This window comes from Varanus komodoensis, unplaced genomic scaffold, assembly GCF_004798865.1.
Source record: "Varanus komodoensis strain SLA01 unplaced genomic scaffold, ASM479886v1 scaffold19, whole genome shotgun sequence".
NCBI classification, from domain to species: domain Eukaryota; kingdom Metazoa; phylum Chordata; class Lepidosauria; order Squamata; family Varanidae; genus Varanus; species Varanus komodoensis.
In genome coordinates this window covers 6,959,148-7,423,563 of record NW_025335550.1, presented here as the reverse complement: position 1 = coordinate 7,423,563, position 464,416 = coordinate 6,959,148, and the positions used below count along the sequence as shown (strand labels likewise).

Below are 464,416 nucleotides of genomic sequence, written 5' to 3'. Positions count from 1 at the left end.
GCTCGCCCCCCGCGGCCGCGCCCCCGGGCCTCCAGCTGGCGGGCCCCCCGCACGCCCCCGCTGGCGCGGCCGCCGCCGCCCCGACGGCCGCGGGGCCCGCGCACAGACTGGTCTCAGCCTGCCCGCTGGGCAAGTTCGCCAGCTGGACCGGCCGCCCCTTCTCTGCCCAGCCCCACCACCACCACCACCACCCTCACCCGCTGACCTTGCTGAACTCTCCCCACCTGCTGGGACTCGCCGGGGGCAGCCCCAGCTCGGCCCCCACCGCAGCGGCGGCGATCGCGGCTTTCTCGCGACCCGCGGACCAAGCGCAGAGCGCGGACTCCTCCGGATCAGGTAACCGCGCTGGACGGGGGCGACGGAGGCGGTGAATGGGCCGGGGAGGCGGAAGGGCCGGGGGGGCGTCCGGGGAGACCTTCGTGGGGAGAAGGGGAGAGGGAGCTTGCGCGCTTGGGCTCTCCCTCCCTCCCTCCGAGGGGAGTCCGGCACTTTTTCGTAAAATGCCGTTCTGGAGCCTTTCCAAGCAAACCTGGGAATGGGGCGAAGCACGCGCGTCCGGGCCTTTCCTTCGAGGGCGATGCAACGCCTTTTTTCCGGAAAGGTCTCTCTGGATTCAGGCTTGCTCGGAAAAGAAGCCCCATGGAACAAGTTGCTGCGGGAAGGTAGCATCTTGACATGGCAGGGTTGCAGTGGAAGTCTCGTTTGGATGGGGAAGCGGGCAGCGTGGCAAATGTACCTCCAGGGGACCGGTTCTGCCCGGGGAGCACCTCTGCGTATTTTAAGAATTCAGGTTTGGAAGTAGGGGAGAGAGAAGAATCCACAAGATCTGAACACAGTGGTAGGACTTAAAAAATAATATGGAGAGAACCCTCAAGACCCCGAAACCCAAAAACAACTGAATGAGGGGACAAGGAAGAGAAAGGCAGACTTATTAATCCCAATAATATGAATCGCCTTTAATATATTCCTGAGAAAGGTTTTGCTTTACTCCTCCTTGGCCTAAACTTTAGACGAGAAAGGTTTTCTTTATTTTTCAGAAAGAGACCTTCAGCTCTTGCCCACTGTCTCTCTTGCCCCACTCTGGTTCCTTTCCCTTGCTTGATGCGGTTTATCACTCAATGGTGGGTCTTTAGGAAAAGAGAGCCACCAGAAAGACGTATGTGGCCCACTGGAGTCTGGGATGGGGGACAAGGTAGCCCCTTTGTTCCTCTGAAAGTAGGTTGGGGGGTTGCAATCTCTCCCTGCTAGAGAGATGCAGTTCCCTTGGTCCTAATTGGTTGCTGGTTCTGAAAAAGGAGAAATTGCAACACAAGTATAAGACCCCCCCCCCCACTGGCACACACTCGTGTTCTGCTGGGAAAGAATAAAATTCAGAGGGGGTTTGCTTCTCCGTCATACCTGCACACCGGACACTGCAATTCCACACATTTCTACTGGGAAGGAGGCCTCTTGAATTTAGTGCTCCTACTCCCTCGTAAATGTACATGAGAGAGTACATAAGCTCTTCCCACTGACATCAAGTCTCTTTTTATGGATGTGTCTGCAGTCTGTGTTCTCTAACGATTTTGGTAAAAAAATACACTGAGCTAAGTTCGTCAGAGTGGCTTGAATTCAAGGCCTTTTAGAAGCAAATCCAAGGTGGGTTTTTTTTTAAAGGAACTTTTTTTTCTTTGTTTGCTTTTGTTTGTTTTAGATCGATCTAGTGCCTTGGAAGTAGAGAAAAAGTTAATAAAGACAGCTTTCCAACCAGTTCAGAGGCGGTAAGAGAATATCTATGTCCTAGAGGAAAAGGCAGCCTTCACCTTTCCCCATTCCTGAAACAGAGAGAGAGAGAGAGAGAGAGAGACGCTTGTTTAGAAAAAAAAAAAACTTTCAATGGCAGCAGTGGGACTTGTAGCAATGTAAACTGCCATCTCTTGCACACTTACTCAGGAGTAAATGCCATTGAAATCAATGGAATTGACTTCCAAGTAACCATGCAAGAGACTGGGCCGCATGTATTTTTAAGGCCAAAGTTATACCCAACCAGTTTTCTCCCCTTTGCACCTTCAAAGTCAATTGTATGTTTCTGTCCCTTGTTGTGTGAAATAAACTTGCATTACTGGGAAAAGATCCAATGCCAGACTTTGTAAAAACTAGGGCTTGTGAGATTCAAAGGCCTTACGAATGTCCCTGTGTGTGTTTTTAAAAAATAATTTTGCTAGAACATATAGGTAGACAGAATACTACCCATTCCTCTATCTAGCTCCATTTTGATATTGTCGTTCAAAACTAGCCATGTTTAAGGGTCCATTCAGTGTCCAAGTATATATGAATTTGAGTGGACAAACCCACGGAAGCCACAGGGAGAGGGTTGCGAACCTGGTAGTTATGCTGGGTAAGGATGAGAAAGGTACATTCTACAAGTACACCCCTCTGGGCTGTGAGTGTGTGTGTGTGTGTTTGAGGATGAGAGAGAGATGTGTTAACACATACAAACAGACATGTCTGTGGAGAATTTATATTTGCATAAGTAATATCTACAGTGGCCATAAACTCTCTGTGTTACACACATGCGTAGCTTCCCTTTCTCCTCTCTGGCATCCAGGCCTCAGTTCAGTTCATTACTGGAAGAAGTATTTTTAAGCATTGTGGTTTATAGTTAGCGAATCATACCGAGTAGGGTATTGGAATGAAGTGAAGCCCAAAGTCATGGCACTTTGGCCTGCGATTTTTTAAAAATAAAGAATCATACCCACAATACAGTAGAACTCCTATAAAATTGCTTTATTAGGATGTTGCAGCAAAAATAGACAAAGCTCTGAGAGAATTGTAAAGGCTGCGATATGTATTGGGACATCAGCTTTAATGGACCAGAGGCAAGAACCATGCTGGGAGTATGTGTCCAAAAATCCATGAAAGCTCATGCCTTAATATATCTGTTAGTCTGTGGGATGCCCTGAAAATCCCCACAAACTTGATTGGCAATTGTTTCAAATATTTGCAAAGAGTTTTGTTGGCAATTCAAGAAAGTGTCAGTTGCAATTTCACATATTAAATGACCAGTTAAATCATTATTTAAGATACATACATACATACATATTTTTTCTGTGTCCCTTTTCTTCTAGGCCTCAGAAACAACTTGATGCAGCTATGGTACTTTCTGCGTTGTCATCATCATAGTTAATTTTTTAATTATTGTTCTAATGACTGTAAAATAAAATTCTCTGTATAGTTACAACTTGTACGCATGTCCATGTATTAAATGAGAGAAAAAAAGATACAAAAACATCCAAGACCCCTTCCCCCTGCTTCTGTAGTATCATCTGGATTAGCTGAATTCGTGAGGTTTTTTGGAAGTCCAGTGAGAAATAGGCGTCTTCATTTTTTTTTTGTATATATAGTAAAAAAATGTACATACGTGTGAACCAAATTGTACAAGAAAGTATATATTTTTGGCTAATAAACTGTTGCCACTTTGACTACAATTCTCTGATCCCTGCTGGAATTATTATTATTATTATTATTATTATTATTATTGGGTTAGTATGTTTGCTAAAATATTAAAGCAGTTTTGGAATGTCATTGAGTTCAAAGGCTGCCACAAATAGATGTTTGGAATTCCTAATTCTGTGGATAGACTGCAACAGTAATTCTGAGACCAACATTCTGTTATGGGCTACTAGAAAATGTGACATGTTTGAGTGTATGGCATAGAGAGAGAGAGAGAGAGAGAGAGACCAATTAAGCATTACCCATCAGAAAGCAAATTAAGCTTTTGTGAAATGGAGCTTTTTGTTTAGGAAATATGTTTCCTATTTGGCACCACTGGTTTGTCTGCTGTTGCAAATATATTTTTAAAATCTCAGCTGGACCCGCTCTTTTGCTCTAGAAAGGGCTCCGTGGTCCCATCCGAAGTTTTACTGAAAAGCAAGTTTTTCCGTTTTACCATCCCCTTGCATCCAAAGTGCGCCTTGCTTGTGGAGAGATCCCTTCGCGGTGTGTTGAGGCGTCGCTTTGTTTTGTTTTTAAATCTGCAGATTTGTCTAGCAAGCGTTTGTTGCAAGAGTCGTTCTTTCTATGGGACTGTTTAAGCCGGTTTTAAAAGTCAAGCCTTTGGAAATGTTGCTGCCCCCCTTTCGCGGTGGGGGCAGTTTATGGATCGAGCTGTCGATTTGAGACAGCTGTTGGCTGGCCCAGTCGGGGACAGACAGCTTGGGAAAAATCAGGCGTGTATTCTTCTCTGTCCTTTTCTCTGGCTGAAGAGACACCACGTCGGAGTGGGGAGGGAAAGAAGGAAGGGATAAACTCTTTTCCCATTTCTTTTTGCTGCTTCCCTTGAAAGAGACTTCGATCCGGAGGAAAAACTTGGGCTAGCGGAGGCTTGGCAAGAAAGACAGGATCGCTACCCCCTGGTTTATTCTCCAACCGTTTCTGTCTTTAAAAAAAAAAAAAAAAATCATTGCATTTTAAAACCGTCAGAAAGTGAGGGAGAAAAAGAATCGACAAGCTGGAGTTGCAGAGCTCCACCGATAGCTGAAACCCGAGCGCCCTCTGCAGGCAGAAAAACCCGGTCAGGTTTGCTGTACCCTCTTGGGATGGGCAACCTGAGAGCCTTCCTGCACCCGCATGCTTTCTGGCAAGGGAGCCTCAATAAAACCAGTAGGAGCTTATTCCCAGGTAAGTCTGCTAGGGGTGCACCTTCATTGCGTTCCTCTTCTGCCTGCCTCCAGAAATCCACAAATGCAAGCCATGCCTTTCTTTCGTTTGGGTTCCCTAAGACTTTGGGAAGGGTGCTTTTTGGCCTCTTTTAAGAAAAACCCACTCTCCTTTCCCATTTGGGTTTGTGGCACAAAGCAAGCAAAGAGGCCCCCAAATATTTAAATAGCAGGTGAGGAGAGAAGGTGTAGTCCGGTGAGTTAGGGCAAAAGAGCATTTGTGGACTTCGACGGAGAGGACCGGTGTGTGGTCAACATACTAACAGCAGCCTAAAATTCGCCTCCAATGTGATCTATGGCACCCTAAGGACCTTATTACTCCATGATGTTAGATATTGATTTTCCTTCATCCTCCCCGCTCGGTGGGGGAGAAAAGGAGATTAAAGGGGGGGGGGAGAAAGAAAACTTCTCGAGATGTTAAAGGCTGGATGAGGAAACAGTCTTGGAAGAGCATGTTGTATTCTAAAGGAAAATTAACATGCTGCCTGGAAGGGGACAGGCTGGCAGGAGGCAACAGAGCCGTTTCGCGACACAGGGATGCTTTCCTTGCAGCCTTAGCTGGCCATTTCGATGGTGTTTCCTCTGCAAAAGAGAGCTCTTTTGCACACTCACAAGTGATGCATCCAAGGCAAACAACGGCACAAACACTTGGGGCCCATCTTGCACTAGGCATGCAAGGTGTGTATGTGTGTGTGTGTGCAGACTTTGCAAGACTAGTTTCGAACATGACCCCCCCCCCCCCCCAAGATTAAGGGTGCACCGTCAAGATCAAGAATGCAAAAATTACAGGTGTCCTGGCTTAGAAGTAAGCCCCACTGGAACTAAAGAACAAGCAAAGACCTCCCATGGTATTAAGATCCCATTGAATCTCCATCCCCCGCGTTCATGGGAGAACAGTTAAAGTTCCAATGCTGGGACTGGGCTTTGGACATTCTTCTTCAAGCATGCTTGGCTAGGAGGTTTAAACATCATAGCATTTTTATTCAAAAGGCGGTTCTCCCCTGATCCCCCCATGACCCCAGTTTCCCTTTCTGAGTGGTGGAGAGAAGTGCCTTCCTTCCCTTCTTACAGCAGCAGCTTCCTGTGCATTCCTACTCAGACGTTCAGTCCCATTGCGCTCCAATGGCACATTGGATCCCATCTGCGAGAGATGTTGTCATTATTTGGTAGAGGGCACTGGGGAAAGCTCTTTAAAAGTGGAGTAAAGGGGAGAACAAGAAGGACCTGGAGATCCTTCTTCAGCCTGATGTTCCTCAACTATAATGTGCTGAACTCCAGCTCCCATCATTCCCAAGCAACATGACTCCATGGAGGTGACGGAACTTGCCAGGTTGGGGTGACAAGGGTGGCAGGCAGGGGAAGGCTGATCCAGATGCGGTGCCAACCTTCCCAACTTTGGCAGTAATTCTTTTTTTAATTTAAATTTTGCATGTGACTCTGAGGTAACCCTCAGCCCTGCAAAAGAGAGGGTGGGAAAAACAGCTCCCTTTCCTTACTGTGTTGAAAATTGGCCGGCTTTGCAAAGGTCAAACCGCTTAAAGTCGCTTTAGTTCTACCTGGCTATTTGAGATGGCTGGAGGGGTTGGAGGATAAAGCTTCTCAGCCTGAAAACAATCATGAATTTAGTAAAAGGGAGAGGAGGAATTTAAGGGGAAAAATGTTAGGGAAGCTTTTTCCTAGAGTTGTCTGTGCCCATTTAGAAAATTACAACAAACACGTTCCCGGGAATTCTGACTCCTTCTAAGTTTTAGAATGCAGGAATCAGAAAGTCGACTGCAATCAAATTAAAACCATCACAGACATGCTGCCCTTCCTTGCTCTTCCTTTTTCTGTGAGTGTTTCCCTCCCTCTTCCCAGCCCTTCTCACACCCCACCAAGTGCCTCCCCAATCGCTTTCCTTCTTTGATGGCTAACTTCCAACAAATAACATTAAACCAAACTGCAAGTGAGGCCTGTAATGAGGCTGATCCAAGACTCTGTTAGATCTGACCAAAAAATAAAAAGTGTGCCCGATCTATTTATTACATCCAAATGAAAGCATGAGAGATCTGGTGGTCGTGTTTGTTGGCTAGACAAGGACGAGAAATGATAAATACTCTTCCTCAGCAACCTGATGGCTGCTTTCTTTGAAGGCGAAGTGTCTGCAGTCTGGGGATTATGGTAGTTGCTGGCCTATACAACAGGAGGGCACCAGCTTGGAGAGAACTGACACAGAGCGATCCAGACTGCAACCTGCAGTGTTCTTACTTGGAAGTAAGCTCCATGGGCTGCTGTGGGCTTACTCTGGATGCACAGAGTGTGTTAGACTGTGTGTGCTTTACAGTGAGCCTGGAATCTTTGGAAATTAGGTTCGTTTCACACCTGATGCTAAGCTGGACTGCCACAGTTTAAGAGACCCAAGGCTGCCGCGGAAAATGAGCTCCCCCTTCCCGAAGGAGCAGTAAAACTTAACCCATGTTCTGATTGCAGCATTTTGGGCATCGTCCTCTCCCCTTGAGCCACATCCAATCGTCTGCAGAGGATGGGGGAAGGAAACATGCTGAATATCGATGCCTGGAAACAGATTATATATTTCTTATTATGCACAGAGAAGAACACAATCTACAGATGTCATTCTCAGCAGCAGTTCTGTGTTTCTCTTGTAATGCGTTGTTGCACCTCAGAGCAGTTCTGAGATTTTCTGATGCACTTTCAGCTCATGTGTGAATGTTCTAAATCCAGGTTAGAAATTCTTTGTGGGAGGTGGCGATGGAAGGTGAAGGTAGTCTTCATTAAACTGAATGTTTAGTTCCAACCTATATCAGATTTCCACTAGAATTTTAGGGAAAATGCAAGAAGGCTTTTAAATACTGTCAGTGGCAGCATTTCAAGAATAGCCTTTCAGTTGGGATGTGTCACTTGTAAATGCTTGTGTGGGATGGAAAAGAGCCATTTTCAAACCAAATGTGCATGCTAGGTTTTACATGCAAAATGGTGGGAAATAGGTACATAGAGAGCCATCATTGTTTTAGCTGTTTTTGCATCCTCCCTCCCTCCTACCCCGGCACTGTGAATCCCAATTTGCTCTTCTTGTGTATTCTACAAACATATGGCAAAACAGAAAGAAACCCAGTTGGATTTCACTGCACCCACAAGAAATCTGGGAAATGTAATTTTTTGATGGCAGAGAATTTTCAGTTTTACTCATTCAACTCCTTCGCTTTTCAGAGGGGGGTGGCAAAGGGGGAGGACAAAAGAATTTAGAGCAAACGGGGAAAAGTTTCTGAAGACAAAAGAGGAGAAAATGAAAGGAAAGGGTGACACAACATGGGTTGACATAATATTTAGAACTGACCTAATTTTGCACTTTCAAACCACTGTGGAAACCAAAATCCAATTATCCTTTGAAATGTGCTTTTCTCCAAATTTTCCAGTGGAGTTCTATAATCCAAAATGCATACAAATACTGAAAACATAATATTTAAGAAGGTGTTCTATTGGGAAACTTGCTTGCTTGAATGTGTGCATTGGACAAAAATACATACATGTAGAAGCAGACATGCACACGCACGCAAAGCCAATGAATGAACGAGAAAGAATAAATTCTCAGTTTTCGGGATAAAAAGGGCTCAAGGTTGGGAAAATGAGAAACCCAGAGAAACTGAAATGGACAGATCTGTCCATTCCTGGAGGTCAGGAAGGCTACTGGACTTTCAAACTGCCCTGAGGAACCATAAGTTCCTTGAAAATTTATCAGAGTGAGCTGCAGAAGAGCAGCGATAGTAGACAAACTTCTTTATTTATTACACCTCTGGACCACGCAGTGGCTGAAGCTCTCGGAATAGTTGTATAAAATATGCTTTAACAAATGTCGCTGTTCAAAACTACCGTATCAAATAGAAGTATCTGAAAAGAAACATCACTGTAAGGCTGCTTGCCACCTGATTTTCCCCTTTGATAATCCAAAGAGAACACTAGGCATTTGCTGCCTGAAGGGATGCTCAAGGTGTGCCAAGGCCAACCAGGTCGACAATTCAGTCTTATGTCTACACAGGTATGAGACAATGCACTATATCCTCAGGGAAGTGGATATAGACCTACGGAGAAATCACCAGAGCTGTTCTTGAGCATCCCAGTGGGACCCCTAGAGGCCGGGCTTATAATTGCCTTTGTACTTGCCTAATAGTGCAACCCAAGGGGCTGATGACAAGGATACAAAAAGGATATAGCCAGGTTAGAGTCAGTGCAGCGCAGGGTCACAAGGTTGGTGGCCGGTTTGCAGGGGATGCCATACGAGGTGGGACTGAGGGAACTGGGTCTCTTCAGCCTGGAGAAGAGGAGACTCAGAGGGGATCTGTTGGCAACATGCAGGTATGTGAGGGAGTGTCACACAGAGGTGGGTAGAGACCTGTTCTCCCCTGCAGAGGAAGGCAGGATGCACTCCAACGGAGCCAAGCTCAGGGAGCCAAGGTTCCTTTAGATGCCAGGAAGCACTTCCTGACAGTCAGGACCCCAAGGGTGTGGAATGGGCTTCCACGGGAGGTCGTTGAGGCCCCATCGCTGCGGGTGTTCAAGGAGAGGCTGGACATGCACATGGTGGGCATGTCGTGAGTGGAGCCAGCTGGAGCCGGGGGTCAGACTAGATGGCCCGGGAGGCCCCTTCTGACTCTCTCTGTTTCTATGTTTCGATACCGTGCATAATTCCTGCACACACAGAGGCAACCCCTGGTGATTGCTTAAGCAAACCCTTTGAAAATAAATTCTTTCTAGTGGACGTAAACAATTCTCTCCTGGAAATAACGATTCTCCTAGCCCAGCGGTGAGCGTATGAACAACCAAGTGCCCAGGAAAGTCCTAGATATTGAGCCCTGCCTCCAACTCCTGTGATGGTGCACAGGCTTCCACGGCTTCATGGCGTCCAAATTTGTCAGATTAGCCCCCTCATTGTCCTCAGCAAGCATGGTCTTGCCCAAGGTTTGCCCAAGTGTCTTGGAGGACGGAGATGAGAAGCCAGATGGCAACCCTTCTTGGCATGTTCAACAGCTGGCTGGACTGATGCTTGGCACCTGGTTTGACATTAGCCATGGGGCAACATCTCCACCACACCTGAAGACAACGGGCAGCTAAGGAAGGACAGGTAGGACACTTGTGTTCCTCCATCATCTTGCTGCCCTTTGCCAGCACCTGATGCCAGAGAGGAGTCTTGGGTGTACGCAAGAGTGAGGCCCATGGGAATAGAGCAAACACCCTAAAATACTGACCTTGGAAGTCTTTACAATATCAAAGCATTCTGGAACACAGGTAGGGGTTCCTCTTAAATGTGTAGCTGTATTTGTGGTCCCCAAATGTTCATGGCATGTGTGTAAGATGTGTGGCCAGGGAGGCTCACAGTGGCTGGCTTTGCCCTGATGACTTCCATGTTTCTTAAAGCTTCTAAATTGATTCTAACCACATAGAAAAACCTATGTAGCTCCAGGCATAATGATGGAGAAAACAGAGCTCATGTCCTCACGGATACCTGGTGCCTCACACAGATACACACATGAGCACACGTGTGTGTGTGAGGGGGGGGTTGAATCCCCTAAAATATATTGTCTGGACAGATTTTTTGATCTGAAGAGAGACAAGGATTGTCAGTAAGCCATTTCATCCTTCGAGCCACACATACTGGGACTGGTAGGAGCTCACATACAGGGGATGGAGAGGGCTGTCTGAGTAGGATCTCACCGAAGCTCCTCCAGAAGAGCTGGGATAGATTGCCTCCACTTGCCTGCACACACACACACACACGCACACCCATGCACAGCTCCAAAGGGCATGGCTGTATCTCTTCACAGAACTGATTACACTTCCAGGTACTAAGAGTTAACGTGAGTTAAAAGTTCCAACACAGAGAAGCACCCAGGGTGACATGCTTCAAGTTTAGACAGTGCAAGTTATGCAAATTCGGGGGGGGGGTGCAGAGTATTGACATTTTGAGGTCACGGTGATAGGAATGTATTATTTATAGACTTGAGTTACAGGAGGCCGATAAACCACATTTGAAATCCTGGAGCTTTGTAAAGCTAGATTTTTCTTTCTTCTCTCTCTCTTGTTAGATGAACATCAGTGGGTGCAGGGTTAACACACAGGAAGGTCTGTATTTGTGCAGCCATTCTGGTAAGAGGGTCAGGTCTGAACATAAATGTCACTGAAACAGAAATAAAAGTTAGTTTACCAGAGGTATTGGGAGGGACATGAACGGGGAGGTGTTCATTCCATCTCTTTCCCCAGTTTTCTTTTTTATTGCTCTTGAAAATCCCAGCTCTCCTGCAATGTGATCATGGCACATACACACGGCTCCCCACCCACCTGCTCTGTCCTCGCCATCTTGTAAGGTAGGTTAAGCTGAGCGGCCACTGGGTTTCATGGCTGAGCAAAGCTATGATCCTCATCCGGTACTGCAACAACCACATCATCTTGGGTTTTTTCCCATTGTAGAACTCTACCAAGAAATCTGGATTTCTCATCACACCCCTGGATCCTTTCTGCTCCTGAAAAAAGCTTTTGGGAAGTCCCTGGAATATTCTGGCCCATTACAAGAAGTTGACTTCATGATCATTGCAGGATGGGACGATTTTGTCCACGGACCTCCATGAAGCCTGTGAGATCAAAGATGCAACCCAAACACAACTGAAGACAATCTAAGGCTGTGACAGAGGGAGAGGACAGGGAAACGAGGCTATGGTATGAACATTGCAAACACATTGCTACTTGTTTCTCTTCCCTACTCATCCTTTTTTCCTCCTGCATCATGTCATCTTACACTCTAAGCCTCCTGGAATGGACCATCTTATTGTACGGATTCTGCAAAAGCTGCTTGGGAGCCTATTTGGCAGCATCAGGAAATTTCAGTTTCAAGTGCTGGAGGAATAATCATGTAGGCATGAGAGGGGAATGTGTCCAACACAGATGACCATCCGTAGGGTGTTGGGAGAGAAGCAGGGGAAAAAGGTAGATCGCTGGATTGTGAGATGTTGGCCTTCCCTGGAAGACTAGCAGACTAGTGTTCTGGCGCAGAAGTCGGCAACTTGCAGCTCTGCAGATGTTCTGGTCTGCAGTTCCCATCAGCCCTAGCCATTGCAACCCATGGCAAAGGATTGTGGGAGTTGAAGGCCATAATGTCTGGGCAGCCCTTGTTGCTCAGCTATGCTCTGGGAGGTGCATAGGGCGGGTTGATGTAACAGTGCTCCCGTAGGTAATGCTGTCCCACAACCACCATGCCTGCAGTACCTCCATCTGGCCACCTGCCTCTGTGGCACCCAAGAACAGAGCAGCCACGGCTCCCTCTTCTGGAGGCCTGTCGAGGTGGCCCAGGGAGCAGAGCCCTGGATTCTCATCTGCCAGTATGCCATTCTGGATCCTCCAAGCAGCCCCATAAATTACCCCCTGTGATTTATGCATCTGTTTCCAATGTGACACTCACCCTTTGAAAATGTGTTCTTTCCTCCTCCAGATGATGATGGCTGGTTTGCAGGAGGCCTTGCTAGCCAGAGAAAGCTTTTAGCCTACCCCTCCCACCCCCCCTCCTTTTCTTGGCTGCTCTTTTTCTGTCTAATCAATTATCCTCCTAGCTAGTCCTTCTCAAAGGTGAGAGCTCATTATGCATATTCATAAATCAAGCGCCTAGACCTGACACTGATTGATGTAATCATCTCCCTTCCTCCACGAGGCTGGGAGAGGGAGAAGAGGGCTTGGCAGGAGATGGAGACCTCGGGTTGTCAAAACCAGAATGTCCCTTCAGCTTGTTAGCAACTGTTTCAGCAAAGAGTCTCTTCTGCTTCCCTGCATCTGCAGACATTTGGGGAAAGCAGCCGAACCAAAGAAAAGCCAGCCAGTGGCCTCCGGGCCAGCATGGGCTGGGTTGCTGGCTTGGTCTGGAATATTGATAGGTTGCTTTTCACCAGTGCTCTGTTTAGAAGCTTACGATTGAAAAATAAAATAAAATTGCACCCGAAATGGATCATCCAGTATTAATTCCAGCAACATCTGAGTGAAATGAGATGGAGCAGAGCAGTAGAGCAGAATGACAGAGGCAGAACTTGCAACGAAATACACCTTCTTGGGGCTCCAGCGAGTCAGCCATGCCCTCTTTTGGGAAACTCCATCACGTTCTTCTGCTCCAACCTCCCTCAATTTAACCCCCCGACTCTTGGCATTTTGTAACCCCTAAGCAGTTCCATCTTCATTGGGTTTGTTTGCAGCCCCCTTTCCCTTTGGGTCCCCCCCAAATACTTTTTTGGGGGGTAGTACTGGAAAACTTGGGGCTTTCCTGGGCTGGTCTGTCATGTATGGATGTTGGTGTTTTACTCTTGACAAGCATCCCTTGGAGAAAATATTTGCTGTTAGTAAGCAGAATGCCACCACAAACCCTCGGAGGGCTTAAACAAGAGAAGATAAACAGCTTTCTAACATGACACCGGTGGGGAAAAGCAACCAGTGTGGCACCAAGCACACCTCTTTAGAGAAAAGATAATGTATCCTCTTCCTACTTTTCTGTTTTTTTTTTTTTTTTAATCTGGTGCATGTTATTGCAATTTATTTATTATGGGAGAAAGTGAGCCTACCAAAGAAGCTGAAGAAGAGAATGTCTTTAAGCTTGCGTCCACTAATGAAATAAAATAAGCTGAAACTTATGTCTCCGGCTGTCTTTCTGTTTCGGAGAAGGATGATACATTTTATTCCCAGGAAGAGGAGTCTGTGTGAAAGCTGGATTGCTCTGGTATTTGATGGTACAAAAACATAATCTTCTTTTCCTCCTTAATACAGTAACACCGCATTCAGACTCAGTAGTTATTGTGCCAGGAGGTCTCACAAAAGCAAGAACCATATTGCTTCTGGACTCAATACCGTTACTCCGAAGAACACCCATTTACTTTAAGGGATGAGTTTTGAGTAGACAGTTTGTGCAGTACAGCCTGGAGTGATTTGCAGTTTAATACATTTTTTCTTCCTTATTAGCATTTAAGATAGCGGTACATTTCATAGCAGTGGCGAACATTATTTATGTTTTCAAAATTACACCCAGGCATAACCACATCCAAAATTCAATTTAAATTATGTCCTCCTCATGCTGAATGGTTTTATTTTTAATATTATGGAGGTTTGGGGCTTTCAGAAAAAGAAAGCAAGAATGATTCTGATCAGGATTGTAAGAAATGTTACAAATGAACAATGAGAAATCTAATAATGGATGTGTACACCTCAAACCATACCCGGGATATTACCAAAGAAATAAATGCTAATCAAGAGATTTTTAAAGTCTTATCTCCCCCTGTTAACAAACAGCTATAAGAAAATTAAGGCTTATAGCCTGATTGCTTTTTAATCTAAGAAAAACCAATAAAGATATCAAAGGTTCTTTATACCAAATGCTTTGAATGCAAAACAGACTAAGAACGTACTGGCCCCGTTCACTACATACTCCTTCCTGAAACTACAGAGATGTTAACCCTTCGATTCTATTTTTTTTTAAAAAGAACCCTCGAAAAGTCACATTCCATAGCACAGTGAAAAAGAAATATTTAATTTTTATGGACGAGAAAGTCTTTGGAGAATACTGCCAAGACAAAATCCCTTTTATTAAACGTTAAGTGGGCAGTCAGCGTTCACAATGGCGGCTTGCAGAGGGATGCTTGTCCAACAGGCCTCTTTAACTATTCCGCAAATGAAGGATATTAAACAACATTTTGCTTTAAGGTACACCGAGGCCATTCCCATTAGGACTTCCTGCCATTCATTTATTCACATGTTAAGTGAATGTCCTTGTGGCTAATGACTAATAATCAACACTGACTTCACTTCATTCCTTCGCTTCCAGCAATGTTAAATACTCTGACAGAAGCTCTTTGCTGGCACACACGCACTAGAGAATATGGTTAAAAAGTGCTAAAGGACATTTGGGGGAAGGAGGGAGACAGCGGCCACATGCAAACACCCGGAGGAAACGTCCCCTTCATTATAGGCTGCCCTCTTGTATTAAGCCCAGCGCTTCGATAGAAATACGTCTGTGCTTTTTGTTTCGGGGTGGGAGGAAGGTGGATCTCCATCTGCTAGTGGATCTCTGGGCCTGCACAGGAGACAGACAAGCATTTCTGGACCAAACGGTTTTAACAGCAGTGCTAGCAACGCTCCTCCTCTCGCCGGTCTAAGTTATGCTGCTGGAATAGGGAGGAAAATCTTGGTGTAGGCATGAGTGTGTGTTTAGGCTCAATTCTGGGATTCAGAACTAAGTGTTGGGCTTAGAATCCTTTAATTAGAAGTGCATGTTCTGTGCTGGCTGTGTGGAGCCACAAGCCCGGCAAGTGGGAGGAGATCTCACAAGCCCAAAAACTGGGAGGTCCACATTTGTCGCAGCCTTTCTTACATCTGTTGGGTTCTTAGCATTCATAGGCCCATTTACCAGTTTGGTGCCAAGCCCAAGTATGTCAAAATAATACCTGTTGGGAACATAGGAAGTTGCCATACCTGCTAGCTTCTTGGTCCTTCTAGTCCAATGTTTTTGACTTGGGATGACTCACTTTTCATGGTTCCAAGCAAGACGTACCTGGAGATGCCAGAGGTTGAACCTGACCTTGTGCCTACAGGAGAAGCCATGGTACATGCCATTCCATATGGAGATCTTCAATTAGGAAAGAAGATTTGATTTCTATCGAATAATATAAAAATAGAAGTGAGGGGCTGCAACCTGTCAGTCTTAGCCTGATACATGGAAGTCCTCTTATTAAATTCTAGGTCTCTAAAGGTTAGATGGATAAATATTCAGAATGTGCACATTTTCATGGTGCAGGTGCTTATATTGCAATCATCTTTCTCTTTGGAGGGTTTCTGATGGATTCATTTATTCCTTTCCACTGCCCTTGGTTGCCCTTCATGATGTCATCATGCCACAGCCTAATTAGATTGTGTGCATCATTTTCTTGGTGGACCTCAGGTGGTGATGGCATATCAGATGGATCCCTGGGATTGGGCTGCATCATCCATGTGATCAAGGACACAATCCGATGGATGTTTGGACAGAAAAAAGGTTGGCTAATTCCCAGCCAAGCTAGTCATGGACCATTGTAAGACTTTTTTCAATGGAAATATGTACAGGATTGGACTCAGAAGGGAGAAAACTACAGCAGTAGAAGTAAAAAGAAGGGCTTTGAAGAAACAGCACACCAATGAAACAATCACACCAAATAAGATGGGATGGGGCATTGTGGGAAAAGGCGATCAAGGAAGGAAACATTACACAGAATAACTTTCAGGAACTATTGTGCTGTATCTCTCTGGTTTAACTCCAGCAAGAAAACTAGAAAATGTTCAATAGTGTTCTTGCCAAAGACATTCTGCACATGCCCTTTGACTCTTTTATTTTCAGATTTCTAAGGGTTGTATGGTAAGCAACACACTGGTACAAGGTGAGGTGAAAGAATAAAGTCCTCATGGATCTTCAGAGAAATTAAATCTTGGATGTGTCCTGTTATTTTGCTGTATCGTTCTTAAAAATAATGCCTAATTTGACGTACCTCATATAACAGTAACTTCTGCTGCCATTTAATGAATCTATTGTATTGCATTATCCTCAACATTTAAGGTATTCATAAATTATATGAATACAATGCCCTGAAATTTTGGGCGGAAAAGCACCTACAACTCCTAGCATAGGATTAATTATTATTATTTACACACACACAAACACACATGCCCAGTTTTGCTCAGACAATCATTCCATTGCTTAGTCAAGGAGTTCGTAGTCTGGTTGTCTTTTGTGTCAAGTTCCAAAAGTCTGGAAGGTGTAAATGAATCATTTCTTTGCCGTGATTAAGCTTAAAGTTAGAAATAAAATATGTCAATCAATCGGGCTGGAAATGTTCCTGCTGTCTAAGCTGGTTATGCAAAACACTCGGAGGTGCATAGCTACAATCAATTAGGTCAAGGGAAGTGATGGCACTTGGAGCTATCAATGGGTGTCACTTGGATCCCTCATTATTTTTAGCACCGGTGGAAATGCATGTCAGTAGGCCAGCCTGCTAAAATGGGAATACAATTACTCGTGAGTTTCACATTCATCTCAAGTTTCCACTGCATTAACATCTCGAAATTAAATTTTATTTTCAAGCAAAACATCCAAGGTAGTCGCACAAATGTGTGGGTGGAAAAGAAAGACCTTCCTTTCCATATGGATGCCCCAGTAGTCACCGCGGTGAAGGCCTTCGTAATGATGAGCCCAAAGAACCCGGTAATTGCCACACGTAATCTATGCCTGCCTGCATAAATAATCCGAGCAACCTCCAAATGCTCCGGGAAGGGAAGAAAAGACATGCATATGATAAGTAAATGCAAAACACGGCTAGATGCAAAGCAAGTTTGCAACCCCAAATGGGTGGGAGATACACTTTCCCCTTCACTCAGAATGCCAGCACCTCGGTTCAGCCGGCAAACTGATTGACGGGAGATCCTCCTTATGACATGCAATTAACTTATGGAATTCTCTGTGTGGCTCCGGCCACCACTCGTGTAAATTATCATTAAAAGGATCAGACAGCTTCACCGAGGTTCGTTCCACCAACAGCTATGAGCTATCGCCTCCTCAGGTGATAAGCAATGACAAAAATGGAGGCAAAACAGGGAACCGAGAAGCAAGAGGAAAGTAGAGTTTGCTGGGACAAACCTGGAAGTGTGTGGTACAAAAATGATTTCCCCATTTTTTGAAAAGATAAAAAATGGGCCAACCCTCAGAATTGCAGCTCAGTAGTGTCTGAGCATACCTAACAGCCACAAAATGCTGAACCTCTGTTGGATGGGACAATGCAGACATCTCTGTTACCTCCGACCTTTGATGTTGTTGCAGCTCTTTGTATGAACCTCTCACAGTCCTTTGATAAGGTCCTCTGGACTGTCCTTGGGAACAAAAAAGCATGCATTGTTGGTTCTTTTCCCCTTTTTGAAAGAGTCAGAAAAGCCACGTCAAAATGGAGCTTCACTTTCTAGCATGCTTTGGTGATGGCACCTTAAAAATCACAAGGTCTCAATCAAAGCATGATTGTAAACTAAGGCGGAAATTCTCAGCTTGGATCAGACTTCCTATCTCAACATGTGGGCCGAACATAATGGTTTTCAGGACAAAAGCTAGATCTGTTAGGCAAGTTTTATAGGAGGGGGGAAATTTAAGCTAAGCAAGCTCTAGGCAGAAAGATCTTCAAATTATTGTTTGCCCTTCTATAATAGTTGGAGTAAAACCTACAGACAATATGGAGCTTCGGTGAACCTGCTAATAGACTTTTCATTAATCAGTATTGCTAGAATTATTCATTCTTATTTTTATTATTAATAATAAATGCCATATAAATAGAGAATAGACTAGGTTAAAACGTTTTTCTTTAGTTTTATCTTCTGTTTTACAAAAGACAAGTTCCTTTATGTTCTTTTATTTTTGACTCCCAACTCTGCATTCCTTTCTGAAAATTTACATTTCTGAAGAACCAAGACTGGATAAGGACTTATTCCAGTCATCGACATGAGAGAAAGAGTAAATCAATGCCTTTCATTGCCAACAAGATTAAGGAATTTTTTCTCTCTGTCTCTCTTTTAAAAAACGGTTTGCTGAATTAAAATAGGAAGACACAATCGTCCATTCCTCTACAAGACTGGGCTTTTTCAGGCCTGTGGAGATATTTTGCTGAAGTTACAGGGTGATAGTGAAATGCATCCTTTGAATGTATGTGGATTGCCATGTATACTAATAGAAAACTCTGCTGAAAAACTCTGTCAGGATTTTAGGATTATCCACAACCTGTGCTGGATCATAACAATTGAGTATCCCTGGAAAATGCAAACATCACTCCCTTAATGTGTGTGGGTTAGCAACTACAAAATAGACATGCACGAATAATCAAACTGTGAAATAGTCAGCCAATGTGCTTTAGTAGTTAAGAGCACAGGGTTAGGGCTCAGACAATCTGGGTTCTAATCTGTACTCAGACATGAAGACAACTGAGTGTCTTTGGGCCAGTCTCAGACTCTTAGCCCAACCTACCTCACAGGGTTGTGGGGATAAGATTGAGAGCAGCAGAAGGAGAAATTGTAAGCAGCTTTGTTTTCTTTGAAAGGAAAAAAGGTGGGATATAAATCTAATAAATAAATAAATAAATAAATAAATAAATAAATAAATAAATAAATTCCGGGCCATTCAGATTCTAATTCCTGCATGGCAGGTCTGTTCCTAACTGTATTTCATCTCTGTTAGGCTGTACCACTTTCTCATGGCCGCAATACCAAGATTCTGTTCCTGTTCCAGACTCCACTCCCAATTTTCAATTTCAGAGCCCCAAGAGACAGAGCATTCCCAACTCTGACCCTCCAAAAGCTTGGTGCTAACATGATTTGAAAGGTATTCTCAGTTCTGCCATCCTTTTTTGAGACCTGCCGTGTTTGTGCATGCGTACATGAAGGGAGAGATCTGAGAGGTCTGAGAGACGAGCCAGTCATGAGATCCATAAATTTTGTAGACTCGTAAATTTTGCTGAAGAAGGTGCTCTGCCCTTTTTACCTTGCACCTCGGTAACAAGTAAACACAACAGCCCTTTCACATCTTGGTCCATTATTTAGCAGGGCTGGTCAGAATCTCAAAGCAGACTGAAAACGAAGATTCTTTTTCCTTTCTGTTAACATTAAGGAAGACAGATGGGAAGGTACAGAAGTAGGGAATAGCAGTTTTCAGCCTTTCCCCCCTGCAGTTCCCCCTCTGGGTTAGAGACCCACTTCTAGGGCTGGTCGAGGCAGGCAACATCCTGGGGAATAAGGAAGGGGCAATTACAGCATTATTTCTGATCATATAAATTTTATCATTACTCTGATCACGGACTGAGACCAGTCCAGAAGGTTCTCCTGCTGCTCTCAAACCTACTTATCACCTAAAAGAGGAAAATGAGGATCCATGCAATGTGTGCAGCTGGATTAAATTGCCGTCATTTAAACGGGAATGCAATGCCTCTCACAGCAATAGGAAAAAGTGACAAGGCTCATCTGCTGCCAGGGGCTGACTGTTAATGGGCTTCATCAAAGCCCAACTATTCCTGCTTATATGGGAGCCACAAGCCTGACGATACCAGCTCAGGTAGGCCGCCTAGGGTCCTCCAGGCATTTTGGGTGACCTCTCTTAGAGTCACTGACCATTGCCCACAGTGTGGACCATTCAACATCTGGAGGGCACCAGGGGGATGTTCCTGGGAGAAACCTGAAATCAGATGGAGCTCAGCTTGCTAGTATGCCATCCCCCAGCCTGGTGTTCTGCAGAGTTTTTCAGTTTTGACTACCCTCAGTCCCAGTCTGCATATCTTAAAACAGCCCCCTCCCCAAAGGAAGGGAGACAGGGAGGGAGGAAGATTCCCCAGGACAGAATATGAGGACTGTTCCTGGTAAACAGAGATAGATGGCATGTTCATTGCTGCTCAGGTGGCCTCTCTTTGAGGGACTTCCAGAGGATTGTCCTTATTGGAGGGCATCCTGTATTTGAAGGGTGTTGCCATTCCAGTTTAAAGCTCAAAAGCCATCACTCATCTTGGTGAGACTGAGGGAACTGGGTCTTTTCAGCCTGGAGAAGAGGAGACTCCGAGGGGAGCTGTTGGCGACATGCAGGTATGTGAAGGGGCGTCACACAGAGGTGGACAGAGGCCTGTTCTTCCCTGCAGAGGAGGGCAGGATGCGTTCCAATGGAGCCAAGCTCAGGGAACCAAGGTTCAATTTAGATGCCAGGAAATACTTCCTGACAGTTAGGACCCCGAGGGTATGGAATGAGTTTCCACAGGAGGTGGTTGAGGCCTGATCGGTGAGGCTTTTCAAGGATTGGTTAGATATGCTCATGGTGGGCATGTCATGAGCGGAGCCGGCTGGAGCCGGGGGTCAGACTAGATGGCCCAGGAAGACCCTTCTGACTTGCTCTGCTTCTATGCTTCTATCTTCAGGTAGCACCTGGGCAGGTCACCTTGTACATGATGGCGTTTTATCCCATTTCTACTTAAATGATGAGGAACATTCCTGAAGTTGCATGTCAGCATCCAGATTGGCAAGCACCAACGGCATGCAGTCTTGAGTTCAGTTTCACCTTCTTTTTGGCCAGGGGTTTCCTCTTCAGAGGCAATTCTCATTAGCTGCTGCTAAGACAAACAAACCCTGGCTGGATAAAGCAACAGCTTCCCTCTGGATAAGCAAACTGGACAGATCTTAGATGGCAATGTTTGCAAAGCCTGTTTTATTGTTTGATGGTCCGAAAGCCTCACTTTGTGCTCATCTCTGCTGTTCTGGGAAGGGAAGGCCTCCTTGCCAGATCCCACAGGTGAAGGGCCCAAAGCACTTACCTTGCTGCCTTCTGCCCCTCTTCCCAGCTGCAGGTGGCATCCCGAGCTGAAGTACATTACAGTAATCCAGCCCTCGAGGCCAGGAAGAGAGAGATCCAGCCTGATAAGGTCCATGCCTGGAAGTAAAGGTCTCACATTTTGAATTCTTTGGAGAGAGCTTTAAGGCAAGGGGAGTAGGGGGAACAATCCAGCTTTTGATGGAGGTGAGAGATTACTGCCAGCAGTCAGGTTTTCTACCTTTGGCTTTCCTTTTGCAGCTGACCTCATCTCTCTCTGTATATGTATATCTGTCCAAAGGCAAAAAGCTTCTTGAAGGGCTCCCAGCCCTGTCTGTAGATAAGATAAATCAGCAAGAAAATCGGGGAGCCCTGTCCCTCGAGGGAGTCTTTTTCATCCAGCAATCAGGTCAGCCAATTTTCTTGAAAATACTCCATTTGAGAAGGTGCGACAGTAGGGGAAGTTTCATTCATCTGGATTCTTTCACTGTGTGTGCATGTCCCATCTGCTCATAAAGCCCCCTTTTTCCTATACGTATGCATACACACATATATGAACCCCTTTGCTGTTGAACACACTTCTGGGAAGCCATGGAAGATTTGCAAACATTCTACCTGTTCAAGGCAAGGGTCTCAACAGACTGTTCGCAAGTGGTGCAAAGGATGAGCTCTAGCAGTGAGCTATGGCTTCTCCTGGAAATGCACCTGGAATCCTAATGCCTCTGGTATGGCAAGGGAGCAACTCAGCCCTGAAATGCTGTGCCATCCTAGCAGCAGTTCCATGCACCCAGGCTATGGTCTTTAAAAGGCATGTTTGCCACTGATTGTGTCTGTGTGCATTGCTTTCTTTAAAAAAGAGAAAACAAGGATATAACTGCATGCCAAATTAAACACTCATGCGCTGAAAGGGCAACAGATCTGTGGCCACTCAAGCATTCTTTCTACACCTTTTATGAAAAATTTCATGGGGAAAAAACATCACAGGGGGTTCGACATGGGTTTCTTGATAGACCAAAGTTGTAAAGTGCTTAGTTACTATCATCTCACCAGTGAGTCCTGGAGAGAGCTAATGGGAACAGTCTCTAAAAAGAGTACACAAAGGCATTCTTCACCTGGAATCCCATGGATCAAATTTGACCTTGGCACATCATGTCCCATCCCCTGCAACTCCTGGGCTTTAGAAGGATGGGTTGAGCAAGATACTGTGCAAAATAAATTTGTCTCTGGTTCACTACAGTAAAGAAGTATAGAAGACTAGCCTGTAGCACGTAAGGGTACTGGGAGAGGGTATACAATCTTTCTTGCCTCCCTGTTGTTAAATATGCTGTCTGACATTGTTTCTTGGCAAGTTAGGCTTGAATCTTTATCCTTGAGCTGCTACTGCTCTACTTTCAGGGAACCATTCCTTTCTTGTGGTTGTTGTATTTTTAGATGGGAAGACCATTCAAAAATAATGTATCTATTCTGTCACATCATTTTCTCCTGATTCTGCTTCATGCACAGGTAAACTCTGAGCAGACAATTAGACAGCCCACCAAGACGTACAAGGCATTTCTTGTGCGCTCATCATTCCCTATATAAGGTTGCTTGCAGGTTCCTTACGAAACATTATTGCCCGCTTGTACATTTTTATATAGTCTTCTTTTAATATGCCAACTTGAGCAGCTTTTACCATTAAAGGCAGATGAAAATGCATTTTTTTTAAATGTTCCCTGGTGACTTTGGCAGGGTCAGTCCTACCAGGAGGCAAAGTGCAGTAGCTTCCGCAGGTGGAGAGATGCTGCGAGGTGGCACCAAGGTGTTAGAAAAGAAAGCCATGGGCCACATGGCCTACACTGAACCTCCCAAGTTCACCCACTGCCTTCAGGAGGAATGTTGTCCCAGTATGATCCCTGAACCCGGTTTCATGTGTCAGTCTGGTCAGCTTTGGAACGTGGGATAGGAGGGGCATCATCTTGTTCTTGGCCTCACGCATCAAAGTCCTTTGGGCTGGCCCCAGGTAAGATCATGCTAACTGGAGAGAAAGGGTGCTGGGATAAGACACACCTGGAGGGTTGCACAGAAGATAAAGCTCTCCCAGACCCTTTTCCACGTGCAGATCATGACTAACAGATGAGAGCAGATTGCCTGAGCATCCAGAACGTTCCACTGCCATCAGGTCATAGACTCCACTAAAAACTATGTTCTCAGTGCCCGGCATGGAGCACTGTTTTTCCAGGGGAAGAACTATTAGAAAGAATTTCTTGTCTAAAGGTTTGTTCAAGCAAAGAGTGCAAAGGTGGACACAAGGGCCGTGTGTGGAGGGGGTAATGTATACGTAGGGAGGAAAAGGAGGAATCCAACGGTATTCCTTTCTCAGTTTACCATTCATCTGTCAAAGAATTGTGTGCAGTAACCTTATCATTAGCCAGTTATGTCTGCAATATTAGCTACATATGATGGCAATTAGAGGCCCAGCTTCTGAAGGTCCCACTCGAATGCTCAAGCATAGCTTTGGTTATTTCTCAGTAGGTTTGTACTTAACAGCATGAAAGACTCGCAAGGGCAGGAAGGGTGGAGGAAAGAGATGGAAATATGGTAACTGTTGCTTTAAATTATAGCTATCGTTACTTCAAAGGGTATTCAATCAGAAACCACAGCAAGCTCAAACAATTTACTTCTTCTTACCCTGAAAGGGGAGTTGACAGTTTCACCCTGTCATATCTTATATTTTATTTCATTTTATTGATAAAAGAAAATAATGCTTTGGTCTCCAAGAAAAATTAGACATGGGGGTTGGCATAGAAATATTTATTTGTTTATCCATCTCGGTCACATCTCCAGCAGCCAATGCTTAAAGGGATGCGCGCACACAAAAATGGAGGCAAACGGAATCCGTTATGAACCCACCTGTAATTAAGATCCTGCCTGGTGGGCAATGGCTGGAGTCATAAACTACTGGGATGAGGGCCAAGAATGCACAGATCTGGGAAATCCATGTGGCAAACAGAAGCATTTCTGTGATAGCACCCTGAGCTGCATTCTCCCTGCTCTGTGGAGAACTTCTGAATGTTGATAGACCCATAGGGGTTCCAGGTTTCTGTGGACTGATGGGACAGCCACCCTGCACTGGCTTCCCTCTTCATTGAGGGGATCTTCTCCCAGTCATCGTTCCTCATCCCTTCTTCACCACGGCAGGCATTATAGAAGAGACGTAGCTAGGTGAGAATCGGTTCAGCACAGGGTCACAAGAATGCTAGCTGGGTTGGGAGGGATGACCTATGAGGAGAGATGGAAGGAACTGGGTCTTTTCAGCCTGGAGAAGAGGAGACTTTTAGCGACTGGTATGTATATGAAGGGATGTCATGTGGAGGAGGGCTGTGACCTGTTCTTCCCTGCAGGGGAGGACAGGATGCATCCCAGTGGGCCAAGCTCAAGAAACCAGGCCTCAGGTTCCCTGCTGTTTAGCAGGGCAGTTCTGGCAGGTGCCAACAGGTACAAAAAAGAGAAATTAGCTTGTAATACATCTCTGTTCTAACAACAAAGATATTAGTATTATTGCAGATCAAAATCAGGAATTATAAACAACCAAGATACGAACTGTGGGCTCCAACCCTTATAAGTTTTGGAGGAATCACAGAGGCAATGGAACGTTACTGTGAAATTACCATAGTTGTGTTTTTTACATTTAATGGGTGAGTTTCAATGAAATTGTTTTATGATTTAGGGAGGCGCTGGATAACAAAGAACCTAAAACAAATTGTCAAATACTTAGAACTTCAAAAGAGTTAAAAATGGACAGATTGCAAGCTCTTACACACAGCAAAACAAAAACAAAAATGGCCACACACCAAAATGAAATATATAGTATGAGCATTGTAGCAGAAAAAAAGAACCTAACAGCTATCTTTTATAGTTAAAAGCCAACGTAAACAGGTGTGGTTTAAACTAGATGTTGTGTGTGTGTGTGGGGGGGGGGTGCTTTCTTTTCTGTTTGTTTGTTGCTTTTTCTTCATGTGCTTGTTTGTTTACTGCGAGGAGCTTGTAATCCACCCAGTATAACTGCTATTGAAATGGCTTTGCTGGCAACAAGCTAGATACAAGTACAGAAAATTAAATACATTTATGACATGCAGTTTTTCAAGCCACATAAGAGAAAAGGCTTAGCCCTATCCCAGGTCTGATTTGAATATAAAATGGCATTCAGTCCCCATGGGCAGCTGGCTAGTTAGTTATTAGTTAACAGATAAAGTCACTTAATAACAAGCTAGCATTTTTATCAATAGCTGTCTGGGGCAGTTTGCTGCAAGTGACCCACAGTATTCCCTGCCCCCCAGTGCGGTGACCGGTTGTCCATCTCAACTGGTGATTCCAGTGACTGATTCCCAGGCGAGACTGCACAATATCGATAACAAATCGATCACATTCTCCTGCGGAAAGACAATGGAAGACTTGAGCAAAACTTAAATGGGAAAAAGGAAGACCAGGCCATTAACAACATAAGTAAAGTATTCTTTTCAATAAAATGAAAAATGCATTCAAGAGGATTTCAAAATGAAGTCTTAAGAAACATGTAGACTGCAGATATGAAAAGAAACAGGTGGAAGAAATCAGTCATCCCCGTGAGAATAATACATTCTCTGCATCTCATAAATGAGCATTTTGATGAGAGGATCAGTCCCGATGGGTTACAAAAATCCAGTGAGAGAGTAGGGACTTTATGCACCAGAGCGTTACCATAACTCATGCAGAATCGAAAAGCTTTACTGACGTTTTTGGTTATGTGTCTTTTCATTAAAGGTAACTACCACTTTAAGCAAATTGTTTCAGAGATCGGAATGTAGCAATAGCTGATCTAATTAGTGTAGGCTGTAATTTAGGAAGGTTCGTTATGTCACAGACATTATGACTCCTGGGTATTACTAAAGGACTCATTTGTAGTACGCAAAATGATTTTCTCGTGAATACACAGAATGTCATCCGTCTACCTAAGATGCAGATTTAAGATGACTCGACATGTTTTAAAATCTCTTGAGCTTTTAGTGGGGATTAAGTTTCCAGACAGTCGTAAACAAATCTTCAAATAGCAAAGATTTATGTTTAGCAAAATATAAATTAAAGATCTCCACACAGTATTCCTTTCTTGCTGGATGCATGGGAAGTGCAGTTGATGTTGAATCCTAAATACTTCTGGGGGGAAAAAAACTTGCTTGTGTGAGAGATTGGAAGGTTTGCAGTGGGCAGTCTTCTTAGTCTAGGAAGTTGAATCAACTGCCTCCAAAATGCCCTTGTCTTAGAAGAATAACCTCTACAGATCAGACTTTTACTTTCTGCAGTGGCAGGAGTCCTCTGTTTAGTGCTAAACTGCTGAACTGAGAGGCAAAATTTCTCATGTTTGTACAGGATCTTGTCTGCCCATCCACTAATGTCTCTCCTAGGATGTTTGACCCACTACTTTAGGTATTTTATCTCTCTACACTGGAAAATTCCATGGTGAGGTGGATTGAAGACAAAAACTCCACAGCAATTAATCTTTGGGCAGATGGCAATTTGCAAACTAGATTACTGCAATGCTTTCCATGTCGGGCTGTCCTTGCGAACAATTCAGAAGCAGCAGTCAGTGCATTGTGGCAGCCAGAAGGCTTTGAAGCATTAAAAGGTAAAGGTAAAGGTTTCCCCTTGACATTAAGTCCAGCCATGCCTGACTCCAGGGGGCGGTGCTCATCTCCGTTTCCTGGCCGAGTGAGCCAGCATTTGTCTGCAGACAGTCTCCGTGGCCATGTGGCCAGCATGACTAAACACCAAAGTGCATGGAACACTGTTACCTGCCCACCGAAGTGGCACTTTTTTATCTCCTTGAATTTGCATGCTTTCGAACTGCAAGGTTGGCAGGAGCTGGGATGGAGCAACAGGAACTCACCCTGTTGTGCAGATTCAAACCAGTGACCTTTCAATCAACCAGCCCAGCAGTACAGCGGTTTAAACCACTGTACCACCTGCAGTCCCTTTTGAAGCATTAGATGCTAGGACATAAGATGCTGGGATATTGTCTCTACTTTGTACTGGCTGCATAGACTGGATATTAATTTCCAGGTTCAGTAAAAGATGCATGAGCCTACTCAAGAATTAAGATCAGTATCAGAAGCTCTGCCCTTGGGCCAGCAGAAAACAGCATCAGGGCCTTCTCAGTAGTGGCCTCATGCCTTGAAACTCTTTTTCCAGAGAGATCAAGCAGACCTTATCACTGGTAGGTTATTCATTAAGATTTTTTTTAGCCACTCAAAGACATTGATTGCAGACTGAATTTGATGGAACTTGCTGCATTTGTATCAATACTTAGCTACAGCTATTTTTATAACTATTTTGCAGTTGAAATATTGAGCTGAATTGCTGTGCATTTTAAAGTCCTGCAAGACACCTTGGGAAGGTCACATGCCCTGAAAAACAAGTGAATAAAACCAGTCCTGCCAACGGCTCAGCAGTCTTGGTTCTTGGTTTTTTACTAGGTCTGGACGAATTCATCTTTGACTTGTGAGTTGGATATTGTATTGCGGGGAGCACAAAAACAGGATCCACAGAAGCGAAAAAGGAACAGTGGGATAATAACGCCCATTCTTAACATTCATGGAAGATCATTCATGAATTCTGTACACCCTGGAGAAACCCATGGCAAATAAGGTGCGGTGAACATTGGTAAGATCATATGTTGGGATGAATCAATTATTGGACACAACATTGACATCTGGGGTCATTATTGATCCTTTTGTTGTTTGACGAGCCATCCCAGAAGCTTTGTAACATGCACAAAAGAAGCAATTAGATAAGCTGTTTTGATTTCATGTTATTTTTAATTAATGCCCTGGCAAGCTTCCTAATGTATGTCCATATATTAAGGCAAGTCACAAAAGGGTGTAGAGAATTATTTTTTTACAAGGGCTGTTTGTTGGTCTTTGGATTCCCTGCTCAGTAGACACTGAAGTGGGCAACTGACTTCCTCCCCTTGATTCCTTTCAGGAGCTTCAAGGGCAGACCTTCCCAACATGGTGTGTGGCTAGTGTCTTAGAGCATCACTCCCACAGTGCTTGCTCACTGGCCACATTGGCTGGGACCAATGAAAGCTGCAGCCCAAAATGTCTGGGGGTTACCTTACATGGGTCCCCTCACCCACAGGACTCGGCATGCTTGGCAACTGATGCTCTTGGGCAAAGTGTCTTCTACACCAATGTCTTCCCAGGGAAAGGACTTCAATGTGGCCACCATTTTACTCTCCCACAATAACCCAGCATCGTATTGTTCCAAGACATCATGGAATATTTAAATGGTGACTCTCAGACCTCCACTGAGAGCTGCCATTTTAATTCCCTGGGATATTCCAGAGGTGCACAGAGTGCTCTCATGATCCACAAATGGCATATGTAGATGTTAGCAGGAGTAATGTAGAACTAGAATGGAAGAACCAGTGACACCTCTGCTCCAGTTCATGTATAAATGACCCCATATTGAGCCCTGTTTTATTCCTAACCAGTTCAGAAACAGGGACTGTATTGTGCTGTATTTCAGGTTTATATTTTTTCTTATGTTCCTAGAGCAGGTGACGATGCAGGTGCCTAGACCTGTTAGACAATTCCTCCTCAGCCTTCCCTCTCCCTCTCACCTCCTCCTCCTCTTTATTTCATTGCATTCATATCCCACCTTTCTCCTCTTGTGAGAGGCCCAGTTCGTGCTCCATTTTATCCTGAGAACAAGAACTCTGAGAGTAGGCCAGCCTGAGAATGAGTGGCTGGCCCAAGGTGACCCAGAGAGCCTCATGGCTGACTAGGGACTAGAACCTGGCTCTCCCAGTTCCTCATCACCACACCACACTGGCTTTCCTTTCCCTGAAGGAGTCAGTTGACTCATAGAGGGAAATCTGGAAGCTGAGCCCAACCCAATGTGCCGTTAGGGCAACCCTCAGGCAGGAGGAGCAATTAGTATGATTGCGGATTCTCTGCAGCACCACCCAGATGGTGGGTCATGCAGCTCATCATCCCAGCAGGAGCTAAGAGGAATCCGGCTAGCCTTCTAGCTTGGTTGAACAGGTTTTCAGATGGAGCAGGTGTTCTAAGGATGCTGACCCTATCTGGCCACTTGAAGTCCAGCTCCCATAGGGAGCTGACAGAATCCTTCCTAAATCCACTGATACTCAAAACAGGAGAAGCTCACAAACCAAGACACAACCATGTAAGGAAAGCTCTTCCATCCACTGAAGTTGTAAAATCCCCACTTACTGTACTAGACTCTCGCCTTACATTGGTAAGGTCAACCTTGGATTCAGGATCCCATAGCAAGTAAAAACCTTATTCAGTATGCATGAAACATAAACTAATCAATTGTCCACGGGATGTGGTAGATTTGCAAAAGTCCATTAAACTGATTAATAATTGGTTTGCTGACAAGTTAAGTGTCTCATTGCCGTTAAAACTAAGTATATTTTTAACATATCTGACTTCCTCCTATTATCTGTCATCTCCTTTGAAAAGATGGTCAAGTTAAAAAGGCTGATAATTGGAACCATGTCAAAGCTTCTGTATCATTAACATACTCAAGTTATTACATTAGACTTGGTCTCTTCCACTTAGAGTAATTCCACACGGCCCAACTCAGTCCTTGTCTGCTGGCACCTGTATCAGAAAGTTATTTTCATCTCCGTTTTTCCTTTGTAAAAGAGAGAACTGTCCGATACCCTGACAGGCCTCTCAAGGACTTTTCAAAGGATGAGACACACTGGAAGTGATTCAAGGAAGGGGTGTTCTGGTTTTGATTGTATTTACGTAACTACTTCCAATTTTGGAAACAGTTTTGCCAAAAGCAGGGGAAGATGAGATGTCCTTCGACATTGCTGGCTGTCCTGTTACTGCTAACTGTATTCTGTCCAAAGCTGTGTCCAGATAATTAACATGTGTATACACATGTGTTCAGTGATCACATGAGGAAGGAGGGCTTCCATACATCTTGAAGAGCCAATCAAGACTGCTTGGGCAGGCAAACACAAGAGTCTTGGTGTGACGCTTGGCATTTCTTTTGGAGACAAGGCTGTGGAACTTCTTTGGACTGGTGGGCTGGATTCCACATCAGATAATTTCTCGGGACCCCAGCCCAATGGCTGGTGGAGTCAAGAATCCTAATGTTTGGTATAGGCTTCAATATTGTGCACCAACATTTAATTAATGCATCTTGATGTTGCTTCTAAACCCCCTCGGTAGGATTTGTATTCTGAAAAGTAATTGGAACACTGCATCTTGTAAATCGTACCAAAGCGTCTCCCTTTTAGGTGGCAATGTGCTACAGGAAATAGTTTTAGAGTTTGCAACCAGCACTAAAGAGGCCCTTGTGAAATATATACGTGTTCCCCAAGAAGTCCCAATCTATTCTCAAGAAGCTGGATTTTGTGCCAACAACCTCTCCAGCAACAGACCGACTTTCCTCCCATCCAATCCATTTAACGTATACAGCCCGTGGCTGCTAACTTGCAATGATACGGTCTGAGAGTTCCAGTGATATGCCAAAGAAAATTTCCTCCAGGATATTGTATATGTCTGTGTGTCGATCTATATCCACAGAATCCAACAAAAATTAGTGCAGTTTTCCAGATTTCTCAGTGCGTGGAGGAGATTAGATCCTGGCTGGAGAACAGCTGGTTTTTGCCGAACTCTAAAAATCTAGAGGTTTGGCCTCGATGGAAGAAGAGATCACTTTCAGGAACTGATGTTTGACCCCAGCCAGCCAGCCACGAGCCATCAGTCAGAGATCAGGCTGAGCCAAAATTCAGAATGCCCCAGGTTCTAATCCCGCAGCTGTCATGAACTCTAAAGCGGTCTGAAGCATACCCTTCCCCTACTATGTGGGAAAGCTAACTACACACTCCACCTCTTGCTGCAAGCACCATTCCCCCCATCTGGAGCCTTCCAGGTGTTTTGGGCTACAGAATACCTGGAGGGCTTCCAACTTTCCTGATAGTTGTTCATACTGACTGGAGCTGATGCGGGCTGAAGCATGACATTACTGGAAGGTCCCTGATGGGTACGGCTGATTTGTAAGGCTTAGAGAGTCGAGCATGAAATAGAGGCAATCCAGGTTCAAAGTTGTATGTCACCATGAAGTTCAATAGCTGACCTTGAGCCTGAAGCTAACCCAATTCTCAGCCTAACTTTGCTCACATGGGTTGTCTTGAGGAGAAACTGGGTAGGGGTGGAGAAGAGATATGTAAGAAATAAGTTCCTCAGTCTCTCGCTCATGTAAGGGTGCAGAGAACTGCAGCTTAACTACCAATCCTAAACCTATTTAGGAGTAGGTACCAATGACTTCAGTGGGTTCTAGTCCCAGGTAAGTACGTTGAAGACTTCAGCTTGGATATGTAAAGCAGGAGTGGACTCAAATACTGTTGGACTGCAATTTCCATCAGTCTTAGCCAGCAAGGCAATGCTGAGAATGGGAATTATAGGCCCAGATCATGAGAACCACATATTCTCCATCCATGCTCTGAAGCACCACAACCCTGCTCTTCTTTTTGTTGACTAGCATCAAAGATTAAGACAACAGATGAAACGGCCCCCAACTCAATTCTATGCTTCTTTCCCTTCTGTGCTTTTTAATTAAAGATGCTCTTTTCAAACCTCCTGACATTCCTATCAGCTTTCCGGTTTGACGAGTTTATCCCAGTCATTTGCAAGATCCTTATTCTCTGGAACTGCATTAATATTTAAGGGAGGACCACTAGGTATCTCTCAAGGGGCTCCTGCATACCTGTGACTGAGCTTGGGGGAGGAAATCCAGTATCCATAATTCTGCCCCCTGGATTCTGTCTCTTGAGCCCTGTGCCAGTGTTGACTTTGGAGATCACTGCTGTATCCTGCCCAAGATAAAATAATTAGCTGGATATTCTTCTGGGGCAGTGGAAATATGAGATGGTTTTCTTTTCAGATAGGTAATACTGAAAAGGTTAATTCCATCTCCCCTTCTCCTATCCCAAAAAAACAAAAAACAAAACAATAACCGCAAGAAAACCTTCACTGACAACCTGGCCCAATAGATTGATTACAAAACACTATGAAAAAACCCTCCTCAGATTCTCAGAGACTTTGCAAGATTATAATCAAAGAGCAACAGGGACAATTGTATAATTATTCTGGGCCCAGTTAGAATGGTGGAGTGGTTTTCTAGTGTTTCAGCAGTGACATTGTAGACCAAACCAGTTATCCGTCGTAAGACTCAATTTGCAGCCTACATATGCAAGTCCCATTTTTATTCTTTATTCAGGGCAGTCCCCTAATTCAAGAAAACATGCAGGGCAAACCAATGCAGCTTTACTCAGATTCAATAGGACTAGATGCATTTTTGATTGGAGCCTTCATTGATTAGATGGAAGAGTATTAATCAGCCCATTGATGATTACTTGATCAAACCTGCATAGATCTGCATACAAAGTGCCTAGATATGCATTTTAACAAGTGCTCATATCGAAGAGAGAACATCAGGAGAGCTCTGCTGGAGCAGAGCAAGACCCACCTTGTCCATCATTCTGTTCACACAGGGGCCAACCAGCTGCCCGTGGGATCACACAAGCAGTACCTAAGTGCAAGCAGAACCCATGTTCCCAAGCAAGTAGTGTGCAAAAGCACACTCCTTCCAATAACAGAGGTAGTAGATAGCCATTGGGACAAGTAGCCGTGGAGAGCTTCTCCTCCAATCCCATTTTAAAGCTGTCCGACTTGGTGGCCATACCGCATGGGTAGGGAGTAGGAGGCAGCTGATAGGGCTGAAGGAGCAACGGCTACAGGCAAGGCTGGAGGCAGATAATGGCCTGAAGGCACATGGCACTGCAACCGTGGTTGTGTCTGCCCTTGGTCACAGTCTGGATGGGAGGCTGCCTTGGAGCACTGTATCATTTGAGTTCCATCATGGGAAACACTTTGGAAGAGAAGGCAGCGGCAGTGACATTCAACCAAGAGTATTCCAGGGAAGTAGGATTGTGACCATACTCTCACTTATTGTAAATCTGTTTTGTTTGTTGTTTAGTTGCGAAGTCATGACTGACCCATCATGTCCCCATGGACAACATTCCTCCAAGCTCTCCTGTCCTCCACCATCCCTCAGAGTCCACCCAAGCCCACACCCACTGCCCCAGTGACTCCATCCAGCCACCTCATCCTCTGCCGCCCCCTTCTCCTTTTGCTATCAACCAAAAGTGCCAATGAGAAGACAATCAGGTTATGTGCACTTTCACACAGGAGTGTAAGATCCCCAGTTTGCTTCATGTTTCTACCAGGCCATATGTTACACAGTGGTGTAACATATGGCTTCAACCATATGCACTGTGCAGCAATTCATAGGCTTAGTCCATAAGTAGTGGAACAATGGTGTAGGATCTCAGCTAAAACATCCCACTGTTCCACCTAAGTAGCCTGAAACTAAGTTGGTAAAATTCACATAATAATATGCAGGCTATGGGGTGGAGCCAGGGGGAGCCATGGATCTGAGATGATTTCTGAAGGAGGGAGAAAAGAACCATAAACTTTTGCTCAGGCATATAAAGAGACTACATATAAAAGGCAGTTCCCTTATAATATCCAACTGTTCCTTCTAAATACTCCCAAAGAACCACATATGTACAGTTTTAGAAAGACACCAGGAGGGAATATGAATATTCCCTCAGATTACCTCATCCTCTCTGTCTTACGACTTCTTCTTCTTCTTCTTCTTCTTCTTCTTCTTCTTCTTCTTCTTTTCCTTCTTCTGCTGCACCTCATTGTACTAAAACCTGTCAGGTTTGGACAGGTGTTAATTCAGCACCATCCTAAATAGCTTCCCTACTGCCTTGCTGTGGATCAATCCATTTTCACCCTTCCCTGCATTTCAACACAGATGTAAAAGAGATTAAGGCTGTGTAGGAAGGCAAGGGAGTGGGATACAGGGAAGAGAGAATGAGCGAGAGATGAAGTACATAAGAGTTTGCTGAGTTCCTCTACAATAAAATCCAGGGAGGTGGATAAAACGCCACAGGAGACCGTAACAAAATGACGAGGGTCTTGACTGATCGCTCCAAGGAATGACAGCTCAGCAAGTTCATTGTGTCAGGGTGCGCATGTTTTTTTGTTTTACTGTTTTTGTTTTTCAACATCTGTGGCATGGAAACTTCTCATATCTACCCACAAGCCAAAACATATGTCAAGAAATACAACTGCCTTGTTTGTTAAAGCTTGTTTTTCCTCCTTTGGCCACTTTAGGAGAGAAGTTTGACAAAAGTCCTTAAAGTTGTAAAGAGCAGAGATGTGTGTGGAATAAATTTTGGTTCCTTTTTTTAAAACTAGAATTTAGCCAATGTGTAACTCTCAGAACTGAATATATACCCAAATACAGACCTCAAAACAACCAAAGCTCATACATTACTAAGCCTGTGGTGTTATTCACGCAAGAATAAAAAAATACATGCATTTGAAAAATGCTAATAAACACCCTTTGGTGGAAGGAAGAAAATGCACACATTTTAAAATGCATAAACACAAATACACACAAAATACACAGAAAATACACACAAAAATACATGTATTACATGAAAAAGAAAAACAAACTTTACAATCTGGTGTGGACAAGACACAATCAGAATGAGTTTGGCACAGGGATTCGAGATCCTCACTGAACTTGATTTAAAAAAAAAATCATAAGCAATCATCAAAAGAAAGAAAGGAAAAACCCAGTTAGGAGATGGGTACCTTTGTAACATTAAACTTCTAGTAAATTGGAGAGTGGCCCTTGTTCATTTCTGCTGCATGAAAATCACAGTTTGTGCAAAAGAAATAAAGGCTTCCGATCAGACAGGTCCTAGCACTACCAACGAAATTGTCTCAGTATTCTACTTTGCCCTCTTTACTGGATTCTTTGTGATTAGAAAAACATCAGAAGAGTCCGGAAATCATGGAAAAGCTACAGAGGAAAGACACATCTGCTTCTTCTCCCCTGTACAATTCTCGGTCGGAGAGAGAGAAATTGCACAATACAAAACTCATCTGGAAGCAACTCAATCAATGGAAGGCATCAAGAAAATTCTACTGTTTGCTGACCATGGAAAAATCTGCAGGACGTGAACAACACTGAGCCCATCAGGATTGTAAAACACTAGGTTTCTATGTAGAACTTCTCAGGTTCGGCCTCAGATATTGCCAACTTTAAAAATGGTCATATTGGTCCCCAATAGGGGGGATTAGTAAGCACATGAGAAAGTTTGAAGGAATGCCATGGATGCTCTCCCAAAATGGCTGCCAGAGAGAGTGTGGCAAGTGACACACAGGAGATGCATTTCCCAGAAGGCAAACTGGTAAGACCAGAAGAAAATGCATTTGCTCAAAAGGTGGTGATGCGTTTTGTAGTATCTGACCAGCAAAACCAAAGCAAAACAAAACAGTCTTTTGGACCCAAATAAGGAAGGCCCTGGAGGTCAGTACTTTGCTGTCCTCTTATTTGCAAAACAAATTAAGTGTTAAAGTATGAGAAATAAAATTAAAATGAGGAGGAGCAAACAGCCTGGTCATGGACATCAAAGCTGGCCTCCAAGATAGGCATGGTCAGACACCTGACCACCAAGCAAGGGCCTAGTGACAAGAATTCTGGGAATTCTTTATTAGAAACATTGGTTTGTGTCCATGCTGCCCCTCAGCCAAAATTCTCTGAGCAGAGTTCTGCCTCTTCTTCCTCTTTTCAGCCTGCTTGTCCCCCTGTCTCTTGCTGTGGCCCAGGAAATGGTGGTGGTGAGATGAAGGAGGAGCTTCCTTCATCCCCGGCTTGCTCCTTTGCTCTCTCCTTGACCAGCAAGCGAGACAGAGCATGAGGAACAACAGCAGCCAGTGACAATGGACAATAGGAAGGCTGAGCCACCAAGGAAAGGAGCCTGTTGAGGGCAACTGGCCCAACGGGCCCTCAAAAACCTGGAGATAGCGCTTGTGGGCACATTGGCACCAGTGGCCCCACACTGAAGGCCTGGGTACTAGAAGTTCTGGCTGCTGCTCTTGAGGGCCACTGATGAGCAGAGGAGACAATTCTAAACAAGCTGAATCTCTGGTCTGAGCTGGTGGAAGGCAGCAGACACAGGTGCCGCCCCTACTCAAGAGGCAAGCTGAAGGTTTTCAGTGATGCTCCCTCAAACCCGAATTTTATTTTATTTTATTTATTTATTTGGGATATTTCTTGGACAATGACCCTGAGTCTCTGGACAGCTCACGAGTCTCTGGACAGCTCACAAGTCTCTGGACGGCTCACAACATGCTTTCCAATTCTGAACAGAGCAGAATGCAAACAGAAATGCTTGGAAAGTTTTCAGGAAGAGAGTGGTTCAGCCCCATCAGATTTTGCCACATGCTGCTTCAGGACTTAGCAGAGATGCTCTTGTCACTTTAATGCTGTTTCCTTCCAGCAGTATATATCCTTCTAGTGCAAAAAAAAAAGTCATCTCCAACCACAGAAGGAATGCAGAGCCAAGAAGCTTGAGAATGGTATGTAGCCACATCAAGAACATCAAAATGCTTTTTTTGGACACCACATCTCTTGGATGACATGATTTACTCACACATCAACCAAGCAAGAAGCTCGAGCATTCCAAACTTATCCAACCTGGTGTGCTCCAGATGTGTTGGTTGACAACTCTCGGCATGCAGCCAACTTGGCAGGTTGAGGATCGCTGAAAGCTGAAGCGCCACACCTCCAGGGAACAGGACGTGGGATTGGAGAAGGCTGGCTCAAAGACAAGATCGTTGGACAATCTCCTGACTGTTAAACTGAGACTCAGGAGATCCGGGTTCTAGTCCCTGTTTGTCCATGGGCCACCTGGGAACCTCAAGGACTCCCAGGGTTGTTGTGAGGGTAAAATGGAGAGAAGTGTTATATACGTTGCCTTTGGTTCCTTGCAAGGGGAAAGGAGGGAGAGAAATATGATGAATGAATCATAAATAGCTTTGTAGCAGAGGATCTGTTTTCATCCCTGGAACTGCCCCAGCCAGCATAGCCAGTGGTCATGGATGCTGGGAGTTGTAGTCCAAACCACCTGGAAGGCATCATTTTGAAGAACTGAAGAAAGATCAGTCACTCTGATTGATGCAGCTTCCTATGTTTTTCAACTGCATATTTTCATGCCAAGGTTTCCTAGGTCCTCAGATATGCCTGTTGGAATTGGAACAGGCAAAGAATAGAGATCGGCGTGACTGGATGCCTCAGGTGTAACACTAAAATGCAGGCATCTGGTATTGACATTTAAAATTTAAGAAACTGGAGTCTAGAACAGGTATGTAAACATTCATTCTAAGAACAGATTGCAGTAAGTTTATCCTCTCCAGGATACGAACTCTTTGGACGTTTTTGTTTTCACTATATCTTCATTACATCAAATTAACACATTATTTTATGATTTGACATCTTGTCTTACAGAAAGCCTTCCATGCAAACAGTTTCCAAACACACCTTCCCCGTGTCTTGAGGGAAGGCATTGTGAAACCCCAAGGTATATTTATTTAAGGACATTTTGATCTGGCCTTTCTGCTTTACCTACAAAAAAATAAAGAACACTACTCTAGGTAGCTAACAAGAGTCAAGGTCAAAGAAACACAGACGGTAATAAAAATCCATTCAATTCAAAACGTTTTAAAATCTTTTTCACCATGTTCTGCTTGGTTTAGATCTGCAATTCAGTTGCTGCTTTACTGAAAACAATTTTAATTTTCTTTTCAGTGTTTTGATGACCTGGCCACTGAAGTAATAATGTGACTTGATGGAAGAGGAGGTGCAAGTTTTCAGCCTGTGAACTTCAGGTTCAGCCTTGCACAGGTCCAAATGGTTGTAGGAACAAACCCAGATTCTTTTTCAGGTCCACGTCTCACCAGAAGCATCCCTGCCAACTTAGCTGAAGGGAAATCACCAGGACAGGTTTTGCAATAGCAAACCACTCAACTTAAACAGGATATTAATACCATCTACTTAAGGAAATAATATTTGTGTTCAATTTGCTTTTTATTAGTGCCTAAGCACCAGGGGGTGCAGAGAGAAAGGCCTCAGAGTATAATTCCAGTGTTCATAAGGTTTTCGAAAATGTGATTTGCACTCTGTCCAAGCAAAAAGACACAGCTGGGGGAAAAGCCAAGCACTGCAGCTGTCCCCCAACTGGGGACGCTCCCCCCATTCCCGCCCTACTGGCACTCAGTTGGTTTCTTAAATGCTGAGTATTAACCGACTAGTGATTAGCTCCCATATTCAAAGCATCTGTGGATATTAACAACTTCTTAGGCACACGGAGAAAATCTTTATTTCCTTATTCCGATATGATCCCTCTTCCACTTATGGGCACAAAGATTTTCTCTCTCTTTGCTGCAAAGAAGGGACTTAAGTACCTCATTCCCATTAGCATTAACAGGAATTACCTGTGTAAATCCTTAACACACTGAATAGAAAAGCAGACTCCAGCGATTGCTTTCTCTGTCTCTCTCTTCACATGGGAACAGCAGCCAAACAACTCAGGGGGTTCAATGGCAACAACTTATTGATAAGTGGTTGGTTTGTCACAGTTCCTCAGTGAATGATGGGACTTCAGAAAATAGTTTTGGCTTCGCCGATCGCACACAAGAGAATCCGGAGTCCAAAATGCTGAGACCAGGGGTAGCTTTAATCACCCGCAACAGGAAGTAGCATTTTAATGAGCTGGTGCTTCCTGTTTCCCCTCTATAAATAGCTTAGCCAGACAATTACCTAATGTGTGTTCTGCTGGCAATTTCTCCTTTGTGCTATTACAGCTCAAAGAGATGATCTATACCGAGTGAATTGGAACGGGCGCTATCTATCCCTCACAGAGTTAACAGCATAATTTCCAGCTCACAGGTGATGGATTGAGTTGTGCAGGGAGAGGTTTGATGTCGGAGAGGATGAAGAGGGGGCTGAAGAGTGCATGCTTTGCATGCAGAGGTTCTCCAGGAAAGGCGAGGAAAGAATCTTGCCGGAAGCCCTGGGGAACCATTGCTGCCCGCCAGTGTCAAGGATTATGGGCCAGATAGACCAGGAGAGTGACCTCCTTGCTCCTAGGACCTTGTGAGAGCCTTGTGGCTAATGGGACAGGCTAAAAATCAAGTGCATAAGTAAATAAATGGAAAGACTATGGCTCCTAAACAGGGATTTTCTGAAGCAACTGACCCGCCAGAGATTCTAATGCAAGGAGAAGTGCAACAGGCTAGGGATACCGCCATCTTCTTTACCCAAGAACAGAAGAATGGAGCAAGAATTCCCCTGTGGCTTGGACCATGCCATGCCCAAGGTCAGCAGAACACTGTCCAAACCCACTGGGCAGTTGCCATCACAACTGGCAAAGCCCTCTTTAAACTTCCTGCACATGTGACAGGGCATAGAACAGAGGAAACCATTTATTCCAAAAGTACAGACAGTGACAGATTAGAACCAAAGCAGCTTTTGTCCACAAGAGATGACAAACTGGTGCAGGAATCACGGCTGCCAACATTTGTGTAGGTCCAAAGCCACGGCGCTCAAACGGTCTATAAATGCAAGCATATATGGATGTCTGATGTTATAAATCTCATCATGTTTCTAAATATACAAGAGTGCATGTGTGTGTTTCCATCATTTTTGAATCAGTATAAATCATGGAGCTGGATGGCAAAACCACAGTCCACTGACAGTACATATGTAAAACTCCAGTTAGTGGTTGATGTGCAAATGAGAACCTGCTGCTGCCATTGCTTCGAAATGCCAGCCTTCTTAACCATAAGAACTGGCTTGCTATGATGGACCCGCGACTCTTCCCCCAAGTCTCTGTTTTGATTTTTTAAGCCTCAAGTTCTGCAGCCTCGTTCTTCATCAGCCAGGGGCTGGTTCTTTGCAAGAAACAAAGCTATTAAGGATGTTATGTCCTGTCTATACAGAGGGATGATATTTGCGGCAGAGCTCACGTTTTGTCAGCATTTCTGTCATAGCCCCCTGCTTTTCACACTTCACGGCCCTGATTAAGCCGTATTTCCAGCTGAATGTCTTTATGGGTGTTCTGATCTTAAGAAGACACCTTGGGCTGGGTTTGTTCCCCCACTCCCTCTTCCTAATTGCACACGCTGTTTCAATCATTCTGTTTCTGCCACAGTATCTTCCAATTGCCAGAGTATCAACAGCTGTGGAGGTTACACCCTACTGCTTATGCATCTTTGATGTAAGCTGTGGAGCCCAGTCGGTTCTGCCCTCAGGTTTTTTGCCAGTTGATTTAAATGCCATCCTGAGATTGTAATGTGAGCCCCATCCCGCCTCCTTTCCTAAAGTCGAGGTCGAGGGTGCATTACCCAGGTTCCTATGTCAGTACGTCTTTGCTCACTTTGTGCTACAGCTTTTTATTATTATTATTCTCCCCAGTGACTTCCTACAGCATTTAAACTGCAACATCACATGCGATTCCTGTCCACAGCATAAAATGTCTCTCAGGTTCTTTTTGTTTCAATTGCCATGGCTTCCTCCTAAAGAACCCTGGGAGTTGTAGTCTGGCAGAGGGGCTGGGAACTCTCCATTAGACAGCGATGTGCCCCCTTCTCAAATCATAGTCCCCAGTGTTTCTTCTATCCAGAGCAGAGGTGGGGAGCCCATTTTTGGCTACACCCCTTATCTTCTTTGACCATTGGTCAAGCTGAAGTCCAACAACATCTGGACAGCTGAGGTTTCCTCACCCCCGTCTAGAGAATGCATCTGGTCAAAAGCTTCTGACTTGAGTATAAAAACTCTGTGACAGCTATCACTTATGACAGCCCCGACAGAAGGCTGCTTCTGGCCCTTCGCCCACTGGATCACCCTTGTTCAGAAGCCCACCAGCAGTGACTGGCTTCTTCTGGAAACCAACATGAACAAGAAGGTTGCAATGGAAGGCAATCATGGCAACAGTTTTGTTCTTCCCTCAGCCAGGAAAAGGAAGGTGCTGCCATGTATGCTGTTGAACAGTATGTGAAAGCGATGGATGGATGGATGGATGGATGGATGGATGGATGGATGGATGGATACGAGTGAGCAGGGAGGTGGTCAAAGCCCATGGAGCAGACTGAGATGGTTCCTGGAGACTGGGAGGCAGCAGCAAGGTGTTGGAGGAGAAAGATTTGAACCCCCAGCTTGCTTTTTGACCCCTAAGCTTCTGCTTCAAGTGTGATGGAATATCTTGCTATCTTGCCAAAACTGAAGCAAGATCCGAGTTCTGATTTGGTCAGCTTTTGTACATGAACTAGGAGGAGATGCTCTCTTGTCCTGCTCTCCAGCAGCACAAAATTTGGGCCAACTTCATGGGGCAGAACGTTCTGGAAGGGTGATTGTGGCATCCTTCAGAACCAAGAGCTTTTACAATCTACCAGAGGCTTCTGAAATTGGAGAGGCTCAATTTAGGGCCACTGGCCTCTGGGGAACTCTTTTTTCATATGATCTGCCATCTCCACAGAAACAGCCTCCTTAGAAGCAACAGTCACAGTGGATGAAAAAGCATTGCACATGATCACAAAAATCAGTGGCTATATTCAGGAAGAAGCTGGTCCATTTGAGCCACGCTGCATGCAGATGTTTTCATAGGAGCATTACTGGAGGAAATTCACCGCTTTTGTTTTGGCCTTTATTTTTGCATATCAATTCCCACAACTTTCCTCTCATAAGGAAGCCAAGGTCACAACCCCATCCTTCTCCGTTTCTATCCTCACAAAATGCTGTAAGGTGGATGAGGTTGAGGGTGACCAGCTAAAAGACACTGAGTGAATTCCATGGCTGGCTAAGCTCTCCCAAGTCCCAGTCCAGATCTCTAAGCATTATATTACACTGACCATCACATGAACCAGACTTGTGCTTCCATGACATCTGGAAATGCCCCATTACCGAAATAACTGAGTGGCTGCTTGCATAGTGGTTTGCATGTGCAAAAACAATGCATTAAAATGCAAACTGAATAAATGCACGCACACACACACACACACAAGTAGAATGGAAAATGCCACAATATTTCCACCATGCAAACCTGCTTCCCCTCCAGCCAGGCATAGACTATTTACCATCCTGCAAAACAGCCTCCAGTTTTAGAGCAAGATGTCTTTGCCTTCTTTTATTTATAATGTCCTAGACCTGTAAACCTCATGTCAAAATAGATTTTATTTTAAAGAAAATATTCCTCAATGGATGGTGCATACTGAGCTTCAGCCATGAGGAAATGTTTATGCATGAATTACCAACCCCTTGCAGAAAAAAATATGGGGTTACAACAGAAATGGAAACATATACAGGCCATTAACCGTAATGGCAGCAATGGGGCAGTGCTTAGACACAAATACATCATATTTATTGACTAGTTACAGCATCTCACCGGTTTCTAAAAGCTCCCAAAGTTGGAAAGTTTGTCATGTGCCGAAGCCAAAGATTAAGGGCAGTATTTCACTGCAGAATTAACTTTCAGAACCCAAGAATTTTGTGGGCAGTGGCTGGTCTTTCAGAAACATGAATAACCACAGCACATCAATAGCTAAGTCTTCCAGGCCCCACAGGCTTGTAATACATTCGGAACACATAAGCAGTGTTCAGGCTGCACTGAAAAAATACATCTTTTTGCATATTGGCAGTTTGCAGATGCTACCTGGGATGTTCTTCCTGGGACATTGACTTGGAGAAGGCCAAAGGACAATTCAGGTGGCCACCTTCTCTTTGTGGTTGCCTTCAGACAACTCTCCAAGCCCTAATTTTCCTATTCAACAGCCTCTACATTCTCGTCCCTTCCAACTAGCACTTAGTTTGTAAGTACTTGGGAACACACCTCATGGTTTAGAGGACGGGTGCAACACCTCAGGTTTGGAGGCCAAATTTTGCCGTTTTGGGTTCTCTTATGGCCCACTATGTTTCACAAGATTGCCGTGCCCCTTTCCTATAACTTTTCCTAGTTTTTGTGCAGTTTCCCTCCATACTAGAAAACTCTAAGTTATTTCTCCTAAGGATCACCCATAATAAGAACTTTATGGAAATAAAAGAAGGCATTTCTGTTCATTCTTTTGCTTATGGTCTTGTCCCATTTCTTACAAACCTTTTCCACACCAACTTGCAGTAAAGAAATATTAGAAGAAGCAAGATACGTATCAGTTGTGCAGTTATTAAAAATGTATGCATTTTCCCCATAACTTGTGTGTGTGTGTGTGTGTGTGTGAATGCACACGCACAGATAAATATTTTCCAAATGTATGCAATTTTTTGGAACAGGTTTGGTGGTTGTTGCTCCATAAACTGCATTGCAACATCAGAAATTTGGCGATGCACAAATTCCGGACAAAAACAAATTGAAATGGATTTCTTCTGCATAGCTACTTTCTGCAATGGAACCTTGGGGTTCTGGCCGCACTGAATGCACATGTAAGAACAGCAAAATGGCTTGGTCTAAGCTGAAATGAAGCACTGCCTTTCCCCTGTCTCTGTTTGATGACAAGATGCTGACAGTTTAATATCCAGGAAAAGCTGTACTGAATTAACTTGAAAATAGGATATGGCCAATACCCACTAAACAGAACGGGCATTCATCAGCACAAGATTCTTCACACGCATTGCATTCTTCCCTCCGGGTAGCCCCTCTCTAAATATTTCTTATCAGAGAGATGAGCACTTCCTTTTAACACTCGGCAAGTCTGGTGAAGGGCTAGAATTAGCCATCCCTGGGTAGTGATGTTCCAGGCTGCAGAACCCATAGGATCGAACGGAATGGTCCCCAGTGAAAAATCCCCACTATGCACAGACCATGGAGAGCTTTCTCAAGTGACTGTAATTACTGCAAGATCTATAAAGTCAGTTTGTCACCAATAACAGGGCCTTTTTCCATAGTAGCTCCATGCATTTGAAACTCTCCCCCAAATGATCTATATTGTGGCCCATCAATTCCAGTTTTTAGGTGGGCCTGGATTGTCTTTCTCTTCAAGGCTACTTTTGATTGAGCCCATATGTTGGCAGAACCATTTCAGAATTTCTAGAGGCCTGTTCCGATGGGAAAACCTGTGCTTTGTACCTTGCTTCTCACATTTTCTGTACACTGCTTTGAGTGGGTATAACCCTAAAATATATATTTTAATGTTCTTCCAATGAAATAATTAGATTAACCAAAAATAGTTTGTGAATACAACGTCAATTCGAATAAAGGTAAGCCCTGTTAAAACACCAACAGCCAGTATTCTTCCATAAACCAGATTTTAATCTGGACAGAGGACGATTTGAGTTATGGAAATATTACAAGATCCACAGATATAAACACCCTATAAACTTTTAAATTATTTTCTATGAACCTAAACATAAATGGAAAGGAAATAGCCCTCTATAGTTAAAATATTTACAAGTCAATTCCTTCAGTTCCTTTTAATGGACAAATAAATTTGAGTTGAAGAAGCTGACAGAATTTGAAAGGATTAAAAGTATGAATAATGAAAATCTATTGTCTCAAACTGCTTTTTACAAAGGGGATTAAAAACAGCTGTAAAAGCCAAAACCAAACAAGAAAAGGACAGCTGCATGAATGCATTTCTTTCCTGTTGCATTTTGAGAAAATGGTATAGTTTAGTTTAGTGTTGTTTTATTTTTATTAAACCTGTAGATGACTATTTAGAACAATCTTACTTTGACATACCCAATGAAAAGTGTTTGGGGAAGCGAGCTGGAACTTGGGGGAGACTATTCTAATAAATAAAAGGAATTCTATAAGTTGAATGAAAAATGGAACAAATGAAAGAGCTGATTACTAATTACTAATGTCAGCTGGTTTCCTTTTTTCTCTGGATATGAACATTTAGGAAAAATATTTTTAAAAGATGAGGAGGTAGTAGTACACATGAGTAAATAGTCATAGAATCAACAATATATTTCAACAGGTTGGAAATACTGAGGTACCTTTTCATCCTATTGAATGGGATGGTATATCCACTTAAAAAATGGGGTAAAAAAATAAGGAAACAGATTGAAAAAGGGGGGTTTAGGCCCCTAGAAAGCAGCAGATTCTCAGCTCCAATACCAGAGACAGTGCTCTGACCTTGATGCTGGGAATCTGAGCTACAACATACCCTTTACCTGACCCAAACAGCTTGCATGGAAAGAACCCTGCTGCTCCTCTCCAACTTTCCAAGGCTGGGAAAGCGACTTCAGTGAAGGGTTAGCAGCGGTGTTAAAAAGAGTGTAAATGATGAGTCATCTCCAACTTACGCAACCTTTTGAACGAATGCCTTCCAAAGTGCACCTACCCTTCTTCGCCCTCCTCATGTCTTGCAAACTCAGAGCTGTGCCTTCCTTTGTAGAATCAATTAACTATGCTATTAAAACAATTTCAAATGTATGTATTTATTTATAGAATTTGTATGCCGTCTAATTACTAATGTCTCTGGATGGCTAACAGCAAAAATGAATTGACGATCCACTCTGGCTGCAATTAATAAAATACAATGATACAATTCAATATTAAAACTTATTAAAATATTGATTAAATAAAAAGGTCTTAACCTGGCGCCGAAACACATATAATGACGGCTCCGGGTGGACCTCTCTGGGGAGCGCATTCCACAGTCGGGGCGCCACCACAGAGAAGGCCCTCCTCTGGGTACTCAGTCTCCTAATATCTTTCACAGAGGTTTCCCAGAGGAGGGCTTCTGCTGCCAATCTCAGGGGGTGGGAGGGCAAATACAATTGCAATGACAATATTAAATTGCAATGACAATATTTAAAAAAGCAAGATAAAGGAGCATATGATTAATTTCTTTACTGTAGCTACCCATCATTAGTAGTCTGTGTTACAGCTCAGGCAGAACGTGCTTGCTTGCTAATAAAGAAAGAATTTTTATTTCTTTATTCCCAGTTGTGATCTGTGGTTTTCATAGTTCTTCGGCACAGCAGACAAAAAGTGTTGTCTTTGCCCACCCACTTTTTCCAGGAAAGAGATGCAGCACTGGAAGAGTTAATGACATGCCTGCCATTTCTAATAAAAGCCACTTCCATTTTTTAAGTCCTTTGTGCAAGTTTAATAAAATAAATTCTGAATATCAATAAAGTACATTCTATTTTTCTTGGCATACCTTTGCTGTACTCGATCCTTCTGCTGAAGAAGCCGCGCCATCGGCGGACGACTTCTCCACAGTCCATTGAAGTCGTGCCACGAAAGCTGGGGATGGTTTGCTGAAAAATGCTCCAAAGGTATTCAAATTTCTTTCAAGAAGAAATTCAATTTATTGCATTTATATTACAATGTCTGTCAGGAAGAAAGGTTATAATCGCCAGCATATTTGCAATTTACATTTTCTTCTTTACATGAGGTAATGGTATTAGAAGCTAACTCTGAGATTTAAAGCTGAATCAGCTGCATGGTGGACTTTTTGCTTCTCCCTCGCACTGCTGCTAAGAGAGCATTTTTGGAGCCCTTCAAGAAACACGAGTTATTATGTATTCCAAGACCTACAAGCACAAGATTCTGGCTGGAAGTCGAAGGCCTTTTTTCTGCCTCCGAGTATGCAGACCTATACCTTAAATAACTTATCTTGGTTTCCTGAGATGGAACAGATTGGATGAGGTTAAACAACCTGTTGGCCAACAGGTTGAAGCGCTTTCAGCCTGGGTTGGATTCAGCTTTGGAGAACCTCTCAGTGGTTGTTCTCCAGTGATGGGTGAAGCTGATAACAAAAGGGGCAGGACCAAAGCACCAGCATATTTTAGTTCACAGCTTTTCTTGTGAGTAACTAAGCTTCAGGAAAAGTGCCTTCAACAGCATAGGTTTCTGTAACTGGAACAAGGAAGTAGTTTTCTTTGGTGGGAGGAGAGACAGCTCAGCACCTGGTTGGCCAAGTGAAGGTTCTGCAATATCCTACAGTCCTGGACATGCAACCACAGGATTTCAGCCTTAGCTTGAAAACATTCTTCAGTGAAAGAGCTGTCACATAAATCAGAGACTTCACATATTCTGTATTTTCCTAATATTTACCTTGCGTTTGTAACTTCCTCTCAGAAGATGCCTCCCAGTTCTGGAAGCACTTCCAGCATACAGAAGCATCAAATCTGTAACAAGATTGATTTCTACAGCTCGTGAATTTTGCTGCCAGTTGAATTGACAGTAGCTGTTTGATAATTCCAACCCTGAAGTTTTTCGACAGCAGGGATTCCCTATACTCATTCATGTTCACTGTCTTCTTGTTCAGAATCACAAACTTGGATTTATAATGCTGGCAACATGAGATGGTCACAAACACCCAAAAATTATGAACTTAGCACATAAGAACATCAGAAGAACCATGCTGGATCAAACCAGGGGTTCATGTAGTCAAACATTCTGATCTTGCTGTGGTTGACCAGCTGTCCATGGGATCCCATGAGCAGAATATGAGCATGACAGCATAAGTCTCCAAACAACTGGTGTTGATAGGCTTGCCACTTCAGATACTTCTTCTGAAGATGGGCAGATGTGGGTTGCCCAAATTGACACATGATACCAACTTTAGGTGTCAATTAAAATCAGTCCTGCTTTTAACGGTGTGCAAGTTTATGTTGATAGCTTTCTGTCTGCCATCATCCTTGGTCAGACTATTGGTCCATATAACCCAATACTGTCTACTCTGATTGGCAGCTGCTCTCCATGGTCTCATGCTGGGGGCGGGGGTTATTATTTACCATCTAAAGCTTTGTACTGGAGATCCATGGACTGAATTTAGTGGGCGGGCGTGAATGCTTAATATCAAAGGCTTTCTGTCCCACTGATGAAGAAATCCAAAAATTTTAGGAAGAGCTTTGCAGAAGCCAACCAAATGAAGTTCTTACCCATCCTCACTGGCCAAATGTAATGAGGGCAGATATTCCCAGGATGCAAAGACCCATGTTGTAGTTGCCTGCGATGGTGCCGCTCAAGATCAGAAACCCATCAGAGGTGGTACCCTAGTTCAGGGCTGCAAAGAGGGTCAAATGCACAAGCAACTCTCAGCATTCCGAGCATGGATGGACAAATCTATAAAGTGTTGCATCCTTTCACACTCCTCTAAAACAAAAGGCTCAGATTTCTCTGTGAATCATGACCAAGCGCATGAATTTTGGTATGTGCTTACAAGTGAACTTAACGAAGTGCCCACCTAACCCTTCCCCAGAGAGGTCCGCCTGGCGCTGTCATTATTTGCTTTTTGGCACCAGGCCAAGAACTTTTTATTTAAACGCTATTTTAATTGTTGATTTTATTTATTGATTTTAATTTTTTTTGCCAGGATGTCCCCAGTATTTTACGTATTTCTATTGATTGTATTTATTTATGGATTGGAAGCCGCCCCGAGGCTTATGCGAATGGGGCGGCATATAAGTTATTTAAATAAATAACTAAATAAATAAGGCTACATTTCCTGGGCCACATTTTGGCAGGCTCCACTGTCCGGACCTTACCCGCTGGAGCAAGCAAGAATACCCTGCCACAGCAGTGAGTGAATTGTTTTGTGGCTAGCTGGCCACTCCAAAATTAAGACTGACAATGGCTTCTTTCCCAGCACAGATGTTCTAAGAAGCATTCTAAATGATTGATCCTACTGCAGCAGTAGGCAGATGCTATGAATTTTCTAACACCATGCCCAACCCAATGGAAGCGGCTTTCTTGTTGCTGTGGTTGGTGAAGCTGACTTGGTACATATGTGAAACAGTTGGAATGCTGACGGCGGTGGCGAGGAGCGCCTTCCTTCAGCTTTGGCTGATACATCAGCTGCACCCCTTCCTGGAGAACGACTGCCTGGCGACAGTGACACACGCGCTGGTGACTTCCCAATTAGATTTCTGTGATGCGCTCTATGTGGGGCTGCCCTTGAAGATGGTCCGGATACTTCAATTGGTGCAGAATAGAGCTGCCAGGCTGCTGACGGGGACTGGGCGTTGTTCTCATATAACCCCAGTTCTCTGTCAGCTCCACTGGCTCCCGATTGAAGTCCGGGCCCAATTCAAGGTGTTGGTTAGGACCTATAAAGCCCTAAACGGCTTGGGACTGGGATATCTAAAGGAATGCTTGCGCCCATATAAGCCCTCCCGCCCCTTGAGATCTGCAACGGATGCCCTTCTCCAGGAACCCTCCATGAAAGACATTAGGAGGGTGAGCACCCGGAGGAGGGCTTTCTCTGTGGTGGCGCCCCATCTATGGAATGCGCTCCCCAGAGAGGTCCACCTGGTGCCGTCGTTATTTGTTTTTCAGCACCAGGCTAAGATCTTTTTATTTAAAACTTATTTTAATTGCTAAATTATTGAATTAATTAGGAATTTAAAATTAGCCAAGAATGTACTGGGGGTTTTTAAATTTTTTTTAATTGTTATATTACTATTATTTATGTATGTTTTTATGTATTCTTTGTGAGCCGCCCCGAGGCTTTGTTGCAATGGGGGCAGCATAGAAATGTTTTAAATAAATAAATAAATAAATAAATGCAAGCCGCTGCTTGGATTGTTGTTTGGAATGTTGTCGAGGAGTAAATACCAGCCCAGAAGCGAAACCCTGTAGATGAGTGAGGCAGTTTGCCCACACTGTATGTATCCGTGGTTGCAGTCCATCAGGCAGCGCGAGGGTGACGGTGGGAAAGCTCCCTACATCCTGTTAAGAGCAATTTGGATAGGGCTTCTTCCCAACTGTGAGCAGCCCTTTAGCGATTAGGTGGTTTAATCCATGCCTGTGGTAGAAAAAGAAAGAGAAGGAGAGTGGGGAAAGAAACCCTTTGGAGCAAATTATTTGGAGTATATCTTCAAGCTGACATGGGTATTTGCTTATTGTTAGGTAGGGAGGGGTGAGAATTTTTTGGCGTTCCAAACAATAACCATGAATTTACCATAATATGCATTTTTCCATATTAAGGACAAAAGGATTTGGGAGCAAAAGGAAAAAAAATCAATAGGGGAGAAACCAAATTGACAGATTCATCCGTCAAGGCCTGCAGCACTGAGCACCAGCCACTTAGAAATCTGGGTTGGAGTCCCTGAGCATTCAATTATGTTAGTGTTGAGTTAAGGTTGCCCATTTTTCCTCTTTTTTTCCTGAAAGACTCCTCATTTTTAATAGCCACGTGGCAGGCAAATACATCATGGTCTTCTCCATGCTGGTCTTGTGTTTCACAAAAGGATGCTCACCGTGGTTCATTTTTATCACAACTCACCAAAATGCGCCAAGTCCTTCCTATTCTGGAGAAAAAATCCTCGACATTTGAAAGGAAAAAGTAAATAAATAAATAAATGTATGTATGTATGTATGTATGTATGTATGTATGTATGTGGGGGAAAAGCCCAGCTGAGAGATGTGCCCATCCCTACTGCTGCATTTAATGACTGCTTGTTTCAGCCTGTGGTTTTAATCATGCATGTTAAAGTTCCCTGCAGTGTGTCTCTTTTTATTAGCTGACCTGAGCACTCACTGAGAAGAAAAAGAATGGCTAGAGATATTTGCAGCAGAGATTAGGTAGCAAGGGTGGGATCCTATGCACCTTTAGACGGAGGAAAGGCCTACAATTCCCAGAATGCTCCACTCAATCGTTTTTGGGTATTGGGCTGCAGGAGGGCAGAGAAGAAAAGGGTGCCCATTCCGACATGGAGCCAAGGTGTGTGATGGAGAAGTCTGCTGAGCTGCAGCTTCAGAGATCCAGAGTCTAGTCCCCACCCAACCAGGCGGTGGACTCTCCCACACTAGAGATGTTCAAAAAGAAACTGGACAACCACCTGAGTGGGATGGTGTAACTTGGTGTCCTGTAACACAAGAAGGTTGGACCGGATGGCCTTCATGACCCCTTCCAACTCAACTCTTCCATGATTCTATGAAGATATCTGGGTGACGTTGGACCTCACAGGGTTGTTGCTGTGAGAGGAGGAGAACCTTGTAAGTCAACTTGGCTTCCTTGTGAGAAGTAGGAAGGAGGGACAAAAAGGCAATGGATGGAGGAGGAGGAGGAGGTTCATGCAACATCTACAGGGCTCATTTTGTTCTTCATATTCCCAGAATAAAATATAGTAAAGGAGCAATCTTAGGTGTGTTTATACAGAGAAACACCCAGCTGAGTGTCACATGCTGGGAGCTGAAGGCTTTTCCTACAGTCTGAACATGCATAGGATTGCTCCTTAAGGCTCTCAGGTCAACGAATTTAGGGAACTTCTCCATTCATTTGTTCTGCATGGCAATCTCCACAATTCCCATCTGGGAACCATGGGACTTGCAGTCAAAAGCTTCTGGGGAGCATCTGTTCAGGGCGGGCTGGCCCAACACCAAATAGTGCCACTGCAGAATAGCTTGGCCTATTCTAACAAATTGTGGGTGCCCATTTTAAAGCAACAGTGATGCTCAGAGTTAAGAATGGAAATGCTCCACATGGGACCCGTTGATGAGAGTTTTACACATCTGTTAGAAAATGAAACAGTAAGTGACTGTTTATTCTAAATACATAATAATTGCTGTCTGTGATTGTCCCCAGGCGTCCGGTTCATACACAACATATAATTTTGTAAAGACTGTGGTACACTGATCGATATCTGAAGAAATAGATTCTTTACTGCATAAATCATGCTTATATGTAACCGACAATCCGTCCCCACAGGGGAAAAGAGATGGAAATCAAGATAGGCCAGGTGTGCTGGCTGGTAGGTCACAGCATGAACGGCGTAAGTTATTGGCATAGGAAATGAATGCTGAAGTTTCCACTTTGCCTCCATTCCTGGAGGACCGGCACAAGATCCGCTTGGCAGTCATCCATCGCCAGAAACAGGTCAGAAGGAACAACTGTGGGCATTCAGAGGGAAACCTTGGAGTAGTGCGTTTGGGAATGACTGTCTCCACCACAGCGTTAGATTCGGAGGCTGGAAAAGTTGCTGGAAAAGTCCAACGGACTGGATTCCATCTTGCTGGCTTCGGCTCTTTGAGCATCCTTGGGCAAGTCCTCCCTTAGGAAGTCTCTCTTCTCCACACCATCGGCACAAGCTGCTATTGTCCCTCATGGTGCTGCCCATCATTGCAACTGTGCTCGCTTGATAGAGTTAGAAAGGAAGACGTTTATGAGCATCTCTGCTACTGGAGTGAAAGGCAAGGGAACAGGCAGGTTGTCATGGAGAAAAGGAAGAGAAGCTCCCAGGAGAAACCTTGCCTGTGGACTTCTATAGGTATGTGGACCCTTGGTGGGTACCCAAGCATTCCTACCCTTGACACCAGTCCTTATGTGAATGTCCATATGCTCCATCCCAAAGAATGACCCATTAAAAGCATATATTCTAAAACTAAGCATGTAGATTCCACCCAGTGAGCCTTGCTTAGAAAGCAAGTAAACAAACTTGATTGTTGATTATGCATGGACAACCTTTTCCTCTCCTCTCCTCTCCTCTCCTCTCCTCTCCTCTCCTCCCTGATTTGGAAGATGCTCTTCAGGATTTCTGACCAAAAGAGGTTGTTTACTATCAGATCTTTTTAAAAAAAGCAAAATAAAAAAGAAGACCAGACCTTGGAAATGCCAAGTATTGAACTTAGAAACCTCTGCATGCTCTTTTTGGCACACCTTACTCTCTCACTACCGCTCCTAATTATATTTTCATTATAAGAGCTTTAAAAAATGGTTCCAATATTAATACTCAGAATTACTCATATGCATTTGGATCTGTTCATGGTTTCCCAATGTTTACAGTGTTTTCAGATATCCTGCTAGAATTGTAACCCAAAAGATCAGAGGAAAACCAGTTTTGGAGCAGACTGGAAATCCTCATCAGCTCTGAAGAACTAAGGAACTCAAGCTGTTTACAGTTTTTCAGGGTCTGGAATTCCCATCAGAAGTTCTTCTGACACCATTCCCCATCTCTAGGTAGCCTGGCATTTTCTACAGGAACCGTGAGCTCTGGTTCCTGTAGAGATGGGCTAAATTCATATGCTATGAAATAATAAGCTCCTCATATAGCCAAAGCAGTAATAAATAAATAAAAATAGAAGAAATGGCACCTGGGTTATTGGGTCCCCAAAATTAACAGAAGCTCCGTCTATTGACCCTCTTGGTGATGCCGCATTGTGCAGAAAAATGGAATGGCAGAAGATCATGCAAGTGGCTTTGGGTTCTCTGGGATATACCCTGATTGGAGTATACCCAGAGTATCAGGTCTCTGATTGGAACCCAACCTCTGGCTGAAGTTCTTTCCAAACCTTTTACCTGAGATAGTTGACCAGTGGTTTCAGAGACTCACCTGGCAAGTTCTACATGGAAAAGATCTAAAACTGTGAGCTCCTGTTGATCTTCAAAGCCCTGGTGCCCAAGTGATCAATCCATGTTTGCAAGAGGTCAGAAGATACAAGTTGCTTCTAAAGCGCCTCCTAAACTTTGTGGAACAGAAGTGCCTCAGCAACTACTTAAAAAAAACTTGCCTCTTTACAAAAGTTGATGCCATTAGTAGGAACCGACCGTTTCCACAGTGCCTCAGTGAGGCATCAGTGGAAAATTCTGGAAGGGTTAGAGTTGTGTTCCTTTAGATCATGATGCCTCAGAGATGTCCAGTCAATTTTGTTTGTGTTTGTTTCTGAGGTGGGAGGTGGCAATGGAAATTTTAATGACTTCCCTGAGGGGCTGACTCTGAGGAGAACCCCCCAAAGCTTCTGTCTTTGCTTATTTATGGCAGGACCCAGTTATCAGAGCCCTGGCTGTCCAATTAGCTTAACGACTAGAGACTCCTCAGCCGGTGTTGCATTATGCTGTCTCAGAGGTATGTAATCCCTTCTTAATGATATGGTACATTCCAAGCCCACGATATTAATTTCAAAGGGAAATGCCAGTAAGTGTGTGGCAGGGAACCGGCATTTGCTCTGCAGGCTCCAAGTCATTTAGTGGCAACATTTTGAATGCAAACTGTGTGGGGGAACCAACCCTCGTTCCTTTCTGTATGTAAGCCACTAGGCCAGCCCCTCACCTGCACACTCGACCCTCTGCCCTCTGTAACAAAACTCCCCGCTGCCAAAACAGTTTAATGTGCCACAGTTTTCAGGTATCCACTTCAGGACTTGTGCTTGGATCTGGATAGAAAGTGGATTCTCTGAGCAGAAAGAACACGATGCAGCTTGTAGCAGCAGCCCGACTCTCAGAAATTACTAAAGTCCTCTCCATCCCTCTCTGTCTTTCCCTTTCTCCCTCTCTCACACACACACACACACTCTGACACACCCAGAGGGACAAGGAAAGCTGCCCTTCCTTAATTCTGCATGATGGTCGGAGTGCTAGTAAAGAAGCGAGGTCAGAAAAATTGGCCATGCCTAACTCAAGCGTAACTCACAAGAGTTTTGCTTTGTTTCCTTTGAACAGAAATTTTAAAAGTAGTGCATACTGGGCCATAGTGTGGCCAGATGCCCTACTTTTCTGAGAGCTAGCAGAAGACATCCTCTATTTGAAAGCGTCCTCTGGGCAATAGGATTTTCCGATCCAGTCTGGTGTGGGGTCAAGAGGGTGCAAGGGCAGGAAGCAGAGCTTCTTGAAGGCACCCACCCAATGTTAGCCCCTGGTAGGGCAAACTGAGCAGGCCTCCTCTATTTCTATGTGGGTTACAGCAATTCTTTCCAAATTTGTACTTTGCGCATGAAAATGTTAGAGAAAGTGGTACCCTCTTTCATCCATTTATTTACTTATCTTGGTCCTACTAGGTCAGTGTTCTCCCTGTACTCTAAACTAAACTAGAATGTCTTTACCTACTGCAAGAAAGTAGTTAGATTCCACCTGCCCGCCCACCCACCCAACCTTGGCAAGGGATCCCAAGAGCCTGGGGGCAAGCACTGAGAAGGCCCCGCTGGAGTTTCCCCTAAATGTGCATCAGGTGATGGTCCTTCTGTATTTCTCCTTAAACATTTCTGAACACTCTTCAATGGCAGCCCCACAAGCACCAGAAGTCTCAAAGGCAACAGCGTTGCCCCCTCCTCCTGACCCTGACTGTCGCTTTGGTGTCTTTGTGGATTTCACACCAATCTCCCACCATTCTAAAAGGCTGAGCTATCTGCCCTAAGGTTTAATTAAGACGATGAGAGCTTCCAGCAAAAATAGGCTGACATCAGGGGTATGTTAGCCCCCTCCATTTTGCTTCTGCCCCAGGAATGTAACTCAGGAGGTCTCTCCGACATTGAATTCAGCCCTCAGGCTGAATGATTCAGGACATGTGTCATGGAGGCCAGATTCCGCATCTCTAAGGATGCGTGCAGTTGGCACCAGTTGCATCTGAGCAAAAGCGCACCAGTCTGTGGCTGAGGTGTAGCTGACTCACTGGGTGCACTCAGAGGGTGGCTCTTCAGGGTATATGTAACCCCATCTGCCTTTTGCCTGAATAGGAACCCCTCTGTCCTGCCTGGTTAAAGCTTCAGTATCCAATATTGTTGTGATCCTTCGGACTTATTTAATTTCTGTATGCCAGAAAGTATTTGTGGATGCCTGCCCCTTGAGGGGATTTTGATTAAAAGCATGTAAATTGTTCATTCCAGTAAGTTTTAAAAATAATAATCACTGATTTTTAAGCCAATTAAAAATTGTGCCCCGCTTTTTAAAAGCGGTTCGCCATGCAGCATGGAGTGGGGAGATTGCTATTCAAGAAGTAGAAGTCTGAGACCTCCTTGGGCTTAAAGAACTAGTTTCATCCCTCTTTGGAATCTGGCCAGAATCTTTGACTGATTGACATTATTACTGGTCTTGGGAGAACAAGAAACCAGGAATTTATAGCAGTACATTTTCCTTTTGATCTCTCTAACCCTCCCTTTTTTCCTATTTAGAATTAATTTATCTAAATATGCATGAGGGAGAGGTGGGAAGGATTTATTTGGAACTATATCAAATAATGAGATTAAAAATACAGTGGAGATCTTATAAATTCCATGTTGAGCTGCCATCATTTTTATTATGATTCCATCTTAATTTAATTTATTTAAATTAAATAAATAAATAAAATCTTGTTATGTGTCATGGGAGCTCACCTTACTTATATCAAGCTGAGTAGGCTATGCAACGGAGTACTAGTGCAGATATATAAATAAATTCGGAAGAACTTGAAGAGATTTCCTTCAACACATTTAGCACCATGGACTGTCAGGGGTCAAAACTGCTTCATTCCATGAATTTCTACTAGATCTGAAGCCTCCTACATAGTTCTTATCAGCACCTTGATTGTGCGGCGTTTCAGAAGTATGGACAACCTGCTTGCATGCAGCTCCCAGCCTCAGGTGGAAAGCAATATAATGCAAACTGAGGGCTTGCCTCTCTCCTATTCAATGCAATTCTAATCATCTGAGGATCGAACTCCTGAATTAGGTGGCTGTCTCACAGCGATCTCACCTACCTTGTACGAAGATCATTAACAGCCATGAAGCTGACATGAAACAGAGTCTGAAAACTACACAATCTTTTGCAGTTATCTAGACTTGTGGTCTTAAGTATATTCTAAGTGAAAAGACAAACAAGCCCCCCTCCCCCCAAATGAGCCAACTATTCCCTAAAGTTCAATAAATCCCTTACTCTTTTATGCTTCTCTTTTAAATGACTCAATCATATTTTTTCATAGTTCTTGAATTTTTATAGGCAACAATTTCATACGTGTATAAAGTGCTACACAAGTATCATTACCACCTTTATCCGCGACACTCCATGGAAGCATAAATTCAGCATTAACACGATGTGAAGGAAGAGCTGAACTGAATTTCAATAAAAGTCCCCTGTGACTTCACTGTTGGGTAACCAGACAGAATAAAAAATGAACAAAACATTCAGGTTGCTACAAAAAACCTTTACAAAAGAAAATAATAATATACAAGTTCCTTGTTTGTTTAGGTGACTAAATTTAGGGTGTGCTTTTTTCAAATAAAAGGCACAACATTAGGAAAGAATTTACATTAGGGAGTGAAACATGAGCATTAATAGATCACCTTTTTTCTTTTGAAAGGAAGACAGATCCATGCCAACAAATCTCTGATGTGTACTTTATGCAAAGAATCTGCTCTCCCTCACCCCCAGGACTTGTGCTTAGAAATATCTCTTCTGTATGACAGGCAGAAATTCAACAGGTTGTCCAAAAAGAGCAAAACTTCCATTTGCTTTTTTTAAAAAAATGCTAGATAATGTGCCTATGCCAAAAAATAGTGCAAGAACTTTTAGCAAATTAATGCAGAGTTGCATTGTAGGAGTGAGTTCTTGGATGCAAAGGTATGGAAGGATTAACAAGGATTGTAACATTCTGGAGGTCTTCAGCAGGGGGTTAATGGCCCAGGGAAAATGTGAGTTGCAGTCCAGTCCTCCAGTGCATCACCGCTTAACCTACCTTATAGGAAAACTGCAACCATGCAATAACGGGTTGAAGTAACCATCTAAGCAGCTCTGCACTCATAGAAGGCAGGATTAAAGGTCAGGTCAGGTCAGTAAAGAAGTAAATAGAATGTGAGAGTTGGGTCCATAGCGTACCTGTTTTATTTTATTTATTTATTTATTTATTTATTTATTTATTTATTTATTTAGAATGTTTGTAGGCCGTCCCATCGCATGAGCCTCGAGACGGCTTACATACAATAAATAAACATTATACAAACAGTGCAATTAAAATCCAGATTCACCCTGGCTGCAAATTAAGACCTATAGATGATATTAAAAATTATGAAAATATTGTTTAAATAAAAAGGTCTTAGCCTGGTGCTGAAAAAGAAATAACGACGGCACCAGGCGGACCTCTCTGGGGAGCGCATCCCATAGGTGGGGCGCCACCGCAGAGAAGGCCCTCCTCCAAGTCCTTAGCCTCCTAATAGAAATCAGCATGAATATCCAAGCATTAGCAAGTTCCTGTGATGTCCATGAGACTTAACCCAGGTGTTGGCTGTGCTGATTGGAAATTACTTGTAAACTTCCTAATTCTCAGATTAGAAGACGTTCCAAGTGTTCCAAGTTCCTGGAGTGTTCCAAAAGTCCTTGGCTTAAACCAGCTTTGCCAATCTGGTACTCTCCATGCTGCTAGAGAACAATGGGAGTTGTAGTCTAACACATGGAGAACTCCAGCTTGGTGAAGGCTGATTTCCATTATCAGAGTCATCCTCATAGCCACTCAGGGTTGTTATCCCCATCTGACCAGATGAGGGTTGAGATTGCAAGACAGGAGCTTGTGTGAAGCTGTGTGAAGATGCCACAATAGAGGGTGGAATTGGCAGCAAGGTCAGGCATGGCCAGATAACTGGCAGAGTCTTCTTCACAGGCAGAGAGCCAGCAAGCATACCAATGGTGAGGGAAAAGGATGGAGAAGAAAGGATGAGGACCAAAGCCTGCTGATGACCAGGGTGGCAAGAAGCTAGATCAGCCCATTGAGGGAGTCTCACCCAAGAATGCGCCAAACCTTGGAAATAGCACTGCCCATGGCATGGTTCCTTCCCATTCTCTCCCCTTCCTGTACAGATGTTGGATTCCTATTATTGGCAGCCTTGCCCTATTGAAAGAGCTACATTTTCAGAAGATCAAGCACACACCCTGGACTTACATAAGGAGGACAGGATTGGACCTTTCGCATCGCATCTGTGGTTGCTTCGCTTCTGCCATGTCAAGGAGCCTTTCTCTTCTGGAAGAAAAATGGATAAAGAAAAAATAAGGTGGCTTGGAAAGAAGGTTTCAGGGTCTTGCTGCATCGTTAATACAGTAAAGATTGGCAGTCTGCAAGGGGACCATCAACGATCAATGCCAAGAAGGTGACCTGCCATCAGCCTTCTGCAATACCAATCAATATATAATACTTCTTGCTATAGAGAAGGCCCTCTCTAGAGCTGATGCTTCATCTCAGTGGGTTTCATTGTGGGATAAATGTACTTTTAAATAAATAGCACCAGAATACCCTGGGTTAGTTTAAATTGCATCTATCTAACTCAAAGGTGAAAGCAGTTCCACTTGGGAGATTGTGCCCTTCCATCCCAAACAAGGAAGCCTGACCAAAAGAACAAGCATGAAATCAAACCAATCATCTCTAATCACTGCATAGTTACCGGCGTGCAAATTTGCATTGTTCTACATTCACGTGGTGATAACCCATTTTCTATTTGATAAAGGGTTGCTCATCATGAAATCGCAAACCCTCATGATTTCTTGCATAGAGAACAGAAAACTGGCACAGAGCACTGATTTGTTTGTCTGCAATTTTGATCCGAGAAGGCACTTAACAAGCGTTCGGTGTGAAGAAGGTGCATTTTCACAAAATGCTGTTTAATGGTCAACAAAACCCATTCTGTGCAGAAAATATGAAAAAAGGCTCTTCCCTCCCCGATACATCACACATATTTTCTACTTAGTTTGCATTAGATCAGATTTGTGGGAAATGATTGCTACCTTATTTCGAAGGGAAAACAATAATGCAGCCCTATCAGCATGTATTGGTTTTGTCTGTTGGCTGATAAGCAGCATTGATTATCTGTGGATCAATTGGATCAGGAACACTTGATTTGCTATCTTGCACCCTGCACGGGATTTCATGAAGGGGATGCAGCTTTGTTTACGTAGATGGGCACTCCAGTCAGCAAAGAAAACACTTGAACATTCAGTGTGTTAAGGGAGGGTGCCTGTCCATTAGCTTCAAGATTAGGGGCTATCCCACATAAAAAGCAGCAGGGCTCAAAGGCAGCTCTGATTTAACAGGAATGTGGCATGCACTCTCAAACAGAACTCAGCTTTCTCCAATCCTGAGAGAAGAAAAATAAATGTTTACTAGCAAAGTGGTGTCTTTGTAATTCCCATAAAACTATCCTTAGCAGCATGACGGAGGGAAAATGCAAAGCTTACCTGAAAGCAAATGTGTGAGGCATTCGTGGGATGCTCTGACAGACAGGGAAAGAAAACTTAATTAAATCCAAGAGAGGATTGTGGGGGAAAAGCAATTAGCAGCTATTTGGGGACACAAAACATAAATAAATCTGCCATAAAATATTCATTTTCTGATATGGGGTGAGTTTTGAATATTTTATTGCGTTTCCTCTGTCCCTAGTGCATTTATGAGGAGAGAGGCTACACTTCAAAGGGTGTGAGGCCTTACTGGTATTCTGGATCTCTTGCTTGTTGGGTTCTTTCTTACATACTATCCCTGTCTTGTATACCATGTTAGCTCCAAATATTTGTCTTGTGAAAACCTGAAATCTTGAAATGCAGTTGGTCCAGTCTTCTACTTGAGATCAGCTCTTTTGGTTGCTGTGTTGACCTAGGCTGTATGCATCTCAAAGTTCTCATCAAACTAGGCCCTTCAGGTTCTGTCTTCCCAAAATCTCACCTCAATATTCCATGGTTTAAAATGGAGACATACCTCACACAAGGAAATCAGTGTCCTTGGCTCCAGTTACATGTTTGAGCTCTTCCTCCTTTTCCTTCTCCCTCCAGGATTCTAGATCATGTGGGCCTGAGCCCCACAATGGGCTAGATAGAGTGTTGCTCTTATTTGGATTTCTATGACATTTTCTTTGTCTTTCTTAAAATTGCCTTGGTTTAGCCTACAGGTTTGAGATTCTGCACCCTGGTTTACCCTGTTGTCCACATTATGTCATAACTTGATAAGGGTTGGTGGTGCCTCTCCTTCCAGCTTGCACATGTGAACTCTGACTGGCTATGTGTACCAGCTCATGGTGAAATTCCATAGTGGGGACTTGTAGTCCCAAACATCTGGAGAACATTGAGTCACCTACCCCTGAAAATGCATAATTCCTGTTGATTTCATGGAAAGTTTAAACAGGGACGTAGCTGGATACTGAACTGGACCCTTGATCATCTAGGCTAGTATTGTCAACACTGACTGGCAGCAGCTGTCTGAGGTTTCCTTACCCCTACTGGGGATTGGACTTGAGGTCTTCCACATTAAAAGCAGGTTTTTTCCTAATAAGCAGAGGCTCCTTTCCTGGCACATCTTGCTTTCTCAGCACTTCTCCTAACAATGCTCATATCATATTAAAGTTCATATTATCAAGAGCCCTTTTTTGCGTGGTGCAAGTACCAATGCTCAGAATAACTCCCTGAAAGTGAGTCCATTCACAGTTGCCCAGTGGTTTCAATGGCTTCAGATTTCCTGCTAGAGTTACAACCCAAGAGATCAGTGAAGGGCCAGTTCTACAGCACCCTGGCAAACCTCAGCAGAACGAAGAAACTCGGGCTGTCTAAGTTTTGCAGTGCCTGGAATTCTCATCAGGAGTTATTCCGATGCTGTTCCCATCTCCGTGTAACCTTGGAGCATCTCTTTAAAATTCCAGATAGGAAGCCTCATGTTTTCTGTGTCTCTTTACTCCCCCTGTGATGAAAGCAGGGGGTGGGGGGGATAAAAAGAATGAAAGGCTCATAATGGTGCGCTCATATCCCTTTAGTTCGTTAAGTGTCCAAGGATTCTAACACAGCTTCAGAAAAAGCGCATGTTGAAATGAGCATTATGAACCCTGAAGAGGCTTTGAAAAATATCAAATTAAGATGTGACGGATGGATTTTCTTAAATAACGTAGATGTGTAATACCTTCACTGGATCCTTATTTCTGCAATCAGATATCCGTTTTTACAAAAAGAGAAAAATCTGCCAAGCAACTGATTAATCAGGAAAACTTGGCATGTGTACACCTGTGTGTTTTATTTTCTCTCTCTCTCTCTCTCTCTCTCTCTCTCTCTCTCTCTCTCTCTCTCTTTCCTAATCTCTCTCTCTCTCCATGAGTGTGACTATGTGTATGTGTGTTAAGCATCCTGATGGATATAAAAAGATCTCGGTGCCAATACATCACCATACCATAAAACAATACATTATACATTCTCATTAGGAATGCCAGTGAAGTTCTCCAAGCTCAGACTTGGATTCAAACTTTGGGGCTCATTAAACACACCTCAAAGGAGAGGCAAGCTTTACAGGCCCCCAAATCATTCTCCAGCTTTTAAACTCTGAGCTGGGAAAAACAAAGCCTAGCTTGTCTCCCCTTCTTCCCGTTGCCCTGAAATGACGATGGCAACTGCCCTTGGGACAATGCACCTGTGGCATTTCATCCTGGAACCCTCAACAAATTTATTAGGGCAAGACAGTCATCTCTCATCCCACCCTTTTATCATACAAGTGCCACCACTGCCTTTCCTCCAATAGGTATGCAGTGCTGAAAGAGAAGGGAGAGCTGGGGATGCTCAAGGAGAACCCACACCTTGAAAACATCCGATTGCACAGAAAATGAGCCTGATGGTTCTGATTTTTTAAATAACAACCCTGCTCATTTACAAAGCAACCTGAAGTGAACTCTCGTAACATCCATGATCTTTATGGGGAGCCTCGGTAGGCATACATTCATGGTATTAAAACTTGAACCCACCATTGGTCCAGTACTTGAAAGTCAGCAGAAGGGGATGAAGCTTGCACCCTGGGGCAGGGAAACCTGAGGTTCTTGGCCTAATTTCATGGCATCCCTTTCCTAATTTCAAAAGCCCTCTGCAATTAATTATTTCAGACTTCTGCCAGGAGCAACCTGTCCCTCCCCCAGCAGCCCACTGTATGGTAGAGAAAGAAAGAAGAGAGAGAAAGGCTAAAGAGGGAAGGAGAGAAGGGATGCAGGAAAGAGAAAGGAAAGGGGAAAGAGGAAAAGAAAGAGAGAAGGACTACAGAAAAAGAGAAAGGGCTGTCAGAAAGAAAGAAGGAAGGAGAGAGGGAGAGGAAGAGAGAAAGAAACAGGTGGTTCCATCCAGTGTCACAATGCAACCCTCAAAATATTATCTCCCTTTTTATTATTCCACATCCCTTTTTCTCCCCCCAACATGCTATGTTCTTTTTCTTTGAAGGAATGCTGTCTTCAGCAGAGAAATTGTCCGTCCCCTGCTGTTCGCCATGAGCACTAAAAAGTTCTACTGGCACCCATGGGAAGAACAGTTCAGCCGACTCTCTCCGGCCCAAGTCTCAGTGTGTGCTTGCTCATTTGTCTGGGTAACTTGGAGGCATGAGCAGGAGAGGCATCCAAAAGAAAAGGAGCCATAGCCATGATGCCCTCATACAAATTCACAGTGTGACCATGCTTGGAAAACCATGCACAGCATCCTGTGCACTGAACCCAACAACAGATATTGTGCTGCTGGAAGAAGTGCAGAAAAGGGCAATCAGAACGATCCATGGATTGGAGCAATTCCCCTGTGAGGAAGGGTTACAACGTCTGGGGCTGCTCAGCTTAGAAAAATGGTGAGCCAGGCAAGACATGTTGGAGGCGGGCGGATTTCTGCAATGCTGTGGAGAACATGGTTCCGAGAGACAACCCGAATACTAGAACCTGGAGTCATCCCACGAAGCTGAATGGCAGGAAACTCAGGACCGATCAAAGGAAGTCCTTTTCCACAGAGGACAATTGTTAGCTGGTGGGATTTGCTACCACAGTCGGTCATGATGGCCCCATTCTCAATGGGATTAGACAATCCATGGAGAAGGCGGCTATGAATGGCTGCTCCGCCTGAGGACCTCATCCTGCACCCAGTGTCATAGGCAGTGTGCTTATGGAAACCAGTTTCTGTGAAACATGGGCAGGAGTAAGCTATTGTACTCATGCCCAGTGGTTGTGTTGCTCCACAGGAGGGCGACCAGCGTTAGGGTGAAGAGCATGGGCCATCGCCTGACCCAGCAAGGTTCTGATCTCCCAGTAGATTTCTGATTGCTTTTGCCTTGCCTCAAATTTGCAGCACACGCTCCGTGAGCAAGGGCAGGACACCTTGTGGGGAGAAAAAGTGCAGCCAACAAGCTTACAGGCACTCAACCGACTGAGGTTCCTGCTGTCGTTCTAAACTGACATTTTAAGTAATGCTTATCCAAATGGCCTGATGGTTTTCTGGGCCCTTCCAACTCCATGATTGCATGAAATGGCTGTGCCTACCCAAATATCTAAAGAGGGGATAGAAACCATTGTCCCAGCAGCCCAGGGCCCTGCAAAAATCAGAACAACCCCCTGCAAGGTGCATACAAATATGCACGGGTGGCCTTGCCTTGCATGTGAAAACTGCAAGCAGATGGTTGTCTGATGGTTGGAAGGTGTTTGCGGTTTCCTCACCCTAAAATCCTCTCCCCAGGCTTACTTACTGGCACTAAGAACTTCGAGCTAAGATGTGTTTTTCTGACCCCACTTGTCTTTTGCCCCACTCAGTTTTGCGTTTGATCCCATGCACCACTGGAAGCTCACCCTGGACGCTTCAAAATTTAATTTGGCCCTCATTCTGTAACAGGTTCAACACCACGGTGCTGGGGGCAGTGTGAGGTTAAGGATTAAAAGTCTACCTATAGCGTATTTGTTATTTGCATGAATCAGTTGCAGAGGAGAATGGTTAGAAGCCTGAGAACATAGACCAACATTTCTGAAAAATTCAGAACTGGTCCTCTGGGCTAAATTAAAGGGAAACAATGTGATCGTGGCATATTTGCTGATCCTTTCCCTTAATTATAGCTTTAAAGAACTACTACTTCAGTTCCAAAATCATAAACGTTTGCATGTATCTGGAAATGTTTAGCTGGGGGAGTGATGTTATCACTGAGACATCTACTCATGTTCTCACAAAGATGCAGTATGTGTTTCAAAGAGCCTTTTCTAGACCGTACAATTTTACATGACAAAGGCGGGAGGGAACGCGACATGTTGAAAAGTGGGATGCAATTCTGCACACATGTACCCCAGTGTAACCCCACTGCAGTGACGGATGCCTCCTGAAAGATTTCTTGATAAGCTCTTAGCTTAAACCAACGTTTGTCATTTTCACCGTGGCTTGTTTTATTTCATTGGATTTTGTTATGCTTAAAATGACTGACGGTGAAGCATTGCTTAAAATCATGGCCAAGTTGTAACAGTTCATTTTCTTGAAAAACTTCATTAAACTATAATGCTGTGCTGTTTTAGCAAATCCAACTGTGTTTGCTTTGCTTTCAGTTCGGCTGTATTCACAGCAGGGCAGGTCCCCCCTCCCTTTTCTTTTACGTTTAAAGAGCTTCCCTTGATGCAACATTCTGTCACAGATCTTAACTCAAAATCATTTATTTAACATCTGCTCTGCAATCATTTCTTGAAGATTTACTTCCTTGAAAACACAACTGGGACACTTGATCCTCCCTTGTTTTCAATCTCTGATATCCTTAAAAAATAATAGTAAAAGACGTTATGAGCAGCGAAGAAAAAGAAAGTCAAGCTGACACCAATAAATTGTAATGACTCATTTCTTTTGCATTATTCCTGCTTGGGTAATTTCTGGGAGGAGGTGAACTGCAGAGACGCTCAGAGGCAGCCTGGTAGAATTACAGGAAAAATCTGTTCCAATATCCAGCAAAAGCATCTATCTGAGTGCGAAACTTAGTAGAAGAACTGTTTGAACGAAGATAGACAGCAATGTGTAGGGCCTGGGATGCTCTGCTTTTGTCATGTTAGCAGTTTGGCACCTTAAAAAACGTTCTCCATTTTGCTTTTCATAAGAAATCGGTTAGTGGATCAAAAGAGCACTGTCTGCTTCCAAAAATGATTAATCAAGTGTCTCTAAAGAGGACCTGTAAACAGGACATAGAGGCCAAGGTCCTTTTCCACTATTTAAGCTTTTACTGAATATTACTGGATGGACACTCTATTTAGCCATCCAGATTTGGTTTCATCACCCTTTAAAGACAGCAAAGACGGGATAGGTGGAAAGGAAGGCACAGTCTACTTGCAGATCTCCAAAGGTTTCTAATTCCCCAATCTTTTAGTAGTAAGTCCATTTTCAAGGGGGCAATCTCTGGCATGACTGGATTTGGGCTAATTTCTTACCGCTCAGCTTCAGTATTCCACATCTGTCCAATGGCAGTACTAATGGAACAGATATTTGGACCAGATGCATATTTGGTTCCAGACTGTTGTGTCAGGACTAGGGTTGCTATGATCTTCTTGGGAACTGGTGCTCTTCCCTTTGTCAGACTTCTCACACTCAACCCTTGCTTAGGAAGTGAACCAAGCAGAGAGGAAGTCTGAATCCTCACACAACTGTGGTTGCACACTTACTTCTAAAGGACAAACGGCAGCCTTGGGTCCACAGCATTCAGGTGGACTTGATTCCTTGGGGGAACCTGCAGAAACTGTCAAGACGCTCACATCACATCAGACTCATGGCCATGAGAAATTGGGCCTGAGCCTGGAGAGATGAGCCCAGGAGATCTGGTGGATTTGTATCCACCCCCAAAGCAGATCCTAACACATCTCTAGTCAGAACAACCCTGGGTTCAGCATGGGTTGCCCTCTGTTGGAAACTTCATCTGGTCCAGAATGCTACAACCATTCTGTCTGTTGCAGGCTTCAGGAGCATTCAGTATGTTTGCTACAAAAGTTTCACCAGCACCACTCAGTTTCCAGGAAAAAAGATCAAAGTTCTGGTCATGCCTCATAAAGGCCTAAGTCGCTTGGGACCAAGCTACCTGCAAGGCCACACTCTCACATAAATGTTGGTTCAGGTCTGAAGACGTCCTTCTCCCTATTCCAGCACCACCATGTCATGCTTGAGGACATGCAAGGAAGGGCCTTCTCAAAAGCTGTCCCAGACTCTGGAAAGTCCGGCCAATGGACCCTGTTGAGTATATCTGGGTTGTCCTTCCACTTAGCTGGCAAAGTCACTTTTCAATTCAGGCAGGCCTTGGATGTGCAAGCTGGCCTGAAGCTAAAGTGTTGCAGGTTTTTTGTTTGTTTTGTTTTTAAATGGGCTGGTGCTCTTTATTTCTTTCATTCTTGTGCCTTTAATTGTGCTTTGAATTAATTTGTTTGCACAAGAACTTTAATTAAATTTTTTGTTTCTGTCTAGTTTTATAATTGGTAGCTGCCTTAAACACCATTTTTTGGCAAGAAGGCAAGCTATAAATCAAATAAATAAATCCTGAGTGAAGGATGACATTCTTACATTTCTTCTGAAGTTACTACCAATGAATTGCATTTCTTGGTTATATTTAGAACAGACCTACTGGAAATATGACAGAGTTAGTCATAGGCAGGAGAGATCCATTGGAAGAGAGTTGCGGTTTATTTTCCTGCTTGTAATAGGCAGCTCTCACTGATGCATTTATTTTCCGCTGGGCACATTTACATGCGCAGAGACCGTGTGTGTGTGTGTGTGTGTGTGTGTGTGTGTGTGTGTGTGTGTGTGTGTTTTTCCAGGGGGAGAGTAACATGCAGGCCTTGGACAGTGGCCAGGCATCCACTTTTTCTCTTTGCTAAAGGAAAGCCAGAAAATCCAAATCAATAATTCCATTACATCTACAACATTCCTTATTTAGGTGGGTTTTCCAGTTAGCAGTATAATCCTATACCTGTCTATTTGGAAGTAAGTCTTTCTGACTTCCATGGGGCTTTTCTCTAGAAGCTAAGTTTGTATCAACATCTTACTCTAATTCAAGCAAGAATTTAAGCTTATTAAAGTGGTCTCACTCCATCTGCCTCTAAGTCAGGGCTGACAGATCCCAGGATCTGTTATCCATTAGCACCTAAAATATTGGGGACACCTGAGAAGGAAGTGACTCCTCTTTTCAATGTGACACCTCTGAGTTTTACCTAAGAATAACATTTATACCGTCGCTGTTTGGTAAATAACCTGAAGCAGTGAGAGAATCTTATTTCTGGTTTTCTCTTTGCTCTACAGTGCTGGAAGGCAGAGATGCAAGAAATCTAGGAGTTTTTTCTCCCAGAAAAAAGCGTTTGTCCAAACCCCATTTAAAGATATTCAATTAGAAGGGACACAGAGGTATCATGCGCAAGAAGATCTCTACGCCTCCATTACCATACAGCGATCTTCTCTAGCCAGCTGACAGAATATGTTATGTGCACCCGTAAATATATTTCTGCATGGCAGGAGATGGCTCGTGCTATGAATATTTATCCTACATATCTCATTATAGTGAAATGTTCAAGCCAAGTGAACTGATTGTCAATTATATGAATGGTGTGTTTTTTGTTACCATGTTTTTTTGTTTCCTTTTTTAACAGCTGTATAAACCCCCCAAATCATCTTTTCAGTTGATTTCATGTTCTGGGAAACTAAGGGAAACTAAAGCTGAAATCAGTGGTGAAGGGGTTGGAAATTTACAGCAGCTACAGTGAAATGCCAAATTCAGGGCAATCCCACCTCAACCCATGGCTGTAGCCTATGCTGGGAAGATGCCTCCAATGGCTGGTTCAGTGTCTTTCATCCTTTAGGTCCAGCCCAGCGTGGCACATGGAGGCAATTAGGATGGTTCCTGAAGGGCCCTAGCAGGTGTGGGGTGATGAAGGGGCTCATGGAAGGGTCCATGACATGCACATTCATACCAGGACGGACTGAAGTGTAGTGGAGCTATAAGGGCTGAAGAAGCCTTGGGGCATTTTGATTAGCATGGACTTGACATCATCCGCCACCCACTTCAGCCCTGCTTGTCACTCTGGGCTGAGACTGCATGACATCAGGCCACCCCAAAGATGACATCCGTCCCTGCTAATCAGAAGGTCCCACAGCGTCAGCCCTGTGAAGCCTAGCTCCACTATACTTCTGTCCATGCTGGGATGCAGACTTCCACTGCCTTGAATGGGAGTTTTCCTTCCTTTCATCAGGCATGGAAACAGCTGGGTGGGGCAATCCAGATTGGAAGCACAGGAGTAGGTCTTGCCCAAAAGCAGCAACTGTCCTGAAAGAAAAGTGTGTTGCATCATGCATGTCAGATGGTGATCTTCAACACGGGAGGTTGTGTTCTGCTCAGCTGTGGATGGCAGGCTGTCCAAGCATTTGCAGGGCTCTTTCAGACTATGTACACCCTCCAGCACTCTTACGTGACAAAAGGAATTCAAATTTGTGAGACCTTTATTTGGCTCTGCAACCTCTCAGCTGATCCCAGCCAGGAATGTGCTTCTTTCCTAAGAACGTAAGTCAGACCAAACGTCCATCTAGGCCAGCGTGCTGTGGACACAGTGGCCAAGCAGCTGCCCCAGGAAGGAAGCCTTGCATGCAGGAGCATCTTCCAACTCACAATCCCCGGTGATCGCCCACACATCCTGCCTCTGGTACTGAAAGCAGCATATAACCATCAGGACTAGTAACCCTAGGAGGCCTCCTCCTCCATCAATTGTCCTTTAAAGCCACCCAAGTTGACATCTATCACCACAAGCTGCAGTAGCAAATTCCACAATGGACTAATGCACTGTGTGAGAAAGCTCCTGGTTTCTTCTGTCCAAGATCTCCCTCCAGTCCAATTCATTGGAGGATCTTTGGGGACTAGGGCTTCGAGAGAAGATCAGCTCCCCATCCACTTCTCCACACCATGTGTGCCGTCACCACCACCGCTGCCGCCACTTGATGCTTCTGCCCCATCCGAGCAGCTTTGGGCCATCTCCTGAGAAAAGAAGGAACAGGGGAGGAAAGGTGTGTGTGAGAGAGAGGGAGCGAGGAGCCGAGCTCCAGGGAGAAACTCCCCTCGAGCTACAATGGCTCTGCCAAGTTCAAAAGGTGAAATAAATGAATCTTTACACATTATAAGAACAAAATCAACATTCTTCAGTGGCATAAAGTGCCTGGGAAAAACAGCACGTAAAAGCAGGTGTGAGGTGCTTCTTGTCAACTCGCGACTGCTGATAAGCTCCCCATGCCTGGTTCTGCTTCATTTCAAACAGAAGGGGTGGGGGAAGCGAGCGGGAGAAAGAGCAAGAGAGGAGGAGGAGGAGGAGGAGGAGGAGAAGCCGGAGCAGAAATAATTGCTGGAGCTCCGAGTTAGCCGAGAAAGCCTGCGGGCGAAGATCAGTGCGAGAGATTTCATCCTCTTCCTTTTATTTCTATAACCTTAAACGTTCTGCTATTATAAAAGTCATCCTGTCAGCTTTCCCTCGAGCCTCGGCAGCGGCCCCGTTTTCAAATTGTATCAATCGGTAAAGTGCTAGGCTGAACTATTTTCATCTTGATTTAAGGGCTGAAGCTTTAAAGACGACTCAGAACAACTGTGTGTATCCGCAGCTCCTGGTGACCTGCTTGAGCAAACGATGGACCCACAGTGGCCTATCTCAGGAGTGTGTTCTTACGAGCCGGCAACCCGAAGGAAAGCCCTGCTGGATTGATCAAAACCTTGCCATGTCCATCAACCTTTCCCCCACAGTGGCCCACAGAAGCCTGTAGACACGAGCGCGCACATCCTATCTGCTGTCATTCCTCAGCTGAGCGTCACTGTCCCTGCTACTGGAGGTGGCATCCGAAGACAGTCCTCTATTTGAAGAGGACTGTCAAAGGGCTGTCCAAGTCCAAAGGGCTGTCCAAGTCCAGTATATAGAGGAAGGATCACCAGAAGAACAAGTTGGCCTTGAATTCCCCCCATCAACTCAGCGGTGGCGCCCCGACTTTGGAGCATGCTCCCCGGGGAGGTTCTCCTGATGCCGTCACTTTATTCTTCTCGGCGTCGGGCAAAAGTCTTTCATTTCCCCAATATTTTAACATTTAATTGGTTTTATCTTTGATTTTATCTTTAATGGCCAGATGTAGCATGTTGTTTATTGGTATGTTGTTTTGTTTTTGTTTTTTGTAAATTGTCCAGAGTCTGGTATTGGACGGCACATAAAAACTTTAAATAAATAAATAAGCTAAAACCCAGTGTGAATGGTAGGCTGCCTGAGATATTCAGGTTGCCTGGTAGCTGGTTTTCCACACTGCAGTGATACGTATCCAGAGTCAGTTGAAGGTTTTTGTGGGCATTTGTCCAAGGCATTTGGACAAATGCCCACAAGGTTTTTATGGGCATTTGTCCATCTTCAGTGAGGCCACCTCACCAGGTTTCTATTGTTCCTCCTCTTACCACCAGGATCTGAACCAAAGGGGAGGAAAGCAAGCAAGCATATGGGAGTGGAGAAGGCCAGCAACTCCAGGAGGTTCCTACCAGTATGTGGCCGTTGGAAGGTGCGTGGCCATGCCTAGTCTACAGGCACTGGACATATGTATATATTCCTAAATTTGCATACATATAACATATGCCCACTGACTGCAAATGCAAATGTATATCAAGTGCCAGGGTCCACTTGATGGGTGTACTCTCCAAGAATTTGGCCAATTCTATCAAAAAGCCATCTTGAATTGGCAGCCAGCAGCACATCCCATGACAAGAAATTTCCACAGGAAACCCCAGAGAAGACCAATGATTTCGCAAAGCACATCTTCAGGTGCATCATCAAGCTTTCAACATTATTGGTTTCTTAAGATGAGCAACCAAAATGAAGCAAACTGCAGAACTTTAGTTCACTTCTGTTGGTATCCATTTCTTTGTGTTGAACTCAAATTATTAGCCACTTGGGAAAAGGTGTTTTAAACAGTGCCATGGAAGGCTGAGTAATAAATTTTTGAAATATTTTTGAAACCTCTTTTTTTCTTTGCAGATGTTGTTGAGACTTCCTGAAGCCTTCATATGCAAGAAATACTTGTTTATTTTTTAAGTTAAGGTGGAAGCAATCCTATGAATGCCCATGGCAGATGCAGCTAAGCCTTTAATGGACACCCCATGACAGGCACAAGGTACAACCATGCCATTCTCCACCACCACCAGAATCCACACCCTGCATTTCCTCTAGATGATTATTTAGAGCCATCTAGATGTGGACATTAAGGGGCATGTCCCACCATGGTTGCCGTTTTGTGGGAGTGAGTACCATTCTCTCCAAATTCCAAGGGTTCCCACTGAGCTCCAAAGGTTGGATGCCCTTGCATCAGGATCTTGGTGACATGGGATGAACATTATTTTATCACGTGGAGCACTAATCTCAAAACTCCTCACTGAAAAACTCAGCTTTGGCTGAATCTCTGTTGACCTTCTGAAGGATGATGAAAGAGATCTTTCAGAAGGTATTCTGAGCTGATTGATGCTAGAAAAAGGGAGAAGATGGTGTTCTGTTTTATAATAGATTTACTTGTCCATTGTCATTGCATTGTTTTCTACATTTCACCTATTGTAAAATCTTTGCACTGGCTGCCAATGCATTTCTGGACACAGTACAAGTTCTTGGTAATTAACTTCCAAGCCCTTCATGGCTTGGGTCCAAAAGACCTTCAGGAGCACCTTTGCCATACATTCCACCTTGCCTGCAAAGGTTCTCTGGGAATAAATTTCTGAAGTCTACTTCTGTAAGATTGATGTCAGCTCCCCAGAGGACTTCCTCCATGATTGTCCCTACACTCCAGAAGGGTCTCCCAGGAGAAATGCATCCAATTTTCCAAATTCTTTCCTTTATGAGGGAGTTAAATATCTCTTCCTACAGCCCTTCCCAGATTTGTTCTCATGACTGTTTTATTTAATATGTTACCTTAGTCAATATTACTCATTGTTGGTGTTAATTTCTTGTAGACTGCCCAGAGTCTATGGGAATGAGGTGGTATATAAATATTTAGATAGATAGATAGATAGATAGATAGATAGATAGATAGATCTGGGCTATACTTATTAGATAACTCACCCTGGAGCTAAGTGTGCAAGAACACTAGTTATAAAATAAATATTTGAGGAGGCAAAAATAGGACCCAGTCCTGCAAGTCTGGTCCAATAATTCCAGTTAATCCAAAGCTGACCTGGAAATGGGAAAAGAGGTGCAGGAAAAGATTGACTCAAATCTCAGTTCCTGGATGCCTTGCAGGAAGCAGGTTTTGCTCCCCAAGGGTTTCTTGGAATTCATTCCTTTCTTTGCTCTGAAACAGAAATGATTATTGAATCAGGGCACCAAAGCGGATCTCAGAGCATATTTTATGTGCATCTGGGTGAGCCTCTACATCCAGTTTTTTTATGTCAAGGCAAGGCATGCATTTGCAACATGGGTGCCATGGATGTGGGCATAAATGTTGCAAAACTCGGGTGAATTGCCAGAAAAAAAGCCATCTAAGTGGTCTAAATGTTACACACACAACCACTGACTTTAAAACGACTGTCAGGAGCTCTCACATGTAATTGGGGCATGGGTGTGCGTGTGTGTGTGTAGTCGAAACCATAAATGCTAGCCTTGTTTATTTTGGAGGTGGGGGGGGGGTGTGTGGAGAGAAGGTAGTGTTGAAAATGTTGACAGCTTTGACAGAAACTGTCTTCATTGACAAACTGTGTTTTGAAGTTCTTTTGCAAATAAATGGACTAGAAGAACAGGCCTGGCTTGGATGGGAGTCAGAGATGCAGAACTTCAAATGCAAACATTATGAAAAAAAAGCCCAAGCAACATCTGCAAACAGTAAGTACTTATTTATATTTTATGGAGTGTGTGCTTGGGATTTTGACAGGTTTTGTTTTTTAAAAAGAGAGAGAGCGGGAGTGGGGGAGACAGAAAGAGAGAGAGCTTATATTGGACTCAGACAAAGGGGCAAATGTCCCTTTCTAAAAAGGCATTATGCCACTGAATAGTAGTTGAAGTTGTCTGTCCAAGCCTCAGGTAAGAGAGGGTGACCCCCCTCCTAACCTGGCCTAACAAAACACATATGCAGTGCTTGCAAGAGAACCATTTACTGCTCGCTTCTCAAGGTCAGAACACGGCTGACATGCAAGGGGTAGAATTCTGCAAGCCTTCCCCCCCTTGGCTGCCAGAAGCGCCTTTGAACTTTTCCCTTTTGAACAAATAGGAAACGAAACTGTGAGGAAACAAGTGCCTGGAATCACAGAGAGGAGAAATGCACACAAAGAGAGAGAGAGATTTCGAAAAAAAGAAAATAATCCAACTTTCAAGCCAACAACAACAAGAAGAAAAGGCATCACGTTTAATTTGTGGCTTTAAAATTACCTCTTGTGGAGCTTGAAATGCTTAAAGCCTCACGAATGTGCACACACTTCTGCACAGGTTTGCAATTTATTTTATTTTTTATTTATCCTTTTAAAATCTGCCCTTCTTTCTAACGAACAAGCAAGACCAGTTGGCAGGTAACACGGTGCCGTGTGCTATGAAATATTTAGTAAGGCGATAGTGACTCCCTGGGCAGCATAAGAAAACCACAATTATAGTCAGTGGAAAAGTCAGGAACAAACGGTGGAAATGTGTGCATGTTAGGAGGGGTGGAGAGAGAGAATACAAAGAGAGATAAAGGCGAGTCTTTCATCAGATCTTCCTGACCAATAAGACACCCACGTCTGATCCATACATTTGGCGGGCAGGAACAGAAACATCCAAGTGTGGCAGGTACCCAAAAGCCAATATTTTCATCAAGGAATCTTCTCTATCATTTTTGATTATACTGTTACAGAATTTGCCTCACAGCACAATTTGGAAGAAACTTTTAGTTCTAAAATTATACATCTGGGTTTCAGCAAGGAAGAAGGCATGCTTGTGTGGAATGTGTAATACAAGAACTCTGCAAACTCTCACACACGGCTACTATCATGGAAGGAGAGGGACCCCTTGATGGAAACGAATCCTTCGCCAGGCCTCTCATAGTCCCTTTGCTAAAGCAGACAGAACTGCACACAACTTCTGGGTCCCTTCGATGGGAAGGAGCATTCGCCACCGAGGAGGGCAAATGCAGACATCTCTGCATTTTACCTGCTCTAATATTTTGCTTTTTCCCTAATCCCCCACAAAGGACCCTCAGATTTGCTCACAAAAAGGAGAGTGACTCTTCCCACTCTCTCAGCATGTCCACAAACTGTGCATTCACCTGGTCCAAGTGCCCCCATTTGTTTTTCCCATCATCCCAAACAAGACATTTATTGCCATGTCTTGGCAAGCATGAAACAGAGCCATAATCCTTTCCCTTCCGCCCGCAAGCAGAAAAAGACTCTTTAAGGCAAATCGAATATGTTAGTGGTATTGAAATTCTCCTCTAGCACCCTAATATCCCAAAGCGTGAGCACCCAGGCATTAATGTTTTAAGCCACAATTGAGGGCACTCTGAGAGGCCGTACGACTCTGAAAATTAGCACTCAGGGCAAAACTGCTCTCTGGATGGAGCAGAGAAGGGCTGGGAACTGTCCACATCAATTGGTCCGAGCAAGGAAAAATAGACTTCTTCTGGCTTGTAGCAACAAGGAAGTTTCCCCACAGTGGCTATTTTTGTCTCAGTGGATGCAAAGAAACACCAAAAATACTTTGATTTATACACAAGACAGGGGCGCAGGGCATTGTCTGCATGAGCATGATGCAGCCACCTTGCCGAAGGATGAGTCCGATTGGTGTTTGTATGAGAGATCACGCTAGTCCTCAAGAATGCTGCCCCAACTCAGTGGAGGAATGAAAGGTGAAGGGATACAGTATATCCCCTTAAGATCTGGGGCTGAGGTCCTTCTTTATTTATTTATTTAAAACATTTCTATGCTGCCCCATTCGCCGAAGCCTCGGGGTGGCTCACAACATAAACTAAAATATAATACATTAAAAATATAAAACAAATTAACAATATAAAATAAGTCGCCCTGGCCAGATAAAATAAGCAAATAATATTAACAATTAAAATGACGCTTAAATAAAAAGGTCTTCGCCTGGCGCCGAAAAACAAATAACGACAGCGCCAGGCGGACCTCTCTGGGGAGCGCATTCCATAGATTGGGCACCACCGCAGAGAAAGCCCTCCTCTGAGTACTTACTCTCCTAATTTCTTTCACAGAGGGTTCCCGGAGAAGGGCCTCTCCCGCAGATCTTTAGGGGCTCTCCTTGAAGGAGATTAGGAGAGTGGCTACCCAGAGAAGGGCCTTCTCTGTGGTGGCACCCCAGTTATAGGAATATGCTTCCCAGAGAGGTTCACCTGGTGCTGACACTTCATTTTTTTCAGCACCAGGCCAAACCTCTTTATTTTCCCAGTTTTTTAAGGTTTGAGTCTGATTTCAATGTTTTATTGTAAGACCATCCCAAGACCTCAGTAGTGGACAGTATATAAAAGGTTTAAATAAATAAACAAATACATAAAGTAATGAATTGTCCCTGTGAATATTAGCTGTTGCGAATACCTAGACCCTGGGCTGTTAATTCCTTGGTGGGTATTTCTCCTGCGCTCCCTGGTTGTCTTGACTTGATGATTTGAAATCCCTTGAAGTAAGAGATCAAGCCAAGCATGTTCCAAAACCCAGTTGGTACCAAAATGATCACCATTCAGGAAGCATCTCAGTTCAAGCAGGAATCCTTCTATAGTTCCTGCTCAGAAGGGAATGGACAGCCTGAGTGGATGGTGCCCATTCGGAACTGAAAACGCATGACCACTAGGAAGATGCTGCAAGCTGCAGTTCCCACAGGTTGCCACATGGGGCAGCCACAGGCATCACCACAGTAGCATCCCAGCAGTGATGGACACCCAGAAACTTGCCAGATGTGGTGTACGTGAAGTGTTGTATAATGTATAAGCCACTTTGGGCCTGCCTACCTGAAGGCAGGCATTCTATCACATGAGGCTGCCTCAACTCTTCTCCATTCAAAGCCACCTGAAGTGAGTTGGGTGGTAAACAGAGATGGGACTTGCTTCACTGTGGCATCTGGGATGTGAAATGGCCCCTCAAGAGAAGCTCAGCTGGGATCAACCTCAATAACTATTGGAGGCTGATGGAAGACCTCTTCAACCATCAACCCTCCTCCTCCTCTTCCTCTTCCTCCTCCTCCTCCTCCCCCCCCCCACTCTTCTTCACCTTTTGGTCTCATCCTGGACAGAGGCTTTTAAGTTTATGAAATATTTTTAAAATAAAAATTAAAGCAATGTTTGCATACTGTTTTTTCTGGGAAAGAATATAAGAATCGAGGTTGCTCTTGTTTAATCACAATCCAGAAGTGGAACTCGTCTGGTTCATTATGAAAATTCAAGACCTTGGCTATCCAGAAACATAATATTTGCCTTCCTCCCAATGAGCAGAAACGGATCAGACAGCAGACAAACTCCCATGGAATATGTAATGGACGCATGGCACCATTTCTCCCTTTAGAGGAGAAAATATGGTTCCCAGGTGGCTGAAAGTCCCGTCTAGTCACTAACGGTAAACAGCAACAGAGATCAAAAAGTCACAAGGGTGCAACTGTCATTAGTATGTAAATTTTAAAAGCTCAGTCAAAACTATCAATATTTCCCACTTAATTTATTACTCTATGAAGATGAATGATAGTAAAGTGAAACATTGATTGTCAATGCTCTTTAAAAAGATGGTGATGAAGAAAATACTCAAGGACAACTACCTCAAAATGCGCTGTCTCAAAATTAATTATTGTATTTTGGGTCTCTCTCTCTCTCTTTACAACTGCAACTGCTTGTTCAGTTCAATCCAGTTTGATTGCTTTTTTTAAATGAAAAAAGGGGCTAGACCATTTATGTAAAGAGCCATTTTTACATTGATTAGATGTAAAGGCAGGTTAGCATTTTTACAGTATTGACAGAAAGCCATTAACGGAGTAGCCTCTGGACATGGTCAGTGAAAGTTAATCGAAGGGAATAGTAATTCAGCAGTGCTTTGCATGACAATCATACGAACTGAGCATGAGGCTAGGTAGTCACTGATCTGCAGCAAGCGTGAAACTCTCTCTTGCAAAAGCACCGCCTAATTCTTTTTCGGTGATCACTACTAGATTTAAACCATTTTAGATTCAGCGTTACAGTGGTCATCTGTCACTTAATCTAAGCACTTAGGGAAGAAGAAACTGCCCATTTCACTTTCTCCTGCTTTCTTTTTTCTTTTTGTGACTTCATAATCATTCTATCCTGTTTATGAAGAAATTTGCAGATGTTGGTCTTTCTTACACACAAAGAGAAAGAGTGGATGACATTTTCACCCATCTGCACTGAACAAACTCAATAGGTGTAACTATGATTAGCCATGCATGATTAGCCATGCTTCTCTTGAAGATTAGGAGCTTGTCAGAAAACAAGAGGTGCCCATGTCTTTCATTCAACCTGTTTGAATCCAAATAATTATCCCACTGCCTTACTGTATCTGGCAAGAGTGCATACAAAGAAAGACAATTTAGGGCTGGTACACACCTGTATCTACTTCACTTGTACAGATGGTCTCCATGGAAAAGTCTTGGTATTTGGGTTGACAGCAGAAGATGACATCAAAGGCCCATCTCCATATTGGAGTGATCCAAAGGTTCCCTTCCACCCATGGAAAGAGATATCCTCTCACTGGAGAGGTGTTGACACCTTGAGGAGGTGTCATGCCAGCCAGATAAAGCAAAATCCAAATCTCCTATTTGCCTGAGACATCTGGCAATTCCAAAATGCTATACAACCTTGCCACTACTGAGCTGAAATAGTCCCTACAGTGGTGGCAAATACGGGATAAGAGATGATATCAGCCATTGGTGGGACAGAATCATTACAGGAAAAGCCTTCTAGGGAAACAAAATGGCCTCCATTTAACAGGTAGTGCCAGTCATCCGTGGACAGTTTGACTGTTTCCACAAAGCACAAGAAGAAATAAGGACAATAAAAAGGTGCTGGGCAGATACACAGACATGTATGGATCCCTAAGGAGAGCAGATGGCTTCATGGAGAAGGGCCCCTGTCCAGTCCTTGGATCTTCTCCTGAAGATCTGCTCCCAGTCATTACTGACATGGCTGGCTTAGATGAAGCAGTGGTCCAACTCAATATCATACAACTTCCTGGGTACCTATACATCTGCACACTCCCTTTGCCCCACAGATCCCACTAAACTGAGACCAAAGCTCAGTTTCTGTCCAGTCCTAGAATCTATTACAGCATGGAACCAACTCTTCTGCTTTGGCTGCACAAGTCTTGGGAATAGTATCAGTGGCTATTTTTCTTCTACTTGCAGTCCAACACATGTAGTATTTGTTGTGCACTGATTTTACTCCAGCCGTTGGCTTAAGAGTAATTTCTGATACCAACTAGAGCACGTTCTCTGGGCATTTGCCTTGGCCCATGTTGGATTAGCGTCAGTGCTGTTTCGGGTGTAAGTTACGTGCTCAGCTTTTTCAACACAGTTTCAGCTATGACTGGATTTTTTTTTTAAAGGACAGTGAGGGGTGGAAAATGTGTAGCCTGAGAAGCATCTCCCTGGCAGAAGTGAGAAACCATTCAATCTGAACTTTGCATAGGGGATGCCTGCTAAAAGCGTGGTGTGAAAAAGAGCTTCTGTCCCTTTCTATTTAAAGGAAATCCAGATGAAAACACAAAGATGCTAAAAGCTGGCAGGATGCAAACCCAGAGATGCTTATCAAAGGTCAACCCAACCTGTAGATGCTCAGCAAAAGGAACTGAAGAAAAGAAACTCAGGATGAGTAGAAGCCGAAAGAGTGAGTTGGTTGGTTCCAATCAGTCAGCAGAATTCAGAGACTTCTAGGTCTGCCTTTACCCTGGAGGACAGCAATAAGATAGGGTAGAATGCTAGGCAGGGAGACAACAAAAAGAAATTCAGCGGGAGCAGATGCCAAGCTCTGCACTTTGGGATGCATTAACAGAAGCATCGCTTCCAAAGCACATGATGCACCAGTTCCTCTACACTCAGCGCAGGTGAGACCTCACCTCCAGCCCTGTGCCCAGTTCTGCCACCCAAGTTTTAAAAAGATGCAGCAAAGAGGGTACAGAGGAGGGCAGCAAAATGGCCACTTCACCGCCATATACTTCCTTGGCTTCCTTAACCAGAAGTTCCCAGCCTACCTCATCTCCCTTATCTTTCCACTTGCTTTCTGTTCCTACACCTAAAGTAAGGTTTCGAGCCCGGACCTGCTTTTTCTTTGGGCTCCCCTTTGTTCATGCCCCCACCACCTATTGTTTTTGGTTTGTTTGTTTGTTTGAAGTCCTGGCTTTGTAGACCATGTCCATTGGCTCTGTCCATCCCTGTTGTCCCACAAAGGTATTTCACACTTGAATCCCAGAGGGACAACCATCCTTCCGCCACTCTTGGAGTTAAAAAGAGTTGTCCCCTTATATCCACTCAGTCAACTGAAAGCTTTACTGCCAGAACCAAAATCCATTATATTCTTCTCTGGTAGGTTCGTGGGAGGGGGAGGGGGTCCAGCACAGAGAATTAATATTTCCTTCTCCCAGGCTGTATTTCCCAACCCACCCCCAATATTCAAAACATTTATTCAAGGCCCCTTATGGAATCAATGAGCCAAGCTTGCAGTTATTTGACATCTCAATTACTCCAAGGCCAATATGGAAAGCTATTTGATGTGTGTCAATCACAGAATCACAGGCACTTCTGACACCATGGTGGAGAAGCACTGAAAAGGGGCACTGTCACAGCTCCTTGCAAAATTCTCTGGATTGTAACCACCATTTCCATAAAGCACCCTTTTCCCCAACACACCTGTAAATGCATTTCAACGTTTATTAAAGATGATAGGCATAAACAAGGTACATGGTGTCAAAGCTCGCCTCTCGGCTAATTTAGTCGCATTGATTAAGATATTTAGCAATGCTTCCTAATCAGATTGTCAGGTCTGAGTGTCTTGATGTTGATATCAGAAAAGCAAGTGGATGCTAGCTTGAGGTATTTTCAGTGGACAGCTGGTGAAACCATTGATTCTGGACTCCATATTAAACCAGGAACAGAGACAGAGACATTCCTCTTTCAACTCTATTTCCCTAAAGACATCAAGCACCCCTGATTACCACTTATTCAAAGATGCGATATCTTGAACTGCCTTTCCTATTCTTGCCTTCGGGTAGGTTGGACTACAACTCCTAGAATTCCCAGCTCATCAGGCTGACCTGGTTATATGCAAACCTGAGGAATTTGAGGTTTGGAGGAGTATAGTAAATAATTTCTGAAACAGCAAAGGAAGGAAACAAAGAAAAGCATTATTTGACCGCTCAACAGTTAAGGGATTTCTTGACATTGATGAGTTCTTATGAATGAAAAGCAAGAATCCTACAGAGTTAGGGTTAGGGTTAGCGTCACAGGGGAGGTGCCTAAAAGCCAAGTATTAACTGGGAATGATGATGATGATGCTAATAAAATTCTGAGAAAAATATTAATCACCATACTATTTTGCAACTATTAGGTGCTGATGGAACAACCCCGTGAAAGTCAGTCCTTCAGTTCATCTAAGTCAGAACTGTGTGCTCTGACTGGCAGCAACTCTTAAAGGCAGGAGCTATTTTCATCCTCCCCACCAAAACCATGTTTTTAAAGCGGGAAATAGCAAGAACTCCGCCTGGGAGCATCTGCATGCAATTTACAATGCTGCTGTCTCTATGAACAAACATGGGTGGAGATTGCAAAGTCCAGGTTTGGGCCCTGTGCATGATGAGAAAAGCAGTGGAAGTGGTCTTGCCTTCCCACCCACCCTGTGCTCCAGATACTGAACAAGTTTGGGAAATGCTGGCTCAGATATTTCTAATGCATGCTGGTAGTTTTTCGACCTCTGCTGACAGGCCAGGATTTTCTTGAGGCTTCCAGATGCAAAACCCATCAGCTCCATTTCATCTCCTCAGCTTCAACACACTCCGCAGAGTCTAGTCTCTCTGGTTTTCAGAAAAGCCCTTGTCTATTAAGGGCACTGCTCTTATTGACTTCAGTTTTTTAATATTAAACAGGAGAGAGAGGATGGCCTCCATATTGACACTCCTAAGTCCATTAATGACCCCTTGTGACATCACTTTAATTTACAATTTGAAAGGGAAACGGCTGCCTTATGAATCCAGGGCGAGAGAGAATATTGCTTATTTTAAAGAGCTGTATGAAAAGAACATCAACCCTGACCCACTGAGGCAAAGTTGATCACTCTAAACAATATTTCCAACTCTTGCAGTGCAGAAAAAATAATATTATGAAATGTCTGGGCTTCCTTCCAGCCAGAAAGGTTGAAAGATCTTGGTGTTTATATAGGTAAGGCGAAGAGGTCCTTAATATTTTTTAGTTAGGAGTCAAAGGCACAGGAACCAATTCTAGACTGAGCTTTGCAAAAAGAAATTCTATCATTATGTTGTTCCGGACTACTGCACAGGTGGGACGAGGCACACCTGCATGGTAGGTCATCTTATTGCCTTAGCAGCATTGATCTGTATCTCTCTGTGTGGCAGTCAACTGGCTAGCAACAGGTCTTGTTGAAACTAGCTGATGACTGGTATCTAACCTGTCGTGGTCCAATATCTACAAGTATGGCTGCTACACACATGCTTTTTATTTATTTTTTGTTTAATTTTAATTTTAATTAGCTGCCCCATTTCCATAGGTTCTGGGCGGTTTACAAGAAATTAAAACCATCTGTGATTAAACTTTTACTAAAAGCAAACCTTAAATAAATTGATCAGAGAACTAATCAAGGAAGGGCTGTCAGAAGAAATATGTCTTTAACTCCCTGTTAAAGGTGGCAGATGGGGAAATCAGACACAACTCTCCAGGAAGACTATTCCACAGCTTAGGGGCAAGCTCTGTAAAAGTCCTCTGGGGAGTTGACATTAATCCTACAGAAGCAGACTTACTTCGGAAGATTATCCCAGGGACGCCTTTGCAGGCAAGGTGGAATGTATGGCAAAGGTTCTCCTGAAGGTTTTTTGGACCCAAGACATGGAGGGCTTTGAAGATAATTATCAACACCTTCTATTGTTTCTGGCACTGCATTGGCAGCCAGTGCAAGGACTTTAAAATAGGTGATATGTGATCTCTCTGTGTTGTCATCTAAGCCTGAGATCCTCTATATGTTTTCTTGGGAATAAGTCCCATTGTCAAAGGAAGACAGCAGCTAACAAATATGAAGAGCTTTAAGACTTGGAAGGGCAACAATGAAGAACTATGAAAGATCATCAAGTGTATGGATGTTTTCTCGGAGACCAAGGCCAATATCATTCATACTATTGTACTTCCAATCACAAGGTATGGGTGTGAAAGCTAGACAGTAAAGAACAAGGAGGAGAAAATTGATGCATTTGAAACATGGTGCTGGTGGAGGGCTTTGTGAATACCCTGGTCCAACAGAAACAAGTGGGTCTTACATCAAACCAAGCCAGAGATTTCCCTAGAAACAAAAATGACAAAACTGAGACTGTCACACTTCAAACACATCATAAGACAAGACTCACTGAAGGAGACGATCATATTATGGAAAGTCAAGGCAGAAGATAAAAGGGAAGACCAAATATGAGATGCATATGGAATCAATAGAGGAAGCAATGGGCTTGAAGTTGGATGAGCTGGATGGAATACCTCCTCAAGCTTCTCATCATGAAAATATTCAGAGGGTGGCTATGGTACAGCAGAGCTTCTCATTACGGAGTAGTCTGTTAGAGTAGTGGAGAAGTTACCTGGATCTCAGGAACCCTTAGCAGGAAAAGCATCTTCTCTGCATTATCCAGAGGCAATGGCCTGGGTACAAAGACATCAGGAACATGGATGACCCCTGTGTCAGTGTGGCTTCCCATCCATTGCAGCTTTGCCTTCCAGCTTCATAGAAGCCATCCATGGTGCTCCATAGTGGTGGATCTCGGTTGGAGACTGAATTCAGCACCATGGAGAGCTCCCAGAAAGCTCAATGTGAAAGGTGAAAACACCAAGTGGGTGAAGCTATCTATGGCTCGCTTTACTTGAAAACCAGCAATGTGGTCTGACTTTTTAAACAGCATCTAACACATGAATCTATTTTTCTTTCCAATTGGCACTCCAGCATCAGCCAGCAAATTTGCCCCTCAGCGTACCATGACTAATGTATTTATTTTATACCATAAATGTATGATCTCCCTTTTGACTAAAATAGTGCTCAGGATGGTTAGCAGTAAAATGACAGTTATAATCCAAGTGAAATATATAAAGTTATAATTAATATATTAGAACTAATCAGGTACAAGCACATTCAATAAAAATACATCTCGTCATTATGCTCTTGCTGTTTCTGCCCGCATACTGTAAAATTATTTTCCTTTAATTCATTTACAATATTTCTAAGCTACTTTATGGGGCAGATTCACAATGAAGAATGAATGAGGGACAGTGAGCCAAGGAAGAAATGCAAAATAAACTTAAAAAAACCAGACAGAATAAATTCAAATTATGTAAATGTAGCCCCAGAGTTCAGCCAAGAAACTTTTATTCTTTCTGCAGTGGCATTTTAATGGTGTCACCAACAGCAGTGCTTGTGTAATGTGACAGAAGAGCACAAGGGAAGGCGCTCACCAACCAAAAACCACCAGAATAATGTTAAGAGGGGGCATTATAGTTGCCCCCATCTATCGACTGTTGCTGCAGCTGGTCTTGCAGGTGTGAGTAAATCAACACAGGCTAAAATTCCCTCTGGTAAACAAGTATTTAAAAAGGCCAGGAATGTCATGGGTGTGCTCGGATGAGATTCCCAGGGGCGCACAAGATATGGAGGGCTCTGGTGGGAAGGGTGAGGAAGGGGAGTGGATGGCTGATCCAGCTGCAGCTCAGAGCTCCCACTCTGATATTGGAGTTGCTGAGACTAGCGAGGCCCCGGCTGCCCAAACTCTCCCTGTGAGCCAGCCTGAGCCAGCTCTGGATCAAAGCACTTCAAGGACAGCCACTGAGCCCCCCTCTCCTGATTGTGGAAAGAAGCCAGCGGGGAACAGGCTGGGGAAGGGTTTTCAGAAGAACGTGACACCCCAGGAGATGTGGACACAAGGGCCCCTTGACACACTCACCAGCTGGACCAATTGGCAACTCCATGGGATGAGCGTTGGCATGCCTGCTTCCAGAGAACGGCCCCAAAGGATTCACAAACAGAGCTTTGGGTGAATAGGGTCAGAGCAAGAGGTCAACTTCCTACCTGGGAGTGCATGTTTCGGAGTTTGTGAATACTTTGCAGCTGCATGGAATAAAGACTCTTTTAATAATTGTGTAAGTGCTTGCCTCATTTGGGCAGGGATGCCGAGCTCACTACAAGAAGTTCATCCCTTCTTTTCACCTTACAACCTTATACGTAGGCATGGAGTAGCTCCAGTGTGCAACCCGGTCCTCCACCCACCCCACCTCCAGACATTAGCCTCATCTCTGCGTAGCAGCTCTTGAGTACACAGTGCAATTTAAAGATATTGGCAGTCAGCTTTCAATAATTCCCTGTTAGATTACTGTCTGTGGAAGAACATATAACACAACAGCTACAAATGCTTGGAGCAAAATCTTCAATAACAACTCTGTGCCTCTGATAACTTTCCCAATTTCCTGCACCTACACCACCCTCTCTCTTTACTCTGCTCCATAGCAGCTTGTTTCTATATTGAACATCTGCCTTGGGATGGGCTGTCACAAAAAGTAATAAACACATCAATCCAAAAGAAGGAATATTGCTTAGCTTCTCTTCCCTCTGCCCACCCTTTCCCAGCACCCCCTCCTCACAACTACTTAACCAATCAAATTGGCACCTGGCAGCACGAAGCTGAACGGAAAAAACTCAAAGGTGCATTTCATGCAGGACGTTTCTAACCATCTTGCACACCTGCTGCCATTTTGCACACTCAAACCGCCAGCACAGTCTTAATAAGTTAATTACCCTTTGAAGTGCCAATTACAGACTTCAACCTTTGTTTACAGGTATCAAGCAATGGGATTAATTTGTAAAGCAGCTATCTGGCCAATGTTTTGACAGCTATTCCTTTGATTTCATTGAGAGCTACAGGAAATAAAGACGAACCATCTTGGGGAGATTGTGGGGGGTGGCAAGAAAGCTCTTTAACTAAATATAAGGGAAAAGAGCAATAAGCACTGCCTTGTAGCTTATTACCAACAGGCCGGCAACATGTAAAAGTGACAGTAATTATCATTGCTCTCTCTTTCCCCTCAAGGCTTTGGCAAACACAACAATGACATCTGAAAGGAACAACAAAAGCAATTTGCCATCTCCACTTATCCTAATATAAATATCCATAGATGACTTGCGCACAGTGCAGATCAAATCTAATCATGCCGCAGTGCTTCTTGTAAATTACAGATTAAGTTTTTCTCAGGTGTGTTCAGTTTGGGATGAGAAGGCAACTCACTTTATTGACTTGAGAGAATGAAAGAGAAGCTGATCTGTAAAACAAATCTGAAAGCTCAACTCTTCAGCAATGTCAACGACCCTCCCCTAATGTGATACCCAGTTGATTTTTGTCAATAAGCCATCCAGGTATCTTGCCATCTTTGTCCAGTTCATGGGGAAGATGGCAGGGAGGTTTGATCAGACAAGAAGCCTCCGAGTGATTGTAAAGCTCGTAATCCCAAGAACCGCTTGCAGTCAGGAAGCCTATTCCACCCTTATTTCCCCATTAGCGCTTCTACAAACGGCTATGCCAAGCTCAAGAAAAATGAGCCCGAGGAATAAGTGGGCCTTGCTGTAAAAGCAGCAAGAGCAGAAGAGTGCTTTTCCCAGGTGTCTGCAGACTCTGCAGGGGCAAAGCGAGCTGCCTTGTTCCAAGTTGGTCCATGAAACCCTCTAGTGAAGTATCTCCTGCCCTGACTTGGTCAGATGTATCAAGGATTTTGCTGGGTCTTTCCCAGGCCTACCAAAGGACTGAATTTGGAACCTTTTTACACACACAGCATACGCTCTTGCACTAAGTAAGCACCATTCCAAGTGGATTTAGCCCATGAGCCGAGCCTTATCTCAGTCTGGCTACCAGATCCCTGTGCAGTAGATGGCTTACTGTTTTGAATCCTAAAATAGGAGAATAACTGCTCTGATCTGAACTTGCCTATATTTGAACATGGCAGAGGATCAAGGTTGAGGTATTTGCCATTTTCCATAATCAAGCCTCCAATATTGTAAACATCAAAAGCGAAATTGCCTGTCAAAATAACTGTTTTTCCAGCAATAGATTGAGTCAAGTTGGAGTTGAGAGTCTATTTCTTCCTTCCCTCCCAGGGAGAAGGTGCTCCGTTTTTAATATACAAAAGCATGCCAATTTCCCGAAGCATGTATACTAGTAAAGGAGTGTGAGCTACCGCACTGGCTTCCACGACAATAGCCAGAGGGCATTTTAGGCACTGCAACTAACCTTCCCAATTGGAGCCGAGATGACTACAATCCAAAAATGAATGAAAAATAAATAAAGTGCCAATTTCACCTGGAGCTTTTTCTTATATTGCAAAGATTCCATTCCTGCCTGAATTGGATTCTGTCATGAAACATTAATTGAGTGAGACAACTAAATATTAATAGAAGGCGAGCACAAAAATGGCCCATTTTTGGTAGGTGGGTGTGTGTCCTGCCTTTTTGAAGGGACGTTCTCAGCCGGAGGAAAAGTTCTTCACTGGTGGGGAGAGGCCGTTCCGTCTTCTGGTGCAGTTTGACCTTTCATAGTCCCTGGAGCAGAGAAGTTAAGCGTCCCAACTGAGTCAGGGTAGCCCTTGCCCTGGAGTGTGTTTCAGAGGTCACAACACCTTCCTATCCATCTCCTGAACATCATCTGGCAGTGCCCTGGTTTTTGTGCATTTTCCCCCTTCCAAAAGTCTAGGATAAACTCAGTCTAGAATAAACTAAGTTACAGCATCAAAACATTCTCAACCCCATGTCACCTTGCAGAATAGAATGGTGGCTTTGCCTGAGAGGTACCTGGCAGCAATGGCCAGGGTGGTCCAAGACATCTGGAAGGCACCAGGTTGAATGAAGCTGGATTAACTGTTTACTTCCCAACATATCCATGCCTTAAAATTTTAGATGCACCTGAAAGAACAACAGTTACAGATTTATATGCCACTTTTCACAGAGTTACCCAAGTGGTAAACACAGAATGGAACAATAAATACAACAACAAAACAAGATGATGATGATGATGATGATGATGATATAAATAGTTACTGATTATCAGTGATAAGTAATTATTGTGAATTGCCCAGTGAGCAATGGCTGTTGGCAGAACATAAATGAAATCAATGAATGGACATGGAAATCTACACATTATTATACACTATATAATACATATACACTATATGTATATACACTATACACTATATATACATATTATATCGTGTATCCTGCACGATAAATCTGGATGGGTTATTCCTCAGGAAAGGCTCTGTGAAGAGATGGGTCTCAAGCAGAAGTCTGAACATCAAAAAGGTGGGTGCACATCTGGAGACATGCTAATGCATTCAGAGGGTGGTACTTCAGCATGTGCTCCTGAGGACAAACCCCAGACCTTCTGGCATCACCCAAAGTTCTCCCTCTGAAGTCCTCAGAGACAGGTGAGGAACAGAAGAGGCACGGCAAGTGCTGGTCCCTGGTCGTTCAGGGCTTCACATGTTAACAATAGTATGCTTGGCCTGGTAGCTTCTTGGCAGCTTATTGGCACATGTTACACGGGATGCAACCTTAAGCATCTCAGTCTCAATTTCTCGCCGATATTCTCTCCTGTTCAGGGTCACAAGTATGCCTGCAGAGTGCCGTGCTTAATTCCAGAGTGCATTACCCCTGATTGACAGGCAAAGTGACTTCATTGAGCGTTTTTCTGGCCTCCTAATGCAGATCAGGTCTCGAATCCTGCCCCCCCACCCACCCCCATCTGACTCTGATGCTTAAGTACATGAGATCCTAATGCTTTAGCACTGGGCACAGCTGGGAAGATTTATGGCACGCCATGTGAATGTCCCATCCATCCATCTTGATTAGCTACAATAAAATCTTTCTCCTGGTTTTTAAAAGGCTTTGAGTTAGATTCCATTATGGAGCTAACACCTCACAGATGGTCCACCCACCCTCCACATGCCTTGACACATCGAGAGACACCCATATGGAGGATCCCTCATTGGCAGGTAATGGTGCTATTGCTCCAGAATGTCAGAAGCATCATCTTCTGAATGCACAGGGACCAAAGGAGCTGCGACCAAACCTTACTGCTGCAACTAAGTCTTCGGAGAGACATTTCAGCTTCCAGAACGGTGAAGAAAAGGACCACATCTGGGAAGCCACCAAATGTTTGGACAAGCAAAAGAGCTTATTTAACCCTGGAAAGACACACTTGGCCTAGGAGGAATCCCTCAAGGTCACATCAGCACCTTCAGTGGGCCAGATTTGGACCATGCTGGTCTGAATTTTCCCACCCCAGAGTTCCACCTGCTCTCCAGGAAGTTCCAGCTGCTCTCCAGGGCTTCAGGGAGAAGATGATGGATACTGAACCTGGGACCTCCTGAATGCACGGCTGGTGCTTTACCGCATCACTCCAGCCTTCTCCTAAATGGCTGAGCATCAATGAACTAATAACAAAAGAAAACCGTCGCCTTTGATGTCCACAAAAGCAGAGCCTACCACACAGGTGCCCATGTTTTACAACCCTTCTCTATCTTGTCATTCAGGAAAGTTCCCCGAACAAATTGCCTGTCATATTTGAAGATAAAACCTGACAGTGGCAGAGCTGACAAGTTGTCCTCCACCCTGACATACAACACGGAAAACTTGAATTTTGCTCGACTTGCTCTGGATGGATTTGTCTTCAGAGAGTCGCAGCAGAGCCAAGCGCAGTCGAAGAAGGAGGAGAAGAAAAAGGATTTCAAAACACCACTGCGATTGAGTGTCAGCCTTTCTTTTAAAAGGGAGAGAGCTTTAGAAAAGGATTCTAAGCTCCAGTTGGACTGACCTTGTTTGTTTATTTTACAGTCAAAAGATTTTTTCCCTACAGCTTCATAGGTCTCCGCACGGAGAATAACACAAAGCTTCTAGGAAGAGAAACCCCTAACCAGGGCTAAATGAGATCTATTTCCATTGCTATTAATACAGAAATGTATTTTCTTTTATAGGCTATCCCATTTTTTAAAAACACCAAATGTCCTTTGGGCATCCCTAGAAAAATGCGCACTGCAAGTAGGGCTGCAAATCAGCCAAGCAGCGATTGCCCAGCAGTTTCAGTAATTACAGGTCCATGCTTGTCCAGTGGTTAGCCATAAGAAGCGATTGGATTCTGCCTTGGAAATTACCATAAATATCCTGCCTTAGATAAATAGACAAGGTTACATCTATTTGCAGCAGCCCTTCTAATTACCGGAGAGGATAGCTGGGGAATGCTAATGCGATGGCATTTATTTAACTTTTGCATGTGACTGGCCAGCTAGACCTGTTAGAATGACCATGGGATGATTGCTCTTAAGTGATGCTTTTGATTTAGGAGAAACCGTTGTCTCTCTTTTGTAAAAGCTTGTATATTTGTAAAAGCTTGTATATAAGCTTGTATAAAAGCTTGTATATTCGCAGCTTAGGAGTGCTCCTCGACCCTGAGCTGTCTCTAGAAGCTCAGGTGACGGCGGTGGCGAGGAGCGCCTTCCTTCAACTTCCTTCAACTTCTTCAGCTGCGTCCCTACCTGGAGAATGACTGCCTGGCGACAGTGACACACGAGCTGGTAACTTCCCGATTAGACTTCTGTAACTCGCTCTACGTGGGGCTACCCTTGAAGACGGTCCGGATACTTCAATTGGTGCAGAATAGAGCTGCCAGGCTGCTGATGGGGACTGGGCGTTACTCTCATATAACTCCAGTTCTCCGTCAGCTTCACTGGCTTTCCATTGAAGTCCGAGCGCAATTCAAGGTGTTGGTTATCACCTATAAAGCCCTAAATGGCTTGGGACCTGGATATCTAAAGGAACGCTTGCGCCCATATATGCCCTCCTGCCCCTTGAGATCAGCAACGGATGCCCTTCTCCAGGAACCCTCCGTGAAAGACATTAGGAGGGCGAGCACCCAGAGGAGGGCTTTCTCTGTGGTGGCGCCCCACCTATGGAATGCGCTCCCCAGAGAGGTCCACCTGGCGCCGTCGTCATTTGTTTTTCGGCGCCAGGCTGACCTTTTTATTTAAAACTTATTTTAATTTTTAAAACTGGCCTTGGACTGGATAGCTTTTCAAACTGAGGGTGCCTTCCAATAGACGCCTTTTCCCTGTGAAGTTGTGCACATGACTACTCTAATCCAAGATGGCTAAGCAGGGAATTTCAAGTAGACAAGAAGAATCCGAATAGCTATCAAAAGAGCACTGGAAAATCAGAGCAGATAAAGTTCTCCGACTAAACAAGCTATGATGCTCATCGTGGTAACAAGCCAATCTAAGTTTCAGCCTAATGGCCTGTCTCAAGAAAAAGGCATTTCCTCTTTGAAGAAACATCCTCAGAGAAGGGGCTGGACCAGACTCTCAGCAAGGAGTTCCTGAACTGAAGACCAAACAGCAAGAAGGTAGTGATAAGACTATGAAAACAGAAGAAGAGCCGGGATAGATCAGACCCATTCAACTAGCTGCCTGAGAGAAACAAAAAAACCTCAGAGGTGATGGAGAAGTTTTGGGGTGAGTGGTGCTTTGTCATGCTCTCAGCTGAATCAGAGGACTTCTAGTCCTTGTGTGAGGCTAAGAAGAGTCATTATAATCAACTCTATATATTCACTCTCTATATATGTACCCACACATGCATGATTGTGTTTAAATAATCTTTTAGTTGGGAAAGAAATGTTCCATTACTAAATCTAGTGAAAGAAAGAAGAATGAATAGAAAAGCTATGAAATTACTAAAAGGGCAGAAAGAGATTCATATCTATGTGTCTTAACAGCTCCTATTGCAATTTACCAAAATTGTACACTTTGGTTGAGTTCCCCAATAGTTTTTGACATGTTTTACCTAAAGAGAGAGAGAGAGAGCACACAAACACTCAATGACAGGGAGGTTAAGTGAAAGATTAGCCTTATAAAGACGTAAGATTTTCAAGAAAAAATCATTTGGGGATTTACCAGAAAGGAGGGTGGTAATCAGAAAAGCAATAGAGCAGTCCCCCTCTGGCACAACATAACTCTTCTCAGTTGAAGTTTATCTGGAGGCTGAAATATCTGTCTTTGTAAACACCAGGCTCCCACATTCAAAATGAGTTGTGGCTGGAGGGGATGGAGGAAAGAAAATGTAAGGTCTGGAATTTGGTTGGTATTCAGATACTGTCAGCAAAAATCACCAAAAAGAGTAAAGGGGGAGCTGTAGGTGCTAAGACGACAAGGGTCTCTCTAAGGCATTTTGGAGTGGGGTTAGGCTTTACATAGGGGGATGGCCCATATCCAGGGGCAGTTGTCAAAGTCTGGCAATGAACTAAGGCTCAGGGGGTTCCATTCCCCACCTGTAGATGCCACGAACACCTCGTGTTATGGATGAAACAAGGTGATTGAGGTCCTTAGCTGGCAAGCATCAAGATCTCATTTCCAGGAAGCCCATAGAGTTGGAAGGGACTTTAAAGATCATGCAGCCAAACCCCCATTCAATACAGGCTCTGTAAGAAATGGAGCTGCTACATAATCCCTAGCAGATAGCCATTCGGCTTCTGCTGAAATGTCCCCAGGGAAGAAGAGCCTGAAATCCCCTGAGGCAAACTGATCTACTGTTGAACATCTGTTACGGAAGTTCTCCTAATGCTGCTCTTAAGTCCCTACAGGGTTCTAGCCCTGCCCTCTGGAATGACAGAGAGCAATTCTGGTCCATCGTACAATATTTGAAGGGCTCTAGTGTATCTTCCTGTGAAGTTCCCCAGGATGAGCCTACCAGGTTTCCGACAGCTGCTCCTCGCAGGATGTGTGTTCCAGACTCCTCACCATCCTGATTGCTCTTCTCTGGAAGTTCTCATTCATTCAAGTCTTCCTTAAAACGTGGTGCTCAGCATCCTGGCGGTGGCCTCAGTAATGCAGCATTGTAAGCATCAAGGCAGCTTGCCCTGGAGCATCGCCATTTTGCCATAGGAGAGGAATTGCAACAGAATGGGGGAATGACACAGAAGCCAGGAAAGGAGCAAATGACTGGCAGTTCAAGGGAAGGCGGTGGACCTGAGAAAGAGGGAGATGATCTGGTGAACTCTGGAAGGGGACATTTGGCGCCCCCCACCTTGAGTTTTTGCACTCCTTTGCAAAAAGCTTCCAAGCTGGTGATGTGCTGCTGCCGCCCCTTTCTTTGGCCAGAATTCAGATGGGTGCTGCAGAGGGTAAATCCCCATCTGCTATCACCCGGTCACCTAGTCATGTTTCTCTCTGGCATTACTGTTTGAACTTGGTGTATGGACGGAGAAAACCCTCTCAATCCCTCTGACCCCTTTTTGCCTACACAGACGTGACCTGATATACCTCCTTCAGACACAATCAATGAGTTCTGACCTATGTTCTTGGAAAGGTCACTCAAGTGCCCATGTCTTGTGGAATGCGGTTCTTACCTCCGTGAATCATCGTAACTAAATGCTGTAATTATCATTCCCCCGAGCCGCATCAAATGTTATTTAACAGCCGGTCCTCTCATTGTGGCATGTCTCTCAAAAGTCTTCTTTCACTCAAGGGATGTCTGATCTGTTCTAAAAGGAACCGTTCTGACCCCATTATCTGGGCAGGCAGAAGCAACTTTGCACGACAGACGCTGAATCATAGGAGTACCATTCATGACCCAGCCAGTCAGAGTCATGCAAGAAAAGGAAGGGCTCTGGCATTCGGCAGCCATTAAATAACGGAAAACCAGTTCTGAGTCCTGATGGCACAGGCGTAATAGATCGCAGTCTGTGAAGATCTATGGGGTTCCCAACCTTTGGGGCCACTCAGTGTCAGGAGAGAAGAGCCAACTAGAGGGGCAGTGCACAGCTAAGGGGCTCTCAGACCTCCAAAAGGGCCCTCTGGAGATGGGGGCCCCAGAGTTACTCAGAAGAATGGTCCTCAGAGCTGTAGTGTGGGTTCATTGAACATCTCTGTGCATGCTCAGAGACTCTTTCTTTGCTGATTATGCTTTACTGGGTGTACACTGGAGAATAAAGAGCTTTTACCAAAACAGCGCGTTGTGCAGAACATGTGAAGGGGATCACCTACCTCTCAGGGTGGGGCTTTGAAGCCCCTTTGGGGCTGCCTAGTGAAGTTTCTCAGGCCAAGTGTGAGAATCGGCCTATTTTGGAAGAGGAGGAAGGGTTGGCAGGAGGGGAAGGGAAGTAAGGGCAAGACCGAGTCCTTGACCCAGTGGGGAGACATCAGGAGAAATCAGATGCCCAGTTGAAGAGGCCACACCGTTTGGACCATCTTGTTCTCCAGCAGCAAGAGTGCCGCTGAGGGTGGAGCCAGAAATCTTACTGAAAAAGAGGGACTAGGGGAAGTTTCCAGTTTGGATTACACTCTTTACATGAGCAGAGGCCTTTCTTTCCAGCTTTGGTAGAAATAACATTTAGAGCACAGACTCTTCTGCTTCCTGTGGAGTCTCAATAAAACAGCTGCATTTCCAAAAGATTGTTTTGCATTTTGATACCAGGGGGAAGGGACCAGCTCAAGATACTGCTCAATTCCACCTTCGATCTTTCCAGGTCATGCTTTGGGGGGCTGATGGGAGCTGGAATCCATCAGCAAGACCCCCCACTCCTGCTATGGGAAAATCCTTCCTAGCATCTGAACAGACGTTTCCCACATTCTGGATTACACATTGTTTCCTGGCTCCTTTCAGTTGTTTGAAAAGGTGGTGCTATGCCAGGAAGGCAGGGCATGGGAATGGGGAATGGCCGACAAGCCACCATTGATTTGAACATCGCTGTTCATGTCAGTGCTGCCCAACAAGGTCTTCTCACTGATTACACAACCATACTAGAACTCCGTTCTGCTGGGGAACACAAGAAGAATGCCAGGAGGAGGGTGCATGTGCAATGACTGAGCTCTTAAAATAAGTAGGGCGAACCACAGCCAAATACTCATTTTCAAATCAGTATTTTTAAAACACCTATACTGAAAAACAAGAGCCTTGACTTACCCCCAGCAAGTGGAACCATGTAAGGTTTAATGTTCTTGAACGACTGCGTGATCGGGTAATCCTAGAGGTTGAAGTAATCATTTTAAAAGAAACCATAATAAGTTATTGTGTGTGTGTGCGTGCGTGCGCAGCCCGCTTGAACCTGGTAGCCACTCTTTAAACAGCTCTTAGCTTCCTGGAGCTTGAAATGCTCATAAAATGGCAAGAATCATTAAAAACTCTGTATTCCTTTACACAAGATTTCATTTCCCCTTCTCATTAGAGGTCATTAAAATTTACTAGACGTTAGTAAGATCCTTGTAAACAGAAAATATGGAGGCTTGGTAGACCCTAGTGCTCTGTACTTGGTCTACTAATTAGCATTCTTCTACAAGAAGGATATTGGTGGAGGACTCATTTATGAGTTGAAGAAGGAAAATGAAAGCACAAGCTTTTCACTCCTATATTGAAAGCACAATGTTTAGCTGCCTTCTTAACCTTAACCTTCTTGAACCTTAGGAGTTTCCTGAACCTTAGGGAACATTCAGGCTTTCCCCGAAATGTGACCCTTCCATAGAAGCACATACAGTTTTATCACTGAGTAATTTGCACTGCATTGAGTTGTTTTACCCTCTTATTTACGGTTGCTTTGATGCCATTGTATTTTATGTTCACTGCTTTGAACCTCGGTGGAAAGTGGTATATAAATCTGCATAATGAAATAGTGCAAATAAATAAATCTGGAAGCCAATGAAGCTGACGGAGTGCTCATCCAGAGCTTGGAATGATTTGGGTCAAAGAACACCTATGTCTTATGGGCTGGCAGAAAAATCTCCCACCCATTTTGAAGCCTCTTCTTCATGCCATGAAAGTGAGGAGTAAGAATGATTTTCTGAGCTGGTATGAAATTCAGGGCAGGTTGGAAGTGAAACTCCCTGGTCCCTAACTTTTACAAAAGTCCCTGAAAATACCTAAATTATTTTTAATTATATTTTTCCCCATTACATTTATGACCCAGCTTTCTTCCTCTTACCAAGAACCGATGATGGCTTCCAAGGTTCTCCTCCTCTCCATTTTATCCCCACAACAATAATCCTGAGAGTTGGGTTAGGCTGTGGGGCTGTGAGTGACCCAAACTCATCCAGTGAGCTTCATGGCTGAGTGGGATCCAGAACCCAGATATTCTGAGTCCCAGTCCAGTCTCTGACCACTGTGAAACTCTGGGCCCATGCTTCTGTCTCATGACTGTCCCAGGGGCTTGTGGACACATTCCACTGCTCTATAAAGCTGAAATGCCTCCTCCTAAGGGCTTACACTAAGGAGTTTTAATCTAAAATATGTTCGCACTGGTGACCTGTTTGGTTTCGGCTCCACTCACAATGGGGGTGCAGTCCCTGGGGACCACTCCAAAATGGGATACAGCCCGTGTTTAGCAAGAAGTGCAACATCACTGCTTTACATAGATGCATAAGTGATGCAGGTATCAAGTTGGCATCTGGACTTGAAGTCTAGAATTGCATACTGAAGATGTGTTGAGCACTTTCCTGTCCAAAGGTCTCAAGCTGCAGAGAAACTCAATGGAACAAGTTAAACAAAGGCATCGCCGTGCCCCACCAACAAGGAATCATGGCCCGAAGTTGCTTTATCAACATAGATACATATCATCAATAGAGCAAAGAGGTGGCTCCCATTCTAGGATTTTCAATGCACCTTTAAATAATTTCCATTAGGAGTCTCATTTTCAGACTAGTAAGATGATGAAGAGATTTCATTTTTGTCAACCATTTCCTTCTGTTAATGTAAAATCAACTTCAGATCTGATTTTGTTGTTGTTATATATAGCCAAAAAAAAGCAAAAAGCAAAAAAAGGCCCTTCGCCTTGAGCAGTTGCATTTGTATTAGCTCTGTGTTTAGTCGAGAGCTTTTTGTAAAATTGATGAATATTGTCTAAAGGCAAGTGCAGACAGGCAAACAGATCTGTATCTTCCATAATCCATTTAGCCTGACACACATGTGCAGGGGAACAATTTCACTGCAATTCTTTCAGCAATGATGAAAAGTAAACGCGGGCAAAGTCATGAACCTCTTTTTTGCGAGGAACACGTTGCAAGCTAATGAAAGGAACTGAACAGGGGCATCTTCCTCCATCTGACCCAGCTCCTCCTCATACGGTGGGAGGACCAAGTCCATAATCACACACCAGATGGAGGGCAGGCATTGCAAGGTTGTGTTAAGGATGCTTTCGTAGAACAGACAAAATGGCATGAGGCCAATTCATCATGGTGAGTCATACCCTGGCGTGTTCCCAAGGCCGTGCCCCATGCGTTCCTCACAGTTGCTGTGGGGAGACAGAGACCCATACTGAGGACATCGGCATATATATCCAAATCATTGCATCTCTGTTTTTGACCAGAACTTCCCCAGTGTGTGTCTCCCAGGCCTGAACCCAGTCAGCAGTCTGGGTTCACACATTTCCAAGGTTGGGGTGTGAGTCACAGAAGAAAACAAAACCCATACAGAAATTGCGTACATTTAAACATATGCATGGGAAATGTGTACTTTTGAAAAATGTGCAGAAATGTGCTTTGAACAATGGGGGGAAGTTGCACAAATGAGGCATAGTTTTGGAAAACGTCACATGAAAATAAGCAAAAATGTGTTTTGCATATTGTAAAATTTATCGCAAAATCAGCAGTGATGGCAGAAAGAAAGCTTGCAATGCGATATGGACCAGGATCAGAAAAAGCTTCCATGTGAAATTTAGGTTTGCCAATTTGCACATCGCTCAGCTTCAATTGTCCCAGCATTTTGTTGCACAGAAACATCAAGTAGCCAGATGGCATTTCAAGTTACTCAGTGCTGAAATCTTTGGCCTAGATTTTGTAGGGTGAGAACAAGGCCCTGATATTTTTGTAATCAGGCTTTTAAAAATTAACACCAGTTAGAGCAGCAGCTTTGGCTTTCTTACAGTTGAAGAAGAAGCCTGAAGGAAGGGTTTCAGGAAGCCTGAAGTTCTCTAGGATCTCATATCCGAGGACACCCTCCCCAATTTCAGATGAGTGTTGACCTACCTGCAAAGTCTCTGACCACACCCCCCCCCCCCCCCCCACATGCACGCATGCACACAGCCCATCAAAATAGGTGGGTCACACCATGAACATGAGGGAGGGGAGATTTTCAGCCTAGTCCGAGATTCCAGATCAAGGTGACCTTTTGCACATTTCAGGTCAAGCCAGGACCCTGGACAACTCCAAGCAGAAGTCAACTGGAGACTCCCAGTCAAACATAGGAACTGAAAAGGCGGTCTGCAACTTTTTTGATGCCTAAAGAACTCTTCATTGTTTTTGGTAATATATAGAAATCTAGAAAGATATTGCAATCTACTGATTGCAAACTGCATTGGAGAATTTCCAACAAGAAGGATGTTGCTGGAAAAGATTCCTATGTTTTAACAGAATCCTATGTTGGAGAATTACCAGGTTCCTCATACAAAAGGAAATAAGTATTGCTAAAATGATGATGATGATGATGAGGATGATGATGCTGATATTTCACTAGTCTGATCCACTTTTGTTCCTAACATAAACTTTTCTATTTTCGTACTAGCATCCTTTTGATCCTCATGGGTGTCAAGTGGATTTTGCCACTGAAAATAATTCAACTTGCAGGAATGCTCAATTACTATGGAAATGTAATAATAAAGAGGGAGTAAATGAAACACTGCAGTTTTGTGTTTCACAGAACCACTTCTGTTTTTTTTGAACCATAATGTCTGGGAAAAGGCAACTGCTGTATCATATTGTAGGGAAGCTGCTTGCTTGTTTATTCTTCCCAAAGCAGCGTCTTCTCAAACCTGGGCTTGTCTTGCCATCTCAAAGAAATGAAACAGCATTTTCCACAATAAGGATCAAGCAGGTAAAAAACGTGCCTGATCAAACCATGGCAGTGCCTCAAATGAACCAAATGCTAATTAGGTTCAACCCGCTAAAGCAAGAAGCAGGGTATAAATCCAGTAAACAAACAAACAAACAAACAAGCAAAATTTGGCCCTCAGGCTTAAACAGGTTCGATGGACCTGATATATGGGGACTAAGGACTGGATCTAGACTAAGCCATTGGTCAGGTAGTCCAACAGAAACCAGTAACTAACTTCAGTCCCACTGAAATAAATGGGTCTACTCCAACCACGACTAAATCTGATTCCAACTCTTGGAGCAGAACATGCATCTTTTCCCTGGTATAGGAGGTGATCCTGCATGTGCCTAGTTGAAAACCAACCTCACCAGGGGCAAAGGGCTGTGCCTAGGACTGCAGTGCAAGTTGGCTGTAACGCTTTCACTTATTACCAGCAGCACAGCGTACCCTTGTTTATCTGAATGAAAAAAATAACATTTATGTTGAAACTACTATTTGTAATCTGCCCTTTATAAAACAGCCCACAAACACTGCATCACCTGCTTTTCCAAACAGAAAACAAACCCCAACTAATTCTTCCTTCATGTTCTCGTTTCTATAACAAATATTTCACCAGATTTCTTAACCGATGGTTCTGTTGGAATATTACTGACTCCAAAATAAGTCCCCACTGGTTTTTGGTTTTCTTAAAAAGAAACCCAAGTCTTTCCAAAGACTAGTCATGGACGGTTGGGCAGTTCATGAAGAAGTATTCCTTCTAGCTTCCCAGGATATTTTGCAGCTCAGCGATTATATCTTCAAGATCGAATGGCAATGGCATGACATCTTCCTCCTCCCAGTAAGGGTGACATTCTGGCTTCTCATCCTCTGGTAGACTCTCTGCAAGTTGTGAATGGCACCTAAACCCAGGAAGATTAGAGAAGAGTTACAGAAGCATTCAGGGACCTAATATCTCAGTATACAATATATCCGCCTTTGATATGTTGAGACCAATATGGTGGATAAACCAGTAGACAAAGTAAGTTAGATCCAGACTTGGTCACACTTACTGCAAAGTCAGTGAAATTAATTAGACAAGTTGGTGATGACTAAATACCGGGGGCTTTTAAACAATTTTCTTTTAATTGTTATATTGTTATTATTTATGTAGTTATGTATTTATGTACTTTGTATCCTGTTGTGAGCTGCCCTTAGGCTTCGTTGCGACGGGGGCAGCATAAAAACGTTTTAAATAAATAAATAAATTCAGTCCCATTGATTTCAATAGATCCACTCACTAAGGGACAATCAGTTTTCTTTAGTTTTAGTATATCTCAGTTTCTTACTCTTCCAGTCTTAACTTCTGAATGTTGACAATTTAAAAAAAAATAGTTAAATAGTTCACATGGAAACTCATGTGCATTTCCTTTAATATGTGCATTTTTGTATGCAGTTTTGACTAATATACACATCTTTTTTGAAACTAATTTTCTTGAGATAATGCTAATGTAATGTTATTTTCACAAATTTGTTGGCACTTTTCCCTATTATATACATTACTGCAAGCAGTTTTTGATTGGAGATTTGAAGATGTGCAAATTTTGAGGGATATCTCATTTTCTATTCAAGTATGGTTTTGATAGTGTGACATTAGGAAAATCACATTAAAATGAGAACCAAGCAAATCCCCCATCCTTATTTTAAGCATAACTACATCTGGATCCAACCCAATGATTGCCCATTCAACAAGAAGCCACCAGCTTTTTTCTCTTTTGATACAGACTTTCTGTTTCCTAGAGGAATCTTTGAGAAAGCCAAGCACAAAGGAAATTCAGTTAACACACCTTTTGATGGTGAATTATTTTTTCATTAACTCAAGGCTCATTTGAAGTCAGTTCTTTATGCCATTGCTTGTGGGTTTTTTGTGATATTACTAGATTATTGAGCGAGATTAAACCAAATTTACTGCATTAAGGTCACAGAATAGATTAAACAATATCACAGGATGTGGTTAGTAAATCTGAGAGATTTACAAGACCATCAGCTTTGGAGAAAGTAGCAAGAAGTAAGGGGGCTGTTGAAAGATGCAAATGAAGGTTAATAACAATTTCTGCTGATGAATAGATGGGCAAAACTTCAACAAAATTAAATTAAGAGGTTAGTGTTTGCTAAGTCCCCAGAGAAACTCTTTGAATTACAGCGTTTCTTATTAAATGGATTCTTCATCAATAGTAGTGAGAACTCTAATTATAATAAGCAGCTAAAAGAGCCATCCAGCATGGGAATATTTTATGAGTAGTAAACTGACACATTTCACTTTGTAATAAAGAATGCTGATTATTTGTCCTGCATTGGGAAATTTGTAGTAATTCTGTGTTTTTGGTTTCAGTGTAATTGTACATACATACATTTAAAGTCTGCTGCCAGTTCATCAACTACCTTTGCAAGTGCAAACCTGAAAAGAGCTCCTCATTAATATAGCACATTCAACAAAAAATGAAAACAGCAAAAACCTAAAAGAAAATCAAAACCCGCAGAAATGTAATATATTTACCAGCTTATTTGCATGAGCATAAATGACTGTTATTGATTGTATGCAGCACACAGATAAATAAAGAGGAGACTGCTCAGAAATACAAACTGAATTTGGCAAAGTATACAGTATGCAAGAGTTTTATATTTTTCTATGTACAATAAATTCAAAAAATTGAAAATGTTAAAACAATCAAATGAAAAATAGGCACATCTTTACCCAAATCAGATAATGAAACATAACCTTGCATTTTTGGGTGGGGGTTAGATTGAAATAAAACTTGCATTAAACATCACATCTTTACATGCAACTCAGGAGTTATCTGATTCCCCCCCCTTTATTTTTTTTAGATAGAAAAAAACCATAAATACAATCACAGCAATAATAATATAACATAACAAGAACTCAATAATTAAAAAATAATAAATGAAAGAGTGCACCCACCACCTCGGAGACCAATACTACCATCGTACACATTCTATAACAATTAATAATATATAATATGCTTCAATTATACCCATATCCCCTCCAGAAATTCATATACTCTTGACTGGGTTTACAGCCTTTGCCTTCTATCAGTACTGCTTTTACAAGGAGATATCTGACTTGTTCCAATAATTAACCAATTGATGCTTTCAGTACCGCTAAAATGATTAACACATACAACTCACTGGCCACTTACTTCCCTTCCCCTGACCCCTTTGAAGAAAGAAAGAAACAGAACCCAGACGAAAGGGGTCATCTTCCCTCTTGGGAATTATTAATGGCAGTGGAAAACCCAAGAGAAAACATACTTCAACTTTACACCCATGTCGGTGTGCGGTTAATTGCAACTCTAGCCTCCCCATGCACTCAATCCATCGTACATTACAACGCAAGGACAGTATTAACACGTAACATTCCTATATATCTTCAGCTTCCCACATCAGTCCGTGATAATAGCATCTGTTAACATGCGCTAAGCACTATTATGTAGCACATCACTTCATAAATAATAAGATTAACCGACCTCAGGCCCTCTGAGAAGAGTAATGTGTTCAAATGTTCTCATTATTTATTTAAAACAAGTATTAAAGGAACACAAGCTACTTTTGACAATCCTCTTAGCATAAATATTAAACTGTTTGCATTGATAAGCTGAACCACACAAGAGAACAGTGGGTTTGTTGTGCAGGACTCTTCAAAATATTGTTGAACAAACACACTTTGGCAGAGAGATTCTCGCTGGGGTGTAATGGGTGGTTCAGCTGGTTCTGGAGACCCCTTCCCCACCCTCACCCCCAAATATAGGTAATTCATATGCAGAGATGTCAAGGTGCAAAATGGAATTCAGGAAACGGAAACCAGGGAATCAGGTGGATTTTGGCCCAAGAGAGGTTCTTCAGACATCCCTGTTCTTGGCCTCATCCCCACCATGGATACTGATAACATTGACCTACTCCTTAGCCAGAGACCACATGGAGGAGCCTGCATAAGAACCATGATCGCTGAGCAGATCATCTCCATGAACATGCCTTCTCACCTGGTGTCCCCAGAAGTTCTGCATCACAATATCCAGCTTTCCTGATACCAGTTCTGCTGGCTCAGTTGGATGTGAGTTGGAATTCCAAAGTTTCTGGTCTCAGGTTCAGGATGGCTGATCTAGGATTATTGCCTGTTTCCACAATGGCCAACCAGATATCTGTGGGAGGTCCAGAAACAAGACCAAAATGTCCTGTCTCACTGTTGCCCCCAGCATTTGGTACTCAGGAGCCTACTGCCTCTGAACAGGCAGGTTCTATCTAGCCATCATAACAAGTATGGACCTTTCTATCCCCATGGATTCATCTGACCCCACTGAAGGAAAGCTATTGGCCATTACTATATCTTGCTTCAGCCTGTTGTATAAATACACCATGCGATGCGATACGTGAAGAAGTTTTCCTCCGCAATATGGAGAAAATCTATTCTCGCTTCACTGCCTACATACCATGAGCAACTCTATAACCCTCTCCCATCCCTTTGTCCTTTTCCTGCCATAAAATAGACCTAAGTGCATTAGCTTTTTCTTGTAGGGAAGATGTTGCAGTCACTAATCATTTTTTGTTTCCTTTTTCTGTATTCTGAGAATTGCTCTGGGCTTTTTGGGATGCCCTGCTCTGATTTTCTGGAATTTAGAAATGACGGCTTGTGGGTCCCCTTAACCATGAAAAGGCATAATGGCACACCAGCTGCTAAGCTTGTGTGATCTACTTGGTGCTTTTTTCACAGAAATCCTGAGATCCACCAAGCACAGCATAAAAACTGCTCTTGCGGTGCAATCCTATCATGGTGCCCATACGGCAATGAACTCAGATACTTCTGGGGCTCCCATACAGAACAGGGGGAGTGGCAGAGCACTCTTTCTGTCCCCATCTTTCTACCTTGCATTTTTGCTAAATGGGCTTTTTCGCCTATCTAGTCGGAGGGCCTCAGAGGAGAGGGAAAGGAGACCAAACGAGCTACGGTTTACCTTGCGCACCAGTCTCTCCAGTCATTATCGCTCCCTGCCCCTGGAACACCCACTCATCCCCTCTCCAAGGTTGTTCTCCTGACCTTGGAGAACGTGTAGTGCAATCCTTTCCCCCAGTCAGTGATGCTCTGGGGTGCATGAGAATTTATTTATTTAGGGAACTTCTATGCCGCCCCATTCGCTGAAGCCTTGGGGCAGCTCACAACCATAAATAAATAGAATCCTATAAAACAATATAAATTAAGTCGCCCTGGCCAAAGAATAAAATAAATAAATAATATTAACAATTAAAATAACATTTGAATAAAAAGGTCTTCGCCTGGCGCCGAAAAACAAATAACGACGGCGCCAGGCGGACCTCTCTGGGGAGCGCATTCCATAGGTTGGCCACCACCGCAGAGAAAGCCCTCCTCTGAGTACCTACCCTCCTAATTTCCTTCACAGAGGGTTCCCGGAGAAGGGTCTCTCCCGCTGATCTCAAGGGGCAGGCGGGCATATATGGACGTAAGCGCTCCTTCAGGTAACCAGGACCCAAGCCGTTCAGGGCTTTGTAGGTCATCATCAACACCTTGAATTGGGCCCGGTCTTCAATGGGAAGCCAGCTTCCCGCACCAGACACAGGTGTGAAACAACAAGGGTTCCAGGGAAGAAACTCCCTTGGTGACTTTCTGAGGAACATGGAGGTTCCAACGTGACTTCAGGAGCTTGGAAAACATACCCACTGTGACAGCTCCAGGGCCCCTAGGGTGGGGTGGTCCTGCAACCCAGGTGAGTTTAGACGATCACACCATCTCAGAATGCTACCACTCCATTTTGCCGCATGTGGAGACTGGGCCTAAGTTGGGAGGCAGCTGGTTATTTCCCTGTGCCTTTCCTTCCATTTAGATGATAGGAGTGTCAACTACATTAGGAGACACTGGTCACGATGCTCAAATTAACCACTTTAGCTAAAGTGTGTGTTAATTATGGGTATGCAAGCAGTCAATAAGAGGTTAATGCAAGAGTCAAAGGGATAAATTTATTTCAGAATTGCATCACTCAAGAGACTTAAAGACTAACATTAGGGTTGGTGTTTTTAATCAATAGGTTTTATACTAATGTACTAACCATTTATTTTAAAACATTATGCTTCCACCCCACCTTCCGCCCCCTCCCTGGCTAACATCTGCAGCTGATACCGAAGAGAATCAATTGGGTCCCCGTCCGTGCCCCCCCCCCCACCACTCCGCCTTGTTGACAAATAGTTCTCAGTGTATATTTTAGATTCTGCATTTAGCTGTTGCCTCATTTTGGCATGCAGTATAGATCCATTGAGTTAGCTTGGGTCCGTAAAAGCATAGTTCTAAAGGACTACAAGAACCATGCAGGGTGGCTAGAACAACAGAAGCATTTTTGCCTACCATTCTACCTTACAAAACATTTTCACTTAGAAAGGACTCCCAGCCCATCTAACTGACTTTACTTTCCGCAGTGGGATAGGGCACAGAAAAGTTTGTGGATTGAGTGGATTTCTCCAAAGGTTTGACCCACTCTTATGCTCTGTTTCCTTTCTTCCAAGTCCTCTCCTAAGGTCCCTGTTGCAGATGAGAATCTGTTCTGGATGGGACAATCCCTGCTTGGATTTCCCCATACTTAAACCCACATAAGGTCATAACCCTGTTTACAACCTTGGAGGAGAACTCCATAGCATGTGGCATCCCAAACATCAGTTGGGTTCACACAACATGAAAATCAATGCTGCATGGTTACTACAGTCCTGGATTTTTTTAACCATGGTCTACCTGGCAATCATATGGTTTCTAAGTTATGGTGGTTTCCATCCTCCCCACTCAGTTTCCCCACTGTTCAAATGAATGGGAATCACTATGAATCTGACCCACAGATTTTCCACTGGACTGGCTTTTCCCAAATCATGTGGATTTCTTAGAATTTCAGAGCTTTTTATTTGCTGTATTTTTATACAAATTCCATCATAGAAAATTGTGAAAAATAAAAAACCAACCATCCAAAAAGGGCATTTCCTCCATAGGTTAAAGTATAAAAATATACATTTGGGAGGGATTTGAGTATTTTGTAGAATCTGTGCATTTTCAGGAGTGCAAATTTGCTCAAATACATATGGATACATTTGCGCAAAATCCAATTCCATCAATGGTGGATGATGATGCAAAAGGTGCCTGGAAACCTGCAAAACATCGATGGAATGGATTTTATAATGCCTGTGAACTGCTAATAAAAACGATCCAATGCCCAGAACACCTTTCCTAAATAGGAAAAAAGGTGACATGGGGGAACTTAGAGGCTTGTGCACTCATACACAACGTACGGCAAGTTGAAAGAGAAACCTGTCTTCACTATACTAGAATTAGTGGGCTTACCAAGAAAATTATTAGGCAGTCAGTACAGACAAAAGCAATAAATGCTAGCAAGCAAGAAAGCCAATGTAGCAGAGTGGTTAAATTATTGGACCGGGACTCAGGAGGTCTGGGTTCTATTCCCCACTCAGCCAGGAGGCTTTCTGAGGGCTATGGACCAGTCACTGACTCTCAGCCTAATCTACCTCACAGAGTTGTTGTGAGGATAAATTGGAGAAAGGGGGATGACATATGCTGCCTTGGAGGAAAGGTGGCATATAAATGTAAGGAAAAGTAATAGAAACAGCAGAAAGAGCTTTCCCTCCCCACCTGGTAGGTGCTTCTCTTACGACACCAACCATTTAACAATTAAGATATGCCTAATTTTAGTCTTCTCTCTTTTATCTCCCTCAGTTGTTTGGTCATCATAGCTATTAACATGTGAAAATTTATGGCCAGCAATTAAGGTTTAGGGCTCTCCACAGTAGCAGACAGAGAACTATTTTATATCCCAGGTCTATTTGTCATCATGTCAGTTACATAACAGTTGTGATGAATGAGCTACCTTGACAACCAAACAGTTAGGACTTTGTGACCTCTGATCTTGGTCACATGATAGGGTCACCTGAAACTTACTTTGCTCCTACCTGAGTGCATGCAACAAGACAGAGGTCAAATGGCTCCGGTGATTATATGTATCGTGTCTGAGGTGGCCCAGTTTTGAGCTGGAAGGTATGGCCGTGTTGAATTCCACAGCTCCGTTGCACAAAAGCAGTAGAGCAACTTCAGAAATGCGCCCAGGAAAGAGGAGCCAGTTTCAAAGGCGGATAAAGTAACTTTCCTCGCTGCTCGCTAGAATGGATGCAGTGTTCTTCCACCACAACAATGAAAACAAAACACACTGCATGGAAAGGGATTTCATGTATGCATTTACTTCTGTGTCATAAGCATTCTAACACTGGGTGATGATAACCAACAACATCTTTTCCTAGCCTGTCCCAAGAAGCTTTTACAAAAAGCCCAACATTCCAGCTGCAATGCATTTGAGTCTGGGTTATTTATTCTTACCTTTCTACATGGACCATTAGCTAAAGCCCTCTGGGTAGCTTAAAAAGCAAATTCTAAAACCTTAAAATACCATTGTATCATCCAACATAATATAAAACCATGCAATTCAGAAGAGAAGAAGACCAAAGAAGTAACCAAATAAAAGCAAGGATCTAAAAACACACTAAAACTTCTTAAAACTGCAGGGCTATTTAGCCTGCAAAAATGAAAAGAGCGTCACCCAGTCCTAAAAAGACCAAGTGAGGGTTCCAGATGAATTGGGAAGTTACTCCACAACTGGAGTTCCACCATCTCTCTTTAGTAGCCAGTACCTCATCCCATTCTATGCCATCCATCCTGACCTCTAGCAACGCGCAGGCAAATTAGAAGCCTCAAAGTGGAGCAAGGAGCCAGTGAGCAACTAGAAGCTCTTGCGCTACCTACATTTTGCCTCAGCAGGTGATTAAATAGCTATACACCTATTCATCACACAGATGACTAAACATCCATGCATGTTTATACACAGGCATACTAATAGCTAAATAGCCATTTACTGGGGCTGTGGATATGTTATTATTGATTGACTGAAAGCATTTTCCACCCCAGCTTTCCACCTTTATGCGTCCCCAAAAATCCTCACTGGGGGACCCATCCCTGGGATGTTTATTTCCAAGAAGAGAAACACTAAAGAGGGTTGCAAATGAATATTTCTACTGTCTGCATAGCATGCATTGTCCCAATTCCCGAACTCCCATCGGGGGAGCATCCATCGGGACAGAATACATTATTATGCATTCATGCTTAATATTGTACTTGGATTCTATTGACGGTGCGGTTTCTGTCCGTTTGCTCTGCTTATGAACAGAAATGGAGAACAAAGGAAAGGCTTGATTTGTTTTGCTTTCCATGGGGCAGGGGTTAGCATCCTAGTTGTCTAACAATGCTAAACAGCACGGCATTTGCAAAGACATGAAGTTCTGTTCAATCTAAACTGCAAAGTTTACACTGTAGACTACGGTGGGCCTTTAAGCTGCTTCTACTCACAGAGTTTTACAGTGCTAGAAGCAATGCTTATGCACAGGCACAGAATGTTCTGTACGTATTGTCACGATAAAATGTTCATCCATTGCAGATCCTGTTTTTGTAAGAAAGTTTGGGATTTCTGCAAAAAAACTTCTCAGGCCTCTCAGGTGCTTATGCTGTAGATCCTTTTGTGAAGACAATTTCCATGCTGCAAATCTAAACCAAACTAATTATCTCACAGTATTTTCTGAGTACAATTTTTGTTCTCACCGAGGAACATCCAAAGATTGCAAGTCAAGCAGCCATGTGGCTGCTTTCAGAGAGATCCGTCCTCTGCCTGAAGGGCTGTCCAGATCAAGCCTGGCTTAAAAATGCAACAGAAAAAAGAGCTGGGCCAGGAAGATGCCCATCCACCGCACTCACTTAAGACTGCTAGAAAGTGCAGGATTCTGGCCAGCCACATTATTTTTATTTTTATTTATTTTTCAATTTACATCCTGCCTTTTTCCTTCAAAGGGCTCAAGGCAGCTTACATCATTCTCCTCCTCCATCTCATCCTCCCAGCTCCTCTTATGCTTTCTTTTGAACATCTACCCTGATGAAAAATCCTGGAAGACCTGAAACATTGTGACATTTTGGTTGGTCCTAATACAGATTAACATAGCAAGCATGGAGTGGATGAACACAAACTGGGAAAAGCTGGGAAGCAATGCAAAAATCAGTTGGTGGCGATATCTCCTGCCTGCTCACAAAAACAGAACGCCTACTGAACACAGAGTATAATATGCAGCTGATGTAATTTGCCCCCAGTATTGACTTTCTGTGCTTTAAAAATAAGTATTTCCATTCTCTTTGTGTTATCAGCCTGGACGCTACTTCCAGAAATGCAGATAAGGTCCTAGTGCGGAGTCTGAGAAGGACCAGCAACCGAGATCCACATGTGTGTTTTTAAATCACCACCACCATTTCTCTTCCCCTGGGTCATGGATGTAGCCTGGACAATGTTAGGATTTCTGTTCTTGCAGTGGCAGCCAAAAGAACTGACGCAAAAGCAGCCAAGGAATGATGAACTTGCCCGAGTCATTTCACTAGGCCATATTTACGTTGGTCCTGAGACCTTCCTTTGCTTCTCATGCTATAATGGAAAACAAAGGAGAAGGGAGAGAAGTGGAAATAAAAACACAGGAGACGGGGCTGTTCCTGGAGGCTGGAGATGCACATACGTTGTTGGCTTATTCCAGGTCCAGCTATTCATCCGTCTAGCTAACCAAGGACAAGCCAGTCAATGCTGGTTTCTCTCCGTTTCTCATTTGTTCCAGTTCCAAGCCTGGTTTGTCCTGAACTCCAAGCATTTCTCCAGTGTTACATTCCATTTGTCTTGAACATTGACCATTGTTTACAAGACGTTCACAAGAAATATAAGCATTTTTGTGCACCTTTCTTGGGCTCTGGCCTAATATACAATTTTTAAAGCACTTTTCCTTTCATAATGCATTTGAAATATTATTCCATCTAATACATCCATTCTATAGACTTGTTTAATAGGGAAACTCCACTGCGAAATCTGGAAAAGCACACTCTTCAGTGGATAAGTCAGTCTCAGCAAATGGCAAATGAGAAATTAGGGGCTATGAATCAAAATACAAATGAACAAATTTCTCCCTGCTTGATACTTCGGTCTACTCTGAGCAGACACAGCTCAGCAGGGCCTTATGCAGCCTTCCCCACCACCTACTATCTAAATATTAATCGGAAGGTGCCAAGGATTGGGTTCCTAAAGCACAGTTCTATCCCTGATCTATGCTGCTTCCCTTTTGTCCATTCAAAACTGCCAGCACGTGTCTTCAGCAGGGCCCATATATTTTATTTTATTTATTAATTAAAACATTTTTATGCTGCCCCATTCGCCGAAGCCCCGGGGAGGCTTACAACAATAAATTAAAACATCATAAATAACATTTTAAAATATATACATTAAAATAAAATACAAATATACCATATAAAATAAGCTGCCCTGGCCAGATAAAATTCAATAATATTAACATTTAAAATGCTGCTTAAATAAAAAGGTCTTCGCCTGGCGCCGAAAAACAAATAACGATGGCGCCAGGCGGGCCTCTCTGGGAAGGAAGCATGTGATGGGATGCTCCATCCAAACAACACACATTCATAGCATTGTGTGTTCATTTCTCTGTGTACACAAAGTGTGCATTGTTTCTGCATGTGCCACTGAGTATCCTGTACAATCCATGGCTGCGTGAGACGTCTGTAGCTAGGAGGAAGCCTGCACAGAAAGCCCAAAGAGTGCATGCAGGTCAGGGAGGGCTTTCCCACGCTGAGTCCCTTCATCCCTCACCCAGCATGCACAGCTGCCATGTAAAGAGGACTAGATGTTGGTAGGAAAGATGGTTTGGAGGACAATTTATCAGATCTGAGAGCATCCAAGATGGTAGATGAGTCACACTAAGCTCACAGGGCATAGAACGGGATTTCTACAATCCCACTGTACAATCTCATAACACTCTAGAAGTTTCGAAAAGCCCTGCTCTTCAAGGACCTAAGCCCTGCGCCCGAGGCCTTAATCCCCACACCAAAATTAAACCTCAGTACATACATTTGAGCATCCGGCTGGTTTCTCTAGGAAACAGGATGCTAGTCTAATGCAGTAAGGCGTTTGTCTCTCTCTTTCCTCCCTCTGTTGTCTCATGTTGTTCCACATTGCAGTTTGGCTAACCAGAAGCAAATGTGGATTTCTATTTGTGGCTTTTTGATTTCATAACATAGCCTCCAAACAGATGTCTTGACCGTACCTTGCCATCCCTCTGTTATGGTCCAAACATTTGGACTGGACATTTAAAAGCATGTTGCGAATGTTCCATACTGGCACCGGAAAGGAGCAGATGACTTAAGGAGCTTAACCCTTTCCTTCAAACCGTCTTTTAAAGTTTATATTGGATTGACTGGAAAAAAACACACACATCACATTGGAGAAACACAAGGAAACAGAAGGTCAAGGGAATTTTAAAGGGATAAAAATGCAAGGTTCATTCTACAGCCAGTGTTGTAAACTTATGTCCCTGATTGCTCATGATTGTACCTGAGATCTGCGGCTGTTGCTGCTTGGTCATAAAGTAGGCAAGAAATGGAAAGCAGATGAATGTTGATGCGGAATGTCTCCACCAGGAATGGGGTGAGAGTTTGAGGACTGGCTCAGTGGAAGAGCTCCAAATCTTTGCAGTCAAAAAGCCCCAGCTTCACTCTCTGGCATCTACTGCCAATGGCTCTCAGACAGAAGAGGAAAACAGTTGTCTTCCTGAAAACCTTGGACAGGGACAGCCTATCGGAGCAGAAGGCACTCTAATTTGGACCAAGGAAGCGGTGAGGTAGGAGAGCCTGGACTGCATCTGTGGATATTGTTTTCTCTTTTGCATCTAGGCATACACTGTGATCAGTCTCTGAAGCCCACATCTGAGTGCCTCTTCCAAGAGAGGTGCAAAGAGCAGCCGCAGGGGAAGGGGCCTTTTCAAGGGTGGCCCCTCCGAACTGTGGAACGTTCTCCCCAGTGAGGTCTACCCAACCCCAACATGGTCATCTTTTCAGGTCCTGGGCAAGGCTTTCTCCTACTCCCATGCATTTGAAGAATACAGTGGGCTACAAGCTGCTTCCAGATGAGAGACAGTATGTCTGCGTACACCGATTCCTGGGGAACAAGGGTAGGAGGTGCTGCTGCACTCATGCCCTGCTCGGGGGTTTCTTGTGGGCAGCTGGTTGAGAACAGAATGCTGGACTAGATGGACCCTTTGTCTGATCCAGCACTGCTCTTATGTTCTCCTGATACAAGGAGCAACAACTGCCACTTCTCCAGCTTCATGTTTCAGCAGCAGCTGGAGGAAAAGTCCAAACCCAACCAAGCATTAGTCTCCTCTGTTCAGGGAGAACCCTCAGAATCTACCTGGGTATCTTCCAAGCCATCTCCTCCACCATCTATGACTCCTCCACTGCTTCTCCTGTCTCTTGTTCATTGTCTCTTAGGATGAAGCAGGGATGGAGCTCCAGAAGTTCCAGGCTTGCCACTTTAAATGGCCTCAGTTGCCCACATTCTCTTCAGGAATCCCTGCCACCCTTTCTCCTGGGTCCTGGCCATTCTTTACCTGATGGGGACACAGCTCTCCTGCACCTGACTAAGTTTCACCAGATATGGCGTGAGAGCACCCCTGAGAGCACATGCTACAGGCACTGAGCCAAAGCAGAGCAGTGATGAATTGTAAAGCCGAAAGAGGTATGCAGATCTGAAGGCTTGCAGATAATATGGGTCAAAACTAACACAATGAACTGTGCCGGCATTTCTTTGTAAGCTGCTCTCCGTGATCCAACTTAACAAGGAAGAAAATCACTGCAGCCTCAATGCTTTGAGGTTTGATCAACTATGTGGGACAGCTTATCTCTACCAAAAATAGAGATCCATCACTCCAACCTTGGCTGCAACCTTCTTCAAGTGCAAAGCTGCTTTTTCGATGTTACATGCAATAATTCATAAATCCTACTTAACATTATCTAGCACGGGTCCCGATACAACCAGGCTATTCAGCAAAACACAAAAGGATTCTACTTAACTTCCTCTGGATGCTACAGCCGCTTTGCCAGAGGTTTAAAGCTAATCGCACGAGGGAGGCGTTTTCTAATTAGAAAAGGCCCTTGCTATGTGCTAAGAGGTTGTGAAGGAATAAGACTAAGATCGATATTTTCTTCATATCTTTGTTTTCATCAACAGTATTCCCATATCTGCAGGTCTTTGGTAGGTTCATGGGTTAAATTTTGAGAAACGTGGACAGTTATAGGGAAGGCAAAACCAAAGAGCATCAAATTCATTTTGAGGAATGCACAGTTGCCATCCAGTCAAAGAAAGAGTCTTCCAGTCCACGTGAAGATAAATTTGTTTGCTAGCCATCAATATATGCTTTGGACCCAGATTTGGGCACCTTTCTAATTATGAACACAAAAGTAAAAAGGGGATACAGAAATATGGATGCTCATTCACAAACACAGAAGACCCGCTTTGATTGTTAACAATAATGTGTATTCCAACATGAGACAATGCCAATGATCCAAACTAAAGCAAATGACAGGAATGTTAATTGATAGCCATCCTAATTTCTCAAGGTACCATTTATACAATGATGATTGACTGGAGAATGGAAGCTCTTCCTATATGAATTTCTCAGTTACTTCTTCAGGAATCTTGGAACTGTGTAAACTGAGAAGGTCATACTAAATCAAAGGCTATCATCTGCCTGTTCAAAACACTATTAACGAGGAAAGCAGTCTGAACAGTGCATTACCGGCCCCAAGGTCACCTGGGAAACCACCAGGCCTCACTGGCTACCCCATAACAGCTCACAGGCAACTCAATTAGCTGCTGTAACCGTCTGCCCTTGCAGCTGGACTTGATGGAGAGTCAAGTTGCTCAGCGGACGGCTAAGTTGACACGTGCATGCTTTTTTTCTTCCTCTTCCCTGAGCAAACCATTTGGCTGAAGAAAATGGCAGGGAATCTGAAGGGCACGCTCAAGACTAAACAGAGCTAGCTGAGTGTAATGACCAAGCAGGCAGGTGGTGACAGAAATGTTGCCTCTGCTATGGATTCTCCTGTAGCCAAGGGAAAGACAATTCTCTCAGCCCCATCACTCCTAGAAAACGGTTTATGGAGATGACCTTGTGAGCATGATAAAAAGATCCTTCACACCTTCAGTACTAGCCCTAAGAACATAAGAAGAGCCTCAGTGTGGAGCAGATTTAACCCCACCAAGTGCAGGATTGTATGTCCCTCAGTGGGCAACCAGATACCACTGGAAAGCCCATTCACTGCATGAAGGGAAGTACCCATGGGGGCTAGTAGCTAGTGACAATGTTCTGTTCCCACTTGGATTTGCCTAGTCCCTTTCCAAGGTTGGCTCAGTCAGTGGTCCACACCACTTGGCCCATCTACTTCTGCATATATTCCTTGTGCTTGTGCACGACCAAGGCCTGACTGCATGCCCTAAACCGGCTGTTAAACATTTCTGTTTTGGTTCTAAATTTATCATTCAATATGAGGTCGTTGTTGTTGTTCCTATGTGATGTCAAGACATCTCTGATCTATGGTGACCCTATGAATGAAGCACTCCATGATGGCCCTGCCAAGCTCTTCTAAATTCAAGACTGTGGCTTCCCTAATGGAGTCCATCCATATCATACTTGGTCTTCCTTTTCTTCTTCTGCCTTTGACTTTCCCTAGCATGATTGCCTTCTCCAGGGAGTTTTGCCTTCTCAGGATATGTCCAAAGTAGGACAGCCTCAGCTTTGTCGTTTTTGCTTGTAAGGAAAACTCTGGCTTGATTTGATAAGTGCCTTGACCTATGTTCAACCTATCTATTGGCAAATAAGCGCCGATCTTGCAAAATTGGCAAGAAGCTTTCAGTGGCCTTCTTGCAAACAAAGCTTCTTACCCCTCAGGGAAGTAGGCTGTCTCCTAGCATTATTCTGCAGCAAACCAGCTTCATTTGGTGGCTCCAACTTCCAAGGTCTTGAGAGGAGGAGGAAATGTCCCCTCTCTACACATGGCATCTGCTCAGTTTCCATCCTGGATCTGGAGTCTTGGTGGCAACATGATTGCCCATTAAAGCCAGGCAAAATCACAGCAAATTCGTCGATATTTTGCAACAGATCAGATCAAGCCCCCAAAGCAGGAGCAGACAGACAGATGTGATGGGCTGGGGGCACATCTGTGCCCATCATAACCCACAGCTGGGGTCATCATTCCCCTGCTGCTGCTGTTGGGAGTCACATGGCCAGCTTCTGTGGCTGTTACACAGTCAGTTGGTTACACAGCCAGATCCTGCAGGAAAACAAGGGCAGTTCTCCTCATGTGCCCCGGCAGAACCAGGGTCTCAGAGAAGACCCTAAGCCTTGTGGTTCTGCAGGATTGTCATCTGCATACCTTGCTTCCCAGAAGAATGGCTGTGCCTCCAGAGACTGAAGCAGTGACAGGAGAGGGCCTCAAAAACCAACGGTCGGCCCATGTGGCCAACGGAGGCCATGCTAGCAACACTTGCCCTAAAGACAGTTAAGGGTCAAACCCACTGAGGTGCTTCAGCGAAAAGTGCTTGGTCTAGACAGGGCTGCCAGTTTCCTGGGAGCGTAATTCATGTTGGGAAAAAGCAGCTTCTCCATCTTCCTCTCTCTTTGCCTTTAGGTATCTCATCCACAAAAGAAATGTAACTTTAATTTCATCTGACTTCAATTGTGTTCAAATTACAGGAAAAAGGAAGCAGACAACAACCTGTAAATATTTAAAGAGAAAGAAAATCACTGGGAATCGTGCCTTTATGAATAGTTGATGAAGAAAGGTTAGATCTACTGCTGGTAAATTACAAGAAATTAGGTCCATCGTGTGACTCTTGTCAGCAAAGGTTAATACAAATTGGGCTGGATTTAGTTGAGATGACAACGGGGATTAAAAAAGATTTGTCCTGTCTTCACCGCAATTAGTTTTTTATTTTTTATCCCTTTCCTCCTATTATTAGTGTAACAGAGTTTATCGTTAGGATTATTGCAATCAAGCGGTACCTCTTGGAGAAGTCGTTTTATTTCTCATAACACTCTAGCAGTTTCACAATGCATTTTTCATCTCTGCTAATCTGGCTCTTAATTGTGCATTTCCGGAGGGAAGTAAGAGACTGCTAACCCACCATGTGCTATCAGTTCTTGACAGATAGATATTTACACAAACAGTAATATCCCGGGAAGAATGAAAAAGCACTCTCAAGGCAGCTAATGATCATCATTAAATGATACCAATCAAAAACTGAAGACAAAAAAAAAAAACGGTATGCAGGTTTACAAACAGATCTAATGATTAGAGAGAGGTTACTGCAATGCACGGTTAAACGATAATGTATACAAAGAGAAAGTCAACTTGGTCTCCTACAGAACAGAATTGCAAAGGTTGGGTGCCACCACCACCAAGTCCCCATCTGATTGAAGTACCTATTAAGTGAGTATTAAATCATCCCATGGTAAAAAGCAGCATCTTGGGGGCAGCCTCTGGACCAAAGCACATAAAGCACCTTGCAGTGAATTAAGTGTGAGGATACACTGAGAGTGCTTTTAGGACTTCTGCAAAGCTTGGTGTTCCCCCAAGCCAGCTGACACCTTCCTCCTCTGCTTTGGCAACACAAGCAACAGCACTCGCAGCTTAAGCATCAGAAAGGAAAAGAATTCCAGCTGCTTGCTGGCAATGGCAAGCTATGGCTTCCTCAAAGGAGGAAATGTGAGAGGCGGTCTCAGCCTGCGAGGGAGGAGAAGAGCAGTGGGAGCAGCTTGGAAGCCAAGCTTTGGCAGCAACTCGGCCATCACTTGCCCATGTGTGGAGAGCCACTGAGGTGATGCCAGCAGCAGCAAACTTTTAATACACACATGAACTTGTTCAATGGCTATTTGTGCATCTTTCTGTATATACAGGTGCAGTAGTGGTTGAGACTGTGGGACTGGGACTCAGAAGATCTGGGTTCTAGTCCCCGCTTGGCCACGGAGTTCACAGGGTGATTTTAGGCTAGTCACAACCTCTCAGTGCAATTTACTTCACAGGGATGTTGCTGTAAGGATAAGACTGAGAGGAAGAGGAGGAGAATGAAGTAAGCTGCCTTGAATTCTTGGAAGGAAGGAAGGAAGGAAGGAAGGAAGGAAGGAAGGAAGGAAGGAAGGGTATAAAACTAATAAATGAATGAATATAATATTCATCTTCTGTTCGCAGAGACATCTTCACAGAGACATCTTCTGCTCTTTCTTGATATTCAGATATTAATGTTCATTAACCTCTCAAATACATTGATTTAGTCCATCAATTAATCCATCAATTAATTCCAAATGGATAATTCCAAAAAGAAAAATGGAACAAGAGAATATCATGCCATAAAGACCTCCTTTGATTCGCCCGAGTAAATGCAGAAGAAGAAAACCATGCCAAACCCAGTTCACATGAAGAAAGCAAAAAGTAAGATGCAGCTGCAGACAAAAGAGGCGAACCTAGCAACTGGCAAACATGATGAATTGGAATTGGCATGCACGGCACAGTTTGATCGCAGGCTGTGGTACTTTGAGGATTCCGCTGAGATTTGCTTCTGCAGCCGCCGACTCTTCCTTCCACACTTAGAGCCATGCGGAAGGAGGGCATTTAACACATCAGGGAACCTTGCTGGATTATCAGATCAACTGATCAATACCATTGACAATACTTCTGTCTAAAAGCATTGGGGCCTTGCCATCAGAAATGTACGCAGTAGCCAAACATTCAGGGCCTTTGCCAATACATTACCTTTGACCCACTGCTTCCACAGCGGACCCAAGAGGCATCTGGCTTTTCCTTCCTCAGCTCTTCCACCTAACTGATTTCCAGCTGCCTGCTTGAATCAAATGCACCCCTTCATAGCAAACCATGACCCGAGGAGAAGGAAGGGGGAAGAGAAAAGAATCCAGAGCTCCATCCAGACTCTCTGAGGCATTAAAAAAACCCAGCAAACAAAAAAACAGCAATTCAGGTCATCACATTCCCACTCCGAGGCAGTCATCTCGTCCTCTGCTTCCATCAGGGTTGTGTAAATCTCAACAACGCACTCGACATTACGGGACTCAGTGGGATACAAATGGCTTCTTCGTGTACTCCACTCACTTGCAGTGCTTTGGGTTACCTGCAGAGTAACTTTCCCGCTCGGTGACATATACCTGGCTCTCCCGAATAGACATCACGACAAATTTCAACTTGCTGGATTTAACGCTCTAAAAAGCAACCCAGGTTTTTATAGCTCCCCTTGAAGTTAACTCTGACAGACAGAAGGACAAGGGGCTGGTAGGTCTGGGAAGACTTCAGAATGCATTAGGGGGACAAAAAGCAGCAAGGGCATGGAGGGAAAAAAGGAGAATGCCCATTAAATTCTGAGCATATACACAATGTCTGGATGCGTTGCTCATATCGGCATCACTCCATCCGACGGAGGATGCAAGCAACCTGTTCAATGAGGAAACATGGCTCAGATCAGGTGTACTACACAAGAAACATGGAGAACAGGTACCTGCCTCGGAAAATCCCAAAGAACAGCCACGACAATGGCAATGACAAATCTCGCTGATGTTCTCTCAGATGTGCAAACATCCTTCAAATGATCCAAAGTGGTGCAAGGCAGATGAAATGGGGGCTGAGAGTTCACAGCTGATTTCTCCATGTGCTAGAGAGGTGGGAATAGGTGGTGCATTTGTGTGTGGGGAGGCCAAAATTCTTCATAATTTCTGCTGTCCTGCCCATGTTTCGTTATGATTACAGCTGGATTTCTGGAAGAAGACAGACACTGTTGGTGGAAGGAGGGATGCGGCAGAAATTCAGTTTGCCTTTTTTTGCAGACCGAATTCCCACACTTTCCATCCCTTGTGTGAACCAGCACCACCGTCCTTCACAAACTGCACTTACAGGAATGTCTCCAAAGAAGTATACAAAATGTATGCATCGGCATTAAAAATGGGAAATCACTTTCAAAATGTGTATTCAGAGAAACGTGCACAAAATAATAATGGAACTTTGTGCCAATTTAAAAAAAAATCCATGTACAAGAGGAAGAGAAAAATAAGAAACTAAGAAATTGAAATGAGAGGGTACTTCCTTCCTTAGACAAACACATGTACTTTGCAAACACATGGGGATATTGAAAGAATGTAAGAATGCCCATGGCTGGATGGACACTCATTTCTCATGAAGGCCTTCAAGAGAATTCTTTCTCTGCAAACTGAGGAGAAGGAGGTATACCGATAATGCAGTTGTTTGAATCGGCCCTGAAGACCAAACTACACGACACCAGGCAAACGTTACTTAAACCCCGGGAGCAATTCCTTCCTACAAAAGGGCAAAGAAATGGTGATTCCATTTCCCACACATACAAATGAATCCTACCCCAAATTCTATGCAGGGGTTCCAATGCCATGCACGGGCAGAGGACAGGTGGTCCTCCCAGTCTCCACGGGCCACTACACTCATCAGGCCTTCCAGCATGGTCAGTGGCTAGGGCCAGATGGGAGTTGCCCAGGATCATCTGAAGAGATGCGTATTCCTCTTTTCTGGGGCAGGATCCTGTACCTGGGCCCAGGGATCTCTGCTGAAGTCAGCCTTTCATGGCATGCTTGCTTGAGCAATCATTTTTTATAGATAGGTTTCTTGGGTGGATGAAATGGAAGAAGTGCAGATACTCTGCTCCTGAAGGAAGAGCGGAATCCTTGAGCACAACACCTAATTCCAAGCAATACACCTCATGAACTCTTGTGTTGTGTTTTAGTATTTTCACCCATTCTGGAGCTTGTAGTGGTAAAGAGAGGACAAAAGGATGACATTCTGGCCATCTCTCTCAAATTGGCATTCCAAAGTGCCTGTTTGTCAGGGATAAGCTCCAAGTAGAATAAATTCAATTTTTATTACAGGTTTATTAAAGAACAGTTGTTTCACCAACAGTTAATTAAATCTGCTATCTAAATTGAACAGAAAATTACAGGGCGGGCAAAGCTTGTAAAAGACTCTATTACAGATAAGGACATATTTGGTCATCGGAAGAATTTGACATCAGTTTTGAAAGCTGCATTGTTCGCAAACTCCTTGGCTGTTTTTTTTTTTTTTTTTTTGAGTTCTTGGAGCCCTGCTATTCTTTTCTACCCATTTATTATTTCTATGCCCTGTTTGCTGGCAACATGCCTGTTGCTTAAGGTTACTTTTTCATTAATTAGGCATGAGATAATTTCACTGCAAGTAGAGAAGAAAAAGGGCAGGGGGAGGGGAACATCTCTGATCGTATTATGTTGTCTTTAAAGTGGAAAAAATGCCAGCAATTCTGTTCCGCTTTGATGGTTCTGTTGAATGCATTCCTTTGATTGCAAAAGCAGTGGAGCACTGGGGTACACAAGGAAGTCCTACCGATAGTCCCAACACTGTACAGTAGGAACATGCAAGGAAAATCCTGGAGCAGGAGGTCCCTCAGTACAATTGATGCGCAGTGGACTGAGGAAAGATGGAGGAACTTGGGAAGCTTCTTTACATTTATTTATTTAAAACATTTTTATGCCACCCCCATTGCAATGAAGGCTGGGGGCGGCTCACAACAGAAACAAAATACATAAATAAATAACAATATAGCAATAAAAATTTTATTTAAAAACCCCCGGTGCATCTCGGCTAAAAATTTAAAATCCTATTAATCCAAATAATTTAACAATTAAAATAAGTTTTAAATAAAAAGGTATCGGCCTGGCACCAAAAAACAAATAACGACGGCGCCAGGCGGACCTCTCTGGGGAGCGCATTCCATAGGTGGGGCGCCACCGCAGAGAAAGCCCTCCTCCAGGTACTCACCCTTCTAATATCATTCACAGAGGGTTCCCGGAGAAGGGCATCTGTTGCTGATCTCAAGGGGCAGGAGGGCATATATGGACGCAGGCGTTCCTTTAGATATCCAGGACCCAAGCCGTTGAGGGCTTTATAGGTCATAACCAACACCTTGAATTGGGCCCGGACTTCAATCAGGAGCCAGTGGAGCTGACGGAGAACTGGGGTTATATGAGAACAACGCCCAGTCCCCGTCAGCAACCTGGCAGCTCTATTCTGCACCAACTGAAGTATCCGGACTGTCTTCAAGGGTAGTCCCACATAGAGCGTGTTACAGAAATCTAACCAGGAAGTCACCAACGCGTGTGTCACTGTCGCCAGGCAGTCATTCTCCAGGAAGGGACGCAGCTGATGTATCAGCCGAAGCTGAAGGAAGGCACTCCTCGCCACCGCCTTCACCTGAGCTTCTAGAGACAGCTCAGGGTTGAGGAGCACTCCTAAGCTGCGAACCCGGTCCCTCAGAGGGAGTGCAACCCCATTTAGGACAAGTCCCCCATCCCAAGCCACCCACCAACAGGACCTCCGTCTTGTCTGGATTGAGCTTCAGTTCATTGGCCCTCATCCAGCCCATTACCTCAGCCAGGCACCGGTTCAGCACAGCCACTGCCTCACCTGGATTGGTGGAAAATGAGAGGCAGAACTGGGTATCATCAGCATACTGATGATTCCACAGCCCACACCTCCTGATGACCTCTCCCAGAGGTTTCATGTAGATGTTAAATAGCAAAGGGGACAAAATGGACCCCTGCAGAACTACATGGCATAACTGCCATGGCGCAGAGCCATAGTCCCCCAGCATCACCTTCTGGAATTGGCCGTTGAGATAGGAGCGGAACCACTGCAAAGCAGTGCCTCCGACCCCCAGTCCCGCAAGCCTATCCAGAAGGATACCATGGTCGATGGTATCGAAAGCCGCTGAGAGGTCCAGGAGAACTAACAGGGATGCACTCCCCCTGTCTCTCTCCCTGCACAGGTCATCGTACAGGGTGACCAAGGCAGATTCAGTTCTGTACCCGAGTCTGAAGCCGGACTGAAATGGGTCCAGATAATCAGTTTCATCCAAGAGTGCTTGGAGTTGTCCCGCCACCACCTGCTTTAGCACCTTGCCCAACGGGATGTTGGCCACCAGTCTATAATTGGCGGCCACCTCTGGATCCAGGGATGCCTTCTTTAGGACTAGCCAGACTACCACCTCCTTTAAAGGGGCAGGTACCCGGCCATCTCTTAAAGAGGCATTGACCACCTCCAGGATCCAGGTCCCAATCCCATCCTTGGCTTTCTTAAGTAGCCAAGATGGGCATGGGTCTAGTAAGCAGGTGGTAGGGCGTACTTGTCCAAGCACCTTGTCCACATCATCAGGCCGCAACAACTGAAATTCATCCATTAATTGTGGACTCGATGGCGTCGATGGCATCTCCCCAGTAGAATCTGATTCAATAGTAGAGTCTAGCTTGTGGTGAATCTGAGCGATTTTCTCCCTGAAATGCTTGGCAAAGTCGTCACAGCAGGCCTTCGAGGGTGGCACAAGATCTTTCTTTGGGCCCGGATGTACCAGCCCCTGCACCACCCGAAAGAGCGCCGCTGGACGGCATTGTGAGGAGGCAATGGAAATGGAGAAGAATTTCTTCTTCGCCGTCCTCACTGCCACAGCACAGGCCCGATAGTGGGCTCTTAAGTGTGTTTGGTCAGAATCACCCCGTGATCTCCTCCGCCTACACTCTAGACATCTCCCAACCTGCCTCATCGCCCATAATTCAGTTGTATACTAAGGAGATGAATGGGCTCTGCCAGGTGGGAGAGGATGCTTGGGAGCGATCGTGTCAATAGTCCTGGTCATCTCCTCATTCCACAGTTCAACCAGGGCATCGACAGGATCACCAGCCTTGTCAACCGGAAAATCCCCCAGAGCTTCCAGGAATCCATCAGGATCCATCCAGCTCCGGGGGTGGACCAATACAATCAGGTCCGCACCCTTACAGAGGGAAAGGCTGCTTTTGAGCTCAAACCTTATGAGGAAGTGATTTGACCATGACAAGGGCGTCAAACTTAAATTTCTCACCCTCAGATCACCCCATCGAGAAAACCAGGTCCAGAGTGTGTCCATGTTCATGGGTTGGGCCAATGACGTGTTGAGACAGCCCCATGGCCGCCATGGAGGCCATGAAGTCCTGAGCCGCCCCAGTTAGAACCATCTCAGCATGGAGATTGAAGTCCCCCAGGACCAACATCCTGGGAGTCTTCAACACCAGGTCCGAGACGATCTCCGTCAGCTCAGGCAGGGAGTCTGTTGGGCAGAAGGGTGCATGGTACACCAACAGAATCCCCAATCTGTCTCGGTTGCCCAACACCAAGTGGAGGCACTCCAGCCCTGGCCTCGAGAGGACAGGAAGCCCCATAAGGGAAATAGAAGCTCGATAAACCAGAGTGACCCCCCTCCCCTCCCCTCCCCTCCCCTCCAGGCGTGGTCAGTGCTGGACCAGGTACCAGGGCAGGCACAGTTGTGAGAGGAAAACTTCCCCTCCCCACCTGCCCAGGTCTCTGTGATGCAAGCCAGGTCGGCCCTCTCATCCATGATCAAATCATGGATGAGTGTTGCCTTATTTTGGACCGACCTGGCATTAAGCAGCAGCACCGACAGGCCCGGGGGGCAGTTGACAAGTCTACCTGGAACCCGCCGGCTGGGGGAATAACCAGAAAGAGGGACAGGTGTTAACCATCTGTCCCTCCTTCTTCTATGCTGACCTGTTAGACCCCCAATGCCATAACGTCCATTGCCCATCACCACCCCGATGGGGGCGCATTATACTGGGCACCTCATTATACTGGGCAGTCTACTTATCTGCCTAGCCAGAGGTGGGAAAACTGTGGCCTTCATGATGTCTTGGCTTACAACTTTCAAAGCTCTAGAGAGTTTACCCAATGGGAAAGAGTTGGAGGTCAAAACACCTGGAAGGCTACAGATCAGCTACCCAGATCTAGTCCATGATTGCCAAACTTGTGGCCTTCCAGATGTTGCTGGACTACCACTTTCTGGTCTATCTGAGGAGTGTAGTCAACTTCACTCTGAATCACTGTTCTAGTGTGGCCGTCTATTCTACTTGTACACAAGAACAGAAGAACACAAGAGAAGCCCTCCTGGATCAGACCCATGGGCAGAGGATTCTTCCACATCTCAAAGAGATTGTTACTGTGATTGCAGCGCTGATGTAATCAGTAAAGGGTCAATAAAAGAGCTGCGCTTCTAAGATTTCAGTTTGAGAATAGTGAAAGCGGCGGGGAGAAGGAAGTAACCCGTTCATGACCCTACTTTACAGAGGACAGTTCTCTGTTTCAGAGGCCTGGCAGAGGACAGTATGCTCCGTTCTCCTCAAGTCCGGTCTGGTTGAAAGTCAAGGGACTGTAAGGGGTGAAAAGGAGACATGAGATTGCCTCTCAACAGTTAAGTACTCAGAGAGAAGAATGAGAGAGGAGCATAAATTGTCACGCAGGTCATGGGGCTGCTCTTCTCCAATCTGGTGGGAAGTATTCTGCTGCTACTTAAATTTTAATAATGATTTCTAAACCTGCACTGATATATATATACATTTGTGCCTTCTTCACGATCCTGTTGTAGTAACAGCTTGCCTCTTGAGGCACCATTTTTTCTATTTGCAAGCATTTATTTATTCATCTGGATTCTAGTCCCTGCTCAGCCATGGAGCCCAGCCTCACAGGGTTGTTGTTGTTGTGAGGATAAGACTGAGAGCATGAGGAGGAGAATGATGCAAGATGCTTTGAGAGTTTTGTATGAAAAATGTGAGATGTAAATCATCATCATCATCATCAAACAAAGAAGAATATGCAAAACATTAACCATACACCTGAAATCTGAAGTGGTACAGTCCAGAAATAATTCTTACCACAGGCGTCTACTGAAATTACTTCACCTTGCCTGGGAGGAGAAGTAAAACAAAAAAAAACAACCATCCTGTCACATTAGGATGTCAAGGATAGTTAAACTGGTGAAAATATTTCTGTTTATTCCAATTAGTGAAATTATTTGTTGGCAAGAGACATTTCAGAGAGAAGGATCCACTTTAAAAATAAACCTTTCCCCACTGGGAAACTCATCCTTAGTCTGACAATTTAGGCAGTGTTATTTAGAGAGTTTAATTGCTCAGTTGATCTGCGGGCAAATTTCAATAATCAAAATGATATAAAATTGGGTTGGCTGGGTGATTGTGGTTTTTTTTTTTAATAATTGTAATAAAATGTGGACGCCATCTGGGGACTGTTAACTTGCGTACGATTGACAGCGTCAGACTTTATTTTCCAATACATCTTTGTGTTCGTGTGTGTTTCCAAATGTAAGCATTTCCAAATTTCTTGGTAGTCTAGAAAAGAAGGATGATGCGCCACATTGATGCTCATCAGTTGAATTGTTTAACATGGAATTAGCAGGGAAAACACAATGGGAGCATTGACTAATGATGCACTAGATGTAGGTGTGTGTGTGAGAGAGAGAGTGTAAATTAGAAAAATGAAGAAAACAATGCAATAAGGAAACGCTTTCAGGGTTTCCATTGCAACTTTCTATGTGATACTGAGCAGAATCAACTGGTCATGAGCCCTCAGTGATAAGGTGCTCACTGTGTACTTCAGAGTATTTGAGATGGTCATGAGTTCTGTCCTAGCAACCTCCTGGGAACGTCTTCTGCTCAAGACATCTGAAAGAGTTGGGTTAGACCAGCCTTTCCCTTCAGATGCTTTGGATTACCACTCCTGTCATCCTCAACTATTGGCCATGATGACCAGAAATGTTGCTGTGGTGGTCCGAAACATCTGGAGGGATCCAGGTGTGGGAACAGATCATCCTGGGATACATCATCCTGGTGGAGAATGAGAATGGGCTCTAACAAGCTGCCACGATGGCCCAGAGAGTATCTCTGTTATTTAAAATGTGTCTAGAGGACTAGGACCTCAGACACCTCACAGTCACATCAGAAAAGTCCTACCTGCATACAGAAGGCCTGCAGATGGTACTTCTCCCACAGTCTGGTCCATCCTGTGGCAGGCGAATGAGTTCCCCTGCACTGCTTCCAATACCCAGAAGGTTCTAAGGTTCGGGGAGGACTGAACAGGGATTGAGGCGGCTAAGCCCACACAAATCGCCTTTGCACTGTCAGAACAATTCTCCAACTAAGTCCCTGCCAGTACTGTCTGTTCTTCTGAAATGGTCATCCTAAAATGCAGGCTCTTGGGACTTGAAGGCCCAAAAGGCCATGGCTGGCTGGATCGAACCATGGCCCAGCTTTGCTTCTCTTCAGCTGACCACTAGCCCACTGCAGACCTCCAGTCCTTCTGTTCTCAGCTCCCAAGTCCAGTTTCTTATGCCAGCCAATTGTACATCATTTGGCTTGCCCCACTCTGTTTGTAGCTCAGTCTGCCAGGAAACCTGGCCCCGGCACCAGCGATGCTCACATCGCAATGGAATGTTTGAAATCTGGCCCATATGCCTAAAATCCAACATAAGGAGGCCAAAATGGCGTGGCCAATCATTTGGGTTTTTGAAGATAAGCGCATAATTTCAGCCAATGAAATGGATGGTCCCTCAGATGCTTTGGGCTATGAGTCCCATCATCCTTAACCAGGTTGATGATCCTAAACCATCATCATCCTAGCCAACGATAAGGAATGGTGCAATCTGAAGAACCACAAATTGTCTACCCAATTGCACTGGATTTTATGCTTGCATTTGGAAGGTCCATCCCACGTAAAAGAGGGGCATCTCCTAACTGCACTAGGCAATTTCACATTTCCTTCCAAGTATAGTTCTTTCTTTCCTTCGTAGTTATTCCTAAGTGCCGAATTCATGCCTGAGCATCTGGTGCAACCAAGCCAAGAAGCCTCCAACACATGGGCTTCTTCCCCACTACAAACACATAGCTTTCATTCTCACATCTGCAGTGCCGAAACCGGTTCTTATTACCATGATTTGAAGGGAAGGTCATGCCATTATTGAGATGCAAGGCTGTTTTCAAGAGCGCCACAAGAAAAGCAGAATTTCCTCACCCTCTTGTACACACACCAGAGATAACGGGTTCAGAGACCACTGCCCTATGCAAACAGCATGTGCATTATTGGAACAACACATGTATCAGCCATTGATCAAAGCACTTCTTAATGTGCACACAAAAGCTTTTAAACAGAGCAGCCTAATCTTATCTTGCAGAATGAGAAAAGACTGCTCCGTACTCCTCAAGCAAGAGGCTTTCAAGAGCTATGCTGTAAGCTCTGAACAGGTTTTTTTTCCTCCTTATGACCTCATTATGGCATTTATGCAGCTATGAACAAGCAGGAAAATTCCCAAATTGCCATGTCAAACCTTTCCACAAGCTGAAGCCGCATCTGAATTCTTCATCAAGCAGCCTGGGAAGTGTGCAGTAAAAAGAATCATTTGTTTTTTGGAGATTCTTGGAGTACTCAACTCTTGTAACGGAAAATACGGAACCTGGTAATATTCATTTCCTTGGCAAGGTACAGCTGATGGTTGGGGATGAAAACTGACAGCGTGAAGAAACTGCAACTGGAAACTTAACTAAGCCCAGCAGTTTAGGACTAAGCTATTATATACTTGTAATAATCCAATTGGCTGTGTTTTCATGCTGAATGCCTACCAAAGGAATGTACAATCAAGTCATGCGTTCGTACTGCCTTGCGTATGGGACCATCTGGTAAAACGCTACCTTAGAGCACTGCACATGATTTAGCCCTGCCCTTATGCAGGGCCAAGGACTACGGAATAAAATAGTTTAGTTAGTTCCAAGTAAGCACTGGCTGGCTCGCATGCTACTGGGCCAGACTCTGCCAGCTTTCTCCAGCATGGTGTCTTCCAGACATTTGGGACTGCGAGCACTCTCTGGGTTGGAGCTGGGGATAGCTGAAGTCCAAAACATTTGGAAAGCAACAGGTCAGGGAATGATGGTCTGACTCATGCACTTCAGCGGGCAACAAAGGAAGGAAGGAAGGAAGGATGGAAGATTGTACTTTGCAGTATTTTATTCAAAACTAGCAAATGGACCTGGCTACTAAGTGAATGCCAAAATTGTACAAAAGTGTCAACAACTGGACTGGGGGATGTGTATTTGCACAAGTGTACTCTTTCAAAAATCAATGCCTGCTCAGGAAACTTTGAACATTTCCTGAGAACTATGACACTGCTTGTGTTTGTCTTCACTGGTGAGCAGAACCATGGTTTTATGATTTATGAACAGGAACAAAGTTTTGTGCAGCCCTTTACGGCAAAGTCTTCAAGAAAACTTGCTCATCCTAAGGATCCCCCTTAAGATGTGTGTCAAGTTTTAGGCATGTAGGTTTTGTGGAACTGGCAGTTGAGGTTAACAGACAGGTGAACATTGTCTTTCGGCATTTAGGCTGCTGTTAAGGGGGAATCATTCCCTTTATGCAGTAAAGAAGTATGAATGGAGAACTGACATGCACAGGTTGCTTCTGTTAACCTATAGGGATATAGCAGCCCTGGAGTGGTAGAAAGGCAAGGAATATTTAACGTACATACAAAAACAAACAAACACTGAATATACAAGAATGTCATTTCGGTTCAGCAAATCTGCAGACCTCCTCTGTTTGCAACCCTGTACATTAGTGCAAACAGGAGTGCCCTTTCTCAGGAAAGGTTAACATGTTCTTCATCATGCAACACACACATATGCAAACACACAAGGGTTACAGGTATGTAACTTAAAAAGGCACCACCTTCAAGCCTTAGTCCGTGGGGTAAATCTTGGCAACCCTGAGATTTTTCTGTGCAACTTTCACATTCAGTTGTGCTCATTATGTGCTGTTTCTTGCTTGTTCCAAATGAGTGCGGATCAGAAATCAAGGAGAGACACACATCAAGGTGATGCTCAGAGAACTGGTGAACTTGGACATCGCTAGTTTGTCCATTTGTATTCATATGATGTGCTTGCTAGACAATACAATACCATATTGCAATGCCACTTACAGAGGCAAAGTACAACTGCACAACATTTCTGGGGAGCTCTCTTTAAGTAAATGGAAGGAAATCTTTATACTTGGTCTCATGATGAACCGTGGACAACTGGCTGCTTTCACATAATGGAAGTTACGGCAGCCCGTATTTTATTAAAATCCAAGGCACTTTAGCAGGCATGGATGTTGAATACTGCTTACAGTTTGCATCTGCTGATAATGACAGCAGGGCTGGGCTTGTTTCTCTCCACTAAAGACCAAGTACACGATCCAGTGCAGTTAATCAATAAGATAATGGAATGAATCAATAGCAAAGATTTTTAAAAGGTCTTAATTAAAGAAACACTTGCAGATACAAATGACGTCTTCAATCTATTGATGGTACCAGGGTGAGGGGTTAAACACAAACAAAAAAACCCATCAACTTATTTTGCCCACATGAATTTTGCTGAACAACCCAATTTCTTTTGGGGGGCTGCCGGAGTTATCCTACTCATGTCACCGCTTCTGCCAAGTGAGCAAATTACCCCATAAAGATATTCCAAAATTCGTTGACTTTAACAGAAGGCATCACAGTAGGATGGGGTGAACAAAGGCAACGTCCAGATCTTATGTTGTTTGTTTTCTTGGACAGATTGCTCAATTTCCTGGGTGTGGGATCAAATTAGCTGAACAGGTCCTTTTTGGCACTGAGAGGCAGATTTGGAATAATTAAGGAACACCTAAATTGATGGATCCTATTAATGCAAAGGAAGCCTCCAGTGGGCCCTCCAAGCAAACGGTAAGTCAATATTTTTGATTCTCCCAATGGTTATGTGCTAGACACTGTTTTAAAGAAACATCAATCTGTGATGTCAGCATTTATCTAATGAACCTTCAAAAATCAATGTCCAGAATGACCCATTGCATGAGCATGAGCATGCCCTATTTGTACATTTTCCAAGAGATGCTGGGAGAAGCTGGAAGTGAGCCTCCAAAGGATCCCAGAACTTGCTCTGGACATCCTGGGAACATTTTGACTCTGGCCCATTTTCTTTCTTCTTTTGTAAGCAGCCTATCAAAACGGCTTTGAAGTTGAAGGGGTTGGTGGCATAAAGATCTGTCCCAAGATCCCATTGCATGCAACATATCTCCTTGCATGTGTTTCTAATACCTCTTTGGTACTCAAGCTATGATCTTTGGTATCCATCTTATGGCAGAGAGACTAGAAGCTTGCAGTACACCTGGATAAGAATGGAAAGGTTCACTCTGCCTCTCTTGTGCTGTGAGTAGCTATGGGTGGACCCCCCTCCTGCCCAACTCATTGAGAACTGGGCTCAGCAGATGGAACTTCTTCCAGAATTATGGAAGAATGGCCAATTCACATGCCTGTCCCCGATCCATTGTGACACCTGCTTTGACATTTGGACTCTGCCATGCTCCTGACCCCGTACCCAACTGCAGCCCAGGGACAAGGCGCCCTGGGATATGCAATTTCCTCTGCACCCGAATTCTCTCCTAAGAACTCCTAAGCCTGGGAACACAGCACTACCCAGGGACCCAGGTGGCCTTCAAGCTGCAATAATTTTCTGTACTGAGAAAGGCATTACGAGTTCATGATCACAAACTTTGCTGCCACTGCTCGCTGGTGTTCCTCCTCACTATCTGGACAGAATAATCTGCAACACGTGGTAATACACTTGGCAGTTGCAGCCTCTCGCTTTTCCTTGGCTATTCAGTGGGGAAGCCCACTTAGCTCTCCAGACTTGTGCGTGCTTCTCAGTCCTCCTCTTCCTCCTGCTTTCTCTCTCTTGTTCGCATTTGCACTCAGCTCAGCCTCATTCTTCTGTCTGCAAGGTTCCTCGAAACTGATGTTTTTGACACCATGTCAGATGAGAGGAAAAGATCAGAGTTTGCTTCCTTCCTGCTTTATAATAAACTGGCCGGACTTATTGTCATAAAGCCAGGATTCTTCTAGTTTACATGTAGAAGTGGCAGGTATTCCATTCAAGGCTTTAGCAGACGGGCTGTCTAGCAATTTCTCTTTATTCCCAGTGACTCTTGCTTTCTCTCCCCTCTTCTCTTTTCTTCTGTCCAGAGCGTTCATTCTGCTTGCTAGCTGTTAGGGGTGTCTTAGACATTTCAAACAAAATGTGACGGGTCAGTGAATTACTTGGGTTAGGATGCCTGCCAGCTTGATTAGGGGAAGTGACTTCCATACAAGCCAGTTGCCAGACTACTGTCCAATTAAAGAAGGCTTCCCCAAACTGTTGGTAACCACTGAACAGCTCAGCAACCAGCTCTCTCTCTGCAATTATCATCTGAGCCACACTTCATTTGTACACGCAAAAGGGATAACTTTTAGAGAGTGTAAACAGGATGATTACTCATTGTCAGCAGCCAAGATTCTGAAGCTGGTGGAAAGGAGCCAGGAGGGTCATAAAGACCAGGAGTGCAAGCTGTGAGGTGTATCCAAGATGAGACACCAAGTCCAAGCTGTAGCTTTTCCACCATTAGCAACCTTGAGCAGGGATGGGCAACTTGTGGCCTACAGTCCCCATGATCCTGCACCATTGGCTATGCTGGGCTGATGGGCATTGTAGACCAAAACATCTGGAAGGCCAGAACATGACCTTCTCTAAGCTAGCACCTTCTGAAGTGGGGTTCCCAGAGATGGCAGCCCTTGAATTGCCACATTTTATTCAGGGGACTCATGAGCCACAATGCCTGCCCATCAGCAGTCAAGATACAAGAGAAATGCCAGATAAGAGGAGACAGAGCTGGCTGGCTGTCCCTTTAAACATTCTGCTCCTCCATAAGGGGGTGGAGTCCAGGAGGATATGCCTGGCCCAAGAGGAACAAAAGACCCCCATTGAGTGCCAGGGCTTTTTGGGGAAGCCTATGTGCATGGAGCTATCCAAGGTCCTGAAACTCCACTTTGACCATGCCTATGGTTGATTAAGCACATCAGCAAAGAGCAGGCTTGGTGGCCCAAAGGAACTAGATTTCTTGGGGGCAAGAGGGTGCCTTAGATGGTAAGGGCTACTCTAAAGTAGGAAGCTTGGGGAAGTGGGCTAACTGTTGCAGAGCTCATCTTTGAAGAGCAGGCTACCGATCCAGTCCACGCAGCCTTCCGATCCAGTCCACCCAGGGCTATAACAGCAGAGGTCCTGTGCACTGCGTGTCACTGGAGAACACGGGGAGGTTACTGACTGCTGATGAAAGTGATAAAAGGAAAGGGCAAAGCAGGAATACAGCTGGACATTAATAAAACAACAGTGGTGAGTACAGAGGAACTATACAACCTTAATGTGGGCAATGAAAAAACCCCTGAAACTGTGAGTGCTCTTGCGTATCTGGGCTCAATCATCCATTCAAAGGGAGATTGCAGCCAAGAAATTAGAAGATGACTGAGACCTGGGAAGGGTCACAAGGAAGGCACTAGAAAAGATTGGCTCAGTGGAGGCCGAGGCCAAGATCATCTGCATTATTGTATATCTGTGCACTATAGATGGGTGTGAAAGCTGGACAGAAGGAGGCGGAAGGACGACAAGAGATGCATTCGGGACATTCTGCTGTGAGAGAGCTTTATGAACAAACATGCAAATGTGCATTTTAGTCCCATGGTGAGACTCAGTTTTAATTTTGGCAAAATATATAATATCCATCTTCCTTTGTTCTTCTCTTTCCAGGCTGCCCTGGTGCAAGACAGAATTGTGCAATGGGATTTCACCACTATAGGATAGTATCAGCAGGCAAAAACATCTGAGAGGTTGTCAAGAACCACTGGGAATTGCCTGTGGCCATCCTACCAAGACTGTAGTTTGGTGCATCACTGGAGGAGTAAAATGCTGCCCCTGCATAGATCAGTCTAGTCACTGGGCAACAATGGTCTTCTTGGCCCTGGGTCATTCATTCTGGCTTTGTTCCCCAGCTCAGACCCCTTGGTATAGTTCCTAAATCCATTTGGACACCTGCCAGTAACCCACCCTGGAGAGAATTGTGGCTTTTCTCTTCCCTGAAAGAAAAACTAAAGCAAAATTCTGTATTCCATTAAAAAATGATGAGCTATTTTCACCTTCTCCTTCAAACTCTCTCATTCTCCTTTTACTCTCAGAAGAATCTAAACCAAAATTTGATCATGGTGCCAGAGTGGGATCCCCATCTCAGGCTAGGATGTGACCCGCGTGTGGGTTTTGGCCCGCCATCCAAAAACCTACGCTCTAGGCAGGTTCAATACCGAGCCAGGATGCATGCAATGAATACAATATAAAATCAATAGCAAGAAACATGGGCAGCACCTGAATAATATTTGGTTGAAATAGGCTGAGAGCAGAGATAGCTAGCAAGAGACATACATCGATAGCTGTAACTGAGTTGTCTACAGCTTTTGTACAATAAGAATTTGAGTACATATCAATAGAGCAATTTTAAGGGTGAGCAATAATAATGACGAAAATCAATGCTGTAAAACAAAAAGTTAGCATTGCAAGCAAAAAGCTCTGTAATCCAAGCACTCCTGCACTTATTTCTTGAAGTGGCACTCCCCAGTCTTTGAAATCCAGACCCTCCCAACACACTAGCAACCACATGTCTGAAGAAAATTAATCCAAAGAATAGTCTGATGAAAGGACTCAGAAATGTGTAATCAAGTCCAGGGAGCAGTAAAGGTAAAGGTTTCTCCTTGACATTAAGTCCAGTCAGGCCTGACTCCAGGGGGCGGTGCTCATCTCCGTTTCCTGGCCGAGGGAGCCAGCGTTTGTCCGCAGACAGTCTCCATGCTCATGAGGCCAGCATGACTAAACACTAAAGTGCACGGAACACTGTCACCTTCCCACCAAAGTGGTACCTGTTTATCTACTCGCATTTGCATGCTTTCAAACTGCAAGGTTGGCAGGAGCTGGGACAGAGCAACGGGAGCTCACCCCATTGTGCAGATTCGAACTGGTGACCTTTTGATCAACCAGCCCAGCAGCACAGTGGTTTAAGCCACTGCACCACCTGCGTCCCTTTGTACTCCAAATATCATGTGTGTTTTTGTGATCTCTCATGGTCTCAGGTCATCTCTGACTTCCATCATGAAATTGGTCCATCTCCTCTTTGGTCTCCCCATTCTTCTTCTGCCTTGACTTGCCCTGGCATGATTGTCTTTCCCAGTGAATCTTGCCTTCTCCTGATCTATCCAAAGTGTGGTAGGCTCATTTCTGTCACTGTCACCTCCAGGGAAAGTTCTGGCTCGCTTTGCTCGGCGAGTCACTTGTTCATCTTTCTGTCTGTTCACAATATTTGCAAATCTCTCCTCCAGACAGTACATACTCCTGTACAAATGCAGGAATATGAAGAAAGCAAGCAGAAATGGCTTTAAAAATTATTATTTTTTCTATCCTTATGGAGCTATCATTGATTAAGGCTGCTGTCAGTAGGATTCTTCAGAGAAATTCTCAGCAGACACAATGCAGCAGTGGGACAGACCAAGACAAATGGGTGGGGTTAAGCAACCAAAATGCCACGTATTAGGAGAGGTATTTCAGCCTTTCTGAATAAAATAAAATAAGAAATCAACCCAAAGCCAAAAAACCATCAATCGGCTGGCAAGAAGATGGGGCCAGAGAAACAGTCCATATCTATCTGGGGAATCTTGAAAGGCCAGATTAAGTTATGATATATAATTGAAATGAACACATTAATATTATAGACTTGCTTTGGGTGGTTGTCAGATGCTTGGGTGTGTTGTGTGGAAAAGTGTCGGTTAAAACAGAGAGGGCCAATTAAAAGTGATAGTGATGATAATGAAGAGCCAAATCACATCCCCAGATGGGTTAGAATGGACTGAGGTTCAAAACCCTAAGTGTGAAAGGTGGGCGGGGAAACCTTCCATTGGCACCAATGGGCAGCTGCTGCGTTGCTGTCTTAAACTTTTGTTTGATGGCCAGACAGACTTGCCCAAATTACTGGAAGGAATCAGCTGGGCTAGGATGGACCAAGATCTCCTGCGCATGGTGCTTCTAATCTGCATTGGGCTCCTGCACCTTTACTTGGGCATACATAAGAAGCGCAGGGGCAGGGAACAGAATGCAAGGCTGGTTACCTGAAGGAGCGCTTGCATCCATATATGCCCAGCCGCCCCTTGAGCTCGGCGGGGGAGGCCCTTCTCTGGGAACCCTCTGTGAAAGATATTAGGAGACAAGAGTACCCGGAGGAGGGCCTTCTCTGCGGTGGCGCCTAAGTTATGGAACGCGCTCCCCAGAGAGGTCCGCCTGGCACCGTCGTTATTTGTTTTTCGGCGCCAGGCAAAGACCTTTTTATTCAAGCAGCATTTTAACTGTTAACATTATTGGTTTTATTTGGCCAGGGTGGCTTATTTTATACTGTATTGTTGTATTTTAATTTAATATTTATATTTTTAATTTATATTATAATTATTTTAACTTGATGATGTGAGCCGCCCCGAGGCTTCGGCGAATAGGGCGGCATAAAAATGTTTTAATAAAATAAATAAATAAATAAATAAATAAATAAATAAATGTAATGGTGGAAACATCTGCCTAATAAGTGTGGAAACACTAAGGACGGTCAGGAACGAGGACCCCTTGCAGGGCCTTTTGGCGATATAAGCTGGAGGCAAGTCTTTGAAACAAACCCGTGGCATTGGCGGCAAAAGGATGCAGTTCAGGGCACTCCTGTGCAGGGTTGCAGCATCTGGACAAGCCACATTGCAGGAAAGGCCACTGCATTCTCCTTGCACCCCCAGTTTTCGGTGTCTCCCAGAAAGTCAATCCGTGTCCTGCATCCTCCCAGCATGCTCAGCCCTCCTTACTCTGCTTGGGTTCCTTCTCCTTCGATTTTTCTTTCCTCACATAATTTCTTTTCTGCAAGCCAGCGGGGATCCCCGGAGCCTGCCAATACCTCCCTTTCGCCTGTGGATGGTCCTGTATTGGCTACATAATGATCCGTATGTGGAGAAAGAGTGCGCTATTCATACATTTGATAAATAAATGGTGCTCCAGCCTAGAGTCTGGGAAACTTACTCCCGTACGAGCTTAACTGACAGGGTTATTGTGAGGATAAATGGGTTAAGCATCGTAATGTGTACGCGGTATGCTTAAAAAGGGCAATAGAACGTGAACAAATACTCATAAAAATGCAAGCCAGGCTTTGGCTGTGGGATTCTGTTCAGGCTGCTCTGACCTGCATTTAAAAGGGGGTATGGAGAGGAGAGCTGTTTAGCCTTCTTGAACACCTGAAGTTGCTCCCTTGTTTGCATTTCACCAAAAGTACTCTTGAAGGTAAACAAGGAGCTCGGGCAAATTATTTAGCATACAAATAAACCAGAAGGGGTGGGGGGACCGGGCTAAGTAGGCCACTATGAGCTAAGTTGGTTGGAAATATTCATCTGTAAATAAGTCTTCAATCTGCTGCTTTCACGTACAAATACTACACGGAACATTAGCCGCAACTAGCTTCGAGGGATATGGAGGTTCGCAGGAGAGCAATCTTTATGTCTGCTGGCATCTGTGGGTGGTGATATGGACTGAGTCTTATTATAACCAACATAAAATTTATGGGAAGATTCAGAGCAATACCAACACACCGTCAGACAGCTGGTGGATGATGCATAGCACATGCGAGCTTTATATGCTCTGTGTAAACTAACCTTTGCAATAAAGATTTAGCAGGTTTATTAGTTTAGGAAATCGCTATAATTAAGGATAATTCATAATGGGCGCTTATCCACTCGACGGCAATCGGCAGCTTAATTTGGGCTCCGTTTCTTTCAGCCATAAATACATGTGCCACTATCTTCAGCACAGATGTGGCATTCAACCTGTTCGAGTTGGTTGGGTTTTGCTTGTGTTTTAATCAAAAGAATTAGGAGATAAGCCAATAAAATGCAGTGTGCCTGAAACAAATTAGTGAGAAAATGCAGAGTGGAAGTTTGGAAAACTCTGCTAAACGTTTTTTAGAAAGTACTGCATTTCCCAGGCACAACAAAAACAAAACTGATATTAATGCTATAAGGAAAGGATCCCCACCGTATGTTCCCTGGTCCGGAGACAGGGGGCATAGATGACTGGCCTGGCATAATTAACGAAGGGAAGAAGAAATACGATTTTGACCTTTGTGTGCTATTTCAGTTCCACAGTGCCGGTAATTGGAGGTTTGACCTTTGTGAGTACATGGTGACTTCGTTACGATCGTTTGCCTTCCAAATTCTCTGTGCACAAAGGGAAGTACTTAGGTGTGGGGCAGTAAGGGTTGAATGCTGTGCTCCCCACTGAAATTCAACAGCTACCTTCAAGTTCTGCAACAACTGTTAAATCAGGGATCTCCAAAATGGCTTCTTGACATCACAAGCATTGTTAATTTACCTCGGGAAACCATGATTCCAGAAATATGCAATTCATACCACATAAAACACTTGGATTGCAATTTACAACCAACTGGGAAAACACCACTAGATATCTATTCCCTGGGAACAAAAGAGAAAGTTCCAAAACAGAGTCAAGAGCAAATTCCAAGCCAGTATTATTATGGATTTTTCTCGCTTTCCATTGTGCCTCAGTATCCAAACATCTTCTTGAAGCTTTCCCTGGATTTGTGGAGCACCTCATTTAGGAACACTCTAGAATTTTTCAAGGTCTGTCTCTAAGATCAGATTAGTGCAGAATTGCCATGGGACACCACGGGACTCCATGTTTAATCTTCTCAGGCCTTAGAGTGGTGCTCAGAAGCTGCCTAGAGTGTTCTGTAGACATCTTACGGAGTATTCACAAGTACAAGGAATATTTCATGCTGTACCAAGACGGTCTCATTGAGTGTGGATGGCTCCAGTCTCCATTCTCCCTTCCCAAACTCATGTTCCTCTGGCCAGCCACTACGGTTTTCAAGAGGCAGTTTCACTGAACCATTTCAGCAGCTTTTTGCTGCTTGATAAAGCAATCACATCAAGAGGTCAGATGATTCTGGAGGACTGTGGAGCTTCCCCAGACAGTTCTTCTAACCCCTTGAGAAAAACAATTGCATTGCATTAAAACAGGAGAAGCTGGAGTGGGAAGGGACTGTTGACGGAAGGTGCCATAGTTCAATGTCTGAATGCAGGCCTTGGACGCAGAGGGTTCTGCATTCAGTTGCTGGCTCCCAGGAAGCAAGATAAGAGAAATGGTCTGCCTAAATTGGAAAGATGCCTCAGATGGGCCATTCATGTGAACAGGCCAGCCTTCCCCTCATGCTGTGTCTCCCATATGTTTTGATGGCAACTCCCAGAATTCCAGACCAGTGGACATGTGGGCTTAGGGCAGTTGAATCTAGAAAGCAAGAGCAGCTGGAGAAGATGAGCTCAGCCGGGGTTGGGGAACCTGTCATCCTCTGGATTGGCATACAGCATGAATTCATGGCATCTGTTCTCCACGTCCAAATCAGCTATGCACATCACCATCATCATCACCATCATCATCACCATCATCATCACCATCATCATCATCCATCATCACTACGTTATCCAGCAAGGACTTGGAGCCCTGTTGGAATCTCCACCTGTCTTGGTCACTGCCTTTTTGGGGCAGAAGCCCGGAAGATGCTACTTGTAGCCCATACCCATTGAAGGGAGAGCAGTTGGCCCAGTCGTCTTGCAGAGGGCAGACCTTTTGGGCACACTTAAGGTTCAGAAATAGGGGTCCGAGCTGGCCTCTTTTGCCTGCTCCAAATCTACAGTTCTAACCTGTACCAATATCAAACACAACCAGAGAATGTGGCGGTCCTATATTAGGGATGAGCAAATTAGTCTCTATCTGGTCTGCATCCCTCTTGCAGATGTTGACCCATAATCTGTTCCATCCCAATTCCATGTTGATCTGCACTGTAAAAACTAATCTAAAAAAGCCACAAGAATGTGCTGCTGAAGGTGCATTCTGAATTGATTTCTCTGTCCTTCTCTGAAGAAAAGCAATTCTAAACATATTTGATCACAAAATAAGCATTTCTAGGGTCAAGAACCACATCAGAATAATATCAGAAGTTACACAGAGGTGGGGAACAGGTCAGTTCATTATCAGCATTCGCAATGAGTGTATTTTTGCAAACATCTCTATACTTTATCAAACTGAATGAATGTTAAAAGAAGTTGGTTCTAAGGACATTTGCTGAGGAGCATCTGGTAACATCCTAAGAGCAGGCCAAAGGCCCATCTGGCCCAGTGGTAGCCAACCAGGTGCCACTGCGAAGTTCTTCAGGAGAGTGAGAAGATGATAACCTCCCATGTTGTATATCCACCATAATGATGGGGAAGTTGCTTTTCTGTCAAAGATCACGTACTAACACACCAGCAAGGGATGATGGGGCAATAGCTTCTTTCTCCCCTCTTCCTTCTCTCTGTCTGCCCCTTTTTCTTTCTCTCACCCTCTCCCTTCCTCCCTGCCCAATGGGGCTACCAGCGGAAGAAGAGGTCTTTCTTGCCAGAGGTCTGAACCAACAGCTTGTGGGGCCAAAGTCCTCATAAGGCCCACCTGTGGTCTACCACGTCTGTTACTGAAAAGTATGCTGCCTCTAAACATGAAAATACTGTTACTCAGGGATGCTGTCACGGTCAAGCACCTGCCAGTGACGCTCACATCAGCACAGGGCCATGGGAAAGAGCTCCTGGATTTGCCCCTCCGCCTCTCGCTTTGGCCCAGACATCAGTGGTGCAAAGGAGAAGCAGGAAATTCTGTGGCCCACTTGGTCACTTGCTCTCTGCCTGCCAAACAAGCCCCAAGCAGGAAGGGGATCTTTGAGGAGGTCATCTTGGAGTCCTCCAAAACCTGGATCCTGCACTGCCATTTTGTTTCAGCTAGGTATGGGTGGGTTCCAATGCGCCGATCTGCAAAGGTGCCCGATGATTCTGATATACTTGCTAGAGAAGAGCTCTCCTTCTGCTTTGCTTCATGCTATTCTGTTTTTGATTATTTTATTTATTTTAATATATTTCAAATACACCAAAAGAACAGTCTTTCTGATCTGCCCAAATCCCTGATAATCCTTCTGCAACATATGTGAAATAAATGAAGGGGAAAACATGAAGGTATTTTCTGAGTTCATCAGTTGGCGATTGGCACCTGGAGTTATGAGGCTCATTCGTTTCCCTTCCTCTTTAGTTACCAGTCATCATCTGTTTTCATTAGATTTGCAGATGGGGACCTCTATTGGTCTAAAGAAAATGCATCAGAATTTTAAAACTGAGAAATTTGGTGGGGGGGATTTTTATTTTAGGGGAAAGAACGAATTGCTTAGGTGTGGCACAACAGAGATTCATAAAATTAGGAATGATACGGAACAAACAGGCAAAGATATTTTTTCATCCATTCCCTTAACACAAAAATGTGGGGATACACAATGAGATGGATGGGCAAGCAAGAGACAAAGCTGGGACAACCAAGAGACAAAGCAGTCCTAAACTCCAGTACTTCATGTGGCTAGCTGGTGGACCATGGGGGACTAGGAGAGCTTGGTCCAACCCATCTGGGAGGCAATCAGGCCGGGGAAGAGCCGATGAATTCTCATCAACACCAGGCCAGAAATACCACGACGGCTACACTGATTGAAGTGCCACCAGGACGTCCACCTGCTGGCATAATGCCATACCCACTGGTGGCCGCACCACTGACAACAGTTCCTAAACCTGTTCAAACAGTACAGAATTTCACCTTTAGGGTATCTTCCCACAATGCACGATTAGAATGTGGAATTCCCCACCACAAAAATCTAGGCATGGTGATGGTCATTGGTGTAGGTTTTGAAAGGGGTTTAGAAAACAGAAAGGACATGTCTTTGCCCCCACCTATCCTTATTGATGTCCACCAATGTGGATGGCTTTAGACAGGAACTGGACAAAGTCATGGAGAAGCTATCAATGGCTCCCAATTCTGATGCTTCCACTGCCAGAGACAATGCGCCTATGCCCACCAGTAGCAGGGGAACATGGATGAGGGGGATGCCGCCACACTCAAGATCTGCGTGTGGGTTTTTCATGAGCCCCTGCAGAAAATAAAAATCTAATGCTGGATAAAACAGACTTTGGGACTGATCTAGCATGGCTCTTTTTACATTCTTAATTTGGCTCTAATTTTAATATAGGCTGATGTTGAATGATGGAGAACAGAAATCCGGTTGATACAGAAGACAGTGACAAGCGCCAGAATTTTCTGAGAAGCCAAAAAGCCGGAGATAGTTGATAATATAGATATATGCGCACAGGCGCCATAAACAGATATAGATATATCGCTACCAAAAAGGAAAGGGGGAAAAGAAATAGTATACATTGAAGTTAACCTTTTCCCATGGACGCCTGGGGCCCTGCAGCACAAGCCTTCATGTATCCATGCAGTATTTTAGCTCCGGACTGACACATCTCTGTGTTGCGGTGGATTTTCAATCCTTCACGACTCTCTCTTTGTCACTTGCAGGTGAGTGCCAGCACTTGGGTTGATCCCTAGCCACTTTCACAGTTACTTATCTGTCTTTATGGATTCATCCGCTGTGTCAACTTGGTGCATAACAGCATTACTGTCAGGGTGACAAAACTGTCCCCGGAGTGTCACAAATGATTCCTTCTCTGGATGGATGCAAGCAGGTAGTCGCGAGGCTTCGGCACAGCCTGCCTGCTTCCCCCTGCCCTCCCCGCACTGCATTCCTAAGTCTGGTCGGAATTGCTGCCTGCAAGCACAGCCAAAATATCTAATTTAAATCAAACTGGGTCTGCTACCATTTCAAGCTCTTAAACCCAATGAGATAAGAGAGAGGGAGAGAGGGAGAGAAGAATAGAGATTCTTCCACGAGTAAGCTTGTATTTCCATTGTGGAATTCTCATTTTCCTGGCCTTATCATAAAATAATCTAGTGTGGTGTTTTGTTTTTTAATGCAGAATTACCCTCTCACAACTGTAAAAGAGTAAGTAAGAGAAGACGGGTGTTTCAATTATTTCCCTTATGCTTGGTTTGTGCTTAAAGCACTATTAGTTTCTACTAGCAGGCCTGGATTAGGGCTGAGCTACCTTTAAAAATAAAATGTGGATTAATCAGATGCCTTTTAACCGCTTCATTAAGAGGTAAATGGTGGTTCAGATCTAAACTATGGTTTGCTGCACACGGACCGGCCCTATCATTAGGCAAAATGAGGTAATTGTCCCAAATGTCAAGGGGCAGAAAGAGGTTGCGAACAAAGAGGGAAAGTGAAGGACATTGCAGAAAGAGAAAGCAAGAAACTACCCATAAGCAATGGTGTCCCTCAACAGAAAAAGACTGTCCACCCCATTCCAAGTTCTTATATCTGCCCTATCGTGGAAACTCTGGAATAATGGTGGCAGCTTGTATTTGTTAATCTTGGAGCAAGTGTTTATTGTTTGACTTTCTCACCTGGACCAGCACGTTTCTTATTTATAAAAAGTGGGGTGGGAAAAAGGCAAAAGAAAAATATGGAAGGAAGGAAAGGAATCTCCGCACCATATAAACCTAGAAGCAATTTAGAAAAACACCTGCCCATGAAGTCGAAACGGCAACATATTGAGACTGTCTCTTGGACTCTCTGACCTCAGATGCTGACACGGTTTGATAGGAAATCTAATGTAAGAGCCCAAGAAAGCTAAAGGGTCTATTGTCAGCAGCGAAGTCCAAAAGTTAGCTGAATTAATATAAGGATACAACGGAAGTGCCCTCCAGGGACACGGCTGCTGAACCAGGGCAAGCGCTGTGGGGGAAATGGCTCTGAAGTCATTTCACTATGACATTCTGTCATTGCTGCTAAACAGAAACAAACAAACAGATGATCACCAAACACTTCTCTTGCTTTCCTTCTTTCGTATAAACTAATAATGCTGACATCCCGGTATCCCACCTAAGCTGGGGGGGGGGGGATTCTCCAGGGACCAGGAGGGCTCCATTCAGAGGCACAAAATACAATAAGAATGAGCGAATGTGGGAGTCCGTTTAGGGACGGGACGGCCTGCGCCGCAGTCCATCAAAGCTCAATAAATCTCAGTGTTGCAAACCGGAGAGGAAAACAGTTCTCTCATCATTTTAAGACTGCAATGAAATATTCTCTGAACCAGAGACCTTCCCTTTTTATATTTTTTGTGGATGATTGATGCCCAGGATGGATAAGTGCTTAGTAAACGGGGAACAATATAAACAGTGGATAGTCAGATCAAAAATGAGAAAGTATGTGGTCCTAAGTTATACAGAATGTTGGTGGTGGTAAAAATGCAGGGAAATTAGTTTCATTCACAGTAAAATGGGAAAAGAACCCAATTTTTCACCGTAGAACCGATATGTGAATCAAGACATCCTTAGCCTTCAAAATTAGAAATGTCACCTAATTTTGCTGTGGACGCCTCTCATGAAAATAGAAAGGCTCTTATTAGGGGAAATGGCATTTGAAAAGAGGCTGATAACAAGCAGTCAGGCCAGGCAAAAAGGTGTGCCTTGGGTGTTTCTAACTTTTGGAATGGGAGAGAAGCTGCACAAAGACTGGGAAACATGGAATGATCCAAGGTAAGGAGGTGGAGCTAAGCGAGGGGCAGGTCCCCCTGGGAAGCCCTCTGGGACCAAAGCTAGGACTTTTACCCTGGTGCCTGATTGCCAATATGTCCCTCTGGACAACCGGCCTTAGGACCAAAGGAAGGCCAGATTTGGCCGGTGACTCTGGTGTACACTGAGTCACGTGGCCTCTGGAAATGCTGGGGAATGGGCAGGTGGTTGAAGGCAACCCTCCGTCCATTTACTGAACATTGTTTGTCTATGCAGGACTTCCCTGGAGGAGAATTGGGGGGCTGCGGTGGGGTCAGGATTCCATGATTATTCCCAGAAAAGTGTGCGAAGGATTCAGCCTAAACAAAGCACGATAAACAGGCCAGCACCAGAATCCAAGTGACCCGCAAGGCGCAGAGGAGGGAATTCTACTGCAGCTCCTCATGCCACTCCCTAAAAGTTACCCTTGAATTTTATTTTTTTTGGGGGGGGGGACCACCTGGAGGGAGCATGTGATCCAGCAGGAAAACAAACCAACTGATCTACAGGGATTGCACATGGGGAGATGCTCACTGATGTTGCCTTGCTCATGGAGATTGATTTTTACCGATTGCAAAAATCTGTAAAAACTTTCCTAGAGCAAAATTTGGACTATATTAGCACTTGGCATACTAAGCAGATGCTTCCTCCAAAATGTTTGCTTGCAATAGATGGCTGAATTGCAAAGGGATATGAGGGAGGAGCTGGTCTGGATATCTTCAGGTCAGAACCTGGATCTAATGGAAGAGATTGGAGGAAGGCACAAACTAAACAGATTTGAGTGTTTGACTGAAAGATAAGATAATGGCTAAATCGCCGTCAAAATGGAAGTTGGCCTCGTGTTTAAGATTTGTTGACGCATCCTTCCTTCGTTTTGCCTGATGCTTTAGAGAGTTACAATGGAACCCTAAACAGAGCCTGCACTTGCTCGTCCTCAGACTGCGACGGTGGTGAAGCAAGGATCTAATTATCCTTTTAAATGCCCAAAATACCATGTCCACCAAAACCCCACTGCTCATTAGTAGTAGTAATTAACTTTACAACTGTCAAACAGGCATTGCACAAGCTGACAGATAGATAGCAGCTCTGAGGGTGCTAATAAATCCGGAAATAACAACTTGACACGCAGATGCACAAAAGGATGCAGGTGATAAAGAAATGTTGACATCAAATCTAATTATCTTCGAAACGGCCAACTACCGCCGAATCCCCCCAGTAATGCTGCGTTATTGCTCACAAGCAGCCTCTCCTGAGTAGCTCTTAACCGTGGCCTACAGTACAGATTCTACAGCTCCTTGTCATATCAAGTGAGGACAATATCAAGAAGGAAATTATGAGTGTCGTGACCTCGCTCCGAGAAAGCATAAAGCAAAATAAAGCAAAATAAATAAATAAACCCGGTGATGAATATAGGCTTGGCAAGGCATAGAAGATCACCCCCTTACGAGTTTTAAAGCTGGGATGATATATGACGTTTTCATCAGGCACTTCAAGAATGTCACCAAGAGGAAAAATAAAGGGTCTGAAAAAAGACGATGAGGTGAATTATGCAAGTATAATTGCCGATCATAACCTGATACGAGCTGACAATTGCTCTGTTTTCATATTGAGATTGCCAAAAATTGTCAGGAAATGCAATGGCTCCTTAATGCGGCCTACAGCAGGCTAATATTTTGATCATTTTTCACTCTGCTGCTAGGTAGATCCAGCTTCCTTAACACAGCCCACATTGGCCCAGGGCAACGGAGAAGCCCAATTTTACTCCGGAAGGGAGGAGATATGTGTAAACTACAATTTTTCATATTTTTCTGCATGCATAAGAAGATGAAACATCTTTATCATGTGTATTGTCTGGCTCAGCTTATACAAAATATTAGTTTATCTCCCCGACTTGGGCTGATTCCATAAGCAAAAGACATAGATCGAAAGGACAAGCAATATGCCATATACAAAATAGACTCCATCTTTTATGCAGCCTCATTTCCAAGATTCTTATGGGGCACTTTGTAAAAATAAAAAAAGGTATAAATGCACGGCAACAATAATTTCCCCACCCAGAGGAGGGAAGAGAAGCGAACCATTATCCACCAGTTATGCATCTTCCTTGAAAATCCCTGCAGAACTCCAACTGCTGCAATCATATTAAACTGCTGCAAATCTATGAGAGTGTGGAGGTTTTTAAGTAAACAACAATAACGTCCAGAGAAACGGGAAAACTGTTGGTAAGGCAAACAGCTCCTTTCTCTATTGAGGTGGGGGTTATTAAGATATAAAAGGTATTTGCTTAAATCCAGCCAATGCAAAACAAAAATCCAACCCCCCCCCCCCAAATAAAATAATGGGATGGAAAGGTTTTTGTAGTAACCATTTGGTGATAACAATCAGCAATAATACCTGGGTCAGAAAGGTCAAAACCCATCCGATCCAGGCAAAGAGTAATTCATTGTACAAGTCTGTTTATAAGAATTAGTTTGATCAAGTCATTATCTAGACAGTTATGTGTTGTCTATCAATTTGACCTTCCTTCATATATGAATCAACAGACTTCGAAGCTAAGAAAAGATGCTTGGATTACCGATTCAGTTATTTCAGCGTCTTTGCTACCCAAACAAACCTCAGTGGAAAAGCGGGAGGATGTCTTTGTATAGGTATGCATACACTATGCTAAGACATATTCTTGCTCATTTCTTCTCTTTGCAAAACAACAAAAGCAGCACCAAACCTTTATTGAAATGCAACTGGATTCCCTCCCTCCTTCACTTGAAATGTCAAGATCCCAATCGGAAGTAAACAAGCAAAAAACAAAGTGGGGGATTACGTTTCTTTGTTAGCATTTACATTATCTGTGTTTAATTCCTTATATATCCCCCACCCTTATCTTGGAGCTTCACCACTAATTGCAAAGCAACATTGGTGAGGAGTAATGATCCTTTGCACTTTGGAGAAGCCCAGTGCATTGCTGGCTGCCAGAGATAAGCACTCCCTCTGCAAAGTTGAATATATATCTCGATCAACTTCTTTCAAGCTTCATTTTACATGCCTGGCCTCCCAGAGACTGAGATTTTGCTCTGAATTGTGTAATGTGGGGCTGATACTTTGCTCTGTTGAAAGACTCTTAACCCGGCTGGTTTTCAAAGGTTTTGGAACTAGGGATATACAGTGTAATACAAAATACAAGCACTTTGAGAGCTTGCTAACATGAAACAGCTATTTGGGTGGATAACAGAGCCGGGAGAAAATGATCTTATGCCATGTGGAGCAATCTCGAACACCCTGTTCTGAAAACTGCTGGCTCAGAGCATGGGTATTGATGCTCTTTCCTGGTTTTTCCAAAGGAGGGGTATATGCACAGACTGTGGCTGATGGTGATTATTGCAGGGCCTGGCGGGGAGGTACAGAAGATGTGCTCCACATGCAGAACATTGAAGGTGAGTCCACTGAACAGCCAGATGTAGCTGGAAAAACTACGGCACAAAAGTCTGAAGAGCCTTTGCCAGGCAGCATCCATGTGAGTGGACCGGATGAGCCAAAGAACTAGCTCAGCATAAGGCAGACTCCTACATGTCCCATGTGCCACAGCACTGCCTCCATTTGGTTAACTTGGGCAGACAACAATTCTCGGGGCAAGGGCTGCACATCAGCATTCTTCAGCAGTGGAACACCTCAGAGCTGCACCTCTGAAGCCAATTTATTGAAATCCATGTGACAAGCCCTCTTCAGATGTTTGGGTTAAGCAGGACACATGGTTGGCCATGCCTGCTCCACCAGCACTCATGCCTGCCCTAAGTCCCCCATGCTGGGGAAACTGGGATGGCAAGCCCCCATGGCAAATCCCCCCCCCCAAGGCTTCCAAAGGTCTGTTTCTCCAAGGCACTGTGGGAAATTCAAAATGGCGCTCGGCTGGCCCAGCCTCTTTGGCCAGGCAAGTCCATGGCTGGGAGCCCATGAACAGAGGAGGTGGCAAGTCAGGGGGGCATGTTGCCTAGGATCCATCTGGATACCCCTCCATGCAGAAGTCCCGGGTTCAAATCCTGACATTTCCAGGAAGGGCAGGAAAACACTCCTATCTGGAAACTCTGCAGAAGCCCTGCTAGTTCTTGTCAGCAGGTGGACCAACGGACTTATCCAGACCAAGGCAACTCCTTGTGCTCCCCAAGGAGTTAGCTAGTCATGTGCAGAACCCGAAATAGGGTCAGCCTCATTCCGTGTGAGAAAAAATATTTCACAATATAAATGTTAACTCACATGTAGTATGCCTGTGTGTTTCTACTCCCTTTTCCTCCGTATAGCTATTTGTTTGTTTGTTTGTTTGTTTGTTTAAAGCATTTTTATGCCGCTCCCTTTGCAACAAGCTAGAAAAAGCCAAGCACTTTTCTTTTTTCTTTTTGGCCTGGGCTTGCAGACGCTTTCCCCAAAAGAACTTGACAGCCATTATCATGCCTTCACCAAGTCAAATGCAGAGAAAGTGGGTTAATTTCATCTTCCTGTCTAGGCATCCCCCTTCCATAGACTCGGCAAAGAGGCTGCAGCGGTTGCCCAGCAACTCCAACACGGCAACGCATTGCTGAGGGGTTTTGTTTTCAGTGCCGCAAACCAGGAAGTTGATGTGCAAACCAGGATGTTGCCGGGATGCGCAGAAGGTGGACCACAGACAGAAAAGGAGTGAACCAGGAATGTGCAGGAAAGGAAAGATGGGAAGATGCCAAGCCAAATCAGGGTGCTGTAATTGCTAAGAAAGTGACCGTGTGTCCCTTAGCTTAAGGCAGGCAGGATTGCCAAAGAGGAGGAAATGCACACCAAAAAGGACACATATCGGCATGATATTTGGTTGTGTATATGCTTAGACATGATTGCTATAAATAGAAATGCAATGCAACTCACTGTAGTAGGAATACTAAGAACAGGTAAGCCGTTTGCCTTGGTCTCTTGCCCGTGACTTAATTTCCTTCAATAGTGGAAAGTCCTTTGTAAAATAAGACAGATGGCTGTGGATTCAGGGCCAACTGGCTGTGGCCAAGGGCACGGACAGGAAGAACAAATAAGAATGATTTTATCAATAATGGCTGGATTTGAGACTGATTCACACATCCTGATTGATCGCTTGATGGCTCACAGCTTGGAACAGATCCCAAGGAAAAGCAATTGTGAGAGCACTGATCTAGGCGGGATTTCACGAGCCCATTCCTACACTGTTCTGTAGCCAGGATGATGCCTTGTCTTCACCATGTAAAATGGAAAGGCCATCCAAATGGGACTTGTACACATAATGCCTGCTTGCATCTATGCAAACGTATGGATCCCCCCCCACAAATGTCCACGCCCCAAGGATCACTCCCAAAAGCTGCTACTGAGGTCCATTGAAGTAGCAAGAACCAGGACACAGGGACTTTCCACTGTTGGCCCAATATCTCCACATTTTCTCCTTAAATGGCTCCGCATGAACTCATCTTCATTTGCCTTTTAATGTACCTTGCGAACTAGCTTGCTTTGATCTGTATTCTACAGGTATATTTGGGTGTTGCTTTTCTGATTTGTTGGGGATGGAGCAGAGAGCTGTATATATTTTATCTGCTGAGTATTCTGTTCTGTTCTGTTTTTTTAAGAGCTTGCATGCCGTGGGCAGAATAGGCCCAATCACTACACTAAGGTTACATCAGTAGCCACAATATGGTCAGGGTTTCTACTCTTTCCATCAACAGTGGCAGACGCTGGAGAATTTCCTTCCTTCCCCTGCTTGTCTGGATGCATGGGAGGAGGCATTCCTTATTCAAAAAAGGCCAGGAATCTTCGGAGCTGCTCAAAGTTAATTCAAGATCTAGTCATAATCAAATTTCATCCTGGATTTTCTGGTTAGTCTAACAGAGTTAATTCCCCTAATGTTAGCGATTCACAGAAGAGGTCTCCAGTGGCCATGCCCAACCTGGGATTCAGCGCATCTGTCAGAAGGCACTCGGAGGGATTCCATATTAACTGGGATGCAACCAGGCAGAAAACCCATTACATAGTGCTAAATATACTTAATCACATCTATTAGAGACAAAAATGAACTAGGTAATTACAACAAATAACCAAACTGTAAGGGGGGAAAGGTGCATGGGAGGGGAGAAAAAAGGCATATTGAGTTGTATAATGAAGGGGGGGGGGGTTGAATCTGTGTCAGTTGAACGTCTCAATGACAAACAGCTTGCTGTCAAAAACTTATACAACTCCTCTATTTCCAGGTATGCTGGGATTATCCAGAGAAATGAAAGGCGACAAATTCTGCTTCCCTCCACCCTTAAATAGAAGGAAGCTCTTCTCACCAGTTTCAGGAACATCTGTGCCTGCATCTCCCTATACTACAATGTTTTCTAATCATATAACTGCTATGTAACCCTGTTTTTATTTGAAAATATATAACAGAGTGGAGACATGGATGCCACATATATACATGCCTATGAAAAATGCTGCATTTTCTCTGCAATCATAAAACACCTCTTTAAGAGAAAGTAATTCCTTTGTTTGCATGCCAGGCACATATAAATTCAACAGGCTGCCTCACTGTAAGTAAACAAAAAAACATGCTTTGCATTGAATAAAGTGAAATATTACATATATGGTGTAATTTAAGATTAAAACACAAGGTATATGTTTATTGTGAATTAACCCTTGCCTTTGAGATGTCAAAAGTCAAATGCTTTCTGTGATTTCAAAACTGTATAGATGCCAAGTGGAAGATTATATGGGACATTGTGAGCTACTGGTCAGATACAATATGATATATCAAGATACTTTGGAAGGTCTAAAACTATGCATGATAATTAAAAAAATCCCTGAACATTGGCCAAACAAAAATAGTATACATGGAATCAGTTTGGTTTTCATGAATTCGTTCTTACCTTTAAAAAAGGTTCAGTTTTAGAAACACTGAAGAGCTGTTTTTGCAAAAAAAAAAAAAAAAAAAAAAAAAGTCTAATGCCAAAAGTCTAAACCCATCAGAAAGAATTCCAAGCTTGGAAAAAGGTTTTTCACAAATTTGGGCCTGTTTTTCCCCCACCCCTGAATTGGACAAACTCATACACTACAAACCTAATAACCACTCAATGGCAAGAGAAGCCAAATAGCAAACCAACATTCAATAAATCCATGGCATTCAAACCATGTTCCCCAGAAGCCCAGGTTTCCAAGGGAGTCATCTAGGGAGTTACTCCTAAAATTACAATGAAATTGTAAGATCTTAATTTCTTTGTTCCATTCAAAAGAGAGAAGTCTGTGACAAGGTAAGTTTTCATTCATTTTAATTCAGAGCCTTTGCACACTTGCCTTTAAAAACAGATTAATTTGCTTTAAAGCCAAAGTGGTTTCATTTGAGTGGGTTTGGATGGCCAGGAATAATGATCACCTAGCCTTAATACAGGAATAAAATGAATGCAGAACCAGAAATATACTTTGAACTTTCACCAACAGTACCAAATTTTGATTTTCTTTGCAGCAAAAAACAAGCACATCCAAGTCATTAAAATGAAGTATAATGTTTCATATTATTTGTTAGTGATGCTATACTAAAATTTAGCATGCCTTTGGTAAATATAGTGTTATTTAGTTACTATGTAATAAAAGCGTTCTTTAATGTATTTATAAATAGTTTGTGTTTGCATTGTATGAAATGTATTATTGCAACACTGATTGCAACATTTTGTTCAAATAAAATCTATTACATGAAACCGTAAACCTTTTATCAGCTTAAGCTGATATATCAACTTCAACTACAACCTTGTAGTTAAGACCTTTTTATTTCAGCAATATTTTAATAAGTTTTAATATTGTGTCCTGTGTTTTTAACTGCAGCCAGTGTGGGTTGATACTTTATTCATGTTATATTTTATTTTATTGTATTTCATTTATGTAAGCCGTCCTGAGGCTTTTGTGACAGGACGGCATATAAATATTCTAAATAAATAAATAAACAAACCCTACCTGGACAGAGACAGTCAGTTATTTATGCTCTGGTAACTCTCGTTTGGATTACCGCAATGCTCTGTACATGGGGCTGCCTTTGAAAATCATCCAGAAACTTGAGCTATCCAAAACAGGACAACAGGACTGTTAAGGGGGATTGGCTCATGAGAACACATTACGCCAGACCTTTTCCAGTTGAAGTCCCGGCACAAATCAAAGTGCTAGCACTAACATTCAAAACCCCAAATGGCTTGGGGCCAGGTTATCTGAAGGATCACCTCCACCCATACATTCCTATCCAGACCCTGAGGTCATCTTCGGGGGTCTTTCTCCAGGAGCCCCTTCCTTTGGAGCAAGGCAGGTGGCTACCAGGAGGACGGTCTTTTTGGTTGTGGCACCCCAGGTGTGCAATGCATCTACTTTGTCTTCTTTACAGAACCAGGCAACAACTTTTGTATTTTCCCACTAATTTAACTCTTAAATTTTGTATATATTCCATTTGATTCTGCACCGCTGCAATTGTTCTATGCTGACTCATAGCAAGTGCAATTGCTATTATGATTTGTTCATTCAAATTAATTTGAAATTTTGTTTAACTATTGTTTGTGTTTAATTTTTGTTTAATTTTAACTTTTGTTAGTTACCCAAGAGAGCCTTGGCTATTGCGCAGTATGAAAACAGAATCAAAGCAAATCAAAAAATAAGAGCAGGTTGGGCCAAAGTCAGGGTTGATAAAATGAGAAACTGAGAGAAGTCAGAAATGACAGATTCCTTTATCCCATGCAGATGGATTGTTTGTGCCCTTGTGTGAACATGTAAACCAATTCTGAAATAAAGCAGCAACGTTTTTGATCAAGATAACAAGATGGACACATCCTCAAACAAGCTAGAATCACCACGGCTGCCTTGCTTAAAAGTTCGGATTTAATTGCCTTTACAGTTTGAAAATGAATGCTCAGATTTGCCCCTGTTCAGTCCCAGCTGCTAATATCAGCCTGACAGCTTAGCTAAACCCTTCCAGCGCGAGGCTGAACTGTTCTGTAAACAAACACGCACATCAATACCGAAATACAAACATTGACTTGCTAGAATAGCGTGTACCAGTATCTCACCTTCCCGGCCCTCCAGTAGCAGCGGCAGCGGGGTGGAGGCAGTCAAACCTTGCTAACACTGATTAGCCTTATTCCATTTTTAACACATCAAATCAAAATAAAAGATCTAGCAAAGTGCCTAGCACTTGTTGGCCAGGGGGGCAACCTCAGTGACAGATTTGCTAAATTACATGAGTAATTAAGTATGCAGAGCTACAGCTGTTAAACAATGGTACCTTCCAATAAGATTACAACCCCAAAAAGGAAAATAACCAGGCATCTGGTTTCTCTATCGAAATATCTTTCTTAGGGTCTGGATCTTAATTTTTTACAGTTGACAGCAGTATTATTTGAGCCAGTCAGTGGCATCTGGATGGTAGATAAACACACACGCGCACACACACACCAACAACTCCATGCACTTTAATTAATTGTGGAGAAATTACATGGTCTTCCAACCGTGTATTCTGTCATCAGCAGGCATTACAGATTTATATTAGATGTTTCTCTACAGTGTCAAGAATAATTAAAAGGGGGATGGAAATGATGCCAGCCAGTAATACTTAACATCAGTGGTAATTCTAAGGGAGAGAGAAAAAAATTACCACTGCCAAGCAATTTAAAAAGAAGATGTCAATTTTGGTAGCCTGGCTGTGCGAGGAATAAATATTAGGACGGCAAAGCAAGCCAAAATATTTAACCACCTTGAATAAAGAGAGGCTCATGTTTAATCTATCAGACCCACCAGAATTGGAGTGACATGTCAGAGTTATTAACGAAGCAGCCACCAAAATACAATAACTAACATATGTTTTCCCTTTCTTTTTCCTGAAAGGATTTCTGTCCAAGTGCTCCTTTCCATTCATCGGAGAACAGACGTGCCAAAGGCAACCGTGCTTGTCGCTACTTTCAATTGCTAATTTTTAATACAAATGGAAACCTAGCTGTGCTACCAACGTCCAGAGCTGGACAAGGGCCCTTCCCGAACATTCTCACCATGAGACACAGGATGGACTAGGCGGTTCGAGGGGCTGGGGCAAATGATCAGGAAAGGGAGCTTCAGTGGGCCTCTAAAACCCAGAAGAAGCAAGCTGTCCATCTTGGGCAGCCTTTCTCATCCTTCCATACATGCTGGACTGCATGTGCATTCCAGTTAGCACAGCCAACGCTTGAAGACCAGTGGCCATGCTGACCAAAAATGGAATGCTAACCCACCTGTAGGCAGGGATGAACAAACCTGCCAATCCTGGTTTTCCCAGTCTCAAATCTGGTGCATCTCAGCTTTTGAGAATTTCTTCAATCTTAAGTCTGGCACTACAAAAAATCTGAGCATACCTGTTTGCATGAAAATTCATAGCCATTTCTGCATTTTCTTCCCATACATGGACTTTTTGCCCAGCAGATACTCTATTGACAGCATGATTCCTAATATTGTGCGTTTCAAAAGTTACTGTCCCTATTATGCTTTTTAAACACTGGAGAAATCCAATGCAAAATTCGGATAGGTGCAAATTTTGAAGGAAGATGTGTTTTGTTCACATCGTGGTTTGGAAATGCGAAATATGGCATTAAAATGCCAAAAGTGGCATTAAAACGGCTTGGGTCCTGGTTACCTGAAGGAGCACTTGCATCCATATATGCCCAGCCGCCCCTTGAGATCGGCGGGGGAGGCCCTTCTCCGGGAACCCTCCATGAAAGAAATTAGGAGGGTGGGTACTCGGAGGAGGGCTTTCTCCGCGGTGGTGCCTAAGTTATGGAACGCGCTCCCCAGAGAGGTTCGGCTGGCGCCGTCGTTATTTGTTTTTCGGCGCCAGGCGAAGACCTTTTTATTCAAGCGGCATTTTAACTGTTAACATTATTGGTTTTATCTGGCCAGGGCGGCTTATTTTATACTGTACTGTTGTATTTTAATTTTATATTTATATTTTAATTTATATTATAATTATTTTAATTTATTGATGTGAGCCGCCCCGAGGCTTCGGCGAATGGGGCGGCATAAAAATGTTTTAATAAATAAAATAAATAAAAATGTGAACGGAATGGATTTTTCTCCAGTGCTTACATGCAGGGCCACAGGTTGGGCTTCCATGCACTCTTCACAGGCAGTGTAGCTTCCGTGCTTACAAGTGACATACAAGTACTTTGGAGGTCCAGGTTCATATCTCCACTGGGCTATGACATTCACAGGGTGAACCTGGGCCATTTGCTATCTTCAGTGTAGTTGAGCCCACAAAATTGTGTGTCCTTGGAGTGGGATAGATAACTGTCTGCACTATCTTTGACTTATTGGGGGAAAGATCAACAAGAACACAATAAACAAACAATAAAGCATGCAAGCAACTCTGATGTTGGGAAAGTGGCCTTGTGCACATTAATGCTGTTGTCCGTAACTGGTTTTAATGTTTCATCGAAATGTATTTTAATGCATTTTAGTTGTGTTCATTCTGAACCTCCTTGAAGGATGGTGTCATCGCGATCCTCACTGCCACCTGCTTGGCTTGGAGCTCTGAAAAATTACACCCTTGCATCCTGAAAACACTGAAGGCAGCACAGAAAGCCGATTGTATGGATTGCTGGAGTGGAGTGCCAGGAATTCCACACACATGTTGATCATTTACTAAGAAATAAGAGCACAGCAAGATCTCTGCTGGATCAAAGCAAAGGTCAACCTAGTCCAGAATCCTGTTTCCCACATCAAGCCACTCGTTACCTCTAAGAAGCTCACAAGGCAGAGCAAGGAGGACATGACTGTCTCCTTCATGCTCCTTCCTCTGATAATAGCTGCTCTGGGACCTCTGAACATGAAGGTTCCAAAGAACTACCATGACCAGGAGCCATTGACAGACTGAGTCTCAGTGTCTAGCTGATGTTTAAAGGCACCTAAGTTAGGAACATTGCCAAATCCTGTGACTGCCAACTCCATACATGAATTATGCTTTGGGTAAGGAAGCATTTCCTTTTGCCTATCCCAGAACAAGTCCCGACAGATTTATTCAATGCAAAGGGCAAGAAACATGCCCAGCTGAATCCACAGAATCATAGAATAGTAGAGTTGGAAGGGGCTGTGAAGGACATTGAGCCCAACCCTCTGCTGTTGCAGGGCACCACATTACACCATCCCACTCAGATGGCTGTCCAGTTCCTTCCTGAATGTCTCCAGTGTGGGAGAGCCCCCCCCCCCCCCCTCTCCTGGCAGCTGGTCCCACTGTTGTGTTGCTCTGACAGTGAGGAAGCGCTTCCTGATGTCCAGCCTGAATCTGGCTTGTCACAACTTGAACTGATTATTCTGTGTCCAACACTCTGGCATCAGCAAGAAGAGATCCAGCCCAGAGACGATTCCTTTAACATCTATGAATTGGGTCCACTTTTTCTAAAACAAATGGCACGGTCAAAAATTCACCTATGGTAGCAAGAATGACCTGGAAACTCAAATAGCATGACTGTGTCTGGGAAAATGGCCTTTAGATCTGGTTACCTTGTCACTTTACTTTGGCAGCACAATGACAAGTAGGCAGGGAGAGCCATTAACAAAGCCAGGCGGCAGCCACTGAGCCCCCCCAGCTTTGATGATCGCTTTGATCAAAAGTGATGTATCATATTCATTAGTGCTACAGAACACCTTGGCCTCCCTCCCCCCAGTTCTCTGCATGGGGGTGTTGAACGGTGTTATTGGCCAGTGGCTTCTTCTCCCCAATTCTTGTTTCTGCACTGGAGAACTTATACTTTGCGATGTAACTTTCAGGTCCAACATGCCAAGAAATGACAACAATGCAGCCTCTGTTAATGCTCCCTTTGTACTTTGAGACAAATGTGTCCGGGTTCAAACAGCATATCAATTAGTCTCCTCTTATCATTGAGTTGGAATGAGGCTGAGATGAGGAATATCCTGCCATATGTCATTCAGTTCACCCTCTTCTTAGAACAAGTGGGTAGGTACAGTCAAGCAGATGGAGACCATGGTTATCACTTAGTAATTTTCACCCTTCTGCTAAGAAAAGGCAATATTTCTTACCCTCCGTGCAGCCTTGCACCATAGAAACAATGATCTTGCAGTCCTGTAAGCCAATTCTTAGGCAACAGAACTTGTGCAACAGGGAAAAGCAGCGATTTGGTGCTGAAATGATCTGCAAGTGTTGATTTATGTGACTACAATTCCAGTAATGCTATGAAGGAGTGAACCATCAGCTATTTCCCAAAAGAACCTGGGTTCAAACAACTATGGGACAGATGAGGGGGAAGAATGCCGGTAGTTGATAATACTCCACAGTGTCTCCAACTCAAAGATTTCTGGAAGGAAAGTGGTGGAAAGGAACAAGCATATAATTTAAGCTACTTTAAGCAGCAAAACAGGAGGTGTTTTGATTCAAGAAATCAGTGGTCCACAGGTGAATAATAAGGCTTTTTGGTGACACACTTCTGGGCTTGAGGTGTAGGCCTCAGCCTTTGCCACCCCCTTGGCTGTGGAACTGTGAGATGATTACTGCATGCAGAAAAGTGCTGGGAAAAGTATGGAAAAGGGCAACCAAAATTTCCAAGAGAAGGACTTCCTCTATAAGTATGCTTGAGACTATTTAGTCTGGAAAAAGGGAAGCGAGGAAAGACCTGAAAGAAGCATACAGTACCATGCATATCAAGTGCAGAAAGTAAGTACAGAGAAATTTTTCATAGTAGGACAGCCAGCAGGGCCATGCCCCAACTGGAGGATGTCTTCTGGGAGTGGGAGGTAGAACTTCCAGAGATCAAGCCCACCCCAGAGCAGCCCAGGAGGAGCCTGGGACCTCAAGTGAGACCCTGCAAGTCCGTCCCTGCAAAGGGCAGGGCCCTCCGCCTCTGAGGCAGCTGCTGAGCAACCCCCTGTCTACTCGCCATACCCCCAGGAGCAGCACCGCCTCAAGAGGTATGCCCTGGGGGAGCACAGCTCGATTGCAAAGGAAGACACAGCTCTACTTGCTTCCCAGAGGGCAATGGTGAAGAGGCTCTGCCTTCACAAGCCCCAGTTTCAGTCCTGTTGCTCCAGCATCTGGATTTTGCTCCTCGCCGTGTGTTCGGGCTTCTGCCCGATGCTGCCTTTTTTGAACTCTGGCTCGACCTGATTGCTATCTGACCTGGGCTACCTCCCCAACTTCTCCCAGTGCAGTCCATGTTTGTCCGCCGAACTGCATTTGCCTTGCTTAAAAGCTCTCCCAGCCAGAGGAGGACCGGGGGTAGCATCACGAAGTTGTATGGTGGGAGACTGGTCTCCGCCTCTGCAATTCCCAGCATTCCTGGCCAGCCTAGCTGGGGCTGATGGGAACTGAAGTTAGGGAAAGCTGATATATTCTGACTAGCTTAGCTAGCTCCCCATGGTTTCAGACAGAGGACTTTCACATCACCTGATGCTGTCGGATGGCTTAAAAAGACTCTGGTGATGCAAAGATTTTTACCTGGAATATTCTGCCTGCGGCAGCTCATTTGCTCTGTTACCGAGCATGATAAAAATAGGAAAGAGGTTGGAGGAAGTAGGCAACTAGTCCACACAGCTTTCTAGATGTAGGATGAAGTTTCCAAATGCTGCTGCCTTGATTGAAAACAGGTTAAAATCCATACTGTATATCTACGATACAGGAATTAATGACAATTATTAAAGGACCTATCCTTTCAGTTCTGATGTTTTTTAATACTGGAAATTGTAGATCTCTTCTAAACTGCTTTATACATTGATACTACAAAAGCTTTTTAACATTATTAATAAGCCTACTTATGAAATTGATTCTCTCTCTCTCTCTTTTTTAAAGAGCTAATTGGAAAATATCTGATTACTCATATTATTGAAAATTGCCATTGCAATATGTTTGTCAATTGCCATTGCAATATGTTGTTCCTTTCTTCAGAATGTGTAAAAACTTCCTAATCGTATGTCAGTTAAAGATAAACTTGTAAGGTTACCCAAATGCTGCAAATATAACAGCTCCCTTTGAAAAGGAATAAGAGAGAATTAGCACATTAGCTTTTCTGGTTGGGTCAATTCTTCATTATGGTTTTATTTCATCTTTGCCGCACCCTATTGGGTCTGCAAAGACACTTAAAATGCAACAGTAAATCACACCAAGTCTTCAAAAAGCAAGTCATGTTTTCATATTTTTAAGGGGGAGAGATTTGGGTGGAGTGGTTTGAAAGAAAAGAAAGGAAGACAGCTAAGCCAAATGCTTTCATTTCAAAAAGAGATTGGATGATAATGCAAACAAGATTTTCCAGACGGAGTATACTCTCTAAGCAATATTTTGTGACTAATAACAGATATATATATATATATATATATATATATATATATATATAGTGAGAGAGAGAGCAAGTCAGAAATACCCCAAGGTCATGGAAGAGTCACCCCTTTCATTAACAGACCTGCAGCAGAACTAGTGAGAAATGCCCCCCTCCCGCCATATAACAGAAAAACCAGGAGAAAATATACCCTTGTTGGAGGTTGTGTGAATGAATCGGAGAAGCAAATCCCCTCCTGCTGCAGCAGAAAAAGAAAAACTTCCAGTGCGGGACCATAGTGAGAAGGTTGCACACATGCAAAGCATCCCAGCTCAGTCCCTGGTGCCTCTGGCGAGGGGAGACGAAACCCTGGAGAGCTGCAGCTGGTCAGGATTGACTCTGCTTGGCCGAATCAGTTGCCGGGTGCTCTCAGAATCCTAAAAGCAAAGAATCATAGAGCTGGAAGGGGCCAGAGGGCCATGGGATCCAACCCCCTGCTCAGTGCAGGTCTCCCAGTTAAAGCATCCTTCTCAGGTGCCGTCCAGGTGTAACTTGACTAAGACAGCACCCTCTGTTCACTGAGAAGGATGCACCAGAGAGTTGGATGGGCCCAACTCCCAGGTCACTAGATGTCAGATTGCAGCCAGGGTGAGAAACTGAGTTGTAGCATCATCGGTGTGGTTCTGTCCGCTCAGCCAATCATGAAAAGCACTTAGTATCTGTCCTTGCAAATGGAGGTGCGAAGGCACAATACTCCACGAGGCAGCCCTCAAAAACAACCAATTATATTGTTCCTCTATGATGACGGAACAATAAAGATGCAAACAATAGAATACATTGTGTGGGTGTCTGGATGTTCCCTGGGTGGGAAAATCCAGAAGTGATGAAATTTTACATTGGGAAGATTGCGGAAACATGTTATAAAAAAGGCCATTTAGTCCTTCTGGGCTCGACCGTTGCAAATGGAATAATGTCCATCCATGTCAGGAGTGAAGGAGAAGCTGAGCCTACGCAATGCCTTTCTCAGTGGAGGTCAGCCCATTGAGGCATTTCAAACTAGACTTCTTCCTCATGAACATTTGACCCCATGCACAGGTGACCGAACATCAACACATGTGGAATTTATTAAATCTTTATTAGAAAGATTTAGTCGATCTTTGGATAAAAAATCTGTACATCCTCAGGAATGCCTCTCTGTATGGTGCAGCAATCTTTTTGGCCTCCTAATCCATACAGTAACTGAATCCCCAAACTGCAAAACGTTTCAGAGCTAACCAGACGGTGGGAGAAACTTCAGCTTGCTCAAAGTATACAGTGGTCTGTAAGAGGAGAACCTATTCTCCAGACTGCATCTTGCATAATGACTGGGGCAAAAGCCAATTTCAGCCAATCAGTGCATGCTAAAATTAAAACCTCCACCGTCCCACAAGCCGTGCATATCTATTTCACTTAGGCAATGGGATGCAGGATGAATGTAATAAGAGTCAGGATGAAAGGCAGGATGGAAGATGGATGAACTTTGGTCCAGTTCACATGTAATTCTACTTGGGAAAAGAATTCTATGAATTTGAAATGAAAGGGCATTACAACAGTGAAGGGATTACTTTAGTTGTGAGTGATCCTACTCATTATTTTTCCGGAATTCTTATGATTCACCAGCACATTTGAAGTTTCTATGGCAAGGATGAGTACTCAGGATCTCAGAATAGCTAATACAGAGTACCTCAGACTTAACCGGTAAAAGATCTTGCAAGTACGCTTTCTGGGAGACACAGGAGATGCTTCATTAGTTCAGACTGTGATTCTCCTGTATAGTTCATCAGCCCTGAAGAGAAATCCAACATTCACCTGGTTCTGTCGGAAGCTGGCCAATGGTCTAAAGCATGTTTTTTCCGCTAAGTCTTATCCCACAATAGTCATTCCAACCACATTTCTATACCCACTTACTTGAGACTAAACATCACTGATATTAATGAGGTTTACTTCTGAGTAGATGTACACAGGTTTACGAAGTATAATGGGAATGCAGTAACATCCAAGATGCAATCAGAGCTAGGCCAATATTTCAGAAACAGTACTGAATATCCCATCATATATTAATCTTTTTTTTTAAATTTCACACAATTACATACACTTGGATTCCTAAATTTTAACTATATCTTAGTTCTTTTACAATTTGATTGCAGATAGTAGAAGGCATACTCTAAAATACTTAAGTTTCAGATGTTTGAAAGACAGTGTGGTGTGGTATTCAAAGTACCGGACTGGGAATTGGAAGATAAAAAACATAACAAATATAAAAGTATTAAATTAAATCAAATCAGCCAAACACTTCCTTAAATAAGAAAGCAAGAATATTATCATGAATAATGATAACTATTCATGATCTTCAGCCTCATGGTGGTAAGAACTGTCTGTGGGAATTTAGTACCACTAGTCCTCTCTAAGAAGTGTATGCATTTCAGTAGTAAGGAAAGCAATTCCTCCATATTCAGAAATTTGCTTTTCCAAAGTACCTTGAGATCTTTAGGATAAACAATGCTCTTCAGGATAAAATGTTGAGTTAAGGGAGTATCTATCTGCACAACCAAATAAAAGCACAAAGACATGTTTCTATTTATGTATCCACAGAGTAAAAGGAGAGAGACAACACTATTTTCATATTGGGGATTTGTGTGAAGGACAGAGCGTTCCTTCTTTAAACCCACACACCCTCTTTCAGATTCATAAACTAATTCAGATCCAGGTTTAAAATGGAAAATGTGACCCAACTGGAGACTTATCCCAACTTTCCCTCTGCATTTAGCATTTATTAACACTCCGAGGCAGATACACTGGTAACAGAACCTCTTTAGTTGCAGAAGTGTATGTTGGAATAAAACCACATAGTATAAAAATTGCATTTAGCAGTTAGGAAATAAACACCTTGAATTTTATTCGCTCGTTTAGAGCGGCCCCAAAACTTTCGCCTTGAAGTGCTTTTATGCCGGAGGACTTTGCAACACAGCTTTTAACCTTTCAGCACTCAGAAGCACAGACGGGAGAGCTAAAATGTGGGTGTTTTCATGCATGGGTTCGGGACAAGGTCATAAAGCATGGGACACGTAATAAATTGACTTGTGGAATGGTGGCAATGAGCGCTCTGGAGTAAACTTCTCCTGAAAAGGAGAACATTATTTCTTGGTAATACCCTGTTTTTTGAATACCTCGGCATCCCGTGGAATGGCACCAGCTGCTGAGAAACAGGGAACAGTCTCCTTTTAAATAACATTACAATGCAGTTTTATTCCTCGCCGAATTAGAGAGAAGCACAACACTTCATGGCAGTCAGAGGCCATGGGTTGGTGGTAGGGAAAGCTTTTCTGCAAATTCCAGCACCTACTGCCCTGGAATGTATGTCAAATATTGAGCAGCCCCATTGAAGTGAATGGGGCATTTCCCCTGTGCTTTAATTTGTTATTGTGAATTTCATTAAATTGAAACAAAAACAAAAAAATAGAAAAGGAAATGCAGTAAACACAACACTTTTTTCTTACATGAAATTTGAATAGCTCCATTAGACTTCACATTTTTATATACTGTGAATAGGCCAGTGTAGCGTAATTAGGGTGTTGGACTGGGGACCTAGGAGAGCCAAGCTTTAGTTTCCACTTGGCCATGAAGTTCATCGGGTGACTTTGGGCCGGTCACTCATTCTTAGCCTAGCCTATCTCACAGGGTTGTGAGCATAAGATAGAGAAGAAAAGGATTATGAAGGTTCCTCAAGTTCCTTGAAGGAAAAAGGTGGGATATAAATATAATTAATGAATATATAAGATAGCTATGAATAGCCATGCATGTATCCATTTCTAGCCCGTGTCAAAAGACTAACTGTTCTACTGTTGACACTGTTCCCAAGTCTTCTGCCCAGTGTTATTGGAGGCTACTGTCTGAACTTCCAATATTGTAATATTAGTCTTTTAGCTACCAAAATTATGTCACATCCACTGGAATGGGTTTACACCACATATTACCTCTGAATTGCACCTCCTAGATTAACAAAGAGGAGGACTTAGTTGTCTTTCAGCCATCAGACTTATCAAAGACAAAGTTCTCAGACTCATCATCATCATCAACAACACATTTTCTGAAATAATTTGGGCTTCAAGAGACAATCTGTTTAAAGACTCATATGAATATGCCAATTGGAACATAGATTTTGGGCTTTTATTTAAAAAAAAATGCAGGTTAATGAAGTTACAGGATAGAATGGATTTAGGGGTGAGCACATGGGAATGCAAGAGAGATTAGAAACAGACTAGTGGCCTGGTTATCTCTACTTAGATGATTCAAACTTTGTCTGTAGTAAAGCCCTGATTCAGTCCCCATCATCTCTAGAATAGGGATGCTGCTTGCATAGCATTTGTGTCCTCGAGCTCAAGTCCTGGCAAGCACTGTGGGAACCAGGATGGGTCCAGAATGTTGGACTCACAGCCATGAGAAGGTGGGCTGGCGTCCAGGAAGCCTGGCCTGGCAAATTCCTACCCAAACATGTGTTCTTCACACATCCCTTTTCCTCACCATTGGTCATGCTGACTGGTGGTTCACGGGTGTTGAAGACCAACAACATCTGGAAGGCCATACTCTTCTTTTCCTGCCATAGAAGGATAATATGGGGGGGGGGGGTGTATAAACTCAGAGCCAGGAGCCAAATTTGGCCATCCAGGATTCCCCAGGAAGCTGGCTTAGATCATCCATGGTAGTCAAATACCAGGTACCAAACAAGATAAATATTTGACGGTGAAACCAGCTGCCTGGAGAGGTGGTGGGCTCTCCTTCTACTACAGACATTCAAAAAGAAATCTGACAGCCATCTGTGTGGGGTGGTGTAACTCGGTGTCCTGCAACTGCAGGAGGTTGGACCTGATGGCCCTCATGGCCCCTTCCTACTCTACTGTTCTATGATTCCATGATTCCATAAGATGGGCCTACGGACCCAGGGAGCTCCATAGGTTCTCACACTCGTACTCTCCCTCTTTTATTAATCCCCTTTGCCTTGGTTTCTCGCCTTTCCTCTGCAGTGTGAAGCCATACTCTTGCGACCCGGCCTCTACATTAAATCAAAAAAGGGTCCAATGCAGCTCAGCGCTCATTCACAGTATGTTGCCTCGCTTCAGGGCAAACGAAACTACTACACACGTTGTCAGATAAAGTGCCTTATCTGTCAGCAGCACTCTTGTGAATTAATCATAATTCAATAGGTTCACTAATCAAGATTGGAGATGAATGTTCTGATAAAGCATTAAGATTTGTCCCATCTGTCATGAGTTGACAGGCGCTTCGGGCAAAGTGTTGCATTGGCACTGTCGCCTGGTTCTGATCCCGGCAGTGCAGCCCAAGCGATGACAAGAACCGCTAGGGACTGTTGCAAGGGCCCTCTGAGCAAACACCAGTTAAATCCTCTTCCCATCCAACCAGCCCCTTCCCCCTAAGTGCACACTGGAAAGCCCGGGTGGAGGAGTGCCCGATTAAAGGCCCTCCCATCCTGCAATGCATCATACCCAAATTTTTGAACAAGGAGTTCACTTAGTAATTTTCCTTAAATAACAGATAGATATAACCTGCTGACAAAACCGAGGCTTGATTTATGGGGAAAGGAGGTGAGCCTCACTTGGAGCTGGAAGGGGTGGAGATGACACTGGGGCAGAGAGGAGATAAAAATAATATATTGTTAAATGTGACTAATTACTAAGCCAGCCACGTCCGATGTCACTAAAATTGTTCTCTCTTTTGCCCGCTTCTGCATTCTTCGGGGGTAATTTACAGCTCCGCTCGGAGCGGTTTGCTCAAGTTGAAAGCATAAAAATGAAAGCTTTCTTTGTCTATTGACATATTTTTCTTGTTAAGCAACATTTAAAGTATTGAGACAAGATGCTCTAATGGAGGGTTAGTCTACAAGTGCACGCACGTCGAGACTGCTGTAGTCAATAATACATTAGCATGAGGGGAAAAACTTAAGAGAAGGATCGGTAGTGCTTATTGTTATAGAATGCTAATTGTCTATTGTTACAGAAGGCTAATTGATCCCATGGCACTGATCTCTGCTCCTCCCACCCTGCAGGGGAAGTTCACAAGCCACTGACTTTGGGAGCTTATGGGCAAGAAGAGTGTGATGGCTAGGACGACATCCTGGACAGGTAAGGGCCCAGGTATCGAAATGACCAAATCTTCTCTTGCAAATTCAGTTTGTTATTAAAATGATATTCAGGGCCCCCACACTGCTGCTATTTCTTTTGATTAATGAAAACCGAGGTCCTGGGGCCAGATCCAAGTAGTCCTCCTGAGGGTCTTTGGATGACCACAGCCCTGTCCCAGCCACTGGACAGGTTCTCACCTTTTATGCAGTTTGTTTTCCCCTTTCCAAAGGGCTGAAATGCCTTTCCCAAGGCTTAATTACCAGGGGGATGCACTCTAAGCTAACTTGTGTTGGGTTTCAGGCCCTGCCCCTCTTTCCTTTCATCCTGTCTTTTCGGCCACCCTCATCACAGGCCTGGAGCTCCCAAGGGTCTCTCCAAAATTGATTTTGCCCCTGGAGCTGAAAGTGCAGAATCCCTATGGAAGACAACTGGAGAATGCTACAAATTATTAGATGGTGCACAAACATAGAAAGGCAGACAGAAAACTCGGGCTCTAAGGGACTGGGCTCATGCGATGGAGTACCTTCAAATATCCCCAGTAGATCACTCCATATAGTCCAGTTCTGTTCAAACTCATCACAGGAAAATCCTGACAGGGATGGAGAGAATGACATCTCCTCTTACAGTTTTTCCTGTGGTTGCTTCAAACCTACCACCTGTTGTTTCATACTGCAAGCTCTTTGTAGGAGTCAGTAGCACTTCCTTTTCATGAAAAGGGCAGTTAAGTGATGCTGAGAAATAAGGCATAAGGCTTGTGAGCTGCACAAGGCGTGTAAGTCCCCTGATCAAAAATGGACCACAATCCACTTCTGAAAGACTGAGATGCTCTGAATACATTGACGTACCTTTCTTTTGAATGAGAGGGAGGGAGGGAGACTTTGTGTGGGAGAAGAGCAGACTGCCATAGAAAGAGGGAAAAAAGAAACAGCGGCATATAATGGATGAACTGCAGTGCATTGGTGATGCCGATACATTGGATGCTGAAGATCCAAGTTTCAGTCCCTGGAATTTCCAAGAAGGGGCTGGTACCTGGAACCCTAAAGAGCTATTCCCATTCACTGTTAATGGTCCTAAGCAAAATGGGCCAGTAGCCTAAGGCAACCTTTCCAATCCTTATCCAGCAGATCAATTAGTGCCCTGGGCAATGAGTGCAAAGCCCATTCCTTCAGAGGCCCCATAAACAGAGGGATGGAATGCCCTGCTTCACAGCTTGAAGCCCATGGATCCTTTCCAGGAATTATCCCTGGGGACCAGAATCTTGGTGATTCCTCCTTTGAAGTCATAACATGGATGCATGGTAGGTAGGTAGTCAGGATACTGATTCCCCATGATGGCTACCCTATCTTCCGAGTGCCCTCTTACAGGAAGGGCTATGAAAAAGCCATGCACATCAGATCCAAGGCCCATCCAGTCCAAAGATATGGCTGGTCCAGCACTGAGTTCAGTATTCTTGTTGAAGGACATGTTTGAAGATGGGATCAGTGCCCTATATTAGTTGGTTCACAGTGCCCTTGTATTTGGTTTTAATGATCTGTAGTTGCTATAATGCATTCCAATGTGTTTTAGAATGCATTTGGATCTCTTGCTAAACCACTTACAGATATGCTTAAACATCTAGTTTGATGATGATTGATGGAGGAGGAGGAGGAGGAGGAGGATAGAGTTGTGTCAATTCAAAGCATGGAAAGGATTAGTTAGGTTGCTTCTAGACAAGGTTTATGACACTCTAGCCTTGCATCATCCGTGGAATTTTACAGAGTACCCAGGTGTTGTCATCTCCCACTCACAGCTCTCCCATGTTCTTCCGCTTCCTCTTCCATCATTTTCTTTACCATAGAAAACCCATTAAGGAAAAAAAGGCAGAGATTACTGTTCAGCACCATTCTGAGAATGTGAGGAGGTCCATGCAGGATTGGACCAAGGAGCCATCTAGTCTAGCATTCTGTTCACAATGGTCAAGCAGCTTCCTGAAGGCAACCTATGGACCTATGGGCATCTTCTTCAGCAAATTGTAGACACACTGCCCCGATATGGAAGGAAACAGAGCCATCAGGACTTGCTAAAGAGATGGCTTCCTCCTCCTCCATTAATTTGTCCAATCCCCTGTGAAAGCCATCCAAACTGGGGGCTTTGTGGTGGAACCCTAAATGTTAATGCTGAGAGCTTCCTGCTTGGAAGTACCCATAGATCTGGATGGCACAATATCATGGACCTCCAGGTAATGCTCATGAACTCATACCCCGGAAACATGGGCACAGAATATTGCATCCGAAATAACCCTTCATTGTAGGGGATTCACATTCCTCAAGACGGTAATGAGAAGGCATTTATTAAGCAGACAACAGTGTGTTCTATTAGAAAAAAATCAAAACCAAAAAACCAGCCCGAATACAAATGCAGTCATGAGTCTACCTATATATACTTCATTAAACTTTCCGTGACCTTAAGTTTTTATCCCTCCTTCACCCTCTATCTTTTTCTTCTTCTTCTCTTCCTTTCTCCTTCTTCTAATGCAGCTTCTCTTAATCAATTTTGAACCACATGTGGGGTCAAGGGAACCTTCTTCCTTCTCCAATCGCCTCCAGTCTTCCTTTCTTAGGGATAAAAAATGTTTTAAATGGGGTTATATTCTAGGGAAATCAATATGTGATTACTGCAAAGATTTGTATTGATTCTCCCGTTGCAATGCAGAAAGAGCTCCAGAAAAGGGAAAGGAAAATCTTTGTGGCTTACTTTCCTTCCAATGTTTACTTTCGTAGAACGTATGGCAAATATCTGAGCAAGCTGAAGAAGAAAAGAAGGGCTAGAACTTGATTTAATAAGCCAAACTTCTCTTCATCCAATCCCCTGAGTGTTTATTCTCTGAAATGATTTGATGATCCCCTTGTGTGTTTCTCTGATAATGCCTGGCATTCCTGGATTTATTCAGACCCTCTGAAATGGGTGGGTAGTGATTTGTTTCTGATGAATAAATTCAGCATAGTTTGGTGTTTCTCTGAGAATCAAATCAAGTCCCTGCTTCTCTCTCTAGGAAACCTTGTACTTCTTTAATTAGGGCCCATTAAAACTGATGGAAACTTCTACGGTGGAAGAAGCCCATGGATGAAAACCCAAACCAGCCCAAAGTGAAATGAACCACACATTGGGCAGAGAATGAGAGATGGGAAATGGGATGGAATATTCCAGACAAAGACCTGTCTGTCTGGCTGGAACTCTGATTAGGAGAATTCTATACTACAGTGATTTGCATTTAAGATCCTGGGACGTTTTGGGACCCTTTTCAAAGGCGGCCCCACAGACAACACATTAGTGTCCAGGATGTCACTAGTGCATGTCCCTAGCATGCAAAGTCTCCCTTGTCCAGGCTGGAGCACATCTGGCAGAGCAGACTACGCTCCTGAGCATGGCAGGACTGCCGTTAGCAAGGACTCTGGGAGGAAGCCCAGGTGACGTGCTCATTCTCTGCATTATGTCCAGTTTGGCAGCTGATTGTGTTGAGCCAAACTCATGAAAAGTTGACCCTCTTTCATGTAGACCTCAAGGTCTCACTGCAAGACATTCTTTCCAGCATATAACTTTTATATTTGTATTTGGTGCTTCATATTTACATTCTGTTTTTCCTCCATGAGCTCAGGAAGATGTACAGGAAGATGGCTCAGGTGCCAACTTCCCCCCACTCACATCTGCCCTACAGAGTACCCTTGACTCAGGGAGCTCCAAAACATCTGGCAGGCACCAGGTTGGGAAAGGTTGCTCTTTTTCACACTCATGGTCCTTTTTCCCAGCATGCGCTAGCCACCATATAATGCGAGAGTGAAGGGATGGCAGTGAAAACAGAACTGGCCAAAATCTGAACATAAAGAAGGATTCCCCATCTGCTTGGGGCTGGAACGGGACTGTCAACTGGCCATTTTTCAGCTTATCTAATTCCATCGATAACTCACATATGTGGCGATGACACACCACAGACAAAAGAACGGGCCTCCTTCTTTTCCAGCCACATCCTATTATTTCAGAATGCAATTTTAAATATGAGGAATTCCAATCAAAGACTCATCCGCCCCATTTTCACATTCCGTTCCATCAAAAAGCCGATACCATTACATTAAACATGTAATATAGAAGCAATAAGTAGAAATCTCATTTATACACAGGAGGCACGATGGTTTTCCCTGTCTGATGTGTGAAGCCATTCCCATTCAGGGACACTCAATTCCTCGACGTGAAAACTGTATATATTTTATTAAATAAACACAAACTACGATATAATGGCATACATTTGTTTTCATTACAAGCCGTAATGCAATATTTCTCCACGGCTTGCTACATTAGCATGTCTCTCCATGTTCCCGGTGCCTTTGAACTTCTTGAAAAGCTACATCTGTTAGCTCTCTTGTATACAGCAGAAAGTTACCAAGCGAATTAAGTTTTAATACAAATTGCTTTGTTCCCTATTAAGATTGATGTTGGACACTGCGAACTGTAACTTGCAAAACTTGCAATTACAGTTCACTGCAATTATCTCTGGTTGTTAATAGCGCAAGATAGCATGTCACGTTCTACCCAGTGTATAATTTATCATTTGCTTTTCTTTTTCTTTCTTTCAACCCCACTTCCCCTCCCTCCTTTCCCCATGAACTCTTGTGGTATTTCCAAATGTATAATCTTGTTGTATTTATTTCCCAACGGCCCAACAAAATGAACACAAGTGCTGACTAGAACAAACTAAAAAGCAGTGCTATTGACAAGCCGTCAGTGCTGCAGAAATGAACACCCTGCCTCTACTTTCACCTCACCAAGCTAACAGCTTTAATTTATGAATAAAGCAAACGAGAGACAACCTCCAGTTTTATTATACCCTCAGTGCTGTTTCAAATAAAGTAATTGGAAGGTCAGGATAGGGGGCTAGAAAGCCAAATATAAATGCAACCTTTCTGAGCGGGCTTAAAAAAAAAAAAATTCTTGGGTGTTCAAAGAGGATTTTATCCATCATTCTGTGGCAAAAGCAGTGCAACTTGGTTTCTTCTCCCACCATTGTCAATCCAAAATGGTGATGATTCAATTGCTTTGTTCATTAACGAGCCTCATGTGAGGTACTTAATAAATGTGATTCAGAAAACTCTCCTCTGCCATGTAATGACAGATAAAGACACAGGGTGTTGCAGAAAATAAGCAGAGAACAAATAAAGTTCTTACAGAAGGAAAATTGCTTCCAAGGATCTGTAAATTTGATATGTTATCTAAGATTAGCTATTCCGGGGGCAGGGGGTTATTATTATGAATGTGCTAATGATTAGATACAGGGCCACTGAGGTATATGGGGGTCTGATAGAGCAACACTGGCAAAAATAGGTCCCTGTTGCAAAGGAGTTGCCTAGAGAGGTGGTGTGCTCTCCCATGCTAGAGACATTCAATGAGTGAGATGGTGGAAACTGGGGACCGGAAACAGCAGGGGTTGACCTGATGGCCTTCATGGCCCCTTACAGCTCCACAATTCTATGATCTAATCTGCCGATTTGTGATCCCTTTCACATCTTCACTTCAACAGGAAAGGTGGTGATGGCCCATCGTAACAAGATGCCAGATATGTTCAACACCGTTGCTGTGATTTCATGAAGTTCTGTGCAGCCGCCTTCACATTTGATTTGAATGCATGTTAGAACATGTGGCTTTAAAACTACCATTTATGTGCCAGGGATTCAGTCTAAGCGCATGTGGAACTCCATATTGGATATTCACATTCAAACCTGGTCTATCCTCTCTTTGTAGAGGGGGTGCATCTGAGCTAAAGTTGAATGGATCTGTTAGTTCATATTTTTTTTTAAATTGCAAGTTCTTCCCCTCTAGAATATGGAGAATTTTGAGAATTTTAATTGCTATCATTTTTGAAAATAATATGCACTGAGTTGAAATTCTGCAGCATAAAGTGGGCAACTTGTATGTGAGTGGACCATCATCGTATTTTTATATTGCTTTGCATGCATTTATTTATCTCTACCAATGCAATGCTTTTCTAAAGATTCATTCATTTGTTCATCAATAGACATGAATCCTTCTTCTTACAATCAACATGAACCATTATTTTTCCCATTCTGTGGTCCCTTGAGACTTCCAAAAGAAGCATCCAATGGCAGGCCGAACAGGGCAAGAAGAAAACAAGACCCTGTTGTTGTTATGTGCTGCAAAGTTATCTCTGACTTATGGTAACTCTATGAATGGATGTCCTCCAAGATGTTCTGCCCATGACATCCCAGCTGAGGTGTTCTAAATTCAAGTTTGTGGCTTCCTTTATGGAGTCCATTTATCCCTAGTTTGGTCTTCCTTTCCTTCGTCTGCAGAACTTGGGCAGCTTCAGAACCTTGGATAGTTCCAAATGGATCCTGCTAGAACTCTTTCATTCTGCAACAGGCAGATGTTGCTTTAGCAAGTTGCTAAATCTAAATCTAAATGTAGCTGTAGGGTTAGAACTGCACCGTGATTAGTTCCACTTCTCCTGCAGCAGCTGGCTGGAATGTCAAAGGGTGATTATCTGACGTTTCATCCTGAGACTTCTGCAAGGCTGAGATGGAAGTTCTTCTAAGGAGTTCACCTCTAAGTCTGAGAACAATGGCAGGGCTCTGCCCTCCAACTGAGAGGGTCCCAGACTGACTGCCTTTTCCTCACCAAAGTCACGTACACCAGGATCTTCTGCTGCACACAGGAAGGGCAGAGGGCTGGTGGTCACAATGCATTATTGGTTAAAATACTTTATATAGAATACTATTCATAAAAAAATCCTTATGAACGTCTACAATTTTGCCTAGAAAGGGTTAAAGGCAATCTCAGGTGGACATCCAATTGAAAACTGACTATATATCTTGGTGTTGTAGGAAATTCCAATTAAGGACAAGTAATTTGCCTTTCTGGCTTACTAAGCTCCACTTCATCTTTCTGTAATGTCAAGATCCAAACTCTTTCCTCACTTTATTCCAACAGTTATTCTGAGGATGTGAATCTGATGTCAAAACTTAGCCAAACCCTTCATCAGGTTTTTGAAAGCCTACGTTAGAATTCTGTTTCTAAGAATAAACGAATATGGATCAGAAAGATTTTTCTACCAGCTAGTCTCCCTTTCTAGATGTGAGTTCACAAGTCATGCCTTTAATCATATTTTTGTTGATTATTTATTAGTTTCTGAGGGAAATCAGAGGATGGACAACCTAAAATATGTCTTCCATAAAATATTTCCTGAATCACAAGCTGTAGTAAAGAATTTATAGGAAGTGTCTTTCATGTGCCGATATGACCTGATTGAGGGATAAAATATATGTCTTCGGCATGCAGGCAACATGCAAATGAAGAATGGTCCCAAAATGGAGCACTATATCATGAGTATGTGACCAAGCAGATGCTAGCATAACGCTACCTGAGGAGGTAAACCTGTTGGGATTATCTTGAAAGACTTAGCAGAAAGAATTTCCATCTTTTCAGAGGAAACCTCAACATGGAATGACAACATGAACTGAAAAAACAAAGAGTGGGAGGAAAGGAATCTTGAAATACATTAGAAAGGAACAATTGGCAAGCTGGGCAATTATTGATGATCCATACATCTAGAATGGGGTTCTGTTCAATGTATGTAATATTAATAAAAATCTTCAAACAGCTTCTCAGATTCCCAGTTAGAATTTGAGAACAGACTTGTGTTTTCTTAAAATTGGATGGCTCTGATTGGTAACTGCCCCGAAGCTAACATGGCGAAAAGTAGCATCTTCTCCTAAGAAAGTAAAGATGCTACTTCCTTTCTTTGCTTTGTACATTTTAGACTGCAAAACTCTGAAAAACATCCTTTGTTGTGCAGCTGTGGATGCATACAGGAAGCTTTGAATTCATCTTCAGATGCAGTGCAGTGAGAAAGGACAGGGTGCTAAACTTCTTTAGGCACATGAGCCAAATTCTATGCTGGGCAACCGGCTGGAACCCACAATACTGTGGAGGGTCCAAATCCAGAGGTTTTAGTTTAAAGCTCTTACTATTAGTGGCTAAACCTCAGAAAATGCATATCAGGGAACCAAGATTTAGGGTGGATGCCAGGAAGTACTTCCTGATGGTTAGGACTCCTAAGGTATGGAATGGGCTTCCACAGGAGGTGGCTGAAGCCCCATCGGTGAGGGTGTTTAAGGATAGGCTGGACATGCACATGGTAGGTATGTCATAAGCAGAGCCGGCTGGAGCCGGGGGTCAGACTAGATGGCCCAGGAGACCCCTTCTGACTCACTCTGTCTCAGTGTTTCCAAAGTAGGGGAAAGCAAAAAGGCTGTGGTTGGAGCCTGGGAAGGGGCTGGCCAGCAATGTCAAGTCCAGCCACAAAGTGCCAAGAGAATGGACATCTGCCTTGCTAGCTTATGTGTCTAAGCAAAGGTAAACCCAGTCGAGCCCATGAAGAATGCCCAGTTGCCCTACCCTCAGGCGAAGCGGGGCAGCTGGGCAGCAGATGTTGAGGGCAGAGAGCAGCTGCAAAAGCTTGGAACACTTTTGAAAAGTTTGCTATGCCCTTTCTCTGTTCCTTCCCACATTCACCTGCAGTAGCAGACAAGGCCCCATTGGCTTTCTGGTTGGGCTCTGTACATATGTACCATCTTGGCCTTCACCTCAGGCAGCAAAATGTTTAGGAGATGTCTCCATTCCTACAGCCAGAACATTTTTCTGACTAAAGCTTCCCACTCCTTAGCCAAGACTGTGGCATTTTATTCATCACCTGAAACGTACACAGGACCAAATCCCAGGACTTCAGTAGTTGGATCCTTTGGGTGGAGATGTGAGCTACTAACCATTTCTATGAAATAACTTCTAGAACAATAGTGAGGGATTTGCCAGTTTGAGGTTTAGGTTTGGGTTGGATTCTGTTCCCTGCTTGACACAAACAAGTCGTTCCATAATTCCTAGGTGTGTTTGGGAAGGAAACAAAGATAAATTTGTTCATGAGTGAATCAGCGCCCCAGGTAAAAGCCCAGGTGTTCTTTCAACTGTGCTGTGAGACTAATTTCTTCCTTGCCCTCCAGTAACCAGCTGAAGATGGATACCAGCTGCCCTATCTCTCCATCTTGCATACCAGCATTTTTCTCTCATTCACATATTTCCTTATATCCCCACAAGTTCCGCCAATACTTCAGGGCCTTCAAATAACAGTGTTTTGAAGAGAGTGCTTGTCTAAGAGTTTTTCATTGTATTCTGTTTCTGCATTAAAGCAACAAGGGAAAAAGAAGGATATCTCCTTGAAATATTTCCACAAACCACCATGGCCTTAATTTTCATTTCTGCATTCCGAACAAGCTGGATCAATTGGCATTCCCTCTCTACAGGATGCCTTGGGAAGTGGAGAACTATGAAGGTGAAGAGATCTTCTCACCCTTGCACAAGTCTCCCAATTCCCAAGGTTCATTGGGAAAGCCGTGATAGTCGTGCTTCATAGAGAATGTGGCAGTACTTCTCCATACTTCGAGGACAAGGCACCTTCCATGGGTCCCTTCCATCAGTGAGTCTACCTTCTCATTACCCACGTCACCAGCTGCTCCTGCTCCTCATTCCCTTTCTCTCTATGGCTGCCATGAGCTTGTTGACAGGCAGAGAGCCAGCAAGCAAGCCACCCACAGCATCTCCTTTGGTGCCTCCTCACCACCATCCCTGCCTGGGACAGAGCAGAGGCAAATGAAGAACCTTGGAATGCATAAGCAGAAGAGGAACTCCAGGAGGTTCTTGTCAGCTGGCCACCATTATGCTATGGACCATGTTCTCTTACAGGAAAACACCTTATCCAGGTAAGTATTCCATGCGCACCTCATCACATTTCCCAATGTTTTCCTCAAACCTGTAACCAAACCTGAGTCATTCCAGACCATACACAGTCATTCCAATCCAATGTTCCTCCACCGCACACAGAAAATTGCGGAAGCTAGTACTGGAACCCTTCCCACTGACCTGCAAACTTTCTACATGAAGGGAACTATTCACTGAAATGAGAATTATTCAGGCACTTGAAGTTCACAGTGGCATATATTAACCACCTCATCTGCTGTTTGGAGAACACATCTGATTTGCCCCAAATGCATGCACAACTCTTTTCTGCCTGTAATTTTTATCTTTTCCACAGGCCATTTCACAGCAGGGGGAAAAATCTCACATGCAAGTTCTAATTATGTGATTATATGAATTTATCTCATTTATGTCATTACATGCAATTATTCTTAAAATATCATGGCAATGCATTAAAATTACACAACAAGACTTTAATTAGAAGCCTATTAGATGAAGGAGGCACACCTTCCACAGGTAAGAGTATGTGTATCCAGGAAGGGGGTGGAACAGATTAACCATATTTAAACATGTGCTGTAAATTCATTTAATCGTTACAGTTCTCTTTGCGGTTTCATAAATAAGCACACAAAATTCTATGCAGAATAATGTACGGTATAAAAATACAGCTGCCCACTAAAGAACTGTGAATCATATTGCAGTACTTTTGAAGCATGATTCTATTACAGCTTTGCAGAACGTTCTTACTTCCCACTCAGTACCTGGACTACAACTTCAAAAGATCCGAACGTTTTAAAGCTCTTTGACTGTCACTGATTCTCTTGTGGAACTTAGTTTCATAAAGATGCTGAGAGACTTTGGTGCTAGAAACTGTTTTCATTAACCAGCCTGCACCCAGAAGGCTAACAGATGGAAGTGCAATGGGTCTGTCCTTCCCAAAATAGCAGCCATGTTCCTTGACTTCTTCTCCTCCCTCTGAAGGCTGGGAGTTGCTGGCTAACCCAGAGTCACTCAATGAGATTCATGACCAGGTAGAGCCTAGAACCCAGGTTGCCCAAGTTCAAGTCCAGCATTCTAACCACTATGCTAAACTGGATCCTTATAGTCCAATATGGGTATTGTTGGGATGGAGAGAGCAGAGTGTGTGAAGTTAGGTGTAGTGAGCAGGGCTGACCGTGCTCTTATTTCATTCACTATCCATTATGCACAGAGACAAACCGGAGAACCTGGTTTTGGCATTGTCAGAAGGACAGTTTCCAGAATCCCTTGCGGGCAAGGAACTGTAGAAAACGCCAGCTTAACACTTCAGTACATGCATATTCCTGGGATAAGAGGGTAATATGAAACTGGGGGACTCGGCTAACTCCAAAAGAACCTAATTTATGCAGAATTAGGCAGGCATGTTGCAAAGACCCAGGAGCAGGTCAAGTATCTAAATGGGTCTCAACAGTTCTTCTTCACCACAAAAGTTCAAATTGCATCCCAGTAAATTCCAGGTTAAAAATGTGACTCCAGTGACCAAACCACAATTATGCAATATTTAGTCAAACAAATTAGCCCCTAAGCCTATTCAAGGCTATTGCTCCTGGAAGAAGAGTTGCCAACTCCATGACAATATTGTTCTCCAGCAGCTTAGAAATCTCTGTGATGAGAAGCAGATGCATAAGGTCAACGTAATTTGATTGGAAGGAAAGTTTCTGGAATATATGACTAAACGCAGAGATCCCGGCTCTTTTAACACTAACGGTGTGTTTTTAAAGCAAAGCAAACCAAAAAACCAACCCACTTGGCAGGTATTTTAAATAAGAACAAAGCAACACCTCTCCTCCACAATATGGGGACCAGGGCACTGAGAAGCCCTCTCTGAGGAGGAATTTTGGATGGTAGAAAAGGTAAGCTCTCTAATATCTTGCAGATAATTCTGGGGCAACCAATGTGCAGTCGGTTGCACAACAACTTGGACATCTAATTGTGCAAATGTAATGTGCGTCTGCTTGAAAACAGAAAGATTTGGAGGAGCTTCTGCTAGTACAATATGAGTTAGTGGGGTCACACTGATAGATACTACCCACTATTTTGAAATTTGCATGTATTAAGCTAGCATTTTGTCCTCTTCACATGATTTAAGCTCATGTTATGGAATTTTATATTGGCTGGGTCCTCCTTCATCATCCTCTTCATCATTGATGAAGACAGAGAGTTTCTTTTAACCTTTAAGCAGCAATTCTATTTCCCTGAGAGCAAGCTCCCCTGCATTCAGTGGGACTTACTTCTCATTGGGCATGGATAGGATTACGTTGCTAATCAGGCATTTTATTAAACTGTTATAGTAGCAAAGCTTCCAAAATGCATAGCTGCATACACCTGCAGCTTGCAGTATAAAAGCATGCCAACATGCTTTGGTTATAAGCCCAAATACAAATGGTTAAATTGTTGAGCCACGTCAGTTCAAGCATTCCTTATTTTCATCCAATCTGCTTTTATAGCTTCCATTCTGCTATCTGCTACTTTTAAAATTTATTACACTTTCATTAAATATCCCTAGCTGATTGGGGATCAGAGGTGAGAATTTGTTTCAGGGCAATAATAATAATAACTTAATGGAGACCCTTGTTAATGAGGTATTAACAAGGAGGGCTCCAATTCTTATTCCTTCAGGTTTAATTCAAACCATGCTACTGTTATTACCCTGTCAAATAGCTTGTCTGTCTGTGTTGGGGGAGACAGAAGCCTTCAGTTCATCTTTTATTATCGTTACCTGAAGATTTACTAGGCTGGCTTATTAAAATAATCAATTAATGCAGTCATAATGCCAAGATCTAGGCCAATCTTACAGGCTAAAGTGGGTCAACACTAAGTCAAGAGGTGGCTAGCTGACCTCCAACGTGGAGCTAAGGTTGAACGGAAGACAACCATCAAGGGAGTTTATACGTGAAACAAAAGTGCCTTAAGTATCTGGGGGTGTGGTAGCATCTGATGACACTTGCAGTTACAGTAGGACAATTCTGGGATTGGCATTTTCCTCCAGAGGAAAAACGGGGATTGAATGGGTGACATTAGAGAGGAACATCTGTATGATTTTTCAGGGAAGATCTCTAAGTAGGAATAGAAATTCAAGTACTTAGGCATCATGGGAGTTGTAGGCCCAAACTTCTAGAGGGGACCAAGTGGAAGAAAGCTTGAGTAGTGATTGGAGAGTCAGGCTAGGACAGAGGAGATCTGGATCCAAATTCTCACAGATCCATGAAGTTCTACTCTAGAGGGCATAACACAGGGGTACAGAACTGGTGGCATGGAGCTACATCTGGTGTTCTGGCGTTCACCAGAAGGTTCCACCCCAATCATTGGTACCACAGCCTTGAATGTACATGAGCTGAGCAGGTTGTCAAAGAGAGGAATTTTTGGGGCCACCATAAGTAGAGAATATTTGATAGCTTATGACAAGAGCAAACACCCCCCTGCAGGTGCTTCTCCAAAACTGGGGTTGGCTCCCAAGTTGAGAACGTTTCCCTAATATAATGGATAGCCTAACTCAGTACTTATCATCCTAATATTTCTGTCCTGGCGTCCTCCATCTTATAATGGCAGAATAATCAATTCAAGTTGTGACGACCCAGATTCAGGCTGGACATCAGGAAAAACTCCCTCACTGTCAGAGCAGTGACAGTGGAATCAGCTGCATGGAGAGGTGGGGGGCTCTCCCACACTGAAGACATTCAGGAAGGAACTGGACAGCCATCTGAGCGGGATGGTGTGACTTGGTGTCCTGCAACAGCAGGGGGCTGGACCCGATGGCCTTCATGGCCCGTTCCAACTCTGCTATTCTATGAGTCCATGATTCTGTGATCTTAAAGTTTTCCTTCTTCTAAACCTGCTTTCTGTAGAATAAAAGGTTCCCCCCACCCACCTCCACAAACCCATCCCACTGCTTCTGGAAACAAACAAAATTTGGTAGCCCCTCTGAATCTTCCTTTGGAATTAAACACTTCTCTGTCTGGAGGAGTCTGAATTGCTCAGGCTAAATCAGAGGATTTACCTATTGAACAGTCAAGCGGGCTTTCCTTTTAACTCTGAAAGAAGGAAGAATTATAAGACTGGAGTTATTCATTGAGAGCTATCTGTCCTGGCACTTAATCAAAGGGATTAGGACTTGGAAAGAGGGGGGAGGAAAAAGGCCCCACAGGTGAACCTCAAGGAAGCATACCAAGTGGTTATCAAAAACATACAAGTTCAAAGCCGCTCGATTTTCATATGTTAAAAGTATGTGGGTGATGCCCGAGGCTTGTTTCTAGGTGCAGAGCTGTGTTAAAGCTGTTTGTACTTGCATATTTAACAGACAAGGGGAGTGGGCTGAGAGGGGGAGCAAAGCAGCAGAGCAGCATTTAGGAGCCTTGTAACCCCCTTGTAACGCAATAAATCAAACTCGTTTTGCTGGTGAAACATGAACTGTTGCGGTATCCAAGTTTCACATGCCCTCTCCCCGACTTTGGCAGTCACAACAGATATTCATTTACCTCATCAACAACTGGGGCTGTCATAACACATACAGGCAAGGATGTTGCGTGTTGGTTGGAAGTGGGACGGACCACTTCCCATAATTGTTATTAATGGTGCTGCTGGGGACGGGCTTGTTTTGAAAAATGCTATCTATTATTGGCAGAAATCTCTCCCAGTTTTATTTAAACTCCCCAAGTAAAGAGGAAATAAGCAGCATGCTGTGTTTAATAAACACACGGACAGAACTTGAATGGAATGGCAGCCAACGGTCGAGGGTAGTCAAAGCTTCATCCAAATTGGGCGTGATGGGTGGGTGGGCTTATCCCCCGAACCTGTTTCTGATGCCAGGGCTCAATCTTGAACATATGACACAATTAGCAAGGTTACCTAACAGTTGCAGGCAATTGGCTCCGAAGGCAGGTTTGCCTGCTCACAAGTGTTGCCTATTGGGGACTGATATATAAAATGCAATTGCATGAAATCCCAGGGGTACACACAGGGTCAGTGCTGGCCCAAGACATTGAGCTGCTGGTAGTAAAGGACATGATTGCCCTCCATCCCAGTCCACAAAGAGAATGGCTGCGTTCACACAGCACAAGTTACCCTGTGTGGTTACCATGGCTTGCAGGATGGTTTTTACCATGATCTGACTGACAGACAGTAAAGCAGTTTCCACTTCATTGTGGTTCCAGCTTCCCTGCTCAGTCCTCCCACTGTCGGCATGTATTCCATCAGCCACAGTGCTTGAAACGCAATCCAGAGTCGAATCACTCCTTGCCTATGTCACCTGTCTCTTCCTTCACACATAGAGGATGGAGCAACCCCTACCATTGCCGCCATTTCCAAGGGATTCTGCGGTAGTTGCATACCAAGACCATGGAAACCATGGTCCTAGGTTCAGACAGCATGACAAGCCATGGTGGTACAGAGAAACCATCGAATAAACCATTGTTTAACCAAACTTACCATGGTGATACCATGACTTGGTCCAGACACCATGGCAGACCAACAATGGTTAAAAAAAACCCACCATGGCTAGTTGTGCTGTCTGAACTCAGCCAACCTGAATATACTGGCAGTTGAATCTTTCTTAGATACTGGATACAGGAGCCCTCTATGGCGCTGGATGGAAGCAGATATTGGGGCAAAGAAGAACATAGTTCCATCTTCCAACACCACTTCCACTGTTTCCTGCCACCCAGAATCTGCTGCCTGAGACAGGGGCCACATTCTGCCTTATGGGTGGGCCAGCCCTCAACATGGTTGGCATTAAACAGACTAGACACCCAAAGCTTGCTGCTTTCTATGCTCAGCCACAGCTGTTCTTGAATGATAAGCCCAGTGGTCCAGAAAGACTACCTTGACTTGCTGGCCAGAACCTTTCACTTGCGTTGCTGCACATCCATCCCTTTTCCCGGGAATGCATCAGTTACTTGGAGGGGTGTGGGGAGGCGATCTTCTGCAGAAGGCGAAAACTACATCATACTGTCACTGCCACTTGCAAAAACTCAAGGGAAAGTGACGGAGCCCAGCTCATCATTCCCTTTTCGTGGAAAGTGGGTACAGAGTGCCTTCTATCCCAGAAGTTTTGCTTTCACAGGAAGCTCCGGCAGGGTGTTATTCCTCATCCATCAAAATGCCAAGAAGTGAGGAAAGAAACCTTCTTTCCCTCTTCATGTCCGGCTCTTCTTGAACAAAAGGAAAGCCAGTTTGAGGGAGGGGAAGGGAGGCATTGCAGGCGCTTTCTGCAAAGGCAGAACTTTCACATGACAAGGAACCCCCTCTCCATCTTCCTTGCTCAGTATGGAAGATGAAGAGATGGGAAGCAGGATGGACTTCTTCTCACCATTAGTGGAGCTCTTGCCAAAAGTGTTTGCCATGCCTTCCCACTGCTTCCAGCAAAAGCAAAGCCTGGAGGGAAAGCGAGAGGCAACCCCTTTCCCTGAGGAGGACATGGAATAAAGCAAGGAGCTACATCCTTCTGTAGAACCCAGTGAGTTTCTCTCTCTCATTCACAGCTGGGTTGGCACCAAAAACAATCATGAGTGGGCCTAGGCTGGTCTCCCAGCATGGGCCAAGAGACATAGGACCTTTTCACCGTTGCATCCTGCTTGCTCACTCACTTCTGGCTCCGACACGGACAATGGTGGTGGTCCTAAGAGGGGGAGCAGATGCCCCTGTTCACTTGCCCTGCCCATCGAGCAAGCAAGCAGCAACAGCAGGAAAGAGGATGGGACACAGTGGCAGCTGGTGGTGGGAAGGCAGACTCCCTGAGCAAGTCAGCCTGTTGAGAACATCTTGCCCAAGGGCCTTCAAAACTCTGGAGCAGGAACTGTTGCCTAGTATGTCTACTTGGTGGTGCCTCTCAGGGTCTCAGGTACAGGTCTTTCACATACCTGCCATGTGGCCCCTAAAATACATGGTTGGAACATCTGACTACAAAGCAATTGTTCTATTAAGAAGCAATGATCCCTCTTCCAATACTCTTGGCTTGCTGGGACTCTGGAGCTTTGGGTGTCTAATTTTAATGTATCACCACTGACTTGTGCATTTTCTACGCTTTCTCTTGCTCGTTTGCCTCATAAAATCAGATGCCATTTAAATGAACTGACATTTGAACATCAAGTCTGACCACTCCCAGTTCCCAGAAGAGAAAGGGAAAGTGTGCATGGGCCTTAATTACTCAAAAACTGTCTTCTATTTGAACTTATGCTCATGAATAAAAGAATTAACACATGATTTATTTTGTCATGTTTGCTTTCTTCTAGAAACGCTTACCTTTGCTTCCATCAGATTTAAATACGTTCTATGTATATATTTCTTCTCTCTCTCATCCTCTCTCTCTCTCTTTTTAAGAACAAGTATTTGTTTCTTGATTGCTAAAATTTGGGGAGGGTGAAAGGGGGAGTTTGCCTGAAAGAAAATATGGCTTTAATAGAAGTTTACATCTGCGCGGTATTGCATGCATGTAAAACAGATGTAACCTAATTACATTTTCATTTAAATTGCTAAATAGCTACTACAGTTTTTTTTAAAGGCTAAAATAACATACAAACAACAGTTACTATAATAAGTGTATTTAGAAGTAAATGGAATGGATCAAAGAGACAGCAGACAAAATTTGAGCTGGTCTTTGAAAAAGATACAGTGACATAACAATGCTGGATTGATTTACTCAGTAATTTAAAGTCTCTACAGCCCAGCCAGAAGACACAGCTCAGTTTAGCAGGGACACATGGAGGTAAATCCATCAAGTTTATATAAAGACTTTGGGTTGCAGGAAGATTAGATGTACTCTACTGGAGATTATGTAGCAAAACCCCAAATTGGAAATTAGAATGCTAATGCAGTACAATCAACATGATTACAGTTTGAGTAATGTTACAAATCGGACAGCAGCTCTGGTCTTCCTATTGCATTTCTTTTCATGTGCCTTTACCAAACCGTACAGGAGGTCATGTCTTTGAGTCTTGCTACAGTAACCGAGCTCCCTCCACCCAGCAGATTTGCCCTTTCCACTGAGAGAGAGAAAGGCTGGGGGGGATCAGAGGTGGAACAGACAAAAAGTCGGGCTCACAATGGCTGCAACCTGCATGGTCAGAATCTTAAAGTGATATGAGGATGAAAATTTGCAAGCATTCGGACTGGTCTCTGAGCTTGGGGATGTGGATATTCCCAATGTGGGTATTTGCAGATATTCAAACTGAGAGTGTCCAAAACATCTGGAAGATACCAAGTTAGATCACCCATGCTAAGATTTATTTCCTAAATAAACATGGAAACACAGTGAGCCAGAAGGGGTCTCCCAGACTATCTAGTCTGACCCCCTGCTCCAGCCAGCTCTGCTCACGTAATCCCCAACATGTGGTAGGTCCAATCTTTCCTTGAATGCCCGCACCACCTCCCATGGGAGCCTATTCCATATCCTAGGGGACCTAACCACCCAGAGGTACTTTCAGACATCTAAGCTAAAACCCATTCCTTGAACTTTGCCCCACTGGATCACTTCCTGTCCTCCACTGCGGGGGAGAACAGGTCATGACCCCCACTTTGTGACTCCCCTTCACATACCTGTATCTCACTATAAGATCCCCTCTGAGTCTCCTCTTAACCAGGTTCCCTCACTCTCATCTCATATGGCGTCCCTCCCAATCTGGCTACCAACCTTGCGACCCCATGGCATTTGCTAATTTGCTAATTATGGACTATGCTTACGGAATATCTACAGCAAAACAGCCTGCGCAGGAGTTATATAGTTAATGAAGGTATAAAAATATTTTTTATATTACGTATAAAGTAAAATCTGGGGATCGATGTTATTTTGTGCACCATTGAGGAAAAAGTAGAGGAATGAGAATGAAATGATTAAAGAGCTTCAGCATAGGAAATTGAAGGCAAGTTCAGAGAGAACATTTGGGTGCTGAGAAGACAGTCCCTCGACTGGTCATCTTTTCAAAATCTGGTCAGTCTGCTCAGTAGTAAACCCCGAATGCACAGGATTGGGTGGTCGTCACATTCTCATGGTGGCCAACCAGATGCCTCAAAGGAGCCCAAAAAATGGAGCTTGAAGGTGACAGACTAGTCCTCTCCAACCCGAAGTCCCCCAGATGTTTTGGACTGGAGCGCCCAGCGTTCCTGATCAGTCACCATGCTGGCTGCTGCGGATGTCCAAAACATCTGGAGAACATTAGTTTGCGGAATGCCGCTGGAGGCTCCCTGAATGAGGCTTCCAAGTAAGATTATGGAATACGAGTCAGGTCAAGTTTTGTTGTATTTAGCCATAGGCCGTAACAACATTTACAAAAGACATAGTGAAAAATTAGGGAGATTCGTTAATAACAGATGTTACAATGGAAAAAAAATTAAGTAAAATAAATGCTAGCTTATTCGCTATCAGTTAGCTGCCACCTTGAAACTAATCTCCATAGCTGCCAAAGTGAACAGAAACACTCTACGGGATGAGTGATAGAAGGGCACCTCCACTGTCCAATGTTGCCCCTAGATTAGGGGCAAGGATAGTGTGGCCACCTGAATGTTTTTGGACTGCAATGCCCATCAACCCTCTCCAGCACTGTCAGTTGAGAATGATGGGAGCTGAACTCCAGAATATCTAGAGGACCATGTGTTCCACATCCCTGATTTCAACTAGTAACAAGACAGTGACATTTTTTAAATGGGAACCCTTTTTTTCCCTTTAAAAACAAACACGCAGTATATTTTTTCCTGATTGCAGCTTCAAGTTTCTTAAGGGCTTCTGCTAATATGAAAAATAAGAATATTTACTGCAGAGGGACCGAGATCTTCACATAGATATTTTATGAAGGAAATAAATATTTTAAGATGCAAACACTGGAGTGTGTTGGCACTTCAAAACAGGGTCAGAGGATTTGTTCATCTTTCAGAAGTGTTGGTGTTTGAATGTATATCACTGCAAACAGTGAGTCTTTCATGATAAAGTAACGGCTGTGTTCCCTTTGCCAATTTGGGAAGCATACACCCCCTCACACAGAGAGCTCCTTTTTGTTTCGAAAGATCACAAGATTTCTAGCTCTAAAAATAACAGTGGAGGAGGCTTCTTCGTACTGAAGATGGAAGTTTTTGCAAAGACGGTTGTTCCGTCCAGATCCCCACCGGAAAGACCACTAGAAGAGAATCTCCCAGAGAAGTTAACTTGTGCTCTGCTTAATAAGGATGATTTTATCAAGATGAGCAAAGGCAAGATAGCGTCTTCTGCCAAGCAGAATACTGGCATGCCACTCTTTCCACTGTTTTGGCCTTGGCCGTTAGGACATAAAAATGAGAACTGAAGAAGAATTCTCTTAAGTTGGCTGTTAATTATTCTAAGTGAACTTCCACATTGCCCAGCTGAGCTGTGCAAAACTTGGGTCTGATGACTCCACCCCAACCCCACTCCAAATTTTGCCTCAGTTGTAATGCCACAAGGCTCAACCTCTCATCCGCCATTTCTCCTCTTCACTCCACCTCCTTACTTTCTCACAGCTCCATCTTTGAAGATGCTTCAGAGACTGCAGCATGTGCCAAGCAGGGTGGCCAGAATGATAGCAGAGGCCAGAAGGTCTGCATATATAACACCAGCTCTGGTCGGACAGCAAGGGCTTTAACTAAACATAAGCTGGTATTTTTGGTATGGTGCCTCTGCCCCATTTTGCTTTCCTTCTGGCCCACCGCTGGGTTTCCCTGAAATGGAGTTGGTGAAGAACGTTCCGCATCATGGTGTCATGAAGATGACACAGGATGGGTGTCTTTGGCCCTGCCCTCCTCGATCCCAAGGGCACTGCCAAGACCTTCTGGGGCCCAAGGCTGCCTTAACGCATGGGCCTGATGGGCACTTGCCCATGGGCCCCATACTAATCCGTGTATGTTAACCCTTGGAAAACTGGAAACCTTCCAAAATTAACAGTAGTTGCAGTTGTCGTAGGGGCCCCAGTACACCGCTTTGCCAGGAGCCCATAATGCTGTTAAGACAGCCCTGCTGGGGCCCTTGAGGAAGCAGATGGTGAAAGACAGAAGAAGAGAGCAGCAGGCATGACTTTTCCCTGGGAGCGGGACCCGCTCTCAGCCGAGGCAGGAAATTCATGCTGTCCCAGGACCTTCAGGGCAGGACACCCCTCAAGCAATGCCAAAGAAGAAGACTCTCCTACTCAACCCCTGAATACAAAGCCCATCAAGGGGACACACCCTTGCATTGAATTTGCACTTGCTCTTTTAGATGCCCCTTGACTCACATTTAAAAACAAGTGCCAAGAAATACAAGTTTGGGGGAAGGAAGAAAATCCAGTTCTATCAACCAGCAGATGACAGAACGACAGGAGTCTGGCAATCTGTGAAATACAGGCAGAATGGATGAGACAAAATCCATGCACCCCTCTTGAATCTTCATCAGGCTTTTGCAAGCATTCTTCTGAACCCTCTGAAGAGCTTTCCCACCATAGCAGCTTCCAGATGCCTTGGCGTTAACTCCCAGCTTCCTGATCCTTAGCCATGCTGGCCAAGGCAGATGGAAGCTGAGGTGACCAGTTTGGAGGAGGTTGTTCTGAAGGAGGAATCTCTCCTTTGGGGTAGCGGCAGGAAGAACCTGTTTCAAAATGAGCACGCATGTGAGAGTGTGGTAATGGGGGTGTGTGAGCATCAGTACCTAAGGAATGCTGGAGTTATAGGGCAGTGTTCTGTCTAATCATGCATAGGCTGTGCTTTCAACAGATAACCATTATACTAGTCCATATTTTTCCATCATTATCATCATCATCTTCTATTTCGTTTCCAAACTACCCAACAGTGGAAGCTCCTTCTGTGTTTGGCAAATGAGCTCTCTTTTAAGTCAAGACTGTGCCAACACTCAGTGTACAAGCGGGGCTACAGTCTCTCCGTGAAAGCAGGATTTGACTCCCTGAAATGCAGGATCCTGTGGAAAGGATGTGGACACTCATTATCCATGGTAGGCTGGAGGATCCTGAAGGCTACAGAACAGCCTCGGGGTAAACAACTGAGCTTCCATTAAGCCCGGACTGCTCCGCTGGCAAATTTCCTCGGGCAATCTATCCAGGATCATGCATGCGGAGAATTCTGAGTGTCAAGGCACCCTTGGAAGACACCTGATGAAAAGCTGAGATTAGGCTTTCCATGTTCAGTGCGATGACATTTCGAAACTGCCTGCCTCTCTATCATTCGGCCTGATCATCGAATTAGCAAACATTTCCCCCAAATAGGCTTTGATCAGCAGGACGTCTAGGCACCATGGACCACCTTGCAGGAGATGGGGAGAAACATTTCTAATTTTCTTTCTTAGCAACTCAGTCTGATTTGATTTTTAAAACCAGTGCTTGGAAATGGGCACGTGTTTCAGCTGATCCAGATAAGCTGTCCTGTAAAGCACACAACACAACACACACCCTTGTGTTATTAAACAGCAATGCCATTAAAATCCCATTCAAAAAAGTTTGTTAAATTAACCATGGGTGCAGAACCTTGCAATGGTGGAGGGGCAGATGGTCCCACTGAACACACACACACACGGCACACTGCAGGCCACTGAATGGGCATTTTATCTGCCAGCACGGAGAGCCCCAGCTTTCCTCAGCTCCCCTGTCAATTCCAACCTGAGATGTATGGAACCTCAGTCTCCATGAGGTGGATGGAGGGACCAAGTGGATCGGGCTGGACACATGCCTTGCCCTCTTGAATGAAACCAACAAAGTTGGCATTAAACACCCACAAGTCTGGGTACCCCCACACCCACCTACCCTCCCCACAGCAGTAACCAAGATCTTCCTTCAGCAATTATAGCGCAAAGGAACCGTCTTACTAAGCAGAACCTAACATCTTAGAGATGCTATTCCAGGACTAGCAGGGTGGAGGGATAAGGTCTCCAGTGGGAACTTCACTGCCGATTCAAATTAGGGGTATCGAAGTTTAACCACACCCCAACTTCACGTGCCAGGGCCCTCATCTAGATGAACCTCCTTCCCTCTGTGTTGGTAAATTATGCAAGGAAATCCTTGCACTCAGAAGCAAACAGCCTTTGGTTCTGGGAATCAAAAACTAGGACCTGTGGAGATGAAAACAGGATAGGGTGTCAAGTGGGCTTCAGAACATGCACTGCTATCTGGGATTTGTCCAGATTAGGAGACAGATCATGGTACCTTTCATAAACACATCAGAGAATTCCTGCTGAAGCACAGTGACACTCCATTTAGTCAAGGGGTGCCTGGAATTTGGGCATTGGTGGCAGAAGGGTGAGCACTCTCACTAAATATCCACTATAGGGGAATTTGCCCATTGATACAATTTCTTCTCATGGTAGGTGTGGCTGATCACAAAGGAGAAAAGAAAGAAACGCTCTATTGAGTAAATTTATCTCACTTTCTTCAGACCCCACTCAGTGGTACATTTTTATGTTTTAAATGATGAGTTTCCCAGAAATACATTTGCAGTCTCATTTGGAAGAACTAATGGGAAGGGAGGGAAAAGATTTCAGAGAAGGTAGAGTTGGAAACTTAATTCCTGGGACTTTCACAAGGATTGTTAGAACAGCTTCAGAAAAAAAGGAAAGTCCTCAACACTTCTAATGTAAATTAATTGAAGCCATTGGATCTCTACCTGCATAAAATCATTATGTTTAACAATTAAAGCTTTTGCAAATGTTAATGACCTAAATTTAAAGATGTGTCCTCTCCTATTAAACTGAAACAAAACCTCATGCTGTTTAATCGATCCTGACAAGATGGGAGCATTAAAATAACAAGCCACTTCAAGCTTGGCACAAGCAGCTACTGCAGAAAAATAAATCTGAGAGAAGCTTTTTCCAAGTATCCAGAGTTGCTGCTTGAATATTCCGTGCTTTCTGGGGATCACAACATTGGCCAATGTGGTTGCTAGAAAGGAAGAAGCTGTCACAAACGCAAGGCGTTTGTGGAAGATGTTTCATCAGACTGAATTGGACCAGCACCAGCAAAGATGTATTAAATCTCTAAAGTTGTAACTCCAAGAAACTGTGAGTGACATTTAAAATAATCCACTTATTACCATTCAGTACAAGCCTTTTGAGTGCAGAATGTCAGCAACAAACCCACAGTGCTTGGAAGTACTGGCTGGCATGGGAGAAGCTTGTTGTCTTCTCTATGATTAGATGTGATTATCCCTAATTACTTGATTGTTTGCACTCAATTTGGGAATAGAACCAGAGGTTCTCCTAATTCTTCCAAGTTAGGTTCCAGTTGGGGGAGCAGAGAGTGGGGAATAAAGGTCCATTCCAAGTCTGGTTCAGTTTCACTCCCTGGGAACCCACTGCACGGATGGAGTCAGGCTAATCAGACACCTTGACAGTGGCCAAAGTTTGCAAAATAAATAAAGACTCCTTGGAAAGAACTACAGGGATCCTTCTGCCCAGAAATGTATCATGCAATAATCAAAGAAATATGATATCATCAAATATGTCAGATGTTATCAATGGGATTGCACTGTCAGTGATAGGAGTCCCCGATCTCAAAGTTCTCTCATGCAGGTCTTCACTTCCCCATTGTTTGGCCTAGCTTACCAGCAGAGCTTTGGCCATTGGGCAGCATAAAACCATGATAAATATTTTGCTAGACCAATGTTTTTGCACTTTGGAGAAGGAGGGAAGGAAGTTCTCAGGGCCGCCTCAGTCTCTTCCCTTCTCTGATGGAATGTCCCCTTTTCCCCTCATTCTTCCAAGCTCAGAGGGTAGGTGACCCTTGCAATGCTGGGCTGCCAGGTCGGATTGTTGTTCCCAGGTTCAGAGTGAACAATTTCTAGTATCTTATGGTATTCTCTCTTACCAACATTGGAATACACTTGGGAGGATGGGAACAGGGCTTGCCAGTGGGCGGCAACCAGGAGAAGAGGCACTGACGCTCCAAATCTAGAGGTCTTTCCATCAGCTGTCTCTCCCCAGTGAAATGTAGGGAGGTGAGGCAAGGTGAGCTGAGCTGAGGGACCAGTCTAGCTTAAAACAGCCATGTGGAAGAAATGGCAGACATCCCCTTCTTCCTTCTCTGCCTGGTTCTTGCCAGCAGAACTGGATAAAGGGAGAGTTCTGATTTCCAGGCCTCTTCTCAATCGACAGAGCAATCCATAAACCTGTGTTCTGAAATTAGTAAACCGTGCACTGTGCCTTTCTGTGAAACAGCCGCCTCAAGAATTAACAGCAACAGCAGGAAAATAGAATACATGAAATAATAATACATTAAGAATAATAAAAGATAAACAACCCACTGAGGAAGATAAAACAGATTAGCAAAATCAGCTTCTAAAAGGTTTAAGGAGCTTCACCATAATTTATGGTTTAAAAAGTTTAAGGAGCTACACCTAATATATGTTACTTTAGGGAATCAGTGTGTGGTTTGTGGCACGGGCAAAAACACCTTTATTTATTAGATTAATATCCTACTTTTTTTTAAGAACTCACAGCAGCTTACTCTCCTTCTCCTGCTCTCAATCTTATCCTCTAGCAACAACCCTGTGAGGTAGGCTGGGCTTATCTATCATTCCTGTGCCTTCAGAACCAGAGAGATGTTCTTAACCTGTCTGAGAGTAAGCCATTGGAGAACATTGCTTCGTCCAACAGTTTGGACTGATGAAACCCCCATGCTATTCTCCACAAGCTGGCTCAGCTTACCCACATATTTTGTACTATTTCTGATTACAGAGAAGCGAAACAGACTTTAGCAATAAGCTCCTCTCCCCAAATGCCTTTTTGTCTCTCTTCCACGGAATGGAAGCAGCATGTCACTTGGGTATATACAGCTGTCCCAATTTCTTGTGTTGAAAATTATATAAGATTCCACTATTTACATGCATTTCCCTCTAATTATGGTAAATTACCCCCTCCAGATTGTAAACAAACTGCAATGGCAGCATCTGAAAGGTTGCTTTCTGATGCAGAATCCAGTTTGAATTTTTGGAAACAGAAGCGTGTGTGTGTGTGTGTGTGTGTCCTGCTCCAGCTAAGGGATTTGCATATCTTTCTGATAAATATGTCCTGTGCCATGAATGGAAGCATCATGGGAGATCTTACTAATATTTGGGGGAAATACGCTGTTAGCCTCTGACAATATTAATTTCCATACATGTTCTTGTCCCTAAACCAGATTTTAGACTCCACAAGGTTTGTTCCAGAAGACACAGTCAAACATGCCTTTCTTAATGAAAATGAATAAACAGATTATTAGTTTTATGGTACAATAGCAAGTATTGCACCAAAAATCGAGTAGCTCCTTTGAAATCTGGCTGAATGAGAAAAAGAATGAGAATATGAAGATACTCTTTAAAGCAGAATTATTACAGTAGGTGGCAGTCTGGGGAGGGACTGTGCCTGGCAGGCAGACATTCATCAGGTACCTCTTTAGCAAGTGAATGGGGAAAGTGCTGAACCCTGTGGAATGTCTACCTGGACATGCCTGCACTGGTTGCTGTGCAACAAGGAAACAACGTGCCTTATTTATTTATTTAGAACATTTCTATGCCGCCCCATTCGCAAAAAGCCTCCTTATATGGATACACCAGGCAGAAATTGATTAGGCTTGTAGCATCCAGATGAATTTCTGCCTGTGCATATCCCCCCTCTTCCCACATCTCCAATTCAAATTGAGCTGGAAGAGAATGGCGCTCACTATGCAAGTCTATACAAAGTTGTTACTAGTTACCTTGCTGAACTATGTATTTTTTCATGCTTTGGGGTATATGAATGAGGGTTTTACTTTGATGAGCATTAATTCTAATCTTAAACCAGAGATTATTATAGCATAGGATGTTGGTTCAGTAAGGTGCCCAGGTTCCCTAAATCCATTCAATAAACAGGAAATACCCCCCAAACTACCCCCCCCCAACCTGCATTTTAATATGTTTAATGAACTGGTAACTGTCCAGAGAGCTTCAGCTACTGGGTCACATAGCAGTGAAAAAAATAATCTGTTTGTCCGCCTGCCTGTCTGTCTATTTATCCACACAAACACACACACAAAGAACACTCTCTAGCTTCTTGCAAGTGGAGAGACTCTTTAGTCCAGGACAAAAGACAAGCGCTTTCTTTAATTAGCAACATTTATCTCTGGGAAAAAGACCATCAGGTATATAATATAGAGGAGCCTTTTCATATAAAGGGACAGATGGTAACACCACTCCTGGGGTTGGCTTTGGCTGGCCCAAGGTGGGGTGGGGAGCCTATAATTTTAAAAGGCTTTGAGAATGCACACAGGCACATGTGTCTGGTTACAAGAGCTCCTGTGCTTACCCTCTGCAAAGCCGACCTTTCTCTGTAGCAGCGCTGCTTTTCAGCTTTTTACAACCTGGGCAAAGAGTGCCTGTCTTGTTAACCATGGAAGCTTCCAGTACGTGAGGCTGAAACGCAGGGAGAGCCCAGCAAGAAGCTGAAAGGGGGTGAAAGAATAAGCCGAAAGAAACAAGAGAACCCAGTCATGAAACAAAGTGGCCCAAAATTATGCAGAAGACGGAGAGGATGCATCGTGTTCAGAAGCAGAACTGGGCACCCAGAAGCCAAGTGAATTTGTGAACGGCAAGTACACGGTTCATGTACTTGCCTTGTCTGGCTGCAAAGTCAAGTTCTTCTAGCTCCCACCAAGCAAGTTCAGCAGCGTTGTGAGCAATTCTGCTGATGGGAAAAGGGGATTCCGAGGGACAATGCAGATACTGCCTATCTCTGTCCTACTGTAACGAAAGCTCAGTAAGCAAAGCTGAAATGAGCTCCGCCTTCCCTCATTCCCCTTTCCTCTCTTTCCATGCACTTCTTTATTTGACTGCCTTGTGCTAAATTTATGATTCTAAACTCCTAGAGGGAAGGCACCTGCCCTCTCATATGCCTTAAAACAGCAAACACCTGATGATGATTGCTAAAAAAATGGGAACGTTCTTGCAGATGGCGAGGATGCTTTTGCGAGTCCACAACCTCCAGCGAAATGAACTGGGCAACCCAAGAAGAGAGATCTGTGCACTTCAGGACACACGAATCTTCAGCTCGGAAGCCTGGCCTTAACATGGGTTCTGCTGTAGGAAGGGGACCACAGAGAGTGAGAGCGTGAGAGAGATGACGTCCCCTGAGCAGGAACAGAATGATACGGTTTAAACAGACACATTTGTAATGCCGTTTGTCTTACATCCATAACGTGCTCAGGTGATCAATGGGATGCCATGGCTGATCTCGGATATATGTTTCCGATGTTCAATAATGCAATGCTTCTGAAACATTATCTGCTATTTCACACATACACACACATTTCCTTCACCCCCCAAAACTAGTTTAAAGTTTCCAAACTACAGCATCTTCTTTTGCATGCAGTGCGAACCCAAAGTAATTAAACAGAATGCCTCCATCCCTAAATTTCGCTATACATTATATATAGTATGCTTGAAGGCACACACGCACCCATCAAACCCAGATCTGCCCCCTTTCTAAATTAATCCAATTATTCAAATGTCAGTTAAACTGTCAGAGAGCAGCTCCTTGGGCCGGACCAAAACTGTTAAAAATTAAAACTGTTTTACTTCGTTTAGTCTCTCTGCCTTTTTAATGTAAAACTTATAGTCTTGACAAAAAGATGTGGGATTTGACACCCAGTCCAACACAACCGTACTGCTGTCATCCATGCATAATTCACTTTGGAAGTGCATGCTTGCTTTTAAAATATTACTAAAATATACATGTAACATATGCTAATCTGGCCTCATTGGCTCGCCAGCGAGAGCCAATAGGTTAGATGTAAACTTTGCCAAGTGCATACACTGTACATAAAGGGATTATAAATGAAAGGGAAGAGAGCTCTTGTCCCTGGGTCTCTGTCTTCAGCTTTGGCCAAACTGACAGCCCCAAATCCCTGCAACATCTAACATGCCCTTCCTGTGGTGAAGACAGCCTGTTCTCCGAGCCTTAATTACATCCCAGCTGACTGCCCAGACCTTGCCAGAATCGCGCAACAAACAGCGTACCTTTCCTGGCAATATGCTCTGCTAAACAGAAAGGAACTTTGCACAACAAGGAGAAAGAAAGGGGCCGCCCTGGATAGGGCAGGAGGCTACCAAGAGGATAGGAGAGGGAGAGCGAAGAGGGGCAAGGGAAGAGAGCTTCTGCTCCTGAACCCTGCAGGGCTGGCGAGCTGCATCGCACGAGGAAAGAAGGCGATCCCGTGCTCGCCACAGAGGCCTCTTGTGCCAAAGACCGCTGTTCTCCAAGATGGGCCGCTGTTATGAAGACTCGGTAGATTAATGATTGTTAAGGAAGGCTAACCAACCTCACACTGCTTCAACCATTATTATTACAGAAAAACAGCAGGTTGCATTCTGGGATGGCAAATGGCATCATATGTTTCCTTGGCTGGTTTGCCAAGGAAGCTTCATTAGTTCAAGCTCTGTAACTTTGAGGTTTAATCTTAAAACAAAGAGAGAAGCTTAAAAGAGGAATGAGGTGAAAGGACAAGGTGTTTCTCTTGAGAAGTCCTTCCTGCATAAGGTTTGGTCTGCAATGCCTTGCCTGTGATGAGTTAACCATACGGATTGCTGTGCTTTGAAAGGTTTTTCAAGTGCAGAATAATGTGCCTTTCCGAACTCCTAGGAAGCCATTTTGGGGAAAGTTTCATGCAGCAGGCATTGATAGTCATGAGGACAGCCTGCTTTTTATTGAAGATCCATGAAATGCCGATCTTTTCTATTTTTAATATAGATATCCGTCTAAAAGCTAAAGATGGATTAAAGACATCAATTCCCAGAAATTGCAAAATTGCAAAACTCAGCAAACCTGGGAAAACCAGGCAATAATGGTTCCAAAAGAGGGAAGACCTGTTAATCCTAGAAACGGCAATAGATTGATTTCCTGTTTTGAAAAAAAGAAACTATATTGTATGCATACAAAACAATGGGCAATTGAAAGCATATTTTAAAGTTAACAACAAGTCATGAACTTATGTAAGTTTAGACAGAAAAAAGGCCTACAACTTCAAGCATGCCCTACCCAGCTTGCTGGGAACTGTAAGTTTTTTTCCAATTTGATTTGAGCTTCAGCAGCTCTTAACACATTTGGGTTCCACACAGGTGAAATATGCAAAATAGAAATTCAGTAAGCACATGGATGGGATATTTGGGTCAAGCAGGCTGACCTCCTCCCCCTCTGACAGGGCCACATGGTCCAATAACCCCAAGCCCTTGACACCCCAATTGGGTTCCTTATTCTAAGAAGCCACCGTAGCTGGGCAAGATGCTTTCTGGAACATAGGACCTCTTGACACGTATGGCTCATTCTGATGTATGTCTACTGTCAGGGCTACCACAGATGGCCCCATGGCTCTCTCGTGGGGTTTTTCAGGACCTAGAGGGGGTCATTTGCACCCATTATGGTCTCTCAGCCTGGTTTGCTAATCCCAGGGGGATCCATGCACACCCCCTTGATGCTCACTGGAGGAAATGGGGGTTTAAAAGTTAGCAGTTCTTTGTGGTGGAACCATCTCCAAGAGCTTCACCACCTCCATGGCAATGTTTGTAACTCAGTGCTGATGGTGGAACTCAGACATCTGGTTCTCCCTTGGGAAGCTCCAAAACAAATGCTAAGAATAGCATGAAGCAGGATCCATTCAGTTCAGGCAACAACACATTTTAGCGAGAGATTAAAAATGTCAATCATTTTGCCATTTGCCTTTTCTGAAGAACTCCAGGTTTCTTGGACTTTGGGACAGAAGCATCAAATGCAGGAAGTCAACTCTATTTAGTCTGGATGTGTTATTGTTGGAGCCAACACACAGGAAAAATGAACTATTTCCCCTGTGGATTTTGGCAGGATATTGTTCCTTGTTGCATTGGCAAGGAAGTGTTTCCTCCTGGGCTGGACATCAGATGTGGCACGCTTTGTGGAATGGCTGCTTGCCTTTTATGTGCGTAGCGAGGAAGTGAGGAATTGTACGAAGGAATGGACAGATACAAATAAAATAAAATTCCCATCCATTTCTGTGGCTTTTTGTAAGGAAAGGATTCTGCAGTCTCCACTTTGCTGTATTCTAGACTCCGGAAGACCACTACCCGTGGCCCGCATGATGTGAACCTCCTTGAATGGGTGACACATCTCTTCTGCATGCTCAAATGTAACCCTCTGCCCCCTTGCAAATTATTACACACAGTTTAGATTTGATGCATGGCATTTTCTTTGTAGCAGCCTTTTAAAATGCCAGAATTTGTCATCTTCAGCTAAATCAGACCGGGAGAGAAAGAGAGAGAGACCTTCCCTATGATGGAATTTAATGCTTCTGGATTTTGTGACAATGAAAGGGGCTTGCAAAGGTTATAATAGCAAAACCACAGATCCATGCATTGCTTCCCTCTGTGGCCAGCTACTGGTTTGTAGGCTTCTGAAGGTTGGTTTGGTGTTCTCCAGACATTTTGGACATGAGTTCCCATAGGCTTCAAGCCACCTTGCACAGCCAATGATCAGAAATTCTAGAAGTTAGGATCTGAAGAGCACCAAGTTGAGAAAGGTGATGCTAATGTGCCAGTGTTATGCAAATCTTTGTCCTCTTGTTTGTGGATGAGTTAGGGCCCTGGGCTTCTTGAATCTCAGCTCCTACCATGCCTTTAGGTTCATCAGGTAAACGAGGTGTGAAACTGAGGGGTCTTTCTAAAGTGGCTGGCTACAGAAAGGCTTCATCCAGACCTGATCCAAAGGGCTAGGCTATGTCCAGCAGGAAGTTAAACCCCGTTAAGCAGTTTCACCTTGTTAAACTGAACAACAAGAACACTTCACAACACAATCAAAGCTCCTTTTGCAATGGCTGGCTATATGACCACACCTGTAGTTGCTTTGCCTCTTTAAAAACAGGACAGTAGGATCAGGAATGAAAGCAACACCCGTGTGCTTTGTAGTGTCATCAAAAATGCAATTTGCAGTGATTGGATTGGAAAAATGATTGTATGAATTCCTTTCTTTACATATACAGCCAGTGTGGCGTAGTGGTTAAGAGCATGGGACTGGGACTCAGGCGATCTGGGTTCTAGTCCCTGCTCAGCCATGGAGCCAACTGGGTGACTTTGGGCCAGTCACAGACTCTCAGCCCAACCTACCTCACAGGGTTGTTGTTGTGGGGATAAGCTGGAGGAGGAGATGTAGGCTGCCTTGAGCCCTTTGTAGGAAAAAGGCAGGATATAAATCGAAAAATAAATAAATAAATAAAGAACCCTTGTGTTTCACCCACTTATTAAAACCTCTATTATTCAAATTACAGTACAGTCTCTTCCTTTGCATATTTATATATTTTGCTTTCTCACTCTGATTTATCTAAAACCGTATTTCAATAGATTGGATGGATTCATTCATTGAGAATACAGGGTGGATACTTCTATCAAACTTGGGACTCTTTTTATTATTGGCTAGAGAAACAGGACTTTGCATAGATTTAAATATGATTTTAAGTTATCATAAATGGAAAAAGAAGGGTGTGGGGGCTGACCCAGCGGGTTTGACGTTTTTGATGATGGATGTTGTTTGTAGTTTTCTTTTTGTTTTTTAGGATTATAATTTCTCAAATAAAACCTTTAAAATAGAGAATACAAGGTGGATGATATCACTTGATGACACAATAACGACATCAATTAGATCATCATGACATCATGAACTTTTCATGTCCCCTGCATCCTTATGCTTTTCTGATATTAGGCACTTCCAAGATAAAACTTCTTGGTAGACTTCATTATAATAGCAGGCCCAACAGTTCCCTCTTTTGGGAAGAAGGTTGTTGTAATATTGGAACACACTTTAATATTCACTGACGCACATATCCTCTTAAATTATCTACCTGCTTCCTGGAAGCTAACGCTCAGTGAACACAAATGAATTTTCTGTGCCCTTTTGACAGCGAGAAGACTGATATTACAACATCAGAAGGATAAATGCTTCCTTTCTGTAATGCAATGGACTGAGGACCTAATGGTGCATTTGGTATTTGAATGGGTGTTACATAGACTATGCTTCTGAACGGATACATATATGGACCTTTGGTCATCCTCGCTGAAGTTTATATATAATTCATAGCTGTATTTTCATACATACATACATCAAATACATGCATTGAAACAGATATATTCAAATCTCCATAATAACAATTTAAATTTACTGTTCCCTATCTATATTTGTTTGGTTCTTATTGAAATTTATAATAAGAATAGCTTTGGTCATGCTTTGGAACAGAAATAGCTTTTCGAAGTCATGCTTTTCGAAGTTCTCCATCAGGAGAAAGACAAGGGGAACGTAACACCATCGTTTCACCTTTCAGTAATGTTGACTATGGTTTATTTCTGAGGCCAGGGTCTGAGCTAGCAGTATGTGGGAATAAGGAACTACAGTTCAGTGTTTTGGTCCTTCTTGAGTAGTTGGCGCCAGGCGGTGGTGCATCGGGCCCTTGGGTTCATCAGTGTCAGGTCCTGCAGTGTTCTGTTCTATCCCCTGTGTTGCGTAGCTTCTACTGGAGGTCATCCTGAGTTTTGGAGGCTGTTGCAATAAATACGCCCATGACACTCTAATTCTCCTTTTCATTTTCATCGAGTGACTTATGGGTGTGTCATAGTGGTGCCTGGTTGTGACAATGAACTGCATAAGAGATAAAACCTGAAGTTCGATCCAGACAGAACTGAGAAGCTGTTAGTGGGTGGTGCTCCTTACCAGATGAAGGGTGTTCACCCAGTGCTGAATAGGGTTGCAGTCCCCCATAGGAACAGGTCCATGGCTTGGGGGCTCTCCTAGGACCATCACTGTCACTTGAGTCTCAGATGACCTTGGCATCATGGAGGTTCTTCCACCATTTTCAGCTGGTGGCCCTTCTGGGCAGGGATAACCCTGGCTTCAGGATAATATGCTCTGGTAACCTCCATATTAGATTACTGGGATGCACTTGAGGTAGCGTTGCCTTTGAACATGGCTTGGAAGCTCCAACTTAGATAAAATATGATAGACAAATGAAAGTGAGGACTGGAGGGTCTGAGAGGATAGCACTGATTCCGACCCAATTGTAGCAGGTCTGGCCATGCCTCCTTCCAGGCCCCATCCGCTTTCCCTAACCACCAACTGTTCGGTGGTTTCTTCGCTTTTGTGCAGGATCCCCCCACCCCTTCTTAAAGGCTGCAATTGATCTCCTAAGTTCTTCTCCTGGAAAGAAGAACTCAGAGTTGAAATATGCTGTTATTATGGCCCCAAGCCCTTTTGCCTCCAGTTCTGCCTGCCTTTGGGATGCACCCCACAAGAGCATCTCCAAAATGGAATCGGACTGGAAAAAGCCGGGCACCCCTTCCTCGTGACAGTTCACTCTTGCTCAGTCCCAGTGTACAACTAAACAGTTGAAGAAGAAAAATGGTGGAGGGCCATTTCCAGAAAGCAGGTATTTTCTTGGCTGGCAAAGAAACCACCAAAGCAACTGCTCCACCATTTACATCTTGCAAAAAAGCACATGCGATGGTCCGATTATGCAACCTCACCCCTTCTTCTGATTCATGGAAAGGCTATTGTGAGGGTCTTACCTGAGTCAGCAATGAATAGAAGAATGCCAGTTTTAAGAGAGAGGGAGAACGAGAGAGAAAGAGATTGAGAGAGAGAGAGAATCTCTACCATGCAGACTCAGCTCTTTCAAAAATGCTCTCAGTGGCATGCAATGCTATGGACATCATATTTAAATCTCTATTAAACCTGAATTCAAAAATATCACATTTAAAATCAGTGTAGCTCGGCTTTTCTTGATGACTAAGGTCCCATCGCTTAAAAGGGAAGAAAGAAATAATCCTATTGTTCCTGCATGATGAACTTTCATCATGCACTTACTGTATGTTCAGGCTAGTGGGAGAAAAATAACAATCCTCCATCAGGGCTCTAATCACACACAGAAGCGTGTTCTGGAAAGAACGAGATGAATGCTTCCTTCACTGGGCATTCATAAATCAAGCTGAAGATTTTAATACCTGTTGCAATTTCCCCCCAATTTATTATAGGATATAACAAACAGAGGAAACAATTATAATGAAGGCGGTGGCATTTGGGGGGAGGGGGTGTGTTCAGGTGCTACAGAATTAGTTCAACATTGAGGATCAAATGTCAGAGCACATTACCAAATTTCATTCATTTTTATCCCCAGCAATGGAGACACACTGCAACTGGCTTTAATAGTTAGGAATGTCAGTTAGTTAAAGCACTTTGTAAAGGCAGTCAAGTGAAGGCAGGCAGAGACAGTTTAATTAGGCCGTTTGCTATAACTCTATCTGGGCACTGTATGGAGCAGACGAGGAACAAGTGCAAAACTCAGCTCAGTCCCAAGTCCGAAAGAGAAAGGGAGAAGAGATACTTTTGATGGCAGATCTTTTCATTTGCTCTGGCGTCAGGCTGGCTACAGGTGAACAGGAGCAATGTAACCATTCCAAGAAGAAGAAAGGTGGGTTAAAGGACCAATAACTTATCTTGTATTGATTTCGGGACACTATGTCCCAGGTAGCCTTACAAGATAGAATAACAGCCCTTGGGTTCAGCTTCACCTCGGGAAGGGATGAAAGCAAGGAGGGTTCCAATGGCCACGGTGGCATCATTCCATTGCCTTGAAGAAATATGTTGATCTTCTCATTCGTACACACACACACACACACACACACACACACACACACGCATGAAGAACAAGCCAAAGCGATTTGCCATTTTAAAAACAAAGGGACAGCAGTAATCGCCCCTTTCTCTTTGTTGTTACTTTGCTTGTGAACTGAGAGGTCAAAAGTCAAGAGCCATTGGTCATTTTGGTCTCTCCTTCCCTTTCTCTCTCTCCCACTTCTTTAGTAATTGAACCCATCCTACCTAGAGAGGCCCCGTCAACTCATATTCGATGTCGGTCATTACCAAGAAATGTTTCATGGCATGTTACATGGAGGAAAGCATTGCTGCATGACTTGAAAGATTCCCCATGGCACCAGAGGTGGAAGACAATGGACTTACTTCAAGACTGGCGGTGTTTAACATTTTTACTTGCCATCCCTGTGGCTAACCACCAAAATATTTAGAATGCGATGAATGGCAGATTTAAACACACGCACACACAACTAATTCATGCTTGAGGCGCTTTGGAAAAATATCACCCCACATCAAGAATAAAACAAAGGCAAAACCCTAGAGGCACCAGTACAAAAACCACTCAGGTTCAATACAGAAATGAAAACAGAGTTATTTAAAATAATATACCCTGCATGCATTTCAACTTCCGTCCAAGTTTTTTCTTAAAAATGAAACCAAACCAAACAGAACCCCTCTCCCCATAATTAAGCAAGTGATGATGTGAAATACAAATAACTTTAAAATTATATTAAGCCTGTCCATGTTAATTGCAAAGAGTTAAAAGCCCAAGCCAATCCATGCAGCTTCCCATCCATTTGAAACAATGCATATTTTGCATGTCTTCCCAGACGGTATTTGTTCTTAAAATTGAAGCATTCCCCCCAAATGGCGGAGCAGGTGCCGGGGGTGTCTCTCCAAGGCCCCCTTTTCATTGAGTGCAGCCTAATCAGAAGGTCACTTCTGATTGGTCTTCAAGTTCACAGTGGGGCACGGGGAATGATGGGGTCCCCAAAGCCAGTGATGCCACACAGCAGCCAAGCCATGTTACGCGCATCTGGCACACTCCAATGGGTCTGCACTATTCTCACTATTGACCAAGTTCTGAAAGTCTGAGCTTCAGGGATGGACATGAATATTGGAAAAGTGTGCTCATAACAAGATGGGGATGCTTCTGAACGGCCTTTCTGAGATGCACTGATTTATTTGAAGGATGTCTCCAACACAGAACTGGTATATTGCAAAGCAAAGCATTGTGTTTTTTATTAGTCTTCAAAAGCACAGTGCTATGTATTGGAGCTCAGACTTTACCTTGGACACCCCTGGGTTCCCCTGACAACCCATGGGAAATGGGTTCTTAGGTACGTTGCTTCTCCTTTCGTCTCACCAGTTTGCCTTCTGGGAAAGGAGTGCTTTGAGACTGGGCAAGGCACCCACAGTAGCCATATTGTGAGAGCTCCCATGATTTGTTTGCTTGTTTGTTTGTCTGTGTATGTATAGGCCACCTATAACTGGCAAGGCCTTCCTAGGTGGCTAATGATGCTCTCTCAAGACTCCAAAAACGCCCACCAACTCCCAAAAAATGGAGACCCTGGACAAAAATATCTGTCTTCATATAAGGCAGATGACTGCGTTCCTCTTTCTTAGCTTGGCTTCCACAGAGTGGCTACCGATCAAAGGAACAGACACTTCAACAAGCACCATGTCCCCCGGAATCATAATTAATGGTATTCAGGTCTTACAGCGTAGCAGGGGGGGAAATGTGTTGTAACCATTTTTCTAATGCTGAAATACTGCACTGCCAAATGTTCCTGTCAAAGAGCAGTTTAATTACTTTGGCACCCATGCCACTTATAATCACCTGTCATTAGCAACAACGCTCGCATCTGTTTACACGTCTGTCAGAAACGGCAGCCCAGCTGAAGCCGACGGATGTAAGACAACACTTGCTAGGACCTGGCCCCAGATGTGAAAAGGGCATCTTAAGGTTATCCATCCCTGTTGTGGGAGAAGAGAAACTTCCGAGAGGTAGCAAAGTGCTGGAGACATGTCAGCAGAATTCCCTGTAATATATGCACTGGGTTTTATGTTCAGTTTTACCATTCGCTCATTTGGTTCAGTCTTTGGAGGCCTCGCTGTATGGAGATTTGGGAGATGAGCTGGCCCTGTGACCTGGAAATGTGTGGTGAGTCATGTGGTGAGTCATGAAAGGAGGTTTTCCAAAGCTGGGACGAGGTGGAAGCAACCACAGAAGAGGGGAGTGACCCAGTGGCTCTCTGTACATGGGCTTGGAGGGGCTCCGAAAGGAGAAATTTCAAAGCGGTTGCACCAAAGATGAACAGTGCAGAGGTGTGGAGCCGCAAGAGCCAGTGAACATCTGAAATGTCCTCAATAGCATGTCATTCCGCTCCCAGATTTCTTTGAGTTTTATATTTAGGGATGCAGGTATGATCACAAACCAAAGAAGGCTCACAACGCTTGCCTGCAAAGTTCTCACCATGAATGATCCTGGAGATGCACCTCTGCTTTTCATTTGATTGAATTATGTATTGTGAGCAAGAGCCAGAATCTTTCATCCGAACAGCCTATCTAAGCTCCAGGCTACTTGCTTTACATTTGTCCAAAGATGCAGTTGTCCTCAGCATTAAGAATAAATCTTCCCCTTAATTGGTTGCAATAGTTCCTCAAAGTTGGCTCTCTCTTTGGCCCAGACTTTCAGGCAATTCAGTTGCTGGCATGCTTACATCCCAGCTTGCATAATAGGAATGTCTGCAATTGTGAAGAAAAAAAAAAACATGTGGCAACATTTGATGCTAAATTTGAAATGCATTTTCTACCCTTGTTACACAACTGAAACTGAGCCAAGATATCTCCTTGCTTTGCATTACAGTGAAACCCAAACTGGTCTGAAGGACTATAAATGGTTACTGTTTGCCTTGGCTCCTACCTGTATCAGATTCAGACTAAAAGAATCTTAGCAAAGAAATTACATGGGATAAAATGGATATTTCTAAATTACAAGCCTGCAATTCCAGGGGCTCGGTATATCGGTTTTCTGTTTCATCTAATCCTGCTGGAGAGAAAATTGTGTGGATCTGACAACAAAGGATTGAAAAGCATTTGCTTTCATGGGCCAAATGCTTCTTGTTTTGATTATATTGGAGATTTAAAAACAAAATACAGATCAAGTTCAGTTACAGCTCACTAATGAACCAAACGGCTGTAGGTTACAACAGTGGGAAACTTTAAAATTCAGTGCTTTGGCTTGCTCTCAAGGCCAAATGACAAGTTACAAAGCACAGGAAGAGGCTGCAGTGGAAGGGCAGTCCTGTGATAAATTTCCCACTCATTCCATAATATGCACCATGTGGCCCAAAATGTTACCCATGAAGAACATCCACATGCCTGACAGCAGCAGCCAATGGCATGCAGTAGAAGGTGAGAAAGTCTTCTCTGAGATGTTCTAGTAGGAAAGAAGGAAGTCAGCACAGGACCCAAAATTTAAGACCCAATATGTCTCCCCTTCCCCCCAAAACATTTAGTCATAGAATGATGTCCATATTAGAGAGAATCCATCTTTCCATCCAAAACAAATTCAAGTGGTGGTTTTAATATGATAGTCCTAGTTTAATTTTAATGTGTGATACTCCATGAATGAATAAAGGCATGGAGAGGTGAGGTCATTCCCATAGGCTCCATCCCTGGCTTTCCCTCCTTACACCTGCTCATTCAGGATGAGGTGAGTTCTGATATTTGAGCACCGTTGTTGAAGCACACCTAGCTGAACAAGGGTGCTCTCCTTTGGCCACTGTTGAAACTGGGACATCTGGGCAAAATCCAAGAGTGTACCCAAACTGTGAAGCTAAGCCGTCAAAAGTGGAGCACAACTCCACGTAGGACATGTCAAACCCTATTCCCTGGTTGGACTGATTTATTGATCAGAAGGCACCCTGATTTATCTGGATTAAACATTATAAATAATACTATAATATTTTGTCCTCATGCAGCCCATTAACGAAGCTAAGTGACTGCTTTAGAACTTGAACAGCTGCTTGGATTTAAATGGAAAAGAGAATAAGATTGGGGAGGTGATGAAGTCCCTCCATCCAAACACACCCACACAACTTCCCCAGCGAAGACTAAATAGCATGGACAACAACAGGGACCTTGAGGGGCCCTGCGAGGGATGGCTCAAGAGTTGAACAGATGTCCTCCAGCATCGCATCTCGGCCTGAAGCTGCCGCTATGGGAACAACCACAACTACAATAAACCAGGGGCTCCCCATATCACTCAAGCCCAGAAGGAAAGAGGGATTCATGGAACCAAAAGACACAAAGTCCAGCAAAACCAAAAGCGACACACGCTTCCCGTGTGCTTTCGGACAGAACCATCCACCGTGGTGAATGTCCCACAACCAAACTGAAGCTGCATTGAACAGGGTCTAGTTAATCGATTCATGGGCATCTCAGCTCCAAACACCTGCAGCTGAGATGCCAACACAGGCCCAAGAATGGAATAGTGCAGGAAGCCCAGAAAAGATCTGATATGACATCTGATGACAATCAGTTTAGCAGAAACCTGACCATCACTTCTCTTAGGCACAATGGAACGACACCTCCATGCGAAGAGAAGCTTCCCCCTTTGTCCTCGCCCACTCCACTGTGCCTTCGTCCGTAGCTTTTATCCCTGCTTTGACGTCTTTATAGCAAATAAGGCAGAATAGCAAGAACAGCTCCCAAGAAGAACAAATTCGAGTAAACATGAAGAAATCTGTCCATTTCAGTTTCTCTAGTCTTAAATTGAGTTCATTTCAACATTTATTTCTTTTGCTGAGAAATTTAAAACCATTTATATGGACCTGTGTACACATTTTGGGTGTCCTATATGCATTTCTCCTAATTGGATCTTTTGTACACTTTTGTCTAACATACAGATATGTTTGCGAGCAATTTAATGCAATGCATTTGCAATGCTATGTTCATTAATGGATCCATTTTGGGAGGCAAAAACCCTAAAGTATATGTTTCTGAGCACTGCTTGTTTGGTGCACTCAACTGAAAAATTTGGAGAAGTGCAAATTTCAAAATTTCAGTTCTTGCATTGATTTGAAAGTGCAAAATAGGTTTGTTTAGCTTATACTTTGAATATAGACAATTTATCCCCAAATTCTAGGGAATAAACATCAGCAGAAACATCCTTGCTTTTCCAAGAATTCAGTCCACATTCTCCGAGAAAAATATTCACTATAGCTGGATGAAATGGGACCACTCCTTGAAAAATAAAAATAAACAAACATACTAAAACAGATCATTTTCACTTGTAAGGCTAATGACCTGCATGGGCTTTCCCCCACTTTTTGGCATGGAAAAAATCAGAAGACCAACATCCACAAATGGCAGGCATGCTTGAGTAATTCTGATCGGGCCCAGACATGCAAATTTATTCTCTTGGATGCTAACGATAACGCATGCATGCCAATGATACTATACCAGCTGCGACATGGGCCACACACACAATGAATATAAACTAAAGAACTTCCTCACCTTGAATATTCTTTGGTCCAGGAGCAGCACTTAAGTTATTAACTTGATCAGGAACAAAAGTGCTAAGACAACAGTGACTTGGGAATACTAGAAAACCAAACTTAGATTTTCCTAAGCCATGGTGGCATCACTTCATTATACAGAGAAGCATCTTCAGGGAGGCAGGCAGGCAGGCAGACAAGGAAGACAGACAGGAAGTAAGGAAGGATGGAAGAGAGAGAAAGAGTGGCAGTGGGGAACAGGAAAAAACCAGTCTAAATGAGCTGTGCTTAAAACCGGGAAATCCAGAATGGGGATGTTTTAGATAAAGTTAGGAGAGATCAGTTGCTTACGGAAGCCAAGTGAGCATATCTACAGCAAATATATTGCTATTCTGGCTTGGGCATGGCGTGTGGGGACAGCATACAAGTTTCCACGTGCATCATTAGCTTTTGCTATAATAAACGAGGCTCTCCATGTGATGTATAATACAGAGAGGGAAACGCAGCTGTTTGCTTCAGCAGGGGAAGTGTATAGGTGTGGCACACCTGAGCCTTCCTCCACTTAACAAGCCCCTTATAGTGAGGTTCTGTGCCCATCCCGTCCACTGCTGAAAACCATTATCTATGGATAATTAACTGTGTCAAGACACCGAGGTCCTAACATGAGGCTCTCATAATTCCCCACTAAGGGAGAGACAGTCGAACATTATTAGAATATATTACTAATTTTTAACCGTAAGACGAGAGCCTTGTTGTCCTGTTCAAGGGATGCTTAAATCCTAGCACCTTCTCCTTCCTGTCTCCCTGTTTTATTTATCCATTTGTTATACAAATCCATATTTGCTCTTTCAAATGCATTTCAAGACCTGCCTGTGCTTAAAAAAAGATGCATCAGGGTCTAATAATGTAATTACGGTTATTTATATATTACATTTATAAATCACCCCTTCCACTTCCCAGGCAGACACAGGTATGCTAAAAATATGATTAAATTTCATAAAACCAAGAAATCCAAGGAATGCAGCAGCAGATTTTAAAAATACATATATGTACAATTGGAGAGAAGCAGTAGAATTGAAAACAAACTGAGAGCGAACATCCAAACCATCATTTATACAGAATGTCCCTTGAGAAGATTCTATGAACTGTTTAACATTAAGGACCAATAAGGTATAGTGCTGTATATGTTGTTATTCCAAAGCAGAAATATTTAAAAATGAACTTTTAATAGGCTGCTAAGAAAGGCAGTTTTGTTTTTCGTCACTGAAGTCACTCTATATTTGATTACTACCACTCCTCCCCCCAAAATACCAGTGCGTAATCTATGAAAAAAGTGCATAATTTGCATAGCCTGCTCTGTCATTAATTACTGTAATTATTTAGTTTTATTGCATTGGCAAAAATGTTGACTTTGTATGGAGATCAGGTCTGAAACACACACACTTTCCAAAATAGTATTTTTCCTCCACAGAAGAAAACAGTAAATATCAACTCACTTTCACGGATGTTAACTTCGTAATCCACTTTATCCCCTCAAAGCACCCTCCTTTTTGGGAGAGGAAAGGGGAGCGAAAGAGGAGAAAAACTAATAAAAGAAAAATATATTTTAATCGCTCAATAAAAAGGCTTTTTGAGATGTGGAGACAAACGCTTGAGGGCATTTATTAAGAAGACTGCCTACCGTGTTGGGCTTTACTGTACTTCATAATTAAAATTGCACCTGAGCAAAGCCATCTGTGTGTCTTCAGCTTCTTATAAAGCAGGAACATCTTTTTGCGGATGAACATCTTTTTGCAAAATGTTTCTGCACCACTCTCATGCAGATATGAAACAGTATTTGCTCAGTGCATGTGCATCCTCAAAAAAAACAAATCAGATTGAAAATAAAATTGTTTCTACCGCCACAGATGTAGGAAAATATGCATCTTTGTTATAAGTGGCAATCACCTACATGTTTGATTTTTGGCTTCGGCAGACGAGCTGTTACCAGCAAAACATTTTCCCAGCATTACAGAAAACAGGCATAGTCAAAATTTGTTCAAGTAATAGCATGCACACTTTCTTGGCGTACACTTGATGTCTACTCCAAAATGTTTTTGAGAAATTCATCAATAGTCTGGATATACCCAATGTTGCAGTTTTTTTGATGTCAAGGAAACGGGGACTTGATCCATTGGCAAATGGGAAACTGACGGAAAACCCAGGAATGCCACTCTTAGCTTTCAATAGATCAACAAGCCATCAATCAATTCAGTGGGACTTAAATTGTAATCCCGTGTGTATTTACCTGGAAACAATTCAGTAGAAGGGAGTGGGACTTACCTAGGCTTGGTCTGTATGTTATGATTTACAATGAATTGGGGCCAATATAAGTAGCAGCACCTGTTTTCCTTCTGTGTCCTATTCTTTTTATTTTGTTCAAAATAAAATCACCTTGGGTTTGGTAGGATCTCAATTAATTAGTGCTGGTCGTACTGAGGGATATGGGTTGACAGTCTGAATAACAGGAGAATTTTTAGCTGATAACTTAAAAAAAAGAATTATGGGATTCATTTCCATGTTTTTGTTTTTTTTGTCCATTTTAAGCATCTACCTTGCTGACCCACAGGGTGAGTGCAGGGAGTAAATGTCAAGACAATTCTCAATTTTGCCATCTGCAAATCCATAAATAAGACCCTATAAAATAAAACCTAGATCGTACTGAAATCAATGGAAGTTCTCTCAGGGCCCAGATTTCTCTCTATAAAGGCAATTTCCCAAATGTATTTTTGACCTGATACTGACCCTACCTTGAAAATGCCGTTTTCTTCCTGGATTCTTGATGCAATATAATACAACAGGGCATACAGAGCCATTCCTTCTTTCTCCTATTATTCCCTTCCACTGCATTCTGTCTTCTTTCCTCCTTACTCTTTTAACTACACACATGTGCATAGACTCCAACAACAATATTTCACTGTTTACATGTGCAAGCAGACTGTGCCCAGCCAGGTTTTAACACTGACTTTTAAATTTATATTTTTTCTAGTATGCCTCTATATGTATATGTGTAAGGGAAAGCACCTATTTGGCACATTCTGTATAGGGTATAAGATAGGCATCAAAGGTTATGCACTATATGGACAGTGATGAAAATAATGTTAATTTGTGTAGTGCTTTCATTAAGCGGGTTTTCAAGATGGCTGATGGGATGCTAGATACTGATTTGGTGAGAGACTTAATTCTGGAAATGGGAACAATGCAGCTTCCTATTGGCCCTCTGCCTAAAGATGCAATTCTAGGCAAGTTTAGACAGAAAAACGGCCTACAGCTCCCAGCATGACCCAGCCAGGTTGCTGGGGCATGCTGGGAATTCTAAGCTTTTTCTATCTAAACATGCACAGGAATGCACATGAAAGTACAATTACCAATGGCAATTCCTGCTCATGGTGAAGTATAAAGATGAGACAGAGAGAGCAAGAAAGAGAGAGAGAGAGAATAATGGGCATGGGAGTGTGTATATGTCAAGTTTCACACTTGATCAAACCTCCTGGTGAACCAACCTTCAGTTGATCCAGGATATGCTATCATTTTACATAAACGTCCTTCATTTAAATTAGAAGACATTATCTGTCCCCTGTTGGAAATAATATATTGCTATTCTTTCTGGAGAAGGATTTATGGGTGGGTGAGGGAAATAATCGCTAGGATCACTTTACATCTTAACAAATCATGCAACCTTTTTCTTTTTCTTTTTCATTGTAGAAATATGTCTCCTTTTCCTGCCTTAAATACAGATAAATTTGCATGTGCTGATTTAGACAAATAGACACACCAGGAAGACAAACCTTGCTCAGCACCAAGGAAAGATAAAGAGGGGAAGAAGCAAGTTACATGTTCTCCTTACTACTAATAATAATACTATAATAATAATCTAATAAATAAGCTCTTGGGGGCAACATTTTTACAACAAAACAGTGGCATTCAAACAAACAGACCAAACCTAAAGGTCCCATAATTAATATTTAACGTGTTGATCCATTTCATATTTCCAGTGCATCTTGTTTATTCATATGGATATTGCCATTAGTCAGATATTTAACCTCCACTGTTGCTTTCCTATTAATTTGTCTTGAACTAGAATATGAACATTGGGAAAATGAAGACGAACAAACAAGCAAACATCTCCCACACCAGAAAAGAGACCCGAGGCTCAAATTTCTCCCACTATATTGCCAAGGGGACAGAAGCGCCGCTAATTCGCAATACAATATTCTGCAATATAAACCAGCGCTTGAGGTAATGAATGAGAAACTTTGACTATAAACTACAAAAGCGCGACGCAGGCATGTGAAAATGAAGGCGAACAGATGTCCCTTCCCTTCCAAACCCGCTCCTGCTTACAATTAAACCAACAATGATTTTACAGACCAGTGAGTTGCTGCAGCGTGTGAGCACACATCTGTGTGTTTATGGGGTAATCATTTGTGTCTGGCCGTTCCCCCACCGCTCGCAACCACTGCCATCCTGCCATCGCACACCACCAAGTTAATCTCTGCGTGCGTCCGTGGCGCGCTTTGCTTCCTCTCTTTCCTACACTTTTCAGATGATGCCTTTAACCATCATGACAACGCTGAAGGGCGAGGCGAAGGGGAGGGCTGCGAGGTCTCCGTACCTGCCTACCTAAAGCAAGTTTCTGTAAAGTAATGAATAGAGACAGCTCGGGGACCATCCACCTGCACCAGCCTGCCTTTTACTGCTTGAAAAGCAAAACCACAAGGGATTGGCAGAAGGTTCTTTTCTGACAGGGCCAGGACAGGTTTCCTCCGCGGTGACAGCCCGGGCCGTGCCTCTTATACCTGACCCACCATAATTCCTTCACAACGCAACAGCAAGGTAGCTGACAGTAGCAGCTGCACCTCTTAAGCGAGATGGATGGAATTTTCATAACTAGTTCCCCAAGTCGCATTTTACCTTCAAGATAATTTATGAGCCGCTCCGGAGCCTTGAAGAGACAATATGCTGGCCATAAAATTAACTGTAACAGTCTTGTAGGTTATAATTAACACTGCGAGGGTAGCACCAACTGGGTGAAGCACATGGTATAATTGATAGTGAAACTGGAAATTAAGGGGGAGCTAACAATATCATTACTGCACATGTCACTTGAGCAAAACCAGTATGTTAGGGGGCTTAATTACACTTTCGTTCCAATGTACACATTTCTGATGGCGAGTGGATGTACACTCTGGAGAGGAGGTCTGTGCATCTGCTGGGAAGAGGCATATGGATCAAACATGGCGGTCTCTCAACATCTGGCACCAAGGACGCCCCTGATGAATTGAGGAGCCTGGCAGATCTTTCATTGTCTCCACAAATGGTGACTTCTCCATGCTGCTCTTCTGAAGGGTTTCCCACTGCCAGGTGACTGCCTGTCAGGACACCCTTCGGGGACAGCAGCTGGGGCAGTGGCTCTGATTGCTATGAAGAGGGGCAGGGCAGTCTTAGATCAGTTGGACCAGCAGCACAGGGGGGTAGACCCAGCGAGCCACCTGCAGGCCAGCCTCAGTTCCATCTCCTATCCCCACATCCATCCCATCCCCACAGACAATAGTTCTTGAGCCTGCGGCCCCTAAGGGAATCAACCCCTCCACCAGAGGTGCAAGGATAACTTGTGAAGTTTGGACACTCCCTGTGTTGATCCCTCTAGCTACACCCTCAAGGAGAATCCAGAGCTGCAGGCAGCTGTGCTGAACCAGGCTAACAAGTCATTGTCTCCACCACAACTAATTGGACCGACACTCATTGTTCCTAATTGCTCGTTTGAGCCAAAGCCATTCCAAAACACTTTGTGCGGCAGCTGGAAACAATGTTATTGCTGGGAAAATGCCTGTCCCCCAACTAAGCTGTGGGTGGACAGACCCCTGCTAATACAAAGCTTTGTTGCTGTGTCCCTGTGAGCCCCGGTTTCACTACACCACTTCTCCCTTCACCAGGGATACCACCCATCTCTCTGCCTGCCAGCCAGTGGCAAGCTTGGAGGGAGCAAAAAGAGCAGATGCGGAGTGCCAGGCTCCGAGCCAGAGGTCTTCCAACAAAGGAAGGAGAAGAGCCTGGGACAGATATTCTTGCCCTGACCTCAATTCGGAAGCCAGCCCTCAGAGGAGCATGTCAAGCATTTGATGTTCTCCAAGATCTGCGACTCTTACCACTCGTGGTGCTGTGTGCTATAGACTTCTGCTTGAATGTGGGACATGGTATTTCCAAGGTATTTCCTGACACATGACATGAACCTTTGCTGTGGTATCGGATCCAAGAGGGTCAGGCCTCAGGACTCAACAGGCACCAAGACCAGTTCTCCTGCAGCGTGGCCAGATCTAAAGACATGCAGTTCTTACATCCTCCACCTCACCTGCTCTGTCACAGTTGCTTCAAGCAAGGGTGGGGAACTGCTGGCCCTCCAGCATTTGGGCCTGCAATGTCCCTTAGAACAGGCTATGGAGAGGGCTGAAGGGAGCTGTAGGCCAAAACACCTGGAGGTCCATGAGTTGCCTGCCTCTCTCTAAAGAGTGATTGCCTTAGCACCTTATTTATCAAAGCAGGGAACCAAATGGAATTAAGGGAGCTCAAAAACAACAGTATAAAATGCTGTCTGGAAGACAATCTCACTAATCCTGCATGCACTACCTGATGATCAGAAGCTGAAGGCATTTATTTGTGTCTTTCAAAATCCCCCTGCCCCCTTTTTTTGTCCCTGGACAAGATATTGGAAAACAATTTGATAAATGATGGAACAGTGTCACCTACAGGCAAGATAACCAGTTAATAAACTGCCTCCACCCTCAGCTGCTTCCCCAAGTTGACAGCTGAATTTAGACTTTATCTATAACCCAGAAAATACATGGCAAAGGAAATGACCAAGATACACTGGGGACAACCCTAGTATAAAATAAAATTACTACTCTTCATGTGTGGTAAATGGTCTTCTTAAGATAAACACACTGTACAGCTAGCGATTAATCCATTATGGGGCGGACAAATTGCTAACCTTTCCTCTCCAGGGCATTTCTTCAAATCAACCTTGACCATGATGGTCAAAAATCATTCTGATTAAAGGACTAACACAGCAGCTAAAGACAAATTTGGGGGTGTCGAAAGTACACTTATCTCTCCTTAACATCGAGCAGAAAGCCTATATAATTCACCAGCTTTGTGAAAATGTTATCCGTGATTCTACCAGTCCAGGAACTAAAAAAATATTTACAAGCCAAGCTTACGATAGGTGGAGGAGCAAAGTTCAGAAAAGAGATAGAAACAACACCCGGTTAGCAAATACTAGATATCCATGAATATATTATTTACATTATTGAGAGAGATCTTCACAGAATGACTATGTTTGCTTGGTCTGAGTATATCTCTTCCCCTCTCTCTCAGGAACAGTTCTCCAGCAGTTCTTTGGAAACATATGTAGGGCTCCAAATTTGGGCATGGACTTCTCATTTGTTCTGGAATATCAGGACAGCCTTCAAGAGCAATGAAAATGTCCCCATGGCACAGGAAATAGTGGGTGTGCCTACTTTTATGTGCGCCACTTACAAAGGAATTCCATGACCCCTAGGGCCCTAGGAGACTTCAGATTCTTAGATCTGCAGTAGGAAACAGAGAAGGTTCTGACCTTAGAGCTGGAAATTTGTGCTCTGATCTGATCCCCTTTGCTTGCCTTGCAGCTGGCATGGAAAGAATATGCTGGTTTTCTCCAAGGTTAGAAGATCAACCTCAGAGAAGATGTAAAGAGGAAAGGGAGAAGAGGAGACTGGGGCCACCAGGATGTAAGGAGTCATAAGTATGTCTATTCCCTTTTTCTCTTCCAGCAAATCAAGACAGAGGGCTTATAAAATACAGTCCTTTATTGAGCTAGTCTGGCCACACACTACAGAGCGAGCAAGAATACAGTGGTTAACAAGTAGCATCCATCGAAACAGTGATCTCTCTAGTTGGTGCCAGGAAGTTGATTTCAGCCTGAATCCTTCTTCCTACTTCCTCTCCCAAAGGGGGCTGGATCCACCCTCAGGGAGGTTTGTGTTGCTTGTGGGCTAGATGGTGGGAATGCCAGACATTGCTGAATTGGTCCACTTGTTTGGGTTGACAGTGACCACTGGGTTGCTGAGATCATACCTCCCCACTTGAGAAGGGAGGGCCATAGTAGTCAGTGTCAGTTTAGTGACAACTATCTTAACAAATGGAGATGAGCACTGGCCCCACAGTCAAACACAGGGGAACTTTTACCTTTACCTTAAATTTATCAGGTTGGGAAAAGCTGCTGCACGCCATCCTGAAAGGAACTGGAACGCTCTCTTAGCATATCCCATCCCAATATGAACCTTACTGGTGGGGAATGGAGAGAACAACAGCAGTTAGACCCTCCAATCCCTATCCTTTCTTCCAAGTACATGATCATTATCTTCATTCTCGGTATCATTTCTTTGGTCATTTCAGTTCTTTCTTGTATTCCTCCCATTTCTGGCTGTTCTCAAATTTGTCATTTGTTGTTGCAATGGGAGATGCTAGTATTTGAATTCCTCTGGCTTGTTAATTCCTATTTTTACCAGCTTAGTTAATTCTTAGCATAATTGGTAAAACAATAAAAATAGAAGCATTTGAGCAATGTTAGATGCTGGGTACAATAAGTAGTAGAAAAGGAAGTGGCATTTCAACAGGTCCCTTCTCCAAAGGTATGGCACTCCTGAAATTCCAATGGATTATAAAAACGCTCCTCTTCCAATGTCACCTTTTGTCTCCACCTCCTCCCTCCCTCCTGCAGTTCTTGGTTGTTGCTATAAATAATTTTTCAGGGGTCACTGAGATCATGGCTTTAAAAGTAACATCTTAACGGAAAAAGGAACCATTACTCTGTACCAGTGTATCTTGTCAACTGAGTCTGCACCAGAGATTTCTTGGTTGCTGCTTCGTTTTTTGAGAGCAAAGATTGTTTCTTCTTCTCCTTCTTCTTGCCTTTTAAACCTATGGGAACGATGTGTGCAAAATGCCAAAAGCAGTACTTTACTTCCAGTCAGAAGGCAGATGAGTTTTTAATTGTTATGGTGAAATAGTTAAATCAGAAGCATCCTTAGAAAGGGCAAGGTGGAGGACATGTCAGTGACCACATGGGGTTATTTCTGTGCAGCATCCATGCGGACAAATGAGAACCCCCAAAATATTCCTTGAAAAGTGTGTGTAGCAGAAATGCCATTTAAAAAAAACACTCAAGAGTACACAGAGAATCCCCAATTTGGAACAAGATGCTGGCACAGGTGGGCAGGTAGGCTTGGAGTTCTAGATTTGGGCCCTGCACATAAGTTTAGTCAGTTCCTGACCAGCAGTGTAAGCTACCTCACAGGGTTGTTGTGAAGAAAAGAGGAAGAGGAGGAAGCTTACGTAAGCTATCACCACCACCAATACCACCACCACCATTTCTGTACTGCCCCACAACCCAAAGCTCTCTGGTTTTCATTTGGAAAAAAGGAAGGATATGAATGAATGAATGAACGAACGAACAAATGCAGGTTCTATCAAAATGCAAACAGGTCATTAACTCTTTTTCTTCACCTCTGTCGCTTTCTTCTTGGCAGAGATTTTGCCAGTGGGAATGCCGGTGCATGCTTTTCTATTTGTTAAGCCTATATAGTGTCATTCTTGGTTCTGTGCTGTTATCCTATTTCAGTCTGGTTTTAATCATGTTTGCCTTGTGGATCAGTGAGCATATCAGTATTTTAAATAATAAAATAGTCTGTCTAACTCTCTCTCTTTGTGTCTTCCAAAGTAAAGATTGACAAGGAGGTCAAAGAACTGTTCGTTTCCTATCCTGCCTAGGACCAGACCACCATCCTTGGTCTTCCTTCCTTGAAGGTGGCTCAAAGACTACCAGTTTGGATGGATACTCTCTCTGAAGACCAAACTGATGGTCTTGATGTCCGTTGTCCATATATTGGGGATAAGGTTGGAAAGGTGACACTTGTAGGTTGGGCATCAGATAGGAAATAAAATATGAGCAACTGCTGTTAAGCCAAAGGCAACTGTGAAGGCATCTAAGAAAGTTGAGCAATGGTCCATGGTCCAAAGCAAATGGGTGATATGTCTGTGGCCACAGTGCCGATGTTCTGGGAACACAAGAGAGACTTACACAGAAAGCCATTAGCTGCCAGCAAAGGAAGGAACAACTCGACTACAATTCTGCTCCCCAGGCCAAAGGACAAGAACCATCCACACTACCAGAATGAACGCTGATGGCAGTGCATTCACCACATTCCATCCTGAGAGAAGCAGGTGGGCACTAACCCACCAGTTACAACTTTTAATTTTTGCATATGTTGTACAAGATTCCCTTTGCTTGCTTTTACCTGCAGTGGGATTCCTTCTTTCAGGATTTCTGGACAATGGTGTCCAAGTATTACACAAATCTGAATGTTGTTTTCTTGGGCAAGATCCCATGCTTTGGACAAAACTGGAGCAGATACAGTTTTGGCTCACTCCTGGCTGCAGAAAACACCTGCATGTCGACTTGGGAAGTGAATTCCTCCCATCACCTTCTTTTTTGGAACCTTAAATGTACATGTGGAAGCTGACTGCCCTACATATAAATAAGGGGCACCTCTGTCTCTCCCTGTTTCCTCCATGAACCTTGATATTGAAGGCAAAACTTTTCACAGGGCAATCATTGCTGGGTAACCTAACTCCCAAACACCAGCCCCGGCTTATGGCTTTAAAATCACACACACAATACTATGTGCACATGTGGAAGGGGTTCATAAAAGTGAAAGCATGTGTCCAGCTTTACATCAGGCACAGGGAATCTTGTATGGCCTCTAGACAACTAGCTGCGTTTGTTAAGAACTCCAATTTGCTTTATCCCACTTAAAGGGGCATTTATTACTAACAGCAAGAATAGCACCAATGGCAGTGCCAGCTCTGAACTTCAGCAAGATAATGGGATCATTTCTTGGGAAGGAAAAGGTAATTCCATCTCTGAAAGCATTTAATCCTAAATGACTATTTTCATACAGAGTTTCACTCCATGCTGAGCATGTGAGCCAGTTTTTATGGAGATATCAGGTTATGAGGCACAAAGGACATTCTGCTAAGGGACAGAAGAAAGCTCAGATCGATGTCATAGAAATCAGGATCCTCAACAAATGGATTAAAAATAAATCGAGGATATTTCCTCCTTCCCCAGATGGTCATTCCTTATTCCCAGTAGCTAATGCCAGTTCGGTCACTGAAAACAGACAGGGATAGAGCAATAAACAAACCTCATTGTTTCCTCTTTGCTGCTTCTCCTTCTGCCTCTCCTGTCTTTGGCAGACAGTGTTGCCTTTAACAGGCACATAGACAGCCAGTGCTAATACCACTTTGTGGTTTAGCTGTCAGATGATGGAGCTAACACTCTTGTCTCCACAGATTACAGATTTGTCAGCTCTGTGATGTACCGAGCTTCCAGCATCTGACATGGCCAGGAAACCAGCAATGCATTCCCTGCACTCGTGAGGGTCCCGGTGGCTGGGAGAGGAAAGGATGTCTCCGAGCAACCGGGAAACAAGCCAGTGTGCAACACTAAATACACTTCATGTGCAACTAGCTGGCATCTGCAAAGAACAGGTGGAATTGCCATTACAAATTGCAAAACTCTTGAATTCCTGCTAGGAGGGGTGGCTGGGCAGCGTTTTGGGGCAGGAGGTGAAGGATGCTGATTTATGGCAGAGAGAAAAAGATCTGCTTCAACCCTGTGCCAGACAAAGAGGATAACCCCGGTGGTGCTGACTGTTTGCATCTGGCCATACCATTAGAACAGGAGCCTGCTCATCTGTGGGAGGACATGGTGTGGAGAGAGGAGGTCAAGCTGTCTCCCCACCATCCTTTCCATCCCCTAAATGGCCCTCTTCCCAGCACTAATGGCTGACCAAGGGGTGAGAGAAAATAGCTGCCGAAGGCCCAAGCACATGGGTGGGCCTGGATGCACATGGGTGAGCAACAGGTGGAGCCTGCACAGTGGCTAAGATGGTGGAAGGGAGAGAAATCAGAACAGTAGAGTTGGATGAGGATATTTAGCTATGGAGTTCGATTCCTGTGCAGTGCAGGAACATCCTTGAAAGCATCCTGGACCAATGGCTCTGCATGACGACCTCCAGTGGCAGAGAGCTCACAATGTCCTCAGCCCACTGTCCCACTGCTCTGACCATGTAGGAAGTAGGACATTTTTCCTAAAGTTCAACATAGTTCTGCCTTCTTCTAACTCAGGATGAACCACGGTTGATGGCGAGGGTTCTCGGAACATCTCCTCACATCTCATGCCTGAGTCCCACCTGAGTTTGTGATCACTGCGTCTTTGCGCGAAATAGCACAAATGGCAAAACTGAAGATTTGTGCATAGCTCCTCAAACCTGCAGCTGCAGCGGGGCTGCTGCAGAGCAGAAAATTTGAGAAAATTTGTGTCAGTCTATGGGGTACTTGCATCAGGCCTGTAAGAGCCTCCAAGCTGCACCATGCATGGGCTATTCTAAGAGTGAAACGCCACTGAAGCCCTGCTTGGGCCTTTCCCGCTTGCACATATTAAATACCTGAGGAAGTAGAACAGACTACTTTGGCCCCCTTCCCTTATCTATTTTTAACTGAAATTCCTTATTCTTTTCTGTTATAAATTCTTTTTACTAATGGGTCACCTTTACTTATAAAAACTCAGCCCAGATATGGGGGCCATTTTACCAGTGAAATGGCAGAATAATTATCTCCTGCCACCTTTAACATGCATCAAAAGAATAATTGCCTCTGTGCTCAAAGATTTTAAAACAATGTTAATCTTGATTTTAAAATGGCAGGATGCAATACTGAGGCTGCAGTCCTATGCATTCCGACTTGCAGTAAATCCCATTGAACTCATTGGGACTTTCTTCTGAGTAAATACATAGGATTGCAGTGTACAGGTTTCATAGATTGAAATCAAAGGCACAAGGTTTCAAGCAGCACTTTCTCATCTTCTCTTTGTCTCTCTGATCACATGATCTTTCCTTCCACGGTCACCATTAAATCTTAATCTATTCCAGCTCTCCTTATGGGTCATTGATTCTATATGTACCATGGTTATTTTTAAATGTTTCCCTTTGGTCAAACAGGGGGAAAGAGAGCACGAGAGAGAGAAAGAGCTGTCTTATGCCAGATGGGCTACTTCACACTCCATTTATCAAACCAAATAAACTAGGCCCACCTTATTGCTTATTGCAGTTAAGCTTCCATACAATTTGGTAATAATTTTCATGATCAAACTGTGACCCTAAAAGCCAACAACTTTCCCTCACCTTCTTTTTCTTCTCCCCCTTTGGCGTGGCTGGTTTGAAATTCAGAGCTGGGTTCTTTGGCTTTCTAATGCTACAGTAGAATATAAGAAACTGCCTTTTCTTTATTAAAAGAAAGATGACCCCTGGCAAGAAGAGGTCAGCCGGAGGTCAGTTTGAAGGGCCCAAGAAGCTCTTTAACAGCTATAACAATCTGCCCATCAGACCCTATCTCTCAGAATAAACAAACAGCAGCCTTCAGGCACCTTTGGGTTGATTTTGTTAACACTCGGAGTGTATTCATGTCCTCAGTAACTATTTATATCTCTCTCTTCTCCATATAACTGTTGTCTCTCTGTTTACCAGGGTGCTAAGCCACAGAAGGTGCTTTAAACAAGCAGTGAACTCTGGGACAGTTTGAGTATCTCTGGCATCCCCCTGAAGAACTCCCTCTTTCCATTTCCCAGAATGCCCCACATTCTGGGAATGTAGAAAATCTGCCAATGAACCGGCCACTACATCAGGTTCTCCTGGAAATGTGGACCAGATCAAAGAGTTGGTCAATTGTAAACTTTACAGAAAACCAAGATGGATCCAAATCTTTAAATCACATGTGTGTGCACACACGCACACGAACAAAAAGATGAAGCATAACGTGGAATGTGTACATTACAACATGGCAGCTCAAAGTGTTGGATTGCCACTTCCATCCTCCTTCACTATTGGGCACTGCAGCTAGGATTGCTGGGAGCTGCACGCGTCCGACGTCTAGAAAGTAGCACATTCTCCCATCACCATTGGAAAAATCGGATAAGCCCATTGGGATTACAGAAGAGTCTCCCAGGAGGAGAACGGCACCAACAGAGGACGGCACGGAGCTCTCCGAGGTTCTGCTTGGACATGGCCTTCTGCTGGAGCCTCCGTCTGGTCTCTCTCCACTGACGTGAAAGTGCAGAATATGATAACAATCTGTTTAAGTGGAGTGCATGGATGAAGAGCTTCAAGGCTGGTCAACATGGTAGGAAACATCCACTGGAGGAAAGCCAATGACACTTCCTTAATACTCCAGAGCACTGCATTCCCGAGGCTCGGAATGCTGCCTGGATGAATGCCACAAGCAGCCTTGATACCAAATGCTATGGGCTGAAAATGCAGATGAGGAACAAAAAGGCACGGAAGATGCCTTTTGGCCCAAGCGCAACATTCCATTTTCAGAGGATGCCTTCCAGTGGCGGCAAGAGCCAGGCTCGGTCCAAACCAAAAACGCTCGTATACATTCACTAACACTCGTAATGGCTTTGGAAAGGAATTTCAACCCTTCACCTGGGGAGGGGGGTGCAGCACAAAACCCAGGCAATTACCCCAAAAGTGGTAGCCAGGGAGAGGGGATGGGGCCGATGCAAGGGGACATGGCCGCCTGGAGAATTCCTCCAGGCCAGAGAAGGACCCTATTCTGGTTGGATTTGGCCCATGGACTGCAGTTTTTCTCCCTTGCTCTGAAAATACAAGAAGACTTACAGAGTCATTTTTGTCTTTTTTTTCCCCCTCAACCTCTGGCTGCTCTCTCTCTCTCATCCACTTGACCTAAATTTCTCAAAGTTCCATTGTTCATCATACATCGTCTCTAATGTGCAGCGTAAGGTAATTAAAGTCATCTGTATTTAACTTCCAGAGACGGGGAGTGGGAGAAGAAAAAAACCTGTTATCTAATCTAGCTGATCCCTTGATAGCTTGCTGAAAGTAAAATACTATAACCTATTGCTTGGCCTTTGACAAGCGCTAATTATTTCCTGTCGAAGCACATTTTCCTCGTGTAATTCCAAAGTACACAATAGGCTGATCTCTAAAACACGGGCTTGCTTCACCAGGGCTGTGTTTTATAACTTTCACCATGCTGTGCTGTGGACATTCAGTGACTACCATCAACGGCGTTTCATTCCAGACATCTCTCTGAACCTCTGATGAGGCAAAAGTGTGGTGTATGGTAAAGGTTTGCTTATGTGGATCATATGGATGAGCTACTTTAAGACAGGTCAATGTAATGGGAAACATCAAATGGAGCTGGGGAAGGGAAAGCCGATTACAGTTACTTAATACTCTAGGGCACTGTCTTTCGAAGGCTTTCAAGACACCATATTCTTGAAATTTTCTTTCAGGTGTTTAGTTTTAATGAGGCCTGCTTTTTGTCTGCTGCTAAGTCACCCTTCTCCCCCAGGCCTCCACCCTACTCTGGTGCCTGCAAAGTACTTAACATTTTTGTTCTCGGGGCTAAATTATGTCTACTGACAGCAGCTTCTGAGTAAATTGGTAGTTGTATGGAAAGGCCAGAAAACAGTGCAAGCAAATTCTTTCCAAGAGGACTTCAATTTCTCCCAACCCACTTCTTCAGCCCAACCAACTGTTTATTATTTGTTCTGTTCCACAGATCCACTGTTGCCTTCTGTTTTCTTTTTTCAAATATACATTATTGCACATGCAAACACACACTTCTAATCCCTGTTCTATAGGGCATGCATGTTCTCAAGCATAAAAGAATCACTGAGCCAGGAACCATACCGTTCACCAGTTTGGCAAGCGTGTTGTTCCGTAACCAGAATTTAGACAAATAATGAGGAAGAACAGGGCATTGGTTTGGAAGGCTTCAGATTGGTTTAGGGGTAGGGTGAAGTAATGTTCTTGTAAGCGCTTCACCACAAGCGAGTGTGCTCACTCATGGGGGGAACGCTCCTCAGAGTCCTGGAAATCCACAAAGACGCATCACACTGAAACGTCATGTCACATTTGATTGCTGCAACGGCCTTTCGAAGGAACCGGGGACAATTGCGCATTATGCACAGTGGCCGTCTGAACTGCTAAATTGGACATGACGCACCTGGGGTATCCTGGCAGAAGCCGGTGTCATGCCAAGAAAAGCTCACAGGAATCTACCCATCCGACAGCAGCTCTCACGTTAATTTCACTGGCATCTGCCTTCATATATTCAAAGCCGGAACTGGGCCAACTTGCCATCTGATTTGTATCATTGTTAATACAGAGCCTCCCCCTTCCCAAAGATATTCTTTTGTGCATTTTTTAAGAGGAATGTTGCGTATTTTTTGTACATGGTAGCAAAGGAAGGTGAAGAGAAGTACTCAAAGACAAGGATATCTCCTGTTAACCATAACACTTCAGTTCAGTTTCTCTCTCTGCCCTCCCTCTCTTTTTCTTGTAAGCCATCCCGAAATGCTTGTGGTGGACGGCATACACAAGCTTTTAATAAATAAATAAACCATAAGAGAAAAGAGAAAATGGAAAACAAACAATGTTGCAAACCAGGTGAAATGTATGCCCCTAATTTCTGCCAACATATGAAAGCAAAAGCACTAACAGCATTTGAAACATACATGCCTCCAAGTAACGCTTACTCAAAGGATGCTCGGTCATCATCTTCAAAAGAAATGTAGAAAAATAGATACCTCTTGTCTCCTGGCCAAATATTATTGACTGTAAGTACAGAACCACAGACTGAGAAGGGCTCTTGGAGATCATCAAGTCTAACCCGTTATGCATTGCACTCATGTGCTCATTTTCCAGACATCCAAAAATGTATCACCAGCACATGCACAAATATATTTTGTAGACAACCAGCAGAAAGATTCTTGATGAGCTCTCAGCTGGCCTTTTTATCGAAATGAAAATGTATTATAAGAAAGCAACTCTAAATTAATGCTCTGGCTGACAATATCCCTACAGTTGTGACTCCACCACCACAGTGACACATCTGGCTTTGCACTAGCAGACAAGTGAGATAAAGACTCAGTTCTGTACAACTTCAGACTGTGTGAAGCTCAAATATACCTGAATGTTTCTCTAGAGCCCTCCCCCTCCCGCTCTCTCATACACATCCACAAATACATGACCCTGAACCCAGAAAAGTGTGTGTCAAATACCCGGGTTGTTCTACTGTGCCATGTGCACAGGAATGCTCTGCACCATGGGAACACGCCACCTGCGTACCCCTCACCTGCGAACCAAGGGGGCACACACCACAAACAGGTGAACTAAGCCAGAGGACCAATGGGGGGATAAGAAAGAAAGAACTGCAGCTTTTGAAACCACACCTCACGACTCTTGCAGAACGGTGCCTGAAGCTCTTTGCAAACCCTTTGGATTCCCCCACCTTCCCTGTGCATTTGCATTTTAATTTATCTTTATTATTAAGGAGTGGACCTGTTATGCTTTCCTTTTCCGTCACTTCCTCACCTTGCGAGCCATTCCTGCCGGAGCTCCTGACGTTCTGTGAGAAGAGGCAAGAAGCGGACAATTCTTTCCTTCCTTTGTTTGCCCATCTGTTCTTCCTTTCTGAGATCACCAAGTAGGAGACTGGTCTTGGGGGTGGGAGAGGAGAAAAGTGGAGGGGGCGGGGAGAGAAAAGAAAACCCCATAAATATTACACAACAAACATAGGAAACAAAGCATAAAATTAATTAAAAAGCCCATAAGCAAATCGGGACAGTAAATCAATGGTCCTTTTTATTACAGTTCCGCGGCATGTGAATCAATACAGTAAATGATGGTCAAAAATGGCCACCATCTCTTTGGTATTTAATCAAAGTACGCAGAATGTAAGGTAAGGCCTTAAAGCTCCATTGCCCTAAGTAACATGACAGACCGGGCCGTCTCGGTCTCATTTCCACCAGACAGAATTCTTTTTCTTGTGCCCTGAGTGGGCAAATTATCATAGAAATACAGTTTGCCTCCTGCATCATCACTCCAGCCAATGTCAAGAAATACCTTGACTTTTCTTGAATCGCTCCTGAAACAAGCTGGTGTTCTACATAATGCAGCGTTGTTCAGAAACGTTTTACATCTTGCTCAGTTTCTTTCCCCCTCTTCCTTCCTCTATTCCCTTCCAATAAACAAAAGGTTTAACAAAATAATATTAGACCTGAGAAACAATACTGAGGCTGAAAATATAGGCATGTCCTATTTTGCCAAATGGTACCATTTCTCTTGAACTGAATTCTACTGTATCCAAATTCTATGCATTTTTATTACTATACCTTCTTAACTCCTCGTTTTCATTTTGCCTTCATAACAGCTCGGTAGGCTAGGCTGTGTCTGTGATTGGGTCAAAGACCTACTAAGCTTCCAAGTGAGACCCTGAATCTCCTAAGTCCTTCTCCAGCACTATAATTACTACACCATACTGCTCTCTGATTAAGTCCTGGAGAGAGGTAGATGGTGCTCCTCCATAAGCCTTTATAGTGTCAGTCCAGCTACATCAGGGGTTTGTAGGCCAAATCTGGCCCTTCTGGAGTCCTAAATCCAGCACTTTAGGGTTCCTATGCCTCTGAAGGTTTGCTATTGCCTGGCTTTTATACGTTCCCTGCATTCTAAAAGGCTGAAATGTATCTCCATCAGCTTCAGACATTTGGTAGAAGTAAGAGCCACACATTAAAATATGTCGCACTATGCTGTTTTTGGTCCTGCTCAATACTGGAGCACATTCCCGAGAGTCAAAGCTGAGCCTGACCCTTGGGCTGAAAGAACTTCTGTATTAGTGACCTAATTGTCCATGGATGCTCAGTGTAGTTCCTGGAAGTACCTTCCTTCCATCCACCATCTATGAGACCCTCCAAGAAGGTGGTGCATTGATCCTTCCTAGCTCATTTCTCTGTGCTCACAGCTAATGGAGCTTCAATCATGGACCCAATCCACAATCCAGAGCAGGATGAAAGAATGTGCCACCACTCCTCAAGCATGGACCAGGAGAGGAAGCGGTTGGGGTCAGAAAGTTTCTAGGACCTTTGAGACCCAGACAGGAATGACAGGAGTCCACGCCTGATGTGAACCATTGACGCAGGTGCTACAAGAGTTTCTGAGAATCTCTGTTCTGAACTGACCAAGACCCTACGCTTATCTATCCCTTATCATTGAAGACCTTAGTGGGTCCACTGAGAAAGTACAGTGTGTAGGGTCCAGTTAAGAGATGACTGTGTCAGAGCTTGATGCCATTTTCAGGGCTTGCACAATAGAGGTTTGTTTTGCCCTGAAGGTTATCAGAACCTTCTTGGGGACAGGCACATGGTATCTGACTGACTGCTTTATTTCTGTTGCTGGGGTGGGAAGTACCAATCCATAGTTAAAACAGAAATTTGCAGTAAATGCTACTACTGATCATGATGATGCCATCAACAAGGACAACAGCACATTTATATCTCAGTCATCTTCATAATGCACCCTAAGAGCCAATTTCTAAAAGCAATAGCGAAGAATGTAGTATTCAAAAGTTTAAATCATTGGGTGGAGGGGAACCTGTGGCCCACCAAATGTTTTGACTCCAGTTACTATCAGCTCCAGCCAGCTTAGTCAAGGGTAAAGGATGAGGGGAGCTGTAATCCATCAATGTTAAGGACCCTAGGTTTCACCTAACCAAAAAAAAAAAAAAAAACCCTCACCCATAAAAGTGGTTGGGTTGGCTGGATCCCATGGACTCCAATGGGTACACTCAGTGCTGAGAACATGAGCAGGACTGCTGCTTAAGTGAATAAATATGGTTCATTAAAGAGTTTGCAGTGTTCTCTTCATTTTAGGAACCTGGGTTAAATAAAGGTTAGAAGGTGAAAAGATGTGCCCTGACCATCAAAGGTCAAGGGTCCAAGAAATTTGGTCAAAGATTTTATCAACTGGGAAAGCTATTTCCTCAAATCAACACTGATTTAAACAAAAATCCATCGAAACCACTCCTGTCCCTAAAAGATGTGAAGATCTTCTTCTGAAAGTTGTGTCTCTTATCAAAGAAAGGTCAACTCCGAATTCTTCATCCCTTTAATGACCCTTAATGACAGATAATAGTCTAGAGAGACCCAATGCTGAGTGAAGCTGTCAGCTTTGTAAAACTGGACTCAACTTTGGTTCAGGGTCTCCCTCTTCCTCCTTGAGAGAAGATTGGGACAGGAGGTCAGTAGAATAAACAAACAGGGAATGCAGGTCTGTCTTATCTCATCCGTCTCTCAGCAAAGAACTTTTGGAGGGCACTAATGTTTGGGATCCATTGAAGCTATCTTTCCTCTGTTCCCTGTCTGGCAAAAGCACATCCTGAATGGACCCAACAGAGAGATAACAAAGCACGGCTTGTCATTGGAAGCTCACCACCAGTTTTCTTGCAGGTCATTATTCTCATCCATAACTTTGTGTCCCAAAGAAGCTCTGGGCTTTTGTCAAGACCACTCTCCCATCCTTCCCTTGGGACACTGCTGCAATTTCACACTTTCGGCATTGCACATAAACATCCCTCGCTGTGAAAACTAAACCAGCAAACAGGATTGTTCCATTTACAGAGTCCCACTTTATTTTGTCAGCAAATGAGGTTTTCACCAGGAGATCTAATGGACTCGCTAGTCTTTCCAAAGAGATTAGCAAGATCATCCTCTGAGCCCTTGCTAAGCTCTTCTCACTTCAAGGAAAGCAGCTCAATGAGCACTAATTAATAACAAACAAACTGTGTGTGTGTGTGTGTGTGTGTGTGTGTGTGTGTGTGTGGAATGAACTTATGCTTACAAGTCATGAAGTTGACCTATTCCAACCTCTGTTGATTATCTAGTTTGTAATAATTTATGGTTTGGATCCAGATTTATGCTGGATAACTGGCAAATGGACTTCTGCACCCCCTCCTTCTGACGGCAGCCTATTCAACGGAGACCTTCTACCGAAGGAAGTGAACTGTGGTGTTTTTGCGCAGGAAAAAGCAGTGAAGGTGAGGTGGAGCGCTTCCTCTCGCAAAAGGCAGTTCCTGGATCCAACCAGTGGCTTGTTATTGTGGGAATCCAAAAATACCTTGACAAGCCATAAAAGTTAGCCGGAGCTTGATTGGTGTATGTCAATGGTACCTGATCCATGTCAAGTGTAGGGTTTCTCCTGCCCTCTCCATGCACAATTTTCATGCTTTATTGAGATGCCTTGTTGACAATTCCATGGTGGAAGGCAACAGTATGTTTTAAGTTATCACCCAGTAATTTGGACACATTACCCAGAAATGTCAGCCTATTTTGCTGATTAGCAGACCATGCCTGATATCCATGGTTTCACTCAACAACTTTTGCTGGTACATGTGGCGTTTTCTCTTTCTTTCTTTCTTTCTTTCTTTCTTTCTTTCTTTCTTTCTTTCTTTCTTTCTTGTAAGGTGGGGGGGCGCTTGTTTTTCTTTTGGATGGTGTTGAAAAATGACTCCTGTTTTTGGAAGCAGGCTAAGGAAGGAGGGAAGGGAATGATGAGGAAAGAAGCTGGGAATGTTTATGGAATCCGGCTGTTCAGAAATCGGCGCCAGTAGCTTCTCATTCCCCTATTTTATGCCGGCAAGCCCTTTACCTCCTCGCCACCCTTTGCCTAGCACAGGTAGAGCTAAAATGTTGACTTCAATGCTTCGGAGAGCACTCAACTGATTCTGTAACATGATTAATTGCCGAAGACATGGCTGGCCATATGGAACAGAGAAAGCATCCAGTAATTCATACTTCTCTATATGATCATTTTGGCCCCTGTTGTTTTAATGTACAGGAAAGAGCTTGTACAGCGCAAACCTGGTCTCTTGCCCTTGACAGCCCATTAAGAAATCTCAAAGCACCTAGTTGAAGTTATGCTGTTGGCTTTTCAATAGCAGCCCAATAAAACAGGAGCAAAGCTTTTCCAGTGAGTCTTAAATCTTTCACATACAGTACATTAACCACTGCTGCTAAAAACAACTGGTTTCTTATGATAGGAAATGAGGTTTGATTTCTAGCCTCTGCATACGTACCAAAAGCCTTTTTCTGACCTTTACTGGGTTTACAAAATTGTTGCTTTCCCTCCCTGCTCCTTTTTCTTTTCTTTGCTGCCTCTCCATCCCCCAAGTTCCTTGCTGTAGGAAGCCTAATAGACTTGTTTAAGGCTCACTCTGTTCTCCCCTTACTTGTTCCAATATGCAGCCCAAGCAATGAAGATGGACCCGGGGGAGCAGAGAGGAGAGAGATTATTATTAAGTGTTTTCTCCCCTGGAGTCAGAGGTATCACGGCGACAGCTAAAAACATCAGCTACCTTTAAAGAACCTATAAAATAAAACAAAAATAGAAAGGAGGGTGGAGAAAAAGAGAACGATGGGGATGAACAAATACAGCACACGCATTTGTTTCGATCCGGTCAGGGGACCAACCATCAGTTTCATTACAGAAACAAGATCACTTTATTTCTAGGTCTTATTTTAGAATCTCTGCACTTATTTTGAGAGACAATTAGTCTGCTGTACTTTGAGTTGGGGGAGACTTTAGGGATCGGATCCTAGACCTTGTTTGCCATTTGTTTTTCTAGAACAGGAACAAGTTCACTTGGGCAATGGTTCCAAATTATGCAAGCACGTTTTCTTTTATTTTAGGACAGGGAGAGGAAATTGCCACTGCAGCTCCTCTCACTCTGCTTAGGATAAGAGGGTTTTTGATCCTCATAACAGGACAGCACCCCATTTTAGCACACCCCGTGCATGAAAGCCTGCAGTATTAGCTTCAGTCGCTAGGTGGCAGGCTTGCTTAAACAGCAGGTAGATTTGTGATCAATAGGTGTTGAAGCCAAAGGAAAAGTCATCTTGGGGGAGAGTTATACAGCTCCACCCTCCCCACTGATGTGTTGCAGACCCCCACAGGAATGGGTCGGACAGACCTCTCCATTATGGGCCTATAGGGGTACTGGGTCCCACCATGAGCTGCCAGACACTGCATCTTCACACAGCTTTACTCTACGCATCACTCTGACAATTGCATAACTGCAGCAAGGAAGGAAGGAAGGAAGGAAGGAAGGAAGGAAGGAAGGAAGGAAGGAAGGCGGGAGGGAGGGAGGGAGGGAGGGAGGGAAGGAAGGAGAGAGAGAGAGAGAGAGAGAGAGAGAGAGAGAGAGAGAGAGAGAGGGAGGGACTCCCTCTACAGCACCTGCCGCCAGGATTCATCATGGTTCACCTGTCGATTTTCTGAGGGGTCTTTCAAAGCTCCACTACACTAATAGCATAGGATGGGTCAGGATTTTGGTCCATCTGCGAGAGTGCTCTCTGTTCTGACTGAAACTAGCTCTCTATGGTTATTGCAAAAAAAGCCATTGCCTGCTACCTAATATAAACATACATATATGAAATAGGAGACTCTGGGGGGACCAATGCACATGAAGATGGCCTCCAGAGGACCCCTCCTCACACTCCATTTCCCAGTGCCCAAACAGCCTTGGCTGATGAACTAAAAAGAAACTAAAGTCGGGGGCGGGGAGTTACATTTCCCCTTTAGTCCTTCTTCTAAGGAATTCAGGAGACCTGTACATTTCCCCTTTAGTCCTCCTCACAACAATCCCATGAAGTAGGAAGAACTGAGGGCTAGCAACTGAAGGCAAAACTGGGTGGGATTTGAATTCAAGGCTCACTAGGCCAAGCTCCGCACAGACTGGGCACGACACCCTTTATACTGAGTTCTTGACTCTCATCGGTTCTTGCGTTCAATGTGGATTTTCACCAGATGCATCTCCTACAGTATCATTTTTCTTTCATTCACCTGACAGACACCAATCACCTTGGAGTGAGAAGGAAGTTTGAAGACAATTCAGCAACAGAGAACTTTATTGTTGGGAGAATATACAGTACGGCACGCCAGAGGTTACAGGGTAGATGAAAGGTGGTTAAGAAATAGTTTAAAAGAGCACATCATTTGTCTATATCTCTTGAAGGGGGATAAGATAGACTGATAGATAGATAGGCAGAAAGAAGCATCTTTAATATACATGCCAGGTTCTTGAACAAAAGTCTCTGTTTTGTGTTTGTTTTTAAATTCTGCTAATATCTTTTTCAGGCAGTTAAATGCCAACAGAGAAAGAACCCTGTTTGCCTCTCAAGCCACTTAAAATGACAGTGCTTAACAAAGTTTAATCCCCTCCGCAAAGCTTTTCTGGCAACATTTGACATACGCAGACAGAAACATTATTGCTGGCACTTCCCATTCTCCAAAATATTTGCTTAGGAAGACTTTGAAAAATCTTTTTAAAAATGGTAGTTGTCTGTATTACACTTTCCCCCCGAGGAAGCTGATGCTGGACAATCCCATTTGCTAGGTGTGGGAGTTTCCCGTGCTGCCAAGCAGCCTAGCCAATCAAGTTGTCCAGCCGAATGGGAAAATCTATAAATATTCTCCTTTCTCAAGACCTTGGTGGAAAAGTCAGCTTATTCAAGCTCTATATTTTGAGAAGGTGGGAAGGATAAATAGAAAGGCTATGCTGCCAAGGACATGCATACAGAAACACATTTTATTGAATTCAGCAGGATCTTTCTGCAGGACAGGCCTAAAACAGACAGCAAAGCACGTGGGAGGGGGCAACAGAATTCGGTATAAACGGAAGCAACGATCCATTCCCATGAGGCTTGTGATAAACGGATCGTTGAGACAGTGGGCACGTTTTTAGGGTGACGGAATCCACAACTTGTTGAATGTGTTGTTGGACTGAGTTGTCCTCCGTACAGACCAACCCATCAGCTATGGGAGTCTCATCTCAAAGAAACTGCAGCATTGGAACAGGAGCTCTGAATATTTTTGTTTGTGAATGATACATGCATACATGCCTATTACTAATAATGCTCTCAAAACCAGTTCAATGCATGTCTGATCGTTTACTGTGTGGCTGTTTGTTTGCTGTTGTCGTTCTGTGCTTTTGTTTTGTTTTTCCCTTCTTCCGTATATACATTTGTGATTCTTCTCTGGTTTTGTATTCTTGGCAGATTTTTGCTGATGTTTGGTTTTTGTTGAAAGATTGGCGAAGTCAAATAAAAATTATAAATATATATATATTAAAAGGTTTAAGCTGCTGTAAACCCATGTGAAAAACTTGATGTTTAGGACTTAAGTGACATTTGGAAGCACCTTGTACCTGTTATACTTTACCTAGGTTGTTAATCAGGTTCAGGACACAAGTCAAAAAGTGAAATTTAAATCTGCCAGGTGCAAAAAGAATGACCCAGCATTCCAGGTTCGGAAAGAGCAAGAACCTCCTTCGTAGGGATGGCTGCACTGGTGAAGCAAGCTGCATGCTGCTGCTTTCCAGTCCATTAGCAGAACTGGGATGGAACACGCTCCTGATGGTTTAAACATGGGCTTCTGGCACCTCTATTCTGTGATTCTATGCAGCCAGCATCATGGATGGATGGTTCTCTCTTTCCACTGGCACTCTCCCTTGCCTCCCAAAGCATTCTGCAACTCAGAGGAACAAGACACACTGGACAGTATGTGAACATGGCTTGGAAGCACAATGCCTAATGCGATGCCTCTTTCTCCTGACCTCGGTTTACCCAGATGCTATGCACATGGTGGGCATGTCGTGAGCGGAGCCAGCTGGTGCCAGAGGTCAGACTAGATAGCCCAGGAGGCTCCTTCTGACTCACTCTGTTCCTATGTTTCTATCAACATCTGGGGCCTTCCTCCACCCGTGCTTCCAAGTAATCCTAGAAAGAGGCAACCAAGGACAGGGCCTCCTCAGTGGCAGCCCCCAAGCTATGGAAGGAACTCTCCCCGAGGCCTGCCTGGTGCTAATACAATCAGCTTTTTGGCACCAGGTTAAGAATGTTCTCTTCTCCCAGGCATTGAATGGGATCTGACAGAGCCTAATTTTACTCCTGAAGCAAGGGGTTATGGCCCCATGATTAAGCTCTGTGCTAAAGAAGAGATTCTGCTCCCCCCAGATACGGATGAATGTGTTTCTGTTGGTGCCCCTTGGTTCCTTGCTTTTCCAGTCCTAAACACAGTTGTTCCTGCTTTTGCATCACACTCATTTTTTAAGAAAGGAATGCATGAAAATTGTTAGGCATTTTCCAGTACTTCTCCCTAATATGCACATTTTTGTAAGCTCCTTTACCATCCATAAGGCATTCTTTTAAATGGGAGAACTGTCTTGCCCAATTCGGAGGCGTTAATGTTTCAAAGGGGGGCTGCATTTCAGTTTGCTTGTTGGTTTGTAAAGGACAAAATTGGGGAAGATTGCATTCCGTGGGAAACCATAAAAAAATCTTCCCTTCTCAGGCTCCCTCCCACAACATGTTCAATGTTATCCCCACTTTAGTTGCCTGAGAAGGACTTTGGCTATTAAGCATCCATTTCAGAGATTCATACCAGGGTGTCTCTTAATCTCCAATTAGGTAAACAAAGATGAATAACAACAAAGCGACTGAGATTTTTGTTTTTACCCTGATTAATGCAATTTTGGAGAAGGGGGTGGGGGGAGCTGCATAAGCAACTATTGCTTCTGGCGTGAATTCTCACTGAAGTATAACTCGCAGTTTTTCAGAGCCGTGTTCTGCTTTGATAAGCATATATTATTGGCTCATCTTCTAGAGATAATAGCTTCCATTGCCTTCCTCGGTATATTTATACGTTCCATTTACACAGAGGAACAATTGCAAAGTGAAGCTTTCATATAAATACAGAGAGCTTATTCCTCAGCTGGGTTTGCTAAGGATGAGCGAGAATGTCTTTTAGATAAACACCCTTGGAACATTCAAGGAGTTCAATGGCTCTAAAAGAGAAGCCCCAGACCCTGAATTCACACCAATGCTGTCAAAGAAGCAACTTTGGGGAAGGCAAAAACACCCCTTCCCCACCCCTCCAAAAATATAGAGAGGAGCAGTACCATAAACACTTTGCCCTGGAAGCGAAGGAGTAGATTGTATGCGCTGGTCCCTTTTATACAAAAGGGGGGAAGTCTTGCAGGTAAGTGATGGGATCCAGGGAGATCAGGGCAAATAGCACTGGTACAGCCAGAACCGTGGTCATGGTCATGGTTGTGGATGTGGCTGTGATCATGGTGCAAAGCCAGGCATAAGGGCTAGAAATTGGAAGCATGTTGACAGGATTGGAGTGGAACACCCCTTTCAGCATGCAGGTCGAAAACAATTTTGGGGAAGTCCTTGGGGTGGGCAAAAGAACTGGGGACAAGATACCCAAAAGACCAGTTTTGTGTAGCTCAAGACTTACTGCCAAGAACTCAGCCCTAGAGGGAGCATTTCAGCCATCTTCAATGAGGCCACAATGTTCAAATGCTGGGAAAACAGCCAGTAATGGAAAGCAGAAACTACCCATAGAAATGGGACATGTGGCTATCTGGAAATATGGGTGAGGCCTGATCTGGTCTCCAGGTCTGATGTTCCATATTTGGGCAATAAAAATATCACACAAAGAAGCGACGACTGGGAGATCTGCAGCACCATTGGTGGATCCCCTTCAAGTTTTGTCCTAAGGAATCCAGAACCAGCTGCAAGCTTTCATTTATATACAGCACAGGTGGGCAGAACGTAAATCTCTGAGTGGTAATCTCTGGATGATCTGCCGATCAGGAGTTGTCTCGCACTCCCAACTGTTCATGAACAGAAGCAGAGCCACAGCCACAATCAGGCTGCTGAAATGAACACTGGGAGCAGGTGTGATTTCATGTCTGGAAAGCCAATTCGTGGCCACAACTATGCACCTTCCTTTGTCCCGCCAGGCTAATGTCTACCTCATGGCACAAGCCATTACTCTACTCTACTTTCCTTGGGGTTGTGCGAGGAGAAAGGGCACCCCAGAAGCCCAAAGGTGGCCCAGCTCTGCCTCCCCTCAAGGAGGGCGTTTCAACAGTGTGTCCATCCCTCTTGTCTATGTTTTGTGGGTAAATTGTACCAATGTAGTTTATGGGATGCCACCTCAGGTGTTAACAGGACCAAAGAGGACTGTAAGCGTTAATGCAGAAAACAAGTTCAACTTAGTTATTTCTGTTGTTCTGAAAGTATTCAGTGATGAAAGCCACTTACAAAGAAAGAAAGAAAGAAAGAAAGAAAGAAAGAAAGAAAGAAAGAAAGAAAGAAAGAAAGAAAGAAAGAAAGAAAGAAATCTGTAAGGTCAGTAAAATATATTCCAGGTCAAGAGATCAACATGGCAAACAAAGACCCTCTCCACTGGCAAATCAATCAACTGACTTGCTGTTGGACACACAAGACTAACACTGACCGACCACAGGATGGAGACAAAAAATATGCTCCCTTTTGTGACTTTTTTTAAACAATAAGTTATTTAAGCCTTGCAAACGCTTCTGCCCTGCATCCTGCCTGCATATAGCTTTGGAGACACATTAACGAAAACAAAGGGGGGGCATTTATATTGTAGCCATGCGATGGGGTTAAGCATGCGACCTCAGAGAATAGTGCCCTTGCACTGGGGGAAAAGAGCTCTTGACAATATAAACAAGAATTACTGCTGCTGGAGAAAGGGAAGACAATTAAAAACAATCTAGGATGTTTGTCGGACAGCTGTCCCAGTTTCAGCTCCATCTGACCTCTAAAGATGGTGCCTGTTTTATTCCGACAACTTGAATATTTTAAGTGTTTATTAAGAAAAACCCAAACAAAAGGAGGGCGGGAGGGAGGGAGGGAAGGAGCAGATTGTCCGATTTATGCCCACTAGTATTCTCGTGTAATATGCTTTACTGCTTTACAAGGTAAAGCCATCTGGGCACTCCTTTTTGGCTTCTTTGTAGTTATTGTTAAGCACGAGCTCTTCATTTTGGCAAAAGCTGTCGGGAGAAGCAAAAACAAAGTATGGGATATAGATGAGTGTGCACAAATTTTGCCTTGTCCAAGCAGAGAAGGAAAACAGAAAAGATGCAAAATCTTAGATGCCTCCTACTTTCACTTAATAGAAGATTGCAGCAACAGCTAGTTCCACACAAACTTGTTGACCTCTTGATCCGGAATACATTTTCCTGACCTTGCAGATGCTTTTTTCCGGACTCAATCTCTGCTACTGTAGGAGGAATATAAGCCCATTGCTCTTGTACCCTATGCAAATCTAAATCAGCAATCCCCCAAAGGGTTCCCCACCAAATATGAATGAATCACACACAGGGTACGGAATAATCAATTCAACTTGCAACAACCCAGATTCAGGTTAGGTATCAGGAAAAGCTTCCTTGCTGTCAGAGCAATACAACAGTGGAACCAGCTGCCTGGAGAGGTGGGGGGCTCTCCCACACTGGAGACATTAAAAAAAAGCTGGACAGCCATCTGAGTGGGTTGGTATAACGTGGTGTCCTCCAACAGAAGGGTTGGACCCAATGGCCTTCTTGGCCCCTTCTAACGCTACTATTCTAGGATTCTAGGATTCTTACAATTCCAAAACTCCAAGTGCAGGGGAGGAGATTTGTTGTGTATTTCCAAATTATTCAGTGATCTGGTTTTAAGTCTGTGGGTCTCAGCTCATTCTAACATATCCCTCCACCGGCTGTGCCTGCAGCAGTTAATCATCACCAACACGGAGAAGCACAGCAGGGTGCCTGCTGCATCCCGTCATGAGTCAGTGCTCTGGGCTTGCCTCCTTGCAGCCAGGTGGCAGGCCAAGAACCGTGATTCATACAGGGACACCAGGAGGAACGTGTTCCAACACTGGACACTTAGCTGCTTTATTCAGAGATCATCCACAGGTTCATCTAGGTCAATATTTGGCAGTATCTTCCTGGCGAAGCTCGGGATTGAACCGAAAATCTTTTGCATGCCAATCAGCAATCTACTGCTGAACTACAGCTCTTCCCCTTCTTCTCCGCTCTAACAGGGTGACGGTCGTAGATATCATTACTATTGATAGTAGCAGTGTTAGCAGGGTGAGGGGTTGACTTGTGACCTTCTAGATGCTATTGACTTCAACACTCAACAGTTCATATCACACAGCCAGAAATCAATATGGATCCAGATACACCAAGTCTAAGCTTTGGCTGCAGCCAGAAAGAGTGTCCTTTGTTGGCCAAAAAGAAAAGGAATCCACAATAAGTAACCTCCATTTCTTTCTTGAGGCCGGAAGCCATAGAAAACTCTTCTGAATGCAGAAGAGCAGTATCAACCTGGAGTAGGGTACTGGAAGAATGTAAACGAGGGAGCAATCGCTCTTTCCAAATGCATTTCTCAAAGGCCATCTGGAGGATAAATGTGCATGCTTCCAATTTTAATTCAGGAAAAAAGCAGGCTTCCATGGAAAGCATTGGAAAGATGAGGATAGGTACAGCTTGATGCTTACCTGTACGGCAATGTTTCCATGAACTGTTCCAAGATGACAAAAACACAAGTAATAAATGGTTCTCGTTTATTGCATTAATCAACCAAGATCCATCAGTTAAAGCTATGCTGTGAAACATAAAACATGTTGGACTGATTTTACCTCCATGTGACCTATCAGCCATGGATACCAATAATTCAGTGTTGGGTATTCTCATCTATTTCCCAGTTTCACTTTATTCATGTTACTTTATCAGTTTTACTTTTTCCTCTTTTTGACTGAATGTTTGCTTTTCTTTGGATATGTTGTGCTCATTTGTTCATCTTTCTCCCTCTTTCTCTCCAGTATATTTAACATATTTTAAAATGTCAATAAATATATAGATGTAATGTTGCTTTTGTAATTATCACCAGGGGTTTAGCCAGAGAGGTCTGCAATTTTGCTACCAAGTCAGTCCAGAGTACAGGGAAATTCCTATCTGGACACAACCAGTAACATGGAGAATCTAGGTCAAGATATTCAAATTTTGGTTTGGGCCCAATGGTGTATGTACAAACCAGCCTTCCCCAGCCTGTTCCTGTCTGGATGTAGAGGACTGTAATTATGATTATTTCCAATGGCCATTATAGATGAGGATGATGAGAAATGAAATTCATTCTGACTAGAGGGCCACAGAATGGGAACACTACACACAGGGTCCCTCCATCTCTGTGCAGGGTGGAAGAAGTATAAAGATACTCAACAGCGCTTAGGTGGCGACAACTTTATCTACTCACTACATTTATATGGCACTTTTTCTCCTTTGCAAAGCAGTTTACATAGCTCTTATCTCCATTTTATCTTCACAACAATCCTAAAAGGCAGTGACTGGCCTAAACTGACTCAGTGAGTTTCATGGCTGAATGGGGACTAGAACCGGGATCTCCCAGGGCCACAGTCCAGCACTCTACCATTACACAGCACTGGTTCTCCATGTTCTCCTGAAGTCATATTTTATGGATTTTCATTTCTGTGTCTCCCGAAAGCCACAGATGACTGGACACATGGAAATTAAAGAGACTGGACATTAGAGATCGGAGCCTAGAACTATGTAACACCAAAAGGGAGAAAGTTCTGGTTCGGTTGGAGAAGCCTACAAACCTACACAGCCTCACACACCATGCTTCCACCTTCTCCTTGACATGCCTACTTTCTTGCTCCAAAGCAGCTATCCCCCCACATTCATTCAGAATATGATGATGACAAGAATGAAGATTTATTCCATGTCTCACATCCCACAGCCAAAGAATATGAAGATGTCTTATGTCAAACTAGACCCTTGATGCCCTAGATCAGAAGTACTGACTCTTGCTGGCAGTAGCTCTCCCAGAAGAGAATTTCTGCAGTGATCGCTGTTGCAAGCAACTGCAGGGATGGAACTTGGGGCCCTACAAATTAATGGTTCTTCTTCCGTCTCATTTCAGGCACTAAACCCGAGAACTTCTTTTTGCAAAGGTGCTCTGCACTATGAAGCTTCTTGCAAAAGCTCTCAGGGGGTACATTACAGGGATAAGTGGGCTGAAGGCCAAAAGGGTTGTGGTAAAAAGCAATGACCCCCTCTCTCCCAACATGCTAGAGTTTTTAGCTTAAAGCACCTGCGGCCAATCCCTAAACCTTAGCAGCACGTCAAACTTCTAGAAGAGGAGGGAAGGCAGCTCAAAAACTAAGACTTCGCCCAAGGATTGGTGGCTGAGAACAGAAGAAAAGCCCAGCTGGATGAGATCAAAAGCCCATCTGGTCTAGCACGCCAAACATACAGTGGCAAACCAGCTGCCAGCAGAATCTCTCAAGCGGGATGGGTGCAAGACCTCCACCCACTCAAGCTCCTCGGCAACTAATGTATGCAGCCAGGCCACCTCTGGTGAAGGAGATAGCCCATAGCCAGCAGGGCTACTGGCCCTGATAGTGTCCTTATCATGAATCCGTCCAATCCCTTTATAAGCCACCCCATTTGGTACCCATCATCACTTCCCATGACAGCGAATTCCATTGTTTAGCTATACACTGTGCAAAACCTCCATCCAAAGCAAAGGAACAGGGCTCAGCCACCTAGGGATTTGGTCCCCGGGTCAGTTTCCCTACCTGTGCCTTAAAGACACACGAGATTTGATAGAGATCCTCCCTGCATTCACATTATTCCAGGAAAAGTCCTGCTGAAGGCACGGAAGCTGCTCCACAAGGCCTCGCATGGAGGGAGGCATCTCCAAGCCTGGTTTAGCAAAGGATCAAAACCCACCATGTGATGTGTCGGTGACTCCCATGACACAGCCCCAGAGCAAAACCATATGCAGCTAAAGAGAAGGGCGAAGGAAACAAGAAAAACGAGACTGGTGACTTTTTCCAGCCCTACATTCCTCTGGCTGATTGATCCCTCCCACAGTAGACACCCGAACCCACCAATACGCCTCCACAAATGGAAAGCATTCATGGGAAGCTATTGGGAGGCAGCAGTTCCCTTGGGGAGCGAGCACAATAAAAGGAAAGTTTGTATCTGCCACGTGGACCCACAATTGGGCTTAAAAAATGAACAAACGCAGTGCTATCATTGGGCTTTGTGAAAGTGATACTTCCTACTCTTTTTCGGCAGGAAGTCCAGGAAGCCGAGTATAAACAGAACAAGGGAAGAGGGTGCAGAAGCGAAGCTACTCATAATAAATATTACAGTGAAAGTTTTGCTCATCAAACTAAGATTAAAAACATATTCTAATCTCCTGAGCCACCTCTCTTTGATGTATGCTGAAACAGAAAGCGTATGTATTTTGTAAGATTTACAGCAGCCCCAGTGGGAATCGCTTCACATTTCATTTTTTCCTCCCTATTTGAGATTAAGAATATATTAGGTGAATTCAGTCGCCTGATGTTTATTGTGTCAGGTTGAGAACTTCCTTGAAAGAAATAGCCTCAGAGGGTCTTTCCACTCAGCATAAAACAGCAATATCATCTCAAGAAGTTTTCTTCCCTCAATGCTCCTACTCCAGACAGAGATGTGAAAAATTATCTGGCACATTTTGAGCAGATACAATGCTAGAAGGTTTACAAGGGCAGCTCTGTGATAAAGCCTAGAATGACCACTTATTTACTGCAAGGAAACAACAAAAATGGAGGTGGTTGGTAGAGATCAAGGAATCAAAGATGCAGGTAAATTAGAAAGGGTCCAGCGGAGAGCAACAAAAATGATCCAGGGTTTGGAAACACTACCCTATGAGGAGGGACTGAGAGAACTGGGCATGTTCAGCCTTGAGAAGGGAAGACTGAGGGGGGACATGAAATCCCCCTATAAGTACCTCAAAGGCTGTCACAAAGAAGAAGGTCAAGATCTCTTCCTGCTGATGCCAGAGTGTCGGACATAGAATAATCAGTTCAAGCTGTGACAACCCTGATTCAGGCTGGACACCAGGAAAAGCTTCCTCATGGTCAGAGCAATACAGCAGTGGAACCAGCTGCCCAGAGAGGTGGTGGGCTCTCCCACACCAGACATTCAAAAAGAAACTGGGCAGCCACCTGAGTGGGATGGTGTAACATGGTGTCCTGCAACGGCAGGGGGTTGGATTGATGGCCTTCATGGTCCCTTCCAGCTCTACTGTTCTATGATACCAGGGCTTTGGAGTCACACTCATTCAGGAAAAGAAAAGTTCTCCATGAATCTGGAATGATTCCCCAACATGCGCCTATTGTCCTTTTACAGTCACTGAAAAGGCTTTACTTCACGATTGCTTCGATTGGCTGCATTTGGGTGGGGCAGTCCAAGGAACAGGAGTTCGTAGAATGTGAGGCCTTGCGGATATTTCCATCTACAACTCCCATAATCCCCACCCACAGGGATCATGGGAGTGGTCATCCAAAATATGCAGACACGGTCTGCTAGGAAGTGCAGGGGTCCAATAAATGGGCAAAAACATGGGCTTTGGAGACTCCTGACAAATAAACACAGGCGCTCTCACAAAAGGTTCTCCTGCAAAATGTTGCAGACATACCTCATGCAAAAAGCCACTCTTGTCTTTATCTGAGTGAAAGGGAGTGCTCTTGTTTTAGAGCTCCAACCCTCTGCTTTAGACTTTGGTTCCTGGGCCACTTAGTTTTCTTCTGGAGTTCACAGTTGCCTTCTGGGGATTGAGTGTTTTGTACCTTGCCCAACATGGCTGGCAGTGTAAGAATGAGCAAACTCCCACCAGACCAACCATTTCCCGAGAGACCCCTTGATACTCTCGCAAAATAACCAAATGTGTTCCCCCTCCCCAAGAGATGGGGGCCTGTCCCAACCTACGCCCCATGCCCGATTGCAAACAAACTTGCAACTAAGCCTAAGCACATGGAACTGAGATCATAACATACTTTCTCCTCATTTATGGCTTCAGCAACTTCCCTCTTGTCCTTCTGCTGTTTTCCCTGTTTCAAAATTTACCACTGCATGCTCCTTGGGGAAGAGAACTCTTCCTTGTGTTCCATGCACGGTAAAAGTTCTGGATAGATAATAAAGATGACTCAGTTTTAGGGAGTCCAGAGATGAGCCCAAATTGTCCTCATCACACATTTCAAATACTTTTATCTAAGTTATCTCCTGTGTTTGTAATTTCTATGGTTTTGGGGAAGTCATGTTCAGCCCCATCAATCTTTCTCCCTCTCCTTTCCCAAGCTCACCAGGAAAAGAAAGAAGCACAGTTCACCTTCATATAAGCATGAGCACAACTAATGAAATTCAACTGGAAGTTAGGAGGCAAGAAGGAAGAAGTGAGGGGGCAGGTGGAGGCCCATGAAGAATGTCTCATATTTGTACTAGAAAATACAACTAACCACAAACCAGTGGTGGACTGGCAGATGGCAGTAAAATATCCTTAAACAGAAAATCATGCTGGGAACCGCAATGCAACATTGTAAAGGCATGCTTTTGCACTTATCTGGGTAAAAGCACAACTAAGAGAGGAATGGGCAGTCTGCTTTTTGTCCTGCACATTGGAGCTAATTGCCTGAAGCGTAAAGATGTTTCTTTCAAGCCCGCAAAGTAGAGAACCTGCAGCTTCCCTTGGTCCCGCGGGAATAAATGACAGATGTTTTGAATACTGGGGTTGGTCAGGTAAGGGGGTGGACACGAGGATGATTCTCAGAAAAATTCTCAAAAGACAGGCAAGTTCTCTGAGGCTTTCCCTGGATTGGACTAGGAATTTTGTGCAGTTCCCAGGGGAGCGGGGAGGCTATAAAAATGTTTCCCAAACCAATCCAAAGCTCAGAAAATGGTATTCCTCCAGCGAGTCCAACCAGTGCGCAAACACGTTCGTTGCCTTCTTTTCACTTTGCTTCAGTATCCGATGGCTTGGGAATGGCTGCTAAAGCTTTCCTCTTTGTCTCTGAGCAGTCACTTTGCTGCTGCTTCCAGGTCACCACAAATCTGCAGGAAGAGCAAGGGTAGCGTACTGGGGGCTGGAGTGAGGGAGCTCCTGAGAGTCTTCCCAGGTTTCGGTTTTGATCCAAGACAGAGAGAGCAGGTGGGGGCTTGCAAAGCTCAGCCTTGTTCCAGAGACTGCTTAGCAGACACGGAAACAAGAACTTGTATGTGAGGCAAAGGGGAGAAGCAGGCAATCTAGCAAAAAAGCCACCTAGTCCTGAGATGAAAAAATAAGACTTGGCTGTAACGTCATTGCTGCAGGTCTTGCAATTCTAGATCCATTTAGCTGATAAGGGGAAATAGAAGCTCCTGTAAAGATGGAAGAAATACCCTCCTGGATCAGTCCAATGGGCCATCTGGTCAAGAGTCCCGTTTTCTGTTGTGGATGGCCAAAAGAGAGTGAAGCCACTGTGAAATCTGGTTAGCCCAAGGCTGTTGTGAGAGCAGAAAAAGTTGTGGGTTTCTCAGAGACTGATCTGAACCTGCAGAAGCATCACAACCAGGCTGGGAGTCCCTGATGCCCCAGTACCCAGATCCAGGGGCAGAAGCAGAGGTCATGCTCAGAGCTGGGAAGGTGGCACACGAAAAACTGCACCGATGCTTCCCTGAAATCCAGAACTGCATCATAGAAAGGGAATAAATGGAGCATTCTGGTGAATGGGAAAAGGACGATGCATTCGACGTCCTCTATGGCCCCCGAAAGAGCTTGTGTACATAGCAAAACTTAGCCCTTGTCCTGACACCGCAGGGCCCTTTTCTCCACCTCCACCACATGGCACCATATGCACCTGTCAAAGGTGGAGGAAATGCATGATCCAATTGCAACAGGGAACCAAATGAGCTCTAGCACACAATAAATAGGGAAACTCAACACACATTTGTTGTTTTTGGTGGAAAGCTGCCTTGTACACACAATGTGTGGTTCCGTCTTGGAAAAGATCTGAGCTTGGTTGTGAGGAACAGGATAAAGCACTGCGTGCAAATGTCAGAAATGGGTCGCATCGACAGGGCAGCTGAGCACATTCAGGCTCATTGTGAGTTGTGGGACATCTGGACAAGTCCAGTTTAGCCAGCAGACAGTAAGATTGGAGCTTCAAGAGAGGCTTTTTGGAACAGTTGGTGGCAAATGAGCCATTTTGGCAGTTCCTCGCATCCTTTAACTCTGGAAAAACATTTGCAAACCGAGTCTCCAGTTACTCGTGGGCTACGCTGTAAATCTGGAACGGATTTGCTACAGTGCCTCCTGCAAGTGGCCTTTGTTTCATCAGGAAGGTGTTGTGTTTCCTTAACCAGGTTAATTAACCAAAATAAATCTTTAATGCGATTTAGCCAAATAAATTCCAGCTTTACTAATGACGGATTTAAAGAGGATGCCCTGAAAAAAGCGTGCGTGTGTGTGCACAGCTGACACAGAGAAACTCTTATCTTGTTTTACAAAGGGCTCAGCCAGGCCAGGAGCAAGCAGCATTTTGGGGATATTCGGTATGGCCTGGCCCCTATCCCTTCTTCCACTGAAGAGGGAGACTGAAGGTCAAGAAGCTAGCAAGAACATCTACCATGAGGGTTTGGGAGGATGGCTTTGCTTGCTGCCCGTGTTGAGTGAGATGTTATGAGTTCTGGCGAGAGAGAAGAGAGCATGGGTAATCTCTGGGGTAAGTGGAAATTGTGAAGGAGGGGTGCATAACCTCTTGGAGGTGCTTCCAAGGACTGCATCCCAGAAATGGGCAAGACCAAATGGAAGGAGCGGATGTGCAGAAGCACTTTGTGATTCCCCTGCTGGCCAGTTCTCCTTTTCCCAACTCCTGATTGCTTAGTGTTTTCCCTCTAATACTGGAATTGATGGCCCTCATGACTAGTAACCATTCCGCTCTACAAATCCTCTACAGATAAGTCTTTATCGGTGACTACAGCTACATCTTGTGGCAGCAAATTTCACTATTTAACATGTGTGAAAATGGAAACTCTTCACTCACCAGTGAATTTCTGTTCCCCACAAGGGAAGGAGGCTAGCTAGTTCTGAGGTCTCTCTGCCTCTGAGACCTCCCCAAAGCAAGCTGCTCTCCTACACTCATGGGAGAAAAGTGCTTTCTATCTGTCCTGTTGTCTCCCATCAACCAGCTTCATGGGATGACCCCTGGCTCCAGCATTCTGGGAAATGGAGGGAAAATTTCTGCCTGTTCACTTTCTCCACACCATGCATCGTTTTCTACACCTGTCTCCAAGGTGGCTTAGAATTAGGGATGTCAATAGAACTGGGTAGCATTTCTGTCGTGTGGTGAGGGAGAGGACAGAATGTCAGTGGGCCATGGATGGCTGGAAGCTGAAGCAGAATGTGGCTCCAGCAGGAAACAAGAGGCACGTTCATCGCCCTTGTTCCATCTCTTGTAGAAACGTGTAACAGATTCAAATGAATCCCAATTTTTCTCCTGTGGATTCTAGAGCAGACCAGGTTTTTCTGAATTAATTAATTTTTCCCTCCTAATGTTTGCTTCTTGCATTAGTCATGTGGGTTATCCCATCCAGTTGGGGACTACACAGTAAAAGGGAGGATGCTACATAGCAAGTTGGAAGATTCGGTATGTGGTGGAAGATCATCCTGGTTGTGATTAGCTCATCCGTCTGAACCCTCTAAAGAGAACTGGGCATTGCAGGGACACTCCAAACAATACTATGTGTTGGGAAAATGGAAGCAGCCCCATTTTTTGTGCAGTATTATTGTACATTTATTGCATCAGGGGTCCTTCTGGATCCAACAGCAAGGCAGAAATAAAATTGAAAATGGAGATGACGTCAATTGAGAGTGAGGGCAATGCTTTCTGGGTTAGTCACATGAACCAACTCAATTAATCAGGATTGCACGATGAATAAGAATATTTGTCCATGAGGACACCACTGAGGACAGAACAAAGTCATTTGGGGAGGGGAGGGGAGGGGAGCACAAAATAATTCAATATGAAATAAATGAAGTGATAAACATTCTTTTTCAAAGCATTATTGCAGAAGTAATTGACAAAAGAGGGGATTCTCTGTGTGTTTGTCTGGTTGTTTGTGTGTTTGTTTTTACATGGAAGTGTTTCTCCACCCTTTCTTATCTGATGACATCTGGTGCTGATTAGACAACATATTACTTATGGTCAAAGAAGTTGCTTGTGCGTGACCGACTCAAAACGCCAGCAAGCTTCTAAGCAAGTCATTGCACAAAAGATGAAATAAGAATACGCATCAATCGGCAAGTCAAACAGGAAATGCTGAGCCCAAAAGCAGGAAAAGGAGGTGCAGCCCAAGAGGAATGCACACCCGAGCACGCTCTGACCACCGCCATGCTGCTGAGCCACATTGGGTGTTAACTGCCACAGGATTAACACTCTTTGCATCATAAATAATATAAGCAGTCATCAGGAAATTGTAACACCTCATATAAGCAAGATCTTAGCACTGTTCAATGGCACAAACAGTGGGAGATACTAAGAAGAGAACCTCTTTAATGTACTCTGCCACTTTGAAAGGCCTGAATCTTTTGTGACATTATCAAGGATGGCTTAATATTTAAATTCATGCACATTTTCTCAAGCTGCCTAACTTCTTTTCCAAGATTATGCCTTATTCAGAAATACTTAATACCTGTCAACCTTTGAATGCGAGACAGCTGCAGAAATTATCCAGCCATGTTATCTAGACTGAATTTAAATCCATTATATTTCCATGCATCTTACAAACAGAATCTCTCCTCTTCTGGGTGAAATCAATGATGTTTATGGTACTTGGACAAAAAGTTCCCTCTTTGTTTAATTCCACTTGGCCATGATCTACAAATTTAGTTGAATTGACTTGGATTGTTGACAGTGTGACCATGTGCCCATTCCAAGGGTATCGCCTGGAAAAAGCTCCACGTAATGAGAAGCTTCTGGTTGACCATGGCAGTTGCAGGTGGCCACAGTCACCTGCGAAGAGGTTCTTCCCCACTCCCAGCACCACCAACAACCTTAGACACCCCCACTTTGAAAACGAAATGAACCAATGTGGGGGGGGAACCACCCCCTCCCTTTTGTGTGTAAATGAACGGTCCCACCCCATAGCATTTTAATGTAAATTAAATTCAAGGTCCTGTTGATTTCAGTTGAACAGTGGATTGGCACCCAGTCTCAGGAATCTGACACTAAATGGGCCTTAAACTTGCAGCCTGAGGGACATCAGTTGGCCCAACTGTTTGCAGGACGGAACTTCTATGAGGCTCTTCTAACCAAAGGGGCCTCCATGGGCCAACTGGCCAGAGTGTTCCCCGATCCCTGTACAGTGTCTGCTTTCTGAAAAAGGAAGAGACCTGTCTTTGCTGAATGCAGGCTACCTTCGTGTTTCTCAATCTGCGCCTCAGCAGCACAAAATTCAAAACCATCGCTTCTTTGGTATCCGTATGGGCGGGTGCGAACAATGTCATTAGCATCTTTTTTTATTTCCCAATTGCATTTGTTTACACCCCTGCCTTCCATCAAGGATCAAATTACAGCCCGTGTGTTCCTCCACTCATTTCATTCCCACAATTAAAGTGGCTACGTTTGGTGGCTGGCATTGTGGCCAAGAACCTGATCCTGTCACTTCGATAACATTTAGCACGGGATGCAACCCTGTGTTAGCCTTCCACCACTTGGCACCCTTGAGAGGTCTTGGACTTTAGCTTGCATCAACGCCGACCAACAGGGCCAATGGTCAGGAACACTGGCAGCTGCAGTCCAAGACTGGAGGTCACCAATGGAAGACAACTGCTGCAGCCGCTCTACCAATGGGAAGACGGAGCCATCAATTCTGTCTACATGGGAGGCAATCGAAGAAGGGATTTTTATTTATTTGTTTATTAAAACATTTCTATGCTGCCCCATTCGCCGAAGCCTCGGGGCAGCTCACAACATAAAATTAAAATATAATACATACCACAAATTAACAATAAAATAAGTCACCCTTATTGCAGATAGAACTTATCGACGTAGGTCAGGGGTGTCAATCCATATTGAGCCCACCTTGCCATCTACCTTCTCTGGGCTCCTGGAAAGTTGGGCTAACAACAATAGTGACAACACCCTATTTCACATCAAGAACAGCAGCTTATTATGTCTCAGGTCTTCTCCTATAAGAGGTGGGGGCTTCCATGGTGGTGGGTGGTGTACCCACCCTGGGTTTCAGTCAGAATGTTAAAGAAGCTATCCATGATGCTGAGCTCCATCTCCAGAACAGGTTCAGTCCTTAAAAGTTCAGGCAGCAGCCTGGAGTGGTCACCCTGCCTTCTTGGCTGTATTGCTATTCCAATTACCCTGAAGTCTGTTCACTTCCCCATATCCTGCTCGTTTCCTCTCTGTATGAAAATTCACACTGAAACACGCCTGTCAAACTATTTTTCCCAGAATGCCCAGTTGTGAAATGCTGGTGTCTCTTTTTTTAGCTAAAAGCTGCATCAGAAGACTCAGTAACTGTGAAAGCCAATGGAAGATTAAATGTCTGATCCACACATCCGCCTGAGAAACGGGAATCTGCTCACATCAGGATTCATGGCCAGTTCCTCAAGCAACTTGCAAGCACCAGGATCTGAAACCATTGTCATGTTGTAGTTTCACACATTACACCACTAGAAATCTGGTCCGACACAGTTGTCCATTCACAAGGAACTGTGGGCAGTCCCAGTTCCCCAACAAGTATGCTTATACGAGGCACATGTGTTCAAGCATCTCTATACCTCATAACACTCTGCATTGTGAGGAGTAAACCTAAATCTTAATCCAAAGCTGCAAAATATTCTCCAGCCAAACTAGAAAACGTGAAAAACCCCATGGGGGCATATCCCAATTGTGGGCAAAGCCAAATATGATTTAACACCATAGAAAGTTGGTAGGACAAAGGGTCCGAGTATTTTCTCAGAAATAAGCTGCAGCACTTTAAGCCGCCCTGAGATGCCAAGGCATGTGAAGATGGCATATAAAAGTTTTAAATAAACAAACAAACAAACAAAGTTTAAATTCTGGGGATAAGATGGAGGAGGAGAGTAAGCTGCCTTGAGCCCTTTGTAGGAAAAAGGCAGGATATAAATCGAAAAATAAATAAAAATAAATAAAAATTTCTGATTGCAGAAAAAGAGCAGATGAGGGGTGTGGGCTGGATGGGGGAAACCCCATGGGTTAGAGGCTACACAGCCCTATTTTAAATTAACTAAAGCAGTCCTCACTCTGAGACAGGGAAGGTCGCAGATTAACCTCTGGACCAAGTTATGATGGCGGCACAAAGGAGGTGTCCAAAGCACAGCTTTTGCCTGATCTGCAGTGTCTTTCCTTGATCTTGCATCTCGAGGAAAAAAGGATGGTGGGCAAAGGGGAGATAACAAAACAAACCAACCAAAACACATTCCTTAAAATTTGGCTTTACATTTGGTAATTGAATCATGACAAACCAGCCCAAGAAAACAACGAAATTTTGCTTCCTTTACTCCAATTTTCAAAAGAAGGGGTGGGGGGAGTGTGCGCGTGTGTGCGGAGACCAAAAATAAAAAATAAAATGTGCGCACGAATGTATAATCCCAATGGAATAAACTGACTCTTGCTAGACAAGCTGAAAGCTGATTAAAATATTTCTCATCCTTTGGGTATGCAACAGCTTTTGATGATGGAGAGTGTATTAATATTCAGGCGAGCCGCTTGTCAACACTTCAGACAGGTCCCAAGAAAGAATCTGAAATTGACCAGGTTTTCTCACTGTGCCAGAAATCTTTATGAGACACAGTGCAGCACCCTTGCACCAAGAGAGACAAAGATAAGCGCCTGGACTTGCCTTTTAGACCTTTTTAAAAAGAAAGTGCAAGAATTCGTCTTCCTTCTTTGGTGGGGAGGGGCAGCCAGGAATGGTGTCTTTGTGCATGCAAACAGTTTTGCGATATTAAGTGCAGAAAAGCAAAGAAGACGGTGTCGCAGATGGGGTGGGGAGCCGAAAGACATCTTGATTTCAGCCCACATCAAGGATGTTCTTATAGCCTGTTCGATTTAAAACCAACTGCCTGAGCCGCTTCCAGACACGCAGACTCCAAAGTTAATATCGCAGAGAGAAATCTCTAACAATAATTGCTCCTGCAAGAAGCCAAGCCAGAGATGGCCAGGGTTGGACTTCTTTTTGTTTAACCATTTCGTCGACGGCATCTTTCCCTTTGGTGCAAGGAAGGTAAAGGGCTTTGACAAGCGGGACAAGGCAGTGCGGTGCCTTGCTTGTCCTGTCTTCCCTTCCCTAAGGATTTCTAAGTGGCAGGAGGCATGGGGAAGAAACAGCACCTGACAAAGGGCCTTGGAGAAGGATTCCGGGGCTAAATATCTCCCATAACAGGAGAGGGAGCATCATGCATTGGCAGTCAAGCCAACTGTCCCCGCTACATATGGCTGTCCCTAACTGGGGGTCCTCCAGATGCTTTGAACTACAGCTCCCATTGTCCACTGGCCAGACTGGCTGGAGCTGTAGTCCAAAACAACCAGAAAGCACCAGGAGAGGCAAATTCATTCCAAGCCATATTTCAGTTACAGGCTCTAAAATGGAAGTTACAGAAAGAAATCGGTACCAACTTTGCGCACTTTTACTTAGGTGCCGACACATTTTATTTATTTTTATTTATTTTTATTTTTTATTTATATCCTGCCTTTTCCTACAAAGGGCTCAAGGCAGCTTACATCATTCTCCTCCTCCATCTGATCCCCACAACAACAACCCTGTGAGGTAGGTTGGGCTGAGAGTCTATGACTGGCCCAAAGTCACCCAGTTGGCTCCATGGCTGAGTGGGGACTAGAACCCAGGTCGTCTGAGTCCCAGTCCCCTGCTCTTAACCACTACACCACACATTTGGCTTGCTTCAAAATGCTGGAACTGAAGGCAACTCTCGAATCAATCTTTAAGGGGCTGAGTCTCCCAATTATTCACATTTTCCAAAATCTAAGGGGGTTGCACTGTAAGCCCTACATGCATATGTGATTGAGAGTATTGGCATATGGAACATCTGTGCGCATTTACCTCTTCACCCCAATAACAACACCTTAATTTTAAATTATTCATTGTTTGGTGAGAAGTAGCAGAGAAAAAAAACCCGGAGATACAGAAAAAGACTCTGCATGTGGGGGTCAACATTTGCTAAAGGATGAATGCTGAGCTGTTGATACATCCAGACAGAAAGTGAGCAGAAAGATGAGAAGCATCAGAGAGAAATATTTCCTGAATGGTCTGGTTGAACACCCCAGCATGGAGACGTTTGTCTTGAAAAATGAAAAATGAAATGTGTGGGATCGAGTGAATGCTCCAGAGTTCCAGGTGATCCTTGCTAAATTGATCATTTTCCCACACCTGGGACAGGTGTCACACATAAGGAGAGAGTTAGGTTGCCCTCCAATTCTTGGATACAGCCTAGAAATCCTAGAAAGTGAGAACTTGGGGCTCACATTTTGCAAAATTGGAGAGGGAATTTGTGTGCTTGAAAATGTTCCTCCACTTCACAGCACTTGGAAGTCTGTTGATGGCAGTTGTCATTTTTACTGCTCAATGACATTGTTTCATGTCAACCCTAACTGAATCCAGGAAACGAAACCGTGTCCTAGGTATCATGAGTTTAGAAAGCAGAACAGGGAACAACAACAACAACAACAACCTTCCTTATATGCCCTCATGCCCCTTAAGATCTGCGGGAGAGGCCCTGCTCCAAGAACCCTCCCTGAAGGAAGTCAAAAGGACATCTACTCAGAGGAGGGCCTTCTCTGTGGTGGCACCCAGATTGTAGAATGCACTGCCCAGAGAGGTTCACCTGGCACCGAGTTTATATTCTTTTCAGCACCAGGTTAAAACCTTTTTATTTAATTGTTATTTTAAAAACTAATTTTAAAGTTTATCAGTTGCTTTTATTTAACTTATATTTTTTTGTTAATTGTTATTTATTATGTTAAGATTGTTGTTTTATTGTGGTTGTTTTAACGATTGTAAGCTGTCCTGAGATGCTATGCATAAGTGACAGCATGCAAAAGTTTTAAATTAATAAATAAGTAAATAAACACACACACATGCAAGCATACTTCATTCAATGTTTGCTTTGGTAGCAGCAGGCACCTCGTTCTGGGTTCTCAGGCTGAACAACATCAACAACAGTCATTCTATACTGTTTCCCCAAAGGTTCAAAAAAATTTAAATTTATATCATGGAACGAGTGGGTACAATTTAAAAGCAGACCAACAACATAAAAATTAGGTTGATTCTCATAGCACCCCCATTTAAGCGAGCCCCAGAAAACTGCACTCAACTAAAGGTTTCCTGAAAAAGGTGCATGCTATTTTAGTAAAATAATAAAGGAAAAAATAGATATTTTTCATAAGGCCAGCACATTATCCTACTGCCTTGCTAATACATTTGCTCATTACTTCTACAAAATCACAGGAAAGCCGATGGCCTTAGAAGAACCATTGGGGTTCTGCATTGGTTACCATGTTGTGAAGCTTCATCATGCAGAACAGGGAAATTTTAAGAGATTTGGTGGAGCAGTCCAGAGATCTGTCTGTCCCAGTATCCTGTTTGCAAAAGGTAACAACTAGAGATTTCTGGGAAGCTCACAACAGGGCATGAAGCTTTCCTTTTTAAGTGCGTCTCCTCCAACATCTGTATCATAGAAATGCTATCTCTGACCCTGCAGGTTCTGTTTAGCTATCACGGCAAAGATCCACAAAGAGCTCTACGTACCCAGTTCCTCCCTCCACCACCTCATTTGAAGAGACTCAGCTAATTCAAGCATGCATTTTCTAGAGCAGGGATGCCCAACCCCGGCCCACAGGATTCCTCCAGCCCACAGAGTCTTTTTGGGTTCTGGAGGCAGTAGCATGCAGCGGCCACCCCACTGACGACTCTAAGCAGAGAATGGAGACTATAGCAGGGATTTCAGTAGTGGTGCCAGCCCTGGGAGGAGAAGCCGTTGCACCGAACACACACCAGGTGGCTTTGCAAAGCAGACACTGATGGCTCGAGCTGCAGAATGCCTGGGATTCGCTGCATCTGCCCTTCCCAGGACCAGCTGAGTGACTTTGGAGAACACACAAGCACCATCAGGGATTCTAGACCAGGGCTGGGGAACCATTGGCCCCTGAGATGCTGTTGGATCACAACTCCCATCATCCCCAACCACTGCCCATGTTCCCCACCCAGGGGAGAATGCAGGCAGCCGACAACCAGAAGGGACCTGACAACAAAACGCATGCAACCAAACACCGGTAGAGAATAAAAGTGGCAGGAAGGAAAGTGTTACCCCACGGTCAGGTTTCTGATGAAATGCAGAATCTTCCAAATAAATCTGAATACCTAATTTCTGCTTCTTGGAAGGGCAACCCAGGAAAGCAGCTTAGTAAGCAATTACACAGGCATCGCAAGAGCGAGGGAGCCTGTATTCACAGCACAGGGGGTACGAATGGTTCTGTTCCTTTTCGTCCAGGTCAAAGGGGGCACCTTTCAAATCAATTCCAGCTTGAGAAAGAAGCAGACTTCACCAACACGGATTGCCACTGGTTCACCAAAGGGTTAAAAAAAAGAAAAGGAAAAAGAAAGAGCTATCCATTGGTTTGCTCTGATTTTCTTCCAGATATTGTCACTGGATGTATCCTCGGTAGAATTCTATTCAACACCTCTGTCTTTAAGTACAAAGCTTTAGGCTGTAGCAGCTTTAGGAAACATAAGTATCTTTTTTTTTTACTGCACAGTATCTGTGTGTGAAATTCTCTAAAGGGGTTTAAGTATTTACCCTGAACACTATCAGACAGTTTCTAAAAATTTTCCTTATCCTATTGCAAAGAGGAAAAAAAAGAAAGAAAGAAAGAAAGAAGAGGAAAAAACACTTCAAAGAGAATCATAAGCACAACGCTTTGTGCTTTGAGCAAGCATTTTTGTTTTTGCTTTGAATTTGCTCAGAATTGTAAATATATCTGTATGAAGGATATGTGGTAGATGACTGTTTTATTCCTTAAAAAAAACATTGTTTTTCAGCAACCAGCGAATGCTGCATTTTCTCAGGCATTTAAAGGGATTGAAAATGTCATTGCTCAGGTCCTTAAAAACATATTCATTAGGCATAATGTTTTGGAATAATGTGCAAATCGAATCTGGCTGCCAGGTGAAAAAGGAAGAAAACTAACATCATGTCTCAAATTTAACTTTTCAATTAAGGCCCTTTTTTAAAAAGCTTGTTGCCCATCTCACTGTGTAAAACCCAGTTTTATGCTCAGTCCTTATAATCAGTGTTCTTTGAAATCTAGGATAAGCAAAAAAAAAAAAAAAAAAGATATTCCTTGTCCTCAAACATTAACCTTTTCAAATCTTGGCCATTTATTTAGAAATGTTCTAAGCATATAGAATTGGGCAGCAAGTTCCAGGCAAGGGAACTACTAATGTCTGAGAAAGTGTGCCTGAGAATTGTGGTTTTGGTCTGCAACTCAGCTCATTTTGAAGTTGTCCTGCACAATGCAGTCATTGCAAATGAAAATAGAAATACTAATGATTCAGGAGTTTTCTTTTCTTGCTCTCAGATATGTGTTGAACACTTGGTAATTGGTACTTTATTGCCTGACTTTTTAAAATACATTTGAGACTTGAGTCTTATTTTACTGACTCTACAGAATGCAAACAATTTTAACAACAACAATAATGAATTAAATATAACAATAACATAATAGTCAATTAACGTAAAATAAAATAATACTGATGTGGCCCTTTACTCAATCTTAACTAAAATTAATTCGTTGCAGGAAAAGGCTCTCCAGCAGGAATGGTGGAGAAAGATACGGTTTTGGTGCATTGGTCATTTTATAAAATGTGCTATGTCTTTAGCATCACCATGATGCTCTGTTTTCAAAAATCTGGAAGTGCGTCCATGGAAGCTCTAAGAACTTTTGAGGCCCAGAATTTTTAACCCACACACTTTCCCTTTCTTCTTACACAATGCCCGACCATTTCCCAGAGCTGTGATGCTCTCCAAAACTGTACCAGCAGCTGCAAAGAAGGAAATCTTCCACCCGGGACAACATCGGTTCAATCCTGTACATGTCTTAGGCCAACTCAGATCACAATAAAAGATGCCTTCCAGAACTCCTTCCCCATATTACCTTAATTCCCCAACCATGCAGGACCCCTGCCAACAAGCCGCCAATCTTTGGCAACCTTCTCTCCTGCCAGCCTGCTTTTTGCAATACCTTGATGATGAAAACTGAAAAGCTCAAAAGCTTGCCTATCTCTGATTTATCTATTCATTCAGTCTTTTGAGTTGGCCTCATAAGTACGGATTTTGGTGGTGTTGTTTTTTCTTACGGCCAACAGAGTTGCATCAGCTTTTCATCAGAGAAATAATCCGAACCCAAGTCTCTTCAGTTCTGCTGACCCCAGGGGCAAAGGGGAAGGCCTGGCTCATTCTCTTTTTTTAAAATAATCAGGGCACAATCCTGTATATGTTTAGACAGAAAAATAGTCCTGGTATAGCTGACGGAAGACTGCTTGGAGTTGGAGGGCTTGTTTCTGCCTAAACATGCATAGGATGGTAACTTTAAGGACTGAAGATGAAAAAAAAAATAATGCACTTTTCTGAAATTAAAGGAGGAGAAACCAGTTCACCTGGTGGTCCAATGCTCCTCCGTAACATCAAAGGAGTAGAACACTGATTGGAGTAAAGCTTCATCTAGTTGGCTTCACTAATTGTTCAAGCAGCCACTTGGGGGGGGGGGGCATTCACAAGCAGGACATGGGTAACAGCCCCCTAACTCCCTTGTTTCCTGGCCATTGGCATCCATATTGGAAATACATTTCCATCAGAATTAGCAGAAGCAATGCCTTTTCCTCCATAAAGTTGTCCGATCCCCTTTTAAAACCATCCAAACCGGGGCTGGCCACTCTGTCTTGTACAAGGGAATTCCACAATAGGAAAAAATACTTCCTTTTACTTCTCAGACTTCCATCTTCTTGTACACACTAACCGTTCCAGGATGACTGAGAACTCTGACTGTGCAGGGCCAATAAATACAAAATCATACACATATAAAAATATTTAAATGCAATCCATATTTTAACCAAAAACACACACTTGTACATTATTTTTTAGTGGCTGACTTTGGGCCAGTCAAAGACTCTCAGCCCAAGCAACTCTCGGGGTTGCTGTTGTGAGGATAAGATTGAGAGGAGGAGGAAAATTAAGAAAGCTGCCCTGAGTTCCTTTAAAGGAAAAAAGGCGGGTTATAAATATAATAAATAAAATAGTTCAGTAGCAAATACAGTCAACTGTTTGGAGGCAGCATGGAATAAAGAGGTTGGGGGATTTAACAAAGCAGGGGCAGAAAAACAACCCCTGGTTTGACGCTAGCTAGTGCATAAACAGGGAGCCAACACACTGCGGTGGTTACTGTGTTCAACTGGGATGCCAGAGATCCGGATTCTAATCCACTCAGCCACCAAGCTCATGGGGTGACTCAGGGCCAGTCCCTGACTCTGCCTAACATACCTCACAGGGTTGTTGTAAGGAGGGGAGGAGGATCATTTCAGAGAGGGGGAGCATGTGCGCAATATTTCATTTAGTGCATGTGTCCCTCTCTTTGGTCTTTGGTGTCCATTTTGCTCTCTTTCTTTCAAGATGCATGCATGCTCAGCAATGCTCAGAGTTCTTGTTGCTGAGCGGAGCATCGCAGTCGAGAGACAGCAAGATCTGCCTTCAATAGGGCAGGTTCTCTGGAGAGCCGAAAAGGAGGAGAGTGGAGAAAACAAGAAAGCAGAGTCCTCACTGCAGCGGGCAAGCCAGCGTCAACCGTTCCGTGAGAGCGGCTGGTGGGCCAAGAGAGGTGTCTGAGCTCTTACGAAAAAGGCTACAAACCAGGGAGTGACTCCAGGGGAAGATTTCAGGGGATAATTAACATGTTTCAGAATGCATGTGCCATGTCTGTCTCAGACAGACAGCATGAAACCAAATTACTATATTAATGAAGCAATAGGAGGCTAAGTGTGCCTCTTTCTCTCGGACAAGCGCAATATTTTGTGCAAACAAAGCATTCATAGCGCTGAAGGTTACCCTTCTGTCAAGGCTTTGCCTTGGTTTGCAAAATCAGGGCCGCGGCCCCCACACCAAATTCCTCCACAAATCGCCTGGATTAATTGGGTCTTAGCCTACCTAGCATAATGAACATTTGTTGAGATTCTGATACTGCAAGGAAACCGATACATTTTAATAACAATTCTTTGCGCACTGAAGTGAAGAAAGGTCATCCAGGCCAACGGCATTTTAAATACACCACTCCATCGTTAAATGGACTGTCAAATGAAAGGGTGGGGGATCCATGCCATGCACCATGATTTAAAAATAATAATGCACACAAGCAAATCTGCTTTTTAAACCTCCACCGAAACCTGCGATTCCTTGGTCAACTCCTTTTCCTTTAAGGTTTTCGTACTGCTTACATTGCTAATAAAATATGCCATTTTAATGTGAATCATTTTCTTTTGCAATAAGGAAAAAATGGCTCAGTCTCCTCCTTGGTCTTTTTTCCTATTTTTCGTCCTCTCTCTCTTTACATCTTTCCTCTCTTCCCCCATCTTCAACGCAACGTTAAACATTTTTATAGGTAAAATAAATGTCAGTTTTGTGAGGTTTTGCATGAAACCCTGGGAGACAAATTGTCTCTGTGCTGAATCTCAGAACAGCTTCGGCAAAGCTTTCTCAGCATCACATGAGAGTTCAGTCTTTCAGAACAAAATTCTACCCAGAAAGCAAAGCTTCTACAACCTCTTTCAAATGGTAACTCTGCCTTTGAATTTGCCGAGAACTTTATCTTGATGTTGCGCATGATAACGTACTAATCTTGGGTGACTAAAATTAAAAAAAAAATACAAATATTTGAATTGCTTTCATATTTTTAAAGGGGATGTAAGGAGAGGGGAAAAATGGAGGACAACCAAAGTTTAAACTGCTGTGGCTATAATCGTTCATAAATTCATGAAGCAATAATGGAGAGACGGGAGGAGGAGGAGGAGGAGGGAGAGAATGCGGTTTTATCAGAATGTCATTCAAATGAAAGGTTTAACATTTACATCACAAGAGTGAGCTGTGAGCGAAAACTATCCTTAGGGAAAGAAATGCCAAGAATAAACATTAGAATAAAATAAAAAAAACTATACATTTACTGTATTGTGCAATATACACACACACTTTTAAAATTTTAAATTAAGACATCCATGAGTTACAAAAGACAGCATGGTAAACGCATGGTAAACTTTTTTGAATTCTTACATTGAATTAGGATGTCTGAGCTATTAGCATATATGAAATAACATACAAGAATTCACATTTTCTGCCTTCCATTTTTAAAGTTTTAAATAGAGATGAACCCAAGGGCAAGAAATCTGCCACTAGGAAATACATATACCCTAGAAGAAAAAGTTGTTCACCAAATTAAGAGAACAAATTAGCTGTAAATGGCTTTGTTTTGTTTCTCTGGCTAACAATAAAATTTAACCATTTTTCTAGGAGGGGGTAAAAACATTAAAGATGACGGAAGAGAGGGAATGTTCTTCTCTATTTTTTAAAAATTATGTATTATATTTTAAAATTAGGTCTTATAATTTAAACAAATCCATTCTGTTCATGTGAAACACTGAATGTTTTCTGTTTTGTTTAAAAAATGGCTTAACTCTATAGAAACCAGATCTTTATTCCAGCGCACAGCACTTTTTATGTTAAATTGCTGTTGAATTTGTTAGCCCACAATTGATTTCCTGTATTACGAAATCTTAGAGATTATGGTTAACTTGAAGAAACAGGGGTAAATTTTTGATAGTTATATTGCCATGTAGAAGCATTTTTCTCAAGTGGAGCTGTTGGACATCCATCTGAACATTAGCTCAACAGTGCCCCCTGCTGGCAGAAGGTACCTTTTCCTTCAGGGTTTGGGGTTCAGGACAGGTATGGAAGAAATAGAACAGATTTGGAGTTGCTGGCGGTGAGCGTCTGGAGGAGCAAATCAGAACCCCAGTTCTAATAAACACCCACTTTTACTTAGAGAGTCGACAAAAATAAAGCCAACCACGGACATGACCAGTTAGCATTGCTGTCTGTCTCACCAAGTAGCTCAAATGAACTGTAAGGTCTTGGAAGTCACAAACATTAAAGCCATTGTTTAACATTTGAAGTAGAAGCTGCTTGTATCTTACTCCACACCACAAGAAGAAGGAAGGAAGGAAGGAAGGAAGGAAGGAAGGAAGGACGGAAGGAAGGACGGAAGGAAGGTCTCATGAGTTTGCTGATAAATATTGTCCCAAGTCCTGTTGAAAGAAGATACACCTGGGAGGGCCATGTTTCTAATTAGCTGCACATGGAAATGTCACACCAACTGCAGACAATCCAGCCCTGGAGAATTCTCTGGGTATGCAGGGCTTTCCCCCCATGTTCTCAGTGCACACTGGAGATAGTGTAACATCCAAACACTGTTGCTTTTGCCTTGCTAAGCACCACCATGACAAGAGGGGAGATTGTGGCTGCAAAACCAACAAAGGCGCTCCCCTTCCCCCTCGGCACACACACAGAAAAAAGTGTGTGTCAGGGGAAAGACAAGGTGAGCCACTTAGATCCTTGTTTCCAAACTCCTGACAGCTGCGATGGTTGCCCACTCCCGGAATTCAAATTGGATACACGCGCCACTTTTACACCCAATAGTGAGAGTGCTTTTCAGAATGAATAAAAGGGATTTAAAGGATCCGTCCTTGGAAGATGATCACCTCCCTCCTGCAGCAAATACACACACACACACACACACACACACCCCTGCTTCTGCATGAGATGCTCATGCCAACGGGAGGAAGAAAGCAAAACCAGACTTCTGACGCTCATGCCCCTAAGAGAGAAGATCAAGGGGAGACACAAGAGCTACCTCCAGATATCTGAAGGACTGCCCCACAAAAGACAGAGCAGTTGTCTCTATCACTCCAGAGGGGTAAAAATGCAGGGAACCACATTTTAGCTAAATTGTGGAAGAAACTCCCCAATGGTAAAAGCTGTTTGACAGGATTAAAGAGAGCTGATGAGTCCTTTCCTTCATAGGAGGTATCCCAAAAGAGGAGGCCCAACATGAATCAAGGATATATGTTGAGCTGCACATCCTGCCTTGAGTAGGAGCTGGTCAGAATGAACTTCAAGTCCCTCCCAGCTCTAAATTTCTAATGATTCTGTGCATGGAGAGGACGGGCTCTACTTAGAACATGTAATTCCACGAGAGAGATGCAGCAGAATGCAATGGCTGTAGAAGATAAGGATTGGAAGAAATGGCTTGTTCTAAGCATGAAAAAACTCCCATCTTCTGTCCCCTTCCAGAGGAGTGGGCAGCCATAAAAGTGACACTTTCTGGCCATGAATTTGTCCCTTCCTATTCAACTTTCATTTTTATGGCCTCTCTTTGACAGCAGCCCACCAAAGAAGGTGACTGGAATCTCAGCACCTTGGACAGCGCCAAAGGTTACGATCTGCTCGGGCAAAAGAGGGTGGCTGACCGAGGCTTTATGGGCTCCTCGCTCCAGCTCCAAAGCTCCACCTCCTGCCTAAGAAGTGCGACTTCTTATCCTGCTTCATTTCTACTCAGGGAATGCTGACTGATCCAATTGCGCATGATGGAGACGAATGACAGGATTAACATGCCCAGCAGAAGGCAGGATGGAAGGAAGCCCATTGCAGTCACTCTTCCAGAGGGCAAAACAGGCTGTCTCCTTGGAAGTCTGACAGTCTGACTGCATCTCCAAGGCAGGAATGCTCCGGATCAATAAGACGGTTCTGTTCCGTGGGGCAGAATTGCTTGCCTCCCAATGGAAGCCTACTGGAAGAAGGAAAGAGCAGATCATGGGGACGTGGCAAGACAGCTTCATAGTGGAACACAAGAGGTGGTTTAGGACAAGGGTTGATAACTGAAGGGCCAGATAACCCAATGGACAGACTTGGTCTGGTCATTCTTAGTGGCTGAGTAGTTTGGATATTTGAAATAGTAGACAATGATTGTCAAGAGCAGGTTGCTTCCTCTGTCTTTTCCTCTCCAGCAGATTCAATTGAAATCTTAGAAGGCCTGTCCTTTTATTAAAACTTAACAGGTTACAGAACAGTAGAAATCAAGATCACATATTCTCTGAGATGTGGGAGAAGCATTTGTACATGAAAATTGTTGGATCCAAACTGAAACTTCTCCTCCTTCTCTCCCTTTCAGAAAAGATTTTGACTCCACCCTCAGAGTCAGTGGTTCTTGCTGCTTGATGGTGGGAATGCTGGTCACTTGGTCTGTTTGTTTTGCCCATCATCTCCTGATGGGGTCAAGGGACTCCTCCATTGCCTTCTCACCCCCACAGCTCCAAAACTTCTCCCTCCTTTTCCAAGGCAAGCTGGTGGTTCTCACACTGCCTGAGAATCTCCGCTGGGGAGCCTTGAGACTGCCAAGTCCTCTGCCCACCTTTGGCCTCTGCTCATCCTCAAAATAGGATGTACCTATCTGACCAGGCTGTAACATCCAAGAGCTGGGCCTCCTCTCTACAGTAATAATGATGATGCTAAAGATTAAAAGATAGCTCCTTCCAAAATAAACATCAGCCACCAAGCTGTGGATATCTTCTCAATGGAGCCCCAAGCTTTAGGATATGGACACCAACCACCCTGGCACCCACCATGCAATCAGAATGTAATCAATAACATGATAGCAATTCAACACCCAGTTCTCAGACATCACAGACAACAACTGGGAAGGCTTAAATATGCTCACACGATGTGAAAACAATGATGGGTACATACCATGAGCTCCATTTTTCTCCAAAGTTCTTCCAGGGTTGCCATGGGCTTGTCCCACCAATCAGTGCACTTTCTGTAGCGTTTACCCTGGAACCAAAACTGCCGTAGCCACTCAAACTCAACCTGTGAAAACACAAAAGCATATTTTCCCCCTAAATGGATGGGCAGTTTTTCCCCACGAGGAATATCCAGGCATACATTGCACAAAGGAGCAAATGATGCAGAATAAACTGTAAAGGCTCCAGAAAATATTGTGGTCGTGAGACTTGGAACATCTGGATTCAAAGCTATTCTTAGCTGGTGGCTATTAAGGCAAGGGTATCAAGCATCTTTCAGTCTAAGGGCCAGATTCAATTTCAAAGTGGCTCTTGGGACCTGCCTTTCAGTAGTGGGTGGATGGGAAGGCAAAATGGATTGAGGCCAAAAGCTAAAGGGAAGGGCCAAAACATATTTTACCATTAAGTGTTTACTACCAGTATGTAAGCATTGAGAGAGACATTTTGCCCTTTTAATATGGAAGGTAAATTGCACAAAAACTGGAAGGAAGCAGTCCAGAAGGAAATGTGACTATCAGGGGAAGCTTGAAGACCTACGTTAGACTCCCAGGGTTGATGTTCAACACCTCTTTCTTACAACAAGTCTTTACTTCTTCATCTTAATCCTTGTGTTTAACATCCGCTCACTAACGGGTTCAACAGGAACAAACAGTAGCAATGCCCACTCAAGCTGTTGGTTCAGTAATTTAAGATTAGCTGATTTTTAGTTTTGCAACAAAATGATCCTTTAGGCAATTTACAACAAAGGGTAACAAAGCACCCATAGAGCTATCTACAATCCCAAATCCTATACAACCCTACAGTCCTTGGTGTCCCAGCCAGGTGAATGCCCATCAGGTCTGTAGTCCCAAGGTAATGGAAGGATGGAGCCAAGGACTCTTCTGACGTGAAGGAGTAAAAGACACTCCTTCAGCTGTTGCTCCTTTTGGAGGATGGATGAGTGCAGACTGGCTTCCCCCTTGCCCCATACACACATCATAAACAGTTTGTGCAAATCCCCATGACATGCTGTCTACATTCCAAATGGGTCAACTGAACCAAAAAATTGGAGGATCTTTGTGTCTAAGAACATCACAATCTTGTTGTGCTGAACCATCAGACCAAAGGAATTTGCAGTGGTGCTACCTGGCACCAGGTACATGGGATGAGTTTGCTGATCACATAGTTCTGCTCTTAGTCACTTTACCTGCTTTCATCCTCTAAGCAGCATGTTGCTGAACTCAGAACTACACGCCCTTGGGTGGATTTGTTTGTTCTTGCTATAATTCCCCCAGTCAACTCCACCAACACTTGTAGCGCCTTCACAACGATGTGTGAATCCAAAGCAGATCCTCCTTTTTAAAAAATTACCCTACTCAGCACTTGTGTTTCCAGAACAGCTGTCAGAGAACAACAGTGAGCCTTCAGAGAGCTTACTGATTAATCTTCAAGCATGGTTCTTTCTCATAATACATGTTCTCATTGCCTTTTCTTCCTTCTTTCTTATTTCAAGTGAATTGCAGTTCTGGTCAACTGGAACTGTGTATTTATCTTTGTTATGTTGGTTGTATGTTTTTATACACAGACCTGGATCCCATTTCAGTTTACACCTGAGACCACAAAGAATTTTGTTCTGTTTACCTTGTTTAAACTGTGATGGCCCAAACAAAGAGAAACTTGTGGAAGGAGCAACATTGACCAAAACCCTCTGATTTAAGTTCTCACCTGAGAATATCCTTTCTTTGCCACCCAGCCCCCACTACTTCCTCCTCCCCAAGGCTAAAACAGAACAGATACAATAGTCTGAAAGTGATTTTAGCTGACAGTCACTAAACACCCATTTGATATGTGTAACAGCTTTCAACAGAAGTTGTTTTTTCTTTCTTTCTTTCTCTGTATGGCTATAGATAAAGAATAAGAATAATAAAAAGGCAATCCTGTTGGTAGAACAGGATTAGCAGACACCAGTTAACAAAGGTAGATCTTAGATGTTTTGAAAGGAAGGTGTTTAACTTCTCTTGGCATACAGTTCTAATAATGGATGCCCTTGCTCAATGGCGTTCAGCTAAAGTTTAGCCATCTATAAGGACCTCTAGTTTCATTCTCCCATGACAACCACAACAACAGCCCTACTCGGTTAGAGTGCCAATATCTCCAATAGCTGCAGGTATGTAATTTTTTTTTAAATCTGCAGCTTTCACTCACTTGGCTTTCTTGACAAGAGGGGTGATGTTGGAGAAGTGTCTACACAACAGGTGGATACTTGACACCTTGCTTCCTGCCCCACCAAACCGGTGGGCTAACTGATGTCTTTGCAAATCGAGCTCTGGGCTTCAAAACCTGCTTCGGCTTCTTTTTATCCTGCCTTTCAAACAGCTATGGGGAAAAGAGATGGAAGGCCTTATCTGCAGAGGGATAAGCTGGAAAGACACAACACAGAAGGGAAAGAGAGAGGGAGGAGAGGGGAAGGGGGGGGATTTACCTTTGAAGACCAGAACCAGCTGGTCAGCTTGAAGAGGTCAGCCTGATTCTCCCTTGCTTGAATGAGGCTCTTGTTCCTTCATGCTTTCCCATGACTTTCGGCAGCCCCAGGACAACTCTCCTTTTGGCCAAGGGTGGGAGGGACAGCTCTGCTACTATTCCTTCCCTGAACAGTGGGTATGTCTGGATGATCTTCCTCTTGGTTGAGGAGCAGGTTGAGCAGCTTATTACTGTGAAGTTCAACCTTCACAGTAATCAGCAGCTCCTCTACGTCTGGTTCAGCTTCCTGCCTCACTCCTGTTTGAATTCCTGCCAATTCCACCTCCTACAAATCTTCCAAACCTTCTATTGACGACTTGAGGGACTTGACCTCTTGCCCAGCTCGGACCCCTTATGCAGCCTCTTCTTGAGCACTTTTCACCACACCTTCTAGAATTTTGGAGCACACGGCTGCCGTTGCACCAAAGAGACTGACAACCCGCTCTCCTGCATCAGGCTTGAATACAACAAACTGAGTCTGCATTTGTATGTGGTGCACTCCATGGAGAGATGAAAAAATTAAATCCAGGTTTCGTCTTTAGAGAAGACCCATTGGTATTAATGGGATTTGTATTACTCTGAGTAACTTATGTCTCAATGGTTCCAACGTGTCATTCCTAAGAACAATGATAGTGGGACCCAATCCATTCTGCTTTTTCCATGGAAATTCAGGTGTGAAATGGATGTCCATTTGGTTTTCCCATTTCTAGGAGTTCCTTTTGATAATAGGCCCACAGAAAAAGCCAGAACCATGTCCACTTGGTGTTCCACCCATCTCTCTGTCCTAATCTTCAAAGTCACATACGTGAAGTTCATCTACTGCTTCCTGGGGATCACCTATGAGGAACGGAACACCTTCTGAGTCTTGTTTTGAACTAGACAGAGCCAGGAAGCACATGGCTTGGCCTTCGTATCAGATCCACTAGGAAAACGTTTGCCTCCCTTTCACCTGGCATGTGCCAGGAAAGGCACAGCAGGCGAGAGCTGGTGAAGCCTCATCCACATGGAGCTGGAAGCAACAGGCGAGCCCCACCTCGCCCAAGCTAGACCTAGCACAGGCCTAGTCAACCTAGTTCCTTTGAGGCATTCTGGACTACAACCCCCATCAGCCCTGCCCAACTGGGCCAACGGTCAATCGGAGCTGCACAGGCTGGACCGTATTGTGTTGCTGCTCCGTTGCATTTATGAACAAATGCCGTCCCTCTTGGGCTTCTCCCTCGCTTGCTCAGTTTGTTGCTGGCACGGTTGTCCTCAATAGGAAATCAAGCCTACCAAAGCTGAAGCGGGCCAGAGCAGGGAGTTGAATGGCGCCACCGCCAGCACGCTTTGTAAAAGCAAAGCGACATGCTGTGGCACGCTTTTTTGTCTTGATCTCCTCCTGCGTGCAGCACAGACTCACCCCGGCGTCCACCAACCCCTCTCCACGCCCGCTTTGAGCTATTATGAAAGGCACACTTTGAAAGCGACCAAGCACAGGGCACCGGGAAAAGGCCAGTGGCTGCTACCTGACATTTGGGGAGCCGGGGGAGGTGGTGGTCTCGAGTCAATTATTTAGAGGCACTTGGCTTAATAAATGCCACCTGGGTGGGTGATCCTCAATGCCGGCCGGCTCCCGACTGTGCTGCCATTTCGGGGAAAATGCACTAAATACACATATTAACCTTACCCTGGCTGTGCGCATCAACACTGGTCGCAGCGGCGACCTGACAATCCATCAACACAACACCTTCACCGTGTGCAATGAGCCCAGGTAGAGATACGAAAAATACAGGGCCCAGCCCCCCAGGACACAAATCTGCATACGCTAATTTACATCTATGGATGCGAATTTGCGAATTTAGCCATTCGCTCCCTGTCTCATTCGCTCATGCATATACAATACATCCTGTATGTCCATTCCGTACATTTATAGTTTGATGGCAAGTGTACATCACTCTAAAATCTGGACTAAATAAAATCAAAACTAAGTTCGGGGAAATGGTTTTCTGTTCCCCATTTAATGGCGGGGGACGGGACTTGTGAGAGGTTTTTTGGAACTGTCTTGGAGCTGATATCCCAGTGGCTGAATAAAGGTCCTTTAGGCACTTGGCCAGACCTATGGCTCAGCATTCATTCAGCAGATCACATATTTCAGCCTAAATTACTAGCGGCCAAGCAATCACCTGATGGCTTGAAGGGGTAACTTAGTTCTGTAACAGCAATGGGGCATTTATCCTTCCTTTACTGTTGAGATGGCTGCATCACAACGGAGCAGCTCAAGCAGTACCTGAATAAGCTTATCACACTCCTGGTCATGCCAGTCAAGCATTTCAGACGGGTGGACGAGACACGTGCGCTTCTCTGTGATGTTTTTATGAGGCTCTCAAGCTAACGGGTCTTTCCCCAGTTCAAGCCAGTCGAGCTCCAATTACAGTACCCGATTGTGCTCCAGTCAAAGGGCTGACAGGTCCCAAGATCCAAGTTCAGCCAGATGCAATTTGCAGGCAGACTGGCCAATCTTTCAGGATGTCAAGGCAAAGTGATGGGCGAGAGGAACTGCCATGATGAACACAGAGATATACAAAAAAAGAACAGCAATACCCTTTTTATTGGCTCAGTTTCTGCTGGGAAGATAGCACCTCAGGAGAACCAGTCCTACCTAGGATGGTGAGGTGTCCTACTGTATGGAGGACAGTCCCCTGTTGGAAGGTGCCTTGAGTTGGAAGGGCTGTCCAGTTCAAACTCAGCTGGAAGAACTCTAGCAAAGGTAGGCGGGGCCTTGAAGTTGTTGTTGTTGTTGTTATATTACATTTCTATACCCAAAGCTCTCTGGGGACATTTGCTACGTTTTCAGTCAGCCACCTAGATTGCAACCAGGCCCCGACCCTGCTAAGCTTCCAAGAACAGGCAGGATCAGACACTTCAGGCTACACAGAAGTTGTCCCTCGGCGGTTAACACCTGGACAGCAGGTGTCACTTCATCTTTCTTCCTCACTGCCTTGAGATGTACTGCACTGCTATGTAAAATATAGTTCTTTCTAATGTGCAGCTACATATGTAAATTGGCATTTGTAATCTTATGTAAATGGATGCCCTCTTTGTTTGGTGATGTGTATGGAGCTAAGCCAAATACAGACACCCCTGCCTCAGTTTACAACAACTATTCAAATCTTGAACAGCAAGTCACCAAAGAGAAGGGAGAATGTTTGTTTATTTGGAGAGGAGAGCTGTGTGCACACACACACAATTTTTAGCAATGAGCCACCGTAGAAGTACGCTCCCTGCCTTTCCCACAGGTGTCCTCTTTTCCTCATTGACCAAGCTCAGGGGAAACCTGTCGCTCTCCCTTTGCAATAAAAGTATTATGGCCACACCACACCAATGGGTTGACCCTTGTAACAATTGTGAGCAACAACCCTCAGAGAAAGCCTTTGCTTCAGTCACAAAACCACACACCCCTTTCGTTCATGGAGCAGGGTGTCCGATCCTGCTGCTCACCTGGCGGTTTAGATGGTGCAGGTCTGGTGAGCACTGTGGAGTGAAGGGAGAGGACAGGAGACCAGTGTGAAAGGTTCAGGGCTCTCAGGGACAAGGGTGGGTGGAGATAACCCTCTGAGGACCTCAGACAATGCTCAGGAAGCAAACGGCTTGTTCCAACAGGCGTCCAACCCCAGCTGAGCCCTTTTATACTTCCTCGGCCTGACAACCCTTCTTAACCTCCTCTCCTTGTACAGTGGCATGGAGCCTCAAAGGGGTTTGACCTGGAATTGTTCCTCTGGGACGTCTCGCCAGGTCCTTTGCTGGTGTTGGTGACCCAGCTGGGTGGCATAGAAGGCCTCTTGAAGGAGCCTGGCTCCATACCTGACATCTCATGGGTTTTCAGCTCAGAGGTCTCAGCCTAAGGGCCTTCTTTGTCCACACCCCTGACCCTTCACCCTCCATGTGCAGGTCTGGGTCAGGAATGCTTCTTTTTGCTGGAAAAACACTGGAGCAAAACACATGCAACATGCCAAGGGTTGGGGAGACCCAAAACTAGGCAGCCAGCATCTACCAGGGGTGAGGAACAGGTGGGCAGCCCCTCCCAAGGCCCTTTTAGACCCCAGGTACTTCCCAGGCTGCCACCACCAGCATACGGTTCCCAAAACTCCCTGGAGTGCAATTCTGCATTAAAACAGGGAGTGTTTTCCATGCCCCCTTTTTAAAATTGCAAATCTGATGGCATCCACTCTTTCAGCCAGGGAAGGCATCTCCAGTGGGCCAGAAACTGATCTCTGGCTCCTTTGTCCTTGCCCTGCCCTACTTTACCCACTTTCAACGTTCATCTTTGCATAACCGGCAAGTGGAAAAAAAAAACTTGCTATCAACACTCCTTTGTTCTTACAGGCAAGATTTTTCCACACCACAGAAAGTCTCCAAGAAACACTGCCATATCGCTAGGATTTAGGATGTAAAACTGAGATTTTCTTGAAACATATGCCTCACAGATTAGGAACATACCAGGCGTATTAGGCCACGAACCTACCAAACGTTACCCTATAATTAGCAGACAAAAGGCATGTGGTCTTTCCCCACACCCACCTTCCCTTTTTCTTTTCTTCTCTTGCTGTTTGTTAAAAGGATGAATCAAAGACCTGCATTAGCCCCACAGATGTTAAGGCTTCCAGTTTGCAGCAGCAACTCGGCAAAGAAATGCGGCTCCTCAGCAAAGTCAACCACAGATCAGTTGCTCACATGTGTGGCAAGGAGAGCCCTTGTTGGGAAAAGCCAGCTGTGATATGGAATGAACCCTCTCGCTGAGTGAGAAGCTAATCCTGCAGAATGGACAGGGCGGAGGATCAAAAACCACACATGCACACACTGAAGTTCATGGCCAGGGGATAAGAGAAGGTGCGGTTCAGAAAGGGAGAACCAGGTAATGCCAGGAGCGAACAGTAAGCAAGGCTGGGAATCAGGGAACCAAAGGCACAGATTGGGCAGGATCACCCCAGCACAGGTGTCCATCTTTTCGGGTAGGTAGGCAGCTTTGACATGTTCACAGGCTGTTTATCGTCCTATATTCTAGCTGTGGTCCCTCTACTACCCAAGAGACACACACGCGAATGTCCACATTCTCCCCACTGTTTCTTCTCACCTCGTTATGGGTTTCTTCCACTCCTTTTATAGCTTCGACATCCAGCGACTTCAATGAGGGGACTCTTGAGACAGGGTCAATGAGTAGATTCCCCACCGCTGTATTGCACTGGTCCAGAATGTAGGCCAAGGTACCGCATGAGCACTATCAGAATTCAAGAGAGGAAAAGCAAGTCGAGCAAGCATCAGCCATTGACGTTTCAATCAGAAGCATGCTTGAGCACTGGGGTATGTTGGGAGTTGTCCTGTCTAAGCAAACATGGAAACACAGAAATAGAGTGAGTCAGAAGGGGCCTCCTGGGCCATCTAGCCTGACGCTCAGCTCCAGGGGGTCCTTCCTGGCATCCCAATTCATCCTTAGTTCCCTGAGCTTTGCTCCATTGGGATGCATCCTGGCCTCCTCTGCAGGGGAAAACAGGTCTCAACCCACCTCCACATGACACCCCCTCAAGTACCTATAAGTCACCAACAGACCTGCTTGGAGTCTCCTCTTCTCCAGGCTGAAAAGACCCAATTCCCTCAGTCTCAGTCCCTCATACACAGGGACTGTGCCCATAACCTATTCTCTAAAGTGCATATATCATTGCAATGTGTTTTATGCTATAGATCTCGTGAGTGCCACTGAGCTAAATGATCTGCAACACTTTCAAAAGAGGTTGGGCGCCTTTCTTGGTTAGAGGACTGAACTGGTTCTAGGCAAGTATGTCACAGGCGACCTTCCCCACAGTGAATGGGACGAAATCCCAAAGTGGGAGGGGTCACACATGCTCCCACTCTCATGTTGCCCCCCCCCCCCACAATCAGCTTTTTTAAAATTGGGGGTCATCCTTTGCAGCCACCATGATCCCACCACCACCACGCGCACAAACATGGACACAGACACCATATTAAATGTATTTATTATTTAAAATTTCCTACATATCACCTGATCGTTATAAATTAGGCTTATGTGCTGGTTTTACTGCTGGGATATACCATTTCTGCTTGCCGGCGAGAGCTCTAATCAATTCCTTGCAGCTGGAAAGCTACTAGGATAAGGCCAACTTTAGAATTTCTTGCTGGCTTGCAGGCTTCTTGTATGTCTCCCCATTTTGATCTCACACCTGCGCTATGACATTCGCAGAGCCTGGCAACAACAAGAACTTCAACGGGAGCTTAAGGCAAATAATCCATGCTGGTGGACTAGTTCTAAGGAGTGCTGTTGCAACAAAGATACCAAACACGTAGTAACATCTTCAGCAGCTCAGAGTGAACCAGTGTTCCCAACAGTATGCCGTCTTCCTAGGCAGTTGTGCCAGCAATATACTCAGAATCATAGAATAATAGAGTTGGAAGGCTGTCGAGTCCATGAAGGCCATCGGGTTCAGCCCCCTGCTGTTGCAGGACACCAGGTCACACCATCCCACTCAGGTGGCTGTCCAGTTTCTTCCTGAATGTCTCCAGTGTGGGAGAGCCCACCACCTCTCCAGGCAGCTGGTCCCACTGTTGTGTTGCTCCGGCAGTGAGGAAGCTTTTCCCGATGTCCAGCCTGAATCTGGGTTGTCGCAACTTGAACGGATTATTCCATGCCCCACACTCTGGCATCAGCAAGAAGAGATCCTGACCTTCCTCTTTGTGGCAGCCTTTGAGGTACTTATAGGGGATATCATGCCCCCCCTGTCAAGGCTGAGCTTAATAGCAGAGCCCCATCAGATTGCCTCAATATTTATGATTTGTTTGTTAGAAGATAGTCAAGCACTATGGGAAACAAGATGGCAGCTGGGTGAATCTTTCTTCTGATCTGGCACGGTTCTTCCTGTTCTTATCTAGCTAAGCAAAGGTAGAAAGTGAGAAGCTTCTCGGAACCCCAGATATAAACAGACCTAGAACTCAACCCTTTGAGCTAGGGGCTGCAGAAAACGTCTCCCTGAACCTGCTGAGAGCGATTCTAGAATATTCCGCCTACTGCAGTTTCTGGGGGCACGTCACCCATATGTCACCCATATGTGGGGAATGGATGAAAGCACTCAAAGAAGGGGAAAAAAATACATCACACAATGCGCCACAGATGAAGAGAATAAAGAGAACAGATATGTATAGATTGGACTTTAATACATCCACCCACATGCGCCCAATGCCTTTCTACAAAACTTCCTTTTGTACTGAGAGAATAAACAATACATAAAATAGTATTTTCTTTGCTGGAGGGGGTGGGAGCATGAGGATGTGTCTGTACCAGGGTTCCTTTCCGTTAAATATGTATAAGTCCAGCTGAATCCCCAAGAATAGCCTTGAGAAAGGACCCCTTGGTGTTCTAATGCTTTGTATTGAAAATTACCATACTATGAAATGAGGGGTCACAGAGGTTTATAAAAACAAGGCAGGAGCTTCTCAAAAGGAAGTTCTTTTTTGTTTGTGCCTCTGCAAGTAAATGTGCATTTTAATATCAGAATAACATAGTACTGGGGTCACAGAATTGCATCTCAGCTGCCAAGGACAAATAACAAGACTTGTCGATGAGGCTTAGAACACGATACTAAGATCAGCATATTGCTATGACAGTGAGCATTGTCATGGAAGCCGAGCTAGAGGGGGGCCTAGAAGACCATCAAGTCCAGCCCTCTGCTCAATGCTGGACTCCAGTTAAGGCAGCCATCCTGACAGATGGCTGTCCAGCCCCCTCCTGAATGCCTCCAGAGAGGGAGAGCCCACCACCTCCTCAGGTCATGGGTTCCATCGCCGTACTGTTCCAACAGTCGGGAAGTTCTTCCTGATATCCAGAAGGAACCTGGATTCCTGTAACTTAAGCCCATTATTCCATTTCCTTCTCTCTGGAATGACTGAGAAGAGACTCTGGTCCTGATGATGCTGTTGCATGAATGTGATACATCTATTTGTTGGAGGTGGACAAAAGGCAGGTCATAATCTTCTAGGAAATCCCCGGTAGGTCAGCAAGGGTTTCCAGCTCCAAACGACTGGACAAAACTGCTATTATTTTATTGGTTATTGTTATGGGATGTATTGTGTTTATTTTTCTCTTGTTTCCTATTTATATGAATGTATGTGTATTGTATTTTAATTTTATTGTGTTTTACGGTTGTTTGCTATTGTTATTTATTCCTATTTTATATATATTGCACTGTGTGCTGCCCAGAGAGCCTCTGGCTATGGGGCAACATAAAAAAGAGATAAAGAAATAAGCAAAAACCTTTCACTTCTTCCGCACTCAGGGTGAAACCAAGAAAGGCTAGCAGGAGAGAAAGGTGAGGGAGAACTGTGAGTGTGAACCCGTTATGCACGCTCCAATTCTGGTAGAGAAGATGGATTTCTTGGAGGGGAAAAATTCCACCCACACTGCCTTCACCCCATGGCTGCTACAGAAATGCTGTTTTGGAAACTACACCTCATCCAAAGCTATGCATCCAAACCTCATCCAAAGCTATGCATCCAATGGAAGGTACCATCTGGTACCACAAAGAGGGCAGCTTCTATCAGAGGATGGTGGAGTTGCTGGGCCACTCTGCAAAGGGTGAGTGTTGACAAGGGAGAAAACGCCCTTACTCACCTCGGCCACCCTGTGGGTTGAGCTGAATCTCGCTGTCTGGCCAGCCAGGACACAATGCTGGTGGGTCATGTTCAGGTCATCTGGGAACACATAGCAAGAAGGACCGTCAGCCACGGAGAGGGGCAAAGGCTTGGCATCTCCGATCCAATCGACCAGGGGAAGGGGGGTGGGCTGCGTGCGGGGGGATGGCCAAACCTTAGCTAACGTGCTTCCCGGTAACTAAGCCTTAAAGGGAAGCATTGTCACCCTTGCAGAACCCCAGAGGAAGACACACACAAAAATCAGGGAGCCACCAAATGACCCTCCATCCAAATCAAGAAGTCGGATCATTTGGGCAACCCTGGGCAAGATGTGGCTCGGAAGTCTAAGCTTCTGCACCCCTGTTACGTACGTTCCTTATAAGCCCTTATGCCGTGAAGGCTGAATAATGCCCTCTTGTTCCAAAGCAGTGCCCCACGGAGTCCAAATTGGTGGAGAAGGCGGACGGTAGCAGTGGGAAGTTTACTGGAAGCCATGCCTGGAAACTTTCCAAGGCATCTGGCTATCCCCTGTTGGAAATACGATACTGGGGCTAGGCAGAGTCTTGATCTGACCCTGCAGTATAAGGGTAGCAAAATAAACAAGCAAATAAAACATAAAACTACCAGCCACCATAAAGCGTGAATCAGCCCTAATAAGGAATCATTCTGTATGAAGCAGAAAAAATATGCAAAATGGTAGGAGAACAGGGAAAGGAAGAAACCCCACCTGATTAATTAGCAGACAATTGAACAAGATGTAGCAGATTTACCAAACTTGCATGATCAAAGTTTAGCAACAACAAATAACTTTCAAGGGCTCGTGGGCCTTGGAAAATAGAGAGAGAGATTGAGGGGGAGGGAGGGAGGGAGAGGGAGGGAAAGAGAGAGAGGGAGACAGACGATGTAGATCAAATGCAGGGTCAAATTTCAGAGGCAAAATAACTAGAAGGAACTTCGAAGGTGCTGCACTCTACAGAGGGAAGGCTTTTCCCGTTTAATTCTGTGATGCTTCCACCGCTAATCTTTGTTCCCAACATCTGGTTTGTTTATATATATATTTATTTATATGTTGAAACCCCTAACCTTCACATATGATCTATAGGGACAGCTGTGGCAAAGCCAGTCCTCCTCCTTTCAATGGGCCTGAGGTGTGTTTTGCTTTAATATGCCTCGAATATGTCATGGTAGGAAAAATTAGGGACCACTTAAGCCCTGCCAACTGGAATGGGGGAGGGGGGCGAGATTGCAGCTGGACAATTGGCTACAGGACAAAGCGCAGGGTCCACCCAAGACAATGTCACATGCTCTGGGCTTTTTGCATGCTCAGCCCAACATGTGCCTTGAATCAGGCACATCGGATGGAATGCAGAGAGTAAGGCCACCTCTGCAGCCATCCTGAAGTATATTTTCATACATGAGCTAAAGAGGTTCCCTTTCACTTAGACAATGAAGATCAGGAGTTGGGGGGAAATCCTAAGAGGACGTTTATTCCATTAAGCCTCTAAATATAAATAATATAAATATAAATATGAGGGGGAAAGTGCTCTTCTGTGCTCAGTGCAAACTGCACAGTTCCAGATTTGATTTGATATTCACCTGAAAAAAAAAGTGCAGGCAAAGACTTAAGAAGCAGGTGTTGAACTAACCTTTAAAAATTCAACTTTAACACTTCCCCCTCCACCCTCTCTCAGGACAACAAAGAGCTTTATTATATTCCCCAGTGCCAAAGCTCAAAAGACCTTAGGAATTTTTTTGGGGGAAAGTAATAAAATACTCAAATGCTTGCACTCTTCCCACTTTTTTGAAAGAAGCGGGGAGGCTGTTGCCTCATTCGGCTTGTCATAATACATCATTTTTGGCATTTACAATACAGAAATATTTGAGGAAGTAATGCCACTTCCAGAATGCAGAGAGCGTGAACACCGAAAGGGGCACACCCTGGCTGCCCAAATGAGAGCCATTAATACCATTTAGTTTACGGAGGGGCACTGCAGAAATATTTCTTTGGCTTGTGAGGGAAAGTTGCTGTGGATGATAGGCCTCCTCATATATCCCAAATCATTGAGGGTGAATGTCAAAATATCATTCTTAGAGGAGTTGCAGCCATTCCGTTCCTTTCTGTTTCGTTCCATTTCATTTTGTTCTGTTCAACTAGCTAAAGAGCAGATGCGTATTATGAGTAGTACTTTTCCTTCTGTTCAGGACTAGCTTCACTAGGGTTGGAAGAACCTTTCAGGTTGCTGCTTTTATTGCAGTTTTGCATAGCTGTAAGAGTTTAGTTTGTTTGTTTAAAACTTTTTTAGACCGTCTCTTACCATGGCCTCGGGACAGTTTAACAATAAGACAAAATAAAATAGAACACAGCATCCTAAGACGAACAATAAAACCCATATTAAAACAGTCAAGATGGGGAAAATAAAAAGGGGTTTAGTCTGGTGCCAGAAAGAATAAAGTGACAGCACCAGGCAAATCTCTCTGGAGAGCGTATTCCACAATCGGGGTGGCACCACAGAGAAGGCCCTTTAAGGAGGGCAGCCGGAGAAGGCAGGCACATGTGGAAGGAGACGCTCCTTCAGGTTTAGGGCTTTATAGGCTCACCAGCCCACCCTGTCTCAGGAAGACCATGCCTGCCATGGTCCTGGCCATGCTCACCACCATGTGGTCCAACCCTGAAACCCCCTAACTGGGGACGAGTGGTGGATCTCTCCCTACATCATCCTAAGAGGAGACTGGTCCACAGCGGGGAGTACACCGCAACCTTACCACTCTGTATCTTGCCTTACAGTTCTCCCTGCTCTCTCACTCTACGGACTGCAAAGCCTTCCCTGGTGGTGGAAGATGGTTCTGCAAGCTTCAACCACAAGGATCCAGTCAAACCAATTCACATTAAGGAATGCATCAAATGCCAAACAACCTAACTCCAAGCCCACCACCCCAGAAACTCCTTGGCATCCACAACCAGTTTCAGGGGTCAGAGTTCCACACTTGCAGTGGTGCTTAATGGATAGATGGACACATGGTTTCCTGCTACTACATACCTGTCACACCTGCTTCAATTCCTAATCTGGAAGCTGTGCACTTGCAAAGGTCTATGCACTTGTTGGCCCCCACATGAGGGTTGCCAGAATTTCCGTGCCATTCCCACCAGGGTCTCCGTGAAGTTCTCTTGCATCTGAAGGTACCCACAGGACGGCATCAGGGTCCCAACCTGGGGTGCCCATGTCACAGTGCACAGGAGTGAGAATTTGGCTCAGGCAACCTTCTGGTTGCAGACTAAAATTTTAAACTAGGGTGCTGAAGCTCCTTCAGGCCATAGGTCAGATTCCACTTGAAGAGCTATCGAGGGCTGCATTCTTAGTCAGCAGAGCTAAAAGCAAAAATGTTCTGGGAAGCAAAAGCAGAACAGGCGGGGCAGAATGCCAAAAATTTAAAAACCTAGCCTATTTTAGCTTACAGCTCTCAACCTTAGGAGAAAAATATGCTAAGACACTAACAGTTGACTACTTAGACCAGGAACGCACTCAACACTTGCAGTTGGTGCTCACCCCAGCAATAAATAAATACATACATATAAAATAAAAAAATAGGAGGCTGGAAATCAGAGAAAGAGACTTCTCAGTGATGGCATCGTGTGTGTGAATTCTGGCCTAGTTGCCTGGCATCTCGCTGAGCTAGTTTTAGGTGCCTGGCCATGCTATTTTAGCTAGTCCAGGCCTTCTGCTGATTTAGAGCTTCCACGGCACAGAATGTTCACCAGCCCGTCAGTTCCTCCTCTGTCACCATCTTTACCATAATCTTATTTTGATGCTTATGCTTTTGTTTGCGAGCCCTGCTGGAAAGTCTGCTCTGAACACAAGATTAAAAAGCAAAGAAAAAAGAGTAAATCAAGAATCTCATATGCATCAAGGTGCCATTTATCTGCACAGAAAGCCATTTCCACAGATTTCGTGAGATAAATCTACTCATTTTGGCCTTTGGGGTCAGAGAAATATCCATACTGAAGAGACTGAAATGGGTTAGGGAGGAAGATGAAGTAGCTGTTACTTGCCCTGGAACTGCTTTGCATTTTGTTAAGGCTGCTCTTGAACTTCCCTGGGAATGGGGTGGGAGACAGGGAGCTGAAGGCATGGAACATTTGAATACGGTATCCACCATGTTGAAGCTAAGGAGGTCTGGGACGGGACAGAGCTTGGAGGGGAGACCACTGGGAACTGCAAGGAGCCACCTTGAGTTCCATAATGGGAGAAAGGTGAGATATAAATATAAAAAATATTGTTATCTTTTATATTGTTATTTATTTTATATTGCTAATTTTATATTGTTATTTTTGTATTTTATTGTATTTTATTTTGTGTTGTAAGTCGCCCCGAGGCTTCGGCAAGGGGCGGCATAGAAATATTTTAATAAATAAATAAATAAAAATATAATACTAGCCTTAGAAATCCACACCTCTTCAGAATTTGCAATGTCATGTTCCAATTAAAAAATAAAATAAAATGGGGTTACATTCAGGGAAATGCACACACAAAATGTATGTATTAAGCAAGAAGATATAGGAGAAATGCATACATAGAGGTTCTCATGTCAACTTTTTTTAAAAGTCCAGTGTTCAAACCAAGCGGAACATTGGAAAAAGTCTGTGATCTTCAGCAAGAACCCAGTCCAAGATTTGTAAACTAAGAGAAATTCAGTGCAGAAATGATAGAAACAGAGAAACTGAAATTAACATATTGACAGAATCAGAAAAACACAGGTGGGTAGATTTCTCCATTCCTACCTAGCATAAAGTAGCAGTCTCCCTGGTAAAGGGGTACAGCCAACCCTGGGGTCTCAATATCCCAAGCTACTTTCAAAGCAACATGCCACGTATCTGGGTCTCTGCCGAGCGGCGTCTCTCCCTCAAGGGCATCAGCACCAGGTTCTGCAAAAGAAAAGCACTCAACAGAAAGTGGAAATAGCATATTTGCTTCAGGATGTTCTTGCTTGAAAGGAGAAACCACTGTTCCATTTCAGTGTTCAGAGAGACTTGAGAGGGAGTTAATGAAATCAGAAAAGCCACACTGAACTTCAAGTGTTAAGGGTACTCTCACAAAATGCTTCCGTGGTACGGCAGACTACTATTGCCAGTCATAAAGTGCTCCTTTGCCAGAAGGCAAGCTACAGAGACTGAGGAGAAGACACTTGCCCAAGAACTTAGGAAGAAGGCAGCAGGTAACTTACATGGTGGGAAATGTTCCATTTCAAAAGGAGGAGAAGTCTCCACCTGATACCACCATAGTGCAATCACTGTTCTAGTTTGGATTATTTTTAGTAATATCTTCTCCCTAGATGGGTTTTGCTAGCAGCTCTGAAAAGAACATCCCAGATGTGGCTGTGTAGGAGCCTGGCTACTCCCAAATCAGAACCTCAGATCATCGAGGAGAGCACTGTCCCTAGAGAGAATGCATGGCCTTCCAGATGTTGCTGGCTGGGAGTTGCAAGTCTGGCAACATCTGGAGGATCACACATTCTTACACTGCTGTCCTACAGTGGCAGTTCCACAGGCATCGATCGGCCAATTTATTTTACTACTACTACTACTACTCTACTATTATTATTATTATTATTATTATTATTATTATTATTATTATTATTATTATAACAACATTTCTATGCCGCCCCTTGCCGAAGCCTCGGGGCAGCTTACAACACAAAATATAGGTTCCAAACAGCCAGCAGGACTGCGCTGAGTGATTTTAAACAAACCATGCAGCAATAAAAGAAAACCACTAAAACAGGAAAGCGGCTTTTTTTTTAATAGACAAGGATCTTTCCCAGATAATAGACAAGGATCTTTCCCAGCCAAACCTGGAGATACCAAGCTTGAACTCAAAACCCTTTGCAATGCAGAGCAGGGGCTCCACCCCGTTGTGCTACAGCCCAACATTTTTATCACTTTGGAGTTACTGACATTTTGAAAGCAAGCAGTAACGTGCTTCCCATTGTTTGCAAAATAGCACAGTGGGAGTAATCAGATTCAATTGCCGAAGATAATTACAAGCGGCCTTATTTGTGAGCGATGGCAACGGCAGCATGTGAGCGCCATTTGAACTCTGTGCTCAAGCAATCATGGGTGGAAGGGACCATCCAACTGCAAAGAGAGAGAGGGGAGAGAGAGAGTTGTTTTAATGAGTGAATTCCAAAGATGCTGGATTTATGAGGGAACCCCAGGAAGCATCGACTGAAATTGCTGTCTCTGATCATAGTTCCAGATTTTATTGAGACCATATTGTACACAGTGCATGCGTACGAACGCACATGGGGAAAGCAGGAAAGCAAAGATGATTGCCCACAAAAGGTGACCCGTTGGCATATGCTATTCAGGTTGGATTGCATTTGAAGTGATGGGAAAGTAACCATGTCCATGCCCACGTTTTAGAAGGTGTTTCTTCATTCTTAAATATCCATTTAAGAACAATTCATCCAAAAGCAAAATAGAAAATATGGCAGACCTCCTGAAAGAAGTCAGTATCAATTTTTGTGTTGGTGCTGCTTTTAAAGTGCCTTGCTAGCGTGTCTTGACATCAAAAAGTAAGATAGTCTGCTGTTTCTCTTGAAGGAAAAGAACACTTTGGGAATTGGTTGCAAGCAAACACTTTTTAAAAAGGGATGTTTGGATACCTTCTTGATTTTTTCCTTCTTAAAATCAGCTGGGAAATTATTTTCATATTTTACGACTGACGTGTAAAGCCCCAATCTAAATAAACATAGTACAGTCTCAGGTGATGGATGGTTTGAATGCCAAGAAGGCAGGAGGTCAGTGCTGGTCTGTCCATGTGTATGAAATAATGAAAGTGATAAATCTTTCCTCTATCGCACTTTTTATTTATTTATTTGTACTATTTTGAGGGCTGAAAATTAATTAGGACAACAAAAAAATGTGGGAAATATTGCACCAACACCTGTTTGAGTGGAGAACATAACAAATTCACTTCTCTAATTAGGGCTTCATTTGTAAAAAAGAAAAAAGAAAGAAACTAAGATGATTACACAGAGAACATATGCTTCTTAAACACCTCTCTCTCCTCAGCAGCAACAAAAGCAAAAATAAGGTGTTCACCTGGATAAACAAACCTGTGTTGATTAACTGTTTCTTTGAATTATTAATTTTGCATGTAGAAAAGAACAATAATTTTGGAACAACCCTCCCCTTCTTTCTTTGATTGAATATTGTATCGATGTATGGTAGCAAAAAAGATCACCTTAGAGGAGTTCTGAGCAAATGAATGGGGGAACACCTCTTGTCCTCTCCTTTTATACAGAAGCCCTGTGAGTTAGCATTTCCCCCATACTGGAGGTGGTGGGACTGAGAGTAAAGAAAGGCTTCTGAATTCCCAGCAGAAGCAAGATCCAACTGGAAACTTTCTGCTCGGTAGATCAGTCTCTTGTCCCAAATCTTGTCTAGATTTTGGGGAACTGGAGAGAACACAGTTGGGTGTGAAGCAAAAGGCACAAGTAATAGGTATGCAGACCAACTCTGCTGTACGTACTTAATCTTCACTTCTAACGAATCTCTGGCACACCTGCACAAGTGCACAAATGTGTTCATATGAACATTCACTACCTCACGAGGAGGTCATACAAACAGAGCCAAAGTGGGGAGAACAGGTATGCTGCTCTTCTGGGAGGAGCAAATAATGGTATGATAAGCAACATCTGTCCATGTACCAGGTACAGGTGCTGGAAGACCATAAGCTGGCTCTGCCATTGGACAGAGTGAAGCAGTGGCCTCAGGTGGCAGATTCTGGGAGGTGGCAGCAAGATATTGGAGGAGAGCATTGTGGGCCTCCCTGAACCAGCCAGCTGCCTTCTCGGGCAGTGGAAGATGCTTCCTCCTAGCCAGTGCCAAAAAACTGCCAATCCGCTCAGCTTTTGCACAAGGAAGGGTACCATCTCCGCCTCGGCCTCTAGCAGCAACAATGACTTCCTGGACTCCATGTCCCTACAGAAGTGCAAACACAGGTTCCTTTCCTAAGAGGTGCATAAACAAAGACGTTGATTAGATGTTTATCTTGCTGTTCCTCAAGAGGCAATGTACAGCACTGAGGAGGCTGATCCTTGGAACCCTGGCAGATGTCTAGGTTGCCTGATGGATGCTCAGCGCCCCTCCTAGGCAAGGATGCAGGCACACTTTCAGCAGAAGGCCACCTTCATTTTGGAGTCCTTGGGGAATGCACCCCAGTGGCACACGGGGCAGGTGTATAACACCCCAGACACCATCCTATCTTAGCTTAAAGCGGTTCCTCAACCACTTATGGAGCATGAGGGCCATATCAGCCCTTTAGAATGAGGAGAGCTCAATGCACAATAGCCAGGATTTTGTGAGATGGTGGCCAGGAGAAAAGGGGATGAGTTAAGGCTGTTAATGTAACCCTGGGAAGATTTGATGCGTGGGCTTAAGGTTCTGCACAAGTGTTGCAGGCATTGTCTTCTGGTCATTCCAGAGGTGGCATCTTTAAACGCCTCCTGGGGGAAGCAGAAGGGAGAAAGTCACCAATAACAAGTCTCCTGCAGGCTGTACAAATTACTGTTAACTGACCTTGCATCTATTAAGCAACAAATTCAGGGAAGCCACTGGTCAATTATCAATCCACTAGAACATTCCAATTGGATTAGAAAGTCATTAACAATGAGAAAGCTGTCGGTATTTCCCCACCCAATCACAGCTGGAGTAGAAATTAAGTAGCAGTTGTTCAGATTAGCTCATTTTTTTAATGTAATAATGACAAAGTATGCTGTGCAGGAAAAAAATACAAATTGTATGTTATGGAAATCAAAAGTAATAGGACTTTCACAACAGGTCACCATCGTAGTCAATCACTGGTTTGTTAGCCTGTTAAACATTAACTTGTCAACTAACACATCCAGTTGTTTATTACTCTAAGATTTACACACTCAACTAAGCCTGCGGGGGCAGCAGGCCAAGAACAATACCAGGCAAAGCATCTACCCAGAAGAAAATCGCTTCTGCACATTGAAACAGATGATTCGTGTTTTGAGTGCATACTATAGAATTCCACAAACTGGAATTCTACAGTATTTATTCATACCGGAGATCTCTGGCCTTTCTTCCTACCAATCTACCAAGCGATGCAGGTCTTTGGATGGACTTCTCTGGTGGTTCCATATAGACCTTTGGCCTAACTGGAGTCCACCAAGAGAACACCTTTCATTGTATCGGCTCCATCTCTGTGGAATTTCCTGCCTCTTGAGGTCAGGCAGGCACCAACCTTGTATTGTTTTTGGCACATACTTCCTGAAAATAATTTTATTTCAGGAATCCTTCCCCAACTATCCAGCCACAGCATTATTGATTTTGCTGGGTTTTTGTCATGCTGCATTCTTGTTCCATCCATTTGATCTTTTATTGTTCACTGTTCCAAAATCTTCATACCGAAACAAGGGGCAGTACATAAATCTTATGCATAAATGAATGGGTTCATTTACTGAGCCCATTTTCATCATAAAAACTAATCCGTTTTAGCAAATAAGGCCACTATCTGTGATAGATGCATTTACTACCCCTCTTAAACCCACTTTGTGATTTACAAGGTGTTGGAATTCAGACAAATCTTCTCCCATTTGAAACGGTGAATATCTATATCACTTCTGATTGAAGTGAAGTCATCATTTTATCATCCTTAATAATGTTATTGTACCATCAAATTTATTAAGAAGAGTTTCTACTCTGCTTTTAACCCAAACAAAAAAGGCTGCTTGAAAAGGCTCACGGTCAGTCACCCAACGATAACAATGACAAGAATAATCAGAAGATGATGGTGGAGGAGCAAACGGCTGGGTAAAAGCAAGAGCAAAGTAACCCAAACACAACGCAAAGGAGCAAAAGCGGCTTTGTGTCGCTGATGGTAAGGGGTCGATAATAGTCTGAATGTCATTCATTGGTTTAAAACCAGGTCTTTGGCTTCAAGTCACTAGTCAGTAAGAAATGGAGTGCACCCAGTGATAAAAGAAATGCCAAAGGCATGCTTACTCCTGAAGAGGGTCAATGCCCCCTACAGAACCATAGCAGAATTCCATTTGGGGGGCAACAGCTTTAGATTGTCAAAACGTAGTGATGGGTGAATATTAAATTCACATCTCTTGGTCTGCGTTCCCGAAAGATTTACAACCTTAAAAGCTATTAGCTTAAGCAGACTAGTGAATTCCACCTGTCATGAGAGTACATGAAATAGGAGGCAGCCTCCAACTGCTAAGACTCAAGTTTTAAGGAACGACATAGATCAATGTCAACAAGTTTAATTGTATACCCAAATGCAAACAGGAAGTTGGAGCAGCTGCTGAGAGAAAACTGGTGTGACGTGTTTTTCAGCAGCAGGCATCGCTGGTGTTAAGGATCGGGGTGACCCCAACAAAGGGACACCTGCAGAGACTTTGTTCTGAAAATGTCATAACCTTGGAGTTGGAGATGATTGAGTGTGGTAGCATTCCATTTATGGAGTAAGGGCCACCACGTTGGCCTAAAGCCCCCTTGAGACCAGGTAGGACGGAAAGGTTGGTGTATCCTCACCTCCCAGAGCTGCCTCCCATGAGATGCTCCTCCTAAAGTCAAGTTGGTGTCTCCACATGGCATCCATGGACTCCAACATGCCTGTGATGGGCTTCTTGGGGCCCCTTCAGACTCCTTGGCCATCCTGATTTTTATTTTCTGGTTTAATTTCTCCCTTTTTTTAAACTGGGAGGCCAGCATGCGACAAGGCAAAAGGGCCACCCCTCCAGCGTCCTCGCTATTAGGGTTCTCAAGAACGTGTTTGTGTTTTGGAGCTGAGATCCCACCTCTGCCTTGTATTCAGTTCTTGAACAAGTTATTTCTCTTGTAGCCTCATCATTTCCCCCTCTGGGTGCAGCACATCTTGTGTTGTGCTCACATTCCCCAACTTAGTGCCTTCCCAAAGTCTTGCATTCCCAGAAGCTCTCAGCCAGCATGGCCAGCAGTCCAAAACCTCTGCAAGTAAACAGGTTGGGGAAGGGGGGCTATATCTCCAATATAACATGGATTGTGCCCTGATCTAAGCTAACATCTCAGCTCAGGTTGGCCAAAACCGAGTGGTTTACAGCAGCCACCTGATATAGTTCGAACTTCATCCTAGAGCTGAGGGAATGAAAGCCAGAGTCAGAATCGCCTCTCCTGGAGCCCTTCCTCCTGGGAGAAAAGCTGATGGCGGCAGCACAGGTAAGATGCTTCAAGCACCTGTCCCCCTTCCTCCCTGGGCATGCACCTTTGAGTCAACCTCCCTCTCTCAGCAGGTTATGAAGTGCTAGGAAGCCCTGGGGGAAAGGGGGATGCCAACAGCTTCTGTACTCTGCAGTATACAATTACCTGCTATGGTTGTTGTCCAAATTATGTTGTGATGAATGGAGCACTGCAGCTAGAGACCGTGGCCCTAGAAGTCTGGTGAACCATCACCAGAGTTCAGTTTTCATCCCTGAGGCCTCCAGTCTAGCTGGATGTGCTGCATCTGTGAATATGAGTCGTTCACAACCCTCAACCAAATGGTATCTTTCCACAGTGGACCATTTCTTACCTCTGTGTGCTCTGCTTTATACTGGAGAGAACTTGAATATTAAACCTAACTGGAGGTGCCCCAGCTTGACCGATGCAGCCTCCCATGATTTTAGTTCAAGCTTAGTTCTACTCTTCGCTTATGTTCATTATTCTGTAATTAGTTCTGTGCTAAGCCTTCCTGCAAAAGATCACTTGGGAAGGGAAGGGAAGGGAAGGGAAGGGAAGGGAAGGGAAGGGAAGGCCTAACATATTTAGAATGCCTCTTTTAACTATTCACAATTGCCATAAGAGTTGCAAAAACGGACTCTGCACTGATTGATACAAAGATCATTATGACATTCTGCTCAATTGTGCTAATCGCCTCTGCTTAATCAACCTATTAGCAAGTAGCAACCATTTTGAAAAGTTTCCTTGGATTTGCAAAATGAATGGGCTACTGCCACGTTCAGCCAAGCAGAGAAACACAAGGCAGCTATTGATCAAACTGGGCTGAGAAATTGAGAAACAAAGAAACTTTTGTGAAGGTTAACACTATCATATAACAGCACTCCGAGTACATATTCTGCCAGGTGTGCTCCCCTGCTAGGGAGAGATCCTGAGGATTCTGGCACTTCCAATAAGGTCTGGACAGCCAAAGAGATATCAGCACAGCTCAGGAAGCACTCAGCACCTTGAAGAATGAGGCCCCGATTTAGCCAAAGTCACCTTTTTCAGGGGCTGAGTGGAGAAATCCTTCAGTAAAGTGGACTCTCCTGTTACAAAGCTCAGAAAGGATCTCCCATGTTCAGACCCTGAAGTTCAAGCTAGTGCAATAAGTAGGACAACTCAGAAACCATCTGCTCCAGAAGCGGTCTTCTCTTTTCTTTTTCTGGTCTTATAAAGAAGTGTCACAGCATATGCTCTCTACGGTGCCTCCTAAATTAACCCAGAGTGCAGGTCCCCACCCATGTTCCTCGTCTCTGGTATCCATCCAGTCCCCTGTTATTTCAGTACTGATCTTGGGATGAGATGCATCTTGCACCAGCCAGTGCTGTCTCCTGAGACAGATGGCTCGCAAAGATTCCTGCCGCTGCCCCCTCTACCCCCAGGGAACCTTACCAAAGTGGGAAGCAAGAGCTGAGGGAAGCCAGGGTGTAGCAGGTACGCAACACCTACAGTGATGGAGGAGCAGAGGAACGCCAGAAGTCAGACTTGGTGCCCACCAAGCACAGAGTCAGGGACATCCACTGGTCCATCCAGTCCAGCACCGTCTGTGCTATGAGGATGTGATTCTCCAGGGGTTCAGGAAGGGATCCCCCAGCCCAAATGGATGATGCTTAGGGATGGAAACTGGGATCACAGAAGGACCACAGCTCAGCAACAGAGGACATGTTTTGCATGCAAAAGGCTCAAGGTTCAGGCACTAGCTTTACCGGGTAGATTTAGTGAAGGATCCCGGAGTGCAGCTGCCAGTCAGTGTTGACAATATAGGCCTCAAGGGACCAAAGGTTTGACTCAGTAGAGGGCAGCTTCCAATGTCCCAGGCTCCATCCCTTCCCCAAAGAAGTGTAAGCCTTCAAAGCAGCCATCCCCAGGCTCTTTTGCCAGCACCGATGGGCAGGCACAGGTGTGCAGGATCCTTGAAATCTTCTCTGGAGGGTGCAAGTTCAGGAATTACCGTCACTGAAAGCCGTATTTCAGAAGCTACTGGCCAAGAGGCAGGCTATAAACATCTTACTTTTTAAAGGCCGAACAGGAACTGCATTCCACTTTCCCAGCAACGGGTCTGCTGAGCTCTAAGATGCAGCTTCTGACTGGACCAAAACAGTTTAGCATGCTGGGACAAGAATCTATGCTCTGTTGAGTAAACAGGGGGAAATTTCCTCCAGATCTACAACAGAGTATTCTGCGCAAGCAAATACATTAAGAAAACCGTCAAGCCACGGTATCTGTTGTATTTCTTTTAAAGTCACATTCACAGCCTTGGAAATAGGTATCTGTGGGAACCTGACGGGTAGAGATTGGACAGATTTTATTTTCTTGGCTCCCCATCAGCAGGTTAATTTCAATCCACTTTTTTCAACTTTTTCCAACCCACTTAAACCTGTTCCAAAGAAAGCCACCTGCATCCAATGTTTCACATCCGCTTCCTCCCTGCTTCCCCCTCCCCAACACAGACATCCAGAAGCTAGCGAGGGACAAATAAGCAGGGGGAGTGTGGTCTTGCACACCACATGGCAAGGTAGCTCAAAAGCTGGTCTTCGGATCGTAAGGCATGAGAACCGCAGTAGATGGAGCATTTATTGCCAACACAGAGCGGCAGCAAATGGTCTCCAGGGCTTCAGGTGAGGCCCTTTCCTAGCTCTCCTGAGAGATGCCAGGGATTCAGCCTGAGATGCCGAGCAGCTGCTCTTCCCTCTGGACTACAAGGCCTCTCTCCACAAAGGGCCGGGGATGCCTCTTTATGCACACACAGCGGGAGACAAGGCGGCCTTGGGTGGATTCCGTGAGACCCAGCATATCGTTTGCTTTCCGCCCACCCTGCTTTACCCACCTTCACAGCAATAGCTGTAGACAGCGACCGTTGACCTTTCCACTAGGTTTTCATCACGGTGCCAGCTCACAGCCATTTTCCCCATTCCAAAATAGGGCTCGTGTTTCAAGGACGGCATTTGTTGCGGATCCATATAATTTAATAACGTCAGGTTGTACAATGTTCTCTCTTTCAGGTCAGTACCGTCATTCTTTGGGATGTGAGAAGGGCTTTGATCTTGCAAAGCGGACCCCAACTCGGTAATGGAAGTAGCATTATCCTGATGTCTCACGGTGACAGCAGAATCTTCCGTTTCGTTTCTCTCGGCCAAACTCTGCTCCTGCAAAGCCCGGATGGTTTCTCTGTGCAGGTAGTCATTAAGTCTGATTAATGCCTTACACGCCATGGATATTTCAGAATGGGAATAATTTATTTCATAACCTTCCACAGGCCAGGGGACCGTAAATAACCTTGTGCTCAAATATTTGTAAGTACATCCTGGGTTTCCAATTAATATCCGAGATACGGGGGTAACGAAATCTTTCCCTTTGATCCATACAAGATCTTGGAAGAAACAACTGTGCTTTTGCAAAGTCAAAAAGGCCTCTTGAACCGCTGTGTGGATCTCTTTGGGAATCTTCCCAGCATTTCTGAGGATGAGTTTTGAATATTTTGTCTTCCACTAAAAAGAAAAAGGGGGAAATCACATTGGAGTTATTTTAAACCCAGAACAGATGCATACTTGAAGCCTCTGTTATAAGCTATTCAGTAAATAAATACATAAACATAGGAAAAGGAAGGAGGAGGTGGTGATGTTGTCCTCTTAAAATATCATAGGCTAAAAAGCTCTTTGACACCTGAGATAATCTTTATTCTTTTCCACCATGCAGTGGGTTGATTTCATGAAAGGCCTTGTTACGTTCCCAAAGATTTTGACATATTACCAGACGTTGCTGAGCAGGGCAGGTCTTGAGCGGTGGGTAGATTTCAGAACATGCCTTGAGAGGGGATGATTTGGTGAATACACCATGCTGGCTTAACATCGAACACTGATCTTAAATGGGCAGCTGGTTCGTGACCTAACCTAGGATGGGTTTCACCAGGCCTGGAACCACAATTTCTCTTCTTTCTAAACCTTCTTCTAAGAGAAGAAACAAGAGAAGGACGTGAGTCCAAAGAAAGGTGACAATAGGAAAGAGGAAACCTGGATTAGGTCGGAGGAAAATGAAAGGGAATGTCCAGTTAGCTGAGTTGGGGAGGAGTTCATGGGAAGACCTAAAAGACCAGTTCAGTGTTAGGCTCCGATAAACGGTCTGGCCTCCTGTGGCATACTTTTCAGGCCCTCATTAGGTGATTAGATATGTTCATGGATGATAGGTCCACCCAGGTCTGTCATACACAACTGCTTTATGGAATCACTATGTCCAAGAGATCGTGGCATGGAATGTCAGTGGATGCAAGAAAATAGCAGAGAAGGACTAATGCCATCATGGCCTGCTTGTGGGTTCTCTCAGGTATTTGCCCATTTTAGAAGAACATATGATAGACCTTTGGGCTGATCCATTTTGACTCAACAGGCTGACATTCCAGCATTACAATCGGGCTGCACTGTTGCAGGTTGGGGCCAAATGTGGCCCTTCGCTTCGTCAAGATTGGGAGCTGGCGGGCACCAAGACAATGCTCCTGATGGCCCACAGTCCTGGTATATTGCAGAGCTGTCCCATCCCATCAGCCCCAGGACTACACAGGCTGCCATTGAGTAAGTGGTTGTGTAAATCTATTCCTAATTAGAGAAGAAATGGCAGAAGAGCCTGAAAAAATAAATAAAAGAAAGCCCATTATGACATATCTAAGGCAAATATGCTTCACTTGTTAAAAGGCCATAACTTTTCACCCTCCTGTTAAAACTGGGAGCTAATAGGTTCCATATTTTAATGCCAGTCTACTGAGAGATGTGTTACTTTTTGGCTCGTGAACTAAAGATTACATGCTCCGAAAGCATTTTATCAATACATCTTAAAGAATGGCTCCAGGGTTTCTTTAAAAGAACCCTAAAAATGTGTGTGCGCACACGCATGCGCTTTAGAACATGCACGCACACATGGGTATCTCAAAAGCGAAAAAGAAAAAGGAAAAAGAGAAGCAGGAAATGGAAACACATTTCCAACACATCATCTGAAAATGCCGGTCAGTCTTCTTTAATTCTCCAGCCAGTCATCTTGCAATGTCCTACATAAGGAAAGCATTAAGAGATCAGAAGACAAAGAAAGGGGAAAAGATGGAAAGGAAGGCAAAACATACACATGCCGTGAAGCTCATACTGGACACTTTTACTGATTGAAGGGACCAAAATCATGTAGTTTTTGCTTTATCTCTGACAGCTGATATTAAAGGTCACCTCATGCTCCATGCAGATAAAAGCAGCCATGTGACCTGATGCTGCCAACAAGCATGCAAAACATTTCGTGTTTAATTTTCCAGCGTGTCCATTATCCCAGTAGAAAATGTAACTCAGCCACTGGAGGCCCTGCTGGAGGCCCTGCTCCAGATTTTCAGCCATCTTCAAATCACTGAGTTTCATTTCCAGGGAGCCACGATGACTTCTTCACGCAAGGGGCAGGAGCAAACCATAACCCAGTGAGGTCACCTCTGCATGAACAAGCCAGCACTTCAGTTCTATGGAGATAATAATGTTCCACTCCAGGAAGACATCTGCACATGGATTGTGATTTGCTGGGTATGATGTCCTCTGCCTCCATCAATATGGCAGCCACTTTGCCCTTCCCTTCCCATGTTTTAGGATGATCTCTCAGCTTTCAGCTGGTTCTGCTCTCTCTGAGATACATTTTCATGCTGCCTTAGACTACACTTGTTTATTGTTCTTAGTGCTGGAAATTGTTTCATGTCTTGTTATGAGCTGGCCTGAGAACACCGCTGCAGATATTGTTAATCAACAACGGAAACAACCCTAGGATGCTGCCACCGAGTTATTCCATCGGTCCATGTAAACAACCCACTGAGTCATTCCATTGGACCATCCAGCTCAATATGGGGTATAGCAGGGAAGTAGAACCTTAGGCCAGCAACCAAATTTGGCCTTCCGGGAGGTCCAGTCAACTCCCAGGGGGTGCTTAGATGGCCATACACCCTTTTTCCTGTAACCAAGAAGTTTCTGCTTACCCCCAGCTGGTTTCCAGGCTTTGGTTTCTCCACTCAGAGAAGAGGTAATGTGTCTCTTTCCAGCATTTCATGCTAAAATATTCTGACACATGGGGTGTTTTAAAGCTCCCCTCCAATCTTTTGCCAGGGCCCTTGGGATCTTCTCTAAAACTAAATTCAGCCCTCCTCTCAGCTCTTCAGTTCCTCACTGATGGGTAGCAACTCTCCAGCCTTGAAGAAGACTTCTCCTGCACTTTGTGGAGGTGCTTGGGACGGCACACACAAATCATGTGTTCTGTCACTGCACTACAGGCCTTCTCTCAACTGCCATAATATTATCTGAAAGTTTTGTGCTTCAGCTCAAAGAGGAAGGAGGGTTACAGTCTGTTTTGACAAAGAAATAGAAAGGGCGAGGGGAAAAGTTCCTCCTTCCTGTATCAGTGGGGGGAAAAACCAGACCATTTGTTTTTTTAAAGATGCTACTTCATATGCATCTTTCAGCCACATGTCAATACAAGAAAGTTGACATGGCAATAATGTAGGAAGTCCTGCTGTAGCTGTTCAAACTAAGTAGGAGATTCCTTTTTATGTCTTTCATCTCACTCAATATGTTCCAACTTAGCTTGACTGAACTTACCCAACTCTTTCCATGTGTTTCACATTTGACCAGAGTGTTGTCGAAGAGAGACACAGCATATTCTTCCGCTTCTTCAATAACACTCCTTCTCCATACCCATTTGGATTATATATGTGTGTGTCATTATCAGGCTAGATTTTCTTTTCTTATTAAGAGTCAAATGATTGGATGATTGGAAGGGCCAGAAGGTTATCAAGTCCAAACCGCACAGTTCTGAATCAACTTCCTCCTCCTCACACATACACAGATTCACCCAAATAATCCAGACTGCCGTGTCTGACAGACAAAAGCAACCCAATTTTTCCTCCATCGCATGCCCGCCAGGAACAGAATGAGTCACCCTGGTTTAAAAGCAGCTCACACTCCCATTGAGCTCTGCATTCTCAAAGAAAGTTAGGTAGGTCATCTCTCATGACCATTCTTCCGTTGCAATGTACAAACCTTGGGAGGAACCAGGATTATTTTAAACGTGCATTCAAAAACCAACTGGATAATGTGGGAAGACGCAGAACATTTTTCTGTCTAAACAGGCTAATATTTTAGACATTTTTCTGTCTAATATTGTACCTTAAGAAACAAGAAAAATGCATTTGCAAGACTACATTTCACAAAGTATCTAGCATTACCAGTTGGTAGAAACCATCATCCTTGGGTGTCAAATATGGCAGCCAGTTCTCTCCAAGTTCATCCAGGAGCTTCCGTTTCTAAAAGATGCAAAAGAAACGTGTCACAGTGAGTTTTAAGAAAAGCACCACTGATTTCTGAGCAGCCAGATGTTTAACCACAAAGTGTGAGGTGGACAAGTCCTGTCCCTCCAGATGTGTCGTCCTCCAACTCCCCTACCACTGGTTGCCTGGCTAGAACTGATCGGGATGGCAGGCCAAAATGCCTGGAGGGCCCCAGTTTGTCCAGAAGTGCACTAGGCCCTCCCATCTGTCTCAGCTTGGTAAAGCTCAGCCATGGTTTTGTCCTCCAGCCGCTTATCCTAGGACTGAAAGTGAGATGGGTCTAGAGCATCTGCTTTTGCCAAGATCTTTGTGCTCCCAGGGCCAGTTCAGCTATCACTCACTTGATATAAACAACACATGGGCAACTTGAGGACCCACCTGGACCAAAGGGGTGGAAAGGTAAGAATATTTAGAATGAATGGATCCCAATGTAGGCTTTACAATCCCTACTGTGAAGACTTTCCTTTGGCGAGAGTGCTCAAACCCTTAAAGTGTTACTTCAATAGGAGAAAGAACAAGATTGATATCTTGCAGGTTTTATTCATGAGAAAGTGGGAAATGAGCAAAAATTTCAATATGGTATATGCGGTATTGTAAGATGAGCTTCAGTTTTGCATTTCTCTTTGAGGGCATTGCTCTGCTCCTGTTTGAAGTATTTTTACAAACCAGGTCATCTCATTTGCTAGACCAGCTTTTCCAAACCACTTATCCCGTAAGGAGGGATGGGACCTCCATGGTCACTTAGGGTAGGCATGCTGAAATGAATGGGACTTAAGTCAGGTATTACTAAAATGTCCCACTGCTTTGAAAATGTCTGCTCTAAGCTCTTCAGGTCCTAACCCAGGAACTCAGATCACCCCAGTTCCAGAACCACTATTGTCAAATTCCAACAGCAACTTCCTCAACATTCCTTCTTTGTGCTGTTGATTCCTCCCTCTTATCTCAATATTCCAACCTCAAAGGAATTTTCTCCTGCCCTCCCACTGGCTTCAGGAAGATGAAGGTGAAGAGAAACAGATTACGGGTTGGATTTAGACTCAGTTCTGCCAAGAGTACACCTGCTGACATGGAAAAGAAAACACTCACCTAAAACAAATAGAACTGAAATTAGGCTTGACTGAATTGTCCCACTGCTTTCAGTAAGTCTACTGAAGTCTGGATCCAACAACTTAGAAAGAAGACCTGCAGTGCAAATTTACTCAGATGTTCTACTCTGCTGAATGCCAATTAGGTAAAAAAATTATACAAAGGTTTGCAGTCTATGGGTATGCGGTTCATTTGCAGGATTCTCGGTTGTGCCCTGAAGAGGGAAAATAGTAACAATAACCTCTTCTAATGCAAAAGAGGAAAGCAAAAGAGGAAAGAGAAGCAAAAAGCAAACTCCTATTTTCTGAGAAAGGATCCAACACAATTCTTCCCCGCTAACATCTCTGGATTTGTTTCATGTTCCTTTGCTTATCTTTATTTTCTGTGTCATATTACAGGGCTAATGGATTTTTAAACCTTACTATACTTAGGGAAATGGCATTTTTCAAGTGGAATCATTTGCTTTGAAAACCCATACTTTGGCCTATGTGGGTTTTTCATACAGTCTCCGCCAACTCCGACCACCAAAGAGAGAGAGGGAAAAACAGAAGCAATCACTCCTCTGCAATCAACTTGGCCTTTGCCTCACGCAGATCGAGAATTACATGCTCCAAGAAAGCTTATCTGTTGTCATTTACATACCAACCAGACTTTGCCTTCAGTAGGAGAACTCAACATGCTGCTGTACTTCAACCCGAACAACACAAGTAGTTGAACGTGGGAACAGAAACACCAAATAATGTAATAGCCACGCAATTCCAGGAGGTGGTGCTGGAAATTGGTTGCCCTCCTTTGTGATGTGGCTCCATGCCTTTGACCCATGGGCTGAATTCAGTTTTGGAGAAGTGCTCAAGTGCAACATGGCAGTTGAGGAGGGATGAACCAAACTACCAAGCACAGAGAACCAGCATATTTTAGATTTCACCTTTTTTGGCAAGCAACTAAACCTTAGAAGTATGTCAACCTTTCAGAATGGAATGGAGAGAACATCCGTGAAAGACACATCGCTATCTGGGGTATCCCGAGCCAGCTTTCTATGTTCTCATTTCCTAACAATGCTAATAACAACTATAGCAAGTTGATCAGGAGCTGAGCCTGCCAGTTCACCATAAAGCCTAGATTTAAGAGTTTGCAACCGTAATGGGAAAACCAAAAGTTTTGTCCTATAACGTAGTAATTTGTTGCATTGTTGTATGGCAGATATTTCTATATTTGTTTTATTGTTGTATATCTCTTTTGGAAATGTATCTGGGATTTATTGTAAAATGTATTTGGAAAGGTATATTTGCTTTTATATTTGGCAATGTAAACTGCCCAGAGCATAACTTATGGGCTATGTGTGCAATATAGAAGTGTAACAGAATAATATAGTACCAATGTGCACCATGTTTATTCCAGTTTATCCACCACAGCTTCTCCCAATGAATCCCGGGAATTGTGGTTTTGTGGGTGCACTGGGAATTTTCTCTTAGATATTCCTCATTTTTTCCACAGAGCTAGTTTTCAAGGGCTCGCTGGGGCCAAAGGAATGGTTACTGATAGAACAACCTTAACCATATTAGGCAAGAAGTGTTGTTGTTTCTACACAGCTCAACAGCCAGTTTTTCTGGGCAGCTTTCAATTTTAATTAAGACTCCCGCTTTCACTTTAGCTTCTCATAGTATACAGTTTAAATGTGTGCGGGGGGCAGGTGTTTACCTTTTTTAAAATCTTCTTGGTTTTATTATTTTCAAGTTTATGGTCTTAATTCAATGTCTTTCGGCAGATAAATCATGGAACTGATTTCAGGTTCTGTCCATTTATTTTTTCTTTCAATATATATTTTGGAATAAGATGCAAACAGACGCCAACCAGCATCAACGGTGCGTCCGTTCTCTGCTTTAATTTCATAACGGGTCAAGTTACGGAAACAAGAGGTTGGGAGTTCACAGCCAGAGGTGGAGAAGAGCAAGTCCCAATCATGATTTTTCCTTTTTCAAATGCAGCGAGGGCTAGCACAAGCCGACAAATTGGCAAGTCTTTCTGAATCAAGTCCAGGTAGCACTGACTAATCCATTCCATATTTCCTTAACAGCAGCTCACTGATCCTAAGTGGACTGACAACTACTGCATTAAAATTTATAAAATAGACATGCAGCCTGATCTCTCTGAATTTACAGTTTACAGTCTTCTTTGGGGACGTATTATAAAACTGACACAGAGACACTGGTGAAACCAAGTGGAATGTTACTTTAGATTAAGTTGGCAGGCAACACATTAGTGCGTTGTATGATTTCCAAGAAGCAACACTCATTTAAAATAAAACTATATTGCAAAGTAATATGATATATTAACCTTATTTGTGGCATTAAACACACGGCAATGCTTAGCCTGGTTGTTGCTCAATTGGAAACGGAGCTCGGCAAAACCCTTTGGAGGGAAAAGGAGACTATTTCCATGTTTGCACAATAAAGGGATGTTGAGGGATAGAGGAGATAGATTTCAAATGCACAGGGCAGTACTATATATACTGACAATTTCTTTGTCAAATGTTAAGCTCCTGGCAAAAGCACGCAGCATTAAAATGCACTCTGGAGTGGAGGTAGGTACCATCTCGCGTTTGATTGTCAGATCTGACTAAGCGAATGCTCTCTTGCTTGATGCGCAGACAAATACACACACAGCTGGGTGGTAGAACACACAGCTCTTCTCAGACACGGGGAGCTGTCACACACGTGTCAAATACATCAAGCGGCTTGCAAATTCCTCCAAAACAAAATGAAAAGGGATGGGGGAAGTAAAAGGGAAGGAAGAGGCAAGAAAATACAGAGGAAAAAAGTCTGGCTTTTCCAACTGGCTGGGCTGTGCGTGTGTGTGTGTGTACACACGTGTGTGTGTGTGATGTATGTGTGTGTGTGCACATGTGTCTGTGTAATGTGTTTAGAAATCCCAACAGGTAAAAAGTATACAGAAGTGGAAACTTTTTCCAAGAGAGACACAAGCAGGCCAATTAGGTGAAGGCACGAAGGGCACAAGAGGTCATAGACTTAGGTGCCATTTATGGTGGAAGGCGAAGTTAAAGGGGGGGTGCAAGGAGACAGAAAGAACAAGCAAGGCTGAGCCGCAATGAGGAGGTCAAGCAACGTGGGCTAAGAAGTTGTGTGCGCATTGTGTGATAGTGGGGTTTAATTCTGGAGTCTCCAACATGGTGGTGCCTGCAAGCCTCCCTTTTATTGCCAAAGATTTAATTTTAAAAAGAAGAATTTGGAGGCCAGCAGGCTTCTAAGGAAAGTGCCATCCATTTTACTTGCAAGAATGCTTTAACACTCAGCCGTTGGATGAAACGGCCAAGGATGAAAGCGAGTTCAAAATCTGTTTCTGCATTTTGGAGCTCAGCCCCCCACTTCTGCCACTTGGTGACAGGTCAAGTCCCCCATGGCAGCCATTTTGTGAAAGTGCCAGAAACTGTCTACCTTCCACAGTTGCTCACCGACCCAAGAAGGCTGTTGACCCCCGAGACACCCTCATTAATCCTTTTAACCCTACAAGCCATCCTGGGGGAAGAATCCTCTGTCACTAAAGGCTGTGCAGTGTTGAGAAAGTACAGGAGATGACAACATTCGGACTGTTTTGTTGGCCTCTGTAGAAACTGGGGAGTTGAACTAAGCTGGACTTTGAATTCCACCCAGAAGGGCACTCCATCCATTCCTAAGCAGTGGCCCTGGGGGGAGTATGGGAGGGAAGTGTGGGTTTCTTTACCCAAGTGCTAAGACAATCACATTACTATGAACACGCAGGTAAAGCAATGAAGGCATGCGCTAATCAGCAGGTGCCGATGTGCGGCCAAGAAAAATTAAGTCAAGGTAAACAGGCAAGTTCAGGCTCTCCCTCCCCCCTCCAGAAGGAACTGCTATGGGAAGAGAAGCCAGAAATGGACCTGAAACTCTGCTGGCATCCAAACACTTCCCTTTCTTGCCTCCGCCACACTGTCTATGCATCATAGATATGAAATACATCCCTTTGCATGTGCCAGCGTTGGAAATGGATGGGCACTCTCCCCACCTGTGTAAACAGAGCCATCACTGAAAGCCAAAATAAATGTTAAAAGGCTACTACAGGAGAAAGAGAGAAATGCCTTGCCCATTCCAGTCTCGAAACGCAGAATTAAGGGCAAGTAATGATACAAAAATATTATCAACTTTCTTCCAACAGAAGGTGGTGGGGAATTGTTCTTGGGAAACTACAGTGCAAGATTGTTAGGAGAAGCATAGGCAGCTATCTGGAACAATCCATGAGTCCTCCTTCTAGTGACTATATCAGTCTTCCCCTGTTCAGTCCCCTCCATACATTTTGGACCACATTTCCCAGAAGTCTCAACCAGCACGGCCAATGATCAGGGATTCTACAAGCTGGGCCGTTGACAGATTGCGGTTGCCATTTGAACCTCTTCCTAGGTGCATTGTGCAGGTAAATATCCTACAAAACCTTCTCTCCATTCCAGGCATGCAAGAGTTAAGGTGTCTCCCAACCAATCAGAAGATCGCCCCATTTGCTCAGCACGCCAAGATTCCGGATGATGGAGCCGCACTCCAGTCCACAGGTGCAATTCCACAGAGCCTAAACCATCTACCATTTTCAAGGCTATCCAACCAGAACGTATTTTCTCGCAGAAACCACAAATGAGGCACAGTCACTACCACCATCCTTAAATCACCGAGCACCTTAAATCACTGAACTTGCTTTTTGTGGACGACAAAGAGTTTTTCTGCATTGTTGACATCTTCAGATTCCGATGAATATTAAGCAAATATTTTTCAGGAGGAGATGTGCTTCTGTTTTATTTATCTTCACAGCAGAGAGCCCCCACAAGCTAACAAGCTTGCATTCAGACTTGATAGCTTTTTGGCACAATTTACTGATTACCATAATGAACTTCATGTGTAATTTTGTCACTTTGTGTTTGATGTTGTTGCCGCATGTGTACTTTGTGTCTTTGACATTTACTCTCTTTCTTCGGTAACTATTGAAAATGTACTTGCACTGGCTTGTCTGATGGAAAGTCAATCAAACTAATAGCAGAATCGCTATTCTGCATATTGGGATGCACTCAAGCTTGTGTGTGAAATGCATCACCAATCGACTCTTCTTACAATGGTCTGTGATGAACCGTCTAGCTATGAACTTTCATAAGGGCAAACCTTCGAAAAACAAAGGCGGTACATCTTCCAAGGGTGAGATTTTCCTTGAAAAAGAAAACTAAAGCTTGTGGTATCCTGAAAGCGTGTGTGGCTGGCTGGAATGCTGAAGAGGAACGTTCTTGCTTTGCACGGATTGGCTGAATCATTTCGAGCAGGGTTCCACTGGGTCCTTCTCTCTGCAAGTCTTCCTGAAAGCCTCCTTCTTCAACCTGCATGGCTAGTCCAGATGGGAGAGGTGCAGCCAAAAACTCACAGAAGCAAAACCTTGGAAAGTGAAACTGTTTGATGAACTCACAACATTTCTCCTGGGGAAAACCTTATGGATTGCACACAGAACTACAACTGCTTTCCCCTGGTAAGGTGAGTCAACTTTACCGTTATGACATCAGCAACCATTGCACCAATCCCCACCCTCCTCTGAGTTCTATTTGCATGCCTAGCTACCAAAGCGTTGCATACTAAGATGGGGGCAAATATTGCTATGCCTATCAAAGCAAAGGTTGCGGAATGGATAACGTCTGCAACACAGTTGCTCCAAAATGCATTGGTACAATTCGGTAGATCTTTTAATGTTACGCCTATAAGCACCAACATGTAGAATGCCAACTGACTTCCTAAAGATACAGCTTGACTTTGTTTACTAAATTTCAACCCTAACCCTCATGAACAGGCTGTCCCATTTTCTGGCCTCAGCTCAGACACACACGGAGAGCAGGACGGCTTAACCAAGCCTATGCACAATGTCCTTGCCCAGCCTAACTGTGCCAAGAGTTGACGTATGCAGCAAAACCGTGCTGCTACATGTGAAAAATGTTTGCATTAGCCACTTCCTTTCACAGAACCTTGTTTCTATATTGTTAAAGGTTCCCTCATTGCAGCTTTTAAATGAAAGGGGGCAATGATTCTCTCTCACATACACAGCTGCTAATGAAATGGGACGGCCAATCGCTTTGCCCAGCCGATGGTTAGCTCTGTCATGTTTGATTTAGCCCTTGCAATAATTATAACAGGACATTTTTAAAAAGAAAAGAAGATAAATCATTCAAACTTGGTCTTCCTTTGCCAGGCAAAGGGCTTCTTGTCCTGCCCAAGAAGACCCAGTGAAATCGGCCACTGGAATGACCATGAATACCTTGATGATATTAGAGACTTTCAGGATCAGGGGACAATGCCCCCAGCTGTCTCTGCCCTCCTACAGGAACGGTCGCGACCTGTGCCCCTCTATGCACATGCGCGTGCACACACACACACACACACTTGCCGTATTAGAGGTCAAAAGAACGCTGGGTGAAAGTGGGGATTATGGCAATAGGCCTCCTCTGCAGTCTCTCCTTAAACGCTCTTCTTGCAAAACTGGATGATCTGGGGAGCAGCTCTATGGCCTCCAGGACTTAATCTGGGAGGCCACGGGTTCCTTTGCCTTCCCAGTCTCAAGGTCAGAATCAGAGCACTGACTGCCTTGCCCTACTGCCTCCCAGTTGGCATAGAAGAGGCCGCACAAGCAGCACTCCAAAGCTGGGAAAGCCGTGTCACAGAAGTGCAGGGGGGCATCTGGTGGGTGGGGAGGGGACCAGAGAGTGCAGAATATGAGATATCCTGAGGCTACTCCAATCTCCTTCATTCCCCCGTCCCCCATTGCGCACCAACTTAGTTGGATGAAAAGGCCCTTCCGGCAAAAATGGCCCTCTCTTGGATGCACACCTTAATGCAGTGAGGAAGGTTGAGTGCCAGAGAAGCCAAGAGCAATGCTGCCAGGCGGCCAGGTTGCCTCACTGGGCTGGCCCCCTGGCAGGGTCCCCAGGGCGGAATGGTCCAGGTTGAGATCCCAGACAAAGATGCACCCACCCTCCTCAGGCGTAAGGGCCACACCAGCCAAGGAGAAGGGATCTCTCCAATGGGGATGGGGTGGAGAAGCTCCTGAAGGGCCCCTGCTGAGACCAATGGAGGCTGAATGTGAGAGGATTTTCCCCAGACATGAGCCGCGACGTCCAAACTAACTCTGGTTAGCACTGTGCAGGAGAAGGCCATGGGGAACCGCTTCTGAATCGTCTTTCCCTGAAAACCCTTTGACGAAGCAATCCAACACCTTAAATCAGAAACAACTTGATAGCATGTACCAACGGCAACAGCAAGAAAAAATGCATAGAGAGATCAGGGAGACAAATAGCACATCTGCCATTCCTACTGTGCTTGGATGCTCATGAACCTCTGAGTTCCAGGGTCCATGAACTGTCCAAAAGAATCCTGCCCTTAGTCTATTTCTTACTGCAAGCTTACAATGACGCTGTCTTCCAAAGTGGCTAAAGGAAGGTGCTCAGAATACAATTCAACAATAAAACAAAGGAAGGGAGTGTCAAAAACAAGACAAAAGGCTGCAAACCAAAGGCACCTTCAAGCGCATACACAAAGAATTACTTTATCCACAGTCAAGCCACGGGTGTCTCTACTTCCAGTTCTTTGCACGAAGTAGCCATGGCTTCCTAAGGTGGCAGACACTGCTCTTTTCCAGAGTTATACATAGATACCAAGAGCTGAGTTATGACCCTTTGTGAAGCAGTAACAAAATTAAATAGCATTGTAAATGCAGGTAACAAAAAAAGCAATTCCAAACTAGTTGACATTGAAAACTTCTGTAAAGTAAACAGGTTTAGCTGCACAGTACAAAGTGGTCCAGGGTGGAAGAATACGAGGCTTTGCACAAGCTGGTTATTGCTAAAGTAGTGGTCCTTCTTTGGGTGGTCACTACCTATGCTGTGAAGTTAGGTAGGTCAGCTGGAGCGGATCTTTAGATGGTGACACCAGAAAAGGGGCAGGGGCATATGGGATGAAGAGGCATTTCAGAGATCTTGCCTGGAGTTCCATCAGGACTTTATAGATCAATATTCCAGCACTTCGAACTGTGGAAAGCCAATGAAAATCTGACATTCAGTATGCAAAGTCCCAGTTAACTGCCTGTTACCATATCCTGTTGACAAGGCTCCACTATATTGATGATACACTAATTTTTCAAGGATCAGGTAGGCTGATTCTTGCAGGGGGATTGATTAACCGTTCTGTTTACTGCTACTATTTTACCGTTATATGTTTTTAACTTGTTCACTGACCAGAAAGCTGTGCAGGGCTTTGGGGCAGTATAAAAATGTAATAATAAACCATTCCACATTGCTGATTGGCAAAATGACACTGTAGTCTAGGGCACAAGGTACGTGCTTTTCTTACTCAATTTCCCATCTTTAATGGTTGTGATTCAACAAGTTGCTTTTATGCGCAAGGGACAGAAATTTGCTGTAGTGTGCCAGAATGAAATGGTTTCCAATGCTTTTGCCGACCTCAGGAGAGACTTCACATTACAAGAATCCAATTAACAATCTGGCCACCCTTTCTTCCACCGAACGAAATTTCCAACCCGTTGCCAAACAGGATTCTATTTGTTAGGTTCCTTCATGTATTATGCAAATGCTATAATTATACAGTTTTATACAATATAATTATATCAATTAAAGAAATCAAGCACTTCATTTTGAACACGGTTAATCTGTTCCCTCCTCCTCACACATCCTTTCAGTTAATCCAAAAGTAGGAGAGAGGGGACAGCAAACAACTTCAGCGACTGTCATAAATCATCCAGAAAGTTTGCGAATGATAATACACACACTGGCATATCTGGTACATGCATGAGAATATTCATCCCTTTTTTAAAATAAAAGACTCACATTCTTAAGCTAAGCAGCTGTCTGGGTGGTTGGAGAAGGGGAAATACTGTGTCGATAGCCTTCTCCCAAGTGAATCTTGACATGCTGGAATTATTAAAGAGATTGAGCCAAACTAAAAGATTTAATGCTCAAAGCTGACTTTTGGCAACCAAAAAAAAGTCTGATGAGCCCTTTCACAAATATAGGGCTATTCTGAACAGTGCCTCCGCTAGCAGAGTTCAGAGGCAGAGCTGAACCGGAGTCTGTTTCAAATCTGGCAGATGTGATTTGAATTTGTCTTCCACTGAGATGGAAACAAGAAACCCCTGTAGGAAAAAAGAAAAGCCAAGAGACAAAGGGAAATTAAAACAATTGGAAGATGAAGAAGACCCTCTAGTCGCTACCGCATTGTTGTTACTAAGCCATTCATGCAGTAGGGTTACACCTCGATCAAAGCAAGGTTACCATCAGCACCTGATGGCAGCTTTCCTGACCCCAGCATTCTAGCTCCCCACAATCCCCCTGACAAGAGTCATTCCAGGCCATTATGGGAAATTAAAAGTGTGACTGGACATAGCCATGCAGCCCAGTCTGCTAAACCTGCAGGGCCACTAACAGAGAGTGGGGACACACTTCAGGATAGTCTGGCGATGGTTTCCTAAAAGCTACAGCTGGTTTGGATTGGTGATCTTCTGCAGATACAGGGGCTCTTGAGATGCACCGTGTGGTTCTCCTGCACCGTAAGAGCTTCCGCACTCTCCTTGGTGAAGGAGTAAACATTCCTTCCCCTCCGCTAAACATCAAGCCCTCACAAGTACCCCGAGGGCCATACAAGAGACGCTGCATGTTGAACCATGAGTGTGCAAAGGTTTAGCAATCTTATTCCATTCCTTTCTACGGTGGTGTTGATCAAAATGAGATTCTTCTCAGTTTATAGATGGGAAGCAGAGGAAGAGATCGTCAGAAGAACTGAATAAATGTGCTACTGAAGAGGTGAGAATGCCACTTGTCACATTCATTTTCCCCACTTCCAATATGAAGACAATGCAGGAAAAAGTCATGGGAAAATGTTCATGAAAAATATTGATCTCCCCAAACAAAGGCTCTTGGTAGTAGTAAAACAAGGTTGCCTCTTCCAATCCATACACCTGCAGGATGTGCAAACGTGGATAACATTTTTGATGCCTCTCCTGCACAGAACCCCAAAACTTATAACACGCTGTGGCCAATGCACATGAATGGCAGGTGTGCCGGCTCTGTGGAGTTGTTGCTTCCCTGCATAGATGGGCCTGCCGGAAGCCTGGGTCCTTCCTTTTCCCTCTCCAGTGGACAGTCCTCCGCTGAGCTCTGCAGGTTCAGAACCAGACTGCAGCTCTCCCAGGTGGGCTGATCTCCCAGGCAGCCTGGCTCACCTTGCAAGGATTTACAGGACCAGTGTCAGAGCTGCAGCGGCTTGCTGGACGCGGACCGGGGCAGTTGCGCATACCAGCCGGAAGCCAAAAGAGGGTCTAGCAAATTGTTCCTCAGCCCTACTCAGCTTTGTCACAGCAACCCAAGTCTCTGTGGAGGACATTTGAGGACTTTCCTGATTTGGCTTCTGCCTCCAGGTCTACCACATCTTTGATCCTTCCCTAGTCCTGTCTCTGGTTTTGCCCCGACTCTGCCATGCCTGGGCCAAGGGATCTGGCCCTTGTCTGCCCCTGATTCAACCTTTGCTGCTGGTCCTGCTATGTCTTTGTGGACACTGGACCCTTGTTTGTTCCAGACTTAGCCTTGGCCTCTGGACACCACTCCATTTTGCCACATGCTTGGGCATTGCCCGGATAAATCTCAGTTCCTCTTCCACTGCCATCACCACTGGCTCTGCTGTTTCAGGAGCAGACACTTCTGTCCTGGGGACAGCAGGTGATGGAAAAGACCCTTCTCTAGCCAAGACCCTGAACAGTAGCTGGCAGATGTGGTAGACTTGGAGAAGGCAACTTGATGCCACAAGATGTTCTGCACTACAATTTCAACAATCCCATACCACTGGCCATGCTGACTGGGGCTGATGGGAGTTATAGTCCAGTGCATCAAGAGGGTAAAGATTGCTTGTCCCAGAGTAGGCAGAAATAGCTAACTGGGCACATCCTACATTCTTCTGATTTGGCTTTTCTTTTCCTTAAGTGCCCTTATAAAATATTTCATTTGGTTTAGTTTCAAAAGTGATTTTATCAGTATCATCCGTTCTGTAGCACACAAACCAGGATGAGGGAATGGGGGGAATGTTTTCTCAAAGTCAAAATCATCATTAAGTCATTTAAAATATAATTCCTTTCTTTTCTTTTTTCTTTTCTTTTCTCTCCTATGCGTGAGACTTAAAACCTTCCTAAAGACCAGCCAATGCCATAAAGAAAATAAATCAAGTTCTGTAAATTCCTTGTGCATTTTAAAGGCCTCCTAATTGTCGCAAAGTGCTGCTTTACACAGTTGTCCTTGATGACCGCTCTAAAGATCATGCATTAGCACAAAGCCCAGGTGTGAAGTGCTTGTGCTTGTGCCCACACCATCGGCTAAAGAGCAGATCAATAAGTAGCCAGAGCATTAAATTCCATATACTGTAGCTGCCATGCCCGTTACATACTATTTGAACATCTTCACAGGCAGTTACAAAATGGCTGCCTCTTGACGTTTTTCACTGCCAAGGAAAACGTGAAATCTCTCTGGCTTTCACTTCCACTACGAGGTTAGATTGAGGCATGTCACAAATCCGCCTCTGTATGAATAACTTCACAGTTTATTTTTAAAAATAGGCACGCCATTGATGGTTTATCCCTTTATACTTCAGCTTCCATCTTGTCAAGGAAATGCTAAGATTTATTTACCTTCAGCAATGGGTGTGATGTTGTAGGTCTTGTTCAGAAAAAACGGAATCCGGGGTTTCCATTATGAGATTGCCTTGCTGCAAACCTTCTCTTATACAGTTCCCCAGAATCTTGTTAATGTTCCAATCCATGAAATTGTGGTTTATGCAAAACATTGTATGGAAGCTTTTAAAATCCCCTATTTATGAATGGAGGAGGCAGGGAAAGGTAGGTGTTCCCCATGATGTGTTTCTGTAATGGACACCATAGGTTTCCCGTAGCTATTTTAAGAACTGTCCATCCCACTTGAACTTCAAAAGGACCCCCATGTGACTGACAATAAGCCACAATGAATAATAGTTGCAGTAGTAATAATTACAATCACAAGAATACAGATTAATGAAAGAGATTATAAAAGTATTGGGGGGAAATGCTCAGTATCCAATCAAAACCACTTTTCTTAAGTCTGAACCAGGCTACTGTAAGTGAATTAATGGGGAAACCCATTTGGGATGAGCCTGCTAAACAACCTTCCAGGCGTTGTGGTGGTTGTTGTTAGTCGCGAAGTCGTGTCCGACCCATCGCGACCCCATGGACAACACTCCTCCAGGCCTTCCTGTCCTCCACCATCTCCCGGAGTCCACTTAAGCTCACGCCAACTGCTTCAGTGACTCCATCCAGCCACCTCATCCTCTGCCGTCCCCTTCTTCTCTTGCCGTCTATTGTTCCCAGCATTAGGCTCTTCTCCAGGGAGTCCTTCCTTCTCACTAGGTGGCCAAAGTATTTGAGCTTCATCTTCAGGATCTGGCCTTCTAAAGAGCAGTCAGGGTTGATCTCCTCTAGGACTGACCGGTTTGATCGCCTTGCGGTCCAAGGGACTCGCAGGAGTCTCCTCCAGCACCACAATCCAAAGGCCTCAATTCTTTGGTGCTCAGCCTTTCTTGTGGTCCAGCTTTCACACCCATACATTGCAAGGCATTGTGGTACACAAGGACTTTTCACTGGAAAACAAATCAGCAGTCAGCCAAGCAGGGCCAAATCTATCCATGTTTTCAACACGGCCGCTCCACTGAGTGAGAAGGCCTTTATAGCAAAAACAGATAGGCCATGGGCACTGCCACAGTTCTGCATTCCATGTCCTTTTGGGCCTTTGTAGGTCGCTTGCCTGCCCTCTAGTGTTTTAAATACCAGCCTCAAGATCCAGAAGGGAGCCAAGTACTCATTCCAAGAGAAAGAACCATATCTCAAAACGATGAAACTCACAATCACTGAATAAATGCTGTTCTGGACAGGTGGCAATTTATGACCATCACCTGATTTGAGTAATACTACCAAGGCTTTTAAACAAACAAACAAACAAAACCTTAGTAGATAAATCATCTGAGATGTAATTGATTTCGGCTGCAAACCTATACACTATTACCAAGGGGTAAGTCACAATGACCTCAACAGAATTTAATTCTGGGAAGACAAGCACAGCATTAATTCTGAGAAATGTACATGGCCGTGCTGTTAATCTGCATACATTTGCATATGGAGAGGTGGGGGAGGCATTCTTCCACGCATTTTAAAAGATGCATATATGTGACATTTCCTCCTGGATTCTTGTGTGAAGGCATTTATCATTTGTAGATTTGCAGGCACTTAAATGAAGAAGCAAAAGAAGAACGAACATGGCAAATATCTGTCCAATGATAAGATTCAACAATAACACTGCTGAACTTTTAAAAAGTGGTCCATGTACCAAACAAAAGGCAGGTAATTTTGACCCCCACCCCACCCCAGATGTCTGGGGCTACAATAAATTGTCTGGGGCTGCAATAAATTGCAATAAATTGACTAACCAGTTTGTGGTTTGAAAACCTAAAACTGCACTTCTCAAATGAGGTCTTGTAAGGTCCGTTCAGAGAGTCTGCAGAAAGACTGTGTGACAGTCCAGATCTACCAAGAAAGATCGTGTGACAGTCCAGATCAACCCAAATAATCAAAAATATTATTTCTTTTTTTCCCATGGTTGAGATTTGGGCAGGACTAGATGACCAAGCAATCAAGCAATTCCTCTGAGCCGGGGGTGGCTTCCCGACAGCGGCTCTGACGGCTCCAGCACTGAAGTGGGGAAATGCTATTAAAATAGGACTGTTTTGATCTGTAGAACCAGAAGCCAAAAAATATTAAGCAGTCCTCTGAGACCACTCCATAAACGTTCAAGTCATCCATAAATGGTGGAGAGGATGGAGACAAAGAACTGCTGAACTGAATTACCATCTTCTCTGAAATGGATATGCACGGATTCTAAGTCTTCCCTGGTTGCTGTACCTCGTGTACTCCTGATATTTAAGGTATAGCATGGATGCTTGTGTGTATACCAAGGAATTCTTTGCTGAGGGATGTTTCCACCTTTTAAATAATTATACTGATGCTTCTTTTCATTCTGCATCCTATTTTTGTTCATTTTACCATTGCTTAAATGAATTAATTTTTTGTGTATTATGCTTTAATTGATGCGTCAATATATATTTGGTTTTGAACATTATAAGCCACCTTGGAGATTCTCTCGCTCAAAAGGACAGGATACAAATATTTGACTTAAGAAAACACATGCCACAGCCCCCATTAATATTCAGGCATGGTGAGATTTCGCACAAGCAAGGACTCAAAGAATACTATTCGGCATCCGCCTTCTATTATAAAAAAAGAATTTAAGGAGAGTTCCCTGTTGAGCACTGCAGCAAGTCCAACAGCCCCCCAAAAGTACCATTAACGTGCTCTAAGGGGCAAGAAGACAATGGAGCATTGATGTATTATGCAATGAGCAAAGAGCTGCAATAGCGCGAATTGCAGAGGCCAAAGGCAGACGCATTCCCCAAAACAAAGGAATCACTTTTCTTCATCAACAGTAACTTGCTTGAAGACTCCCTCTGTTGTGACACAACAACTTCAACATTATTGCTTTCTTTGGCCCATTGATCATGGTGGAGGATTAAAGCGGCAGAAAAAGAGATATCAATCTGAAAATCAGAATACCTTCATTTTCAGCCATTTTGTTCTGTAACTGAGAGTTGGCCTGGTTTATGTGATTTATAGCTTGCGCCAGCCCAAGGGCTGAAGGAAGAAAATGAACTATGCACAAAGCTTGTTGGCACAGTGATTAAATCCAAAATGAAGTATGCCCAGGTTTCCACTGGTTGGAAGCGGGATTTCACATACCTTTCATTTTCCCCATGTCTTCCTCCAAAACAGGAAAAAAAGAGGCTATCCAAATGAGCATGAGGTCAACAAAAATGGATCCAAGCTTCTCTTGTCTCATCCCTGGCCACCAAATACTGAATGAGAAGATAATTCCTATTTGTGGTAGATGTATAGAGCCCAGATACCTCCGACAAGTCACTACTGCCATGGACACTATTGCTAATTCCGCTCCCCACCTCCCAGTTCTCCTGTCCTATGAGATGCCCTGTTGGGACTGAGAGGGTAAGCATATATTGACCAGGTATCCTACTTCGCCAAGCACTCTTCCATTCCTCCTCTATTCCTGATCTCTGGCAGAAAAAAGTCCTGTACTGGAAGATGCCCACTCTCTGATGGATTGTCCAGTCCAAGAGTGTTTTCGAGTCAAAGAAATATAAGGGGGGAAAGAAGGGGCCTTCGTTTTCCCAGTCACAGGCAGCATATGGATGGTAAAGTGAAATTCAGTTTTTAAAAGCAAATCCATTATTTTAAATGTGCATGGATCACAGCTAATTTTAAGCAGTTGAAAGACCTTCTTTTGTCCTTTTGTTGGTGATGTGTATGTTGTCTTCCTAGACAAGTACAGCTCTGGATGCTGGAAACACTTTAGAAGGCCATGTGAATAAAGCAAAGAAGCCTGCCATTCAAAACTAACTATATGCTTGGTATTATAGACAAGACTCCCATCTCCCACAAGAGAGCCAGTGTGGCGTGGTGGTTAAGAGCGCAGGGCTGGGACTCAGACAATCTGGGTTCTCGTCCCCGCTCAGCCATGGAGCCAACTGGGTGACTTTGGGCCAGTCACAGACTCTCAGCCCAGCCTCCCTCACAGGGTTGTTGTTGTGGGGATGAGATGGAGGAGGAGAATGATGTAAGCTGCCTTGAGCCTTTGGTAGGAAAAAGGCAGGATATAAATCGATAGATAAATAAATAAATAAATAAATAAATAAAAATCTTTTTCCTTCCCCTGGTTATTTCCTGCACTTAGCTTATCCCCATTTCTGGGTCATCCAAAGAGCCCAGCAAAGAACAAAGGGAACCTCTCCACTCCTAACAGTGGGTTCAGAATGAAAACATTAAGCGTGGCCAACCGCATTACCTACTGCAAGTCAAGAAGGCATGTTCCATAATTTAAGCATTCCTTGCCTTCTGAAGGTGGGCCCCAGGTGGATGGCACTCTGATACAATAATAAGACCCAAACCACAACTGTTTCTTGCTGTATCTGGTAAATTTTATTTCAGATGCCCAAGTTAACTAACCCAGGAGCCATCCAACATCAACTCGAGAAACAATTTTTAACTTCAAGTCAGTGGAGGAACACATGCCATGAATGCAAAAGCTTGCAAGTTCAACTCCTGACATTCCTAGGTAAAGCTGGCAAAGTCTCCTCTCGGAAACCCAGGAGAGACGCTCTCCGTCAGTGTTAGACTACGCTGAGTGAGATGGACGCGTGCATTGGTTTCTCGTAAGTCAGATTCTTGCAAAGAGGAAGCTGAAGCAGGCAAAGATGTGATCCCTGCTCACTTTCGGGCACCAAGGAAGAGAAGAGTTGCTTGCATAGTTGGTTGATTTTAGTTTAGAGTATGAGAGCAGAAATATTATAACTGTGATGCTTGTGGGACTTGCAAAACACAAAACAAAGCATGGTGTATCATTCATTCTTCCAGGATGATGTTCCAGTGGAATCCATTCTTTTGTTTTCCTTCTTCCCACCCTCTGGCCAACAGCTATTCCTTCCTTTCCTTCCCACCCAAGTTGCAGGGGAAAACAGCATTGTGTTTGCAAACCTTTACCAACCTATTATACAAAAGCCCCAAACTTGTTTGCATTAGACATCACAAAGATCCAGGAAGAGGTTAATGTACACCCGCTCGAAAACAATTGTGCAGAAAATAGCAGTGTCGTACAGGGCTTAAGGTTCTGACCCGCTTAACTTTATTCACAGAATGCGCAATCCGTCACGTACAAAAACACAGAGGAAAAATGTGAGGCGTTGTTAAGTGCCCCTGTTAGTGAGAAATCCTGCTAATTATTACACCAAATAGGCATAGTTAACAGGCCAGAGCTGTGAGAGGGGCAGGTTCCAGAGCATTAAATGGCTGCCTTGGATGGAGATGAATATATTACGCAGTGCCCTTTAACAATAAAACAATTTCCCTGACACTTAGAAACCAAAGCAGCTGGAGCAGCAGCGAGGAAGAACGTGAGATTTCGGTCGATAGAGTGAAGTTTCAGTGCCACCTAGTGATGTGAACACATATTCCGTCCCTCAGCCCAAGGAAGCTGAATGACCAATTTAGTCGGAGAGTACGGCCAAGTGTTCAGTCAAGAGGAATCTCCACCATTACGGGCAAAGGGGAGAACCTGGTAGTCCCCTTTCCCCTCTGCAACTAGGGAGCACAACGGGAATATTTATGGGGACAAAGACACCTTGATTCTACTGCTGCCTTGACAAGAAATGCGTGGCAAAACTCCGGAGTGAGAACAAACAAAAGAATATAAGAGTCCATCCAGTCCTAGTCATTTGGTGGCCAGCCAGCTGCCCACCGGATCTCACAAGCAAGGTATTTATTTATCTATTTTCTATACCGGCCAATGGTCAAAGATCTGAGCACAACAGCGTTAAGTTCCCCAGCAATGGGGATACACGTGGCACCCAAAGGCAATTTTGGCATTCTAAAACATTGTGTCTTACCACTCCCCTCACAAGAAAGACTTGTAGATACTGTCCTTTATTGCTTATAATGGTCTTGCTCCATCTGGTGCTCCCCAGATGTTTCAGACCTCGGCTCCCAGAATTCCTGAACATTAGCCATGCTAGTTAAGGCTGCTGGGAACTGAAGCCCAAAACCTCTGGAGGGTACCAGATTGAGAGAGGCAGAATTGGAACCAGAAGGGTGTGGAGCAAATTTCTGGCCATGGGTACCATCCCTGATGGAACCCAATATTCTGTGAAGCTGACCAGCTTCCTTCCCTCTGCCATTTTGACCCACTTAAGACAGGCACCTCTGTATGAGTAAATTGGCACTACTTATTATACAAGCCATCAGTTCATACAACTTTAAGATGGTGCCTTGTTTTTAAACAGAGGCACTTTTTAAATTCCTTATTTTATCTGGGGATAGAGGAACAAGGAATAACATTTGTAAACCAGAAAATTGATCCGAAATTAAGTAGATCTGTTTAAAGATGCATTCATGGGGAAAAACTTTTATCATTGCTCATCAACACTATTTATTTATTCATTTAGTTGGATCCTGTCCTTCAATCTACTGTGTCAGTTCAAATTATCACTAGAACCATGGCTTAAGTCGGGGTGGGGAATATGTGGTCCTTTACATGATGTTGGACTATTCCGGTCGAGAAGTACTTCCCCACCCTCCTTCCAGGAGGACCAAGCCAATGGATAATTAAGCAGTGCTATTAAGTTAATGCAAATCTGGCTTAAGGTAGACTGACTTAAAAGTATGAATGAAATGGATTGCAGAAAGCAATAACAAAACAAAGTAGCGTATTTAGAATATGAGACATTAAGGTAATGTGACCTATTGTTGCAAAGTTATCCCAAACTGAATACTCTTCTCCCCTTCCGACTCAGAATCTGCTTCTACATCCCTTGAAGGCTCTTTGGTGGGAACAATAGGACCAATTCCTATAGCAGTTCCTAGGAACCCCAGCCAACATTGCCAATGGGGAGAGAAGATGGAAGTTGCAGTTCAACAATTCTCGACAGCCATGTGTTCCACTTCCTTGGCTTAGGTAATCATATACTTCTGCTTTGGAGAAAACCATAATTCCCTGTTAGGTCTGAACTTGGGAAACTGTAGTTTCTTATAACTAGTTATCCAAGGAACCCAGTAACATAAAACCCAAGGATTCTGAGAACGTGTGAAAGAAGAACCACAGAAATCTAAGTTAACTATTCCTTAGTTCCTGAGGTACTATATTTCCAAACTGGGTACAACCAATGATTAAGATAGCTCAGTTCTAGGTTGCCCTTCCTTCAATTTCAGTATATGCCTTGAGTGATGCCAATTCTCCTCACCACACACACACACACACACTGATCAACAATCATTTTAGATTTTAGAAAGGTGTCTAACAAATTCATTCATTCATATATGCATTCAACCGATCAATCAACGTTCCCCTACCTTGGTCAACTGGTGGTATAGTGAACCAACATCCTGGATGTTTTGCATGGATCCTGATTTTCCTTGAGGACCAATTTTTTTAGGGTGTAAAGTAGATTCACCTCTTGATCCAAAGGACATCCATTTGTCCCAGGGGATGATCTTATTTTGTTAAAGCAAGTATTCATTTTAGGGTTAGACAATCTCCAGGAGGCAAAAGCCAAACCAAATAAGCATATCTTCAGGCTAGGGCGCTGGAATTTGTCTAGGGCAAGGAAGCTCCATAACTGTGGGAATAACAATGCCTTCGTATACACAATAGAAAAGAGAGCCAGTGTGGTGCAGTGGTTAAGAGCGCGGGACTGGGACTCAGGCAACCTGGGTTCTAGTCCCCACTCAGCCATGGAGCCAACTGGGTGACTTTGGGCCAGTCACAGACTCTCAGCCCAACCTACCTCACAGGGCTGTTGTTGTGGGGATAAGATGGAGGAGGAGAATGATGTAAGCTGCCTTGAGCCCTTTGTAGGAAAAAGGCAGGATATAAATCGAAAAATACATAAATAAAAAGAAAAATAGAAAAATAAATGTTATGAAGCTTCAACTGGTATGGTGGTATCCAGCATCCATGGATGGTCAAACCCTGGGCAGAGTCCAAGCCCACATGATATTGATTGGTTGGAAAGGAGCAACAGAACTCAAGTCATGGCTTTTGTGAACTCTCATCTATAACACATAATGTGCCAGACAGGCACGAAAACAATATTTAGATAAATCACAGGATATCTGCAAACATAATGACAGCACGGATTGCAATTAATGACAGGAAGGCCAAACATTCTGTCTGATCTCCGTTCCACATCAAAACATCAATTCCTCTGCAGCTCCACCAAAACGATCTCCAGCAAACTGAATGCTTGTTATAAAAACAAATGAAAACATCAGCAGTTTCGGAAACAAACATGCTATATATTAAAGAGTTATGACTAGTCTCTTTTGATGTCAATTGCAAAATACGTTAAGAAAGAAAAAACAATTTAATGTTCTTCTTCTTCAGTATTAGTAACTTGCTTTTAATTGCCCAACATGACAGATCATTAAATCCAAACTGGGTTATCACTGTAAGACAAACTTCATGGCTTTAATTAATTATCACGATAACCCTAACCCCATCATATTTCTTTGGTATCTATTTTCTATAAACCATACCTATCCAGAAGATTTATGTGACTGACTTCCAATGAAATGTATTTTCTTCAGATTTGCTATGAAAGCGGCTGCTTTCCCTCCTCTACCAGTGATGCACCCCAAAGATTCCGCACGGGTGGGGATAAGGGGGAACATTTCAAGCAATACCAGCTGGCAAGAGGATTGTAGCTTGCAAATTCAGGAGACCAGACTGCAAGAGAAGAAACCACATGGGCTTCTGCACAAGAATAGATACATTGCGAAGGTTTTAGCACTTGGACAGTGCTGCATATATAACAGACATGCACCAGCATAGCAAAATAAGCACAAAACACTGGAATCATACTGCAGAATAGTAAACTGTCAAAGCCTTGTAAAAGTTAACCCAGAGACCTAGATTGCTTTCACCACAAGGCTAGGACACACTGCTGAAAACTTCTAATCCTTTTCCTAAGTATCAAGGACAGCAGCATCAAGTTTTCCCCAGTTCTCTTAATACTTCCACAACTTAATACTCTCTCTGCCAAATTCATCCCAAATCCAAATCTCTGTTGAAAAAAGGAAAGCCGGGTTCTTGTTCTAATTATTTCCCATCTTCCCTTCTTCCCAGCTTAAAATCTGCTGTTTATACTGGTAAAAGGGACCATAATAAGCATCCACATGCAAATTACATGCTCCCCACTCAGAAATCTAAAGGTTCCTTCTACATTCCAGCCAATGCATTCATATTGCCCCTCACCCCACCAAGTGTTTATACCAGCTTCCATGTGATTATTAACTCATCCTCTTTCTTTAGGCATTCCCAACACCAAAGGCTTCCTTTTAAGAGGAATTCCTTATTCTTCCAAATACAGCTTCCCCGCTCTTCAAGAAAGGGAACCTTACAGAAGCAGTCAACTGGCACTATTCAACTTGACAATAAGCACACTGGCTCTGTTCGCCTGTCAGGATGCACACTATACATGTAAATATTTAATGTTAATACCATCCTTCACTCAGTGCTCATATTGTCTGATCAAGCATCTATTTCTGCCTCTTAGATACTCTAGAGGATAAGAGCACATTTTTCATGTCTCCTGCTCAGTCACACAGAGCCGCCGATTCTCAAAACTTCTCCAGAGTTCAATAATTTATTAAACATTGTGAGCGAGGGCCTGCCTCGTTTGCTGAAACACAGAACCATAAGACGATGGGAAATGTTTAAATACATCTTGCTGATATATACATATATTTACTCTCAAGAAAGTATGGTGGTGTTTTACATACAGAGAGAGAAAGAGGAGAGAGTCGGTCCGTGTCTTTGATCAGTAGCAAATTTGGTGACCGAATTCCACACAATTGGAACAGAATGTGCTTTGGCTTGGGTTTGTTTTGCTGTTGATTTTGCAACTCTTGCACAAGGCTGAGGAAGTGCAGTGGTTCACCATAGGTCACTTAAGACAGCGACCTGGTATTTATTATGCAATAAAGAGAGGTAGAATTCACTAAGGGCCTTTCTTGGAGAAGCATCAGGAGAGGAAACTAACAGGTGGGACCTGAACGTGTGCACTCTTACACAACCCACATTTGCTGAAATCAGGCATGCTCAGGGAATAATTTGGGAGGATTCTCTGTAGTTCATGTTCTCCAATCGCGATGGAACAGAGATCAGCTGTTCTGAGTTTATTTCATGCTCAGAACCAGGGATGATTCTGTATGCATCTTGGGAACAAAAACATCTAGATTTAAAACACACAACTTTAAAGGGGGAACTACTAGCACTCGGCATGGTTTAGGCTGCAGATAGCCAAGATCCAAGACCAGAGGTGGGGTAGGGTGCTGGTGGTTACTCTACCTGGCCAGAATTCAAAGGGAGCAACCAAAGCCCAGAAGGGACAGCAGGAATGGTATCATCAGAACAAGGCAGAGTGAAGTCCAGAGAGGCAATGAGGACAGGCACTAGAGAGAGCCTTCAAGCCAGAATTCGGGTTCTTCAGCATGAAGATCAAGATGAAATGGTTGGGCTTTAGGAGAACTGGGGAGAGAGAATGGCTGTAAGAGTCATCTGGCAAGGTATTCAGGCAGGCTGGCATGCCAGACTAGACGGCACACTCAGCCTGCCAGGTCTCCCACAGAAACAAATGCTGAGGGGAGAAGAAGCTGGACTAGAACCCCGAACCCTGATCTTCAGGGGATACCAACCAAGAAGAGGTTGCTGAGTTACCTGCTTGGGCAGAAGGGTATCACAAGGCTTTCACTCCTCAAGACCCACTTTCTCAGGTAGACCTATTCCCTTTCCTGCCACCTTAGGAAACCTGACTTGCTTGGAAGGGTCAGCACACCGTGGGCCTCGCCAGGACCCAGTTATGCTAAGCTTCCCCCGTGGCAGCACACTGCTGGGAACTTTGATTCCAAACCCACAAACACAAGGCCATGTGTGGGCACGTACAGCACGAAGAGCCTTTCTTACACACTCAGGGTGTGGTGCTCCGGGAAGGTACGGAGTTACAAGAGTCGCTGTGCCTACCTGAGGATACAATGCAATGTGAGAATGGGCCTGTATTTCTCCATGTCAAGAGTTCAGCTCCAGCACTAGTGAAGCTGGTAAACTCAACCAGCACATTTCATGGATGCTGTTCGTAAAGTTGTTCTGGAGGCATGGAGAACTGACCTGTCCTTCAAGGAGGAATGCACCTGGGGCCCACATTTGCAGGTGAGTCTCACCCTTCCTCCCAACCATGGAGCGGCAAAGTAGGGTGGGAATTTTCCTAACAGCTGCGCAATGATCCTTGACGCCATCTGAGCACCAAGTTTGGGAAGGTGACTGAGCTCCTTTTGACGCTGTGTTGCTAAGACTTTGGGAGCACCTTGGCTCCAGAGACAACTGCACACGGATGACCCTCCACCACCTTTTCAGTTCCAAACCTGGAAATGGGGAGAAGAACAAGGCATCTGCCCTCAGCTTGTCTGAGGTCAATCACCAATAAGAGAGGTGGGCCCTGCTGGTATTTTGGATAAGCGCTGTGGACCCATGCCTTGTCCTTAAGAACCTCATTTTCATACAGATATTTCTTGCCCATGTACAAGCTACAAATTAAAATGGCATCTGTCCAATCTACAAAGGCTTCTTCATCCATGCCACCAGATGAAGAAAATCTACATGTGCCTCCATTAGGATAGCTGGATTTACTGCTTCCACTGAAATAAATGAAAATATGCTCCTATACCAGAGGTCAGGGAAGCACTGGGTCATACATGCTCATGTCCTAGGCGGGCTTATATGATCTGACTCTTTTTAGCAAGGGTACCACAGAATGAGCTTCAAGACTAGAGGAATTGCTGATCTGCATGAGGTCCCACTCTGGCCCTCCCGTGTTCCTCAAATGGCCACTCACCCTCCCCTTCCCTGGCCCCTTGTCCCCATCTATCAAGGGTTTGGTGGCTTCCTGCCTCTTATGTGTCCTCAAATGATGAGGTAATTTTCCTAAAGCTTAGCTACTGGCAGCTGAAATATCCCAGCATTTTGGCCCTGCCTTCTTGCCCACCATTGGAACGCAGCTCCCAAGAGCTTATCCAAAATGGAATTCTGCCCTCAAGCTCAAATAAGTCTAATGCTCCCGCTTCACACAAATTTGGCCTAAACATTCTGGAGTAAATCTGGATGGAGAACATTCACATCCACGCAGAAAGACCTTGGCCTGCCGGATCCGACATAGCTCAACAGATTTGAACCAAATCGAACAAAAGGGTTCCTAAAAGGGCGTGGGAGTGTGGCCCTCCGATTTCTGTACAAGGCACTTGAAACGTCCAAGGAGAGAGATATACTCACCAGCCAAGTACATGTTTAGTGGGTAGGGAGACAAAACACACACACTCTTCCACAAAAGGAACACAAGGAAATGAAAACCAGTCACATCTCCCTTAACAGTCTTAATGCAAGTCAGAGTGAGCTGTGAAAAACATTAATATTGAATCATGGCGGTGCCAGGGTAGGGCGATCTTGAGTCTTCTAGCTCTGTCATAATACACACACAGTTAGCACATGTGTACTTTAAGAAGTCTTTGAAATGGCTGTGAGCGGTCCAAGAGCTTTTCAACAGCCAAGAAAAGCAACTGATTTTTAAAACTGTGCTGCTCTGAGGTGGTGCAAGTGATCTAGGAAACACATGGTGCAAAAATGGTAAGAACAGGGGTCATACTGGGGAAAGAGCAGCTAGTTGCTTGGGCAAATGGCAAAGCAGAGAGGGATAAAGGCAAGAGCAAAGCCTGCCAGCCTGTATTCCCTACCCTTGGAGACCCACATGGCTGCAGCAGAGAATGAAGAAGGACGGGGAGGACCACTCCCATCCACCTGGCTGGGACCAAGTGCCTCTTGGCTTCTCCTCTCCTAGAACTGATTATATCAGAAAGGAAGGAGAGTCAGCCGGGCCCCTTCCATTGGCTGGCTCAGACCAATGGCCACTTTGGGTTTTCCATTCTCCAAGCGAATTGCTCCAATAGTAATCAGAGTTTATTCTTGGCTTCTTGATGCCTGTTAGCTAGGGGAAGAACAAACCAGGAGCCCCCGTTGAGGCACAATGCTAAACAAAGCAACGGACGAATGCATCCTGGTCTGTTTTGTTGTTCCCATGGTAAGGGCCTAGCAGAAGTGATCAGGAAGTATGGCTAGAATGCCTTCAAAACCCAGCTGGCTGCTGTTGGAAGTAAGATGCTGGACCACATGAACTCTCATGTCTCACCCAGGAGTACTCTTGTTTTCTTGCACTACACATTCCCCCAGTTTAAACTAGTCCCCTGTTAAAACATCAGCATATTACAGCTTTCTCGGGCAAGCAGGGAACAGGCCAAGAGAGTTGAGAAGCAATGCTAAATAAATGCAGAAATGTGAATGCTGCACATCCCAGAGAGGTGGTTTCATCCCTTGCTTGGCTCACCAGGTGGACATCTCCAAGAGGCACATCCTCCTGAGGTCCACAAGAGAGAAATGAGAAGAGCTCACCAAGCGCATGTTCCAATGACTTCCATGAGTCAAAGAAACCATTTAGATTTGCACAAACGAACCATTAAAGAGAGGCCGGCTGTTGTAACCAGGAACTGGGCTACCAGTTGATCGGAGCATTCCTTCCTGCATGAAACAGCACTATGTCATTAGGAGGGAATGTGATTATGTTGCAGAACAACACTATCTTCTGTGCTTTTCAGCTGCTACATTTGCATGGAGATGTTTTATTGACTGCCTTCTACCATGTAAGGTTTTTTACACCTACATACCAATCACGGTTGCCCCTCATTAAACACTGACCCTTCATCTTCTGTGTAGCAACACTAAACATAAATTACATTTTGTTGTAGCCCAAAGGTGACAAGAGATGAGAGGAGTATAAACAAGGAATAATGCAAGAGCCATTGGGTCAGCCCATCATTATAGTCCTTTCCGAAGCTATTAATCTTGCACATAGTCACTGGGCTGAAAATAATTACTTCTCCTAACCTGTGTTGTACACAAGGCTGGCAATAAGCAGAGGTCAAGAAATATGCATATGATGTTTGTTTCCCATTTAGCTGCTTTAGATGATCTTTGCGAGACTTTTTTGAGGGTGATGCCACGTCTCCTGGCTACGAGAAGGAATGGTGTCAACAGAACCATGGGACCATCATTCATCCTAAAACTTAATGGCACCCTTATTCTGTAGCACACTGAAACAAGCATGTATGATCACTTGAACATGTGCTCACAAACACCGCAGCCAGAATTCAAAGAGGTGCCCACAGGTCTTGGCACAGGATTGGATCCAGGAAGAAGGACTCTGCTCATAGAAGATGCCTTCACTGGTTTTTAGGCATCTGCCTCTAGCTACATGCACGGTTCACCCTAACCTGACATGCACTGAAGCATCGTCAGGGGACTGCATGAACTGCCATAGGACGGAGTTCTCCACGTCCATCAGCACCGTTGGTCCAGTGCAAATTTGAATCCAAGCCACCATCAGTCAAATTCCCACCTTGGAACAGTCATGCGCTTCATTTCACTCGGCTGCAGCTGAGGGAGAGGCAAGACAGTGGCCCTGTCCTTCAGCCTGGCTGCACATGAGAGTGAGGCACCCCTCCATCTTCTGCCATATAAAAGACTCAAAGGATGGGGATCCTGACTCCCCCTTACCCTGCAATCATCATGCTTGTTTCACGTGCAAAGCACGTTGACGTCACTATTTCACTGTGAAAACGTTAACCAAAATCCTGCCAAATGCTTTCCTGGAATGGCCCCAGGATCCAGCGAGGTTGGATGCCTTGAGAAGTTTACGTCGCGCACGGGATGACTGTGTGACTTGAGAAAACTCCAGCAGAAGCCAACAATAATGCAAAGGCGGCGGTCTGCCTTTCCCTTGGTACCTTGGGATGGTAAAAGTTACTTGGCTGGATGCAAATGTAAGGAACGCCTGTCATAGTCCAGATGCAAATTTAATTACTTCACGTTAAAACCCTCCATCTTGTCTCCAGGTCCTTGAAAAAAAACCGCAACTGTAAACAAGCACTACATTGCAATCAGGTGTCAGGGGCTTATTTGATCTCTCGCAAAATATGTCACAAATCACTGGCAAAAAGTGGGTCGAGAGAGAGAACAAAGGGAAAATCTGTCAATGGACTAGGTCGCTCATGTGAGCTTGCCTATTAGCGCACCAGATCTTTCTGCTCCTGTCTAATGTTGTCCATATAAAACAATCTAAGTCTGACAGTATTTTGTTATCTTGCATTTGATGTGATTTCACAACAGTCGGCAGAATCGGGGGGCAACCATTAAACTAACCCCAAGAAATGCTAGAAGGCACCAAGTACTGTACTAAAAACATCAAATGCATCTTATCTGCTCACTTTGCGAGTTACACACAGCTGCTGCACACGCAAAGTGTCTTAAGACGATGCCTGATAGGTAGAAGATGAACTACGCCAAATGGCATTTTGTGCTGCCAAACAACATCCTCCCATTTATACTTGCCCCTTTGAGTCAATCTCAGTGTAGAACAATCCTAGGACAGCCGAGCTGCAGAGAAACACATCCGCTTTCATACTTGTATTAAATTTTTGATGACAATATATGCTAGGGCACAGTACCAAGGAAGAAGTGCTAATGTACAACTGGAGGCCTGGGAAAACGCAACTGAAGCGGTGTGCAGGTGAACTGTGCACGCAAGGCAAAACAAGACCACAGAAAAGTTTCCCACTCTGTATACGTGCAAATAAAGGACGGACTGCAATATTTCAGTAGAACAGAATGTCAGCCTGTGATCTGGGAAAAATCTGCTCTCACAGACTTGCAGTGCAGGAGAAGGTCCGTAAAACACTCTGAATTTACGGATTTGGGATGCCCGTAAGCATCTGATACAGGGTGGGGGAAATGGCAGAGGTGATTTCCGCCCTTCCTTTCTGGCCATCCTAAAAGGTCAGACAAATAGCCAATTTCAGCTGCCAAGCTGGGGCACTTTGGAGGAGGAGAGAAAGAAGATGGAGCGCCACCCGGATACTTCCACCCTGAACTCCAACAGTGACCCTGCTGCCCCTTCTCTGAGGTCTTTCCCGCAACCTCGGAGAGGAAGCAGCTCAGCTCTTTCCACGCTGGCTATGAGGAGGCAGGGAAGGGGGACTGGAGAGCAGATCCTCAACGGCTCCACACGCTGTCTAAGGGGCTACAGGAGCACTCGTGTTTTCATCTAGAAAATGTCTGAAACTACATACATTGATTCCAAGCATGCATTAATACAAAGAGGGAAAATAAGAATACTGTGAAGTAGAGACAACTGTGAAGGTCATTCTGTGGAGTTTCACGGGACTTACTCCCAGCTAAATGTGAATGGCTGCAGCTTTAACCTCCTAAAACTACAACTGCTGCAAGAATGATCTGTTCTGGCCATCGAAGTGCTCACAGGCTCACAGGCACATCTGTTCCACATCCATCACACCCAGGTCCTCCAAGTGTACTTTGTGAGAGGCAGCATAAGATGGATTCTGGTGGATCAGCCAAAGGGTAGTCTAGCCCCACATCCTGTTCCTCACAGTGGTCACCCAGGTGCTTCTGGCCAACTGACACGCAGAGGTAGAAGGAAGCCGATGAGCCCAAAGGCTAATCTTCATTGCATCCTGGGTGAACTTCCGGAGCCAAATAGCATCTGCAATGGCTTTTGCATATGCAAGAGAAGAAGATGCAATAAATAAACAAATAAATAAATAAAGGTCCCGGACGGTTGTCCTTGGAAAGAGACATCCCTCATTTTGCAACACAAAGGAAGTGGAATGTGAAAACATACTAACAATGTCCCCAGTATGTTTTGGTAATCTCATCTCTATCCATACATCTATCAATCTATCCAACTATCCACCTGTTTAAATTCCTTCCCTCCCTCCCTCCCTCCTTCCAAATACATCGCTCCTGGCCTAATATCACAAGGTGCTTACAGTTAATACAGTATACCTGCTTTATTAAGTTTATAAAATAGATCCTCAGTCTTCTTTGTTTCCCAGCCAAAGGGGAAGGCGGGAGGCAGGGTGTTGAGCCTGCTTGGCGATGCGATTTTGGGTGAGTTTCATTTATTCATCCACAATAATGCCACTGTGGGGACAGTATGGTTCCCTGGTCTGGAACAGACTTCTTTTCATACTCCAGCTGCTTCCTAAACTGAATTCATTACGGGCAGAGCGCTGGTTCTATTTATCCCATTCCATGGAAATTTAAACATTACATAAAATGTTAACATTCGCCATATTATACATCCGCATATATGAAGTGTATGATAATATTAACATTAATGTTTCTGTAACCTCTGAAGCAAAGCAAATGGGATCTGGAGTAATTCCATCTATTACTCAATAACAGTTGCAAATGAGAATATTGCAAGAGGCATATTGAGTAATAATAAAGTGCCCAGGCAACAACTGTAACAATGGATCTACTTTGTAATCCCGCTCTTTATATATTTAAGAAAAGCTAATCTGCCATTTTTCACCTCCGATACACATTAGCCCTCCTGCTAAATTTCAGTCTATTAAATTCCATCCTATATTTTACACACCTCATTGGGAAGAACACCACCCATGTATGTGTGCGCACGCACACACACACTTTTAAAAACTAGATGAAGAAGGCATATTTTGCACGTTTCCTCAATCGCTTTGCCACGATAGGATTCATTGTGATTCGTTGAGCTACTGCAGAGCAGAGCTGTACCATATCGTCTTTGCTTCAAGTCACAACGAAAAGCATGTCTCTTGTCCTAGACCTACCCATCCTGGGCAATTGCAGATGTGATATATGCTGTTTGCAAGCTTGGTGGCAAAAAGCCATGCCCAGCTGTCAGGAGATATTTCCAGAGAATTCTTGTTAACATTTCTAGACAGCGTGTGACCCAAAGTGTGGGGGAAAAGAGCAGTGACACTTTCTTCACAACAGAAAATGAAAGGAAGCCCCCGTTTATTTCTTTAAAGAGATACATCCTCTTTAAACATCCCAAGAGACATGCAGTTTAATCCATTGCGTCTTTACTCAGCAGTACATCTCACAATGTCAGTGTGAATTACTCCACAAGAGTTTTATGCAGTATTGCAACCTTGGGCATTTTACACTGCAGAGTTCAAAAGTAAGTGTGCTGAACTGAATGGGAACTACACTGACGGCACAATTTCCAAAAAAAAATGGTTCAGTTCCACTGATGCTTCCAAGCTAAGGAGACCATGGTTCTGAGAGCTGTTTGCATTCTGATATCCCATGGTGGCAGGGGAGATGGCACTCAGCATGGTCTCGTGAACAGGGCAACATGGGTACAGACCTCAGATCTGCCCACCTGGGATTCCAGTGTAGACATCCAAAACTCCCCAGATGGCCACATCCCTTCCCTATAACCCTCCTTTCCAAACCACTGATTGCTTGCTGATTTAGCAGTTTTGGTGAAGTCTTTTCTCCAGCTCTAAAAGCTTGACGTTCCTCTTACTTAGGCGCAACTAGCAGCCTAAGAGCTTTAGGCTGAGTTAACAGCTTTAAGCTAAAGTAGGCTGGTATTCTTGGCCCTTCCTGGGGACTAGACACTATGGCTTGGAGCCACTGAAAGCCTTCTCCCGCGTGATTTGGTCTCACCCACTTGACTATGATTCTGCCATGATCCCACATGAGCTTCTGCCTGAAAAATGTGGTGCACATTCAACGAAACTTCAATTTCCCCCGTCTACATACTTAGCAGACTCAAGAGCATTGGCTCTCGTCTCAAGAGATCGCCAAGTGTCTGTTCAAAGCAGTTCCTGGGAAAGACAGGGAAAACCTAAGGCAGAATGGGCGACTTGAACCTTGTGTGTCTGAGGTCAAGGCATGGAAGTTTACCGCATGCGTGGCACACATTTTGATGGTAGGAGTTCATGCAACAAACATCACTTCATTTTCCCCTTTTTAAAGCCCCCCGAGGCAGTGCAATGCCAATTTCTTGCTTCTATTCCAGAGTGTATTTTATCTACTCCCAGAAATGTTGAATACTTCCACAGTAGACAGAAACATTCCAGCCTTTTCTTATTTATACACACGGAGAATTTTTTTAAGTGGCAATACAATCTACCTTGGGCTATTCCATCCCAATTCACAGCTAGCAGGTCATTTTATTTTTATCAAAGAAGAGATCTTCTCATTTGAGTAGGTGTTGACACTTTTGTGGCTTCAAAAAAACATGATAAGAACTGAGTACCCTTAAGGTGTCTCGGCTTCCATTTTACTTAATACAGACATTTTACTGTTAGCACATTAAAGCCAACAGAGAAGCTAAGATTTGTGCCCTCAGAAATCGGCACTACAAAGGTCTTAACCTTTTTAACAGGCCGACATTTGTAGTGCGATGACAATGTGGTTGACAAGAGATTGCTTCCCCTAAGATATCACCTTTGGTTTGGTGCTAGAGGCACAACACAGAATTATGTGTCTTTGACCTCTTAGAAAAGGGCGGATTCCACTGATGACTTCTTGAAGAAGCCTGCAAATGGAAAAGTGGAAGGTGCCTGATGGACCGGGCGAGCAATCTCTGGAGTGAGACACGTTGCGACACGGAAGGTGACGGCAAGACTTTAGCGACAATCCGTACCGTGATTCCAATAGCACTATTATATTTCTGTGGCATTTATGTTACTAGAAGAGGACCTGCCTGTCTTTCCATGCTGTAGCGCTAACCTAGGTGATTTTGTCTGAGCATGCATGCCAAAGGGACTCCGGGGCTCACGCACCTCGGGGTTATTTTGCTTTGAAAGCAAATCCATCGAAATGTGTCCTCCCGGTTAAAGGCTGTAATGACAGCTTTGGGCACTAGGTGCCGCCTTCCTGAAGCACACACTGCTTTGCTTTGTGGTCCTTCGCAGCTGAAGCCCCTGGAGATGAGCAGACTTTATGAATAGCTTCCATGTGTGCCCCTTCTTTGCCGCTATGGGACAGCCCCCTCCCCTGGGGAACGGAGCACACAGACCCCTGCTTTAGGGATACGGGATGCATCACAAGCAAAGGTCGATGATTTATTCCATCACTAGGCTGCCCCGAAGACAAACCTCTGCAAAGTTCACAACATAGGACTAGGCTGCCTTGGAGGATTGCTGGAGGACCACACTACCCCAGGAGGCGAGCTATGTCAGTACAGAGTTCCTACTCAAGGAAGGGGGTACAAAGAGGTAGGTCTGACGCCAAGATGATGCGTGTTAATTGAGCGGACCAACTGTGATTAAATCTGCATAGCTTTTCCTAAAGCCACAAGAACAACTTCGAATGTTAAAAACCACTTTTCTGTTTTAGTGGGTACATTTCTGTGTCATCAAAGGTACCATCTTGGAAGAAAATGGAGAAAGGGAAGGGCTCTTCTCCCACGGTGCCTGACATCCGCCGTTTTAATTTTTATTTATTTAATTTACAGGTAAGAATTAATTAAGATGAGTCATGATTTGGCCCCCTTGTTCCACACACTGCACTGCCCAGCCCAACCCTCACGGCATTTGAAAACACGGCTGGAATGCCAAGCCGGACCTCTTCTGTTAGTGGCACCAAAAACATAGAAGTTCTTCCAAAAGAAGCTCAGTTGCTCCCCTCTTATACTTTCTAAGCAGTCTGAAAATGTATTTTATTATGCTTTTGCCACTCTGCAGCTTGATTGTGATGGCTGAGTCTTTCTTTTCTTCTCTTAGAGCTCTGTTTATATTATTTCTGCGCTTGTATGGTGATAAGCTGCCTTAAAAGAAAAAGAGATGGGCAAAAGGCAGGATTAAAAAATCATCTAAATAAATTGGTATCACCAGCAATTTCTACCTTTTGAACATTTAATCATTGCTAAGGCCGGTATTCTTTTTAACAATTACCTGTACTGATTTAAGGCTATTTTAGTACAAGAAGTTCAGTTTCTGAAGCTTGGAGACTTCAGTAAGTGGGACAAGAAGTACACTGGACTTAAAGCAATACTTTAATTTTAATTTTTCACTGCAGCTTAAAAAGCACACGGGCTTGACCATTCCTTCTTGCGCTTTCCCTTTTTCCATATTATGTTACAAAGCGCTCCAAAATGAACCTTCCACTTTGACAACCAACCTCAGCCACCATTAGTCAACTTGTACCAATGGCTGGAAAGCCGATATGATCGGCAAGTCAAGCTGAGAGTTTAAATGGCAGAGCAACTCAAACCCCCATCGTGTGCTACGTGAAACTTGGACCGCATGAGAAAATAATCCATCGCTTCTCCCTACTACCACTTTTAAAAAAAGGTACCCTAGAAACAGATTCCTCCTTTTGGCCCAGATAAAGTCATCCGTGCCAGCACCGCCACAAGGAAAAGAGAAGTCTTGGTGAGAGGAAAACGAATATTCCAATGATATGAGCAAAGATGTATTCAGCGTAGCTACTTTTCTATGCACACTGGGCTGTCCCACTGACAGGCTTGGAAGTTAAATAGTATGGGCTACTGCACATAGGTTTCAAACCCTGATAGACCCCCACGGCACGTTACTTCTGACCGTCAAATCATGACAAGCACGATGCAGGCCGATGCCCGTCAATTCGCAAACATCTCGGCCTGCTGCAACGGTTGCGCGGCGACTAAGCGGAGGGTCAGAGGTTAAGCTTGGAGAAGACAGCGATGAGAGGCAACTGTCATGCTCGGATGCATGCCGCAAGGCAGCCCGAAACGGTTGTCTTTGGAGGAACGCGCAAAGTGTGCTCATTCTGTCCAGCCAGACATCTATCCAGAGGTCCTAAACGAGACCACTGCCAGTTCGTGAGAAGCCCAGCTGACAAGGATGCCATTCAAGCTGTCCATCTCAAGTGGATCTGCCGGGGTGCTTTTCCTCCTCCCTTTTCAGATTACAAATGCATGCAAAGTGTACAGCTAATCCAAGTGCACGGGAAGCTGTGGAGTTGCCTTAAAAGCTGCTCTCTTCCTTTGTTCAAGAAAGGGAGCGAAAACTGGCCTTTATAAAGGACACTTGTGCATTTTAGAAAGCTGGAGGGGATGAACGAGGACCGTGACGTGCAGCATCTGCTGGAAGCACCTTTGCCGATGGTGCTTGCATTGGGTCACACAGAAAGAAATGCCAGAAACAACAACAGGCAACGTGTGGGACGCTCGTCATTTCCCTTCTAGCCATCACAACCTAAGGAAAGCCATTCTGGATTAAATCAGAAGTCACCGAGTCCGGAATTGTGTTCACACAGAGGCAAAACAGCTGTTTGTGGAGAAGACCACAAAGGCCACGTGTGAAATTGCAGCCTTCCACTCATGCTGCTACTAATTACATAACGATCTTAGACATCTCCAAGAGGACTGCAGATTGTGTTCAGATCAGGGTTCCATCCAGATGGTGCAAACCGCGCCAAGCCTGATTAAAAGCCAAGCAAAACAAATTTCTCCATATTCCAACCTGAGCCCTTTCAAACTATACTTCTCCTGCAATTCTGCTTGTAGACGTGCAGTTTAGATTTTCCCTTTTTATTAGTTCGACATTTTTAAAGTAATTACTTGCTGCTAGGTTGCTCCAGAGGAGCATTCCACACACTTTCCAATCCTTCTGCGTATATTTTGTCTGTGTCTTGTATGCAGTTTTCAGTTTATTGTGCTTCTGTAGAGCAAGATCAGGTTTATTATAAATATTTACATTCTGCCTTTCCAAGCAGTTCAAAGCAGCTGACAACACAAACAAGCACACACAAGATACAATAAATGCTACAATAGTAAAATGTTCTTAGTTAAATGAAGAAATGGAGCAGCAAAAAGAAAAGAAACTGTAAGAACAGTGGGGGGAAAGCATCAATGAAAGTTTACTAAAATCTTCAACAATCAAAAGCCATCCTAAAAACCCATCCAGAAAAGGGCTGGGTGGAACTTCCTAGGAAGGGAATTGCAAAGTCCGGGTATACCTGCTAAAATGTAATATTTGGGCTCACAAAATCTTCCTGTGCAAGGTTATTTTTGCACTCAGCTTCCCTTTCTTTGAAAGAGGCAGTAGTATAGGGGTGAGAAACTTACCACCATGGGTAATATAGGATCCATCAAGCCACTTCTAAAAAGAGTTGCAAAGACACCCTATTTGTGGTTCTTGGGATCAAAACAAATGAGTGCTCCTCCTCAAGCACAAAGGCATAAAAGAGGGGGGAAAGTCTGACTGCCTTTCCCTCTTTCCTTGGCAATGCAAATATTCGGAAACCTAAAGGGGTGAGAGCACCTGCTATGGTGAGAAGGTGCCCTTCTTTGCCACAAGACGAAAAGACGATCCCTCACTGTGCTGCAGAAAGAAAAAGCAATATCTAATCATTTCAATTAGATATTGAGTTGGCAGCAATTTTCAACTATTTATTTCAAAAGCGCAGCTTCGGAAGATGTATGATTCCCCGCAGATGATCAAACACAGAGTGGCATTATTTTGCATAACACATGCCTCCCTCATTTTAAAAGCAGTGCAGCCCAAGATCTGCATGTCTGTTGTTTACATCTAAATGATGGGAACTCATTTAGCTTTGTCTGCATTAACATAAAAATGGCTTGAGGGCCCTGCAGGAGGAGTATCTTGTTTATTAGATAAACAGCAATGCATTCCATCTTTCACACCACTCCAGCGCAGGGCTGGCACTCAATTTTAGCAGTTAAATGAAATATTAGCGCTTTATGAGCTTTCAGATAGCTCACACATCCGCCCCACTTATAAGTATGGTGGAAAGGGCCAAGAATAGGATGAAGGCAAGCGCTATTTGAGAAGTACGGACTTCTTTGCCCTGTGCCACTGGTAATCTTCCACTTCTGATGCAATATGCAAAGAATGTGCTCATTCTTTGCACACAGATACTTGCACAGACAAAACAGTATTACCCCTGAGCAAGAAGGAGGTGGAGGCACCCTGTGGGAGAGAACAGGAGCTGCAGCATGCAAAAATTCTACAGAGCAGGGTCTACCTAAGGAGAGAACCCCTAAAGAGGATTTGGGTCTATTAGAAAGGACAAAAATTGGGAAACAGGAATGGAGTAACATGGAACAGGGCAGAGCTGACTGGCAAGGAATGGACAAGAGGACTCCACGTTGCAAGGTTCTGGGGAGCCGCCCTCATGCAGAAGGGGCCAGGCTTGATCATTCCTGCCCAAATCCTTGAAGAGCTGCTGCCAGCCTGTGTTGGTAATACAGGGCTAGAGGGACCAACGGTCTAACTGAGTATAAGGCAGCTTTCTATCTCCTGCAGCCCACTCGTATATTGCAACCTTTCGTTTGTTTGTTTGTTTGTTTGGGTATTTTTATCCCATCCAATTACAGCACGGGTCTTCCTCATGATTACATGCATGGCATTGAGACTAGGATTTTTCCACTGGGGAATATGGCTTTATGGGCTCCAATCTGATGCATACCCCATCACATCTACCCCTTGCTTGTCTTCGTCTCTCATTCGCTCACTCCCATGAACACCCCCTAATCCAGCACTCAGTGCCTAGCACTTCTTCCCCACAAAAGCAGCCAAGAACTTGGCTTGGACAAGCCTACCCAGACCTCCGCATGCAGTGAAAACCATTTAAGTAGCTCCATCCTGACAGAACAAACCCAACCAGGTCAACTGAGACCACAACATTCTTCAGGTTGCCAAGGAATTAGGACAAGATCTGTGGGACACACCCCAAATCAGGGAGCTGAGTGTGGGATTTGGAGCTTGAGGACCTGGGTTCAAATCTTTTATCAGCCGTAAAGGACCACAGGTGACCTGGTAGCAGGAAGCCACTCTCTCACAGATTACCTCTTGGGGTTGTTTCGGGAATAAAAAGTGGGGTGGAGAAGAAAGGATGGAATTTGCTGTTATAGAGGGCAACATAAATGCTTCCTTGCAATCCCTCAATGGCCTGGCAAACAGGTCCCAAGAGAAAGCATTGAAAGAATAGGATGGGGAGATGAGTCCTTCAACTTTTCAAAGGCTCATGCTCAAAAGACAGACCCGATTTGTTTAAGGCTGTTCCACAGGGCAACAGTACGACTAACGTATAGAAGTTGCAAAGAAACGTTCACGAGAAGGGCTCCTTGACAGTAGAACAGGCTTCCTCAGCCATGGGGAGCTCTTCCATGCTGGGAAGACCACCTGCGTGGGATGCTGCAGGGACACTAAGCAAGGGCCGATATGCTGAATGGGATCCGGAGTCCCCACTCACTCTAAAATCCCATGCTTCTAAAGACTTCTAAAGACATAGTCCATCAGACTATGCCATCAAACTGAGCTGTTAGTTGGATCAGTGAATTGTCTTGGGTCAGCTTTGGGTAGGAACAGGCCTAGTTCTTAGTGACGGGATCAGCACACACACACAAAGCCCTCCACACAGAAAACTATACGCCAGCGAGAAGAGCTCTTATCCAGCCTGGACTTCCATCTGAACTTCTGGGCACTGGGACTCAGGGCCAGCCCGGCTGTAAGGCAGAGTGAGAGAGCAGTCTCTGGCAGCTGATGACAGGGGACCAGTAGAGTCAGTGAAGCACTGGATAGATCCTTCTGGGGACCACATGGCTCGCCCCCCATCCTAAACCAGCCCACTGCCCTCAGATGTGGTGAAGGATGCAGTCCCAACACCAGCGCTGAAGGAGCCACTGCGGGGATGGAGAACAGAAGTGGGGACGGAGATGTCAACTGAGCGAGGCGCCAAAACAAGGAGGGACATGAAGTCAGGCCACTTCCCCCTTGGAGGTCGGAAGGCGTCCAGCTCACACCCGTGCTTCCATCTCGGGTGCAAAGCCGGCTGGTCGCTCCCCGAAAGAGCAGGCTTGCTACTTTCCCACATGTGGTATCATTTCAAGCATTCCGCGCATGACACCCCGGTTGCCTCAGGGTCATGAAATAATACTCAAAAGTTTATAATCATTCATTGATTTAGTCTTCAGCATAGTATATCATCTGAATCCAATGGGAACATAACGAGGTAGCTATTTGTGAGGTCAACTACAGTACAGTCGAAGGCTGACATGATATCGATGGCAAGGTAGAAAGAAATTGCCAAATACAGCAGATCAATACCTCGTTTCACCGTTACAGCCTTCTCCTGACACCATATATATATATATATGTATCTTTACAGCTACAAAAATAATAATAATGAAAGTGCGAGATAGATGCTTCCCTCCAGCTAAAGTATTTGATTAGCTGAGGGCAGAGGTGGTGACGGCAGTTGTACTAAAGTAACTTTATCACCTTAAATAAAAGCACCGGGATGAGCTGCAGGGAAAGGGGAAAATCGAGCTGGACAAAATTCAGAGAGACACACACAATCCTTTAATGAAGGGGCCAGTGTGCAACTGAGGCATAATGAAAGAAAAGCTGTCGGAACTACTAAATCTGCACATTTCGTAACTTCAGAACTTCTCACTATTTAAAACCAGAACACAATGGGAAGCACACAGAAAATACACTTGTACTCATTAGCAGAAGAATGTCATTTGATGTAGCTACTGCCAGGGAAACGAACAATGGTACCTACAGAGACCTGCTTTAGTGCAGGCCCTGAAAAAGTTAGGCAAGCTTTTGTGATCTTTTCAAACATTCTGTATTCAGAAGCTTGTTCCAGACCATGGTGCTGGAACAGAGTTTGTGAATATGCCAGACTGACAGAGAGACAAACAAGGGCATCCTGGATCAAACAAGCCAGAATCTGCCCTGAAATAATAAATGACAAAACTGAAGCTGTTGTGCTTTGGGCACATCATGGGAAGGCAAGATTGCTTGGAGAAGACCATCATGCTAGAATTTTGAAGGCAGGAGAAGACCAAACATGAGTTGGCTGGACTCCATAAAGGACACTGATTTAAGAAGATTACCATAAACAACAAGTACCTTGCATCTTCAGATGTTTCTGATGAGCTTTCTATATGCAACCTAGAAAAATATTTATTCATTTATTTCATTTAAGTTTCACTGTGTAAGTTTCATCCTGGCCTTATTCGCAGACTGTTGAACTGTCCTCTCCCCTCCTGGGCAATGGGATGGGAAGCGGGGCCATTCTCCCCGTTATTTTTCCTCTTCCTTCCCCAACCCACTTTCCTTGTGTGTTAGGTACCTACCTGCTTGTTTATTTATTAGATTTATACCCTACTTTTTCCTCAATGAACTATGATCTCAAAGCAGCTTACCTAATTCTCCTCCTGCTGCTCTCACTCTTGTCCCCCCCAACAGCAACCCTGTGAGGTAGACTGGGCTGAGCATTTGTGACTGGCCCAAAGTCACTGTGTTGGCTCCATGGCCGAGTGGGGACTTGAACCCAGGTCCCCTGAGTCCCAGTCCCACAGACGATGGACTATAAGCCACCTCAAGGTCCTTTTAGGGAGCAGAATCACATGTATTCATTTAAATAAACAAATATAAACTAACATAATCAGAGAAACCCACACACAAGTTTTACATCCAGGTTTATATTTAGCCTCTCAATAAATCTGCCAAAAGCACCAGTATAACTCTGGGCAGCAAGACAGACATTGCTCCTTAATTAAGTGGCTGATGTTCTGTTTAAAAGCAGAAGACATCCGTGTGCTATGAGCAAAGATTAAGCACCCCTTCCCGCAAAGGAAGACCCAACTGTTATCAATGTTTAAAGGCCTTAAATCATGAAAAATAAACCATCTAATGGCCAGTATTCAATAGCAAGCAGAAAGTCGGGACATTGGCTGATTTGGATTAACACATTTTCAGTTATAACAAGTAATTTTACAGAGGATTAGAATCTTGATGGGCTGATCAATACGAGGTTCTGCTGCTATTACAGATGAAAAGAAAATTACCCCTCTGGTAATAAACCGTGTGTGTGTGTTGGTTCTCCTTCATTTGCAGAAGCCATTACTGTAATGGTCCCAGCATTAACAGCTGGGGCAATTTGAACCACAGTCGGTGTGATGAATTTTAAAGCACAGCACATTTGCCATGCTCTCCATCTTGAGTTTCGTCCCCCTCTCCCCTCCTGAATCCGTGCACCGTGTTGCCAACACAGGGGCGATGTATTACATCAAACACACACTATTTCTCAATAAGCTGTCTCATTAATAGCATTTGGGGCCAATAACGCAGCTTCAGGCCCATCCCACCGGACAATTTCCATTGACAGAACCATCTCAGAAAGTTAGTTCCCTTGACAAAAAATCGTAACTCAGCAGTAATTTATGCTTGGGGATGATAGAGAGAGATCTCAGGCGCAGAGAAGACCAGAAAGATTACACAGAGAGATGGAACCACTGGCCCATCTTAGCAAGGACTTAATACTCCTGGGTCCTCCGATGTGGTACCCACAAACACCTCTCTTGCACACCCTAACCCCTCCCCAACCCCCCCGCCATTAGCATAGTACAAAACTGAGAGACTGACGCATTCTTCCTCAGCACCCTCCTTATTTGGGTGCAAAAAGTAGCCCTGTATTTTGGAGCTCAGATTCCACCTCTCCCAAGTTCCAAATTCTTGGAAATAAGCTCTGATAATGTAAATAAGCCCCTATCGGAAGAGATACAGAATAACACCGCACTGTTTCAATCTTACCCATTTATCTGGGAGATAGCACAAACAAACACAGTGTGTCTTGCTTCTCAGTAACCATTTCCAGAGAGAGAGGGGTTTTTCAGCAAGCAACCACAAAGAGGGTAGTAGCAACCTGAAACATGCCACGTTTGTTCCCTTTACAGCCTGTGTTTCTTCTGGGGAGCGCAAGGGAACGCACACCTCTTTCCTAGTGTCATCCAAGAACTCTGCAAGGTAAGATAGGCTAGGAGACATGGGCAGGTCCAAAATCGCCCAGTGAGGTTCCCCTCTGAGTGAGGGATAACTCAGACTCCCTCTTTCAGCTTCTGACACAATAAATCTGTTAAACTTGAAGATGTCACGGACTCTTCTGAGTGAGCAAAACATTAGGAAGGGATGTCAGGTTTTGTTCTTAGGCACCCTTACCAGGGAGTAAGGGCCATCAAAAGCCATAGGCCTTCCTTTTGGAAAATCAGCATTGTATGATCATGGTTACAGTTTGGGATTTGGGACTGAGAGAGAAGAATCCAGATACAGATCTCCTTCTAGCTATCAGCCCATAGGGTGACTCTGAGCTTGGCTTAACATACCTCACAGGATTGCTGTGGGGATAGAAGTGTGGAGAGAACCATCTGCCCTGCACTGCATGGAGGAAGAGTAGACTATAGATGCGACCAATCATCAGACTGTTATTTGTAAGCCATCGCAATTCTGTGCACATTTAACTGGGCTAAGAACCCAGTGGGACTTATATTTGATTAAATACGATACAGATCGGGCTCTAGAATTGCACGCACGTCCTCCGGGGCACCCCGCAGAAATCACAGGGGCCAGGCTTACAGGAGAACAAACCAAATTAAAAGCAGCAGGTCTTAAGTTTGTAAGCACACGACTGCACAGAGTGGAGCTGACTTCCAGGTGCAAAGGAGTGCAGTTAATTACCGGGGCTTGCATCCACGCAGACGTGCCCAGAATTGCACTCTCGGGGCAGTCCGCTTGCGAGTCCGCCCGGAGGGTTGGACTTTCACGGGGCGCACGTTCAGGCAGCTCGCTTAGGATTGCACGGCTCAGTGACGTGTGGACGCGCATTCCGGGGAGGAGGCGCAAGCGATGCTGCACGGCTGCCCCCGTCTCCACCTGGCTGGCTCTCCCGGGCAGGATTTACCTTGGCATCCTTCTCTCTCTCGCCTGCTCCGCTCTTCTTCATCACGCGGCCACTGCTCCGCAGGCGAAACGCCCGCCCGTGAAAAGGGAGCAGGCTCCTTCCCGGCACAGCCGCGTGCGCCTTCCGCAGACCAGGCGGCTAGCTTGGCCCGGCCCCCGAGGAACCACAACTCCCGAGATGCACCGCGCAGCGGCCGTCCGCGGGGAAGGCCCGGGAGGGAGCGCGCATGCGTGCCTCCGCCGGTCGCGCCTCGCCCAGGGAGCGAGGGGCGGGATTCCCGGCTTGGAACCTCAACTCCCAGAAGCCTCGGCGGGGAAAGAGGGCGCGGCATCGGAAGCCCGCCCCTCCCGCTCGGCTGAGGGCGGAAGTGGCCGGCGAGGTAGCAACGGGGCTGTTGCTAGCGGAGGATGCGGAGGGGAGCCGGCGGAGGACCGGGCGGCCGTGAGTGCGGGCTCCCCGGGAGGCGTCTGGCTCCCGAGGAGGCCTGGGTGGGGCGAGGGAGCGCGCCGGACGGTCCTCCCGGCCGTTTCTCCCGAGATCCCTCCGCGGCTTCTCGCGGGACCCTCCGCAGCATGCGATAGCTTTGTTTGATTCGGTATTTATTTGCTAGAAGGCCTCCCCGCATTTTATCTGCCTCGATTCCTTACAGTTATACCCCAGTCTTTTTCCCTACGAGGAACCCCGGTGGGATTCCGGGATTCCCCAGTCGGATCTGTCCCCACAACAACCCTGCGAGGTAGGGTTGCCCTTCGATGAGGCCACCCGGTCCTGCAAGGGATTCTGGGGTGCCTCACCATAAATCAGGGGCTCCAATAAAATGGGAGCATGCATGCATGGTATATATGAGAAAGAATATGCAGATATGCAATCTGCACGTTTGGGTGTGTATCCATCAGTGTGTATCACGAACACATGCATGCAATCAGTGTGAGCTGGTATGTGTATGAATGTGTGGGGTGTGCATACGTATAATATGCATCTGTGCACGTGTCTATTTATATGTTCTTGTTTATGTTATGTAGCTATACTTCTACCTGATCAAATATACTCAGAATAAGTGGGTGTGATATAGAGTGTGCGTGTTTGCTTGTGTGCATTTGGATAAGTGATTGAAAGTGTTTATACATCCCACAGAAAGTGTACCTTCGGACTACATACACATACATGCAATCCATTTATGTATATGTGTACATTGTGTATAAGGACTTTGTAAGGAAGCCACCGCCTTGAAGAGCAGGGCTGTCCTGGTTCAGCCATTCTGGAGGGCTTTCCTTCATAGGATCTTCACGTGTCAGATTTGACCACCCGGACCAACAACGAATGCAGTGTGTGTGTGATCCAGTGTGTGCATGAATGCTTGTGTTTGTAATTGAGTGTTACGTTGACATACGTGTATACGATCAATGGAATCAGGTTGTTTGTGTGATGTACTGTGTGTGTGGTGGGTGCAGTTGCCAGGCAGCCACGTGTAGAATTCATAGCATTGTTCCCTTCTTGTATCCCCGTAGCATCCAGGGCAAACTTCCCTGAAGTGCTGTTTGATACTTTTAAAGCTACATGTGTGTGTGTCTATTGTTATACAAACAATCGATGCAAATAAACAGTGGGTTGAATCCAGACTTAGCTCCTGCTTAAAGTAGATCAGAATGGGACCATGGGACCCTCCAGTTCTTGCTGGACTGCAACTCACATCATTCTGCACCATGGAATGGTGGGTTTCATGCCATCAGGAACTGCAGTTTGTTCCAAAAGTGAAACCTTTCAGTCTCTGTCCTCACATAAGACAAGGGGTACATGAGCCAAGGTGCTCAGGGCCCAAATTGAGAAAAGCCAACAGGAGCAGAAGGGATGCCCACATGGGGAATAGGAATTGGCAGGTACAATTTTTGACCTGGCTAGCAACGGGCAAATAAAAATTTAGTCCCCTGCATATTTAGTAGCAGTTTACAGTCACACAGGTTGCTTTAAGAAGGATCTTTGCCCTTCTTAGAAAAGGATTGGTGGGACATTTATTTTTTATTTATTTACATTGCAATTTGTATCCTGCCTTTTTCCTACAAAGGGCTCAAGGCAGCTTACATCATCTCTCCTCCTCCATCTTATCCCCACAACAACAACCCTGTGAGGTAGGTTGGGCTGAGAGTTTGTGACTGGCCCAAAGTCACCCAGTTGGTTCCATGGCCGAGCGGGGACTAGAACCCAGATCGTCTGAGTGGCAGTCCCAGGCTCTTAACCACTACACCACACTGTCGACATGCAGTTACATCGACAGACAAATGACTGCCGCATTCAGATTTGGACTCCTTCCACTCCCAGGGGACAAATTTCTTTCTGGGGGACCTTCTTTGGGGCACGTTTTCTCCCAAAAGTAGGGGTCAAAGCTACAGTGGGTATGGCTAGCCTCTCTCCTGTATACACAAGAAACATTTGTGCATACTTATCTGGGCATTTTTCTGTCATCCACACAAAAAGATCTAATGCATTTAGGTAGAGAAAATTGTTCCATTGGCTCTAATGAAATGGTTCCCCAACCTAATTACCGAATAGCTCTGTTTCGGGGGGGGGGGGGCTGCTTTTTTTCCACCAGCCATCCTTTGGCTATTTCTTAGCTTTTATGCATTTTTCCTCATTCCAAAAGTAAAATACCACTCCTAAGGCCAAGTTAGTAGCAGTAAGAGCTCGCAAAGAAGTTATGCTGTTATTTTTGTATTTTGGCCCTACTACGCTCGCCTCCTCCCCAAGCACCTCTGACACGTGGCCCTCAAAAGCTTTCCTGAAATGGAATCACTCCCTCCAGCTGACAGCGGTGGTGTGCCCCACCAGAGTTCCATCTTCCCCTGTCATCTTCATAGCACACACCTGTAACTTCCTGGTAGTGCTGCTTCTCTTTAAAAAGACTAATGCGCTGAAGGCTGCATCAGTCCCAGCCAGCTCCACCAACCATGCAGTCGTCCCCAGAGCCTCTGTTCTGGCTCATTTCAGATAGAACAGGAATGATACAACCCTTCAAATGTTGCTGAGAATTTTGGCGATCCCACTGAAAGAATGCCCTGATTGAAAAATCAACAGTGTTAGGTTCAAGCTAGTTGGGAAGGGCTGACGTAATGTTAAACCATGGATTTACATGACAATAAAGAGCTGTTCCAGGCTTCAGACTTGTAGATTCCTAAGCCCTTCTCTTCCTCCTGTGTGCTACAAAGAGGAGTTCCAAAGTTTCCACCTCCATTTTAGAATCACCACAACTTAGCTTGTCATCCCCACCCTAAACTGTGGTTAATCTTAACTGTGTATTGTTCAAATAGCCAACTTCATCACCCTTAGTTTGAAGTTGACTTGTTTCAGCAAACCATAGTTTAGCTTAACCATCATTTGTTAGGATCAGAAACAGAAACAGACTAACAAAAAAACACGTGGGGGGTACTTTTAACACTGAACTGTGATTTAGTAGTGCTCATTGAAGTACCTGGATATTATTTTCGACTTACTTTAGTACAGAAAAATTACAAATCCTTGTTCCTGCACTGTCCTATTGATTGTTTATCATTTCAAATCTTTTGAACTTGGGCATGTCCATCTGGATTTAGACCATTAAATTTTTTCATTTAAACAAATTATAGGTGTCTTTCCTGAGGAAGGGATATGCATAAAGTAACATTTTAAATGGAAGTTGATTATGCCCACAGCATTGAAGTCTGTGTGTGGTATAGAGGTTCTGAAAGAATTCTGCAAGAATCTGTCATTACCTTTCTCTTTAATTTAATCTCAGGAAATTTGCAATGAGCTTTGGTTTTACAATTCACTTTGCAGACAGAAATAAATCATTTGTGCCTTGTCATCCACAGCTCAGCCATGTCTGCCATGGCTGATGAAACATCAGAGGACCTACCAGTGAGAGATGTAGGCCTGAATTTTGGAGGGCTACAAGGTTTGTAACTGCCTCTTACAAACTGTAATTTGTTGCCTACTTTAAACACTCGTGCCGCAGACTGGTTGTCTGGATAAATGCACACAGAGGATTAAGGAAATGGGATCCATGGGCTAGACGGCCTGAGTAGAACGCTCTGGAGAGCGCAGAGGAGAGGTGGGGAACCTCAGGCTCACGGCCCACATCCAGCCCTCCTGGGGCCCCGGTGTGCCCAGTCTTTTAGATTGCATGGCAGAATTTTTAAAATAATAATAATCAGAGACTGAGCAAAGGTGATCCAGGAAATAATTGATAATCAGAGCACTGTAGACGGGACAGAGGTAGAAGCAAATTACAGAGCAATTTATGAGAGACTGCAAAACCCAAAATGTACAGAAATATTAGGCTGTTTCATTTTATTCCACCTAACCTCCAAGGCACTTGGTGCAAGATCCATGTTCTTCATTCCTGGATCTTCACAAGTTGGTTATTCAAATAATTACTGGTCCAAGGTCATCCATTATGTTTTCTGGCTGAAGGGGGATTTGAATTGTGGTCTCCCTGCTCAAATCCCAACACTAGTCCAGTCTGGTGCCCTCCAGATGTGCCAGACTACATCGCCCATCATTCCCAGCTTTCCTTCCTAAGAAGCCTACTTCAGCCAGAAATGCCGGAGTATATCTGTTTAGCGACCTGAGGTAGTTTGTAAGCCTCAGGGAAAAATGTCTCATTGAGTCACGCTCCTTTTCCATAGAGTCATCAGCTGCCCAAAATGCGAAAGCCCGGCAAACCGTTTCACGCATCAGCCGAGAAGAGCTGGAAGACCGATACCTTCGCCTGCATGAGGAGAATATCTTACTTAAGCAGCACTCACACAAGCAAGAGGATAAAATCAAAAGGTCTGATTTCCTGGAACAACACTCACTAATCAATCAATTGCATAATCGAACTTACTATGCAATCGATTAAACACAAATAAAAACACAACGCTAAGGGGGTAAAAAAACAGCCCCGAAACCAACAGATCAGATTACGCATCAAAGACCCACTTGAATAAGTGCAGAAGGACAGCAGAGGGGGAGCAGAGCCAGCCTTGTATGGCAGTTCCACAGCTAGCGAGCGGTCAAGAAGGCCCTTTTCCATCGGGCCATCAAACTTATCTTCTCCAGAAGTTCTTAGGAACCAGCCTGGAAGAAGGCAGCATGTCAGGCTGCCTGGCCTGAAGCTGCTTAGGCCTTGATGGCTCCTAACCAGCACTTTGAATTTTGCCCAGAAATAGACCGGTGAAGCCCTTGTCACAAAGCCGTTGGAAGGGCTCCTGCCACCGGCCCCAGTCCACAGTCTGGCCACAGCCTTAGGCACTTCCAAAGTTTCTGAACAGTTTTCAAAGGCAGCCCCATGTGGACTGTGTTGCAGTAGTCCAGACAGGATGTCTGTCGGGCATACACGGCCGCAGCCTGGTCAGAAGCTCCTAGGAATGAGTGCAGTAAGCAGAAAAGATTGCAGCAAGCCCTTCCTCTCGCCACCTGAGCGGTTCACATCTGTTCACCTTTTATGGACGAGCACCTCTAAGAACATCAGAATTGCTTTGCTGGATCAGACCTGTTGAGCTCTGTGCTCACACGGAGGCCGGACTGGCTGCCCATGAGATCCCACAAGCAGGGCTTGTGCTGTCTAGCAACTGGGATACACAGGCACATGGCCTCTGATACTGGAAGTACTATGTAGTGACCTGGCAGCCGTCACAGGCCTTCTCCTCCGTGAGAATTCAGATCGGTGGCCGTCAGTGCCATGCCACGGAAGTAAAGCCATGTGGTGTAGGAGGCAGCCTGCAGGGCTTCTGGGCTTTACGTATCTTGCTCCACTACAGGAATTGGCTTTCTGATACCTTCCCGTCCTAGACAGATTTCCTGTGTTTCTATTGTGCCTTTCAAAGCAACGCTTACAGGCAGTTTGCTTGTCCTGAGACATCTCGAAACTATTAACATTCTCTTCCCACACATACGCTTTTGTTCTTTTTAGCAAAAAGCTTGCGAGTAAATCTAAATCGTAGTAAAAGAAAGGAAGCCCTTTTAGATGAATGAAGTGTGTCTCCATTTTCAGTTTCCCGTCTGGACCTCTGCAAAAAAGAGAGAAAGAGGGAGAGAGAGGGACTCTCCCTGTAAAGCAGATGCAGCTCTTGAAGATGTGCGACCAATTTTGTAGAATCTTGAAGTTCTCTCCTCCATCAAAGCCACCTTTTCTTTCTTTGCGTGCCAAGTTCCTCCACACTACCCCCAAATTCATTGCTGGAAGTGTTTTCTGTTCTTGTACATTGCATCACCCCCACGGTGCCCTCTCTTGCCTTTTGTTCTGGCTTCTCCATGTTTACCAAAACTAAGAGAAATCAAAAGGTACAACTCTGGAGATGCCAAAAGCAAAACTTGTATCCTTTTAAAGCTAGATGAAAACCATGCCTCCTGCGTCTAATTATGTCCCCCGGCTAACCGCTAAACCTCTCCTAAGCGCATCGGTATTATTTGCTGAACGTATGATGTAGTGAGGCGACACGAGCTGTGAAGAGCTGCCTCTGCAGGCCCTGCCCACCTGCTTGTTGCCAGAACTGAAGGCGTTTGGGTTGCCGCCCCCCCCCCCCCGCACTCTTGCACTCCAACTGGAAGCACCGCCTCGGTGGAATGTGTTGCATATGCAGTCCTGTAATACTGTCTTCTTTGCAAAAAATCAGTATTGTCAAATTATAAAGCATCAACATAAGGAAATATTTCATATATACAAACAAATTCAGTATATTAACTCATTTTTGGAAGACAGTTCAGTGAAGTAAGGAATACCATCCTTACCTGCTTTCAGAGACTGATTTAAAAACTGAATTGCAAGGAAATGATAATGTCTGTGTTCATGTTGCATCAAAGTTAGTTTTTCTCCTCTCTTAGCAACAATACATCTATTTTCAACTCCCACACCCTTGAAATTCATTAAAGACATGCCATATTTTAGAACACAATCATCATTCACAGCAATTCTGAGTGAAAAAATTTGTGTCGGGGGGGGGGCTGATATCATATGGGGCCGTAGGTTTTCTGCATGGCCCCACCACTTCCCCACTCTGTAACGATCCTTAACAGAGTTCCTCGGGAAGGTCATGCGTTCCAAATTTGAGCAGCATATGGAGTAAATACGCATCCCTCTCTCTTGACTAAACTTTAAATGATCAGCCTTAGGAAACTGTTGCTTGTCAGTGCTATAAAGCAGATTGCTGCCCAGTGGTTCCAATTATCTTCAAAGACTTCTTCACAGGCAGTAATAGTTCTATCAAAACCTGAAATTTATTATTCAGGTTTTGTACTGAAGTCTTTACAGTGATTATGTTCCTTTCAACAGAATGCTTTTTATGCTGACTCCCCCCCCCCCACAGCCCAGCACCCTGCTCACCCCTCTTTCCATCCTATGGATGTTATTCACTCCCCCGCCCCCCGCTTTCCCCTGCAGGATGGCCACCAAGTTAATACGGCTCGTTAATGACAAGAAGAAAGCCGAGCAAGCCAGTGGCGGCCCCAGGCGGCTGGGCCAGGATGTGGAAATGGAGGAAGTGATCGAGCAGCTGCAGGAGAAAGTTCAGGACCTGGAGAAGCAGAACGAGGCCATCCGCCACCGGCTTATTTCGACAAAGCAGCAGCTGCAGCTTCAGGGACACAAGCACGCGCCCTACAGCTATGTCCAGGCACGCATTAATACCGGCCTCCGAAAAGCGACTGAGGGCATTGGAGTCCAAGAGCGTGCCAAGAAAGGTCAGTAGGAGCATGAGGTGCTGCCTCCTATGATGCTCGGTCCTCCTAGCCCAGAATGATTGACCCTGCCAAGATGTCCAGCCCTTCCTCAGGATGCCAGCGCTTGAACCCGGGTCCTTCTGTGTGCAAAGCAGTGCTGAGCCCTTGAGCCACGCCCAGGTTAAACTTTGCCCATTCAACTAGGTCTGTGTGTCAGTCGGGTCCCTGAGAAATACCTTTGCATCGCTGGTCAACCACCCCTGGATGAATGGAACGTTTTTCCCAGATACCAATGTTGAGGAGGTTCAGTTTTTATTAGTTTCTGTATCAATGTCCCTGTTTTTCCTTATTTGCAAAAGAAAGATCCCATCAGGGCACAGTTGGAAACAGAAACTACAAGGCAGAAAACCTTCCCAAAATTAAAACAGCTACATAATTTTACAATCTTAGTTAAAAAGGAATGTTTCACACTCCGTCTAAAAGTCAAGGGATGGGAGGCTGGTCCTACTCAGTGTATTCCACAGGATAAAGCCTGATAAATGAGACCCCGCACCTGCAAGAGATGTATTTATTAATTAGATTTATAACCTGGCTTCTTTCAAGAACTCGGAGTGGGTTACAATATTCTCCCTCTGCTGCACTCAGTCTTTTTCCCACAACAACCTCCTGTGAGGTGGTTTGGGCTGAGAGCCTTTGAATAGCCCAAAGTCACCCAGTTGGCTCCATGGCTGAGCAGTGACTAGAACTAGTGCTGCCAAGGTTCCCTACAAGCAGCAGTGTGCTGAATGTGTGCATCACTTCGCCCTCACTCAGCAAGGCTTTAAGGAGCAGAGGCAGCAATATTCAGTGAGCCAGTGTGGTGCAGTGGTTAAGAGCACGGGACTGGGACTCAGGCGATCCGGGTTCGAGTCCCCGCTCGGCCATGGAGCCAACTGGGTGACTTTGGGCCAGTCACAGACTCTCAGCCCAACCCACCTCACAGGGCTGTTGCTGTGGGGATAAGATGGAGGAGGAGAATGATGTAAGCTGCCTTGAGCCCTTTGTAGGAAAAAAGCAGGATATAAATCGGAAAATAAATAAATATTCTTCTGCAAGGGTAAAGGGTCTACCAGAGGCAGAGATCTTCTCCCGTCCTCTCCCACTGGGGATTCGGGGTGTCCCCACTCAGGCTCCTCATCCTGTGGGTGTGCACACCCTCCCTGGAGAGCCACCCACAGGCTCCACCATCACTTCCAGAGGGAGCACCTGCACCGCATAATTGCGAGTCCCTGTATCTCTGCGGCTGCCTGCTTTGTCGCTGTGTGGTCATTTACCTTTACATAAAGACGCCTCTTGTTTCTCACCCTCCCTCCCTCTCTTCTTAGGAATGAGATTGCAGGATGTAGAAATCCGGTCACTGAAATCCCCCCAGGCGCTGCCACCCAAGTATGGGCAGAACTTACTTGAAGAAGCAAGAACAGAGATAAGAAACTTGTATGATTTTTCTATTTTTCTTCATTCTTCCATCTTGTCCTTTGCCTAATGTTGTCCGTCGGTTTACTGCCACCTTGGCATGGGTTTACCCTCAAAGATGACCTAAAAATATGTTAATTTAAAAATCAATGCATATGTTTTAATAAATACATTTTAATTATTAAGTATTTTAATGAATAAATAAAGAATGACTAAGGTCTAGTGTTGCAAAAAGTGTATCTGGCTAACCGCCCCTGCTTGGGGTTCCCCGTTCTGCCAAGGAAGCCATTCCATATTTCTAATCTCCAGTCAGAGGAAAAGAAAGGGTTCCTTTGCTAGGGACATTTCTTTTCTCCTCTGACGGGAATAAAAGTCACGATAGAAATCCCCAAGTCTGTGTGTTTTTGTGTCCATGTCCCCATGGCACTACTCAGTGCAATCTTACAGCCAGAAAGATGGTGCACCCTAGTCTAGATAAAATTAAAATTCCACTGCACAAGCCCCATGATTTTAGTTAAGACGTTCTCAGTGGATTTCCCCCTGTGACTGATTTTCATGTAACACATGGCGTGTGGGAGGCATGGCTTAAATTATTTGCTTGGCTTTATACCTGCTTTTGTATTTGCTACTGGTGAAGATGTAACAGCCCCAGTCAGTTAACAAACATTAAGAGATCAGGAGCTAATCATAGGAATACATACCTTTTCCTGACCCATCTCCCTGGAGAAAATTTTCCTGACCAACTCCTCATGCTTAAGAGATGCATTGTGGTTGAATCACTATTCCAGTTCCCCATTTAACCAGGTTTGGAAAGCCAGGGTTTGAAGCTGGGCCTATCTTGTGTTCCTGCGGCAAACACCTTCAGGTTTGTGTTTAAAACGTTTACTTTGCAACTGGTCTTCTAGGATGCACTGATAGGGCAAGGTTGTGGGAAAGCTCTTCCCACAGAAGGAAAAGTGCCTGCCTTTTGTTTCTCTGAGAACCACCGTTTGGAGGCTTCCTCAAAACTGAAGCAGTAATGAAGCTGAAAATGATGCAGGGAGCTTTCAAACAGGGAAAATACTTTTCAGGCTTTTACTGTGTGTTTCTTCGCAGCAGCAGTGAGAGCTTTCATTTCACGCAGGAAAAACTAAAGCCTGGAAGAGATCAATGTGTTATTGCCATTCGCTGAGGCTATGCCCCCTGTCCAGAGGAATTCATATGCCTTTCCAACCCCAATTGACCAAAATGGCTTCCACAAATGGATGAGGCGTGCTTTCGGTATTAGATATGGAAAAGCCAGAAGTTGATCCCTGAGGACCGGAAGCAGAGATGGGGTAGAATCCTAAAAACTGAACCCAGAAAAATGCTGTAGAAGCATCCTTTGGATAGCAGAGTTCTTCTGAGGCATACAAATGAGGGTGGAAGAGTTTTTTTCTAGCCACCATTGCAAGACACACGCACACACACATACACAGAGTTTCACAGCATGATGCACCAATAAAGTGACAGCTTGTTTGACCTTGTTGGACACCTTCAGTGGAAGCCTGCGGTCGCAGAAATTCACGGGGTCATCTGCATCCACCTCGTCAGGTTTAATAGGCACCAACTGCAGGCAGCTTGCAAGAAATGATTTGTAGCGGAGAGCAAGGAAACATGCAAGGAAGACAGAGTGGGAGGCTGCCCACTTTACTGCAGTGGAACAGCTCCAGGATTGCTTCAGCAATAACTATTGAAAAATGCATGCCTGCATGTTCAGAATCTTTTAGAAATTGGTGCATCGGATGGTGCACATTTTGAATGATTCTTGTCCCCTGAACTGACAGTTTTAGGATTTGAGCCCGCCAAGGGGTTCAGCCACTGCCCTGGTGAGTGCCAGAGGATTCTTCCTCCATTGCTGGCTAGGCCCTGTGCAAGGCTCAGCTTTCCCTACCAAGAAAGCACCGTTGCACTTCAAGGCCCGGGAGAGGCATGTGGTTTTCTCTAATGCCTTCAAAAGCGTCTGGATCCACTTTGCTTCTCAGCCTGAGCCTGGAGCGGCCTGAGCTCCGTGGTGGATGCACACACTTATCCTCCTAAAGGTTTCAGGTTTGATCCCCAGTAAAGTCGGAGAAGCACTTTCTTGACAAGCCCTGGACTGCCAGGCAGGACCCACAATTCTGGTCTAGCCGGACCAGCAGCGGAAGCCGCATAAGGCAGCTTCCTGGGTCCCAGATTTTCCTTCCTGTCCTTCCACCTTTGCACAGCCAGGTGCATCTCTCATCTCAGAAAGCTGAGGGTTGCTTTCTGTCCTCCATCTCATGAATCACTCGAACTGCACCTAATACAGCCACACATTTGAATGTGTATTATCCTGTAGCTGAAATGATGCATAATAGCATTTCTATGATCCAGGCAAGTCTGAGGTATGCTAGTCTAGCTATCCTCATGCTTGCTTGCAATATTTATAAGCTACTGTTGCAAAATCATTGTGTAAAACAACATTTAGGCGAAAAAAAGCACAGTACCAGCAGTAGAGCAGGGCTACCGGCATTCAGAATAAACAGATCTGTAAAAATGGCAACAAGCAGACAATGGCATCGAATCAAAAGTCCGAGGGATCACTCTGAATAAACCTAGGATGTTTAGATCATCAGTGGCCTTACAGAAAAGCAGTTCCATGTGCTAATTCAGGAGCAAGCCTCAATTAGCTTGGTGGGGCTTCCTTTTGTGTAGACGTATACGATCGCTGATAGTTGCAGGCACAGCAGAAGCAATGTCCTTTCTGTTATGATGCCATTTATTTTGAACACTTAGTTCTACAATTGATGCACGAACTTCTTACACAACAATTCGACAGGAAATTTCCAAAATAGCCATGCATCATAAAAAGAAACCAATATAGTGGTTTTCAATTTTATTTATCTGTTGCAAGTGTTAATTTTCCACTGTTGAAGATAAGATGATTTACATCAAAATACATTGAAACCACAGCACATCACAAGGAGTTTAAAATACATTGTCTGGTGGGGAGGGGCTGTAGTATTATTCTAATTTTATATTATGTAAGCTGTCTTGAGCACTTGTTGGAAGGATGGGATACAAATGTTTGTAATAAATATAGGATATTCCAGATTCCTAGAACCAAGCTGAAAACAGAGCTCCAAACTTAGAGCTGTGAATCCATGATCTCATCTATCCACATAACTCCTTACCACCAGCCGCGTTACAATTGGCTCAGAACTAACGCCACTCATCACCACTCTTCTTGCCCTGCATAGGATGTCTGTAATCTAACTCTAGAGACATACAGGTATCCTGATTAGATTGCACCCTAAACCATCCTTAAAAAATAACTTGGTAGAAATTTTGAGAACCCACCTCAAAATTTTTGAGAATTCCTTGCAAGTTCGTGGCCACCTGTGAAAAGTCCTATCCCTGGCACATAGAAGCCTCATTTTCCTAACACAGGCCCATAGAGCAGAACCTCTGAAGCCTATCTCAATATTTAGATGGGCTTACAAGGATATAGATGTTCCTCCAAATTGTGATGTCGGGAATCCTGAAGTTCCCTACATCACATCAGATGCTTATCAGAAGTTCATGGAAGGTGCTGTTCAGTTTAAGAGGCTCCATGGACCAGTGATCAGCATAAATTGATTAGGCACGCCAGAATTTGAATTCTTTGAAACATAAAAGTCATTGTCAAATAACAACATGGAAAGTCTCTTTGAAGGGAGGTATGCTCTCAAGTAACTGAGCTCATTTATCGACTCAGCTTTATGGATTCAGGAGGCTATATTCCTAAAAGGGACGATTTAGTGAAAAATTAGCCAAGAATGGTAAAATCAACCCGCTTCGTTGCTTTGTTCCCTTGCAGAGAAAATGTCACTGAATCATTACGTGCACACAATGAGGAATTGGCACGTACAGTAGAGATGCTCAGAAGCGAAATTAGGAAGAAGGAAGAAGAGTTTGAAGACGCGCTCCTGCAACTGAAAGAGCAGCAAACGACAGGCCAACGGTATGATAAAACAGAGTGGAGATGTTCCCAGCTCATAGGACAGTTTTCTGTGCAGCCCCTGCTTGTCTATTCCATCATCCCCAGCCAGCACAGCCAGTGCTGCAAAATGATGAAAGTCACAGCCCATCAACAGCTAGAGGGCACACGCTGCATCCTGTTGTAGTGGGAAACCACAGTTTCCCGCTACATCTGAACCTGACCAACTACTGTAGATTATTCTGATTGTCGTTGATTCACAGGAGCCGTTGGGCTTCAGTCTGCACATGGTGGATATCAATTTTTCCAGTCCTCTTTATTTAACAGTAATGGAAGAGAGAAACTCCTGTAAAACGTCTTTGAAGACAGCCCTGCTCTTTGTTTGATGTGCGGAACAAGATGAATAAAAACATGGAATTGTATTAGAGGTTTCGGTGCTAGCATCAGGCAGGGCTGCTGTCTCTCTGCTTGCTATAACCATTTATTTTCAAGCAGCAACAAACCCGTTTCTTGGGCAGGATTCCTGGTTTGTGAGGTTTTTAATCTTCTCAGTCAGGACAGTTGACCGGGTAATGCCAAAACACAATGGACGCTTGAAATTCAAAAGGATTTTTTAAAGAAGTATTTCAGCTCCTCAGCTGGTTTACAGATGTGCACACTTTGTAGTCTAATATCTGGTTCCAGCATGGCAGTGGTACAATTTTTCCAATCTGTCTATAACAGATAAATACTAAAGGAGAAACAATGTATTTCAAGATGTGAGATTCTGTTCTGATGTTTATCACACTTTATTTGGTATTAGCAGTTAAAATCAATTCAGAATTTCCTTTTAAACTTTTTTTCATTCGAAAATACATGCCAAAACAATAATAATGAGGTCACCCTGCACCATTCAAGGGATACTTTCTGAAAGCATATCTGTATTAGCTGTGTGATGACTTATAACAAGATTAAATAGTGAATTTTCAATTGAATCTCAGCAGGGGAAATTTATAACAGAATCTCAGCCATATAGAATTTCAGTCAAGATGGTCAATATTAAGATACATCTGCAGCTTATTTGAATGCCAATCACAGGGCAGTATCTGTGCAAAATGCTAAGTCACTTGCCTTGGAAATTCTTGCAGAAAGTTTTTAAGTTCCAGAAAGAAACTTCCGGAAATAGTCATTCTCTGACATCCAAAATTTGGAAGAAAGTGACCAGATAGTAAACAGAAATTCTTCTTGTTTTAAGCACAGGGTTGTCCCATCTATCTCCAAATTGGATAAAGTTTGATAACACAAAATGGGTAAGCAACACGGTGCCCTCCAGATATTTTGGACTACAGTGTTCATCATCCTTGATCCATCTGGGGCTGGTGAGCTGTAGCCCAAAATACCCAGAGGTTGGCTACTGCTAAACAAAATAAAGCATCCAAATAATAAGAGTCTATATATTACAATTTATTTAAGGAAAAGACTGAAGTTGGCAATAACACACCCATCTCACTTCAACTGTGTTTAAGAATTTCAGAGCCACAAATAATCAATTTTCAGCGTTTTAAATCTTCCAAGGCAAAACTAACAGCTCAAGATTGTAGCACAGGTCTCATCCTAACGCCATTATCTTTTTAAATATTCTGAAGGTTAAGCATTCGGGACAACGTTGAAATGATCAAGCTCCATAAACAGTTGGTAGAGAAAAGCAATGAATTTTCAGCAATCGAAGAAAGATTTCTTCAGCTTCAGGAGGTATGAAGAGACTTAGAAGCCTACTTACTGGTGAATGAACTCCATTAATTCCTAGTAGATCCAGTAAACTTGTATAGAGAAAGACTTCCTCGTTAACATTGCCAAAGTACAGTACTGAGAATTACATCTGAGTAGACAAATTTGAAAATGGCACACTGGATAAAAACTAACTGGAAGTTCAGGGACTGGTCATGGGACTTTCTGACCTAACCTTTGTGTTCTTTGGGGTTTCTAAACTGGGTCTAGAAATCTTGGTGCCAGGATTTAGGTACCTTCATAGCCCCACTGCATCCTCAGCACCAAGCTGGTTGTTCCCATCGAGTTAATGATGCAGTCCAACAAGTACATAACATCTTTGTGCCTATCTCAGCCTGCATGGGCCTCTTTTTTGGTCATTGATTCTCGGCATTTGTATCCTGCTGGACAACGTCTGAGGGAGTGCTCTGACCTCTGAGGTGGGAATCAGAGCTCCAACTTCCCTCAGCCTCCCTCTTCTGGCCAGTGTAGAGAGAGCCATGCCAACAGGGAAACTGCCTGGAGGAATGGAAAGGGGAGAAGCCAGCATGCGAGATACCCCAAGGCCTCCCCAGCCTCCTTCCCTTCTCTGAAATGCCGGTGAAGCAGACAGGCGGGTGTGGTGGGGTTAAAAATGTCCCCCTAGCAAAAGTCCAGGTGAGTGGCTGGAGAGGCAAAGGGTGATCAAGGTCAGGGGCTTACAATGATCGTGCCCCGATCTGCAAAAGGCCACGAAGGTGACGCCCAGCCACTGGAACTGACCCCCTTCCCCTGGCAACAATAAAAGCAAGAATATTGCCGTTGAGGAAAACATTGAAAACTACAGCTTTTAAGCTGCAAATTTAGAAAGAGATGCCTTGGCATCCTTTCTAAATGCCAAGAGAGTGGGGCCCAGTGTAATTCTTGGGGTTTGGGGCTCTGGATAATAGTTTCCTCTCCTGCCCATTCTCATCCTCAGGCAGGTTCAGAGCAAGGCAGGCATTCCCTTGAATGGGCCAGTGCTAACCCATTTAGAGCTCCTGGGGTTAAGCCCAGGACCTTGAATTGCACCTGCAAAGCCACGGGCAACCCATGCGAGTCCTTCAAAGCAGGAACAATATGGTCCCGACAGCACGCGCAGGTTAAAGGATGTTGCATCAGGGCATTTGTCTGCATCTACTAAACTTGGTACCAGTAATGCTCTTCTCTCCGAGCTTGTATCTTTGCTTGCTGATCATCACAAGGGTGCTATGAAAATGCTGACGGACCTGGAACTGTTCAGCACAACAGCCCCATTACTATGTCATTTTGGTTTGGTTTGGTTTTGGTTTCCACAACATCGTTTATTACATTTGGTTCACAAGGAAGGGGAATTTGACTGTAACACTGACTTAGTACAGGAGTATCTTTTAAGAGACTACCGCTCTGCTCTTTGACATGGTACGGTGTGCAACAGATTAGCTTTTCACAGTTATGTACTACTTCTGTGTCTTGCAGTAACTTACTTTCTAAGGATTCTGATCTTATCAAAGCTCTGCAAATTGTGACATACACAGAAATATCTGAAGTGAAAGAATCCAAAAGGAACATTTTTGAAACTCTGTCACACAGAGCTAAAATCTTTCAGATGTCCTATAGCAGAATAGAATCAGATTGTTTTAAAAGGGACATTAAATTTGAATTTCATTTCATCTCCCTTAATTCAGATTTAACAATGCAACTCTGTTGAAAGGCATTAGAAGCATAAGTGAAACAATGGCTGCTGGCTTAGCAGTGAAATGACAAGAGCGGCACGGACGTATTTGCGGTCAGGTTCCTTTTTGCTAGCTGCTGTAGTGGTTTTGGTCAGCCTGTCCCGACCGCAGCAACCACAGCAAAACGCTTTAATTGCCAAACAGATGTCTGCCCTGGTTAGTCTCATCACAGCTGAAAAGGGAGGGCTTGCATTCAAAAGATGAGGAGGAAGAGATCCCCCCCCCCGCACCCTCTTCTTTGCCATGTCTGGTGACATCGCCACACCCCTGGCAAGAGTATTTCCTTTGAGTGGATGGAGATTGCGCCTTGAATGTTGTTGTGAGGGATTAAAAAGATGGGCGCAGAATAAGCATCCTGTATCCAGCAATCGTGACTACAGCCACATGCTACTTTCCCAGCACCAATTCAATGGCTTTTTCCCCCTGCCCCCCATCCTGCTCACATGCTATAGAACCAAAGGAGTCTCAAAGCAAGTCACGATGCCCTGATGGCAAAGGGAGACGAACTCAATGTGCAGCTTAAAGAAGAGCGAGCCAAGTGCTTCCACCTGGAGAGGGAACTGCAGGCTGCAGGATTTTCCAAGCGACACTTGCAAGAGGTGAGGCTCTTGCTCTAAGCCAAGATGGCGGGAGAGGGGCCTTTTTTAATCTGGGGACCATGCAGTGAGAGGGTTTGATCTGCCTTATCCTTAGCAGAAATCTGCCAAATGTACAGTGGGCAGATATACAGCACTTGTCCCCCGATAACCTTCCAGAGTATTCACAGTGCTGTTTCCACCGTTATTACGTGCAGTAAGATTCGTATGAACCTGCACCTTTTGAATGGGTCAGACACCCAGAAAACTGTCTGGTTGGTACAGAAGACCACATGGAGTTCATCACAGGCAGTTCACCCTTTGAAGACACTACATTTGCCCAAATAAGTTTGCTGAGGTCCATTACTGAATTGGGCCCAATCCTAACATCAAAAGTTAAATCCTAGATATAATGGACAGAAAGAACTCATCTGACTCCTTCACATAGAGCAGAAGAAATGTTAGGTTTTCGGGGACTGCATGGATTAACTGAATCTGTTAGCTTTGTGTTGGTATTACATGAAAGGACAGTTCCAACATGGGAATGTGTTTGTTAGTGAAGAGAATGCTTTATTAATTGCTCTTGATGGGTATAAAGACCCAGTTCGCCTTTCTCTTCTGTGAAATCAGAGCGATTCATGTGATGTGAGATAAGCAGCCAAAAAAGAAAGGAAAAAATAACAGCATCCCACACAGCTAGCAAGAAAACAGACTTTTTCGTTTTCAGTAGCATCACTTCTTACATTCTTCTTCATTCCAGCTGCAAGAAAGAATTGATGATTTGGAAAAAGAGAGGGATCTTCTAAAGGAGAACTATGATAAATTATATAACAGGTAAGTCATAATTGATAACAGTTGTTTTAACAGCATAGTGGGAAGTGGGAAGGCAGAGTGGGGAGAGATGATACTGTGGAAGAGGCGGCTAATGCTCTGTCATGCAGTGGCTATGTATGGCCTCCCTGGTGCATGCACTTGCCCAAGCTGGCACAGCCAGAGGTGATGGGAGTTGTTGGGAGGTCCACCAGTTGCCCACCTCTGCCCTGGAGGATAAGCAGCACCTTATGCTCAGGGTGCCGCTTCGCCTTGAGTGTCTCTGCCAATGAGCCCCTGCGGGCCTCAGAAGAACACGCAGCGCTTCGTTCCGGACCACGGACAGTTCTTTGGGCCTCGTGGTGTCCGCCGATGGATGCATGCGCTGAGGTTCGTGGGTCCCCAGCTTTTAGAAGTGGACTGCCCCCTGTGCTGTAGTAGGTCATACAAGCAGTAATTCTGCAGTTTGGGGGTGCGGGTGTCGCAGGGCTGCAGTCATCCTCACTCCCTAAGAACAGAGATAATCGAGTTGGAAGAATAGGACAGGAGACACGCTGGCCTGGGGACAGCTCAGTAATGAGAGAAAACTGTTCTAAATGCAAACTTGTTTGCTGTTAATGGTCTTCTAGTTCCAAAGGGGGGGGGGGTGAAAAGTGTTGCAAGATTAAAATAATGGAAAATGTATCAATGGGCTGAATTAGGTCTTGTTATTTTTTTAATTGTGAATTTCAAAATCAAAACAAAAACCTGCAAAAGTATCAGTTTTCTTACATGAAGTTGGAATGCATAATTACTATGTATCCCTATATGTATTATGCTTCGCAAAATATACTGCTGATTTTAGGAATAATTATGCATAGCCTTCAACAAAGGCAACCCAGATATCAATGTATTTTCCCCTTTATAAATCATGCCTGGAAATTAGGAAGAATTTATATATTAGGAAGAATACATACATATTATATTATATATTAAAGCATTTCCCATCACAATTTTACCTATTTTTACCTCCTCTCAATGGGAAGCCATTCCCAAATCATACAAGTAAGAGAAGCATTAGTTCTATTATATATACAAATCATACTTGGCACACCAAAGCAAGAATAGCCGAAAATTATCATTGGAACCTACAAGCTGATCCAAAAAGTAAAAACCAGCCTTTCCACCTTGTTCCACCAAACACACATTTATTGCCAATCTTTCAGTCTGGGTTTCCCCCTGGAGTTAGTTTTGCATGTGAAAATAAATCAAACTGCAGTTAAATGAGTTCTGCATAGCTAATTACATTTTAGCCTTGTGTTTCAAGAACAGCAGCTCTTCCCAGTCCTGCATGGTAAAGGGTTTTTGAAAGCTGATCGGAGTTGTAAATACCATTTGCAATTCAGCAATGAGGTCATTCAATGAAGGGAAAAAATCAGGAATCGCGCTGTGTGTACGGAAGCCTTTGGGCTAGCGTAAAACAGCCATTTATTTCTAGATGTAGATGCTCCCATTTTAGCCGCTCAGAGTAGGCAAGGCTGCTCCTAGAAGCCAGCACCAAAGCCTCTCACTCAAGGAACTTTCTCAGAACCCCTGGAATGCATCTGTGTTCCCCTCTCCTTTTTCAGTTGCTGCCTCACCATTGGTGCCCCTGCCGGCTTTTGCAGCTACTTGGTGTGAGAGGCAAAATGATCTAAAACTCCATCCCTCCAATCAGTTTGGTAATTGTTTGGATTCTAACCAAAGTCAATCCGTGATAATTACTCACTTACAAACAATCAAACAGCCTATCATGCTAGGCACTGCTTTGCAGCTGTTTAGCAGAAGTGAATTGGGCCTTGCATTTTGCAACAATTTGGGGAACTGTTTTCCAGCATTGCTGATTTTGCTCACGACTGTCCCTTTATGCTGACCATGACAGATCATTTCAGACACCAATTCCACTTTTGCCTTGCCTCCACTATAGACCCCAGTGTCTCTGCTCCCTTTCTTCTGATTTTTTAAAAAAAATGTTCTCTAGTCCAGAGCAACAAAGGGTATTGTTTTGACTTTTCAGGTGCCAATGTGCCTGAGGCCAGCAATACAGCTTATACGCCTGATATTTATGTAAAGATGGTGCAAGGTAATAGCCTGTGTAAATTCTGTCAGCAGTGCTTAATATCACATAAATAAAAAATTAGGAGGCTAAACCTAGTGAACATGAAACGAGATAGGGCATTGAATTCATTTTCTGGTGCCGAACAGAAAATTGAAGCAATTACAGTCAATTTACAGGGGCTTAATGAGGAAACACCTGACCATGGAGCTGGAAGGACTAGGAGAAAAACCCTCCATGTGTAGAAGAGGTGTGTTGTGTTCTTGTTTGGAGGAGAACATGGCTTCTTTCTCCATTTAAGGTGGTGGTCATGTTTTTCAGATGCTCATATTTTTGCTGTGCAAAGAGAAATGTCTGTTTGATCCTGTGGCCTCAGCAATTTCCAATGTCACTGCCTTCCGGGTTGCTTTAGAACAGGCATGCAGAATGTTTCAGTGCAAAGGGAAACTATTTTAGAACAGCTACTGAGGGCTGCATTCCTTTGGTGAACCAAACCAGGTGCTGCCAAAATATCAAAAGTGCCTACATAAGTGCCCCTGGAAGGGGTATTTCATTCTTTTAGACCTGGAAAGAAACTGCACAAAAGCCAGGGAACCACCAGATGATCTGTGGTTGGGGGAAATGGGGACCCCAGGGTAGTGTTTCCACACCCCTACTTTAGAAACATCAGTCTGTTTATGCCGTAAATGCCAGCAATCTGATTTGCCGGAGTTACACAGTGGCAAGAGAACTCGGTCCGGATTGGGCCCACTCCAACCGATTCAACGTTTTCATTATTGCTATAAACATATTCCTACTGCCCTTTGTCCTATGAGATTTCAAGATAATGTCCCACAGAAACATGAATAATACACATCGCGAGCCCAAGAAAGACTGAAAAGCAGCAGATAAAGATCTTCCTTGCTCAGTTTGGAATCAGCTGAAATGTGTTAAAACTCAGGATTAGTTTGTTGATTCTGTGGACGCTGGGCAGGGTTAATCCACTGGAATTTCTAAGCAAAGGAAAAGAGCCCAACAATGAGTAAACACAAATGCGTTGGCTTGGCACTGAAGTGTTAGCCACGTCGGACAGGCAAGGGCGTTCCGTAACAGCTGCACCATTGTTAAGAAGGCCTGAACGTTCTTAGCTCCTTGGGTAGGATAGGCTCATAGAGAAGGACCTCCTCAGCGCATGGAGAAGTTGGTAGGCACTCCTTCTGCTCTTAAACCCATTAATTATGTTCAAGAAAAGAAACTGCATATTATGAAATGGTGTATAAAAGTGCTTATTGGAGAGGATTCAGGGAGATGAAACACAATCTCATAAGCAAACACTGCTTCTGGTTGTTAGCCTGCCCTCCCCTTCACCCCATATATCTTTAATATTTTTCTTTTCATCTCCTCTTATAAACCAAAATAACCTCAAAGAAATAAATGTGTTCCTTTGATGAAAAATTGCCTTCTCCAATTAAAACTGGGCCCCACTAAGTTCTGTTTGATTTATCTGCTATTTAAATCTTGCATCCCTGTTTTGCATAACCTTTAGAGACAAGATCACAGTTGTGCAAGCTGCTTCTTATTCATTCCGTCTTCCATTTGGTTTGGAGGATGGTGCATGGTATCACAGAAACACAGGAAGCAAACTTCTACCATGCCGGCGTATTTACCCTTGTATTGATCCAATACGGGTCCATGTATTCAGTATTATCTATTGGGATAATAGTGAGTGGTCTTGTGAGTACTGGCCCACAATTATAGCTTCAGCAAGGGCTATGCCAAAGCATCATGGTGGAGAAGGACCACTGTGTGGACAACTTTTGCTCTGTGCTCCAGATCATGAGGGACCCTTATTCCTATGGTCCTCCTTGGGAAGAGTGTCAGGAAAGAATCGCATGAATTAGGAGTGGACAAATATCTCTAATTCCCAGTCCTCGGATGCTGACTCAAACCCTTCTACCTCAATACGGTCAACACTGACTGGCAGCAACAGCTCTCCAGGATTCTTTCCTAGCCCTACCAGGAGGTGAAAGGGATTGGCCTCAGCTCTTTCCATTTGTAGAGCGTACGTTCAACCACTAGACTACAATTCGTCCGTATCACTTTTGTTCCATTTCTCTCCTTTCTGCCTCGATCCTCATTTGCTATATCACACTACCTATTTAAATGCAAATTGTCTCTAAAATTATCTTATCTGTATTTAAATGCGGATTTTAATATACTTAGGCTGCTGTGTTCAGACCTTAGCAGAAAAAATCCATTGCAGCCTTCTTCAGCCCAGTGCCCACCAAATGATTTGGACTACAACTTCCAGAATTTGGCTATGCTGGCTGCTGCTAATGGGAATTGAAGTCCAAAACATCTTGAGGGCACCAGGCTAGGAAGGCAGATCTACTGGATGGTTAATTTCTAATCTGGGTGGTAATCCATGAGTTGCAGATCAGGATCCTAAGCGTGAGAATTCACAAAGAAGGAGTCCTTCCAGCAACTGCCTAACTAATTGCCAGGGTCACACAGGTTGCTGTGCGTTCATACAGGAAAGTTTTCCGCGTCATGAAGGAGAGAGGGTTGTGCTGCTTTTCTAGACACTGCTGCCAGCCGATGGTCCCAGATAGGGCAATGAGAAGTGGAAACATTTTAGGAACTGGTCTTTACTCTTTAAATGCACATGCGCACATGTGGGCACACACATGCACATATGCACAGAGAAGTCAACGTTGTTTGGGTTTGCATGTTCTGGGAAACAGAAGAAGGTGTTGTGGCTTCCCCATCCTATGCATGCCATTTGCATTCTAGCTTGTTTCTGTAATTACCCACACTGCACACAGGTTGCCGTGTCATCTGAACCTAGTGGGTGTCAAGAATGGCTTCCAGAAGACCCTTAAGCCCACCTCACTAGATTTGGGCAATATGACAACCAGTGTGAGTAATCCTAGAAACGAGGAGGCATGGGTGGGTAAAAGAAGCTGCCTTGGATTCTTTTCCCTTCCTCATGCAAACACACTCACTATGTCTGATTAAACTAGTACTGCAAGTTCTGGTGAAGAAAATTCACAATGACAAGGGTGTTTTATTTATTTTTTATTTATTTTCATATGTTTCAACAATGCAAATCCATAAAAAGAAATGTAGATTTGAGTGCATAAATTATACGTAAGTTTCAATGAAGACAAACTATATATCCGTGCATGTATCCATTTATGAGCAGAATTTATATGCATCTGTTAAAATCTTGAAAGTGTAAATTAGGTCTTCAATTCATGGTAGATGAGCATTTATCCTTCCAGTGTTGCAGCTGCCAAGGTCTTGGAAGGTCCATTTAAGTTGTCTAGGTATCTCCAGAAAGCAGATAAATAATTTAAAAGTTTATAACAGTAAATATTGAAGAGCATTCCAATACAAAGTTTATCAATATTATAACCTCCTTCCAAAAAGAGACAGCTACCAGACATTGCCAAAACGTATGATCAAAGGAAGTATTGGCAATGTTACAGCTCCAGTAGTTAGTCAACATAGACTATTAAAGAGACATAATGACACTGAATATGTGATAAAACTTTTGGGCTGGGAGGGGGAAATTGAAGAATGCAGTCCCACTTGAATACATGAATTTCAGGCACTGATTTTCTCTAACCCAATAATGCTGATCTGGCCCTGCAAGCCATCCACATAAAGGACCTTGTGTGCTACTGTTTATACATACACAGATGGTTTCAAAATGCAGCAGGATAAAGTGAACTCTAAAGAGATTCCACAAGGATTCCAGTGGAATGCAGTCGTAAATGTAAAAGAGATAATAGCTGTGGACTACATTTCAGAGCAATTTTGTGTGTCTTTAAAGTTAGCATTATGTGGATTTGGAGAAAGTGGAATCCTAAACTGCTCTGAATTTAACCAGGGACAGATTCCAAGGTTCTAAGAAGCAGCCATATGAATGAATGTACACAGACTTTATGAGCACATGAAGGCTATGGATAACTGTTCTTAAATAGCCATACAGGCTGTGGCTGTGATCTTGGACTGTGACAGTGTCCTGGAGTAGGCACAGCCGCTCTTTCCTCCCTTTAGTTTAGGCTCACACTGCACCCTAAGTTGTGCCCCATTCTTGCAAAAGGCCTCTCCAAGTGGCCACGGTTACTTCCACTTTACAGAGGGGAGAAACGGAGACTGAGAGAAGAGGCAGCTTGCCCAGGTCACCTGGGCCATGACTGAGCCAGGCCCCTTCGCGAAGTATCAGTGTAATTGTTCAGGTACATCGCTAAACTGCAGAGCAGGGTCAGTTCTCCCGTGACAAGATAGTAGACTAATCTGTTTACAAAGATTTATATGTCATGGCAGCAGAACAGACAGATCGCTAATACATGCCATCCATTTCCCATTTCAGACACAAATGGCCAACATAGATACCTTTGGACAGGCAGCCTGTTAAAAAGTTTTGTAGCGCGAGTGCAGCCCTCCCCGCAGTGCTTTCCCCTTTATGCTTCCGCAGGTGAGCTCTGCCACCCACTCTCCTCCAGAGTCCTGGCTTAACGATGGGCATGTCTGGAATTCCTTCCACAGTTGGAGGATGCAGAGCCCTGATCCAGCGGCTGATGCTCTTACACGTAAGAGTGCACCAAGACTCTTTTGTGAGGTGTGTCCCTGCACCCTGGCAGAATGCCACAGTAGAACCACCTCAGTACAAGTGTCCCTGCAGACACGGCGGCGTTGCTTTGGCCAGCTCGATGCTCACTAGCGGGATAGAGTGCAGAGGGGGACGTGATGCTCTCCTGCTTACAACATCATCAACATTATCAACGTGACACATACACAGGGACTGCAGAGGAACAGGACAAACAAAACGAACCGAAGGGCTGACTGCTCCGATCGATGGCACGTGCTCAGCATGCTGTAAAAATTATTTACAATCCCAAGGAAGAAATCTTAGCACACTGGTTTCCTTTGTGAAATCCCGGGACATGGCTGCATGGGGAGAATGGGGCAGGGGCTGTGGCACAGTGGAGGAGACAGCGATTTCGCCTGCAGAGGGTCGGTCCGAGTTCCCATCCTTGGCATCTCCACACAGCACTGGGAGATCCTGCCTGAAACCCTGGAGCACTGCTGCCTGGCAGTGCGGCCTGGATTGGGCTCGGAGAGTCTGACTCGTTGGCAAGCAGCTGCATATGTCAGGGGCCTTGCTAGGCTTGTAAACTATCATAACACCTCTGGATTTCTTCCCAGGGAGAATCCAACCCTTTTCCTTGCGTTGCTGCAGGACCAGCATGCAGTGCCCACACGGCTGGCAAAAGTCAAGCTGCTGCCAAATCTAAACACCCTTTAATGGCGAACTTAAGTGCTTCCTTCAGCTGCCGCTTTTGCCATAGCTTTAGCCTCTGCAAGAATGTTAAATGAACTTTTCTGAGCTTTTTGACATCGTCTCCTCTTTTCTGAACCGTCTTCAAACCTCCTTCAAATGTGGTGCTCCTGATTTCTTGGTTGGGCTAACCTGGCCCTCATTCGGCCTAAGACTATAAAGCCGGCTTTGGTTTTTTGCTCTTTGTAAGCCATCCAGAGACCTTTAATAATGGGACAGCATAGAAAAGCTTTAAATAAAATAAAAAATGCAATAAAGAGAACAAATGGGGCGTAAGGTGCTTTGCAGGAGCTGTTTGTGTCATGAGATGCACTAAGTTTCCCCTCCCTCCCGGCCCCGTTCTTTCAAAAGGCTCAGGTGGCCCGTGCGCAGCGCAGTTTCTGCATGGAAAGGACAGTTGCGCTGCTCTTCTGTTGCTGAAATCTCAAGTAGCAGATTCCTCTGGAACAGGGCCCCTGAATTCCTTTCGGAGCCCCCACAACTTCTCGCACGCTGCCAACTCTTCTGGCTCCGCCGCTGCAAATTGAGGCCCAGCCCCGTTGCGCATCCCACGAACCCTTTCATGTCCCCCAACCGCAGCCTGAGAAGGCGCCTCGGTCTGAGCAGCAGCATGTGTTTACTTAATTCCTGAGACATGATGACAGCAATCGCTGCCACTAAAATCGCTCCCCCCCCCCCGCCCGCTCCCCGTCTTGACTCTCTTCTGGGGAAGCTGATTCCTGAGTTTTCTCCTCTGCCATGTGTCGGTCTCTAACTATTTTTGCTTTGCTTCTCCTTCCCACCCCATCCTTTATTCCTCAGTGCCTTCGGTGTGACCCACAATCCGCAGTGGAAGTTAAAGGAGCAGCAGCTGAAGCGGCAGATTCAGCAGCTCGAGGCAGTGTTAAAGTCGGATTTAGCAGAGAAAAATGACATCCTAGACAGACTCAAAGCGGAACGAGGTAGCTCACGCCTGAGCTTAGCTATCGCTGCCCATGGGCACTCCTTTTTAAGCAAGGGAAGAGGGAATGCGGGAGTCTGTCTCGAGCAGGTTAGGCTGTTTGTCCATTTTGCCCAAGACCGTCGATTCCAAGGATACGGAATTCGGATTTCGCCCGCATGGGGGTCTCGGAGGTTTCTCAGGTAGCCACACCCCTGTCCCTGTCTCTGTCCCCCCATTCTAAAAGGCTGAGATGCCTTCTGCAAGTGGTTGGCAGGAAAACCTTTACACCAGAGCAAGATGAGACCTGCTTTGAGGTTTGATCCCACCTTCATCGCCTGTGGCCTGGCACGCCGGTGGAAGTTAGTCTCCAAGAGCTTCTCTGGAGCTGAATTCAGTCCTCGGGCTGAAAGCAGGCCCCTGCCCCAGCCGCTTTGGGGGGTCACCGGATCTGCGAGGGGCCAGGCGGAGTCTCCCCTTACCACCAAGGGCTCCTTGGTTCTTTTTAACTGAGAGGCCTGGGATTGGACTGCGGCGTGTCAAGCAGATGCCCCACCCTGATTAATGGCTTCTCCCTCAGCTACCCGCAGATGGGCTTTGGTGACATAACTGGACCCAAGAGAGCTGGGTGACCTCATAAGTGGAGAGAGAGCATGCCATGGGGTATCCCGCAGAGAGCATCCTCCTCACCCGATAGGTCCATTTTGCTTCCTCCATGGACCTTATGTCTCCCCCAACCCTGCAGAACACTCTGGCAGGGGGATAGCCTAGGGCTGGGAACGGGTCCCATGCCCACAGGGCTGGAAAAGCTCTGTTTTGCCAAGAAGCAGATGTGGCAAACCTGTATCTCCACAGTCCTCAACCCACATGCTGTGAGAACCACAGACAGCACCACCGAGCCATCACTGCAGTCCGCCTGCTGCCACCAAGTCCCCCACCCCCAGCTGCCCCCTCCCAGGAGCCATGCTTCCCACCTGCCCTCAGCAGAGGGCAAATTATTTGCAGCAAGCTCACTGGGATGCACATGACCTTGAGCATGTGTGTGTGGCAGCACCCTACCTGCCCTTGATGCTGAAAAGGTTGCACACCCCGGCTGTACCTGGATCGTATCACTTCAGCCTGCACAGAGTTCTCAAGTGTTTTCCTGAGAATCCAGAAATGTTTTTTCTATAGAAACAAAGACACTCCTTTCCTTGAATGCCAGAATCCAGCTTTCACCTTGGTGTGCTTGTCTTTCACCACGGACAAGATGAAAGGAGAAGCCGGTTTACAATTTGTGATTGTTTCTCCTGTTTCTTTCTCCCCGCTACCCCTGCCTTCCTTTGGTTTGCCATCGGTGAACTCTCGTTTGAGCATTCCTTGTTCATTTAGATAACGTAGAAAAGTTTTAGTTCTTTGCTTGCTTGCTTCTACCACCCCCTCCGCTCCCTGTTCAATGTGCAGATTAGTTTCAGGTTTTGCAATCCTTTGGTTAGAACATTTCAATGGAGTTTAATGCTTAAATTAATTGCAGGCTCAAGGGCCTCTTTATTCCAATTCTTCGTCTTCTTTTTAACATGAATGCGTGGGTCAGCAGCCAGTGCGTGACAATATTAGTGCAAACGGATTTTGACAGCTGTTTGTTTTCCCAGTAGATTATCTCAATCTTTGTTTTCTTAAGACCCTGTTATTTTGTATGAGCAGGAGAAGACGGTGTACAGAATCTTGTTTAAGTTAGATCAAAGGCATAAGTAGCTGTGTTTGGTCCATTAGAACAGCTCCATACAGGGAAAGTAAAACAACTCTTTCCATCTTAAGATTGTTACTGCAAGATATAAATCCTAATGCCTAGCAGTCCTTTTCTTTTAAGCCACCCTATTCCATTTGTTTTGGGGGTCATTCTTTTGGTTTCCAGTCCTGACAAAGGAATGAATCAAAGCCTTGTATCAGACTTTGTTAATTTGGAGTTGGGGGACGTATTGAACATCCTGTCTTTTGAGGGTGAAGATATCGAAGGTGGTGTTTTCTTATATCTCCTTAACATAGACCACGTGTCACAAGCCAAGTTGCTTTTGCGGAAACTGACTTCCAGTCATTACTTATATCTGATCTACATGCAGCAGTGTTAACACACCAAAAAGCATGGCATCGGAAAAAATCTTTGTAGGGAACAGCAAGCTTCCATTTTCTGTCCAGCTTCTTCAGAAAAACAATGGTGGGAGGTTGGGTGGAGAGAAATTTTATGTCCTAAGGGAGAACAAAAAATTGTTGAAGGATTAACCGAATAATCCTATAAGGTCTGCTCTAAAGTTAAAGCCCCACTGAATTTCGTTGGACTGAATCTCAGGTACGCACTTACAGGGTTGCAACCAAAGTGGATATCAGCTTCTTGTATCTTTTTGCTTCTTGTATCTTTTTATTTATTTCTTATAGCTACAGCGTGTGTTCTTGCAAGCTGTGATGCAAATAACCTAAGCTAATGTTTGCAGACTGAGCTGGCAGTGTTTCTGTAAACCTATAAATGTCTCAGTTAATTTTAGAAAGGGAATGCCTGCACTCATCATAAATAGAGAGTCGCTTTGGCTTTTAAAAGCCCATTTAATTCATTTTTATTAAAAATTTATGTTAAGACACATGGAAAAAAACAGTCAGTCATATAAATCAGTTCAGTTCCTGCAAACACGCTCTCGCACCCAGACAGTTCAGTGGGTAATCCAAGATATAGAGTGTAACAGCAAAAAAACCAGACAGATGTCAGTGAAGAAACCTCTCCTCTCAGAAAGATACATCAACACCCATGATCCTTCATCCTCTTGGCCTACAATCCTGTACCTCAAGCAGTAGATCTGGAGGACCACAAAAGCTATTCAGTTGTTATACTTCTAATGCCAGGGATGGAGAGAAGTACTCACATACCAAAACAACTTGCCTGGCTTTGGGCATCATGCAGCTTAATTGGGGTAAATGGGTGGGTGCCATTTTCCCGAGGCTGCAAAAACTCTTGGACCTACTGAGGGTAAACCCCACTGAATTCAGGCCCATGTCAGCAGAGTCACAGCTGGCTGTGAGGACAAACCAGATGCCTGGGCAAAAGCACAGCAACGCAATCTTGCTCTAGCCCCCTAACTCTGCTGGATCCTCAGCTGTTTGGAGTTGTAAGGAAATAGCTGGACTGGCCTACAGATGTTATACCTTTTGCAGCTGGAGGGCTGAATTCCATTTCAGAGAAGCTCTCTGGAGCAGCAACCCAGCAGTGGGAAGAGCCCAAGAAGAATTATGGGACCAAAAAGACAGCATGGTGTGGCTCCAAGCTCTTACTGTATCTAAGCCCTAGGAAAGAGTTCAGTCTTTTGGAATGGGGAGAAGCCGCACAAAAGCCAGGAGATAACCAAACAGTGCATGGACTAAGTTTTGGCAGTCAGATCGTGACGTATAAGCAGGCGGTTCCTGTCCACAGTTTTGCACTTTAAAAGTACTGTCTGAAGTAGTCTGGACTTGCCTAAATGCACCCACATGAGCATTCGGGATGTTAGGTGCCGTTGCGGCGATGGAAAGCCATTCAAAAAGTTCCTTTGTCTTTGAGGGCCATGAATGTCGGACTTTGGGCAGGAGCCCAGGAGCTCCCGATGGAATCTCTGTGCGTTGGTCGAACTCCCACTTCCCTTCCCAACTTCCTGACTCTCCTAATAGAAGGGAGAGGAGTGAAAGTGTATTAATACATTTATTTAATAAATACATATCCTATAAACTGGCTGCAAGAAAGGTTGATTGAAGACCACGGTGGTGGCCTTTCAGGTCCTGCTGGCTTGAAATAGAATACTTATTTTTTTATTTATTTTCCCCTTTCGGAGACCAAAATGAAAAGCTCACCAAGGAGATGAAGGAGCTGCAGTTACGCTTTCTGGAGCAGAAGCAGCAGTTGGACGAATTGAAGGATCGCATGAAGTTTTTCACAAAGGTGAACTTGTTCAGAAAGTGACCCAGAAAGGGGGACAGGGGTTGGGCAGGGGAAAGCTTTCTGTATCTTATGCAGATGTTCCTTAAAAGCCAATGCACGAGGATGAATAAGCAGTTACTTATTCATAACGCCCGGCAAAATGTCATGTTTCAGTGTGAACGCACCGCACGTTCTCACTGTGTCGCTCCATTATTCATTCCCATCGAATGATGCCTTCTATTGATCGTGTCTTTTCCAGGACAGCAATCTTGATGCGGCCGAACTCAGTGAAGCTCTGATGCTTATAAAGGTACCTCAGAGAAATGGCGTTATATGACGTGCCCAGTTTTCCAGGGTGACTTTTTCTTTCCAGCTTGTGCCAGCTAATGCTCTGTGGAATACATATTGGTGATGTTGCCATTCAGTTTTAAAGAAGCAGGAGAGAGGGAGAGGGGGGAAATGGCATTATAGAACTTTTTAAGGTCATGTGCATATTTCATTGTGACATCAAAAGTGAATTAACCTGCAGCCTACATGGATTTGCTTTAAAGCTTTTCTTCTTCCCTGCTTTTGATCGAATAATAACAGTTGCCTTTCCGTTATCACGTTGTCCCACTACAGCTCTAATCAAAACAACTTTTTGTTTACAGATTCTGAAGGGTATAAAAATAATTTTGCAGGATATAAAAACAGATGCCAAACTAAAATGTTACACTGGCAACATAAGCTTTTTTCCCTCCTTGTACCTAAAACACTTCTTAGTTGCTTATTTATAAAAGCAGTATAGTGGGAAATGCATTTTCCCTCTTATACCTAGTTTGTAATTCTGCTCTTAACAGCAGAATTGAAATGATGTGAAAAAAGGGAAGGAATGGCAAAGATTTGGTTTCTGCCTTTCAATGTTGTTAGCTGCTGTTTTCTCCCAGTGGTGTGTCTAGTTTTCCTGAATAATGACAGATTGCAGTATCACATGGTACTCTTCCTTGTTCCCTTAATATAACCAAGTTGATATTAAAATGTTTGTTAGAGGAAGCCTTTCTAAGACACAAACACTAAGTCATAATCCGAGGAGCTCAGACACCTCTTCCATGTGTGAGGCCTAAGGCATTGTTCACCACCACTCCGAACCTGGAATAAATGTGCCAATGTTAAGAGCATTATTCCAACATTGGGTGTGGGGAGATAAAACAGGTAAGACGGCTTAACTGTGATCCCGGTGTCGTCATGTCTTTGAGTAGATTTCCTCTCAAGCCGTTCATGTAGCAATCACTGTGTGGTAAACTTGGTACGCATGGGCACTCGTCAGCATGGATGCATGCTGCTGCAGCATACAACATGCGCATTTATTTGGAGGATTGCATCCAGCTTTTTAACTCAAAACCAGCAAGTGAGTTTGCGGAACCTTAGAGGCGAATAGATTTAGTTGTGGCCTAGAGCCCATTTCATCAGATCCAGGAAACTATATCCTCAGTTGATGTCTTTGTGTATATGCAGAGAATTATCTGAATGTGTGTGTATGTGTGTGTGTTCACAGTATTTGCTGTGCAAACATGATCAGAGAGATACATCCAAGAAAAAGGTTAACCATGATTTTTCAACGTTGGGGCAAAAGCCATGAATTGTAAATGGGTTGGTTAATGACAATTTGATGCGTGCAGGATAAGCTCAGTGACCATTCATGGCAGAAATAATGGGCAATAGCACAACTTTTCCTAGCTTTACTGAGCCAATTTTCGCATCTTTAGTGGGAAGGTTAGAAGCAGCCTCCTCTCCTGAATGGTCAGTGGGACTAGAGGATCATTTCTCACAATCTGCGTGATTCATGAAGAAGAAACAGAATAAATAAATAGTATTTCTGTAGTGGTTTGCATAATTACCTTCTAACCATGAGAACAACCCTCTAAGTCAGTAGTGCCAAACCCATGTTTCAAATGTGAGAAGGGGTGAGTTTCTTACACATTTCTACATTTACTGAACATAGTAAGTTTTCATTCCACGTAAACAGCCCTAAGTTTGTAAGATACCTGGTGAGTTTATGGCACGGATGACATGTATTCTCTGCTTCATAGCTTAGACTTGCAGTACTATATCATTAATCTGTGTGTAAGTTCTGTTACAGTGAGTGTCTGAGTAAGCACACACAGAATTGGAACCTTCTTAGCCACTAACACTACCACTGAATGCATTTGAAATGTTGTTTCTGAGTAAAATGAAATAGTTTTTCATAGTGTACCTAAATATCTGCTTAGAAATTTAATTATGTTAAGAATTCGATAAGCATGACTAATAAATAAAAATGCATGACCTTTGGATGCAAACCAGGTTGCTAAATGGTTCTGAGCTGTTTCCATTCCTTCCAATGGGGCATTGCGAAATGTACAGGACTGGTCTCCAAGCATAAATTTATGTTCATGCCAGAAAGAGAGGTTCATCTGTTTCAATTAAAATGGAACTTCTTGTGGGTGGGGAGGTCTAATTATGAAGGTCTCCACTTCAGGTTCGTAGGCAGGAAGCAAGTGGAAACCTCCCATTTTTGGAGAAAGTAGACGACGACAACGTCCATAAGGATTTGGAACGTTCCATGCGCGAGCTCCAAGCAACCCATGCAGAAACTGTTCAGGAACTTGAAAGGACACGCAATATGTTAATTGTGCAGCATAAAATTAACAAAGACTATCAGGTATTTAATTATCTCCACGTGCACTTAACTACTAGTACGTCTATCGCTGTACCTTTCTCTCCCTATCTTGCTTTTAGTAGAATCTGATTATTAAGATTAATGAATCCAAGATTTTTCATGGCAACTAACCAAATCTTAATTAAAGTCTATCAGACTTTGCTATTGCAGTAAGTTTCATACTTTAAGCTCCCATGGTCTCACTCCACTGCAATGCGTATCGCCAAGAAATATTTGTCAAAGCACTCCGTAGAGAGCCAGGTGGCTTGCACAGTGAATGCACCCCTGAGACCCCATTAAATTAATCAATTCAATTTGCTATTGGACTGACCAAAGCCAAAGATAGCATTTCAAACAGTAAGGAAAGAATAGAGAATCAGTGGCACAATCCGGAATAATCATGTATGATGGAAACTTCCACAGCCTAAGACCCTGCCCAGAGTATATTTTCTCCACAAACTGTACACAGGGAGAGATCAAGCCTCTTGCGTTTCCTCACACGGCTCTTGCCAATCCGTATCGTCCTGGTGAGAAGTGAACAATGAAACCAGGAAATTCCAAGTTTTCAAAACCACCCTGACCCCTGGGTAACAAAGACTGCTATTTAACAATGCTGCCTTATCTGCCAAAAAGCCATCAAGGGAGAATGCAACAATTTAAAACAATATAACTGGCACTCGTTACCAGTTACGTTCCAGGTGCAATTCAAGCTCCCAGTTTTCACCTTTAAAACCCTAAATGGATTAGAGTCTGGCTATCTGAGGGAGCTCCCGTCTTGCTGTGAATCAGTCCAGGTATTCCGATCTGCCAGGGGCCCTTTCGATGGCTCTATTACTCCTAGTGGCCCATCTGTCAGGTACATACAGCATGGCTTTATTTATTTATTTGGGTATTTTTACCCCATCCAATACCCAATGGGTCTCTGGACACTTACAATTCCCTGTCTGTCTTACCTCTCAAACTATGGAATGCACTTTCTCAAAATTCTCCAATGCCTTTGAGATCTGAAGCTTCTGTCTAGCAGGAGCTACCCAATAGGTAGTCCTAAGAGGACTTAATTCTTGAAGGGTAAGTGAAAAGTCTCCCAGGTCACATCTCCCTGAAGTGAGCTGAATGAGAAAAGCTGTAGGCAGGCTTGCTACTCTCTTTCTCCACACGACAAATAATTGGAAGAGAAAATAACACACAGATAGCATCTCAGCCTACTCCCTTTCCTTTTCCAAACACATTGCACACAGATCCTGCACAAATACGGAAATTTATTTTACCTCTATTTTTCTTTCCATCCTCAGGCAGAAGTGGAATCCGTGACCCAGAAAATGGAGGCTTTGCAGCGAGATTATGAGTTAAAACTGGAACAATACGTCCACCTTCTTGATGTGAGAGCCACACGTATCCGAAAACTGGAAGGTGCGTTAGTCAGAACTTTTAACTTCAATGGTCAAAAGATTTGGACTTAGTTTTGGGCCTGGTCAATAGAATAGGAAGATGGAAAAGGTAAGTCATAACCCTAACTCTGTAAGTAAGAAACTTAACTGAGACTTAAATTCCTGTAACTTAAAAGTAAAGGTTTTCCCTTGATGCTACGTCCAGTCATTCCTGACTCTAGGGGGCAGTGCTCATCGCCATTTCCTGGCCAAGGGAGCCAGTGTTTGTCCGCAGACAGTCTCCGTGGTCGTGTGGCCAACATGACTAAACACCAAAGTTCACAGAACGCTTTTACCTGCCCACCGAAGTGGCACCTGTTTATCTACTTGCATTTGCATGCTTTCAAACTGCAAGGTTGCCAGGAGCTGTGACCGAGCAACAGGAACTCACCCTGTTGTGCAGATTCGAACCGGCGACCTTTCGATCAACCAGCAGTTTAAACCACTGCGCCACCTGCAGTCCCTCCTGTAACTTAAGAAGAGGAAAAAGATTGTGCAGGTGGCACTTATATTTGTTCCTCCGTTTCACTATGCAGACCCTTCTTTTCATCCTGGATCATCACAAAGGACACCCTGCAGCTATTTTTCCATTCCATTTTGACACAGCCAGGGTGCAGAAACTCGGGTCTGGCAACCAACTGTGGCTCACAGAGGTTCCCTACCTGGCCATTTCCTTTTCCTAGACCACCAGTCCTTTCCCAGCTTTTGTGCAGTTCTTTCCTCATTTTTAAAAGGCTGAAATGCCTCTCCTAAGGCTCAGTGACTGGTAGGAGCAGTTTTAAATTAAAATAGTCTGGTAATTGTCTCCCCGCCTTTTTATCTTCTGCCCCACCAACCACAGCAATTCAACTCTCTAAAATAAAACGTGTCCCTCAGGCTGAAATGGCTTCTTTTTATAAAGCAGCTGATGCTGATATAAACTGGCTTACTCAAGTCCACCAGTTGATTATTGTTACTGTGGGATTAAAAGTGCAAATATCTCGCGGCAAAGTCTTCTTTTCTGCCGATACAGATCAGGTAAAACTCTGATTACATGTTCCTTCAGATTTAAGGAACAGGAGATAGATTGCCTGCTTTGTGTGTTACCAGTGATTCTAGTTCTTACATTCTTTGTGCTACAGTCTGAATTAAATAGGGACATAACACCTAGAACTATCAGATTCATGGAAGCTTAAACAAGTTCCTTTGCCTTACAGCCCAGCTAAAGGATATTGCTTATGGCACAAAGCTGTACAAATTCAGACCAGATATCTTGCCAGGTGATCCCGTCGATGAGTTTGATGAAACTGCCCATTTAGAGCGGGGAGAGAACTTGTTTGAAATTCACATCAGCCGAGTGCTGTTTTCTGCTGAAGCTGCAAAGTCTTTTGGGGACCAAGAACCTGCCACATTCTGTACCTACGCATTCTATGATTTCGAGCTGCAGACCACGCCAGTTGTCCGGGGCCTTAACCCTGCCTACAATTTTACTTCTCAGTATCTTGTACGGGTTGATGACTTCTTCTTACAATACATCCACAAAAATGGTGCCACACTTGAGCTTCATCATGCCTGTGGGATGGACTTTGAGACAGCCGGCTCCTGCCAGCTGAGATTCCATGAAATATTGGAGAAGAATGGCCGGATCTATAGTTCAGCAATTTTGGTTGGTGAGTCCTGGTTATGTTTTCAATTACCGAGCTTCGGGGCTGTATTTGTTCCCTATTATAAGGGTGATTCCTTTAACAGGAATATTGCCCACATTAACCAGCATCCGACAGTAGGAAGAAGGCCTGTCTAAATCCATCAGACCTTTTGGGTGAACGAGTGTGGCTTCCCACCATAGCAAGGGGGGAAATGACTGTCACAGACACTTTGCTATGCTTATGTGGATTGCAGTGAAATTAGTCCACAAATTAGTCCACAAATTAGTCCATGAAGTGCATATTCATTGCCTCGTCACTAGAAGTTCCATGTTTTTTAATGTTGCTATAGGAAATGCATATTCATGAATAGTGGACTGAAGCAGGTAAGCTGAATAACTTCCTTGTACTTTTCAAGGTAGATTTAAGATGAGTCCACAAATTTTGTTAACTACCCAGAGTGCCTCAGCTTATTGGGAGGTATGAAAACGAAACGAAATGAAATGAATAGCACACCTACAGGATATTTTTTAAAAAAGCAATAAAACAGATGTTTCTCTCTGTTAATTATGAATGCACCAGTATTCAGTTATGGGGTGATATAGAAACGAAATAAATAAAGTAAACAAAGATATATATCAGAACATTCAACATTCAAGCAAAGCTTTGATTCCGTAAACCCCAGGAAAATACAGTTTGCAAAGGTACTGGCTATTGATGGCTCGTGATTGGTTTTTCCCCTTTCTTTCTAAAGAAACCTGCACCTGTAAAGAGAATGAATAATATTTTTTTTTTCGAAAAGTGAATCCCATTACCAGTAAATCAAAATTAGGCTTAAATTTGCTGTCTTGAAACTCCTCCTGCTACTAAAGCGTTTACTTAAAAGGAACTTTAACAGCATATTCTCCACTATAGTTTTTTACTTATATACCATTTCTGTATGCGATGTCATACATAAAGGACAGCATATAAAAGTTTTAAATAAATAATATAATATAATCTCCAGGCACTGTACCTGCTACAATATTTATGTATTTCTTTGTTCAAAATAAAAGGCCAGAGGAGTTGAAAACAATTAGAAGCAGGTCATGCTTCCAGGCAAGCCAGAAGAATACCGCATTCAGTTCATGTCTAACTCTCACTGAGGAGACCTGTTGTATCTCCCCTTCGGGAGTTCCTTAGCCAGGGGACACAACAGGGTGGACCCTCACGTAGGACTCACTAACCTCCCTTTCCTCAACTAACCCCCATCATCCCTTCACACTATGAAAAAGATGGTTTAAAAAACAAAAATGGCTTCCTGGGTAGCCACTGGGAAGCCTTTTTAGCCCCTTTAGTGCCCCGAAGCTGCTGCAGAGCAGAGATTAAAAACATCCACATTATCTTAAAAGCAAGTCAGTTTTTACCTTTTTGCAAAGCTGTAGCAGCTCCAGACCTCGTTTGGTTTATTTTACTTTTTCAGCATGGCAAGGCAGTGAGGGTGGCCCATGGGGAGCTTGGGGGGGATGTGAAAATGGACCCAGACCTCCCGAAGTTGCCCACCCCAGCTATCCGGGCATAACACCACCAGTCCCTGAACTATGGCTAAGCAGAGAGTTCCCAGAACTGGAGGAAAGGAGCGAGGGGTGATCCAAGCACTGCCTTTTCCAGTCGAGCAGCAGAGCGTAGCAAGACCAGGCTCCAGAACACTCATCCTCCAGCTGATGCCCTGCAGATGTGCTGGACTGGGATGCGAGGAGTCGTGGGCCAAAACCTCCAGAGGGCGCTTCTGGAGGGGAGGCTGCTCCATGTGCAATCAAGATCATAAAGCACATTGAACGTGTCCGTTGATTGAAAAGATCAATTTCTATTACTGCCTTGCCAAGCGCATGATCTTCTCAAGACAGTATGTTCAGAGCTCGGGTGACTCGCCCACCTCTTCCGTTTTTATTAAACATTTTGTCCAATAAAAGAGTACACTGTGGGATCTCCTTCTGCAAAGGTTACTTAACAGTTCATCTGACTTTTTCCAAAGATGAGTACGATTGCCAGATTTTCCTGCGAAGGATCAGATTTTCTGCACTTTAATGGAGTGTTTTATTGCCTAATGCTGTGTAAATTGTTCTGAGGATCTCTGGATTGTTCAGTGCACTAGGAGGGAGGGGGGTGGCCTGCATTTGTTGACGCAACCGTATCCAAAAACGAGAGAGCTGGCATCTGGATTTTGGCTTTGCTCTGGGGGTCTGGATAGTATTTACCCTCCTGAAGGCTGAAACATTTGAGTCTCTACATCCTATATGTGACTTTTAGGAGTTGGAAGAGAGATCCAAAACTACGGGACTGTGGAATACTGGATCAGATTACGTGTTCCCATGGACCAAGCTATCAGGCTGTATAAAGAGCGGGCAAAGGCTCTTGGGTACATCACAACGAACCTAAAGGATCAGGCAAGCTTCAGAGTTCCCATTTCATGTAGTTCACTTTATTGTCTTTGCCTTTATGCTGCTTAAGTTCAGGTAACCCAGATTTTATCATACTTTGTTGCATTCCATGAGGATGCAAGGAGGTATTAAGCTCCTTTAATACCTGGTTTTGTCTCAGATCCATTGCTTAGGCTCTAGCTTTAGGTCTGTTCAAACATGTCCCATTCCTGATGTACTAGGCTCTAGCTTATCCTACTTACATTCTCTGACATCACCGGGAAACTAGCTCAGGTGCTCCCATGGTCAAAGAGTTAGTTACCCTGGTTAGAAAAAAGAAAGATACTTCTGTTGAATACAGCAGGATGTAATCACGCAACTACATCTTATGTTACAATCTTTTAATCATGGAGATGAGCCTCCGGGGAGGGGATTTAGAAGAGATGTAGACTATAATGGTGTTTATGGTGGTTCACCCCTTCCTCTGAAGCAGGGATGGAGAACCTAATGCCCAGCTCTTCTCTCCATTCAGCTCTGAATTTCTGCCAGCTCAGAAGCTTTCAGAGGTACAGAAAGGCATCCCTTTCTATAGTGTTGAGCTGGAAAAAGAGTTTTATCTCTGATCTCAGATGGGAGATGAGAGCTGAAATTAGAGATGCCCAATCAAGTTTGCCACCTTTTCTGTGGTGGCAGGGACATAAATGGCTTTGAGGAAGAAATGGGGCTTTGCGAGAGAGGGTTGATGTCATTTGGACCAAAGCGGTATCCTGATACAGCCCTTGGGCAAAACAAAAGTTCCCATGCATGATCTAGTAGCTGCATAATAAGAACACGGGTGAGAAAAGGAAAAGGACTGCTAATTCCACAGGAAGTGGGGAAGAATTCAGAATTTAAGATGGCGACAGTACCATGCAGGGCTAGATTTCCCCTGGCTAAGCTTGCTTCAGTGGCAGTGTTCCCAGCAGTGAGCCTAAGAGATACCAGCACATTATATAGCCTTGTCCATCATGCCAAGTAAGAAACAGTATTTCACATTCCCTACACCAGCTTGGTTTCCATACACTTCTTTTTTTTTAAATAAGTTTTATTTGAAATTATAATCCTAAAAAACAAAAAGAAAACTACAAACAACATCCATCATCAAAAACATCGAGCCCTCTGGGTCAGCCCCCGCATCCTTCTTTTTCCATTTATGATAACTTAAAAACATATTTAAATCTATGCCAAGTCCCGTTTCTCTAACCAATAATAAAAAAAGTCCCACGTTTGAGAGAAGTCAGTATCTTCTTTCTCCTTCAGTGATAAAGTCAATCTATCCATTTCTGCACAGTCCAGGATCAGTTCATCAGTGGGTAGTTCCTCACTTTTCCAGTGTTGAGCGAATGCAATCCTCACCACAGTGATGGTTTCCGTGCATTTCTGTTCCATCCTTCTTCCAGGGCTGTGTATGTAGCTCTCTTCTCTTTTAATCCTCACAGCAGCCCTGTGGGGAAGGTCCATTGAAAACAATGTGCCTGGCCCAGGATCACCCCATGAGCAGAACTAAGAAAAGATGTGACTTTTCTTCTCCCCAGTCCTGGTTCAGAACATCAGGAGGATTTACATCAGTTTGTTCCTTCGGTGCATTTCAGCTTGCAATTAAAAAAATGTACGCCAACCAAACAGACATTAATTAGCGTTTTCCCCACTCCTGTTTAAAACAGCCAATGCTCAGTCCTGCCCAGGGCAGCAGTTCAGCAGATGGGAACTTAAACGAGCTCCACATTACAATAAAATGTTGCAACAATCTGCCATGCCAAAAGAGCGGCCTCCAGCCAAATCCTTACGTAGTCTACACGTTCTTCGATTTCGCGGACCATGACACCACCATCATCCCTAGCAGCAACTGCCCGGAGTTTGCTGATCACATGTGCTTCCCGGTGCCAATGAATGTGGACCTCGACCGCTACCTGAAATCTGAATCCTTGAGCCTGTATGTTTTTGACGACAATGAAACAGAAGACGGTGTTTATATAGGAAAAGCAAATGTGCCTTTGATTTCATTAGCTCATGACAGATACATTTCAGGTAAGAACGTGCCTTTTTTGTGGAAGTATACAAGTATATCCCTCGCCATTCAAAGCAATGCATTTGACTCAGGTGGGGAACACGTGCCCGTCTTCTAATATTGTCAGACCGTGCATCCCATCATTCCTCTCCATAAGCTATGCCATTGGATGGGGATTGCAGCCCAAGAGCATCTGGAGGAACACATGTTCCACCCTTGATTTAATTTAAAATACCAATCTTGGTTTGTGTGTTGCTGCTTTGTTAACTTTTAACACATACCCCTCTTGTAGAAGCTGGGATGCGTTGGAATTTACTGCATCGCTTCCACACATGGGCTTTCTCTCTCTCCGGTCTTCGACGAAATGACTGAGAGCTGCTCAAGAAAGCACAAATCCCATCTATTTCCCAAGCTGCCAAACACCCCCCTGGCCCCACCCATTTTGTCAGGTTTTCCCATATTCAGGAATGTGGGAATGCCAATCAGGAGGCCAAGTTATGGGCAGTAAGATTTTGAAGATTTTGGTGGTAGTTCGGCCTCAGCCCTGTTATCTTTGGTCCCATCCTGCGGCAATGCTGTACACGGGGCCTTCTTTGGATGTTGAGCCTAAAGGCCCCCATTATATACATAATTTCATACGTAATCCTATATGTATGAAATAGGGAAGGCCTCGGCTCTTTCAGAAAGTGATTGTAGAACCTGTTTAGTCAACACCCAGAATATTACTAAGATAAGCTCATGAATTTGCACTCGCTTTTCAGGTACCTTTGAACTAACGAATTATGAAGGCCGCTCCACTGGCACCATTACTGTTGAACTAAAATGGAAGTTCACCTACCTTCAAGCAGCTGCAACGATTGTAGCAGCAGACTTGGGAGTTTACATCCAGAACGAGAAACCAGTGAAGGGGCAAGGGGAAGGTTCAATCTTGGCTCCTTCCTTTTCTCCATCAGCAGTGGTATATCATCTAAGCCTTTTGTATATATTAGAGTCTGTATTACTCCAAACAAGATTAAATATCTGTTTTCCCTCCATCCATAGAGCCCCTTCTCTCTTAGAAAAAACACAGACAAGCTACAAACAGAAATAATCTAAAAACCAGCATTCCAGGAAGCATTGGTAGAAATAGAATAATAGTTCTTATCCTCAATGGATAAGATCTCATTCCTGCCCCTCAACTTAATTTGTGATGCACTCATCCTCAGTCATGCTAATTTAGGCCTAGTTCTTACTGAACTTGGATTAGTTTCTTCAAGTTCAGCCTCAGTCCAAGTGAGATGGATGCCTCTTAATGTCATTGGAAGTATGAAATGGCCCAGAGGCCTACCCATCCCCACAGCAGCCTCCCACCGACACTTATCTCCAACCCACAACTTGTGAGGGAGCCATTCCGGCTGTGAGGCCTTTCATGCCGAAGGTCTGGATGCTCCTCCAGGCCACCTGGGATCTGCCTTGCATTAAGCAGGAAGCACTGGGGACGTCATTTCCTAGGAATCCCAGTGACAGTAGAGCTTCTTAAGAATGCTCACTGCTACCTTCATTGACCTTTCCGGAAAATGCAGTTCCCAATGCATCGTCCCTCAATAGGGTGGACCAGAAAACTATAGATTCCAGAATTGCTTACTGCTTTGAGGCAAAACAAAATTTCCGGGGTGCTCAGCTTCTGACCCCAGTCCTAGTTGGTCAGTATGAAAACCTGCAAAAAAGGGACTCCAGGACAGATTATTAAGGAACTTCATTTACGATTGTGTTGACTTTTGGTTCCTTAGAGGCCTCAGCCGAAGCCAAGGCAGCGCCTCCCTGCAGTGGACAAGAAAGTGTCTTTTGTAGATGTGGCCACACTGTCAGCTACAGTGAGTATGGACTTGTGTGTGTGTGTTGAGCCCATTTCTTTAACAAGATAAACGAACATTTGAACCTCGGCTTTTCAAACAGTTGTATCCTTTTCTACCTAGTGACGATGTGATGTCTCACTAGCCTTAAGGTTTTTCCTGCCAGCAGTGGTTCGGGAACAGAGGTCAGCGTAATCAAACAAACAGCCTCCAGTGCTCTCCCAATTCTGTTTTGGCACATTCAGCAAGAAGATACGTGCTATAGTGTAAGATGAGTGGGCACTGGCTTTGGACAGATCATACTGAGATATTAGTTGTTCTTTCCATGGCCCCATCACAGAAGGAAAATGTAAACTCTTTGATTTATAGGTGTATATATTGCCATTTAGCAAAGCTTCCAAGGTACTTTACAAAAAAAGAGAATGTGCAAAAATATTTTTAATAAATAGTAGTGTGTTGCAGAAAACATTAAACTGAATTAAATCACCTGGAGAAATAAGATGTGCCTGCTGCTGAAGTTTCACAGCGTTGGAACCTGTCTTTTGTCAGTTCCAGTTTGATTAGGATTAACTAATAGATCTCTGGGTGATATTTAAAGATGTGTATATTTCTTAACCAAATGACTACCATTTCAGAATGTATCTAACCTAAAAGAGGGGTATAAATATATTTAAAAGAAATGCATCCAGAAAACAGAGCCCATTGACTGTGGTGCCTGTTCCAAAGTAAAGTGTAAGGATCTCATTTTCTCTTCTCTGTATTTTAATCCCAATAATTTAAGAGCCCCATTCCTGAAAAAGAAGATAAAGAGAGCAAGCAGAACACTGAAGATGAAAAGGCTATTGTTTCAAGCATTCCTCAGGTATGATGCAATTTGATATTTCACCAAGTCCTGAACCAATTTAGTCTGTATTTCTTTCTTTTTTAATGTGGAGTTCAAAGCATTAATTGATTGTGCAGTCATTCAGTTCATTAATATGGGATTTCCATTTGGCCTTGAAGCTGTATCTTGCGAGTAGCTGATGGGATTGTTAGAAACCATTCTGTTCTGCCTCTGAGCACAGGGAATGTATGCTAGATGACTTTTTCCAAATAGTGCCATGCTTTGTCTGGGTGTTTAGTAGCAATTATCCAGTATCATCAAGATAGTCCCCTCTGCGATCCATTATGCTCCAGTCCCAAGTGACTGCATGATTCAGGGAGCAGAGGGCAGAATCCCAACCGTCCTAGCAAGCCAGAGCGTATGCTCCAGTGCAGGACTGGTGATGGACTGACCATACACCAAGAAGGTTGAGCTATTTGGCAGGTTCCTCTTAATTTAAGGAGAAAAAGTAATTCATCTCCGACCCCCAGCAATGGACTGTTCATCTCACAAGTAGCTTAGAAACACCTGGCAGAAAATCTTCAGGAAAAGAAAAAAGCTCAGCATTGCAAATTGAATCCTTTGGTGAACAGTTTTATATAGGTTTACGAGACATGTCATGTTATGTATTAAAGAACCAAGAGTGCAGTGCCAAAATAGATTAGACTTCATGGATTCAGCCTTCTTCGCGCTTCTCCTGCGGGCAACGGTCCAAGTTTGAGGTTGCCTTTGCAGCACAAAGCGTTCCCAACGTGAGCATTTAGGTCTGGAAACCTCTGTGCGTCGAACCTGCTGCTAAGACTCAACAGATTTCGAACATATTCACATCACAGCCATCCAGTGCAAATCGCTCGTTGGAGTTCAAACCCCCTTTCAGAGAAAATATGAAAATCCTAACTGTGAAATTGAGTAGCTTCGGACTGCGCCTTGAAATAACAGGTTTTAAGTTCCTTTTAAAACAGATTAAGCCCCCTTTGTTTGTGTAAAACAGGGCCGGGCAACTTCCTGGCTCCAGAGGCCCATTTCAACCCCTCCGGGACCCCACGGTTCAATTATAGTAACCCCACAGCAAATCTGGCATGGGCAGTGGGTGCTGCATTTAGGATTTTGCCCACCCCGGTGCTAAATTAAATGTCCACTGTGCTTCTCCCCCACATAAACATGGACAGAGAGCTCTAACTATGCCATCCGTAAATGTCTGAGTCATTCTTCTTTTACTCAAGGCTGTGCCAGAAGCGGCAGCAGAAAACGGAACCAGCAAATCCACAGCCGAGATTCAGCAAGCACACGAGGATCTCTCGCAGCTCTCTGAAGGTCAGTTTGCTGACCAGAGCTCGTCCACTTCAGGAGACGAAACCGAAATTACTGAGGAATTGGAAGCAGAAGGTAATTATCTGCTTACACGTTGCATGTCTGCTTCTCTCCCTATTAAACGCATGTTGTCAACAGCAGAGGCAGTGTTAGCAAAGGCCAATGTTTTGATCTCTCTGAGAGCGAGAGCCAAGTTGGGCTAGGTTGGTGCATTAGGCTAAAAGAATAACTTGCAGTTTTGTAGTAATTGTTACAACAGGGGGGCGGGGGATCCTGTCTCCTGCCTGGTTCCATAAAATATTAAAGGAAACGAGCATCTATTTTAAAAATGTCTTTGTATTTCTTATTCAGAAGAGAGATTCTTCCCTCAGAAGTCTGCTGTTCTGAAGAATATTTTAAGGCGCGTGGTCCCTTTGTCTGCTGATATCAGCCGCCCATAATGTCAAAGGGAGAAAGAGAAGGAGTTTCAGACAATAAGGCTATCATGGGGCTGCTTGCACATTTCTGGATGAAAGCTGTTCGCAGTAGCTCAGTACACAGAACATAAAGATCCCAGATCACACGGACACTGTTCTTTTTTATAGATACCTGTGCGGGAGGAGAGCTCAGAGGAGTTCTTAAAGCCCTTGATCTGGGGCTGCTTTTGAAAATTATTCAAGCTGATGCAAAATTTGGCTGCCCAGAAGCTGACAGGGGGCAGAAAGTCTGAATGTGCTGGCTGCTAGTGCCATCCAAGTCCAATTCGAAGCTGTTTGTACCAACCTTCCAAGTGCTAAATCAGGGTGCAGAACAATAGATCCAGGAACAAATGCAGCCCTCAGGGGTCACCATTTGGCCTCGTGGACTTCCCTGTAAGGCCACACCCCCTTCCTTGGCCCCTCCCCTTTCCACCAACCGTCAACTCATTGCTTATTTCCCAGATTTCTAGCAGTTGTTTTCCAAAACCTTAGTTACTGGCAGTAAGAACTTTAAAATATTTGAGTATTCAGGGCACTTCAGGTCTTGCCCTTCTTATTTTCCTGACCTGAGCGGGGCAGCCAAAACAATCCTTTCTCTGCTGGCCCTGGCGGGTGGGGGCGGATGCAATGTGGATTCCTAGTCCCAAAATCAGACCAGAGAACTCAGAGTACCCTATCCATCGCCACCACCAGCTCGCAATGTCCAGGGGCCAGGGGATTGCTTCCGTAGTCTCAGCGGAGGTAATCGGCACAGTTCAATGCAGCTTAAGGATTCATAATAAACCTTCAGGTTTTTAAAATATTCTCTTACCACGAGTGAATTGGTAATACTGCACCTGTCCAAGTGCCAAATCAAAGCGAAACGAGCCCTGCAGAGAAATCGGATGACTCCGCAGACCATTTAATGATCATTGATTGGCCCCGTGTCACGTTTTGTCTGCAAGGAAGAGAAAGAGCAATTGTTCACTGACACGTTAAACTATCTTCATTCAGTTTTCTACTACGTGGCTAAACAGTTTTGCCTAACAGCCCCAGCCAGGCTCAGCACTGCTTATTTTTGTTTTGTCTGCTTTCCATTCCAATTATTTTTTGTAACAGAACAAGACCAAGAAGAGAGACAGACAACGGATGCAGCCGAATCTATAATAGATAGCGATGACTGCATCGTTCCATCTTCAGTATCCACAAGCCGTAATCAGGTTAGTTACTTTACACAGGCAAGTCTGACAGTCTCCTCAAATCTCATTTTTTAATTAAGTTTTGCTCCCTGCCTCCCATAGCTCCTATCACCCTCAGCCATTATGGCTCTAAAGCAGTTGTGAGGAACATTTGGTGCTCCGGATACTGTAGCTCCCATGAACCTCAGCCAGCATGGCCGGTAGTCAGGGATGATGGGCAGTGAAGTTCAGCTATCTCTGGAGGACCACGCCTTCCCCAGCACCGCTCCAAAATTACACGAAGGATGTGCATTTTCTCTAGCCATTTGGGAAGCTTACCTGAGTACAGGAGCATCAGCAGGGCGTGTGCTCTTGTTTGGGGGAAGGTATTGTGTGAGTTCGGCAGAAAAACGACTACATGGAAGCTGTCCTACAACATGAGAGGACTCGCTAGGGAAGACAATCAGGCTAGGAAAAGTCAGAGGCAGAAGAGGAAGGGGAAGAACAGATGGGGAGGTGGGTTGACTCCCAAAAGCCACAGTCAGGCATTTACTGTTGCTGAGCAAGGCTGTGAGGGATAAGGTGTTTCGAAGGACACTCCTGCAAAGGGTCGCCATAAGGTGGAGCCGACACAACACACAACAACGACAAATTGTGTAAGGCAGTTCGCCCCGTGCTGCTCCGTCTTCTTTTACAATCAATACAAGCCTGATCATAGCATCCAGACGCTGGCTCCAAAAGTAATGCATGCGCGACATCTTAGAATGTAACCAGCTACATTAAGCAATGTTTTGTGCTTGATTGGATTCGTAGCGATTCATCATTCTATCCGGGATTTTGAAATGCTGCCACCTATCCAAATGAGAGAGAGAGAGAAATTATTTTAATAGGTGGAACTGTATTATGATTAACGGCATATTCAGGGCCATCAAATTCTTTTAAGCTGTAACAATGCAAGCCAAATAGGAAAATTATTCATTGCCAATGAGCCCTGCAAAAATGGAGATGGGTCTACAAATCTCTAGTGTTGTTGCACTCTGTTACAACCAGATGATTTAAGAAGACTTGAAATATCTCGCCGCCTCAAAAAGGTTAGCCTGCAGAGCTGGTATTTTTTATCTTTCCCACTCATCTTCTCACGAGGTAAAGCAGCAACGGTGCCATGGGGCAGAGTTAAACTCTCCCGGGGAGCTCCGGGAGCCCCACTGACCGCAACGTTGGGAGCAAACCAGCCTCCCGAGGTGTGGCAGGAAGGTGGTGCCTGCACCATTTGTTAACGAAGCTGCTGATATTCTTTCCGCATGACCCTGTCCTTGGGTATTGTCCAAAGGAAAACAGATGCGTTCAATCCCTGCGAATGGAGGCAGCCATTCATACACAGGGGTTCCCTCCCGTGCAGGCAGCCGGCAGACTAGGGTCATGACAAGACAGTGACTCCCCTTGACCATGCGCAGTTCACGTCAGATGAATGGGAATGATCCAGGCCAAGTCAACCACATCTCACTGCTTTCAGTCAATATGAAAATTGTGCTTCAGCTCTACTTTCTGAAATCAATAGGACCTAAACATGCTTGACATCATTCCACCAATTACTTCTCTCTACCGCCCAATAGCGAAATCTCTCTGGGCTGGTTACCAAAATTAAAAACTTTAAAATACATTATGAAAACCATAAGCATGCAGACATATAGCAGACGGCATAGAGACACACACACAGCTAAAAGCAATTTTAAACAATTATGTACTATTGTATTTCAATGTATTTTATCATGTTGTAAGCCGCCCCGAGGTTTCGGCAAGGGGCGGCATAGAAATGTTATAATAATAATAATAAAAAAAAAAAAAACCAACAGCAATTGATGACTCGATCTGCGAGTGAACGCAAACAGAAGAAGAATTCTGAAATGCGGGGAGCTGACTGGGTTCTTCTGCATGGTCCAGCCATTCTTTGTTTGCGTCGAAATTTGCATGCATCCGGAACTTTCCAGCAGCAGCAATTGCTACCCAGTGCCTGCCCTCTTTAACAGATATTTGAAGCATTTTTATGCCACCTTTACAACAAAGCACAAAAGTTTTCCCAAGGTGGCATATAGCCACTGTAAAAAAAAAGAAAAAAAAATGACACCAATATGGTTTAATTACTAGCAGTTCCCAAGAACTCTTGTGTGTGTTTTAAAGGAGAAATAACTTCACATCAATGCTACTGAGCTACAATCACTGCTTTGAAGTTGCAAAAGTGCTTATAAGACTTGCTGCTTGACTTACAGGCCCAGCCTGTATATTTCAGCACCGTTTAGGCCATCACCGCTAAGATCAGAATCTCTACATACATAAATACCCAGCTTTAGGAGAAAAATGAAGCGGAGTCTCTTGTTCAAGATCTAACTTCTTTTTTATCATCAAGATAAATATCCCCACAGCTATCCAAACACTGTAAACATAATTTCTGATTTTATTTAGAGATTGCTTTGCTAATTATCCCTGTGAATCCGAAACCACACACTACATCGTTTCTGCCACTTTGGATTATGCTGTTCCTTTCTTACAGGTTGCAAATCAGACAGTCCATGCTTATTTCTTAGATATGTTGATCAGAAAAGGAATCTTAACACTTTCTTTCCCCAGGATTTAGCGATACAACTTGCTTTTTCTCTTTTTCTTGTCGGTTATGTATAATTAATCATAGATTACTTCATTTTGTTTCATTGCATTTACAACATTTATGAGCTTCGCTTTGTCGGTAGGAAATGCTTGTCCCCTTCTTTTTCCTTTCCAAAGTGGCGTAATTAGTGTTAGCATCTTTTTTAACAGGCTACATAAAGTTTAGCGGCTGGATTAAATCATGTCATTAACATAATGTGCTATACAATTTGCCCCTATCTCTCTTCGTTTCCACTACATCAAAGTGCCACAGAGTGGCAATGTAATTGGGGCTTGCTGCCTTGTCAGGTTGAGTCAAGTTGACGACTGGTGCTTTTGCTAAAAAAGCTTCTAGGCATGATAATTAATTGAAGGGGGAGGGGGGAAATCAGGGAAATGTAAAACTTTGGACAGTTCTTTATGAATATTTCATACATTTGAATAATCAGAAGTTAACATTATCAATTTGATGTATAATACGTTGATTAAAAGCCTTGTTACAGACTTTCCAAACAGACATCAGAACTGGAGAGTTGCATTTGCTTGTGCAACACAGAAACCAGAAATAAAATAAAATTAACAATTGCTTGTTCTTATCTCTACACTTCCGCACTTGATCATTTCTGAGTAATAATATAACTTTCAATTATCACAATAAAATTTTACTGCTGTCATTTCTCAAGTTATCTGAAAATGTGCCCACAAGGCAAATCTTAGCAAAACCAATTTATTCCATGGTGGTCTCATTTTCCTCTAGGTGTGTTTACATCTTTTCTCCTTCATTATAGATAGTCTTTTTGTGCTTTTCTTGCACTAATAGCAGTTTAGTGAAAACTGTCATAATCACTCTCTTTAAATTAAGATCTTAGGGTTCTTAATTAATTTTGACATCCCACAGTCTCAAAAGAGCACCAGGCAGCTCTTTCAGGTGGCTGCATATCTACTGTAGGGAACCATATACTGTAAAAGAAAAAGAAGGGGAAAAACGGAAAAGCAAGTTAAAATCAGTAAAATCAGAGGTCCTACAGGTGGGGAGTCACCGAGCTCTTTTTGGGTGTGACTTTTAAAAATCACCTGTCAAAATCTGCCCAACCTGCCTAGCCTAAAGGTGTGCAAAGAGGATCATCATCCAACTTAAGGGAATAAATTCATTTAAAACATGTGTTGAAAGGTTACTTTTAAAATCGTCCTTTCTAAGAGGTTCTCTTGGGCTTGCTTTGAAGTATGTTAAGGATCCTCTCCCCCACCCGTCACATTAAGTGAGCCATTGCTAAACCCCCTACACCTATTCATGGCCTGGTTTGTCCTGCTAAAAGGGGCAGCTCCTATACCTTCCATCACTGCTGAAGATGCTCAGGGAGGCACAGGTGCAGCCATGTGAAAAAGGAAGACCCTGCTAATTCTTTATCATTGAAAAGCTCTTCTATGGTACCTGGGCATACCTTGGCAATATCTTGCATCCCATATGTCAGGCGAAACTCAAGTATATTATTCTGGTACCATATGAGAACCTTTTTGCTTACCTGGTCCTTAAAAAATTTAACTTTTCCTAACGCAGTGTGGCATATTAAGGGAAACAAGATGGCCATGAACACAGGAACGGCGTGGAGAAAGTTGAAAGGGACTGGTTTCTCTCCCTTTCTCATAGCACCTGAACTGGAAAGGATTCCAAGAAGGTGAAAGGGGAGAGATGCAGGACAGAGAAAAGGAAGCTGCTCAGCAGGTCTGAAGCTGCTTTGGACACAGGAGGCTGTCCTGGTCAGATATCTGCTCCGTCTCATTCAGTATTCTGACTAGCAGTGACTCAGACAGGAGATTTGCTCAGCCTTACCTGAAGATGCAAGCAACACATGTGCAGTGGCACCAAGACATGGTTTCTCCCCTGCTCCCGACAGTCCCCTGCTCCCCTTGATGCATCCCTTTGAGAAGTCCCCTTCCACACGGTTGTGTGGCGGTCAGGAACTTCAGAATAGCTCTGTGTCAGTCTTCCCAAGTCCCTTCAGCAAGAAACAATGTCTCCCTCCCTCCGTAACTCTACCTTTATAATCACAGCATCTTTACCACTAGTGGTTATCCCTTCTCATCTTCCAGGTCATGCCTACTCTTGCTCCTCACTTGACACCAGTGCTATTGTCCGCATCAGAAAGAGAGTGACAGGTGAGCAGGCAGGTTGGCGTGATGAAGAGAGAACAGTTCCAGAATGTTCTGGTCCTCCCCTACCTGTAGTCAGATTCAGTAGACAGATCAAGTGTAGCTAATTCACTTTTATTACAGAGCAACTTCAGACAAGCAAGCCGAGCTTCATGGTGTAGGCCATACTCTCCATACAATTGAAGAAGACAATGGACCAAAGCCAGCATATCTTGATTCTCATCCTCTAAGCCCCAGCAGTTTTTCCAGGTTAAAGCATCACACATGAAAGGGGTCATGAATTCGTTCGGAAGATTACAACCGTTTCTCTTCAAGGCAGGCAGGCTACCAAGCCCACTCCTTGGGTGGGTCTTTCCATGTGGTGGCATCCTTGCTCAGAATGGTTGTTCCTCTCTCTTCATCAAACACCTGGCTCTTGCTTCTCTTGTTCCCAATGCTCCCCCCCCCCCTTTTGCTAGAGGTCTGGATTCCCATGGATCTAGAAGAGCCTCCTAATTATCACAGTATTCTCACCCATCTCATACTCCTTCGGCCTTGGCAGACTCTTCCCTCTTCCTCCAGACAGAGTCAGAATCAGTTCCCAGACCTTCTTGAGATGTTTCTACAGAGGGCTGGGCTCAGTTCCTTGGCATCATGATCAAAGTTTACATTACAGATTCTGGGCTGGGCATGCCATCCAACCCCATGGAATCCACTTAACTATCTATCTTGCCCACTGTTCCATGACAGCAAAGAAAAGAAATACCTAATTTCCCCACCCTCATGTGTTTAAGAAGGTCTGCTACATAGGCATTCTACCTTTGGACTCTGTTCGTCAACTGCCATGTAGGCAGGAGCTGGTTTTGACAGCCCAGTTAAATATTTGGAGGGGAAATTACTCTGAATATCACTTAAAAATACTTCTAATATATCTATACAGTGGAAGCAGAAAGGAGTTTGTTTCTAAAGTAAAATTAGACAATAGAGGCAATTTCATTTTTTATGCATGTGAATGTAGAGTGCTTGAGGTTATTAGTTGAAACTGAGTAACCTTTTCCAGGCTTTCATCTCTTTCTTTCAAATTTGAATATGAAAAGCATATTCAAGTCAAAGACCATCACTTTAATGACATTTGGCAGTCATTTGATTTATTAGGTTTTTAGAAAAAAATTCCTTTAAATATTTCATCATACTATGCTAATCCTAGTAATATTGCCAGCTGAAGCCGTGTACCTGTATTAGTGGAGACAGAATGGTGTGGAATTTTCTCTGTCATCCTAGTAAAATTTCCATGAATCTACTGAATAATAAAACAACCTTATTGAAATATTCAGATTTGGGTTTTTAGTTAAGGTGTCTTAGGATACATAATAAAAGAAAATGCCTTTTGAAAAGGGTGGGGGTAAAGTTACTTCATAAAATATTGAAGGAGGTTGACAGCAATGAGTATTGTTCTTTATGAAGGATATATATTTATTTACTGTGGGATAGTGGAGGCTTTTCAATTGATTAATTATAGAATATTCCTTTGAAAAACACATCCATTGCCATGTTGAACTTGAATATTGTATTGATTTACAGTTTGAATGCCAGCCTCTCGAAACTGAATTCCCTTTTTTGTTATTTTAATTCTGTAATTATTACTGCAAGGTTAGTGTTTTGAATTTACAACCAGAAAGCCTTCAGATTCCACACTGGTGAAATAGTCTTTAATGTGGAGGATGAACTATAAAGGGAAGAGTTAAGAACAACTTGACAGTTGAGATCTGCAAGGTGCTTGGCTCGCTCTTTGAAGAGTTGAATCTCTTCTCTTGGATGTTCTTCTGTGTAGTCTAATTTTGAAATCACAGTGGTTATGCATTCTTTGAAATCAGTGACTCATTCAGGAGAATGTTTCTCTACTAACATATCTGACATGAATCCCCTTTCAAATAAGGGCACAGAGCATTTCAAACCATAAACCAGCTGGATAGGGTTCAGTTCACATCCACATTTTTGACATGGAGAGAAGTCACCATGAACTGGTTTTTCCCCTTCACCTGGTGAAGCAGGTTTATTAACATATGGCCCCCATGAAATTAGTTGATTTACTTCATCCAGAAAATCCCAAAGTCTCAGAACTTCATTCTGCATTGATGGTGCATTGGAGCAGATGTGAGGAAGAAATATATCTTTCCAAATGTTTGGGATATGTGTTGGAAACACTGAAAAGTCCTGGTTGGCAGCAATTCTCAAACCTGGATTACATGCTTAGAATGCCAGGCCTTTCCAGAACATAGACATGAAAGGGTATATTCATGCCATGTAGAAACTGCCAAGGAAAGTCATCTTGTGGTTAATCTTGGACACATTAGACACTGAACAATAAGATCAAATGTACCAAGTTCCATTTGCAGCATTTTGACTGCTTGCATAGCTTTACCACTAGCTAGCATGTCAGGTCATCTTTGCTAAGCTGGAAAGGCATGGGCCTGCAGTCAGATGGGTGACCACATCTAGAGCAGAGGGTGGACTCAGTGGCCTTATAAGCCCCTTCCAACTCTACTACTGTTGTGTTCTATTCAAACAAAGACAAACTGTGTTTCATTTTAGTTTGGCAAAACAAGCCAAGATCAGATTGTGGTTTCTGATCCTGGCTTGTTCAATTAAACATTAGCTAAAACTGATTACTTTTCTCATTTGGACAACGTGACTGTTTGGATGCACTGAAACCAAAGTGGATGATTCTAGTCTATCCCACCTATGTGAGATGAGGCAGGAGGAGGGGGCTTATGTATGTAATATCTGAGCTAATTCATTAAAAATGGTTTGCCTATGCCGTGGCCCATTTAAAACCACTTGGCAGATGTCTATCAAGTAAGTGCATTTGTGATGACAGCAAGAAAGAAATCAAAACAAAACAGTTGAATAGAACTACAATTCAGAGGAGATGATTGATTTAATAAACCAAACCATTTATTAAACAAGAAACTGAGGTGTGATATCATTCAGCAGATTAGACAGTGATGAGTGGGAATTGAAGAGTAACTAACTGGGAAAGGGCAGGTCCTTAAGCAAAGAATGGATATTTAGAACATTTACCTAGCCAGCTGTAAATGATATAAAACCTTCACTTGCTTTGGAAAGATTATTTTCATCATAAAACAGAAAGCCATCACCTTTTGTGCTAACAGTGTTGACACAAACCCCCGGGACTTAGGACCTTGTAACTCAGTCAGGAACTGCCAATCACATTTTATCATCCAAAACATCTAGTATGATGCACATCTTTGTTGTGACAGTTTGGAGTTACAAGAAGCATATATGTGTTTTTGGTGTGTTTTAAACAGTCTGCTGACAAAATCAGGATTGAAATCGTATCACTCAGCCTCTCAGATTCCCAGATTGCAAGAGACAACACTATACAACGGTTGTTTGTGGAGTGCAAGCTCTCCACTTTCCGGGCTGAAACTCCGGTATCGCTCCCGAAACCCAAAAGCGGGCAGTGGATCTGCTACAATTGCAGCCATGGTATGTACTCCTTGAGTAAGTGTTTTGTTATGCTTCTAAGTCCCTGGGTGCATGTCCTACAATGTTAAAGTGATTCCTGTCTAAAGTACCATTTTGCAAACTCTGCTCTGAAATGCGTTGCTGGATAGGGAAGGACCAGTCTTGGCGAACTTCACAATTAGACAGTTGGGGTGCACTCTGCGTGGGGCAACCCGTGTGCCTAGTTCAGAAAGCAGCAGCTGCGATGTCCGGCAAGATACCAGCTAGCCATCGATGGCACATCTGCTAAAAGAGCTTCACTGGCTGCCTGTTAGCAACCAGATCGTGCTCAAGCTTTCGTTACATCAAACCCTAAATGCTCGGAAGCAGGACTGCTTAGTGGGCTGCCTTTCCCGTGCACTCCCAGTCAAGCTCCAGCCTCTTCCAAGGAGACATTATTGGCTGTTCTGTGACCAGCGGAGTGTTAGCAAGAACAGCATGCAAGCAGGTCTTCTTAGTGGTGGCACCCACCCACTGGAAAGACACAAAGCGTGGTGAGCTTCAAACATCTCCTAAGATGTATTTGCTTGCATAGCCCTTCTGAGACTTTGAATGGAGTGTGGAACTGCTGCTCCATTTCGGGACCATATTGTAATGTTTCTAGTTTCTCTTCCTAAAGTTCCTGCACCTTTTTCCTAGGATATTAAGAGGCATAAAAGTAGGATGGGTGGATGGATTCGCAAGAGACTGGGATGGCTGTCAGATTGCCGTTCCGTGTTTTTCAACCTCTTGCTTCCCACATCAGCCAACCCACTGCCCCCAGGAAGCCTCAAGCTTCAGCCAGAACAGGAACTTGATGTCAAGACTGATGGCTGGGAAGCAAGCAACTAGTTTCACAGGTTTTGGAACCCAGGAACAAATGGGTCATTGAAAAAAATAAGCGGCTTTATCTGTGGCCAAGGAAAAAATTGTGGAGACTGAGCAGCTGAGCCGGATTAGAATGCTGAAGAGGCAAGGCAGTTCTGTAGAGCCAGATTAGGATCTTGTCGGTTCCTCGTGTCACCTCATCATTGCTAGGCTGGAAGCAGTTTTCTTATTATTGCATTGCATTTTCCCCACCTTCTTCCTGCTTGCAAGAATTCCCAAGTGGCTCACTTGATCCTCCACCCCTCCATCAGCCCTGGGAGCTGGGCTAGGCCAGGAGGCAGTTACTGGCCCAAAATCACCTGGAAAGAAAGGCAAGGAATTAAGGCACTTCAGACTTAAGGTTTTCCAATTTGCACAAATGCCAATATTTGCCCCGCAACCTTTAATTGCAGGATAAGGTCTCTATTAAGAATAAGCATCAATTGCACCATCACTGTGTCAATGGGCATTCCACATGTCCCCAAGAACCGCGGCCAACTTGGATTATTTGTGATTTTAAATCATGAGCCCAGGTTTTGTAGAACGACGAGGCGAGCAAACAGAGAGGCTCAGTTTTTCTGGCACTTGGCAGGTTGTATGTCCAAATCATTTTTATATGTAATGTTAGAGTGTTGCATTGAAGCAGATGAGTGCTGTTTCTTATGCCAGGCAGTAATAAATTTTGATGGCACATTGTCATGCAGTAAAATAGAGAAAACATCTGTGGATTAATGAACTCAGTGGATTGCACTAAACTCAACATTCGGATTCTTCCCATAAGAAAGTTTATAGTTAAACTTGCATGTGTCCTTGGAACACAAAATATTGCCCCAATTGCCAGTTTATTCATTTTTTTAATTATCAGTCAATAACTCATCCCTCTGTTGTTGTCAGTAACTTTTCTGTTTATTTCATTGCATTCTACCCATTCCGTGTGTTTTCAGTGTCTGAAGATGCAAGTGGGAGTACACTCATTATTGGCCAACACCAGTTATTATAATGGCATGCATTTTTCCAGGCATTATAAAAAGGCTTCGTGAATCAATCATACATCTCTAGATTTATGATTTCAATGTTCAGATTTGAAAGAAGGAATGTGCATTTTCAGCTTTCTTAAATCTTTCCTCCAAAATGGAGCAGTCCCTCATTACATTCCTCCGTTTAGCACTTCAAAGTTTTCACTTGAACTGGTGGAGAACCGCTCTTTTTATGTGGCATGCTAACCCGTTTGCTTGCTTGTTTGTTTACATCATTTTATCACTCCATGTCAAACCTAGTTCACATGTCCACTTTAAAATGAGGTAACTCCTGAACACATCCCTATTCCAGGTTACTTGCTTCTAGACAGTCTGTTTAACCTGTTTCTGTGTTCTCTGGGATGTATGCCTAGCATACCTCTGCTCCAGAACACCGCAAAACCGCTCTTTGGAAGCCAAGCAAGAATCATAGAATGGCAGAAGAGTAGGAAGGGGCCATGAAGGCCATCGGGTCCAGCCCCCTGCTGTTGCAGGACACCGGGTCACACCATCCCACTCAGGTGGCTGTCCAGTTGCTTTTTGAAGGTCTGTAGTGTGGGAGAGCACACTGCCTCTCCAGGCAGCTGGTCCCACTGCAGTGTTGCTCTGACTGTGCCCAGCCTGAATCTGGGTTGTCGCAACTTGAATTGATTATTCCATGTCCTACACTCCGGCATCAGCAAGAAGAGATCTTGACCTTCCTCTCTGTGACAGCCTTTGAGGTACTTACAGAGGGATAAGCCAGTCTCCTTCCTTGTTGTCTTTTAATTTAAAATATACAAAAAATAAAATTCAGAAGGAGCAGAAAATCCCACTTGTGCAGGCACACAGTACCACTTTGAGACGCCCCCCAGCCAGATCTTTGGCGGGGGGGCGGGTGGGGGCTTGCTGTCAGAAGGGCATCCCAAACAGACACATGCCCAGATGGACTGGGTATCCTACACAGAGGCAGAGTTGGTTCTGCTCTGCGTCAGGCTGCACAATGGGGAGCAAAACCACAAGGAGAAGGTTAAATAAAAATAGATAGTGGCATCCAGATGGTGCAGCAATACGTTTAAAATATGTGCCCTGATGAGCTGGGGGATTTGGCTCTGTTTCCAAGCAGCACATCCATAAATCAGCCCTCCCTAACCTGGTGCCCCACAGATGTTTGGGGCTTCAGCCCCTGTCATTCATCCCCAGCCACTCTGGCCAGGAAGCTGTGATCCAAAATCTTCTGATGGACATCAGTTGGGGGGCTGTAAGCCAGTCTGGAACAATGTAGAGCACAGAACAGCTAGCTCTGGTCCAGCGAGGGTGGCGTCCTACCTCACTGCAGTCACGACCCCGTGCCGGAAGGGTGTTGCCAGGCATGAGGCACGGAGGGCAGTAGCCAAGTCGCCTTCCGGATCTGCAGCTAAAAAACCACCTCAGACCTCTGTTCTGGAAACAGGTCCATGATGTGCGGTTGCAGTTTGCCGTAGCGTTTCTCGCTGTTGGGAGCCGTCAAACAACGCCGGCCCGATCAGCTGCATCCCACTAGCAGTTATTCCAGGTCAATCTGAAAGGCCATGGCAACTTCTTGAATCGTACCACTGAGCTGGCAAATTATTTTTCTGTCCTAAACATTGATTTACCGCAGTTTATAGGAATACAGAATACTGTTAAAAAAAGCAAAATAATTGCTGTTTGTTATGAAAGAGGAAATTTACAGTAAGTTCAGATGTTCCTTTCCTTTGGTGTTCTCAGTTCTCTCTATTGGTAGTGGCACTTTTCTGACTATCCAATTATATTGTTGTTTAATGATTGTGGCATCATTCCAGGATTTCTACACTTAACTACTTGTACACAGACTGCATAGCACATGAAAAAAGGACCCTGGTTTAATCAAAAACTGTGATTATTTAAGCATCTTTTGACTTAGCAGGGACCTTTGCTGGCTTTTTACATCTGGTGCACCATCTTTCCATCAGGGACGGGTTATTTGGCAACCTGGAATTTAATTCTTTTGTGTAATCAGTCTTTTGGCTAAGAATGTGTTACTTTCTCTCTCCAGGGATATATATATTTTTTAAATAAAATTGCCACACAGTTACAACTGAGAATTGTTTTGCCAGCCTGGTTGCTTTGTTTTTCCGGGCGTCTTACTCAAACAACTGGCCGTCTAATTTTTCCTTGGTCCCAGCTTTGCTTGTAAGGGAACACCATTTCAGAAAATGTCCTAATGAATTTGCTGTTTGATAATGTCAGCGAAAAAGCCATAATCTAATAGTAATGAAGTCAGAATGTGTGTGTGTTTACTATAGCTTTACTCCATTTCTTATTCATGCCTAATTAGATTTGGGTATGTAGAATATTTGGGGTTAATTGAATATTTTCTTTAATAAAACCGAGATTTATGTGATTGGGAAGGAAGTGTACTTTGAGCTTAGAGGGAAACTAGTAGTCCCTTGGATTTTGTATGAAAAAACCATGATAAATCCAGATGTAATTTGAGAAATCATTATTTCTTGGTAAATAATACCTTTTTTATTGAGTTCTCTTATTATATTTATATCTTAGCACCATGACTGACTTTTTTTTAAAAAACTGCTTTACATCTTAGCTGAGACAAAGAGATCTCTTGGAATTCTGGCATAATAAGCAACACTTATTGGTAATGATTTAGTGCTTTCAATCCCCCAAGCTTGTGATATATACATATATATTTTAATCTATAGGTAGGAGCAAGGTAGTTTTACAATTAATCAATTAAATCTTGTTATTATGATATAAAGGATCCAGATTATCCTTTAATTCCTTTTTTTTCAATATAGACTTCCCCACTCGTGGAAACAACCTTTTTAGAAACATAAGATGTGATCATTGTCCCAGTCAAGAATAATCTTTGTTGTAGTTCCGTATTAAGAAAAACCGAGGAAAGATGGAAAAGGCACAACTACTAAGGTGACAGGTGTAACTCCAGCGTGTTTATTCTTCCCCTTAAATAAGAGTGATGAAAACCTACCCATCCCGCATCCCACCTTGCGTGAGGCTGCCCCAGGTTCGCTGTCCGATTGGACAGCTCTAGGAGAACAAGGTGAAGGTGGATATGGTGCACCTGTATGGAAGAGGGGAAGCGGAATGCTCGGCGGTGGTCATGTGTGACAGGGCCCATGAGGATCCCCTCCTCCAGCTTCCCGCTCTGCATCCAAACTGGCCCTGCGTCTGGAAGATTATACTCTCTGCCATTCCCAGCCAACGCTAGGAGTAGCTCAGCACATTCTGAAGCCTGAGACTCGTGACCCCGAAGGAGTTCAGGTTGCTTAAACCCAGTGAGGGTTTGCAGATAACCTAGGAATGGAGCAGTTGTGCTTCCCTTGAACCACCCGAAGGAGGAACCCAACATTCTGCAAGGCTCATCCTGTGCATAAACCTTTCTCTGCACAAAACCCACTGAATGGCTGCATTGTTTTTCAAGTGGTGACACAGCCTCATGAATGCAAGTGAAGTGACCAGAGGAGGCATGCAACAACAATTGGTTATAAACTGTATTTTGGAATATGGCAGGCTGGAAGAGAAGAAGACGAGAGCTCAGGTTTCTTAGTGGCACGTACATATTTTATCTCACGGCAAATGAGCCTCATGGTTCTGCTTTTCTTCCCTTTTTAGGAAAGTCTGACTTTGTGGTTTTGCAGGAAACTTGCCTTGCTGTTCCCTCTCTCCACCAGTGGCGGTGGAGCTCAGCTTGGCCCTTGGCAGTCCAGCTTGTTGGATCTCAGCCTCACGTTCACAGAGTTAACCTGCGTGACGCCAGTCCAAATAGGCAGGCTTGGTGTCAAACATGAGCATGGTGGGACACCTCCCAAGGACTCTACCCTAGTTGGGGCCTTCTGATCGGAGCTGCCTGGACTTGCTTCTTTTCTTCAGCATTGCAGCCTGGTTGTTCCTCTACCTCTCGGCCTGCCCAGACACTCAGGGTGATGCGAAGGAGCAGCAGGTTCATGTCCACTGGCTTGCCAACCCTCTACTTCATAGACAAGCAGGCATAGACTCATGAAGATGCAAAAGTCGCTCATGGTAGCAACAGTGAAAACAGGGAGTTGCAGAGAGCATGGCTTAATGAAGCCATGGAGGCTGTCTTGCCTGAAGGTTCTCCAGAACCTGGAGCTGCCACTGCAACTAGGGCCTTAAAAGAGTTTGCTCTCTCAGCAGCGGCGTGGGAATGTGACAGCAGGCAGGCCGTTGTGTCAAGCTCATGTTTTCAAATTGTACCTAGCAATAATTCTAAGGCTATGGTAGATGCAAGCAAGCAGGTCCTCTACTTTCTCAAACTTGGAATAGATAGTTACAGCGCAGGGGTCGTCTCTTAATTTCACCTTGACAAAATGATTTTTCCCCCCCTTCCCGGACAAGGCCACCATAATTGAAATAACAAAGATTAAGTTCAGTTGATAGACACTGATAACAAGGAAATAGCATTTATATTTCATAGGGCTGAAAGAATATTGCCACGAGAATGCTGAGAAGGCAAGAAAAGAGACTGGAAATAAGATTAATGATCGCAGCCCTAAAGAATGTTATCTTGGCTGTATATAAACCTGCTCGGGAATTGACAATAGAAAGGGGAAAGATTAATGAAATCTTCCAAAGTTTTTTATGAGACTTATATAGAGATCAGAAGCCTTTAGCTCCAAGGAGTGAGTAGTTGATTATTTGGACAAATTGTAGTTACCTAAGGCCATTGAAGGGGAAAAAAAGGGAGAGCGAATCAATGGCTAGATACCATTTGGATTCAGAATAGTATGACAGACAAAAGAGATTTTATAAGGTACATACAGTAGAAACTTCTTTAAAAGTATTTTTCTGTGTTCAGTACTGGATTCAAAATGGGGAGCAGATTGTGTCACCCACATGGAGAAAATGCTAGCTTTCCGTGTTGAAAAAGGAAAACGAAGTGCGTTTCTTGCCCTCACGCTTGGATACAGCAACATTATGAAGGCTCCAGAAATACAGACAGCAGTAAAATGAAGCGCTATTTCACAGTATTGTTCTGTTTCTTCTAATATCTAACAATGGTCCATTCCCCGAGTAGACAGCATAATGTCTGAAAGATGGCGAGTGACTGGACCTGAAGTGGACTTTCTTAGTAGGTTTAGGGAAGTGGTAAGGAGATGTACTGGTGGGGTGGTGGAGAAAAGTTAACCGAGAGTGGGTGGAGTGGAGAGGAGAGGAGAGGCGCATACCATTCATGTGATGATGCTTGATCAACCTCCTTTGGTGTACAGAAGCAGCATGTGGCAGGCGGCTAGAGCCATCGCTTCGCCATTCACAGACCCCAAGAAACCACCTGACTTTGCCAGACATCACCGCCATCAGCTACAGCAAGGAGTCCTCCCTCATTCTTGGTTCTTCTCCTCGCCCATGCTGGTAACGCCTAGTTCACTGGGGTCGAAGACTGAACCAAGGGTCATGTGCTTTGCATGTGCAAAGTGCTTGATAAATAGTTAATAGGGACTCTTGATCCAATTGAAACATCTGGTCTTCTGGACCAAGTTTAATTAGAACTTCTCTTTAAGGAGGAGGAAAGGTTTAGATTTCTCCACCACTCTCATGTGTTGGCATTTTCGGAGGCTAGAGTGAGCCTGTGGAACTTCCTGTCAGTTAAGCTTTCCACGGTAAACAGCTTTTTAGACTATTACCAAAGACCTTTAAAACAAATCCAAACATTATTGTTGTCTGTTTTGAGATCATGCTTTAATGCCTAATCTTGGTATTTCAGATTAGTTATTGATGAGGTTTTTTTCTGGATGCATTTTATCTCTCTCTCAGTTAGCCACTTTGAATGTTCTCTTGCGGCGGGTAGGTAGAAAAGCAAGGTGGAAATAATCAGCAGAATATTAATCTTCGCATTTGCCCAAGCTCAGAGAGACTGGCCACACGAATTCGTAGCCAAAGCGAAATTCGAACTGGGCGCTTGCTTGATCGTAGCTTTCATAGCAAAGGCTGGCAGGTCCATGCGCTTCTCCTTTCGTTTCCCTGCGGTCGTGGTGACGACAGAGTCTTTTTTGAATCCTGCACCAAACTCTTCCGTACCGCTTTGATTAGTGACTGCAGGTATTCACCTGCAGTGCTGGAAAAATGGAGTCAACAGTGGAACCTGATTGCAGGGGGCAGGGTGCTTCCCTTTCTGGGCGCATCAATAGATATGTGTCGGTCCATGGCTTTACCCTCTCCGCTGGTCGAGAAGTCTTTCTTATTGCCTTCTGTGGCAGGAGAGGGGGATTAAATTACTGGGCCTGTCGGAAAGGACAAGTGTTCTGCCATACATTATCGCTATCACTAGCTTTCACCGGGTGAACGAAACTACCATAAATCCCCTCCGTTGTGAAGCAATAAAAGCCACTGGCTTTTACAGTCATGAGTGCCAGAGCCATTAACAGGAAATGACAGCTGTGTGGCATTCTTAGATCCTGCCTCTATCTCTCCTGACAGCGTGTGCATAAACCTGCCAGCGATGTGACAATTGGTTCACATGACAGTTCCGACTTCAATTCTGGTTTTTCGTGCTTGATTTTCTTTAGGAAGCAATGAAAGAGACGATTTGTTCGCCTTCTGTCCTGTCCCTTTCCCTTCTTCCTCTCTGAATTTTCTTTCTTTCATTTTTAAAAGGTAAAGGAACTCCCTAAATGTACCTAGGTTATCTGCCACTGTGGGATGGTATAGAAATGAAATTACTAACAATTAATAATGACCTTTCTGCCTAAGTTTTTGTTCATGCTCTTGAGTTTTCCTGAGCAAATATTTGGAAAGTCAGTTATTGTGTGGAACACAAATTAAAAGTCAAACTAGAAGAAGCATTGGAAGAGGACGCTGCGTTAATGGCCCCTCTGTTCATACTTTTAGGCAGCTCCTCCAGTGGTGCTTTTATCACAGTTTATATCTTTCTGCAGTATGTTTATGTTCTCCATTTTTTTGTTACCCACCACGAATGTTTTAGGAAAGGTAGGTTATCAATGTTTTAAAACAAGAACAAATCAAAGTTGCACAAATTGATCTCTTGCAGGCCCAAAGGCTCCAGCGCATTTATCCTGCCCCCCTAAAAGCTTGCGTGTTCATTTGAAAAAGTGTAGCTCCATCCAGGCACAGATGTGAAATCCAATTCAGTTGAAATGGATAAGGCAATTGCTGAAGACAGAGAAGTTGTGTGTGTGTGTGTGTGTGTGTGTGTGTGTGTGTGTCAGGGAGCAGTCGTGGTTTTGATCTGGGGCACTGGAACGGGATCGGCAAGGGTCATTTTTACCCCAGACCACCCACTTGCCCTGCGGCTGGTTTGAGCGTGTCCCTGCTTTGCTTTGCCATTAAACGTCCAAGTGCGCCTCCAGAAAGTTCTTCCCAACAAAGGGCTTCTCGGTGGTTCAGAGTCGGCGGAGCTCTCCGTACCATTTGCTGTGCAGCTGCGTTAGTCACCCGTTCGCATGATTGGATAGGAAATCTGCACTTCTGCTGACATTTCCCCCTAAAACAGAGCTGGGGGTGCCTATTTACTTCTGGTCACTTGAAACGAAGGGGCATTACTTTGGACCCCTGTTGCGAGCAGCATGCATGCCTCCTGTATGTGTGATTATGACAAACGCATCCACTCTCACTTCCATTGATGTTGCAGTGGTACACCTGGATGAGGCGGGCAACAAAGCGAGGCGGGATTTCCTTAAAGCCGTGCTTCAGGGGTCCGAGCCCAGCCTGGGAAGGTAAGTACGGACACTTTGACCTACCGTCCTTGCCATGTCAAATCCGGCCTGATAGTTGATATTGTTCCAACAGTTGTAGGTATTCGCTTTCTCCTTTCGTATTTCCATGCAATATGCAAACTGTCCACATAATTAAAGGAATTCACATGGAAACTCGCCAGACTTTGCTGTAATGTCCCAACAGCACACGACTACTTCTGATTTTTTTTCCTTTCTGGAAGCCAGCAAATACCCAAGTGGAGCAGCCTTCCCCAGCCTAACACCCTCCGGATAGGTCAGACTACAATTCCCAGCATCCCCAGCCAGGAGGACCGAGGACTTGTGGGTTTCCAGCTCCATGCCATTTTGCTCACGGCTGGTTCAGTTGGAAATGGAAGACTTACGGATCGGTACTTTGTCCCACTTATCCATGTATTTACAGAAAAGCAGTTCAGACCTGAGGGTCATGCTTGGCCATAAGAAAGTAAGCTTTGCTTCCTCCATTTTACTTTAAAATCGAGCTTCCTACGTTGGCCAATGCACAATTTTTTAACGGAATCTGACAGGAAGTGCCAGAAAGCGATCCCTTAAGAACGGGGCATGTATCACATCTAAAGCACTTTGAAGTTCCGAAAGACTGTTCCTTATCTATTCTGATTTCAGCAAACAAGCAAAGGACTTCCAGATTTACTGCATATATTAGGAAGAGGGAGGACATGCCGGGGATAGCAAGCCCCCAAACAAAGTTACTGATTTCCGAATCATGACGTTTTCGGGGCATGGGTCATTGTTTCATAGGAGCAATTCAAGAGAAATCTTTTGCTCACAGTCTAAACTCCCTTCCATGTCAGCATGCTGCTAATGTAGGAGGTGAATGCACCTTCCAGTCGACGTTAAATACTTTACACCTTGCTGACCAAAGGAACCAGCCTCTTTTGAAGTACGTGCAGATGGTGAATGTACTCCAGGTGGCCACCTGTTCCTTAAATGCATCTTGCTCCTTCAGGCTTTCTTTTCTTCTAGAATCCCCTGTCCCTTCACGGAAGGGGTGGTGAAGGGACTTATGTAGCTCAGTGAAGCTATGAGCTATCCCACCCAAGACGGACAGGTCATAGCAGAGAGCTCTGACAAAAGTTGATCCACTGGAGAAGGAAATGGCAACCCACTCCAGTACCCTTGCCATGAAAACCCCATGGACAGTAGCAAGAAGCAGTTGGTGTGAGCTTCAGTGGACTCTGGGCAATGGTGGAAGACAGGAAGGCCTGGAGGAATGTTGTCCATGGGGTCGCGATGGGTCAGACGTGACTTCACAACTAGCAACAACAAATCACTCCCTCAGTTCATCTAGATCCTTGAGCTTCAGCTCAGTGCCAGAGTACATGCCTTGCTTACTCTAGAGGAATTCCCAGGGCTGGGAAAGACTCTAGCAAGCCCCTACCACTCAAGAATAGAAGATTCTAGACTGGATGAATCTGCTCTAATTTACTATAAGGCATCTTCATACGTTGCCCCATTATGACAGATGGAATTCCACGCCCAATTTCCAGTGCAATCATGGAAGTGCTGAGTGGGATCCCTCCTTCCCGTATCACATCAATCCATGCCTCCCATCGCAAGCAAGATGCTCTCTTCCCCACCATCCGACAGTGGACCTTGTTTGACTCATGTTGACCGGGAATTATGGGAACTGCAGTCCAGCATGTCCAGGGGGCACTGGGTTAGGGATAGCCGCAGTTCATCCTCTGTTTCGAAGACTCCAGCTCCTTCAAGCATTTTGGTGTTTTACCCATGGGGCTGGAAAACCTCGCCTTGCATGGTTTACCTGGATCGTTGGGGAAGTAAAGATGCTCCGTGTGCTGTAGTGGCAGCCTAACTGCCAGGATGTCATGGCAGATATAAAACCAGGTCTGGATTTACGCTGGATCAGCTGTGCTGGTGGAAAGGGGCTTCCCTGGTCCCTCCTTCCCTCTGAAAGGACTGCACAGAGAGAGCAGAGGCTCTGCTGCATGGGCTGAGCTGTGCTGTGGGGCAAGGGGGCATCCCCAACAGTTGGGCAAAGAGACCTCCTGCAAGCTAGATCGTGCATCCAGCCTGCAGCCTACCATCCGTATGGACGCCTGGGACTCCATCTGCAGCCTGCAGACCAGCTCGTTGCCTCCCATGGGGCATTGCCGTTGCATTCCAGCTGTTGCAAGCGTCTGCACATGGCCCCCGCCACAGGCGAGCATTGTCCAGCCCTTCCCGTGCCAGCAGCCCAGCTATGAATCGCTCCACGAAGCTTTTGGCTGCAGCCCCACCCTTGCAGTGAGCCATAAGGACAGAGAAAAGCAGAGTGTGGCCCTCCAGCACGCGGACGCAGCGCATTTCAAAGCTGGCTGCCTGGCTCTCCCTCGGCACATGTTTCTAATCCCAAAGCCTTATATAATAAACCCTCCCCGAAAAATCTCCTCTTAGTTGAAACAGGAACTTAACTTGAAAGTTTAGGAAACTAAAGGACCAAGGATAAAAATATCAGTCCAAATTGGCTGCACATGGTCTAGCTGCAGTGCTGGGATAAATCGGTGCTATCTAAAATCCTCGTTCCTTGGACTGTGAAAGGGAAGAGAAATGTAAATCTGCATTGTTTTCATGCTTGGACCTTAATTTGTCCATTGTCCTTTACTGGATGCGATGGTATCCCGCCTTTCCTCCAAGGAGCCCAGTGCAGAGTGGATAAGCTTCCCCTTGCCCGTTTTATCCTCGCAGCAGCCCAGGGATGCTATGAGTCACTGGCTGGTCCATATTCACCCGTGTGAGTTTCGTGGCCAAGTGGGGATTTAAATTGAGGTCCCTTGATTCCTAGTCCAACACCCTAATCGCTGTAGTGCACCAGCGAGTCCCTTGGACTGCAAGGAGATCAAACCGGTCAGTCCTAGAGGAGATCAACCCTGACTGCTCTTTAGAAGGCCAGATCCTGAAGATGGAACTCAAATACTTGAGCCACCTAATGAGAAGGAAGGACTCCCTGGAGAAGAGCCTGATGCTGGGAACAATTGATGGCAAAAGAAGGGGACGGCAGAGGATGAGGTGGCTGGATGGAGTCACTGAGGCAGTGGGCGTGAGCTTAGATGGACTCCAGGGTATGGTGGTGGACAGGACGGCCTGGAGGAGTGTTGTCTGTGGGGTCGCGAAGGGTCGGACATGGCTTTGCAACTAGCAACAACAACAACCAGCAGTTTGGCACATGTTTCCAAGTCCTCCATTCCTCCTTTGCCAGCACGGGGGAAGGTTGATTGTAATACCACCTATTTTGTGATCATGCCTATTTTGGTAGATTGTCATCATCACAGACCACGGGGTTAATCCATCTACAGTGTTGTGAATTTGGGGTGGGGGGGCATTTCTGGCCCGATGGAGTCCACCACCAGCAGAGCCTTCCCAGTGGTGACTCCCTCTTTCTGGAGCTCTCTGCCTCCCGAGGACAGGCAAGCTCCAATACTTGCTGGCTTGCAGCACCAGCTGAAACCGTCTTTGTTCCCAGAAGCATTTCCCACTGTCCAGGCACCATTGTAAAGTTTCCTTGTTTAAAATGCACTGTAGTCATTCTTTTTTCTTTTCCTTTTTTTGGCCTTTTCCCTTTTCATTGTCCACTGCTTTGAAATCTATCCAGGTGAGGGACAGAAATGCCATCAATAAATAATCTCTTAGATGGTGCCTATGTAAATGCTGTATCACTGCAGATTTTCTATTAAATTGATGACAGCCCAAACCAGAACCAAAACAGCCTGCCAAAATAACGGTTAACTTTCCAACTGAGAGATCCAAAGGTGCCCTCCCAGGGTGACAATCTCAGACATGTCTACTCAGAGGTAAGCCCCGCTGAGTCGACTGAATCGTACTCCCAGCTAGATATGAATAGGAATGCTGCCCCGATGCGTTAATTATTTTACAGCTTTAAAATCTGGAGGTCTTAAGGTATGTACATGTGAGGCCAGGAAGAAGTCCTTTGAATGTAACACTCAGAAGGTGAAAAGAAGGAAAGGATGAGAAATGTAGGTGTTCTCAGAGGAGCAGGTGCAGGGCAAACATTCCCCTGGCAACCTCCATGTCAGTGTTGAAATATACTGCGATTACTTGCATATCCTGATTTTTACTTGCCTTTTCTCTTGACTTGACTTTTACTTTACCTTTTTAAAAAGCAAGGGTTTGGCATCAGCCCTTCCTTATATGGAAAGGTGCTTCCTCTTACCATTCCCCTTTGATCTTTCGGAGGAGCTTAGAAGTGGAATTATTTTTTTCCGGAGAAGCATCTGTAGCATCAACGGTGGAATTAATCCTCATTGACGCTTGATGTTTTCATATATTTCCGTTTTTGACATCTGTGACATACTTGACAATGTGCGAAGCCAACGCTCAGTGGTCTGGCTAGATCTTTCCAATTGTGGAAAGCAATCGTGCCAGGGAAAGCAACAAATTACATGTGTCTGCACCATGCGCTTTGTGCCATTCCACGTTTTCAAGTAAACAAAGGCACGGCAGGATAAAGCAGGGGGGAGCAGTTATTTGTCTGCTCGTTAAAGGATAATGCACTTTTAAATTTACCCCTGCCCCAAAAACGTTTCCTTCCGTTCAGCATCCTATGCGTTCTCACTTCTTAGAGGAAATGACTTTATTGGCAGAACTTTCAATGCCACTGCAGGGCAACTAAATTCCTTTATATATCATCTGCCATAAAGCATGTGTGTGGCTAAGGGGCATCCTATATTTTACACGGATGATTTAGATTTTTTCTACAGGAGAACAGATTTTGCTCCTGTTAAAACCATGCTTTGGATCCAGATTTGTGCTGGATCAGCTGCACCGATAGAAATGGGCATCCCATCCTCTTCTTCCCATCCCCTGAAACGGCTACACGGAATCCAGAGACCTTGCTGTACAGAATGTTCTGGAGCTAACAGAAAACTGGAACCTTCCCAAGAAGGCGTTCAGCCTTCTTTCTGCCTCAGTGTGCACAGGATCACACCCTTGGTCACTTTTTAAAAGCAATGTGCTGGTCTGATTTAGAAAAGAGATCCATGCAGGTGTGATCCAGGCAATGCTCTCAACCTGTTGAGTGGAGCTATGGGGGTGGAATGACTTTTAACAGAAACCTAGCCTGCCCTGGTGTCTGGATCAGGTCCTTGCAGCGTTCCCGTGCCCAGTTTAAACTCTCTTTTCCTAGAAGTGTGACTATTAATTTATATTGACTTAATTTATATTGTTTTATAGGATTCTATTTATTTATGGTTGTGAGCTGCCCCAAGGCTTCAGCGAATGGGGCAGCATAGAAGTTCCCTAAATAAATAATGAATAATAATTGCGATGCCGAGTTTGGACCCGAGGTTCCCCACTGGCATGGAAGGTTCAAGGTACCAAAAGTAATGATGTGGTTTTGCTTGTTTCCTCCCCAACCCCAATCCTTTCCCAGTATACAGTTCACAGTGGTAAGTGATCCGCCCGAAGAGGAGCAGGATCTGGAGTGTGAGGATATCGGCTTTGCCTACGTCAGGCTGAGTGAGATATTTAGGAAAAAGCAGGACATCACCGAACAAGCCATCAATGGTGAGTCCAGGGTGTCTTTCCGCCGCTCCTTCTTACAGCTCTCAACTCCAAAATTATTTCTGAGTTTGGCGTTCCCCCCACCCACAGAACCATGATTTTTTTGTGCATACAGACCCCTCGGATGAAAATGGATTCTGAACGAAAATGAATTCTGAATCGTAGCTTGTCTCATGATACTTGAAATCTTGTTCTGCTTGAAATATAGTTTTGAAAGTGCACTAGTAGGCAAAATGGTATTAGAGAAGGTGATTACTCCAGCTCATAAAATAGTTGACCCTGGAATCTCCCCAGTAAGGTGCACATTCTTCCGAACATGATCTCCGATAGGAAGCAGGTTTTTTTCCCCCCAAATTGGCAACCGTCAGTAAAAAATGGATTACCGTTGTTTGTCTCTCTTTTTGTCCTAACCTACTTTCAGTCAGGTTAGGGCCGAGAGAGATGATTGTCTCAGCTTTGCCTGGCAAGCTGCATGATTGATAGGAGATAGAACCTGGGTCACCCATGGTCAGACACAACAGCTACACCACACTGGCTGGGCTCAGACAGCATGATAACCCAAGGCGCTGTGTAGGTTGTCAGTGAATCATGGGTTGTTGTCAAAACATAGGTTATGTTGCCTGAACCCAGCCAACAAGCCATGGCAAACAGCCCACAACCCAACAGCAAACCATGGGTTTTCTCCATAGGTTGTTTGTGGCTAACAACCCATGGCTTGTACGTCCGGCTGCATTCAGATCACGTTTCCTCAGGAAACTATGGCTTAGTGACAACTCATGCTAAACCCATACTCACTCCTTGAATGTGTGTTATTGTGTTGTCAGAACCCAATCTCAGATGATCCTGGTTTGATGTCCTAGTTTATAAACAAATTAAGCCAGTTTCCCAGTTCAGCCATAATGGGAAACTGTGGTTTAATGGAGGTGCTGAAGTAAGGCAAAGCTCAAATTGACAAACCTGGGTTCCATCCCCTCCCCATTTCTTTTCTAGTTGTCAGTTCACAGGATGATGGAGCAGTAATAGGGCACCTCAGAGTAACCGTGAAAGCTTTCCAGGCCCTGCATTCCATCTATGAGGAGCTTAAAAACAGCCGGGAGGTCAGAAAATAAGAGTCTTCACCCACAGAAGTGCCTTCTCCCAGCGTGGCCAATGTTGGATAGCTCTTGGAAGACAGAGAGCTGCTATAGTATATTTAATGTATAATTTATATGTAAAGGATGCACAATTTGCTGTTGTAAAGTTTATATAGATTTCTGTCTGTTTGGATTTTTTTATATATCTATCCCCCCACACCCCCGGCAAGGCTTCAGTCCACAGTGGACACCAGCTTGTAAATAATTAATACCTACATGATTGAATGATGTGCTTTATTTGCATTTTCCACATATTTTTGCCTTACATAAAACAGTAATAAAAATGCAAGTCCAATTTTTAATTTTTAATAAAAAAGTAAGCCTTAGAAAACTGATTAAAAATACTTTTATGTTATCCCTAATCACCCCACTAAATGGAATGCCTGCGATTAGCCTCATTAAGAATTTTATACTGTGAAGCTTTTATTAGAAGCAATATATGAAAATTACTTGGATTAATGTGTTAATCTGCCTCTTTAAAATGCTAATATCCATTTTATGCACATTAAATCTCAGTATGCGTTTTCTTTGATGCATGCCGTTTCTATCAATTAAATATAAAGAACGCGACTGGTCCCAAGACTTATTAAATTACTGCAAGCTTTTATAAAAAGAAACACACAACTTTTGCCCTTCTGCTAAAATTATAATCAGTTGTTTGTGATTATCAGGTTTGGAAGGGAGGGTACTGCAAATACCCATTTTTTTATTTTATCTTTTTCTGTTTTTTGTTTTCATCTGCAGGAAAAAAGGGATTTACATATTTGAACTAATAGCTATCAAAGTGCAAGATTAAACTATAAAAGAATCGATCAGATAATCTTACATTTCATGCTGAGCCATAGCTCTCCTACACACACACACACACACACACACACCACATTTAAAACTTAAGTAAAACCTGAACAACAAATGGTTGTATCTGGATCATCAGTGAATGGCTGCAGCCTGGAAACTCAATTTTCAAACTCTCCAGCAATTCTGATAGAGGTTTTTTTTAATTGATTTTTTAAAGTGAAGTTGTGGCTCAACACTGCAAAAAAAACAAGAGAGAGAGAGAGAGAGAGAGAGATAAGGTTCTAGATGAGATTCACATGTGGAAGGTTATGTTTAATTTTTGAATATATACTTCTGCCACAGCTTTTCATTAAAAAAAAAAACCCCGTTTTAGAGGTAGAGTAGCTTTCCACTGTTTGCAAAACAGGCTATATTTCTTTCGTAAGCATATGTAAAGTATTCAGAAAGATAAGTAATTTATTAAAATCTACCTAATTTGCCGTGATATATTAAATCTCTGCTTCAGTGATCACAGACCATTTCATTTAGAGAATTAGGCATTCCCTCTTTGTGTGATTAAAGCTCTGGAAAATGAGTTCTTTGCTCCTATTTGTGAACATTCAGAGTCTGCTAATGGCAAGAAGATGGAATAGATTATGAGACAATTCATTACAGTTCGACAGAAAAAAAAGAAGAAACAACTCAGACAAAATGCAAAAGAAAAAGCACAAGTATGAATATCTGCATATAGTTTGAACCATGTGTGCACGAACGTCGCTTTGCCTTGAGCAAGCTTTGAAATGGCAGCCATACAATATTAATTTGTTGATGTACACCAGCAGGCCAGCAGAATCTCTCTTGACCACAGAAATCTCCAAATTCCGCCATTAAATTCCCACTTCTTCGTTCCTAATCTTAAGGGATGGCTTTTTCTGAGGAGAGACCTCTGCAAGTTCTCGCAACAATTTATTCCTACAGAACATTCTGGGACCCGCAGACAGTGCCCCTCCAAAACCCTCTCTATGCCTAATAAACAGTTGTGGGGTTGTGTTCTCACTTGCGCTTGTTCTTAGCTCATCGTTTCTGGCCCGTATTTCCTAATATTTTTTGGCTCCACACAACTGTATTGTCATTAAGACTTGTTATTATACATTACAGTAATTTAAAACAGCTCGATTCGACACCAAGATTAACCAAGTGGCTTTTCAGAAATGGAATTGCGGTATTTAAGCACGAGGTTTGCATTATTCAGCTAATATTTTGTAACCCAAAACAAAATCCCTTCCTTATAAAGAGGTGAACATGGAGTCTTTTCCCCACAACTGTTTGTTGAACTCCTATCTGTGTCAAGGAAGGCCTGGGGGAGACATGAGTTAGGAGCTAGACAAGAATGTTATTGTCTCTCTCAAACCAGAAACAGGGCCGAAACCTGGCCAACTCCTGATTTCACCTACATGCTGCCAAGTTCAGTGACACCTAGTAACTAAACTTTACGGTGACGCTATCCACAGAGTGACAAATGGGGCTGTTGCTTTCTGTGGCATTTGTCGTTATTTTATGTGCTGGGCAACTCGTCCCTTTCCACATGTTTTGGACTACAGCTCCCATGTTTATACTGCCTAGAGCTGGAAGCTGCAGGCCAAAACATCTTGATGGCCACAAGTTGCCCATTAAGTTTCAATGGACCTCCTCCATATAGCTGGCATTTTGTAGTCCAGGGGACAAAGTATTTGGGGGTGGCTTAGACTTGAATGGGCCATCCGGGCCCATCAGCTTCACAGAAGACCTGCTCCTTGTGTAAATGGAAAGTACCAGAAATGGTTTCTTAATGTGCACCGACTCCTGCATTTACGGACTCTTCTTGAAGATGCAGCTACAGGAATATTTCATGGTGAGCATCTGTGCTTTGAAATTGATAAATGCACCACTGTATTTGTGTATACAAATATCACAAGTAAGTAAGTCTGGGTGGCCACTGGCCAACACTACATTAAATAACCCTCTTTATAAAATGTAAATCGACCAGCATCTATCCATTGTCTTTGATTGCTAAGTAGAGCATTCATGTTTGGAAGCAATATACCTGTGAACCCCACATATTGTGGAGGATAAACGGTTGCCCCTTTTCTCTGGGTGTGCAGTTTCTGGAGCCGTGTGCCCGGCCACTGACCATTAGGTCTGATCCAACAAGGTTTGTTTGATCTAGGATGGTCAACTTTTTCCTAACTTGGCAGGGTTCCTCAGAAGTTCTGACAGGGTGCTATGGGTTTTATGTGAGGGAGGACTGTCCCGTACAAGATTAAAGAGAAAGAAGAACAGGGGTCTTGAACATGTTCATCCATCGTTAGCACATGGGTAGCACACAGATCTGGTCAGAGCCTTCTGCTCAGTAGTGAGATGAATTGTATTTCTGTTTATATTGCAACAGTTCTTTCTGAATCTGCATCCAAACACACACATTTGAACATGAAAATTATATGAAAAGAGTATGCATCCTCATTTGTCCTCTTTGGTGATGTTTTCCCTTTTTTTCCATGGTATGGAAATGCAAATCCTAAAGTCAAAGAAATAGCTTTCTCTTGGTGCCCAAATTACAACATTGTTGATGCCAAGAATGTATCTTTGAGCATTCCAGGTAGATGGTGCCAACACCGGAAAGGCCTTGGCTCGGTTGAATACCAGGGCTATGTGCACACTTAAGGAATCCTCGGGTGACACAACCTATTGGCTGGCTTCAGACAACATGATAACACACACACCAAAGTTGAGTGTGGATTGTCATTAAGCCATGAGTTGCCCTTGAACCGTGGATTACTGTTTTGTCTGGAGCAAACCACAGTAGCATCATTTGTTAAACACAAAGAATCCATGAACAGAACCATGTTGCTCAGTTGTGCACTGGGTACAGATCATTTCTTTGTTGTTGTTAGTCGCGAAGTCATGTCCAACCCATTGCAACCCCATGGACAACATTCCTCCAGGCCTTCCTGTCTTTCACCATCTCCCGAAGTCCACCCAAGCTCATACCAACTCCACCCAGCCACCTCATCCTCTACTGTCCCCTTCTTCTTTTGCCATCTATTGTTCCTAGCGATGCTGGGAACAATAATGCTGGGATCATTTCTTAGCACAATGTAATAACTCATGTTTCACCCATAGTTCAATATCAGCCTACACTCAACCCATCATCAACCTTGACTGTGAGTTATTGTGTTATCTGAACCCACCCATTGTGTGGGCACAGTTACCCTAGGAAGCTGCCTGAATTCAGTTCACAGCATGGCTCCACCTCACTCAGCCTTGTATATCCTGACTCGAAATAGTTTCCCAGCATTTCAGAAAGCAAAATCTCCCACCAGAGAATTGAATTTGGCACCTTTCACAGCCCCTCCTCTGCACACTTCTATATATCCAGCAAAAAGAACCATGGACAGAAGCCCGGTTGCTGAATGGATGTGAGAAACACTCTTGTGTTAATTCCCAAACCTTACTCTTTGTGGCAGATAATCGTTCCCAGCCAGTGACATGTAAACTGCGAGGACGGGTGGGGGAGGGACCCCAACAGCTAATATGGTTACCAAATGCGGTTTATTCAGATTATCTCTTCTCTTAGAGGTTTAGCATCTTCCAATTCATGATTGTTTGCTGCTGCCTCCACTTATATCAGTTTATTAAAGAAGCCTGGGAGACATCAGCCTAATAGAATACAATTCTGTTATTACAGTCAAGGCTTAACTATACCTAAACATGGCTGCGTAGGCTTTTAACCGTTCAGATGGCCACATGCTGCCAAAAAGAACGAAAATAGGTATGGATGGTTACTGGGAAGCAGCATCGGGTTGTGTGATGTTGTCCTGCCCTAGTTTTGGTCTTGCTGAATACAATTTGCTTTGACTAATGTGTAGAGGTGTCCATTTAGAAATAATGGCTATAATTGAAACAGAAATGCCTTTTTATTCAACCGTTGTTTTAATAATCAAGGGTTTTAGATGTTTTAGGATTTTTTTCTTTTTCCTCTCTTCACAGTCGCATCTTCTTTTCCTCCTTTTTCTTAAGTTCATGTTGTTTTATATTGTTTTAATCATTGAGGATTTACATTGCAATTTTATATTTTGCAAGCTGTCCTGAGCGCTTGGCGGAAGGATGGGATATAAATGCTTGTAAAAAAATAAATAAAAATACACTAGATTTTACCATGGTCAGGAAGACCAGCCAGATAACCTGTGTTTCTCCTTAATCTGTGATCCGGGCATTTGCTTTTGGTGTGCACCTCCAAGGCCCCCAATTCTCAATATACACATTACATAATACTGGAACTTGAATTGAACTGGAATTGCGAAAGGGATGCACAAAAACACATGTGAAGAGATGCCATCAGTTAGCCATGAAACACAAGTGCAACAGTTGATTGATGAACTCAAATTTTATATGCATTCTTTCATTCGTAGATAACACCATCATGACTAGCGATCATCAGCAGTTTCATCAATAGGTTGTCTCCCCAAGGAGAAAGGCAGGCGGTTTTGCACAGTTCTAAACACAGAAGAGCTTCAGATGCAGGAACTGCCATAAATAGGAAAAATGCCAATATAACCTTCCTTTCCGCCATATATTTGTTTCCATTTTGTAAACTTTCAACGGAAAATGTTCTCCTCTTTGCCAAGTCAGCACAAGAGCCTTGATTTCCACATGAAAACAGTACAGACAGCATGGATTAGATATGAGCTAAAATAAATTCAGCTTGGCCATGACTGTGGTGAACCTGTAAGCCTGGTTCAGACAATTGTACCTCAGCTTATTAAGCCAAGATACACACAAGATTTCTTCTTGCGCGTGCAGCTCCTTCACTCTTCCCTTAAAGCTGTAAGTAATCAACTCAGGAGTAAGTAGCTACAATCTTCCATTCCATCTAGGCCAGGAAATGATGGTTCCCTAATTTCGAACAAGTCAGGTTATTAAGCCACAATATGAAGCTAGTTTAATATCCTGGCTTGTCCCAAAGCAGGTAAACCCAGTTCTGTGATTCCAACAGAATGGGAAACGGTGGTTAATTAGAAGCTTCCTCATTTAATCATCACTTGTTTGAAGGGAAATGCAAATAACTTTGCCCGGGCAAAATTGGTATGTGTGTGTCTTGGTTTAATAAGCCAAGAACTGAAGATTGAAAAGCAGCCCCAGTAGAAGTGAAAAGAATCCACATGGCATTAACTTGTGTAAGGAACTAAGAACCTTTCCAACATACACTCACATCTTCTTATAACAAAATTACAATATTGTTAGCAGTCCAACCTCAGTGGTTCCAAACACAAAACATTGCTTACATATGTTCGAATAACCATCTGCTCAGGATCTTTGCGGATTCGGTAAAATACAGGGTTTCCTTCTCCTAATATATTCAGTCAAACTGGCACCACAACAGAATGTAGGATGACTTCCTTATGTTTCACAAGAGGAAAAAGCAAAGAGGGAACTCTCCACTCCAAAAGGAGACTTGACTATTGAAGGGAATAATTCTAAAGCAAAAAAAGTAGAGCTTTTGGGTTCAGAAATCCTGCGGCCAATCAATATTAGTTTGAGCAATCATTTCTCCGGATCACAGCACATCCATTCCCGCAGGTGGCTGGCTATTGTGGTTCGGAGAAATGCAGGATCATGAGCAACCTGTTTTTCTTCCAAGATCTTGGAAGGAGACTCTCTAACATCTCACAGCAATGTACCAACCATGCTAAATTCGGGGGCTAAGACACATTGGTCCTCTAAAGATCACCATGATCTTCATAAGATTTATTCCCAGGTAAGAAAGCACAGGATTGCAGCTTGACAGTGCCATCTTTTGTATGTCTACTCAAAAATAAGTCCCATCCATTCCCATTACTTCCAGTCATGTGCGGATAGGATTGTAGTCGAAGGCATTATCACCTAGAAAGGAGAAATCTTACCTCTATTTCACCAGGAGGCAGTCCCACTGAAGTGAGCAGGCTTTGCTTCTCAGCAGTTAATTATGGATAAGATGGCACTCGAAAGGTTTTTTTTGTTTTGTTTTTTATTTTTATTTTTTTTTTCGATTTATAGCCTGCCTTTTTCCTACAAAGGGCCCAAGGCAGCTTACATCTCCTCTTCCATCTTATCCCCACAACAACAACCCTGTGAGGTAGGTTGGGCTGGGAGTCTGTGACTGGCCCAGAGTCACCCAGTTGGCTCCTTGGTGAGCGGGGACTCGAACCCAGACAGCCCGACTCCCAGTCCCATGCTCTTAACCACTACGCCACACTGGCTCTGGAGTGGGCACCCATGCATAATACAGGGACAAGCCCTTTTGCCTTACACTATGCATGATGGGTCTGTGTGAGTACACCAAATCTGGGGGCTTTTTCAGATGGGTTTGAGCATGATTATGCCCTACATTGGGCAGTATTCGTTCCCCTGAAATACCCACACATGCTTGTCTAATTAAGCAGAGGCACTCCTTGATGGATTTGTTTGCACAGAGCATAGCTCAAGCCCATACAGCCCTTAATATGTGTTGTGAGCCGCCCCGAGGCTTTGTTGCGATGGGGCGGCATAGATATGTTTTAAATAAATGAATGAATGAATGAATGAATGAATGAATGAATGAATGGTATTTTTTCACCAAAACCGTGTGTGTTTATTCCTACCAGGCATCATAAATTTATGCTAATCCTTTTCTCAAGGCAGAAAGATTCCTCGCGTAATACAACCTTCAAAGGCTGTTGGGTTTGATTCTGATTCTAAAGAAGAGGAGAAGAGCCCAAGATCTGGAACTGGATTGCCAAGGCCAGCCAATCCAGAATTAAGCCAAGCTGCTGCTGAAAATGAGACCATTTCCAGTTCTGTGGGGAAGTCCAATGAGGTTGTTGATATGGGAGGGGCCAGACCCAATATCCATGGCCCAATCATGTGAGATCCAGTGATGAGGTGGACCAATTGAGAAATACCAGACTCATCAGCAGCACGATTTCCCTGGTAGGTAGAGTTACCCCTTTTTCTCCTGGAGAAGAGGAAGGGTATTTAGCTTGGAATCAACGTTGCTTCAGCACACTGCAGTAACCTATTGGCCAATATCCTATCCTATCCTTTCCTTTCCTATTCTTTCTTACAGACTTCTGCAATTCTCTTGCATTGCAAAGTCAGTCAGCCTCACTGATCAGAATTAATATAATGGGCTTTTCATTAGGAATCCTTTGTCGTGGGCTGCTTGGAAAGAGGAAGGAAAGAATGGTCACACCTGGCTGTTTAAGCCTCCAATAGGGACGGGCAGATTTTTGCGCAATTCCTTCCACCTTTCATGGACGGTCAGGCAGTTTTCATTCTGTCATTGATGAAACTGGATTTTGAGATTCCTGAAATGTGTAAATGCCGCAACATAGGCAAAGCCCCCCAAATGTGTATTTTCATGCTTTTGCCTATGGGGGAAACACGCATGTTTGGTTCTTTTTTATTTTTATGTAACTAAATTGTGTATAACTAGGGAAAAGAGCATCACTGACTTCCAATAAGCCCAACTGGCTGAACTTGCATGTTGCAATGATGACCAATGCACATGGCTCATCCTCCCAGCTGTTGTGTCATGCAAACTGGCCCAAAGAGTCCGGAGACCATGCTAATGATGACACCAAATGTGTTGCAAGAGGAGCCCCCAAAATGGAGCCTTAACTTTTCCAGGAGGCAGATTCCAGATCCAAGCCCAGGTGTTTTGCCAAAATTCCAGCCCTGGTTTTGGGAAAAAAACCCTTGAGTGTGTTTATCTCTGTCTTAAGGGCAGATGTTCGAGCCCTAAATTATTGGGGAGATTAGTCACTTATTCCAGAGACAGCTTCCATCAAAGCATGGGAGAACAGAAGCTCGGCTGAAATTTCCCAACACTTTTCCCTCAATGGGATTTGGATGCATGCCTTAATAGATTTTGCCTTTCTTACTGTGAGTGTCTATATATAAACAGTCTTTAACAACTTCCAGAAGGCTTAGTGCTTTCAGGAAGTCAATCCCACTGTCCCCAGAATCATGTTTTGAATTAGTCTGTTTTGCAATAAATAAATAATTATACAAACAAGCCATCCCTTCTGCAATCCTGAACTCTCCCTATCAAAGGTCTCTGTCGCACCAGCATCTTGGGGTCTCTCAGTCTCAGATCAGCTGCCTGATCTTTGCTAAGGTGCTGCCCCACACTCTTTCAGGCTGAATCTCCGGGTTCTGAGGCAAACAGTCTCTTTCTTTATCGGTGTATTTGATCTCAGAAGATATGAATACGAATTGTGGGTGAAAGCTGCCCTCTACTGTTCTCAGACTAACAAGATATTCATTTCAGGCCCCCTTTTCCATCTGCTGATGGTCTGGAGAGGGAAAAGGAGGAGAGGCATGTAACTGAATTCAGGCTCAAGAAAGGGGGCACTCATTTCCCCTCGAAGTCTAGGATATCTGCACCCAGGACATTGCGCATCCTCCAGTGCTAGGGCAAACGCCTCACAGCCCCTTGCTTTGCCACTCAGACAACAATCCCTGCCTTTGTCTGCTCGACTCTCATTGGTGCTGCCTGAAACCAGACACTGGCTACTCCAGGCATGAAAATGTGATAGGCAGAAGGTGCGTAGCATCTCGCTGTCGGTCTTGCTTTTCGGCTGGGAGCGCCGGCAGCGTGGATCTCTTTTCCTCTGATCTCATGTTGGCTCCAAGTTTGAGAGGGTCCCTGGGCCAAAAGGAGATCCCACCCTCATTCCCAGTGGCACCAGTCCCCTTCCTTCCTCTTCCCCTTCCCCTTCCCCTTCCCCTTCCCCTGCTGTCCCCCAGTGCTGGGCTGAGCAACAAGAAAGCCATATGCAGCTCCCTGTAAACCATTTTGGGGGACAATTACATTTGTTGCCACCATACCAGGACCAAAAGAAAAAAAAGGCAACTGTTTTGGAAGAAAGAAAGAAAGAAAGAAAGAAAGAAAGAAAGAAAGAAAGAAAGAAAGACAGACAGACAGACAGACAGGGCATGCAGGGACACTGGCTTTGCTTTGAAGCAGACTTGGACTGAAAGTCTGCCTCCCAGACAAAGGGCACTCCTTTTTTTGGCATCCTTTGTTTCTCTTTTGGGGTTCTTGCTGCCATGGGAGTACATCTGGCCCAAATGGAGGATTGTCCTTTCTTTTTTTAGCCCCCAAACAGGAGGGACTAGGAGGGAAACAGCTGGGTGTGAAGATTTATGCCCTCTACCCATGCACAGTGGTCCCGATCCATATCAGGCCCCTGTAGGCTCTCTCTGAACTCAAAAACACAGAACAGTTATGATCAGCTGCACATTTAATTTAGTGTATAGTTTGTTTGTTGGTTTGTTCGCTCATTCATTCTTTCTTTTTCTCGTTGCTTGTGTTGCGGTCATCATTCTGATGAACAAAAAGACCACTGCATGTCCCCTCATTCATCAAGTTGACACCTGATCTTACACCAAATTTTTCAAAAACATCTAAAGCCCTAAAAGGCAGCAGAGCTAGAGTTCTGAGATTTAATCTTCCCACTTCTGGCCTTGATTCCTACCAGCCACTCAGCAAAGAAGGCTGAGCAGAAATGTTAAATGGAAATGCAAGAGCTGTCCGCATCCCTTTGCACTAAAACAGTGCCTAAGAGCCATGCGCAGACACAAACGCTGCTTTGTTCCGCCTGTCCTCCGACGCTTGCATCTCGGCCGTCTTCAGTGCACGAGCGTCTCGATAACCTTGATAGACTTCCTGTGGGTGCATTAAATTAAATCAGTTTGGTGTGCCAAGAGGGAGCGACTACTGCCAGAGCTTAGCCAGGAACGCAGGTGGATCCTCACCTCTGTCCATGCCAGTGGCTGGCACTGCTTTTCCTCTCCTTTATTTCCACCAAACATACAAGTCCGGAGGAGGCACTGTCAGGAAGCTTCAGCGGCAGCTGCAAAAGGATAACCAGGTTCAGTCAGGAAAGACCCCTTTTGCCTTGAACCTCAGCAGCTTTATTGCAAGATCACCCAGGACCCCTGCAGTGACTTATGACAGCATGCTAGCGGTAGAGATTCCCACCGCCAACTACAAAATCACAGCTCATGGACAGACACTTTCATAATCTGCCAGTCACACACACCAATACAGAGTGTGAAGTTGCCAGGTAATCTTGGTACAATAGCATCCTGATGTCTGTAGGCATGGCATAATGTTCTAAACCGATCAGAAATCCTGGTAACAATAGTATGGAAAACATTGCTGATTGCTTTATTGACCTGTCAATTGAGTAGACCTCTTTGCAGCTTGGATCCTGTTTAAACATGCAAATGTGTCTGATGGAGGAACCGTTCAGGAAATCTGGTTTGGCAGCTCCACTGTGCAGGCGCTTAACTCTGTGGGACTAGATGCTGAAGTGGGTCCATCCAGAAACAAATGGACACCCCTGTTTCAGCTTTTCTGCAGCTGATGAGAACACAGGTATTTCCCCACTGATAGTGTTAGCCTATGGCAGCTTCTCAGTCCAGTTAAGAAGTCCATCTTCTTAAAGTAACAGCAGCACTAAACAGTGGTGGAAAGATGGTGCCTTCTGAGACCTTTCTCAGATGCAGGTTTGATTTTATAACACAAAGGCACATACATATAAGCAATGTTCTCCTACCAGGATTTAGCTGAATTTTCCCAACAGCATCATTTCCTTAAACCTCACCAGCTAAGTTCGCTTTTGGGCACAGAAGGAGAGAACGGGAGAAGAAATGAGAAAAGAAACAAGCCAAGTTAGGACAATGGTCCTCCAGGAAATGCATGTAATGCTAAGAAGTGGATTCCAAAGAATACCCTGCCTCCCTTCCAAGATGGAGAGGAGCAAACTACACCTTCAAGGTGGGTCTCCCTGTTTCAGGACTAAGTGCTGAGGCTTCTCAACTGGTCCACACTCCAAACCTTATATGCCCAGCCGCCCCCTGAGATCGGCGGGAGAGGCCCTTCTCCGGGAGCCCTCCATGGAAGAAGTTAGGAGGGTGGTTACTCGGAGGAGGGCTTTCTCAGCGGTGGCGCCTAAGTTATGGAATGCGCTCCCCAGAGAGGTCCGCCTGGCGCCGTCGTTATTTGTTTTTCGGCGCCAGGCGAAGACCTTTTTATTTAAGCAGTATTTTAAATGTTAATATTATTGAATTTTATTTGGCCAGGGCGGCTTGTTTTATAGTGTATGTTTTATATTATATATTTGTATTTTATTGTATATATTTTAAAATGTTATTTTAATCTTTTTGTTGTAAGCCGCCCCGAGGCTTCGGCGAATGGGGCGGCATAAAAATGTTTTAATAAATAAATAAATAAAATAAATAAACCTGATGCTGTAGGATCAGGTAAATAAAGTCAGGTCTTCCCATCCACTATTAACTTGCTCACCAAACTTTCCCACAGAACTAGAAACTAATTCTCATTTCCTTCCAGGCTTATCTCTGGCTTTAGATGCAGATTCTGCCCCACATTGTGGTCAGACCCAGACCCTTCTAGGCCCAACAGCAGGCCCATCCTGACGGCAGCCATCTTGCTTTCTCTTGCTAAAAAAAAGTTTGCTTCCCACAACATCTCAGCCACATTCCTAGTCTCACAAGGACAACAACTACATTTTGGTGGTTCCCCTGAATGTCCTCCAGCAACTTACATGCAACTCATCTTTAGCAAGACCATCTTTTTAAGAGTCCAGTGGTGAGATGTTCATTGAGAGAATGCTAATACCCTGCTTAACATTGAACTGGGACTGGGAAGAACCGGATTCAGATTTTCACTCGGTCATGAGAGTTACAAGTGCTGCTCTCTCTCTAGCCTACATGATTTCTTCTTACTCTTATTATCACCTATTATTATTAGTAGAATTAGTAATAGTAGTCATATTTCTAGGCCCCTCCAAGGACCCTTCCAAGATGGCTTCCAAGAATATAGTATAAACCTATCGCTCACCTGCTTTCTGATTGTGGCACACTATAAACTGGATTGCATGCCTTGCTTGTGGCTTGCCGATATATTATCTCATTGAAGCAGATAGATTTCTTTCAGTGGCTTCCAACTCTTCAGTCTCTAGATGTAATATGCTCTCCAAAATCATTACTTGACAACTATTTTTCTTCTTCTTTCAGAGAAGGACAATGTTGTGAATTTATCAGGTCAAATTTATGTCTGGCTTAACTCCTGTAATGCCTAATAAAGACTAATACTACAAGCCCTGTAACAATCCATTTATGGATTTGGACTTGTGGCAGTCTATTATTGGAAATCCAGGTATTAAGAAAATTGGATATTTTAAAAGGGAGGGGAACTGGGAATCTAGTTTAATAAGCATGTTCATAATTAATCAGCAGCTCTAAGAACATGACAGAATTTCTGGCAATAATAGGCTTATGAGTCTACATCCATTCTTACCCCAAAAGGTTTTCTGCCAAAAGTTATCTACCAGTTGCTCATTATGTGTGAACAATGTGCCAATTGGAAAGCACCCCAAAAGGATGAAGAGTGGAAAGAGCCACTGAAAATGGAATCAACGTGTAATCCCCTAAATGCACATGGAGATTTAAGACGTGAACCCACGCATATTTAAACTGAAGGAAGTCCTACAACTCCCCGGCTATGCATTGCCAGCTGGGTAATGTTGTGATTGGAGGAGTGTTCCCTGTCCAAACGTGGGTGGGATTGTGTCCTTATTTCATTTTCAAGTCTTCAGCCACACATACACACCCCTCAAAAGAAAAAAGAAAAGGCACAGACATCTGGAGAGGATGAAGGATACAAATGCAGTGCCTTGCATAAGGAAGACCTGAGTCTGTCTAAAATGCAGCCCTCTTGGCCACAGCCCCCTGCTTTTTGTACCCGCTGGCCTGACGAAGAATCCAGGAGCACTCAAAAGCTGGCACAGTTCAGTGGTCCTGATGATGGAGCTATAGCTCCCTGCATCTCCTTTCATCCCCATGAACCAGCATGATGAACTTCCTTCACCATATGATGCAAAGACTCCTGCAGCCCCATGGTCTTGTTTGTGCCAAGACCTGGGCAGCTTCAGGGCTCCTCCTGCCGGCCAAATGCCAGAATGGCAGCCCTGGGAGGTGCAGGATTGGTCCCAGACTCTGCTGCAGCTGCCAGGACCTTCATGAGCACCACCTGGGAGCCCTTGGAAGAGCTATTTAAGAGCCGGCTCTTCCCTCCAGGAGCTGCCTCAGTAATATGGTTTTTCTGTGTCTGAAGTGCTTCTGTCTGCTTAGGAGCTTGCCTGCTGTTTGCTAGTGTTTCCGTACCTCTTAGTGCTCTGGGACCTTGCTGCTGGACCCTGTCCCTGTCTGGACTACACTTTCTTTACTTCCTTGTTTGCTCTTGGTTTGATCTTGGTTGCTCTAGATAACGGCTTGGGATTGACTGGTGCTGGATTTGGGTCATATAATTTATTGACTGTGTTACCTGGGTCCCAGTGCCTCTGTTTAGCTCCCTACCCTGCACCTTCCAGCGTGAGACAGAAACCAATCCCTTTTGCCACTTGTGGGAATGATGAGGGCACAAACATTTTGGCCAGGAATGACGGTGGGCCCTAAAAAGCAAGGACATTGAGCTATTGGCAAAGCCAGATGGGGGAAGACAGGATCCTACTCCTTGATTTTATTCCTAGGCTACAAGGAACAGAGGGTCTTTCTGGGCGATGCTCTTTATCTGTTATCTCCAACACGGGGAATCCCTGGCTTCACAGGGGCTGCTCTCCATCCCGGAGAGCCCCGCTTGGGAGATGCCTTTGATCGGAACAGTCATGGCAGGGGAGACAAAACTGCTCTTTTGCTTCCAGGTTTTGCCTGTAGATAAATAGGCTAGGCTGCAATTCGCTACCAGGTTGTCTGGGATTAAGTCCCAGTTCATGTCCCAGGAGAGGCAGTGGATTGCCCCCATACTGTGCCTTTCAAAAAATAAAAATAACGAGACTGTCGTGGAGAAATGTAGGGCCAGTTAAGTTCGAAGCCCCCTGCTGCCTTCTGCGGGATGTCTTAGGAGAGCATTTCTGCCGCTGTGTGCCATCTCTCGGCCTAAGAGTAAGGCTCTGGCGCCATCTACAGCCTAGAGGAGATAAAGTGCACACAAACGCACACCCACACCCAATTAAATCCACCGCCTCTTTGCTATAACTGCAAAACGTAGCGCTGCCTTTTTCTATTTAGGCTGCATTCCTATATCCAACTTCCTAGGAGCAACTCCCACTGAATTCCTATGTGCCCTTCCAGTAAACACACAGAAGAATCTGCTGGGAATTTCTCCTGGGGGCGGCCAAGGGTTCTTCACTACAGAAGAGTCACGCGTCAACAGCTGGACAGCAAACTGAGCATGCCCACAGCTTGCTTGGCCTTCCCCAGCAGAGAAAGAACGTTTTAAAGGTCCAGAGGATGGGCTGAAGGCATGTGAGGCATCCAAGATGATAAAGCTAAGCCGGTCCGGGGCTGGCCGGAGCTTGGAGGGGAGACCACTGGAAACTGAAAGGAGCCACCCTGGTTCCAACATGGGAGAAGGGTGGGACATTAATGTAATAAGTAAACAAGCTCGTATGTATTCGATTCTCATCATGGGCAGTATCCAAAGCTCTTGTGGTAGATCACAGAAATGAGAGCCATATACCACACACTAAACAAGTGCGAAACTAAATCCCAATATACTGCATTTTCATTTGTGGTCATTATTTCCAAACCGGCATATGCAAACCTGTGTTCCTCCCTCTTTCTTTTTGTAGAATTGCAGGATTTTTCAGCTGAACTGTGAGTACCATGGTGAATACTATGTTTTTTACTCCAAATGGCCTTCTATTAAACAATATTTTCTCATTTAAAAAAATCAACCTGAAATGTTGCATTTTTCACTTCTATGCTTAATCATCATCTAAAAGCATAGTGTGTAACTCACACCTGTGCTAGTATATTTGGATGGCCAGTCAAGCTGTCCACCTCTGAACTAGGTAATAGGCAGACATTATTTCAAATGTAAAATTGCAAAATCAAATTAAGCTACGTAGACAGAAGACGGGGGCAAGAGTCCTTAAGGTGACTTTTAAATGAAAATGAAATGTCTCCCTGTACATTGTAGAAATTCAGTGGTATGGAATTGTAGAATTGCGTCTGATTAATTTCAAACACAGATTTTATGCAAGGGCATTTGATTACAGTTTGATGACCTGACCTGGCAATTAAAGTTTATCACCAGCTTCCAAGCTGGAGTAATGGTCTTCCTTCCTTCCACGCACCATATAACCCAAGGACTCTCTGGTTTTGCATTTAAATGGAAAAAAATACGGTAATAACATGACAAACAGGTTTGTTTTTTTAAATCATTAATCCTGCTAAGCAATATTCATAAATTCAATTTTGAAGAAGTCGGATACTTTCTCCCCCCGCCCTTTTATTAGTTTCTGTGTTATTAAATGAGATTGTTTCTGACTAATATATTTCTCGACTCAAACGGTAGCTCTAAGCTGTTATTCAAATCAAATAACATGCCCCTTACTTGTGCATAGCACTAATAAATGCCACGATGTGATACATTTCCTGGAGACGGTCACGAATATTAGAGGAGGCAATAATGCTTCTAATATCTCATAACTAAGCTGCTTTTTCTAAAGGGCTAGAATCTGCCATTCTGAGAAGGGGGTGTGGGGAGACATCCCTTGATTTTACAGCCTAAAGCTTTTTCTTTCTTTTTTCTTTTTAATGACAACCCTGCTAGAGTTATAACTGAAGAGGTAAACGACTACCAAATTATAGCCGGAGAATGATCAGGCGCTACCCGGTAGCCCAGAAGATGCAGGATGCCACTCACATTCAAACTATGGATTGTAGGGCATTATCTTATGGAGATCAATTAAACTGACCAAGGTGTCTGGTTGCTTTCAATAGGGACGAGATACTGTTAACTCTGGTTGGATCAGGGTGCTGCCCTTTAATCCCCATTTCCTCTCACCATGAATCCTCTCCACGGGCGAGGATGAAAAGCAGTTCAGTTTCCTACTTCTGGATAAGCACTCGTTGCATGAGGACTAGTTGCATGAGGGCAGGCCAACTCCAAATCTGAGGAGAGTGAGGCAGGCGAAGTGCTCTCTGGAGTGCCACTGGGGGGTTTACCTGTAAGTGGACGGCCATGCAACTCTGAGTGATGGAGGTGAGGAATGCAGCACTCCATTTGTTCCAGGGTGTTATGATTTGTGCTGTTGCAGAAAACCAAGGCAGTCATTAAATGCTTTGTGGTATTTGGAGCTCTGGACTAGATTCTTTTTAACTGGTGGTTCAGGCAGGTGTGAACTTCACCTTTGGGACAGCTGACGTACCTTAGGACACTTTCAATATTCAAATGGATGGCATTTGGATGCTACCTGAAGATGTATATGCATAAGCACATGCTTCTATTTATAGTTAGCATAAACTTACGTATACATACATTTATATATTTCCTCTGTGTCTTTTATAAGTGACTGGTTTTATTTCCAGCAGGAAATTTGTATTTGTTTTTTTAACTTGGGTTTTTTTTATTGTGGCGAGGTTTACCTTTAAAAATAATCGATTAAAATGGTCCTTGTTTGTTTTATTTATTTGTGAATTCATACACTGCCCACCAATCCAGATGGATTCTCTAGGTGACTCACAGTAAAATACTAAAAGCAACAATAAAACTAATTAAAACCACAGTTTTAAAAAATTAAAAATAAATTGCACAATTTTACTAAGCAAGCGGAACAACAGCAGTCAAAAATAAACAACAACTTACGGCTGTCCTTGAAAGTATTCAGAGGAAAGAAACATCTTTGCCTGGCGCTGAAACAAAACCAGAGTTGGTGCCAGGTGAATTTCTCTGGGGAAACTGATCCATAGACAAGGTGCAACCACTGAGAAAGCCCTTCTTCTATTTACCATCCTTTTATCTCCTTAAGGGAAGGCTCTTTTGGAAGGATGGGTCAGTATATATGACTTCCTATGGAAATAATAAACAGTATAGAAAGTTTTAAGATGATTAAACCAGATGGTCCTTTCGGTAGCCAGGTCCTAAGATGTTTAGGGCTTTATAGGTCAAAACAAGAACTTTAAACTGGGCCCAGGCTACAGGTGGCAACAAGAGCAACTTAGACAAAACTGGCCTTAACTCCTGCCACCAACCACGTGGCCTGACCTTGGACGAGTTGAACTTGCCCAGCTGTCTTCAAAGGCTGTCCCATGCAGAGCTCATCCCAGCAATTCGCTCTGGATGTCACCAGTGCATGTGTGACTGCGCCCGACCACTGCCTATCCAGGTAGGGGAGAAATTGGTGTATTCACCACAGCTGAAGGAAGGTGTTCCTAGCCACTGAGGCCACCTGGTGCTGATCCTGGGTCCAGAAGCAGCCCCAAGCTGTGGATCGAGCTGGTAAGGTGCTGGTGCCTGGCCTCTCTGGTCAATTCCAGGCCCCACGTCCTCTCCTGCATGGAGACCTTGCTAAATCAGTCGGATCATCCATCGTTTCATTGTTGTTCCAAACAATCGCCCATTGTTTCAGTTCCCCACAGCCGCCAGCCAGATGTTCATGAGTTACCAGTTTGAGGGAAGGCTTCTGTGAAAGAAAGGTGCCCTCAGACGGCCTCATCCGCAGCACCTGGTTTTCCAGGAAGACCCAGGAGCTTCCCGTGCAGCCAGAAGAGGCTGCGTGTCTGGCCTCACACTCTGCGGACGGCCGCCGTCAACCCTGCGGCACCAGCCCCGAGATGCTGCAGGGGGAGTTGCCCAAAAGAGGCCACTCCCTTTCAGAAGGCCTTCGTTGGCGAGCCTGAAAGAAGCCAGGCAGCTGTTTCATGCAGAGGTGTCTGTGGTGGCAATCGTGGAGAAGATGGCTAGAATGCTGGGAAGGCTGACCCTTCCCACCTGTTCGAGCTCTATGGCAGAGATGGTCCAATGGGATGCAGATGGCGCCCCCTGCCTTCCAAATTGTTTGTGTGTGCGTGATGCTATCTAGATTGGGGATTTTGAAGAAGGGTGTTTTTTTTTTAACTCTTTTAGGGTTCTGCGGCTCTAGTAAAGGTAAAGGCTTCCCTTTGACGTGAAGTCCAGTCATGCCTGACTCTAGGGGGCGGTGCTCATCTCCGTTTCCTGGCCGAGGGAGCCAGCATTTGTCCGCAGACAGTCTCTGTGGTCATGTGGCTGACATGACTAAACACCGAAGTGCACGGAACGCTGTTACCTGCCCACCGAAGTGGCACCTTTTTATCTCCTTGCATTTGCATGCTTTCGAACTGCAAGGTTGGCAGGAGCTGGGCGGAGCAGCGGGAACTCACCCCGTTGTGCGGATTTGAACCAGCGACCTTTCGATCAACCAGCCCAGCAGCACAGCGGTTTAAACCACTGCGCCACCTGCAGTCCCTCTGAGGCTCTACAGAGCACCAAAACTAAGCTGATTTCAATCTACTTGGTGGCTCTCATAAAGTTTCAGCACTGCTGGGGAGAAGCTGTGCACTGAAGGAAATGGTGAGGTTCAGGAGGTGAATGTGGAGCAGTTCTCCACCCCGACTGTCAGATCTTCCTCATTTTAATCCCACATCCAACTGGTTTCCTCAAGAAGGAGAGCCAAGCCACACCCGAGTCTTTGAGACGCCCAGCTTTCTTAGACACCGTACCTCTTGCAACCAGCTTATAATTAGTCTGCAATACAAGAATCCTTTGGCCTCTTCAAGTGCCTCTCTTTCTTGATATATCATCACATGGAAGGCCTATCACCGGGGAAAGCTGAGACTTCCCAGTCCCACTGGGAAGCATTTTGCACCCCAAACTCTTATAAAAGGGGTCCTTCAGAAACATACAGAGGAGCTTGGAATCGCTTGGGAAACACAAGATCATGACTGCTTTGAGATTCACCCCCAACTCACCCCTTCTATGCAGTGGTACGGCCAAGCTTTCCTCCTTTGTGATCGGCAGTGCCTCCCACAACGGCCATTTTGTGGCAGCGCCCACAAGGGCCTTCCCTCTTGTGGGTGCTGTGCCCACTGGCCCCGGAAGGTTGCCTCTCCCGTGGCCGTGAGCGCCGTCAAAGTCCTCTCCTGCCCACCTCATCCCTTATTCAGATCATTTCCACTTGTTTTCTTCTCCCCCTCCCCACAGGCCTGCTTCTGATGGAAAGGTTGGAGCTCAAGCAGCTTAACTGCAATGTGGAATGACCTTTACTTTTAATATTAATATATTATTGTAAAGTCTGTGTGACTCGTGAATGCAATTTTGGAATTCAGATGAAATGCCACCGTGCCAAACCTCCTGCGCGGGCCCCCCTCCCCGGCCCACTCCTCCGTCGCCTCCCTCCCATCCGGCATCGGTGGCAAATGACACGAATTAATATGCATCATATTTCTTTCCCTTTTATTTACTCAGTAAGGTTTGCCGAAGCAACTTTATCAAGAGTAACATTATCAAGAGCTTTCGGGCAAGCGACTTTATCATATTCACATTCGTGTCTGCTCGGCAGTTGTCACTGCCAATCAAACCGCAATAAGACGCAGATGATTTGCTCATTTGGTTTAATAAAATCCCCCTGCTTATTTGGAGTGCAGTCATTATGCCGCATAATTGCTGCCCTGGCGAGGTGAAAGGCAGCCCGTTGCCTGGGGGATGAGGAGAATCTCACTATATGAAGGCGTTGTTTCTGTGCCTCTGTCTCTCCCTAGTCACTCATATCCCTAAAATTAATATTGCATTTGAATCTGCTCTTGCAATTCCAATGCAGGCTCGCATTACTGCTTATTTGGATGTGAAGTCGTTTATTTTTAGTTTCGATGGCAAGGCTGTCAGGCTCAATTGCATCGGGGAGACGGCATGCAATTTTTAACTGCCATTTAAAACCCAGTTCCAGAAAGCCAGGAATATGAAAAGAATCCGGCGGAAAGTTAACCGGCTGGAAAGGAGCTGAGCCAGAGTGCTAGTTTTTGGGGAAACAAGCCTCCGTGTTGTTGCTTTGTGTGTGAAGCCGCACCGCTTGCTGTCCTCCATCGATACGTTGATCAGCCGGCTGGCCAGCCAGCTCCGTGGAAGAAAGCAGCGGCTGCAAAACAGGACTTCAAAGTTAGCTTCAGTTTGGAGTGGTGTCTGACTCAACATCAGCTTACATGCTGTGCCCAACCTGAACCTAAACTTGCAGTTGGGATGGTAGTGATTTCGCTGTTATGTTTGGACTGACAAAGCACCGGTTGGGACATCGCTCTGCGCTTAAACGGGTATTGTTCAGGGTAAGATTCAGGGGTACTCAGAAAAGTCCAGAAATGAAAGGCTTCTTTGGGATGCTAATCACAGTCTGGAATCTAAACCCAGCTTAGTGCAAAATTGGTTTGGCGTTGAATTAAGCTTGACTACTGATTGGGAAGTAAAATTAGCATCCGCAAGATGGCTGGAGCGCTGCTTGACTTCACTCCCAAAAGATTTGTTATCAGCAGAATGCCAAATTCATGGTGTGAATTTCCCAGAGTCCAACATGCTCCGACATCCCCACCTGACAGTAGGAGTTGCCCTGCAATAGTTCAGCTACCCCTTTTGGGACCCTGGGCTTCATATTTCTACGGGGAGGGGAACTTTAGCTGGCCACGTGTGTTACTTGGGTTGCAAACACGCAATTATCGTGCCACTGCCCCCAGCATCCCCTGCTTGGCACCTGCTTCTCCATTCCTAAGGCTAGGACAGCAAAAAGGCTTTTTTCCAACCCTGATAAAAAAACAAATACTTGCAGCATCTGCAGTTCAACTCATTTAAACCGTAGCATGCGCACGAACAAGATGGGAGTTTTCTTCTGCTAGGCTGTTTTTAAGCACCTTTCTTTTGGGGGAAAAGCTGCTATTGTGTTGTAGAAAAGATAATATATTTTGAAAGCAGCCAACCCAGGGCGAAGCGAAGCGAAGCAGAGCAAACCGAGCCAACCCGAAACGAGACGAATTGAGCCGAGCCGAACAAAACAAGCCATGTTACTGCCCTGTGACTGTTTCCCTAATGCTTTAAAAAAAAATAGCGTGGATGCTGCAGCAATGAGCACCGGCTGCAGCAGCCCCCTCACTGGCACAGTTGGGGGGTCCTTTGGGGCACTCCTGGCCCTGCCCCAGTCCTGCTGCCGGACGCATGTGAGCCTCACTGGCTCACGATGACGCGGCTTGTGCCCACTTGAGCGCACGAGGGAGTATCTTACAGGGGGCTTTTGAGGAGCCGGCCCAGCCACATGGTCTGGGTGGTGAGGGTGGCGTGACCTGGAGCCCTTCGCTGAAGGACCACGGTGCGTTGCAGGAGGCTGTGGTCCCCAAGCCGGCTGGGAGTGCACTGAGCCACTGCAGTCGGCATGCAAGACCCACAGGTCGGGCCGCTCTGGCAAACGCCCCCATGACTGCGCTGCTCCAGGGCACCCCACGCACAGCTTCCCCGAGGCTGGTCCACCAACTGCAACCGGTGCAGAATGCGGGGATTCAGCTGTGCCCGCGCACCTTTGCTCGGAGAGGTATGCTGGCTGGCTGCATGGGAGCATCCTGGGTCCAGGGGGACTTTCTGGACATTTTGGGACTTAAACACACTGGGCCAGCCCCCCTGAATGAGCACCTTGCCCCATACCTGTCTGCCCACTCGCTAATATCGCTTCTAAAAACTGGATTTGCAGACATACCGGGGATAGAGCTGCCCGGAGACTTTTTTAGTAACTGGAATGGCATACAAAAACCTTAAATAAATAAAGTCTCTTGTAAACACACACGTGCAGCAGCTAAAAACAAAGAACAGGTCCTTTTTGGTCTTTAATATCCTTGGCTCTCTGCACAGTCATGCAAATCCGATCGATAGACAAAATCACCGATGATCAAATGACTGATGTTTTTTAACTGGGTTAAGTAGGAATGTTGGACAGAATTTCTTCAAAGGGCTTGCTTGCTTGCTTGCTTGCTTGCTTGCTTGCTTGCTTGCTTGCTTGCTCTCTCTCTCTCTCTCTCTCTCTCTCTCTCACACACACACACACACACACACACACACACCTGCATGCAAGCCCCTTGAAATGCATGAGATCTTTGTACAAACTTCGTCACAGTGGCAGCAGCCCACAACATGCGGTACCCTTCGTGTTTTCTCGAAGGGAACTCTTCTGCTGGTTTATCAAATCTTCATGCACTCCTTCTGCATAACACTGACTGACTGCCTTGGGCAATATAACCTTTTTTGCCCGTTCTGATTAGCAATAGGATGTCTGCCAAGGGGGAAATGAATATTAAAGTCTCTATAAAAAGTTCAGACTGTACCCTCTGTTTTTACAAGGCAGCAAAGATGGCCTTTTTGCATAACGGTTGTGTTTTCTTCTCATTTTCAACAGGACCACCAACTGATTAAAGATCTCTTTGTCTATTAATCCTGTGAGTTTCAACAGCTGAACTGGGGGACTGAATGGGCACATTTCTACTTATGGAAAAACAATGGCAACAGAAATTAAAATGGGCCACAGTTTGGCACCAAGGAGCACAGACAAACCAGTGCGTAGCTTTTGGGCAGTGCTTTATGATCCAGAGGCAAGGGGTAGGTGCTCCTTCTAAGTCACCCTTTGCTTTGTGAGGACCTGAACTGAAAATGATTTAAAACATCAACATAAAAAACTGTTGCCTGTATTTCTGGTGGAAGCTTGAGTTAAGTAATCTCACCAATTTATGGGCAAAATGTGCTTTTTTAATGGAGAATATTTTTCAGGCCCCTTGCCGTGGAACCATGAGTGCTGGCCTAGCATGAGGTTGTATTCAGCATTAACCTTCCTTAGAATAGATGTACTGAAATTACTGGGACTCAAGATAGACTAGCATTACTTATTATTAAATTTATGTACCGCCTTTTATTCTTCTAAGGAACCCAAGGCAGGTTGCAAGTTTCTCCTCCTCTCCAGGCTTGAGAGGTAGTTTAGGCTGGGTGAGTGACTGCCCTAATCTTCCTGTCCGCTTCCTGGCTGAGCGGGGACTAGAACCAGCTCCCCAGGTCCCAAGTCCAGCATGTCAAACTTCCTCTCACTGGGTAGAGCCACTGGTCTCACACCCAGCGTCCATCTTTGGCAGATTTACCCCTTAAGAATGACTAAGGTCTGAAAGCTGAAACCATTTATTAGATGGTGCACTAGGGAAATCACCAAATTGACAGAATATAAATTGACGTAGGTAGCTATGTAAATTGGCCTACAAGCTCAGCACAGTCCCCCTCAGAGGTTCTTATAGGATCTGGATGGTAAAGCAAGCCAGTCAGTGTCTGTTGCGCCCTCTCTAGCGTCTAAACGATCACAGTGATGAGGTCCCAGGGAGCCAGGAAAAGTAACTTTCCTGGTGCAGCTGGCTCCTTCCTCCAGGGACTTTGGGCACCCTGGAAAGCACCTTCAGCATGTCCACCACATTTGCAGCGCAAGAGGTTGTGGGGTTTACACACTCCAAGCAGTATGACATCCACGGTGTGGACTTGGGTCCTTGGAGAATCCCATTTCCAAACTCCCTGCAGCCTAGGAGGCCACTGGATGTCTTCTGTTCCTGTCCTCCTGCTTCCACCAAGTAAACTGGGGGGAAGGGAAGACAGAGCAATTTGGGGTTTCCCAGTTTATGGGCAGAGAACCTGGGTGGGGAGTCCTTTGACCCAGCGTGGCTTCACGCAACAGCCCTCCCCAGCCTGGCCCTCCGGACGGTTTGGAGCTCAGCTCCCCTCGGCATGGAGGACGGGCAGGAAGTTCGGAGCTGGAGAAGCTGCCGGCGGAGGTGTCGGCCGATGGGCTTTCAAGGCTTGCTCAAGCTGCTGCAGCAACCCTGGGAGCAGGTCATGCAGACCCCACGCCCACTTCTGGAGACAGCATCCTTCAGATCAGGCTCCTGCAGTGCAATCCTTCACTCGAGGGCCAGGGGATGAGCTCGAACTGTTGCAGGTTTTGCCACCACTTCGTCTGGTCTTTCTTGTTTCTTTCAGCACAGCTAAGAATGATGCACAAGGTCTTTCAATGGAAGGGAAAGGGACTGTCAGTCTGGAGACACCCAAGGGTGGAGCTACTTTTCAACAAATGTGCAAACATTCCTGCAGCAACGCTTCATTTCTCCGCATCTTATTTGGAATAAGCGTCCCTCAGCACCATTTGAAGCAACATGCCTGGGGATTGGGCATCAAACCGCTTTGAAGGTATTTTGAACTGAAATCTCATTAATTGACCTAGATTTTTTTAAATGGCTGCTCCATTGGTATTTTCAACCAACCTGGTTTTGCTTCGCCCACACCCGTGTCCTGCATGTCCCTCCACAGTCCATCATGATTCTTCCTTGGTATTTGGAGCTTTGATCGGGGAAATGATTTTAATTTTCCTAATGCCGTCTCCCCACCCGCCCCCATCTATCAACGGCTTACAAACCCGTTCGATATGTCACCACACTGGGGAGCTAATAAAAAGATGAAAGCCAGCTAGTGACTGTTGTGTAAAAGTCTGCTCTCTACGCAAGTTAACACAAACTTTTCAGAGGAAGATTTTAAAAGTTGCATTATGTCTGATCATCTCCAAAATTATGTTGGCGTTTTATTTTCCGGCAAGCAAATTAATTTTCACTTGGAACACAGGTTTAAATTGGTTTCCAGACTGGTGGAGACCCATCACACAGCAGAATCCCAGCTACACATGAAAGTCGGTAATTATTTTATAGAAGCGGTTGATCAAAGGTTGTTTACAGGGCTGTGTTTTCTGATTTGCCTGGTTTCTAGCTAATCGTCATACCGTAATGCAGGTGGCGGAATCGGCATGTTGATTCTACATGTTAAACCAATTGGTCTAGGACTGGCTGCCTTAATGGAAGCCGAGGGCCAAGTTCCGTGTCAGAGAAGCTCTCGGGGGCAAAATTCAGGGGCTAAATTCCATGCAAAAAGGGCTGGACACCCCTCCCCACCAAAACCAAAACTGTTTTAGCTTAAGGCTTTTGCTGCTAGTAAATAAGCCCTAGGAGAGGTATTTCAGTCTCTTAGAGTAGTGAAAAAATGGTGCAATAGCGAGGAAACCACACACACACAGTGGTTGGGAAAAGGGGGCAGTGCCCTGATGGAGGGGCAGATGTTGACCCCAAATCCCCAGTTTTGCACCTGCTCTAAGCTCAGATTCCTCGCATCTGCTCTCATTTGCAGCTGCAGTCTTACACACGGGAGAAAAATCCAAAATCCATATTGCTGTAATTTGGTTATCAGGTGGATTCTGAGGCTGTGGGATATTGAGCCGGCTCTTGGGTTCTCCTCATCAAGAGGGATTGTAAACCAAACACATACAGGGAATGTAGTTCAACACACAGCTGGTTTGTGCGGGGTGCGGATTCTGGTCAGACAGAATCCTCTAGGTAAAGAGGAGACTGACTCCTATTACCCGTGGCTGACGCAGAGGGCAGGGTTGTGTTCTTTCTGCTTTTAAGAAACAATAAGTCCTTATAAAATTTCTGGATTGGAGATGGTGGGAAACTAACTTCTCTGGCACTGTTACCTCTTCATAGGAAAAAATGCCACATCCAAAGCACCCCTGTATCTGGCTGCATTGACCTGGTAGCATCTCTCATGCCAACTCTTATCTTGTAGAAAAGAAACCCATGTGAGGAAAGAGGAAAGAGATACCTTGAAGAAAGATGCATCTAGAACTGTATTTTTGCATCACAGTAAGTTTTGATACCTTGCACTGCCATTGCTCGTTTACGTATGTATTATTTTAAAATATATTATTTATTAGCCATATAGTTATGTAGAACCTCCAGCATCTGAGGCAGTATATCTCAGAGTATGGCTGCAGGGGAACAAACATCAGAGGGAGGCTAATCTTCCGATTCCAGCTGGGGACTACAGGGAGCAGAATCCTGCACTGAATAGACTTCTGGCCCACCCCCTTCTTATGTTCTGATATTGGGACTGAATCGGTTCCCAGCTCCAGATTTCAGTCAGAAATTCCTGCCACCAGAACGTTTGCTGCTACATGGTGCCAATTTAAAAACAGCTCAATGGCACCACCTAGTGGCGCTTTGGATTTCCAGCAGAACAGCACGCCACGTTTGCATATAGAACCCTAGAATAGTAGAGCTGGAGGGGGCCATGAAGGCCATCGGGTCCAGCCCCCTGCTGTTGCAGGACACCAGCTTATACCATCCCACTCAGATGGCTGTCAATTTTCTTTTTGAATGTCTTCGGTGTGGGAGAGCCACCCACCTCTCCAGGCAGCTGGTTCCACTGCCGTGTTGCTCTGCCAGTGAGGAAGCTTTTCCTGATGTCCAGCCTGAATCTGGGTTTTCACAACTTGAACTGATTCTTCCATGTTCTACACTCTGGCACCAGCAAGACGAGAGCTTGACCTTCCTCTTTGCATCATTTCAGGCAGGCTGGGATGAACTGGAATTCCCTTCCTTTCTAGCAATATTGTAACTATAGAAATGCATTTCATAACCTGAACTTTAAAAATCATAAATCAAGTGGGGGTTGTTACTGCTACATTAGTAAAGCCAGTCTGGTATGGTAGTTAAGAATGCGGGACTCCCGTGATCTGGGTTCTAGACCCTGCTCAGCTGTGGAGGAAACGGAGAGATGTTGGGCCAGTCACAGACTCTCTGCCGAGCCTCCCTCACAGGGTTCTTGTTGTGGGGATAAGATGGAGGAGGAGAATGATGTAAACCACTTCGAGTTTGTAAAGAAACAGGTGGGATATAAATATAAATATAAATGGATTGGATATAAATCCAATCGATCTAATAAATAAAAGTGTGAAGGCAAGTCTGTGGATCAAGTGAAAACACTCATGCAAGCTAATGATGGTCAGTCAGCAGGGAACCAGAGATTCAGCATTGTTCACGGGGTCAATGTTCCTCTTGACACTAAAACAACCCCATGCCTGCCCGGCGGGGATGTGTCAGAAAGTCCCAGTTGGCCCAACGGTTTCTAGAAATGCCTTCATTTCTAAAGGGGGGCCTTGACTGGAAAAGTGGGGGAGGAAACGGGATGGAATACACTGGACTAAGTCGTGGCTGACAGTGTGAGCAAGACATTGAAGAGAAATAGCTCTGCACAGCAACTCCTCTCAAAAGTCCCACTATTTTGCTTGTTGGCTTGCAGATGCGTATAGAATTCATGCTACAACACAGATGGCTTTGCCACATCCAAAGCAACCCCAAATCTGGTGGTATCAACCTGGTAGCATCACCCATTCCTACTCTTACCTTGTAGAAAGGAAACCCATGAGAAGAAAAAGATACCTTGAAGAAAGATACAACTGGAACGGTGTTTTTGCATCACAGTCAATATTTGGTCCAGGTTTGCAATTGTTTATGCATTTATTTTAAAAGATACTATTTATTATGACAGTCCTCTGATTAAAGAACTCGAAGGTTGCACCATCAGTCTGAGTTTATAGATCATTTTATAAAGATGGCTCCAAGTTAGTGTTTTAATCATAGAGCTCTCAGATTGAGGATGTGTATTTATTATTATTACTACTGCTGCTATCATGCCAGTGAATAAATCTAAGTTGATGAGTTGTATACACTTTACAGAAAAATCCAATACACATGGATTAAATAGGAGTAAGTCCCAGAGAAGAGAGTGGAACTTACTTCTGGGTGAGTAGACATGAGTCATAACAGGGATTATCTTATAAAAGGCATTCCCCTGATAAGAGTGAAGGAAGATTACTTCTTTTGGGATGATGCTTAGCATCTGCAGTTTTTATATGTACTTATATTAAAAATGGTAATTTGGGGAGGTAAGAAAAAATCTGAGGAACTTTTTGGTCAATAAAGCATTAAATAATCATAGTCCAACCAATTAAATGTAGCAGCTGTAAAATATCTAGCTTTTTCATATCAGTATTTATACATTAATCAAAATATCATGCATCAATTTGTCAGCAGCAATGCCGACACTACCAAAATGTGAAAACAGCAGAAAGTTTTAAATATAAATGTCTAATGCTTGTTCTATATGATGCCAGACGTCACTCCTTGTGGAAGAGCCCTAAAGGAGACTTTTGGGCAAAAGGTAAACTGAGACACCCTGGAAGTTTGTAATTTTTGCATAATTTGCAGTGCATTGGCTTTGAATCTCAACAGCTGAACAATATCAAGTCAAGTTGTGGGTGAAAAAAAATACCAGCTAGGATCTTGTGCTAACCGTGGTCTCAGTGAGAAGGAGGTGAGTCCAGGGGCCACATGGGGAATTTTGCGGAATATTTCTCGTAATGTTATGCTCATCAGGCATCCGAGATTGGTTGTGGATCTCTGTGGAGGGCACATTCATGGGTAGTAGAAATCTTGTGGTATTTTCTGTGGCAAATTTACAAAACTGTGATATATTGACTGGGAAAGCGCTGTCCCAGATTTCCTGCTTGGATCACACTCCCTGCAATTCTTCCTCACTCATGTGGTGACTTTGAAGTAACATCCTGGGTCCGTCGCACCATTTTTGGTAGCTGCCCGGATGTTGTCAAGGATCTCAGAGGTTCTGGACTGCCAGTTCCCTTTGAGTTTATCTTTAATCTGCTAATTTTATCTTTATGAGAAGAATCTATGTAAATTCCACTACTAGAAGTATCGTTCCTGTGTGCCACTGTGCATTGCTTGAAATGAAATGGAGCTGATGCAGCAGGAGCAACACCCTAACCCTGAAGTATGTATTTATGTAAGCATTTTTAGGTGAACAGAGGTAAGGATGGTAAAAAGGTAAAGGTTTCCCCTTGACATTACGTCCGGTCATGCCTGACTCTAGGGGGTGGTGCTCATCTCCGTTTCCTGGCCGAGGGAGCCAGCGTTTGTCCACAGACAGTCTCCGTGGTCGTGTGGCCGGCATGACTAAACACCAAAGTGCACGGAACGCTGTTACCTGCCCACCGAAGTAGTACCTTTTTATCTCCTTGCATTTGCAGGGTTTCGAACTGCAAGGTTGGCAGGAGCTGGGACGGAGCAGCAGGAACTCACCCCATGGTGCAGATTCGAACTGGCGACCTTCTGATCAACCAGCGCAGCAGTTTAAACCACTGCACCACCTGGAGCCCCTAAGGATGGTATTTCCTCGTTTTTAATTATTTCCACATCTATGGGAGACTGGGCACTGGTATGAGTACCAGAAATATACTAGAATGGGGCAAGAGTTGTGCAAGCCCCTACAAACTCCAATAGCTCAAAGACCCTCCCCACCCCTTGACCCCTATTCCCTTTCTGCCTCCTTTTAGCAAGTTTTCACCTGCCGGCCCCTATTTGGCTTCCTTCAGAGCTTATTCTCTTTGCAAGCCTCACGTGCATCAAGCAAATGGCAACTGTGATGAGAAAGAAAGTGAGGTGTGATCACAGTTAGTGCCAACTCTGACGGGCATGCAGCATCCACCGAAGGTGCCTGGCCTTCAGAAGCCTGGAGCTGGGCTGGGGGAGGAATCAGCCTGAGAATTGTGGGTTGAATTCTGCACAGAAGCGGCGACGGAGAAACAGCAGGAAAATTCCTAGTTTCTTCCTCTGGAAGGGGAACGGTTTGTCTTGAGAGCATAGTTGCAACGCTTGCAAGGCTAACTTCTCAATCACGTGTTGGGAAAATTTGGGTAAATCCTGTCTGAAAAGCATTACTTTTGTGTGTGCTTTTGAATTGTGGGATCAAATCCTGTACTCCTTCTCAAAACCAAGCTGTCACTGTTTAAAATGGCATTCCCCGCTCCTTTCTCTCACCTTTAGCTGTAAGCTACAGCACACAGGCCATTTAGTCCAAATTTACATTGTATACCTTCACAATGATTAGTCATTGTTGGAATTCAGTTTACAAGGAAGTATCTTTTGCTAGCCCAGAGGCTCCATGTGCCCTGGCCAATTCAGAATGTCTAGAGTCTAGATAAGAGTCTTATTTATTTTTATTTATTTATTTAAAAATTTCTATGCCGCCCCATTCGCCGAAGCCTCAGGGTGGCTTACAAAAAAAAAAAAAAACTTATCTTGAGCTTATCATGCGTAGTTTCTCAGTAGCTTGAATGTACATGTCTAAACAGACCTGGAGATGGGTTCAAGCTACTGAACTAAAGTGTCAATACAGGCAATTAGAAATATTGTAATCTCATTGTTACTGTAAAGGACTGATATTCCTTTATCTGTTCTGTATGTGATGATCTCAGAATCTTATTGTAATCTCTGCATTCTGTCATCAATTGCCCTGTACCTGTGCACCTATAAATGCCCTGTAATGGTATTGAAGCTTTGCAGCAAAGTTCAGCTCTGCCTGCCTGGTAATGCAGCATGCATTATCATGAGTACCGTGGGAACCTTGGGGTAATACAATAAAGCCTCAGATGGTCTGGACGCTTGAGCTTTCCCACGAACCCGAGTTTTATTTCCTCTTCTCAAATTGAGATTCCAAGATTCTGACACACGCAGCACCAGCACATCTAATTTTATGAGCAGGGCACGCATCAATAAAATAGTGGATCAAGCCGATCTCCATTTCAGGAAGCCTATGCAAGGATTTCCTTGCACTGATTCCATACAAATGAATGCGGAATATATATATATATATATATTATTCATATTTATATTTCATATTTATTCCCAGTATTTTTATTATACATTTCACTGGGGGATTACAGGAAGTTAAAAACAGCGAGATTTGCCTTAATTCTTATTCTAGTTAATCCTTTAAAAACAGCAATAGTGATTCGTGAGTATTCCTGCTATTATCGCTGCTATTTGTGTTAACAGCAGACTGTGAATCGTAATCGACGGATGAGTAGCGGCTCGTGCTCGAGCCAAGCGCGGACGAAGGGCGTCCCCACGAGCAACGCGCCTCTGACTCGTGTGAAGCGACTCGCGCAGTCCCGGGACCGTCTCTTCTCCTGCCCTTTCCTGGCGGGGCTTCACGGCGCCTTCGAGGCGCCGCCCCACCAATCAGCCACGCTCTCCTCCCCAACGGACCGCCTCTATTGGTAGTCCGGGCGTCCTCGATTGGCCGCGCCGCGCCGCCCATCTTCTCGAGCCGCTCCTGCTTCACAGAGGGCGGCGCCGCCGTCCAATCCGGATTCCCGAGCTGGGCGTCGTCAGGCCCCGCCCCGTAGCAACAGGCGAGGCCTCCGCGTTGCTTCCTCGGGGGCACCGAGAGGTGAGTGCGGGCGTCGCACGCAAACACAAACAAAAGCTGGCAGGAGGAGGGGCGTGGCTTGTGATTGGCCGCGCCGCGGGCCAATGGCGGCGCGCGGCCTCTGCCGGATATCCACCTCTCGGGAGCTGGTCAGATGCGGGCGGTCGGGGGAGCGGCGCGGCGGCGGCGGCGGCGGCGGCACGGCCGAGCAGGGTGAGCTCTGCGGCGGCGGGCGCGCGCCTCCTGGGCCCGGGGGCGCGCGCAGCAGAAGGCCGGCGGGGTGCGCATGCGTGGCGTCGGGTTGGCCCTCGCGACGGTGGCCGAGGAGGGCCACACTTCCCTCCCCCCGCCGTTCTCTCGCGGAGCTCGGCGGCGTCCGGCGGCGCTGGCAGCCCGGCCTAGGCTGGAGGGCGGCGGCGGGCGCGGGAGGCTCTCGGCCGCGCGGCGGCAGGTGCGCCGGGCAGCGGGCTTGCGGGGCGGAGCCGCGGCGGGCCGGTCCGTGCGGGAGGGCGAGGGAGCCGGGCGCCCAAGAGGCTCCGGGGCGCAGGCGGCGGGGAGCGCGGGCCCCCCCGGGGCTGCCGAGAACGGCTCGGGCCGGCCGCAGCTGGACAGGCAGGTATGCGGCGGGTCGAGCCGGCTCCCCCTCCCTGGCCGGAGGGGCGAGCCTGCCCCGCTGGGCTGCACCTCCAGAGGCGCGGGGACGCCTCCTCGCCGCGGTGCCCCGCCTTTGTGCCTGCAGCCGGACAGGCCGATGTTCAGCAGGCCAAGCTTTTTCGCTAGGGAAGGCTTCCCCGGCTGAACAGCCGCTTGCCAAAATGCCGGCTTGCAGGAGCAGCAAAGGCTTCTTAACAGAAAAAAGGGTGGCTAGTCTTTCTACTAGCCCTGCTCGGGAGGCTTCTAGCCAGTGGTTTGTCAGGCAGGAGTTCAACAGATGAAGCTCTCTCCCATCTTATTAGGTTCTTGGGGTGGGGAGAGCTTGACCTCCTGAGCTGCTTCAGCTGGTCACACCATTTTATAGCAATGTTTATTTGTACCCTGTGTTTTTCCAGCGACAAAATCAAGATGGCTTATGTAATCTTCTTCATTCTCGTACGCTGCTGGGGCAAAGGTGCTACTCTTGCTTAGGTTTGCTATTTCAGGAAGCGAATCGTGGCTGCCCTGGGACTTGTCAAGATGAGGTTCCAAGGCATGGCATTTGAAAAGCTGAAGTGAAGCACTCTGTTTGTGATGGCCCGTTATGCTTTTAAAAGGATGCAAGTCCAGCTAGGATAGCTTTGACTTGTTGAGATGCTGACTTGAGGGCATCTGTGCTGCTTTTAAAGGGGGTAAGCCAGTGCTCCTCCTGCTCCGGAGCCCTTAAACCAGCAGTTTGACAGACATTCCTCTGGGGAAGCATTCTGCCTCTGTATCCTCCTTTTGGGAAATACCTAAGCGCACAGGGGTTGGGTCAGTACCACGCAAACAGGTGACAAATCCAGAGGAAGGCTGGATGGCAGAAAAGACGGCTGCTTCAAACAGAGCCGGGTGCGGATAGTGTGTTTCCTGAGAAGCTGGTACAGCGGCATAAACTGGGCTTCTCTGGAATCCAAAGGAGCAGGTGGCAAGTATGGCAGGAACAGAAGCTGGGAGAACGATGCAAGAGGCGCTCTTTTGCTGTTGCTGTTTTTGTTTTAAAAAGGAGCTCTGTTTAGAGGGTGCAGTGTGCTCAGTTGGGGTGAGCGAAGGATAGGGCCCACATCAGGCTTTCCGCGAACCTCTTGCCTCCAGCTGGGAGGCTGCTCTTTCAGCCAGAAAGTAGCGCATTGGTGTTGGGGCTGCTGGATATAAGGGGGTGTTGAGCAAACAATAGGCACCATTGTTGGGATGTGTGAGTCTTGCCCTAAGTGCAAGGAAAAGAGAGTTCACTGCTGGCTAAAGGGGTCAGTAGTGAAGCAGGTTTAGCTGTGAGCTGGGCTGCCATATGGCTGGTTGAGCAGGCTGTAGGGGGAAAGGTAGGGTGGGGATGCCAAAGGCTCACATTATGAGGTCCGTTGGGGTTTGCTGAAAGGCCTGCGTCTGTGCTGCTTTCTTGCCACCACGCTCTCTTGCCTTTGGTGTCCTCTCCCTCAGAGAGGGGCCGCCAAGCTCCTGGTGGATTCCAGCTGGGCCACAGGGCCAAACAGAAGCCCCAGGAAAGCCTCGTCCGATGGTCTGATGACCTCAGTGACGACGCAGGCAGATCGAAAGAGAACACGCTCCCTCAAGTTCCTTGCCAGTGCAGCTTCCCTGAGCCCCCGAATGCCGGTTGCTGGGGCGCAGACTGGCTGAATGACGAGACTCGGTTGTATTGGTGCTGTCGAATTCCACTGAGGTGACTTGCGTTGTCAGGTTGGTCTTAGACTGGTGTCAATGGGCTTTTAACATGGAGACTGCCATGGGAGATGAGGCGGCACAACTTCCTGTGACCCAGTTCTGCTTATATTTTCTACAGCAATGAGGAGCTCACTTGACTTGGTATAGGCCTTTTATTTTTTTATTTTTGAAGATAGAAGAATAAATATTTCTGGAGTCTGGTATGTGAAGGAAATTGCTATTGGAAGTTGTTATGAGATGTTAAGGTAAAGGTGTGCCAAAATTTTCTTGCATCCGAGCTGGTAGACAAGTCTAACCTGTTGCCATTTCTCAACTGGCCTATTTTTATGTTCCATGCTTGTCAGCTGAGCTCATTTCTCCTGAAGACATAGGCTATATATGATACTGGCATAAAGTATGTATAAACTCAGGAGAGAGAGATGCAAAGCCAAATGAGGGGCCATTGGGTGAAAATCAGGGTTACAAGGAACCGAATAATGACTCTTTGGTGGAGGATCAAAGGGGGCCAGGGATATGTGGGCTTCTGAGCAGTAAGTCTTACCAGGAGGTTGCACGACAGTTCCTGAAAGAAGCAGGATGCAGGCTGCATCCTCTTCTCAGTTGGAAGGGCTGCACGTGCTCCGAGCTCGCTGCTCCAACAGCCTCAGTTCGCCGGGTTTTGGAGGGCCCAGTCTGGAGAGACACGCTCTGCCAGTGAGCCTGCCTTCCCATCACGCTTCTCAGCAGGTGCTCTTGCCAGTCCTCCTTCCTCAACTGCTGCTCCTGCCGCTTGCCTGGAGCTGCGGGGGCAGCGGGTGCGGAATCCCTGCGCCCCCCACTCCCCACCGCTGTGTCAGCCAGAGCAAGAGGCCCGTGAGCGACAGGCCGCAAGGGAGAGCGGGGCCAGGGGCTCTCTTCCGTGGGCCTTGCAGGTGGCGGGCTTTGGGCAGGTGCCTGGCCTTGCCGCTTCCGTGGGGCTGGTCCTGATCCGACGCCTGGGTGAAATAGCACCTGGGTGTTGTGTGGTCCAAGCCGGGAAGGGACACGTTGCTCCACAAATGTTTGAGCAGTCATGCCGACCTTCTCATGGGCAGTTTAGCGGTGGAGGATCAGGTTAGGTTACAGGGAAGCGCTTTTCCACCGCAGCAGGGCCAAGCCCTTTGAAATGCAGTTGCATAGTCCCACTTGCCTAAGAATAATCAAGTAGAAGCTTAGCAGGAGTCTTGGAAGTTTCTGCAAAGTCGTTATCTAAGTAAGCGAGCTCTCTAAATTGGTGGGTTCTGTTGCTGAATTTTTCTCCTTGCATCTGGAAGATGTGACAGTAAGCTGAAGGCAGAATATGTGGCCAGAGATCAAATATTGCCTTACAGGTATTGCTTGCTTTAAGAGCAGTTGGTTTCACATCCAGGTTGTAGACATTCCACTTCTGTGATACAGCCAGAGATTACCTGCTTCTGAGTCCAAGATCATTGACTTAGGTTGCATTCCTTCTTTCTGCAGGATCACAGGCACATTAATACGCTCATTCCCTCTGGTACCTAGACAAGGGTTACGAATAAACACATCTACCCTCACTTGGCTACAGTATTCCCTATATATTGTTACACTGGAAAGGCACTGTATAAACTCAGATCTTCATGCACTTTGTATCTTTGTATTAGCTGGGAGTTGGTTCTGTTTCATCTTACCCGACTTTCTCCTTAAGGTGTTCTGGACTAGCTTTCAGCTTTCCTGACCCTTGGCCACACTGACTGGGGAGAAAGTCCAGCATACGGAGGCATTAGGCTGGGATTAGGGCTTTCCCAGGAAACAGGATGGCGCACCTACGTATGAGCCACTCCAGTCCAATTTATGTGCCGGTCTTCATGGAGAGTGTTAAGCATTGTCATGACAGGGGCAAGCCTTTCCCATAGCGGGGACCTCGGGGAAGCGCTCTTACTTGGGTATTAGGTTAGGGTTAATGACACGTGAATTGGAAGGGTAGCGTGGCTTTCAAGAAAGGCATGGACAAAGTGCCACTAGTGCTTGGTGACCTTCCTGAAGTGGCTGGCCAGTGCCAGCTTCTAGCTCAGTGTGGGAAACATAACAGTAACGGGTGCAATGACTAGGTTTGCATGAAGAACAAATGCTTTCCAGTGTCAGCGGTGATGGCCCACGGATGGGAGGCATCGCATGATCTCTGCACAATTTGCATTCAAATTGGGGTTCTGAGGGGTTTCTCTTCTAAGTATACTTGTGAATTAAAGGTGGTGAAGATTACTGTAAAAATTGCCTGAAGCAGAGGCAGGAGACATTAGATTCAGCTATAGAAACCTCACCTTCCTGATACTATATTAGAAGGGCTGTAATATCTACAGTGTGTATACCTTCTACGACGGGATGCCATGAATTTCTTGAAACTAAAAGGAAGATCTATAAATGTGTAACACAGAGGAAGAATATAGGCTTATAGTAAGGTGAAACTCTTAGGTTTATGCCATGCCTCTGAGGTCCAAGTTGTTATTTAACAAAATTATCATGGTAAAGTGAGCGGGTTTGCACAATAGTATAATATATGCCAGTGCAGTTGAGGGGTTAAGAGCACTGGCCTGTGACTCAGGCAGTCTGGGTTTTAATCCCCTCTTGGCACTGCCTCTCAGCCCAACCTACTTCACAGGGCTGTTGTTGTCGATGCAATCGAGAGCAGGAGGAGAATGATATAAGCTGCTTTGCATTCTTTAAAAAGAAAACGGCAGGATATAAATCTAATGCATGAACAAGTAAAATATGGGTTTTTCCCAGAGTCATGGAGTCATTTTCTATACAGCTTGCTTAGCTTTAAGCGTTTTATCTTGATGGTAAAAATACATGTTGCGATCACAATGTGGGATTCCTAAGTCCACGCTATAATGTTTCCGCGGAGTGTTTGCTGGAGACAATCACTAGTCTGAAAGGGAGTATTTTAAGCCCCCTGCACCTGCTAATCTTGCCTATCTGTGCTGCTCTTCTAGGCCATCTGCAAATAATTCCCTCTCCCCTCATGTTCCGAAAGCAGAAATAAGCCCCGGGAAGAGCGGCAGCCCTTCCTCCTTCCATTGTCTGCCAATCCTCTTTTGCAAGTCCCAGCCCTGCATTTTTGTCCTGTCTACAGGGCTTGGAAATGTGCTTCTGCTAGCAAGGTATATAGTGAGAAGCCAGATGAGGGCATTACACCCATAGTCCATAAATCTTATAAATGTGGCTTACTCGGAGGAAAGTGTTGAAGAATTAAATGCTTAAAATGCGTCAGGACATGCGGTGGGTTGGGGTGGGTAGGTGCGCCATTGCTCAGGGGGCAGTGGGAAAATGCAGACTCCTTGTTGGGTGAGCTTTGCTGCTTGTGTTTGCATAGCTTAAGGAGGGCGGTTGCTTAGGATTTGGATCCTGGAAATGCTTGCTCATGGTCTTCCTGTTTTGAATGACGGAGAGTGAGAAGCTGCTTGATCGGCTTAAGTAAAACACCGCAGCTTAAAAGGTCTGTTGAGTGAACATGGGAGCATGCTGGTCTCTCCAGAAAGAACAGTGAGGCATACAGGGCCCATCAAAAAGTTATTCACCTGGTATAAAGTGTGTAGCTGGGTATTGTCTCTTCATAGTGAGGTAGAATGGCCATTACGCTGGAAGGATCCTGAGTTGGTAACTTCCCTTCTGTTCTTCTAGGATAAAAAGTAGCCCCGGAAAGCGGACGTTGGGGAGACACAGCAGATTTACCACCCTCTACTTGGAACACACGTTATGAACCCTTTTTGGAGCATGTCTACAAATTCTACACGCAAGGTGGAGTATGACTGACTGGGAAGGCAAATTATAAAAATAAATGCTAAGCGTTTTGTGCCACATCCCACCCCTTCCTTTCGCTTTGTGCTTTAACGTTCTGAGCGATAACTTTGGTGTGGATTAAAAATGGTATTATGGAATCAAAGGCACAATTAGAATGCAAGGATACTCAAGGTAATGCTTTAATGGATGGCCACCCATCTGACTGATAAATGCCTTTGTAGTTGCTGTATCATCCAACTATTAATCATCACTGCCTGTCCTGAGAGTGTTTCTGTTCCTTTTGTCAATGCCGTTTGCATTCCTTCTCCCAGTCCACAACACGTGTCTATAAATCTGCCAGTCTGAGGGCAACACTTCATGCTGGAGGGGTGACTATGAATGAATTGTACTGTTGTTCACAGAGTGCAGCTAAAATGCAATTTGCTCTTTCCTGTTCTGCATTTTTTGAACAGAGACCTGAAACAGAAGACAAGGCTCTGGTTGGTGAGCTGAAGAACAGTCCTCCACGCACGGCTCCAAAGAAGCAGCTGCCTTCTATTCCCAAAAATGCTGTGCCAATGACCAAACCAACTTCTCCCGCCCAGTCTACAAATGGGACACATGCCTCCTACGGGCCTTTCTACTTGGAGTACTCCCTCCTGGCTGAATTGTATGTGTGCTTCTGGTCTATCTAGAACTGTGCTGTTTCTCTGTGCAGTTGTTTCTTTACTGTTTGCGTTTCCAGAGAATGGTCTGTTCTTGGAGGATCAGCCAAGTCTGGCTTTGTATGCTGCATTCACCTCTGTAGTAGTGAGCCTGGGCAGTTGGAAGGGCACCCCTTTGAGCTGGCAGAAGACGTATATAACATTATTTGGAGAAATAAGGAACAAACGTTTCAAATTGCGCTTCGAAACATTGCTACAGAGAAGTGATGGATCAGCCGTTAGTCTTAGTAGCTCTGTGAGGGTTCCATTCCATTCTTCAGGATTCAGAGAGAAGCGAGTCTGTTGCCTGTATCAGGGGGAGGGGAGGGAAAGAGACCTGTTGTGGCATAACCAAAGAATTGTACCTGCGGTGAGACTGCATTGCTGCAAAGACGGGGCTGTGCAGAGAGTGTTTGGCTTAGCTCCCAGTGGCTCCCAGTTGGTTTGATGGGGTGCAGACTAAAGCTAGGATATCATTCATGGAGGGCAAAAGCGGACTGTGATGGTAGGTGTCCCTTTATGGTGCTGTTGGAAAATTATGTATGGTTGTATACAAAGCACCTGCCAAGGCACGATCCCCTTCCACTGCCTAGCAGCATGTCACAACTGGTACTTCATTAGCGAAATTAATGCAAAGATAGCTGTGCTGGCAGGAGTACTTGAATAGGCCGCTAAGGATGGATGGGGTGACTTTCGCTTTGCCAGTCTTAAAACTGAATGTGAGCTGGGCTGTCCCCAAGTTCCTGGGCAGGTTGCAGAATTGCCAGGGAAACTCCGTTAAACAGGAAGTCAGTCAGTTTGGTAAATACCAGTCCCTTTCTCATGTGGCTGTGGAAATCTCTCCTGGCGCAGAAAATGGGTGTGGGACATCGGCACTCGTCAGTGTTGGATTGCTGCACACGATGCGGCTTCGTTGTGGGGACCCAGCTGGTGCTATCTCGTTGGCTGGCTTTGTCTGGTTTGAACGGGCCAGTACGCGTCAGCTAATCAAAGCATATTTATGAGCGCTTATTTGAGGGAGGCTGCTTTGGCAAAATGCCGCCTGTGCTGATTGTTGTGCTTTCATGGGAGGGCTGGGTAAAATTCCATCAATTGATGCTGCCAGCTGAGAACACAACTCCCTCTTGTTCTCACAGCTACCAGTTCTCAGCAAGGATGTTCTGGGTGTCCACGTCTAGGACTGCAGTAGGATTATGTTATGGGTTCCAAAGAGTGAACAATAATAATCAGAAAATATTTAAGCCACCCTCAAACATAGACTGTTGGCCCTCTGTTTACAGGGTCAAGAGAAGAGCACAAACAGGTGAATGTATTTCTTGGGCTTCTCCGTTACTGTGTTTCTCCTCTAGCTTGTTCCACACTGCCACCAGTGGGATTAGAAAGCCAACCTTCTCTCTGCTTGTGAGAAAAAGCTTGGGCTACCAGGAAGCTTTCTGTGCAGAACAAATGGCTGGAAGCAAGATCCTGTGCCTAAGGGAGTAGCCTTGCAGAGACACCATTGTTACTTTGCTTTTTTTCATGATGGAATTCAAGGTGGCACCTGTATGATCCCTGGGCAGTGTCCAGGACCTGCTCTGCCTCAGCAGTGTGGCGGCAGTGTTGTTTAAAGCTGCATTGTGTGGCTTTAAACACCATATCCGTGGTTAGACAGGAAAATCCCCAGCATTCCAGCCACAAAACAGTCTCCAGTAAAATAAAACTTTAGTTACTGTTAAAGTGAAACGACTTCCTGAAAAGCAGCGATATTCACTTGCTCTAGGTGTCCTTTGCATGCCACTGACTGAGCAAGCTTCCTTTCTTGCAGTACGTTGGTTGTGAAGCAGAAGCTGCCAGGAGTCTACATACAACCTTCTTATCAATCGGCTTTAAGTGAGTTTGCAAGTTCCGATTTTCTTTCTGAGTGTTGAATGAGCCACCCTTCCTGTTGCACCTGCTCATCCTCCTCCTTTTATTTGTAGTGTGGTTTGGAGTAATATTCATAAGACACGGTCTGTACCAGGATGGTGTGTTTAAATTTACGGTGTATATCCCTGACAACTACCCGGATGGTGACTGCCCGGTAAGTATCAGTGGGTTAACATCTCCAACACTTGGTATCAGTGTCATACCTGAGTGGTTATTAGACGTTACTGTGCTTTAGCCTGCTCTTCAAAGGTTCCCAAAGCAGTTTGCACATCGTCAATAAAACAAAACGATACGTTCTTGCAATCTAATAGCACAACACAAACTAAAGAGGACGGAGGAAGGAGGAAAAGAACATGTAAGAGTTCAGTTTTTACATTTGCTTGGTAGTTTTCATAATGACCAGTCAGAAGCTGGAAGTTCAGGGAGGAGGAAAAAGCCTGGTGAAACAGAGCAGGTGCAATTTTTATGGGGCATGTGATAATTCTGTCCAGGAAGGAATTCACTCAAATTGACAGTTGCATGTTTGGATCACTTTTAAAACATTTGGGAGTGTTGCACTCTCTTTTATAGTCCTTGAACTTTTTTTTCAGGTAGGTCAGTATTATCTGCATATGGCTGCTGTGGGAGCTCGAGCGGAGAAGCAGTGGCTAGCCCAAGGCCGCCTAGTGAATCAGTGCCGGAGATGAAATCCGAGCCGTGATTCTCTTTGTCAGAGTTTTATTCTCCGAACCTTTCTGAGAGGACTCAAGCTCTCAGTCAGCGTCAGAGGAGGATTTTTTGCAGTCCCAGCTACTTGTAGAAAAGTGAGATAATTTTAGATGTAGATGTTATTGTAACACCTGCTTTTTACTTTAGCTGTGCTCTCAGTGTATATGAGAATGAAATGAGAAAGCTGCATTTGCTCTGTACAGCTATGAACTTATTTTTCCCCGAGATCTGTTCTGAAAATCTGTCTCCCTGGAGCAAGTAGCAGAACATTCTTGTTTACCACTTCAGTTTCCTCTCTTGCCTCTGGCAGACCTCCAAAGGCGAGGTCCAGCCAGGCTGAGACATTTGATGGCAATGGGCAGAGAAGCTTTGGGCGAGACCCCTTTAGCAGTAAGTCTTTCAGTGCAAAGGAACTTACTGAAACCTTTGAAGAAAACTATCAAAAGAGAACTTAAATTGCTTTAAAGTATTTAAGACTGTATTGGCCAGCATTTCATTGACAGCTGCAGCCAAGTTGTACATACTTTGTTTGATATCCTCCTTCCTTTGTGTTTATATAATTGTTTGAGCTTGGCTTGACAAAAAGAGCTCTCAACAAAGTGGAGTTTGTGCAGAGTGGAAAGGATTGGGTCGTGTATCTGGTGCTGGGGAGGCAAATGGGGAAGCTACTGGTGCATCTTCAGGAAGAAACTTGTTGCTGGAACACACGGAGCTTGGCCTTTGGCCAGGTCTGCAGAATGACTGCAGTCAAGTCTCATGGCAGCAGGATGCGTAAGCGGCCCGTTCCCATCGACAGATGAGGGTCACAGTCCAGCACATCTGAAGGACACCAAGTCCTTCCTAGGCCGCCGCTGTGGAACATGATTTGGAGCTTATTGAGCAGGCGTGGACTCTGTCCTATAAGAAAATCTCTAACCAGACTGAGCAGCACTTGCAATTAGGAAGCGGGGGCTTCCCCGGTGGCGGCAGGCAGGCAGGCAGGCTATGCCTTGGTGGCTGATCTGTAGAGGATGGCACCTGCTGGGCTTTTCAGTTTCCTCTCCCTTCCTTCTCAGCGCTTGGTCTTTGATCTGCCTATCTTCCACCCGCTCGTCGATCCTGGCTCAGGCGAACTGGACGTAAAACGAGCATTTGCCAAGTGGAGGTCAGTGTAATAGAAGTTAAACTGGACTCAGCGCTTCCATTGAGATGCTGTGTTCGGGGTGCTGGTGATGCTTTCTTGTGCTTCTCCTAAAGGCGAAACCATAACCACATATGGCAAATACTGATGTACGCGCGCAGAGTCTTCTACAAGATCGACACAACCAGTCCTTTGAATCCTGAAGCTGCTGTCTTGTAAGTTTGTTTGGAGGCATAGAAAGCCTTGCATCCTCCAGGTCTTCTCGACCCTTTTATTTGAGGGGAACGGATATGTTATGGGAATATTATGGAAACAATATGGGAACATGTGGTGGGAATTTCTCTCTTTTCCTGTTATGGAACGCTTGCATTTCAGCCTGAAGGCACATTGTCTGGTCCCTTAAACGATTTTAAACTTTGCCTTGTGCTCAGACCGACTCTGAGTATTTTTCCCTGCCATCAAAAGACACAAAGCATTTCCTGTGAGAAAAGATTGCTCAGAAATCTGGGTGGGGGTGGGGGCTATTTTTTATGTGCTTTGACACAATGCCATTATTGCTTCAGATGGAACCCTGAGCTGCATTTTTCTCGGTTTCTTTCTTCTTCGTAGATACGAAAAGGATATTCAGCTTTTCAAGAGTAAGGTAGTTGACAGTGTTAAGTTATGCAGCAGTCACTTATTTGATCCACCAAAAATAGAGGATCCCTATGCAATAAGGTAGGTAGCTGCAATACCATTCTGGCATGCCATGTTTTGCAATGTCTCCTCGAGTGCTTCTCCTAGAAATGACTGCAGACACGCTTTAATTCCAGGATTGAATCCTCTCTCAAATTAAGGTTGAGGCGCTGTCTTTACAGGCCAGCGGGTGGGCAGGCCGTAGGCTTACTCTGGCAGTTTTTGTGGTTGCTGCTGCCCCATATCCCTACCATTGCCATGGATAGCAGAAAAGCACCTGTGTTTTCCCTTTGAAGGGGGCTGCAGTATTCCAGACTTCGCAATTGAATTTGGCCTGCCAGGTTCTCTAGTTCATGATATGCCCTTCTGCTGAGCTCACCCCCCTCCTTTCCTCATACTGCTGATGGTTTCCCAGTTGTTATGCAGTTTTCTCCTCAGTTTGAAGTAGTAAAATAGCTCACCAAAAGCTTTAAAGTATGTTGGTATTTTTGGCACGGCCTCTTTTGCCGTCCATTTCAGAGAACTTCTCCGAAATTGAATTATGACTGTAGGCCAAAAAGTTCTACATCACAGCTTTAAAACAAGGCGACTTGCTTTCAATCTGGACTGCACTCTTGGAATCCTCCCTGCATGTGTTTTTATTTGAAAACCAGCTGTGCTCCCAGCATGCCTTGTTCCCAGAGAAATGTAGAGTTTGGCCGCTGCCATGCCAAAGGCAGAGGCAGGGATGTGGTGTCAAGATGGGGCTTGCGGTGGTGGGAAGTGTTCCCCCAGACGTGCCAAAGTCGCCAGCCCCTTTTGCAGTCTTGCTTCCAGCTTGGATCTTGTGCTCCCACACGTTCCCTTGATCTTTCAGCCAGGCCAGCTCTGCAAAAGCACCTTGTTCTGCAGAGGTGGTTTTGGTCTCATCCATTTAGCTTACGTGCGGACCCTTTGAACGTGCTGCAGCCAACTAAATCAGCAGATGATCTGTGGGGCGAAGAACCATTTAACCATGGTTTTATTGCTCATGGTTTTTGATTCATTCTCAATACTGCATATTCACCGAGTCCTGTAGATATACGTAGGGCACAAACCTATGAATATTTAGAGCAAAAACAAAGTGGGAGCTGTAGGGCTTCTGTCTAAGAAGGCATTAGGACGGCACCCTTAGCTGTCATTCTCCATCTGCCTTGTATTGCTGTGCGCCTCTTAAATCCAACTCCAGCTTTAATTCTGGCTTACATTCGGCTTACGTTTTGCAGCTTTTCTCCCTGGAATCCAGCTATACACGATGAAGCCAGAGAAAAGATGCTGACTCAAAAGGTAAGAGGGATCTGGGTTGTTATTGTAGGGTTCTGAATGGAGATGAGAAAAATACCGGGTGGAAAGCAGTCTTGTCCTGAAGCATGCAGGGCTAGAACGGGGAGAAGCCGTTTCAACCAGAAATTACTGAGAACAAAGTCATTTGTATAGCATTGCTGTTGAAGCGAGAGAGGGGAGTTACCTACTTAGGTTGCTGCAGGGTGTCTCCCCGCCATCAGCTACACACACACACTGCAAATAATGGAAGTATTGTGTTGGTTTGTCAATTGAAACTTGGCACCCCTAGGGGTGTGCAAAGACATTAAATTCATTTAAATATGTCCATATGGTTGAAGCCTACAGTAACATCTCCAGCCACTAGAGGCAGACTTCCTTAACCCTATTGGTGTCCAGCTTCGACAGCTGTCTAAGTTTACTTGCAAGCTGTGCAAAGCCTAATTTGTTCATATCCACCTCTCTGCAAGTATCTTGTGAATTTCAGAAAGCACAAACCGACCACAATTTTGATCCCCCATTAACTAGCACTAGCTTTGCTAATCTCACTGTAGGCTAAAATCTAAACAGTTAGCCATTTCACAATTCTGCCGTGTTCAGGCTATTGAAGGAGGCATTCGTGAACACATTTCCTTTGACGCCTGGTTCTTACGATTACTCTTGGCTCAGAAACTTGGGCTGACATGCCCAACTTCTCCTGGTCCACAGGGCTGCAACATAGATGCTCAAGGGCACAAGCCTGCCAAGCGAGCTGGAGACTTGTCCTCTTGCAAGAGGAGTGGGGGAGACACTCTGTGCCTCCCCGTTCCACCTTCTCCTTAGATGGCCCTTTTGACAGCCTTTCAGAGAGGTAGGGAAGGAGTCTGGTGTGCACCAGGATACCTTGCATCCTGGCTGCTTCATTTTTTTCCCCTGCTTTCACTGGAATATTTCCTTTAAGCCATACCCCTGAGGTGCTTTCCTGACCTTGGAGAGCAGCCAGAAAGGTTCTTTCCATGTGGGGTGGGAGAGAGGGGCCACAGCTGGGAATGAGGGGCTGTAGGATTATTCCCCCCAGCAAGTGTTCTACGGTTGCTTGCAAGTGAGTCATCCTTCTGATGGTTAGAACTCGGTGGTATATTTGGGAGAATGTTGAAGTCAGGGTAGCTAGTTTCTCTCTCCCTTCACCCCCATGTCTTCTCAAATAGGCTCATCCACCAGTCTCGAGAGTATTAACATTCTTGTTTATCATTGCTAGGCTTTTATGTATGTCTTTAGAGCTCTGGGATTCTCTCTGGGGCTGGTAGGGTGTTCTTATTCCCCAAAGCCCTCAGCAGAGTTGCTTCCGCCCTAAAAGGCTGGACTCTACTCACCTATTCAGACTGGTGGATGAACATATTGTGACCAGACCATGTTCAGGTAAGAACTGAGACTGCTGTCCTTCTGGCAGGGTATCTGAGCTGCATGTGGATTTTGTTTCTTAGCTGATGCCTGTAGTAATGCATTGGTTAACAGAGCTGTGACCCTTCAACATCCTTTCTTTTTATTCTGCTGTAGCTAACTGATTTGCCGAGGTCAGTCATAATGGGTATAGTAAAAGCAGAAAAGCTGAAGAGGTGGGTAGCTGGTTCCTGTCTCTGAAAGAGAGAGGAGCCTAGCAGCCCAGAAGTTTGGGGGCTTCCCCATCGGCCCCAGTATGTATGGATGTAGTAGACAAGGGATCAATCTTGCTGTTGCCAGTTTTTATGCCTGTTTGTGGCACTGTTGATTCTGAGGGATTGGGAACCGCTGCTCTGTTTACCTCCAGACATTCTTCCGTTAGTTCCCAGCAAGAACCAACAAGAGGCAGCCACGCCAGCCTCAGGCGCAGGAACGCCACGCAGGAGAGCTGTGCGCCAGGTCATAGCCCTTTCAAATTTTTATCCCGCCTTTTAAATTTTAGCGTTCCGCTAGGGATGCAGGGAATTCCTATGCAGAGAACGCCTGAAAAATATGCCACCGAGAACTACATCTTCCTGGAACCAGCAGTAGGTTGGATGGTGAAAGTTCACCGCTTTCCTGGGATGTGTTCCTAGGCAAGGAAGTGTGGGAGACGGCTTGCAAAACAGCTGAGTGGACCAAGTATGTACCAGGCAATGCTCTTTAATTCTGGGATTTTTTTCTTCCTAGAAGAAGGCAGAGGAACAGCAGTCCAAAAGCATGCAGGTGTCTGGGCTCTCATGGGTGAAGCCTGGTTCTGTTCAGCCCTTCAGCAAAGAGGAAAAGACTCTGCCCACTTAAGCGCCTGCGGATGCTGATGCACTCAACACTTTCTACAAGAGGGAATGTAACAGAGCCAAACAGCCAAGCCGTGGTTTTCCTTCTTGACTTTGGATTAGTAGAGTAAACGCTAGCAATGACTCAAGTAAACCTGCTCCGTAGGATTGCTTGGACTCATCTTGGTATTTTACACATGTCTTTTAACTGCAGCCTGCAGGTTGGAAGTAGTTCTTAACAAGGCTGGACTCTTGCTAGCCAAGTCCGTTGTGGGTGGGTAATACCGCAGGGTTCTACTACGACCCGAGGTTCTTATTGGGTTACTTTTAAAGCTTTTTTTTAAGGTAAAGGGCAGGCAGGAAAAACTCGTTCCAGAGGTAAGCTGTGTTTATGTAAACTAATATAGCAGAGTAAAATACTATATTTAAAACTTTTAAATGCATTGGTTTCTATTGTAAATACACTAGGATATGGAATTTGTAAATACTTGGTTCTTATTCCTTCTAGCCCTTTTAGGGGCAGAAAGGCTGAGATGGGCATGTATGATGGTTGCATCTAATCGCCCCCCCCCCCCCCAAGTTGTTGTCACTAAAGGCTGCTCCTGGTATGACTTGCCCACACTCTTTGGACCTTGCACCCTAATTGCCTGCAAGTATCACACAGGAGAAAGATCAGACTGACATTTTTTTCGTTACTGAGGCGCACGACTGGCAGAGCTCAAAAGATTGTCATGAAAAGACATATGTAACCTTTCTTCATGATGTTTGTATGCATCTTAAACCAGTGGCCTTAAGGTGTGTGGGCGTAATATCAGCGGCAGCCTGGAGTTGCACATTGGTCAGCAGAGCAGGGCCGTCTGACCAGTAGATCCAAGCTCCTAATGCTGTAGAGTTCTTGGTGAAATAGAGGGGTGTGTGGTCGGCCGCTGCCGTGATCACGCATGACTAATGTGCAGTTGGTGGCATCTTAAAAGAATAAAAGACCAGTCATGGAAAAAACACGTGTTGTGTTGCTTTTTCTTGGAAGTATTCACCTGCTGAAGAAAGTTAAGTACTTCGGTGTTGGAGCACTCTTTTGGGAAACTCACAAGGTAAGAGAGAGATTCCAGGTTGTAAAGACAACAATGTGTAAATATGCTCTGAACTTTCTCTACTGTCCTTCTCTGTTACAAGCAGGTGTTATTGGGCAGGCTGATCAGTATTTGCTACCCAGAGTAAGTTTCCTCTTGGGTGGAACCCACTCCCATCTTACACAGCTTCCTTTCCTTTTAGAAAAGAAATGTGATTAGGAAATGATCTACAAAATCAAAATGCATGTTTATCATTTCTCAACAGTTCGTACATTATAGTTGTACACTACATCACCCAAGCAAGAAATCCATAGAAGGTGAACGTTGGAGAATTTGGAAAGTGGAATTAAAAACAACCCCCCACCGCCAAAAAACAACAAAACCCTTCTGCAAATCTAAAGGCTATAAAGGTTTAGATTCTTTTAGAAGCGTATAATTAAACAGCACCGGTTTGCTGTAAAAGCTGCACACGCAGCATCTGTAACGAATAGGGCTCATTTCAACATCTGCAGTACTCAAAAAACAATCTACAGTTCTTAAAACTGGCCACTAAAGTGCCTGCCGTGTACATTTCATTGCTTTTTTTCCTTTTCCCTTGCTTGCTATTTCCAATAAAAGCGAGATAATGTCAACGGTAGCTATTATGCTTTAGTCAAGCTGTGTGGGTTCAGCCATGGACACATCACCCAGAGAGTTTCTTTCTGAAAGCACTAGTTTGCGAAACAGTCTCTCTGGTCTAGGTTAAGCACTGCAATACATCAACGGCCTCCAACCTTGTCCAATAATGCGTGGCCTACTGCGATTTTTCTCTGCGGAGGACCGCTGCAGACAAACCACCAGGTGAAAATACAACAGCTTGCGAACAAGGAAGACACACCCTACAAGCTAATGTCTACCTGCTGAATACCACCACCCCTGTGCACTTCCAAAATAAATACAAATTCAAGCAATTTAATACATCTTATGGTTTGGCTGTTTAAAATATATTTTTTTAAAAGTGCCATTGCAAAGTCGCCAAACTCTCTATAATCTGCATTTCAAAACAATGCTTTAGAGCTGTTGAAGTGCTACCCTCTGGATAGAGTTCACTTAAAACATTTCACAGCTAAAAACAACTGAAAATGTTGTATACACATTAAGTGTCCCTACACTGCTCTCTTGAAAGGCTCAGAAAAGAAAAATTGGGCAAGTGGACTTAATTTTTCTTGAAAATTCTTTAAAATACTGTCTATCTCCTATTTATAATATTGTTATTACGTTGTGCTGCACACTTTAGCATTCCCACGTGAAAATGGGTACGACTTCTCTTCCTTGGAGCAGATGGCCAAGAGCATACCGTCAATTCCATCATTGTTGTCTGACTTGTATCTTCAATGCTGCGAATTCCGAGCATTATTACACTGATAGTTTACCAAATCGCATAAAAAAGTCTCTGAATTAATGCAAAGATCGTAATCGCCAGTTCCTGGGCTGAGGATTTATCAATTGTTTTTGCCAAATAAGTTAAAATGCAGACGGAGAACTGCCGCTGCCGACGCACCCTTGAGATAACCTTGGGAAGAGTTCGTGTAGCATCTTCCGCGCCAACATCAGGATGAAGTGGGGAATGGGCTCCGCTTCCTCCATTATGGCACTGCACTCCTCTGTTCAAAGGCTGCGTCGAGCCGTTTTGAGAGCTGCGATTCATCGTGCCAGAAGCACTGCCTTCCCAGAAAGGGCTCAGAAATCCTTCATTTTTCCATGGAAAATGCTTCAAAAGGCCTGGCGGCCGAAGGATCTGTAGCTGCTGCCAAATTCCAGCGGGCAAAGCACCAAAGAACGCCCTCCCCAGCCCACGTTTGCGTCTGTTTGAGGTCAGTGGGAGCCTCTGTCATTGGCCACATCTTGTAACCTCCTTAGGAGGGCCGTGTGGTTCTCTGGGCACATGCGCTTAGCTGGCGATTCAGCCCCCTCCTCCAGGACAATGCCCCTCTTCTTTGTCGATGGCTCCCCGGTTCGTATCATACTGTTGATCTCTTGAAGCCTCTGAAACATACCGTGAACAAGGAAAACGGAGTAGTGCAGGGTAGTGCTCATCCAAGCCAAGCACCCTTTTCTCCCCCAAGAAACTGGCCCGAACTGCTTCGAAAGCTTACACAGCACAGTTGTCCCAGACATGCGTTAGGCATGTCGTGAGCGGAGCTGGGGGTCAGACTAGATGGCCCAGGAGACCCCTTCTGACTCCCTCTGTTTCTGTCTTGGCATATATCCTAATCCTGTTCTAGCACCATGGCCTGACAGATGTAGCAATTCTAAGGGGAACTAATTTCAAAGTGGTTACGGGAAGTCTGGCAGTCATTAAAATTATATGTATTTTAAATGAGCACAAGGCTAAATTTAACCCTCTTCTAGCACCAACAGAACCATTCTGTTTGTTATTAAAAAAATCTTTTTAAAAGGTGGGGCTGCAGCAAGCGCCAGCACAGTCCCCACCCAGGCTGTGTCCCAGCCACCCTTGCTGCAGAGGCCATCAGGTCTGTCCGCCGAGCCACCTGAAGCAGAAACCATACTGGCCAACCTGCACCAGCATTCGGCACTGTCCTGATTTTTGCTCCATGATTTAGACATGGGAAGGCTTCAGTGGCTGGCTTTGTCTGCTGGCAGGATCAACTGATTCATCAATGCTCACGCATGCATGCAACAGCTGAAGCCCTCCAGGCAGCTCTCAACAATTGCTTCCATTGGGAGAGAAATTCGGCTTATATGGACACAGTTTGGGAGGATTCTGTTTTGAAATCAAGTCCACTTTACAGAGGGGCTTGGTTGTAAGCCCACACTTTCCTCTGGGAAGGGAAGACATTCCAAAATAACTTGGTTCTATGATTATGGGGCAGTGCCATTTGATTGTCTTGTTCCTCAGTCTGTCTAGAACTGCAACCTGAGAAGAAAGGTCAAAAGAAGTCTCCTGCAGTCTGTAAGGGACACGATCAAAGACCTAACTTTGATTAGACCCAGCAAGGAATGACAACTAAGTGGATTTCTCATAAAAGCATCTAACCTTTTGAATATGTAGAGGGCTAAGCCTGGAAGCAGCAAAATGACCAGTAACTTCAGTGTGCTTTGCTAAACAGAACATGTATTTCCATGATCACAGATCCCAAACAAAAAGTGGACTGCATTTCAACTCTTTCCAACTTTCTGTCCCTAATTTCAGCTGTAGACGTTTCTAGTTGCCAAAGTTCTGACATTAAGCCCCGACTGTATCTTACTGGGGTACAAAGCAAGTGCAAGCGATTAGCCCTGAGGGTTTCATGTGGAACTCATACAAAGGGAGGAACTGGCCAGCAGCCTCAAGGCAAGCATGTTTACCAAAGAAAAGAAGAGAGGAGAGGAGAGGGAAAGAGAGAAAAAGAAAGAGAGAAAGAAAAGGAAGTTTTACCAACATTAACTTTCCCATCCTGGATGGCAAAGGGGAGGAGCAAGTGATCAGACGTCAGCTCTTACCTTTGATGGGCTGCTACTGAAGTAGTAGAATATTTTCTCACGTGGAGAAAGTGTGGACTCGTTCTTGTGCGGGGAGATGTAAACGGAGTGGTTCTGAGACAGCTGTATTCTGCGTGGAGAGCCACTTCTTACGAAAGGATATGGAGACAGGGGAGGGGCTTCAGCCTAGCAACAAAAAGGCAACCACATTAACCTGCGTTTGCCAGTGAAGCAGAGAAACTAGAGTGCCACTCATTTCTACTGTGGGAATGCAAGCGGATCCGTGGTTTAGTAATTTGCACCAATTCAGCTGAGAATCTTACTATTTGGGGGGCTATGGTGTACACCAGCTCTATCTTTGCTATCCTTCTACTATTAAGAAAAGAGCTTTCCATTAAGCGAAGATCAAGTATCTCATGTTGGATCCAAGCTTGCTGTTTCACCTGGAAAATTGGAGTTCCCCACTCTTCCCTGCACTCACCAGATGGCCCAAATCTACTCTGAAGGATCCACCAGTGCAAACAGTGGCAAATGTACTATTTTTAAAGCAACAGCCAAGGACATCGAAGTAGACAGACACAAATGCTTTATGACATGATGCAGGAAGGCAATGGCAGCTTAAAGAAAGGGGACTTCCACTTACTCCATTGGTTGAGGAGTATTTCAGGGCAAAGTCTTTAATTCGGTCCGTGTAGACGTTGTTATAAAACTGAATCAGGTCCCCGCGCTCCTCTTCCTCAATATCACTGTTGGCTCCGGCCAGGCGTGTCGGAGTAGGCGGGGCGCTACTGGGCTGCGGAACTGGCAGGGTGCTGCTAGATCTCATGACTGGACTGGAATCCCTGCTTGCTATCAAGACAAAATTCAAGGTTTCCATAAGGCTTGCTGGCTAACAGTCCCTAAAACCCTGCTGAGCAAATACATCACAACTTCCTTTATTCAACATTTTTCTCTGCCCCGGATGATCTCCAAATATAGCCACTGGGACTAGTAATCCTTGAGCGTCCGTCACAAGTCCTTTCATTCAGGTTGGTGGCTGTGCAGCAGTGAATTCCACAGTCTAACTATGCGGTGAGAAGTGACTTCCCTTGATCTGTCCTGGATGACGCTTTGACACCACTCAGTGCAACTGGATTATTCCAACTCAAAGTGCTCTTCAGAATTACCGGGTCCGCTTTTTCTGCACCAGGCAGCAAGTTATACCCTCAGTCTTGCCTGGTTCTATACCCTTTTCAGCTCTACAATTTCATTTTTGAGGTCTGTCTGATGGAGTATTTGCACCACAGACGTATTTTACAGCATTATGATACTGGCTACTTGTATTTCCGTTTCACCTTTTCCGTCAATTTTTCAAAGAATAGAGTTGAAAGCACTTACTTCTATCCCTGTTTCTGTCAGTTGGGGAATTCCGCTGCTGGTTGCTGTTGCCACTGCCGGAGTGTCTTCGGCGTCTGCCTTTAATCAAGACACTTCGATACACCTTCAAAAGGCCCAAGTTGTGTTAGATTGTAGAAGGCTGCTCTCTCATGTCAGACAGTAAAATATCACTCTTGATTACTTTTATACAAAGCTCCACACATGCCCTGCCACACGGAATTCCTGCAAGCACAAGCTGCACCATTCAGCCTAGTGGAAGTACTCAATCGGCTTCTTCTGTTTAAACAAACTGGGCATTGCAAATGGCCTGTGCGCCTTTTCTGCATGTTTTGCATACAGTGATCAACATTCTGGGGGAAAAATGAGATGAAAAGTTTTCCAATTTCAGGGTGGATGCCTGGCTTCAATTGGGTGAAAAAAAAAAACAAAAAACTAAAGAAATGTGCTGTTAATTTAAAATACATTATAAATATCTTTTTCCCCAGTAACTAAAATGTGAACTAAAATAATCCAACAGAAATAGTGATACAAAGAGTATCACCATAAAGCATCCAATTAGGAAAAAATTCAGAGCAGCACACCCAGGTTCACAACTGGTCCACCTCTGCAATCAACACACAGGAAAAGCAGGAGCCCCATGCTAGGAAAATGTTGCCTTAGGCTGGCTACCTTCTGGTCCTGCTCCAGTTTCACCCCTAGCCAGATGTAAGACAGATCAGGTGAGGTCCAAGTCAGAATACAGTTGTTAAAAAAGCCCCTGCAGAAATGAAGAAGGCAGATTCGCCCCTCCAGCCCAGGAGCTGCAGCACTGCTGAAAACTTCTCCACTGGATAGACCTGTTGCGTTTATTTTTATTTTTATTTAATTTAATTTAATTTAATTTATATATAAAATGTACTGCGATGTATATCCTGCCTTTTTCCTACAAAGGGCTCAAGGCAGCTTACATCTCCTCCTCCATCTTATCCCCACAACAACAACCCTGTGAGGGAGGCTGGGCTGAGAGTCTGAGACTGGCCCAAAGTCTCCCAGGTGGCTCCATGGCTGAGCGGGGACTCGAACCCAGATCGTCTGAGTCCCAGCCCCACGCTCTTAACCACTATGCCACACTGGCTCTAACTAACTAACCAACCAACCAACATGGGTCCATGTGAGTTAAAAGTAAGAGGTGATGCCCAAGGGACAAAGGCTCTGGAACTGAATTCCATGTAAAAAGGAAGGGAGCACTGGTGGAAGGCAGGGAAGATGGAGGTCTGGTGCCAGAAAGAAGTCAACCAAATTTGAAGTGCTTTGAGAAGGGGATCCAAGAAGGCCCACCCATTCCTGGATGCCTTTTTGCACCAACTGAGGACGTGTCTCAAATGGTATGTGCAAGCAAAATGTGCTTACGTGGCTCTTAGCTTGTGGCTGGGTCCGGTAGCAGCGCATGATATTCTGAAATGAGGTGTCTTCTTCCGTAACCTAGAATACAAAAGGAGAACTCATCTGGGCTTACCCATCACTCGTTCCCTGACATCTCCTGAATGCTGAGGGCTTCAGCCCAACCTCATTCCTCTTGGGGGGACATTACCTTCGATATTACGTAAATGGCGCACATCAAGAGCTGGTCTAAATGCCGGCCCATCATCAGCTCAGAACACTGCGCCAGCGAGAACTCAAAGCACGTCCAGATTTTCTTCCTCAGCTCAGCTGGAATATCCAGTTTGAGACAGAGATCCCGCAGGCGGACGCTGGCCAAGTGGAACACCTGTGGGGGATACGGACCGTAAGAACTAGGAAAAGACTGGGGGGCTTCCTGCCAATTCTGCTTTTCATATCAAAGATCGGAATTCCCACATTGTAGAACTCCTCTTGCTTGGGTTACAAACCTGATGTCTGACTTTGCGCAGCTGACAAAATTCTGCTTTGACGCCTGAAGGAATTTGCATGGAAACGTCCCTTCCTTTTCACTTGCCCCAAGCTTAAGCCATCCAACCATAGAGCAACTATTATCAAATAACTATTGCTTTACAGCCCCCACACTGCAAAAATTAAATGATTGTGTTGCAATTGCGAAAACTCAACAATCCATTACTTCTCAATAATCCTGCTGGTCAGACTTCTCTGGTGCTGAAAGAGTATGAGAGGAAGCAATGCAGAAGCATTATGGAAAGCAAAGCGAGCAAAAGCGAATGGGGTGGGGGAAGTGAAGTCCCTGGTGGAAACTTCTAAGTGGTGGCGGAAAAGCACTTGGTAAACATGTGAATCGGTACTTCCTTCCTTCTGAACTGGTGAGAAGGTTGGCTGGAGATCACACAAAGGCCAATTTGCATCCCTACATATCTGAACAGATTTGACCAATCCGGAGCTCTCCAGATGTTCCAGACTACAATCCCCATCACCCAGCCAGGATGGCCACTGGCCTACTAGCAGTGGGAGCTGCAGTCCAACCGAGCTGGAGGGCTGCCCTTGGTGATCTAGGCATTCAAGCGGAAGCAGACGCACCCCTTCCTCTCCTGTTACGGTTCACAGCATTGCCATCAGATCAGGCAGAGCGATATGGTTTCTCCGCTCTGGACGAATGCGGGGCTCTCAGAATGATTCCCTCTCTGACCAGGTTATTCCCCCAAGACTGAATGACTCTTTGTGGGTCCAGCCACACCCACCACCCTGGATGTACCTTTCTGAAGAAGAGCGCGAGTGAGCCAGCCCTCCGGGGCCTGCCGCCCCCCACGGGCTGCCTTTGCTGTTCTCCGGGAAGGGCGATCTGTTGGAACTGGCCTTGCAACTGAAGCGCTGTGCCGGCCACCTGCGGGGAACTCAGTGCCCCAGCAAGGGACTGCGCGCTGAGCGGCTGGATGGAGGTGGAGAGCGGCTGTGCCTGCCCGCTTACGTTGACCTGGACTGGAATGAACGTTATTCCACCATTTTCATTTGCAATGCCTGGACAAGTGAGAGGAAAGGAGTAGTGTTGAAAATGGGCAGTTAAGAGTGAGGGACCCCGAAATATGAATGAAAGATGACTATTAAGCCCAGCAGACAGCAACAAAGCCCATGGCAACCCGTATTTCAGCAGGTGGTCCTTCCAAGCAAGGATGCCTTGGTTAAAATCTGGAAGGACCTCCAGTCCTACGTGGCCCTTTATAAACAGACATTATAGATCCAGTGGGCTATGGATAGTTCTTCAGAGAGGACAAGAACATGCATCAAAGCTCTGCCTATTTTTTGAATGAACCTTTGCTGCAGCTGGGCCATGGGCTTCTCTCGAAGCTTGTCCTGTTCCACCACATGCTTTCACTTTGCCATTCTCCTTTTGGCCCTCACCCCATTAGCTGAGAGCTGCCATAAATGGGTACGTTGCAACCCTTATGAAGACCATTCACTCATCATCTAATCCCCACCTACCTTGTACGGGGATGGTAACGGTCTGCCCATTATTGGCAGTTACAGTAGCAGTTGCTACAGTAACTAAGGTCTGCCCAGGTACGGGAGTGACAGGTATGGTTTCCGGGGAGACATTCTGTACAGGCATTGGGCTGATCACAGGCTGCTGGGAGACCCTGACAGGCGTCCGGGTGGCTTCAGTGGGCGTGTCATTGTCAACAAACAACCTTCTCCTAGTCGGGTTGCTTGTTGGAGAGCTGTATCTCTCGTAAAGTGTGGCTGGAGAGGATGGAAGTCCTGCAGGTATTGTGGAAAAAGAAGAGGAAAAAAGGGTGCTGAGGATTACAGGGAACCCTGCAATGGCTTCTCGTTCAAAGGTTAATCCCACTCAGAGACCAAGCGAAGGGCTGCCAGACTGTGTCACCTGGCCACTTTGACAGAACACAGTGACCTTGTCTGATAAGGTATGTCAGCAAGGAAAACATGAATCAAGGAAGAAGAAGTGGCTACAGCCACTGGGACTGTTCGGATTAGAAAAAGGGCAAGTAAGGGGAGACATGGTGGAGGTGTTTAAAATTATGCACGGAGAATAAAAATATTTTCTGCCTCTCCGGTAACACTTAAAATTCAGGGTCATTCCACGAGGCTGATGTGGGGAAGGTTTAGGGCAGACGAGAGAAAATATATTTTTTTACACCATGTATGAAGTTAGGGAATTCACTGCCATGGAAAGCAGTGATGGCCACCAGCCTGGAGGGCCTGCAAAAGGGACGGGACAGGTTCATGAAGCAGAGGCGATCTGTGGCGATCAGCACGTCTTGCAATGTGCTGCCCCCTCCACCAGAGGCGGCCTGCCTGCACACACCAGTTGCTGAAACCTCGCACCCCTCCTCCTGAGGGAGCCTGCAGGCAGCTGGTTTGCCAAAGCAGGCACGGGGTGCTGGGCCAGCTGGACCTTGGGTCCGATCCAGCAGGGCTTGTCTTGCATTCTTACGACTGACACTTGTGTGCCAAATCGCCACTGATGCGGCAACATGCTAAAACCCATCTGCGCCTTCTGTTCCTGCAGCCACGGCTTGCTGTGAGAGACTTGCTAAGCCTCACATCAATTGCTAATGTTCATTTTCAGTATATTTGGCTCCCTGGGATGAAAGTGCCCACCCCTGAAAGCCTCTGTTTAAAATGAAATCAGTATCTTGGCATAAAAATAGAAGAGATTAATAGCAAGTGCCCACAATCCCCAAATTATACGTGTTTCATGGCGTTTTACAAGTTGCAGGATCTCCTGGGAATCTGGAGATAAGGAGAAAAGGAGTTCTACAGGGGTTCCGTCGCCCTGACCAAATGACCCATCCTGGCTTCACGCAGTAGCGTGTGTGAGTGAACACTGGATGCTTGGGGGGGGGGGGCAGGGTAGCTCCCCGGTTGCCCAATTCCCTGGGGGTAGTAGGACGTCCCTGGTTTGTTAGGAATAGCCATGGAAGGGGACTCTTGGAGGCACGTATGGCTGCTTGGTTCAGCTCACAGACTGGCAATCTGAGCTCTGCACATACCCTGCTAGGGGATAGTTTGTGTCCTGATATTGGTACTTACTGGGAAGACAAAAGGAGCAAGGAAGGTCAAGGGCACGAGAAGAAAACTAAATGGGACAAAGAAAGATATTTTTTCCCAAAAGAGTTGCCTCTGTCAAATATTTCATTTTATTTATCAGAACCTACAAAGCATCTGAAGTTTTTAATACTCTCTGAAGGCCTGAGATTTAGAAAGATATGGGTATAATTGATTTTTTGCCCCCTGTGTTAGAATGCAATACTCAGAGCTGGTCAGTTCTGCTAGGATGACAACCCTTGGTCCCCCATCAATTTGCAAACCCTTACCCTTTCCCAGTGCTCCAGTTTCCGCACGAACCTCATTTAGTCTCCTTGGCGTTAAAGGGGAACCTGCCACGCTGTTCCCATTTGACCTTTCAAAATACTGAGGCGGCATTACCTAAAAACAGAGCAAGATTTATGCAGTTTTATTGCATGCAAAAACTAGTTATTTAGACACAGCCATCTATTATTACAAGGGAATGCTGGGAGCTCATATATGCCTTCCTTCGTACTGCCCGCTTGTGGATTTCGCTCATTTTCACCTGGTTCGTGGTCATGTCCAATCCACTAAGATTAACCCAAGCATGGTTTTAATCTGGCACTAATTATGGCTATATGCTAACCAGGCTTGCCTATCATTTGAACCCAGGTTTTGGGCAATTCTGGTTAACCCTAATCATACTAAGGCTGAACACATGTTATATTTACACAACAGGCTGTGAAAGAAAAGGCAAGTTCCAGCGTGTTAGGGAGAGGAGGGATCATACAACCCAACAGTACAGCATGGAGATCAGGAAACATATTGTTGAAACTAAGCCTTAGCAACAGTTCAATAATGACTTGGTGCCAGAAACTGAATTAATAATTCACTGAATGAACCCAATAAAATGCAATGCTGTTTCAGTATCACTCCATCAACCGGCTACGGGCAACTGATGACGATGCGTCCTTAATGAACAGGATCTCCAGGAAAGGGGCCCTTCCTCTCTTTAGCTAGTCTGCTCGCAAATACTCCCTCCTCAGTCCCTATGTTTGCTCATCTATGCTTCATCATACTCTTGCATTCTGCAGTACTTCCTTGACTTTGCCCAGTCTGACTGAAAGCAAAAGGGACCCATTTTGGACGAACAGCAGCCTAGGAGGCATAACAGCAGGCATGGGCAACCAATGCCTAGAAAAGGCCCTGCATTTTTCCAGGTTACGAAAACAGAAGGATAAATGGGGCTGCTGCCAGGTAAAAGATTTCCATTTAAGCTTAGCCAGTAAGAAGAAAGCATGCTGGCTGGAAAACTTAAACCTCAAACACCAAGCATCTGAAGGTGCCTCTGAAGTGGGGGTGGGGGGAGATGCGCCTGCCTCAGAAGAGGAAAGCAGGGGAAATAAGCATAAGCCACACTCAGCAAATAGGGATGGTTTGCACCTGGGGATTTAGTAGGGTCTGAACCCCCACAAAATTTGGAGGCACAAGAACAGCACAAACCTCAGCAGGCCGAACTTAGCCTGAGGGACATGGATACAGCAGCTGGATGAGAATTTCCTTCAGGATTCCTTTGGAAACATTCGACCCTTATTTGCCAAAAGATTCCCGTTAAAATGTCAAAGGAACTCATACAGAAGAAGTTGCTAAAGAGTAAAAAGGAAGAGAAAACCTAAACTTTGTATTTTACCTCCTCACACGTCGGAACTTTGTTGTCATTCTCTCTGATTTTGTCCCACAGTGGAGAATCTTCTTTCCATGCCAGGCTTTCCAGAATCTGCTCTTCAATGTGATTGAGATGCTTAACCACCTCTCTGCACAGGCCATCCTCTGCTCTAATCAGAATCTCTATCACCTGTAACGAATGTGACATGTTTGGATACTGAGCAAGAATGCTTTCAGCAACTGTCACACTCAGCAGTGATGGAAAGTTGCCAATTCATCAAAATCGCTTACCTTATAGAAGTGAAAGGCGGGAACATCAAATAGGTCAGTGATGAATGGGAAGCTGTCAACTGCCGTGTAAGAGTAAATGATTATCTCCAGGCAGCAGGCCAGGAGAGACCTGTGAAACACATCGTGCTCCAGGACTGCCTAAGACGGAAACACGTGCCAGTTCAGGAAAGCATCGGGTCCGTTCAATGTGAACATGTAAACAGAATGTATTTGTTATGCAGGAAACAGTAGTGGGTCTTGCTTGCAGGAGACAACAGAAATGTTGATCGTTTCAAAATACATATCCGTAACAGTACACTGAAAAAGTATTCCCCACCCCTCCCCTATTTTGCCCAATTAATTTTGAAGAATAAAAGAATTTGAGCATTTTGGCAAACCACTGTACTGAACTTGCTTACAGATAAATCAGCATCTCCAAGTCTTCTCTTTTCTTGCTCAATAACAGATTCCAAAACCTTATAGTAAAGGACTTCAGCAAGACGAAAGTGTTTTCCAGCAATATCTGCAATAATTATAGAACAAGAGAAACATCGGCTACCCATATTGATTAAAGAAAATTGAAGAGCTAGACGTCATTAGATTTAATCCACTGTTATTAAATAGTCACTGAGAAAAAAAAGACAAACCCCATGAAAGATACACCCTTTCATCTGTATTTAGAATATTTGGAGTCCAAACACCAATAATTAATTCTAAATGCTTAAAACTACCAATGGTACAAATGGGTGATTTTGCCCTGAACCACACTTGAGTATCTTCAGGGAAAATCATTCCATTCCTTCAGAACAAAGCTTAAGCCACAGGCAGTGTATTTCAAAACCTGTTGTACCTCACACAGGACTTACTGGGAACACCAAGGCATAATGGAAGCAGTTTTATACAGTTTTGGACATGGCTTACCCTTGACACTACCAGGTTCTCCATCAGACTGGGTCTTCTTACAATAAATTTCATACATTTCTTTCACTCTGCTGGCAATTGACACCGAAGGATCCCTGGAACATGACCTGATAAGGAACAAATGTCCAGAGTTGTGGGTTGTTTGTCCGGGGAGATATCGTTTCTTATATAAAAAGCAGCCTTTGGTTTGCAGAGTGGTAATACTACTTGTATCCAATCTTATTTCACAGAAACCTTACACAGAATTTACTGAGAATAGAGGGAAAGTTGCATGTTTGGCTTTGTAAGTTTATTTCCTATTGTTCCTTCTGCTCCCAAATAGATCGATTTGCTTTCATCTTATGGTACATGAAAAACAGCTATAATTGGGAACTACCATTTGATCCAAGGTGTTTGTTTATTCCAAAAGGGCAGCAAAGGTTTTCCCTCTCAGGAAGCTGCTACCTGCAATCTGAAAATGGTTTGTTCTAGAACCGACATGGTCTATTTGTTGAAGCTGCATGCAGGTGGTTTGACTGACCTGAGAATTTGCTCCAGATTTTCACTGGGCGCATTTTTCAGTCCTGTAAGCATTGTATGAAGCCGTGTCAAACTGTACGTGGCGATGGAAATGGGACTCGCGCAAGAGTCACTCTCCTTTATGTATTTTCGGCCAGTAAGAGGTGTAGAAATTCTGAAGGATTTTGCCTAATGAAAAACATGAGAACTGTTAATGTCTAAATTAGCTTGACTCTGGAGGACGAGTAGTCCTGCTACTCCAATGCACTGAAGACGCAACAATTTGGCTTCTTCTCGTGTCACTGAGGAATCATGGGAAGTCTGCGGGACAACAAGGCAGCCTCTCTTTGGAACAATGTTAGCCCCGTTTTGAGTGGTTAATGCTGATGGGTGCAGTAGTCAGAGTGCAGTTTCTCCAGCAAAGTCTAAGTAACCTGACGTGCTGCTGAGGTAACTACTATGCCACCAGGGGAGATGAGCATAAGAGCCGGAGATGAAATTCTGGCATCTTCTGAACAATGCGTGAATAGAGCTGCCAGAATAGTAACAGGGACCGGCAGGTATTTGCATAGAACACCGGTCCTCTGTCTCTTACACTGGCTACCAATTGAAGTCCGGACCCAATTTAAGGTGCTGGTGATGACCTATAAAGCCCTAAAGAACCTGGGTCCCTGAAGAAGGAGGGCCTCCTTCCCTATGTGTCCTCCCGCCCCTTGAGATTGGAGGCGGAGGCCCTTCTTCAGGAGCCCTCCTTGATGGAGATTAGGAGGGTGGCTACTTGGGGGAGGGCCTTCTCTGTGGTGGTGCCCCAACTGTGGAATGGGCTCCCCAGAAAGGTTTGCCTGGTGCTAACACTTCTTCCTTTTCAGCACCAGCAGAAAAACTTTTTATTCTCCCATTATTTTAATGTCTAATTGGCTTTAATGCATCTCATACTGCACGCTGTGCTATTTTAATTCCTATTTTACTTGTTGAGACACTACTATAGGGACGGTTTATAAAAGCTTGAGAGAGAGAGAGAGAGAGAGAGAGAGAGAGAGAGAGAG

General features: G+C 44.4%; 6 protein-coding genes across 25 annotated transcripts in view; 3 read left to right on the top strand and 3 right to left on the bottom strand.

The window, feature by feature from the left end:
• Nucleotides 1-3,467, top strand: part of IRX3 (iroquois homeobox 3) — a 6,501-nt gene extending 3,034 nt beyond the window's left edge. The window contains exons 4-6 of the mRNA XM_044428066.1: nucleotides 36-336; nucleotides 1,694-1,760; nucleotides 3,108-3,467. Of these exons, the coding sequence (XP_044284001.1) occupies nucleotides 36-336; nucleotides 1,694-1,760; nucleotides 3,108-3,162 (423 nt within the window). The 3' untranslated portion in view covers nucleotides 3,163-3,467. The remainder of the gene's footprint in view (nucleotides 1-35; nucleotides 337-1,693; nucleotides 1,761-3,107) is intronic.
• Nucleotides 3,468-98,927: 95,460 nt separating this feature from the next.
• On the bottom strand, nucleotides 98,928-332,170 carry FTO (FTO alpha-ketoglutarate dependent dioxygenase). 6 transcript variants are annotated; one of them, XM_044427731.1, is made up of 9 exons: nucleotides 332,062-332,170; nucleotides 289,476-289,553; nucleotides 285,075-285,735; nucleotides 275,756-275,899; nucleotides 270,959-271,038; nucleotides 267,416-267,559; nucleotides 259,754-259,873; nucleotides 222,714-222,838; nucleotides 98,928-99,337 (listed from the first exon to the last, which is right to left on the bottom strand). In XM_044427731.1, the coding sequence occupies exons 1-9, from the start codon at nucleotides 332,101-332,103 to the stop codon at nucleotides 99,196-99,198; spliced, it is 1,536 nt and encodes a 511-aa protein (XP_044283666.1). In that variant the 5' UTR covers nucleotides 332,104-332,170; the 3' UTR covers nucleotides 98,928-99,195. The 6 variants fall into 6 exon arrangements, with proteins under 6 accessions (XP_044283666.1, XP_044283668.1, XP_044283665.1 ...); XM_044427730.1 differs by lacking the exon at nucleotides 98,928-99,337 and adding an exon at nucleotides 165,136-166,853; XM_044427729.1 differs by lacking the exon at nucleotides 98,928-99,337 and adding an exon at nucleotides 170,091-170,972.
• Nucleotides 332,171-332,432: 262 nt separating this feature from the next.
• Nucleotides 332,433-404,932, top strand: RPGRIP1L (RPGRIP1 like). 8 transcript variants are annotated; one of them, XM_044427668.1, is made up of 26 exons: nucleotides 332,435-332,797; nucleotides 335,904-335,986; nucleotides 336,720-336,864; nucleotides 339,455-339,753; nucleotides 341,097-341,205; nucleotides 345,023-345,166; nucleotides 346,768-346,873; nucleotides 349,074-349,220; nucleotides 349,957-350,030; nucleotides 358,211-358,350; nucleotides 362,159-362,265; nucleotides 362,504-362,554; nucleotides 364,742-364,924; nucleotides 366,214-366,331; nucleotides 367,545-367,997; nucleotides 370,260-370,396; nucleotides 372,073-372,436; nucleotides 373,178-373,374; nucleotides 374,186-374,269; nucleotides 375,030-375,110; nucleotides 376,334-376,496; nucleotides 377,978-378,078; nucleotides 386,136-386,316; nucleotides 395,821-395,905; nucleotides 401,331-401,464; nucleotides 403,339-404,932. In XM_044427668.1, the coding sequence occupies exons 2-26, from the start codon at nucleotides 335,911-335,913 to the stop codon at nucleotides 403,365-403,367; spliced, it is 3,708 nt and encodes a 1,235-aa protein (XP_044283603.1). In that variant the 5' UTR covers nucleotides 332,435-332,797; nucleotides 335,904-335,910; the 3' UTR covers nucleotides 403,368-404,932. The 8 variants fall into 8 exon arrangements, 7 of the variants coding, with proteins under 7 accessions (XP_044283604.1, XP_044283603.1, XP_044283599.1 ...); XM_044427664.1 differs by lacking the exon at nucleotides 403,339-404,932 and adding an exon at nucleotides 402,452-403,164 and having other exon boundaries at nucleotides 332,436-332,656; XM_044427663.1 differs by lacking the exon at nucleotides 403,339-404,932 and adding an exon at nucleotides 402,452-403,164 and having other exon boundaries at nucleotides 332,436-332,797.
• Nucleotides 404,933-434,381: 29,449 nt separating this feature from the next.
• LOC123022371 (translation initiation factor IF-2-like) lies at nucleotides 434,382-437,827 on the bottom strand. The gene is made up of 3 exons (XM_044428064.1): nucleotides 437,390-437,827; nucleotides 435,850-436,000; nucleotides 434,382-435,244 (listed from the first exon to the last, which is right to left on the bottom strand). The coding sequence occupies exons 1-3, from the start codon at nucleotides 437,825-437,827 to the stop codon at nucleotides 434,382-434,384; spliced, it is 1,452 nt and encodes a 483-aa protein (XP_044283999.1).
• LOC123022202 (AKT interacting protein) lies at nucleotides 434,426-450,176 on the top strand. 7 transcript variants are annotated; one of them, XR_006414495.1, is made up of 11 exons: nucleotides 434,755-434,873; nucleotides 440,432-440,548; nucleotides 441,004-441,200; nucleotides 443,039-443,103; nucleotides 443,193-443,293; nucleotides 444,903-444,991; nucleotides 445,084-445,182; nucleotides 445,577-445,684; nucleotides 446,887-446,947; nucleotides 448,179-448,339; nucleotides 449,093-449,162. XR_006414495.1 is itself a non-coding variant. In XM_044427749.1 (10 exons), the coding sequence occupies exons 2-10, from the start codon at nucleotides 440,507-440,509 to the stop codon at nucleotides 449,198-449,200; spliced, it is 873 nt and encodes a 290-aa protein (XP_044283684.1). In that variant the 5' UTR covers nucleotides 434,426-434,443; nucleotides 440,432-440,506; the 3' UTR covers nucleotides 449,201-450,176. The 7 variants fall into 7 exon arrangements, 5 of the variants coding, with proteins under 5 accessions (XP_044283684.1, XP_044283683.1, XP_044283686.1 ...); XR_006414494.1 differs by having other exon boundaries at nucleotides 449,090-449,154; XM_044427749.1 differs by lacking the exons at nucleotides 434,755-434,873; nucleotides 448,179-448,339 and adding an exon at nucleotides 434,426-434,443 and having other exon boundaries at nucleotides 449,090-450,176.
• A 297-nt stretch (nucleotides 450,177-450,473) lies between these two features.
• The window catches only part of RBL2 (RB transcriptional corepressor like 2), a 21,951-nt gene continuing 8,008 nt past the window's right edge, over nucleotides 450,474-464,416 (bottom strand). The window contains exons 9-22 of one of the 2 annotated variants that reach the window (XM_044427745.1): nucleotides 463,393-463,559; nucleotides 462,873-462,979; nucleotides 462,371-462,474; nucleotides 461,973-462,110; nucleotides 461,707-461,871; nucleotides 460,325-460,436; nucleotides 458,469-458,744; nucleotides 457,744-458,006; nucleotides 456,655-456,831; nucleotides 456,474-456,545; nucleotides 455,085-455,187; nucleotides 454,345-454,556; nucleotides 453,729-453,893; nucleotides 450,474-452,270 (exon numbers count right to left, since the gene is read on the bottom strand). In XM_044427745.1, the coding sequence (XP_044283680.1) occupies nucleotides 452,100-452,270; nucleotides 453,729-453,893; nucleotides 454,345-454,556; nucleotides 455,085-455,187; nucleotides 456,474-456,545; nucleotides 456,655-456,831; nucleotides 457,744-458,006; nucleotides 458,469-458,744; nucleotides 460,325-460,436; nucleotides 461,707-461,871; nucleotides 461,973-462,110; nucleotides 462,371-462,474; nucleotides 462,873-462,979; nucleotides 463,393-463,559 (2,232 nt within the window). In that variant the 3' untranslated portion in view covers nucleotides 450,474-452,099. The remainder of the gene's footprint in view (nucleotides 452,271-453,728; nucleotides 453,894-454,344; nucleotides 454,557-455,084; nucleotides 455,188-456,473; nucleotides 456,546-456,654; nucleotides 456,832-457,743; nucleotides 458,007-458,468; nucleotides 458,745-460,324; nucleotides 460,437-461,706; nucleotides 461,872-461,972; nucleotides 462,111-462,370; nucleotides 462,475-462,872; nucleotides 462,980-463,392; nucleotides 463,560-464,416) is intronic. The other variant, XM_044427746.1, reaches the window with a different exon arrangement.

Coding starts and splice junctions, on each gene's coding strand:
- FTO (XM_044427729.1), bottom strand. CDS start 332,103: ATGAAGAAGAGCGGAGCAGGCGAGAGAGAGAAGGATGCCAAG. Junction 289,554..332,061: donor AGAGAGAGAAGGATGCCAAG/GTAAATCCTGCC, acceptor TGCATCTTTTAG/AAACGGAAGCTCCTGGATGA. Junction 222,839..259,753: donor GGAGAAAAATGGAGCTCATG/GTATGTACCCAT, acceptor CCCACCCCCAAG/ACCAGTCTCCTACTTGGTGA.
- LOC123022371 (XM_044428064.1), bottom strand. CDS start 437,827: ATGACTGCTCAAACATTTGTGGAGCAACGTGTCCCTTCCCGGCTTGGA. Junction 436,001..437,389: donor GAGCAGCGAGCTCGGAGCAC/GTGCAGCCCTTC, acceptor TTTGGATTCCAG/AGAAGCCCAGTTTATGCCGC. Junction 435,245..435,849: donor CCCAACCCCTGTGCGCTTAG/GTATTTCCCAAA, acceptor TGCTCCTGCAAG/CCGGCATTTTGGCAAGCGGC.
- RPGRIP1L (XM_044427664.1), top strand. CDS start 335,911: ATGTCTGCCATGGCTGATGAAACATCAGAGGACCTACCAGTGAGAGAT. Junction 339,754..341,096: donor CCAAGAGCGTGCCAAGAAAG/GTCAGTAGGAGC, acceptor CTCTCTTCTTAG/GAATGAGATTGCAGGATGTA. Junction 401,465..402,451: donor CACCGAACAAGCCATCAATG/GTGAGTCCAGGG, acceptor TTTCTTTTCTAG/TTGTCAGTTCACAGGATGAT.
- LOC123022202 (XM_044427749.1), top strand. CDS start 440,507: ATGAACCCTTTTTGGAGCATGTCTACAAATTCTACACGCAAG. Junction 443,104..443,192: donor TTCTTATCAATCGGCTTTAA/GTGAGTTTGCAA, acceptor TTTTATTTGTAG/TGTGGTTTGGAGTAATATTC. Junction 445,183..445,576: donor AATCCTGAAGCTGCTGTCTT/GTAAGTTTGTTT, acceptor TCTTCTTCGTAG/ATACGAAAAGGATATTCAGC.